General features: G+C 36.8%; 2 protein-coding genes across 4 annotated transcripts; both read right to left on the bottom strand.

Annotated features, from left to right (window-relative positions):
• Positions 1 to 22,624: 22,624 nt before the first annotated feature.
• Positions 22,625 to 68,093, bottom strand: SLCO1C1 (solute carrier organic anion transporter family member 1C1). Of its 3 annotated transcripts, none has more exons than XM_059935407.1 (14): positions 67,965 to 68,093; positions 66,699 to 66,840; positions 55,990 to 56,122; positions 51,268 to 51,392; positions 47,801 to 47,947; positions 46,148 to 46,246; positions 44,062 to 44,307; positions 42,883 to 43,047; positions 36,986 to 37,181; positions 33,824 to 33,989; positions 31,388 to 31,572; positions 29,756 to 29,820; positions 24,377 to 24,494; positions 22,625 to 22,847 (listed from the first exon to the last, which is right to left on the bottom strand). In XM_059935407.1, exons 1-14 carry the CDS (start codon positions 68,091 to 68,093, stop codon positions 22,625 to 22,627), a joined length of 2,139 nt encoding a protein of 712 aa, XP_059791390.1. The 3 variants fall into 3 exon arrangements, with proteins under 3 accessions (XP_059791390.1, XP_059791391.1, XP_059791389.1); XM_059935406.1 differs by having other exon boundaries at positions 22,674 to 22,847; positions 24,280 to 24,494; XM_059935408.1 differs by lacking the exon at positions 47,801 to 47,947.
• A 58,041-nt stretch (positions 68,094 to 126,134) lies between these two features.
• PDE3A (phosphodiesterase 3A) lies at positions 126,135 to 426,030 on the bottom strand. Its single transcript, XM_059935405.1, has 16 exons — positions 425,065 to 426,030; positions 243,327 to 243,377; positions 182,389 to 182,646; positions 180,223 to 180,377; positions 174,654 to 174,778; positions 157,892 to 158,111; positions 154,507 to 154,592; positions 151,405 to 151,559; positions 149,876 to 150,013; positions 143,943 to 144,054; positions 137,561 to 137,674; positions 137,225 to 137,424; positions 135,196 to 135,399; positions 134,349 to 134,504; positions 132,982 to 133,231; positions 126,135 to 127,918 (listed from the first exon to the last, which is right to left on the bottom strand). Exons 1-16 carry the CDS (start codon positions 426,028 to 426,030, stop codon positions 127,677 to 127,679), a joined length of 3,432 nt encoding a protein of 1,143 aa, XP_059791388.1. The 3' UTR covers positions 126,135 to 127,676.
• Between the last annotated feature and the right edge of the window lie 108,303 nt (positions 426,031 to 534,333).

The following is a 534,333-nucleotide window of genomic DNA, read 5'->3' as shown; positions in this document are numbered from 1 at the left end:
TCCTCAGGACACCATCTTCTGTGGTTTTCCTCTTAACTTACTACAATACAATTTAATGCAAATACAATTTAATGTTTTGACATATGTATTCATCGATGAGACCAAAATAGTGAAATAAAAGTCACTCCCAGAAGTTTTCTCCTGCCTTCTCTACTATTCCCCATCCTAGACCAAGCCATTGATCTGCTTCCAGCACTATGGATTAATTTACATTTTATAGAATTTTATACCAATGTAATCAAATTGTACGTACTGCTTTTTGTCTGACTTCTTTAATTCAAAATAATTATTTTGAAATTCAATCATGTTGTGTATATCGATAGTTTCATTTCTTTCTATGCTGATTAGTATTCCAAATATGAATATGTCACTATCTATTTACCTGTTTATAGAAATTTAAGTTGTTTTCAGTTCTGGGCTACTACAAATAAAAGTCTTATGAACATTGGTTTATAAGTATTTTTGTGTACATATACTTTCATTTCCCTTAAAAAATACCTGGTAGTGGAATGCCTGGCTTACACAGGAGGTGTGTGTTTAAGTTTTTAAGAAATTGCTAAACTGTTTTCTAACACAGTTATATCATTTTTCATTCCCATCAATAGTGTATGAGTTTCAGTTCCTCCACATCCTCACCAACAATTGGTATAAATAGTCTTTTTAATTTTAGTCCTTTTAGTAGATGTGTAGTGGTATCTAATTGTGGTTTTAATTTGCATTTCCCTAATAACAAATGATGTTGAGCATCTTGTCATGTGCTTATTTGTTGTCCATCTCCCTAAATATAATTTTCATTTTGAGTTGTTTTTCCTTGTGAAATGTCTGCTCAAATCCTTTGCCCAGTTTTTACTGGAATGTTTGTCCCCATTATTGAATAGTAAGAGGTCTTTAGATGTCTTCAAACAAGGCCTTTCTTGGATAAATGTTTGCAAACATTTTCAAGAGCAAAAGTTTAAAATTTTGATAGAGTCTAATTTATTTTTTCGTTACAGTTTGTGCTTTTTGTGTTCTATGTGAGAAATCTTTACCAAAATCAAGGTCAATGAGATTTTTACATTTTGTTCTAGAGATTTTATATTTTTAGCTATTACATTTAGGTCTATATTCTATTTTTTTTTTTTTAATAGCTGCTTTATTTATTTATTTATTTATTTTTGGCTGTGTTGGGTCTTCGGTTCGTGTGAGGGCTTTCCCTAGTTGCGGCAAGTGGGGGCCACTCTTCATCGCGGTGCGGGGACCGCTCTTCATCGCGGTGCGAGGGCCTTTCACTATCGCGGCCCCTCCCGTTGCGGGGCACAGGCTCCAGATGCGCAGGCTCAGTAGTTGTGGCTCACGGGCCCAGCTGCTCCGTGGCATGTGGGATCTTCCCAGACCAGGGCTCGAACCCGTGTCCCCTGCATTAGCAGGCAGATTCTCAACCACTGCGCCACCAGGGAAGCCCCCTATATTCTATTTTGAATTAATTTTAGTATAAGGTGTGAGGCAAAGTCAAGGGTCATTAATTTGTCCATTGTTATCTAATTTATTTAGCATCGTTTGTTAAAAAGATTATTCTTTCCCTATTAACTTGACTTAGAATCTTTGTAAAATATCAGTGAAACATAAATGTGTTGGTCTATTTCCAGACTCTTTATTCTATTCCATTGATCAATATGTCTATCTATACATCAATACCATAGTATCTTGGTTACTATAGCTTCAAAAAAAGTCTTGAAATGAGATAGTGCTAAGTCTTCCTACTTTGTTCTTCTTTTTCAAGGATGTTGTGGCTATTTTAGGTCCTTGGCACTTCCATGTAAATTTTTTGATCTGCTTGTCAATTTCTGAAAAAAACCTCTGCTGGAATTTTGGTCAGGATTGCAGTCACTGTATAGATCAGTTTTGGTATAATTGGCATCTTAGCAATATTGAAACATATAATTCATGAACATGGTATATCTCTCTTTTGTTTAAGTCTTGTTTAATTTCTCTCAGCACAGTTTGTAGTTTTCAGTGTACAAGTCTTTCATATCTTTTGTCAAATTTGTTAAGAATTTCATATTTTTATACTATTATTGTTTTATTTTAATTTCAATTTCTGACTGTTCAGTGCCAGTATATAGAAATAAAATTGATTTCTGTATATTGGACTTGTATCCTGCTAAACTCACTTTGTAGTTCTAGTGGATTTTTAAAAATATGTTTCTTAGGATTTTTAATATATGTTACCATGTTCTGTGCAAATAAAGACACTTGTACTTCTTTCTTCCTTTCCAATTTGGATGTTTTCAACCCCTGCCTTAGTGTACTGACTAGGACTTCCAGTGCCCTCTCTGGGCTCTCATATCACAAAATAAGTGGTGAGAGCAGGCATCCTTGCTTTGTTCCCAATGTTAGGGTATAGAATTTTCAGTATTTCACAATTAAGCATGATGCTACCTGTACGTTTTTGTAGATGTAGGTTAAAAAACTTGCCTGCTATTTCTATTTTTTCTGAGTTTTTTAAAATCATTAACAAATGACTTAATATTCAAGAGTCAATCAAGGTAATTCACTCCATCAGTAGGATAAAGAGAAAAAAATCCTTAAACTTATATCATCTCAAAAGATGAAGAAAAAGCATTTGATGAAATTCTTCATTCACTTATGATAAAAATACTTAGCAAACTATGACTAGAACTTCCTTAAGGTAATACAGAGTTTCTACCAGAATACCTATATAATTATCATACTTCATTATATTTTTATTGGACATCAAGGTATTGATGGATAGGGAGAAAATAGAGGGTCCAATAAATTGGCAGTCCAATGAGTTAGGAGAAAGGGTATTTGAGAGAAATTGAGGGAATGAGATGAAGGAAAAAAGTGGAAATTTAAATACATTATTTTGGAGCAGTTCCAGGTGATGACAAATACCAGAATATGGCTACAGGATGGGGTGACTGCAGTTGAATAGAGGTGTGCATTTTCCCACTGCTCAAAGCGGCATAGAAATTCTACTCAAGGCTTCAGGGCAGTGTTGTACAAATACACCTTCTGTGATGATGAAAATGTTCTATAAGTGCATTCTCAAATGCAGTAGCAAGTAGCTACACATGGCTATTAGAAACTGAATTTTTAACTTTATTTAATTCAGATTTAAGTCACCACATATACCTAGTGGCTACCTTATTGGATAGCATAACTTCAGGGTGTCAATCTGTACCCTGGTGGAGCAAAGAAGAATGGCCTTTTCCCAAGACTGTCACAAAATCTCACTTAAACAATTCCTAAGCCTTTTACCTTGAACCTAACTCTTTCCAAGGACCAAAATACCAAATCATTAGGCTGTTAAGACACAGAGGGGATAGGAAATGCTCTATTACTTCTATTTTCATATATGATTTCCTTCTTTCTCCTCTATTTTCTCCCTTCAATTTCCTGCTGTCTCTCAGGATCAAGGATCAAGCACAATGTCAGATATTATAATCACTCAATATGTGGTAGCTATTATAATAGACTTTTCTAATTATAAACAATACCATAATGAACATCTTTTAATGTAAATATTTGAAAACATCTATGATTACTTCTATGGTGTACTATTCTAGCACCAAAATTACTGATTCAAAGAGTGTAAGCTTTTAAAAACTCACTTTTCAAATAGCTTTCCAGAAGGATTCTATCAGTAACAGTCCCTCCACATATATTGCACTTCTCAATTTATATCTGTCATATCTTTTTTTCAATCTTAGATTATTAGTTGCAAAATGGAAACTCACTGTTGTTTCATTTTTCACTTATTTGATTATAGAACATATTTATGCTAATTCCATAGGACCTTATGATAAAGTCCTCTAATATATTTCATATGACCCAGGTATTATTTCCTTCATCTCTTTCTAGTTATCTTTGGCTCAAACTCAGAATAATATTTTTTCATCCTCAAATGGCAAAAATGTGTGTCCTCTTGAACAGCACCAGTATAGCATTTGGTTTTCTGTAATAGGAATCCTGATTAGCCCTATTTTCTGGTATATTCTTAATACTACAGGCCACACAATAAACATTGTTTTTCTTTAAATTCTAACTTTACTGGATAATTCTCAAGTTATTTGCTCTCACGTGATATAACAAAGACCAGTCACAATCCCCAACATTGTCTTTGGAGCAACAGAATTACAGAATTCTCCTGTTCTCAACTACTGCTAATCAAGAAGCCCCTGAAATTCCAGTTATGACCTGACTTCCTTGAATCATCTTGTCCATTTTCCTCAGGCTTCTCTAAGTGTGTCGTGTCCCATGGACTTCATGGCTTCAGATGTTCTCTTGGATATCTGTAGCTGCCTAACAATTTTCATAACACAACACACTGGCTAGTTTAATCAATCATTCCAGAAGTGAGGACGAGAAGAGGTGGTAGGTTTGGGAGTAAAGAAGTCCTAAGTAGATGGGAGCTGACTTTATGGCTACAAATCAGAAGCACATCCCAAGACCCAAGTGGAAATTACCTGTATAGTACTGATGATTGTGAAATTCTTCAGCCAGTAGGTGGAAGCAGACTCCTGTCTGTAAAGAGGGAAACTATAAACAGCTCACATATCTGAGTAGTTATTTAGCACTTTGCAGTAAAAGCAGCTTTCATTCTCCAGGAATCTGCTCTTTCTTGGGCAATATTTATGCAGCCACTAATCCCTATTCAAAGGAGATTAGGAACCTTCACAAGTTTAACCCATGCCTAGGATATTACAGTATTTTCTATGCAACTTCAGGTTAGGTGAAGTAAATATAACAAAAGACTAAAACATCATCTGAGTAGGTTTTTAATGTTAATAAGTTAATCATTTACCTGGTAAATGAATTCTATCCTTACTTCATTCTCCTAAAAAGACAGTGCTATTTGACTTAGGGTCTGGAAGGCAGGATTGGACTAGGAAGGGCAAATCCCCAGAGAAGGAGGTAAGTGGGAGGGCAAATGTGATTTAGTAATGGGGATGATGCTGATACCTATCAGGGTTCTTGGCCTTCCCCAAGCAATAGATATTGATAAGAGGCCAGACAAGAAATTCAGGCAAGGCTTTATTGGGGCTCCTGCAGTGGCAGGGGTGAATAAAAAACCAGTAACAGTTTCCCTTGCTCGCTCCCCTAGAGGGGAGAGCTGGTTCATTACATGGGGTGAGGGTAGGGGTGTGTCCAGGGGTCAGGTTGAAGGGGTTGCTTAGGTGGTTTGCCCACCCCTTAGGTGGTGTTCTGTGCAGGGGGCATGGGCAGTACCCTGCTTTTGCTCCTGGCTCTTCAGAAGTGGCAGTTGGTTGTTTTTGGTCTTTTTGTATCTTGCTGTCCATAATTTACCCCAACTGTGAATTCACACAGTTTTTAGTCCCTTATAGTTTCTTTGTATTCTGTTGTTTGAGGAGACTTTTGTCCAGGTGGAAGCACTGCAGCAAAGGGTCCCAGGTCCCAGGTCCCAGCCTGTCTCAGTGTGACCTATGAGCTCCATGAGGGCAGGGATATATCTACAATGTTTGCTTCAAAGGCTAAGATACAGTTCCAGATACCTAGTGGATATCCATTAAATATTTGTTAATAAAATTGTGAATAATTAAATAGAAGTTTGAATGGTGTCTCTTCTCAGGATTTGATAGCTCAGCAGTATCCCTTGTAAAATGTAGGTAATAAGAAGTTGAAGGGCAATGGAGAACGATGATGTGGGAGGCTGAAGAATGATCCCAAAGGATATCCACATCTTAATCCCTGGACCCTGTGAATGTTAACTTATATGGCAAAAGTCACTTTACAAATATAATTAAGGATCTTAATGTGAGGAGGGTATCCTGGATAATCTGGATGGGTCCTAAATGTAATCAAAAGTGTCATTTAAGAGGCAGGTAGAGGGAGATTTGAACATGGAGGAAAAAGGTCACGAGTCAAGGAATACAAGAGGTCACTAGGACCTGAAAAAGCAAGGAAACAGATTCTCTCTCTTCTGAGATTCCAGAAGAAACCAGCCCTGCTGACACCTTGACATCAGCCCAGTGAAACTAATTTCAGACTTGTGACTTCAGAGCTGTAAGAGAATACATTTGTGTTGTGCTAAACCACTAAGTTTGTGATACTTTGTATTGCAGTAATAGGAAAATAATACAGGTGGTAACTGTCATCTTCATCCCTCATCTCTCTTCCTCCGCTGGCCTCCAAGGTTGGATATAACCAATGGAATATGAAGTCAAGGCCATCTAGTCAACATCATCTGTCTTAGAAGGAAAGACACAGCCAGTGGGATAGGCAATGTCAGAGAAAAAACTCTGATATTGGAGTCCCAGCCAGGTCAGCCTCAGGGTAAAGGAGTAGAGTCCTTTAACACATAACTAAATTTTGGAACACGATTACAAATACATTAGTAACTTAAAGGCTGGGGAAAGTCAACTTTATTTCTATATGTTGAGAAATATAGGCTTGAGCTGATCTCTGATTATTTGTGTCATCTTTATATGTTAGGAACTTTTACATCAGTCTTGGGATTATGGAACGTAGCTGAATACTGGAGACTGAATACAACCTACTAGTGCTGAAGACTCAACTCATTCAACTGACACAAGTTTATTGAGTAGTACTAATGTGATAACCAATGTACGCAGAGCTGGGCATCTACACAAACAAATAAGTTATGTTCACATCCTCAAGAAGCTCACAGACTGATGGTAGATAAAATGAATGACCTTGGGTTGTGCTGCTCCCTAAGTAATACTCTTGATCATGCATGGACAAACTATCAAATTCTTAGATTTCATTGAATGCAGTTCAAGAGTCAGTAAAACGTTCAAACTAAATGCTAGAGGATTAAGAATAGCAGGGGCTGGGGGTGGTCTTATAGTAATAGCTTATTAATCATTACTTTCTGTTCCTCTAGATCAGTAGTCAGCAAATTACATACTGAGGACCAAAATAACCCCTTGATGGTTTTCTCAAAAAAATGTTTTATTGGAACACAGCCATGCTCATTCATTTATGTATTGTCTTTGGCTGCTTTCATGCTACGATGGCAGAGTTAAGTGGTTGTAACAGAGATCATGTGGCCTACCTCAAATATATACTGTCTGCCCTCTTTTTAGAAAAAGTTTGCTAACCCCCTCCTTTGTGAATTTTATCCCTTTCTAGCTATTGGTGTTACTCTCTATGTTGGGCTCTGTATCAAAACCTATAATGAGTAAAAACCTATAACATCAATTATTTGGTGACTAGACTCAGAGTGGAGCCTGAGACTGACCTACATTCCACTCTCTTAGTCAAATTTTCTGTCTAAGGACTCCGTCTTTCCCAGGTTAATGACATTAAAACCTACCTTATCCTTCCATGACCCAATATAATAACAAGCATGGAAGTATTTTCCTTATAGGTCTTCCCACTTGCAAAAGGCACATACACATAGTAATGTCGGGGTAATTTCCTCACAGGCAAATTAAGTTTGAGACATCTATGGTTAAATAGAAATGTGTCCAACAGACAGGTCTAGATTAGAGATGTCACTTTTAGGAGACATGGTAGAAAAAAATCTTTGAATACAAAAGAAATCACTTAGGGGAGGGTGCAAATATGAGTATAAAAAATGTAAATTCAGAAGAGATAGAAATGAAGGAGAAGCTGAGAGCAAGCAGTCAGAGAAGTAGGAGAGGGTCCAAAAGAGAATGTAGTCAGGGAAGCCTAGAGAGCTGACGTCATCAAGTAAAAAGAGTTAAAGGTATTGAGTGCTGAAGAAAGATTGAAAAATGGCTAAGGGACTTCCCTCATGGTCCAGTAGTAAAGAATCTGCCTTACAATGCAGGGGCCGTAGGTTTGATCCCTGGTCAAGGAACTAAGATCCCACATGCCGTGGGGCAGCTAAGCCCACACGCCACAACTACTGAGCTCGCATGCCTTAACGAGAGAGCCTGCGTGCCGCAAGCTACAGAGTCCACGTGGTCTGGAGCCCATGCACCACAACTGGAGATGAGAAAACCCGCATGCCACAACTAGAGAGGAGTCTGTATGCCACAACGAAAGATTCTGCCTGCCTCAATGAAGATCCCACGTGCCACAACTAAGATCCGATGCAACCAACAATAAATAAAATAAATAAAAAATAAATCTTAAAAAAAAAAAGAAAGAAAAAATGGCTAAAATTCATATATTGAGTTGGAAACTTTGTTATCTGGAAATTGGGTTATAGTGTATGGTAGGATGATTACGTATTGAGCTTGAGCATATCTTGGCCATGTTAGAACATGGCAGCATTGTAGCAAGAGTGTAGATTTGAATCCCAGGTCTGCTGTGTACTCTCTGTGCAACTTTGTCGAAATCTGTTAACCTCACTAGGCCTCAGTGTCCTCCTCATTTCGAACACAGGGATAAGAGTTGTACACACATCTGGACTGTCCTGATCAGTAAATGAGGTGCTATATTTACATCAGTTAGCAAAATGCCTATGCATAGTGATTAATAAATACTTATTAATATTCTACAGAAATATTTTTGGAAACCTAGCTACAGTATAAGAAGAGGGATGAAACAGAAACTAAAGGGAGCTGTCGGAACTAGAGACTTATTTTACTTTCTCTTGTCTTTATTTATTTTTTTAATATTTAATAGCTGGAGAGAAAGGAACTTACCTTCTAGTGGGAATATAATGGAGGAGAAAAGCTGAAAGCTGGAGCAGTACTTTATTTCACACCCAGAGCTTTTATAAATTTCCTGTGTCAATTTCTTGAGCAGTCTACAAGTTGGAGGAGCAGGAAACATGGAAATAGCAGGAAAAAGGAAGAATACAGGTCCAGGGACTCATTAACAGCAATGGATGTCCCTGGCTATTTGGGAAATTCCTGAGGACTGTAGAACGTTTTGATGAAGGCAAAGAATGAGTGCCCCTGTGTTGAGGGTGACTGGATTCCCTGAGGTACAGTGAAGTGGGGAGGAGGGTAGGTGATGTCTAAGTACCGATACAGCACTTGCCCAACTCCTAGGTGATCATGGCCCAGATTTAGAATGGCAAAGACTCCATTTCAGAATTGCAGTAAACTATATACTTTCAAAACAGCCAGGGTTCTGGCAGGGTGTTTTTTTTTTTTTTTTTTTTTTTTTTTTAATATCTGTTTCTGAATAAGGCAAAAACAGATGCACTTGTTCACCTCCTGAATACTTTTCTGTCTTGGAATTGGAATCTTTCACTACTTTGGATTTTGCTTATGAAGCATGGAGTATGTTCCAATCACAGTGGCCTTAGGCATGAAATAAATCAATGCCTGGATTTTTTTAAATGTGGATTTAACCCAAGCCAGACCTGGCCTAAAGCACTGTATAACCTAAGATTTAGTTGTACTGATGTTGGAGGCTGAATGCTAGAACATGCAATCTATTAAAGGGTCTTATGTGTAGATGCACCTGAGTAACCTCAGTTGTAAAGTCCAATTAATTGTAAATTATACCTTAATAAAGCCTTTCTGTAAAGAGTAACTCATGTAAAACTTTGGGTGAAATGTTTGTTAGCTTCCAGTATGTGACATCTATTTACATATTTTTCAGGGACAAATTGATTCTTTTTTAATGGAGAAGAAGTCTTCTACATCTCTAGATTTTTCTGCATTGTCCTTCCTACCTCTTTCAAGTCTGGGATGTTTTATTCATTCAATCTTTGGGTACTTACTCTGTTCCAAGTTCATTACAGTGGAGAATAACAACTATTCCTTGACACTTTGTGGAGCTTGCAGACAATAAATAAATTATCAAAAAGATCTATATTGAGGAGTGATAACTGCTGTAAAGAGAAATGAGTAAGGTTAAGGGGATAAAGAGGGCCAGTGCATACTATTTTAGAGAAGGTGGTCAGGGAAGGCCGCCAAAAAGCTGATGTTGGAACAAAGAAGGAGTGAGGGATCAAGTCCTAGGGGGAAAAAATATTGCAGGCAGAAGACTCAGGAGGTGCAAAGACCCATGACTTAGGGGCCGCTTGATGTGTTGAGGGAACAGAGAGGGGGCCCAAGTGGAACAGAGTATGGGTAGAATGAGAGGAAATGAGATTTGAGAGGCAGCTGTGCTTAGTTGATGGAAGGCCCATGAAAACATTAAATATATAGAATCAACAATTATATGCTATATTAGTGTGAGTGCTCTATTTACAAAGTTATCAGAGTTTCTCAGTTTTTATCCCAGCCTCGTCCACCTTGAATTTCAAAGTCTTTGATTTTCAACTCAGGTTGATCAATGGCGGGCCTGGGTGAGAGATTACAGGACGTCAGGTGCCCAGCCAGCAAGCTCAGCACAATCAGTAAGTAACTGGATGTTTTTGGACTATGAGACCTTTCACTTCCGGGGCCCTCATCCTCCTATCTGTTCACTAACAATTTCTGAGATGCCCTCCATTGCTGATACTCTAATTACCATGGTGATAGGTGCTCTGTGTTCATTAGCCAGCCCTACTGCTGTTACAGGGTTTTTTGCAGGGTGTGAGCTACCAAACATTCTTCTTTACCCACAAATCAACCGTTTTAGCCAGCCCAGAAATCTCAGCTAGAAAGAAAAAGGAGAAAAGAAAACAACAGGAGAGGAAAACTAATTTTGTTATTTAAGTACAGGAAAAAAATTGTGGAATGGAGGTAAAATTTGATTTTATCACAATCAAAATTGAATATCATGAATATGGCATCATATCATGGTCTCTGCTGGTTTGGGACTTTAAAAAAGTTTCAATCAGGTTTGGTAAGTGTCTAGAACACTGGACTAGGCATCAGAAGATGCAGGGTTTGGCTCTTGCTCTACCAATACCTGATTCTACGACCTTAGCAAGTAAGGTTAACTTGTGTAATCCCCTTATAGTCAGGCTTTTCATGTATAATGGGAAAAAATATTATCAATCTTTATGTGAAATTAAGAGAAAAAATATATGGTAAAATGTTTTATAGACTTTAAAGAAATGGGCAAAAAAAAGAATTATATAGAGGGACTTCCTGACAGTTCAGTGGTTAAGACACTGCGCTTCCACTGCAGGGGGCACAGGTTCATTCCCTGGTCGGGGAACTAAGATCCCGCACGCTGCGCAGCCAAAAAAAAAAAAAAAAAAAAGAATTATATAGAAATGATAGAAATGCTGCAAGATAAAATACATATCTAAATTAAAATTGAGGTTTTTTTTGAAAAGTGATTGGTAGAGTTCATAAAATATCTAGCTGCTTAGGTAATAGAAAACAGTGTTTCCTTATTTGTTATGTTTTTTCAGTGTGGTCAAAATTTCAAAGATCCAGAAAAACTTTAGAGCACTTAACCTATTTCGATTTCCATATTCTATTTCATTCTAGTCTATTCTTGCCAAATTCTTCCTGCAGTGAATTCAATAAAGAATATAGAAATTTCAGGAAGAATTATGTAAGGTGTGATTTTATTAATCTTGTTCACAATTCCTAAAGGAAGTTTATTTTTCCTATATCATTAGTTCATTCATTTATTCAACACTGAGTTTGTAACGTGTGTCCAGTAATATACAAGACGGTATAGATTAATAAAAGAATCTCTACCATCAGTCTGTACTGGGCCACTACCTGGTACTTTGGGGGTGCAGTGAGGCTGAGGGCCAGGGAAAGCTGACTAGAGGTGACTGAACTAAATCGTCATGGAGGAGGAGGAATGAACAAGGTCCTTGCTCAGGATGTGATGCTGCTGGTCTGTGGGGCTAGTTAGAAGTGCAGAATCTCAGGCCTCACCCCAGAACCACTGAATCACATCTGTTTTTCAAACAAAATCTCCAGGTGATTCATAGACATAATAAAGTTTGAGAAGCCCTGAGCTGGGTGAAAAGGTGAAAAAAAGGAGAAAGTGTTTTCTAGGCAAAAAAAAAAATAGCAGGTCTGAACAGCACATTTAGGAAACTACACGTAGTATAATACAATGGGCCATGGGATCTAGTGAAGAATTTGAGTGAGGCTTTTTGTGGGAGATGGAGTGAAGAGGTTGTCAGGGACCAGATCCTGAAAGGCCACATTTTACCAAGGATGTCTGAGGTTTCCTGAAAATGTTGGAAGGCTACCGGATGATTTTTTTAAATTAATTAATTAATGTATTTTAGTTTTGGCTGCATTGGGTCTTCGTTGCTGTGCGCGGGCTTTCTCTAGTTGTAGCTGTGCGCGGGCTTTCTCTAGTTGTAGCGAGCGGGGACTTATCTTCGTTGCAGTGCATGGGCTTCTCATGGCGGTGGCTTCTCGTTGCAGAGCACGGACTCTAGGCACACAGGCTTCAGTAGTTGTGGCACGCGGGCTCAGCAGTTGTGGCGCATGGGCTTTGTTGCTCTGCAGCATGTGGGATCTTCCCAGACCAGGGCTGGAACCCATGTCCCCGGCATTGGCAGGCGGATTCTTAACCACTGCGCCATCAGGGAAGTCCTTACCAGATGATTTTGAATAGCAGATTTAAATCATAAGCAGATTTAAATTTTAGATGTATGACATATATATCAATGGCTTTTCTATCAGACAAGAAAAAAATGACATAAGAAGTATCGACTTTGAAAAGGAGTCAAAATAACACTCTTTCATAGATACTCTGATCGCCTCCCAAGAAACACCGAGAGAATCAATTGAGCAAACTAAACAAATAATGGACTTTGGTAAAGAAGGCCAGTTAAAATATTAACATGAAGCTCCTAATAGCTTTGCTAAATCTGTTACACAGAAAGTAGAATAAAAGATCCTAAATAATCTTTTAGAAAATAAAATAGGCAACACTGTAAAGCAATTATGCTGTAATAAAGATGTTAAATAAAAAAAAGAAAATAGAAGAGAATAAAACACTCCAAATTATATTAACAACATAAATATTGAAGACTATAAGTAAACTTAGTAAGAAATATTTGGTGTGTATATATTTTTTTAAAGTATAAAATTTTATTGAGAAACATAAATTATGTTGCTAATGGGCAGACTCAATGTTATAAAAATATCGGTTTCTAGGGTTGGTGCTACGAGATTATGTGACACTGTGATTTATAATAAGAACAGAGCTCCTAAAACCATTGGAATTTCCTAAGTGATAAAAGTGATAAAGTTGAAAGGGGCATTTTTGTTCTTCATAACAAGCCCCTTTCAACCACCTGAGTTTATGTTAATGAGGTAATTTTAGGAAAGTCCCTAAGGAAGTGAGGCTGGTTGCCAGGGGAACCAAATACTTGAACCACTGCAACTTTCAGCCCTGCCTCCCCACCACCACCAGGGATGGGAGAGAGGCAGGGGGTTGAGTTAATCACTAATGGTCAATGACTTAATCAATCTTGCTTACTTATGAAACTTCCATAAAAAAACCCCAAAACGATGCGCGGTTTCAGAGAACTTCCAGGTTGGTAAACCCTTGGAAGAGCTGGGAGGATGGTGTACCTGGAAAGAACATGAAAGCTATATACTCCTTCCCACATACCTTGCCCCATGCATTTCTTCCATTTGGCTGTTCTTGAGTGGTATCCTCTCATAATAAATCAGTAATCTAGTAAGTCTTCCTGAGTTCTGTGAGCTGCCTAGGGCATACCTCATTTTATTGTGTGTATGGTCAGGCCACTCACGGTGGCTGTTCTCTTGCTCTCTGTACATCCTGGGCTCGACCAGTAAGTGCCTGCTTCACCTACACCCTACTCACTTGACTGACTTTCCTATATACTTGCCACAGGTTTCAGCCAGTGATTGCTCTTATCAAAGGGGCAGTAAGGGGCGTGCCCCTCTGCTAGTTCCCCTGGTAACTGATGAGCCAACCGGACATCAATTCCCCCTATAACTGGCGACCTCCCCCTCCCCGCCCCGGAAACAAGACTGCCGCCATGTCATGCCCTCCGTCTGTTTCACTGGTTGGGGTGTTGTGTCAGGACCTTGATTCAGAGAGGTAAGCTCCCCCACATCCGTTAAACCATTGATGTCTCTGCCCCTGACTTCGGGCTCTTTCTTCAGTCTTGAAGCTGGGCAAGTACAGGTCTTGGAGGCCTGCGGGGGTGCAGCCCAACTTATGCTTCACAGATAATTGCGTCTTTTACAAATTGAGGGTTTGTGGCAACCCTGTGTCAAGTCTATTGGCTCTGTTTTTCCAACAGCATTTGCTCACATATGTCTCTGTGTCACATTTTGGTAATTCTTAAAATATTTCAAATGTTTTCATTATTTGTTTTGGTCAGCTGTGATCAATGATCTTTGATGTTACTACTATGCATGACTTGCTGAAGGGTGCTGGTTAGCATTTTTCTAGCAATATAAAATATTTTTAAATTAAAGTATGTACATTGTTTTTTTAGACCTACTGCGATGGCACACTTAGTAGACTATATTCACTTTATGGCTGTGGTCTGGAACCGAACACGCAATATCTCCGAGGTTTGCCTGTATTGAACCTGAAGCGGTGGTTGTGGTCAGCTTTGATTTATAGCCAGATGGTCAGAAGCACAGGTGATTGTCCTCTGAAGGGGGGAGCCCAGTCTTGTCGGATGAGCTCTTAATCTGTGGGATCTGACAATTACTCCAGGTAGATAAAATTGAGTTAAATTGTAGGACATCCAGCTGGTGCTGGAGAATTGGTCGGTGTGCAGGAAAAAAAAAAAAAACCCTGCTTGAGAAAAATGAGGTTTTTCTTTTAGTTTAAATGTTGTATATAGTACAGAGAAGAAACAAGTAGTTTTTTTCTCTCTTTTAGATTAATAGTCTCAATTGGATATTTTTGGAACCTGACAAAATAATCGTAAACTTATTCAGAAAAAAGAATGAACATATTTAAGAAATTTTAGAAAAGAATCATACGAAGGAAGACATGAGTTGTCAGAAATTCAAATGTATTTTTACATTTTACAGATATAATTCTTATATAGAGTGACCCTAGACAGAAACAGTACCTTAGAACATGAGTGTATTTGGTGATAGGGTCTTTAAAGGTGTGGTTAAGTTAAAATGAGGCCATTAGAATAGGCCTGAACACAATTTGTCTGGTTCTTATAACGAGGAGGTTAGGACAGAAAAAGAGACATCAGGGATGCATATGCACAGAGAAAAGACCTTGTGAGCACAGTGAGAAGGCAGCTGTCTGCAAGCCCAGAGCCCTCAAAAGAAACAAACCCTGCCAAACCTTGACCTTGGGCTTCTAGCCTCCAGACTGTGAGAAAATAAATTTCTGTTGTTTGAGCCACCCAGTATGGTATTTTGTTATGGCAGCTATAGCAAACTAATACAGCTCCCAAATTAGAAAAATAATTATTTTACATGGGACACAGTAATGTGTTATCTTATCATTAATAAGATAACTACCGGGCTTCCCTGGTGGCGCAGTGGTTGAGAGTCTGCCTGCCAATGCAGGGGACACGGGTTCGAGCCCTGGTCTGGGAGGATCCCACATGCCGCGGAGCAACTGGGCCCGTGAGCCACAGCTACTGAGCCTGCGCGTCTGGAGCCTGTGCTCCGCAACAGGAGAGGCCGCGATGGTGAGAGGCCCGCACACCGCGATGAAGAGTGGCCCCCACTTGCCCCAACTGGAGAAGGCCCTCGCACAGAAACGAGGACCCAACACAGCCATAAATAAATAAATAAATAAATTAAAAAAAAAAAAAAAAAAAAAAGATAACTACCAAAACAAACATATAAGCAAGGCTGTGAACACAATCTCTAAAAGAAGAGATATGACCAGTACACATATAAAAGTTTTAACTCACTGGCAAAGACATGAAAATCAAAACACTGAGATGCCATTTTTAATTTATAAAATTGATAGATTAGTGAAGTTTGAGGAGAGCTAATCTTTCAAATGCTGTTTGTGTAAGGCTCTACTGTCTTTGCCTTTTGGAAATCTGTTGGTTAATATGTTTGAAACATTCTATCCCTAGGAGTCTATTTTAAATAAATAAATAAAGATAAGGAAAGGATGCATGCATGAAATTTTCCTTGTAAATTTGTCTATATAGCAAAAAGATTTAGAAAGTAAAAATAATTTATTAATAACTTAAGTCTTAAATCCTTAATTACATTAGTAAAAAAAATCTTGGACTTGTGGGTAAGAGATGAGATAGGAAGTAAAAACTTCTTTTTAGTTAAAATTTTTTTAAAAGTTTAGCTTTATCGATCTGTAATTGATGTATATCCATTCATGTGTGACAGACACGTAGTTGTTTTCATATCTTGTCTATTGTGAATAATCCTGCAATGAACGTGGGAGGGTAGATATCTCTTTGAGATACTGTTTTCATTTCCTTTGGATATATTCCCAGAAATGAAATTCCTGGATCATATGGTAGTTCTATTTTTAATTTTTTGAGGAATCTCCATACTGTTTTCCATAGTGGCTGAAAAATTTGTACATTCCTACCAGCAGTGTACAAGGGTTCTCTTTTCTCCACATCTTTACCAACACTTGTTAGGTCTTGCCTTTTTTTGATGATAGCCATTTTAACAGGTGTGAAGTGGTATCTCATTGTGGTTTTGATTTGATGGTTTCCCTGATGGTTAGTAATGTTGAGCACCTTTTCATGTATCTGTTAGCTATTTGTATATCTTCTTTGGAAAATGTCTGTTCAGATCCTGTGCCCATTTTTTAATCATATTGTTTGTGTTCTACTATTGAGTTGTATGAGTTCTTTATATATTTTGGATATTCACCACTTATATGATTTTCTTCCATGCCATAGGTTGCCTTTTCATTTTGTTGAGGGTTTCCTTTCCTGTGCAGAAGCTTTTTAGTTTGATGTAGTCCCACTTATTTATTTTTGCTATTGTTGTGCTTGCTTTGGGTGCAAATCTAAAAAACCATGCCATGACTAATGTCAAGGAGATTATCCCAATGTTTTCTTCTAGGAGCTTTATGGTTTCAGGTCTTACATTTAAGTCTTTTAAATTTAACGTTTTAAATGCCTAATCTTACATAAAGAGAGTCAACAGACAGTATTTATTACCTTATTCTTGGAATTTTTAAAAGAGAATATCAAAGTATATTTTTATAATTTTGGGATAACCAATGGCAGAATATTTTTCAGAGTGCGGAAGAAGAGGCTATGACTTCTATAATTCTGAGAAATAAAAGCAAAAATATAGTACATATAGCATATGGAAGAATGAAAGGAAAACATAAGGGAAAAAATTTAATGAACAATATAGCAAAAATAAAGCCAAACATTACACGTGATAATTAAGTATCTTATTAATAGACAAAATTTTTGATAAAGTAAAAATAAAATTAAATTCTGTACTGTTAACAAATATTGAACCTTAAACAAAACACAGGAAATTTTTAAAAATAAAGCTAGGACCAAAGATATATCAAGTAAACACAATCAATAAAGAAAGCAGAAATGGCAATGTTAATTAATTAAGAGAATTTATTTAAAATACAATTCAAAGAAAAATTATTAACTATGGCAAAGTTTTAAAAATCAAATATATGCATTATAAGGATACAATATTTATGAAACACAACATTCAATTCTACAAATAAACCTTTTTTTAAAAGTGGAAGCAATTCACAAAAAATCATTCAATTGTAATCGGAAGATCTTGACTCTCAAGCCTTGAAGAGAAAACAGGAAAGAAAATAACTATCAAAAGATGTGAATGGTATAAAATTTAATTGGTTTGGTTTGGTAAATATATACCTAGTATTATCATCTATAATCAATGAACATACTTTATTTTTAAAATCTGAACATTTTCACAAATTGATGATGATTTGGCTTAATCCCTCAAATTTCCAAAATAATAAATTGAATAGGCTACATTCCCTAATTATAAATGTAATTAATCTAAAAATTAAAAGTTTAAACAGAAATATCTGAACACAGGGAAATTTTAAATCATTCTCCTTTTAGAGCAAATAGGAATTTTGAATCAAATAGAAAATCAAGAATGCATTTGTAAACAGGAAAACATCATTGGTACTACAGCATGGCAAACCTTTGTGTTACGAACAAAGCTGAACATTGACATATTAAAATTTTTATTACTAAGTTAGAGCATACAGTTGTAAGACTACGAATTAAGTATTTAGGTAAAGAGTTTTTTGAAAAGCATGCCTAAAGAAAGCAGAAGGAAAAAAAGTAAAGTAAAATACAAAAGTTAAACAAATAGCAAATCACAAATGCCATTTCTCTGAAAAGTCCAATGGAATAAGTTCCTGGCAAGCATAATATGCAAAAAAGACAAACCCAAATACACAAAATTAAGAATGGGAAAAGGGTATAATAATTATCTTAATTGCTCTAAGTTTATAGTATTAAAAATGTCTTTTAAAAATCTGGAAGATTTTTATAGAAAAAATACAAATGTTGAAAGTTGAATCAGTAAGCTGCTTTTTTTTTTAAAGCTAGAATAACCAGTCAACAACTTTTCAAGGATTATTTCTCAAAAAGGCTAAAAACATTTTTTCAAATGTAAAAGGAACACAAAATTCCTGTTGTAAAATCTTTTCCAGACATTTAAAAACAAAATAGTTTTCTAGTTAATTTTATAAAACTGCATAATCTTGACAGAAGCTGATAAAGATAGCAAAAGATTTTACAAAGAGAAGGATAAACTTGTGTTTTCCAAATATATTGTACTGAAAATTAGTTAGGACCAAGACTTGTTGATAAAACAGTGGATTCAATGCCAAATAAGTTTGAGATACACATCCCCTTTAGTAGACTGGCAATGTACCGCATCACATTAAAGAATCTGAGAGATTCGGCAATCATATGAGAGCTATCATTAACTCATTATATTCCCAAATTATTCAAACATAAAACACTTTTAAACATCACACTTATTAATATTTAAATATGCTAATGTGCCCCTAATGCCTCATTAAATATGTTTTTCCGTCTTTTTCATTTTTCTCTAACGGTAGGTTTCATGACTTCAACAGTAGATGGCATTGGTCATGATCATAATAACCACTCAGGTCTTTCCTAGATTTAATGGTTGCAGAGTTGACTATAATTGTCATCATTCTTAACAATGTAAAAGTAAAGGTACAGCTAACAGAAAGAGGGAGATGGGCCAGAGTTTGGAGACATGGAGGGAAGGGAGGGAACCTCTAAGGTCTTCATTTTGCGAAATGGGGAAACATATGATACTCGATGTTTATTGAACAAGAAATGGAGGTTTTGGTGTGACATTTGAGGAACTCAGAATAGTGACCCCAGCATGTACAGATTACAGGGGGAAGAACAACAGGGCATGAGTAAGTGACATTAGTTCTAATCTATCAGAATAGAGAGTCAGTAAACATTGCCCACGTTAATAAATCAAGAAAGTGGTATGTGCATATTATTTAAAGATACTGGAAGTGACCATCAGAAAAACCAACAAACCAAACTGGTTAGAAGTAATTCCCTTTGAGGAATAGAAGTGAAGGTGGTGTGAAGGACTGTTACTTCTCATTTTAAATCATTTTGTACCATTTGATTTTTTTTTTAACCATGTGCGTGGTTTAGCATGCTAAAACTTCTCTAATGTCTATGTACAAAATTTGACTTTCAGCGAAGTTAGTGGAAGACAACAATTCAGGATCTAGATCAGTATGGGGATAACGTTGCTGTTTGAATTTGATAAACCTCAGTTTAAATCTTGGCTTTACCAGCTGCGAGAAAATATTGGCTTTGCACAAGTAACTAAAACTCTGTAAGCTTCCTCTGAACATACCAGTACTTATACCTAATACATAAGGTTATTTTGACCTTTGAAATTGAGATAATGTGTCTAAAGCACTCAGCACACATAAAGAGAGTGCTTAATATTTGTTATATTTAATAGTTATTATAACAATTATAACTGTACATGTTACAGTCAACTTATTCTTTCAATCTTTTATGTCTGAGTCTATGAATTTATAATAAGTGGAGATTTCTTAACTGCTCATGGTCACAAAAATTCTTCCAGCTGTTTTTAGAGGTTTCAGATTGTTTGTTTTTATTACCTGCTTTAGAGGCATCATGATGTAATGGAAGAACCCAGCATTAGTTTGACTGCCTCCACCTTGGGCAAGTCTTTTAATCCAATTGAAGTCACTCCACTTATAAAATGATATTGCTGGAGTGTTTCCTGTCTGAAGGTTAGAGTGAATCATATGTTCATTTGAGGTGCTGGTCACCTCCAGGGGTCATGACTGTATAATAAATGAATAAAGTGGTGCAACTGTGGGATCCCACATGTCCATCAAGGCCTTACCTCTAATGTTTGGGGCTGAGGGAATGTTTTGACCTCTGAAATGGGGTTTGGTTTCTCAAAAAAAAAAAAAAACCTCATGTGCTTTCTGAGGCATGAAAAGCCTGCTTACTGCTGTCAGCTGAATTTACTCATTTAAAACGTCAAGGTTCCTTTTAGTAAATTCACTTTGCCACTAGATGATACCCTCATATGCCATACAAATGAGTTTAGTATGTATAATTCCACTGTTGAATTAACAGTTATGCATAAAAATATGCTTTTCATTAACAGTTGGTGCTTTTATGAAAAAAATCATTTTAAATATGCTTTATGCTAATTTTTACTTTTCAAGTCATTCGAGAGTACATTGGATAGGATCCTGTTTAGAAATTTACTTGCAAAGAAGTTACTTTTCAGGATGTTGCTACAAAAGCTTTGAAAAATAAAGAGGATGTGGGAGACAGGATGAGGAACTTGAATTTCAATTATATCTCTACAAAGAAAACTCTTGACAAGTGTACCCACTCACCCGTTCAGTAAATATCCGCTATGGGTAAGACTGATACTGAGATGACAAAAAGGATTCCTGCTCACAAGTTAGTACAGCAGCAGCAGGTCTGAAGTAGGCCTGCTGGAAACAAACCAAGTCTATTTTCATTTTTAAAAATAGTAAAATATGAAATAATCTGGCACCACCAATTCAAATAAAATGGCAAAATTAATATGTATTTAAAGGAAAATTTCCCTGCTCTCCATCCCCACACTTTTCATCTCTAGTTTTTTCCATTCATCATATTCTCAGGACTGGTATGTAAGGAGAAAATTTATTTGATCCTTCCACTGTGTGAGTAAGGCGACTGCATTTCTTATTTATTTATTTATTTATTCATTTTTGGCTGCATTGGGTCTTCGTTGCTGTGCGCGGGCTTTCTCCAGTTGCGGCAAGTGGGGGCCACTCTTCACTGTGGTGCACAGGTTACTCATTGCGGTGGCCTCTCCTGTTGTGGAGCACGGGCTCCAGGCGCACAGGCTTCAGCAGTTGCAGCACACAGGCTTCAGTAGTTGTGGCATGCAGGCTCAGTAGTTGTGGCTCATGGGCTAAGAGCGCAGGCTCAGTAGTTGTGACACACGGGCTTAGTTGCTCTGCGGCATGTGGGATCCTCCCTCAGGGGCTCGAACCCGTGTCCCCTGCATTGGCAGGCGGATTCTCAACCACTGCACCACCAGGGAAGTACCGTGACTGCATTTCTGAACTGGACTTTTTTGTTGGACTCAGGCTCCCAAGAAATACCTCAAAGAGACTCCTTGTTGGGAGTGCCCTGTTTGTGTGTTCTAAAGGCTGCTAAGAATTGTGGCATGATTCCAAGATTCCACTGCAGGGGAGGGGTGGATCTACCTAAGTTTGCTTTTCTTGGGAAGGTCAGGCCCCTTCTAGGGTGCAGCAGTGGTAGAGGAAGAAAGACATAACACACAGTAGAGCTGAAGATTAAAGATGGCGGACTGCTGAATCTACTAGTTCCAGTGAGAGCAGGACCAGGAAGCCAGTGAACAGGAAATGCCTGGCATGGCTTTTTCAGTTACAGAGAAACAGAGAGCTATCTGGCAGACTGTACCAGTGGCACCACCCTGCCCAGAAGCCTTGTGACAGATGCCAGGGAGAGCACCAAAAGGGACCACACCATCACTCACCCCATCACTCTGTGTTCCTGTTATAACATCTAAGTTTATTGTTGACTTTCAGAAATTCACTTTCAAATATATTTTAGGACCACATCACAATCATAAGTCTGGAGCTGCTTATATACATTAAAATATGGGCAGTATTTAACAATATTTTTTACTCCATTGAATTCATAGAAAGACAGGAAAGCATATTAATATTAATTTTATTACTTTACAACTATGGTCACTTAAAAATCTCACACATAAAATACATGCAGAAGAGTTAGTAATGGTAGAAGAGTTAGTAATTCAAAATTCGAATCCTCCAAGATCATTTGCAAATATACATTTCTATATCAATTATTGTATTTCAAAAGAAAGAAGGAGCTTAAAACGAAATCTTCCTCTACGTGTTCTGACTCCATCCTAACATCATCATTAAGGTGTATTTGAAGGAGACCAAGATGTCGTTTAATTTTTTTTAAAGTATTCTCTTATCCTAGGCAAGTATCTCAGTTTAGAAATTACTTTACACATAGCCATTAAACTACAGCGACAATTGTTCTGTTAGGAGTACAGCTAATATATCAATGGGCACAGGCAAAATTAAGCAGAATGAATAAATAATATAAGGAATTTGTTTATAAATTAAAATATTTAAGATTAACTTTACCATCTACACCTTCTGTAACATGATTAATTATATTATCAGGTACATTATCTAATACTTAGGATCAAAAACAAAGTAGACATCTTTTTGAAAGGAGAAAGAATTTACACATTTAAAACCCTTTTGATTAAAATTTGTTTGCAGAATTTCTAGAAATTGGAAAACATGGCTTCAGGTCATCATTTGTCTAAAGCTGCGTTTCTTTGCCTGGCCAATAGCTGGGTTGTAGCAAATGATCACTCGTCGTACAGTTTTCCTTCCTGCTTCTTGTAGACACCATTGTTCTTTCTCTCTTGGTTCTGAAGCTTCTGTGTTTTGAAACATACTTTTTCTTTAAAGTGAAAAGTACTGCAGTACTTAGGAAAATGGACATGGTGCCAAGAATCATGGTTAGTCCCAGATACATGTGTCTAGAAGAAGAGAGAATTTCCATCTTAATTATTGCAACTATCCAACTTTAAATAAAATGTAATAATATCATCCAAAAATATCAATATCAATAAAATTATCATGAGGATGGTTTTAAGAATGCAGATTCAGTGGCTATAAAAGACCTTTCTATGAACATTTGACAGACTATTGAAGGCAGTAAGCTAATATAAAGCAATTTTAGTAGTACCATCATTTTCAGTCACTGATAATTATATAATCTGTCCCATCCTCTCTGTAAATTATTTCCTTAGACCAGGTAACTATATCCCTGTTTGCCCAGAACAGTCCCAGATTATGCTAGTGTTGTCCCAGTGTAGTTTTTAATAGTGCCCCCTTTCACTCTCAAAAGTACCCAGGTTTGCATGATAAATTATGTGGTTACCCTTCCCTCGAAGCTTGCCCAAATTCACTTCTACGGAAAAACTGCAAGAAGGAACATTAAGGGGAAATCAGAGCTCTCAGTAGAGTAGACTGACTTAAGAACAAACCAGAGGTTTCAATCCATTTCTTCCATGAGTAGCCTTTAGTTCTACATTAGATTATAAGACACAAAGGTTTGAAAGGACAGGTTAAATGATTCATGCCGGTTACCTTGTATGTACACTCATAGTCTCTGATTGAATTACATTGTCTTTGCACTAAAATACAGCCTTAGTAAATGTGAATAAAGTGCCAATTCTCCTCACAGATCAGGTCCCTTTCAAAGACCAAAATAAATTTCTCACATAACATCAAAGCCTATTAAGTCAAGCAAATTTATTTGAGATGGTCGGCTAAATTCACATCCAGCTTCCAACTTACACAGTTCAGCACCAAGTTTATTTCTCTAGAGAATACTCAGCTTGTAAATTGAAAAAAAAAAAAATCCTTCTTGCTTTTAAGCCATTGAAGTATTGCTTTAAGCAATAAGGAAACTAAATGTTTGATGAATTGAACTGAATGATACCATAGTGAAAAAAACCATGCCCTCAACCCCATACACACTCACACACACAGAGAAAACCTTTTACTTTTATGCATTTCAAGTACTGGAATAATTGAACATCAGTTTGGCAATAAAAGCCGGACAGATTTACAGCCAAATCCAACTCTTGCCCAGAGGGATTATATCTGACGTAAATGGGACAGTTTGGCTCAGTTTGAAAAAGAATAGAATTAAACCCCAAATGTGACCTAGATTTAAATGCTTCTGAGTTTCAGGGAATTAACTCACTTGTGTGCACAAACTTTGAAAATTCTACTCTATTCTGAAATCTTATGTCATATTTTTTTAAAATGATTACTCATTTAAAATGGGAGTCAAGATTAAGAATGGGGGGAAAATGAAAGATCTAGCCAAATAATCAGATAATAATAGAATTATTCTATAAAACAGAACAAACTTCTTGATTAGACTCTCCTTTTCCTTACAAGCAATGAAACTACATGAGGATTATTAGTGCCAATTGCATTGTGCAAACCTGGGATGTGGTAGCCGTGAGATGTGGGAATGAGTTTGATACGGTACCTAAAAGCATTTGAATCGTATAATCTGCAGGATCCTCTACTTCCACATCTTTTAAATCCCCATTTGAGGCATGAAGTATCAATCAAAACTCCAAAATATACGGGAGCTGGGATTCCTGCTGTGAGAAAAACAAATAATTGCTGCTAAAAATATATGCATATCTTTTTGGTTAGCCTATAATTAATGATTCTCAGAAACCACAGTCAGTCCAAAATTCACTGCTTTGGAGATGACAGGGCATCTGTAGAAAACCAGAATGTGTCACCCCAAAATATGCCTCTGGTATAAAGATTATTTTGAGCTGACAATTTTGAGAAACAGAAGTCATAGGAGAAGCTCCGAAGACACAGCATAAGTTTCCTTTTTGTAAGGAAAATGTACATTTACAAGGGAAAATATTTGCAAGGGTCTTTCCCTTTCTGTACCAGGATGAGAAGAATTCCAGATTCAAAAAAGAGCTAACTGACCCTATTTTGCATAAAATCCTGTAAGCAAGAAGATCACATAGATAAAGATATCTAACAGTCAGTTTAGATTATTTGGTATCTTAAATAAAAATTCTCTTTATATACATTGTCCATCTAAATAGATTATTTGCCACTGAAAAACATTTAGGTGATAACTAACTTTACATTGCTCTTAATAACGTGAAGATGTTCCTCAAGATTCAAATGCTTGCCATCTTCTGTATGTTTTAAAATTTTCATAATGGCAAATTCAAACATTCACAGAATTAGAGAGGATGATGTAATACAATCTCATGTACCGTCACTAACTTTAACAATTATTAATATCAATATTTTGCCACTCCTGTGTTATCTCTCTCCAGTCCCACAACCCAACGTGCATCCAGAAACTATTTTTTTTTAATATTTTAAGAGATACCTCAGATATCACATCATTCTCCTTATATGTATTTCAGAACACATCTCTGACATTTTTTAAAAATATATCACTCTGCCATTTAACACATGACACATTTTATAATTTCTTTAATCCTATCAAAAACCCATATTCAAACTTTTCTGAATGTCTTCAAAGCAGTGTTTTAGAGTTGGCTCATTCTAATCAGGATTCAAACCAGGTAGGCAGGAATAAAGAGGTAGACATAAAGAATGGACTTGACATGGGGTGGGAGGGAAAAGCTGGGGCGAAGTGAGAGTAGCATGGACATATGTACACTACCGAATGTAAAATAGTTGGCTGGTGGGAAGCAGCAGCATAGCACAGGGAGATCAGCTCTGTGCTTTGAGATGACCTAGAGGGGTGGGATAGGGAGGACGGGAGGGAGGCTCAAAAGGGAGGGGATATGGGCCCATGTGTATGCATATGGCTGATTGGCTTTGTTGTGCAACAGAAACTAACACAGTATTGTGAAGCAATTATACTCCAGTAAAGATCTTTTTTAGAAAATTTAGTTGGTGGCTCTTTATATCAGCTTTTTCCCCAACTTTTTTTTTTCATACTAATGATTTTTGAAGAAAGACATTTGTCCTATAGAATATGCCACAGTCCAGATTTGACTGATTGCTTCTTCACAGCGTCATTTACTTTGTTCTCCTATCCTTCATTTTTCCAATAACCTGGTAGTTAGCTCCTGCATAGACTCAGGCAGGAACAAGGCACAGGTGGTTCTGTGTGTTCTGGCAGAAGTCACATGCTGTCTACTTGCCACTCTTTGTAATGTTAAAGTGGATCTGAGACTCAGGCTATGCCCTCCATTATGAAGTTTTTCATCCATTTTCACCTATAGCTTTCAGCAACTATTGAGGAGGTTGCAAAACAGATTGTTAAAAATTATACTATTCCTTGTGTAAAATTATTTAGGATTTTTCTATAAAAGAGAATTTTCCTTCATGACTGTTTATTTGATTACTTCGAAATATAGTTCATAGAAGGAAGGCAGGATAAATGCTCAATTCTTTCCATTTATCAGTTTCAAAAATAATGAATTGGTGCCCTAGTATTCTCCAAAATTATTTAGGTATCATTACAGATTTACGTCTTTTTATATATTCACTGTATTTCAAGACACGGCAGATATTATAATGATTAGTTATGTTATATATTAATTAATATAATAATATTGTTTATATTACATATTTTATTTTCAAATTATCTCACCTTAGGCCAAGCTCCTCAAATTGGTCCTGTGTCCTTTTGACATATCCCTTTGATAGCTTTCTCACTTTCTGGCACAAAAGTTGTCCCACAATCATCTTGTGCATTTTCTACCCTAGACCTTGGTCAGTTCTCCAAGGTGCTGTGGTTTCTTTATTGAGGAATGATATTTAGATAGCACAGATTCATTGCTATGGGTGCTCATTTCTCCTGGGTTAAATAGATTCTAGATTTTTCAGGAGACAGAGTTATAAGATACACATTATTTTAAAATAAAGCTATATGAGTTCATATTAACATTTTAAGTTTAAATTAAGAATGAGTTTTACTTAAATTTTTTATTTTATGCTTTTATCGCTTTTCTATTATGCTGAAAATATTGATTCCTAATGATATTAACATAATATCTTATTTACTTTAATCTTAAAATATACAATAGTTTTAACATAACAATGCCAAAGTTAGTATTACTGACAAGACCATAAAATGTACTGAAGCAATGGGGATTTGGTAATAATTCTACTTTCCATGTAGTTTAAAGTTTTTTTCTGTATGGTTATGTCACCCATATAATATAGAGTTAGTTTTGGTTTGTTTTAAGAATTTCTTTGGTTCTGTTAATTTAATTATTTTAAATTATATAAAATTTTTGCATGCTTTCAAATTATACAACAGTTACATTTACAAAGTCTCATTTCCATCCTGTTCTCTCTCCCCTTTTTCCTTTCTTCCCTAACAGGTAAAGTTTTTTAAAAATTAGTATTAGTTTTTAGTTTATGCTTCCATTGTTTCTTTTTGTTAACAAGAGCAAATACCTCTGTGTGTGTGTATAATATTTCCACCTTTCTATACTTACACCAAATGCATCATACTATATACGTTGTTCCACATTTTGCTTTCTTTCGCTTAAAAGCATATCCTGGAGATCACTTGATATGAATTGTGTCCCTCCAAAATTCATATGTTGTAGCCCTAACCCACAATGTGATTGTATGTGGAAAAAGTAATTAAGAAGATAATTAAGGTTAAATGAGGTCATAAGGGTGGGGCCCCAATCTGATAGGAATGGTGTCCTTATAAGAAGAGGAAGAGACACCAAAAGTCTCTCTCTCTCTCTCTGTGCACTGAGAAAAGATCCAGGGAATGAACTGTGGGAAAATGACCATCTGCAAATCAGGAAGAGAGGTCTCACCAGACACCAACCCTATTGGCACATTGATCTTGGACTTTACAGCTTTCAGAACTATGAGTAAATAAATTCCTGTTGTTTAAGCCCCTCAGTCCAGGATGTTTTGTTATGACAGCCAGTACTGACTAATATACTTGGTAACATTAGAGAGAGATTTTCCCCATTTGTCCATACAGCTGCATAGTATTCCATTATGTGGGTTTACTATAGTTTATTTAACCAGTCTCATACTGATGTACATTTACACTGCTTGTAGTCTTTTACTATTATAACTAATGCCACAGTGATTGAACATCCATAAGATTAGACTTACTTCATACTTTTGCGAGCACATTTTTGACATCAGTTCCTAGAAGTGGGATTGCTAGGTCAAAAGATAAGTCTATATGTAATTTTGTTAGTTATTGCCAAATATCCCTCTCCAGAAATAGTATAATTTTCACACCAGCAGTGTATAAATGTATCGATTTTCTATTTGTACTGTAATACAGGACAAACAACATTTGGTAATTTGCCTATCTGATAAGTAAGAATTAGTATCAGTGTAGTTTTAATTTGTACTCTTCTTATTATGAGGGTCCTTGACTATCTTTTTATATATTAAGAAGTATTTATACTTATTTTTCCATGAAATGGTTGTTTATACCTTTTACCCCATTTTCTCTTAGAGTGTTGATCTTTTTGTTCTCAGGACTTAGGTGTTCTCCTTATAATAGGGATATTAGCCACCTGTCTGTTATATAAATTGAAAAAAATTGTATGTAGTTTGTCGTTTGCTTTATGATATTTTTGTCATTTTCAAGTATATATATTTTTTATTTTTTATACAATTTTGAAGGTTACTTTCCATTTATAAAATATTGGCTATGTTCCCCATGTTGTATAATATATCCTTGAGCCTATCTTATACCCTGTAGTTTGTATCTACCACTCCCTCACCCCTATATTGCCCCACGACCACTGGTAACCACTAGTTTGTTCTCTATATCTGTGAGTCTGCTTTTTTTGGGTTATATTCACTAGGTTGCTGTATTTTTTAGATTCCACATATAAATGGTATCATACAGTGTTGATTATATTTTCATTTTTATGGAATCAACTTTATGAATTATTTCTTTTACTTGAGATCTTTTTCACACTGTAGGTTATATCTATGTTCTCAACGGGAGGTAGATAGACTTATTACAGCCAGGGATGTACTTCAGGCTCAATAGCCTTTTTTCTAGATAATCTCTGTTTTTATATTGTAGAATTAGAGCCAGCCATGATGGCATAAACCTCCATTTTTGTTGTTTTCCCAATTTTATCAGGATTATATTCTATCTTCACATATATCCATTTTTATGTAAAGATTTATGTAAACCACATTTATCTAAAGCTCTGAATTTGTTTTTCTTCCAGGTAGTTCCTCTCTGTCAAGTTACAGAGGAACATTTACAATGGTTTTTACTATCTTCTTTAGAATATAAACTCTTTAAGGACAAAAACCTATCTAAATCACTCTGTTTTTTATGGGTTTTAACTAATGAATATTGAAAAATCTGGTAGTCAGAAGAAACCATTCCTATTACATTTAACAAATTGTGAATTCAAATCCACACTGCTTTGATTGTTTGAATGATCTTTCTACCAATGATATATCCTAGCATTGAGAGTAGCTCAAAAGAATTCCTTCCATCTAATAACTTAAAAAATTATATTTAGACTTCAGTTTTTCTTACTGATTCAATTTTTGCTTTCCTCTCAGAGGGCTCTTTTATAACAGCAATGGATTTTTTGACACTAGACCCATGCTAGAAGAGACAAGATTGTTTAAAAATGTCATTACTCTTATAAGATCACTTTATCATGGGTATAGCATTGGTTCTCAATATTTCTGAAAAAAAGGAAGAGAGTAGTCAATGAAAAGAGGAAGGGAAGAAAGATATGAAGGAAAGAAGAAGATTAAAAGAACAGGAATCTACTACCGACATCATTTAGTTATGTGTCATAATTCCGTAAAATATTTAGAAAATTATTCAAAATACACTTGTAATGGCTACCATAATTAAAGCATAGATTATACTTACCAAGAACTCTTACTGCTAAGGTGTAGATACCCAGGGCAAAAGACTTAAGTTGTGGCTTAATGCACCTAAAAAATCAACAAAAGCATTATGACAAATAATATAATAGTACATTAAAGCAAATAGTAATGTCAGTGATAATCTACTGAACACACATGAAATGATGTTAGGATTCAAGTAGCATTTATGGAGAACCCACTAGTATTCTAGCATAGGGAAAGCAAATTATATAAAAACCTTGTTCCATTATATGCAGTGTATCGAGGAATTTATAGTTAATATTTCTAAAATGTAAATCACTCTTACATGACATATTCAAATGGCGTTGGGTAAAGTAAAATCAAATTTAATCAGTAAAATAACAAGGACTCACAGGGAAAAAAATTCTAAGAAATTATAAGAATTTGAGGCACAGTAAAAGATTAATAACCTATAACTAGTTTTTGTGGGTTTTGGTCTAAAAGCACAGGACCCTATTGACTCAAGTTGAATCAGAATCATTGTGACATGCTTAGTGTTTTTGCTAAATAGTGGGGGCCTGAATTTACCAGTCAAGTACAAGAGTACCTAAAATAACAAGACCATCCTTAATATGACTGTATAACTTTAACTGATGGATTGGCGTATAGATTTTAAATGTAATAATCATGAGGATATATAATAACTACTGAGTGTTAACCATGGTAGTTAAGTTCTTCATATGTATAATATTTAGTCTCTGCTTTAAAAGAGTCAAAAATTACAACTCTTCTCCTTGAAGCAAATGACATTTCCTTCTGACATCAAAATAAAGTGTGGTTCATTTGAGGGATTGGTGGTGAGGAAAATTCTTCCTCTATTGGCCTGTTTATTCACTTGGCCCAGGTGACTACTTGGCACAAGGTAAGCAAATGTTGGAGAAATAGGTACCCATGAAGAATGATCCTGGTCTGAGAATTCGGGGGCAGTGCTTTCCCATCAAACCCATGTTTCCATTTGAAAGCATCAGTATCTCATGTTCTCCTTAAACCCTTTTACAAAAACAGATTTGTGGATGTTAGATCCTATCTTCTGTAGATCTTTCCTAATCAATTTCTATAATATAAGTTGTGGGAAATTAAAGCTATAAACAATATTTTGATTAGTTTCATTTTAGAAAAACTTAATATTCATCCTTTGATATATGAATTAATTTCAAAATCACCTAATCCATCTCATAAAAGATTGATTTACAATAAAATTTGACTTTTCATATTTAACAATTTTATCGAAATTTGTAATATCTTTAGGTGATTTCGATCAGTTGTTTAACAGTAATACTTGCAACACTAATTCAATGAGGAGGAAAATTTTATCACTGAAAATACTTGTTACAAAACTAATATTTTAAAATTTGAATTTACTTATATATTTTATTGAGATCTAGGATAGGAGAGCCAATAAAAAATGTTCAAGCATAAATTATAATAGAAAAACTTCTATTCAACCACATTATCTATATAAAAACCTAAAGTGGGAAAAGCATAAAAGTAGAACAAGTTTCCTGAGAGAGCTGTAAGGAATCATAATGATTCCACAGAGCAGAGTTTGAAATCACTGCTGTAGATGATCACAGTATGTCATATTAAAATTGGGGCAGGGAGAATCAGTGTTCACCTCAGAAGCAATATGTATCCAGGTATCCCGCCTAGAGACAAAGTATAGGACGTGATGACTGAAATTACAAGGAAATACAGAAACATTTTGGGACATCCGTTATCTTTTTGACATCTGCCCACCATGCCTGAGGAGTTTCCTGATTTTGAGGCGGCAATTCCCACACAGGTGCAGTTATTAAATATCTGTAACACAATAGGGAAAAATCCAATTATTGAGGTAACTTGTATATAAAATTAAAGACAAGTATTTATTTTAAAAGAATTTATTGTATACATTTATTACATAAACAATGGGGAAATTTTTATTTTTCTGCATTAGAATATATCAAGCAAAGCAAAATCTAGAGAGACAACATTTCATTATCCAAAGAGCAGATGGTCTACAAACTATTGAACCTATAGAACCATCTCCAAGCAAATCCCACCAAATCCAACAGTACCTTATGTTCTTCTCTACTACTTCTAAGTCTAAGCCACCATTTTTGCTTGCTTTGATTATCGCAGTGGTCTCTCAATGCTCAACATGTTTCTACTCTCTTTTCCACAATAACCCAAGTGAGCCTTTAAAAATAGCAGTCAGATTGCATCACTATTCTCAACCTTCCAATGACTTCTCATTGTACTTGGATAAAATCCCAAATCCTCATAGTGGCTTCCACACTATCCATGATGCAGCTCCTGAATCCCACTCTGATCTCATCGCCCAATGATCTTCCTCCTCTCCCTCTACTTCAGCCACACACATGGGTGCCTATGGGGCCTTGGCCAACCCTCAAACATGGTGAGTCTACCCAGGCCTCATGGCCTTCCTATTTTCTCTGCTGGGCAATTCTTCTAGGGAGTTACATGGCCAGCACACACACTTCAGGTCTCTGGCATGCAGTGTTTTCAATAAATGGAAACTCTGGTTAAGAAAAATCTTCCAGTACAACTAGAGATTATCATATTAAGTGAAGTAAGTCAGAAAGAGAAAGAGAAATGCCATATGATATCACTTATATGTGGAACCAAAATATGACACAAATGAACCTATCTATGAAGCAGAAACAGAATCACGGACATAGAGAACAGACTGGTGGTTGCCAAGGGGGAAGGGTTTAGGGGAGGGATGGAGTGGGAGGTTGGGGTTAGCATATATAAGCTATTATAATATAGAATGGATAAACAACAAGGTCCTACTGTATAGCACAGAGAACTATATTCAATATTCTATGATAAACAATAAAGGAAAAGAATATTTTTTTAAAAAAGAATATATATATGTATAACTGAATCACCTTGCTATACAGCAGTAATGAACACAACATTGTAAATAACTGTACTTCAATTAAAAAAAAAAAAGTAAATCCAAAGTAAAAGAGAAAAAGGAAAGAAAAACCTTCAAGCAGTTTGGGCCAAAGAGTAGTGGCCAAAGATCGGGCTTAGGGGGAGGAAAGGAAAGAAGGAAGAAAAGGAAGGGAAGGTGAAAACTCAGATTTCAGATGGGTGGGTGGTCTTATATCACTGTTGCTAGAGACCAATCCTTTCTGCTCTGAATAAAATGTCAAAAGTAACAATAAACAGAGAGAAAATCAACAAGGATGAATTTGTCTACAGAAGTGTTTGCCTAAGCATTCTTATCTAGTTGATAAAAATACGTAAATATATGTGTGGTTTAATTTTCAGCCCTCTAGGGCTGTCAAATACAGGCAGATTTCATCAGCCACAAGTATAAAGCCATCCAATCACTGTGCCATATACACAACGAGTGTAAGGAAGAGTCTCTGTTTGGGACAGGGATGTAAAGGTGTGATTAGAGGGATGAATCTATTAATGATTGAATTACATAATACTCTGCACAACTGGTTTCCTACCTATAGTTCCAACCTCATCTTCCTCTTACACCCTACAGGAACCCTCCATTCCAGCCACCTACTCTTTTAATCATTACGCACATTGGCTTGATATCTCGGGCAGAGCTGTCCCAGAACCATCAACCTCCTCACAATTGGATCCCTGACCCCTGGGTCTAGACCTTTTGGGCTAGACTTCCTAATACTGGCCTCTATTTGCCCTGTCCTCTAAATCCTGCAAGGACCAAGGGTCAGGAGAGATGGATCCCAATGCAGATGTTATTTTATGATCTTGTGACTGAGACTTTCTCATTTGAAGCTAACATTCCTTAGAAGCAAAATGAGAGAAGTAGATTATATAATTACAAAGTTCCTCCAGCCTATTTCATTATTCTAATTCTGACGCTAATTCTTCCAACAACTCTAGTTCTACTAGCGATGCTTATATTTCCTGTCTCCACACAAAAGAACAAGGGCAGAGTCAAAGCCAGGGATTTGACCGGTGTGGTCTGCTCCTAGGTTGGTCCCTGAGCCCTGATAGGATTGTATAGTTAAGCATTGTCGCAGGCCTGTGGGCACACACTTTAGAGAAGATGTCTTACAGTAGTCTTTCCACTCCCGGTGGAGGTTTGACAACCAGCAAGACAAGCCGATGCATATGTAATTCCATTTGCACCACACATGGGTTCCCATTTTGTCTCTGAACATTTGCATCTTGAGTTGCAATCTGAAAAGAGAGCTCGTTCATGATAAGAGACAGGTTTGGTTCTGAAAAGAAATGTAATGGTATAAAATATTACCTCTTAGTAGGCAGCACCCTAATACTTTCAAAAATCAATGTTCTTGGGTGATATAAATGGCACTGCCAACAACGTTTGCTTTGGGGGAACACAATTGTCATCAGAAATGCCAGCTTCTGATCATTAAATGTGAATCCACTATTAAATAGCTTTCTCTTGAAAGTTATCTTTCTAGGTTTACAACTTCACATGATATCCAGTTCTTGGCTGATGGCTTTTACTAACATCTACTGACTCTAGAATCTTCTAATATTTTTCTATGCAGTGATGTATGAAAATGACTAACAAGATAGAAAAGTAAAGTAAACCTTAAGAGCAATTTATGACATTGCTCTTATTGTGTATCAGTATAATAACAAACTTATATAATATTCCATCTCATAGAACTACTATGGATTTTGTCACCTCAAATGTAAAAGCAAAAGACCTTTGAGATGTCTTCTAGCAGAATGAAAGGGTATTTAACTAGGCCTCCTAAGAAGTCATCCAGGAATATGTCATCTTATTCTCTTCTCTAAGGCATTAAGCTTTAACTGAGACTGTGTTGTAGTATCTGAAAGTATAAATGTGTCTTTGAAAGCCTAGAATCAGGCCACTATGGACACTGTAGGGCTGAGATTTTAGAAGGTTAGAGCTGAAAGAACTGTGGGTGTGATCTAGGCCAACTTCTCATTGGGCAAATCAGGAAAGTCAGGTCCAAAGTAGGCAGATAATTTGCTCAAATTCACGTTTGTTAATGACAAACCCAGAATTAGAACCCTTCCAGGCCTCTGGATTCTGCATTTTTGTTTTGCATCAGACTTATTCTCATCATTGCAGAAGAAAAATTTCTCCCACTATCATATCTAAAGCTTATCTATAGTGTTCCTGTAATGTCCAGAATCAAAACAGCCTTGTGGAACAAAGAAACTCTGGATAACCCCTGGAGAGCACGTTTATTTTATAAAGCCAATTCTTTTATATTACTGAAGGTACATTAAATTTATCACTTAGGGCAATCTTGAAGCAGAAATTAATTGCATATATGTTTTATGTAAGATGTGTTGACAGTAGAGTTATTTAAATTTTTAGTTATGAGTTTTATCAAATATGCCAGAATGTTTATGCTCAAATGAGATTTTTCTTTCAAAATAGCCATGTTGGGAGGGGAGAGATTTCCCCAGTGATGTTGCCTTTTCTTTGGCTCCTTCCAATAACAAAGCTGCTCTTAAAGGTTAAATCTTTGCCACTGTTGAGAATATTCTAAAAAGACATGGAAAGCAATTTCAAAAGAGGAGTTTTAAACAATGATAGCATTATTGCAGTATAGTTATAGTCTTTTGAGGTGAATTGCTTTCAGTGGCTAGTACTCAATGAATAATTATTTTGTTTTGTTTAAAAATATTTAATCTTTTATTATCCTCTGAGTATCCTTTTAATGTAAATCTCAAAATTTTTCTGTTGTTGTCTACTTACATATTTGCTTTGGCTTAAAGATAGCATAATGTCATAGAAAGAACATTATACTTTGAGGAAGTTACTTGACCTTTCTAATCTCAGTTCCCTTTAAACGAGGGTAAAAAAACTTCATAAGGGCATCTGAAGGTAGAAGTGAGAAAATAAAACTAAGGTGTTTTCTAAACTGCAAAATATAAAGTACTTTACCACTGTCCATCCACCATGAAGATCTTAGGGATAGTAAAAGATGGCACAGGGCTTCTACTCGCTCCAGAATCTTCTTGCAGATACAACTAACATTCTTAATCTACATTGCTCACTGTTACCAAGGCAACACTATACTCCATTAAGTCTAACTGTTGCTGTGATAACTCCTAGAAGCAACGATATATGAACTTTGCATTCATTAATTTTCCTGAACATTTTAGATGGCAAAAGTATAATTGATGTTCACTTAACAGCAGGGGAAACCAAGATAATGAAGAGGATGGAACATGAACACAAGACAGATAGATAAATGTGGAAGGAAGCTGGAGAGCAAGCAGTGAGCAAGAAGCAACTGAACCATCAGAAAACAGAACATAATGTCAGGAGTGTTGGCCTTTGAACCACAGGCGGAATTTTAGGCAGTCAGGCAGATACAATCAGGGAGGCTGGCCTGGCAACTAGTAGCAGCTCAATAATTTTTTTTAAAACAAATAATGTATAGATAGGTGGAAGGATGAAGAGAACTGCCTCTGGGAACTCAGGTTCAGGGTAGAGTGATAGCAAGGACTCTTGAAGGGGAAGGGTGAAGTAGTTTTAAGACCCAGCCTTTAGACTCTGGAAACTAATCACCCACCCCAGGCAGGATGGCATAAGTCTGAAAACATCAATAAATATTCTTATGATCAGCTGCAAAGAGCTAAAGAGAGCTGGAATGTGGGTCACTGGGTTGAGGGATAGCCATTTTCTCCTGAAATTTCCCTTGATTTGAGTAGCAGAGACTATAAAGCATGGCACAGAGACCATTCCAGTTATCTAGGTGTTCAAAGAAAAAAAAATACAATTGTTTCCATGAGTGGCACATCTATTTTGTGCCAGGTAAGTACTAATCACTTTCATGTATATCATCTCGCCTTACAAAACCTTAAAAGGCAGTTATTATTTCTATTTTTAAAATGCAAAAATTGAGGCTACGTTAAATAACTCATACAATGTCACTTCACTAAGAATGGGCAGAGGGAAAATTCAAGGTCTGTATTTTCCACTATCAGGTTGCTGCCCTAAAGTAAGATGTGGATTTAGCATTCTTTATATTTCTCTAACACATTCAGATTCAAAGGAAATGACAGATTTTGGTGACAATAACAGCTTACATGTCATAAGCATTGTCCACTATTCCATAATATCCACTATCCCATAATAAAACATTAACTTCTTTTCTTAGTTACAATGCTTAAAAATTAAATTATCTTATTTTGAAACTCTATCAATAACTTGATTAAACAAGGCAATCTCCTCAGATTACTTAATGAGTGAACATACCCTTGGTAGGAGACTGTTAGTCCTGCCACATCAGAATTTTCACAGCCCAACGCAAAAAGGGAAAGGAATAGGAGGTACCCAAGGACAGATGATCCCAAGTAGAGCTTTGCGGCTCCACACACACTGATTCTGAATTTTTTCATGACTATCCCCCCAGAGAATATTCCAAAGGCCACTGCAGGTATATTGATGAGCCCTGAGGAAAAAGAAAATTTTGTGAATCTCTAAAAGAAATATGAGTACACTCACACAAACTTTCTAAGGGATTATACAAAATTATACAATAGTTTCTGACTTATTATTAACTACTTGGTTAATTTAAGTTATAGAAATATAGAAATATTTAATAATTAGTTAATAGTTACTCTCCTATTTCAAGATGACTAAATTATAACATGATTTCAAAAAAGATTAGTAGCACATTTCAAATATACTGTCAACGTGATTCTCCCTTTCAAGTTCCCTAGGATCTATAAGCTGTCCATGAAGGGCCAGCGTGACGGCGAAGTTCCTCAACAGCATATGAGATGTGCTTCTTGCCTCCCAAAGCTTCTTTTCTTTCATCTTAGGTATTTTTGAGTCATTTAATGAGGTAGAAATATCACATTGATTTCTTCATTGCACACTTTTTCCACTCACACCGTAAAATGTGTTGCTCTTACTGTGTTGGTCAAAAAGTTCATTCAGTTTAAAGTAAAAATAAGACATTTTTCATTTTCACCAAGAACTTTATTGAACAACGTATTCAGTAACCGAACAAACTTTTTGGCCAACCCAATAAAATGTTTATCATCTAAATATTCCAACTGGAAACATTAGCTGTAATTTATCCTAGCAACTACAATTTGTTTCAGTTTATTTTATATGATTTCTCTTGAATTTAATATTTATGTTTATCCAAATATCAGGAAAGCTACAAGCTAGTTTATTATTATATATTTTAGTATTATTAATTACTATTATTATTTCAGCACACTTGTTCAAGTTAAAGACCCTATTCTTTGTTACTATCCCAAACAAGAGTTATGAGGAATGTGTAAACTGTTTCGAGATGCTCAGCAGAATTACGATATAAACTGGAAACTTTGATTCCCATACAGGTGCATGAAAGCCTTAGCCATTAGGATGAAACAGTAATGAGTTATAGTAATAATAGTACTTTAGGATGTTTTTAAAGCTTTTTTCCCAGTGAAGTAAAAGTCCTGGTTATATCATGGACCCTCACAATATTACTCTAATGTTAGAAGAAATAAGTATTAAGATTTTTATTTTACAGAGAGAAAGAAATGCAAGAAAAATTTACATATTCATATAACCAGTTGGATGCAGACAAAGAAGTAAAATTAGCCATCCTTCTTGGGCATAATAAGAGGGTTTTTTTCCCCTCACAAATTAAGATAGTTTTCCATCACCTCACAGATTTTTAATGTAACTTTACTTGATTCTAGAACACATCATAATACAATTCCAAATTTACTATGCTAGCTTAGCCACAAAAATAATAATGCTTTCTCTTATGATCATATTTTCTCAAACAGTTCTCTTAATTATTCCTTATTTGTCTGTGTAACATCTCCAAAAATTGAGAATGATAATCATTGTCAATGATAGTGTTGATGTATCTTGTCTACTACTTCCTATCTTATTTAATCAAAAAATTTCAAGAAATTAAGCAAAAATAAATAATTGCAATCTGTGTATTAAGAAGGAAAAAGAAAGATGTCCATGTAACTTCATGAGAGAAGTTCATGTAACTTCATAGTGATAGGAAAAGCCTAAATGTCCATGTAACTTCATAGTGATAGGAAAAGCCTAAATGAAAGGTTCAGCTGTCTAATCAAATTTCTTTCAGTAGAAATTGGAATGGAAATTTTTTAAAAGCCCATATCCTTAAAAAAAAAAAAAAAAAAAAAAAAACCATTTCATCTCATACTTTCTAGTCCCTGACTTTGAAAAATTTTTGTTGTTTATTTTTCTTTCGTTTTATTTGCAAAATTAACACAAGAAAATGCTACTTCTAAACTTTAGAAAGAATGTGACCAACATATAAAAACATGTACAGTAAAATAAATTTTCATTGGATCGGTTGGCCCTTGAACACTTTAGGGAAATTTCTGTTTATTCTTTCCTCCATGTCATATCAAATGCTTTCTCTGAGAGTAGAAGGGAAATGTGTCTTTTTTGTGCCTTTCCCATATTTTATTACAGAAAGGGTCATTCTCCCATAATCCAAAGAAAAAAGCTGAAGGAGAAAAGAGAGAAGGGTAGGAAAGAAAAAGCGAAGAAAGGGAGAAAACATATTTGTTGAATGAGAGCTATGTGCATTTACAATCCATTTTATGTCTTTTTTCATCTTTATTTTAACCCAGTGATGCATTTCTTTTCACCATCTACAGAAAATCAAAACAAGTGTTAGGGATGTTGAATAATTTACCCACTTCCCTTACTCTGCTGTATCCCATACTTAAAAATGTAAAATTACAATGCACTCAGGAAAGTATCCTAGTTATAATGACGTGGAATTACTAAACATTTTTACTTAGCTCTCACAAAAGTACTTGAATTATCTACAGATATGCCAGAAACTATGAGGAATTAGAATTCCAGGCAACCTTTGATAGATGGCTCAAAAAATTCTGATGATGAGTTTGTTTGGATCTCAGAGTCCATTTCAGTATATAGAGTAGGGTCATGGATTAAAAGAAATCAATCAGCCACAATTCAAAAGATAATTATTAATCGGATTCTTCCTGACAGTTTTCCAAAAATAATTATGCCCAGTGAAGAAATACAACTCAGAAGCTCAGGGGAAATAATTTTATTCCTGGCTATATCATGTATGTATGTATGTATGTAAGATACATATGCATGATATTGGGCAGGCCATTGAATCTCTCAGAATCTCACATTCTTTCATCTGTGCTAATTACTCTTAAAGATAATTTTACAGGCAAAACATATTTCATTTATTATCTACTTAATAAAGGAATGAGATTACATGTAACTTCATTTCTTTTCTAAGTAACTTCCCCCCAAAAGGCCCTTAATTTTCCTTTATGAAATGAACTTTTCAACTGGAAAATTTTAAAGAACTTATTCATCATTCTAGTGGGAGCAAAATCAAAGGCCCCCAAATCTCTAAGTGTTATGTACATGTTGAATAATAAGAAATAAACATATACTTAAAGGTATGTTCTTCACTACAATTCATGGGGAGAAGATGGTCTCTTCATTTTGATAAATGAATCTTGACCTCCTTCACATAACACAAAAATACTTTGTATTATGTGAAAATACTTTGAAAAAAATACTTTGAAATGGATTATAACCTAAATGTGAAAGTTAAAACAATCTACTAGGAGCAATATTAAGAAAACATTTTCATAACCTTAGGGTTTGACAAAGATTTCTTAAAACAGGCTCAAAATAGCACTGATGAAAGAGGAAAAGATTAAAATTGGACATGATTAAAATTAAGAAGAGTGAAAAGGCAAATTGAAGTCTGTGAGAAAATGTTTGCAAAACATATATTCAATAAAGAACTTGTATCAAGAAAAAATACAGTATGCCTACAAACCAATAAGAAAAAGATTGACAATCCAATTAAAATGGGCAAATGACTCAAACAGAATTAGCAAAAGATAATGAAATGACCGAAAAGCCTGGGAAAAAATGCTCAACATAGTTAGTCAGCAGATAAATGCAAATTAAGCCACAATAAGATACCATCACACGCCATAAGAATGGTTACAATGAAAAAGACTGACAATACCAAACATTAGAAGGATATGGAGCAATTGGAGCATTCTTACACTTCTAATGGGAGTAAACATTTGCACGACTCTTTTATGAAATGTTTTGGCAATATCTGCCAGATCGAAACATATTCCCTATGATCCAGCAGTTCTACTCCAGGATATAGCCAAGACAAATGAGTGAATCTGCCTACCAAAATACGTGTGGAATGTTCACGCAGTGTAACTTATGATAGCCCAAAGCAGTAAACAACCCGAATGTCCATCAACAAGAAAACAAACAAAAAGAAAAAAAAAAAAAAGAAAACAAACAAACTGTGGTATATTTATGTAATGGGATATTACACAGCAATGAGAAGAACAAACCATCACTACACACAATAACATGAATGAATCTTGTAGATTTCACTTCCATTGAAAAAAGTTAGATACAAAAGAGTACATAACATTCCATTTATATAAAGTTCAAAAACAGGCAAGACTGATCGATAATGATGGAGTTCAGAATAGTTATTAACTTGGAGAAGAACATTGGGTAGAAGAAGTTTTGAGGGAGCCTTCTGGGGAACTGAATTGTGCTACGTGTTCTGGATAATGATCACCACACAGATATATACATGTAAACATTTATCCAGCTGAGCTATACATTTAAGGTCTGTAGACCTAACTGTTGCTTATAAGTTATGTCTCTAAACACAAAAGAAATGTTAAAATAAAAAGAATGTCAAAATTTCATTCCTCTTCTAGTCTTTTTTTTTTAAATTAATTAATTAATTAATTAATTTATTTATTTATGGCTGTGTTGGGTCTTTGTTTCTGTGCGAGGGCTTTTTTTTCTAGTTGCGGCAAGTGGGGGCCACTCTTCATCGCGGTGCGCGGGCCTCTCACTATCGCGGCCTCTCTTGTTGCGGAGCACAGGCTCCAGACGCGCAGGCTCAGTAATTGTGGCTCACGGGCCTAGTTGCTCCACGGCATGTGGGATCCTCCCAGACCAGGGCTCGAACCCGTGTTCCCTGCATTGGCAGGCAGATTCTCAACCACTGCGCCACCAGGGAAGCCCTAGTCTTCTTAATGTCAGTGTAAAGCTTTGATTGGCATGGATGAGGTGTGGGGTTAAAAAAAAAGCCCTAAAATATCAATATTTCTTCAGGTCAACCATTAAATAATAAAATTAAATTAATTTGAACCAATTAATGTTGAAAGTAAAATTCAACAATGATTATAGCCTTCACATTTAGAATTTAGGGGAAGGACAGCAGTTCAGAGTCAATTAGAATTGCATCTGCTAAGTGCCCATTATCCAGGATTATTATAAGAAATTTATACATCCCAAAATATGCTCAGCTGTTTCCTCACACACACCCCCACCCTGATCTCTTTCAGAGATAGATGAATAGAGCAAGTTTTAAAATATTTTATGAAGAAGAAATGGTTTTAAGCCATTGGAGTCTCCTATCATAAAGGAACATGTCCAAAGGAATAGAATATGTTTTATACTTTGAAACAGTAGCATTAAATAACACCTTTGTGGACCAAAGGAGCTAATCCAGGTTTTAAAGTATCCAATTGCTTATAGGATGGTGGTTTTATATTTGGAGATTCTGGTTCTTCTTCATTCATCTTCTCTTTTTTTTTTTTTTTTTTTTGCCCTTGAATATGTCTCTTATTGGCTGTCCTGCTGTGCTAGAAACACAGTCCTTTTAAATAACCCAAATGCCAGGAATCAGAGAAGTCTTTCAACCCTGAGCAAACACAAACTTTGTTTTGCAATGCACACCTTTTAACCTGTCTGAATACTTACCTTTTGTAATCCTAGAAACTGTTCAGGTAAAATGGCCACTGTTATGAGGTTTCAGCTACACTTGAAAGACAAATATCCAGTACTAACAATCCCCTAATAAGATGCATATTTGGTCTATGTGGTATTCTCGTGGTCATTCACACATAGTTCTGAACAATTTTTGCTACAAAGTCGTACCACAGACTAAATATTTTACTCTGCTAGATTTTTTCGCTTACGTTTTGAAATGCCATAAATTACCTTCAGTCTAAATATTGGAACAATTTCTCTAAAGTTACTAAGAATTAACAAGACACAGCTGAGATTGCCTATTGGAAAGCAGGAAGGACAGAGAAGCATACCGATAACAAAGTTGGCCTTAGAGGATGACTGCCCATACTGTTGCTCAATGTACTTCGGTTTATAAGTGACCATGCCAAATAAGGAATTGAACTGAACGGTGCTTGCACACAAATATAAGAAGTACACTGGATTTCCAAAAAGACTCTTCAGTGATGGCAGAAAATCTGTGAGACAAAAATAGCATGGAGTAATTAAAGACAGTGTCACACTTGGCAGAAGATACAGCCATGGCATCAGGGCTTAGAGGCTGAGTGTCATTGTCATGGTTCTGAGGAGCATTTATAGCATGGTACACACATGCACTCTAGATATTAAGCCATTGGCACAAGTCAAGGCTGAGTTCCGGCCAGGCTCAGATCCAGACATAGGCACTCACTTCTACAGGCATAAAATCTAGATTATAAATTAGAGTGTCAGACAGGAACAGATTCCTCCGATGTGGGTAGAAGACATGAGGGATAAGAATAGTCCCTCACCACTGAGCTGGGAGTCATGGACATGACATTAAGAACTTGAGTTTTCTGGTCTCTCTCCTTCCAACTTGGGTCATGGGTGCAGAGAAGGGAATATGAAAGTTATCTCCAGTTAATTATTGTTAGAAATGAGCTTTGGCATTCTCCCTTCTTCTTTTATGCAGCGAAACAGAAATGTGAAAATTTTCTATAAATGTCAATATTGCTGGGCCAGTTGAGGGGGACCAATCTTTCTCATGGCCACCCATTTCCACGTGGAGGGAATTCACTAGAACACGTCTGACCTTTGGCCCCATGCTACACTCACTCCTTTTATCACTAGTGGGACACATGCACTGGTGCACATTTTCAAGTGGGTGGATGTCATCTGTTAAAAGGCCACAAGCCCTGAAGATTCACTCTTTTCCGTCCACCCAGGTGAATGTGAAACAGCCCTCCCAGGGAGGGGCAGTTGCAACGTCTACACTGAGGAGGTGTAAAGGTGGGGACAGCAGCAAAGAAGGTTACCAAGACTTTGGGTCAAGTTCTTCAATCAGTTTTCCAGTAATAAAGCTGACTTTTTAATAATCTTCATTTCTGCTTCCTGTACAGTTTCTGTTTTTTCTGAACACATGAAGTGGAGAGAGGGGTATTATTTATAGATCGCCTATAAAGTTTCAACAGGAAAATGGAAAGTGTTTCAAAATCAAGGAGAATCTGGCTCACCTCTTGCCATTTCCATGATTTTTGCTTTTTCTCCAAGAGGTGTTTGGTAGTCCGTGTGATCATCCATAATAAACTTAGATTTCTCAGAGGAGGAATTGGAATCCTCTCTGCGCCGGGGTCTTGGTAGACTCTTTGGTAAATACCAGAAAGGCACAGCTGCCAGAAGACTTATGCTTCCTGCTATTAGATAACCAAGCCACCAGGCACCCACCCACTGTGGATCCTTTGGGGTGATGGTTATATGATCTGAAAAAGAGGGAGGGTGGCCAAAGAGCATATACAGCAAAGCTAGTGTGTTGGAGAGTCCTCTTTTTTAAAAAAAAAATCCAAACGTTACCTCTATCACATCATAAAAATACCTAATAATTCATACATAACCTTTTCTAATCTGAACATTATTGTTATCTTGCTTTTTGAAGGAAAGAGGGTGTTTTCAGAGCATGAATATTTCTCCTTTTGTTTCTTTGATTAAAAGTATAGAGTCTACATACTGGAAGGGGTCTCACTCTGCTCTGGGCTTCTGTCTGGACCCATGACAGGAAAAAATCAACATGTGAGAAAGAATTATGAGGGCTTAAAACCTTCTGCCAGCTACCCCACATGAGTACCACTTTCATCTGATTTACATATTGAATGTTTGTCTAAGACTTTACTGGAAGAAAAAGTTATGCCCTATGCCCTCTGGCCCAAATCTAGTCTGAGCCACTCAGAATGTTATTTATTAAATGATGATTGAGAATACTTCAGAGCTATTCTAGGTCCAAAGCAAGATTTGTATATGTAATTAAAACATCAATATCTAATCATCATAAAATTTTTGATACTATTTCTTATTTAACTAAAAAGTAAGCATTGACAAAGTTTTTTAACCAAATCAAGTTTTTTTTTCTATATAAGAACCTATGAAACATATTATTATACTCTACAATATTCTATGAGAATCCTTTGACAACTAGGCTCAATTGGTACTACGTTATACTCACTACAGTGTCTTAACTAGTTTACCACTGCATGTGCATTTCTTCCCTTTCACAATATTTCTCTGTACCACTCATCACACCAACACTTTCTTATCTATATCAGTCTCCACGACCAGATTTTAAACTTCATGAAGTAAAGGAACGCAACTATTGGGTTGGCCAAAAAGTTCGCTCTGGTTTTTCCGTAACATCTTACAGAAAAAGCCGAGCGAACTTTTTGGCCAGCCCAATATTTTGTTCACTGTGGTAGAATATCACTTGAGATAGAGTAGATGTGAAATAAATTTGGTAGTAATAACGAATAAATAAAATTTTTGGAATGTATATTCCAGTTTATTTGATTAAAAAAGGACAACTAGCCCAAGAGTTTTGCATTCTTTTTTAACACACAATAATCATTTATAATACACATTAATGACAATGCAATTCCAGAATTTATAAAAATGAAACTTGTTTTCTTGTTTTTTAACTGCTTTCTAGGGTGTCTTTAAAAAAACCAGATGAATTTTATCTATGTCAAGGGACTACATCTTATATAAGGAAAGAAACAAATTAATAACTATGGAAAGATGAGGCCTCCATTTATTCCCTCCACAAGCATTCGCCCAGAAGGAAAGTTAGTCTCACTAGAATATGCCTTCTACTAAAAAAGACTTGTACATTAACTAAGGAAATTTTAGTTGCCAGAAGACTTTCAATCTTTGGCCTTTCTGACAAGTCCAGAAATATGTTATCAATTGATGTGACTGCAGTAAATGTTGATTCACCTGAAACCAACAAGAGCCAACAAGTAGCCACAGCTGTTAGTCTTAACTAAGCTGGAATGCCTTTGAACTGGGAAACCAGAAGTGGAAACTGATACATCCGAATAACAAACTATGGGACATCCGGTTCTAATCACCACCTATTTTTCATATTCCATACACATACAATCACGTGTGATGATTGTATCAGGAATAAGTTTTCCATGGATTATTTCCATTTTATGAAAGACTACCATCCTGTCATTTTATAAAAAGGCAATTTGGTATTTTCTATACTATTCCTATTAAAAAATTACAGTAACTAAACAAAGTAAATGAATAAATAGAAATAAACTCCCTTACCTAGATTTACAAAGCCAACGTCAACATACAGTTTGGCACATAATGAGCCTAACAGGAAGCCAAAGATTGGTCCTATAATTGCAACCGTCTGCACACACCCTGCACCAAAAAAAAAAAAAAAAAAAAGCAATTTCTTTGCTCTTGTAAATTAATTTTTAAACAAGAAATGTGCATAAGATCCAGTTAGTCACTGAAAATGTTTCCTCAGCTCTTCCCTTAAGTGTGCTTGATTTGTCAATTTTTCAACCTCATTGAATCGGAAATAAATCCTCCTCGGTGTTGGAAGAAGAATGAACATTTTTTAAGGCATTAATTATGTCTTAGTAAGAAAATAACACTAAGACTCTGAAGAAGTTAATTTCCCCAAATGGAGCAAATTTTACTCCCTAGGATTAGATTCCCCCTAGTGATAAAAATCAGAATTATACTATTTTGACAATCTTTCAAAAACCTTTTATGGTCAGTTAAGCATAAAACTTGTTTTGACATTAAAATTGATTTCTTCCACGTTAATGAAATGTGCTTGCATTCAGAGCTTCTGGTGGGACCATCAGCAAGTGCAGTAACTATGCAGCCAGCAAAGGAGCTAGACTTGGGAGAGAGGAGAGGTGTCCTCTGGAACGCTCACGGCGCACCTGGGCAGCTTTCACAGGTAGGGGAAGCAGATCTCCCAAATGACACCATTTCGAGTAACCAGAAAGATTGGTCTTCCTTGCAAAATATCTCCCATCTGCCTTTCATTTCATCACTGAGCTTATGCACATATCCCTGGGAGAGTGATTTAAATTAACTGGAGGAGTAAATAGCAGTTACCAGATCCTTTTCAGAATAGAAGAGAGGGCAAAGGAGAGTGAGCAAGCTCTGAGCTCCTGGACCGGACGGGGACACCCTGACACCTGTGTGCATTTATTGGCTGCAGTCTTTCCTCTGGTCCCCAGAGTAATTGCCTAGCATGTGCCATGGAGCTTCTGTTCCAGTTCTAGGTCCTAATCTATGCTGCAGTTTTCCATTAGAACTGGTGCCCTGTTTTTAACTACAGCATGCTTGGATATCATCAGAGACCTCTGGAGTTCTGTGTGAGTAGCCAGGGCAGGACTATACCATGGACCTACCTACAGCCCCCTCAATGAATTTAAATCTTGTCCTTCTGTCTCTGAGGGTGAGACTCTCAAAAGGTCAGAACCCCCAAAATCAAGACTAATGTATGAAACAGAACAAACTTAACTTCCGAGACATAAGAGGCACTCAGTAAATGCTGCTTCCATTCGTTTACCTTTGGAGTTTGCTATCTTTTGGGTTTTGTGATTTTAGCTGCTGGTTTATCTGCTGGGGTCTGTCCAGACATATGGTTGGCTCAGGCCTTGCTCTTGTCCTTCTTCTGTATCCATGAAGATACTTGCACAAGTCATATATCACAGCAGTTGAGCTCACAGATATTTTCTTTTAATCTGATATTCTTTCCTTAATGCAATAGGTCCTTCTAACTGAAGTTTCTTCGCTATCCAAATCCTCAGTGTGGACTTCAGAAAAATGTGAACTGAATAAAGGAGTTGGATATGAAGTATAAAACCTTCCACACCCTATTTAGTTGAGAATGAAGCTGAGAAAACCAGGTACCCTGTATCCCAAGAAGATGAATGAGGTGGGCATTACCAATATAGAAAGCCGCATTGTCCTCATTAGCAAAATCATCAAGGTAGGCGATGCCCAGAGGCTGAATGGGAGTTTCTCCAATGCCACGAAGAAGGTTCCCCAGGAAGACATAAGCCCACATGGAGGAGCTGGAATCAATTTCACATTCTTGGAAGGAAAGCAAATGAGGTTGAAATTCGATCACTATCGAAGTTAAACATTTATTCTGCATGTCTACAAGTTGTCCTAAAGTTGCATTAGAATGCAGAAGTGAAATTTGCCATAAACCTAAGTTGATAGGAGTTTGAGCAAGATATTTTAGGCAGTGTAAATCCCCCAGAGACCAAGGAAATCTATTGTTTCTTGTTCCTGTCCCCTTATTTCTTATTTTCTTTCTTTTTATTTCATATTTAGAATGAATTCTTTGAATTCCTACACTCCAATAACATTCAATATCCTGTCTGGGACAAAATACAAAAATTTGAAGAAGGCTTTTCTCACCTTAATCTTCAAACTTTTCTATTTTGCAACAGAAGTCACTTGTAATTTTATTGCTGAACAAGTTTTATCTGAAATTCAAAATTTTATATGGGTGATACTTCAAATTTGAACAGCATTGCCTACAGTTATAACTGTTCGATAGTGAATGGCCATGTTAAGGGCTCACGTTTCAGAAACAAATTCATATAAAAATTTAAAACCTTATATGCCTTAGTTGTATAACTATTCCAACAAAAAGAACCTTTTGACAGTATTTTCAGAGGGAAATTCAAAGCAAACAATTTTAAAATGCTTTCATAAAAGTCATGTCTTAATATGAACATGTGAAGTAGAATAATTACTCCCATGTAATAAATTAAATATACTTTGAAGAGTTTGGTGACTTTAATAAAAGCAATAATATTAACCATCTCTAAAAATCACCACTTCTGGATGCTCCCTTTCTGCAAGGCACTGGGCTAAGTGGTTTGCAGACATTTCAAATTGAATTCTCCTAATAATCCTATGAGGCAGGAGATATCTTCTCCTCTAGTAACCTTGAAAGTAATTTTTGAAGGTAAAGTATGGGTTATGAAGAACTGGGGTGAACGCTTTTGTATAGATGAGTCAGACTCTGGGACAGGAAAGATTACTATGTAGTCGTGTTGCTTTTAGTTCTGATTCTGCCTCTTCTAGAAATGTAGCCAAGTGACCAGGGATTTTTCACTTATCTTCTCTGGATTTCTATTCTACTTCCCAAAATATAATGGGGACTCCTTTTCAGAAATTGATTCCAATGTCAGTTCCAGCCCTGACATTTGTGGGGTTCTTTGCTTGTTGGTAGAGGAGTCTTGTAGATAAGTGTAGACACCTTAGATTTGCTTTCCAGTACAGCGGCTACAAGCCACATGTGGCTATTGAAATTTAAATTAATAAAAATTACATGAAATTAAAATTCCATTTCTCAGTCACACTGGCTATATTTCAAGTACTCAATGGTCTTGTGCAACTAATAGCTATTGTACTGGACAGTATAGATACAGAACATTTCCATCATCACAGAAGTTCCTGTGGAGAGCTCTGCTCTAGAGTATTTGGGTGAAATGGGGTTTGTGCACAAAGCATTTTTGAGAAGAGTCCTCTATTTACCCCACTAACCCCTTTAGGATAAGCCTTATGTCCGCTATGTCTAACATCCGCATAAATCTATGACTTTAAGGGAGCAGGATCTCATCTAAAGGAAAGAACAGGATCGAGTTGTGAGTCTTATACTCTGTACCTGACTAATAACTGGTCTCTTTACATTAAAAAATTTTCATTCTCCACCCTAAACCCTATATCCCTCTTTTTAACATTAAAGGCTTAAATATTTCCTAATTAGTTGTATTGTCATTGATACCATGTCTCTCCCCTGACTGTCAAAACCAAGAACAAAATAAAATATCTTCAATGACTGTACATTGTGTACAGGTGAAAGTCCAAATTCTTTAGCTCATCTCCTTGCCTCTTTATATGGACCTGAATTAAACTTACTATCCATTATGTTCTTATATAAACAAGCCCTCTGTTCTCATCCATTGATTTTTATATGCCCTCCTGAGTTTATCTATTCCCTTCTTTCACATTTGCTTTTTCTTCTGGAATGCTTTCTTTTCATATAGCATGACAGGGTAAATCTGTTGACATGTTTATGATCACCCCATTTTCACCCCTCATATTTCAATATTTCTTTTAATCTTTTGGCCCTTCCCTTCATTCAAACAGCCAGACTTCTCAGAAAAAGGACATCTCAGAAGAAAGCATTAATGAGGATGTTAGGGGAGTGAAAATGTTTTATGGTGTAGATAAAAGATTTAGATGAGGAGCAGGTATATAAAGAAGGACTTCCACACTGCCTCTGTAGAAATGGATTCCCCAGCCTAGGGGTAGTGAGTAAGATGAGGGTGGCGGGGAGGAGGTATTGAGCATATTTATGCTAAAAGGCTATGGAGAGAGGATTTGACCACCTGCCAGTGCAGCATCCCAGAGACATGGCAGACACCTGTGGGTAGATTCATGGACTCCATGAGTGAAGAGAACCTGTGCCACTGTGGCCAGGAAGAACTCAGGGAGATAGCAAGATCCCGAAGATCAGATGGCTGCACAGTATAGCTAGGTATCCCTGCCCCTGCCTCTTCACAGGGTTTCCAATGCCTAGAGTAACACAGAAGAAATGGTTCCCATGCTCCCAAGGGGGGCCCGCACATAGCCTTGCTTTGCAGTATGGGTGAGCCATGTGGAACTCCGGATTTGCTAACGAAATTCCCCAAATCCTCTCTTGTGTGGAAAGTAGAATTATTTCCATGTTTCCATGACGGTCACTTTTGCATCAGAGAGAGCCACTGTGCTAAAAAGGACACGAACATGGACATAAGATGACCCCAAGATGACATGTATGAACAAACACTGTGGCCAGAGGGATTTTAGATATTTAGGCTGACAGGACTACTGATAACACTAAGACATCCCCTCCCATAATTTTCTCCTTTACTATAATGTAAAGCTCCCTGGAATGTAAGCAACCCCTGGGAACATGGATAGAGGTTAGGGACAAATTGACTGAGATTATGTTTTTGCCATTCTGATGAAAAAGGGCTGAACACAGAAATCAAGTTGAGTTTGGGGGAAAAATATATTTCTTTTATATCTGAGCAATGGGCTGAGATTTGTACATGCTAAACTAGTTTTACCCTGTTTCACAGCTTGCCTTGTTTGGAACCACTGGAAGCTTTGCTCAGTCACCAGCAATTAATGCCCCATCTTTCCATAATATTTGATTGTCTGCATATTTTCTTAGGATCTCATCTCTGCTTTATATTCTAGGAATTTTTATGGCACTATAATATCTCAACTTAAGTAGTAAAGCTTCTGACAGCAAAAAATCACATAGATACTTTTTGTTCATATTAAAGCACCTATAACGTCTTTAAAAAGAGCTTGTTTAGTCAAGTAAAAAATAATCATCTTACCATTATTTATTTTGGATTGTGATTTTTCCATAACTGAGATTGGTAATGGACTGTTTGACCCCAGGAAACATGGAGAGATGCTGAAAGTGGAATTGGAGAAAGGAGGATACCTTTCATATCTGTACCTGTATAAAAAAAGCATTTTCTTTACTACGAGCTCATTTAACATCATGCTAAAAATATTATATGTGTACTACTTGACCCATTAGGGGACCTGGTTGAGTTTACAGCTTTTGCAGAATCTGAATCACTAAACCAAACCAGCATTTAGTTCACAGATATTACACCATATCTGAACCAATTACCCAGTGTCATGAAAGAAAATAAAAGAATTATTTAGAGAGGCTCATTTTAATATAAAATAATGACTGTAATCACCTACTCGATTGGTGAAAAAATATCCAACACTCCGTAAAATCATGATTATCTCTAAAAGCAATAATTTAACAACCATGGCCATTGGCACACTGTACTTAGAGTTGTAAATCTAGTAGAACACCTGAAATGTGGTTTCTAGAGGACTGATAATGATACATGGGCTTTTTGAACCATTTTTCCAGACAGTATCCTTTTCCTCTTCAGTTTATTAATCTGGCTCTAAGTTATTTGTAATTTCACCCTTTCCTCTGTTATAAGGTTACCATAGCAGCTGGATTGAAGAGCCAGTGCCGAATGGTAGGGCTGCGATCATTCTATCTACGGCCCCACAGTGCTATACTCCCCCTCAAATTATCCTTTAGGGGCCAATTTCTTTGCTCTACATGCACCCTTCAGAGTAGAGGTAACTGATAAAAGGACATCACATCACCTTGATTCTCATTTTGTTCAGGCACTATGTGACTAAAGGCTAATAATCATAGTGATGTTTGAAATATCAATAGTAAAAACCTATTCAGCATGATAGGGACAAGATGTATTGAGTTATTAACATATTCAGATTGATAAATCGGTTACCTTATTATCAGTGTTGCATAACATACACCTCAATGGGTCTATGAACCCCACTGGAAAAGTAAGAACATTTTGTATGTATGTGAGTTTTTAAGGGAAGAGGTTCATAGTTTTTGTCACTTTTATCAAAATGGGTCCTTGACCAAAATTGGTTAAGAACCACTTAATGAGGATAACTTTTTAAATTTCTAGCTACAGAGGAGAGCATTTAGTATTAAAATCATGGTAAATGTAATTTTCTTTCTTTAATATAATTCCAGAGATACCAGAGACTATTATAATGCCTAAAGACTCTTTAAGATGACTGTCAATAGCAATTATGTAGTATTTTGAAAATTTTTAATTACTTGAGCTTTCAGTTTAATCTATCAAAAGGCAGTCACTGCACACATAATTATTTAGATTTTGAATAAATAGAATTTTATGTAAGTGCCGCCTTTGTCACTAATTACTATATATGACACTGAGAAAAATCAATTAACCTTTCCAAATTTCGGTTTTCTTAGTTGTAAAATGGGGACTATAGGTACGGTCTGTGCCTATTTAGGCTCTATTGGATGAGACAAATGATTGAACAGGGGACCAATGTTATAAATGATTTTAAATCAGGGATATTAGTTCTGACCTAGCTTCCAACCCCGACTGACACAATCTTGACGCGTGAAGTTCTACAGTAGCCTCCTAAATAGTCTCTCTGCTTTCACATTTGCCCTTCCTGAGTTATTTTCCCAATCTGTAGTCACTGTGTCCCTTTAAAAATATGTCAGATTGTGCCATTCTGCTCAAAACTCTCGTCTGTCTTCCCATCCCATTCTGAGGAGGTGAAGTCTTTGCAATGATCTGTGTCCTCACTACCCGAGGTGTGGTCTGCAGACCAGCAGCATCAGCTGAATCTCAACCCCAACCCCAGAGCTACTGAATCAGAATCTACATTTTACCAAGAGCCTCCGGTGATTCCAATGTCCATCAGAGTTTGAGAAACAACCTTGACATCTCCTCTGTACCCCCTCTCACTTTCCCCTTGCTCATCCCTGCAGTAGACCACATGCCTGACTCCCTCCTCCTGCAGGAATGTCTCATTCACTGTTCATTTAGCCTGGAATCTTCTTTTCCAGATGTCTGTATGGCTCTCTCCTCATCTCTTTCAGCCCTTCACAAAGGTCACCATCTCAGTGAGCCATCCCCTGAAAACCCTACTTTAAACTGCAACACTCTGCACACACTTATGTGTCTCCCTGGGTTATTTTTCTCTGTAGCACTTAACATTTCTGGCATATCTCATTATTTGTCTGTTTATTTATTATCTATCTCTTCCTAGTAAGATCCGTGAGAGCAGAGATTTTTGTCACCATTCTATCCCCGTTACCTAGAACAATGATCAATACATATTTATTAAATTCATGAGTTAGATGCGTAAAATAGATAGCTAGTGGGAAGCAGCCGCATAGCACAGGGAGATCAGCTCAGTGCTTTGTGACCACCTAGAGGGGTGGGATAGGGAGGGTGGGAGGGAGGGAGACGCAAGAGGGAAGAGATATGGGGACATATGTGTATGTATAACTGATCCACTTTGTCATAAAGCAGAAACTAACACACCGTTGTAAAGCAATTATACTCCAATAAAGATGTTAAAAAAAATTCATGAGTTAGATGAACTAACACACATAAGGCTGAACACAGTCTGTTGGAGGTAGTCCCTCAATAATTGATATCTATAATTAATATTATGTTTAGTTGCACACTGAGGGTATATCTGCTAGGCAGACAGAGTACACTCCTCGTTGACAGAACAAAAATTACATTTTGGACAAGTACCCAATTAGTGACTAATGCTGTGAAAGTTTGGAAAGAAGTAATTGTAGAAATCCTCAGTAGACAGCAAACTTCATGAAGGAAAGAACTGTGTATGGGGGTATTTTTATTTCATTTTGTTTTTTCCCCATTACCTGGCACAGTACCAGGCAAATGGCAGACACTAAATAATTGAACAAATATATCTTTCAACATATAAAAGGTGGTTGATACGAATCTGTGTTTTTCACGCTTTGTCAGCACTAGCCTGTCTGGCTTCTCTTAGCTATACTTCTCCTTCTGGTTTTCTTGTATTAGTATGTTATATTTGTCATCAACTTGAAGTAACACTATTATTAATCTCAATGCAACACCTTTGAGACAAATCATTGCTATCTCTGCTTAAAACCAGCTGGCTTAATTATCTGAGGAGGGTTGAAAACAATACACAACAAGAATGACACAGCTCCTAGTTATGTCAGGAAACTTGGTAAGCATTTTACCTGTGTCATTCCATTTAATATTTGCAACAACATTACAAGCTAACTATTATTTTTAATACCTATAATACCTATTTTAAGGTATTATAAACTGAGGCCTAGGAAGGTTAGATGACATGCCCAAGGTCATGTAGAAGAGCTACTGATGCACTGCAGAATGAGTGAGGTCAAGGGTCAAGGTTTTATCTAGCCTCTGAACCTACTTCAAATTTCAATATTTTTAGTAGTGGAACTCTTTTCCCCCACTCTGAGCGAACTGTTTCATGGAAGTTCAATGACTAGAACAGATAACACAGCTATGGATCAATCAGGAGTTAGGTGGATTGGAGACCCTTTTCCTCAGCCTTCTCCTTTGTCTCCTCCTTACCCACTGGCCACATATAACACCTTTGCATAACCTCAGTGATCTAAGGAAATTTCTGCCCTGTGGAAAGATAGCCAGATAGGTGTCCAAAGAGTAGGCAGAAGTCTTGAAGCCACAGATCCCTCTTCATGTAAAGACAAAGGGGCCAGAGAAACCACCCAAATAGATAGGAAAGATCCCACACGGAGGATTCTGTGAACTATCTTTACAGATTGGACACAGAAGTCAAAATCAAATTATATTTATATAAGTGACCTGGGAATCCAAGAAAAAGTTTGAACCAGATCATTTCTAAGTCTCTCCAGATCTAAAATGTCATGGTATGATGGTCTAGAGTGGACAGTCATCAAAGAATTACTTGATATATATAATGCTGGTTTTAAGAATCCAGTTCTATAATTAGAAGACACCTAACCCCGAGAAGGTCACCAGACTCTCTAGGTTATGGTCCTTAGCTCTAAAATTAAAAAAAGATAAAATATGCTCTCCTGCCTCACAGGTTGTTATAAAGGTGAAATGATACGACAAAATCTTTGGAAATACTAAAGTTGTATGCAAGAACTAACAAATTACTAACAAAAGTATCAACAGTAAACTTCAGTGTTAAAGAATATAAGCACCCCACTTCTACTGAGAAAGTTCTATGAGATAATATTTGAACATCGTATAGTTATTTCAGTTGGTCATGTATCCCTAAGTCAATGATCTGCCAGTCAATTGTACCATGATCCAGCATACTGTCTGTAGCATTCATTTATTACCCCTTTGACACTCATTTGACATTTACCACATAATTTATTACTTTCTCTTTACTTATATATTTTGCCTCCACACCTAAGTTAAAGCATTTGAAAGAAGGCATAATCGTGAAAATTTCCCTTTAAATTTTGTTGACATAAATACATAGTAGTATATTGAAAAAATTTTTTACAGATTATTAAATCATAAGTAAAATTGTAAGTATTTTGAAATTTTGCCCAAAGTGGGTGTAATAAAAATAAGATATAAATTATCATGGTTTAAGACAGGAGTTATTTTCTTAAATTTAAATAATTAATTGTAATCATCATACAGTTGTTTGTTAAGGCAAGAAAAAGATGTTTGCTTTAGACTTACTGCTCCATGAAGAACTGAGGCATTGCAATGAGCAATGTTCCAACGCCCATGATTAGGCACCCTGCTCCAATTATTTTTGGCCTGTGAAGTTTGGCTCCAAAGTAGCTAACAAATGTTATAACTAAGAGATTTCCTTTGGGGAAAAGAATAAAATGTTCATAAGTTAGACAACTTAGAAAAAGTCATCAACATAACTAAATGACTATAACTAAATGAATGAATGTCTATAGCAGGTTTGGCAATGTTTTGTTTTGACTAAACCATCTCCCACTATCTTCCCCATCATTTGTCTTTCTTTCCTTTAATCTGAGATGACTGTTGAACTATCTTCAGATTCATTATTTCAATCATCTCATCCTTTTATCAAAATATTGATATTTTTATAAACAACCCTTCTACCTTGTTTTCATCCACCTTAATTATTTGTCCATTTAAAGTGTTTTATCAGTAAATCAAATTGTAGAAGGCTTCCTTTAGTTGTTCTCTTAAATTTTCCTTGGTGATTTTGAAGTAAACTTTATTATTCTTTCTTCATTTGTTCACATTTTCTATTAAAACTTCTATTGGTTTCCCATTCGCTCTTGAAACATACATCATATAGTATTGCTTTAGCTGATATTCCCGAAATAAAAAACAAACACAACTGTACCTCACTTTAAATGAAATCAAATTATGAAACGCATATTTATATAATTTTTATAAAAATATAAGATTCAGAATACAAATAAAAATTACTCCACATAACTTCAGAAATACATCAGTTAGATAAACTCAATGTATGCTCATAATACAAATTTTATAAAATAGAAAGTCTCCATAAATTATACCCATCTCTTTTTTAAAAAAATAATTAAAGAATACATTTTTTGAAGGTGGGACTTAAGCCTTTCTAAAATATCTCTAGTGAAGGATGTGATAAATTACTTTTAGTTGATGATGGTGTTAACTGATTAAACATCCTTTAAGGAAGATTTTCTAATGCCTTGCTGTGCACAAAAATTACTGGAAAGGAGTGGTGAGGGAAGTAGAAACGTTAAAAATGCAGAATCTTGACAGCTCTAAACAGTTTCTGATTTCATGGATGGGGGAGGGGGATGCAGGCCAAGAAATCTGCATTTTTAATACTAGTTCAAATGTGTTGATGGAGATGGTTCCTGGAACACGCTTTGATAAACATTGCTTAGGGTCTTAGATTTCAAGGGGCTTTAAAGTTTTAGCTATTTGCATTTGGAATATTTAGTTTTTAAGGACTGTGGTGTTAGATAAAGTAAAACTTAGCAATTATCCAGCTATTGATTGTGATGGCTGTTGGGTGGCCTTGCTTTGATGTTCTCAATGTTTTCAATTTTCCAGAAAGAGTAGTTTCCTTACATCTGTAAGCAATCATCTAATGTACTACTGTTTATTCACATTGCCAGCTTTAGTCAAGTGCAAAAAGAGCAGCAATTTTTATAGCCTTGAGGGCAATAACAATAGTGAAAAAAGCTTGCTCTAGTCTACAGTGGCTCCAGGCTTTATGGCTCCAGGAAGAATTAAGCTCTTTTGAATTTTCATATCAAAAAAACTTGAGTATGAAATTTCTCGTTTGACATTTAAGTATTTAGTAGAAGAAATTTTGTACCATATTGATAATTATGTCTATAGTTTTGCTAATGTGTCACAGTAAATAAACCAAACTAAAGTGAAAGTTGACTTTCAGTTTATAGGTAATGTGTCCCCACCACCACCACCATTATCTCCCTCCCCAGCTCCCATACCACCAACATGTCACAATAAAGGACTCATGTTTACAGGCTGTTTCTATGTTACATTAGTGGGTATGCCAAACACTACATAATACCATTTGAGCTTCTGTGATGTCTATAGAAATTTTTGCTTCCTTTATTTAGTATCTTTTCTGAGTTCTCAGAAGATATACTTAGAAAATAAATAGTGATGTATAATCTTTAAAAAATCAAGTTGGATATCAATATTCTTTCACATCTACTACCACTAACTTCTGAAAAAGACAACAGGTCCAGAGAGGTTTACAAATACATTTTATCAAATTTTCAAGTACTAGATTTTCTCTCTTTCTCTCTTCCTCTTTTTCTCTCTCTTTCTCTCCCCACACCCACACACAGTACTTCAGGTAACAGAAAAGAAAGCTACCCAACTCATGCTATAAGACCAATATACCCTTGCAATTCAAACTAGACAAGGACAATGAAAGAAGAGACCAAATGCAGTTTATTCTAGGAGTGCAAGGGTACCAGCAAATAAGAAACAAATCTGTTCATTAAAGCTCTATATTAAATAATGGAAGAGGAAAAATTCCATGGTTATCTTGAGAGATGTAAAACATTAATATAATTAATCATTTATAATAAAAAATCTGAGCAAATTAACTTTTAAACTGTATCTATCAAAACTGCACAGCACAGATATTGTTTAATGGTGAAATTTTAAAAGTATTTTCATTAAGTTAAGATACAAGAGAAGGATGCCCCCTGTCACTACTTCTATTGGACATAGTGCTGAGCCCAATGCAATAAGGCAAGAACAAGAAATAACAAATCTAATAATTGGAAAGAATGATATACAGTTGTCTTCTGTTTCAGACAATATGATTATTCAGGAAACTCTACAGCATCTATAGACAATCCATTAAAATTAACATAAATTCAGCAAGACTGCTGTATATGTATAACATTAGATGTTAATACTCTTCCAGTATTCCAGGAATTACTAAATAAGAAATGTAACAAAAATTCTTTTCACAATAGCAACAAATACTTTAAATATCTAGGAATAAGTCTAACAAAAGATAAGTAGTATATATATAGATTATAAATATAATACTGAAAGCTATATAAAAGAGGCCTAACTAAATTGAGATATATACCATGTTCTTGGATGGAAAGACTCACTAACAAAATTTCAGTTATCTGATTTGATATATAAATTCTATGCAATTTCAGTCAAACCAAAATTGGATGTTTCAGGAAACTATTCTAAGTAGAGCCAAGAAAAAATTTGATGGAAAAGTTGGAAATTTTCCTACCTAGTAACAGAGCTAATTATAAAACTATAATCAAGAAGACAGTCTTGTATTGAGTCAGGGATCAACAGACTTATGGAAAGATTTACACCTAAGTGGTAAGTTAATATATGATAAACAGGGTATTACAAATAACTGGGTTAAGTATATATTGAATTAGTGCTGACTGGACAATTCATTATAATAATATAAAGAGATTGCTACCTGACCTTGTATTTTAAAAAATTGTATTTTAAGGATATGCCTTTTCTGGTCCAGCATGTAAGAAGCTAGAAGTATCCACTTCATCCTAACACCAAGTAAGAAGTTGAAAAATCAACAACTCTTCTTAGATCTGTCAGAAAGATGGGGTCATAGGGCAGACTGCTGTCCCCAAAATTGGAGAGACCAATAGGCAAATGCAGAGAATTGTGGCCAGCTGGAATAGAAATCCACAGCAATAAATCTCCTTGGGAACAAGTGTTATGGTAAGAAAAACCTGAACTATAAGTGACAGGAGGCTCAGCATCAGCAATTCTGAGAGATAAAAACTCCAGAGGGACCCAGTGATTGAGGGCACACACTCTCTTGTGAGTTTTACTTCAGGAGCTCAATTAGGTTCTCACAGTGAATATTGGAGAATAAAACTTGTGCTTGCAGCATGGGGAGGGGAAAGGGAACCATTTTGAAATACACCAGAGCCCTCTGTTTTTCTTAAGAAAGTCTGCTTTAAGGGGAAACTAGTAACCAGAGTCTAAACTGCTGGGGCATTATCAGAGCCCAACTGACCTGGGGGAAGGGAAATACCCAACTTCAGCTGTTCTAGCTATCCTGTCCCATCAATGAGGGATAGGGGGACTGAGAAGCACGTCTGAAGTTCACAGTCCAGAGGCATAGGCTCACTAAGAGCCTGAGACCCATAGGACTATAGAATACTTCCTCTCCCTCACACAATACCATCATATTACTAAAGGCCTATTTATAGCAGTTCCTTTTACCCAGTACATCATTTCTGGCTATGAAGGAAAAAATTATAAGACATACTGAAAGTAAAAAGAAAAAGTTTTTGAAGAGACAGCAAGAATCAGAACCAGACATGGCAGAGATTTTGGAGTTGTCTGACTAGAAATTTAAGACAACTATGATTAAGATGCCAAGAGCTCTAATGGAAAAACTAAAGAGCATGCAAGAACAAATGGGTAATGTAAATCAGAGAGATGGAAATTCTGAGAAAGATCCCCCCCCAAAAAATGCTAGAGAACAAAAACATGGTAACAGAAATAAAGAATGCCTTTGATAGGCTTGTAGGTAGACTGGACACAGTTGAGGAAAGAATCTCTGAGCTTGAGGATATATCAATAGAAAACACCAAAACTTAAAGGCAAAGAGAAAATAAGACTGGAAAAAAAAAAAAAAAAAAAAGAACAGAATATCCAAGGACGTGGAACTATAAAAGGTGTAACATACAGGTAATGGGAATTCCAGAAAGAGAAGCAAGAGTCAAAGGAATAGAAGAAATATTTAAAATAATAACGACTGAGAATTTCTACCAAATTAATAACACACACCAAACCACAGATCCAGGAACCTAAGAGAACAATGAGCAGGATAAATGCCAAAAAAATCTAAACTAGACATATCATTTTCAAACTACAGAAAATCAAATATAAGAGATAATTTCTATAAAAAATCTCACCTTACTTATAGAGGAGGAAAATAAGAATTACATCTTATTTCTCTTCAGAAACCATGCAAACAAGAAAAGAGTGTAGAAAAAATTTTTGAAATGTTGAGAGAAAAAAACCCCACCAACCTAAAGTTCTGTACCCTGTGAAGTTATCCTTCAAAAGCAAGGAAGAAATACTTTCTCAGACAGACAAATATTGAGGAAATGTGTTTCCAGTAGACCTGCCTTTCATGAAATGTTAAAAGAAGCGCTTCAGAGAAAAAAATAATAATAAAACTCAGAAACTCAGATCCACATAAAGAAAGGATGAGCATCAGAGAAGAAATAAGTGATGGTAAATTTAAAACTTATTTTTCTTAATTGATCTAGCAGATAACAGTTTGTTCAAAATAATAATATCAAAAATGTGTTCAATGATGTATTCTTATGTATGCATGTTTGCTTATGTATTAGTGAAATAAAATGAATAATAACAGTGATACAAAGGATGGGAGGAAGGAATTCAAATTGAAAGACACAATCTGCCAACACTCACATAGGGAGATATAGATAATCTGTACCTATATCTGTTAAAGAAATTGAACCAATAATTAATATCCTTCCAAAACAGAAAGTACCAGGTCCATGTAGATTCACTGGTGAATTTTTCCAAACAGTTAATGAAGAAATTATAGTAATTCTCTACAGTCTCTTTCAGAAGATAGAGAGGGAACACTTCCTAATTCTACAAGTGCAACATCACCCTAATACAAAAACCAGAAAAGGCATTACAAGAAAAGAAAACAACAAACTAATATCTCTCCTGAACATAGGTGCAAAAATCCTCAACAACATATTAGCAAATCAAATCCAACAATATGTAGAAATAATTGTACATTAAGACCAAGCGGGATTTATCCCAGGTATGCAGGGCTGGTTCAGCATTAGAAAATCAATTAATGTAATCCATCATATCAACAGGCTAAAGAAGAAAAATCACATGATCATATCAATATATGCAGAAAAAGCATTTGACAAAACTCTACAACCAATCATGATTTAAAAAAAAAAAAAAAAAAGAACCTCCATAAACTTGGAAGAGGGAGGAATGTCCTCAACTTGATAAAAAAAAAAAAACTACCAAAAAATACAGCTAATATCATACTTAATGGTAAGAAATTCAAAGCTTTTCCACTAAGATCAGGCACATGGCAAGGCTATCTCCTCTCACCATTGCTTTTCAATATTGTACAGGGAGTCCTACTTAATGCAATAGGACAAGAAAAGGAAATAAAGGTATACAGACTGGGAAGGAAGAAATAAAACTAGCTTTGTTCCCATAAGACATGATCATCTTTGTAGAAAATCTGAAAGAATTAACAAAAGAACTCCTGGAACTAATACATGATTATAGCAGGGTTGCAAGATACAGGGTTAATACACAGAAGTCAATCACTTTCCTATATGTCAGCAGTGAAAAACAGGAATTTAAAAACATGATACCATTTACATTAGCACCCCCTAAAATGAAATAAGTACAAATTTAACAAAATATGTACAAGATCTGTATGAAGAGAACTGTAAAACTCTGACTAAAGAAATCAAATAGCTCAATAAATGGAGAGATATCCTATGTTCATGGATAGGAAGACTCAGTATTGTCAAGATGTCATTTCTTTCCTACTTGATCTATGCATTCAATACAATCTTAATCAAAATCACAGCAAGTTATTTGTGGATAGTGACAAACTGATTCTAAAGTTTTTGTGGACAAATAAAATACCCAGAATAACCAACAAGATATTGCAGAAAAACAAAGTTGGAAGACTGACACTACCCAATTTCAAGACATACTCTAAAGCCACAGTAATCAAGACAGTGTGACACTGGTGAAAGAATAGATAAATAGATACATGGAAGAGAATAGATAGCCCAGAAACAGACTACATAAATACAGTTAACTGGTCTTTGAGAAAGGAATAAAGGCAATACAATAGAGCAAAGATAGTCTTTTCAATAAATGGTGCTGGAAGAACTTGACATCCACATGCAAAAAAAAAACAAAAAAACAAAAAAACTGAATCTAGACACAGACTTTACAGTCTTCACAAAAACTCAAAAGGGATCACAGACCTAAATGTAAAATGCAAAACTATAAAACTTCCAGAAGATAACATAAGAGAAAACCTAGAAGACCGTGGGTTTGGTGATGACGTTTTAGATGCAACACCAAAAGCCGAATCCATGAAAGAAAAAATTGATAAGCTGGACTTTATTAAAATTAAAAATTTCTGCTCTATGAAAGATGATGTTAAGAGACTTAAAAGACAAACCACATACCAAGAGAAAATATTTGCAAAAACCATATCAGATAAAGGACTGTTATCCAAAATACACAAAGAACTCTTAAAACCCAACAATAAGAATACAAACAACCTGTTTAAAACATGGACCAAATACCTTGATGGACAGATCACCAAAGAAGATACACAGATGGCAAATAAACACACAAAAAGATGTTCAGCATCGTATGTCATCAGGAAACTGCAAATTAAGAAACAATGAAACACCACTACATATCTATTAGAATGGTCAAAATCCAAAACATTAAATGCTGCTGAGGGTGTGGAGAAACAAGAACTCTCATTTATTGTTGAACTCTCATTCCAAATGGTACAGCCACTTTGGAAGACAATTTGGTGGTACCTTACAAAACTAAACATATTCTTCCCATAAGACCCAGCAACTATGCTCCTTGGTATTTACCCAAAAGACTTGAAAATTTATGTCCCCACAAAAATCTGCACACACAGATGTTTATAGTAGCTTTCTTTATAATTGCCAAAACTTGGAAGCAATCAAGAAGTTCTTCACTCGATGAATAGATAAATAAACTAAGGTCCATTCAGAAATAGATTATTATTCAGTGCTAAAAAGAAATGAGTTATCCAGTCATGAAAAGACATGGAAGAACCTTAAATGCTTATTGCCATGTGAAAGAAGCCAATCTGAAAAGGCTACATACTGTATGATTCCAATTATATAACATTCTGAAGCAGGCAAAACTATGGAGACAGTAAAAAGATCAGTGGTTGCCAAGGGGTAGGGGGTAGGGATGGATAAATAGGCAGAGCACAGAGGATTTTTAGGGCATTAAAAGTGCTCTGTATGATACTATAATAGTGGATACATGTCATTATACATTTGTTCAATCCCACAGAGTATACAACACCAAGAGTGAGCCTTAACGTCAACTCTGGACTGTGGATGATAATGAGGTATCACTGTAAGTCATCAACTGTAATGAATGTACCACTCTGGTGGGGGATGTTGATAATGGGGGAGGCCGTGTATGTGTGGGGACAGGGGGGTTATGGGAAATCTTTGTACTTCTGCTCACTTTTGCCGTGAACCCCAAACTGCCTTAAAAAACAAAGTGTATCTGAAAACATCTATGTCAAGTTGACTAAATGCTAAAATGTAAAAAGCAAAAGTTTTAAATATTTAGAAGAAATTACATGGAAAAATATTTGAAACAGAATTAATATCTGCAAATATTAGTAGGTCTTGATAAGAAAACATTTTATTTTCTTGGAAACTCTCTGTCATTTTTGGAGAAGGAGTCCTTGTTACAAGAAAATACTTTACTTGGGAAGAAATTGAGTGTCCAGTAGGCAGATGTTAGATGATAATGCCAATTGATGTCAAAGGATAAATGAAATTGTTCTGCAAAAAAATAGAAGAATTTAAAGCTAGAGACAGAGGGTGGGAATGGGTCCAGAACTTTGGAAGGAAGGAATGTGAAGAGAGGCAAAAGGAGTAAATTAAAATTATGGTCAGGAAACCCGCTTTTCTGGAAAACTAGGGATTGCAAATAACTAGAACAAACCTGTGATGTTTGGGGTAAAGTTTTGCAGTGGAAGTCAGAGGACTTTTATTGCATCTAATCCAATAAACAATTTCTATCCTTAGAATGGTCTGGAAGAATTAATATGAATTTAGACTCAGGGCCCTTTTTTACTTCCTGTGCAACATTAGTACTCTCTATTAAATATAGATCCTCTCAAGTTTTGCATTGGGGTCTGGGAATCTAAGAAAAATTTGGACCAGATTCTTCCCAAGTCTCTTCAGCTACAAAATGTTTTTATACTATAATCTAGAGTGAGCAATAATCAATGAATCACTTCATATGTAATTTTCTATCTGCTCATTTCTTCTTCTTTCTGTAAGTCTGATTTACTCTTTTGATCTGCACCCAGCTTCCTCTTCATACTTGTTTCTTCTCCTGATGCAGTGTTACCCTTACCTTGACTCTCCATGGACTTTCATTCCATTTAGGGTTGTAGGCAGGGCAGTCATCAAGGAATAAATCAACTCTCCAGGCCTCTCTAATTACTTTATACAAGGTAGTGATATGATCAGGTGTTTTAGAAACTTGTTACACAAAGTGCAGCCCATTGATGAATAGCATCAACATGGTATTGGCGCTTGTTAGATATGCAGGATCTTATTTCCCTTCCTACAGAATCAGTCTATGCATTTTAACACAATTGTCCAGTCATTTGCGTGAACATTAATGTTTGACTAACACTGAACCAAGAAATCTTTTTCTGGTAGGGTGATGAAAGATGGATTTGGGAAGCAAAAGCCTGAAGGTAAAAGGTTACCTATTCACTCTTTTAATTCTTTCTCTGATATTTAGGGTAAGAACTGATATATACAGTATGAACTTGTATCATCAGGCCACCCAAGATGGCTCTTCTTTTGCTCTCTGTACATTCCCTGCTCAATCAGTGCCTGCTTCATCTACACCCTACTCACACTACCGACCTTCCTGTATACTTGCCCCTTCAGCTAGTGATTGTTCTAAATTTAGATCAGAACATCTCCACTAGGATAGCTTGTCAAAGCGGCAGTGAGGGGGCGTGCCACCTACTGGTTTCCCTGGTAACCAATGAGCCAACCTGAAGTCAATTCCCCCTATAACTGGTAATCTCCCCCTCCTCCCTGGGAGCGAAGACTGCCGCCATGTCCTGCCTGCCCTCAGCCGTACACGGTGGCGTGTTGCTCCAGGACCTTGCTTCAGACGTGTAAGTTCCTCCTATCCGTTAAACCATTGATGTTTCTGTCGCTAACTCTGAGTTCTTTCTTCGGTGTTGAAGCTGGACAAGCACAGGGCTTGCTGGCCTGCGGGTGCAGCCCAACAGAGCTAAAAAAGTAATTGTTGAAGAGCTGAGATATATTCCTTCACTCTTCTGAAGGTTTAAGTGAAGGTGAACCTGGAGCCATTAGAGATTTTACTATAGCATATATTTGAGTCTCAACAGGCAGAAAGGACCACAGAGACTATTAATTTTGTTTACTTCAAGAAGGAATCAAAGCCCCTTAGTTTATCAACTCAGGAAGCTAAGCGGGATTACACTCTTTAAAGTACTTCCAAAACAGTGACGAAAATCACTTGGTCTTTTCAAGTTCAAAGTGTACAGTCAATGGCTAACCAAAGACCTCGGAGAGTAGAATTTTTATTGCCTGCTTTGCTCTAGTGTTCTTGTTAGTAGAATCCCTTTATCTTCTTTCTAGGCCACTGGGCAGAAAAACCCATTTTATAGTTTAACTTCTTCTTAAATCATTACAGGATATTTTTCTAGAGCTTCTTTGGATTCTTCCAAATTTTGAATCACAGGGCTTCCAGGATGTATAACTCTTTTGTAAGGACATTTCCTACATACTTTTAATTCAAAATACCAGCGGGATCTCATGCTCTCTCCTAGAAAAGTCTCACTCTGATTGAAAACTTGTGTGAGTCATATAATAGTGAACACCTGGGGCAGGCAGTTAATTGCTGTTTGCTGGGCGAGAACAAATTGCCTGTACTGTAGCACAAGGCCATGGCAAATTCTGTCCAAATAAGATTTTACAGATAGAGTCTGATCTTAGCAGACAACAGAATGCAGTGAGGATGTCATTTAGTCATGCCTAGACACCTTGTACTTAAAAGTAAAGTCAGGCATCTGCAATACCTACCAATTTCAAAACTACCATCAATAACTCCCACCAGTGAAGAAGAGATATCAAACCTTCTCTCTATCTGAGTGATGGTACTCTTCAGGTAGCCTTCTGCCAGTGCTTTGGCAAAGTAAACAAAAGACAGGGCACCCAAGAACACCTGAAAAATATGACAGGTCACACTTAGTCTAACTCCAGCCTGACGCATGACTGGAAATTTACTAAACAGAGAGACAAAAACACAAACCACGAACCAGGTAACAAGCCTGTTACCATTGAAGATTTCATTCAAGCAAAGTAATAGGCTTCTTCCCACCTCAAGCTCATGTAGAGTTCTCAAAATTCAAATAGATTTTCATTCATAATGTATGTTGAACTCCTTTTTTTCCCCTTTTCTCCCCCTCTCCCCCAAAGGACATTCAAAGGTGTCTTGGCTTTGAAAAGAAGATTCATTGCATGGGGAAGCAGAGAGAGGAAGGAGCCATTGAAAGGTAAGAAAATAAAACAAAAACCATAAACCAAATACTTAACATCTTATCACAAGTCTAATACTCATTATTGTGTATTTCACAGCAATGGTTAATGTCCTAGCAGGGAACATAACAGACTGAAAAAGTAGAACTACTGTTCTTTGTGTTTAAGTTCATATTCAAGTTAAATTCATACTCAAATTCTTATTCAATGAAAAAAAATTTTTTTTTGATATCTGGCTTGTGTGTTTTGCTAGACCTGGGTCTGTGATGGAGTATCCATAAGGCAGATTATATGAAAAAAAAAAAAAACACATATGTATTTGTTGAGTGAATATTTGATGCAAGGAAAGTATAGGAGCTTGGAGTCACGTTGAGCACCATTTAAAAGGGAACCCTGTCCCTTACTGTGTGGCCAGGAAAGTCAAATTTTTCATTTATAGGATGGGAATAATATGGATGTTTCATAGATTAAATGTTACAACTGTGCATAGCATAACATCTGGTACATGGTAAATAATAAATATCATTACCTCTCTCCTTTCTGTTTCGGAGGGGCATTCAAGTGAGCCAGGAAAGTAATATTTAGTAATTTAACCTACATAGTCAGGCAAAGATTGCTTTCACTGCCCAGCAAAGTGTGGTTTTCATAAATTGCATCTAAGATCACTTTTTAAAGTGGAAAAAATTTCTCCCTTCTAGCTATAGTGTGTAGAAAATAACTGGATCAAGAACTGAGAGCATGGACTCCAGCAAATTCTCTGACCTCTTTAGTTAAGCACTTATGGTTGTTTATCATTTAATTGTTTGTTACCTTTAGTTCACCACAGCAGGGTTGTTTCTCCTCTGAGGAGGGATATTCTGTTTTAAAGGAAGGCCTCCCAACAGGTTGCATTGAATTTTTGCTGAATAACTGGATATTTTCTTTGGATGAAGTGTCCATTATGAAAACATTCCTTGACTCTGATCTGTCAAAGTTGATTTTTAAAGTAAAAAAAAAAAAAAAAAAATTAATTCAAACCCATGCAGTTGATTAGATAATGTTTTTATTTCACAATAGATCACAATTCTGTAGACATAACTTGATGTGAAGTTCCCTCATTTTACCACAGTAAGTTGGCAAAGTTTTTCAATTAAAATCGACCAGGATATCTGATTAAGCAATCCTGCTCTTGGGACTCTGTAGCCAGCATTCTTTCTCAATCCCTCCAGTTTAAGCCTCATTATAGCAAAGAATAAATTTAAATGTTGCCTTTGGAATAAATAACGAGGAAGAATTTTGCTAACTTTGTGGTCTTGCCAGCTTAAACTAGAAGCAAGCAGGAAAGGAAGAAGAGGAATTCAGCCATTTGAATATTGATTCATTAGAATTAAGTCTTTAAAGCCTTTAAATCTATTATCTTAGCAGAATGAATAGAAAAGATTGATGCCCCTGGTAGATGCCTATATCACACTGTGATTCTTATACGTTTGTAGCATCCAAAGTAAGGCTTAAAATAAGGCAAAAAAAAAAAAAAAAAAAGACCAATCTGTGTATCATTTTAGCTTGACAAGTAGGGAAGCAGCATGATTTATGCCTCAGGCTTAGATTTCATTCAGCCAAAAGTAGTCTTTGGCCTGCCTTAAAGTAAGAAAGATGCCTTCCTTCCTATGTTTAATTTCCCACCTTCCCTTGTCCTTACCAAGCCCTGGACAAGTTCACATAATCTGAACCTATTTTCTTTTTGTTCATATCAATATTTACATATCCTATGCACCCATTTCTTTAGGATTCCATATAGCTCAGTGCCTTCCTGATAAAGTAATCTAAGTGAAGGGATTTAAAAGTAAAATAACTTCTGGATCACCCTAATGTTTACCAGATGATGCATTTGTACATTTATAGAGATCTTCTGTATTCCCATCACACTAACTGAAAGAATAACATCAGGGTAAAACTTAATGTACTGTGGTAGAAGTTTAGAGTTATTCTGTCTGTGTGTTTATTATCTTGACTTTATATAATGCATGTTCTGTGTTTACTCAACCTCGTCTTTCATAGTTTGAATTCATAGATAATGTCTCAAACTGAAAAATCAAGAAATAGCAGTATACACAATTTATTTTGAAATATGGAGCTAAATATCAGAAGAAAGACCTGAAAGATTTAAAAGTGGAGGGAATGAGAAATGGGTTGAGAAGCATAGGGCAAGGACCTATTTTGGTTTTTTGTTTTTAAACTTGTTATTAGACTTTTAGATTATTCAATTTCATAAACATGCATAAATTTACTTTTTAAAAATGGACAAAGGAAAGTGAGGAAAACAGAAAAAATTTTAAAGCCAAAAAGCTAAACAAAGAGCAAAGAATTCTAAACAAGAGCAAAAGACAAAGATACAGGAATACAGTATTAGTAAGATCTAAACACAGATGTTTAGGAGAATACAAAATAAAAATTATGCAAAATATATAGAAATAACTATAAAGTCTTGACAAAATGGATAACTTTCTAGCAAATATAAATTACCTGTATTGATACAAACCAGGAGAGAAACATAGCTAGGGAAGACATTAACAAAAATACTCTAAAACTATTCCCTAAATAAAAATAGTAAGGATAGATGATGTAACTGGAGTGCTTTATCAAGGAATACCCTTCAAGGAAAAATAGCAGATAATGGAAACAGATGCTAATAGTCTCCATTCATTTGACCAAGCCAGAATTATCTTGATAACAAAATCTCATTAAGACAACACAAAAAGGAAAACTGCAGAGCCAACCTAAAGATGCTAAAATCCTAAATAAAATACTAGCAAATACAAATTAATTAAAATTCTATAATTAAGATTTTTTAAAAATATAACAATTGATTAATTAGGAAGTCTGTTCACCTAAATCATCACATTAAAAATTCAAAATGTTGGGGCTTCCCTGGTGGTGCAGTGGTTGGGAATCCGCCTGCCAATGCAGGGGACGTGGGTTCAGGCCCTGGTCCGGGAGGATCCCACATGCCACAGAGCGGCTGGGCCCATATGCCGCAGCTCCTGAGCGTGCGCTCTGGAGCCCGTGCTCTGCAATGGGAGAGGCCACTGCGGTGAGAGACCCGTGCACTGTGGCAAGGAGTGGCCCCCGCTTGCTGCAACTGGAGAGAGCCGGTGCACAGCAGTGAGGACCCAATGCAGCCAAAAATAAATAAATAAAATAAATAAATTCAAAAAAAATTCAAAATGTTACATATGTATATCAAAACATCACATTGTATACCTTAAATATATACAATTTTTATTGTCAGTCACATTTCAATAAAGCTAGAAGAAATTCAAAATGAAAAATAATAAAATTTCAGTAGATGCAATACATCAGGTGATAAAAGTCAACAGCCATTCATGACTCAAAAAAAAAAAAAACTAAGAAATTCAGTATATAGATATTGATACCAACAGCCAACTTCCTATATCCACTGAATCACTAAAACTAGGTTTTCAGAAAAATATTTTGCCAGAACAGTGAAAGGGTATTTGGGAAGCAATGGATTGAATAGGTCTCTTTACTACAAAAATACTGAGTACCTTTAATTAAAATCCTGTAGAGACTCATTGCTTATAAAAAATTAAAAAAAAATCAAAACAACAAAAAGACCTAAATGTCCAACAAATTATGGTATACTCACACAATGAAATCTTTGAAACCATTAGAAATTAGTGTAAAGAAGTAAATATAGTCATATAGAACTATTTTTATTACAGAGTTGATTTTAAAAATACAAGACTTCAAAGCAATATATATATAACACTCTATTTTATAATAGAAACACACATACATTCACAGGTGTGTATACATAGAAGCAAAGCTTCAGAAAGTTTATAAAGAATAGGTTAACACATTATTTCTGGCTGGTGACACTGCAGACGATTTTTTTTTAATGTTTTGTGTATCCATATTTTCTAATTTTTCTATAATGAATGTACATTTCTTATACGAAAAAATATTTTAAATATAAAAGATATAGAAATATCACAAAGCAAGAAATACATACCAGAAAGATTTTTAAAATACAAAATAAATAACATCAAATTTATAGTGTAAAATGCAATTCTCTTCCACAAATTAAACTATGTAATACAAGCTGGCCTACTGTTTTAGGAAATCAGATATATTATTTCTGTTCAGTCATAATATTAAACCCAGTGAACAGAAAATGCAAATAAATTGTTTAATAATAAAATACACTATCGGGGAGGGGACCTTCAAGATGGCAGAGGAGTAAGACGTGGAGATCACCTTCCTCCCTACAAATACATCAAAAGTACATCTACATGTGGAACAACTCCTACAGAACACCTACTGAATGCTTGCAGAAGACCTCAGACTTCCCAAAAGGCAAGAAACTCCCCACATACCTGGGTAGGACAAGGAGAAAAAAGAAAAAACAGAGACAAAAGAATAGGGACGGGACCTGCACCAGTGGTAGGGAGCTGTGAAGGAGGAAAAGCTTCCACACACTAGGAAGGCCCTTTACTGGTGGAGATGGGGTGGGGGAGGGGGGAAGCTTTGGAGCCACCAAGGAGAATGCAGCAACGGGTGCAGAGGGCAAAGCGGAGAGATTCCCACATGGAGGATCAGTGCCAACCAGCGCTCACCAGCCCGAGAGGCTTGTCTGCTCACCCACGAAGGCTGGTGGGGGCTGGGAGCTGAGGCTCGGGCTTCGGAGGTCAGACACCAGGGAGAGGACTGGGGTTGGCTGCGTGAACACAGCCTGAAGGGGGCTAGTGTGCCACAGCTAGCCAGGAGGGAGTCTGGGAAAATGTCTGGACCTGCCAAAGAGGCAAGAGACCATTGTTTCGGGGTGCGTGAGGAGAGGGGATTCAGAGCACAGCCTAAACGAGCTCCAGAGATGGGCACGAGCCGCAGCTATCAGCACGGACCACAGAGACGGGCATGAGAGGCTAAGGCTGCTGCTGCAGCCACCAAGAAGCCTGTGTGCAAGCACAGGTCACTCTCCACACCGCCCCTCCCGGGAGCCTGTGCAGCCCACCACTGCCAGGGTCCCGTGATCCAGGGACAACTTCCCCAGGAGAACACATGGCACGCCTTATGCTGTTGCAATGTCACGCCGGCCTCTGCCGCCGCAGACTCATCCCGTATTCAGTACCCCTCCCCACTCTCCCCACCCCGGCCTGAGTGAGCCAGAGCCCCCTAAGCAGCTGCTCCTTTAACCCCGTCCTGTCTGGGTGGAGAACACACGCCCTCAGGTGACTTACATGCGGAGGCGGGGCCAAATCCAAAGCTGAACCCCAGGAGCTGTGCAAACAAAGAAGAGAAAGGGAAATCTCTCCCAGCAGCCTCAGAAGCAGCGGATTAAAGCTCCACAAACAACTTGATGTACCCTGCATCTGTGGAATATCTGAATAGACAACAAATCATCCCAAAATTGACGGTGGACTTTGGGAGCAACTGTAGACTTGGGATTTGCTTTCTGCATCTAATTTGTTTCTGGTTTTATGTTTATCTTAGTTTAGTATTTAGAGCTTATTATCATTGGTAGATTTGTTTGTTGATTTGGTTGCTCTATTCCTCTTTTTAATTACTTTTTTACTTTTTTATTCTAATAACTTTATATATTTTATTATTTTTTTCTTTCTTTCTTTTTCTTTTTTCTCCCTTTTCTTCTGAGCCATGTGGCTGACAGGGTCTTGGTGCTCTGGCCAGGTGTCAGGCCTGAGCCTCTGAGGTGGGAGAGCTGAGTTCAGGACATTGGTCCACCAGAGACCTCCTGGCCCCATGTAATATCAATCAGCAAGATCTCTCCTAGAGATCTCCATCTCAATGCTAAGACCCAGCTCCACTCAACAACCAGCAAACTCCAGTGCTGAACACCCCATGCCAAAAACTAGCAAGACAGGAACACAACCCCACCCATTAGCAGAGAGGCTGCCTAAAATCATAATAAGTTCACAGACACCCCAAAACACACCACCGGACGTGGTCCTGCCCACTAGAAAGACTAGATCCAGCCTCATCCACCAGAACACAGGCACCAGTTCCCTCCACCAAGAAGCCGACACAACCCACTGAACCAACCTTAGCCACTGGGGGCAGACACCAAAAACAATGGGAAATATGAACCTGCAGCCTGCGAAAAGGAGACCCCAAACACAGTAAGTTAAGCAAAATGAGAAGACAGAGAAACACACAGCAGATGAAGGAGCAAGGTAGAAACCCACCAGACCAAACAAATGAAGAGGAAATAGGCAGTCTACCTGAAAAAGAATTCAGAGTAATGATAGTAAAGATATCCAAAATCTTGGAAATAGAATGGAGAAAATACAAGAAACATTTAACAAGGACCTAGAAGAACTAAAGAGCAAGCAATGATGAACAACATAATAAATGAAATTAAAACTTCTCTAGAAGGAATCAATAGTAGAATAACTGAGGCAGAAGAACAGGTAAGTGACCTGGAAGATAAAATAGTGGAAGTAACTACTGCAGAGCAGAATAAAGAAAAAAGAATGAAAAGAATTGAGGACATTCTCAGCCTTCTCAAACTCTTCCAAAATATAGCAGAGGGAGGAACACTCCCAAACTCATTCTAAGAGGCTACCATCACCCTGAGACCAAAAGCAGACAAAGATGTCACAAAGAAAGAAAACTATAGGCCAATATCACTGATGAACATAGATGCAAAAATCCTCAACAAAATACTAGCAAATAGAATCCAACAGCACATTAAAAGGATCATACACCATGATCAAGTGGGGTTTATCCCAGGAATGCAAGGACTCTTCAATATATGCAAATCAATCAATGTGATACACCATATTAACAAATTGAAGGATAAAAACCATATGATAATCTCAATAGATGCAGAAAAAGCTTTTGACAAAATTCAACATCCATTTATGATAAAAACCCTCCAGAAAGTAGGCATAGAGGGAACTTTCCTCAACATAATAAAGGCCATATATGACAAACCCACAGCCAACATCATTCTCAGTGGTGAAAAACTGAAACCATTTCCACTAAGTTCAGGAATAAGACAAGGTTGCTCACTCTCACCACTATTATTCAACATAGTTTTGGAAGTTTTAGCCACAGCAATCAAAGAAGAAAAAGAAATAAAAGGAGTCCACACTGGAAAAGAAGAAGTAAAGCTGTCACTGTTTGCAGATGACATGATGCTATACATAGAGAATCCTAAGGATGCTACCAGAAAACTACTAGGACTAATCAATGAATTTGGTAAAGTAGCAGGATACAAAATTAATGCACAGAAATCTCTTGCATTCCTGTATACTAATGATGAACAATCTGAAAGAGAAATTAAGGAAACACTCCCATTTACCATTGCAACAAAAAGAATAAAATACCTAGGGATAAACCCACCTAAGGAGAGAAAATACCTGTATGCAGAAAACTATAAGACACTGATGAAAGAAATTAAAGATGATACAAACAAATGGAGAGATATACCATTTTCGTGGAGTGGAAGAATCAACATTGTGAAAATGACTGTACTACCCAAAGCAATCTACAGATTCAATGCAATCCCTATCAAACTACCAATGGCATTTTTCACAGAACTAGAACAAAACATTTCACAATTTTTATGGAAACACAAAAGACCCCGAATAGCCAAAGCAATCTTGAGGAAGAAAAACGGAGCTGGTGGAATCAGGCTCCCTGACTTCAGACTATACTACAAAGTTACTGTAATCAAGAGAGTATGGTACTGGCACAGAAACAGAAATATAAATCAATGGAACAGGATAGAAAGCCCAGAGATAAACCATGCACATACGGCCATCTTATCTTTGATAAAGGAGGCAAGAACATACAATGGAGAAAAGACAGCCTCTTCAATAAGTGGTGCTATGAAAAATGGGCAACTACATGTAAAAGAATGAAATTAGAACACTCCCTAACACCATACACAAAAACTCAAAATGGATTAAACACCTAAATGTAAGGCCAGACACTATAAAACTCTTAGAGGAAAACGTAGGCAGAACACTCTATGACATAAATCACAGCAAGATCCTTTTTGACCCACCTCCTTGAAAAATGGAAATAAAAACAAAAATAAGCAAATGGGACCTAATGAAACTTAAAAGCTTCCGCAGAGCAAAGGAAACCATAAACAAGATGAAAAGACCACCCTCAGAATGGGAGAAAATATTTACAAATGAAGCAACTGACAAAGGATTAATCTCCAAAATATACAAGCAGCTCCTGCAGCTCAATCTCAAAAAAACAAAAAACCCAATCCAAAGCTGAGCAGAAGACCTAAACAGACATTTCTCCAAAGAAGATATACGGATTGCCAACAAACACATGAAAGGTTGCTCAACATCACTAATCATTAGAGAAATGCAAATCAAAACTACAATGAGGTATCACCTCACACCAGTCAGAATGGCCATCATCAAAAAATCTACAAACCATAAATGTTGGAGAGGGTGTGGAGAAAAGAGAACCCTCTTGCACTGTTGGTGGGAATGTAAATTGATACAGCCACTATGGAGAACAGTATGGAGGATCCTTAAAAAACTAAAAATAGAACTACCATATGACCCAGTAATCCCACTACTGGGCATATACCCTGAGAAAACCGTAATTCCAAAAGAGTCATGTACCACAGTGTTCACTGCAGCTCTATTTACAGTAGCCAGGACATGGAAGCAGCCTAAGTGTCCATCAACAGATAAATGGATAAAGAAGATGTGGCACATATATACATTGGAATATTACTCAGCCATAAAAAGAAATGAAATTGAGTCATTTGTAGCAAGGAGGATGGACCTGGAGACTGTCATACAGAGTGAAGTAAGTCAGAAAAAGAAAAACAAATACCGTATGCTAACTCATATATATGGAATCTAAAAAAAAAAAAAAAAATTGTTCTGAAGAACCTAGGGGCAGGGCAGGAACAAATTCGCAGATGTAGAGAATGGACTTGAGGACAGGAGGAGGGGGTTAGGTAAGCTGGGACGAAGTGAGAGAGTGGCATGGACATATATACACTACCAAATGTAAAATAGATAGCTAGTGGGAAGTAGCCACATAGTACAGGGAGATCAGCTCAGGGCTTTGTGACCACCTAGAGGGGTGGGATAGGGAGGGTGGGAGGGAGATGCAAGAGGAAGTGGATATGGAGAGATATATATATATACATATAGCTGATTCACTTTGTTATACAGCAGAAACTAACACACCATTGTAAAGCAATTATACTCCAATAAAGATGTTTTTAAAAATTAAGTAAAATAAATAGGTTTTTAAAAAAAAAATCTCTCTTTGGCTGCAGTAGGAAGAATGGATTAAGATAATCCAGAGTACCTTAAGGACCCTCTCTGAATTGAAAAAGAAAATAAAAATATGTGTATATTGATGAGTGTTCTTTAATAAATGCAACACTATTAAAAAAATACAGTATCAGTTATACTAAAAATATCTTTAAAAATTCAAAGGGTCATATCTAGAATACTAATGCTAAAGAGGGAAAAAAATGTTGAAAATAATATTAAAAGCTTGGGACATCAAAACACAATGTCTTCTTATATTTACAGGTATTGTCACAAAAATCACTCTAACTCGAATCCAGAAGTGATAATAAAAACAAGAGAACACCTAGCTGATGTTGTGTTAGGGCAAAATAACATCCAGATTAAAATACTGACACTACATTGTTTTACTGAAAATACAGTTTCATCTTGATGGCTAATTTGCATATCCTCTCAAGTATAGTATGTTTCAAGGAGGCTAGGCTACGTTTTTGAGCACTGAGCTATTCATCCATCTGTGAAAAGAAGGGGAAAGGCGACGCTCAGTGACGTGAATGGAGAGAGCCTCCGGGCTTGCGGACGCTCTCTCTCTCCCCCCCCCCACCCCATTAACAATTGCAGAAGTAGAGTGAACGCAGTTATTTAGCAGGATTTGCATTTGTCAAATCCTTACTTGTTCTCCCAGCACTTGAACAGATTTCCACAAAGTTTTCCTCCAACACCCTGCGTTGGAGTTTTACTTACTCTGGAGGCCAGAGAAAAATCAGCCAGTTTCTCTTCACTTCAGTTCCAAAAAATGGAATTCTCTGTTCACAGGGGTTTGGAAGGCAGTCCTCCAGTCTTTAAAGAGTACAGGTGCACTAGGAAGGTTGTCGTTGGATCGTGCAAATAGCATGACCTCCATGCCCTGATCCTGTAACAGACTCCATCCAGCACTCAGCCTCCACGGACCCCAAAGACAAAGTCAGAAAGGCAGCGACTCCCATCACTGTCTTGTCTTGGTCATCTCACATGAGGAAAACCTCTGCACTAGCTTGTCTTGTGGATCCCAGGATCTCTCCCTTCAGGAGGGAAAATAACCTCATGGTCCTTTCTAAGGAGTATGTGTTGGTAGGAAGCTGATTGCCTCACTGCAAGTAATTGTGTCAGATGCAGATTTAGTAAGTACTGTTTATGTACCAGGTGATTTATATACTTTGTGCTAATCCTTAAAACAACTCAACAAGGTTGGCATTATAATTCTCATTTTATAGACAATCATATGACTCAGAGCAGTTAAGTGACTTGTCCAAAACAACCCATCAAACAAGCATCAGAATCACAATTTGAACCCAGATCTGAGTTTATCTGACTTCTTTAACCAGTATCCTCTCCCATTTCCACCATCCTTACAAGGGCCCCTACAAGTTTCATGAGAAGTGTTATGGATAAGACACGTGCAGTGCAGAACATAAGGGTTCTTTGACTTCTCTCCTGTGAGACTCTGATGTGATCATCACAAAATACGAAAGCAGAGAACCAGATCTTACCTGGAGGTGGAGATCACGCAGCCAGTTCCTCTCAGTGTGCCCAGCAAGAGGCTGGACCACACTCCACAGACTGAAAGAGGAAGCAGGTGGATCCTACAGCAGCTTTGAGCAGTTTTGTCAGGTGGGGAGAGCCTGGTTGGACACAGAGCAGATCAGCGGAAAGAAAAGATGTAGGGCATGGTCTCACCCGTGGCCAATCTCTTCTGTTTTCTCTTTCCTCCTGGCCTCTTTTCTCTGGCAGTCTGCAGGGAACAGGCCACGCTGGCAAAGCCACTGACGTGCATCTCAGCTCCCAGGGCACAGAAAGAGCTGATGCCTTTGAGCCATTTCTTTGCAATTTGCTGCAAGTTTAAGGCCGCACGTGATAAAGCTTTCTTTATGGGAGAGAGTGAAGAAAGAAAAGACCACTTGTGATCTTACTTGCTGATTCCCAGAAAACACAACTCTGCAGGGGGCAGAGGGTAAGGGAACAGAAGCAGGAGGAGGGACGGAAGTTTGTAACAAAGATCTCTCCTTCTCCTTCCAAGAAGTTTTTAAGCCAGCCGCTCCTTGAGGACATCACTGGAATTCTTTAAAAAAAAAAAAAAAAAAAAAAAAAAGCTCATGGACTAAAATCTCTGTATGGTTTCTTTTCCCGTTGGGATTCTTTCTAGAATCTGCCGGGACCACAGATCTGGTGAGGACCAAGGCTCTGCAGAGTTCTTTCCAGAAATGGTTAATTCTCAAAGAGACATGATCAGTTGCTCACACCCACAATTTCTGTGAATCTTAAAAGTAGAAAAAGAAAGAAAAACATTGAAATTTTGGCATTCAGTTGTTCATTCTACATAAATTCTAAGAAAAGAGAACTCCTTGCACTAAGACATTCTACAATTCAATTAAATTCTTTTTTCGAGACTACCATTTGAGAGGATTTTGAGCAGTACTAGCTTGCATGTGGTTTATACTAATAAATGAATTTGCTTCCAGAATCATCCAAGGTCCACCATTTTCTTACATGGCTGTGACTATGGCCTGGTCACTTTACAATCTCAACTTCTTCCTTGGTGAGCAGAATTTTTATTAAAAAAAAAAACAAAAACATTCACAAGGTGGTTTAAGAATTATATTATGTACTCAAACATACATTTCAAATAACAAAGTACTAAATGACAAAGTTATCATCATTACACATATAATTTCAATTCACATAATGGTCAGGATCATTAATTAATAGTCAAATATTATTATAAGACATTTTACTATAAAAGAAAAAAGAAAGATATAAGGAAAATAAAGAAATAAGAAATCTTTTAGTGAAGCAACTGTGTATCTGGAGTCTAAAAGACCAAATACTTTATTTTAGCCAACAGCCAACCTTTGCCATCAGAAATAGTGAGCAAACATCATAACAGGTCTAGACTTTTCAATGTGTCTGACAGGTGGCCATTGGTGCATTGAAGGGGAGACACTGTTTACCAGCCAAAAAGCACAAAAGGCCTACTTTTTCTCAACACGAAATGCAATTTTACCCCGAGAGTGTAATTTGGTCTGTTCCTAACTTGCTCAAATTCACTCTCTATCATGATTCCTTTTCTGACCTCTTCAGTCCACGGCTCATGTTTCTATTTTGAATGCACATCATACTTATTTTATACATGATATTCAGAGTTTCTCATAAACAGCCTTGCAGTGGATTATATCCTACTTTCATACTATAGACCAGGGTTCAGCAAACTTCCCGTAAAAGGTCAAATAATAAATAGCTTAGGTTTTGAAGGCCAATATCTGTCACAGTCACTCAACTCTGCCACTGTGGTGTAAAATCAACCGTAAATGAGTTAACCATGAATGAATGAGTTTTCTAGGGTTGTGTAACAAAGTACCACAAACTGGCTGGCTTAAAACAACAGAATTTTATTATCTCAGTTCTGGAGGGGAGAAGTCCAAAATCAAAGTGTGGGCAGAGCCGTGCTCTCTCTGAAACCTGCAGAGAATCCTTCCTTGGCTATTCTGTCTTCTGGCGTTTGCTGCCAATTGTTGGCATTCCTTGGCTTATAGGTTCATCACTTCAGTCTCTGCCTCCATTGCCACATGGTCATCTTCTCCTTGTGTGTCTCTGTCTTCTCCTGTTTTTAAAAGGAAACCAGTCATATTGAATTAGGGTCTACTGTAAGAACCTCATCTTAACTTGATTACAACTGCAAAGTCTTTGGTTCCAAATAAGGGCACATCCATTGATACAGGGGCCTAGGATTTCAGTATATGCTTTTGGGGGGATACAATTCAACCCATAGCACTCATTCTCATTTGCTTCCTTATCTGAGGTAAGGATCACACAATCACCTTATTTATTTATTTATTTTTATTGAAGCATAGTTATTTGGTTTTACGTATAGTTATTTGGTTATATATATAACCAAATAACTATAACTATATGTGTGTGTGTGTATATATATATATCTATATATATATAGATATATAGATATATATATATACATATACACAGACACATACTTTTTGGATTCTTTCCATTATAGTTTATTAAAATATATTGAATATAGTTCCCTGTGCTGTACAGTAAATCCTTATTGTTTATCTATTTTATATACGATAGTGTGTATCTATTAATCCCATATTCCCAGTTTATCCCTCCCCCCTTCCCCCTTTGGTAACCATAAGTTTGTTTCCTATGCCTGTGTGTCTGTTTCATTTTGTAAGTAAGTTTACTTGGACTATTTTTTAGATTCCACATATAAGTGATATCATATAATATTTGTCTTTCTCTGTCTGACTTCACTTAGTATAATCTCTAGGTCCCCCCATGTTGCTGCAAATGACATTATTTTGTTCTTTTTTTTATGGCTGAGTAGTATTCCATTGTACATATGTACTACATCTTTATCCATTCATCTGTTGATGGACATTTAGGTTGTTTCCATGTCTTGGCTATTGTAAATAGTGCTGCTATGAACATAGGGGTGCACGTATCTTCTCTAATTATAGTTTTGTCTGGATATATGCCCAGGAGTGGGATCACTGGATCATATGGTAACTCCATTTTTAGTTTTTTAAGGAACCCGCATACTGTTCTCCACAGTGGCTATACGAATTTACATTCCCACCAAGGATGTAGGAGGGTTCCTTTTTCTCCACACCCTCTCCAGCATTTGTTATTTGTAGACTTTTTGGAGATGACCATTCTGACTGGTATGAGGTGATACCTCATTGTAGTCTTGATTGCATTTCTCTAATAATTAGTGATGTTGAGCATTCTTTCATGTGTCTGTTGTCCATCTGTATGTGTTCTTTGGAGACTGTTTACATCTTCTACACATTTTTTGATTGGGTTGTTTGGTTTTTTTGATATTGAGCTGTATGAGCTCTTTGTACATTTTGGAAATTAATCTCTCGTTGGTCTCATTGTTTGCAAATATTTTCTCCCATTCTATGGGTTGCCTTTTCATTTTGTTTATGGTTTCCTTTGCTGTGCAAAAGATTTTAAGTTTAATTAGGTGCCATTTGTTTATTTTTGTTTTTATTGACATTACTCTAGAAGATGGATCCAAAAAGATATTGCTGTGATTTATGTCAAAGAGTGTTCTGCCTGTTTTCCTCTAGGAGTTTTATAGTATCTGGTCTTACACTTAAGTCTTTATTCTATTTTGAGTTTATTTTTGTGTATCATCTTAGAGAATGTTCTAACTTTATTCTTTTATATGTAGCTGTCCAGTTTTCCAGCACCACCTGTTGAAGAGACTATCTTTTCTCCATTGTATATTCTTGTCTCCTTCATCATAGATTAATTGACCATAGGTGCATGAGTTTACTTCTGGACTTCCTATCCTGTTCCATTGATCTATATGTCTGTTTTTGTGCCAGTACCATACTGTTCTGATGACTGTAGCTTTGTAGTATAGTCTGAAGTCAGGGCGCCTGATTCCTCCAGCTCCATTTTTCTTTTTATCAAGATTGCTTTGGCTCTTCGGGGTCTTTTGTGTTTCCATACAAATTTAAAATTTTTTGTTCTAGTTTTGTAAAAAATACCATTGGTAATTTGGTAGGAATTGAAATGAATCTGTAGATTCAAAGCACAGGCTTTTAGGCTCTACACTACACTCTCCAGACCTGCCTTTTTCCTTCACAAAGCTACATTGACACATTGAGAGAGTGTCAATATCTAGCAACTGGGGTCCTCACTTATTTTAAAGATCTATTTTAAAAGTGCATTGATATTGAGCTCATCTTTCCCTTCTTAAAGTCCCATATCTTTGCAAAATCTTTTCTCACTACTTCATTACACACAAACCTTTCCCTTCTTAAGCACTTTCTGTAATTACCACATACTGCCACTTAAAAAGAGAAGACATTTTTCGTTGGGGTACAGTTGACTTACAGTGTTGTATTGGTTTCAGGTGTACAGCAGAGTGAGTCAGTTATTTGTATACACATATATATTCTTTTTCAGATTCTTTTCCATTATAGGTTATTATAAGATATTGAATATAGTTCCCTGTGTTATACAGTAAATCCTGTTGTTTATCTATTTTATATTAATATGTAGTAGTGTGTATCTGTTAATCCCAAACTCTGAATTTATCCCTCCCTGCTCCCTTCCCCTTTGGAAACCCTAAGAGAGAAGAGATTTAAAATTCATCAAGTGCTTACCTAGGTATCAGGTACTGTATGGGCATATAAACAATCATTATATTAATTCTAACAACAAAAAAATTTCTGCTGTACAGCAAAATGATTCAGTTTTATATATATATATTCTTTTTCACATTCTTTTCCATTATGGTTTATCACAGGATATTGCTATACACACAGGATCTATATAGGATTTTGTTGTTTATCCATTCTATGCATAATAGATTATATCTGCAAATCCCAAACTCCCATTCCATCCCTCCCCCATGTCCCCCCCTCCCTTTGGCAACCACACGTCTGTTCTCTATGTCTGTGAGTCGGTTTCATAGATAAGTGCATTTGTGTCATATTTTAGATTCCACATGTAAGTGATATTATATGGTATTTGTCTTTCTCTTTCTGACTTACTTCACTTAGTATGATAATCTCTGGGTCCATCCATGCTGCTGCAAATGTCATTATTTTGTTCTTTTTTATGGCTGAGTAGTATTCCACTGTATATATGTACCACATTTTTATCCATTCATGTCGATGGACATTTAGGTTGTTTCCATGTCTTGGCTATTGTAAATAGTGTTGCTATGAACATAAGGGTACATGTATCTTTTCAAATTATAATTTTGTCTGGATATATGCCCAGGAGTGGGATTGCTGTATCATATGCTAACTCTATTTTTAGTTTTTTGAGACATACATACTGTTTTCCATAGTGGCTTCCCCAATTTACACTCCCACCAACAGTGTAGGAAGGTTCCCTTTTCTCCAAACCCTCTCAAGCATTTGTTTTTCATCTTCAATTTCTTTCATCAGTGTCTTACAGTTTACAGAGTACAGGTCTTTTGCCTCCTTAGGTAGGCTTATTCCTAGTTATTTTATTCTTTTTATTTTGATGGTAAATGGGATTGTTTCCTCAATTTCTCTTTCTGATCTTTTGTTGTTAGTGTATAGGAATGCAAGAGATTTCTGGGCATTAATTTTGTATCCTGCAAATTTACCAAATTCATTGATGAGCTTTAGTAGTTTTCTTGTGGTGACTTTAGGATTTTCTATGTAGAGTATTATGTCATCTGCAAATGGTGACTGTTTTACTTGTTCTTTTCCAATGTCTATTACTTTTCTTTCTTCTTCTGTGATTGCTATGGCTAGGACTTGCAAAACAGTGTTGAATAAAAGTGGTGAGAGTGGACATCCCTGTCTTGTTCCTGATCTTAGAGTAAATGCTTTCAGCTTTACTCTGTTGAGTATGATGTTGGCTGTGTGTTTGTCATTTATGGCCTTTTGAGGTATGTTCCCTCTATGCCAACTTTCTGAAGAGTTTTATCATAAATGGATATTGATTTTTTGAAACGCTTTTTCTTCATCCATTGAGATGATCATATGGTTTTTATTCTTCAGTTTGTTAATGTGGTGTATCACATTGATTGATCTGCAGATATTGAAGAATCCTTGCATATTATCATGGCATATGATCCCACTTGATCATGGCATATGATCTGTTTAATGTATTGTTGGATTTGGTTTGCTAGTATTTTTTTGAGGAATTTTGCATCTACTTCATCAGTGATATTGGCCTGTAATTTTCTTTTTTTGTGGTATTTTTTGTATGGTTTTGGTATCAGGGTGATGGTGGCCTCATAGAATGAGTTCAGAAGTTTTCCTTCCTTTGCAGTTTTTTGGAGTAGTTTCAGAATAGTAAGTGTTACTCTTCTATACATGTTTGGTAGAATTTACCTATAAACCTTCTGATCCTAGACTTTTGTTTTTTGGGAGTTTTTAAATCACAGATTCAATTTCAGTGCTTGTAATTGGTCTGTTTACATTTTGTGTTTCTTCCTGGTTCAGTCTTGGGAGATTATACCTTTCTAAGAATTTTCCATTTCTTCTAGGTTGTCCATTTTATTGGTGTATATTTGCTTGTAGTAGTCTTATGGTCTATGTATTATGGTCCTTTGTATTTCTTTGGTGTTGGTTTTAAATTCTCATTTTTCATTTCTGAATTTAGTGTTTTGGGCCCTCTCCGTTTTTTTCTTGGTGAATCTGGCTAAAAGTTTATCAATTTCATTTATCTTTTCAAAGAACAAGCTTTTAGTTTCATTGATCTTTTCTATTATTTTATTAGTCTCTATTTCATTTATTTCTACTCTCATCTTTATGATTTATTTCCTTCTGCTGACTTTGGGTTTGGTTTGTTCTTCTTTCTCTAGTTGCTTTAGGTGTAAGACTAGGTTGCTTATTTGGATTTTTTGTTTCCTGTGGCAATCTTGTATTGCTATAAACTTCCCTCTTAGAACTGCTTTTGCTGTATCCCATAGGTTTTGGATCATTGTGTTTTCATTTTCATTTGTCTCTAGGTATTTTTTTTAATTCCTGTTTGGTTTCTTCAGTGATCCTTTGTTTAGTAGCATATATTGTTTAGCCTCCACGTATTCGTTTTTTTTGCAGTTTTTTTTCTTGCAGTTGATTTCTAGCCTCATAGCATTCTGGAAGGAAAAGATGCTTGATAGAACTTCAGTTTTCTTAAATTTGCCAGGGCTTACTTTGCAGCCCAGCATGTAATCTATCCTAGAGAATGTTCCACATGCACATGAAAAGAATGTGTATTCTGCTGCTTTCAGATTGAATGCTCTATAAATATCAATTAAGTACATCTGGTCTAATGGTCATCTAAGGCCTGTGTTTCCTTATTGATTTTCTGTCTGAATGATCTGTCCATTGACAAAAGTGAGGTGTTAAAGTTCCCCACTATTATTGTGTTACTGTCAATTTCTCCTTTTATGTCTATTAACGTTTGCCTTATATATTGAAGTGCTCCTGTGTTGGGTACGTATATATTTACAATTGTTATATCTTCTTCTTGGATTGAGCTCTTGATCATTATATAGTGTCCTTCTTTGTCTCTTGTCACAGTCTTTATTTTAAAGTCTATATTGTGTGTCCTATGAGTATTGCTACTCCAGTTTTCTTTTGATTTCCATTTGCATGGAATACCTTTTTCCATCCCCTCACTTTCAGTCTGTACATGTCCCTAGATATGAAGTGAGTCCTTGTCCACAGCATATATATGGGTCTTGTTTTTGTATCCATTCAGCCAGTCTGTCTTTTTTTCTCCCTTGGGGGGTTTTTATTTTATTTTATTTAAGAAAAAATTTAAAATTGAAGTATAGTTGATTTACAGTGTTATGTTAATTTTGGCTGTACAGCAAAGTGATTCAGTTACATATATATATTATTTTTTATATTCTTTTCCATTATGTTTTATCACAGGATATTGACTATAGTTCCCTATACAGTAGGAACTTTTTTGTTTATCCATTCAATCTATGTCTTTTGGTTGGAGCATTTAATCTGTTTAAGGTTATTATCGATATGTATGTTTTTATTCCCATTTTTTAAATTGTTTTGGATTTGTTTCTGTAGGTCTTTTATTTCCTTTCCTCTTTTGTTCTCATTTCTTGTGATTTGATGACTGTCTTTCGTGTTGTGTTTGTATTCCTTTTTCTTTTTTGTGTGTATATCTATTTTAGATTTTTGGTTTGCTGTTACCATGAGGTTTTTGTATAGCAGTCCATATATATATGTATATGTATATGTTTACACACACATTATTGTTTGAAGTTGCTGATCTTTTAATTTCAAATGCATTTTAAATATCTTGCATTAGTACTCTCCTCTTCTCACAATAACTGATTTTGCTATCATATTTTACATCTAATTGTTTTGCATATCCCTTAACTGCTTATTGAGCATACAGATGATTTCATTATTTTTGTCTTTTAATCTTCTTATTAGTTTTGTGTGGATGATTTCCTACCTTTACTGTATGTTTGCCTTTACTGGTGAGCTTTCCTATTTTGTAATATTCTTTTTTCTAGTTGTGGCCTTTTCTTTTCCTCCTAGAGAAGTTCCTTTAGCATTTTTTGTAAAGCTGGTTTGGTGGTTGAAATCTTTAAGCTTTTGCTTATCTGTAAAGCTTTTGATTTCTCCATCAAATCTGAATGCATGCCTTGCTGGGCAGAGCATTCTTGGTTGTAGGTTTTTCCTTTTCATCACTTTAAATATATTGTGCCACTCCCTCCTGGCCTGCAGAGTTTCTGCTGAAAAATCAGCAGATAGCCTTATGGGAGTTCCCTTGTATGTTATTTGTTGCTCTTCCCTTGTTGTTTTTAATATTTTCTCTTTACCTTTAATTTTTGTCAACTTGATTACTCTCTGTCTTGACATGTTCCTCTTTGGGTTAATCCTATATGGGACTCTGCACTTCCTTGATATGGGTGACTCTTCCCTTTCCCATGTTAGGGAGATTTGGGGCTATTATCTCTTCAAATATTTTCTCAGGCCCTTTTCTCTCTCTTCTCCTTCTGGGACCCCTATTATGCAAATGTTAGTGTATTTGATGTTGTCCCAGAGGTCTCTTAAACTGTCCACATTTCTTTTCATTCTTTTTTCTGTTCTGCACTAGTGATTTCCACCAACCCATCTTCCAGCTCACTGATACATTCTTTTGCCTCATTTATTCTGCTATTTATTCCTTCTAGTGTATTTTTCATTTCAGTTATTGTATTGTTCAACTCTGTTTGGTTGTTCTTTATATTTTCTAACTCTTTGTTAAAGATTTCTTGTAATTTCTCGCTCTGTGCATCCATTGTTTTCCAGAGTTCTTGAATCCTCTTTATGTTCATTACTCTCTGAACTCTTTCTTGGGAATACTGCCTATCTCCACTTCATTTAGTTGTTCTTCTGGGGTTTTATCTTGTTCCTTTTCTGGAACTTAACCCTCTGCCATTTCATGTTGTCTAAATTTCTATTTGTATTTTTATGTATGTGGTAGGTTAGTCATTTTCTCGACCTTGGAGAAGTGGTCCTCTGTAGGGGATGTCCTATATACCACAGAATTACACTCCCCTCTCATCACTCAAGGGCCAGGGACCAGGTGGTCCCAGGGTAGGTTCTGACCTGTGTTTGCAGACTCAGTTCTGCAGGCTGCTTGATCATAGTTTTCTTGCTTCTGTTTCTGCCGCCCTAGTGGGTAAGGCTGTTCTAGAGCCATACGCAAGCTTCCTGGTGGGAGGGGCCTGTGTTTGCCCACTATTGTGTGGAACTGGGTCTTGACCCTCTGGTGGGCAGGGCCGGGTCAAGAGGCATGTCTAGAGGCAGCCGTGGGTTCAAGAAGTCTTTAGGCAGCTTGTGTGCTGATGGGTTGTACTATGTTCCCACACTGATGGTTGTTTGGCCTCTCAACACTGGAGCCTACAGGCTGTTGCGTGGGGCCAAGTCTTGGTGCTAATGACCCAAGCAAGATATCAGCCCCCAGTGAGAGTCCATGCAGATGAACATTCCCCTATACCTCTGCCACCAGTGTCCATGTCCCCAGGATGAGTCACAGCTGCCCCCCTCCTTCCCAAGAGACTGTCCAAGACCAGCATGTAGGTCTGGCCCAGCTCCTGTAAAGTCACTGCTTTTGCTCTAGGTCTCAGTGTGTGTGAGACCTTGTGTGCACCCTCCAAGAGTGGAGTCTCTGTTTCCCCGAGTCCTGTGGAGTCCCTGCAATCAAGCCCCACTGGCCTTCAAAGCCAAATGCTCTGGGAGTACCTCCTCCCGATGCCAGACCCCCAGACTACAGAGCCTGATGTAAGGCTCAGAACTCTCACCTCTGTAGAAGAACTTCTGGGATGTATCGTGTAGGCCAAAAGGTTCATTCAGTCTTTTCCATAAGATGGATTTAGTAGCACTTAATTGTCTTTAACTTCATTTGAAACAATTTTTTTAGATTGTATGTGACAGCTGTCATACCAGCATGCATTTAAAAAAAGACTTATCAAAATTGGTGAATTTTTATGTAGCCATTTTAATATTGAATATAGAAGAAAAAAAGCAACATTTTTGGCATACTATGCTTTATTATTTTAAGAAGGGTAAAACGTAACTGAAACACACAAAAAGATATGTGCAGTGTATGGAGAAGATCGAACTTGTCAAAAGTGGTTTGCGAAGTTTCGTGCCGGGGATTTCTTGCTGGATGTTGCTCCATGATCTGGTAGACCAATTGAAGTTGATAGTGATCAAATCAAAACAATAATTGAGAATGATCAACATTATACCACGTGGGAGATAGCCAATATAATAAAAATATCCAAATCAAGTATTGAAAATCATTTACACCAGTGTGGTTATATGAATCGCTTTTATGTTTGGGTTCCACATAAGTTAAGCCAAAAAAACCTTCTTGATCATATTTCCGCATGCAATTCTCTACTGAAACATAATGAAATGCTCCGTTTTTAAACCAAATTGTGAAGGGCTATGAAAAGTGGATACTGTACGACAATGGGAATGGAAGAGATCATGCGGCAAGCAAAATGAAACATGACCAACCACACCAAAGGCCAGTCTTCATCCAAAGAAGTTGATGTTGTGTATATGGTGGGATTGGAAGGGAGTCCTCTATTATGAGCTACTTCTGGAAAACCAAACAATTAATTCCAACAAGTACTGGTCCCAATTAGACCAACTGAAAGTGGTACTTAACAAAAAGCGTCCAGAAATAGTCAACAGGAAATGCACAATCTTCCATCAGGATAATGCAAGACCGCATGTTTCTTTGATGACCAGGCAAAAACTGTTCCAGCTTGGCTGGGAAGTGCTGATTCATCCACTGTGTTCACCAGACATTGCATCCTTGGATTTCCATTTATTTCAGTCTTCACAAAATTCTCTTAATGGAAGAAATTTCAATTCCCTGGAAGACTGTAAAAGGCACCTGGAACAGTTCTTTTCTCAAAAAGATAAAAAGTTTTGGGAAGATGGAATTATGAAGTTGCCTGAAAAATGGCAGAAGGTAGTGGAACAAAAAGGTGAATACATTGTTCAATAAAGGTCTTGGTGAAAATAAAAAATGTGTCTTTTATTTTTACTTAAAAAAACCAAAGACACTTTTTGGCTCACCCAATAATAATTCTCCAGTTTGTGGGTCACCCACCTGGGGAGGGGGGATGGATTTGATTATATCATGAGTGTGCCCCCCGCCCCCCGCCACGGTCTCATTGTGGTTTCTTCTTTATGCCTTTGGATGTAGAATATCTTTTTTGGTAGGTTCCATTTTTTTTTTATCAATGACTGTTCAGCAGTTAGTTGTGATTTTGGTGTGCTTGTAAAAGGAAGTGAGCTCAAGGTCCTTCTACTTCACCATCTAGTCTCCAATCTCTATTTGTAAACTTTTTGATGATAGCCATTCTGATCAGTGTGAGGTGATATCACATTGTTGTTTTGCATTTCTCTAATAAATAGTGATATTGAGCATCTTTTCATGTGCTTATTAGCCATCTGTATGTCTTCTTTGGGAAAATATCTATTCAGGTCTTCTGCCTATTTTTTGATTGAGTTGTTTGGAGGGTTTTTTTTTTGATATTGAGTTGTATGAGCTGTTTATACATTTCAGATATTAACCCCTTGTCAGCCATATCACTTGTAAATAGTTTCTCCCATTCTGTAGGTGTTGTCTTTTCATTTTGTTGATGGTTTCCTTTGCTGTACAAACGTTTTTAAGTTTAATTAAGTCCCACTTGCTTTTTCTTTTTTTTCTTTTCTTTTGTTTCCGTTGCCTAAGGAGACAGATCCAAAAAAAGATTGCTACAATTTATGTCAAAGCGTGTTCTGCCTATGTTCTCTTCTAGGAGTATTATGGTTTCTGTTCTTATGGTTAAGTCTTTAATTCATCTTGAGTTTATTTTTTTGTATGGTGTGGGGAAATATTCTAATCTCACTTTTTCACATGTAGCTGTCCAGTTTTCCCAGCACGAGGTTTTGAAGAGACTGTTTTCCCTCCGTTGTATATTCTTGCCTCCTTTGTCATAGATTAATTAATCTTAGGCATGTGGGTTTATTTTTATGCTCTCTATTCTGTTCCATTGATCTATGTGTCTTTTTTTGTGGTAGTACTGTGCTAATTTGATTGTAACTCTGTAGTATATTTTGATGTCTGGGAGGGTGATCTCTCCAGTTTTATTCTTTTTTCTCAAGATTGCTTTGGCAAATCGGGATCTTTTGTGGTTCCGTATGAATTTTAGGATGATTTGTTCTAGTTTTGTGAAAAATGTCATTGTTTTTTAAAATAGAATTGCATTAAATCTGTAGGTTGCTTTGGATAGTATGGAAATTTTAACAGTATTAATTCTTCCAAGCCAAGAGCACAGGATATCTTTCCATTTCTTTGTATCATCTTCAATTTCCTTCGCCAGTATTCTATAGTTTTCAGAGTAGAGGTCTTTCACTTCCTTGGTTAAGTTTATTTCTAGGTATTTTACTCATTTTGATGCAGTTTTAAATGGGCTTTTTTTTTTTTTTTTTTTTACTTTTTCTGATAGTTCATTATTAGCGTATAGAAAAGCAACAGATTTCTGTATATTCATCTTGTATCCTGCAACTTTACTGAATTCATTTCTTAGTTCTAATAGTTTTGGGGTGGAGATTTAAGTGTTTTCTATATAAAATATCATGTCATATGCCAAAAGTGACAGTTTTACTACTTCCATTCGATTTTGGATGGCATTTCTTTTTCTTGTCTGATTGTTGTGATAGGACTTCCAATACTATGGTAAACAGATCTATGTTAAACAGACATGGCAAGACTGGGCATTCTTGTCTGGTTCCTAATTTTAGAGGAAAGACTTTCAGTTTTTCACTGTTCAGTATGATGTTAGCTGTTGGTTTGTAATAAATGGCCTTTAGTCTATTGAGATATGTTCTCTCTATACCCACTTCGATGGGAGCTTTTATCATAAATGGGTGCTGAATTTTGTCAAATGCTGTTTCTTCGTCTGTTGAGATGATCATGTGATTTTTAAACTTTATGATTTTTTATTTTTTAATTAAAAACTTTTTTCTTATAGAAATTTTAAATGTTACTTTTTATTTAAAGTTATCAAAAAATATTTGTTGTAGTCCCTGTTTTGTACAGTACATCCTTGAGCCTATCTTACACCCAATAATTTGTACCTCCCACTCCCACATTCCTATATTGCCACCCCCACTTTCACACTGGTAACTACTAGTTTGTTCTCTACATGTGTGAATCTGCTTCTTTTTTGCTATATTCACTAGTTCTACTTTTTAGATTCCACATACAGGTGATATCATACAGCATTTGTCTTTCTTTATCTGACGTATTTCACTCAGCATAAGGCCCTCCAAGTTAGTATTTTCATCATATATTTAGGTGTTCCTGTGTTGGGTGAACGTGTGTTAACAAGTGTAATATCCTCTTTTGTATTGATCTCTTTATCATTATATAATACCCTTCTTTGTCTTTTGTTATAGCTTTTCTTTTAATGACTATTTTGTCTGACATGAGTATTGCTATTCCCACTTTCTTGTCATTTCCATTTGCATGGAATATCTTTTCCATACCCTCACTTTCAGTGTGTATCTTTAGCTCTGAAGTGAATCTCTTGTCGGCAGTGTATAGATAGTTCTTGTTTTTTTGTTTGTTTGTTTTTCATTTTGTTTTGTTTTATCCAATCAGCCACCCTATGTCTTTTGATTGTAGCTTTTAGTCCATTGACATTTAAGGTAATTATTGATAGTTATGTACTTATTGTCATGTTATTACTTGTTTTCCAGTTGTTTTTGTAGTTCTTCTCTGTTCATTTTTTCTTCTTTTTGTTTCTTCTCTTGTGGTTTGATGATTTTCTTTAGTTGTATGCTTCTGTTCCTTTCCAGTTTTTGTGTATCTGTTGTAGGTTTTTGATTTGTGGTTACCATGGGGTTCATATATTTTGACCTATAACTATATCTATTTGTTTTAAACTGGTAGTCAAGTTCAAGTACATTCTAAAGATCTACAGTTTTTAGTCCCCACCACCTCATAATGTGTTTTTGATGTTATATTTTACATCTTCATGTTTATCCATTAATTGTTTATTGTAATTACAATTGTTTTACAATTTTTTGTCTTACTCTTCATACTGGCTTATTTAAGTAGTTGATCCTCAGTCCTTACAATATATTTGCTCTCCTAGTGGGATTTTCCCTTTTCTATAGATTCTTTCTTCTTTTTCTCTTAGAGAAGACCCCTTAATATGTCTTTTAGGGTAGGTTTAGTATTGATGAACGCTTTTAATCTTTGCTTGTCTGAGAAGTCCTTTATCTCTCCTTCTATTCTAAATGATAATCTTACTGTGTAGGGTATCCTACGTTTCAGGTTTTTCCCTTTTAGCACTTTGAATATATCATGTTACTCCCTTCTGGCCTGCAATGTTTCTACAGAGAAATGGGCTGATAGCTTATGGGAATTCCCTTGTATATGACTCTGTTTTTCTCTTGTCACCTTTAGAATACTCTTTTTATCTTTAACTTTTGCCATTTTAATTATGATATGTCTTGATGTGGGTCTGTTTGGGGGACATAATGTTTTGGACCCTCTGTGCTTCCTGTACCCAGATATTTGTTTTTCAAATACATTTTCGATCCCTCCCCCCTTCTCCTTCTGGGACCTCTACAATGCCGATATTTGTAAACTTAATATTATCCCATAGATCTCTTAACTTTCTTCCATTAAAAGAATTTTTTTTGCTGTTCTGTTTGGATGATTTCCATTATTCTATCTTCCAGATCACTTATGTGTTCTTTTGCATCACTTAGTCTGCTATTCATTCCTTCTAGTGTGTTTTTTTAATGTTAATTAAAAAAATTTTTATTAAAGTATAGTTGACTTGCAGTATTAGTTTCAGGTATACAACATAGTGATTTGATATTTTTGTACATTACACACAAAGTTATTATAAAACATTGACTGTATTCCCTATGATGTACATTACATCCCTGGGACTTATTTATCTTATAACTGCTAGTTTGTACCTCTTAATTCCCTTCACCCTTCTCCCTCTGGCAACCACTACTTTGTTCTCTTTACCTGTGAGTCTGTTTCTGTTTTGTTACATTTTTTCATTTGTTTTGTTTTATAGGTTTCACATATAAGTGAGAACATACAGTATTTATCTTTCTCTGTCTGACTTAACTTCACTTAGCATAATACCATCCAGGTCCATCCATGTTGTTGCAAATGGCAAGGTTTCATTCTTTTTCTATGGTTGACTAATATTCCAGTGTGTGTGTGTGTGTGTGTGTTTATTTGTATCCATTCATCTGTTGATGGGCACTTAGGTCGCTTCCATATCTTGGCTATTGTAAATAATGCTGCTGTGAATATCGGGGTCCATATATATTTTCATTTTCTTCAGATAAATACCCAGGGGGTGGAATTTCAGGACTATATGGTAGTTCAATTGTTAATTTTTTGAGTAACCTCCATATTGTTTTCCATAGTGGCTGCACCAGTTTACATTCTCATGAACAGTGCATGAGAGCTCCCTTTTCTTCACATCCTTGCCAACACTTGTTATTTCTTCTCCTTTTGATGATGGCCATTCAGACAGGTGTGAGGAGATATCTCATTGTGGTTTTGATTTGCATTTCTCTGATGGTTAATGATGTTGAGCATTTTTTCCTATGCCTGTTGGCCATCTGTATGTCTTCTTTGAAAAATGCCTATTTGGGGCCTCTGCCCATTTCTTTCTTTCTCTCTTTCTTTTTTATTGAAGTATAGTTGATTTACAATGTTGTGCTAATTTCTGCCATACAGCAAAGTGACTCAGTTTTACACATATATCTTGGTACATTCTTTTCTTATATTCTTTTCTATTATGTTTTATCCCAGGAGATTGGATATATTTGCCTGTGCTGTATAGTAGGACCTTGTTTATCCATTCTAAATGCAATAATTTCTATCTACTAACCCCAAACCCAGTACATCCCTCTCCCTCCTCTCCTCCCCCTTGGCAACCACAAGTCTGTTCCCTATATCTGTGAGTCTGTTTCTGTTTTGTAGATAGGTTCATTTGTGCCATGTTTTAGTTAGATTCCACATATAAGTGATATCATAGGCTATTTGTCTTTCTCTTTCTGACTTATTTCACTTAGTTTGATAATCTCTAGGTCTATTTATGTTGCTGCAGATGGCATTGTTTTATTCTTTTTTGTGACTGAGTAGTATCCCATTGTATATATGTACCACATCTTCTTTATCCATTCATCTGTTAATGGGCATTTAGATTCTTTCCATATCTTGGCTATTGTGAATAGTGCTACTATGAACATGGGGGTGCATGTATCTTTTTGAATTAGAGTTTTGTCCATGTATATGCCAGGAATGGGATTGCTGGATCATATGGTAGTTCTACTTTTAGTTTTCTGGCAAACCTCAATACTGTTTTCCATAGTGGCTGAATCAACTTACATTCCCACCAAGAGTGTAGGAAGGTTCCCATTTCTCCACACCCTCTCCAGCATTTGTTATTTGTAGACTTTTTAATGATGGCCATTCGGACCCATGTGAGGTGGTACCTCATTGTAGTTTTGATTTGCATTTCTCTAATAGTTAGTGATGTTGAGCAGCTTTTCATGTGCCTGCTGGCCATCTGTATGTCTTCTTTCGAGAAATGTCTATTAAGTTCTTCTGCCCATTTTTTTTTATTGTTTTTTTTGTTTTTTTGTTGTTGAGTTTTATGTGCTGCTGTATGTTTTAGAGATTAAGCCCTTGTTGGTTGCATCATTTGCAAATATTTTCTCCCAGTCTGTACTTTGCCTTTTCATTTTGTTTATGGTTTCCTTTGCTGCACAAAAGCTTGTAAGTTTGATTAGGTTCCATTTGTTTATTTCTGCTTTTATTTCTCCTGCCTTGGGAGACTGACCTAAGAAAACATTGGTATGACTTATGTCAGAAAATGTTTTGCCTATGCTCTCTTGTAACTTTTACAGTATCATGTCTTATGTTTAAGTGTTTAAGCAATTTTTACTTTATTTTTTGTGCATTGTGTCAGGGTGTGTTCTAACTTCATTGATTTATATGCAGCTGTCCAACTTTCCCAGCACCACTTGCTGAACAGACTGTCTTATTCCCATTTTATATTCTTGCCTCCATTGTCAAAGATTAATTGACTGTAGGTGTGTGGGTTTATTTCTGGGCTTTCTGTTCTGTTCCATTAATCCATATGTCTGCTTTTGTACCAATTCCATACTGTTTTGATTACTGTAGCTTTGTAGTATTTTCTGAGGTCTTGGGAGAGTCATGCCTCCTGCTTTGTTTTTTTCCTCAGATTGCCTTGGCAATTCTGGATCTTTTATGGTTCCTTATAAATTTTTGGATTATTTGTTCTAGTTCTTTGAAAAATATCATGGGTAATTTGATAGGGATCACATTAAATCTGTAGATTGCTTTGGGTAGTATTGCCATTTTAACAGTATTAATTCTTTCAATCCAAGAACATGGGATATCTTTCCATTTCTTTGAATCCTCTTTAATTTCCTTATTAATGTTTTATAGTTCTAATATTTCCTTTATTAATGTTTTATAGTTTTATTAATGTTTCACCTTCTTGGTCAGGTTTATTCCTAGATTGTTTTTTGCTTTTTTTTTTTTTTTGGTGCAATTTTAAAATGTTTTTTTTTACATTCCCTTTCTGATATTTCATTGTACGTTTAAAGAAATGCAGTCGATTTCTGAATGTTAATCTCATATCCTGCTACTTTGCTGAGTTCATTTATTAGATCTAGTAGATTTTGTGTGGAGTCCTTAGGGTTTCCTTTATATAGTATTATGGTTATCTGCATATAGTGACAGTTTTAACTCTTCCCTTCCAATTTGGATACACTTTATTTCTTTTTCTTGTCTGGTTGCTGTGGCTAGTACTATGTTGAATAGAAGTGATGAGAGTGGGCATCCTTGTCTTTTTCCACATTGTAGCAGGAAGGCTTTCAGCTTTTCACTGTTAAGTATTATGACTGTGGGTTTATTATATATGGCTTTTATTATGTTGAGATATGTTCCCTCTATACCCACTTTGGTAAGAGTTTCTTTCATGAATAGATGTTGAATCTTGTCAAATGCTAAATCTATTGAGATGATCATGTGGTTTTTTACCTTTCTTTTGTGAATGCAGTGTATTACATTGATTGATTTGCATATGTTGAACCACCCTTGTGAACTTGGGATGAATCCCACTTGATCGTCATGTGTGATCTTTTTTATGTGTTGTTGGATTCGGTTTGCTAATATTTGTTGAGAATTTTTGCATCTATATTTATCAAAGATATTGGCCTGTAATTTTCTTTTTTGGTGGTATCTTTGTCTGGTTTTGGTATCAGGTTGATGGTGGCTTCATAGAATGTCCTTTGGAGTGCTCCCTCCTCTTCAATCTTTTGGAAGAGTTTGAGAAGAATCAGTATAGATTCTTCTTTTCATGTTTGGTAGAATTCACTTGTGAAGCCATCTAGTCTTGGATTTTGTTTGTAGGGAGTTTCTGGGGTTTTATTTTTGTTGTTGTTTGGTGTTTTTTTTCCAGATTCTGTTTCACTTCTAGTGATCAGTCTGGTCAAATAATCTATTTCTCCTTGATTCAATTTTGGTGGGTGGTATGTTTCTAGAAAATTGTCCATTTCTTCTAGGTTGTCAAATTTGTTGGCATATAATTGTTCATAGTATTCTCTTATGGTTTTTTATTTCTGCAGTATCTGTTGAGATTTCTCCTTTTTCATTTCTTATTTTGTTTATTTGGGCCCTCTTTTCTTCTTGGTAAGCCTGGCTAGAAGTTTGTCAATTTTGTTTACCCTTTCAAAAAACCAGCTCTTGGTTTTATCAATTTTTTTAAAAATCTCTATTGTATTTATTTCCTCCCTGATCTTTATTAGTTCCTACCTTCTGTTGATTTTAGGTACTGTTTGTTCTTTTTCTAATTCTTTTAGGTGGTAGGTTAGGTTGTTTATTTGAGATTTTTCTTGTTTTTTTTTTTTTTTTGAGGAAGGCCTGTATTGTTATGAACTTCCCTCTAAGAACTGCTTTTGCTGCATACCATAGATTTTGTATGGTTATGTTTTCAGTGTTGTTTGTCTCAAGGTATGTTTTAATTTGATCTTTGATTCCCTTGTTGGTTTTGTTAGTAGCATGTTGTTTAGTCTCCATGTAATCATTTTTTTCTCATCTCTTTTCCTGTGGTTGATTTCTAGTTTCATGACATTACGGTCAGAGAAGGTGCTTGAAATAATTTCTGTACTCTTAAATTTGTTGAGGTTAGTTTTGTGGTCTAGTATGTGGCCAGTCCTAGAGAATGTTCCATGTGTACCAGAAAAGAATATGTATTCTGTTTTTTTGTTTTGTTTTGTTTTTTGTTTTTTACATGTAATGTCCTGAAAATATAAGTTAAGTCTAACTGTTCTATTGTATGATTTAGGATCTCTGTTGCCTCATTGATTTTCTGTCTAGAAGATCTGTCCATTGATGTGAGTGGGGTGTTAAAGTCTCCTACTGTCATTTTATTCCTTTATATCTTTTAGTATTTGTTTTATGTATTTGGGTGCTCCTATATTGGGTTCATATATGTTGATAGGTATAATATCCTCTTCTTGTATTGATCCTTTTATCATTATACAGTGTCCTTCTTTATCTTTCCTTATGGCCTTTGCTTCAAAGTCTATTTTGTCTGATATGAGTATTGCAACTCCCGCTTTCTTGTCATTTCTGTTTGCATGAAATATCTTTTTCTATCCCCTCACTTTCAATCTATGTGTGTCATTTGCCCTAAGGTGGGTTTCTTGTAGGCAGCATATTGTAGGCTCTTGCTTTTTTCAATCCAGCCTGCCAGTCTGTATCTTTTGATTGGAGCATTCAGTCCATTGACATTTAAGGTAATTATTGATATATATGTATTTTTTTTTAAACATCTTTATTGAAGTATAATTGCTTCACAATGGTGTGTTAGTTTCTGCTTTATAACAAAGTGAATCAGCTACACATATACACACGTTCCCATATCTCCTCCCTCCCGCATCTCCCTCCCTCCCATCCTCCCCATCCCACACCCCCAGGTGGTCACAAAGCACTGAGCTGATCTTCCTGTGCTATGCGGCTGGTTCCCACTAGCTATCTATTTTACATTGGTAGTGTATATATGTCCATGAGATACATATGTATTTATTGCCATTTTAAACCTTATTTTCCAGTTGATTCTATGTTTCTTCTTTGTTTTGTTTTTCTTTTTGTGGTTTGATGATTTCCTTTTATTTTATGCTTGTGTTTTCTCTTTTTGGTTTTTGTGAATCTGTTGTATGTTTTTAATTTGTGGTTGCACTGTTTTTCAAGTACGTTAACTCCTTCTTATATCTACTTGCTTTAGACTGATAATCATATAGGCTGAAACACATTCTTAAAAAAAAAAGACTCTACATTTTCTTCCTCTCCTTCCCCGCATTTTATGGTTTTGGTATCCTTTTTTACATCCTCATGTTTATCCTTTTGCTCTTCCTTTTGTTTATCATCGCTTTCACAAATAGTTTTTTTTTTTCTTCTTTTTGATCTGTATCCTGGCTGATTTATTTTCCAATTGTCATTTACTCTTTCCTATAGATTTGTGCTTCTTTTCTATTTAGAGAAGTCCTTTCAATACTTCTTTTAGGATGGGTTTAGTATTGCTGTATTCTTTTAGTTTTTGCTTGTCTGAGAAATTCTTTCTCTCTCTTTCTATTCTAAATGATAATCTTGCTGGGTAGAATATCCTAGGTTGCAAATTTTTCCCTTTCAGAATTTTGAATATATCATGCTACTCCCTTCTGGCCTGCAACGTTTCTGTAGAGGAATCAGCTGATAGCCTTATAGGGGTTCAATGGTAATTAACTATTTGTTTTCTCTTGCTGCCTTTGAATCCTCCCTTTGTCCTTAACTTTTGCTATTTTAATTATAATATATAAGTCTGTTTGGGTTCTTCTTGTTTGGAACCCATTGTGCTTCCTGTACCTGGTTATCTGTTTCCTTCTTTAGGTTTGGGAAGTTTTCAGCAATAATTTCTTCAAATACATTTTTGATCCCCTTTTCTCTTTCTTGTTCTTCTGGATTTCCTATTATGCTCAGATTGACATGCTTTATATAATCCCATAGGTCTCTTATATTGTTTTCATTTTTTTCATTTGGCTTTCTGTCTGCTGTTTTGATTGGGTAATTTCCATTATTCTGTCTTCCAGATAACTTATTCCTACTTCTGCATTATTCATTCTGCCGTTCATTGCCTTTAGCTCAGCTTTCAACTTGGCAAATGAACTTTCTAATTTTTCTTGGCTCCTCCTTATAATTTCTGTTTTCTTTTTCCAGTAATCTGCATTTCTGTCCATAGCCTTTCTTAATTCCTTCTGTATTTTCATTACTTCCTCTTAGAACTTGGTGTCTACTAGACTGAAGAGGTCTGTTTCATCGTTTATTCCTTCATGGGAATACTCTTGGTTTTTTAACTGGGAATGATCCTCTGCTTCATCATTTTGCTTATATTTCTCTTACTCTGTGAGTTTAGGAGAAACGATTATCTGCTGTAGTCTTAGAAGGCTATTTATACACAGGATTGTTCCTGCATAGCTTGTGTGGGTTTAATATTTTTTTGGCATGAGAGCTGTTTTTGGCTTGGATGCTTGCAGTCTCTTTGCTCAGCGTAGGTGCGTGGCCCATGCATGTTCCCAGGAAGGCAGGGGGAGCAGTTAGAACCCGGTCATGGGACCCTCGGCAGTGGTGGCAGCATTAGGCCCTGTGTGCTTTCAGAGAGCTGGGGGCAGTGGTTGGTGCCCAGTCGTGGGACCTGTGGCAATGGGGGCAGCAGACCATGCACACTCCTAGGAAGTTGGCAGCAGTGACCGTACCTGGTTGTGGGACCCTTGGCAGTGGCAGCTGTCCCTGCCTGCCTCTGGAGTCCGAGAAGGCAGTGGCGGCTTGTGTTCACCACTGGAGTTCATGTAGGAAGTGCCCTGCCACCTGAGAGCACACATGGAGAAAGAATCTCCTATGATGATCCCGCCCCTCTCCTTGCTTGCTCCCAACAATGGCACCTTGCCTCCCTGGGCAGGCCCAGGCTTCTTCCCATACTCCCTTGGTTGTGGTGCACCACACCCTAGCCCCCTCAGGCTGTCTCCACACAGCCAACCCCAGTCCTCTCCCCAGCGTCTGACCTCTGAAGCCTGAGCCTCAGCACCCAGCCCCTGCCCACTCCAGCAGATGAGCATCTCAGGCTGGGGAGTGCTGGGCAGTGGCACCGACCATCTGTGCAGGTTTCTCTATAATTTGCCCTCCACATCTGCTTTTTGTGCTCTCCTCTGAGGCTCTGAAACTCCCCCTCTGCCTAGCTGATCTCCCCACCAGTGATGGGACTTCCCAGTATGTGGAAACCTTTCCTCTTTCACAGCTTCCTCCCAGAGGCACAGGTCCCATCCTGATTTCTTTCTTTCTCTCTCTCTCTCTTTTTTTTTTCCTCTTGTCCTACCCAGTTACGTGGAGATTTTCTTGTCCTTTTGGAAGTCTGAGATCTTCTGCCAGCATTCATTAGATGTTCTGTGAGAATCATTACACGTGTAGAAGTATTTTTGATGTATTTGTGGGAGAAGGTGAGCTCCATATCCTATTCCTCTGCCATCTTGATCCAATCACCCTTCTAGTGTGTTTTATATTTCATCTATTGAATTCTTCATTTCTTATTGGGTCTTTTTTATATTTTCTAGTTCCCTGTTAAAATGGTCAGTGTGGTGGAGCAGCTGCAGCCAGAGATCTGGACTGCTTCTGGGGTGATGCAGAGTAAGCACCAACAATAGCCACCACCCAATTCCCCCGGGTTCCACCCTGGGTAGGTGCTGTGTCCCACAGTCAACTCTTTTCCCTGGGCCTGACCACCCCAGATCCAATGCCACCCTGTGATGTCTTTTCCTTGGGCTTGATGACCCCAGATACAATGCAACCCTGCGATGTAAAGTGAGCAGAGCCAGAACGTTTACTTGGCTCAGGTTGGGGCACGAGGCAAGGTGACTGTGGGAAACCCAGCCGCCACTAGAGCAGAACTGTCTCTGCCGTGTGGGCTACCCAGCGTGCACGTGCACTTCATGAGCTTAGTCCAGACATTACACAGCCCTTCTGCTTGTCTCAGTGGTTCTCCAACCAGCCAAGGGGACTTATCTCCCTCGTGTAGAATCCCAGCACTGTGGTGCCCAATCTGTGGCTCTATCTACTCACTCCCCAGGGTGGGTGTCTGCCTATGTAATCTCCTTTTTTATCTGAGTTCCCTCCCAGGGGCACAGGTCCTGACCTGATTGCTTTTCTTCCCTTCCTATCCAATTACGTATCTTTCTTACAATCTTGGTGGTACAGGAGTCCTTCTGCCAGTTTCCAGTTAGTTTTCAGTGAGAATTGTTCCACATGTGATGTATTTTTAATGTGTTCGTGGGGGGAGATGAGCTCCATATCCTCTTATGCTACCACCTTGATCCCACCTCCAAACATAATACCTTTTAATAACCCAATCACTTTCTTTCCTGAATGACTTCTCTTCTCAAACTTTCAATACTTCTTTCCCAACTTTCATTGTCAGCTGACCTTGACTAGGGAAGTCACTGATGAAACAGAAAAAAATCAGGAGAGAAATATTGCAACCTGCCTCACCACATTTACTCTCCACCTATATTTGTATTCATATTATCTGTCTTCCCTTCTGTTCCTATGGATGGTCCATGTTTCTAAGACCAAGCCTTCATCTATACTCCTCATTTAATTCCTCTTCTCTAATTCTTTTCCCACCAACTCAAATTAGTTTTTTTACTTCCACTATTCCACCACAACTACTTTCATCAATAACATCAAATGCTTCACATGAATAAATCCAGTGATCAATTTCCAGACCTCATTTTAATTGATCAATTAGCAGAATTGTATACCATTGATTGTGCCCTTCTCTTTGATCCATTTTCTTCACATGGTTTTCAGAACACCACACTCCCTTAGTTTTCCTCCTGCCTCAGTGGTCCTTTCCTCTTAGTCTTCACTGCTGGGGTACTACACAGTTCAGTCCTTGAAATATCTTCTCTGCTCTATCTACATTTACCCCCTTAGTAACCTCATGCAGCCTCATGGCTTAAAGTACCATGTATAATATAAGATAAATGAAGTTAAGAAAAACTTTATAGCCCTAAATTTCAGTTAGGAGTTTTCAGTCTGAATTATTTATATATCGTAGCTCTGGACAGAAAATATCTTTAAGCAATGATTAACCAAGTAGCAATAAGTACAACTAGCACTGAATTGGTGTCTATAAATACCACCAAAAAAAGGAACCATGGCTTTTTGATATGTGACTGTTACTAAGTCTGGGGACATAAGATGGGCCCAGAATAGCTTGTCATACTGAAAAGCAAGGCGACCTTGGAGACTAGATTGTGCCCAAAGGACTCAGGAGCCAATGTGAACAAGCTCCTGCTAGTCAAATATAGGAAAATTTGAGTATCAGTAAGATAATAACTGTAAGAGTTGAATTATATAGGATGTTTAAATTAATGAATTCATAACAACACTACAAAAAAGTCCCATGGTCAACTTTGGATGCTTGTAAGGCACCACTTTAATACATTTAAAACTGGTACTTAGGGGGAAAATTGCATTGATCCTGCCTTTCCTATTCAATATGTTTATTAGAATTATTAAAGTATAAAGACAATTCTCTCTATAGAAGCATTCCAAATAATAAACAAAAAAGGGGGATGAGAGAATGATAATTTTCAAACCCTAAGGAATTAATGAATGGTCATAAATGATGAATAATATCGCAAAAAAGAAGCAGCTATTTTGAACATCTTTACGAAAGTTAGAAACTTGAAATATCACCTTTGAAAGAGCCCTCCTCCCTAATTCCAAGCAAAACTAATCTTATCAAGTGTCGGTTTAGATCTAAATACCACTTCATAAGAAATACAGGGAAGAGAATAACATGTTGAATTACACTATGAAAATACAATCAGCAAAATCCAAAATGGAGAATCTCAGTAGGACAAACAACTCATTTTTTTCCCATCCAAAAGGTGCAAGGGAAAAAGGAGATGGGCCTGATTTAAAAATGGGCCAAAGACCTTAACAGACACCTCACCAAAGAAGATATATGGATGGCAAATAAGCATATGTAAAGATGCTCCACATCATTTATCATCAGGGAAATGCAAGTTAAAATGACAATAATATACCACTACACACTTATTAGAATCGCCCAAATCCAGAACACTGACAACAACAAATGTTGACAAGGATGTGGAGGCACAGGGACTCACATTCATTGCTGGTAGGAATGCAAAATGGTACAGACACTTTAGAAGAGAGTTTGATGATTTCTTATAAAACTAAAGATACTCATCCCATATGACCCAGCAATCACACTTCTTGGTATTTACCCAAAGGAGTTGAAAAACTTATGTCCACTCAAAACCTGCACACAGATGTTTATAGTAGCTTTATTCATAATGGCCAAAACTTGGAAGCAATCATGATGTTCTTCAGTAGGAAAATGGGTAAACTGTTGTCCATCCAGACAGTGAAATATTATTTAGTGTTAAAAAGACATAGATGAATTTTAAATGCATATTACTAAGTGAAAGAAACCAATTCAGAAAGGCTGCATACTATATGATTCCCACTATATGACATTCTGGATAAGTCCAAAATATGATGACAGTAAAAAGATTAGTGGTTGCTAAGGGTTAGGGGTGGAGGGGAAGGATGAATAGGCAGAGCACAGATTATTTTTAAGATAGTGAAAATGCTCTATCTGATACCATAATGATGGATACATGTCATATATCATATAATCAGACAGCTATGTGAGGATTTTTGCTAATGATATGACCCCAAACTTCAGTCCTGAAGGGTCAGTGTTCTTCATGGTCCTGCCTTTATTGGGTTGCTCTAGTTTTCTACTACATTTACTGTTTGACACAGAAGTACTAAAAGGCTCCATGGAGAATCCTCTGGGCTCCAAATACAACCTTGCCACTACTTTGTAGCAGAAATCTTATTTCAACTTAATAAACTGGGATCAATCAGTTCCTCTCCTGTTGACTCAGTGAGAGAACAAAATGGCCATGTGGTAGCATCAATTCCAGGTAATGGAAATATCATGTCCTCTGGTCAGAGTATCCCACATTTGGAAACTACTTCCTCTCAACAAGAAAAACCAAAATTTTAAGACATGGGGAGAAAAATAAGTTGGTTATTAGGTATAATAATGAGATAATTCCTGCTTCCACTCTTTAATTCAAATACCTATGTATTCTGGCTATAGGCTAAACAGCAACATATACTGTTAGATGGTCAAGAGCATATACTGCATTATATCATACCACATCCCAACAGCTTATTTTCTTTCTTTTTAAAAATTTATTTTCTTGAAGTATAATTGATTTACAATGTTGTGTTAATTTGTACTGTACAGCAAAATGATTCAGTTATACATATATGTATACATTCTTTTTCACATTCTTTTCCATTATGGTTTATCATAGGATATTGAATATAGTTCCCTGTGCTATATAGTAGGACCTTGTTGTTTATCAATTCTATATATAATAGTTTGCATCTGCTAATCCCAAACTCCCAATCCATCCCTCCCCCTATGCCCATCCCCTTGGCAATGACGTTTCTTCCTTACGTCTGTGAGTCTGTTTCTGTTTCATAGATCACTTCGTTTGTATCATATTTTAGATTCCACATATAAGTGATGTCATGTGGTATTTGTCTTTTTCTTTCTGACTTACTTTACTTGGTATGATAATCTCTAGGTCCAACCATGTTGCTGCAAATGGCATTATTTCATTATTTTTTTATGGCTGAGTAATATTCCATTGTATATATGTACCACATCTTCTTTATCCATTCCTCTGTCGATGGGCATTTAGGTTGTTTCCATGTCTTGGCTACTGTGAATAGTGCTGCTGTGAACATAGGGGTGCATGTTTATTTTTAAATTATAGCTTTGTCTGGATATATGCACAGGAGTGGGGTTGCCAGATCATAGGCAACTCTGTTTTTAGTTTTTTGAGGAACCTCCATATCGTTCCATAGTGGCTGTACCAATTTACATTCCCACCAACAGTGTAGGAGGGTTCCTGTTTCTCCACACCCTCTCCAGCATTTGTTATTTGTAGACATTTTAATGATGGCCATTTGGACCCCTGTGAGGTGGCACCTCATTGTAGTTTTGATTTGCATTTCTCTAATAATCAGTGATGTTGAGCATCTTTTCATGTGCTTACTGCCCATCTGTATGTCTTCTCTGGAGAAACGTCTATTAAGTTCTTCTGACTATTTTTCGATTGGGTTGTTTGTTTTATTGTTGTTGAGTTGTATGTGCTGTTTGTATTTTGGAGATTCAGCCCTTGTCAGTCACATCATTTGCAAATATTTTCTCCCATTCTGGTTGTCTTTTCATTTTGCTTATGGTCTCCTTTGCTGTGCAAAACTTTTGAGTTTAATTTGGTCCCATTTGTTTATTTTTGTTTTTATTTCTCTTGCCTTGGGAGACTGACCTAAGAAAACATTGGTATGGTTTATGTCAGAGAATGTTTTGCCTATATTCTTCTCTTCTAGGACTTTCATGGTATCATGCCTTATTATTTAAGTCTTTAAGCCATTTTGAGTTTATTTTTGTGTATGGTGTGAGGGTGTGTTCTAACTTTATTGATTTACATGAAGCTGTCCAACTTTCCCAGCACCACTTGCTGAAGAGACTGTCTTTTCTCCATTGTATATTCTTGCCTGCTTTGTTGAAGATTAATTGACTGTAGGTGTGTGGGTTTATTTCTGCAGTCTCTTTTCTGATCCATTGATCTGTATGCCTGTTTTTGTGCCAATACCACACTGTTTTGATTACTTCAGCTTTGTAGTATTGTCTAAAGTTTGGGAGGGTTATGCCTCCTGCCTTGTTCTTTTTCCTTATGATTGCTTTGGCAATTCTGGATCTTTTATGGTTCCATGTAAATTTTTGGATTATTTGTTCTAGTGTTGTGAAAAAGTTGATAGAGATCACATTAAATATGTACATTGCTTTGGGTAGAATGGCCATTTTAACAATATTAATTCTTCCAGTCCAAGAGCATGGGATATCTTTCCATTTCTTTGAATCAACATCAATTTCCTTTATTAATGTTTTATAGTTCTCAGCATATAAGTCTTTCATCTCCTTGGTCAGGTGTATTCCTAAGTATTTTATTGTTTTTGATGTGATCTTAAAAGGAATTTTTTTTATACTCCCTTTCTGTTATTTCATTGTTAGTATAAAGAAATGCAACCTATTTCTGTATGTTAATCTTGTATCCTGCTACCTTGCTGAATTCATTTATCAGTTCTAGCAGTATTTGTGTGGAGTCTTTAGGGTTTTCTATATATAATATCATGTCATCTTCATATAATGACAATTTTATCTTTTCTCTTCCAGTTTGGATAATTTTTATTTTTTCTAGTCTGATTGGTCTGGCTAGGACTGTCAATTCTATGTTGAATAGAAGTGGTGAGAGTGGACATCATTGCCTTGTTCCTGATTTTAGTAAGAAGGCTTTCAGCCTTTCACTGTTGAGTACTACATTGGCTGTGGGTTTGTCATAAATAGCTTTTATTATACTGAGATATGTTCCCTCAATACCCACTTTGGGAAGAGTTTTTATCATGAAGGGAGGTTGAATTGTATCAAATCCTTTTTCTGCATCTACTGAGATGATCATGTCGTTTTTTCTTTTGTTGTTTTGGTGTATCACATTGATTGATTTGTGTATGTTGAACCATCTTTCTGACCCTGGGATGAATCCAGCTTGGTCATCGTGTATGATCTTTTTCATATGTTGTTGGATTTGGTTTGCTAACATTTTGTTGAGAATATTTGCATCTATATTCATCAAAAATATTGGCCTGTAATTTTCTTTTTTTTTGTGGTATCTTTGTCTGGTTTTAGTATCAGGGTGATGGTGGCTTCATAGAATGTCTTTTGGAGTGCTCCCTCTGCTTCAGTCTTTTGGAAGAGTTTGAGAAGAATCGGTATAAGTTCTTCTTTGTATGTTTTGTAGAATTCACCTGTGAAACCAAAAGTCCTGGACTTTTTTTGTAGGGAGTGTTTTCATTCCAGATTCTATTTAATTTCTAGTGATCAGTTTGTTCAAATTTTCTGTTTCTTCTTGATTCAGTTTTGGTGGACCGTATGTTTCTAGAAACTTGTCCATTTCTTCTAAGTTGTTGAATTTGTTGGCATATAATTGTTCATAGTATTCTCTTAAGTTTTTTTGTATTTCCACACTATTGTTTCTCCTTTTTCATTTCTTATTTTGTTTATTTGGGTCCTCTCTCTTTTCTTCTTGGTGAGCCTGGCCAGAGGTTTTTCAGTTTTGTTTACACTTTCAAAGAACCAGTTCTTGGTTTTATTGACTTTTTTCTATTGTTTATCTCTATACTATTTATTTCCTCTCTGATCTTTATTATTTCCTTCCTTCTGCTGACTTTAGGTTTTGCTTGTTCTTCTTTTTCTAATTCTTTTACGTAGTAGATTAGGTTGTTTATTTGAGGTTTTTCTTTTTCTTTTTTTTTGGGGGGGGGGAAGGCCTGTATTGTTATGAACTTCCCTCTAAGAACTGCTTTTGATGAATCCCATAGATTTTGTATGGTTGTATTCTCATTTCATTTGTCTCAAGGTATGTTTTAATTTCCTCTTTGATTTCATCATTGACCCACTGTTTTTTTTAGTAGCATATTGTTTACTCTCCATGTATTCATGTTTTTCTCGTTCCTTTTTCTGTGGCTGCCTTCTAGTTTCATGCCATTGTGGTCAGAAAAGGTGCTTGAAATAATTTCTATACTTTTAAATTTGTTAAGGCTTATTTTGTGCCCCAGTGTGTGGTCAGTCCTGGAGAGTGTTCCATGTGCACTTGAAAAGAATGTTTATTCTGGTTTTTTTGGATGTAATGTCCTGAAAATGTCAGTTAAGTCTAACTGTCCTATTGTATCATTTAGGATCTCTGTTGCCTTATTGATATTCTGTCTAGGAGATCTGTCCATTAATGTGAGTAGGATGTTAACGTCTCCTACTATTATTGTATTCCCTTCAATTTCTCCCTTTATATCTGTTGTTTTATGTATGTGGGTGCTCCTATATTGGGTGCATATATGTTGATGGGTATAATATCCTCTTCTTGTATTGATCCTTTTATCATTATATAGTGTCCTTTATCTTTCTTTATGGCCTTTGTTTTAAAGTCTACTTTGTCTGATATGAATATTGTGAGCCACTTTCTTGTCATTTCCGTTTGCATGAAATATCATTTTTCATACCAACACTTTCAATCTATATGTGTCCTTTGCCCTAAAGTTGGTCTCTTGTAGGCAGCATATTGTAGGCTCTTGTTTTTTTATCCAATCTGGCACTCTGTCTTTATTTAATTTTATATACAGCAGGTTCTTATTAGTTATCTATTTTAAACATATTAGTGTATATATGGCAATCCCAGTCTCCCAATTCATCCCACCACCCCCTGCGGCTTTCCCGCCGTGCTGTCCATTCATTTGTTCTCTACACCTGTGTCTCTATTTTTGCCCTGCAAACCGGTTCATCTGTACCATTTTTCTAGATTCCACATATATGCGTTAATATACAATATTTCTTTTTCTTTTTCTGACTTACTTCACTCTGTATGACAGTCTCAATGTCCATCCACGTCTCTACAAATGACCCAATTTTGTTCCTTTTTATGGCTGAGTAATATTCTATTGTATATATGTACAACATCCTCTTTATCCATTCGTCTGTCGATGGGCATTTAGGTTGCTTCCATGACCTGGCTATTGTAAATAGTGCTGCAATGAACATTGGGGTGCATGTGTCTTTTTGAATTATGGTTTTCTCTGGGTATATGCCCAGTAGTGGGATTGCTGGGTCATATGGTAATTGTATTTGAGGTTTTTAAGGGACCTCCATACTGTTCTCCATAGTGGCTGTATCAGTTAACATCCCCACCAATAGTGAAAGAGGGTTCCGTTATCTCCACACCCTCTCCATCATTTGTTGTTTGTAGATTTTCTGATGATGCCCATTCTAACTGGTGTGAGGTGATACCTCATTGTAGTTTTGATTTGCATTTCTCTAATAATTAGTGATGTTGAGCAGCTTTTCATGTGCTTCTTGGCCATCTGTATGTCTTCTTTGGAGAAATGTCTATTTAGGTCTTCTGCCCATTTTTGGATTGGGTTGTTTGTTTTTTTAATATTGAGCTGAATGAGCTGTTTATATATTTTGGAGATTAATCCTTTGACAGTTGCTTCATTTGCAAATATTTTCTCCCATTCTGAGGGTTGTCTTTTTGTCTTGTTTATGGTTTCCTTTGCTGTGCAAAAGCTTTGAAGTTTCATTAGGTCCCTTTTGTTTATTTTTGTTTTTACTTCCATTACTCTAGGAGGTGGATCAAAAAAGATCTTGCTGTGATTTATGTCAAAGAGTGTTCTTCCTGTGCTTTCCTCTAAGAGTTTTATAGTGTCTGGTCTTACATCTAGGTCTCTAATCCATTTTGAGTTTATTTTTGTGTATGGTGTTAGGGAGTGTTCTAATTTCATTCTTTTACGTGTAGCTGTCCAATTTTTCCAGCACCACTTATTGAAGAGACTGTCTTTTCTCCATTGTATATCTTTGCCTCCTTTGTCATAGATTAGTTGACCATAGGTGTGTGGGTTTATCTCTGGGCTTTCTATCTTGTTCCATTGATCTATGTTTCTGTTTTTGTGCCAGTACCGTACTGTCTTGATTACTGTAGCTTTGTAGTATAGTCTGAAGTCAGGGAGTCTGATTCCTCCAGCTCCGTTTTCTTCCCTCAAGACTGCTTTGGCTATTCGGGGTCTTTTGTGTCTCCATACAAATTTTAAGAATTTTTGTTCTAGTTCCGTAAAAAATGCCATTGGTAATTTGATAGGGATTGCATTGAATCTGTAGATTGCTTTGGGTAGTATAGTCATTTTCACAATATTGATTCTTCCAATCCAAGAACATGGTATATCTCTCCATCTGTTGGTATCATCTTTAATTTCTTTCAACAGTGTCTTATGGTTTTCTGCATACAGGTCTTTTGTCTCCGTAGGTAGGTTTATTCCTAGGTATTTTATTCTTTTTGTTGCAATGGTAAATGGGAGTGTTTCCTTAATTTCTCTTTCAGATTTTTCATCATTAGTGTATAGGAATGCAAGAGATTTCTGTGCATTAATTTTGTATCCTGCCACTTTACCAAATTCATTGATTAGCTCTAGTAGTTTTCTGGTGGCATCTTTAGGATTCTCTATGTATAGTATCATGTCATCTGCAAACAGTGACAGTTTTACTTCTTCTTTTCCAATTTGTATTCCTTTTATTTCTTTTTCTTCTCTGATTGCTGTGGCTAAAACTTCCAAAACTATGTTGAATAATAGTGGTGAGAGTGGACATCTTTGTCTTGTACCTGATCTTAGAGGAAATGCTTTCAGTTTTTCTCCATTGAGAATGATGTTTGCTGTGGGTTTGTTGTATATGGCTTTTATTATGTTGAGGTAGGTTCCCTCTATGCCCACTTTCTGGAGAGTTTTTACCATAAATGGGTGTTGAATTTTGTCAAAAGCTTTTTCTGCATCTATTGAGATGATCATATGGTTTTTCTTCTTCAATTTGTTAATACGGTGTATCACATTGATTGATTTGCATATATTGAAGAATCCTTGCATCCCTGGTATAAATCCCACTTGATCATGGTGTATGATCCTTTTAATGTGTTGTTGGATTCTGTTTGCTAGTACTTTTTGAGGATCTTTGCATCTATATTCATCAGTGATATTGGTCTGTAATTTTCTTTTCTTGGAGTATCTCTGTATGGTTTTGGTATCAGGGTGATGGTGGCCTTATAGAATGAGTTTGGGAGTGTTCCTTCCTCTGCAGTATTTTGGAAGAGTTTGAGAAGGATGTGTGTTAGCTCTTCTCTAAATGTTTGATAGAATTCACCTGTGAAGCCATCTGGTCCTGGACTTTTGTTTGTTGGAAGATTTTTAATCACAGTTTCAATTTCATTACTTGTGATTGGTCTGTTCATGTTTTCTGTTTCTTCCTGATTCAGTCTTGGAAGGTTATACCTTTCTAAGAATTTGTCCATTTCTTCCAGGTTGTCCATTTTATTGGCATAGAGTTGCTTGTAGTAGTCTCTTAGGGTGCTTTGTATTTCTGCGGTGTCTGTTGTAACTTCTCCTTTTTCATTTCTAATTTTATTGATTTGAGTCCTCTCCCTCTTTTTCTTGATAAGTCTGAATAATGGTTTATCAATTTTGTTTATGTTCTCAAAGAACCAGCTTTTAGTTTTATTGATCTTTGCTATTGTTTTCTTTGTTTCTATTTCATTTATATCTGCTCTTATCTTTATGATTTCTTTCCTTCTGCTAACTTTGCGTTTTGTTTGTTCTTCTTTCTCTAGTTCCTTTAGGTGTAAGGTTAGATTGTTTATTTGAGATTTTTCTTGTTTCTTGAGGTAGGCTTGTATTGCTATAAACTTCCCTCTTAGAACTGCTTTTGCTGCATCCCATAGGTTTTGGATCGTCTTGTTTTTGTTGTCATTTGTCTCTAGGTATTTTTTGATTTCCTCTTTGATTTCTTTAGTGATCTCTGGGTTATTTAGTAACGTATTGTTTAGCCTCCATGTGTTTGTGTTTTTTACATTTTTTTCCCTGTAATTCTTTTCTAATCTCATAGCGTTGTAGTCACAAAAGATGCTTGATATGATTTCAGTTTTCTTAAATTTACTGAGGCTTGATTTGTGACCCAATATGTGATCTGCATCCTGGAGAATATTCCGTGCGCACTTGAGAAGAAAGTGTAATCTGCTCTTTTTGGATGGAATGTCCTATAAATATCAATTAAATCTATCTGGTCTATTGTGTTATTTAAAGCTTGTTTCCTTATTTATTTTCATTTTGGATGATCTGTCCATTGGTTTGAGGTGTTGAAGTCCCCCACTATTATTGTGTTACTGTCGATTTCCTCTTTTATAGCTTTTAGCAGTTGCCTTATGTATTGAGCTGCTCCCATGTTGGGTGCGTATATATTTATAATTGTTATATCTTCTTCTTGGATTGATCCCTTGATCATTATGTAGTGTCCTTCCTTGTCTCTTGTAACATTCTTTATTTTAAAGTCTATTTTATCTGATATGAGTATTGCTACTCCAGCTTTCTTTTGATTTCCATTTGCATGGAATATCTTTTTCCATCACCTTTCAGTCTGTGTGTGTCCCTAGGTCTGAAGTGGCTGTGTTGTAGACAGCGTATATATGCGTCTTGTTTTTGTATCCATTCACCAAGCCTGTGTCTTTTGGTTGGAGCATTTAATCCATTCACGTTTAAGGTTAATATCGATATGTACGTTCCTATGACCATTTTCTTAATTGTTTTGGGTTTGTTTTTGTAGGTCCTTTTCTTCTCTTGTGTTTCCCACTTAGCGAAATTCCTTTAGCATTTGTTGTAGAGCTGGTTTTGTGGTGCTGAATTCTTTTAGCTTTTGCTTGTCTGTAAAGATTTTGATTTCTCCATCGAATCTGAATGAGATCCTTGCCAGGTAGAGTAATCTTGATGGTAGGTTCTTCCCTTTCATCACTTTAAGTATATCATGCCACTCCCTTCTGGCTTGTAGAGTTTCTACTGAGAAATCAGCTGTTACCCTTATGGGAGTTTCCTTGTATATTCTTTGTCGTTTTTCCCTTGCTGCTTTCAATAATATTTCTTTGTCTTTAATTTTTGCCAATTTGATTACCATGTGTCTCGGTGTGTTTCTCCTTGGGTTTATCCTGTATGGGACTCTCTGCACTTCCTGGACTTGGGTGGCTATTTCCTTTCCCATGTTAGGGAAGTTTTTGACTATAATCTCTTCAAATATTTTCTCTGGTCCTTTCTCTCTTCTCCTTCTGGGACCCCTATAATGCGAATGTTGTTGCGTTTAATGTTGTCCCAGAGGTCTCTTAGGCTGTCTTCACTTCTTTTCATTCTTTTTTCTTTATTCTGTTCTGCAGCAGTGAATTCCACCATTCTGTCTTCCAGGTCACTTATCCGTTCTTCTGCCTCAGTTATTTGCTATTCCTAGATTCCTTCTAGTGTGGTTTTCATTTTAGTTATTGTATTGTTCATTTCTGTTTGTTTGTTCTTTAATTCTTCTAGGTCTTTGTTAATCATTTCTTGCATCTTCTCAATCTTTGCCTCCATTCTTTTTCTGAGATCCTGGATCACCTTCACTGTCATTATTCTGAATTCTTTTTCTGGAAGGTTGCCTATCTCCACTTCATTTAGTTGTTTTTCTGGGGTTTTATCTTGTTCCTTCATCTGGTACATAGCCCTCTGCCTTTTCATCTTGTCTATCTTTCTGTGAATGTGGTTTTTGTTCCACAGGCTGCAGGATTGTAGTTCTTCTTGCTTCTGCTGTCTGCCCTCTGGTGGATGAGGCTATCTAAGAGGCTTGTGCAAGTTTCCTGATGGGAGGGACTGGTGGAGGGTAGAGCTGACTGTTTCTCTGCTGGGCAGAGCTCAGTAAAACTTTATTCTGCTTGACTGCTGATGGGTGGGGCTGGGTTCCCTCCCTGTTGGTTGTTTGGCCTGAGGTAACCCAACACTGGAGCCTACCTAGGCTCTTTGGTGGCGCTAATTGCAGACTCTGCGACGGCTCATGCCAAGGAGTACTTCCCAGAACCTCCGCTGCCAGCATCCCTGTCCCCATGGTGAGTCACAGCCACCCCCCACCTCTGCAGGAGACCCTCCAACACTAGCAGGTAGGTCTGGTTCAGTCTCCCCTGGGGTCACTGCTCCTTCCCTTGGGTCCCAATGCGCACACTACTTTGTGTGTGCCCTCCAAGAGTGGAGTCTCTGTTTCCCCCAGTCCTGTCGAAGTCCTGCAATCAAATCCCGCTAGCCTTCAAAGTCTGATTCTCTAGGACTTGCTCCTCCCATTGCCAGACCCCCAGGTTGGGAGGCCTGACATGGGGCTCAGAACCTTCACTCCAGTTGGTGGACTTCTGTGGTACAAGTGTTCTCCAGTCTGTGAGTCACCCACCCAGCAGTTATGGGATTTGATTTTACTGTGATTTCGCCCCTCCTACCATCTCATTGTGGCTTCTCCTTTGTCTTTGGATGTGGGGTATCTTTTTTGGTGAGTTGCAGTGTCTTCCTGTCAATGAATGTCCAGCAGCTAGTTGTGATTCTGGTGTTCTCACAAGAGGGAGTGAGAGCACGTCCTTCTACTCCGCCATCTTGGTTCAAGGCCCTGTATACTCGCTTATTTAGATGATTTACTTCCCAATTGTCATTACTCATTCCTATAGATTTTTGCTTCTTTTCTATTTAGAAAAGTCCTTTCAATATTTCTCTTAGGATAAGTTTAGTATTGCTGTATTCTTTTAGTTTTTGCTTGTCTGAGTAACTCTTTATCTCTCTTTCTATCTAAGTGATAATATTGTTGGGTAGAATATCCTGGGTTGCAAATTTTCCCCTTTCAGAACTTTGAATATATCTTGCTACTCCCTTCTAGCCTGCAATGTTTCTGTAGAGGAATCAGCTGATAGCCTTATAGCGGTTCACTCGTAATTAACTCTTTGTTTTTCTCTTGCTGCCTTTGAATCCTCACTTTGTCTTTAACTTTTGCCATTTTAATTATAATATGTCTTGGTGTAGGTCTGTTTGGGTTCATCTTGTTTGGGACTGTCTGTGCTTCCTGTACCTGGATATCTCTTTCCTTCTTTAGATTTGGTTTCAGCAATAATTTCTTTAAATACATTTTTGATCCCCTTTTCTCTTTCTTGTCCTTTGGGAACCCCTATTATGCTCAGATTGGCATGCTTTATATTATCCCATAGGTCTCTTATATTGCTTTCATTTTTTTCATTTGGCTTTCTGTCTGCTGTTCTGCATGGGTGATTTCCATTATTCTATCTTCCAGATCACTTATTCATTTTTCTGCCTTATTCAGTCTGCTTTTTATTACCTTTAGCTGAGCTTTCATCTCAGTAAATGAATTTTCTAATTTTTCTTGGCCTCTCTTTATAGTTTCTAATTCCTATTTACAGTAATCTGCATTTTAATCGATATCCTTTCTTAATTCCTTCAGTATTTTCATTATCTCTTTTTTGAACCTGGTGTCTATTAGACTGAAGTGTTCTATTTTGTTGTTTGTTCTTTCAGGGGGATTCACTTAATCTTTAAATTTGGAGTGGTTTCTCTGCTTCTTCATTTTACTTATATTTCTCTTACTCTATATATTTAGGAGAAAAAAAATTATCTACTGTGTTCTTGGAGGGCTATTTTTATGTGGAAGCATCCCTGTGTAGACTGTGTGTGTTTAATATTTTTGGTGCAAGGGCTGTTTTTAGTGCGGATGCCTTCCACCTCTCTCCTCCATGTGTGCTGGCCATTATCCTCCTGATAGGGGGTGTGACTTGTGTTGTGATCAGAGCCTGCACTGGCTGTTGCGCAAGAATGTCTCTTTGCTCTGTAGTTGTCACAGCCCTTTTGGGGGCAGGTCTCCTCCTTAGTTGCTGGAGTAGAAGTCTCCAGATCCATTTCTGAACTGCAGTGTGAGGTAGGCGGGATATTGGAACACTCCCACTGGGAGAGGAGCCACTGAGTATCCCTCCACCAGAGCTGTCCAGCAGGATATGAGCTCTGTGGTGTCTCGCTTTCACCCGTTGTGTGGGCTCACAAAGTTTACTGTTTTGGGCACCACCTTCAGCCCCGCCTCAACCATGGGAAGGCTGACAATCGGCCCTAATATCCCTGTGTCATTTTTTCCACACAGCCACCAGCATACATTCATAGGCTCAGATCCACTGAAGTCAGCTACCAGGACCACAGTAGTCATGCACCTGGACCTGCTGTGGGAGCAATGGAGGCAGCCTAGACCCTGGCCCAGCCCAGCCTCCATGTGCACATACCCACAAAGCCCACAGCTTCTAAGGTCAGACCCATCCCAGCCAGGGAGCACCCATTGTTCACTTGGATGTCCTGCAGGTGCTGAGTTTACAAAGCCATTGATGGTGGCATAAATCCACATATCTCACAGCCACAGGGAGAGGGCTCAGATTTCAGCCCTGCTTCCTCAGTTGCTTGGCCCCTGGTGATCAGCTCTGATTTCAGCCCTGCCTCTGCATGTGGTCAACCCACTGGCGCTTGTGCACTCTCAGAACTCGTAGAAGTGGTGCTGAGCCAGATGAGAGTGCTTGGCAAAAGAGGCTGCTGCGGCGGGCCCTGCCCTTCCTTTTGCATGCGTGTGCATTAATAATGGGGTTTCAGTGGCGGCACCATGCCCACTATGAGTATGCAAAGAGTTAGATTGCAATGCTGGGCCCTACCCCTCCCTTTGCACACTCCTTAACAATGGCGCTTAGCTTCTATGGCAGGCTCAGGCTTCTTCTGTGTACACCCCCTGGTTGCGGTGGTGCTACACTCTAGCCCCTTCAGGCTGTCTCTGCACAGCCAACCCCAGTCCTGTCCCTGGGTCTGTCCTCTAAGGCCTGAGTTTCAGCATCCAGCCCCTGCCCATACCAGTGGATGCACTGGCTTGGGAGTGCAAGGTGGTGACACGGACTGTCTGTGCAGGTCTCTCTCTGTTCTGCCTGCCACAAACCAGTTGATGTGCTCTCCTCCTAGCCTGTGAAGCTCCCTTTCTTTCCCAGCTGATCTCCACACCTGTGAGGGGGCTTCTAAGAGTGCAGGAACCTTTCCTCTTTCACAGCTCCCTCCCAGGGGTGCAGGTCCTGCTTCCTTTTTTTTTCCCCTTTCATCCTACCCAGTTACGTGGAGATCTTCCTTGCACTTTTAGGCATCTGAGATCTTCTGCCAGCCTTCAGTAGGTATTCTGTGAGAATTGTCCCACATGTAGATGTATTTTTGATGTATTTGTGGGAGGAGGTCAGCTCCAGGCCCTTCTATCCCACCATCTTGATTGGAGCGCCCAACAGCTTATTTTCAATAGGCTGTTCCAACATTCTCAAGACTGGGCCTTTCCTGCTTTCCCCATTGCCACTGCTGACTTTTAAAACTGACCTGCCTGTTTCATTATGGACATGAGCTTTCTTGATGTGGAACAGCTGTGTAGTCCATATGCCTTCATTATCTTTACTATGTTCCTCATTCGTTTCATGATTTGTGGAAGATTAAATTATAGCCACCAAAGTTGTCTACCCCCTAATCCCCAAGAAACTGTAAATATGTTAAATTACATGGCAAAAGAGACTTTTCAGATGTAATTCATGTTAAAGACCTTAATATAGGGAGAGAATCTTGGATCATTTGGGTCCAGTATAATCACATAAGTCCTTAAAAGCAGAGAACTTTCAAAAGCTGGAGACAGAAAGGATGCAGCAGCAGCTGAAGTTAGAAAGTCTCAGGGTGTGAGAATGAATCACATGCCATTGCTGGTTTGAAGATGGGGTGGGGACTTGGTGAGAGGAGAAATGCCTGGAGGACTGAGGTGACCTTAGGAAGCTGAGAGAGGTTCCCAGAAGACAGCCAGCAAAGGAATGGGACGTTAGCTCTGTAATTGGAAGGAACTGTATTCTGCCAACAAGCTGAATGATTCTAGAGACTTCAGAAAAGAGGCCAGGCTGGCAAACACTTGATTTCAGTCTTGTGAGAGACCCAAAGCAGAGTCCAGCCAAGCCCATCTGGACTTCTGACTGACAAGAGTTGCAAGCTAATAAATTTGTCTTGTTTTAAGTTACCAAGTTTGTGGTAACTTATTCTGGCAGAAATAGAAAACTAATGCATAATCTTTATCTGCTTTGAAGTTCCTGAAGACCAGAGCCCAAGCCTTCCATGAATTCACCTTTGGCACCTGGTGGGGAAAAGCCAGTCAATTTGATGTGGAGGAAGGAGCAATCCCATTTCCTGAGTATAACTACAAAGTATGAAGCAATATGCCCCTCCCCCATCCAGTTCTGTCTGGTCCCAGTATCCCAGAGGATCCCAGACAGCACGGGCCACTCAACAACTCTTCACATCTGTCAGATTTCCGCAGAAGTGGACCTGGGTTTCCTCTCTTAAGCCAGCAATGATGTAAGAAAGAATGATCTGGACATGGAGTGGTTCCAGGACTAAAAGAAGCAAGACTGTTGCTTAAAACTATCCAAACAGGCAGGAAGTTTTCTAATCATTTAAGAACTGATTACATTTTTTCTTTTCATTGGTCAGGGTGTGGTACTCATTTCCTAAGCTCCACCTCATGTGGTTCAGTGGGTGAAGGGGTGATCTGTAGAGTTGGACCAAGTATGGATTAGTGTGACCAAGGACACACTAATCTGATCTCTGAGGCTATTTCAGACAATGGACTTGGCCATCCCTTTCCTCTGGCCTGGATCTCAGGCTCCATTAGAACTTACCAATCATCACCTCTCTTACCCCATCATGTAAATTAACTTTTCCTTACCTAAGGCCAGTTTGACAGTACCTAAACACAGGAAGGAGATGAAAGTTCAGACTGGACCTAGTTATGGTCTCCCTTCCACTGAGGACCAGAGCATCACCATAAGAGGAAAGCCCTGGGAGAGGGATAGAATCCAGAACTCAAAAAGACATAGTCAATCTTGCCCTGTTGTGCTGCGTGTAGTTGGAAGAATTTGTGTACGCAAAAAGGGAGAAAGAAAATGTATTTATACAGAGTGTGAAAATCCCCTACTAATTTGATTTGCCTAAGATATAGAAATATAAATGATTAATGGCTGGTTCCTTTGATGGGGACATGGTTTGAAGCCAGAGTGAAGGGAACTTTGAATATAACAGGCTTAGACATTAGAATTTTGTTTCATAGGTAATCGGGAAATCAATGTGTATAGATTGAAGAATTGACTCCTTGGGAACTTTGGGTAGAAATTGCATTTTGCTTTTGTTTGTTTCAGAGAATTGTATTTGAGTATTTTCAAACCATTCAAAATTTTGTAAAGCTTTTTATATATGCAGACCAAAAACAATTCTGAGTCTGTACAACCAAATATCCTGTATATTGGGCATTCATAGACAATCTTGATAGGATAAATTGTAGCATTCATAGTATAAATGGCAGCACTGTGTATTTCACAGGACCCTGAAGCTGACTATTAGAAATCTGGTTATCTTGGTTTTGGTGCTAACTATTCTATTAGAGAAAGGGCACAGCTTAGCTGCAGAAAGTTAGATGAAGATTAATGCAGCTAAGAATTCATCAGAGATAGGGAGAGGGATGTGACCATGGGAATAGAAGTATCCAGGAGTCCTTGGAAATTGTAGGAGGGCCAATGGATGTGTCATTACAGTGTAGGCTGGGTACAGGCTACTGCATTTGGATATGAGAAGAAAGGATGCCTTCAAAAGTGGATGGAGGACTTGGGTTGTACAAATGACTACATCAAACATGATACCACAGAATTATATTTATATTATACATTGTCTTCACATTGTAACATCCACGTTGATCATCTGTGACACAATTCTAATAACTTTGAGTATATATTTACTATAACATTTATATATATATATATATATATATATATATGTGTGTATATATATATATATGTATATAAAACCAAGAGGCACTTCCAGTAATTCTGGCCAAAAAGGAGCATCATTATATTGTCTAAGCTAAAAAATAATAAAAATAAATACAATTTATCTAATACTTTTTCTGTACAGATTCTACTTTATACAAAACATTTATCAGCCACTAACTGAGTCACAACAAATACTTGTGATAGGATGATACAAAGTATTGCTACATATATTAAGTGCAAGATACAGGTGAGAGGACAAGATTTATTTCAACTGCGAAATGATCACTTAAGTCCAACGCCTCACTCTTTTGTTTCTAAAAGTTGATAAATTCGGAAAGTTATTAACAAACATATTCAGGTTTGTTGCGAGTGATGAGAATTACATTGTTAAAAATTACCATGTACAAATGACATCCCTTACGCTGTTACTTTGGTTGGCAGTTATTTGAAAATATTGCTTTATAGGAATACTAAATTAATCCAATACTCTCTGGTTTACAAATAATACAGAGACAAATATTTGGGACATGCTAATTTGAACTTTCCAATGAAAGTTTTTGTCAGGAGGAGGTAATGACTGATCAGAACAACTGCCCCATCAGGAATCAGAACACATTTTAACACCAAAAACCAAATCAAATTAACCAAACCAGCCAAAACCTCAAACACTCTGAATTCAAATTAAAGTTCTTTCAGTTGCATATCCTAATATTATTATAGAAAGCCAGGGAGAGTCTCGTTTTCATTATTTTGCATTGAGAGTTTCAGAATATCTATAAAAGCACCAATTTTCATTTTGTGATTCGTATGATAAAAAATCTGTAGGAAGAAAATCAGGGGGTAGTTGGATTCAGTGATATTTATTTCCAGTGCCTGTCAACTAACAAACTGTTCTTGTTGAAACAAAAATGGTATGCGTTCTTCTGTGAGAATGTATTAGGAAATGAACTGATATTCACAAATGGAAAAAAAACCCCACCATTTAAGCAAATATAATATGGCAAAAATCCTATGCACATGTTTTACAGAGTATTAAATAGTGATTTTTTTTTTAAAACTAATGAACAAATTTATACTTAAAGTCAAGCCATTGAAACACACTGACAGGTGATATATAGATATGTCAGGGTTGTTATTTAAAGATAGCAATACTATAGTACTGGATTATGCTTATACATAGCTAAAAAGAAATATCTGGTATAATATGGGTTTTTGAGTCATAAAAATAATCAGTTAATTTTTAAAAGAAAAGTGAGGGAAATTCTATCAACCAACAGCTGATATACACAAAGAAAACATCTTTAAACAATTACGTTTAATTTCACATTAAACCACCTGAATAATTTGCTAGTATACAGAAAGTAGAATTACTAGAATAAAAAAAAAATTCTTCCCTTAAAAAAGTATTCAAGCAGCAGTTTCCAAGCGCTAGGGGATAGTTCACATTCCAAAATGTGTAAGTGCTGATTGTAATAAAGGAAGTCAAGATTGAATATGGATCCATTAAGTCCCTTTACTCCAGAGTAACTGAGAACTAAATTGGTTTGCCACAGAAAAGATGAAGAGGTGTCCTGGGATGGTCCTTTAAGTTTTATGTAGTGTTCACTCCCAATCCACAGCTCTGCTTTTTCTCTTTTCTTTTCTTTTCTTTTTTTTTTTTTTTTTGCTTTTTAGTACCATGGGCTGCACAATGAAACTAGGTGTGGTGAGTTAAAACTTGAGGTGAAAGGCATCTTTCTCCTTATTATAGCAGAAGAGAATTTGTGATGATTTTTCCTTTACTAATTTTGAGTTAGAGAAGGAAAATTGGAGATAAGTCATACTTTTCTCCTGTAAGTTTGACTTTGTTTTCTTTTTGTTTTGTTTTAAAGAGGAAAGAATTCCCTGCTATAGTGTCTGTTTCACTTGAGATAGGTATTTCTACTGACACAGAAAATTTAAAGCATTTAAGCTTTAAAAACATTTTTTAAATTACTTTTCTGTTTGTGAATTTCAAATTCCAACCTACCATTTGATCAGTCTTGGCAGACAAATGTAGTGCATGGGGTTTATTGATCGGTCAGTGCTTCCTTTGTGAAAGTCAAGATTAATAAGATTTAATTTTTCTTAGTAATGAAGGTAAGTATTTGGGTTCCTAACTGTGTTAGAATTTAGTAAAATATAATCTTCATTAGTAAACCATTTATCTTAAAACAACCTAAACCATGACAAATCGCTGGATTTGTCATTCCTCTTTCTTGGGATAATTCAGACTATAATTTATACCCTAAATCTAATTAAATTATGGGGACTAAATTTATTTTTATTTCATGTACTATTGGACTCTTCATAAAATATTTTCCTCCCTGAGGCATGCAGAGAATTAGATAAATAATTAAATATAACTTTTTCCAGTTTTCTGTTACATAATAGTTCTGATTATATCAAAATGTTTAGCATCTCTATACCACGAAACATCATTTTGTGGGTTTCAATTGATTAAAAAATTTTAACAGCTTTGCTTCAAATAATCAAATTTAATATTCTTGGTAGTACTTACATATGATGATTTAATATTCTTTTTGAAGCATTTTTGTTTGAATTTTTTGCATGATTAAAGAATCACTTCTTGATGTAAAACAATGAGGAAATCTGTCTGAACATGAACATGTTCAGTATTTCTTATCAATAAGAAGCAGGCTTGCCTTTTCTTCTTTGCTCCACAACTCCTCAAGGAAGCAGAAATCCATGATACCAATGCCTGTCAATGTAATCAACCTTAAAAGTATGATATGGAGAAAAACTAGCTGCCTTTAGATGGGGAATTTGGATTCATAAGAGCCTTAAGCACATGTCAAAAGCCAGTTTTGTTTTCCATCTATACACCATTCCATATAGTTTATAGTCTTACCTGTACTAAAACAATCTATACCAGATCAGTATTTTTGAATCTGGATATTGGGTTCCACCAACTAAATAATGGCTTAATCTTCAGTTTTGTATCTTCAAACATATTTAGCAACAAGATGATCAATTATTTTTTGTCACTCTTGTTAACCTGCTATTAGAATGATTTTGTAGTGTGAACGTAAAGATCATAGTACCTAAAACTGGTACATTTCCCTCTGATTAGAATTGCTAAGCATAGTTTAATTCTGGGACGCTCTTCACCTAAAATGGTGAATTGGTCTCCTAATCTTAAAGTTCCATTTTGTTGGACAGATTAGAAAAATGGACTGACAGACAGTATCAGCAAGGTCATAGTTTTACTTCATAGAGAAATCACAAGAGAAATGAATGACTTAGAGCTGGTTATAAAGTATTTTGCTGCTTGATAGGAGAGAGGGCAAATGAAAGGAACTCAGTTTGGTTCCAGAGTATATAGATATTTTAGTGCTCGAATACCTGGAGTTGAGCTATTAGCAATTGAAAATTTGTTGATTTTTTCCACACCCATTAGCTGATAATTATATGGAGAATTTGATTTACTGTAGATTATGAAAGTTTACAGAACTCTGTTTTACTGGAGCCTCTGCCCGTTTGAAAAGGCAGTTTATTTCCAAAATTGCATATAAACCAGGAAAAGTATTAAGTGGGAATCAGACTTAGGATGGAAGAGAAGGACAGTAAGACCCTTACTGTGGTTTTCACTATTATTTTAGAAAAACTAAATGACAGGGACAGTGGAGATCCCCATACTGATGTGGAAGCACCAAAAATACCTCCTAAAGCAGAATAGAAATGATATTTTGATTCTTTACTTCTCATTAGTTAGGAGTTGTTCATCACACAAATAGTTCACTTTTGTAAAGCAGTCGTTTCAAACTTTAGACTTTATTTACAATGATAATTTTCATATCTTTATTACTTAGAAAATAATTTATGTTTTTCCATCATTTAAACAAAAAATAGGCCTGAGTCTCATGCCTTTTGCACAGCTTTTACCTTCAAAGAATGTCCTCTGGGAAGGTGACAGGGGACATCAGGACATTGCAAATCAAGAGAGGCAGGGGTGTGAGGAAATTGCAATACGTATTATACCTGTAATATGAAGTCCGCTTGACATACCATCCATTGTCTTTAGTTTTACTGAGATTGCAATGGTTAGGATTTGTTCTGGAATTCCATCAAAACGGAACAGACATAATTTCGTGTTCTGTGTTTAGAAAGTGGATATTTTCTTAAACATAATATGAGGAAATTCCTTCACTTCTCAGATGAAGACCGATGTAGATAAATCCCTGTACAGAGCTACTGTCTTCATCTTTGACTAAGAGCAAAACCAGGTCTTATATAAATGACAAAAATAACTTATAGTTTTAAAATATGCTAAAGTGGTGTTTTCACCAAGGAAACAATATTCTCAAGGTTGGCTTAGATCGATAACCAGAAAGACATTCTATCAGCATGCTGGAAATGACATCGATGACATTCTTAGTATACCTGGTCTTTTCCTTAACAGAAAGCAACCACTAGCATCAAGGCCACCAAATTCCAACTTTTCCTACCGTTAGTTTCATGGCTGTCCATACAATTCTTTTCCCTAAATGGGCTAGACATTCCTTCATTTGAAAGACCTGAGTTTATCTAATGGCACCTATAATTAGGCTCATAAAAAAATGTAGTAAATTGCAACAAATACACTGGCACCACAGGAAGCAAGCTCCGGAGTTGGAAGTGAACACAGTAATATTGCTGTCACCAAGGACGGGGGAGCCCATCACTAGCAGAAAATATCTTTTCATGTCCCTCGGCATCCTGTGGGATGTACTGGGTGTGTATGAAAGTCAAGCACTTGAAGAATCGCCATTCCTTTTCTTGAACTGACTTTAGCTTTAATACACTGGCAATTTATCTTTCTTTGAAGAAAAAAAATGATTAATCTGCCTAGACTGGTGAGCACAATTCTGGAATGAAGAGGTTCTTACTGCTTTGGCCATGATTATTTCATGTACTTGAAAACAGAACAAAACAAAAACCAGGTAGTGTGCTTAGACCTCTACTCTGGCAGCCAGGCGGGCCCCTACTTGGGGTCATGGAGTGTTGAGGAAGCCACCAATATACGGTTATGAATGTATAACTACTCTGTCGCCATTTAACTTGCTCCATACCTAGATTTTTTCTGGACTTATATTTATTTTAGAGACATATGGCATTTGGAGCAGGGGGAAAGATTAGTTCTGTTAAGTAATTAGATACCAGAGGTATGTGAGTATAAATGCTTTTTTTCCCCCCCCTTCTGTTATTTACCATGGAAGGAAAATAAATTCACTGGGGAAATGTATTTGACTCACAGTAAGTTTTGCAAACATAGAGACACACAGGCAATACTAAAAAAAATGGAAAACAACTCAGTAAGTCCTAAATAATGAAGACCTGATGTTAACTCAAAAAAAAAAATTATTCTCATTATTTAGGTAGAATCTGCATCTATTTGATCCTTTTCATATTTTCCTACTTTTTGGGAAATTTGCCTTGAAACTATGTTTATTTTGGATCGTATTATCTTTGCCTTATTTTAAAAATGCCATGGATTATTGTATAATCATTGCTTTGGAAGGGAAGAATATCCATTTATGAGAAATGAAGGCATTTTTAATGTTAACACTCTTTTCTATGATTTGAGAGGAAATAAAAAGTAGAAATCACGAGCAAGATTTACTTGAAGCTAAGGTTGTTTAGATGATGGGCCAGGATATCAAAGTATCAAAGGAAATGTTAGAAGCAAAAAGTGTTGGGAAGAAAGGGACACCAATTATAAACATTCCTCATTGTTTAAGAAAGTCTTTCGCTTGGTAGATGTGGATCCAGAAGTTACCCAAAAGTGAGCCAGAGTTGCTAGTGAAAAAACATTCTTTGCACCATCCTCATTTCATTGGCATAAAATAACTGTATCAGATTATCATTTAAATTAGAACAGGTAGATGAGTGGGTGTTCACAGACCTCCATGCAGATGACCATCCATCTCTTACTGGGCTTGGAGAGAGAGCTACAATGTATAAAAATGGTGATTAAAATAGAACTTTATAAAAATGTTTCCCTTTTCCCTTTAAAAAAAAAAAAAAGAGTTGACTATCTACAGAAACAAAAACAAATCTTTATATTTACATCAAGATAACTATTCATGACAAATATAATAATATGAAATAAAATATTGAAAGTGAGTATCAACTTTTTAAATAGAGGTTTGGCTCACAGCATAAACAAGTGTAGATAAACAAACAAACCAAAAAAAAAAAAAAAAAAAACACTGTCAATGATAGGCCCAGTCTCCCCAAATCCCTCGAGTCTTCCCTGCCAAAAGAAACATGACAACGGGCCAGATTACAGCTAGAAGCCGCTCCCTCACACCGTGCATGCAACAGTACAACAGGGTTGTCCGTGCGACCTTTGCCACTCAAAAGCCAATCTTCACCAGTTGCCAAGAATCAGGCTTTCACTATGTCAATAGACACCAAACCCTAGGTTGAAATGTTCCCCTTCACCTCTCACTGTCTATCCCAGAGTGGGTTTCTGTTTACCTTCCTTTCTTTTTCTTTTTCTTTTTCTACTGCACATTTTGCAGCAAATTAAGACATGGGCGATCCCCGTTAAAAGCCATTTCCCAGGCCTTCTCTGGCAACCTTTTAGAACTGTAACCTGATGAAAAGACCTGACTTCAGCTCCTTCTGAGGTGTTTCTGTTTAAAGAATGCCATCCCCTTCCATGGTGATTTGATTTTAGGTGAGTGACAGACAGACATACAGACAAACAGCTCCTATACATTCATTCAGCGACTAGACTGGAAAATGCCTCAGTCTTCCCGGTTTAAGGCTGGTGACAGCAAGCCTTGAAGGGATGCACAGGCCCGTGGCCCTGTCCCCCAGCCTGCCAATCCCCTCCTTCTGCAGAGGGACTTTTACTGAAGCCAAGTAGAGGCAGGCGTTTGGGATGGCTGCCTCTTAAAGACTCTCCAGAGCGAACTTCATCCTGTTTGTTCACATGTGCTGAGTCGTCTGCTGCAGCAATGCTATGACCAACTAAAACCACAAAAATCTCTCTTTACATACACACAAATGTACATACACATGAGCATCCTTCCCATCTCTCTCTCTCTCTCTCTCTCATACACACACACACACACACACACACACACACAATGTTGGCAGGATGTATAAGAATTCAAACAATGCTCTGGAACTTTCATCCCTCAGTACTAAGAGCAAAAGCTTCTTAGTCGTAACCTACATTTGCTACACTGCTTCCCGGCTAAAGCTGCACCATCTCCTTTGGGATTTGTTTTCCTTTAGTTTTTCCTTTATGATTTATTATATCACAGTGACCACTATATATCTTAACATGAATGTTACTGAATCGTGGAGCCAGGAATCCTGGCTTTTCGGTGTGTCTGCGTGTGTGTCTGTGAATATGTTTTACATGGATCTATGTGAGAGCTTATATACACACACACATATATACTTCTTCCTTTAAGAAAATCCTTAGAAGCTGGTGTTGTTGTTATACTGTGAAAGCTTCTCTGAGTGAGAGTTTTTTAAACCATGTACCTCACTGTAAAAATAAACACATAAAATGCAAAGAATCCCAAAATGCCATAGCCGTTTGCCCATCTTCTCATATTTCTACAGTGTTGTGTCTAAGTGTTGTGCTGGCTTGAAAAGAGTCTGTGACAAGTCACTCTGTTTGGAAACATAGCTCATTCTATCCATTGTCACTGGTTTGGCTTTGGGGTTGGGGTCTCCTCTCCTCTCGGCTTCCCCTTTTCTTCATCTTCTTCCTTGATGGCCTGGATCTGTTCTGAGGGACGCTGCTGGGGGGACTGGTCCAGGGACTGATCCGCTGTGCCCACCAACCGCTGTTCCTCCTCAATGACTTTCTTCCACATCTTGTGGTTCTGCAGAAGGTGCTGAGTTATTTGGCAGTAGACTTTTCTCCTTTTGAAAGTTGTCTTTCCTGAGAAAACACCAAATTAGACTACTTATTTGTGTGTTGAGTACATGACAGTTTTTTCCCCTTATTCATAAGGGTCAAGTACCAAATGGATACATATATCTATCAATCACTTGATGTGTATATTGTAATAATCATTTTTGAGAGTGGGGAAATAAGAGGAAGATGGCATGAACCATTAACATATCATTGAGACGTACTGTGAACGGTATGTAATATCTGGTAACGTAACTTCCAATACAAGGTTTTTGTTTGTGTCTTGGAGTTATTACTCTCACTCCATTCAGACTCTCAAGATTTTCCACCTAGATTATTGGAATAATTCCTTGTTACGTGTTCCTCTGCTTTGTCAACCAATTCAACTCACAAAAGTCTACAATATTGATTTTTTTTAAAAAAGACAGTTTTGATAGTACTGTTCTGTTTCCTGTGGACTAAAAAATTAATTTCAAACTCCTCTAGCAGGGGGCTTTGACTCTAGTGGGAAAATAGAGAGTGAACAAGTAAGGACAATTACACTGAGTTGTACAAAGTCTTTAAAAGGTGGCAGAAAGAGAGGGAAATGACTTAGCTGCGAGGATGCGGCATGATGATGGTGCTTTGGACTAGGATGGGACAATGGAGACGAAGATGAGTAGATAAATGTGAGATACATTTGTGAGGTATCATCAACAGGACTTGGCAACTGATTACATGTAAGGAAAAAAGAAGGGAGGAATCAAAGACAACCCTGAGCTTTCTGATGTGAACAGCTGAGTGGCAAGATGTACTGAGAAAGGGCACATTAGATGAGCAGACTTGAGGCGTATGTTGAACATGATGTTCCCCTCATCGTCACTAAACTTTAGATAGGTTTCTTCCAGACTCTATGACCCTGATCTAAAACTTGTAATTGCAAATTCTTTCTCTGCCCCTTGGTAATGTAGATAAATCTTCTCCCAGCCTCTAGCCAGTTTGACAACCCAGGAAACATCATCCTTCTCAAGGACCTGGGAGCCAGCCCTTTGAAATGCAATTATTAAGAAAGATAGATAGGGTCCCTTTCACCGATCTCCGTGGGTAGGAAGGAGCCTAACTTCAATAAGCACCAATTAGCAAACAAAAATGGCCTAATCACATTGACCAACTCCCCTTTAAGGTCCTCAGTACTTTTTCCTTAGCTCATCCCAATGTGTAAAAACTCTCCTGCCTTTGTTTTCAATGGAGTTGAGTCCAATGTCTCTCTCCTATTGCAAGAGTCTTGAAGAAAGTCTTCCTTACCATTTTTAACAAGTATGCAGTGCAATTTCTCTCTGACACATCAAAGTATGGCAACATCAGGTATTCAACCTGTGAGGGAGTAGGTAAGACTTTTCCCAAAGGACATGACACTTGAGCTGAGATGTAAATTATGAGAATTAAATATACTGGGTGAAGAAGGGGCTGGCAGCATTCTAGGTATGTGAGGGGCATGTGTACAGGCAGAAGCCATGGGGCCCTGGAGCATAACACCAATTTCTTCAATTATAAGATTCTTAACAAGGGCAATATATACATAAAATAAAATTGAAAAAAAATCTGAATTCTTTCTATAGAAATCAATAAAATATATTAATCCATTCAATTTTTAAGAGCAAACCTTTAAAATGACTTTTCTATCAAAGCTATCTCCTTGTCTATTTCTACATTGTTTTTATTGTAGTTAAGTTCAATTGAGAAATCTTCACATGTTAATATACTTTTTAACCTAATCCTTTGAGTCAGGAGAGTTACAGATGATCACTGGGTGAAGGATGGACTTGACTCAGTCATAGCACATGCTCTACTGCTCAAAGTGATTATTCCATCCAAAAGTTATACACATTCACGGTAGTGCATTCACAGGGAAGAAGCTAACAAAAGCTCAACTTTTCTCTTTTTCCTTTCAGGGCAGCCCCCATGAGAGCAGCTGTTCTCTTATTAATGCTGCTAAACATTAGCAATAAACCCCTCTGGAATTAAACTGAATAAGGTGACGTAGAAGAAAGTTTGTACCAAATAAATTTGCGTAGATTAGTCTGCAGGTGGTCTAAAACATGCCTGTATTGAGAGCCAAATTGTTCAGCACTGGAACCTTTCGAAATGAGAACAAAGATCCTTTCATTGCTCAAACTCTAAATGCAGCTTAGTACTTCATTAGAAACCTCTTAGTTTGCTGTAGGAATCTTTCAAATTTAATTATGAGGTGGGGAAAAAAGCCTTCTTTACCCAGGATACCATATTGAAATATTTTATTCTGTGTTTCCTGAGAGATCTCCAAGTTTTGCAAATTGCTGAAATTATCAGTGCATATTTAATTTACATTTTTTCTGAAATCTAAGTTTCTGGTTAAATCAAGTTAACCATCTCAGTCAATATGAATCCTGAAATTAAAATTACTAAAAGAGTCAATAACAATGGAGTTAAAACGAGGAGACCTGGGTTTCCTTTCTGGTTCTGCAGAATCCATCTACACCTTGGGTTGTCAAACTTCTGAGCCTCAGTTTCGACTTTTGTAAAATGAGGCAGCTCAACTGGATGATCACTGATTCCCCTTCCATTTCTAGAATTCTATTATTCCATGTGGCCAATTTTTACTAGATACTAACACTGCCCAATATTTATCATTTTCTTGGCTATAAAGGGATAGTTCAAATATAATTTTTCAAAAGCTATGGTTATCAAATCATTGTTGATGATGTTTTAAATTTTAACATAAAGGTGACCAGTTGACTTTTAGAAGCCATTAGTAAACAGAATCCACAGAATTCTCATTCCTGCTTTAGTGAGCTTGATTAAAAATGGGAAGGTCAGTAGAGTAACACATCAGAATCTCAGAGTCAGTATGGCCACCCAACCCTACAGAACAGAGACAAATCGAATATTTGGTTGTTTGTTGTATTTGCTGCTAAAGCCAATGCTGACGAGTTGAGCCTGTTAAATCTCCTAACCTAGGTTCTTCAATTCTTGATGCCTAGATTATGTATGTGTTGCTTCAATGTATTTGAGTTCAAATAGCAATCAAGTAGGGCCCACGGGAACAAAGCTTTTCCAGACACTAAGCTGACCACACTTTCCAATAACATTCAGTGGAAGAACTGTCCAGTCCTTAGTCAGACAGCAAATTACCTGGCTCTTTGAATGAAAAAAAAGTAAAAATATAAAATGCATGCATGTTTATTAAATGAGAAAATGAATAAATAATCCATGAATCCTGTCTTGGCTCCTACCTCTGAATGCCAAGATCAGCACAAAATTTTTAATAGACATCTTTTGATAAGCATCAGAGGAATAAAATAAAATTACTTTGATAATAGAATATTGAAGGAAAACAACTTTTGATTTTCCTCCCATTCTATATAAACGTTAATATATGGGTTAGACCTTAAGCAAAAGTCTGACCTAAAGCCAAACTTGCCCCGTCTCACCAGTCTATGGTTAATAATGAGTTCTTTATCTCTGCTTATGTGAGCTTACGACAGGGCACTTATATGAGGGCAAAATAGGTTAATACACAAGGTAGAATATCTCTTTACCTAGATGGCCAAATGAACTAAGTCATGCATTTCCCTGACTGTGCTTAAAAAAAAAAAAAAAAGAAAGAAAGAAAAAATGATCATAATGTCTTTCATGGCTAATATTTTTGGTAAGGGCCTTGAAAAATATCAATATTAACACTGAAATTCCTTTATGAAGGTAGATAGAAACCGCATACTATACTCCCATGAACATAGGAACAGTATTTGTGCAATATCACTGTAAGGGTTATTGGTTTTCCTAATTATGCTATTAGGGCCTCCTCCCTATGGCAGGAGAAACAGTGGAGAATATCTCAAGACGTGAAGAAAAATAATCTTGATTTCATAGACACTTAAGTTGAACAGATTAGAACGGCTACATGATGCACTCCAAATCAATGATGAGATGTGACCACTTCTCACTGTCACTATTGCCACTACCCTGGTCCAAAGCCACAGTCATCTCTCACTTGGATAATTTCAACAGCCTCTTAACACACTGCCCTGCTCACACCCTTGCTCTTACCTCAAACTCGAGAATATTCTCAATGCAGCAGCTGAAGCAATCCAGTTAAAACATAAGTTGAATCAACTAAGTCTTCTGCTCAAAACCTCTGATGATGGCTTCCCATCTTACTCAGAGTAAAAGCCAGACTCCATACTGTGACCTGCAGAGCCCTACCTTCTAACCCTCCATCATCTCGGTCCCCGCTCCCCACCCCCCTTCCTCTGCTTCAGCCTCCCAGCTCTCCCGATGCTCCTTGAACACGCAGCCAGTGTCCACGTCAGGACCTTTACACGGTTTGCTTTCCTCTCTCCTTGAAATGCTTTGTCCACATCTATTTCCATGGATCCCTCCTTCCCTTGCTTCTTTCAGGTTTAAAAAAAAAAAAAAATCTCTTATTTAGACCATCCGTGGCTATCTTATCTAAGATTTTAATCTTTCTGCACAATATTTCATATCCTTCTTATTTTTCATTTTTATTTTTAAACTCTAGCATTTATCAGTACCTAACATATTACAGATTTACTGATTTGTCTGCTGACCCCACTGGAATATAAGTCTAAAAGGGCAAAGATTGATCGATTTTTTTTTTTGTCTGATTTGTTCATGGCTCTGTCTTTAGAACCTATAAGAATGCCTGGCACAGAGTAGGTGCTTAATAAATATTTGATGAATGAATGAGTGACTACTACCTCTTACCACTTTAGCACCTCCCCCGAAGCAAGCCAGGAAAAGCCTATGGCTGGTCTAGATAGTACCTGAGATTCCTAAATCATTCAGATACTCTGAAAAATAGGCTTTGATTACTTAATTGTCTTACTTCATAACAGAGAACATACCTCTTTATGAACATGGTATTATAATAGATTCCACAGTCTGTAATTCCCATTATCATGATATTGGGGACGGGGGAGTAGCCATAATCACTGCAGCAGGTGATATTTGGACTCAGCTATGAAATTCACGAGGAGCATCAAATTTATTGTGAACCTAAGTAAGAAAACAATCCTAGGAGAAGCACATTCGAGAGAGATTCTATAACTTACTTGGAGATTCACTATTTTTACAGGTTTCCTCTTCGTTTGGTGCTTCCTCCTCCTCCTCTGGGTCATCGGTGTCTCCTGACTCATCACTGTCTTCCACCCATTTCCCTGGCATCAGTCCTGCTGAATCATAGGAGTTGCAGAGAGGACCCACGATGTGCGAGATGAAGGATTCCTGAAGGTTGGCCAACTGAGGAGCAGAACGGTCCATGAAAGGGCTTATTGGTAACCCGAGGCTGGCCTCTTCATCACCCTAGAAATAGGAATGTAGCAGGAACAGTTAACTAGAAAGGCAAACGACAAGGAAAGTGTAAAATACAAATAAAGTCACCATTCCCTTGGCATCTAAAATTTGCAAATATGCAAGAACCCAGGCATATGTGTGAACTCTTTCTTTCCTGGACTGCTAAGAGATTTCCCCCACATTACTAAGATTCCTATCGGACTGCTTTGTTGCCATTTACCACTGCAGTAATCTTGAGGGTTTGGTTTTTGATCAAGGGGAAATACAAGAAATGGTTTAATGTCTAAGTGGATGACCTTTCTTATCACTAGTCATTGTTCCTTATATTAGAGTATAAGTTCGAATATAAATGCATCTTAAAAGGCAATGCTGGATATAAATATCCAACAAATAGATAATCTATCATGTTTTACTTTTTTTTTTTGCCTTGGCTGCCAGAAATTTTAAAGTAATTTATTCCTCAATTAATTAAAGTTGCTACCTTAACCCAGCTTTGGGTTGAATTATGTCTTCTGTGATTATATAGTTTCTGATATTCTTATTTATCTATGTTTAACAGTACTACTGTGTAAGTGTTTGTTTACTTTGAACTGATTCATTTCTGGAAAAAAAAATATCAGATTGTAAACCAGAAGTTACCTAGCAACATTAATGAAGGAATTATACCAAAATATCAACAATGGTTATGCCTATGTAGTGGAATTATTATAACTGGATTTTCTCTTTCCTTTACATTTTTTCTATATTCAATATTTCAGGATTGATTATGAATTTATTCCGAGGAAAGGCAACACATTATTTTCTAGAAAGCACAAACATTTATTGTATATATAAGTCCTATCTATAATGCTCAAAAAAGTTCTTTCTAATCTTTCTTTAAAAATGTCCAGGGAAAGGTGATTTATTACTTAATACTTGCAAATAACTTTATCTTAGAGTTTTTATGCTTTATAGTTTAGTCCAATTTTTGTCATTTTTTTAATCCTCTGATTAAAATTGGCCAGTGCCTTTTCTGATGGTAGCATGAATATGAAATAGACTGATCACGCTTTTACAGCTTTTGGAAGCTTTAGGGAATTTATGAGCAGCCTCAATATGGATTAAGGGAAATAGTTAAGTTAGTTACCTGTTCATAAAATTCATTGACAATACCCTCTGTCCACTGAAGATGGAGCTCTTTAAACTTAGCTGGCCCATTGATATCAGCCAACTTTATACACATTTGACAAACCAGTAGTCGATCATTTTCATTGGTCCAATCTATTCCAGCTTCATCATTCACCTGTTTGAGGGACAAAGTTAAAATGGGTTCTGACTCAATGAAAGCAAAAGTTGAACAGGAGAATAAACAACAGAATACTGATTGTCTTCCTACCATGTGGAGATTAGAATGCCAAGTAATGAGAAACATCTCAGCTGTTTCAAATAATGTTATTGGCTTGCATAAATTAACAGTAAAATAGCTCACCAAAAAAAGTAAAATAACAAATGATGGATAATTATTAATTATGGAATTGAAAAGAAATGCTATTTAATATTAACATAGGTTTTAAATTACTATTAAAATAATGTGGCTACAAATAATAAGAAATTTTGAGTTAACATTTGGGCATTTATGTTTGATGTATGAAATTCTGCTTCAGGTTTTTGACCTTTGCTACTGCCAGGTAATTTCTGTTGTTAGCATTCCACAGAGATGAGAGCAAATTAAATCAAACAAAAACACAATGATAGTTAGAATTCTATTATTTCTCTGCAGTGCAAAGTATAATCTATACAGACAGCACCTCAACGTATCAGGTTTCCAGGTTGGGACCAATGCCTAAATATCCGCTTCTGGTTAAACATTTCATTGCCTCTCATTTTCACATTTGACATATATGAGGTGACAGCAATGAGTTTTGTTCAACACTTTGATTCCATGACTTCTTTCAGTGTGGTCAGAAAATGAAGACTGGTACAAATCTAGTTACCTTGGCATTAAATTTGGCTACAAAGTCAAAGTGTTTCTTCAGGTCAGTGGCCAAAATTGCTTCAATGACAAGGAAACGGAAATGCTTAAATTCCACATGGTCAAGGTTAACTAAGAAGTTATATTCTGGCCGGGACATGAAAAGATTCCACGCAGCAGCTGCATGATGATTCTCCAAAACTGAACGATCATTATAGAGCACCGCCTAGGCAAAGACGAGAGTGAAGAGTTCAACTTTTTAAATTAAAAAACAAAAACAAAAATAAATGAGAATATGCAAAGCTTTTGGAATCCGCTTTTATCATGGAACACAGGAATGTAATCTTGTGACAGCTAGTTATTAAGAATCACTTATTGCTGTACATTGACTGTTTACTTTTCTTGGTTAAATTTCCTTTTTTGTAAGATAAAGTTCATTTCCTTGAAACGTTATTTCATTTCCTTGAAACTTTATTTCAAATTCTTGCAATTGAAGGGCTTAGAGTTAGCTTTTATCAGATTATTATTATTATGTTTCAGGGCACAGGAATTTAACCATTAAAATATGCAAATATACTAATATTCCTAAGAAGTAACTCAGTTACTTCCCACATCTAGAATAAGAGTGACTTCCTTTTAGTTAAATACGTATAACTAATACAGAGGAATGGAATCCCTGAGAAGCCCATAATTCAAAAGATTCTTACCCCACAATCAGCCATAGGAAATATCACCCCCTGTCTACTAATTGAAAGTATATAGTAAATATCTACTTGTTTGAAATTCTCTAATAATGCTGAGGGAAGCTGCAAAGGAAAAGGAAGTTGCCTAAAAAATGCTTGGAGACTAGTGTGGTAGATTGACGATGGAGGGGGAAAAGGGTATAAGGACAAAAAAGAAAGACCAAGGACATGAAAATTGATATTTTATGAATATTAATATTAATTTATCATTGCTTGCTGATCCGTAATCATTAATCACAGTTGAGAGGCTGGGAATAGGTTGTGTCGTGAGATACCAAGTGAGGCAAGTGAAAATGCATGCATGTGTAGGAAAATTGAATGGTATATGGTGTTGGCAAAAGGATTTGCTTATCTTTAGGGAAAATATACTCTGGTGTATGAACGGCACAGTGAAAGAAATTAAAGTAAGCAGTGAGAAAAAAAATCAGGATATTTGTATTGTATACAGATTGGAAGAAAATTCTAGACTAGTCTATAAGAGAGGGTGTGGAAATGGATGAGAATGGGGAAAAAGACAAAAAGCAAACGTGACAAAAAAAAAAAAAGAGTACTGGACCAGATTGGCCTCTAGATCCTCTAGAAAGAAAGACAAGATCTTGGGATCTTTAGTAACATGGGTCCAGCTGATTAAATCAAGGAGAAGCTTATTAAGTTTAATTATATAGATGGAGATGCCTAAATACTTAGTGATTAATATTGGACTTAAATTTAAGTACATGCCAAGATGAACTTCTTTAAAGTTACTGTTTTTGGAGTACTATGTTCAGGTAAAAATTTTCCCTTAAGTGAATGAAATAAATTGATTTTTAATTCTTCCTAACCAATAAAAATGCCATAAGAATAGTAATTGTTATAATGAATATATCTCAAAGGAATGGGATTTATATCCAAAGGAGCGTTACATTCTTAATAGTCTTAAATTTATATCCAAAGAAATCTTTAATTCTTAAATTAGAGAACCAAGAAAGATTTGGTTCTCTAATCTTTTCAGAAAGAAACTTTTGTATAGGTCAGATTTTCTTTGTTGGGGAAGTTCATTAACATGAATTCAAGCAGTTTTTCTTCCTAAGAAAATTGAGAAGGGATCCCCATGGGTGATAAAGTTGCATATGCACCATTGATGACTTAGAACAAACCATTATATCTTTTCAAAATGAGCATGGTCTCTAAGAATTTTATCTCAGGGCTAAATATAAACAGGCACCAAGTGAATATGAGCTAAAGTGAAAGTCAAATTTATAAAATTAATTTTCTTCAGAGAAATCTCAAAATTGAATTATTTCCCCTGATCAAAATTGAAAGATTTACCTGAGGGGCACTAGTTGCAACCAGGAAAGCATTAGTCCTTCCCGGGTGATCAAAATCATGCATGGCTGCAGCCACATACAAGGCCATCAACTCCAAGGCAGGGATATTTCCAGACAAACATCCGTATTTATCATCTGGCACACTACACATTTTTGAGAATACATATCCCATATGTCCATGTGTAAACCCACTGTCAGAATCTGAGAAGAGACAATGAAGATAATAGAACTTTTAAGAAAGTATTAAACTGATATCATTTGTCTTGATTTCCTTTTTAAAAAACCACTCCTCTGTTCCCATAATTTACAAGGGAGCACAGAGGGACTTCATACGTACCTGAATCGCTTGCTGATCCGTGATCATTAATCACAGTTGAGAGGCCGGGAATAGGTTGTGTCGTAAGATACCAAACAGCGTGTAAGACATCGGTGGCATGGATTCTGTTATGGTCTGTAACCAATGCAAAGGAACAGTCATTCATCTGTGAACGCTGGGGTCCGAGGACCAAGAGTGCCACCTACTGGATAAAGAGTTTAGTCCTCTCATTTTAATACCCCAGTGAAAGACAGCCAAATATTCTAGGACAAATACTCTGTGATTACTCTTCCATTCCTCGGTAACATCCAGAGTAACAAGAAAAACATCCAGAAATAACATTCATTACACATGCAGATGTCTGAAATGAAAAAAATCTGTCTAGAGTCCACCAGAAACCTAACGTATGTAGGAAACTCACTCTCTGAATCCACTGTGATGTTTACGCTTGTTCTTATTCCCATGTTCCTGTGTAAAACTACACAGAGGACTGGAATAAAAGACCCATGATATACTTAACCTAGATCAGACCAATGGTCTATACCACCCAGTATTTCATCTCTGATAAACAGCATCCAAATATAATTTGTGAACTGAACATAGTATTTTTCTTCTGTATCAAATGTAAAACACTGTAATAAAATGAATAACACATCTTTTATATGTATACTAAATCCACAAAGCAAAAGCAAAATCAAAACCGATAATGTTCTCTGATCTAGAAATTCTAACTTGGGAATAAAGTTCTAGGAAATACCTAAAGAGAAAAAATTAAAACCTCTTTGTATAATAGCGTAGGGAGTTGAGCCATTCCGAAGAGTAAAAGCTAAGGGGGAACCAAATCTCCTAGTTATAATGTCATTACCATGGGAAGGGGGTCCTATTTCTACATGTGCAGTCCAGCTTCTAGGGAACCATGACCAAAGGCCCATTGTGCTCTTGGCTCACCTTCTTTCTCTGTGCAATTTTCCCATGTTTTTCTCTTGTTTCTCTGGCCTTTCAAAATACTTCATTGATTGGTATGCTTTATCCTAAATATGCTATCTTTACACATTTTATTCCTAATGACCAACCATGATACAATTTCCTTGTCTAATGTAATAGATTACATCTCTGAATAATACTCGACAGATGAGAAGCAAAAACAGAAGAGAACAAGCAGAACGATGGTGGGAATTTGAGAGAAACACCTGTTCCCTGGTCGGGGAAGAATGAAGAAACTATGACATCTGTGGTGTTGGTGGCACACAGGAGAACGTAGGAATATGATGCCTATGTTCCTACATTTGTGGCAACTATTAGGAGTCAGTCTTTAAGCTAAATCTTGGGTGAACACTCCAGGAACTCATTGAGGGGCTATGAGGTCTTTAGAGGATGTCTTCAGAAGAGCTTTGAGAAGCAGACCTCCTAGGCTCCCAAGGGGTCAACAGCAAAACCTGTTCACAGTCATTGCCAGAGGTGAATATGGATATTACCTAGTTTCCAAAGAACAATTTTATTCAAATTGGAGTCTCTATTTCTGTATATGGACTATCTCAAGTGATTTAAGACGATTACATTTTATGTCTATACCTGTGCCATGTACGAAGTTGATCACGGTAGAAGTTTCTCGATCTACGACAGATCTTTGCTCTGACATTTATTACCTGTGTTACTGAGGGAGTGACTTAAAACTTTAAGTCTCATTTCCTTATCTTAAAAATAGGGAGACAATAGTAGTGCCTATTTCATAGTCCAGTTGTGAGAATTACAGAAGGGAACCTATTTTAAAGTGGCTGGTATATAGTAAGCTTGCGATTGATGTAAGTATCATTCACATAAAATACATGATTGCTCTTAAAACAAGATGACAGATTAGCACAGATGACCTGTTTTCTTGCAAAATCAATGCTGGGTTTGTAAGAATAGAATTGAAGAGCTAAAATAAAAACTGTGCTAAGCCCTGGGGGAGGGAGAAGGCAGTGATGACCTGGTAGTAGAGGAAGAATATGCAGCCTGGTCAGAGAGTGTCTGGGGCTATGTTGGGAGGGAGCTTCTGGGTTAAGTTCTTTTCCCTTGTGGCAAGCTGGGAAGATTACTGTGTGGATGTAATTACCATTACCATTGCAAGTCAGGGAAACCTGCGCTTGTGCCCAGTATTACAAGCGTGGGTGGGTGTCAGTATCAGGGTGCTGGCCGAGCCTCTTTGGGGTGAGAAATAGACAATACCACATACAGGTGAACTTGTTGCTCTTGAGTTATCCTGCTTCCTGCCCTGTTCCTCACCCCAAGGTCCAGGTCCAGAAGGTTTGATAGGTAAGTTTTATAAACTTTCAATGAACAATCGAAATGATTTAGTGCTGAAAATGTACAAAGAAGAAAGCAGCCAAACACATTTTATAAGTCTAGTATCATCTTAAAAAACTTTTTTTCTTTATACATTTTTTGTTTTTTAGAGATTAGTATAATCTTGATTAAAAAACTAGGTAAAGACAGTATACAGAAAAGAAAAATTCCTCCTTTTACTTTTGAGTATAGGCTCAAAAGTACTAAATAAAACAATAGCTAACGAAGCCTAACTCCATTTAAATACATACGTATATTTATAGGTAGATAGATAGAGATATAGTTTGGCAGGTATACCTCTAAAAGAATTATGTTGTCACTATCACTTAAGCAGGATGGAAAAACCATCTGCCTTTAAGTAGTCATTAACATGTTTGTTAAACAAATATTTACTTCGCACGTACTATGGGCAAATACTGTGTCAAGTGCTGGTATCACTGTTGCTCTTGCCGTTAACTCTCTGGGGACCAGCTCGGGAGCAAAGACACCCAGGAAAGATGCTAGCTAGGTCAACACAGGGGATTGACAAGTTTCTGCAGGACATAAGAATATGCTCAGAATGCTCTTCTTTTTCTGGCCCTGGAAGGCAACTGACAGGGCTAAGGAATAATATCAGAGCTCTTCTTATTTTATCATTATTATTCTCATCCTCTTCCTTCATCTCTGCATTTTGGACAAATCCCTTAATAATTCTCTCAACCACCAGGCAACCTCCCCTGCCTTTTTGACAACACATAAACATACGTGCATTCACGAACACATCACCCGCCCTATGCTTTCCCAGAGCCTGCCCATCCCCCTCTGCTGTCTTGATACACTTGTTTTCTCAGTTTTTCCTTATGCCTCAAGCAGCGGGTTGAAGCGAGCTGGTATGGAAGGCTGGGGTTGTATGTAAAACTTATAGATTTTTTAGACCTAAATTTATAGATTTTCCATTGAAAATTCTCTATGCTCCTATTCACCAAAGGGTGAGGGAATGTATTAATACTAAAGAACAGAAATGAGACTTGAATTTTTTTTTTTCTTTGGAACGTAGCTAACACTGTGATAGTTCTGCCCTTCTAGCTTGTTCCACGTCAACTCAGTATCTAGCTTTAAAACTGGTGGGCACATCACATACAGCTTAATCGAACTGAACTAAACTAAGTTGAATGAGACTATTCTCATGGCTGCCATTAAATAGTACATGGTAGTGGGATGAATTGGGAGATTGGGATTGACATATATACACTAATATGTATAAAATGGATAACTAATAAGAACCTGCTGTATAAAAAAATAAAATGTAAAAATTCAAAAAAATAAATAAATAGTACATGATTGTAGGTATTTCTGAAGCATTATCTCCACTTCTCAAACTTGACTAATGAGAATGAGAGGTGCTAGGCAGAATATATTTTAGAGATGAAAGTCTTTGTAAATAGAAAATGCTCTCTTAAGAGTAACTTTGAATCCATGAACGAATATGACCTAACAATTTATCACCTTTACTAGCCAAAAATGCCCAACTGAAAGGGATTACGAATGATATCAAACATTATTTTCTCTCTGTGTGATTGAATATAAACTATAATTTATCCTAATCTTTTTTGAACAAATATATTTTTGGTATCACATTTCTATCAGTGAGTTGTCTCTATTTATAATTTTACCCACTGCTGCTCCATGAAATTATCTATCTATTTATCTGTCTATCTATCTATCTATCTAATCTATCTCATTTTTAAATCTATTAATAGATTTTTCAAATTTTAGTAAGCGTTCTGGGTACAAACTTAAAAGCTTTCATACCTTCCCTCTTCTCTTGGAAACTGTTAAAGGTGTACTTGGAACTGTAATAAAAATTTAGTTTCTAATATTTTAGCTCACTATCATAGTAAAGCTAATCTAACCCCATTTTGGTTACCCTTTGGCTTTTTTCATTTAGTTGTGTGGGTTTATACAGAGATATTAGAAATATCGTTCTCTAGGAGTAGATGTTAAATTAGTAGACATACAACAAATTTTTGCACATGCTAATTTCAAATAATGATAAACAAAGCTCTTAATAAATGTCCATACTAGTCTAATTTTACAACCCTACAACATGCAAGGTATTATTATTTAAAAGTGATCATCAATTAAGTTAAAACTTTTCTCTGAGAAGATATAAATAAATTCTCTTTATGGGAGGTGTCTGGGACTTCTAACAGAACAAGTAAAGTTATTATAACAATTATTTTCACCTGGAATGAAGAACCTGATATTTCAGGAAAAATATCTGTTTACTTGTAACATATAATATGTAATAAGACAATATAAAAATGAATAATAAAACTTGGAACCTGAAAACTTCTTTTTACACTTAAATAAATACTGGTCAACTTTCTCTCTGAGTTAATGGTATACTATCTAGAGAAAAGTTAGTAGTTATATCAATTTGAACTCAATGGAACTTGGCGATAGCTGATTATATCACTAAAATATATTTGGAAATATAATATTAATTTGTAAATTTATTCTGATACTAGCTGTTCTTTAGTGTTTGCAGTGGCTTCCTTTCTTGTAAAAGCTTATTTATGCAATTCCTTAACCTTTGAGAAATCACTAACACTTAGGTCAATCCCTGGCATCCAACCAGGGTGGGCCCTGGGAATGTGGTATTAAGAAAGCAAGGCTTATCTTGAAATCCTTTCAAACTACCCCTTTTTCATATTTCTTTCCCCACTTCCATGGCCCCATCGGCCAGACTTTCCCACGGCACCCAGCGCTCTTAAGTTCCTCTCTCTACTCCCGCTGTCCTATTTTGTCTGCATTTGGTTCCATATTCTCCAACAAATCTCACTTGTTGATTTAATTCTTCATTCTCCTTTTCTATCACACAATTTGTAGATTCAATAACTCATTCCTCATTTCTATCTCCTCATTCATAACTCATTCCTATCACACAACGTCAACTGTGCATTTTCATCTTAACGTACCACGTGGATGGCATTTTGAAAACCAACATCTTAATAATGGATCACTTGGTTAATGCACTACCCTACCCCTTTCTGAAAACACTTGTGTTCTAGTCTCCGTATAATTTTTATTTAACTTCAGCTCCTTGCAACTACAAACAGACATGGGATTCTAAAGTCCAAGGTATATAAAAGCAAATTTTAAACTTAAAGGTTAAAACACAATTTAAGTAACACACACTCCAGCCAATATATTGATACTATTTTGACTAGTTTTCTTTCTGTGCATTTATTTCCTAAAAGAGCTACATGATTTCGGTACATTTTTTATTGGATTTACAGACATTTTCTCCAGTTCATTTATTTTGTAGCATGTAGGACAATGCTACTTACATGTTCTGATGATAATCTGAAATGCTACATATTGAAAATTTAATATCTCTTCTGTGTTCCAATTCCTCATGATAACAAATGACAAACTTATTCTCACAATATTCAAAGTTCAGAAGTTTGAACCCTTGGTTGTGTCCTTTCCTTCGGTCTTCACATTTATCTTGATTTTTAAAATGTTCCTAGTAATTTCTCTACAACCACTTCCAGATGTCTCTCCTATTTTATTAATTAGACCATCATCCTCCTGCCCCTCTACTCCCAGCCAGGTTTATCTTATACTGAAAAACTTTAATAGTTAGTGATTTAACTCTGTGGATGCCAGAATAAAGGTTGAGAATTCACCCAGTGAGGGAGGTATATTATAAAATGAGCAATAAATTTAACAGTTAATTATTTATTTAGCACACAATTAAATTGGAGTTACTCTGGGCAAGGTACTATTATAACCCCTTTAGAATTATTACATCATTTTATCCTCATAACAATCCTATGAAGCAGCCATTATGATCCCCATTTTACAGATTAAGAAATGAGGCACATTGAGATTAAGTAAGACCCAGGGTCTCCAACAGCTGATATGTAAAGGGACCAGAATTCTAACATAAACTATTATCTCCTAATCACTATACCATGTGGCCATCCAGGGTATTTTCAATTCGTAATTCTGTGCTAGTAGCTAATAATTCAATACCCCATTACCCATAACAAATTCAATGGATTTTAAAAGTATGAATTCTTATACTTACAAGGAATTTCCCTGTAGCCAATCTCCAAAGCATGAAAATAATTCATAAATTCCCTAACTGGAATTTTAAAAGCTTCAAAGAGGCCCATGTCTTCAAAAAGTCTGTATGATACCTGTGAAAGAAAAAGACAAAGCCTTACAAAACATCCCTCAACGTGCATTAGACATAAAGAGAAAAATGGGGGAAAAAGTATACATTCCATCAACCATATTAATGTACTGCCTGTACAGACACTTACTGGCAACAATAAATAGATATTGAAGACCTCCATGTCCTAGCCCTTGTAGTCCCTGATAAGGGGTAGACAATCTATTTTTAAAGGTAGAGACATAAAACCCAAGAAACAGCCAACCAAAAAATCCAGTATACACTATAGAAACATATCAAGGTACTAAATTGCATGTGATATCAGTAATAAGAGAATAATACTTAGTAAACTGCTAATTGTATAATATATAAGTGCTAAATAAAGAATGAGAGAAAGCTTTAATTCAGACTAATCTTATAAATTAAAAAAGAAAAAGCTTTCTAGAGGACAAAGGATTCAGAGTTGTGCCTTAGTGAAGAATAAGAGGACAGAATTATGAGAGAGAAAAGGTTGCCTTGGTTGAAATACATAGAGAAGAAAGATTTGTTCTAATCCAGTATGAATAAAAATGTTTAAACTATTTTTCCTCAATTGTTTTCTTTCTCCTTTGAATACCTATTCTCCTTCCAATTACTTTCATAGCTCTGGAGACTCAAATCAAGTAAATAGCTCTGGATGTAATTGGCATATTTGATATGCAAATGAGGGAAAAGGAAAAACATGAAAAAGGCACAGAAGAAGATAATGGGGAGAGAAACGGTTATTCACATGGCAGAATGGAGTACAGCACCATTTAAAGTGGCCTCACTTTATGTCACAAAGACACAGTACTCGTTATAATTCAGGAGACTCTAAGAAAGAATTATTCATCCTTTTTGTTATTTGCATTCCTTCTTAAAATTCTCTTGAAATATTTCTTCTTAATCTTTGATATAATACTTCACGGTTACTTTTCTATTTTTTGTTATTGACTTTAAATCTGTTCAAATTGACTAATATTTTTAAATTAGATATTTAATGTTCATCAGTTACATATATTATGTATGTATTTGTGTACATATATACACAGGTATATATAACTAAAAAAGTGATTTATTCATTCAGCATATGTCTATTAAGTGCCTACTCTGTTTAAGACAATTTTCCATCTACAAGGCATATATATAGATGAACAAAACAAAGAAGCTTTCCTTAAAAGAGCTTATGGTCTAGCAGGGTAGGGCAGTAAACCATAGACATAATTAGTAAGGTATATACTATGACTGAAAGTGATGTTATATGAAAAGAGAAAAAGGGAAGCAGGGATGGAGGTTCGGAGTGCAAGGGAGGACATGGCAATTGCTGTTTTAAATATGGTGGTTAGAAGAGGCACATTCAGGTGACTTTGAGCAAATAATTGAAGGAGATGCAGAGTGAGGTACAGGGATATCTGAGGAAAGAGGTTTTTTTTTTTATAAATTTATTTATTGATTTATTGATTTATGGCTGCATTGGGTCTTCGTTGTTGCGTGCGGGCTTTCTCTAGTTGTGGCGAGAGGGGGCTACTCTTCGTTGTGGTGTGCGGGCTTCTCATTGCGGTGGCTTCTCTTCTTGTGGAACACTAGGTACACGGGCTCAGTAGTTGTGGCACACAGGTTCAGTAGTTGTGGCTCACGGGCTCTAGGGCACTGGCTCAGTAGTTGTGGCACACGGGCTTAGTTGCTCCACAGCATGTGGGATCTTCCTGCACCAGGGATTGAACCCGTGTCCCCTGCATTGGCAGGCGGATTCTTAATCACTGCGCCAGCAGGGAAGTCCCAAGAAAGAGTTTTCTAAGCAGAGGAAAAAGACAGAGCAAAAGCCCCGAGGTATGTTTGCTATACTCAAGAAACAGCAAGAACGCCAACATGGCTAAAACAGAGTGAACAAGGACAGGAGTAAAATTTAAGTTAGTAACTGTAGAGCGGTACTGTGTGGGTTGCAATCTTGCTGTTTGACAGCCAGATTGATCATTATGAGGACTTTTACACTGAAGTATGGAGACTTTGAAGAGATTGGAGCAGGGAAGTGTCTTCATTTAACTTACGTTTTAAAAGGAGCACTGTGGCTGCGCATTGGGAACAGAGTGCGTATATTATACGCGCTTTTTTCACTCTGAATGGCAAGTATATTTAATTTTTCCCCTTTTTCTGTGTTACATAAAATCTCCACCTCCTCTCTTTAAAAATGTAACAGAAAGTTAAGTTTGTGGTTTCTGTCATATTTCAAGCTAGTTCTTCTTTTAGTTATTTTCTCCATACTATTGCTTTAAACTATATTTGAGTTCTTGTTTATAAATACCCAGTGGATTTAACTATGCATGTTACTTCAATAAAAATTATTTATAACAATAACAGCAGCTGCAACGGTTGACATATATATGTGTGTATATATATATATATATGGCATTTAATATGTGTGATGCCTGCTCTAAGTAGTTTACATATATTAATTATTTCTATTAATTAATCCAAATAGCATCTTATGAAATAGATACAGTTAATTACTAACATTTGAAAGCAGAAGACACTAAGGCACAAAGAAGTTGAATGACTTGTAGAAGATCACACAGTTCACACATTATCAGACCAGAATTCAAGCAGTGTGCTCTTAACTGCTCCAAATCCTACCACCATTATTTGAAAAGCAATACTGTTAGGATTGCAAATGACTAAAGTTTCCTATTATTCTCTTAAAACATTTGAAAGATGAATTGAAAAATTAAGACAAGATATTTTAGAGTATGATTTTAAAATAGGAGAATTTTCACCACGAAGCTGTTAAAAATCAACGGCCAATGATCCAAACTCGTGAATAAAGAAAAGTCACTGTTAACTGGGTAAATACTGGTAACCAAAAAAGGTAAATACTCTTCCAAAATCTGAATGATGTCCTTTTAAATTTGTTAAAATAAACATGATAATCATCAAAAAGGTAGGCAGTATGTTAAGGCTGAGAAATCATTTCCATTGCACATATGTCTCTTTAAAAGTCTTTTGAAGTGAGACTTTTTCTGTGTAGTCTCAGCCAAAAGGTGATTTCTTGGAATGTTCAAGTTAATTCATTTCAGCTGTCCTAAAGTCTCACTAAAGTGCAAAAAATATGCCTTTACACAGTGAAAATTTCATGGTTTTTGTGCTTATAAACTCAAATCAAAGAAAAAAAAAACCCACAGCAAGGCAAATAAAGTTGTCTTTTCTCAAAGTTCAGTGTTTTGTATTTTGGAAAAATAAACAGTGACACAGTAAGGATCATACAGTTTTGTATTTAGTTTTGAAAGATAACTGGAAAAAAAGATACAAAAATCTAATTGTTAATTATATCTAATCTTTCTATTGTCTACTTGTATTCACAACTTTTAGAAAACATTTTGTGGCAAAACTGGTTAAGTTGCACCCTCCTGCCCCACCACCCCCATTCACAGAACTCCAAGGGGGTTAGGTACCTGCAATGTTATTGGGTACAGTCACTTGTGCTGTAAAACCAACTGCTATAATAACCACTTTCTACTTTCTCAGACTCTCCATTCTGAGAGTTTGAAAATATAATAAATAAATGAATTTTATGAGGGGCTGAAAAGGATTTGAAATGAAGGTGCAAAGCCTGGGCTTCCGATATACAGATATATCAAATCCTGTGTCCAATCTGACTTTAGATGAACAGTATATTTTAAGTCTTAGTTTCTTCTTGTATCAACTAGAGATTTAAAGAAATACCTGCATCCAAGTTACTCTGAAGATTAAGTTGTAGAGTTGTGGGAAGTCTGTGACACATATATCAAATACAAAACAATGTGAGATTTTTCTCTCCATCCCAGGGAACACACTCTCCAGTAGAAGAGAAAGAAGACTTCCTGGCCCACTGCCACATCTTCTTGTGGCACCATTACAGGCATATTTCCAGGTAAAATCACTCCCTCAGAGTTCTGGTATGCAATGAGTTTCAGAGAGTAGGATACAAAACCTCCCTGGAAAAGCCCCAAGGCGTGAGGCAGGGATGGACCGGATAAAACAGCTACCCTTAAACATGCCCTCAAGATCAGCGAGCATAAAAGATGCCGCTCAGCATTGAGGAGAAAGAAAGAGAAGAAGAATGGGACTATTAATTTTCAAAAACACGCATGGACCTTGAGGATATTTTGCCAAGTGAAATTAAGTCAGAAAGAGAAAGCCAAATACCATAAAATGATTTTACTTATATGTGGAATATCACAGACAAACAAAATTAATGAACAAACCACAAAAAAAAAACATGTAGACATAGAGAACAGAGTAGTGATGGGAGACGGCAAAAAGGTAAAGGGGGTCAACTACGGTGACAGATGGAAGCTACATTTTTGGTGGTGAGCACATGGTAGGATCTACCGAAGAAGAAATACAATGTGCACGTGAAACTTGTATAATATCATAAACCAATGTTACATTAATAAAAAAAATTTTTTAACAAAAAAAAGAAAGGGGTAGTATCTCTTGGTCAAAGTGCAAAGGCTGCCACTCTGGTTCTCAACGTGTTCATGGTGAGAATAGAGGCCAGTAGAGGCAACAACTGCATGTTATGGAAACTCTGTAATTATTTTGAGCTTCACAAGCCATCCGTCATTTGAGCATACTTCTTCTGTAGGTAGCAAGTCATTATTTTGACACGTATCTAATTTCCCTATTGGAATGGGAGTTCCTTTAAGGCAGGGACACATTTTTCTTCTTGGAGACTAGCCTAGCACTTCATGTTTGAGGAACTGAAGAGCAAGGGAAAAGGCCCCTCTAACTTCTTCCTTCAAACCTTCATGGATCAGGAACCCTCACCCCGAAGTTCTACACTCATAATTGCTCCGTGGTCTGAAGAAAGCCTGTCTTCATTGCATGGAGTAGAAATCAGTCCAACAAGTGATTTCTTTTCTAGTGTTTTGCAGGGAAGGGTTAGTGGCTCCAGTAAATGTGGGTCCTGAATTCTCACCTAAATCTGATATTAACAAATCTGGTAGTCTTTAGTATCTTTGCTGTGATATTTCTTCAATCTGTAAGAACTCAGCTAAAATATTTTAAGATAAGCTGATAAATATTATTCCATCATCCCCATTAATTAAGAGTTTTGATAGGGGCTCGATAACAGAGCAAATCCATTTTGTTTCGTTTTATTTATTGAGAACAAACATGTTCAAATTCTTAATTTTTGTATGTTTTCTTTCTCCTTCAGAGAAACAAAACGTTTCTTTATTTGGGAAACCTTGAAAGTAGTTGAGCTTAAGGAAAAAATACTTAAGGAAAGAAAAGGCTCGTTATGCAGTAATAGTTCGTATTCTGTATTTCTTGTGATACCTAAAGGTGTTTTCCATATTAAAATACAAAGAACTCTAATGTGTTTCTCACAGCACTGGAGGAAACATACTACTGCATAATATCTTATTTTTGATAAGGCGTAAGCACTATACTATTCAAAAGTTAAAAAAAAATAGTCATTGGAAATAATCACAGACAATAAATTAGTGTTTATAAATTGGCAGCTTTCTTCTTGTGAGGGCTTGGGTCAGCTTTTCTTTTGCTGAATTCTATGAATTTAGATCACTTCTCTACCTTGCTTGTGTATCCCTGACCCCTCCATTTTGTCTTAGAAAATACATAATATTTTAATTGCAGAATATGATATTCTACTCACTTGAAGTTCTAATTTTTTTTGTTATCCCACCAGCAAGGAATCTACAGAATGTTGGGTACTGAAATTTCCTTTCTCCACCTAACATTCACCACTGATGTTAAGTATATACAGAGATTTAAACAAACAAGGAATTTTTTTTTACATTTAAAGTCCTATGTATGAATGCATTTCTTACCTGACTAAGAATACGGCCACTTTTTCTTCCTATTTTCTCCACCAAATCAAAAATTGGAAAATTCCAAGTATTTAGCTGCTCCATAATTGAGTCCAAGTTATCCATGACAAGAGGTTCAGGAGCAAGAATTGGTTTGTCCTGTAATGAAGATAAAAATATTTTAACAGCGTGCAGTTTTTCTACAAAGCAATTTGCTCTTTCTGTGGTAAATTCAGTTCAACAATGGAGGTTACCTGAAATAAATGACTTTAGGGTGAATGAGTGATCTTCAAAAACAAAAAATCAAAATGAACAAAACATCGACCCCCAAGGTAAGGAGAAAAGGTCTTAATGCTGTTTCAGACCATGAATTTTAACATTATTAAGTGCCTGCCTATTCCTGGTTCATACACGCTATAGAAAAATTAGATGTTTCTTTCATAAATTAACATAACTGCTTTTTAGTCTTCTGTGGAGTTCTTAAATAAAGATTCAAGTACTTCAGAACACGGAAATTGTATGCAAACTTAGCTCTATATTTTTATGTAAATTTTTCTGAGATGAGGATTCCTGGCTTATATTGAACTCTCAAAAGAAACACCAGTGGGGAGGGGGAGTAAATCACCCCTACTCTAATTGGTCCAATTTATATTACTGCTTCAAAATCAGCATTAATCCTGTAGAGTTTCAATTACTACAATTTTCAGGGATTTTAATTTAATTCACGTGATCCATGGTTTCCAAAAAACACACACCGTATATATGAGAAAACATTTTTATAACTGGTCCCAAATGAAGACATTCTTAAGAGTTTATTTACCAAAAAAATAGAAAATAAAAATAATGAGGATAAGGAGATATATAAGTTATTTTATCTGACAATCTCTTTGATTTAAAAGTGTAAATGGTAAATCAGGTAAAAGAAAAATGATAAGAGCAGCAATTGATAATCACATGACAGTCAACTAATTTCTACCATTGCTGCCTCCCCCAAACTAGCCAGACTCAAATGTATGCTTTTATCCTCTTTAAGTGGATCTTTTTAAACACACAAAATACGTCATGATTAAAAGATGTTTTAATGGGTAGCAAGTGTCAATGTAAACCTGGTTTAATTTAACAAGGAAAATAAATATTGGCTCACTTTCTAAATCAAGGAGGTACTAGAGAAGAACCAACAGAAGCCCTACGATAACTAATATATTTCATTTTGATTGCTCGATATTTATAAAGTATTATTTCACTGATTGAAATAATTCATTTTCCTATGCATAGTTACCTTTTTAGATTGGGTTAGGAAATATCTGCAATCAGTTGTGGAGATGAATACTTCTGTTTTTAATCACTAAATAATAGGACCGTTAAGATACCAGTAAGACTTGGATAGAGAAAAATTACGTTGATACATATAGGGAGGGCTATAATACATGTATAACCCAAGTGACACAGATCTTCAAACCTAATGATTCAGGGATCTATTTCTAAGCCAATTCCTGTCATAGAAACCAATTTCTCAAGTAAATGAATGAGTTAAGTGATGGGGGGGCTACCAGGAATATCATGGCCTCAGGAGTGTAGGTGCTGCAAGCTGATGTCTTCCTTAGAGGCTCGCTGGGGCACTCAGTCTCATCTTCGTTCTGTACAATATCACTACTATCACTGTTGTTATTGGTTTCATAATCAGAGGTAACTTGAGTGGTGTCATCTGCAATTAAAAGAGAACAGCCTATTATGAAACTTGCAAAGGAAAAAGGGGTCCTATTTAAGCGAATATTCCTAAAATGCACATGGTAGATACAGTGTTTATGGAAATACTGCTTTCATGAGCTTACACACCAGGAATGTAGGATTATAGGGTGGGAAAAAGCACACATTTTTTAAACGCAGTAAAATAGATGGAGTTATGATCTGTGATTTATAGGACATTCAATAATTCCTCAATAAGAATGCTCAGATCAGTAGTTCTGACCTTTTAAAAACCCTATGACTTTCAAGTTACACCTTTTTTTTAATTGAAGTATGGTTGATTTACAATGCTGTGTTCGTTTCTGGTGTACAGCAAAGTGATTTGGTTAGACGTGTAGACATATTCTTTTTCAAATTCTTTTCCATTATGGTTTATTACAGGATATTGAATATAGTTCCCTGTGCTATACAGTAGAACCTTGTTGTTTATCCATCTTATATATAGTAGTTTATATCTGCTAATCCCAAACTCCTAATTTATCCCTCCCCGCTTTGGTAACTTATGGTTCCCCCTTTGGTAACCATAAGTTTGTTTTCTATATCTGTGAGTCTGCTTCTGTTTTGTAAATGACTTCATGTGTATCATATAAAATCCTATGACTTTATAATTTCTTTTTCCTTTATCCATGCCCCAACACATTAAACCACCTAGTAGCTGACTAGAACCTTACCTCTAGAATGGGCACATGGGTGGGAGAAATTGAGTTGACACCCAAGAACAAAGTGGTCTGTAGAACATACCAGCCATAGCATGTGCTAAAGAGCATGGCAGGTGCTATTCAATTCCTAGGGATCTGTGCTTTCTTCCGTCTCTGCCCCTCTCCACGTATCTTCCACTGCAGTCAGCACTGAACTGTGCTAACCAAAGGATCAGTCAGGTAATATCAAGTGTCTGAAGAACATGCTTCTGGGGTAAAGACCTCAGGAAGCTTCTCTTAACTGAATAAAGTGCCTGAATGAAGTTTATGGAGTGCTTGCTATGTGCCAGATACTACGGAAAGCACTTGATTTGTACTAACACATTGAATCCTCTTAACAATCCTATGAGGCAGGTTTTATTGTGTTACTATTATCCTCACTCTGCAGATAGGAAACTGAGGCACAGAAAGGCTAAGTAAATTGCCCAGGAGCATACAGCTGGTAAATTCTGTCACCAGAATTGAACTCATGAAGTCTGACTTGAGTTCCTATACTCCTGATGAAGCCTAGCTTTTTTTTCTCTCCTGTTTATTGCTTTCCATGGCCTACAAAATCTTTGCCTTTCCCTAAATCACAAAGATATCTGCCTGTGTTTTTTTTCAGAAGCTTTATTGCTGTAGCTTTTACAGTTAGGTCTGTGCTCTATCTCAGAATAATGTTTCATATGGTGTGAAGTAGGGAGTGAGATTCATTTTTTTCCAGCCCTACTAGATTGGAAAATTGGATCTTTGTTGAAAGTTCAATGACTGTATAGGTGTGGGTCTAATGTGGGGCTTTCTACTCTATTCCATTTGATTCTATTTGCCAATCCTTATGCCAGCACTACACTTTCTCCATTACTGTGGTTTAAGTCTTGAAGTCAGGAGACATATATCCTCTAACTTTGTTCTCCTTCTTCAAGATTGCTTTGGATAGTCTAGGTTTGCCATATGTCCTCATGTTGCTGGTGAATAATGGCTTTTGTTATGTAGCCTATTCCAATCAGGAGTATTTTGTAGGACATTTCCAAGGACCCATCTTTCTCCCATCTTTCTCACGCAACAGCTTTCTAGGTTAGAATCAAACAGTCTGAAAGTGTAACTGACAAGTTTCAATCTCAGAATTTGCAGAAAAATGAAGAAGCACACTCAAAGGCCATAGCTCTGCAGGAGACCAAAGGTGATAAGGAAATACTCCCCTTATTCTATCAGCCTCAATGGAGTGAGAGATGAGGGACATAGAGAAGGGAATATTCTCACTTCAGAGAGCCTACAATATCAGATAACTCTACAATATCAGATAACTCTCAGAACACAGAACTCTCTTTTTGATTTTTCCTTGCCTATGTCCCCGGACCTTTGTCCATTGCCACAGCACACCATTCTCGTGGGCAAATAATCAATATTTATTGAGTATCTGTCAAGAAATGCTGGAGCAGATAATTAAGAAACATTCTTAGGTCACTCTATTATCCTAAAGTCTAAAGTTCATGAAAGCCATTTTTTTCTACCTTGCAAACTTTCAGCAAACTTGGTTTTGTTAGCAAGTCCCTAGGACTGCATCAATAAAAATAAAATAATAATTATTACAGTAATTATGGCAGCAAACACTACTTACAGTGACCCAGATACTATAATAAGTGCTTTATGTGCTTTAGTAATTTAATTCTCACAATAATCCTGTTTGGTAGGTACCGTCTTTATCTCCATTCTATAGATGAAGGAACCGAGACACAGAGATTACAGGTGAGTCAGAAGTTGAATCAGGATATAAACCAGGCTCCAATGCCTATTTTTCTGAACCTCTCTGTAATACTGCCTCAAGGAAAAAGTATGTTTTCTTCCCTAAGTTTACAGTGATCTAAGCAGGGTCATTTCTCAGGGTGTGCAATGGAGATGTCCACAGAGTACCCTAAAATAGATGACCCTCCAATGTCCCAGATAAAATAACATTTCTGTAGAGTTCTATACATTATATAAAATGGCCTCTCATTTCAAAAATATATTCATTTGTGTATAGATGTATAGAAACATTTTGGACAGCTTTGCATCAAAATTTAACCTATGATTAACTCTAGGTAGTAGGATTATGGACGATTTTGATTTCCTTCATTGTCTTTTTAAATTTGTAATCTAAAAAATCAAAAACATAGGTTAACTTTTTGATCAGAAAAAAAAATCAAGTAAAGCAATTTCCACTTTGAGGAACAGAATCCAATAAAGAATTACCGGTTCTGCTGGGTGTCCGAATGGCTGCCCCACTTCTCTCCAGGGGCCCATCAGCAGGAGTCCCTTGGGAATATGGTCTGCCACAGCTGAGAAATAATGGAACAGCTGTAAGTAGGTCCTTTCTTTTCAGAAAATCATAGACACACACCATGTACACATACGTTTAGATATGTAATGATAATCAAATATTTCTACATTCTACTTATTCATTTGATGGAAAGAAATCATTTTGTTTTATACATGGATGTTGATATGTAGGATGCTTTTTTGTGTGTGTGGGGGGAGGAGAGAGTGCTGTGTCAATACAAAGGATCAAAAACTCTGTTCAACTCTCATGCTCCTCCATGGTCTAGACCATACCTGAGGTGAAACTACTGGCAATTTTTCTTTTTTACATTATTTAGAGAATCCTGGAATAGTCTGCTACCTATTTACAGTAGTGACTTTGGAGGTGCCGATGTGTATTTGATCAAAATATATCTTTCCCAATGGAATCCCTTTGTGTCTGCTTAAAAGCCTCATTATTAGATTTATTTCTATGGGTTATGAGATTTTATGTCCAAAGAGCCCTTTAAGAATAGATTGCATACATGAAAATAGAATAATGGTAGATTAATTTTATTTTTGCCACAAAATAAAAATTATTTTTTTCAGATTGATCAGTTCCCCTGTTAAGGCTCTAAGGAAATGAATAAAGTAGACGTACATTTTGATGAAGAGTGGATGTAAAACTGACCACAAAGGTTGCTAGTTGAGAAAAACAGGCCAAGGGAGTGCCCTGTGGGTCATGGAGAAAAATGAAGGTACTAGAGAAGTGGGCAGGGTTCTTTAACAGAGGAGGCTGGAGGTTGTAGGATACTTTTGCTTTCTCAACAGTTTTGACTGTTTAATAAATTACGAAGTAACCCCACGAATGGCCTGGCAAGTTTCCTCTCTCACTTATCTTATTTAGAGACTTTATGATTAGATTTTAGTTCTGTTTTTCGCTTCTGGGTTCTTTCGTTCTGCCTAATATTAGAAAGGGTCTCAGAGAGTTTTTGTTTATTTGTTATTCAGCTACAGGTTACTCACTGTAAAAGGAAAAGAGAAGAGTGATATATTATAATGTAATATATTTAATACCTCATCACCTTTTCCCCCTGAATTGTGTTTATATGTGTAGTAGAGATAAGCATTAACCGGTTTGAGCATTTTCATCCAAAGCAAATTTATTTTTCAAGCCTTGAATGTAAGCAGAAAGCATCACACACAAAATATTTCTAATTATGAAATCCTATCAGCCTGATTCAGGGACTCAAAAGAAAATGACAGAACCCAAGGAAAAAGCCCATAGTTGTAAATGATGGGCTTACATGTTCGGATGAAACTTGGTAAAAGTAGAGTTTATCAGTTTGAAGACTTTTCTTTGCAAGATAATACTTAAAAGGAACGTTTAAATGAGTAGTTCAAATAGACTACCTCTTTTGCCAAAAAACCAGCTTGTTGCATAGACATTACAGCGGCCAAGAGACTGGGATTCAACGCCAAATCCTTCAAGTTCAGCGGGGGAAACCACAATAATTAGTCATGTGTTTCTGGAGCTCTCTGTGCCTACATGGGTGGCTGCCTTGGCAATAATAAAACATGGTTTGAATTATAGATTTATAAAAGCCCAAACAAACAAAACGCACACTACTGGATTTATAAACATTACTGAACAAGTAGACAGTGAAATTCCCTTGTTTTTCTCCAAAACCTCTTTTATAAAAACCCCATTACATTCTTTGTGCTAAGAATACAAAAAAAAAAAAAATAGACTGTGGTGAGAAAAGCTAAGTGAGTGGTACATCTTTTCTGAACCTCTCTGTTCTTTTTTTAGGCGATTTATTTCTCACAAGTCTGGAGCTCACAGCGGGAGCGTCTCCCTAGAAACAAAGTGCTGGAAGCAGATGTCCTTGATGCTGGTGACTCCCCTGGGCTTCATCTGGGCTCGGGATGCACACCACAAAAAAAAAGTGTTCCTTGAGGGTGTTCCACCAAACACTAGCTCTGGGGGCAATTATTGGGTGTTAACCTAAAGAAATTGGTTCTGTGGTCAAATAGAGTCAGAAATCACCAGGTGAAACAAAACTCAAGAGGTTTTCCTTTTGCAGGACTTCTCAGAGCTTTAAATAAAGTGAGGTGTGTTGTGAATCACTAAGAGGAAAATATGATAGGCCTGTTTTACCACAGAGCATACCTTTTGGTGGGGAATAAAAGATGGGATTAACATCCTGCAGAAATTATTTTATTAAAAATGCTGTTATACAGAAGGCAGCAGAATAACTTTTGGATGGTGGAATAACTTTTCACTCTGGTCCTGGCCAAACAAACAAACACAAACGATTATCCCTTTGAAACTATTTGTAAAGAGAAAGGAAGGAAAAATAAAGATTATAAAAAGAAATAATCATTTAACAGAGAATTTCTGAACAAAGGATCAGAGAATGAAATTTGTGAGGCTTAAATCTGAATTCACTGATGAAGCCTGGGTCTGTGACCCAACATTTGATATTAGAAGACTAACATGTAACTAATTTATTCAAACAGTTACCCTCATTAACCTTAGGGGGAAAAATACCATTTTATTCAAGGCACTCTCACGATTATAACTTAGTTTTAAAACACTCAACTCTCTTCTACTTAAAAAAAGATTGTAATGCTTTAAGATCAGTTATTCAAGATAAAGCTATTACTGAAGAACAATAATATGTTAATCAGTAAGAGGAGGTATTTCTTTTTTAGTGACCATGTGGGCAAAATAGTATTATCACGCTGGGCCCTGTTTTCTTATCCCCTGTAATAGACAACACTCTGTCATTCGGTTTCAATAGGACAGAGCAGCACAAGCAATTGCTTCACTGTATTCAGAGATCCATTTGGGTCCAGCCATAACGTGCCATGTGTTATCTGCATATTCTTAAAGTTTTAAAAAGGGAATTGCAAACTTAAGATAAAAAGAAGCACCTTTAAAATCAATATAAAATCCTCCCTGGAGAACAAGTAAAAAATATCCCAACAAAATATCAAATTATACCAAATGACTTGATATGAGTTTTGAATTATATGTTTTATGCATCCTCCATCAGCAAACAGACAAAATACACAACTTATTATTTTGTATCCTCTCCAAAGATTAACTGTTTGGACTATACGGACTCTCAAATTTCTGTTAATGGAAAAGCACTGAAAAATTAAGTTTCTATGCCAGCCTGTTCAACACAAATCACATTATTTGTACTTTCTTGTCAACTACTTTGGGCAACCTACATAGAGGTGCGTGGACTGGTGGTGACTGTTCCTAAGAGGAAAACCAGTATTAGTTTTATTATTAGTTAAACTCCAGCTAACGATATGAATTCCTTACCTGCTACATATAACAGGTGGAGTCAGGATCTGAGGAGAAAGGTCAGGGGCACTCTGAGTGTAAGTTACGACCCTGTGAGAACTTAGGCCTTGTCTGGCAGTTGCATCGGCAGATTCTGGAAACTGCACTGCAGAAATTTTGCTGACTGGGCTGCTGGCAGGGGTCCCATGGAGAGGTGAGGAAGAGGGTGAGGAAAGAGGTGAAATTTTCACTAGGGAACCTAAGAAAGAAAGAGAGTTATTAAGTCCTAAATAAATGTCTTTGAAAGGCAAAATTGCAACTCTTTTTTTTTTTTTTAACATCTTTATTGGAGTATAATTGCTTTACAATGTTGCATTAGTTTCTGCTGTATAACAAAGTGAATCAGCTATACATATACATATATCCTCATATCTCCTCCCTCGTGCGTCTCCCTCCCTCCCACCCCTCTAGGTCATCACAAAGCACCGAGCTGATCTCCCTGTGCTATGCGGATGCTTCCCACTAGCTATCTATTTTACATTTGGTAGTGTATATATGTCCATGCCACTCTCTCACTTCGCCCCAGCTTACCCTTCCCCCTCCCCATGTCCTCAAGTCCATTCTCTACGTCTGCGTCTTTATACCTGTCCTGCCCCTAGGTTCCTCAGCACCACTTGTTTCTTGTTTTCTGGCATTTTTTAGATTCCATATATATGCGTTAGCATACAGTATTTGTTTTTCTCTTTCTCACTTACTTCACTCTGAAAGACAGACTCTAGGTCCATCCACCTCACTACAAATAACTCAATTTCGTTTCTTTTTATGGCTGAGTAATATTCCACTGTATATATGTGCCACATCTTCTTTATCCATTCATCTGTCGATGGACACTAAGGTTGCTTCCATGTCCTGGCTACTATAAACAGAGCTGCAATGAACACTGTGGTACGTGACTCTTTCTGAATTATGGTTTTCTCAGGGTATACGCCCAGTAGTGAGATTGCTGGGTTATATGATAGTTCTATTTTTAGTTTTTTAAGGAACCTCCATACTGTTCTCCATAGTGGCTGTATCAATTTACATTCCCACCAACAGTGCAAGAGGCTTCCCTTTTCTCCACACCCACTCCAGCATTTATTGTTTGTAGATTTTTTGATGATGGCCTTTCTGACTGGTGAGCGGTGATACCTCATTGTAGTTTTGATTTGCATTTATCTAAAGATTAGTGATGTTGAGCAACCTTTCATGTGTTTGTTGGCAATCTGTATCTCTGGAGAAATGTCTGTTTAGGTCTTCTGCCCATTTTTGGATTGGGTTGTTTTTTTGATATTGAGCTTCATGAGCTGCTTGTAAATTTTGGAAATTAATCCTTTGTCAGTTTCTTCCTTTGCAAATATTTTCTCCCATTCTGAGGGTTGTCTTTTTGTCTTGTTTATGGCTTCCCTTGCCGTGCAAAAGCTTTTAAGTTTCAGTAGGTTCCATTTGTTTATTTTTGTTTTTATTTCCATTTCTCTAGGAGGTGGGTCAAAAAGGATCTTGCTATGATTTATGTGATAGAGTGTTCTGCCTATGTTTTCCTCTAAGAATTTTATAGTGTGTGGCCTTACATTTAGGTCTTTAATCCATTTTCAGTTTATTTTTGTGTATGGTGTTAGGGAGTGTTCTAATTTCATTCTTTTCCATGTAGCTATCCAGGTTTCCCAGCACCACTTATTGAAGAGGCTGTCTTTCTCCACTGTATATGCTTGCCTCCTTTATCAAAGATAAGGTGACCATATGTGCGTGGGTTTATCTCTGGGCTTTCTATCCTGTTCCATTGATCTATACTTCTCTTTTTGTGCCAGTACCATATTGTCTTGATTACTGTAGCTTTTTTTATAGTCTGAAGTCATGGAGCCTGATTCCTCCAGCTCCGTTTTTCTTTCTCAAGATCGCTTTGGCTATTCGGGATCTTTTGTGTTTCCGTACAAATTGTGAAATTTTTTGTTCTAGTTCTGTGAAAAATGCCATTGGTAGTTTGATAGGGATTGTATTGAATCTGTAGATTGCTTTGGGTAGTATAGTCATTTTCACAATGTTGATTCTTCCAATCTAAGAACATGGTAAATCTCTCCATCTGTTTGTATCATCTTTAATTTATTTCATCAGTATCTTAGAGTTTTCTGCATACAGGTCTTTTGTCTCCTTAGGTAGGTTTATTGCTAGGTATTTTATTCTTTTTGTTGCAATGGTAAATGGGAGTGTTTCCTTAATTTCTCTTTCAGATTTTTCATCATTAGTGTATAGGAATGCAAGAGATTTCTGTGCATTAATTTTGTATCCTGCAACTTTACCAAATTCATTGATTAGCTCTAGTAGTTTTCTGGTAGTGTCATTAGGATTCTCTATGTATAGTATCATGTCATCTGCAAACAGTGACAGCTTTACTTTTTATTTTCTGATTTTCTGATTTTATTTTCTGATTTCTTTTTCTTCTCTGATTGCTGTGGCCTAAACTTCCAAAACTATGTTGAATAATAGTGGTGAGAGTGGACAACCTTGTCTTGTTCCTGATCTTAGGGGAAATGGTTTCAGATTTTCACCATTGAGAATGATGTTGGCTGTGTGTTTGTCATATATGGCCTTTATTATGTTGAGGAAAGTTCCCTCTATGCCTACTTTCTGGAGGGCTTTTATCATAAATGGGTGTTGAATTTTGTCAAATGCTTTTTCTGCATCTATTGAGATGATCATATGGTTTTTCTCCTTCAATTTGTTAACATCCTTTACCACATTGATTGATTTGTGTATATTGAAGAATCCTTGCATTCCTGGGATAAACCCCACTTGATCATAGTGTATGATCCTTTTAATTTGCTGTTGGATTTTGTTTACTAGTGTTCTTGTTGAGGATTTTTGCATCTATGTTCACCAGTGATATTGGCCTGTAGTTTTTTCTTTGTGACATCTTTGTCTGGTTTTGGTATCAGGGTGATGGTGGCCTCGTTGAATGAGTTTGGGAGCATTCCTCCCTCTGCTATATTTTGGAAGAGTTTGAGAAGGATAGGTGTCAGCTCTTCTCTAAATGTTTGATAGAATTCGCCTGTGAAGCCATCTGGTTCTGGGCTTTTGTTTGTTGGAAGATTTTTAATCACAGTCTCAATTTCAGTACTTGTGATTGGTCTGTTTATATCTTCTATTTCTTCCTGGTTTAGTCTCGGAAGGTTGTGCTTTTCTAAGAATTTGTCCATTTCTTCCGGTTTGTACATTTTATTGGCATACAGTTGCTTGTAGTAATGTCTCATGATCATTGGTATTCCTGCAGTGTCAGTTGTTACTTCTCCTTTTGCATTTCTAATTCTGTTGATTTGAGTCTTCTCTCTTTTTTTCTTGATGAGTGTGGCTAATGGTTTATCATTTTTGTTTATCTTCTCAAAGAACCAGCTTTTAGTTTTATTGATCTTTGCTATCATTTCCTTCATTTCTTTTTCACTTATTTCTGATCTGATATTTATGATTTCTTTCCTTCTGTTAACTTTGGGGTTTTTTTGTTCTTCTTTCTCTAATTGCTTTAGGTGTAAGGTTAGGTTGTTTACTTGAGATGTTTCTTGTTTCTTGAGGTAGGAGTGTATTGCTATAAACTTCCCTCTTAGAACTGCTTTTGCTGCATCCCATAGGTTTTGGGTTGTCGTGTTTTCATTGTCATTTGTTTCTAGGTATTTTTTGATTTCCCCTTTGATTTCTTCACGGATCTCTTGGTTATTTAGTAGTGTATTGTTTAGCCTCCATGTGTTTGTATTTTGTACAGATTTTTTCCTGTAATTGATATCTAGTCTCATAGCGTTGTGGTTGGAAAAGATACTTGATACGATTTCAATTTTCTTAAATTTACCAAGGCTTGATTTGTGACCCAAGATATGATCTATCCTGGAGAATGTTCCATGAGCACTTGAGAAGAAAGTGTATTCTATTGTTTTTGGATGGAATGTCTTATAAATATCAATTAAGTCTATCTTGTTTAATGTATCATTTAAAGCTTATGTTTCCTTACTTATTTTCATTCTGGATGATCTGTCCATTGGTGAAAGTGGGGTGTTAAAGTCCCCTACTATGATTGTGTTACTGTCGATTTCCCCTTTTATGACTGTTAGTATTTGCCTTATGTATTGAGGTGCTCCTATGCTGGGTACATAAATATTTACAATCGTTACATCTTCTTCTTGGATTGATCCCTTGATCATTATGTAGTGTCGTTGTTTGTCTGTTGTAATAGTCTTTATTTTAAAGTCTATTTTGTCTGATATGAGAATTGCTACTCCAGCTTTCTTTTGATTTCCATTTGCATGGAATATCTCTTTCCATTCCCTCACCTTCAGTCTGTATGTGTCCCTAGGTCTGAAGTGGGTTTCTTGTAGACAGCATATATATGGGTCTTGTTTTTGTATCTATTCAGCCGGTCTATGTCTTCTGGTTGGAGCATTTAATCCAATTACATTTAAGGTAGTTATCCATACATATGTTCCTATTCCCATTTTCTTAATTGTTTTGGGTTTATTATTGTAGGTCTTTTTGTTCTCTTGTGTTTTCTGCCTAGAGAAGTTCCTTTAGCATTTGTTGTAAAGCTGGTTTTGTGGTGCTGAATTCTCTTAGCTTTTGCTTGTCTGTAAAGGTTTTAATTTGTCCGTCAAATCTGAATGAGATCCTTGCTGTGTAGAGTAATCTTGGTTATAGGTTTTTCCCTTTCATCAGTTTAAATATGTCCTGTCACTCCCTTCTGGTTTGCAGAGTTTCTGCTGAAAGATCAGCTGTTAACCTTATGGAGATTCCCTTGTATGTTATTTGTTGTTTTTCCCTTGCTGCTTTTAATATTTTTTCTTTGTATTTAATTTTTGATAGTTTGATTAATATGTGTGTTTGCATGTTTCTCCTTGGATTTTTCCTGTATGGGACTCTGCACTTCCTGGACTTGATTATTTCCTTTCCCATATTAGGGAAGTTTTCAACTATAATCTTTTCAGATATTTTATCAGTCCCTTTCTTTTTCTCTTTTTCTTCTGGGACCCCTATAATTCGAATGTTGGTGCATTTAATGTTGTCCCAGAGGTCTCTGAGACTGTCCTCAATTCTTTTCATTCTTTTTCTTTATTCTGCTCTGCAGTAGTTATTTCCACTATTTTATCTTCCAGGTCACTTATCTGTTATTCTGCCTCAGTTACTCTGCTGTTGATTCCTTCTAGAGGATTTTTAATTTCATTTATTGTGTTGTTCATCATTGTTTGCTCTTCAGTTCTTCTAGGTCCTTGTTAAACGTTTCTTGTATTTTCTCCATTCTATTTCCACGATTTTGGATCATCTTTACTGTCATTATTCTGAATCCTTTTTCAGGTAGACTGCCTATTTCCTCTTCATTTGTTAGGTCTGGTGGGTTTTTACTTTGCTCCTCCATCTGCTGTGTGTTTTGCTGTCTTTTCATTTTGCTTAACTTACTGTGTTTGGGGTCTCCTTTTAGCAGGCTGCATGTTCGTAATTCCCATTGTTTTTGGTGTCTGCCCCCAGTGGCTAAGGTTGGTTCAGTGGGTTGCATAGGCTTCCTAGTGGAGCAGACTGGTGCCTGTGTTCTGTTGGATGAGGCTGGATCTTGTCTTTCTGGTGTGCCAGACCACATCTGGTGGTGTGTTTTGGGGTGTCTGTGACCTGATTATGATTTTAGACAGCCTCTCTGCTAATGAGTGGGGCTGTATTCCTGTCTTGCTAGCTGTTTGGCATAGGGTGTCCAGCACTGTAGCTTGCTGGTCGTTAAGTGGAGATCTCTGGGAGAGCTTATGCCGTTTGATATTACGTGGAGCCGGGCGGTCTCTGGTGGACCAATGTCCTGAACTCGGCTCTCCCACCTCAGAGGCACAGGTCTGACACCCAGCTGGAGCACCAAGACCCTTTCAGCCACATGTCTCAGAAGAAAAGGTAGAAAAAAAGAAAGAACAAAATAAAATAAATTTATTTTTAAAAATTTAAAAAATTATTAAAAAGAAAAAAAAGAAAAAAAGAAAGAAAGAAAGAAAGAAAAGAGCAACCAAACCAAAAAAGAAATCCACTAATGATAACAAGTGCTAAAAACTATACTAAAAAAAAAAAAGAAAGAAAAAACAAAAAAAAGAATGGACAGACAGAACCCTAGGACAAATGGTAAAAGCAAAGGTATGCAGACAAAGTCACACCAAGAAGCATACACATACACACTCATAAAAAGAGAAAATGTAAATATATATATATATATATATATATATATATATATATAAAATAAAAAACCGAAGAGAGCAACCAAATCAATAAACAAATCTACCATTGATAATAAGCTCTAAATACTAAACTAAGATAAACATAAAACCAGAAACAAGTTAGATGCAGAAAGCAAACCCCAAGTCTACAGTTGCTCCACTGCCTCAATTTTGGGTTGATTCGTTGTCTATTCAGGTATTCCACAGATGCAGGGTTCCTCAAGTTGCTAGTGGGGATTTAATCCACTGCTCCTGAGGCTGCTGGGAGAGATTTCCCTTTCTCTTCTTTGTTTGCACAGCTCCTGGGGTTCAGCTTTGGATTTGGCCCCGCCTCTGTGTGTAGGTCACCTGAGGGCGTCTGTTCTTCGCTCAGACAGGACGGGGTTAAAGAAGCAGCTGATTCGGGGGCTCTGGCTCACTCAGGCCGGGGGGGTGGGAGGGGTACGGAACGCAGGGCAAGCCTGCGGCAGCAGACACCAGCATGACGTTGCAACAGCGTGAGGCGCGCCCAAAATTGCAACTCTTAAGCTTCACCTTGGACTCCTTTTAACTCAGTAAGGACCAGGAGAGTACTCAGGCCACTGGGCCAACCTCCTGTGTGTGCCACCATCTGCAGACAGGATGCACAGTGGGGGCATCTCCACAGCATGAAATACGAGGAATGAATCATCATGAAAAATCAGTGGCAATGTTGGCAAGTTCAGTTAAAGCCTTGGTGTCCTGGAGTAACTTCAAGACAGAAGGATATTATTATTATTATTATTATTATTATTTTTAATTTTTAGGGCTTCCCTGGTGATGCAGTGGTTAAGAATCTGCCTGCCAATGCAGGGGACATGGGTTTGATCCCTGGCCCAGGAAGATCTCACATGCCGTGGAACAACTAAGTCCGTGCACCACAACTACTGAGCCTGAGCTCTAGAGCCCGAGAACCACAACTACTGAGCCCTCATGCCTAGAGCCCATGCTCCACAACAAAAGAAGCCACAACAGTGAGAAGCCCGTGCACCACAACGAAGAGTAGCCCCCACTCGCCGCAACTAGAGAAGCCCATCTGCATCAACGAAGACCCAACATAGCCAAAAATAAAAACAAATAAATATTTATTGGCATATAGTTGATTTACGATGCTGTGTTAATTTCAGGTGTACAGTAAAGTGAATCAGTTATATATATACATATATCCACTCTTTTTCTTTTTTTAGATTCTTTTCCCATATAGGCCATTACAGAGTATTGCGTTCCCTGTGCTAAACAGCAGGTTATTATTAATCTACTTTATGTATAGTAGTGTGTATATATCAGTCCCAATCTACCAATTTATCCCTCCCCCACTCACCCCGGTAACCATAAGTTTGTTTTCTACATCTGTGACTCTACTTCTGTTTTGTAAATAAGTTCATTTGTACCCTTTTATTTAAGATTCCACATATAAGTGATATGATATTTGTCTTCTGCAGAAGGATATTATTTTCTCCTCCCATTTTTGTTTCTTCTTGGCATTCTGACCTGATGATATCAATAGTTAACAATTTCTCATGTGTTTGCCCTCTCTTGGGTTGTGAGGTTTTTAGCAGCAATAGGATCTGCCACTGTTTTCAACATTAATGTATCTGGAGCAGAGTTTTTTAGCAGGCATTGGTTACTTAAAATATGTCAAGGAAGAAGATACATTTTTGAGAGGGAACTGGCTTTAATAACCATCCACGTTTTCAGTGAAACTACTTTTTGTGCGTCAAACAGTACTTTGATCAGCATCGTTTCTGAAGGAAACATTTAAAAATGGAATATGATCCATTTCAGATCAAACAAGAGGCCTCAAGCTCAAATTATAAGTGTGGATATTTTTGCCAAACTGTGTTTACTCTTGATTGTGAAAATTTTACAAAACGCTGGCTTTGATTTCCAAGTGCTGAGGTTTGAGGATAGGATGCTGTCTTTTGAAGTTACTCTCTCCAAACACAGAGAAGGCAGCCTGCACTAAAACTGAAGAAAAGAGAGAAAACACTTCTGAACAACTACCTGCTTACTAATTTTCATGATTGCCTGGCTGAACAATCTACTGTAAAGCAAATGAAATGAAATCATTAAAAGTCATTTTCCTGTTGCTCACCACTCCAGGGAAATGTACAGCCAGAAACATTCACATCATTGAATAATACGTGTGATGACCTGGCAGCTGGCCTACTTTGCTTCCAGTGCCCAGTTCTCGCAAAAGTTTTATTTGGGGGGCGTCCCTGGTGGCGCAGTGGTTGAGAATCTGCCTGCCAATGCAGGAGACATGGGTTCGAGCCCTGGTCTGGGAAGATCCCACATGCCGCGGAGCAACTAGGTCCGTGAGCCACAATTACTGAGCCTGCGTGTCTGGAGCCTGGGCTCCGCAACAAGAGAGGCCGCGACAGTGAGAGGCCCACGCACCGCGATGAAGAGTGGCCCCCACTTGCCGTAACTAGAGAAAAGCCCTCGCACAGAAACGAAGACCCAACACAGCCATAAATTTTAAAAAAAATAGAGAAATAAATAAAAATTAAAAAAAAAAAAGTTTTGTCACACCCAGAGGTTTTCTGGTCCACTGATGGACCAGGCTTGTTGATGGACTTTTGTAATGTTTAAGTTTCTTGTTGGCACTGTTATTTCTTGTTTTGTTTGCTTTAAAAGATGAGAAATTGTACTCTTCCTTTGATTAAATGTGGAGGCCAACTACCCTTCCTAGTCCTTTTCTCAATATTTCTATTGATTTCTGATCAACAGATCAATCCCCTGCCTTATACTTAACAAATGAAACCACTTAGACTCAGGAAGATTAACCTTCCCAGGGTCACAGTGAGAGTAAATAGGAGAATATGGAGTGAGCCCAGCTATTCTTGGTAAACTGTGCTTTATTTATGAGCCCATTATTCTATCAGAAACTGCCCAAGGAGGGAGGAAAGTTCATTACCTATAAGGCTGCCTTTGTTTTGCTCTTTACAATGACATGCCTTATGGTTTTTGTTTTTATTTCTATTTCTATTGAAAAGATTTAGCTATTTTACCAAAGACACCGATGAACCTTCTCATTACATAATTTCCTGAGCCAAAAGAATATTAAGTTCATTGGATTTTTAACTCAGAGTTTCCCACCCAATCTATAATTGTGTGCAGCAAGTACACAAGTTACAGGTGTGCTGTGAAGTACTAATGGCTGTAAATTTTTTAAAAAAGAAAGATCTTATTTGGATGCTCCAGAATAAATTTAATTTTTAATATTATCTCTAACATTCTATAATTAGATTTTCTTATTATAATTTTATAAAATAAATACAATTTTTCACCAAGCTCTAAATCCCTTTCCATTTCTCCACTGCTATATAACATTATCATATTCACACATATTATTCCACATATATATGTGCTCTCATGTAAGAAAGGAAGGAAAGGGCTAGTTTATTTATTTTTTAAAAATTATTTATTTATGTATGTATCTATGTCTGCACCGAGTGGCATGTGGGATCTTAGTTCCGCGACCAGGGATTGAACGTGTGCCCTGTGCAGTAGAAGCACAGAGTCCTAACCATTGGACCACCAGGGAATTCCCAGGGCTAGTTTAATTTAGACTATTTATTAAATTAAGGCCGACTGAGTCTCCAGATAATCTTAGACAAGCAGCTTAACCATTAAGGAGCTGGATGCTGGTACAATGTGGTTTAAAGGACATCAAGGTATTTGCACAGAGTATCTCAATGATTTGTTCATTTAACAAATATGGATTGTGTGCCCGATTCCAGGGAGTAAAGGATGTGGTAGTGAATGAAATAAAATCCCCTGCTCTTACGGAGCTTTCAGGGGAGACAGAAACTAGAAAAAGAAGAAAAGGAGAAGGAGGAAGAAGAAGGAAAAGAGAGGAGGAGAAAGAAAAAGTGGGGGAGTTCCAAGCAATATAAAGAAAAAATAATGCAGAGGGTAGAGGACAGAGAAGGACAGAATGCACTAAGGGTAAAATCTGAACGCTTGATGAAATAAGGAAGACATTTAGACAAGTAACGGGGAAAGCATGTTCCAGAAAGAGGGACCTACCTGGGGGGTGTCAGAGGATCAGTCAGGAGGTCAATGTGACTGCAGCTTAGCAACGAGGAAGTAGAGGGGCAGGGAACGTGGTCAGAGAGGTTGCTGGCAAGGCTGTGTGGGGCGCCCAGGTCAAGGCTAGGTTTTCATTGCTGCGTCTGAGACTCCTGACAGGCATTGCTTTAGGCAATTCCTTAATTATTCTGATAACTAATTGTGAGTTTGGGGATAGTTTTCTACCACTTTTTAAGAGTAGTTGAAAGCACGTGGGAACACCATCCATTTCTGTCTTGACACAATGTATTTTCTGAAGGTAATTTATGAGAGGAGTGATTTTCTTCATTGCTAATTTTTAATAGCTGCCAGCTGATCCTCTCAGAGATGTGCAAATCACTCTTAAAACACAAATTTAAAAATCCACTGATGATTAGAGTTCCTGGAACTCATGGATTAACTAAACTTAAACAAATAAGCAGAACTTCAGACTCCAGACTTACTGCCTGGGATGAAATTTAAAATAAACCTTGTAACAGAGGAAAAGCGCTTTGCTTTTGCAGTGCTGTTAGGCTACATATTTTGAACGCTCCTAACAAGCAGGGGTCTTGGCAACACCATGAAGAGCGGGGGTATTTTTATTCTGTAGGTGAGAAGATAAAGGTATAAACATATAAATTTCTTTTTTCTCAAGCCAAACTATTTCTCACAGTGTGCCTTATCATGGTTTACTTAAAGTTTTAAAAAACAGAAAGGGTTAGGAATGCCGTAGGAAATGGCCATATATTTACATATATTAGTCTTCAAATAGATGGAGAGGTATAAGTGCAGATAATAACCAAATACTCTTTCTAGAAAGGAGAGACTGCAAATAAAATTATTTCACAGGAAGAGCATATTCTTGTAAGTCTTCAAAAACAATTATTCTCTAAGATTTTTTAAAGTGTAATCATGTCTAAAGTTAGAGAGATGAAGTTTATGACCTTTGAAGTTTCACCCAACCTTCTGTTACACACACACATCTATACATTCATACACACACACACACACACACACACACGTGAAGGACCTCTGATGAATACTCATGCTCTCAAACATATTTATCTTCATTTTCTATTTGAATAATTTTAAGAGACTCCAGGAAAAAGACACAGCACATGAAATACAAACTTTTGGATGGTTCAGACCACCCTAATGTGAAATACTTAAAATTAAAACATTTAAAAATTAAAAATATGACTTTAAAAAGTTCTAAAGTACCAACTCCTTTGAGTAATTGCGTCTTTAATTCCTTGCTCCTGAGAACAGGAGAAAATGTGTATCAAGACACAAGGAACGTTGGGCAATCAAAAGGAGATGATAAATAATACTGGAGGGAAATGATTTAAGTGAATCCATCTGTCTGTGTTGTAAAACTCAGTTTTAGTTGAACAAAAAAGGGACTAGTATGTCTGATAAATACATGCCTCTTTTCCACGCCCACAGGAAAATAGATAGCCCTAATATTTTTCCAAAACAAAAAAGTATCTAAAGTATAGAGATTCAAAAAAAAAAAAAAAAAATCACAATGCCATAATTAAAGTTCTCTCTCACTTCAAATTTTCCATAGCCAAAACTCAGTCTAACTTGTAGGTGTAGAGATATCTGTAAATAGTTGTAATAGGATGATAAGAATCATAAAAATTATAGGAATCTGGAAAGGGACTACTCGCTGCAGATGTGATAAGCATGAAATTAGGGAGATTATAAAAGCAGAATGACAGAAAGGCATCTCGACATATTCAGTGACTCATAATAGAAAAGCAAGATTGAAAATGCAAATTATATTTAAATCTCCCATTTTTAGGCTTTAATCAAAGGACTCCTATGTGATTTCATCCATTTATTTTATATTAGTAACTGCATAATAATTGGTTGCGTTTCAACTGTTTAAATGAATGCTGACTGATGGAGCCAGAGGACACACTGTTTACTTGATTTGCGCAAAGAACAGATTTCATTAGTCCCGTCTGGAAACAGTTCATTTATCTTCCAGTGGTTCTGTTCTTTCAGTTTATGCTTGCATCCCCCTACCTCTTTTGCCTCCTGCTTCTTATTTTCCTCCTTAGATTCTCTGCACACTTTATTTAATTCCATTTCCTTAGATTCTGCCACATAAAGGGGCTTTTCTCAGCCCCTTCCCACAGTTTTCATGAAAACTGGGTGGGAACCACTGTCACTTACATCACACCTACTTAGGGAATCAACCCCAACTTGCCATCTATGCAGGGAAATGAGTTTCCAAACAGAAAGGCCCATCTGATCAGGGAGAAGTATGATTGAATTTCAGCTCTCTGATTCTTGCTGGATATTTTTCTCCCTTTTGGCAGGCTTTCAGGGCTTTGTTGAGTTGAATTCAGCACGCATAGGATATAGGTTATTTTATAAACATTTAGCTCTGCCGTGACAGCAGTCTAAAGATGGCACAATGCAAAATCCCTTCCAAGGTAATCAATGATGGAGATTTTTTTATGTACTTTAAGGCTCTTGCCATTCCCGAGGCTCTCATCTCTACCATCTGCCTTGGTGGTATCTTCCGTGGACATTCTTTTCCTTTCACACTTTGCCCTTCTTGAGTGCAGGCATATGAAGTCGGGGGCAGGACACAGAATATGAAGCTGTTCCTCACATCTGTCCCATCATTTTCTCTGTTATTTCCAGTGACTATGCTAACCATAAATTTCTATCTTCTTGACTTTGCCATGTTGGTTATTTTAAGAATTTTAGTTTTATTACCTACATGAAGAAACTAAGAGACAGAAAACCAAATCCTTTCATTATCTTGTCCTCAGACAAGGAAAAGACCAAAAAATCCTAATTTTAAATTATCTTAATTTGTCATCCTCAATTTTTTTTCTAGTAAGTCTTTAGGACAAAAGAAAGAATCCTGGACTAATTGTGTGGCCTTGGGCAAGTTACTCAATATTTCTGTGCCTCAGTTTCCTTATCTGAGCCTGTCTTCTGAGCTATACAAGAATGTAGAACACAAATTCATACTTCATCTCTCGGGTTACATATTATTATTGTCTAATATTTTAATTCTTTCCATTAAGAATCTTTTAAAAATACCCACGGATCTGGAAATACTATTATTTACATATATAATGTTTGTCTGGATGGAATCATGGTTTTCAAATTTATGTGTTCACCATTTTTATTAGATCTCAGACTTTTTCTCGGCAATTACTTTTTTTTCTAGAATACATCCATCATACATCCCTTTAGTTAAGATCTGGTAGGTGGTAAGGTTTTGACTTACCTGAAGGTATCTTTAACTCATTCTTAGTCTTCTGAGATAGATTTTCCCCCCACACAATTTTAGGTTGACTATTATATTCTCTCAGAACTTTGAAGAAAATATCTTCCTGTGTTCTGATACCCTTTATTTGTGACAGTTCAGCTCTCAGACTAACTAAAAGGTAATGTATCTTTTCTCTGGCTAACTTTAAGATTTTTTTTCGTCTTTGGTGTTCTGTAGTTTCACTGTTTTGTGTCTATGTGTGAATTTTTTTTACTCTTTCCTATCCCTCTGCTCAAATAGTTTATGTTCCCTATCCTCTACTAAAACTATGATCATGTATCTTACACTTTCTAATTCCTTCTCCTATATCTCTTAAAGTCTTTTACATTTTCCAATTTCTCATCTATGTTTCATTCCATGGAATTTCTTCACATTCTCTGCCTTCCAGTTTACTAATTCTCCCTTCAGTAGTCTTTTATGCCATTTAACCTATCATATATCCCTGATTACACTTCCGAAAGACATTTAGCTGCCCTACAATTATGTCTTTTCTCATTGCTATTTTTTATGACCTCATGTTTTTCTTTAAACATTTGAGTATTTTTGTAGCACTTAAATATCTCAACCCTTTTAGAGATCTGTACAGGTTTTTTTTTTTTTTTTCTGTTTTCTCTGACTCGTGGTGCTTTCTTGCATGTTTACAGTGATCTTGGTTGTAAGCTCCAATTTGTTTGAACTTGATACATTGGGGTTGCATGGCCCTTAACTGGTGATGCTCTCCTCCAAAAATTATCTGTACATATTTTTGAAAGGGAGCCAAGGGGTTCTTCTGAACTAGAACCACTTTAGTGCCCCTTTAAAAGTCTCAGGTTTAATGTGGAATGCTCAAATTCAGTTCCTCCACCTTGCTGGGGTCCCAAATGAGTTTCTGCATTCCTGAGCTCATCTGCATTTGCCCTCAGTGCAATCCCAGTTTAACTATTTGCCCACATTGTCCTGTTCCTGACCCTAGTGAAAGCTCAATTCTAATCCTCAGGTCATGAATGACTTGTAAGTTACCAAAAAAGTAATGAACATTTCTAAAGAGCAGAGAGGACCAGATTAATTTTTGGAAAATCAGATTACCTTTCCTGGTTTCTTTCAGTAATGCAATGCCAATAAAATGGTACTTTGTGGAGGAAGTGTCTTCCTCCACTCAACAGTAGAGATTTAAGCCAAGTCAGTGCTTAAATGGTTTCAAGGAATAGTTACCAGTATAAAGTGTGTGATCAAAGGGGAAAGAAAGTACTAAATTTTCTTTTCTAGACGTATGAAACAACAACAGAAGTCCTTCCTTAAGTTAGTCCTTCCTTTTAAAATTAAGTTTATATTTCAAGGTGGTCTCTTGACATATTAGTGAAATGTGAGTACTGGTTCTCTAACCCTCACAGAAACACTGCCATTTCAGGACTTCTGCTTCTGGCTATGATGCAGTAGTTTGTAGTAAATCCATGCTTCTTTGAGAACAAATAGAAAAGTTGAGTGAAAAATTTAAAAAGCGATCAAGGGAAGGCAAACCAATTCTGAGAGACTAGGTTTCCAAATAGAAGAGACCCTCAGAAGAGTGAGCCAAAACGCTGCAAACTGTTCTTCCATTCAGAGCGTTATTTACTGACCATTGGCATGGAATAAAAGGTTAAGAATCCAGGCAGAGGGATGCAGTTGTTAGGAAGGCAAGCCAACAGAGCTTTTAGTAACGTCATGAGGCTGATGACACAAACACTGGAGTTTGGGGCTGCCATGGCAGCCAGAACTTGAATGTCTAACAGCCCAGTGGGAAGAGGGCAGCTTCCCCCTTGAGCCATTTGGTGAATTCTTGAGCTGCTTGAAGATTAAGAAGCTAAGCAGGGAGCTACTGAAAATCTCAGTCGAGTTTTCTGCAACACCGAGAGGTGAAAACTTGGACTTAGAACATTCCAAGAAGGAGAGGTCAGAGTAGATACCCCCAGACTCTCAACTGGGATTCAAGGAGGGGGCCAATTTGGAGATGGACTCTGACAAAAACTGTATTTCAGTTTTGAGTCAGCAGAGATTCTGATTAAATGAGGTAATCTTCCCTCCAACTCATTTTACTTTCCTACCTGAAACTTCATTGATACCTAAACTCCTTACCACAGCTCCTGGGTCCCGTATGGCCTCTGTCCACAGATCTGCTTTCATCTCCCATTCTGCATTCAGGGCTCTCCCTTTCTTCTTGTTAGCTTTGCCAGCCATTTAGAATCTTAAGTTGCTGAGGCTTTCCCTCACCAAGTTGGGTCTTTATATCTCTTTTGTTATTTGAAAGTTTTCCCTCACTTCCTTATCATAGCCTTTAACACACTACGTATATAGTAATAGCTGCCCATCTGTTTATAGTCCCCACTAGAATGTAAGTGAGAATTCTGCGAGAGGAGGAACAGGGTCTGTTTAGTTACCGCCACTTTCCTCAAATTAGTTCAGTGTCGGAGATAGTGAACACTCCACACGTACTTATTAAGCGATGCTTGAGGGAAGGGAGACACTAATGCTTAGAAGCACAAAGCGTGCACTGACACCATCGTGGAAAACCCCGTGCAGATCCTAGATGGGAGAGATCACATCAAATTTCGTTCTGTACCTGTTTGAAAGAGAAGGAAAACCTCCTACCCACGGTACTCTTGCGTCTTTTGGCTGCTTACGTGTGAGCTTTTTCAAAGGGCTTGCAAAAGTCCTGAATTGTATTTTCTCCAAATTTAAATACCTCTACTTTTCTGTATTTCTATGTTTGGTGGGGAGGTGAGTGACACAGAGTAAGAATTTCTTTGAAAAATTATAATACGTATAGTAAATGAAGCCTTTCCTAGAACTTATAAATACCATACTTCTGGAAAATAATTTTCTTTTTTAACAGACATTAAAAATAAAATTGAAATTTGTTAAGTACTTCATTAGCTTTTATATTATAAGATGATGCTTCCAGAGATTATCCTCAACAGTGACACTGATTTCCTACTCATTCAATAAGTTCAAGATAGGATATTTGGTACAGCTACCTTAAAAGAATCTGTATCATCATATAAAGTGGAAATTTAAGTAACTATAGTTGGCTATTGAGGCTTTTGCTTTTTAGAAGAGTCAAACCAAGCACACCTGAGTGTTTCAACACTTGAAGCTTCGTTCATTCCACGACTGCACACTCAATGAGTATGAGCTCTTTCTCCAATAAGTTACTTACCTGGTCGATTTTGCTTTTTAGCCTTTACGTGGTTAGAGGCAGCAACAGCATAGGATGAAGTGAAGGATCTGCTTTTGGTAAGAGTCATCATCACTGAGTTTTTCCAAGAATCTGGATTAATAGCACTATAAAGACAGGGTATAAAGAAAAATGAAGAAATTATTCATCAATTATTGGGGCGGACCTTACCAGAACCAACCATCATTTCCATAGTAGACTTTCCAATCTGAGTCGTGGTCCAGGTTCAGTGACAGAACCACTTTACTTCCAAATGACAAACAAGGTTATCTAAATTCAACCTCTGCCGCAGGGATACAGTACACACCCTTTAAGGATTCTGGGTTAACAAAAGACAAAAGATAGCTTTACTGTTTATCCAATTACTAGGTATCAATCACCTTCTCTTTCTACTTCTACAATCATGTTCCTCACAGATTTTCTAAAAACACGGCAAGTCAACTAGTTAAGATGCAGGTGAACTTACATTAAATATGAATGGCATGATGCTTCCTTCTATACCCTTTTTAATTTATTATTCTTGGTGTAACTAAATTAAAAAATCAAGTGCTTATAAGATCATTCAAAGATAATACTCTTTGCAGTGTTGTGAAGGAGAAGGTTAGTACGAGGTCTTTTAACCTATCATTTCTTTTACTGATGATTTCCCTGGAAAGAAGGGGAAAGAAAGGGATGATGAGCCAAATCCCCTAGTAGACACTAATGACAGACCTGCTACTAAACATACTGATGCTATTTACTAGGAGAAAGGTAATGACAGTGAGTCTTCACCTAGGGAACGCTCTTAGCCGGATATCCTTGGTCTGTCTAGGTTATTATTGTAAACAAATCTGGAATCAATAAATCTCTGGAAGGTTGGGATGGAGAACATTACAAAACGCCATGTAATTAATGGGATATACATTTTGGAGCTGTTCCAAACCAAAATTTATCTGCAGGCATTGCTCAAAACCTTACATGCTGAATCTGAAACAGAATCCATTGTAATTTGAGAGACAAAAGAATTTGGGAAGTCAGGTGGGCAATCTTGGACCGCTGCAAAGGAAAAGTGTTTGGTTTGTGTTTGGCTGACACCTGTGTGCTTTCAAGCATTAGTAAATTTGGTACTGGGTAAAATCCATCATTTGCATGAGGATAATTGGACCATTTGACCTTCGGCCAATCTTAGATTGGCACTATAAGCGGATGTACCTGGTCTCTCTGGGTGACTTGTAAATAAACCTGAAATGGATGGAATTAAAGGGTCATGAATGGGTGGAGATTGTCACGTAAGCTGTATAATTAATGAGGTATAATTTGGAGGTGTTCTATAACCAAAATGGCATCCTCTGTGCAAGCATCATTATGTGTGCATTGCTTACAATCGTGCATATTAAGTCCAAACCAGAACACATGCTAACGTGGAGTAAAAGGACTTTTAGGCTGTTGTACTACCAGTTTGAGACCTCTCAAAGGGAAGGATGCTGAGCATTTGTTGGCTACTTCCTCTATCCCTTTATTATTAGTAAGTTTAGCAATGGGAGAGATCTGTAATTTGTGTTGAGTCTGATTTGACATTCTGCCACTTGTTACCGCATTTCTTCTCTTTCTTTTTCTTTTTTCAGAGAGATTTTTCTTCAACTGTAGACCCAGGTATTTTAAAACTTCATCTTTTCTCCTTATTTTAAATAGCATTTGAAATGTGGAATGAACTCCAGCAATTATCAAATACAATTAAGGAAAGCCTACAAAATAATATTTGTTTCATATCCTTCTTAGAAATCTCATCCTAGGCACTTCACAAATGCCTGGAATTTTGAAACAATAAAATCAAAGAAAACTTTGAATCTGAGATAGATAAGTACACCAATTATTTCCTTCTACCACTATTCTTTCAACTCCTTTTGCTGGATTGATTGACTTATAAGACTTAAAAAAAAGAAAACTTATTGTGAAGAAATTTTATGTAATGTATATGTGGCCTAGATGTTTTCTTAGCACATTGTACAATAAATGGGTTGTGACTTTTCTATGTAGACTTTTAAAAGATAAGACCTTAACATTAACTGAATTTAGTTTTTAATATCTTAAAAAAGTTATATTATGAAAGCTAACTCAAAAATTGCCTGCTACTGTTTTATATTTCTTTAATAAAAACATTTAAAATATGCTCATTTTGAGAAGTTTCATAAAGTGCAATAATGGAGCATCTTTAATGTATGGGAAGTTAATGAACTTCAAGATAAATAAAATTCCAGCTATATATCCTTTCTTAATATAATAAATATTAATTTATTAAACAGATATTATTGATAAAATAACAAATCAATATATGTATAGGTGTGTGTGTATATGTGTGTGTGTATATATACACACACACACACACACGCATACACACTGTAATTTACAGGCACTTTCAAATGCATTGCTTTGTGTGATCCTTGCAATAGTTTTCAGCTGCCTATTGAACTTCACCGTCTTGATTCCTGTTTAAATCTCATGAATATGGAATGATTTGAATTCCAGAGAGGAAAATAGCTTGGGGAAAACTTTACTTGGTCTTCCCACACTAACACAGCAGGGGAAAACTATCTGTGCATCTGTTGTAGAAGATCTCAACCCTCCTCCACAAAAGTGGATTTTATAACCTTAGTTCTATCTATAAAAACTTCATCCTAGGTCCTAAAAGTCTTACCAGGTCCTAACAGTTTCTTTTACTGAGTTTACAGCGTTCTTTCTGCCTAATATACAGGGGCAGGGGTCAGTCAGTTCCAAGGCCAACATGAAATGCTTAGAGTATGATTTATTTCAGACTTTTTTATTTCTCTCAAGCCTATTTTTTTTAACGCACCTACTGGCATTCTTCCACCTAATTTTACTCCAGTTGTACCATTGTTCCCTTTCTTCCTAAGAATTCCTTCTGGTGAGTACCAAGGCTCTGGATACACATCTCTGAGGGATAGGGCCAAGATTCTGCTTCTCAATCCAGTGTCTTTTCACTCAGCTGGATTTAAAACTACCCAGGAGTAAATCATCCAGCTCTGTACCTAAAGGAATATAAGCTGAGGACTGTTTCTACTTTTCACTTCCCACTCTTGTTCTTCTTTTGATCACTGCAGTCCTCAGGGAGCCTCAATAAAAAGACAGACATGGAAAGGAAGAAATAAAAGGGTTGACAGGGAAGAAACTTCAAAGGCTAAAACTCAAATCAGTTTTGAAATGAGTCAGCAGGTTTAGGAATAGGTCTCCTAAGTGAAGAGGTTTTAAATTTGGTGTATCATCAGGGCTGGAGATGATCTGAGGCTATCTTTTCACTATTTTCACACACGACAAAGGATGAGTCGACCAAAACTAGCTGTATTTAATGGTGGTACCATTGCTACTTACTTACACATGGTTTTCCCTTAAAGGGCTCAAATTCTCTTCAGAATGAATTTTATTTCTTTATAATGGTGAAAAAGTTGTATCATTCTCAGATTTTATATCAGGACTTTTAATAGGATAGTGAAATTAAGGAATAGTAAGTTAGACAGTGGAAAAAAGCATACCCAGGCAAGACATCTATTAGTATTTTTAGGACAAAGAGAATGAATGGGATTGTATGCTATTCCTTATCTATTTTGAAAATATTTGATCATGAGTATTTATTCCATAAAGCAGAATGACAAAATCTTTAGCAGTTAAGCTCATAGAAGTTTTTGAAAGCTTCTTCCTCACGATGATTTCAATGTTAGCCCCCAATCTCATTTAACTAAAATAAGAGAGAAGTAGGAGAAAAGAAATTTGATGAGAAGTAACAAACAATAACACAAAGAAAGGAGGCATTTAAGAATGCTTGAATGGATTTTTGGTAGGGTCATTCTACGGAAACTAAGTAAAGGAGCATGCTTGCCAAGGTGTGTTGGTAAAATAAAGATATACACTGAGAACACAAATTCATTTTCTTAAGCAACGAATATTTAACTATAATTCCCTACTACTTATCAGTATTTGCTGCAGTAGAAGTCGAGAGTGGTCAATATTTTCATAGGAAAATATCATCAATGACTTGTAATTTTAAACTTTAGGAAATGTTCATGAAACAGATTGGGTAACATCCTCCTATGGTGATGCTTAGAAGTTTTACAAACATCCAGGTAATAAGACAAAGTGGAATTATACTGATATGTGAAAGAAAGAATCATTCAAAATTGCTTCTGATTCTATAGGTTTATTAGACTACCAATAATATGTTAATGTGGAAGAAACCAATTATGTTTCTAATCAACAAAGCAAGAGAAGTTAGCCGTCATTAAATTCGTAAGATTTGAAAGGTTTCCATTTCTTTGCCAGTCTCAGAATGGTGCTTTATTTATATTCAAAGCCAAGGTCAAGAGAAAATCACTTCTAATATTGCCATCATGTAGTTCAACAAAGATGTGGTAATTTTTCAGTCATTAGGTCATTAATAAAATTGATGCAAATGTTTCACAAACCTGAAATCATGTGGTAAAGGTGCTCATAACTATTATTCACATAAGGTATGCTATTTCTATTCTAAATAGAAAAGGACAAACACAGTAGCTCCCTCTGAAAGCACCTCTTTCATGATGATGTTTTCTTCAAAACTCTTTCTAGATCTTTGTATTATCTTTCCTTTAGCTTTGGTAACTCTGACTTTTCAGTCACTTTGTAAAATTATCACTAATATACTAAATAAAGTTTATTCTATTTTTATTGAGGTACAGTTGACATGTAACATTATATTTGCTTCAGGTATATAACATAATGGTTTGATATTTATGTATATTGTGAATGATCATCACAGTAAGTCTAGTGAACATCCAACGACATGCAGAGTTGCAAAATTTTCTTTTCTTCTGATGAGGACTTTTAAGCTCTACTCTCTTAGCAACTTTCAAATATACAATACAATATCATTAACCACAGTCACCATGCTGTACATTAAATCCCCATGACTCATTTATTTTATAATTGCGTTTGTACCTTTTTGAACCCCTTGACCCATTTTGTCTACCTCCGACCCCCCACCTCTGGTAACCACCAGTCTGTTCACTATCTAAACAAAGTTTAAATTACCAGCTGTTTGAAGATATTTCGGTGCTCTTAGAATGATAATCTATTTTTTGATCTGATCTTCTGCCTTTGAAATAATGCTAGGAGAGCTGGTCTGGTGGGCTGGGGGAAATCTAACCATCATTTGCAAATGTCAGGTTGGATACCTTTGATTTAAAGATCCAATATAGATCACAGTCTAGGTAAAACCTAGCCCACCTTTATTCTGGGCTCACCCTTTCCACCCAAAGTGACAGTGGCAGGCATCACCTCAAGTCACCATCCCCATTTATACTTAAGGCCACACAACACAATTTAAGCCTAATTATCTGATGTTAATCCCTATACTGCTCTGGATTTAAACCATCCACCTTTTTCATTTTCAAAGCTGGCCTCCAGCCAACTATAATTGGCTGGGCCTCCCTTCCACTGTAATCTATAATTCATTTTTGGTAAAAAAAAAAAAAAAAAAAAAACTTCTCCAAGACATATGAAACCATCAGGAGCACTGCCTAACCTGGATGAAGGTGCTTCATGCAGTTTGATGCTGGCGCTACGGTCCCTCCGTACTGGGGCAGGCTCCAAAGTGGGCAGACCCGTGGCTGACGTGGTGGTTGTCCAAGTTGATGAAACTCGTCTCAGCAAACCAGGGGGCAAACTCCTCCTCAGGCGCTGGGAAGAAGGAGCGTTGATTTTATTACCAAGCATATTTTCTATCACTAATTTCTACATAATGAAATAAAATGGGTTTTTAATTGGCAGTGAGTTTATTAAACTACATTGGTTGAATATCATTTATCTAAAATTTGGGCACTCAGAAATTCAATAAGAAACTCTGGCCCAAATCAATGAATATTATAAAAATAACATTTTGGGGATCTTCATTTCAATGTTCACACAAATATGGGATTATGGGAAATGAGAATCAATCACCTTTGTGATAATTTTATAGTTATATTAGTTCAATAGGGCTTATACACCTATACACACATCATGTTAGTTAGTTATTATGACCAGTAGATTTTCCTCAAAGGACACTCGTGTGGGACATGGATTAATTTTTATCATCTAGCACAATAGTAGTCGCTATATTGAAGTGTTTATTGATTTATTTTTAATTTCTTGATTCACACATGACAGGAGCTAAGGGTAAGAGTATAACTCACAAGATGTACCACCTCTCTTGTGGTTAACATGACTTAAGACAGGCAAATGGGTAAAGTCATTAGGACCAACTCCTCTTAATAGAAGACTCTGCTGGTCGACCTGTGACCCCCTCTTTGTTATTTCTTTTCCTACCATATCCTAAGTGGGATCTGTGGCACCATCAAGCACTCAGGCATGGTTCTGAGCTCACCAGCATGAGCACGGGCCCTCTAACGAGAGTCTTAATCTTAAAAATGAAAGGGAAGGTAATCTAACACAACTACAGCAATAGTTATAAGAGGTAGGAGCTCAATCCATTTTTATGTGTGGCCAGTTACCCCAAGGAGAACAACTGTGTAGGCAGAGTTTAACAAAGACTCAGACTACTCTTCCTGAAGATGGTAAAAACTCTGAGAAGTGAGGATATGGCACCTCGGGATTCAAGAAGACCTCTGATACTAAATAGTTTCCAAAATCTCTTAAAGATCTTGATATGCATCTTAGAATGTAATTCAATAGGAAGAGAAAAGGTCAAGCACTGTAAATATCAGCATTATTGTCTGTAAATCTGTCACTGACTTCATGTCTATTTTGAGGCCCAAGGGAATCAGTTACTCTCTCCCCATTCCTTTATTGTTATATTATCATGCTTAGCCGTATCTTTCTCAGAGAAGTAGATGTTCAAAGGAAACTTAAACAACTTAACTGACAAAGCTGTGTGAAGGACACTGTCCTGAATCAAGAGACTCACAATGGCAAGAACACAGATGTTACTGACTGACCACAAGCTCCAGAGGACAGCTGCTTGTTTACCAAATAAATAAGTGCGCTGGATGTACCTGAGACCACTGAAATTCTGATTCTTTTTTTTAGTCTTTAGCATGACTTGTTTTTAACTAATACTGAGGTCTAAACTGGGTGCAGAACCCTATTTCCCCAGAGCTTACTTTTGTAAAACTCTTATATGTTATATGTAAAAAGAAGAAAATACATGAATCACTAAGGCCGTCTTTTGCTTTAAATAATCTAAAATCAACTAGAACTTTTCTAAGTTCAAAACTTGTCGGGTTTGGGAAAGACATGAGGGTACTATGAAGGTTACCATACTAAGAAATCAAAGAGCAAAGGAATCTTGTGTTTCAGAAGGCAATGAATTTTAAACAGAATCCACAAGAGTGGGAGCAGGGATTTTTGCCTGTTTTTTTTTTTTTTTTTTTTTTTAATTTTTTATCACCACTATATCTTTATCCCACAGAACAAATCCTGGTACAGAGAAGAAAAAAATTTCTTGAACGTCTGAAAAAAAAAAAGGTAATGCAAAAAGGTAAATTTTTTTCATTACAGAAAGCTATCACGTGTAAGGATGGAAGTCTTTATGTTTACATTAGTATTACTTTGGTCACCATGACTGAAAGACACATCTTTGGGGAGTCACTGATATGAATCTCCATGTGGGTTTGGGGTGACAAGAAAGAGGCCCAGGAGACAATGGAAAGAAACGGTTTCACCCTTTCAGGAGCATGTCATTAATACCTACCTTGGGAATAGCCAGCTTGTCTTTTTCAGAGCTTTCCTCAGAATCAGAGCAGGTATAGTTTTCACTGAAGGAAACGATGGGGTTCACTCTGGGCTTGTGAATGGCCTGGATGGTGAGCTGCGTGCTGAGAAGGTTGCTCACTGCCCTCAGGGACGTGCACACGTTGGGGGGCAGAGAAGGGTCTGCCAGGAGGTCGGTGATGAGGCCGTGAGCCTCGCCCATCACGGCAATGTCCACAGTGATACTGGTTCCTGGAGACTGAGACACCAAACACAGGAGGTCGGGTGAGAAAGGCCTGAGGCTGGAGGCACAGGGAGGGAAACTGGGCTTTTTCTGAAAAGCAGACTGAAGTGACACTAGGGTTGCAGTAAAGTAACATTCAAATCACATTTCTGTTTCAAATTTTGCCAAAATTTGCCATGGCTTTTGCCATTTTTGTGTTCAGGGCACATTTTTACTGTTAGAACCTATGGAGGCACTTTGAAGAGATACAAAGATAAACACCAGTTTTTAAAAAATAGGAAGTTTCAGGAAACAAAAAAAAAAATTCATATTGATCACTACTTATGAAGAGCTCAACATTTTAATGTATATTATTTAGAAAGTGTCCATTGATAGATGAATGGAAAAAGATGTTTTATACACACACACACACACACACACACACACACACATATATATATATAAAATGGAATACTACTCAGCCATAAAAAAGAAATTTCATTCTGAAAAGCAACACTAATATAGTATAAAATTTTACTTTTAGTAATATTCTAGTGTGATATTTGAGCCGGGTGTGTGATAATTATTCAACTAATATTAGAGATAAGCACAAAAAGCAACTCAACTTGTTCAGATTCACAAATTGTCCCTCTTCTTGTGGTTGGTAAGAACAGAAATTTCAGTTCTGGAATTCCGTGGCACATCTGTCCTAGTCTGCCAAACTGCCTATCAGATTTAGAGCTACTACTCTATATTTGCTAAAGAAATGAAGAGCATTAGAAACAAAGGACAGGACCGTTCCTCACCCTGCTGGTCAGGCAGGAACGTAGGCAGGAAGATGTGGGAATAAGGGAGAGCATGGGCAGGGTCAAGGTTAAGAAAGTAGGTGAAGCTTAAAGACGGCATGCAGATGACTGTTAATATTGGAATGCTACCACAGTATGAGGCACAAGGAACCCACGGAACTGTAAACTGAATAACACAGTGATTGGCGTGAGGTTCTGGAACTTGGCTACTTACATCCCCATCACGACTTCCTGACCCTACCACTTTCTAGCTGCATGATTTGGCAAGTTAGTAAGCTCTCGGTGCTGTGACTTCTCTGTCTGTAAAATGGATGTAGTAGAGTACCAACCTCAGAAGGTAATGATAAGAAGTAAAAGGGAGATTATAGGTAAAACACTTACTGTTGTGCTGTAAGCGAACAATTATAAGTGTTCAATAATGATAATTATATAAATAATAGTAATAATAATTCTGGAGTTTTTCAATAAGAGGCTATTAGACGTTTGATAATGTATTTGGGAGAAAAAAAAAGTTTAATCATTCTTTCACAACAGACTTAAAAATAAACTCCAGAGAGATGAAAAATTTTATAATCTTGGGATTAGGAAGACCATTAAAAATAATATAAATGGCATAAACTGTCAAGAAAATATCTAACAGATCTGACTAAATGAAGACATAAACTTCTCATAAGCAAATATGCCATAAGCAAAGGTAAAAAACAAATAGTCCATGAGAAAATATCTGCCACCCAGAGAAGATAAAACATATGCAAATAAAAGGTCTTTTAAAAAAATCAATAAAAGATAAACTTGGAAAAAGGAAATGAATATACAATTCAAACAAAATTTAATAATCAAATATACAAAAGCTACTTGCCTCCCGAATATTTAAGACACAAACTAAAGTAATAAAAACAATGTTTACTTATTAAATTGCAAAATAATAAAAGACTGCTAGCACCAAGTATTAGTAATGGTTTGGGGAAATGAGTAGTGAGTAAAAAATAATCCAATATTTTTGCAAAGAAATTCTTGCTGAGTCTATCAATTTATAGTTTAAATGTATATATCCTATAATCTAGCAAGACAATGTAGACATCTAGTCCAAAGAAAAACTACATATGTACAAAAATATAAAGATAAGGTCACAAAGGATACTGCAATGCTCTGATAACAATCAAAGAATGTGGCCATAAATGCATTATCAACAGAGAAATTGTTTTAAAAAGTTATATTACAAATACACTATAAAGTATAATGTACTTATTTAAAAGATTTGGGTAGGTCTATAAATGTTTATTTGGAAGAATATTCATAAAATAGTTTTATTTTTATAAAGTATGTCACAGAAAAAGTGGACATATATTTTTTGCAATCAGAAAAATATGATAATTATGAAAACATCCAACATCTGTGAAGGTATCTAGTCTTATAATAACTATAAGCAAGGATAAATTATTCTGTAAAGCTATCATATAGAAATTATGTCTTTTCGTACTAGAATAATAAGAGTAGCAATAATAATAATGGTGGATAATAATGGTGACAGCTGATATTTATTCAGCACAGTCTACAAGGTAGGTACTCTTATTACATTCATTTTTATTAGTCAAAAATAACTTGCCAGGGGGCTTCCCTGGTGGCGCAGTGGTTGAGAATCCGCCTGTTAATGCAGGGGATACGGGTTCGAGCCCTGGTCTGGGAGGATCCCACATGCTGTGGAGCAACTGGGCCCGTGAACCACAACTACTGAGCCTGCGCGTCTGGAGCCTGTGCTCCGCAACAAGAGAGGCCGCGACAGTGAGAGGCCCGCGCACCGCGATGAAGAGTGGCCCCCACTTGCCGCAGCTAGAGAAAGCCTGAGCACAGAAACGAAGACCCAACATAGCAATCAATCAATCAATCTTTAAAAAAAAAAAAAAAAAACTTGTCAGGACTTCCCGGTGGCGCAGTGGTTAAGACTCCACCTGCCAACGCAAGGGACACGGATTCGAGCCCTGGTCCAGGAAGATCCCACATGCCGCTTAGCAACTAAGCCCGTGTGCCACAACTACTGAGCCTGTGCTCTAGAGCCTGCGAGCAACAACTACTGAGCCCGCGAGCCACAACTACTGAAGCCCACGTGCCTAGGGCCCGTGCTCCGCAACAAGAGAAGCCACCGCAATGAGAAGCCCGTGCACCACAACGAAGAGCAGCCCCCGCTCGCCGCAACTAGAGGAAGCCCACGTGCAGCAATGAAGACCTAACGCAACCAAAAAAAATAAATAAATTGAAAAAAAAAACCTATTTAAAAAAAAATAACTTGCCAAATAACTGAGTCAAAAATAACTCAGAATCAGATAGCTAGAGCATGGAAACGTCAGGCTGCAAACACAAATACATACTCTATTTCCACGGCTCAAAAGCTGAACTAGCAGGCCGAAATAAATACTGAACGTTTTCATTGTACGTTACTAAATATATCTGTAATTATTTAACCCTTTATTTAATCATTGTGCCATGTTTTTCTCTCTTTGTAGGTTTAAATATCTTCCATGAACCAACGTGAAAATTTAAGTGTAATATTAATAGCTTTAGGATATATAATTATGTGTATTTCACATTTTTATTTACATTGTTAACTTAAAAAATGTTTGTGAGAAATGCCACTCAATTAGGTTAACATTCCCTTGTAGAAACGTATTTTCAAGTGCATCTCTAATTATTATGCTTCTGAAAAACTCACCCAGTGTGATCTTATGAAACAGTACTATTTATTCCTACCCATGTTGTTCTAATAATCTTAAACTAGTACATCACTGTACTATTTCCCTAAAAAATTAAATTTTAAGTCAAACTTTGTATCCAGGACATAAAATTTTAAGATGTTTTGACAATAAAATTAACAGTTTATGTTCTAATAGTTAATAAAGAGATTTTCTCAAAATGGTCTCAGTACATAAAACTTACAAATCTGAAGAAAAATTAGAACGTGCTTATTGACAATCATAATTACATTTTAAAATAAATTATTGGTGAGAAAACAAATGCATCTTATAATTCTCTAATTTTATGTCTTTTTTTAAAGTAATGGATGTATTTCTTATATACTCAGAAAAAAACAAATAACTAAAAATTTAAAACTAACTTTAAAATAGAAACAGAACTGAAAACTCATCTTTGTAAGCCAATGTTAGTGTTACATAAGAACTTAGAAAACAAGCACATTATGTAATTCAATGTTACTTATACTGTAGCTTTTGTGAAAGCAAAGGTCTTCAAGTGAAAACAAAAGCAATACTCAGGCCAAGCTGATTTGCTTTGTTGTGCAACAGAAACTAACACCGTATTGTGAAGCAATTACACTCCAATTAAAGATCTATTAAAAAAAAAAAAAAAGCATATTACCCATATTGGAATTGGCTAAGAAACCAAACACTTCAACTACTGGAAAAGTCTCCCTACTGTTATAAAGTCAGGTCTTTGTTTTATTAGTTTTATGATTTAAAAATTAAAATTGTGTAACAATTCAAAGTTGTATCACACATAAGAAGTTATCATCAGTTTTTGGCTCAAATAATGAAAGGCTTCAATGAGGCATGAAATCTAAAACCAACAATCAGATTTGTTTGCCACAAACTTGCCAAGGCTAACCACACACGAAATGATGAAAGGCTGGAGGATAGATGGGCTGCTGTTTCAATAAACAGCAGGCAAATTATAAAGACCCAGGCACGTTCAGGGAGTCACTATAAAGGAATTTCAGGGGAGAGGGGCTTAGGCTGATTGGTAGTGTTTTTTCATCATATGATCCAAAATATGAAACAACACAGAGTGACTCACACAGAGGGTATTTCCACACCTATTCAACTTTCAAAATAATATAATTCAATGTCTAGGTATACCAAATAACACTCGGAAAAAATTTCATTTAACTGGTGAAATCTTAGCTAGTGATAATAAACACTAAAGGTTAAGTTTATATTAAAGCTACTTTAAAGGAAAGTCTTAAGCTTACAGCCTGAAATCATCTTTGAGTGCAATAACCAACTCTACTGAGCATAAAACCACAGTTGAGTCTTTTTACGGTGCATATGATCAAACGAATCTTTTCCTTGAAAAGAGTGACCAAGCAATAAAAAACATTTTACTTTGCAGACTCTCCTTATAATGGAAATACTTATATTTAACATTTAAGAAAATGCAAGTATAATTCCCTGGGCACTATTTAAATGACAACAAAATTTGTATTGCCACCTCTAAATAGAAAATCTGGAATTTAAGTCTGATAAACAGTGGAGTAAAGTGCAGTTTTATATATCAAACCAAAAATAACTGATTCTTTTGGTAAATCCACCACTTTTCAAAGCACCCCGTTCTTTCAGCATCTTCCTTCCCCCCTTTATCTTCTTCCAGTCTACTTCACCATCTCCAGGATGTCCTACGCAATGCTGGTTGCTATGGTAACAATCTAGCTTGCTTCCAAGTTACTTTAATCAACATAAACCAAGGGCCAAGAAAATCTGGAGTCAGAGATAAGTTAAGGAAACAATAACAAATACACTTAGAAATAACATTAGATGTAACTCCTAGACTAGGCATGTATCAATCAATTCAATTATAGAAATTTTGTTTTTACTGTCACTACTTCTGTGGTAAAACTTTGAAATTACAGTTCTGGTATGATAAAGGGGAAAGCTTTGAAAATGTGTAGGGGTCAGAAAAAATTTGCACTCTATAAAGGGCATCTAAATTTCTAAACCACCATAAGCTGCAAATTATGAAAAATTTAGCAAATAAATCTATGTGGTCAAACGACTACTAGAATGTAAAACAAAATTATATATGTTTAAGGAACATGACAGATTATTTACTGCGGCACTGTGTTTGGGTTTCTATCAACATATTGTTCAGAAATGGAGAATTTCTGAAAGAAAAATATCATTAAGAAGTCTTATGAAATAACTACCGGAACAAGGTAAACAAAAAAAAAAGAAGTAAACAAACATCATTTCACTCCAAGAAAGTGAAAGTGCCCAAGCGGGAAATCAGAAAGGGTTTGGGAAAGTTGATGTCAACAGTAATTACTGACTCAAAATGATTAGGGAGATTATCTGGTATAGAGGGTGGGGTGAAGATAAGGCATCCAATTCTTGACAAATTTTTTTGGGGGGCAGCACCAGTATAGTCACGTTATAGTTCTTCTCCCTATACATTTTGAAGCAAAGATTAAACTGATAACTTAATGAAATAGGTTAAATACATCCCTGCCCACAGGCAGAAGATGTAATAATTCTCAAGTCTTCCGACTTAGTGAATCATTTGATGTGTCACTTGCTTTGGACATTAATTTATTCTAACTGGAGGAAAAGAATTGGAAGCAGCACAAAAGCCTCTCTTCATAATTCTACATGAAGCTCAAAGATAGGTTATAAACGCAAAAGCACTAGAACTGAGATAATTATCTCGATAACCTAGTTGAGATGCTTTATCCCTCAAATTAGGCCACTTTTTTTTTGGTTCAATATTTTAAGTTTTATGATGGTTTCCAAAATCAACCATGGCTTTTCTCTAGGCGATACTGTATCCATTGGAGCCCTCGGGCTCTGCCCCTGCAAAATCAGAGGATTCGCCTTTATCTTTCTAAGATCCCTCCCAATTCTGTAAGCCTAAAGCATTTCTTTACATAACATACATACACACACAAACATCAAAGAAGAAAGAATCAATTAATTTTAAAACTTATTTCTTGGCTCATTAAGAATTTTAAATTTTTAAAAAAAGATTTTGATTTATTTACTTTTAAATTTCATTTTACTGAAGTATAGTTGACTTATAATATTGCATTAATTTCTGCTGTACAGCAAAGTGATTCAGAGATATACATAAATAAACTCTTTTTCATATTCTTTTCCATTATGGTTTATAATAGGATATTGAATGCAGTTCCCTGTGTTATACAGACATAAAAAACCTTTTAAAATTATTACATAGACTTCAAAAAGTCCTTGTTTCACCAATTGCTAATCTTACTCAAGCTTCACCTTCTAACTTATTATTGAGTCACTGATGGCTGTTTCCCTCCTATGGTAAAATGTCTAACGTACACCAAGTACTTATGGGGAATAGACTATTTTCTAGAACTTCCATTCCCAATAGTTGAGTTGCACATTTACCAAGTGTCAGTTTTGTTTGGTCCTAAATCTGTTTAGGCCAGTGGCAACTGTCACTGTAACTTACATATGCCAATAAAATATCTATAAACCAGTGATATGTGAGTAAACAATGGAATAGTTTCTTTAAAAACTAAGTTGAATAATTTTAAAGACTTCATGAACAGACTCATAAAGATGAGGCCCCGACAATGATTTCTGTTAAATTAAGTAGGGGTGATATAACTGCAAAGATTCAAGAAGAAAATGATAATGTGCCTGAAAGATTTTCAACTCAGAATGCTTCCAAATGGCTGTCATTTCTACTGTAAAAACAAAAAACAAAAAACAAAGCAAAACAAAAACAACCCTGAACATGGTAGTCATATATCATGAAGTATGGGTGTGCTGCATGTAACATAACTTGGAACTCTAATCAATACAGTAAAAATATACCCAAAGAGAAACATTCTTGGCTCTTCATCACAAATGTGTGAAATCTACATATTCATATGTATCAAGTTAAAATATCAACATATTGCTAGAGATATGGAAAATATGTTATATTTTTATGATTCTCTGCTTTAAAAACTTTTAAAATTAACAGATCAACTACTGATTAAGAGGGCTCCATACTACTTTAAACCCAACACATTCTTTCACTTGAAATGAGACATAATTTAATAGCTACATTAAAGCTATGCACTACCACTCCTGGAACAAGGGATAAAAAGTGAAGTTTGGTTTATGAATTAACACGTGATGCACAAAAAGGTACAAGTGTATATTTTCATCACGTATGTAATTTGGGAGGTCGTATATGTGAGAAGTTGGAAGCAAAGGTATAAAAAATTGGGATATAAGAGAGGAAGTTTTATTCATTCATCAATATCAAATTTTTATTTTACGAGGTAGTACATGGGGCCTTTAAGAACACAGGATCTAGAGTCAGACTGCCGGTGTTCAAATTTCAGATCTGGTGAGAATTGGGGAAAGTCACTTATCTCCTTAGCTCTTGTTTTCTCATCTCTAAAAAGAGGGCAATAATAATGCCTGCTGTATAGTATTATTGATGAGTCAATGAGATCAGGCACATAAAGACCTCAGTAGAGTGCGTGGCCTCCAGTACATGTTTGAAAAATATTATATAGCACCACCATCATTATTATTATTGCATTGAAAAAGATTATGTGCAAAAAGGGATGCATATGTATGTGTGTGTTTGTCTACTACATACACTGGGTCAGTAGTTTCTTTATAAATGAAGGCAGCATAGAGATATCATTTCTCTACTGACAAAACGAAACAAAACAACAAATGCAAAAACTTAGTTTCACTCTTTATTCTAGGTAAATATATTCATAAAGATTGTATCCCCTACTCCTATATACTCAGAGTAGTTCTGAGATTAATTTTAGGCTCTTAGAAAGTAATTGTACAGAAGTCCTGGTTTCAGTTAATATGGTTGACTGCACTGGTATGATTTATAACACACTATGTGAAAGGAATTCTAAAAGTAGGCATCTTAGCTCCATTGTTGGAAATTTTTTTTTATTTCTTTCTATTTAGTCATCTTGGGAGACACCCTGGGAGGCAAACACGGCATGGGAAGAACATTCTCAGGGTGAAAAGGGAATTGGGATAAGGGAGGAATAAACAGTATAAGGGATGACACCTAAAAGGAGTCACTGGGACTTTTCTTACCCAGCTTTGGTCCTAATGCTGGGAAAAGATGCCTGATAGGCTTTGGGGAGCTGTCTCATCCTACTTCTCTAAAGCAGTTTTCCACCCCTTGCCCTCCAAATCTTTCTCTCTGATACCAGGAAGCAGTCTCTTAGTCTAAATTCATTTAGAAGATGAGCTGGATTCAATAAATGATCTTTGGTGCATTACTGGTTCTGACCTCAGAGCCAGCAGAATTGCATATGTGTTTATACTTTCATAGGACCCATTTATAATTTTAGACTTGAAGTTGGTTGGGAAATTTTTAAAAAATGAAATCATGTGAAAATTTTGCAGTAACTCATTGTAGGCTGAACCTTGGCTAAATGTCATCCTAAGGAAGCAGATGTTTGCTTATTTTAATTTTCTGGCAGGGAATATGAGTTGACCTTTGGATTTTCTCCTTAAGATAATATGTATGTACAGTAGGAGGAAAACATACAGGGCCCTTCATCAAACTGCTCTCTAAAAACATCTCAGTTGGTTGGGGCCCATTTGAGATGTGAGACACAGCAAACTCCAGCAGTTACCAGAATTCTTAACTTCCCTCTCTTTTGATGGTCAGAGAACATTCCATGTCACCAAATAGGATGTAATACATGGTCTTGTGTCCTTATATATTTCCTTACAATCTGTCTGCAAATAAGCCCCAAAGTGTTAAAATTGTCCCTCTGTTTATGTTTTCTAAGATCTTCCAGACACTAGCAAATTCACCCAACAACCTCAAAAATAACAACTATCACAGAATACTGTTTTATTATTTAGGCAATAAAACATACTTATGAAATCGCTTACACGAGTAAGCACCCATATCTCGGAGAAGATAACCTTAGCTGCCTTTGATTTCCAGGCTGGTTCTCTCTGTTTCTTCTAATTATAAAAAGATGAGGTGGCTGGCAAAACTAGGAGGAATTCAGGTAATGGACCGTTCCCAGGACTGCTCACGCAAATGAACTGGGAAGGCTTAGTTAAGTATAAGTTGCTATGTAAATAAAAAGCATGATTATTTCTGTTAGTGGAAGAAACTGGATTCTCTGATTGAGCACAAGCTTGTAAATATTATAGAAAAAAATCAGAGTCTCTGAAATAAGTATGAACTCCTAAAGGTGATGAATTTTGATGGTCTTTTGTTTGTTGAATTTTAAGAATTGCTGTTAAACTTGAACTTGAGGTTTCTGTTTGCTTAGCCTAGAAACAATTTCAGTGAACAACAGATGGCAGTATTCTGCCTTTAAAAAAGAACTCCAGTTGTCTGAACATCTTTTTGAATGAGTGCTGCTTCCTCATTAACAGATAGTTTAGTTTCTTTTTTCATAGAAAAAAAGAAAACACAAAAACTAAAACCAAAACAAAACACAAAAACCTTACATAAGACTATTGGTAGAAAGTAATAAAAAATCTTAAGTTGTGTTATATCTCTCAGGATCATTGTTAAAGTGAAACTGGAACTACATCCTTAATAATTTTTGTCTCAATTACAAACATTTTGGCTCTGTTACCTTTCTCCATTTTTATAAGCTACCCAAGGTAAACATGACCCATTTTCATACACAATTTGATATAAATTTTTCCACGTGTAATTCTCTAGTGTGATTAAAATATTCATAAAACAAAACCATCAAAATGCACATTTAACACAAGAGTTTTGTGAGCCTTCACTGGCATTTTCTTTATCCCCACTGTGTTATCACCAGATTCTTTGCCACCTTGCATGCAATGGGCACTTATTCGATGCTACTGATTTGCTTCCACTACTGTTGACCTGGGAGATCTTCCCTGCACTCTTGCAGTAGCGTCCACTCTGGTTGCCATATGAATGCCTGCTGAGGCACTCCTGTACTTCATCCACTGGAAGCACCAAAACCAAAAACAAACAGCTGAAAAACCCTGGGAGCTGTAACTTCTGAGAAACCTTCCATCTCTGAGCAGTTCTCACATGTAGTCAGAGAACCTCTCTCACTGCATTTGTGACAGTTTTCCATTCAACTTTTGGTATGTGATCATTTGATGAAAGTTGGTCTTCCTCTTTTAGGCTGAAAGTTTTAGGAGGACAAAGGCAATGCTAATTTTTGTTTACCAGTTTAACCCCGGAGCCTCACTTACTATCTGGTACTTTTTAGGCACTCAGTGACATCAAGAATGAGTTAAGTCGTAAGTAGCATTCTCTAAACCTCTAAAGATAAGTAAATTTCCTCTCTCCTGTTCTATGTCTTAAAGAAATATAGAGACAAATAAATTATATTGTCCGAGGTATTTCCTTAAAACAAATAACTGAATTTTCCCGAAGCCATCCTAAAACATTTAACCTTCCAGTACAGTTTCATGTTCTAATCTTAAAGTTAAATAAAATATCGAGAATTGTTAGACTGTAATACTGAAATCATGAATAAAAATTTTATTCAACAAATGATTCTAGAATAACTACTATCCAGAAAACAGTGAAACTGCCAAAGAGAAGTAATAGTACTGATCAAAAAAAGCAACTCTACGTTTTTCTATAATCTGCCACATGTATGAAAAGAGTAAGTACAGGATTGAGGTATATGGATTAATATTTTCTGGAAAAGACAAAAATCTTAAAAGGACTGGAGGTAGAAAAAGAATGGTCTTTTGGGGACAAAGTTCAGTGAAGGTCAGAGTGCTTCAGGTTGAAAAGCATGTTGTCTGTGAACAGCATGCTGACTATAGTTAATAATACTGTATTGTATATTTGAAAGTTGCTAAGATAGTAGATCTTAAAAGTTTTCATCACAGGAAAATAAATTTGTTAACTACGTATCGTGATGGATGTCACCACTAGACTAGCTGTGGTGAACATTTAGCAACATACACAAATATTGAATCATTATGTTATACACCTGAAACTAATACAATGTTATGTGTCGATTATATCTAAATTTATTTTTAAAAAAAAGAAGAAAAGGATGTGTCTGGAGAGATTTGAGGGAACATATCAAGACAGGAAGATGAGCCAAATTCAAGAGCTTTGATGACCTACTAAAGGCCATGAGAAACCCTGCAGCGTAGTGATGTTATCGGTATGTATAAAGGAAGAAGTCAGGTTGATTTTCAGGCTTTGGGCTTGGGCAGATGGGCAGCTAATAATCTTTCCCTAAGTTATTGGAGAAGAAAGAAGCTTTGGTGTGGATGCCGAGATACGCATCTTTGAGTAACTCTGTGGTGTTCACAGGATGACTCCAGTTGCACTTCAGGAGGGACACCTGAACTGGAAATATGCATTTGGGTATTGACGCCATAGACACGGCCATTTCCATAACACTGCCGTGGGAGTGTATAAGGAGAAAGAGAAGTGGACCGAGGGCAAAGCCATAATCAATATCAACTTTTAAGGGCCAGGGGGGAGAGAAACCCACAAAGGAAAATGAGAAGGAACAACTGAAAACTAAGAGTGTAGGGTCAAACGGGCCAAGGGAATGCTTTTGTCAAGAGGGGAGGCGTGGTCAGCAGAGACCGATGAATTTGAGAGATTAATAAATTTTGGAAAATATCCATTAGTTTAGTGTCTGGAAAGTCACTCATGACATTGGAGAGAACAGTCTCAGTGAAGTACTGAGGTTATGAGTCACACTGCAATCAACTGAGCAAGGAAAGGAAGATATGAAAATGAAGACAATGTAGACAACTCTTCTGTGAAAACTAGCTGCACAATGGAAGATAGAGATCTGTCCGCATCTAGAGGGAAAACAGGCTCTAAAGAGCTGGTGAGTAAGTGAGCAGGCAAAAATGTTGAAGCGGGGAGGGTCCCACTAGTGTGAGGGGTTTAAAATGCAGTAAAGACAATGGGTGATAAATGGATCAAGGTGCAAGAGAAGAAAGCAAAGGATGGGGCGACTAACCTTTCACAGTAGGGCATCTTTCTCATGGTGACAGTGAGAGAGAAGAATGTTTGTAGATTTGCAGGTGAGAAATTGGAGTTCTTACCCTTTGGCTTTTATTTACTCTGTAAATTAGTCCTGAGTCCCTGGTTGAGAAAGTAAATCAGGCAATGTTGAGGTTAGAGGTGCAAAAGAGAATGAAGAATGTTTGAAAGAGGAATGAGAAAGAGCTGGCTAGATTCTCTGGCGATCCTGAAGGTCCAGCTGAGTTTGGAGACCATGGATCCCAATATGTTTTCTGTGTACTTTCCAGGGTTGCTTGGCATGAAGTTTTATATGAAAAGGCAATGAACTGAAAACAGGAAGGGTCTGCCAGATGGGAAAGAAAGATTGGACAATTGGACTGGAGATCCTGGTGAGGTAGAAGAACAGGTGCAGGGTAGGTGAGAGAGCAGAAAAGCTTGAAGAAGCATAGCATCAGAATGTGGGGTGGAGTGTTTGCATGAGAAAGATGGATGCAGGATTCCATGAGTGCACTAGTCTCTCAGGCATGGAAGATTTCTGCTTTCTATTAGCAGAAAATAAGGTTGAAAAGGAAATATGAGGCTAGATTTCAGATGCCGATGAATGAAAGGCAAAGTTTTCTAATTCTGTCAGTTGGTAACTGAGTGATGAAAGACGTCTGAGAAGGAAAATGATGTAATCTAAGAGTGCACAGGGCTTGAGGAAGGGGAAGTTGTGGCACAGAGGGAGGGAGATTTGACCAAGGCTGCCACAATAACCACTGTGCAGAAACTGGGACACTTGCAGCATGAATAACCAATAAGGGAAGGGTAAGTAAGAGTAGCATCAAGGAGAATCAATTGCCCTTGTAATGTGATTGGATATTGGGACCTGAAAAATTGCAATCTATTTGTTCCTGTAATAGTTGTCTTTACTCTGTCCACAATATTCTCTCAGTTCCTTCTTCCAGAAGTTTCTTCAAGTGCCCCTGCCCTCACAAAACAAAATGTGGATAGTTCACTTGTGAATGTATAAGTCCATATTGGGTCTGACCAATTATCTTTTAAAAAGTTTGCTTTTAGGTTTATTATGGTAGTAACCCTTCACAACGTTAAACAACCAAGGGGGTGAGTGGATACTCTTAAGACCCCAAATTATTTTAATACGGCATTAAACACTTCATAAATGTATTTAAAAAACTCAATACATTTCAGTTTCTACAACTAATCAAAGATACCATCAATTAAGTAATAAGGCTTACAAAGTTATAAATAGATCAAATGTTAAAACACTTGTAAATCAATTTTTTTGGAGCTTAGAATGCATTTTTCTAGAGAAATAATACTATACATTGTATAGACTAATCCTAGGTTAGCTCACAAAAGTTTATACAACCACTTAATAATAGATATGATAGCATTTTTTCATTGTTCATTGCAAATGCACTCTCTTTCAATCACATTGCGATATTTTTAGAGACAAAATACATTTTATCAATGGTGTGATTCTACAACAAATGCTGGAGAGGGTGTGCAGAAAAGGAATCCTTCTTGCACTGTTGCTGGGAATGTAAATTGATACAGCCACTATGGAGAAGAGTATGGAGGTTCCTTAAAAAACTAGAAATAGAACTACCATGAGACCCAGCAATCCCACTACTGGGCATATACCCACAGAAAACCATAATTCAAAAAGACACATGCACCCCAATGTTCACTGCAGCATTATTTACAATAGCCAGGACATGGAAACAACCTAAACATCCATCAACAGAGGAATGGGTAAAGAAGATGTTGTCCATATATACAATGGAATATTACTCAGCCATAAAAAGGAATGAAATTGGGTCATTTGTAGAGATGTGGATGGACCTAGAGACCATCATACAGAGTGAAGTAAGTCAGAATGAGAAAAACAAATATATATTAATGCATGTATGTGGAATCTGAAAAAATTGGTAATAGACGACCTTATTTACAAAGCAGAAATAGAGACACAGACATAGAGAACAAACGTATGGATACCAAGGGGGAAGGGGGAGGGTGGGATGAATTGGGAGATTGGGATTGACATATATACACTATTTTTTTTCATGGAAATGTACATTCTTATTTATTCTTTTATTTTTTTAAACATCTTTATTGGAGTATAATTGCTTTACAATGATGTGTTAGTTTCTGCTTTATAACAAAGTGAATCAGCTATACATATACATATGTTCCCATATCTCTTCCCTCTTGTGTCTCCCTTCCACCCTCCCTATCCCACCCCTCTAGGTGGTCACAAAGCACCAAGCTGATCTCCCTGTGCTATGCGGCTGCTTCCCACTAGCTATCTATTTTACATTTGGTAGTGTATATATGTCCATGCCACTATCTCACTTCATCCCAGTTTACCCTTCCCCTCCCCATGTCCTCAAGTCCATTCTCTACGTCTGCATCTTTATTCCTGTCCTGCCCCTACGTTCTTCAGAACCTTTTTTTTTTTTTTTGGATTCCATATATATGCGTTAGCGTATGGTATTTGTTTTTGTCTTTCTGACTTACTTCATTCTGTATGACAGACTCGAGGTCCATCCACCTCACTACAAATAACTCAATTTCATTTCTTTTTATGGATATATATACTATTGATACTATGTGTAAGATAGATAACTAGTGAGAACCTACTGTATAGCACAGGGAACTCTACTCAGTGCTCTGTGGTGACCTAAATGGGAAGGAAATCCAAAAAAGAGGGGATATATGTATACAAATAGCTGATTCACTTTGCTGTACAGTAGAAAGTAACAGAACATTGTAAAACAACTATACTCCAATTAAATTTGTTTTAAAAAAGGAATATGGAGGCACTGGGATACAGCCATTTCTGCCTCATTTATTCAACAAATATTAATTGAACATCTACTGGCTACCTGATACTGTCTACACCCTAGGGCTACAGAGATGAATAGGTCTGGGCTGCTACCCTCAAGCAACTTCCTGTCTAGTGGAAGACATTCAGGGGGCTGAAAGGGATCAGAGGATAAAAGAGGAAACTGGGGGAACCCCGTGGATATATCACCACTGCCTCTGGTTATTAGGAGAGTGAAAGAAGTTGTTCCTCAACATGAAAATAGGTCTCAAAACATCCGACCATGTGGTTCTTTTCCATACAAACTTTGAAAATGGCTGCCTTGAACTGAGTCGCCATTCTCATCCCTATCTCCCCCCCAAGTAGGATTAAAAAAAAATAAAGCAATTCTCCAGAGAAGACAAGCATGAGAGGGAAGAGGAACTGGTTACAAAGATACTCACCACTCGAATACAGAAACCACTGATTTCGGGGCATTTCCCTCAAAATCTTCAGCCCTTGGAATTCTCATAGCTCCAGTACCCAAGTCTCAACCTGGAAACATGGATTTCAGGCCTCACCAGCTTCCCATCCCCCAGTAAACAGTAGGAAACCTGAAGCCCCCTTGCCTCTTAGAGGACGTGAGGGTCTCTTCCTGCTAACTGGTTTTAAGGGATGGGGTGAGCTGATCGGTGAATAATTTGGCATATACAGAAGATTTGTGTAAACTATTAAAAGCTTATAATATCATTTCTTGATTTTCCAGAAGGCAACTCACAACTCTAAAAATTACATTATAAAGGGAGTGACTTTCAAAAAGTTTGAAACTAGTGCACAAAAGGTTAAGTAACTTGCCCAAAGTTACACAGGCAGTAAGTGGCAGAGGTGGAATTCTAATCCAGGAAGTGTCAACCTATACTATTAATCACATCGCTAAGCTGCCCATCAGTATTTTGGGTAACTGTTCCTATGTATGGTTATCTACTTTTGACGATATGAAAGTATCTTTGTCAATTTGCAACACACTGCTAGTTGCGCAAATTCTTCCTTCAATTAATTATCAACTTAGGTTCTCGTTATCAAGGGGAACTTCTTAACGTCATCAGTAGACTCCAAGAATTCCTGGTATACTCCCTTCCTACACATCTTTTTTGAAAATCAAATGAGACTCTTCCCAGAACTAAGTCTTAGGGAAGACTCCACTATTAATATTTTTCCACCAAGGAAAATGCCATTTATTCCTTCTCCCTGTTTCTCCCACTTAAGCCAGATCTCTTATAATATTTGCTTCTGGAAGGAAAAACTAGTGGGCTTTTGTGGAGACTTCTCTTGCTAATAGAAAAGCATCTGTCTTCATTTTCCTTTTAGGTGGTAATGAAAATAAAATTTTATAATGTATCTGTCTACAAGTCTGGGTTAATTACTTCAGTTTAAGAAACTGGTTTTAGTTATAATCTGATTATATTCAGAATGTTATGAGACATTCGGATAATAAATATGATTATCTTTGGGTCAGCAGACCCCGGTAGCTCACCAAGATATTTCATAGGCAGAGGGTGGGCAGGATGATAAAGATTTTCTATGAGAAGTGTTTCAAAACGATACCTTCTCCCTCACGTTTAGCAACAATGTGTTGCTGAGTCAAGGAGGAAATTAGGCAAGAAGATAAGGCATTTGGTCATAAATTGAGTCACTCAGCATTTATGTCACAGATTTGTTTTCTTCCTTGTGGACATAATTGCTAGTTCAGTCAATGCTCCCATATGCCATGAGTATAGCAATAACAGCATACTTACGACGTACATATGACTAAAAATTTGTCGCGATTCAGGGCAGATTCTTTAAGACAGATCTACGCAAAGAAGACAGAATGACTGCAGGAATGATCTTTTCAGATTATAATCTTGTGAGACTAATAAAACTGCTGATTAAAAATGTGGGTTAATTTCTTTTTCTAGGGATCAAGAGGAAGGATCCAGGGAGAAACTGCTAGTGAATTCCTCCTCTTTGGCTATCATTTCAGTTCATTTTAGTTTTATGTCATCTTAAAACAAGCAGATGAGAATGGAAGTATGGTACAGGAGCTCTAATTAGGATATCCCATAGAAACAAATAAGCAAAGTGTTATTAAAGCGAACACAGAACGGAAGCAATGAACACTTTCACATGCTGATTCTGATGGCAAATTGAAGACGAAAATTATTAATACAGAGTGAGGTCTTACTAAAAATAGCTTCAAACTGTCTTTCTTCTGGTTTCCATATTTCTAACGAAGAATTTTAAAGTATTATAGTGTCTTTATCAACAGCCACACTCTAGAGAAGATTACAAGAGCTTCTCAGATGCCCATCAAGCAGGTCTTGTGGCTGTTGAATCAATCAACAGACTTGACAGTAACTCTAGGGACTATTGTAGCACTTTGACATCAAGGAGGAGATGTCCAGAGACACTGAGAAATGCCTCAATTCTGAGCTCTCTTCAAACCACATGCAGTGGATGTTGTGACGACTCTCGACTCTCTATACCATGGTGATTCCACCCCCCAGGGGCAGGAATTTGGTCAAGGATGGGTAGCCCTTAGTCGATGTGAGTCAATGAGACATGAGAGGAACTTTGTTTAGCGCTTCTGGGAAAGGAAATCCTGTCTCTCCAGAAGGAAGCGATGTTGCTGCCAGCAGCCATCTTTGGGTCATAAGTGGAACCAGTTTGGGGATGGAGCCAACTGTGTAACAGTAACAAAGTGGAGAGAATTAGAAAACCTAGGTCCATCACACATTATTGAGCCATGAATTCACTAATCCTGAAGACTTTTCTCCTCTGGCCTTCTTATTGCAAGAGACAATAATACTTCTTTATTACTACAGCTAGTCTGAATAAAGATTTCTTTTACCTATGGTTGGAAATAATTAACCCAGCATAAAATTTTACCACATGTATATGTGACTACTAGATAAGTAGGTGGTAATGAAAATAAAATCTTACAATGCATCTGTCTACAAGTCAGAGTTAATCACTTTGGTTTAAGAAACTGGTTTTACTTATAATCCCATTATATTCAGAATGTTATGAGACAATAAAAAATATGATTATACTGGGTTCAGGAGAGCCTGGTAACCCACTGAGAGCCGTGAGATTGAAGCAAGGGACACTTTCACTCTAGCCCAGGGCCTCACTTCTTCTTTTTTTTTTTTAACTTTTTATTTTATATTAGAGTATAGTTGATTAACAATGTTGTATTAGTTTCAGGTGTCCAGCAAAGTGATTCAGTTATACATAGTTAGGGAGTTTGGGATTGACATGTACACACTGCTATATTTAAAATGGATAACCAGGGCCCCACTTCTAACACCAGCACCCAGCACACTACCCACATCTGTGCTTTAACTGCAAATTGCCCCATGTCACGGACCTTATGTGACTTGTAATAATTGAAGCGCCATTCATAAAATCCTCCAGTGCAAACATACTCTATCACGCGTGTGTGGCTCTCAGAGGTTCTTGAAGAGAAGAATCCTTTCATATTTATTTTCTTCTCCCACAGCGACTTTAACCAGACTCAGCCAAAAGGTGCCTCATTAACTTAAACGTAAGAAAACATAACATTTATCCAATCCTTTACTGGGAATTTTAATTTAGCTTTAAATAAAATTCCAAATATAAGTAGGATTTCATCATTCTTGATTTTTCTCCCTGTTGTTTCAGTGAAATATTCTTTTTTCTTTTTAATATCAGTTCCCTACCACTGGGGACTTTTAATCTCATCCTCCTACCATGGACAGCCCATTTCTTCTTTCAATTTGTGATTTTTTCATTTGATCTCTTTTTCCTACCCCTCTCTCTCCTTTCAACCTAAGAAATGGTTAGCATTTCCCCTGCTAATGAAATTGTTCTTCGACCCCATCTAAGGTGCTATTCATTCCTTTTAAATTTGAATCTATTAAACCCCTGGAAAAAGAGCTCTCTTCTCTCTTAACACACTGTTTAAAGGTATTGAGTCTTCCACTCATGGAAATCTGACTTCTGTCTCTTCCTGATAAAATGAAATTCTCTATCCAATACAGACAATATCTTAATTACAATATCTCATGACAACATCCCTGGCTTTGTCTTACTTTGCCTGGCACTGCAGTCTCTTTCTCCCACCTTGGCTCTGCCCTGCCCTGGCTTTCTACAGGCCCTCTGAGAAGGGACTCTCAGCCTGCTTTGCCAGCTCTTCTTCCCTCCCTAATGGTTGTTCCTTTTTATTGTTTTTTCTCATCCTAATCTAAGTCCTTCCCTTCCAGCTCTCACCCTGTGTTATAATGAATACCCACCAATCTGGACCTCCAACGCCGACCATTTTTCTGGACCTCAGGCCTGGGTTCCTATCTAGACAGGCCCACTCAAAATGTCTCCTGATTATTTCAGACTCAACTTTTCCAAATAGAAGACTTCCTCTCTTTCTTCCAAAACTCTTCTTTTCCTTCATTTCCTATCTTGGCTATCAACAAAAGCACTCACCAAAACTGGATGCCTTGACTTTTTTTTTTTAACCGATTTTTTTCTTTCTCATCTCCAGCATCAAACTGGTCACTGCATCTGGCAATTTCTACTAAAGAGTCTCTGTCAACTACTTCTTTCTTGAAACTCCCTTCATCCTTGCATTAATCCATTTCTCATTATTTACATAAGGGTGTCTGCAGTTTTTTCTTCCACTTTTTTCCTACCACAAACTCGTTTTTTTCCCAATACAAAGACATGAATACGCTGCTCTCTTATTTTCTGCGATGGTTTTCCAAAGTTATAGAACAGGATTCAACTTCTTGGTATGGCTTTAAGTGTCTTCAAATTTAACCTTTAACCCCCTTTTTACAGTTACATTTCCATATACCCGACTAATGTCTTTCCTCCCCAGTAATCCTGAGTTATCTCAAATATGCTACTGCCACCCCATGCCTTTGCTTATGGTGTTACTTCTGCCGGGAACTCCATTTCTCCAGTATATCGATATTAATGATCAAGATCCAAACTTTAAAACACGAAAACATTTTACCTTCATTCTCAAACTGACACCACATTAATCGCTTCCACCTCAAACCCTTCAGAGTACTTTGTTCCAACATCTATTTTCATCAACTGCTATTGCTAATGGTTTGCGACCAAATTCCTTGCCAGATTGTGAATTTGAGGTCAAGAATGATTTCTTTATTCATTTTTTATATAATCTTAGTACTCAGCAGACTATAAGAGCTGAAAAAACAGAATTATTAAGTGAGTGAGTTCTGCCTTCTAACACAATATGCTGTTCTTCCAAATGGTTCTCAAAAGTTTGGAGACTGGATCATTCAAATCATTTTGAAGAGTGTGCTGCCGCCTGGCCCTTAGACTCAGACAAGACCCCCTTCAAGTCCTCACCACCTCCTACTGAATATCCTGTTACTCGAGGCTACTGCCTGCCTGCGATAAACGCACCCGATTGACAGGCAAACACAGACTCCCATGAGCAATGAACAAAAAGGGAGTGCTGAAGAAAAGAGAAGCAGCCTGGACTAATTTCCTTCCCATGTTCTCCCTGATTTCCATTAGTCCTTGACTACGTGGCTCACTGCTTATTTTCAGGGCTCCTTTTATGATTAGTACTGAAGCATAGATGCACCCTTGACACAAAATGGCTTGCTTTGTAGTAACGGCACATTTACATCATGGGAAAATACTAAGATAGAAGGAAAAAAATAAGAGTGAACAGATTTTGACTCATTACTAAAATAATACTTTGATACTGTATACAGCATATGATTGCATACAATAATTAAATTCCTTTTATTTAGTGCAGGTTGATCATTTATACCTTTAAGGAAAGGTAATTCTGGAGGTCTAGAGTCAATCCTTCTGCTTCCTTAAAAAAAATATTATCTTTTCAGCTTTCCACTATAGTCAGCACATAAGCATGCCAGATGCTCTTTGAAGACAATATTGTTTCTTCCTTCAGATTTGGGAAAAAATTTTTTTAAATTTTAAAAAAGCCTCTTAAATCTTTGAGTAGATAAGATTCACCACCTTTCTACAATATAACCCAGCTAAGATTGTGAATAATTGCCTTTGTTTTGGGGAGACATGTTGGTATCCGGGATGTTAGGCATAACCTGAAGATGCTATATTGAGAATTACGTTTGTCATGAAGCATTTATTGTAGTAAATCTTTTTGTAAATATTAGTAATGATAAGGAATATTACAAGGGAGCAGCTGGAAAGGAAGAGCTTGTTTCAATGCAACTCAAATGCTCCTAACTGGCTAGCTTGAGTTTTTGAAAGAAGCTGGCAGATAAAGCACTGACACTGACAAGGACACAGTAAGCTAAGGGCAAGATGACCGTAACCATTAACATCATTTGTGTCTCTTTCCTCTGAAATTACACTACCCAGCTGCAATCTTCTGATACCCGTGTCCTCTCCTCAGCCTATAAATCTGCCCGGGTTCCATCTTTTAGATACACTCCAATCTCTCCTTTGTGAGGACATCCCCCATTCTTCTTTAATCCCATATTCTTCCCCAAATCTCCACTCCCCTGTCAACTACCACCCAATCTTCCTACCAAATTTTTTGAAAGAACAAGTAGTACTCAGTGTCTTTATTTTCTCGTCTTCTGTTCATATGCCAATCCACTGAGCCAGGCTTCTAGAACAAAGACTATAATCGCTCTTGCTCTTAGAGTGGATTTTAATTGCCAAATTCAGAGGATACTTTTCAGTCTCCACATTACTGGACTTCTTCATAGACGTTTTCGGGATTGGTGATGCTCATTTTCTGAAAATTTCTCTTCCTTAAGCTCCCATGCCATCATGCCCTTCTAGCTCTTTTCCTATCTTCTGAACAGTCTTTTTCTGTCTCTTGAATTTCTCCCTCACTTCCCATCCCTCTCAACATTTTAAATGCCAAGGCCCCACATTTCACCTCTCAGCCCATCTCTCTTCTAACTCTCTAGACTCTCTCTAAATGTGTTCATGCACTTTCATGACAGCCATACCACCTCTTCTAGATAATAACTCCTAAACCATCTCCGGCCCCAAACCTCTGCCCAGCGCCTTATTCTGCTAATGGACTACTTGGAGACGTGCATTGTGGATCCTCAAACCTCGCTTTACCTGACTCTCCCAATCTGCTTATCTGACTGTAGAATCTCAGTCAGTGCCGCCAACATCCACCAAATCATTCACACTAGAAACCTTATCTCCTTCCTCACTTCCTTCATTTCATTAATCAGAGTCCTGTCATTTTAACCTCCCATATAGCTTCCCACTCTTTTTTTCACCACTACTACTCGAAGAGTACTTAGTTACTTACGTTTTCCACATGCTAAGTTTTAATCATACATATCTTGACAAATGTAATTACTTCTGTTATTTCCCTGCCCTCCACTCCTCACCACTACCTTCATTTAGTTTATCCCTACAACTCCATTACTGTTTAATTCTTCCAAAAACACTTTTTCTGATTCCCCACTCTGCCCCTAGCTGGGGTAGATATACATCACCTGTACTCCTATAACACCCTAATTATATATCAATTGTTGCATTTGAGTTGAAATGATTTGTTTGCATATCTTTCTTCACTACTAAACTGTGTAATTTATTTAACTCTTTTTCTCCAGTGCTTATCACATTGTATGGTACCCACTAGGTGCGTAAAAACATTTACTGAATTAATAAACACAGTTATTCATTCACTGATGTGTTTGCCCAGGTAGACTCTCCTACTCTGAAAACAAAATAATAAATACCCAATGTGAGCGTTATAATCTGTCTCACTGTGATATTTCTCAAGAAAAATGAGTACACTAACATTGTGGTTTATTCATCAGCCTCTCATGTTAAAATGCTTAAGTTCTTTGAAACCTGAACTCTCTGGGTGAAGTCAGTGTGTAGTTTTTGAGTCGGAGGGGGAAAAGAAATAACACCTCTACCAGTCCCTCAGCTAGACTCATGGGACTCAGCCCAGAACAGCCTGACATCCTGGCTCCCCAACGATCTCTAACGAGGCACACATCTTGGCCATTTGCTGTAGGCGTGGGAAGGTTATGTCTGTGTGTCAGGATGAGGACGGTCCTGTGGTTTCTCCCTTGTAAAATGTAATTGTGTTTTGGATCTCGGCATGAGCACTGAGACACCAGGCACTGAAAACTTATACACTAAACTGCTTCTCATTGAAAAATGGTGTTGGTGTCATTAAAGAAAAATTGGATGGTGGTTTGACTGTAAGGTAGCTTGACAATTGATTATTCAGTTCTTTGTCCTGACACTGCATTAAAAATTGAGTGAAATCGATATATCGTTTTTTACTGTCTTTAAGCTGTAGCACTGCCCAATGTATGTAATATATTACTGAACAATCAAAAATTAATTTCATGATTAAGGGAGATAAATTAAAGGAACATTACTCTTTGATAGCAGAGACATAAATGAATCATGGGCTTGCTGTTTCAGGACTTTGGGGGGACAAGTGCAATATGGCCAAAATGACTATCATCTAGAGTTATATTCAGGAACATATTGTTTTAATTCTGGCAATGTTTGGGCAAACCTTAACATGTTATATAAGGGATGATGAATAATGACCATTGTGTTATCAACAATGGCAATACTTATGCCTGGTACAAGTGCTCTGTACTTTCAGAGTGGATGGGGAGCTAGGACATGCAAAGTAGGACACTGCTATTAACACTATAGGTTTTCTAAGGTTGATTCTTGGGGAAACATGAACCTGACATATAACAGACCTAACATGATTTGCATAATCTTGAGATTTAGGCCCAAGTATACCCCGTGTGAAATATGTGTTTTGTGAATACATTTCTAATCTAAATTCTATCTGAAAAACACCTTGGTGCTGCCTAGGGTGGAAGCTGGTGATTTATATTTACACCCCTCCCTTTTTAATTCCCAACAGCCTTCCCATTTGGATTGTGTTTCTTGACACCTCCTTTTTTTTTCTAAGAGTTACTCTTTGATGTTGGTTTCATACTCTTTGCTTCTAACCTCATGTCACCTCACAGAGCTGGGTCTGCTCATGGATACATACAAGATATTGATCACGCTCCTCCATGTGCCCCCTCCTCCTACAGTTGGGAGGGAAAGGGGATCACAGGAAGCTGAAAAGGGCTGCTTAAACTTCCATAATCTTCACCATCACCTCCCAAATCTTCCTAAACCCTGAACCAGAAACTGAAATTAAAATGAGATGAACACATTCCCCAGCAACTCTGCTCGTACTGTTTATATTTGGAAAATATTCCATGGCCGAGCCTGTACGTGCGTTTGGAGTAGGGAATGGTAAGAGCAACTGTATTTGTTTCATTTGCAACATAACAGGGCACATGGAAAACTGCTTTAGGTTTGTCCCCCACTTGAGCCAGTGGTCTTAACATCCATGCTTCCTGTTGCCACTGACAAGATGTCAAGAGATATTTCACTAAACTAAGATGATCAGTCCCATCGTAAGTACCCTATTAGCACTGCCAGTGTGGGTGTAAGACTGAGACTAGGTAACATGTATAGTTAATTTTTAAGCCTTTCTAGTTTCCAGCCTCCAATTCCCTTGGTATACTAGATGCTTCTCTTTTCAACCCAACACAAACCTACCACCATCAAAACTTCTACTTCTGAAATGTATCATATCTTGACTTCAGGTAAGAGTTAGGAAGAAAGTGACCTGGTTAATACAGCTCAGAACAATCTTAAAATACCACGTCATGTACCATGAGTAATATGAGTGACAGCCACAATCACAAAACCTTCCGCTGGTATAAGTACTTTATCCTTTCTTTCATTCTCAAATTGGCTGTAGAAATCAATTCATCCAATGAACTGTTACAGAAATAGGTACATTATAAAAAGAAGATACTTGCTAACCCAGTGAATGAAAAGTTTGAGAAATGCCAGACCTTAAAACAAAGTAAAACATGACAACTTCTGGCTGTGGGAAGGGCTGATGATGAAGAGGACAGATCAGCCTGGCCCAAAAGAGTGGCCCTGGGTCAGTTTCTGAGAGCAGATCCTAGCATTTCAAACTGCCTTTCTTTCTTCTATATATGGACCCACAGGTTTTCTACAAGTTCCTTTTTGTCTGTCCCTCCAAATGGTGTGGGGATAACAAGGCAGCCTGGGGCAAGATGGTGAGGACAAAGCGGTTTGCATATATACATAGGACTGTTGTACGTTAGGTATTTTTCAGTCCTGGGATCCATTCACAGAAGCTAGGCTTTTGTTCTGGAGTCCATTGCTGCCATTTTAGACCCTTCAGGTGCTACTGAGTGTGTTTCTGAGGCTGTCAGGATCCACAAAAGACCTTCTGCAGAGAAGATTTTTTTGAATGATCACATTATAGTCCTAATTGAAGCTGAGTAGTTCATGGGTCCTCTGAAGCTGACAGGGAAACATGCCATTCTCCGAGCATGTGTCCCTTATCAGAGCCACTTAAGGTAACAACATCCTACAAAAGGCCCTCTGGGGGTCTCTGAAGGTACAGAGACCTCATTACTCTTACAGTTAGGAAAAGCTTTAGACCACTTCTGGGAATGCAAATGAATGAAACCCCATGTGACAGCTGTAATAAAAGGCTCCTGTCTTTTTGCAAAACATTCAAATGCCATCTGGCAATTTCGTTGACGTCAGCAGGCACAGAAAAACAACTGCCCCACTGCCTTCTTCATTATTGCCTTCCACCCCCAACCTTCCTCTCCCCTCCTCCCTGGCAAAAAGCTCCAACTTTGAGTTACGGAGACAGACAGGAGCAGAGTAGCCTTTTAAACAGATTTTCTCTAGTTTTGGTCAACTCCATTTTCAGAAACAGCTTCAGCAGCACAGGAGCAGTGGTATTTAGCTCCCAGCTCTCCAAATGCCAGTTAGAGGGTGTATAGATCATTACATTAAAAGGAAATTTTAAAGCCTTTTCTATTTGTGTTTCTGGACTCGAAGAACCTTTATTCCGAGGCTAGAGGTGTTAAAGAAAACTATTAATCTGACTTCTGATTCAACACAGGTTCTCTTTGATCATTATAAATAAACATCCAGTGTTACACTGAGAACAAGTTTGCAGCCGTAGGGTGCAGACACTTGCTTGAGAACTCACACATCATACATATATCTTTCAACAGTTCACTAGAAGCTTAGATGGACAGATTTTTTTTTTTTCAATGTTTAAATCATATGATATAGTTATCAAGCTATTTTGTCTTAGACACGCTCCATGAAAAATAGACTTTTCTAAATTGTTGAACAAAAAGAAAATAGGTCAATGGAATGTTTGTACCCCCTGTCAAAGAAACATAGAATTATAGAAGGAACTCCATCGAACACGAATCCTTTCCAGAAGTCCTAATTAGAAAGGAAACCCCACCTTAGTATTTGCACACAGTATTGAAGGACACAGAAATTTTAAGTTACTATTGCCTATTATGGCTTTTTTTCTTAATTTACAAAGGAGAAGTTGAATACTCACAATACCTAGTCTGTTCCTGGAAATGAGCAGGCACTATTAACAGTAAAGAGTAAAATGGCCTCATTAAATAAGCCAATTAATCAGCCCCCTTTCAGCCTCCAAATTGTTTTACTTCTCAAGGTAAACGAATACACATTTGAATGAGATCCTATAATTTTATCCACATCGCTGGTACCTATTACTTATGTGGTCAGACTGTTATCAGATGAAAAAGATTTTTGAAAAACAATTTTACATAGTAAATTAAGGATACGTCTATTAGGTAAGATGAGCCACTCTTGGTATCGCTTAGATACATTGCTATAGACCTAATCTTTTGTCTTTCCTAAAAGTTTTGCTTTTTCACTTTAAGAAAAATCTTAAGCATTCTAATATTGAAAAGTGATAATTTTTCATAAAAATCCATTCATCACATAAGGTAGGAAAGTGATTATAAAGTACAGATATGACTATGTGGCTTCTAGGTTACAGTTTTGTTCAATCGCTCCCTCTTATCCATTAAACTATCCTGCTCCAGCTCACTTGAGGAATATGATACAGTCCCATTAGCAGAAACAGCAAAGTTAGTAATGGACACCTGGGCTTTGGGGTTCAGTGGGAAGAAATAATGGGAGGGCTTTATAATTTGATAATTTGTTCCCACTAACTCTAAAGAGGAGAGTGGCCCCCCCCCAAACCAAGGCCTTGTATGACTAACTCTCCTCTCCCCACCATTTTCACCTCGACTCCTGCCATTCTTTTTCTTTTTATGAAATTTTTGTGGTTTCTTCCTCTCAAAAGGCTGTGGCTTGCCTCCTCCTCCTCCTTTAAGACTTTGCTCAGCAATTCCTCTCCTCCAGGAGGCTTTTGCTGACCCATGTCTCCTCTGCTTTGCAAATACCCTGCACACAGACCCTCATTTTAATTCCTCCATGTGATGGAACATGTCCATTTCCCCATAAAACTGTGAACTCCATCAGGGTAGGGAGAGAATTCTTCATCTGTATATCCTTCAGTGCCTAGTGTGGGCATGGTATGAAGTGTTCAACAGACAATGATGGAAGGAATAAAAGAAAGAAGAAACGGTCAGATAAGCAAAGAAATAAAAAAGAAAAGGGATCAACCCAAGTGAAAACTGAAATGCCATTACTAAAGCAAGCAAAAGAAAAAAAAAAATTCAAGAGATAATTTATTATGGCTGAAGGAAAACAGCTAGAACTTATTGAATATTGATTACTTGCCTAGAAGCATGCTAAGCATTTTCACACATGACCCCATTTAATAGTCAAGAAAAACCTGAGACATGGGAATTGTTATTACCATTTACATATGAGGAATCAGATTCAGAGAGATTTTGTGAATTACTAAAAGCCCCTCATCTGGCAAAGGGAGGTGGCAGAATGGAACACAGGTACGTGGACACTGTAACTTTACAAGATATTTAATATCTTATGCTCTTTTGCTTAAGGCAGAAGGGAGAATGGGAAAAGAAAGGAAGGAAATGAATAACCTATTGTTGAAGTTGAGGTGAATCTTGAACAGTCTAAGAATAAATCCATTAGGCCATAAGATAAAAACTCAACAAGGTTCATTTGGAAAATACCAACTTGAGGTTAAGCCTAAACTGCATTTCAGTTCCAAGACTTCATCTGGATTTCTAACAGCTCCCTAGAACAAAAGGTCATTAGTAGCTGCTGATTTAGAGGCAACATCTTCACTGAACATATAAACTAAGCAAGTTTTTCAAAAACACATGTCACTTGGTAACTCCTGTTTTTATGAGCTGTGTGTATCAGTTTAAGGATGGAAAATAAGAAATCCAGAAGGCCCTGGAAGAATCAGCCAACGGAAAATGTCAATTTAGCAAATGGAGAAAGAATGAGATCAAAAAACTATTAGGAGACTCGTACTTTCAAGCTTTTAATAATGGGCAGAAAGGTCTAACACACTTTCTAGAAAGTATTAAATAAAACATAGAAGCAAAGAACGTTCTGAGTGCCTTACCTAACCATAACTGCTTTTTAGGGAATACTGTTTTTCTTATAACAGGAAAATCAAGAGAATAGACTCTAAAACTGTCCAGAAAGCAGTTAACATGTTTTTAGAAGAAGGAAAGCAAGCATGCAAAAGATGAAAATCACCAGAAAAAGAAGATATTCAGAATTTTAGTGCCAGAACAGGTCTTATCTTGTCTAAGAACTAGTTTGAGTTTGAGTCAATGTAAAACAGCGCATATTCATAGTAATGGTTTGGGGAGTTATTCCTAGGGCTGTAATGTAAGAAAGGACAACAGAATTTATAAGCAGTCTAATAGTCAGTCTAAAGAAAAGGATATTTCAATCCAGTGTCTGGCATTCTACATCAAATTAGGAAGACCAGATGCTACCAAGAAACAATCAATATGTATAAAGTCTGTTAATGTGCAGAAGGGGGTTCTGATTTGGGGGAATAATGCTGCTAAACCTTACATAGATGGAAACATTCTAGAGATATAAGAAACTTAAGAATAGCACGTTCACATTGAAATCATCTTATGTTCTACTCCCTCCAAGGAACAATCTGGGATTCTGAGTCGTGTCATGCATTACTTGGTGAAATTTCCTGGGCAACTGACCAGAAGTCTAAAATATCCTCACAAAATTATCATGCAGTTTTGAGTTGATAACATTTTATCCCACTCGTAGTCTCTAATGAGTGAGTATTTCAGAGTTTGATTTCTAGGCTACCACCCAAAAATAAATTTCTGGAACTGCAAAATGGAGGGTGATACTTTTGACAAAACTGTCCATCTGTGTGGCCGTGGCTAGACAAGAGTAACCAGTCTTTCTTTGGATTCTCTTCTTGATGCTCTTCGAGAGCATCAAGGACTTCACCTCTTCACAAAGTAGTCCCTTGTCATACTGGAAGGCTGTGGTCCTTCGAGGACTTTTCTGAACCTGAGCTGAGACCAACCTTCAGTTCTCGTTTTGTCCTCATCAGTCAAACCTCTCTTGTACTTCACAGTTTTTCACAGAAATTAAGCTGCTCTCCTGTTCTATATTATACTAGAATTAATACATATCTCACACCATTTGTGTTTTCTCCTACTCTTTGTAGACTATAAAAATGAAAGCTGTTTTTTTCATTTTTTTGTAGGAACATTAGCAGCTTCTTAAAATAATTTCCACTCATCAATTTAAAAAGGCAAACAGAAATAATGGTAGGAAACTGAATAAAAATTAGCACTTATTGAGGAATTATCTTAGGCCAGGGACTAGTCTAAGTACTTGATATACATTATGCCATTTAGTCCTCATGTCACTCTGGCAAAAAAGGTACTAACATTCTACATATTTTACACATGAGCTCATAGTTTAAATAACTTGCCCAAGGTCACATATGTAGTAAGTGATGGGGCCATGACGTGATCCCAGGTGGTCTCTGACTCCACCGTCTCCCCTCTGTTAACCATTATCCTCTATACTGTCTCCTTACTGAAATCCAACTTAGAGAGATTCTTATCAATCCTCTCATTCCTAATGAAATCACCCGTAGGAATTAAAGTAGGGCAAATAAAGCAACTCCTTGAGGATAGTCTAGAAATCACTGGAAAAATTATATACCTATACTTCATGACCTCCTAATTTACAACCGTTTATTGAAACCATAAAAAACATGGGCTATTAATATATATATATAGTTTCTATAATCACGAATTTACACCCTGAATGAAGCAAGGTAGGGGTAAGGGGAGTATTTCAGAATCTTGAGTTCTTTTGGGAGGTGCAGTGGGAAGGTGGGGAGTAATCCCAGCCTTCTGGCAGGGCTTGACTCAGTAGAATATGGATATGTTACAAGCAAAAACCAGTTTTCGGACAATGAGGGGGGAGGGAAAAAGGGAAGGATCAAGGAATAAGTCTGCAATTGTGAAACTTTTCTGCAGAGTTCAAGGGTTCCTTAGGGGGTAGTTTCTCAAGAATAGTTTAGTTTTAGCGATTACTAAAATTATCTTTGTTCCCATCAGCATATTAAGACTGTGGGAGAATATTATTTTAAAATGTAATTCCTTTTATTCTTTCACCTCCATGTTCCACCATGAACTTCACTTTGCCACAGTGCACTTGTTTTCAAGTGCAATCAAGGATCACAGCAGAATAAATATTTCCACTTACAGACAGATGAGAGCAAACACAAAAATGAAAAAAGCTACAGTCCCCCAAATATTGCTATAAATGTCAATATGTACATCTGCAATGACTATTGTTTCAAGTTCTAGGAACAGTGGTGACAAACCATTCTCAGTTAAATAATTTACTATGTAAGTGTACATATTTGTATCACTATAATTTTATTACTTCAGTATTCTGGAATATTTAAAAATATAATTTAACAACAATCATAATAATATCCTAGAATGCGCTATTTACAAAATGACTCTAATTCTTTCTATGAAAATAATTTCCTTATATATCCATTTTTTTTTTCCTATATCCATTTTTAAAGCAACAGATCATAGAAGGAAAGTTCCATTACATCTTAATTTGGAGGGCAAAATTTTTTTACAAAAATGTGCCTTCAGACATCTCTGACTCAGAGAATAGAGACTTGGTAAGAAGATGAAAAATTTAAAAATCCCCCAAACTAAATAATCCAAATACACACCTGTAGAATGCAGAATTAAATCTCTGAAAGGAGCTTCTCTTCTTTATCCTATTAGTCAATGAAGCTGTGCTCAGTTTTAAAATTCTGGTGTTTCACAATTTCTCTATGGATTTTACATTTAGAAACATGCATGTACAAATGTATATACTACATGCTCAATTCCAAAGGAAGAAAAAATTGCAAGCTCTATCATGCTGCTCTATCTGCAATGTCTATAGATGTGTATATTTAACTGGTTTAGCAACAAATTCTAACCTGAGGGAAAAGGCGTTGAGGTGGTAGGAGACATATTTGGCTCCAAGCTATGAAGCACGTTGTCCTGAGTTACTTGTAACTGTATCAATATTAAAGAGTCACTTGTTGCTTGATGATCCTTCAGCAAAACAAAACAAAAACTAGAATGTTACCTCAAAATAATAAGAGTCTGAAAATACTGGGCAATAATAAGCATTCCATTTGGTATGAAATTTTTACCTGCTATTCGCAGTTAAATTTAATATGTTTGTCATGGTGATAAACTATTTCTAATTTGCCTTTATTTTGCTGGTGATGAAGTCCAATATTCTGAGTGCCTTTCATAATTTTAAAAGGAAATTTAGAAAGAACTGTCTTCTCCTCTTTTTTCCCAAGCCCAAATTAGTTCATTGTAAGGAAGGTTGTTTGAAAATCTCTGTAATAAACAAACCCAGAGGCTGTAATTTTCTTGACAGTGGAACCCTCCATCTGCTTCTGAAAGCTGTAGGAGGGCATGTCATTCTTCTTTCCATTTATTAGTCATAATTCACCACTATCTTTTATGTGCTACCGTAGTTTTGAAAATGACCAAAGCAGATTCAGGAGGTTAATTTATACCATTAGCTGTCACTTTTAGGAAATGCTTTCACATTGGCATGTTTGTCAGGGCAGCTACGTGTATTGAGTGTGTGGAGAAGGGTGGAGGAACATTACTTTAATACCAGGCTGTGCATTTATTCCCCTGACTTAGCACACACTATTGCTCTTGGTGTCACAAAAAATAAATAGCAAAATATAATTTGCAGTCATTTTTCTAGCTCCATGATCAACAGAAATAGAAACAGAAAAGAATCAGAAGGCCTTTGCCTGTCAAAATGCACACTAGTTCCTTGATTGCTATGATCATAGAGTTAAAATGACTAAATCCTTTTGGACCTTAGAATATTTTGAATGTTACCAGGGTGGTGATGGAGTTGAATTTTGAAATGACCCTTTCTTCTCTCTCACCCCCATCATCTTTTATTCATCCTTCAAAGCCATCAGCTTCTATGAAATTAGCCCTGAAGACTTCAGCCTAGACTGATTTTTCTCTTCAACTTCCACCCACTGTAGTCAACATTAGACCATCAAAATATTATGTTCTGTTTTCTTAACTCTTATGTGTGCCTCATTTTTCTTCTAATCCAAATCTTAAGTTTTGAAAAAAGGCGTTCCTCATATCTTTGCTACTTCCCCACAACTCCCCGTCCCCAAGTCATGGGCTCCTTACAACTGGCACAGAAGCCCCCAAGAGCTGGCTTATTACACAATAAATATAACATGAGTGCAGTGATTTTAATTTGATTGAACAGATACTTCTTTAGTGCTAACTACCCAATTTTAATTGGTCATACTTTTATATTACTAAATTTTTATCTAATACACACAGTCTCATTTCTCCATCCCAAATAGTGAGGTGTTGCTTAGAGCTCTTGCAATTTCCTTTATGAATGAATCAGCTCTAAGCCAACCTTTTAAGTAGGTCTTTTGCTTCCTGTCAAAGATGCCTTTGCCCACTTCATTTCTACTTGACTCTTCAACTGCTTTCTCTGCACTACAGATTGAGTCTAAAATCCTGACTCTGATTTTTAACAAAGCATTACCTAAGGTGCAATGCAGAATCACTGTATATACACTGACTACCGAATAAAAGCCATTCAGAAATTAGCACACGGAAGTGGAATGTTGCTGTAAAAAGTCACGAGTATATGAAGCAAAGGGTTAGTGACCTGATAGCAGATGGCGAGGAGCTTGCCATTAGAGCCTGGAGGGAGGTGGTCCCTGTGATGGCGAAAAGGATCACATGGTAACACTGTAGCCTCCAGTATCCCAGAAGGTAGACATTGAACCTAATGAACTTGTAGCTCTAGCAGAGAGGTCGGCAAACAGGATATGGATAGCATTAGCTGATTGCTGTGAGCTGTATTTTGACAAGGTAGGACAAGACACAGATGACCTCAGAAAAAAACTGGTATCATTTGCAAGGAAGGATAAAAAGGAATAGAAAGGGCCAAGAACAAAGAAGAGGCAACTGCTTCCCATTCTCGGATGGCAAAAGAACAAACTGAGAAGGACACTGAACTAAAATTGCCTGTTACGACTCAGCTTTGGCAAGAATTAATCAAGAATATGGTCATCACACCCATTGTTCAAACCTCTGAATGAAGATGTCTGAGAGCAAAATCAAATTAAGGTGGTAGTACTCAATCTATCCTTTCAGTGGGATAAAATAACTCAGAGAAAAGAGACTAAAGATGCTTTTCTCATGAAAAAGCTGCTAGGGTCTCCCAACAAAGCCTGATAGGCTCACACTGTCAGCATCTAAGTTGGGAGTGAGAAGGACAGAGAGAGAAAAAATCTAAGACATGTACCCAGAAAAAAAAAAACAAAAAAAAAAACCCAAAACCCTATAGATGTAGTGATTGGTATATGAAACCAAATAGAATCTATTTTAAAAGGAGCTATGTTTTTGAGAGGGTTATACTACCAACACAACCCTTTAATTCCTAATGCTCTATGGGTAGTAAGTGATCAAATAGAGGCACTCAGCCCCGAAAGAGGGCAATGCTTCCCAATACCCGGTCTACAGGTGGTCCCAGAGGATAATCAGATTAGGAGAATTTAGGATGCTGGAGCGGGGTCGGGAGGCGGGGGAGAGAACAATGGGCAGGAGACTTCTGCCAGGAAGCAGAACCAAGGTCTAATAAAAAAATGTATCTCATCCCAGAATATGGAACCTCAAAATTGCTTCCCAATGAGATTTTGGAATAGCTTCAGATCAAGAATGCCGTGTGACTTCCTTTCTTCCCTTTCCAAATGATCTTGTTTATTGTGCCGATCCTGTCCATTTTCCATCTGTGAGTGTGTGAGTATTAGTTGGGGGAGGGTGGGAAGGCTGATAACCTGTCTTTTACACTCAGAGATCTCTGGATCAATAGGAACCACATCCAAATTTGATTTAGAAATGATTGCACAACACTCCCTGTTATGGGTTAAACTGCGCTCCCCCCAAAACTCATATGTTGAAGTACTAACCCCCAGTACCCCAGAATGTGACATTATTTGGAGATGAGGTCTTTAGGGTGGTCCTAATCCAACGTGACTGCTGTCCTTACAAACGGGAATTTGGAGACAGACACAGGCACACAGAGAGAATGCCAGGTGAAGCTGAAGCAGAGATTGGGGTGATGCTTATACATGCCAAGTAATACCAAAGATTGCCAGCAAACCACCAGAAACCAGGTAAGAGGCATGGAATAAATTCTCTCTCACAGTGCTCAGGTGGAACCAACCCTGTGGATATCTAGATTGTGGAGTTATAGCTTTCAGAACTGTGAGACAAGACATTTCTGTTGTTTAAGCCGCACAGTCTGTGGTACTTTGTCATGGCAGCTGGAAAATTAATACATTCCCTAATGAGGAAACTATTACGCACTATGTGGACACTGGCTAGATGGAACTTTCGGGTTGTCTCCCTTGAGAAGGACATAAGTGCATTTTTCTTACCCTGGGGAGAATATTTTTCTTGCCCAGTGATGACTAGTAAGGCAAACTAAGGTGGTATGTGTCAACTATTCCTAACCCCTCTCTCCTGGATACATGGAGGGATTCAGACTGCCTGGCCCTCTGTGGTTAGGTGAGGCCAGGCCGCTAGTTATGGCCAATGAGTTACGAGGAGAAGTGATGTGTACTGCTCTCAGGGTGTGGCTCTTGACTGTCAAAGTGAGACACTCCTTCCCTCTGCCACTGTGACCGGCAACGCCTGACCAGCGGTCCCCGACCTTTTTGGCACCAGGGACCGGCTTTGTGGAAGACACTTTTTCCACGGACCGGGGTTGGGGGGAATGGTTCAGGCGGTAACGCGAGCGATGGGGAGCGACGGGGAGCGAGCTGCAGATGAAGCTCCGCTAACTCTCCCGCGGCTCACCTCCTGCTGTGCGGCCCGGTTCCTAACAGGCCACGGACCGGTACCGGTCCACGGCCCCGGGGGACCCCTATCTCACACCACAGCTGCTCCACCATCTCTATCCTGAAGCGAGGACAGTACAGAACAGACCCGCGAGCCAAAGCTTGAGGGGCAACACATGCCAGAGAGAGAAATGACCCTCATGATTTTGAGAGCTGAGGTCTGGTTATCACTGCAGTACCAGCTTGTCTATCCTGACCGATCCTGTCCACGCATTAAAAATAAAAATGGTAAGGGAAACAGCTTATTTATGGAGGCTTCCTGGGGGAGCATATTTAGACGAATAATCTGCCTCGTGCTACTTTGGAGTAGTGTAAAACTCCCAGAGGAAGTGAAATCTGGTGCACAGGTAATCTTTAAGAATTCCTCTAACCCCACGAATCCTCAGTTATCCAGTTTCTCCCTGGAACAAGCAACGAAATGGGTGGAATTCTCATAGAACAACTCCTCTCCCACTCTGATAAATGTTCCAAACCCACATTTGTTACTAGCTTGTTTCCGATTTCACATGCCTACTTTTGTCCCATCTTTTGAAAACTGCTGCTTCTGATATCTTTATATGTTCACCAAATTCTTCTTAATTATAAATGGAACCAAAGACTTTCCCCCCTTGTTTATGGTAAATAAAATGACGGCACATTTCCACTATATGTCAAATCCCATTTCCATAGCATATTATACAGCCACAAAACTTTAAAGCAAGAAGGGACATTAGCGATAATCCAGCCAAATTCATTATTTTTTAAATTAATGAAGCTGGAACATAAAGAAGTTATTTAACTCATCCACTAGAGATTATCATTTCAATGAAGTTAAGTCAGACAGAGAAAGACAAATATCATATGATATCGCTTATATATGGAATCTGAAAAAAATGATACAAATTTTCTCTTTACAAAACAGAAATAGAGTCACAGACGTAGAAAACAAATTTATGGTTACCAAAGGGGAAACAAGGGGGACAGATAAATTAGAGTTTAGGATTAACATATACACACTACTATATATGAAATAGATAAACAACAAGGACCTACTGTATAGCACAGGGAACTATATTCACTATCTTATAATGATGTATAATGGAAAAGAGTCTGAAAAAGAATGAATTTATACATATATATATAAAACTTGAATATATATATATGTATATCTGAATCAGTTTGCTGTATATGTGAAACTAACACAACACTGTAAATCAACCATACTTCAATTAAAAAAAATAAATCAATAAAGGGAAAAAAAAGGAAGGTATTTAACTGGTCCAAAATCATGCTGTTAGTTAGGAGTTAAGCCAGTGAGTATCCAAGTTCAGGTCCTGATTCCCAGTTTTGTGGAAGTAATACAAAAACACACATGAACCCTAATGTGCACTGATCCAAAAATACAGAGTTCAGTAATAGGGTGGGAGGAGGAGGGACTTAATGTAGGAAAACTTCCTTCCTTAGCATCCTCCAATGACCTTTATTACCTACTGGTTGAATTCCAAACTCCTTAGCAGGACAAACAAGGTGTGTCACAGTGGCCCGTACCTAACCCACTGGTTCATCACTTTCCAACACTCTTGCCCAAGGATTACTTGCTCTGAAGGGCTGCTCTACCCTCTGCTCTGACCTTTCACTGGGCTTCCAAGCACCGCAGTTCATGCCTACTCATGTAGCTTCGCTCTAACAAGCTCTTTTTCTGTGATTCCTTGTTTGGGTAGTTCTTGGGTAATCTGGGGAGCGCTTGTTCCAGTTTCTACTTGATATCATGGGAAGGTTTAATACCTTCCTCCTCTAAAATACTTCTGATATAATGTTAATGTATTTACCGCAGGCTGTGCTTTATTGCAGGGTGCCACCTCCTATTCCCCCACTTTATTTGGGCAAACTCATCTGGTTTAGTTCATAAATTTCCAAATCTCTATCTCTAGTCTGACCCTTTCTCAAGAATTTCACAATCATATATGTGCAACTGCCTCTTAAATGGTGATAAATTGAATCCATATCCCCAATCCCCACCAAAATTTGCTCCTCCTCCTAGATTTCCTAGCTCAATGATTGGTTGAATTACACCATACACCTAGTTGCCTCAATTAAAAAAACAGGGTATCCTTTGCTTGTTCTTTAATATATGGATAAATATTTATCAAGCACCGACTATGTGCCAAATATTTAGCTAGGCATTGGGAATACAACTGTGAACAAAGTATATATGGGTTCAGCCCATTTACAGGTTATAGTCTAGTAGTGAGATAAATGGGTAGATCAAAAATTATTACAAATTGTGGTAAATATTATAAAGGAAACAGAAGGCTGTGGTAGTACATAATGGTGAGGTATGGGGAGGGGAGTAGTACCTAATTTAATTTAGAGGAGATTGTGAAAGAAGGCCTTGCTGAGGGCATGACATGACCTTACTCTGAATTTCTACACTTGGTCCAGCCTGTATTTTATCTGTATTACTGTCATAGAGTCTTAATTTGTCTCCTGCCTCATGTCTCTTGTTTTCAACTCATCTATTAACTGAGTGCTACAAGAGTGACTTTTAAAAGTGTTGAACAAATGATCTTCTACCTATGTTGCTATTGTAATAATCTTTCTAAATTTGGATCTAATTATATAAGTTCCCAATCCAAGGTCCTTAAAAAGCTTTAGAAAAGTATCATCTAAAAATGCAGGGACCTGTAAGATGTGAACTCCCTCAGTCTCAAGCCACTTCCTGCCTGGAAGTCTTTCCCCTGTTTGACTGAACAATGATTCGGCTAAATATTACACACCTGGCCTTTGCCTGCAAAGTCCTCCACACCCCTTCCCTAATCTGGCCCCTAATCAACTGCCAAGCCAACTCAAATGTAACCTCCTTTCTACCAGGGATCCCCTGACTATTTACATCTTTCTTATAGGCTTTTATCATTCTCAGAGCGTGCTACCAGCAGAGTCCCAATCACAATTCACTCTATATGTTTCATCCATTAGACTAAGAACAGGGCAGTTTCATTTTTGTGTTCCTATTCCTAACGCCTTGCACAGTGTCTGCCATGCAGAAGAGACACAATGTTGAATGAATGACTTAACGAAATGATGAATGATGATGTGTATCTGTTTTTATTTTCAGGTGTTCAAGAATCATGCTTAATCTTGTATTTATAGCACTTAACACAAAATACTCAAAAGACTGTATTCTGAATGAACATTCACAGGAACACTGTATAGATGTGTGCTATAATGATAACGTAAAGATAAGCCTAACAAAAATTACAATAACTAATTGTAAACTCATGTGTGGCTCTAAAATTCATAATGGTAACATAAAGATAAGCCTAACAAAACTTACAATAACTAATTGTAAACTCATGTGTGGCTCTGAAATTCAACAATCTAAAAGTAGAAACTGGAAAGCATCCATTCATTCCATTTTTATCAACTTCTCCTTTCTTTTATTCCTTTGTATAACTCTGTGTTACTCTTTCTGGGTTGCTGAATCTTGTATTCTAACAACTGGACGCACTCCATTTGAAAAATGAGAAAGTCCACCTGTGACTATAATAACACATGGCTGAGAAAGAATATATAATATTTTCATTATCACTGTCTTTAGGTAACTGACAAGAAAATTGTTTTCTGCTAGACAAATTATATTTTTGTGAATTCTCATGAATTGAGCCTACTTAAAATGAAGACTGTCTAATCTCATTTCCACTGGTAAATGACTTCTTAATACCCAGAGTCAGTTCCTCTTTTCTGTTTATTGCTAGTAGAGGATTTAGTCCTTCCACATTATGTAAGACCAAGGCAATCTTTATTTCCTGTTTTCCAGATATCTTAATGCTTCTGCCAAGCTGCTCATCCCTCTGTTTTTAATCAGTTTGTATATAGTACTGTCTTTATTTCAGGATGTTTACATTTTAATTTTAGTCAGTTTTGCAATTTCCTGCTAATCTAACATTCAGTAGGCAACGTAAAAGTTATAATACATGAAATAGTACTCACAATTCAGTTAATATACACGACTAATTTTATTCTCAAATTCCTTGCTTCAAAGTGATAGACACTATTTTACTCCAAACCACATTTTAAAAACTTAAAGACCAGTAATGCTGAAATTTAAGCAATTCTCTCAGTAACATTCATTTAATAGATTAGTATAATAAAAAGCTCAAATTAAGACGTGGCATTAGTGTCTAGGTGTGAATTCTTAGATTTGTGAATATATACAAGTGTTGACCTAATTTCTATCATTTTTTAAATGCATATGAGTTTAGCTGTACATTAAAAAAACCCTTCTCTTCAATCATCAGGTGTGCAAGAAACTAAATGAAATTGTCAGATTAGAATTTGTAATTAGAGCTCATTTGTCAGGTCAAATCCAGTACTTTGGGCTTGAAAAAGATAGGAGGGTGAAAGAAAGGAATAGCTTCTCGGTGAAAATTGTATAAACTGCTAATTTTTACAGAAATTTGTGACATGATGTCACTCAGAATAAAGTAGAAAAAGAATGCTTTTCGCATGGATGGAGGTCTGTAAATCACTCCAAACAACCTCAGAGGTTAGTATGTTATATATTAAATTATATAATAGATTATATATATAAAATATATAAAAAGGATTCCCACTCTCCATCTATGAGGCCACATTATTACCAGTAAACAGCATCAGGTGATTTTTGAAGTTGCCTTTCTTTATTTAAAGTTTATACTTTTGTAATTGTTTATTTAATCAGAGCTTTACTTTCCTCTCTTGATTTTAATAGGAGCTTTTATTTTTACCGCTTAATCTTAATTAATTTTATAGTTTAATTTTTAATACATTAGCCCTAATGAAATGGTTAGATAACTATTAAGGAAGCTGAAATTTACTTAATGTAAGTTCACTTTTGTTTGATGCCAAGTAAAAAGGATGTCAATTTATGAAGTCAAAATTCAATTTTAGCAAGGACAACTTAGTCTTCACTTGTTTTGCAAATATAAGACATGCGAGAGTAGTATTCTCATTGACAATACCCAAGAAATATTTTATGGATGATATTATATTCATTCTCACAAACTATTTGAGAAGTAGGCATTCCAAGTGAGACAAATAATTTATCTTCCCTATGTAATCAGAGGTGACTCAATAAATAATACATTAGATGACATTTACAGAAGCTTGGAAGGAGGAGATTTCCATTTTGGAGCTGGGTTATTATGCCATTTCTCGTCTATCAAAGAGATCTGTGTAATGATAAACTCAAGCTAATCATCTCTTCAGTGGAATAGTTCATAAAGTAGCATCATCTCTCTTTGCCAAAAGATGATTGAGAGATATCTTCCTCTCATTGGGAAAGGACAAGGAAAGACAATGCTACCAATTAATGTAATCGGAATATTTCGACATAGGTGACTGTGTAAGTTGTTTCCCAAGGGAAAATGAGTAGTCTGTATTCTAGGGGATCAGGTGAGAGAGGAGGCCTGGGTCCTTCACGCCACGTAGAGTGATTAACAGGTGGTGGAGGTGGAGGTGGAGGTAGTGATGGTAGCAAATGATGATAATGGTGTTTCAAGCTACCATTTAAATAAGCATATTTATTCCAGATACTCTTTTGATTCAATGCCTTTACAATGTATTGCAGCCACAGAACAACCCTACAAATTAGATATTATCTCATTTTCCAGATTAGAAAATCATGACTGCTAGTGGTTAAATATCACATTACAGCGTCATGTGTTTAATGGTGGCATTGGGATCTTTATGATGTCAAAGATCACTCTATTAACCACCACACCAACCTTTCCATCACGCCAGTTAGGGTGGAATTCTGCAGGACTACACTCTGAAGTTTGTAGTTCCATGAAATTCCAAGCAAATTGAATTATAACCTTTTGCTTTGACAGATGTGCAGCTTTCAGAAGACGAGGTATACACCTCCGTGGGCTGCTGTTGGTTAAATTTGAGGTTGTAGCCCTTATAGAGGTCTTCCAGAGTTCATATTCAGAAATAGTTTCTAATTCATCATAAATAAACTAACCTCCTTAACAATCCTGCTGCATACAAGGTAAAGTGGAAAGGTTAGAGCATTGTACAGGTTTGGAGTATTACTTCGTGCACTGTACAAAATAAATCTAATTTATGGAAGGCAGGCTTGGCAGCAGAAAATGCAGTGGCATATTTCAGTTGGCTGAAACCACAATTTTTTGTCAGAAAAGCAATTCTGAAATGTTTATTTCCTGCACATTTATAAGGCTGTTTGGAAAACCCACCACTCAAAGGTTGACCTTTCCGTTATTTAAATATTTCTGAGACTCTAAATTTATAACCTCCATCACAATACAGCGCTTATGGTTCTAATGAAAATTCAGGTTTCATAATTCCTTAAATAAAAATGAGTTTATCTGTTTTAAATGATGGTAACTAGTATTGGTATAAAAAGAACTCACTTTCTACCTTACCTGGTAGTGTTTTGATGGCCTCATGACAAATCAGATCTTAACTATATCTTGGTGAGAGGTACTGTAGCCCAGTAGAGTCAAAAGTAGCCCTCTAGAGCCACACAGATGTGGGATGAAATACAACCTTGCCTCTTTCTAGCTCTGACATTTGGCAAATCATATACACTGTTTTGTCTATCTCATCATTTAGAAATGTGTAATGTGATCCAGAATTCTAGAATACAAGCTTCCTGAGGGGCAAAATCCATCCAGAAAACAGCTTCACCACTAACACGGTAGCCACACAGAGCAGGTGCTCAAAACCTGAGCTGAATAATTATTATTGGCCTTCTAGAATCATTTTGGAGATTAAAATAAATTATGTGGATAAAGTACCTAGCACAAGATGTGGCAAAAAGATACATTCAATGAATGTTAGATTCTTTTTGCCATGCTTAACTCAAGATATGTTTTAAATATGTTATTTCAAATCTTTTATCTTTTGTAACAGCAAGCAATGAGAAATTACTTATCGCATAGGGAAAAATTACCAACAAAGTCAATGAAAAGAAAAGGCACAAGGAATCTCCAGCTCAGCACATTAGCCTAAGATGAACCGAAACCCAAGCTTGGAAGAGATGCAGGATCGACATTTTGACTGGTAATGACTGATTAGTACCAATCAATATAACATCGGGGGTGAGGGGGAGATATTAAATATTGACATTTCAGAATTTTGTATTTCATGCATTTTACAAAGATACTTCTAAGTAAAGCACGAATACACACTTAAACTACAGAACTGGAGTTTAGCAGCCATGATGGTAAATAGTTTTGTCTGAAACACTAAAATCACTTGCATATCTTATATATAAATGACTTGTCTGCTCAAGTAGTTATTCTTTCAAAAGATATTTATTATTCCGTGCTATGTGATAGAGTATTATATATTTCTATGTTCCTCCATAAATTTTAACAAAGAACCTTAAGAACTCCAAGTATGCAATCGATGCAGAAGGAAAATAGGGGAAAATGCAGAAAGAAGGACATTATTAATCTTTAGATAAATGTAGATTTAGTACTAGATAAAGATAAAGTTTCACAACACTTGAATCATTTATTTTTGGGTGGAAAGATTGGGTTTTATTTGGGAGTTTAGTGAAATGTTCTAAGCTAATAAAATATGCTGTTTAACTTTCTAAGATAATTTTGTAACTCCATAAAAATCATTCTAGAACTTTGTCTGTAAAGTTTTTTTCATCCCAGGTCATATTTTTGTTCAAAATTAACATTAAAATTAACCTAAGAAAATGCTTAAGAAGTAAGTTAAGCAAGTTTATCATAGACTTGATTTCCATTACTTTCTAGGTTTCTTGTTTTTAAAGGCATTTCAATTCTCCTTCTCTAATATAACTCCTGTTGCAAATCTTTATAGAACAAAAAGGTTATTCAGACCTTGTTACAGTAGTAGCACTACAATTTGGTAAATCTCATCACCATGTATAATCAGTAATAAGATATCTTTTTAAAGTTCAGCCTCTGTTAGAACAATTCGCATTTCTTCAAAAATACGCTTTCCTGAATACTGATTGGAACGCCAGTTATCCCCAGATTAAAGCAAGGCCACACCACAGCCAAACTTTGAAGTAGGTTAAATGAAAGTTCTGTGTGCTCTGATTTTACACTGTACACCTCATTCACTCATTCATTGATTCAGCATTTCTTAAACAACTTCTGAGTGGCAGTCACTGTGGAAGATTCAAACAAGGCATAGTTCCTGAATATGAGAAGTTTGAGTCTGGAGGGAAATTCTGCATAGTTTTCTAAGTTCTATGATAAATACATGACGGATGAAAATGTATTATGGGAGCATAGTTAATGCTTAAATAAGGGTTGGTACTCAAAGTTTCAACTGTACTGAAGAGGGATTTAACAAGATTAAGAAAAGGTAATTAAATTACAGGCAGAGAAAACATGCTTGTAAAAGTACAGAAAGGTGGAATAACATGACGCCATCCAAGGCACAGGAAATGTGATCTATTTTGGAGAGAAAAGGAAGATGTTAGGAGAGAGCTAGAAGTCAAAAAATAACAGACTTTGTGGCCTTTTCCTGAGAGTTAATCGGGTGACACAATCAAGTTTAGGTCTTAGAATAATCATTCTGTGATGAGTGTAGAAGTAGATTTAAAGGGCTAAATAGGGTCACGTGTGCAGCTGTGCATGTTGTACACTGCACACCCCCAGGGGGCATCACTCATGTAGACTGCACTGTGAATGACTCTCCTTGTGGTTGTGTAACTTACTGCCCTGATGCCGGAAGAGAAACCAGTATCAATCCTCAGTATTAACCCCCTGTCTTTCAACTCCAGTACCATCATTTCTTTCCCCTTATAATCTCATCAAACATTCTTCTCATTATGCTTCATTCATACCAATAAATGGCCAATATCAATTTTAAAAAAATGTAAGCTCCCACAATCTGTAGATGAACAAGCAAGGAGTAGCAGAGAAATTTAGCTCTAATTCTCAAATTTCAGGCAGGCGTGAGACAAAGGAGATTATTTTAGGCACTGAAATCCACTCACCATTCATTCCAACTCCTTTAAGTCAATGGTATAATAATATGGGCACTCTTCATATCACCTGAGAAACTTCCTAAGAGGAAGATTTCCTAGGTTCATCTAAAACTTGTCAAACAGAATCTCTCATAAACTCTCTAGGTGATACTGAATGGATATTACTAATCCAAGGGAGAAACTGCTTTAAAGTTGCTCCCCCAAGTGGAAGTGACGACTCGACTCTACAGAATACAGTCCAGACCTGAGCTTAAAACTTATGGTACGCCTAGGTTTGGAAATTTCCATCAAATGAAGAGCATAATTATAGGATTCTTTTCTGAGGCACACTAACTTAGGAGACTGGGATTTCAGCATCTCTGGACTACTCATCACTGTTCAGAAACAAACAGGAAACCCACCATATGAAGTTCGTTCATCTACTCTAATAGAAACTGTTCTATGTAACAATTATTTAAACGACTTCATATTCAGGAAAACAATTACCTTATTTCTAAATCAATTTGAATCGGTTGAAATTTGTATTTCTTTGTTGTATTCAGTCAAAATCTTGATTCAAACAAAATCACTGGTGCTCTATCCATTTGTTCAAATGGTATCTTATAGGACTAAAAAGAGAAGAAAAAAAAGAACTCACACTTCCTTCTATATCCATCACTTCTGGTGATTTGAGAAAATACACCTTTTCTCCCACACTGTTTCTGAATATTCTGATCTGTGTGAGTGCATCAGCTTTCAATACCCCTCTTGGAATCTGGCGTTCAGAATTGAAAGCAACACCGCAGGTGTCATCTGGCCAGTATAGATTTTGTTGAATTAATCCTGCTCTGTCTGCAAAAACTACCGTTGCTAATGAAGCCCAAGGTTGCACTTGCTGTTAGAAAAGCCTTACAGTGTTGGGCTTGAAGTCAACCCAAATCTTTAAGCCTTTTTCTTCGTTTGTTTATAAACAAATATGCAGGCACTTTCCATACTGGAATTTAATTAAAATTTTATGTGTAAAATTGCATTTCCTCCTCTTCAGTTTAATCTCATTAATTTAGTATTCTAACTGGAGTTTAATGAGAATACATTCTATACCCTTATTTTGTCATTCACACATTAGCTACATATCCCATTTTTTTAACGCCAAAATGTAAATGCATCCTTTTGCCTATATTAATCATTGAAAAAATCTGAAGATAAGGTGTTGCCTTAGGAGGTTTTAATGTTCTTATTTTACTCTTTGATTCTACTCTGCAAAAACTATTCTACTGTATATGGAAATATGACAGCCCTTTTGTCATATATGAAAAAAAGAAAAGATGAATACACCATCTGTAACCCTAACTCCCACATAAATGATTAAACTTTTAAAATAAAAATATAGACCACATCTTTACCTTTTAAGCTGCTAAAATAACCATTAAATCTTTATATAAAATCTATAGAAAGTAACACTGTTAGAAGACATTGTAGCAATAGAAAATAACATCAGTTTCCAATTTTATAGTTTTTACACATGAAGTTAATTTTAAGAAGTTGATCTGGTGACCCATTACAGGGGTGATTTTCTAAAACATGATTTTAAAAAATGTTAAGTCTGGTTACGAAAGCAAATCTATTTGGAATAGAATATTTAATGTTCATAAAATTTCTTGTATTCTTTTCTTAATCTCTCCAAAGAGATAATGATTTTATTTTTAATACAGGGCATGCTTATGACTACACTTAGGTATTTATGCTAACATATTTTTGGATACATATTAAATAATATAGTGGTCATATACCAGCTTGTTCCAAATGATATTAAAGTAGATATGACTTGATTACATATTTATCAATGTACTCTGAAAAACAAACAAAATGCATCTTGCTTGCCTCCTTGAAAAACTAATCTTGCCCATATTTCTTTTCATATTCTCTAATTCTTTCCCATATCTAAACTAATTTTTTCCATATTCTGTAAATTCCCACATGGTCAAATACTATGAAATGAATTTATCTAAACATGTATCTGTTAATGAGAAAAAAACTGTATACATTATGAAAAAGTCCTATAAAAATATTTCTAAGCAATCATCTATCAATTAGAATTTTTGAATCAAATATAGAGTTCAAGGCCAGTGTGGCTCCTCTCTCCCCTCCCCCTAGACTTTTTAAATGCAGGAGTGATCATATCTCAGGCAGCACAGAGATCTGAAATTTATATAAGGACTTTAATAGAAACTTACGACACATGATCTGACCAGGCTTTTCACTATTTTTTGCCATTTATTTGGCTTAAAACCAATGGAACAAACTGAACTTGGCATTGCTATTTCTGTTCAAAAAGAAGAAAAATATATAATTTTACTAGTTCTTATGTTTTGGTTTTGGCACCGTGGCTTTTGTTTATGGAAAAAGACAGGAGAGTAAAATGCATCATTTTAACTTCACATGATAAATAATCATACCAAACTGAAATTTCCTTAAAAAGCGTTTGTTCCTTTTTTTTCTTTCTTCTTATTACCATGCAGACTGTTACTAATTCAGTGCAAGCTTGAAAAAAGAAATAATATTAATATCGTCTTTAAATTACCTTATAGATTTAAATGCATGAGAATATGGTTTTTGTACACTGTTCACTGTACTTTGCTGCATGTTTGAAATAATTTATAATACAAAAAGAGAGAAAGGCGTCGACTATTTGGTATTTAATGTAACACAGCATCTCATATGTTCTAACTAAGCACATAGTATGTATAATACACTGTTCATTCTGGGAAAATTGTTCACTTCCTATACTGCATCTACCAATTAAAATTTTCATGATCACCAGCACATAAAATGGTGAAAACAGAATTTCCTTTAAACACTGGAATGTCAGAGATATTACTCATATTCCTATTTTTCCTTATTAGTATTTGGCAGAAATTCACTCTAGCTAAAACTAGTTATCGTTTTAAAGTAGCTAATAATATCCATAAAGCACTTATCAAGAAGAAAACAAAATTGTCCTAGGATTAGATTTCACAAGCGTACTTGGTACACTGGAATATTTATTTTAAAAAGTCATACAAAGGCCTAAAAATGCAATAAACATGCATCATACTGTCACGTTTTTCAAGAACCAGAGAACTGTCAACCTCCCAAATCATGATGTTCAAAATCGAAGGACTTTCATGTATGTTTCTGACCTTCTCAACACGGCTGCAACATCACGTCCTTATGTTGCTTTATGAAATGGCCTTTGCTCTATTTACTAACCCTGTTTCCCTTGGGTCTCTTTGTATCATCTTTGATAGACAACTTCTTTCCATTTCTCTGTTCGCAATCTTTTGAGAACTAGAGCTTTTACATCTGTTTGTACTTCTTTAACTTTCTGACTGATCACATTGGCTTACTTTTTTTCTTTTAATTTTATTTATTTATTTCACATTGGTTTACTTTTGAAATTTCTACTCCGTTTGTCTCACCCACAATCTCCTCTTTTTTTTTTTTCCCTCCTCAACTTTTTTTCTAATTGCTCTTTTAAGTGTGTATCACAGACACAGTGTAAACAACTATCGGTAGTTTGGGGGTTAAAAGGACTTGAAAAGAAAAGAATACTGTTACAAAATTCTAAAATGGAAATAGTTGTAGAAATCCAAGTGTGAACTGTCACCAGAAGTATTTAACCATCATGCCACAAAATTCAGCAAGGAAATTATTTTGATTCAAGTTTGATAACCTGCAGATTTCCAATAAGAACAAACTTGAACTTGTTACACTCGAGTTTTCCAGGAATTGGTCATTACATAAGGCATCACCACAAAAGCAAAAACAAAATAAAACAAACAAAACCGCCCCTTATGATCTGGAAAATCAAACATGACAAGAAGCTTCTTTTTTATGACCTTCCTCACCTCACCTTCACTTCCTGCTCTACCTGATGGTTTGCTTTAGTCAAATATAACCTCGTCTTAGGTTTTTGTCTCCTATGAAAATCTAATGATATTCAGCACTATCTTTTTTCATCAGTTTTATCTAAGAAGTAGAGTAAAATTTTAAAACTCCACCCCCTAAACTTCCCTTTTAAAGTATGTTTTCACAATTAATAAAGAATAAGATCTTACTCTACGTCAGAGATTGCATAAAATCCCCCAGCATGAAATAAAATTATTTCCCTCTGTCAGGTACTTCAATTCAAAGATAAAATGGACAGTTCTCAAGCTCGCATATCTTTCTTCTGTTATTCCAGCCAAGTGGAAGGCAAAACGTTAGAGCTGCAAGTCAGTTTCCAAAAAGTCTGTATTTACTTTATAGGAACTCACAAGCAAAAATACTTTAATTAATGAATTTTCTAAATGTTTACACCAAGATATCTAAAAAAAAAAAAAATACAGAACATAATAACAGCGGAAAATGCAAAAATGGTCAGAAACTATCCGTAGCTTAAAGTGTCAGGTATTATTATACTTACTTCCTTCAAAGTATGATTTCATAATTCAGTAAATTTGATTGTTGCTTAAGCTGTTTACAGCTCCTGCAGATAAATAGCTGTCGTCTACAGCTGCTTACTTCATTTCTTTGTTTTGTTTCATATAATGTACCAGAAGGTTCTGATTTGGCAAAAACAAGCATAAGGCAGTGCACATGTCGGATGAATGATGTCCACGGTTCCCAAGATAAGAGGGTCATTCAATAAGTATTAAACAACATGTCTACTAATCTATAAACATGGGAGGAAAAAGCATAAATGCCAGTGGCAATTTTCCCTTTTATTTCTGTGGACTTGTTTGATTCCTGTTCACTGATGTCCTTTTAGAGAGACCAAGGCTTTAATAAAGAGTGACTTACTCAAGGTCATCCATCTGTTCACCAGAAACATATGCTCTGCACAACCACTGCCTGGACAGAGCCACACCCTCTCAGGCTGCTCCCCTGACACTTGAATGCTTAAGTGTGGAAAGAGTGCATTTTCTTCCTCCTAGTTTTCTAGGACATGATTCTACTGTGAGTAATACTTCACAATGAAATGACTATGATTTTTTAAATTGCTATTTGTTAGACTTAAAGATGGAACCTGGGGAGGCTGGGGTTAGCAGATGTAAGCTTTTGTATACAGAATGGATAAACAACAAGGTCCTACTGTCTAGCACAGAGAACTATATTCAATATCCTATGATAAACCATAATGGAAAAGAATATTTAAAAAAGAATGTATATATATATATATATATATGTAACTGAATCACTTTGCTGTACAGCAGTAATTAACACCCCATTGTAAATCAACTATACTTTAATTTTAAAAAAGGAACCTGAAAGCTTGAAAGCATATATACTTGAAGAAGCGTCTTCCCATTTTCCTATATGTCATGTTGAAACGAATCAGTAAATATCTATTTATTCTCTTCGATATGCATGGCGAAGAGATTATGCCATAATCTCAATACTAGTTCTCAACCAGAAGCAATTTTGCCTCCCAAGGAACACTTGACAAGGTCTGGAAGCATTTTTCCTTATCACAACTGGAGGGCGGGGAGTCTGCCACTGGCATCTACTGGGGAGAGATCAGAGATGCTGAAGAAGTAATAAACTACTGGGTTGACTAGTTAAAGAGAAACACCATTTTCCTTTCTCTGAACAAAAACAAAGAAAAATGTCTCTGCGTCCTTTTGACACCATGGATGTTGTGGACATTTCCAAAATTATCCCTACCAGGACAAACTTTCTAAGACTGTGCCTTGTAAAGTTTCTCAATGCAAATTAAAGACATAACACTAAACTCTAACTAGACCAAAGCAATTTCACAGAATGAAGGGGACGGTAGCTAAAGGGTAAAATTTAAAACATCTAGAGGAGGGTTTAATGGACAAGATGGGTGTGAAATACTCATCTTTGTTTTATTTCATATAATGTACCAGCAATTTCTGATTTAACAGAAACAAGCATAACGCAGTGCACATGTCATGTGAACGATGTCCAGTCTTCAAGATAAGAGGGTCATTCAATAAGTACTAAACAAGCAGGTCCTTTCCTGCCACTAACGTACGTGAGGACAAGGCCAGTCCTAACATGTATAGGGCCCAGGCAAATATTTGGTGTGGGGCCCTGTCCACATAAACAAAATTCAAACAAATTTCACAACACGACAATAAAAACAAAAGACAAAAAACTTTCCTTGGAGGGTTGACAAAAAATGAAATTATTATTGGAACAATTTCTAAACCAGTGGCAACAGTTAGTAGATTAATATATGGAAAAGTGAAAAAGGAGAAGGAAATGCAAATTAAAAAACACTCTCTTTGCAGAAAAAGTAACATGGGCAGCCAGCTTCATCTAGGGCATGAATTATCCTCGGTAACACATTAGGCATTTGGGTGACGTAATAATGAACTCCCAACCTGCTCACATTAATCCCTTGGAATAAATTATGGGGAAATCTGGATGACAGTCTTTCTAAAATGTATTACATGGAGTTAACTTTAATAAATTTATATAGCATTATTCCAGGTATGCCTGGAAGGCATTTAAATTACTCTCACACTCTTTTATCAAAAACAAATGATTTAACCTAGAAAGAATTGATCTGTTACCAAATTAGAGCACTAGGAGGCAAATGTTTAGGTTCATGAACTTTAGTAGCTATTATTAACAGATCCATTCTCTTGAATAACCAAGTAGACAAGATACTGACTGATAATAACTTCCAATCGAAATTCATCCTTGAGACTGACTATAATCCCGCAAGAGCTAACTGATGTAGATAGATGCTGCTTATTCTAGAAGTTTTATAGTTTGGAGCTTCTAGCATGTGGTAGATAATTAAAGCCATGCTATTAAAGAGGACACAGATCATTTTTAATTTTTAAAATTATTTTTTAAAAATTGTATTCGGGACTTCCCTGGTGGCACAGTGGTTAGGAATCCGCCTCCCAAAGCAGGGACACGGGTTTGAGCACTGGTCTGGGAAGATCTCACATGCCGCAGAGCAACTAAGCCCGTGTGCCACAACGACTGAGCCTGCACTCTAGAGCCCGAGAGCCACAACCACTGAGCCCGCGTGCCACAACTACTGAAGCCTGTGCGCCTAGAGCCCATGCTCTGCAACAAGAGAAGGCACCGCAGTGAGAAGCCCGTGCACCGCAACCAAGAGTAGCCCCTGCTCACTGCAACTAGAGAAAGCCCATGCACAGCAACGAAGACCCAACGCAGCCCAAAATAAAATAAATAAATAAATAATTTTTTTTAAAAATTGTATTCAATTTATTTAAACTAAAAAAAATTAAAACAGTTCACCCATTTCTCACACTCCCCACCCCTTGCAGCCATCAGTCTGTTCTCTGTATCTATGAGCTTTTTATTTATTTTTTTTAGATTCCACATATAAGAGAGATCATATGGTATTTGTCTTTCTGTGCCTGCCTTATTTCACTTAGTGTAATGCCTTCAAGGTCCATCTAAGTTGTCACAAATGGCAAGATTTCATTCTTTTTTATGGCTGAATAATATTCCATTGTGTATATATACCACATCTTCTTTATCCATTCATCCACTGATGGACACTTAGGTTGTTTCCATATCTTAGCTATTGAAAACAATGCTGCAATGAACATGGGGGTGCATGTATCTTTTTCAGTTAGTGTTTTCATTTTCTTTGAATAAATACCCAGAAGTGGAAATTGCTGGATCATATGGTGGTTCTATTTTTAATTTATGGAAAACCACTGTCTTCCATAGTGGTTGTACTAATTTACATTCCCACCAACAGTGCACAAGGGTTTCCTTTTTCCACATCCTCACCAACACTTGATATTTGTTGTCTTTTTGATAAGTCATTCTAACAGGTACGAGGAGATAACTCTGTGGTCTTGATTTGCATTTCCCTGATGATTAATGATGCTGAGCATCTTTTCATGTACCTGCTGGCCATCTGTCTGTCTTCTTTGGAAAAATGTCTATTCAAATCTTCTACCCATTTTTAAATCAAATTGTTTTTGTCTTGCTATTGAGCTGTATAAGCTCTTTATATATTTTGGATGCTAGCCCCTTATTAGATATGTGATTTGCAAATATCTTCCCCTATTCAGTAGGTTGACTTTTCATTTTGTTTTTGGTTTCCTTTGCTGTGGAGAAGCTTTTTCGTTTGATAGTTCTGCTTGTTTATTTTTGCTTTTGTTGCTTTTGCTTTTGGTGACAGATGAAAAAAAATCATTACCACAACCTATGTCGAGAAGGTTACCACTTATCTTTTCCTCTAGAGTTTTATGGTTTCAGGTCTTACGTTCAAGTCTTTAATCCACTTTGCGTTAATGTTTGTATATTGTGTAAGATAGTGGTCCAGTTTTATGTGTTTGCATGCTGTGGTCCAATTTTTCCCAACACCATTTATTGAGGAGACTGTCCTGTTCTCTTCGTATATTCCTGGCTCCTTTGTCATAAATATATGTGTGGGTTTATTTCTGGGCTCTCTACTGTGTTCCATTGATCTATATGTCTGTTTTTATGATAATACTATAGTGTTTTGATTACTTTATCTTTGTAATATAGTTTGAAATCAGGGAGTGTGATGTCTCAAGCTTTATTCTTCTTTCTCAAGATTGCTTGGCTATTTGGAGTCTTTCATAGTTCCATACAAATTTTAGGAGTGTTTGTTCTATCCTCTGAAAAATACCATTGGAATTTTGATAGGGATTGCATTGAATCTGTAGATTGCTTTTGGGTATTATGGACATTTTAACAATATTAATTCTTCCAATCCATGGGCACAGAATATCTTTCTATTTCTTTGTGTCCTCTTCAATTTCTTTCATTAATGTCTTGTTATTTTTAATATTCAGTTCTTTCACCTCCTTGGTTAAATATATTCTTAGGTATTTTATTCTTTTTGATGCAATTGTAAATGGGATTGTTTTCTTTATTTCTTTTTCTGACACTTCATTATTAGTGTAAAGAAACACAACAGCTTTTTGTGTACTGGTTTTATACTCTGCAAATTTAATGGGTTTGTTTCTTAGTTCTAACAGTTTTTTGATGGGGTCTTTAGGGTTTTCTATAACTGATATCATGTCATCTGCAAATAGTGATAGTTTTACTTCTTACTTTCCAATTTGGATGCCTTCTGTTTCTTTTTTTTTTTTTTTTTGCCTAATTGTTCTGGCTAGAACTTTCAGTACTATGTTGAATAAAAGTGGAGAGAGTGGGCATCCTTGTCATGTTCCTGTTCTTAGAGAAAAAGCTGACACAGTACAATGTCCACTGTGAGCTTGTCATATACAGCCTTTAGTATGTTAAGACACGTTCCCTCTATACCCATATTGTTGAGAGTTTTCATCATAAATGGATGTTGAATTTTGTCAAGTTCTTTTCTGCATTTATTGAGATGACCATAAGATTCCTATCCTTTATTTTGTTAATGTGGTGTGTCACACTGACTGATTTGCAGATTTGAACCATTGTTGCTTTTCTGGAATAAATCCCACTCGATCATGGTGTATGATCATTTTAATGTATTGTTGAATTCAGTTTACTAAGATTCTGTTGAGGATTGTTGCACCTATGTTCATCAGGGATACTGACTTTTAACTTCCTTTTCTTGTAGTGTCCTTGTCTAGTTTTGGTATCAAGGTAATGGTGGCCTTATAAAATGAGTTCAGAAGTGTTCCCACCTTTTACATTTTTTGGAAGAGTCTGAGAAGGATTGGTGGTAATTAGTGCTAATATTTAGTAGAATTCACCAGTGAAACCTTCTGGTCCTGGTCTTTTCTTTATTGGTCTTGGTCTTTTCTTTGTTGGAAGGTTTTTAATTACATATTCAATCCCCTTACTTATTATTGATCTGTTCAGATTTTCTGTTTCTTCATGATTCAGTCTTGGTAGATTGTATGTTTCTAGGAATTTATCCATTTCTTCTAAGTTGCCCAATTTGTTGGCATATAACTACTGATAGTAGTCTCCTATGATCCTTTGTGTTTCTGTGGTATTGGTCGTAACATCTCCTCTTTCATTTCTGATTTTTATCAATTTGAGTCCTCTCTCTTTTTTTCTTGGTGAGCCTAGCTAAAGGTTTGTCAATTTTATCTTTTCAAAGAACCAGATCTTAGTTTCACTGATCTTTTCTATTGCTTTTTTAGTCTCTATTTCATTTATTTCTGTCTATTCTTTATCATCTTTTCCTTCTACTAACTTGGGTCTTCATTTTTTCTTCTTTTCCTAGTTCTTTGACATGTAAAGTTAGATTGAGACTTTTCCTGTTTCTTGAGGTAGGCATTTATCTCTATTAACTTCCCTCTTAGAACCGCTTTTGCTACATCCCATAAGTTTTAACGTGTTATATTTTCATTTTCATTTCATTTTAAGCATACCAATAGCCCAGTGCCATCTATTACCTTTTTTCCCACCAGAATATTCAGTTAATTTCTTGTATTGTAATACAATACTCTAATGACTTAGAAACATACAAACCAGAATTTCATTGTCTAAAAAAATACCTAAATTATCTGAAGACTAGATAGATCACATGTAAGCTGTTTCTTCAATAAGTGGTCTTAAGTGTAATTGATAAAACTTGGCTGGTAGTATATATACATTAATATATATGTTAATATACACACACACACTAAATGACTACAGAATCTGCTAGTCTCTAGTGATAAATAGTTTAGTATATCAATAATATACTAAATACTAAAGAACTGGCTAGTCTCTAACTATTGATAAATATGGGCCTGCTGGTTCCTAGCACGTTAAAGTGTTAGGAAGTTCACAAATTCACAAATTAATCTTTTCCCACAGACCCTTAGCTAAGTGATAAGTAAATTATTGGCTCCTTCAATGCCCTTCAACTACTTTTAAGCTTTCAAAGGAGAGCAATTTTCTATTGTTCCTCTTACCTTCCCACTGAAAAACTTTTCTTCAAGAATTCAGAGGAAAGAAAAAGTAAAAAACATAATTGCCTTCTGAGAATTTTATCCCCTGACTTCGTTTGGTATTACTGGAAATGCTGCCAGAGAAAAGAGTTCTGCCTGCTGCTGGAAGTTTATTTATCATTTAGCATCTTCCCTAGTTTGGATGATCTACTATTTGAGACCACATACTTTAAAAAAAAAAAAAACAAAGAAGAAAATATCAGCCTGAAAGCTATGAGCTGACAAATTATGTCACAGAATTATTGAGTAAAGAGTAAATAAATCAATTTTAATTAAATTCTTACTGAGCTTGAAGAGTTACATGCAATTAAGTGTTGGAATTTACTTGAAGTAAGATACGTATTTTTCTATATAAATATTTGATATGAAAGGTACACCTTATCATCTGTGATAATGCACATATAATTTTGGAAGATGACATCAAATTTGAGAAAATCTTTTATTTAGCAAGCATGTAGGAGGAAAGCCAGGAGAAGTTTAACTCTATCCTGGTAATGATGAATGCCCTCAATATGAGCTGATCATTTTTATCCTCTGAGTTAAGGCTGCCTTTAGGTAAAACTATATACTTCCTTCCTGAAGGCCAAAGTCATTTAGTTCATTTTTGACTCCTCAAAGGATAAAAACAGTTCCTGACATATATTGGTGTTTTTTGCATTAAAGTAAAATACGTTAAAATTTGTCTTGCAGGATACCCACTCACATCTGTCAAAGCCCACTGCTTTCTACCAGGTATGTTCACACATCAAGTCAGTCCCGTTTTTGGAAATCTAAAACAAATGTACTCCATATATTTTCTACCATTCAAGGTTTTCCACTATAATATCCCCAAGTTTATGTACCCTTTCTCTAGCAAGAAAACTGAAGTCATTAGGCTCAAAGTATTTCTTTCATTTTTGTGCTCTCTGTCCCTATTTCTTCTCTCCTTTTCTGGTATAGATGTGCCTACTTTCTTTCCAAAACTTCTTCATTTGTGCTTTTTGGTGGATCTATCCAGTAGTTCATTTGAGAACATGGTCAGTTTTTCTGAACTAGGGTGAATGGCGGAGTCTAGGGTGGGAACTGGTGGAGTGTGAGAGAAACACATAAACAGGTGTCAAAGGGACCAGCCCAAAGGACGACACTGGGAGAAATTGCATTCCCTTCCCTGGACTACACTATTTTCTCAGTCCTTAAATAGGTCACTATTGAGAATTTTCAGTGTTTTCTTCTCTCTATTGATTCTCTTTCTTTGCCATTAATAGTTATTAAGACATACATCCCACCTTAGCATAAAAATAAATTTTCCTCACTTCTGTTGCCACCTCTTTCTCTTGTTTTATTGAAGTATAGTTGATTTACAATGTTAATTTCTGCTGTACAGCAAAGTGATTCAGTTTTATATATATATATATATATATATATATATATATATATATATATATATATATATGTATACGCACACATTCTTTTTTATATTCTTTTCTATTATGGTTTATCATAGGATACTGAATATAGTTCCCTGAGCTATACAGTAGGAACTTGTTGTTTGTCACCTCTTTCTTAATTCTACTTTTCTTTTAAAACAAAACTCCTCCAAGAGACCTTTCCACTATCTCACACTAATTCTCTTCTTAATTTCTGTATTCTGCTTTCCACCTCTTCTTGACCAAAAGTGCATTCTCAGAGTTCACTAATGCCCTGCTCATCACTACATCCAAAAGCATTTCCTCCTTTTTTTGTTTTCTTGAAACTTTGGTTGTGGTCTCAGCCTTCTTCAGAGTGTAACTTGACAGTATACTCACTACTTTGGGTTCTGCATTACTTCTTCCTCTGGTCTCTAGTGAGCCCATGTACATGCTTTAACTCCCTCCCCAGGCTCCTCCCAGCCCTTACACTGAGTCTCCCTCAAGAATGAGCCTTTCTTCTGTTTTTCTCTTTTAATATCCTTCTTCTGGAATCCATTGCCTGATGTAGTTTGATTATCACACGAATGATTGGCATTCCCTAACTGACATCTTCTGCTTTCATCTGGCTACAGAGCCCAGAACGGCACCTCAAGTATTTGTCTGAAATTCCCTTTTGGAATTGTCATCTTCACTTCTCTCTTAACACTTCTAACACTAAACTCATTATCTTCCCTGTGAACTGGCCTGTGTTACTGGGACTCATTCTTCTTTTTTTTTTTCTAAAAAAATTGATGTATATTTGACTTAAAATATCTTAATTTCAGGTGTAAAACATAGTGATTTGATATTTTTATAGATTATGCACTATATGAAGTTATTATAATATCATTGACTATATTCCCTTTGCTGTGCATTACATCCCTATGACTTATTTTTTTTATAACTGGTAGCAGGGGCCTCTTAGTCCCCTTCACCTGTTTCTCCCATCTCTCTTCTACCCTCCCCTCTGGAGACCACTAATTTGTTTTCTGTATCTTTGAATTTGTTTCTGTTTTGTTATACATGTTCATTTGTTTTGTCTTTTAAATTCAACATATAAGTGAAAACATACAGCATTTGTCTTTCTCTGACTTTGTTTCGTTAGCATAATATTGAGGTACTGGATTACAAATTCTTAACCCTCCTTACTTCCTCCTCATACCTGATCAATAAAGAATGACATTCCCTGGATCATTCTTTCACAGTAGTTCCTGCAACAGTCCCTAGGCAGTAAGTGTTTATAAAGCAGTTATAAAGAAAATTCACAGAAATCCAAACAATCCCACACTTTACCAGTTCAGACTTTTCCTCAAGCTTTTCCCTTTCCCTCTTTGCACTTCTGAAACCTTACTACCCAACCTTGAAGGCTCACCTCAGATACCACCAAATTTCCCAGTTCCACTAGGCATAAATAAATACTCTGTCCCACCTAAACTCTTATCACACTTTGTTTATATACTTAATTTTACATCTACCACTCTGCCTTATATGCAAATTACCTACTCAAGTATTGCTCTATTTCCAACCATACCTTGTAAGCTCTTGCAATGCAGTAAACTTGTCACTCAGTTTTTCTTCAGTGAGACCTACCACAGTGCTATCCACATAGTAAGTGCTTAAAAACCTGTCTTCAATTAAACAAAATTGAGATGGGATTTGAGTAAGGCCTTGTGGTAGTCGTAAAATATTTAGAGATCTGTGTTCAAATGCAGTTTGTCTGAGATTCCTTTCAAAAGGCCGAAAGGCTTTAGACATATTGTCCAAGGAAATGGTAGCAAGATAAGAAGGGATCAATCATCTAAAACATAAATATACTGTCTTCCCCACCCCATCCCCCCCCCCCACAGTGGGGAATCAGAATTAGATAAGAGGTTACTACTTTTGTGCTTAATTGATTTATCTGGAATTTCCAAAGAATAAAGTATTCTGTTGTAATTGTTATCGTTTTTATTTTTTGGTGTGTGTTTTTGCTTTTGACATTGACAATTTTTTTTTTTATCTGAGTTGAGGGTCAAGGGTGAGACAAAGGTATACTCCATTTCGAATGCTTATTTAGCTAGTTGAGAGGTTCAGGAAAGACCTTGATGCTGATAACGGTAGTTCATGCAAGAACTTTCTAGTGCCTTTGCTTTTCAGAATTATCTCAAGCTTCTAAATATAATCAAACTTTATTTATGAAAATATTTTTCATGTGTATGTAGAATTCTGAAGTTTTCTAGCTATGTGCAAAAGCTGGAATTCTAAAAATTTTCATTCTGGGGTTTTTTTATGTTTAAAGTTAACATAAACAACGCTGTGCCTTTATGACATTATATTTCAATTTATAATGACAGAGTGACCAATCCAAACTTGAAGATAAATTATATCCAAATAGGTTATATGGCGAGTATATTATATATTTTTTCAACAAATTTTATAAACTAACACTACATTACTTTGAAAGGACATGTCCTCATCAAGTTGCTTGGTGTGTTCTAAGTCAAAATGTCTTTGGTGGCAATAATCAGAAACCACAGAGTTTCTTACTGGTGCTCATCTTTACTTTTGATTGGTCTAGAATTACAAAGCATCCACCATGCATTAATTTCATCATTTCATTGCCAATCTTGCCGAAAATTCTGAGTTAAAATAGTAAATGTGTACAGAGGGAGAGTTGCCAGAGAAAATGGAGACAAGGAAGTGACAGTGAGGGAGAATGAGGCATAAATCCTTTTGGATAATCCTAATTTAATTGGACTGGTTTATATTATCTACTAATCAAATTGATAATGGACAAAAATAAAACCACAGCTATTAAACTCTCCACTAAAAACAACTGACTGACTTGGTTGTATTTTCCTAGTGACCAAAATGAAACTGTTGTCCGTGCAATCTTAATGACAGCACAGGTCACATCAGCTTGGTAAAACACTTGGGAGACGCTCACATTTCACAGTGATCTTTCATATACAGTATCGCACAGTAAACTCTCTCTTAACCATATTTTTTAGTGGCAAATAAAACATGTGAGCAGCAAAGACTAAAATGTTCCACCCACTTAATTTTTTATTTAGCATGTTTACAGTCAGGTAAGCACAGGCTGCTAAGAGAGAAATGACTTTTACATTTCTCCACAAAATACCCTAGGAGGAGAAACAATTTTCTTAGTGTAAAACTCAGCCTTTATTCTGTCAGGAGAAGTAATTATGGAAGCAAAACAAATCCACATTGTCTAATTAGGTCATTAAAAAGCATAAATGCGTCATGGAAGCTTTTCTCCTTGCCTAAGACATAAAGTAAGACAATGAGAACAGTCTGGTAATATAGAAAGTTTTATAATTTGTTTCTTTTCCAAAATAATAGGTCCTTTCATCTTTCTATTTCCCTAAGATGAAGACAGTTCATTTAGAGACAAATCTCTGTAATTAGTTCAGGGTTTACTCTCATTATATTTCAAAATATTTAACCAAAACCAGGAAGGTAGAGAGAAGAAGAAAATACATAGAAAAATTTTCAAAGGAAGGAAATAAAATCAAGAGAGTAGGTTGCTGATCAAACTGTATTCTGTAGAGACAAGATGAATATAAAATCTACATTCATATAAACACAACCAGTCTGGGATACCAGAAAGCTCTTCAGAGGAATATACTGGCATCTGCCTTTGGGATTTGAAACCTGACTTTAATTACAGCTAACTTAAATAAAAACAAATGGCATGATTCTTTTGTCTCTTCCTCTCTCTCATTATTATTATTTCATGAGTTTTAGAAAACTCATGGCTCAAAGTGTTAAGAAACAAAATGCAAAAAAGGAAAGGAAAAGAAACCTACCTGCGATCCTCTTGGCCCTCGTTTGTGGTCCCATTCTGAATGCCCCATGAGCTGTAAGATAATATAATAATGACAGCAAATTAAATGATACTTATTTTACATGGCAACTATTTCTACTCTTTCTTTTAAAGAATAATGAGGCTTTTGAAATGTATGTTTTAATAGTAGGGTATTATATTGACCTCATGAGTAAATTAACATACCTGAAGTAATACACTTCTGGTTTGATAGCTAATAGTTCAACTACTAGTTGTTGTGAAGATATTTTAATATCACTGTGTGACAAAATGAGTCTGCTAATGTACAGCTTTATGGTTGTCAGGAACATTCTAGATCAATGTTAAACCACGTTAAGCTTTATTTTCTTACCATTTAGCTTCTAGTTTATTAAGAAAATATGCTACAGAAATCTACTAGTGTAGCTTAGTCTACTGTCAAGAATGACAAGAACCAGAAGTCCAAAATATTTCAATCATTTTAAATTCTGTTTTGATAATATCACAAAAATATGAGAGCTCGAAGGAGCAAAATTATTTACTGTGAAATATGCCCCCAAAGTCACGAAATGTAAATTTTCATAAAAACAGAGACTACAAAACATTATCAAGTTATTCCCATAGTTGTAATAGTCCTGAGCTACTTTGCTTCAAAGCACAATATTTATTTATTGAAAATAACATTTATCTTGAAGAGCATTAAGAAAATGCAAGATACCAACTGAGAGGAATAAAATTCCATTTCTCTGTCCAGTACACTCACTAGTCATGTGTACCAATGGAAGAACTCCTTACTATTAAGAAGCTAGCATGCTAACAAGACATCTATAGAACATACTTCTATACATTAACTTTTCTGTACAACAGCAGTGACTCTTCAGTAGCTATAACACAAAACAAAGAAACTGATCACAATAGCAACAAAAAACAATATACTTTTGAACATTATTAAGAAATGTTTGATAACCATACACAGAAAATGGTAAAACTTTACTGATAAACATACAATGCTCCTGGTTAAGAAGAGTGAATTCAATAAAATTATTGTGTTCATTTTTACCCAAATAAATTTACAGGTTTAACTCAATTTCAATCAAAAGCTGTTTGTATTTTTTTTTAAGAAAAAAATTGAAAAACACAAGCACCTAAATTTTATCTGAGAGAATGAACTTCTAAGAATCAAAATATTAGAAGAGATGAAAACGCCCTAGTGGTTACTGAAGTGTATTATAAAATTTAACTCAAATTATAGGATAATGATTTAAGACTCAAAATACAAATAAATGAAATGCAGTGGACAGTTCTGAAATAAATTCAAGTACATGTAGTAACAAAAGGTAAAAAATAAAATATAAAAATCAATGGGTATTTGATGAATTATTCAACAAATGAAAAAAGAAAGAAAAAATTGGAGCTGAACCTTACAATATACATAACTTCTATATAGATAAAAAGTTAAATTTTTAAAAAGATCAAACTGTAAGTATAAAATAGAATAAAATCAAGACAAATACTTAAACTACTTTGGAATATATAAAGATTTTCCAAATTAAAAAAAAAAACACAGATGAATTTATCAGGCTGCATGAAATCTTCAAATGTCTGCACAAATGTCAAATTGGCAAAATATCTGCAGTAAATGGTAGGTAAAGAATAATATCTTCAGTACACTAAGAACTCTACAAACGTGAAATAAACACAACTCTAATAGATAACTGGAAGAAAGGATAAGGACAATTTACACAATAAATATCAAGTCAAGAGGTTTATGGGAAACAACTGACTTTGTTGGAAGTGAAAGAAATTCAGTATAAACAATAACAAAAAACTACTGTTGCCTATCTTTTAGCAAATTGATAATGTAGAATATTAGGTTAGGATTTAGGGAGATAAGTATACACATATATTGCTAGCATATAGCAAATATATATATTGAGATATATATGCATATATATATATAAAACACTTATAAATATAGACATGTACCATGTATGTCAACTTTAATACATATTACATACTACTAAAAATTCATACACTTTGACCAGTATATAAAATCGTAAGAATCTAGTAATTATAATGTGCTAATCACTGTGTTATCCAACAAAAGGGTAACTATTCAATAAATTATAGTATAGAAAAGAATATAATATAGCAATTAGAAATTGTGTCCACCTAGAGGGGTGGGATAGGGAGGGTGGGAGGGAGATGCAAGAGTGAGGGGATATGGGGATATATGTATAGTATAGCTGATTCACTGGGTTATACAGCAGAAACTAACACACCATTGTAAAGCAATTATACTCCAATAAAGATGTTAAAAAAAAAAAAAACTGACCTGCAGAGCCTTTTAAAAAATTACATGAGAAATGCTCATGGTATAATAAGTGAAAAATACAACTACGTCATTTTAAATTACTCATTTTTAATAAGATAGTCGATTATTGCAAGCCTTAGAAGTATTACAATGATTTAATTATAGTTTGGCTAGCACGCAATTTTGGGTAAATTAGCCCAGATAATCATCACATAAAATTGAATGCTTAGTGGATATTTCTTTAATGCTTCAATTTCTTAAATTTGTAGATTTATTGGCAATACATCTGCTACTAAATATTCATTAATACTAATTTAAAGTTAATTATAATAAGATAAAATACTAATCAACCAATGAAATAGTCTGATTCAGAAACATATAAATTAAGGATATTTAAGTAATTATTCACTAGAGCTATCAAAACAATTCTTGACAATTTCAACCATTGTCCTATTGAGACTTTGGGAATATCTTTCATTAATAACAGGGAGGTGAGATGCTTGCGTTGGCAACTCTAAAGAGATGATAAACTTGAGTACTAGACTGATAAATAAAAATGATTTTTAAGCAGAAGGCTTACCTTCTCCTCTCTCTCACTATTTTATCTAAATCTTCTCAAGAAAATAGGTTATAAAAGGCTGTTATGACTATTACCCTCTTGCTAGTGAATTTAAACGAACAGGGTAACTTGGTAAATTCTACCACGCATGAGTATCACAATTAAAAGAGGTAAATACATCAGAAACACGAATTGTCATCCACGTATATGAATTTAAGGGGGAATATCTGATGATGACAGATACTAAGTCAAGAACATAACATTTCTCCAAGATCAGAACTAAGATAAGAAAAACACGGGATTCACTGCCCTCTGCCATTAACTATCTTAAAGACAATTTTTAGTCAAAGAACAAAAACATTCAAAATGCAGACTCATTTGGGCCATCACTTACTACAGAAGAGAAGATAATTTGATAATGTACAAACCAGATCTTACAAACCTCCAAAAGTTTCACTCTCCAACCTTTTATTTTAAACTTTAAAATAGTAAATTTGCCAAATGTGTTACGTATCAGAGAGAGTTATTTCCTTGCAGTATACAATAGACTAATGAGAGAGATTTAGGCTAAAGGAATTCTATTCCACTGTATCATTATATATTTATATTATCTATTTAATACCATTATTATAATATATTTGAAAGTCTGAGTTGACAAAGCATGTGGTAATATTTCAAAATGTATTTTAAAATGATACTGCTGCTACTTTTTTCTAGGTAATAAAAAGTTACATAAATCTACATGCTCTGTGAAATATCCAAAAAATAAAAAAAACTCTGACATGATGAATAAGATACTGGAATGTTCTCTATTCAATAAGAAGAAAGGCAAAGGAAATCAACAAAGATTGTATTCCCTTTGGACTTGAGGAAATCACACAAGGGCTTTATCATTAAAAAAGTATCTATTGATATTTTTCATTTAAAAAATCTGAGCCAAAATTTAACATAACTTCAGTGTTGACTATACGGGGTTTGTTACAGTATCTTCCCGCATTTGTTTTTTAAATGCAGAGAAAGGTGGGGAGGGCTGGATAGGGTGTCAGGACTCTACTTGTTCCCGTGATTATTGCATACCTGGCACAGAAAGGGGAGTGAGTATCAGCTTCATATTAGTACATGACAGCATTTGAATTTTTACCCTATTTACACAGAATTTATTTTACTGTCATAAGAGCATTGTCCTCAGATCATGGATGCAGGACTAAAATAAGCATCATGTTTTCAGTAGCCTTTTAAAAAAACTATCCATAGTATGATAAACTGCCTGACTTATTTAATATTACAGATTATTTAAATTAAAATGAAGCATTTGGCTGCTGGTAAGTATTCCTATTAAAGCAGAACCTAAATGTTTAGGTTAAACATTTAACCTAACATTTAAAGCAGAGCTAAATGTTTTAGAAGTACAGAGATACCTCCCTAGCCCTACTCTCTTAACTAATGATTAGGACAAATGAAAAAAATTGGTCAGTTATAATAAATAGTAAAGAGGAGAGCTTGCATAATAAGTCAATGAATTACAGAATTAAGTGCAAACTGATATTGATGTTATATCAGTGAGGAAATTGAAACATCCTTTGAGTCCACAGGTAGGATTAGTGTTAAGTTGCAGATGTCCAATGAGGAACAGAAGTAGAATTTGTGGAATCATTTTTTTCTTTTTGCAACTGAAGTCATTTCAATGGACTACACTTTCAAGATAAGTGAACAGCAGCATGATACCCAGGCCATTCTGGGAAAAGAGACAAAAAGTTTATTAACATGACATGATACTCTTTTTGGAGGAGGAATGCTTCTGACTTTATGATCAATTGAAATGTAAAACAGAGAGAGAGAAATTGAAACTAAAAAATAAATAATAAATAGGAAATTCAAATATGTTCTGGTTGATAAAGAGTACATGGCTTAACTCAAGAAGAAAAAAATGTTTGTCTCTCGCCTTCTATAAAAAATACCTTCTTGGCTATTTAACTATGATTACTGCTGTGGGTAATAACACTTTAATAAACATCTCACCAGAAGGTTTGAGGATATATAGGTCACCAAGGTTACGCCTACACACGGCAAAGAGAAGGAATTCTCCGTAAAACTGTCTATCTTTCCTTCTTTCTCAGCTCCCATTAATCAGGATGGGCAAAATGAAGATGCTTAAATTTATTCCTAGGAAATAAAATATACTTCCTTTCAGAGAAACACAATTTGCTATGTAAAGCATTTTGAAAATCCTAACTTCCTTGACACTAAGTCATTTTCATCCTTATGGAATAAATTCTTCTCTCTTTTATTTTTAATAATAAATGTCTACATCACAGCCTTCAGCTAACAGTATGTTACACAGTACTTAGTTCCAAGGAAAACAAAACTGCTGCCAAACACCGAATTTAAAAAGTTCACAGGAGAAACAAATGAGAAGTTAGCATGGAAACAAAATGGTTCTGTCCAAGCAAAGATATTTTTGATAATAGCATGAGAAACGCAGAGAGTTGAAAGTGTGTTTCTGTAGGTAAAATAGTTCCCTTTCTTGTTTATATTTTTCCCTGTGCTATGTTCTATTATTTTTTGTTTGTTTGTTAATATAAACATGAATACCTTTTTAGGGACTTTTTGGGCAAAAAAAAAAACAAACAAACCTCACCAGACTTATTACTGAAGGGATGCAAGCTGCAGGAAACCACAACTAGATGCAAAATTAAAAAAAAAAAAAAATACTTTGCATGTATTTAAAGAGGCGAGCGGTTTTAGATATGAAAAAATGTAATGATGGAGAGTTAACAGTCACACTGTTATCCTCAAGTTATTCTCAAGTAAACTATTCTTCTACTTCATTTGTTGAAAACCTACAGAATGGGAGAAAACATTTGCAAACAATACAACTGACAAGGGATTAATCTCTAAAATATACAAACAGATCATGCAGCTCAATATCAAGAAAACAACCTAATCAAAAAATGGGCAGAAGATCTAAATAGACATTTCTCCAAAGAAGACATACAGATGGCCAACAGGCACATGAAAAGATGCTCAACGTCTCTAATCATTAGAGAAATGAAAATTAAAACTACAATGAGGTATCACCTCACACCAGTCAGAATGGCCATCATCAAAAAGTCTACAAATAATAAATGCTTGAGAGGATGTGGAGAAAAGGGCACCCTCCTACACTGTTGGTGGGAATGTAAATTGGTGCAGCACTGTGGAGAACAGTATGGAGGTTCCTTAAAAAACTAAAATAGATCTATCATATGACCCAGCAATCCTAGTCCTGGGATGTATGACCCAGCAATCCTAGTCCTGGGCATATATCCAGATAAAACCATAATGTGAAAAGATACATGCACCCCAATGTTCATTGCAGCACTATTTACAATAGCAAAGACATGGAAGCAACCTAAATGTCCATGACAGATGAATGGGTAAAGAAGATGTGGTGTATATATACAGTGGAATACTATTCAGCCATTAAAAAGAATGAAATAATGCTCTTTCCAGCGACATGGATGAGATCATCATACTAGATGAAGTAAGTCAGACAGAGAAAGACAAATATATTACATCACTTATTTGTGGAACCTAAAAAAATGATACAAATGAACTTATTTACAAAACAGAAATAGACTCACAGACATAGAAAACAAACTTATGGTTACCAAAGGGAAAAGTGGGGGGAGGGATAAATTAGGAGTTGGGGGTTAACTGACACACACTACTATATAGAAAATAGATAAACAACAAGTACCTACTGTATAGCACAGGGAACTATACTCAATATTTTGTAATAACCTATACAGGAAAAGAATCTGAAAAAGACAAAATATATATACTCATATATATATATGAATACATATATGAATCACTTTGCTGTACACCTGAAACTAACAGATTTTAAATCAACTATACTTCAATAAAAAATAAATTACAAAAAGAAAATTACTATATTTTTAAAAACATAAAAATAACATATATACACTATAATTTATATATTATATATATATGAATATATACTCTGTATAGTACATACATGGAAGTATAACATAAAACCCTCTTTTTATGTAATCATTTATTCATTAAACAAATATTTATTGTGTGCCTATTATATGCAAGGAACTCTTGTAGACATAACCTGTATACTAGTGAACAGACCAAGATGCATCTTTATTCTCCTGGCTCTTAAAATTCTAATGAAAGGAGATAGAACATATACAAATAAACATATACCAGGTGACGATAAAGCTATAAAGATGCCTAGAGTAGCGTAAAGGATAGAGAATGAGAGGCAAATGGTGGGTCGGGGCTGGGAACAGAGCTAATTTTATTTAAGTAGATCAGGGAAGTCCTTTCTGAAAAAGTGACATTTATCAGAGACCTGTATAAAGCGGGAGAGCCAGACACACAGGTATCTGGGGGATGGGCACGCGAGACAGAAGACACAGAGGTGCAAAGGCCCTGAGATGGGAGTACAAGTGGTACAATTGAGGAGCAGCAGAGCATCCTTCACCTAAAATTTTAAAACAGTTGGATCTTTTAAATTTATATTTGGTATTTACTCCCTTCCTCTGGTATGAAATTGTCCAAAAAAGTTAGTCATGAACTCCACTAATTAAAATTAACAAAGTACATTCTCTAGAGAAATACTCATGGACCAGGGATTCTCCCTTCCCGAATCTCTTACTCAGTTTTATTCAATACAACAAGAATTTATGAAGCATATACGATATGCCACAAAGGTACCCTTGTATTAGTCATAGTACAATTTTGTTGTCTCTTTACACATGGGTTTTGTTTTTCAAGAGTCATAAAATGCATAAGGGCAGGGGCTGCCTTTTAATTGCAGTTACTATGAGAAGCCTGGGACTTTCAATTTCATAAGCAAATTAAAGCTCTTCTTTACCCTGGGCATGTTCCCTTTGGATTCTTCCCTTGGCATACTCTTTTCATAATCTCCTTAGTACTTATGTTTTTGTTCTCTAGGATTCTATGTAGGAAGATGGGCCTGGACTGCCCGCTCCCCTGCCCGCAGGGCCCACTAGACGGCAGTCGCCTGGCCTGGGACGATCTGTGATGGACAGTGTAGACCAGTGCAGCTCCCACCTAGTCCTTTTAGGGGAACTGCTCTTAATCCCTGATGTTTCTTTCCTTTGCCTCTTGTTATCAATGGGGGTCAAGGCTATATTGTGCTCCGCCGAAAAGGGAACTGAAAATCTGTAAATTTAATTATAAAGGAGGATAGATCTTTTTCAATACCATCTCTATTGGGCCTTTTGAGGCCCCAAACCCCAGCGAAGAACCCTGGAGGGCTGGGTGACAATGTGTGGGAGCCTCAGGGATTTTCTTAACAACTCTGGCCTATGGTCCAAATCAAACACAGACTTCCTGGGAGATTCCATCAGCCTCCTTCGCGTAACCCAGACACCATCAGCAGCCTCAGCTCTCACCCAGAGCCTAGCTCCACTACCACCCCTTCATCACATCCCTCCACATGCTAAATCCATTCCACTCTACAAGGCATTACCAAGTGATGGGGGCGTTATTGAAGAGCCAAGGGGAGACCGGACATGATTACACCACACAGAATACTGCAAAAAGCCACTCAAATATCCACCAGGTATCTCAGAGGGTGTCACAGAGCATTTTTGTTTATTTTTTTATAGCTGTTACTACCCCTTGCCCTTTACTCCTGGCGGGGGCGGGAGGCACGGGGAGGGAAATGAGTCTTTTTCAGCTTAAAGGTCTCAACCTTTCATGCCTCAAGGATCCTCCCCCAGAGCTAAATCTCGTTTTTTATCATTCCCCAAATAATTTAGCTTTCTCCTATTCTCCCCATCTTGAATCTTCAGACAAATTAGCAGGAGAAAAAGGATTCTTTAGAACTGACCCTCCTTAGAAAGCACTGAGAGCCTGAAAACAGTAAAGCACTACATAGGACTGAAATCAAGGGATATTTTTTCCTTTCACAGTTGGTGATAACTACCTAAATTCCATTCACTTGGCAGAGAATAAATCCCTGATCCTAACTCAGCGTTCCAACCCAGCAGCCAGTGTAAATTTCATAAACACGGGGGAATGAGAAAACTTCAAATAGAAATTCAAATATTCTGGATTTCGAAATCCCAGCCTCTCTACTGTTAAGTCCTGTATCTTTTTCTGATAATGACGATAATGATGTTCCCACACTTTGGTTTAGAATGTTTCCATAATTCTATTTCTGTCCCTGTCATCACAATAACAATCACTACCCTAAACCTATATGCGGCTATTGAGGCTACAAAGCTTCCATTATTTTTACTTAATAGATCTTGACTATCTTGATTACATGGAATTTTTGTACTTTTTATTGCTAATTTGTATTTTGGGTACTATGCTACTAATAATGCAATCACAACAGTATTGTGCTTAAGCAGTGTTCCCCTATTAGATATTTTATAAAGAAATGACAATACAGTAAAACATGCTTTTGAAATTCTGCATAATATAATTAGTACTTGGATAGTCCCAATTCATATTAGCGTTATTAAAGTTTGGTGAAGTATTAAACAAAGGAACTCCATTTAACTAACATTTTCAACACATTTGAACAGAACACTTTTGTTTTGAAAGAGATTAACAGCTTTCCATGGAACACATTCTGAGGATTTTTTTTTCTTACAGTTTTCTAAATGTTTTTCTTATACATTTTTTTTTCATTATCATAGAGGCATATAATTCTTACTTTATAAATATGGAAATGAGTAAAGAGAAGTGAACTTGAAACATAGCCACTAGCCAGTGGTTAAACATGGATTAAAATTCAGTTCTGCTGACTACAAATCATATACTTTTTCTACTGTACGAACTTTAACAATAAATAATTATTGAGTTCAAACCAAGTATCAGGTCTTGGTCAACTAAGTATATTGGTAAGGAAAAAGAAAAAGACATGGGATTTGATTTGTCTTCATGGAACTCATGGTGGTAGTTAATGTGACAGATTTATTTCTACAAAATCCATTTTCCACTCCTAGTCTCCACCTCCTTTAAAAATTGAGGAATATGAGAAAAATTTAATTTCTTGGAAAATCCTATGTAAATAATATAAATTAATCATATTTTTCAATGTTGGCTATGGAATTACCTCAAAATGTATAGTAAATTATATGTCAGAGTTTAAGTTATGCTAAATTCTCTATTAGCATATCTCAGTAGTACCTATTATTCACTCCTGCATTCACTCACTCACTCTTTCATTCATACATCCTTTCAACAAATATTTATTGGGTACCCACAATATCTAGCCCAGTGTTCTATGTAAACATAGCAAATGTTGCTATTCCCAACCCTGAGGCACCACAGGATCTTGAAGTACCTTCTGAATCATTAATAAAGTCTAGCACAGTAGTCAAGCATGTGGGTTCTAGAGGCTGGATTTGTTGGTTCAAATCCCACATCTGACATGATATTCAATCTTACTAGATACATAATCTTGGACAATTTACTTAATGTTTCTGTGCCTCAGTTTCTGTATTTCTAGCATTTAGATAATAATGGCATCTAACTCTAAATGAGTTATTACATAAAGAAGGCTTAGTATAGTATCTGGTACACAGTAAGTACACATTAAATCTTAGCTATTATTTTTATCATTTTTAATAATTACATAATTTTATTTAGGTGTTAATATATTCTAATTCTTTAAGAAAAGTATAATTCAAATGACATATATGTGATTACTTTTTATTAAGCTAGAGTGGGAAAAACCCATTCCCTGACCATGGCAACATCCAATTTACAAAATTTGATCAAATCTATAAGTAAAACAAACTTCATGCATCATTTCTCAGAGTAGTATGTAACATGTAACGTGTCCATGAGGTCTACTGAGTCTAGTGAATCACATTCAGATTTATTTTCTGTGTAATAATTGGAAAATCCAAATTTTAACATCACTAGGTCCCCTTAGTGACAAGAGACATGGAGACATGAGATCTGGGGTGGCTTAATTTTCATGAGGCACATAGAAGAGCAAAAGGCTGAGCGTCGCAAATAAACATTTGAAAAGATCAGCTGAGGAAAAAGCTACTCAAGAGTCTGTTCAATACGGACAAGGCTTGTACCTTTAGGTGGATCTATTAATTGGAAACACAACGGAATTTCCAATGCAAGTGACAGGCCTGAAAAAACAAGCAAACAAAACTAAACAAGTACACCCCTCAAATCCACGCAAATGTTTCTAAAATAACCACAATAAAACGTTTTTAAGTTCTGAGCAGCAAAACAAATGCAGTTTTCTTAGGAAATATTAAACAAGGCATTGTGGCTATACTTTATTAACTCTATCAAACTTACTTCAGGTGAAACCCAAATCTCTGAGCAGCATTGAACACAGCTATAAATCTGCATTTTACAGTTTGTTAAACTACCGCTTGTATTATTTCTGCTAATTTGGGTAATTGAGCAGAAGGCACACATACAAAAAAGAGTTTCATTCATTATTTCTAGCTCTTCACCTGTGGTCTTTAGAATGGCTCTTCCTAATATTTCTCAGTTTCCCTATATACTCAGATCCCATTTATACAATGCCTTATTCAAGGCTCTTTTCCCCGGGAAGTTATTAAGACTCAGTCAAACCTCATGACATGAGGGCAACTTCATGAGACTAACCTATAAAACTGATCTTTCTTTAGAAGAAAAATTTGGAAATCCTAGGGAAAAATAATGAAATTTAGATATAGCCTCAGTTGTGGCAAAAACATTAACAAGATTCATGAGGTCTTACATTTGGATAGCTTTAAGGTTTTTTTTCTTTTTCTTAATCAAACATTCTCATATATTGCATGTGGTATAAACAGCATACAATTTCTTAAATTGTAGCATTAAAATTAATAATGTGTGCTGGAAAATGGGAAAAGTACTTTGATCTCCAAAACACTTACTTTTCTGGACCTATAAAAATATAGATATGTTACTACTTAGTTTTTAAGTTGTTACGTATAGCAACAAAACTAACTAAATCAGAGAAAAATTTCCACTTAAACCATCTTTCTTAGAAATGGTCTTAAAAATCAATAGCGTGAGTTTTAAAAATAAATCTCAATAATACACGACTTAAAAAATTAAACTCAATTTAAGTCTGATAAATGACATAAAGTACTGAATTCATTTTCATATGATTTCCTCTTAATGCAAAAGTTACTTTTTTCCAAAAATGTTTTTTGTAAAAAATATAAAGCCTTATTTTATTCAATGCTTAGCTACGTTTTTCATCAGTGCCAAAAAAACTTCAGCAAAATGACAAAATTCCACACATTTTCCATGCTACTTCTCTTCCCCAAACAGCCTCACTTTGGGGGGTTGTGGAGAAAAGGATAGATTGGCTAAGTGAACAGTATATGCCAGCCCCATTATATGTCCCTTGGGTTTCTTCTTTTTCCACTTAACTTGATATTGCCAAAACTACTTTAGTTCCACTTCTACGATATGTAAGTTTTAATAAAACATGTGCATCTTGTCCTTAGCTCCCTAAATGTGGCTGGAAATAATTTATGATAAAGCCTGAAGACAGTTTCTCAGCTCAAGTTGAAGGCAGAGTATATCCACATCCCCAAATTTGATATAGCCCCTCAATTCTTCACGGCTCCAAGACTCATTTGATACATTGAAAGTAATTTCATGGGTTTGTTTATACCACAACCAATGTTCTTTTGCAGAAAGAAAAGGTTTCCTTGGAAATTTATTCCCTTTTGGGACATATTACGCAGGTCCCTAGGGATGAAGAAAAAGAAACTCGAATATAAGATGATGTGGTGAGGAAAAGGGAAGGGGGGGAGAAAAAAAGGAAGATCAGAGCATGATGTAAAATTGTTTGTACTTTATGAACTGAGGGTGGGTAGAATTACAAGTTCAAAAAGGATTAATATGTTCTTCTCTACTTTGTTCTTACCTCAAGTACTAGAGCTGACTAATTCACTCTGTTTTTACCGTTTTCTTTTTTTTTTTTTTTTTTTTAAAGCAACTACTATGTACCAGAGCCTGTATTAAAGGCAAAACATAGGAAAGAAGAAGAACTTGAAAAGTGAATCTGGTGAGAAAAAAAACATGAGGAAAAAGACAAATAGCTACCTAACGATAATTATTTTAAAAAACATGATTCTGGGTAATTCCTTGGCAGTCCAGTGGTTAGGACTCAGTGCTCTCACTGCCGGGGGTCTGGTTCCATGCCTGGTCGGGGAACTAAGAGTCCACAAGCTGTGCGGTATGGCCGAAAAAAACAGCAGGGACTTCCCTGGTGGCGCAGTGCTTAAGAATCCGCCTGCCAATGCAGGGGACACGGGTTCGAGTCCTGGTCCAGGAAGATCCCACATGCTCCGGAGCAAATAAGCCTGTGCGCCACAACTACTGAGCTTGCGCTCTAGAGCCCGTGAGCCACAACTACTGAAGCCCACACGCCTAGAGCCCGTGCTGTGCAACAAGAGAAGCCACTGCAATGAGAAGCCCGTGCACCGCAACAAAGAGCAATACCCGCTCGTCGCACCTAGAGAATGCCCGCGCGCAGCAACGAAGACCCAACACAGCCAAAAATAAAATAAATAAATTAATTAATTAAAAACAACAACAACAACAAAAACATGATTCTGGGTTGCAGAAGAGGAAGGTTGATTAATGTATCAATTTACCACTGTCTTTGTCAATTTGAATCAATAATATACAGTGGATGGTACTCCTGTTTTGATTATTTATCTAAATTGAAAACTCCCTGAAATGTTTTTTGTGGGAAGGGGGTGTCCTAAAGGAAGTATACAATAAAACATTATTTTCTATTAAACACATTTTATTTGCTTCCAGCCATGACTGGAAGTATTAAATATTTCACCAAGACACGTGTTTCAACATAAATTGTTATCTAGACGTAGAGGGAGGGATGTAATTTGACAAATAAGATATTTGTACAGTTATTGCTGTGTCACAGCCAAAGTTTTTAATGAAACTGCCACAGAAAATACTTTAGTTTCTCATCTTTTGTTGAGGAATTTAAGACTTAGAATTGTGGGATTCAAAAATGATCACAAAGTCACATTTGAAAATTGAGAATTATTGTCATTGTTGGAAGTATTAGGGCGATTTTCCTGTTAGGCTACATTTCTTCTTTTTTGGAAGTGGTCATGGGGGAATGACTGTTCTAATATGGTTTCTGGCTGCAGGGTATGTACAAAATGCCCAAGATAGTATCCTTAGAAGATGACAAATTCAATTTTTCAGAATCAATAAATTACACAAGGTACAGTCACAGCTTTAGAAGTGTAGCCAAACTGAACCTCTAGCCTGTAATGTTTTTCCTCTTTCAAGCTACCGTTATTCAAAACTTAAAGAAAAAAATTTTTTTGCAAGTTCCATATATTCAAAGAGCTCATTAGAACCATAAACTAGACCACTTAGAATAATCTAATTTATAATATATTACAAAAACACAATTTTGACATCAAAAGATAAAGTCAATCAGAGGAAGCTCTGAGAGGACTACACTACGCGTTCAATTCGTAAGTCAGGCTAAGAAATGTTTTTAAAAATGCTTAAAAATTGAATCCATTATATTGGCAGAGACCTAATTTTCAGCCTCTCTCCTTCTTCCTGATTTAACAATACAGGTGCTGTTATTCAAGTTACTGTACATATTACAGTATATTTATTGAGTCCTTATAACATTGCTTTGTGGTTAAGATAGACTCTGGAGTCCAATTCTTGAAATCAAACCCTAATTTTACTCTTACTAGCTCCATGAATCTGAGTAAGTTATTTTTATCATTTCTAGGTCCAGTTTCCACATTGTAAAATGGAGATAATAGTAAGATTACCAAGTTGACATAATATTTGTGAAGATAAGATGAGATCATCAATGTAAAACCATTCAATGGCTTCTCATTTCATTTAGAATTAAATTTGAACTCACTGCTATGACCTGCAAGGCTTGAATACTGTTTACTGTGCCCGGAATGAATTTTTCCATTTCTTAGCATTATTAGCTCACCCTTACCCTTCAGGTATCATTTCGAATAGCACTGCCTCAGAGATATTTTCCAAGACTAACGAATAAGCCACCCTTCCATCCATCCATGCCTCCATCCATCCAGCATCAGCCAATAGATACTGAGCACCCACCCTCAGCCAGGCTTGATACTAGGTACTGGAGTTAGGGAATAAACAAAAGAGGCCAGCCTTACCTTCATCTTCCCCAATTCTCTTCAGCATGACCATCTGTTTCCTGTATTTAATGGCAATCTGAAATTATCTTGCCTATTTATTTCATTACTTGCTTATTGTCTATCTCCCATTCTAGAAAGTGAGTTTGAGGACGAAAAATCTTTTGGTCTTATTTTCTATATGCACTGTACCTGGCAGCAGTTAAGGGACTCAATAAACATTTGTTTACAGAATGACTAATTAGTTTGCCCAGAAGAAAATTAAGTAAGAGAAGTTCACTAGTTAGGAATTTGAATAATGAGGAGTTGATTCAAAAATTCTATACCTGGGAAAAGACTTCTTTGTCTTCAATTTCATTCTCCCTAGAGTTCTCTTGCTATTTAAAAAAAAAAAAAAAAAAAAGCATCTTGTGATATGTTTGTCAAATTACAATGAATAAAATGCCTACTATTTTAGTTTTAAGATTCTGTGGTACCCCTAGATGGAAATGGAGACATTCTGAGTTGCCGTATATCAGGACGCGAACAAGAGAACACAAGCAGTAAAGATACTTTGTCCCTTCACTCTCTAACTTATAATTTTCTTTCATCCCTTGCCTTATGTGGCCAAAGACTGCTAGTTTCCCATACCATATACGTCTACTCTTACTCTTCACACAAACCCAATTTTTGCAGAGATGGCAATGTGCCTAGCTTAAAAACGTTTCCTGACCTCCCCTCCCTTATAGATCAGGAAGCCATGGGACACAATGTTGGCCCATCAGATGTAAACAGAAGTCACTATGGGAAACTTCCAAGAAAGCACTTTAAAAGGGGGAAAGACTTGGCTAGTTTGCCTCTTTTTGCCCTTCTCCCTTTCTATTCTTCCTGCCTGGAAGTGCTTTAAGATTCTGGAGATGAAGCAATGATCATCTGACCCAAAGTAACCAGGAGGAAGAGATAATCGCCTCTGCCCCAACATCCTGAAGCCATGAAAATGTCATCATTGAAATCAATTTGAGCAGACATGTACAAATGCAAACACACACACACACGCATGCGCATGCACGCACATACTCTTATGGAAGAGGAGCAATAATGCCAGGCAACCAGTATAGACCAGGAAAGGCCTTCGAAGAGAAACAGATCCACACATTAACCGAATTTGGATTCGTTCCAAAGCAAAATTATAACATTCTAACCATATGTTTGGTACACAGAGGAATCATTTATGTCATTAGTTTGATTCCCATTATGTATGTGATACTTATATCAAATTCAGCCTTGTGAACTCAACAGAGATGGTAGAAATAATTTGTGGATATCTCAGTTCCCTTTGTTGCCATACATCTGGTTCTTGAATAAAAAGTGACCATCACTATTTTATTTATTTATTTTTTTAAAAAAGGACAAATGCCCAGAATGGTGAGAACCAGGTAAAACCAGTTTGGACAACAGATTAAAACAATGTTTCTGGGGAAAAAAAAAAAACAATGTTTCTGAAGTATGTTTTATAGAACCTGGTTTAGTTGTTTTAGGGAAAAAATCATTAGTTGTTAATAGTTGTTTGGGGGAAAATCATCTTAAAAGATTTTAGAAATATTGGGCTAGACACATGTTATTTTTAACACAGAACTTCACATGTCCTTTAATATTATGACCTCAGAGTGAGAAATATAACAAATGAATTTCTCAGTAGCCTCAATTTCTCAGATATAGTTTATCTCAGAAACTGAACTCATTTCTCATAGAGCACCTGTGTACCACAGAGCACAGTTTGGGAAATAATGAAGAATTTTGTTTTTCAGAATGTTTCAATTCCAAAAACTCAGAATTTCAGAGAAGAACAATACAAAAATTTATACTTCTAGATAAGTCAAGACAATGAACATTGACCTTAAAATCTAGCATTTAGAATAATTTGTCTGCTTTTTGTTTTAAAAATAAACATGACACACACAATAATTGCATCAGGAAAGTAAAAAGACAACCCAGAGGGTTGCAGAAAATATTTGCAAATCACAAATCTGATAGGGGGCTTGTATGTAGAATACTTGTACAAAGAATACAGAATCCTGAAATAATACAAAGAAATTAACCCAATTAAAAAGTGCGCAAAAGGTTGAATAGACATTTCTTCAAAGAAGATATACAAATACCCAACAAGTACATGAGAAGATGCTCAACATCATTAGCTACTGGGGAAAAGCAAATCAAAACCACAATGAGATACCCACTAGGATAGTTATAATAATATTTAAAATACACATACACACAGAAAACAAGTATTGGTGAGGATGTGGAGAAAAATGGGAACCCTCATGGTAAAGTGGTACAGCCACTTTGAAAAACTATTTGGCAGTTTCTCAAAATATTAAACATGGAGTTACCATATGATCCAGCCTTTTCACTCCTAGGTATGTACCTGAGAGAAATGAAAATCTATGTTCACAAAAAATTTGAACAAGAATGTCCACAGGAACATTATTCATAATAGCTGAAAAGTGGAAACAACTCAAATGTCCATTAATTAATCAATGGAGAAACAAAATGTGGTCTATTCATACAATGCAATTTTATTTGGCAATACAAAGGAATAAAGTATTGATATAGGCTACAACATGGATGAACCTTCAAAACATTATGGTAAGTGAAGGAGATCAATCACAAAGGGCCACAAATAGTTGATTCCTTTTATGAGAAAAGTCCAGGACAGGCAAGTCGATAGAGACAAAATAGGCTATTGGTTAACTGAGGCTGGAGGTGGTAGGGAGGCAATCAGGACTGGGAAGTGACTGCTAATGGAGAGCAGGTTTCTTCTGGAGACGGTGCAAATGTTCTGGAATTAGACAGTGGTAATGATTGCACAACTCAGTGAAATGCAAAAAACCAATGAATTGTATACTTCAACTGGATAATTTTCATGGTATGCGAATGACATCTCAATAAAGCTGTTTTTAAAAAATAAGCACACACACCTCTATGTACACACCCATTCCGCACTAAGGAACTCCTTAAGGAAAAATCATAAGCATTAGATTCATCTCTTTTTAAATTTGAGGTGTATTATTGAAAATATTGCGGAATAGAGAATTATAAGTACTTCTTTAGGTGTAAGATATTTTAACTGTATTAAACAGTAAATTTAAGCATGACTCATTTCTAGTAGCAAGTGATAAGCCTGTGCCTGGTGATTGCTATTCCTACTACTAGCTACTCTGGAATTATTTAGGAAACTTTCCACTTATACTAGTTCTACCTGCAGAATCTGAACCAAAGAGAGATTTCGTTAAGTACTGACATTGTTTTTATTTCTAAATTGGCTCCAGGGGTAATTCTCCAGTAAAGAGATACAATATCTGACATTTGGGGATTTGTTATTTTAAACTGCTTTCACACAGTTCCTTTCATTTCCTTTTCTCTGTGAGCAAAATGCCTTTCAAAATACTTGAGGGTCAATAACAGCATTAATATGGGTATTTAAAACTTATTTTAATAATCTTCTTGTAATAATAATTCTTCAAATAATTAATGTTTGGACCAGTAAGTGACCTTCCATATATATTAACATCAAAAACCACATGAGCCAATATTGCATGTCAAGAGCTGTTGGATGCTTTACGTACAATGAAGACAGAGATGGAATTCGGGCCATCTCATTTTAGTAGAGGAGAAAGACACATAAGCAAATTAAAATAATATATGAGCACACATTTGTTTCTCCTACTAGTGGCTCAGTCTTCACTGTGTGCCTGGCATGCATTAAATATTTTCTATGCATTATTTTGAAAATCCTCGAAATAATCCTCCTGGAGTAATATCATTTCCCCTCCTGTATAAATGATGGAACTGAGACATACAGAGAGCTCCTTACTATGTGGCATCTGCCAAAGGTCCCACAGTAAGAATGCGTACAGCAAGGTATGCCTGTCAAACACTAGCTCTTATCCTCTACATTTTACTCCCCACATATCATGAATGAATAAGTTGTTAATGGAATCACAAATATGGAAGCAGTGAATTCTTCCTTGAGAGGTAGAGGCAATAGTGAGAGCTGAACTAAAGGCAGGATGCGATTGCTGTGATGGGTTTTTTGGTGTGTACAGGAAATTACCAAGGATTCTAGGTAGGCTGTGGTCAAGATACTCAGATCTTTGTAAATGAAGTAAAAGGGTTCAGAATATATTTTAAAGGCAAGAGGAGACATCAGACACTTTAAAGTAGAAATTATATGAACGTACGTGTGCTTTAGAAAAAGCCAAGTCTATAAACATAGTTGCAGATTGTTTGTGTGATGGGGCAATTTGTGGGAAGGAGATTAATGGCAAGATCACTTAGAAGACCCCTACTAAACACAGAATTAAAATAACATTTTCAACTTAAAGTCCATTCCCATTTCTGTCTCATCCCCCAAGGAAATGTTTCAATTGAAGATACATCTGAATTGGGATACAGCATCTCACCCTTTCACATTCAATGATGAAGACCATAAAATACCTCATCAGTGTTTTCACCTGAGGTTGCAATATTATCAACAGGTATTATTAACCAAAGAAAGTCAAAGCCTAATAAATTAGAAACCCAACAAAAGGAAATAGAGAACAAAAGGAAAAGGGGGAATCTTGCTCTTTTCTTCCCTTAAATAGTTAATTTAAAGCTCAACTGCAGCTTGAACACCTTTAAAGGATCCTTGAGCCATAAATTGTGCCCAAGGTCTAGAGTGGTTGACAGGCATTCAGATTTGCATGTTTTCAATTACACAGATTAGCATAAGGGCTCTTCCCACTCAGAACACTGCACTTAAAGTGTGAATGTGAATATGGATGAGACGATAAAAAAAATTAATCTCATGACACGCATTACCCACTAGAGGTGGATCATACTCTGCCCATCAATTGGATAGCTCTGGGAAGAGCCAAGGATGAATGCCTTTTAAAGCTCAAGATAGACATGTTTTGATGAGTAGACCTATATGACGTATGTATTACTCACTAATTCCACAATTATTAAGCACTAACTAACTACCAGATGCTGGGTTATAGAAGAGAAACAAAAACCAAATGAGTGTCCATCTCAAAGGAAATCTCATTCACTAGAGGGAAAGAAAGATGTAAATAAAGAATTTAAATATGTTCTGGGTGAAATATGTCCTGGGTGAAAGTGCCGCCTTGCTGTGTGAACTCTGACTTGATTTTCCAGAAATAATAAAAACATTATGAAAAAAAAAGAATTAAAATATAATATTATAACCCTTAAAATATCTGTTCCTCAAAGAAAGACTGTATAAACCATTTCATATGTGTTTGGAAGGTGTAAGAGGGTCTTGATAGAAAGCAATGGAGGGAGATCAAGGTGTCTGAAGGATCATCCCAGGTGGACGGAACACCACTGGCAAATGCTCAAAATGTGACAGTACATGGATTATTTGTTCAGGAAAAGAAGACTCGCCCACTGATGGCCTGTATTTAGGGTGCACTAAAAAAAGGTGGGGGGAGGCAGTCAAATTGTGAAGGGCCTGAAATGGCAGGCTAAGAACTTGGAATATTTATACTATGGGTTTAAGACAGTCACTGCTTTGTTCAGATTTGTTCTTTTTTTTTTTTATAATATCTTTATTGGAGTATAATTGCTTTACAATGTTGTGTTAGTTTCTGCTATATAACAAAGTGAATCAGCTATATGCATACATATATCCCCATATCCCCTCCCTCTTGTGTCTCCCTCCCATCCTCCCTATCCCACCCCTCTAGGTGGACACAAAGATTTGTTCTTGAGAAAGATCTCATCTAAGAAAGTGTATAACAGATTGGGGTCAGGTGAAGGTGGGAGCCTGCATAAAGACCAGTTAAGAAATAATTTTATAATCTGGGCAAGAGCTAAGGAGGACTTAGCCAACAGGAATGGAGGAGATGGGGAAGAGGGAGAGAGCTTCATGAGGTAGAATTTGATTTACTTAAAGAACACGAATAAGGGCAGAGTTAGAAAAAGGAATATGTTACAATCTATTCACTTTCCATACCGTACTCAAAACTTCTGTCTTAAAAAAAATGCAAACTCCTTGATGGCACGCCTAACTGCCATCCACTGAGCCTAACACTGTGCCTGGCACCTAGGAGATGCTCCTAAACTAATAAATTAATTCATTACTTAAATGCTGAAATACCAAGGTAATAATAGAACACGGACAAAAGGGTAATCATCTAGTGAAAACAGTGGTACAGTTTGAGTTCTAATATCTAGTGAATACTCTAATTGTGTTACATTTGGAAGTTTCCTCAATACAGCATGGGACCCTTAATACAGTCTTACAGGTTGATCTGAGGAAGCTTCTATAAAGAAGAAACTAATACACGGAAACCTGACATCAATGTGCCTGTTCAATCCCAATGTTTGTCTCTCATGTCAGTACTGCTCATATTCACATGGAATACTAGTCATTTGCCTGTCATTTCTAACCACATCAGTGTCGTCAATTTTAATTTGTAAACTCAAGAGATCAGAGACTTTGTCTAACTTGTTTTATACACAAAAAAGCACTGTTAGCTCTTAATAAATGCTGCTGATTAGGGTCATTTAAAATAACTTCCAAAGTAAAATTCAAAAATTCTCAAACCTCTATACAGCACATCTACTAACTACTCAGTGTTCATTGAGAATGTGACAAATGCCTGACATTCATATCTGCAAAGTCCTTATCACAGATTTTGCCAGAGTTTGCCTTCTTGTTCAAATCATCTATCATTACTTTCATTTATAGCACTTCATATAACTGTTGATGACCCTAGATGAATAATTACATTGTTATTCAGAGAATATATTAGCAAATAAACATAAACTAGTTAAAAATAAAGTTCCTTAAAGTTTTCAATGTATTTGCTTCGTATTGATATTTTGTTGTTTGCTACCTGTATCTATGATGAGGGCAGAGGCTGGAACTTTAAGGTAAAAATCTAACCATTTAGCAATCACAGGATACAAATCTATCAGACTTGGGCATGGGACATAAAATATTTTTTAAGTAAGCTCTTATTTCATAGTTTCTAAAACTGAATAAAAATAGAAACCTAAGACATAGACTAAACAATTTAAAGATCACTCAACATTTTCCACGTAAAACAAATCTTCTGATAATAATCTCTCTGAGTGTTCAATTAACTTCTTAGGTGTTTTAGAAAGTCCTACTCCTGTCAAAATAGTGGTATCATTTACTTAATAATGGCCCAATATCATAACTGACGATAATTCCCTACTGAAGTTATACCATTCAGATTTCAAATAAATTGTTATAGTGGATTTTTTTCCCAACAGGACAAATTTCACATTATCCTTTAACTCTAAGCTTTATGATATAAGTGACCTTCAGAAATTCATTCCATTTTTCTCAGCTTCAATTTCCAAGTAAACAGGGGAGGGGGGGTTGCTACTTACCCATCTCATAGGGATTCTATGACAGAGCAAATGAGAGAAGAAACACAAAAGCACTTTCTCATACAGTATAATGATTGTGAGTCAAAAACATCTAAATTGTGAAGCAATTCCTAAAACGGCTGACTACATGTTTTTTTAAGTTTAATATGTGGTCATGCATCAGAAATACAGGTTGATCTTTAAGATTACTCCTCTTCACATCAAATCAACATTAGTTTGCCCTATAATAAGGGAATGCAAAGATAATTGTTTATGACTTGTTACAAAGTAGCCTGCAGGAACAAATATGGGAAATATGTTCACATAGATGCTGTTTTTGAACACAAGGGGCACTGATTTTGCTGAGATTAGTAGAACAAATATATTGGAGCACTTCTGTTTTGGAATGTCAAAATAAATAGAAACAGGTCTAACAGATGAAGCTAAGAGGAGATTGTGTAGGGGGTCAGAAATATGTCCTGATAAGGAAAAACCCTGTTAGTCTTCGGGAACTTCAAGTGGCCTAGTTTGGGTGACATTTCCAAGGATCAGACCTTTGGATTATTACAAGAGAGAGTGCTTTTCTTGGCTGAAATCTGAACCAGACAATAATAAATCTCTTCATTCTCAGGATCCCGATTCTGATACTATAAGGTTTTAATTAAACCCAGTCAGACCAAATGGAGGTGTTTAAAAACGTGGTCACTTTCTACAAAATGAACAGAGCATTATTCCAATTAATGTACACAAGATGAAAAGGCCTGGGGGAGGACTTGATTGATCCACGTTCCATTTTTTAATTTGTTGAGCTTAGTGAGGCATGTGCACTTCTCTTTTTAATTTACTAATTAATTTTAACTTGAAAGGGGGGATTTTTTAAATGGGATTTTCCATCATGCCAATTCTTAATAAAATGTATTTTTATAGGCATTCATATTTTGATTTGTAGACTCATTCAATCCTTGAAAAATTATTTTTGAATCTATTATTTGGTACTCACATTAGATTTATCTCATGAAATGTATACTCTGAGTCTTATGTCCACTTTCTGGAGAAGGGTGTGCCCATGAGATATGGTCAGTCAAGTTTAGCTGACTCCCTAACTCCTTGACTACTATGGATTGTGACATATTTCATAAAGCATGATTTCAATATTCACACTTAGTAAAGGAAAAGATACAATAATAATAGTGTTCTCTAAATTTCACAGATTAACTGTGAGAAATGAATGACTAAAAAACTTGTACCTCAAGTTGAATTTTTCAATTTTCAAAGATGAAGTCTGAGCCCGAAATTATTAGATTTCAGGAACTTGTTATAAATGAAATAATTCATGTACAAAAGTAACTCAAAATGGGCAATAGTAAAATGACAGTCCCTCCTAACAATCTGTTAAATTTGATGCATTTACCTTTACAGGCAAAGAAATGAAACGGATTATTTCTAGAGGCAGGCACTGAGCACTGAACCTGGGTCACAGACAGAATGGGCTCCAGCCTTCTGAAAGCTAGAAGTCTGAAATCTACGTGTCAGAGGGCCACCACCCTCTGAAATCCGTAGGGCAAGAATCCTTCCTTGCCTCTTCCTAGTTCTGTTGGTATACTAGCAATCTCTTATGTTCCTTGGCTTGTAGCTGCATCATTCTAATCCTGTCTTCACATGGCTGTCTTCCCTCTGTGTGAGTCTGTCTCTGTGTCCAAATTCCTATTTTTTATAAGGACACCAGTCGTACTGGGTTAGATCCTCCCAACGACCTCATACTAGCTTGATCACTTCTGTAAAGACACAATTTCCAAATGAGGCCACATTCTGAGGTACTGGGGGTTAGGATGTCAGCATATCTTTGTTGGGGGACACAGTTCAACTCATAACATATGAACCTTAGTTTTCTCAAATACAAAATTGGGAAGGTAGATTACCTAATGGGGTTCTCAACCATTTGTGGATGAAGCAATTTTTATTTCCTCAGAATAAAATATATACTTGATGAATGGTACTGACAGCATGTGCTGAATGAAAGATCTTGATAAGAGCTGTGCTGCCTTCTGTGCTTTCTAGAAAAACCTGAGTAGGATCAATTATGTTCAGTGATTGACCCTCTAATTCCTCCAGTGGACTTAGAGATAGAGGATGCCTGGATTAGATGATCTCCAAGTCCTTTCTAGCCATGACTTTTACAATTCTAGAACAGTTTTTAGACTCGCATGCTTATTACACAGATGAAATGAACAAAAAAAGAAAAACATCTGTCTTGCCCAAGAAATTTTAACATGAAAACTGAAAAAATCAGAAAAAAAATCATTCTCATAACTCAGAACACTTTTCATATGACTCTTATGAACACCTTTTCCAATGTTCTTCAGTTTTCAAAACCTGAGTTCATTCTCTGCATATACTATGTTTCTGCTATAAATATACCCTTCTCAGGGTACACACACTTCGGTAAATCAGAAGTGTCAGCGAACACCTATTCGCCAGGTTTTATGATCCCAGCTCAGCCTGCCTCTGCTGTGATGTGTGCTCTGGGAAGGTCATGGACCTCTCCCTGCCTCAGTTTTCCCAGCTGTTAAATGGGGATGTTAACAAAAAACACTATCAGGTATGTATAGTGAGCATATCTTACTTAGCAATAACTTATTACTAAGGTATTACAGATGCAATAAGGACTAGGAAGATAATAGCCATACCAAAGATTTTGAACATGATAAATATCATTAAGGTTACAAAGACTCGATAATAAAAGGAGATAGATCATCCCAGAAGCAGCAGCCGCTTCATTCATTTACCTTGGCTAGCCACTAGATACAACTTGCCTGTTCCCATGCGTGTAATTCAAAGTGTCATCACTCCTCCTGGGGCAACTGCACAGAAGCCAGCATGAGAAAATTTCACAATATATTATTCAGCACCAGTGTGCTCGTGCAGATCACAAAACATGACTGTGTTCTTCATGCTAGTAGCTGGGGTTTGAGAAAGGGAATGAAATGAAAGCAGGGCAGCGATGAAAAGACCGAGATAGAGCAAATGAAACGAAACTCAATGTGACCAACCCCTAGGTTGCCAACTATTCCCAACCTCAATTTCTAGCAGTTGAGAGTTACTACTCCCAATAAAAAGAATAACAACTATGACCAAAGGAAACTACTGAAGTTGTCAGAGCATTCCAAAGCCTACAGACCCTTTGATCATTGGGTTTCATCCTGCTCAGAAGGACTTGGTCCATTCTCAGAAACTCCCCACTTTCCATCAGAGCCTGGGCCTCAGAGAACAGAGTACTTCCTGCTGGGCAGGAAGAGCCTGAGAAAGTTTTCTGGGGGTGGCTCTTTTTTTTTCTTTCAAAGTTATACAGACACACATAAATTGTCTGCTTCAACATTTTAGTCACCTCAACATATGAAACGATGGGGTTTAAACAGTAAAATAACAATATAAGGGGGGAGGGCTGTCTTGCCCCTGGCATCAGGTATTATAAACATCAAGGAGTGCCAGTGTAAACCTTTATTCAAGAGACTGGCTTCTTTGTCAAGCAATGCCTTTCTTCCAAAACATCCTTGCTGCCATATGTCTGCACCCGGCCAGCTGCAGATCTAATAAGAAAGTTCTCATTCATGTTGTATAATGTTTTACAGGTTTGCCACGGGGGTCACTCGCTGTGAGTTCTTTACGTCAGAGTCGCAGCTCTAACAAACAGAGAGGGGAAAGATGCCAAGAAATGTAGGTTGGGAGGAGGGGAGGATCCAGAAAAAAGAAAGGAAACAGCGCATCAAGCTCACAGCCTTTCTATTTATCTTGCCCTCATTTAATGCCAGAAGCAGTGTTTTTATTATTAGGGAAGAAAAAGAGAGGAAAGGGGGCAACTATTAGGTTGGATAAACATTATCATCAAATATAAGATTAGGAGTGCCTAACTACCTCCCTCCTGACTATCTAATTTAGAAAGGGGAGATGCATTAGTCGTTTCAGATCTTGGGTGGCTATTTAATTATGCTCCTGTTGTTGTATTTACCATGTTAAAAAATACAAAGAAAAAGATGTTTCTTAATAGCCCTAAAACATGGAGATCTTATTAGGTTCATAATTTACTTCACTGAGGGACTGGGATACATCATTAATTAAAAATACTACATTATCTAATAAACTCATGTTGATATGAAATGAGATGCAACAAGTGAAAAAAATCAGTTTCAGACTGGCACTAAATGTTTTCAGAAAGTATATGGACGATAGCTTTTACTGAGTGTTCACCCCCGCCAAGAACCAAGCGCCTTGTTGTGAACTCATTAAGTACATTTGTGGGATCATTCATGAAACAGAGATCCCTCTGCCAGATGCAGAGAGAGGTTTAGAAGGCACATGACACACGCTCGTATTACTTTCTTATGTTGACTTGCTTTAATTGTAATACCTTTTTCCTTAGCAAGTTTGATAGGAAAGCAAATTTTCGAGATCTTTTTCGAGATCTTTTTGAACTCTTAGATCCTGGATACAGTTTTAAAACTTAATCACAAGTAAATTCTATCTTTGAAAAAAGATAGAATGCAATCTCAATAAAAAGGAAATACTGCTGGCTCATTAAAATACAGCATCTGAAAGCAAACAGACAGGTGCCTACAGCATTGCTGACTAGAAGTCAACTTGAGAATAATAAATATCATTAGGGAGAAGAGTAATTTTATTGGAGAAAAATAGCATCAACTAAATAGAAGATAAGAAATTTCTACAAGGTACCTAAACAATGTGTCATGGCAGTGAAGGTATGTATCAATCATCAAGTGTGATGTTCATTTCACAAGAAAGACCTCAGACAATAATCAATGCATGAAATGAGAGGAGAAGGAAAGGTGGCATCAAGAGTATCTAATATCATATTGGTGAATTTTATATTAGCATTCACAGCCTCAACGACTTCGAAATAAAATCCTAGAGTAGAAGGCCATTTTCTTTTACTTGGAAAATTTCTTCTTATTATTTTTCATCCTTAGTATTTATAAATATTCAGAGAAAAAGCAAAAAACTCCAAGTGGGAAACTGTTCTTTGGCTCTTGGTACTGATAAGATAGCAATTTTTAGTAACTCATTTTCTTGTTTTACAGTCGTTTCATGTTGCCAAATCTCCTCTTGTCTCTCTTCCAATCATTTATTCTCTCGGACTCTGAGAAGTACTCTTTAGTGAGCTCAGCAGAGGGCCCAATCTCCCCGCCCCCCCAAAAAAAATCAAAGTAATATTTTGCAAAGTCTGTCACGTTTTAATATCACTCTTCACTGTACTCAAATGCAGCCAGTCAGCACAAATGTTACATAACTGAATAGCAACATCCTGTTAAGACTAAATCTTATATGGCCAGTGACCGGTGTTACATTTTGTAATAGTGACTGTGACACTGAAGAGTCTTTGCTCTAAAAAAAATGTTCCATGGTGCTTCAATGGAAGCATCTCAGAAAGGTATTTTTAAAGTCCTCAGTGACAAAGTGAAACGGATGATATCAAAAAGGCCCCAGAGAAATCAGGATGTTTCCACTCTGAATGAGTTGAAAAAGGAATAATAAAACGATTACTCTAGAAATCAACTTTTAGTCCTGCAAACTCCATCGGGTTGGCAAAAATGAAAATCTCTTAAATATAAAATTATTAAACATGATCCAGCAATCCCACTCCTGGGCATATATCTGGACAAAACTGTAATTCAAAAAGATACATGCTCCCCTGTGTTCACAGCAGCACTATTCACAATAGCCAAGACGTGGAAACAACCTAAATGTCCATCGACAGAGAAATGAACAAAGATGTGATACGTATATACAATGGAATACTACTCAGCCATAAAAAAGAACAAAATAATGCCACTTGCAGCAACATGGATGCAACTAGAGATTATCATGCTAAGTGAAGTAAGTCAGAAAGAGAAAGACAAACACCGTATGATATCACTTATATGTAGAATCTGAAATATGACACAAACGAACCTATTTATCAATCAGAAACAGAATCACAAACATAGAGAACAGACTGGTGGTTGCCAAGGGGGAGGGGGTTGGGGGAGGGAAGGTTTGGGAGTTTGGGGTTAGCAGATGTGGGCTTTTATATAAGGAATGGATAAGCAGCAAGGTCCTACTGTATGGCACAGGGAACTATATTCAATATCCTGTGATAAACCATAATGGAAAAAAGAAAATAGAATGTGTGTGTGTATATATATATAGCTGAATCACTTTGCTGCACAGCAGTAATTAACACGACATTGTAAATCAACTGTACTTCAATAAAAAAAAAATTCAACATGATGGTAATAACAAAAACAGTAAACTCTTAAATAATGGTTGCTACACAACATACTTTTCTAAGCACGTATATAGGTGACTCATTTAGTCCTCACAACAACCCTGTGAGGTCAGTATAATACGATTCCCTTTATACAGATGAGGAAGCTGAGACACAGAGGTTATTAACTTGCCAAAAGGTCCGGGACAGCTATGTAGCTCCATCCTCCTACCCACCAGAGCACACTGCATAGAGGTTCTGAGAACAAGGAAGGGGTAAGAAAAATTAGCACTCCATAGGGGCCTTCTAAGATTCTGAAATGTTTATTTTTTATGTCCAGTGGTTGGTATATGTGTCTCTGTTTTATATTTAATTATTGTTCTTCTTATTTTAAATATATATATATATATATATATATATATATATACACTTAGTATATATAAACCTATATATACTAAATAGTATATATAGGTTGATATATAGTCAAAATAAAACTTGTTAAGAATAATAAGTATATATAGTACTATATACAGTATATAGTATTACATTTGTTACATGTACTCTTTTAAATATATATTTTAAATTTAAAAATTTAATGTAAGAAAATAGCTATTATACAAATTTTAGAAGTTGGCATAAGGGCATCCTGACTGAATTTGAGATGTAGAAAACGAACTTTATCATCTTTTAGTGAATATATATCATGATTTTAGTAATTTTTTGGTCACATTCTGAAAGATACCTGAAGATCTCCTGCTCTTCTAAGAAATAAACTTTGGCAAGTAACGACCTCTTTAGGCTATGTTTTCCTCATTCAAAAACAAGAAAGTTAAACAAATGATCATTAAAGTACCTTACAGCTTTAGAATTCTAGGGCGCTGAAGATCTGAACAAAGCTGTAACTGCTAAAAAAAAAAACTTGCCACTCAAATCTAAACACTGTGAATAGCACCAGAATTTGTCAAATCAGGAGTGCGTATGAAGCCTCATTCCACTGAGTATGTTTTCTCTTGGTCCCCCTGCCTCACCATCCTTTCTAAGGCAATCCCCTGGGACTGCAATGGGTAGTTCCACAAGTGAATCTGCCACCAGGAGACCTGGGTTCAAGACATGGTTCCCCACTTAAATAGGCTTGAGACCTTAGATAAGTCATTGAATCTCTCTTCTCTTTACTAATTTGTTTTATTACATATATGAAAGACCTTGTATCAATGACATATACACGGAAAGTAATAACCCTACTATATATACCGTGTGTCTTCCTAAAGAGGGGTATGCAATTCAAATAACATTTTAAATCTGCCCAAGAGAATTTGGTGAATCATTTTAAGGCAAAGAACTTTTCTATGAAATGAATCATCCACTGATTATTTTCTTTCATAATTCAGGTTTTAAAGACATTTTTCACTTTAAGTGATATACTCCTGCATTGCAGAGGTACTGTTTTCTGAAGGAAATCCCAAGCATCATACGCCCAGTTGGAAATTTATAAATTTCATTGTTGCTTTGGTCAATAGCTCAGGACATTCAAATGACCACATCAAAAACCATCAAGTTCTAGACACCAAAAATCAACATTTTAATGCAATGTTAAGAAAGACATCTATCAGGGTGGACTAAATAAGCCAATTGATAAAATGATCTAGGTTCTTTAAAAGAACAAACTTTAATTTTTCATTAAGCTCTGTGGACCAAAATATTTTCCTGATGAGCATCTAAGAAAGTGAAAAAGAAAGAAAGAAGATTAAAGATGGCAATTGAGACAAGAGGAAACGAGCATTCTCTTCTCCTAAGCACAATTTTGTATGTTGTATGCATGGTCCCCTAGTTTCAAGGGGAGCCTACAGCAGACAGCTGAGGGAACCAGGTCTGATCCTAGAAGATGGTTGACCACCTGCCTGTAGCACAAGAAGCCGTGGCTTGTGATACTCAAGACGGATCCTGTGGGCACCAAAGTCACAGGGAGAAAAGTGGCAAATTTAAGAAAGATGTTGAACTCGGGAGTGAGGAAGAATGCTGCCACTTTAATGTATTGGTCTCAAAATAAGTACAGCAAATTATTATTTTTCATTCATTAAATGTTCACTATCTTTTGCCTAACCCTCTTCCCCAGTGTTGCTTGTACCCCAGGACTTGGTCTTCAGACAGTCTCCTTCGTCATGTACATTCATTCCCTTGCAGATCTCATGGTAGCACATTCCTTTAACTACCATTCATACGGTGATGACTCTCCAGTTAGTATTTCTAGCCCCAACCTCCCCCTGAATGGTAAGGTCATACATAGCTTCAAAGATCGCCAATGCGCCTTTGAAACTCAACATTTCGGAAATCAAATGTGTTATCCCTCCCCCAGAGTCTGCTTCTCCCTGCCCCTCCCCATTTCCTTGTCTCCCATCTTACTATGAGGTGCTGCCAGCCAATCATCAGTTGCTTAGGCCAACAGCCTTAGCAACATCCTGAAGGCTCATGCCCCATTTCCAACTAACTCAACAGTAAATTCCAGAGTCTCAACCTTCAACATACATCACAATTTCAGCCACACCTCAAAGCACTAAAAAGACTCTAACCTAGATGACTGCAAGGCCTGCACCTAGATACTCTCACGGTTTGCTTCCTCACATCATTCCAGTGCTCAGACAACAACAACTCAAAGAACCCTTCCCCTGACCACACCATGTAAGACTGCACCCTTTTATACTTTTATACTCTATCTTCTTTCCCTGCTTTCTTTTCTTCCTACTCAGCACTTCCTGGTGTACTTAATCATGTTTCCTATCTGTCTTCTGCTGAAGTTCTCAAACTCTCACAAGCACCGGGAAGGTTTATGAAAAGACAAATGACTGGGCCTCACCCCGCACAGAGTTTCAGATTCAGTAGGTCTGGGTGGGGCCTGAGAATCTCTATTGCTAACAATTCCCAGGAAATGCTGATACTACTGGTCCAGAGATGACACTTTGAAAAACACTGCCTTACAGAGTATAAGCTCCTTGAGAGCAGGGCCATTATGTTTTGGGATTTTTTTAAGAAATTTATTCTATTTAATTCACAAACTTTATATAGCTTATTAAAATACAAGAAAACAAAGCAAAACAAAAAAAAACAGTGAAAACAAGATACTTTCAAAGTCTGGGCCCTTCCAGCCTTCCAAACATAAGAGTTCTGAAAGTTGTGTACACCAGTTGGAAGAACAAAACAAAATTCAAAATGGCGCCATGACATTTCGTAAAAGGAATCAACACTGTATCCCCAGCACGTGGAAAAGCATCTGTCCTGTACATATGGGTGATGCCCAATAGCATTGGTTGAAAAATGAATGATTAATTCTAGAATAAACCTGTTTTAATGTTAACAGACATTTCCATGGACATCAGATCCTAAATAATTTATACCAAAACATTCCTAAAACAAAATGTAGTATAAATACCCATGTGCATCTTTTTAAAATAACCTATTCATCAAATTGGAAATCTGGGTATTACCAATCATTATTAAACACACTGATAATCAAGACAGTGACACACATACAATAATCACTAATTCCCAACTGAGTACTCAAATTTACTTAAACTCACTACCTTCTCAAAATGATTAGCTAAGATGCCTGATTGCTTCCTAACATCTATGGTTTTCCAGACTTTTTAAAATAATTTCCCTATTACTCATGTCATCATTCCTCTTTCCTAACATAAATTCTCATCCCATAGCAGCTGGATTGTACAGTAGCTCCTGGCTCCAAAAGACATGTACAAAGTTAAAAAACCATGTTGCCTGTTTTCTTCCCGTCCAGCCAATCTGTTTCTAGAAACCTGCAGGTTAATCTGATGCTTATGAGCCCAAGATAAAAAGAAAGGTCCTAGAGAGACAGCCAGGAGTTGGTCAAGGAATGGATTTGAAGCAGAAGGAGAAGAAATGTACCAAACAAAAAAGGAAAGGAAAAACATGCAGCTACACTTGGAACAAAGTATGCCCTCACTTGCACGAGGAGCAAGGGCCTTGCTTGAGTCCCAGCTGTGGGTGGACGTGAAGAATTTTCCTTCAGAGAGGTGGGGAAGGGGATGCGTCATGAGTCAAGACCCCCTCCCTCCCTGCCCTCCCTGAATCTCGGATCATTGGCCCCCTTTGTAGCATGAGTCTCACATGGGTGGCCCAGAACAAGTCAGAGAACTCCTCACCCCACAAAACACACACTAGAACTTCTCAGAACAACACGGGGCTCTGGTTTCTGCTTGCCTCACTCTGATCACATTGTTCATTTTGCCACAGGGCTGTGAGCTGACAGTCGGGTTCTTTTGGGTTCAGGAAGCCAGGAAGAAGCAGAGGGGTCATCAAAACTTTGGCCAAATCCTAGAAATGACTTGGCAACTTGATCAGATACCTGTTGTCCTATTACCTTATGTTTTCACAAACATAGATTAAAACAAACCAACAGTCAAAAACACAATACTGTATAGCAAAAGCTTTCCATTCCATCAATAGACATATGAAAAGCAATTAAAATTATTTCTCAAGTATCCACGTGTCTCTCTTGGTTGACTGTTCAAGGTGAATTTTTGCTTCTACGTTAGCTGTTAGCCAGCACACACCAGAGTAGAAGTCAACCACTTCCTAACAACTGTCCAGTCGGGAAATAATAAAGCCAATTCGAAGAGAAATTCAAGTCAAACAATTAGCCAGATCTGATGTTGATTTTAGCACCTGAATTTTGGGGGGAGCCATGATGTCATTGCCTCGTCGAAAACTAACCCTTCCAAGCCTCCGCATTACTTACAGAAAAAACTCCAATGTATTTAAAATGTCACTGGTGATTTTTCATGACCTTATGCCTCTACTCTACCTCTTCAGCCACTTCTCCTTGTATTCTGTGCTTCAGTGATCCTGTACTACCTGATTTCTCCAAAGATCTGGGTGGTTCATTACTGATACCAATGACGTATGATGCAATGCATGGGATTTGGTGTTTAACAGACCTAGGTTCAAAGCTTGGCTCCCTCAATGAATAATGAAATTATCTTGGGCAAGTTTCTTAAAAAACCCTGAGTGTCAGTTTCATTGTCATTCAAATGAGGATAAGGACACCTACCTCAGGGCACACTGGGAGAACTGAAGTGAGATAATGTCTCTACAGTTCTTAGTAAAGTCTCTGGACCACAGCAGGCCTGCTTCTGCTCATCTTTCAAAGTGTGCCTCAAAAGTCATTTCCCTGGTAAAGCCTTCTCTGCCTGTGTCCCCTCCATCCTGCCCTCAGCCAGAAAAAAGTCACTTCTTCTTCCTCTGCTTTTCAAAGCTACACTGTACATACACCTCAGTTACTCCAGTTTCTTTTTGACAACGCAGCACCTTTCTTTCTTTCTCATCTTCATTAATCAGTAGTAGATTCATAAAGGCACACGTGTGCCGAAATTATCTTTGTGTTCCAAATACTCAAAATTAATACTTGCTACAAAGTAAGTTCTCCATAAACGCAGTGCAGATCAATGACTATAGCGATCAAAGGGAAAATTCATACAATGGGTTCTATTAGCACACAGTAAAAGATGAGTTTTCCATAGTATAGCACTGTCTGTTTACTATTGTACATATGTAAAATTGGGATGTGCATTCCTGTTTTACTTGAATAAAGATTTACCAGGAACCAAATGCATGCCAGGCACTGTAGATATCAAAGTCAATGAGACATTCCCTCCAGCTGTGGCACAGCTTATGAGGTAGGGTGGCTAGGGACGCTGCGTGCACAATTCCAGGGGCAGCACTCAGAATCTGGTCACTTCAGGTGGCGCGTTAACACTCATCTCCTGACTCACTCTATAACATCTACTTGCTTTAAGAGGGGGACTTTCAAAATAAAACCAGGGAGAGAAATAATAACCGTCTCTCTAAGTATGAGAAAGTCAAAGAACTGCTCTCTTAAGAAGCTAACTTTATAAATTCCTATGCTAAACATACATAGAGCTTTCTATTCTCATAAAGAAGTCAGTGAGCACTCCTAGAGTTATGAAAAGTGCCTATTCCACTTTCTTCTAGAGCAATACAGTCCAATTTAGTAGGTACTTGCCACATGTGGTAATTTATATTAAATTAATTAAAATGAAATAAAGTAAAAAATTTAACTTCTCAGTTACATTTCATGTCTTCAATAGCCACATGTAACCAGTGGTTTCCAGATTGAACAACATAGATATACAACATTTTCGTCATCACAGAAAGTTCAGCAGAACTGTGCTGCATCTAGAGAATTAAAATGAAAATGTTTCTTGAAAATCTGATTATGCCCTTCTGTTCACTTAATCCATTATTAATTGGATTGTCAGTCAGATACTGACTATCTGTTACCAAAAAAGCAATTGGTCACTATTATCCTTTACATGGAAAAGGAAAAAATATGGGAATATTTTCAGGTCTAAAACATCTGTTCATCTTTATTTACAGAGAAACACTCCAATCCACTATTAGGTTTTTTTTGATGGTAGCAGTTTGCTAAAATCTTAAAAAGCAGTCCTCTATTCATGATCTCTGTTGCTTTTGTTTTTCTTTTAAAGTTAGGTATTTTCTTAGGAATAAGAAAAAGGCTAAAGGTGGTTATACTTCAAGATCTTCTCCCAAATGGATCCTAATTTTTTCAGTGTTAAACATCCCTGGAAGCGTTAAGTCTGAACTCGCCAGAAGTTCAGTCATTGTCATAACAAGGATTAGAAAACTTTCAAAAAGTGTCCTATAAAGATGAACTTAGTCTTTATCCATAAAATTTTCTGTGCCTATAATACATCTGAATAGTGACAAGACAGATCTCTCTTTGTAAGCAGTCTTTTGATGAAAGAGCAACCAGTCCTTTCTGAGAATTGAAACACTGGAGAATTTTGCCTGCAATTTACCCTTGTGAGGCAAATTTACTGTATCTCTCAATTCTTAGGGAGACGTAAATATTTAGATATTCACGTAATGTAGAGGAATTGCCCACGCCAAGGAGAGACAGAGAAGTTCTCGTCTGTCTTCAGAAAAGAACACAGGAGAGTTGGTGTTTCTTAAAATGTGGTCTTGGACCACCCATGTTAGGGGTCCTTTTATCAGGAGGGTGTTACTAAATACAGACACCTGTGGGCCACTACCTAGGATCCAGGTTTATTAAGTCATAATCCTTAGGTTGGGGCCTGGATTCTGCATATGACAAGTCAGCAAGAGACTTGTGTGCACATTCCAGTGTGGCATCCATTGTCATAGAGAGAAGAGAAAAGGACCCTGCACTACGTATTCCCAACTTACTGAGCTTGAAGAGTGAAGAACCTGATATTTAAGGCAATTGCAAAGGTTTGCAACACCAGACCCACAGATCACACCCCAATGACTATATATATGTAAATAAGTATTTTACATATATATATATGTATATATTTCCCCCCCCCCCCAAGGATATCCAGTAGAATTAGGGCATAATCAATATTTAGTTTGCTGCAGTGAGGAGCTATAAGAAAAAGAGCAGAAAATCAGTAAAGAAGCTTATTTATGTCATCATAATGAGACAATAATTGAGAAAAGCATTGCACATATGAGCTCTTGGAGTCACACATTTGTAAAACCAAGCAATCCAAACACACTCTGAGTGCAAGTTTACCCTCCTGCCCCACTATTCAAAGAGCCACTGTAACCTCCAGCCTCCAACCCCTCCTTCATAGTATCTATGGCCAAGAACCGGGGCTAAGTCTCATTTTGTTAGTTCTGTTTTACTCCTGGATCACTTTCGTTATTAAATTAAACCTGTTGAATGGATGGATGGATATATCAATGATAAACAGGAACAATAAATGGCACCTGATGCTCTGAAAGAAATCAAACAACTTTCAAAATTACTTGTTATTCCTAGTACTGCATTACAGCATATGAAATAGAAGAAAGAACTCCTGTCATTGATGTAATCAAACTCACAACCTTGCCACTCACTAAATGCCTCTGAGACACCGAGCAACTCCTGTATTCTCTCTGGGTCTGTTCCCCATCTGTAAAGGGAGGGACAAGACAAGATGATCTTCTTGCTTTGAAATTCCATAATTTGTATTGGGAGAAAAGAGTTCCTCATCCTAGCTACAGCTTTCAGCTTTGCAGAATAAAATACATTTTCCTTTCAGGTAAATCCTTTCAAATAAAATTTATCTTGATGTAATTTGTCTTGGTGATTTATTAAAATTCCTACTAGACCTTTGTAACTAGTCAAGCTTAACTACATAAAGCAAAATATAACTCAACAACTTAGAAAATAAAAACACTTGATTCTCTAAACATCTTCACTATTGAATTAATCACAGTGGAAAAAATTTGAAAAGTTTGAAGAAACCTCATTAAAAAATAACTTGAAAATCCCATATGCTGAAATTACTGACTCAGTATAAACCAAAGACATTTGAAGTTTAATTTTTCACATATGTACATACATAGATATTCTATATTCTGGGTAATAACTATGTTGATTATAGTATATTTGAAATATATTAGAAGTAGAACTAGCCAGTACATTACATGATTATTTCATTAGCACTTTGAAAAATACAAATCCGGTGAATCACAGTTTACCTTTACATTTCCACTTATTTTAAGTGCTACTCTATTAAACAGGAAACAAATGAATTTCATCAATAGCTCACTGATTGACTTCATATCAAGCAAGACCTGGGGGTATTACTATCTATAAAAGCAGAGACTATACTGAAATGGATACTGATGTTAAACAAAATACTCAGTATACATTCTTTCCCCGGGTTTGAATAAAAATCTATGAGAAAAATGTCTTTTCTAATATTTCCATAATAATTATTACTATTTCTTCTACCACTACCTTAGCTGAGCACAGGTCAAAAACTTTCCTTATGGCCTCTTGCCCAGTGAACAATAGGCAAGATGTATTCTGAAGCAAATGGTGGGACTGTACCCCATCAGGGAGTATTGGGTACTCTGGTCTCGAGCCCTGAGTTAGTTAGAACACTCCAAGTATCCAATGGAAGGTCAGTTTATTTTATTATTTCCACTGTAGCCCAATAGTTCCCAAAGTTATAGCTGGGATGTTCAGAGAGCCAGCACTTCTCATCTGTGGTTCTCTAACTCAGCATACTGGTTGAGCTCTAGAACGTCTCAAATCACCACCTATAGAGGTTTCTTTTTTTTTTAAAGGTGGAGTCTTAGACATCCATCACCACTTGGCTTCATAAAAAAGGAATCAAAATATCACATATTTGACACATATTCTGAGGTCACGCATTCAGAAGCACATTTAACATGTTAGTGGTATAGGTATATCATAGTTATTATCAACAACCATTTCATGTGCATCTACTATGTGCCAGACAGTGTACATGCCCTTCATATTATCTCTTTAAATCCTTACAAGAGTCACTAAGATAGGTGTTATTGAAACCATTTTATAGAAACTCAAGTTAAGTCACTTGCCATAGTCACACAGCTAGTAATGTTACCGAGTCCAAGCTCACTCCGCTCGCCACACGACAGGCCAATAAATTGGAGACAAGGTGTTGAGGCAAGGAATACGACTTTATTCGGAAAGCTGGCAGACCGAGAAGATGGCAGACTAAAGTCTCAAAATAACCTTATTGGGGTTTGGATGCTAGTTTCTTTTATAGCACAGAGAGGGGGAGGAGATGAGGAAGTAAAGTAAAAAGGCCGTAAGTTTTGCAAATATCACCTGGAATGGCCAGCCTCGGGGAGGGGAGGTGTTAATTTCTTCTTTCTTGCAGCCATCCACAGGTGGAACAGGGTCCGGATGTTTCCCTGAACAAAGGCACTTTGGTTTAACATTCAGGCAGAGGGGCAGGGTTCCCCGAGGAAGGCCATTAAATATAGACAATATCCTCTTAATGAACAAAAGCAGCGGGAAGCAAAGGTTAAAGTAAAAGAAACAGATCCAACATGTAGTCCGATTTGGCTCTTTTCTGTTACAGTAACACACTGAACTAACATTGGAAGCCACATTTCCCTCCAAAATCCATATTCTTAATACAATGCTTCACTGCCTCTCCAGCTTTGCCAGGATTCTTAACTCTCAGTAAGTTTCTAATTTATCCAAGTGAAGTTCACACTTGATAAATCTATAATGCAAAAGCTAAAATAACAATTTTAGTCCTGGAAACTGAAGATCAGAAACTTTAAATGACTTTCACACAACTGTAAAGGTGATAGAAACAGGACTGAGATCCAGGTCTTCCAACTTCAAGGGTGTGTTCTTGTAGTAACAGTAAACTTAATGCCGTTGCGTACACTATCATCACATCTACTGTTATGAACTACTTTAAACACAAAATTTAATTCACACATGTGGCATGTGGATTTCTTGTGACCAATGACTTTTTAGGAAATTCAATTTGGAACATTCATATGTGGTTTATAAAAAGGAGACTATTCCTTTCAAAGTACACTATTTCCCAAACCATATCAATTAGTTCAGAAATCAAAGACAGCACCGTGGGATGATTTGAAAATTAAAACACAATCAAAATATTTGGTATAGACTAAAGTATATTATTGACTTATTTGATTATGCCCTGAAATTTCTGATCTCCTCTTTGAAAAATTCAAACATAAGAAATAAACATATGAAAAAGAAAACTTGACCACCATATTCAGGAGAGTACTGAAAATAAAAGAATAAGATTAGAAAGCACAAAGCCTAACTCAAACTTTTTATAGATGAGAAAACTGATGGTCAGAGAGGTGAAAGAACTTACTGGGAGACAGTAATTCTCAACCTTAGCCACACACTGGCATCAAATGGAGAGCATTAAAAATACTAGTACCTGGGTCCCACCATTCTGGGTTTAATTAGTTTACAGTGCAGCGTGGGCACTGGGAGTTTTACATCTCTCCAAGTTATTCTATCAATACAATAGAATGCAGCAAGGTTGAGAGCCTCTGCAAGTGTAGAGACCTACAGTTGGTTAGTGGCAGAGACGGGACTTACAAACTAATTTATTCACACCTAGTTGTGTGCTGTATGATCACCTCTTCTTTCAAGTAAAACAAAGTAACAATACTTTGAAATTGATGGTATTATAATTCAGAAATACTTTAATTTAGTTGTATTCATTCAAGTCCTATTGACTGATTAATGGATCAAAATTGGTCTAAATTGTTTAAAATCGCCCCGATAAAATCTCAGTGGAATCTGTACCTGATGTGTCAAAACTGCTCCCTGTCGTCCTAAGAAGGTTTAATATAATAAATACATTAATGCAGTCTCTAATACAGGAGACATAGAAGAAGGTCATCAAAATCTGGTCATAAAAACTCTGGGGCTTCCTGGTGGCACAGTGGTTGAGAGTCTGCCTGCCTAATGCAGGGGACACGGGTTCGAGCCCTGGTCTGGGAAGATCCCACATGCCGCGGAGCAACTGGGCCCGTGCGCCACAACTACTGAGCCTGCGCGTCTGGAGCCTGTGCTCCGCAACAAGAGAGGCCGCGATAGTGAGAGGCCCGCGCACCGCGATGAAGAGTGGCCCCCACTTGCCGCAATTAGGGAAAGCCCTCGCACAGAAACGAAGACCCAACACAGCCATAAATAAATAAATTAAATTAAATTTTAAAAAATTTAAAAAAAAAACTCTGAAGTAATTTTTTAATGGCTATTTCCACAAATTCACTAAGAATTCACTAAGAAACTAATCATAATCAGGAGAACTACATCTGGTGGTTTACAAATTAAGGAAAATAATACAAAACCCATTTTGCAACCGTTCCAGGAACTGAAACCTTTATCCAGAGAAAGTAAATGACATTCATGACCTTTTTAGCTATTAGAAAATTCTAAGAGGATGTTACCAATAAAAGAGTTTATTTTCTGACATTCAAAAACAAGTTCTCATTAGCAAAATTTCAACACTGATATTTAAAGGATGAGAGAGTGACTACCATTCAAAGACTATGGTTTCTCAAGCAACCTAAGTGTCCATCAACAGATGAATGGATAAAGAAGATGTGGCACATATATACAATGGAATATTACTCAGCCATAAAAAGAAACGAAATTGAGTTATCTGTAGTGAGATGGATAGACCTAGAGTCTGTCATACAGAGTGAAGTAAACTAGAAAGAGAAAAACAAATACCGTATGCTAACACATATACATGGAATCCAAAAAAAAAAAAAAGGTTGTGATGAACCTAGGGGCTGGACAGGAATAAAGACACAGATGTAGAGAATGGACTTGAGGACACGGGGAGGGGGAAGGGTAAGCTGGGATGAAGTGAGAGAGTAGCACTGACATATATACACTACCAAATGTAAAATAGATAGCTAGTGGGAAGCAGCCGCATAGCACAGGGAGATCAGCTCTATGTTTTGTGACCACCTAGAGGGGTGGGATAGGGAGGGTGGTAGGGAGACGCAAGAGGGAAGGGATACAGGGATATATGTATGCATACAGCTGATTCACTTTGTTATACAGCAGAAACTAACACAACATTGTAAAGCAATTATACCCCAATAAAGATGTTAAAAAATAAAACTGAACATGTGGAGAAACAGCAAAAAAAAAAAAAAGAGAAAAGACTACGGTTTCTCATGATCAAAATCATATGCAAATTTCAGAAGTCTTTCAAGGTTGCTCAAGTTTTTCAAGTGTCAGGGAAATAGACAAAAAGAGATTACTGAGTGTTTTTTCAGTGGAATTCTGGGGGGTTTCTAGTGATTCCTCTAGGGATTAACTATAAGAATGTGCATATGTATCTCTGACTGCTTTGGACTAGACTATTTTACACCTCTAGGGATAGACCTTAAGTTAGAGGAAACTGATAGCAATGCAAAAGTTTTCTGTCCACAGCAATGTAAGTGATTCCTGTTCATAACAACGCAAATTAATTTTGTCTGGTTGAGAATATAAATTCCTGCAACTTAAATCCTCATTTGAACTGGGTTTAATACCTTACTGGTTGCCTCATTAATCAATGAGCTAAATAAAATCTCTGACTTATGTTCATTTTATGTTTCTATAAACCTTGATTTCACTGTTGTGAAAATTATACTTTAACATAGGAAAAATGGTCTCTAGAGTCCATAATTATGTTTCAATCGGAATAAATAATAAAATGCATTATATCATGAATATTTGATCATTTCTTTTAGCTATAAGATTACTAGAAAAAAACGTCAAGTATTATTTCAGATTTTCCTTCTGGGTTTCAAGTTGATAGAAATTAAACTACAAACACCAACTCTTCAAACATTTTTACTGATTCAGTCTTTTTTTTTTTTTTTTTTTTTGAGCGAACAGGAAGAACCCTGTTAGACCTTCACTGGTTAATTTAATAGCAGCACCTGGTAATTTATTAGAACAAATCACACAATGATGGGTTAAAGAAAAATCCAAAACTCTTTTGAGAATGTTGATGTTATCCTCCATATTTATAATGATTTTATAAAGCTGAAAAAGCTTTATTCCGAGCTTCATACTTTTTGTTGGATGTCTCTATCCAAATGTTCCTCAGAACCTTAAGCTAAAATTCAAATGAATTCATCTCCTCAAACCGCCTAATCACTCCTGTCGAACTTGTCTCTTTTCTGCATTATTTCTTGTACTTCCCTCCTAGCCATCCAATCTCTAAGTATACAAGCTGGGTCCTTTCTGCAGCTCCACTACCAGTCGCCTTATCTAGGGTTATAACTCTACTCCCAGTCCCACTCCAGTAGTTGACGACTCACCATCAGTCCCACAGTTTACGTCAATTATGTTCCAAAAGATTTCTCCACCTCCAATCTTTCCATCTCACATGTGTGGTCCTCGTGGATCACTGAGACAGAATGATTTATTAGATTAGAAATACAACTATGACTTTGGCTATGTGTGTTGTCTGTCCATGACAGGATGAAGGATCCCAAACATGAAAGGAAGATCCTCCAACAACTGGCCTTGTTTCCTTCTGCAGCCTCACTTCCCATCTCATGAGCCTTAACAACGAATGCCCCAGCAACAAACAGTAGGGTGCAGCTTCCCTGCATTTTCATTATTTCTTGCTTCTTGGCTCTTGCTGCCGTGAATATTTTTTGCTGTCTTCCTCCTATCCCTAACCTCCACCTTTTTGGCTATCTTTTTATACAAGTTTTTTTTTTTTTTTAATAAATAAATAAATTTATTTATTTATTTTTGGCTGTGTTGGGTCTTTGCTGCTGCACACGGGCTTTCTCTAGTTGCAGTGAGTGGGGGCTACTCTTCACTGCGGCACGTGGGCTTCTCACTGCAGTGGCTTCTCTTGTTGTGGAGCACGAGCTCTAGGCATGTGGGCTTCAGTAGTTGTGGCTCAAGGGCTCTATAGCGCAGGCTCCACGGCATGTGGGATCTTCCCAGACCAGGGCTCGAACCCGTGTCCCCTGCATTGGCAGGCGGATTCTCAACCACTGTGCCACCAGGGAAGTCCCTATCTTTTTAAAAATACCATTCAAAGCATTATCACTGCCACTTCTATAAACAGTATTCCAGGCCCTCCCCTATTTCAAGGATACAACTATTCAAACACCATGTACTTACTTTTATTATTGCACTAAAAAAATCCATTGTAATTACCTGCTTAGGTATCTAGTTACTTATGGAACTGTGAGCTTCTTGAGGACACAATTCAAAACCTATTACAAATTTTTTAAGTCTGTTACACATGTTTGAGTTCAGCTCAACTAAATATTTAAGCACAGAAAATACATTTAAACAGTGCAAACACTATATAAGGTTACATCTCTTTTAGATTCCTGCCTAGACATTTTACATCAAAAATCAGAAAGAAAAATTATATAAGTATTTATCACTTACCATGCCAAATATTCTTAGTGTAAAGGCTCTTCTGTTGTCATTATCAAGTAACTCCCCCAAACAACTAGTAAATTGATATACGAAACAAGAGATGTTATCCTACAATCTTTCTCAGTAACATTCACACCATCGGAGGGGCAGAGAGGTAGTGTAAGTGACATACAAGGGATTGTCATAAATATTACTCAGGTTATTTTTCTCTCAATCCTCACATGTTTTATACTTTCTTTTGCCTATCCTTTCTATCACATATTAAACTGTGATTTTTATTCATGTTGGTTGGTAGACATTATTAAATATTTCACCAAATCCCCTATTTTCTCTGGTTTTACCTCCCTTAAGTATTTCTAACATACTATGTTAACATATTTTACTGCTAAAATTGCATAGATTTATGTTATGAATATAAATATATATGCATTGGATGACTATAAACACGGTTTGATTTTATGATAGTGGGACCCAGATATTTCAATAAATTAAGAGGTAAGATGTAAAACATGGAATACTGAGAATCACTGCTCAAGGGCATATATGTTAAAAGAGAAATTATAAGTAGGAGAGGAATAGGCCTTCAGCAACAACCTTTGGTAAGGTGGAAATGACCCTATGTAATTAATTCTGGAAAAAAAACATATTTATTCAAAAAGAGCCTGAAAGACTAAGAACCTGGTGACTTTTTACTATGAATAATGCTACATAATTGAATGGATATGTTTATATCATGATAGATGTTTTCAAAATAATGATACATAATATGCTTTACATTGAGTTTTTTCTCTCAGTAAACCATTTCCTTGGAACCTGGAACTTCTGAATCTGCCATCACTCACTCTTAGGGTGCCAGGTCACCACCTAATATGCTGGAATTGAAATTTGTTAAGTAATATTCTGATTTACTAAGCACTGATAATGGTAGATGTGGGCCTAACATACTCAGAAGTTCCTGGACAATCATTTTGTTTGGCTTAAAATATGCTATATTCTCCCCGATATTGCATTCTGTAATTAAACTCATTGAGGATTTCCTGGTCCTAGCACAGGGCTTGACATGTGGCAACATTCACTAAGTATTTGTTGAATAAATGTATGAAGAAATCCAGACATAAATAACATCTATCACCTTCCTCTTCACTCTCTGAGCATGCTTTCCTTCTTATTTCATGGACGATATAAAAGTCATGTTATGGGCACTGACTCAACTTCAGGCCTTTCTCCCTACAAATATACACGCACCATATCCATCTCTGTTGTCTACTTCCTAACTCAGTGGAAACAGTGCCTGTCTTCAGCCCATGTTAACAGATCGGTCTGGGGGTTAGATTCCCTCCTCCTGCCTCTTCAGGTATCTAATTCCACCAGTGCTTTGCCTGAACCATCCCGTGCTGTAAATCTTTCCATGTCCATTTTCTCTCCCCTCGGTAAACACACTCAAGTCTCTCCCTTCTTTTTACAAATATAGATTTTTATCTCCAAACCACTTCCTTAGCTATTTTTCTCTTTTTATATTTCTCTTCATTACCCAGCACCTTGAAAAAATAGTCTAAATTAGATTTCTCCATGTCCTCACCTCCCATCTACTTCTCCACTCACTATTACCTGGCTTCTATCACTCATACAACATAATTTCTACCTAATTTACTAATTTCAGTGAGTTCTTCTTTATAATTCATTTTAATTGATCTAATATCTTGTAAGCCAACAGAAAAGGCATATCCATTATTCAACTAAGTTTGCTGACAATTCTGTGTAGCAACTTACAAAATCCCACAATTTGCTTATTTACATGCAAATTACCATTCATATAACTGAATCCCAAAAGTATTCAAAAACTCCATGTCAAATCAAACCCCAAAACTTACAAAAAAAATGATAATTAAATTTTTTCCTATCTGAATGCAGAGGGCTATTTAAGAATTTTTAAAATAGAAGAATAATGTCTAAATAGAATATGGTAGGGCTTTCCTGGTGGCACAGTGCTTAAGAATCCACCTGCCAATGCAGGGGACACGGGTTCGAGTCCTGATCCAGGAAGATCCCACATGCTGCGGAGCAACTAAGCCCGTGCGCCACAACTACTGAGCCTGCGCTCTAGAGCCCTCAAGCCACAACTCCTGAAGCATGCACACCTAGAGCCCGTGCTCCGCAATAAGAGAAGCCACCGCAACGAAAAGCCCGGGCACCGCAACGAAGAGTAGCCCCCGCTCACCACAACTAGAGAAAGCCCGTGCGCGCAGCAACGGAGACCCAACGCAGCCAAAAATAAATAAATATAAATAAATAAATATATGGTAAAAAAATTGCATTTCAAAAATATATTAAGTAAATTATAAGGCAAGCACCGCTCTATTATCCCATAGAATAAGTAAATATCAATATGTAAAATGTTAATGAGAAGACAATTCACAAGAAAACACAAATGGCTAATAAACATAAAATGTTCAGCTATATAATAAGTATGAATTCAACAAATGAACTATTCTTTCATCACCTATCAAAGTTGTAATTCAAATACAGCTCCCAATTCTGGTAACTGTTGCTTAAGATCAGCATTATACTAATGGCTTCTAGAAAAGCCATTAGTATATATAATTTTTACTTGCTCTATTCATTTCTAGATTGTTGAAGCTGCACTAAAAAAAAAAAGGAAAGAAAAGACATTTAACAATCAAAAGGAAAACATTAAATGCCATCTAGTAACAAAATAACCAGAAGATACAAAATCATCAGGATCAGACATTATAAAACAATGGAGTGGGCTGAAATACCTATTGGAATTGTCACAGAGCCAACACAGCCCTCTCAAAATAGTTCTCCTACCAACTTATTCATATCCAACTTTTTAACGGAAAAAAGACTATTTACTTGAAAATTGAGCTATAAAAGCAAATACTTCCAGGATAAATAGTTCACACTAAGACATAAATGAAAACCTCTGGAAAAGAGGTTTTTAATGACAGAAACAGAAGGGAATGCAGTAGGAACCCAAAAATGACAGATAAAGTGGACTCTCTGTTGGGGGGGGGGGGGGGGAACAGATGGTTAACTAGAGGCCCAGAACACTAAACACAGGCTTTGCCCAATACCTAAAATTATGCTTTATGCACAGACTCTTTCAAAGGCCCTTGTCCTGAATATTATGCTATGGTTCTTGCCTAAAAGGAAGCAGCTGTGGACACAGATGTGGTCTTACTCTGTTATTCAAGCCCCCACTGGATAAAAGCAGGTTAATATAGCTTTAATGGTGGCAGATTAGATATTTGGCCCGTTTGTTAAGACGTAATTGAATCTGCGTTTTTGAGAACAGCTCTTGATGACGCACGATGTCACAAATCCAGCATAAGAATGGCAATTTAAGATCTGGTGACAGAATGCATGTGTACTAACATGAAATGAATAAAAAAAATGCTGGGTCTCTGTGAGAAAGACATATGTAGATAAATCATGATGGAATTTTATGTTTTGATTTGGAGCTATAGCAATACTTCCTTATCTTGAGAGGATGGCATCTTCAAAGAATAAAATGAATGTCCACATTTATGGATTTTGGATGCTTACAAAAAAACAAGTACAGGGTAAAAATATTTTTAAAATCAAGATTTTGGGGGGGTATCAACTACATGGCTAATTATTTTAAGGTATTCAGGTTGATGAAAGAATCAGAAAGCTGATGATCCCAATGAGTTTTTATGTGGCAGAAACAGCAATCAATCCGAGGTAGTCCAATTCCAAAGCTACCACATCTTAAATACTTAATCTATGTTGCTTTCCAGGTGTTTTCCAAATTGCGAATTGGCTACTCTCATTGCTGTTCTGTCTAAATGGGTTCCTTTTAAATAAATAGTATGGGATAAAATGTAAAGAACTCTAGGCATGCATTTTTTCTGATCTAATTATTGTTTCCCCAATTCATTCCACCAATATTTATTGAGCATCTATTATGTGCCAGACACTGTTCTAGATGCTTGGGAAATAGTGAACAAAACCAAAAAAAAAAAAAAAAAAGTAACTCCACAATGGTGCTTTCTAGCGAAAGAGACAAAAAGTAGAGAATGAATGTAATAACGAAATTCTACCATGAATTAGAAGGTGATTAAGTGCCCTTGGAGGAAGAGAGAGCAGGATAAAGAGGATTGGTAGTATAGGTGGTAGGGGCTTCAGTCTGAAAGGGAGGGACTGATCAGGCTAAACCATACTGGAAAGGCAACACTGGATTAAAGACTTGAAGACACAGGCATGGAGGAAATGAGCTTTGAGGATATCTAAAAAGCAAGTGCTCCAGGCTGACAGAAGAGCCTGTGCAAATACCCTCAGTGGGGATGCATAAACAATAGTACGAACAAGTGTAGCTGAAGCAGAGTAAGTGGAGAGAAAGGTAATAAGAGATGAGGAAATGACAAAGATAAAGAAGACCAACTGCATAGGACCCTGCCGGTGGTTGTAAGGTCTTAAGCGTTTACTCTGACATGAGGAGTCATTAGAGGGCTTCAAGCAGAGGCGTGACATTGACTGATGGCTACTTTACTGTGAATCCATGATAAGTAATGAAGCAGAGAGCAGTGCTGAGAGGTTTCTGTAGTAATTAGGGCTAGGAATGATATTAGCTTGACTATCATTGTAGCAGTAAAGGTGGTGAGATGTAGTCAGATTCTGGATTATTTGGCAAGTAGAACTGAACTGGACTTGCTAGTAGACTGGGACTGATGTGTAAGAGAATAAGACGAGTCAAAGAGGCCCCCCGCCCCCCGGATCTTTAACAGAGCACCTGGAAGGCTGGAGTTGCCACCAACTGAGATTAGGAAGGCTGCAGATGGAGCAGGTCTACAGGGGACTATTGGAAGTTTTATTTGGGATACACGGAATTTGAGATGTGTTTAGATATCTAAGCAAGAGGTCATTTATTGCTGCTAAATATATGAGTCTGGAATTCAAGAGAGGCGTCCAAGCTGGAGATATAAATTTAGAAGTTGTAAATCTGAAACTTAATTTCTAATTAACAGAATAAGAAAAGCAAAGTACTCATTGGTCACTTAACATATGCCAGGCACTACACCATAAACTTTCACATTCCTTATGTCATTGAATTCTTGTAACTCCCCTGGTTTTCAGACTAGACCATTTTACAGGCTAGTAAGTTAAATTGAGAAAGTCTAAGTAACTCTCTGAGACTAACCAACTTTCCTTACAGCAATGAATCTTGGAAGAGCCAGAACTTGGACTCATATATACGTGTTTCCATTAGCTATATAACCTCTTAAAGGCCCAATACGAATAGAAACATATCTTACATTCTAGCTGTGATAAAGGAAAAAAGGAATCCAAAAAGCAAATGCAGAACTGTGTACAGATACACCCTAGTGTCATAATATAAATGCCCTTAATAATGTGAATTAAGTTTAAAATTAAGTTTAATAATCCTTTATAAAGAAAGACTAAAAATACACAAAGTCTTTCAGGATTTGAATCAAAATGTTTAAAACATTTTACAGTTTTGTTTCTTAAATAAGTAAACTGTCTTCTTGAAAAATCACCTGTTTCTCACAAGTCACTCTATTTTGATATGCCAACATAAGTCCAAACTGTGTACACATATAGGGAACAATAAGCAACCTATTTCTTCAAAACAGAATATAAAAATGGCTTATTCATTTGATACCATATTTTTTTAATTGTAAAATTCTCTCTCTTCCAAATCACTTGGCTTTAAAAGTTTCGTATGTTATTTCTCTTGTACTTTTTAAGTATATTCAGTTACCCAAGCTATAGATCCTCTTAGACCAATGAACCAGGTAAGAGTATCAAATGTCATTTCTGAAGATGATTAGGAGCCAAATTATAAATTCTACTGTAAAATTATGACCACAGAAAACAAAATTTGAGAAAAATGGAACTACGAGATTCTTTATTACAAACTAGATATGGTACTCTGACAAAAACTGTTTCCAAATTTTCCACTGATGAGATGATTAGTAAAGATGTTTCATGTACTCATGTATACATTAACTATCCAAGACCAAGGGCTGTAACATCATAACCTCTATTCCTTCTGTTCATGGTGGCCAGATGCACAAACAGAATTTTCAAATTTACATACAGATATTTAAAAAAATTATATATATCTATATCTATATCTATATATATATATATGCATACATAGTAGGCATACTATAACATAAACTACATATAAATGCATAGTTTATGAACTTACAATATAACTTTCAAGAAAATAATTTTAAATATAAATACTCACATGGGTTATGGTTTTATAGGAGAGGTGAACTCGGAGAACAAACATTGACTTAGCATTAGCATTTACAAAATAAACTTGTGGAGAACTCATATTTATTTAACCTGCTCCATACACACACACACACACACACACACACACACACACACACACACACACACATTTATAGTCCCCATAGCTTCTTGACCTGTACCTACTATATATTATCTTGTACAGTTCAGAACATACTAAACACTTTACAAATAAATAACCATGGGTCACTGAAACCCACTGGGGGTGCCTTAGCAGACACTGGAATGTGTATTTGTGAGGGCACCAACCCATGGACTTGATGCCTCCCATGTTCCCATTCAACCAGAGCAGCTCCACATACCTTTCTTTTGCATATGGCCGCTCCATGTAATATTTTGTTGCAAAAAGGCTTCTGTTACTTACAACTTGGAAAACCACTGTCCTAGAGATGCCTTAATTAAAGTATATTTAGAACTATTGAGGCATTAACGTTTCATATTTATGTAACAGAACTACAGAAAGAAAAGTGGGACCATCAACAGATTCACATTACTTTTCCAAAAGAACAGGGCAAAATAAACCTGCTTTGTATAATTTGACAGAAAGTTTACCATTTGAAGCGGTACTAAGTATTGATTTTACAAAATGCTGAGTTATTTTCAGTAATGTGCTAAGATTCACCATTGTGTTTGTTTACATCAATATAAATAAAACACTTGAGTACAAAAGGGCCTTTTAATAAGGCCTTAGAGAAATACTATATATAGAAAGAGAGCTCTGTAATTTATAGAACATTCTTCATTGAGATCTCATTGGTTCTGGAAGCTGAGTAAGAGAGATTTGGCTATCATCTGTAGTTTATACATGAGCAAATGAAGTTCAGTGACAAAAAGTTATTCACAAAGGATTGCAAAGTTAGCAGTGGAGTCTCCTATCTCCTAGCACCTCCTAGGTCCAGATCCACAAAACTGGCCACATACCACATAGAACCCTGTCACTATGAGGAACTAATTAATGTGTTACAAATTTACTGTATTTTGAACTCAAGTGATAGTCCATAAACATAGGGCTATAGAACATAATTGGTGATTATACACTTGAAATGAAATCTAAACCTGAAGAATGGAGCTCTTCTTTTTGAGCTAAAACCTCAGACAGGCTTGGCCAAAGCTCTTGCATTTGTTAACCAAGAAGCAATTTCTCTGTGTAGTTACAAAGAAAAGAACTCTGGTGCTTCCGCTACTGGCATACACTCAGGGTACTAGGCAGAACAGAATAATGACCCCCAAAGATGTTCACACCCTAATCTCCAGAAGATCTGAAGGTGTTACCTTTTACAAAAGCAACTTTGCAGATGTGATGAAGGACCTTGAGGTAGGGAGTTTATCCTAGATTATCTGGCAGACCCAATGTCATCACAAGTGTCCTTATAAAAGGGAGACAGAAGGATCAGTTAATAGGAGGAGATATGAAGATGGAAGAGGTCAGAGCAATGTGATGGAAGAAGGACTCCATTTATCTTCATTGGTTTTGAAAGTGGAGAAAGAGGGTCACAAGCCAAGGAAATGGGGCAGATTCCAGAAGCTAGAAAAGCAAGGAAATGGATTCTACCCAGAGCCGAGAGAAAGGAATGCAGTCCTGCCAACACCATGGTTTTAGCCCAGTGTGATCCGTGTCAGATTTTTGACCTACAGAACCGTAACATAATAAATGTGTGTTAATGCTGTCGAGTCTGTAGTAATTTGCAGCAATAGAAAATGTATACACTTAGCTTAAAGGATCTGTTTTCTTTATAAGTAAAGAGATATTTTAAAATTCATTCTAGAAGTATTTACTGAAAGTCTAAGATGTGTCAGGCTGAGGAACCTGGGATTGAAAGAAGACTAAGACATACTCTTTTCAGTTGGAAGTGAATAGTTTTTCCACGTACATGAATTGGCTGGTATGTACATGTTACTGTGGGCACACAAACATTTGCCTGCACGTAGTATGGCAACAGAGTAACTAAGAAAAAGAAGAGATTTTAGAAATCACCTTAAGCCAATTATATAAGCCAAAGAGGAAACTGTAGTCCAGTTGGGCATTCATAAAGTGTGGCATCTAATTTCTCAGATCCAACTAGCACTTCTTTTGCTTAGTTAATAATGTAGAAACAACTTGAAGACTTTCTCCTAAGATTCTGATATGAACAGTCTCTAAGTTTCAATTGTGAATCAATCAGCCAAAGACCCTTCTGAAGATGATCAGCTGTCTTAGCATTTTCCTCTTAAACAAAAATTTTCAAGCTAAGGAACTATTTTATTTTTTCTAATGGTAACTATACATTATTACAAATTCCATTACATTTGAAAAAACTGCAGTTTAAAGATAATGGACCTCAGAATGGTCTATAAATTCTAATGAACATAAAAAATTCTGTCTATTTTAAAATTAGACTCCAAAATAAGCAAAGCTACCACACATGGAAATGTATTGATATAAAAATTATGACACTTTAAAAATATGCATCTGAAAAACTTGGTTTCTTAATAATATCAATTATTCCACATGACTCTAGGCTCAAAAAATAGAAATTCAAACTAGATGATACTTCAAGATAGAGAATGATCAACATGTATCTATATAACTTAACTATGTCTAGAACATTACCCATGCCTTCTCTTAATTGCTTCCTGACTGATGGAAATTTTTCTATTTAGATAGGAAACTGATAAGGAGAAGATAAAAGCATTTCACAGTTTCAAACTTCTGTACCTGAACTTACATCCTGCTTATTTCTAAAATCCATTGGCACTAAGAGAACAATCTTTCTGTAGAATGCCTGTGGAAACCCCAGGAATCAGAAACACTGGACTGATGACTATTTAATATTAATTAATACTGTAAGCTAGTATAGTAACTAAAGGTTATATTAATATTATTTAGTATTCCAAACCAATATATCAATCTAGTAAACTTCATCTATCATCTCTGAGGAACTAAGGAGCCCTAAGCATAGTAAATTCAGGGAGAGTAATATTCTAGGAAGTAATAGACTAAACACATATATGATGTATATGACAATGACTAAATGATGGTGATGATGATGTCGATGGGGACAGCCATAGCAGTTTGCTTCAAGCCAGTTGAGGAAAACGACTTAGAAGTATTAAGTATCTTTCACAAAGTCACACAGCTGGTAAGTGGTAGAGCTACGGCTCAAATTCTGACGAAAGCCAGGTCTGCTGCCTCGCAAACATCAGTTCTTAACCCTTTCCTATACTGCCTCTTATAGGCAGAAGGGAATGTCACAGAATGAAGTACCAGATCGGGATTCTGGTATTTCCTGAATCCCTAGCTAAACAATATGGAGAAAATCAATAAACCAATCAATCTTAGGCTTAGTTTTCTTTATAGAAATTAGAAAGATAAGACAAGATGATGTCAAAATTCCTTTTACAGTTCTATAATTCATTAATTCATTCCATAGATACATCCTCAATGCCTTCTGTTGGCCAGACCTCCTCTAGGTATTAAGGACACCACAGTGAACATAGCAGAAAAAGGCCCTAAATGATCTCACTCAGTTGAGGAAGGCAGACAACAAACAAACACTTTTTGGGTGTGTTGCCTCAGAGAAGATACTTTTGGTAAGGGATATTTGAATAGAGACCCGAATAAAATGAGAGATTAAGCCCTAGGCATATCCCAGGGAAGGGGCTTTCTAGGCAGGAGGACTCATTCCAGTGGCCCCTTCAAAGCCTGACCAGGTTGAGCATCCTTTCAACTAGATGTATTTTCTATATGATCGCTAGACTTTCACCTCAAGTGACAAATTTAAAATGATTTTTTAAAAAAAGATAAAAGTGATTAGTAGAATTCAGCTGGTCCTTACTGTTTCCTAGACCCTTTCATCTATAAATTGAAAACACTTGGGAATAGAGCAAGTCATGTGATTCAGCAGAAAGTACCAAACTCCTAATAATAATTCCTACAAAAAATATGAGATATGTATATATATGTATATACTTACGTGAGGATAATCTTAGATTAATATTATTTTGTAAAGTTTCATTTACAAATAGATGAACAATTATTCATATTCCCTAATTTTTAAAAGTCCATTCCATACAATTGCAAAGTTTAACAAATACAGAGGTTACTGAAGTCAGAATAGAGGCTATAATACTATAAGAGGATGAGCCGCTTAAAGTTAGGCGAATTATTTAGCATAAGACTGGAATGATGACAGCTTAATGCGCTAAATTTGATACGTCAAAAGCAACAATGCCGTCATTTCCATTACCATTATGTTCTCAAAAATCTAACATTCTTTTTCAATTCTATTACCATGGCATCAAACTAATGTGGATACTGTAAAATAGTCTGGAATGATCATTTAGAATACTTAAGATCACTACAAAATAGTTTCATTTTTGTAAGTGCTCCTTTGCTGTACTTTTCTAGGAAAATAAGAATAATAAAATTTAACAACAATTCATTCTATGAATAAGTTCAAACCACTTCCACTGAACTAAACAGAAAATCTTACTGCATTTTAAAACCCCAAAGTTGATATGAAAAGGTTGTGGTAATAATTTTTTTTATCTGTTTAGAGCAGTAATACTGTTCACAGCTGGTTAAAATACTGAATCACTTTTTCCTTCATTAATTTAATTTCACAGATATTTACTTAGCACTTTTCAGGCAATAAACCACTGGCTTGGCACTGAGTAGTGTTCAGTAGTATATAGACACTTATCTTGAAATCGATAAAGAAAATATTACCTTTGGCTTAATGAATATTTTCTCATTTCTGATTTAATTAATCTACCTTACTGTTTCAGGATGTTCGTACACCCCAAGGTGGAGAAAAGTATTGTTAACTCCGTGCTCAGAGAATTTAAGGAGAAAATGCCTAAGCTTGACCATAATCCCATGCTAATATTATTTTTCTCTTGTACCTGTAACACTTGTACATTCTCTACAGTGAAAGAATTAAAGCCTTTTTCACTTTAATTGGACTTTAAAAAAAAAAAATGAGAAGCAAAGCCCTGCAAGTAAGATACAATATGCATGTTTTTTAAAGACTTTGAAGAAACCCATATGAACAAATAACTTGTTATACTCTTCTGCTTAGCAAACTGGCTGAAGAACAGTCCAAATAACAAATACAGAAAAAGAAAATCCTGAAAGAAGAAAGGAAAAAAGAATTTTAGATCATACCAAACAGAAAAATATTCAGGGTCAGAATGAAAAATGGTTAGGGGACCAAGTTTAGATTATGGACCATTTCCTTTTTATTTTTTTAGCTATACAGGCAAGCACTGTCTTCAGAGTATAAAGATTAATCATTTTCTTCTTTTAAACAATGTATTAAAGATTGCTTTTTATTATTTGAGTATCAAAACATATTGCCACCGGTCAATGGTAGCTTGCCATCAGTCAAAAATAACAGACAATACATATGCCAAATGAAGTGAATTGAACTAAATGTTAACTAGAATATTTTGCTCATGATGCATTCTGCTATATAATATATATACACAAAATACGGTTTCTGTTTTAAAGAGGTCCCTTCACTTACAGGAAAACTTTTCAATTTCTCTCTATATATTGGATCCCATTTTGGTTAAAATATATTCACAAAACAGAATGACTAAGAATTGTTTGATTATGAGAATTTGTGTCAATTTCATTAGCGTGAAAAGAAATTGTGGTCTGGCTTCCATAGTAGTGATGGAGAGATGGTGGTCAGGGACACTAGCTTACGTTCTAAGGCAGGCTCTGTGACAGGCAGAGCAAGTGACTTAGGCAAGTCACTTCATCTTTCTAAGCTCAGTTCTCATCTGTAAAATGGGAATAACAGTAGTTCAAAATAGGGAGGATTATTGGGAGGACTGATGAACACATGGATAAAAAGTCCCATAGATATTTGACAATGGTTATCACTCAGTAAGTGTTGCATGTTATTAATGATGGTAAAGGGAATGATGGTATGAACAGAAAGAATATATGCAGGCTGTATGCATTTGTCACACTCACTGAAATGTACAGTTAGGATCTGCACATCTTACTGCACATAAATCGTATCTCAGTAAAATGACTAAAGAAAAAAAGAACACACATAAAGGTAGGAAAACAGGGAGAGAGAAAAGATATAGACTACTTTGATTCTATTAAACTGAACAAGCCTAACTAGAATGATTTGTATGAAAATGTTTGTCTTTGTATTATTAATCTAGTTATACAAATACTAGCATTGACTCTTAAATCTGTTTTATATATACAAAAAAATCAGTTTGTTAATCTCATTTTTCATCATTATAAATTCTGAAACAGACATAGGAACAATTTCAGGAATATTCCACAGTCAATTGGTAATTGCCTATCAAAGTTTCTATCTTTATTGCTTACCACCAACCATTTTGTAAGGGTCCGTTGAATGATATATTAGCAAAGATCACTAAGAATTAATAATCTCAAACAAGTGCATGGCAGCCAATGAGAAGCTACTGCACATCAAGCACAGTGCTGGCATTTGACATGCATTTTCTCATATAATCTTACCAAAAACTCTACAGAAGTAGATTCTGAAAGCTACCAACAAATATGAAACTGTGGAACAGTTAGGCTAAGTAAAATGTCCCAGGTTTTCTGGTGTCAGAGCATGGATTAGAATCTATGTCCAACTCCACAGGCTGGGATTTTGATCACTACTTTCCACACGGCCAGAAGTGCAAAAAACACACCATGTGCCAATTTTCTACCTATACATCTAACACAAGTGTGATCTTTGGTCCATCTCTTGCACGTGTCAGCACAAGGGGGAAACCAGTTACTTTAGATTCCTGTTTTTTACTGCTGTTGCTTTTTTGTGTCTATATTTAAAAGGAAGAGAGAGAAAAGGGAATGGAGAGAGAAAGAGGGAGAGACAGAGAGACAAGGAGAGACAGAGGAAAAGAAACATTGTTTTCCACCATGATATTCTATATCAGATATACAAAAATACAAAGTTTAGTTCTATTGGTTCTAAATCCAAAAGATAAAGAAAAATTATATATTATAGTGACCTGGAAGGCCAAGACATTCTAATAAGCAGAATTCTGATTAGTCAAACACGCCTTCATCCATGGTAAAGAGGATTGCCCATCTATACCACAAATGACAAAGGATGGCATTGGGCTTTGAACTTCAGCAGGTTGATGAGTTTATCACTTCATCACTTCATTTATTCCTCCATTATGCATCCATCCACCTATTAAGTGTATCGAGTAGCCAGTGTCAGACATTCAGCTCCTGCTTCCCTCCTTCAGACAAGGCAGGCATGTGGACCAGCCCAGCAAAGCTGTCTTCATTAACTCAGAATCAGTCTCCACCTCTCACCACTGACTCCAGTCCAAAGGAAAGGGGTCAGAATCCTGGCATAGTATTTTTTAACCTCTGCTGGAGAAGTATGAATCAAATTCAAGGTATTCTTGTAGTCCAATGATCTAATGAGGCTAAAAATGATATAATTTATTTTAACATGCAGAATTTCTTCAGTGCATTACACAAATCCAACAGACTCAAATTTTCATCTTGATAGCAAAATGCCTGAAGAGTTATGCTCTCATCTTTGTTTTAATGATCAGTTAAATGTTGACCATTTGGTTTCTTAGCAAAGAAATCCAATTAAAAATTTAACAGGCACTCTCCTACACTGCGGGTGGGAGTATAAATTGGTACAACCTTCTTGGAAAGCAATTTGGCAATATGTACGGGAAGTTTTAAAGTATTCCTACCACTTGGCCTAGTAATTCCACTTCTAGGAATATTTGTAAAAAGATCTACAACTTGAGATTTTTTTAACAGTTTTAAAAATCTCATTATTATTTGTAGTAGGGAAAATTAGGTAACACAAAATGAGGTAACACAAAATGTCTAATAAGAGAGTAAGTTATATCATAGCCATAGAGTAAATTGGCACATAACCATCAAAGATGTTTCTGAACACTTAATACCAGAAAAAAAATGCTTGTGAAATAGACTTAAGTTTAAAAGGAATACTCAAAATTAAACATACTGAATTGTTGCACCTATGTAAAATACACGAAATGATGAAGATACATAAAACATTAACTGTTTATCTCAGAGTCCTACGATTATAATGATTTTTTTCCTTTTCTTCTTTCTATTATCCTAACTTTCTAAACACTGAGCTGTGGTTACAAAGGAATCCAAAATCTGAAAGCATTTCAAGTTTGGTTGCATGTTATGCTAGGTTCTAGGGATAAAGGTTCAAGCCTGAGCCCAGAGATATAGATTATCAGAGTATGTGTTAAAGACCACAGAAGAGCAGCAAAATGGGCAGGGAGAAGACAGCAGAATCCCAAGCAGGTACGGAGTAAACACATTTTTGACAGGCCGAGTTAGGGCAAAAGATACCACACGGAAATTCATGAAACGGTCTCTTTCCTGCTGTCCATTTAAAAGAATTCTCAAATTGAATGATTTTAGACAGAATGTATATTTAAATAAATAAATATTGCAGAATTTGTTTCTTTACAACAATCTCATGGGTGCTAAATCACTTAGGTGATAAAACTGAGTGGCACTGTATTGAGGACAGCTTGTCACCAGTGCCACCAAAACAGAGTTTTTCTGCAGTATTGTTTAAAATCTCATTTGTTCCAATTCTCTTCAGTTCATCCTTCATAAACACTAAGTGGACAGTATTTTTTTTTCTCAGTCTAAATTCTCCACAATAGGACAAAATATTCTTAACTATTTCAATGCAGAATGATATGTAGTGCTATACACCTGAAGGAGAGAAGTAAATAAATGTCACTTTTTTGCATACTTGGTCAACTGAATTTTAGAAAATGTACTCCACAGTAAAGGGAAAGTTTATTTGTCGTGTAAGGATAAAAAAGTTCTACACCCAAACTATATATATATATGTATATATAGTCAGTCATAAGATAGACACAGTCATAAGATATATTATCACATTAAAAAGTTTACATACACAGCATGAGATTTCAGTCAATCACCCATAATTGTGCTTCTATGACCTCATTACAGTGAAATCAACTAGATCAAAAATTTGGCTGTGAATCTGTTTACATGATTATCAACGTTTTGATAAAATACATGAAACTTGAGCATACAGAGTATTATAGTATCAAGAAAATAATATTTAAAAAGTTGTCCTTCAATAAAGTTAAAGGTCATGAAAAAAATCTATAAAGCTTTTCTTTCTCTATAAATTTGAATGGGGTGAGGACCAAGAAAAATAAAAGGCTTCAGCCACTTCCAGAGCAGCTGTACTAATGTCACTCATTTACATTCCTTCTCATCAGAGAGTAGCCTGAAGATGATTTAATCTAGATGGCTCAAGTGCACAAAACATACTTGCTTCTCTCAAATCCGAAATGAGCAGTTAAAAGGTGAAATGTTCCTACAGCATTGTGCATAAGAGTGAAATAATGAAATTGTCCAAATATCCATCTAAACAGCAAAGCTTAAACGTATCATGGTACAGCCATACAGTGGAATACTCTGAAGCCAATAAAAAGTAGATAGAGTTCAGGATGTGAGACAGTGAGAGAGAGAGAGAGAGAGAGAGAGAGAGAGAGAGTGTGTGTGTGTGTGTGTGTGTGTGTGTGTGTGTGTGGAGAGAAAGAAGTGGGTGTACATTTGTGTATATTCATGTATGTATATGTATGTATAATGTATATGTATTGTGTTTGTGTATATATATATATTTACATACATATACCGAGAGAGAGAGATGATCAAGATACATTGTTAAAATAAAAATCACACATTTTTCTGAATTTCATGTAAAATTAATTCATAAAGTAATAATTAATTAATAAAGTTATTAAAGTAATAACTTAATAATACTTGCTGACCCATGTCTATCCAGGTGGCACTCACACACTTTGTACATAGTAACTCATTTAAGCCTCACAATAACCCTGTATTATTGGTTCTATTATTCTACCCATTAAACTGATGAGGAAACTGAAGCACAGAGTAAACTGTCAGTACTGTTTCTTAAGTCATACAGCTAGTATTTTTGCTTGTAATTCTCCATTTGCCCCTCACCACATCTAACCTTCCTCCTCTGCCCTAAAGAGGCTGATTTCTATGCATGACAACACCGGGATTCCCGAGTCCACAGATTCTGTTTGGATTTAGCCGATGGGAGTGACCCTCAAAGGTGAGGGTAGGGCAAGGTGGTAGAAGTGGGGGCTTTATACTCATCCCCACTGCCCTCCCCTCCCCTGCTCACATCCAACAGGGGCTGTTTTCCTCTCCTCCTGACCATAGCTTCTGCTCAGTAACCCCTTTCTTACAGCTACCACTCTCATTGGGGTGGGAAGAGCATTCCCCTCTCGCTAACCCAGGTTGTCTCACCATTCCTTGGTGTTTCCCTTAATATCTCCATAACTTGTCCCTTCTTCAAAGTCTCCAGACCCTTTGATTTCCTGCCAGCACCCTGGCTCATACAGTAGCAGAGACAGGATTCAAATTCAGGCAGTGTGGTTCCAGAATCTGTGCTCCATCTCTACCCACTACTACTTCCTCACTATGCCTTCTGTAGTATTAAAAGACTACACATTAAATTATCGATAGGAACTTCATCTGGGAAGCAGGATTACAAGAGAACATAAACTTCTATATTTTATAGTTCTACAACATTTAAATTTGATTTTATATTTTTCCAATAAAAATGCAATAAAGTGTTACATACTAACCATTAATGAAATTACAACAATGGGATTTGATACCACTTACCACTACTGACTTCTCCTTTAAAGAAATTTGGTATACTTGTACAGTAGCCCTTTTAGGACAGATACCCACTTTGTAGTTAAATTTTTTTTTTACGATTTTGACTACAGGGTTTTTTTAATAAAGTATGGAAAATAATTCTCTAGCATAGAAATCTAGACAATGTGCTATATATTGATACTCTTGGGTTGCAAAAAAATCCGTGAATAGGAAAATAGTACCTTGCTATTTCTCCTGTTGATAATGTGCCAAAGAGACACTGGATACTGGCTCTTCTGATAAGATGAGAACCAAAGGAGAGAAACATTTAATATTATACTTTTAACATTATACTCCAGAATTTAATAATGATGGAATCTTATAGCTTCCTGTGGGGCATTATTAATGTACAACAGAGTTTGCCTCAGATTTCATCACATCTGCATGATCAGACTATATAAGCAATATTTTATAGGGAACTGGAGACTAAGTCACATTCCAAGCTCATTCTGCAAGCACTGCTCTGCTTAGACACAATGCAAAGGAGCCTTCTATTTCCCTCTTCCATGCTGCAAATACAACACTCTCACACCACTTCTTCAACACTCATGGAGAGTTTCCCACAGTGCAGAGGGCCTTAGGGAGAAAATGGAATTCAATTACTAACAATTTTGCCCCATAGCTAGATACTTCGGAATGCTTCCTTTCTGAACATTCAAGGATAACTGCTGTAATTTTGTGATAAGTTAAAAAATTCAATCTTCACTTTTAAATCATAATTAATAACAGATATATCTTCCTGACGTCTACGGAGCTCAAGCAATGCTTTATATGAGCACCTAACATCAAATTAACTAATTCTATCCAATGGAAGACATCATAAAAGACCAATATTTCTCCTTCAATTCTTCCAATCTTTCAGTCCCTCTCAATGTGAAATGTGAAATCCATCAATTGCACTTGTGACATTTCCTAAAAGCCAAATCTAGCTTACCAGAAAAAATGCAAACCCAGAATTCCCCCACATCTAGGTACAGAAAGCCTCCAGATGTCACTCAAATCCAACTCTCCTACCAGGAATTTACTTATGAATGACTGCCAGCAGGGAATATACCAGAGCCCCAAATCCTTTAGTCTCTGTGACGTCAAGACCTCAAACATGTGGGAAAAATCCAGGTCATTCATTATTAGAGAGTAAATGTTGGCCATGTCTCCAAGCCATAGACGCTATCCTGCCATAAGACACATCTGTCATCAACATCTAAATCAGTGAACATTACTTTCAGACTTGTTTTTACTAGAATAAAAGCTATGTAGGTTATAGGTGAGGCAAGACTTAGAATTAAAACGATAAATCTTAAGTAAATGCTGTATCTTGCAATCAAATACAACTGTACATAAAATAGTTCAGTTAAACATTAACATATTTAGGCATGAATTATTTCCCTTCCTCTACAGAGACTGGTGGAAAGCTACACGTTAACTTTCCATTCTTTCAATTTTATGGAATACATCAACATATAAGTTAAAACAAATGGTTAGTCTCACTTATTTTCATGGCTACCGTAGTTTACTTATACCCAAAACAACATTTTTGAATTAAAATGGTAATAAGGCCCTGGCACAAGGATGGCCATCATTCTTCATGCCCACCTCAAGGTTTGCTCATATTGTTAGGAGCTGACTGCCAAGCTCGCTAGCTATGTTACTCTGACTATAGATTACAGCCAGATGAAATCTTCAGTAGAAGTTTCCTATTAATAATTTAGTATTAATTGCTAGAAAAGACAAAAATGAATGCATTTTTCTCTTCTCTTGCCCATGCAATAAAATGAAAATGAAATACACAAGTCATTAATGAAGGAAAAAAATGACCAAGAGAAATAATTGTTAATAAAAATCTGTACTTGAAAGGAAACAGAAAATAAGTTCATTTTTAATTGAACTACAGTTGATTTATAAGGTTGTGCTAATTTCTGCTGTACAGCAAAGTGACTCAGTTATACACATATATACATTCTTTTTATATATTCTTTTCCATTTATCTCAGGAGACTGGATATAGTTCACTGCACTATAGAGTAGGACCTTGTGGCTTATCTATTCTAAATGTAATAGTTTGCATCTACTAACCCCAAACTTCCAGTTCATCCCTCTCCCTCTTCTAAATGAGTTCTCCCTCCTAAAAATGAGTTCATTTTTAGATAGCCATATTCAAATTCAGATTGTATAAGTGAATTTGGAACACTATATTTGTAAGAAATTCCCAAAGAATTTATTAGCTCCTGAAGAATTATTAGTTAAAAAATAGCTACTAAAATATAAAATATCTCCTTGACCCTGGATATTTCAGACAAAATAACGTGATTAAACACTGAGAATGACATTGCTTGCATTCAATGATAAAGAAGCTAATTGTCTTAAAAGCTTGTTCCTTTAAAAGAGATATTTGCCTCATGGGAATAACAACAAAGATGAATTTTTGAAAAGATGAGTAAAGATTAGGCTACTTTGGCAAAGCTCTGTCACTGCAGTGCAATAGAAGCTTTAAAGGTAAATGTTAAGAATTCTTATTCGCAGACAACGAACAACACTCTTGCATATATGGCTCAGATGCTGTGGCTGGTTTCATCAACTGAAGCAAGAAAAACTCAAAACTTCAGAATCAGGATTGGACTGATCAGGTTGGCTGTGTGTTTGGGGAGTGGGGGAAAAGTGCATAAAAAAGCACAAGGGTGACTGGGAGACAGGACAGTGAAGGGGTGTGATACTGCCTGTCCCAGAGTAAAGAAAGGAAGGGAAAGGTAGGACTGTCTTTGTTTTACTTTTGTTTCCTTGTTTTTGTGTTAGTTTGTGCATTTCATAATGCTCATTGGTAACTATGTGGACAGTCGTGATGTCCGCGGGAAGAAATACACATGGTTGATTTTCAATTAGTTTTAGGTGGAAAAAATGTAAAAACAATAATTCCAACTGGTGATCTGGATAGCTCTGGCTTTCACTGTCTTTGAGCCATTTTACAACTCCTAACAGAAAACAGATAGCAACGCAAATTACTGTCCAAACACTGATCCGAGTAGAAATGCATGCTCTGCCCATTGGAACGCAGTTGATTCTTGCCCTACAGATACTGATCAGTTTTGCATTTAAAAAAAATTGATTCCATCATTCTTTATCTGACTATAAATGTGGGATACTTTGACTTCTTCTCTGAATCAGCTCTCATATCTTATCTGTTCCCTCATTAATCAGTTAAGTGAAATATTTGGCATGTATTCATTTTATATTTGTGTTAGTCATGATTAACTTCTTTAAAAAAAATTATCCTTTAGCTCTACACATAGGCATGTGAGCTCACATTCATAGACATGTACACCAGTAAGATTTAAGAGTATCTACATTATGGGTGAATTGCAAGTACTTTTCCCAGTATACCTTTCTGCATTTTCCAAAATTTGTTTAATAAGCATGGATTACTTCAATAGTTAGAAAAAATATTGTTAAAAAAAACCCCCAAAAACCTAAAGTAATCCTCTGACAGTTTCTACACTTAGAGCTAGCTCTCAAAGAAACGTATGTTTTTAATATCTGTGATTAGGTGATCCACTCAAAAGCAGCCAGGTTCTAAAACACTGAACCGATCATTTTCATTTTTAAAAATATGAGATACATATGTACCAGGAACTAAGAATTGCTAATAGCAGTGACTGAGTATCACTATATCAATATAAATGTCAAGGCACTGTATTTTTAAAGGCCTGTCAGAAATAGGCTACAATAAGAATTTAGACTGTGGTATTTAAAAAAGAACAACTATACTTTGGATTTTATTTGGATAAACAATGAAATACCAATAGAAGCAGAAGCAGCAGTATTCAGGCATTAGTGGGATAAAGTCCTTAATCTAGGTGTTCAGGACACAGTCCCCTCAGTTATTTCAAAGTACTCATCGAAATTTCTTAGATTATTTACTTTTTGCTAACCTGGAAAAAATGAATCTTTGCACTCCATAGCCTGCCATATTATAAAAGAAAACAAATGTACTGAAATTAGTATAGTAATAACACTTAAAGGTAGAGTTAATAAGTAAGTGTACAAAGGAAAATAAATATCACAGGTTCTGAGGACACTGATTCCATAGCAAAGGTAGATAGGTAAATGCTTATAGTTTATTAATTTTCATAAAATACCAATATCAGCACAGAGATGACAGAAAATCGGTAACTTCATTTTGTATCATTATGAAACTTCAACCCATTTTCCCACTAAATAAATCAATATACTCGAATGGACTTTTTGTCTTATTCTGAGCACTCAGAATAAAAATAGGATGCATTCTGAAAACTAATTAAAAATTAATCACAAAGGAGCAAAGCGATGGTTCAAGTACTGTTACAGGTTGTGTCCCTCCTGCACCCTGTCACAAAAATACGACATTGAAGTCCTAACCCCAGTGCCTGTGAATGGGGCCTTCTTTGGAAATAGGGTCTTTGCAGATGATCTAGTCAAGATGCGATCGTTAGGGTGGGCCCTCATCCAATATGACTGCATCCTTATAAATAGAAAAAAATTGGACTCAGGGAAAGACACACACAGAGTGAAGACAATGTGAAGACACAGGGAGAACACTGCCTACAAGACAAGAAACACCTAAGATCATCAAAACCTAGGAGACAGACACAGAACAGACCCTGCCCTCTCTGAAGGGACCAACCCTGCCGACACTTCGATCTCAAAATTCTGTCCTCCAAAACTGTGAGACAATATATTTCTGTTGTTTAAGCCATTCAGTCTGTGGTGCCTTGTTACAACAGCCCCAGGAAACTAATACAAGAATTGACATTTCATTGTCTAATTTCACCTGCTACTTATGATCTCAATAGAATACGCTGAATCTTTGCTATTGCTTAGGCACATTAATAATGATTGACCAAGAAATTTTCTGAAGACTCATTCCTTCTTCCCAAATCACCCTCCATCAACAAACACACACACACACACACAGACCAGGAAAAAAGAGCAAAAATAAAGAAATCTTTGAAAGAACAGTACTTTTTTAAACACAACTTACAACTCACTGGTCACTGTAACATCAATTATTATTATTAATGATGTTCCATTAACACCAGTTGTTTCTCATTTTATTGCCATACTTTTAAATATTAAGAACATTTCAAAATTTATGTTTTAGCTTAGACATCATAAAAAATACAATTGGGACAGTGGAATAAAGAACAAAAGGTTAAAGACAAGGCAGAGAGTTAAAAGTAAATCAAAAGTTTTCTGAAATGTTTATTAAACTTAATGGAGCTCATTAATAGATACCAATATTAAACTGAGAAAGAACGAGCACACTGAGTTCTATAGAGAAACCCCTTTCTCGCAGAGATCAAAGGTAAGCTAAAAATCACATTTTCCCTTACCCCCAAAGACTGGAAACTATAAATAAAAGTGTCATTGATTTGGGAGAATATATAGAGCTATATCTACCTCAGTTTCCTATGAATGGCTTACTGTTTAATAAGCAAAAATTAAAATGTTAAGTAAAATATCATTTAAAAATAAGAACAGACTTTGCTACTGAGTTATATACTACACAACTACCATTAAGCATAAAATACTTCTGAGAAGTGGAAAGCTTCAAGGTAATCACAGTAACTAGTTCCTTGTTAGTTTTAAATCTGGGTAACAACTAGGTAACTAAAAGGGACTAGGATTTGGAATGGGGAAATACAAATTCACATCCATTATACAATTCTGTCTGCATTACCTACTAAATAAAGAAATTAAGAAATCCCTAGGTAACATTTAACAAGACTCTAATACACAGAAGATCTTTGAAAATACTTCATAAGGAAGGCATAACTTTAACAAAAAAACCCTCATAGCTAAACCATGAGTCAAGTGGGTATGTGAACAGTAAAGAAACAGATAGTCTAGGAGGTTTTATTCAGCAAACCTAAACATTCAGCGCTCTCTAGACAAGACTTACATGAAAGATTAAGAGTGTTACATACTTTTTAAATCAAGGTTTAAGAAATCAAGATTATTCTATACATCTGCACTCGTAGTTCTATTTGGAGGATGAAAGGCTATGAGAAATAAAAGATGTTGAAACTGAGATAAATTTTACATACTATAACATTAATGCTTACCTTTCCCCCAATTTTTTTTTTCAGTTTAAAAGAGACTGAATTTTAAGGCATGCAAAAGGATGAATTCTCCATAGCAACTAAGCCAGAAAGTAGATTTTTAAATGTTATAGGAGAAACAGAGTAATATAGGGAGATACAAGAGGACGACATATATTTTTACATTTTAATTTAATCAAACACATCAAGATACAAGTATCTCTATGTACTGAAAAGTCAAAGTTCTAATTCAAGCAATAAATATATGATGCTGGTTAATTCTCAAGCAGATAATATTTAAAAATTAATGGGTATCATTTTTTTCTCATTTTCAGGTCATTTTTTAGAATCTGCTCTAGCTTACAGTGTTTTAGGAGTTCTGAGATAAAGACTGATATCTGGGCATCAAACCTCTATATCAATGTGATATGAAAAGGATGGCTAAGAAAAGTAGTGCCAGAAACATAGGAAGTACCGCTTTCACGTTTTAAAAAAGTCAGCCAGAAACTTTTATTTGCCTGATTCCTACTTCATACCATACTTTGCACTTTCTAGGAAAAAGAAATCAAGCCTTTGCCTTCCACAGAAACATTGCTTTTGAAAGACTGGAAGCAACCAACTAAAAATTAAGCAATTGTTGCCAATTAAATCTGTAGTACAGCTGCACCCATTTAAAAAGAGCAGCTGTTGAAGAAATAAAAGTACATTCTCTGCATCAAACTACAAAACATTTTTTAAAAAATAGTGGCATTTGATTAAATGGATATTTATTAGAGACAGCTCCATATGGCTTTTACATAGATTCTTCTACGTAAACACCAGCTTCTCCTTTTACATTGGAAGTTGAGAACTGCTTACCTCTGAAACAGACCTACTTAGCTCCAATTTTGTCCTTTGAGAAACAATTATTTTATTTTAATGTGTATTCTCTCCAGGCCAGCTTGAGTATGTATAACTGGGCTCTAATGTTTTCCATTTTTCAACTCTGTGTGCCAGAATCTGCTTTCTTCATCTAAAACTCAGTTTTCTCATCCTCAACTTGTACTTGATTTTTTTCTTTCCCACATTCTCCAAAATAAAGCATTATCTGCTCATTTCGGGAAATACACACCTATAGGAATAGAGGGAATTTCTCTATGCCATGTCTATCTTGCCAGTTATTTTGGAACGAAAATATTTGTGTTTCTGTATGGGTTAGAAATATTCTTCTATATCAGGTTTTTTAGAGCACAGGAAAAAGAACACATGTGCAATGCATAATTTTAGTCATTAAAATAACAAAATATTTTTCAGTTTCCAGCTAAGTGATCAATTATGTAGTCATAAGAGTCAGAGCAACAAGGAGAAGTAATGTAGTGCTTTCCACACTTGCCAGAAAAGAAGTCCTTTTGGGAGCTTGTTAAAAATATATATTTACCAGGTCACTTCCCTGGAGTTTCTGAATCAATCGTTTAAGCCAAGAATTTGGGTAGAGTTTGGGGGATTATGAGAAGAGATGCTGTGTGCAATAAATGGGATTCATCTTAATATAATGTTTTAAAATGATACAAATAAAGATTAAAATACTTCATGTATCTATTTTTTCAAGCTGTTTCATTGTGTTACTTTATATGTAACTTGCAAAGACTGGTCCCAGGGTTAAATTTGGTCAGGCTTAGATTTAATATGGCAAAAGTCTTCTTATCCAGGTGACCAGGACTGGTAATTGGTTAACAAAGAAAAATCAGCCATGCAGTTGAGTCATGCAGAGCAGAAAATCATTTAACCAAACTCAATGTACATATAATAGATATTCGGTTTTAACTTGAAATATTCATTATTCATACATTCATTCACCAATCTTTTATAAAGGACAAGACTCTACAAGATATAGGTCTCCTATTTGGTATTGCATGTCACCTTTAAAAAGAAGAGAACCTAAACATCTGTAATGCAACAAGGTTATTTGATCTTTACAGCTCCCCAAATATTTCACAATTACATCACCTACACCTAATTTAACATGTATATTATATCCACTTGGCCTCCATCAAGTCTTTCAAAGAAACCATTTAACCAAGTTTTCATAAAAACAGCAACAATATTTTTTCTGCTTATACTTCAATAGTTAATATAATTTTAATTAAATTATGTAATTACAGTAGTAAGTATAAGTGGGAACAAACACAATTGCTGGAGCAGTAAGTTTAAGTTTGGGAACAAACACAGATGATGGGCATCAGTTTTTATTTTCAACAGAGACTGGAGAGCACTGGCTAGTGCTAGTTAGGCTAGCTAGTTAGGCTAGTTAGGCTAGCTAGTTAGGCTAGTTAGGTAAGCCGGTCAGGGGGAAGGTCAGTGAAGAGAATTTCTCCTATGGTTTCATTTAGTAACTCGAATTGTATTCTGTCTTCACTGACAGTGCTAGTTTTGCTTGGTTAGCTTCTTCCCCCAGAATTTATCTTTGTAAGAAGATGGTGGGAAATGTCATTCACAAATAGTCCTCTCTTTACTGTTCTCCTATGATTTTTAAGCTGAATGGAATAGCTTCTGAGCAAATCATTGCTTTAAAAAAAAAAAGGAAGTTATGCAATCCAAAGTGAATATTAGAGGAAAACATCTTTCCATGAGACAAAAATGGTCAATAGACGAAGTTACAGAAATTAATTCCTAATAGACCTGCAATTAATCGAGGCATTTCTTTAATAAACTGTTAAATTTGCAAATACTTTATTTCTTTGAGAAATAACACTTTTAGAAGACATACTTGATTGTATTAAATTATACAATGCCTAGTACAAACAGCAGCTCATTTATAAGCAGAATACTTTTCAATCCTGGATGCTCTGGTATGTGACTGATAAAGAAGTTAAGGAAATAATTATAAAAGACTTGAAGTCAGAGGGCCCCTGTTACATAGCTAACGAATATCATTCAAGCAAGGAGATGTTCTATTACTTTGACTTGGCATTCTACCCTGTGGTTTTCTACAACTAACTGTGTCATTTTATAGCAGTGACACTAATTGTCAAATCCATCTTATTGTTTGGCCACTGACACATCTCCAAGAAGACCCAAACTGCACGTTCTCTTCAAAGATAGTAGGGGATTTGGCCCCACAGCTATTAAAATAAATGAGGCCAGAAAGCAAGAGCAAGCACTTCATGGACAGATGAACTCATCTCTATTGCCAGCCCTGTTGCCAAAAGTAAAACTTCCCTCAGATACTTGCTTTTGTCAACATTGATGAAAAGGACTCAGAAAATGACGACGAAATCTTGAGAAACCAAGCCTTTTAATCATCCAGGGACTTCAGGTTTAGAGAGTTTACCTTCTTGATTTTGCACTCTTGTAAACTCCCAACCTCTTTGCTGCACTAACACTAGTCAACTTAAAATCATTTGAAGACTTATTATACAAGATCCAACTATTAACACAGGAAAAAGATTTCAAGTAATGGCGAAAATCTTCTAAGCAATCCCAGCTGCAGAAATCTCTGATCCAAGTGTCCTCAGTGTAATTTGAATCACTTTCCAACCACAGTTTTTGCCATGCTGGCCCCAGGAAAGCATTTTATACATGTGCTCATGTTTGATCATATCAAAAGACCAAGATTTGGATAATATGATGAGGAACCAAAATATTTTTCTGCAATGAGACTCCTTTTCCTAACTTCTTTTTAACTCCCAACCCAGGGTAATTTTTCAATTCTGGCTCTCAACACCAGAGACATGAGCTGTGTCATGGTATATCTCAGGAGAACAAACTGAGGAATTTAAGTAGAAAGATATATGAACTTTGGCACTGATCAAGGAGGAGGATGGTGGCAGTATGATCACATTATATCCAGGAAAAGAGAGGAGTCCATCAGTATCCCTCGCAATGAACCTTTTAGAGCACACTGCATTCGATACACTTCTCATAAAGGAAAAATGTGTTTTCAATGTTTTTCAACTTCTATTAACTGTGTCAGCTATCTTAAGAGAATGACTAAAAACTTTTTAAGAGGGAAGAATACTTGGAAGAGAAACCATACCTCAACGGTTTTTCCTAAGAAGTATGGCAGCATCACCTGAAAAGTCATAGGTCAACCTCAGCTAATGCCATTTGTACAACAAAAGTACAGGTAAATCATCAAAAAATCTAGAAACAATAAATGCTGGAGAGGGTGTGGAGGAAAGGGAACACTCTTGCACTGTTGGTGGGAATGTAAATTGATACAGCCACTATGGAGAACAGTATGGAGGTTCCTTAAAAAACTACAAATAGAACTACCATACGACCCAGCAATTCCACTACTGGGCATATACCCTGAGAAAACCATAGGTCAAAAAGTGTCATGTACCACAATGTTCATTGCAGCTCTATTTACAATAGCCAGGACATGGAAGCAACCTAAATGTCCATCGACAGACGAATGGATAAAGAAGATGTGGCACATATATACAATGGAATATTACTCAGCCATAAAAAGAAATGAAATGGAGGTATTTGTAATGAGGTGGATGGAGTTAGAGTCTGTCATACAGAGTGAAGTAAGTCAGAAAGAGAAAAACAAATACAGTATGCTAACACATATATACGGAATCTAAGGAAAAAAAAAAAAAAAGGCCATGAAGAACCTAGTGGCAAGACGGGAATAAAGACACAGACCTACTAGAGAATGGACTTGAGGATATGGGGAGGGGGTGGGGTGAGATGTGACAGGGTAAGAGAGTGTCATGGACATATATACACTACCAAATGTAAAATAGATAGCTAGTGGGAAGCAGCCGCATAGCCCAGGGAGATCAGCTCGGTGCTTTGTGACCACCTAGAGGGGTGGGATGGGGAGGGTGGGAGGGAGGGAGATGCAAGAGGGAAGAGAAATGGGAACATATTGTATATGTATAACTGATTCACTTTGTTATAAAGCAGAAGCTAACACACTATTGTAAGGCAATTATACTTCAATAAAGATGTTTAAAAAAAAAAAAAAAAAAAAAAACAATAAAAAAAAAAAAAAAAAAAAAAAAGTACAGGTAAGAAACCTGGCCATAAGAAACTGAGAGTTTTAGTAAATGTCGAAAATTCACAAGTAAACATTCTTAAATGAGTGTAATTACTTTCAGCTCTTTTCTTAAGATAATGAGGAAAAATGCTTGAGAAACTCAGAAGGCTGACTTTTCAACTAACCAAAAACCTAGGCAAAAATGCATCTGCCAAAATTTTGACCTGGAAATGATTTGAGATTCATAAAAAGAGAAACTTTTTACACTAGTATTAATAATACTGAAATACAGCCCCATAAAATATTGGCATTTCCCTGGTGTTTATAAGGATATTGTAATATATAATTATTCCATTAAATTTTGTTCTGATTACCAAGAAGAAGAAATGTCATTCAAATTATATTTCAAAATAGGTAGTATATTTAGATTAAAAGTATTCTTTCCTGTAAATTTTTACAGTTACAATAAACACTTATGTAATACATTTACAGGCAATTTTTAATTTTGTGGACTACATCCAATATTTACTGAGCTCTTGACTGTCAAGCACTGTGATACGTACTAAAAATACAAAAAAAAAGCAAGAAAGAAAGAAAGGGAAGGAAAAGGAAGGGAAGGAAAAGGAAGGGAAGGAAAAGGAAGGGAAGGGAAGGGAAGGGAGGGGAGGGAGGAAGGAAGGAAGGAAGGAAGGAAGGAAGGAAGGAAGGAAGGAAGGAAGGAAGAAGGGAAGGGAGGAAAAAGTCATCACGGGCTCACAGGAGGCAGTATGTGTAGTGGGTAGAGTTATGGGCTCTAGACCCAATATTTATTAATTATGTGACATAACCTAAGTGTTTCCAGAAGCTTGATCTGATGGAGGTGTATAAAATGCAAATAGCTACCTAGGGTGTTTAGGTCTGATTATAACTATCACTATATCTTCTTAGTATCTTCTTCGGAATCATTGCTCCTTCCAACTTAGCAGGCTGCCTCTAAACATAGCTCCCCTGTTTATTCACACAGACCAAGCTGTCAAAAGCAATAAACCATCCTTATTCCTAAGAGCACTTTAAAATAAAAATTTACATGATGCATAATTCCTAAAGGTAATTATCCCTCTCTCACAATTATCATTATGGACATTGCAACTGTTGACAGACTGTTTTGGAAGAAAATGAGTCATCTGCAGAACCTTAAAGGCTTACACATTTTATTTATTTGTTTTTAATTAATTATTTGAGAAACAAGCACTTGAGAGATTTCAAGAAGCCAACTTTGTGGCTTCTGGTGGAAGATTAGATCTGGAAAGAACTGCTTACTCTGGTGACAAAGGAGAAAGGCAAGCTGTTGGAGAGATGAATCATGAGAAGCCTTTTCAAGCTCCATTTTTGGTTGTTATAAAGGAAGGGCGGGGGTAGGGGGGGACTAAGAAGTTTCTCAGAAAGGATTTGATTGCTGTTTAATGGTCTCCTTCCCAAGGCTAACATACTCAATGACAGAGGAAAGGAAATCTTTCTAGGTTTCGTCCTCTTAGACTTAAGAGTGTTTCTTTAAATCAAAAATATTTTAATTACTTTAAAATATACAAAAATAAATAAATAAATAAACTATACAACTCTTTCACTCGCTTTAAAACTCCCTAGCGTATTGGACTTCCCTGGTGGTGCAGTGGTTAAGAATCCGCCTGCCAGTGCAGGGACAGGGGTTCAATCCCTGGTCCGGGAAGATCCCACATGCCACGGAGCAACTAAGCCCGCACACCACAACTACTGAGCCCGCACACCTAGAGCCCGTGCTCCACAACAAGAGAAGCAACCACAATGAGAAGCTCGTGCACCGCAACGAAGAGTAGCCCCTGCTCGCCGCAGCTAGAGAAAGCCCATGCGCAGCAACGAAGACCCAATGCAGCCAAATAAATAATAAATACATAAATTTAAAAAAACAAAAACAAAAACTCCCTAGCATATTGAATTACATATGGAATGATACATAAATCTGCACAGGATTGTAAATCATGTGTGTATAAGCTATAAGGTAGGGCAGACTTGAAAATGAAAGAATATGCATTCTCTAAATATGCAACAAAAACACATGCTCATTTATTCTTGGCAAAATATTAAAAAGTGAGGTTCCTGGATTACTCAATCGTATATGGCATCTCTTCAGGTAGGATTCAGTGACATAACTCTACGTGGCACCTTAATTCAAAACATGTTCAAAGACATTAGCTCAATAACCATAATTATATATTAATGTGTTAAGAACTAGCCATCCTCCGCCCCCAACCCCTGGCAAAAAAAAAAAAGGCTTCAAGCTGTGTTAGAAGCCTCTTTGCTAGAATTCAATGAATGGAAGCTTACATCTGAAATGAATTCCCTCAGTGGAAATGACATTGTTTCTCCTCGTCTTGAACCTCAGAGTCAAGGAAAGGAAATGCTAGTACCAAAATTTAATGACCTTAAAATAAAAAGCATTTTTTCCCAATTTAATATAAGCAGTGTTTCTCTTAGGAATATTTACAGCTAAAAAATGAATATTAATGTTTTAATAATAATTTAACTCATCAATCCTAACAACAGGTTTTGAACAGCTTTTATAAACAGGTGTAACTACTGTGTGTGTGTGTGTGTCTGTGTATAATCAAGAGGGAAAAATTAAGATAGAAATGAGCATAATTCTGAACAATGAAGTTTATACTAGAAATAACCCCTTTAAGATATAATTGTCAGATTTCAACACTAATAGTAGAAACTAGCTTTTCTTAAAACAACAAGGTCCTACTATATAGCACATGGAACTATATTCAATATCCGGTAATAAACCATAATGGAAAAGAATATGTATATATGTATAAACAAATCACTTTGCTGTACACCAGAAATTAACACAACATTGAATATCAACTATACTCCAATAAAAAAAAGAAACTAGTTTTTAAATATTTAATATCAAATACTTTGGTATCAGTCAATAAACAACAGGAAAAAATAGGATGCACAAATTAATTGAGAGTGGTATTATTTCTATCTACTGCAAGAGGAAGGAGGAGCTTGTAGAAACCCTTTTCTAAGTGTCATATCCACAACTGGAAATAAATAGATGTTCTCCTTGGGTAATTTTGAAAGTATGGTATCTATTTTAAGTATTTTTTAAACAAACAGGGGAAATACCTCAATTTTTTTTTTCATTATCAAGATGCTGGTTTAGAAAAAAGAAACACAAGTAAAGGCCAACACATGTGGATGTACTAAATTCCAGCCTTGCTCTGTACCATGGACAAGTGATTAACCTCTATAAACCTCCATTTTCTTATGAAGAATGTGAAGGCAATAAAACAAATTTATAGAGTTGTTGTAAGGATCAGATCAAATAGTATCCATAAAGTTCTTTGCATGGTAAGAATAATTGAAAGCTATTATTAATTCAATAAAACTGTTCTTTTCTGGTCAAATCTCAACCACTCGTATTTTTGGCACCTTTTTCTCCCCACGAGTACTTTAGTCAGCCAAGCACCTCTAGACTGGTTGTTTAAAACATAACTAGTTGTAAATACATACTGAATTGCACTTAATAATATGCATGCTGATAGATTTTAGGGAAGTGTACCCATATCTGCAACTTACTTTGAAATGCATCCAAAAATGCAGATGCATTAGTGTACTGATAAAGAGAGACGGATGGGTATGTGATTAAGCAAACATTATAAAATGTTAATGGCAGAATCTAGCTGATGTGTACACAGGCGTTCAACATAAAGTTCTTACAGCTTTTCAGTATGTTAGACATTTTCCATACACAAAGTTGGGGGGAAAAATAATTACCCATCACATCTCACTGAAACCTTTGAATCTTGAGAAATTCCAAGGTTCCATTCCACATAAAGGAATGGTGGGGAGTAATTTACTGCCTTCTTCTTTCAAGTCATAAATAATACTTAGAAGTTGTTATTAATATATTTAGAATTTTACACAAAACACAGGAAGCCTGAGTTGTCTGGCTGATGTATGAACCATATGCATGAAATCAATGATTATTTTCCTTTTTCTCATGATGTAAAATATCATGTCAGCTGGTCATGAGATTTCCTCTATCTTAAACTGACACTGTTGAAGAACATACAAATACTTGATGGCACTAGAGAGCATGTGTTGCAGAAAAGTGAGTCTTTGCATTTTCTAAATTAACTTTTAGGAACCAGGTTACGGGTCTGTAACTCTCAAAATCATGTCTCCACTGCCTTCTGCCCCACTTCCCTCCCTCTAAGCCCAGATCAGCAGGTGGACACCATCACTTGTTTTATGTTTAAAAGAGAGTCACTTTGCTGTACAGCAGAGATTGGTACAACACTGTAAATAAACTACACTTCAATAAAAAAAAAAAAAAAAGATAAAACAAAGAGAAGATTCTAGCAGAAACTCAGGGTTCCTTTTTTTCACCTTCTGTATATCTAGCTAGATGTTGGATTATTTCTTTTGACTTGTGGCCTTAATGGTTCGCCTATCAGCTAGAAGTGCTGTTCTTTATGACTTGGTAAAAATAAATTACGTGTTTAACAAAGAGTGTGTTATTTCTGATCAGAAATTGGAAGGCTGGAATCCCTCACTTGCAAACTGCATGATAATTATCATGACAATTAGGGGTATAAATCTGCTGGCACACAGTATTTTTTTGCTGTGGTATTTTTAAAATTATGGAAAAGAGATATTTATGGTGAGATATTTAACTCATGCTTTTCTTGTGGCAGCTCCAACTTTCCCAGGCAATCCCTAATCAGATGTATAGTACTTTTTTTGCTCCAAAAAAGTATCCAATGGAGTTTGAAATTCTTGCAAATGTCAGGAAGATATTTTTCCTTTTTTGTACGCTACTGATGAGGAAGTGCTAAGTGTTTCCTGGAGAAAGGAATATTCTCAAAATGTAACTCAGCAGAGAGGCTATGGATGGAATGAAGGGTTGAAGGGCTGACCCACCTGCACTAAACTCCTGGACAGTAGTACTAGGAGACACGGCAATTTCTCCATGTTCTGTTTGTTTGTTTGTTTGTTTGTTTACCTCATAGCTAACAATGACCCTGTTACACCAAAGAAAGGAATGCTCAGCTGCCACGCCACTGCTAATGGCAGAAAAGAACACAGGACATTCAGCAATTATATTCTTAATAAATTGCAATGTATAATTTAATAAGTACTGACATTTTCAGCTCACAGATTCAAAACAATTTGATGGAATTTGCCAGGGGTCATAATCTTGTTGACATACCTTTTTGCTCTTTGGGGAAGAACTTTTCATCCAAACCCCAAGGCAGTGGTTTGAATCCCGGTGGACGCAAGCATATGTTCAAGAGACTCATAGTCTATCCTTCCTGGATAATTTAGATAATCATATGAAATGAATTCCCCTTCATGTCAACTTTATTCTCCTGCATTAGGTTCACAAGATATATGATGCCACAAGATGGAACAGGATAGGCAATGATCAAAACAGACTAGTGATATGAAACTTGCCTTTAAGTTCCCATCTGTAGGGCAGGAATATCATTGAATTACTCATTATACTTAGTCAAGTTTCTTTGAATGCCTCTTGAAATTTTAATTTTTTTTACCCAAGCCCCGACAGACACAGGTAGGATCAAAAATAATTTCTACTAAGTAACTGACATGCTTTCATCTAATAAAAAAATAAAAATGAATTACTAATGAATTACTAATAAAAAAATAAAAATGAATTACTAATTGATTGGGTCTTGTTTTTCACAGTTGCTACTAAGAAGTTTAGAGCAAATTTAGGCTACCCACAGAAACTAAGTAGGCTCTGATAATTTTTAAGTTCTTGTTCTTGTTACAAATCTCACTTCTGGCTCCATTTTTATGCCTGTTCTTTTGTTTTACTTTAGCACATACTTTTAATTTATATACTTCCTTGTTTTATTTTATATGTTCATATAAACAATGAAATGGTTGTACATTTTTTTTAAAGAAACTTATTTTAATTAATTTATTTTATTTTTGGCTGCGTTGGGTCTTCGATGCTGCACGCTGGCTTCCTCTAATTGCGGCAAGCAGGGGCTACTCTTCGTTGCCGTGCCCAGGCTTCTCATTGCAGTGGCTTCTCTTGTTGTGGAGCACGAGCTCTAGGCGCACGGGCTTCAGTAGTTGTGGCATGCGGGCTCAGTAGTTGTGGCTCGTGGGCTCTAGAGCGCAGGCTCAGCAGTTGTGGTGCACGGGCTTAGTTGCTCTGAGGCATGTGGGATTTTCCCAGACCAGGGCTCGAACCCATGTCCCCTGCACTGGCAGGCGGATTCTTAACCACTGTGCCACCAAGAAAGTCCAGTTGTAAATGTTTTAACAATGGATTCTCCAGAAGGAAGGGGTGTGTGTGTGTGTGTGTGTGTGTGTGTAGTATAACACTGATATAAGGATGTATAGCACATATTTTATAAGTAATAATATGTATACCATACTTTTTATTGTAGATTTCATATAGTCACTTGATTCTCAGAGAATAGTTTTGTTAATTTTTTCCTAACCTCTGTATCCTTAGCCACCTATGGTTGCATTTGTCCTTTTCTTTTTAAATTTAATTTTTTATTAGCGTGCATCTTCCCTAGTTCAATACTGTAAGATACAGCCATGTTCATTCTCTTTCAGTACTGTATGGTACTTACTTAGCTCACTGTTGGAAACTCTGAGGCAGATCTTCAAAAATTATAATGAATAAGTAAAAGACTGAATCCAGGATTTATATAGTTATAGATACACATATACATATATATATGCTGGATTAAAAATAGATGGCATTTAAAAATTTTTTTACTTCTCCCATGCCCCATCCCCTGCCTCTGATAATCACCAGTCTGTTCTCTGTATGTTTGAATGTTTTGTTTTGTGTGTTTTTTTTTTCTTAAGATTCTGTATATAAGAGAGATTATGTAGTATTTGTCTTTCTCTGAGTTCTTTCACTTAGTATAATGCCCTGAAGGTCCACCCAGGTTGTCATAAATGGTAAGATTTCTTTCCTTTTCATGGCTGGGTAATATTCCACTGTGTATATATATGCCACATCTTCTTTATCTATTCATCCATAGATGGACACTTAGGTTGCACCTATATCTTGGCTATTGCAAATAATGCTGAAATGAACATAGGGGTGCCGATATCTCTTCAAGAAAGTGATTTTGTTTCCTTAAGATATATACCCAGAAGTAGAATTGCTGAATTACATAGTTCTGTTTTTAATTTTTTGAGGAAACTCCCTACTATTTTCTGTTGTGTCTGTACTGATTTATATTCCCACCAATAGTGCACAGAGTTTCCCTTTTCTCTACATCCTCACCAACACTTATTATTTCCTATCTTTTCTGAGAGTAGTCATTCTAACAGGTGTGAGGTGATATCTCATTGTGGTTTTGATTTGTATTTCCCTGGTGATTAATGATGTTGAGAATCTTTTCATGTACCTGTTGGCCATCTGTATGTCTTTGAAAAAAATGTCTATTCAGATCTGCCCATTTTTTAATCAGAAGTTTTTTGTCTATTGAATTGTATGAGTTTTTTATATATTTTGGATATTAGCCCTTTATCAGATATATGATTTGCCAATATTTTCTCTCATTCAGTAGGTTGTGTTTCGATTGTTGATGGTTTTTTTTTTTTTTTGCTGTGCAGAAGCTTTTTATTGATAGTTTAATGTAGCCCCACTTGTTTATTTTTACTTTTGTTGCTTTTTCTTTTGGTGTCAGATTTTAAAAAATCATTGCAAAGACCTATGTCAAGGAGCTTACCACCTATGTTTTCTTTTAGGAGTTCAATGATTTCAGGTCTTATGTTTACATCTTTAATCCATTTTGAGCTAATTTTTGTGTATGGTGTAAGATAGTAGTCGAGTTTCATTCATTTATATATTTTATTCTTGGCTGCCTAGTTTTCCCCAACACCATTTGTTGAAGAGACTGCCCTTTCATCATTGTATACTCTTGGCTATTTTTTCATAAATTAATTGATCATATATGGCGTGGGTTTATTTCTGAGCTCTGTATTCTGTTCTATTAATCTATGTGTCTGGTTTTGTTTTGTTTTGTTTTTGTATGCTAATACCATACTGTTTTGATTACTAGAGCTTTGTCATATAGTTTGAAATCAGGGAGGGTGATGCCTCAAGCTTTGCTCTTCTTTCTCAAGATTTCATTGGCTATTTGGAGTCTTCTGTGATTCCATACAAGCTTTAGGATTATTTGTCCTATTTCTTTGAAAAATATCTTTGGTATTTTGATAGGGATTGCATTGAATCTGTATATCACTCTGGGTAGTACAGACATTTTAACAATATTGATTTGTCCAATCTGTGAGCACAAAACATCTTTCCATTTCTTTGTGTCCTCAATTTCTTTTATTACTATCTTGTAATTTTCAGTATATAGGTATTCTACCTCCTTGGTTAAATTTATTCCTAGGTATTTTATTCTTTTTGATGCCCCTATAAATGGGATTGCTTTCTTTATTTCTCTTTCTGATAGTTCATTATTAGTGTATAGAAATGTAACAGATTTCTTCACACTGATTTTCTGTCCTGCAACTTTACTGAACTCATGTATTAGTTCTAACAGTTTTTTGATGAGGTCTTTAGGATTTTCTATGTAAAATATCATGGTATCTGCAAATAGTGCCAGTTTTACTTCTTCCTTTTCAATCTGGATGCCTTTTATTTTTCTTGCTTAATTTATCTGGCTAGAACTTTTAATACCATGTTCAATAAAAGTTGTGAGAGTGGGCATTCTTGTCTTGTTCCTGATCTTAGAGGAAAGACTTTCAGCTTTCCACCACTGAATATAACATGGGCTTGTCATATTTGGCCTTTATTACATTGAGATATGTTCCCTCAATACCCTCTTTGAGAGTTTTTATCATAAATGGATGTTGAATTTTTTCAAATGCTCTTTCCATATCTATTGATATGATGATGATTTTTACCCTTCATTTTGTTAATGTGGTGTATCACACTGACTGATTTGTGGATGTTGAACCATCCTTCCACCCTTGTATTATTTTTATATTCCAATCACAGAAGAGTTGACAATCTCCACTTATTAGGATCACAACACCCATAAAATTCATTCCACAAAACTCAAATATCATAAAATCAAATATTAAATAGCACAGAGTAGGTATCGTACTTGTGTCCCCTTTACCACCTTGCACAGCTATTATCAAGACACAGATTTTGCCCTATCTAAGGACCTTAGAGATCAATTAGAAGTTTGTGACATTAGTATTTTGCTTGTCAATTACAGCAATGCTGTGCTGGTATTTTTCTAAGTATTCTCACAATCTTCAAAATAAGAATAAAAGCCAGAAGAACAAAATCTTTCTTTTATATCTCGAAAGAAAGAATAAGTTATATAAAATGCAAGTGATTAAAGCAAAGAGATTTAAGTTAAGAAAACCACCTGATTTTTTGAAACTCTATAACTCCTAGCATGAACCAAAATGCAAACTGAAGCAGTTAAACAATTCTTGTGCTTATGGTTTCTTGTCTCCGACTCACTCCACTCCTGTTTCTATTTCCATGCTTATCTAGCACCGGTCTCTTGAATTCCCCACCAATGTTTCAAAGAACGTCTGCTTTTCAGTTTCTTCCTTTATTAGCAGTAGAGCCTGTGTAGCCTGTGCTTTAGCCCATTTAAATCCTAATTTATCTTCAGACACACAAAACCAAAAGCATTTCTTTTGTCCACTATATACCAAGCATGTTTAAAATTAATGAATCATTAGGCAAAGGGGTTGCAAAACATCTTTGCATCACTTTTCTCACTCTTTACTTAGATTTTGCCATGGAACAAAACTCACATGGAAAACTAAGTGTGAGCTCACTGAGGACACTAAGCCCAAGAATTTGGACACTTCACTGATTTCAATGTAGGAGAAAGGAGAGGAGCCCAGAAATTGTAAAAGATATATAATATACACATATATTTCCCTACATTTAGCACAAAAATAGATGATAGGAAAAGGGGAACCTTCCCTCATCATTAAAGGACAGAACTGTTTTGTCACTCATTTCTGATCAATAGTGATCCAAAGAGCTTAATTAACAAATCATTCAGCTAATCTGGCCTGTGAAGATCCAACCATCATAGCACACTCCCATCTACACACACACACACACACACACACACACACACAAAGCAAAACATAAGTTTATCTGCTGTAGTAAGCTGAATAAGGGCCCCAAAGATATTACATCCTAATCCCTGGAACCTGTGAATGTTATCTTATATGGCAAAAGGGACTTTGCAGATGTGATTAGATTAAGGATCTTCAGATGGTGAGATTATCCTGGATTATCTGGGTGGCCCTAAATGTCATCACAAGTTTCCTTATAAGAGGGAGGCAGAGGGAAATCTAAGAACAGAAGCAGAAGGCAACGCGAGGGCAGAAACAAGATGCTAAGCTGCCGGCTTTGCACATGGAGGAAGAGGCCAGGAGCCAAGAAATGCAACTCTAGAAGCTGGAAGAGGAAGAGAAAGCAATTTTCCCCTAGAATCTCCGGAGGGAGCAAGGCCTGCTGAACCCTTGATTTTGCACCAGTGAAACCAATGTCATACTTCTGACCTCCAGAATTGTAAGAGAATAAATGTATGTATTGTTTTAAGCCACTGGGTTTGTGATCATTTGTTCTAGAAGCCATAGGAAACTAACACAACTACAGTAAAATACAAAAATCATATTTGTCATCAAAATCAACTTAAAGAGAATGAAAATTCAAGAAAATACTAAGAAAAAGTGCTCTCAATATGTATAATTAACACAAGATATGCATCTAAAATATATTTTTAAAATCTTATGAAATAATAAGACAAACCACATAATAAAGTAGGCAAAAAAAAAAAAAACAGAGGCATTTCAGGAATACCTCTAAATATATGAAAAGAGGTTCAAACTCACTAAAAATCATGACCATAACATTATAATTAAAACCAAAGTAAATTTCATTTTACACCCATCATGTTTGTCGGTATTCAGAACAACTAGAATTCATACAATCTGCTAGGGAAAATGTACATCATTACACCCACTTCGGAGTGTGGTTTGGTTCTATCATGGAAAGCTGAGCAAGCACATACAACACAACTGGCAATTCACTCCAAGGTGTACACCTAGAAGAAATACTTGTACATACGCACCAGAAGCCACATACATTTTACTCTTATTGATAGAGAGTAATATTCTAAGCACATTGGGAACAATCTAAAAGCCGATCAAGGGAATTCCCTGGCTGTCCAGTGGTTAGGATTCCGTGCTTCCACTGTAGGGGGCATGGGTTCGATCCCTGGTTGGGGAACTAAGATCCCGCATGCCTCAAGGTGCAGCCCAAAAGAAAAAAGAAAAAAGAAAAGCCCATCAATACGACAATGGATAAATATGCTCTGCTAATTACCTTCACACAATGAATTAATATATAGTGGGAAAATGAGTGAATTATAATGATAGGTATCAATGTACCTGAATCTCAGCAACAACACTGGGTGAAAAGTCATAGGAACACACACACAGTATTTCAATATTATAATATTCAAAAGCAGAACTAAACGTTTTTAAGGAATTTATACCATAAAGAAAAGCAAGATAACTATCTTTACAAGGCTCAGGATATGGATTAACTGTGCAAGGGGGAGAGGAGGAAGGGCTCAGGGTAGAACCCCCAGGGAGCTATAAAACCACTGGTAACGTTAAATTTCTTAAGTTGAACAGTGGAATATGAGTGCTAGTCTTCAAACTGAACACGTATACTCTTTCAGGTGTGTGGTATTCACAATTAAAAGTTTTTATCTACAAGAAGTCAAGGATACAACTCACCAGAACTGTTATAACAGCCAATTAGATACCATTTCTAAGATCTACCTCCCTATTTGAATTGTACATTATAGACTGTTGAAAAAGCTATAGGTTTTACAACTACATGTAAGCTCATATACAACAAGCTTGCACTTAGTATCACTTAAACTATGTTAACAAACACATGTTGGTAAATAATCATTTATTTAAAATGTGAACTGTGAATCCGAAAGTATACAGTCTTTAGTATCTCTGAATAGTAAGCAGCTTATGTGCCCAAATACTTTGCCCCGCAATCCAAGCCAATTCCCCCAAACAAGATTAAAAGCTAACATTCCAACATCTTAAAAATTTCAGAGGAAGCCCTGATAAGAATTAGGCTTTAAACCGTTCTTTATTTTTTGTTCAGGGTACAGAGAGTCACTAGCTACTTACTGTTTTTCTGAGATATAGTTCTTAAGATGAGTTGCAGCTGTGATAACGTGGTCATTTAGATTAATAAAACCCCTGAAGGATGACTAGATTCAGAGAGATTTAACAGCTGCAGAGAGGAGGATTTCATATGTAACTGAATAGTTTTACCTTTAGGAGAAAGAAGAAAAAAAGCGATATCTCTCTTCAAGTTTCCAGATTTCCTACTGATCAGGGTTTGCATTAGGAGTGAAGGGACGAGCTGAAGTTGCTGGAATGTACAAAAGCTAACCCTCCATAAAACTGACATCAAAGATGCCAACGATCAGGCAGCAAAGATTTTACACTAAAGACCCTGAAATAGATGAAAAATACATGACATTGACTAGAGTTTGGTAAAGACACTTTGAATTGCCTTATGCAACTAGGAAGGAATTCCTCTCTAGTTGTCATCCACTCTTCCAGGAAATATGTTTTAAAAAAATCAGATTCCTAAACCCCAATTCTGATCTCCTGAATCAGAATCTTTGAAGTTTTCCCCAAGAATTGCCTAAATTATGCTGACACATATTAAAAGGTAAGACTCTGCAAGGGTCTTTTCTTTTTAAAGTAGTTTGAGAACATGTATTTAAATGAAAACGTATTCATGTGTTGCTTCTCTATTTACTTACTTATTTATTTATTTATTTATGCCAGCTCTTTTAAGCACATTTGTGTCAATTAGGCACAAGAATAATTTTGTGAAAATTCATGTTTAAGCAGCAGTTACCCTTTTTTGGTATGTTTCCAAGGTATTCCTTTATCTGTTTCTAATTGAGGCAGTCACTTAATGTTTTCAATAATCTACCTAGAGAGTGAGATACCGATCTTTCTTAAAAAAAAATTATACTCCTTTGATTATTTGAAATGCTGATTAAAACATGCCTCCTGCAGTAAAACTGGTAAATATGGAACCATACTACATCCAGTAACTGTTTACTGTTCTTTTTTTTAAGATATTAATAAACTTTAACATCTTTCTGGGAAAAAAAAGGGGGAGTTAGACGTTTCTGTCTCTTTTGGTGTTAAATTTGGGGCCAATATTCACCAGGAGGAACGTAAGGGCTGTTTATGGTCTGTGTGCTTTCTGACTAACCATGTCAGTGTCATACTGGTAAAAAATATATACATTCTAAATGTCACCTTCTCACTTACTGAGTGCCAAACATAGTAGCTAGGAGACATATAAAAGATATTCAATAAATATTTTTTGAATGAGAAGAGAAGAAAAATAGTCTTAAGAGGACACATATCACATGTTAAATATTATTTCAATATAAAATCTAAAGTGCATTACTTCTTTGAACTGTGCAGCTTTAAGTAAATAATACCAATTTACATAGAATCCAAAAATGTAGAAAATGCACATGTTTTTACTTTTAGTCCTGACTCTGGGATTTTAAGTACCGAAGAACTTGAGGCAATAAAAAAATGATGGTTTCTGAAACTGTGGATTTGCCGCTCAGAAAATAACAGCAATGTTGGCTCTGAGATGTAGAAAGGGGTACTCGGAGAGAAGACGGGGTATGATCGGACATGACCTCCAGAAACTGGGATTTGTAGAGCAGAAGCACAGAGGAAAGGGGGTTAATTTAACCCAGTGGTTCTGCAGTGGCTGCAGAAATTAACCCAGTGGCTGCATGGTAGACCCATCTGGGAAGCTCTTTAGAAGCACCAACCCCTGGCCCTACCTTGGCGCTAACTGATCTGGGAGGGAAGCTTGCATCAGTCATATTTTAAAAGCTCCAAAGGAGATTTTAATCTTTAGGCTGAATGGTTGAAAACCACTTGTAGGCAAATTAAAAAATAGATTGTTCTCTACCCGAAATGCACACTACAAAATTCTACGGAGATTTTAAAGAGTTCAAATGCTACACTGCTCTCCAGACCTGTTGACTCAATCTCCAGGATAAAGCCTGGGAATCTGCACATATTAGTCTGCTCAGGCTGCCATAACAAAATACCATACACTGGTGGCCAAAACAACAGATATTCATTGCTTCACAGTTCTGGAGACTAGAAATCCAAGATCAAGGTGTTAGCATGGTCAGTTTCTGGTGAGAGCTCTTTCCTTGGGCTGCAGACGGCCACATGGCTGTGACCTCACATGGCTGGTCGAGAGAGAGCTCTCTGGTGTCTCTTCTTATAAGGGTACTAACCCCATCATAAGGACTCTACCCTCATCTAACTCTAATTACCTCCTGAAGTCCCCATCTCCAAATACCATCACATTGGGGGTTATGGCTTCAACATACTAATTGAGGAGGGGGGACGCAATTCAGTCTATAGCACTGCATTCTTAGTTTTCAGAATTACTGTGATATCTAGCCTAGGTTGAATTTGCAGATTCAGAAATCAGAGATTATCATTTGATTTAAGGAGAAAGAAGAGGAACCTTTCTGCCACTTCCACACTCACATCCCTAAATTGTTCCCCACTACTGTCTAAAATGCTTTTAAGTGAAAAAAAATATTGTAAACTATGACATGCTTCCCTGCCCATTTATATATTGTTATGAGACAATACAGATTAGCTATTTAATAATTTGAGCTTTGTAATCAGATGGTTCCAGGTTCATCTCCTAATAACAGTGATCATACCTGAAAGCAGGAAGGCCCCTGGGACACCATCCTCTTCCTTAATGTCTGCCAGCTCAGACATCATTTTGATTCTTACCTCCCTCTTTCCCACTGAGCCTCAGAGCCCTTCTTAACACAGCATTCCAACTCAAGTAGAAACAACGCTCAAGATGAAACCTATTTTCCATGCCTACTCTAAAAACTCCTGTTTTATGCCATGAAGTCCATCAAGAAATCTATTTCATTCATTAGATAATCCTTTGGTGTATATATATATATATATATATATATATATATATATTTTTTTTTTTTTTTTTAAATACTACCTAAAAGTTAAGAAAAATAATGGATGATACTGAATGATTGCTGTTATGCAAGTCGGAAAAAACAACCTGAGTTTTGTTAACACATGCAGCGGGGATAGAATAAACCAGGAAAGAGATTAATTTTTTCTAGCTTTATTGAGATACAGTTGACACATAACATTGTGTAAGTGTAAGGTGTACAACACGTTGATTTGATACATTTATATATTGTGAACTGTCTACCATAGTAGCATTGGTTAACACCTCCATCACCTCAGAAAATTACCATTCTTTTTTGTAGTGAGAACATTTAAGATTTACTCTCTTGGCAATTTTCAAGTATATGACACAGTATAATTAATTAGAATCATCAGGCTGTACATTAGATCTCCAGAACCTATTCATCTTGTAACTTTGTACCCTTTGACCAACATCTCCTACTTCCCCCACTACTACTTGGCAACCGCCATTCATTCTACTCTCTCTGAGTTTGACTTTTTTAGATCCCACATGTAAGTAAGATCATACAGTATTTGTCTTTCTCTGCCTGACTTATTTCACTTCGCATAATGCCCTCAAGGTCCATCCATGTTGTTGGTAATGGTAGAATTTCCTTCTTTCTCATGGCTGAATAATATTCCATTGTATATACACCACGTCTTCTTTATACATTCATTCACAGACATTTAGGTTGTTTCCATATCTGGAATATTGTGAGTAATGCTGCAATAAACATGAGAGTGCAGATATCTCTTCAAGATCCTGACTTTATCTCCTTTGGATATATACCCAGAAATGAGATTGCTAGATCATATGGTAGTTCTATGTTTAATTTCTTGAGGAACCGCCAATACTGTTTTCCATAGTGGCTACACCAATTTACATTCCCACCAACAGTGCCTGGGAATTCCCCTTTCTCCACATCCTTGCTAACATTTGTTATCTCTTTTCCTTTTTGATGACAGCCGTTCTGACAGGTGTGAGTTGATAGCTCATTGTGGTTTTAATTTGCATTTCCCTCACGATTAGTGATGCGGAGCATCTTTTCATCTATCTGTCCACCATTTGCATGTCTTCTTTGGAAAAAATGTTTGTTCAGTCCCTCTGTTCATTTTTTAATTGTATTGTTTGTTTGCTTTGCTATTGAGCTGTATGAGTTCATGTATTTTGGATATAACCCTTTATCAGATATATGACTTGTAAATATTTTCTCCCATTTCATAGGATGCCTTTTCATTTTGTTGATGGTTTATTTTGCTGTGCAGAAGCTTTTTAATTTAATGCAGTCCCACTTTTTTATTTTTGCTTTTGTTGCTTGTGCTTTTAGGACCATATCCAAAAAAAAACGTTGCCAAGACAAGAGATTAAATTTAAGATATGATTTCCAAGAAGAGGTGGAGATGGAAGCATATTTAGAAAAGAAGAAGACACAACTTTCCAGAGTCATTTTTGGCAGGAAATGTCATTTAGAGCTCCCTGAAAGCCCATAAAAGAACAGTTCTGCCATGGGAATATCTATTTTGTCTGCCTTCATTCTTCAAACTGAGCTTCAACTTCAAATTTGGGGCAATATTTACAATCACAGCACTGCTAAGTGGTTTTAAATAATTTCCTCTGTTTTGACTTCCTAAATAACTTACTATTTCCCTACTTCTCCCACAAAATATTTCCTTTCAGATGTCATCAAAAATATATACTGTGCCGAAAAATATTATGCTTCTCTAGACATTATCCAGTATGTAATGTCTTTTAAAAATATATAAAAGCACCTGTTTTTATTGGAAAGGAATTTTAGTTGTTTTTAAGCTCTAACAGTTCCTAAATCATTATTATCAACAACACAGTGTTTGAATTAGTTTATCAAGTTCAGAAAGAGTCAGTCAGTGTCTATGCTGAATAAGTACCCTGCAGATTTGTATTTCAGGCAGGTGACCATGGAGGCAATGTCAAAGGCTGAACGGGGTGGGGGTGGGGGGGGAGTCAGAAGCTACAAACAGAAGCCCGTGACCACCAGCTAGGTGGGAGGTGACTAAGATGGGCTAAGGCTGAGGGAATAGAGCGGAGATGACAGATATAAAACGGACAAGATGTTACAACATACGAAAAGTGAGGAGTGTAGTTCAGAGGACAGGCAAAAATGGATCTTGGACGTCACACCCAGGAAAGTAGCAGGACACCAACTGTTAGATTACTGACCTCCTGGCTACTAGGAAAATCTGAACACTTCAGTCACTCCCAGGCTTAAAGAATGACTTAGAAGTCGTTTAGGGTTAAACACGGACATATGTCTCAAAATCTGCGCAACAGATAAAAATGAACAATAACCATGAGAATGGTGTGGAGTGATCGCTGCTTTCTCATACTTTATGATTAACAGCTTTTAAGCACACCGTCACTGGGTTCTGAGGTTTACAGCCCCTGAGCACCAAGGGTTTGGACTGACTCCCCAGTTCAGTGTGGAAGTGAGGGCTCAGATCCTTAGACCACATTAATGACACACTTAGTGACAAAGCGGCAGCCTCAAGGTGTGCAAAATAAGCTATTTAGTAACCTCTCCTCTAGGGTCATTTAACAAAATAACTCCTGCCAGAAAAGATGTTTGAAACTTTGAAAGGGTATTTAGTGGTCCTTCCATCCTTTGTGTAGAGAAATCCTACAAAATCCAATTACAGTGCTTGTCAATCCACCACTAACATGCGGCGAACAAACACTTCTTAAGTACTGGTTTCTAACTCCTCTCAACAGTAGCTAGGTTAAAAGTCATAAAAACAACAACAGTGAAATAATTCTCATAAATCTGGCATGCTGGAAGCTGTCTAATAGTGAAACGGGAAGTACAGGGCAAGACTATCAGTGCAACCTGAGATGTTAGGCAGACCTTTGCCTCATGTCAGTGTCAGGTGACTTACCTCTCACATCTTTACGTAACAACAATTAGCCGGAACTTACTAGGTTTCTGATTCCACGCCAGGTAATTTATCTTTATCACTTCATTTAATCTTTACAATCAATCTTATAGATCCATATGATCGAGGCAATTTTACAGATGACAAAATACGATTCAGAGAAATTAAATAACTTGCCCCAGACCACATGCTAGTACTGAACTTGATCACCTGCCTTTTTAATTTCCAGACAAAAGGCTAATGAGAATAAGCAACAGATACAAATGCAAAATATATATGTAAATGCAAAATGTAATTAAAATTCAAGAAGACAAGATTCTGAGACAGCTCTGAGTATAAAAGTGAATACTCAGAAATCAGTTGCAAATGAAAAATAAGTACCATAATGAATTTATGAGTAGATCCTAGTAGAACAATGTTGCTATTTTAAAACCTAAATAACACAGATTACTTTGCTTGAGCTTAAAGGACAAAATCACAAAGCTGGCTACAAAAGGCAGACTTGCTATTAAGTTAAGTGAGTGTTTCAAGAAATGTTCTTATCTGTTGACCAACATTCCACTGTTTAATTAGCTCAAATATTCAGATTAAAGTGGATGTCCCAACAATGCATAAGAAAAGTTTAAAACCTAGTGAAAAGATGTCAGAAGATATATTTTCAATGCTCTTAAGAGACAATCACACACTTAGAAAAAGTAAATTGAAAAAGAGATTTTCAAAAATTCTCTTTTATATAATCAAGAGTAATAATCCATTTTTAGAAAAAAAAATATCTAGGAAATATCTGTGGAAATATCTAGGACTATAGGGTACCGGGAAAAGTGCCAGGCATAGGAAATCATTATACAAAGCTTTGTGGTAATGAGTGGGTGGGCTATATAATATTGTACATCAACTATACTTCAAAAAATAAAATAAAAAGGGGTTGGGCTAAACTATCTTTATAATTCATTTCAGAATTAAAGATTCCTAGATACACAAACAAGAGTGAAAGGACCACCGATCTCTTTTATCTGCTTCCTTAAAGAATCTCTTCCAGAGATCTCACATAATCATTTTAGCCAAGTCTATCTGCTACTTCTCCAATCAGAATTTTCTGAAAGATGAACACAATCAACAACTTAGAATTTATGTTTACCAGCTGTCTTCTTTTACTCCCAATTAGATAAAAATTGAGTATACTTATTAAAATAACACACAGGTCAAGTAGTTCAACAATGAAGAAAAAACTTTGGAAGGCACATTTAACAAAAGCTGTCCACTCAATAACGAGAAAAACAAAGAAGCCTCCAAAAAGCGAATGAAATGTGTGCCTATTTCAGCAAATTTTGAACTCAACTCTGGAGTTCAAATGACCAGTTATTTTTTTACCCTCATAACCACAGGATGAGAAGCACACACTGAAGTTCTCATTCCACCATTCAAACTAAAATGACTGATGGAGAAAGACAGATCCCGTTAGTAACTAGAGCAGGTGGTGACCATACAGGAGGAGAAAGAGGAAGAAACATTTTATCCTAAAATTCAAACTTTATCTCTCACACACAAAGCCACAATCAGGTAATCGTTAATAGACTGATTTCTATATTCAGATTGGATTTGTCTAGAGCATCTATTACACAAAAATGGAGCCAGAAATACAAAAATAAACAAAACGGCCTCTTACTATGAGACATTTTAAAATAATGTACTAGTCATAATTTAGTCTTATAATAATTTCTTTAAAGTGACACTTAAAGTAAAAAAAAAAAAAAAAGCATTCAGATTCAAAGCATTAATTATGTCCAATCATTATATCACATTATAGTCACCTAAACACAACTCAGCACCCTTTATTAGATGGTTCACCAAACAGTACCTCTTCCTCTTATTGGATCATGTGAGAATTATTACTTCCTACTAAACAAGAATTCTTAATTACAGAGCTTTTTATTTTGGCTGGTACGCTTTATAAAATAAAAAAAATTAAAACCTCGCTTATTTGTTCATTTACAAAAGGAGTTTCATTCACAGATCATAACTGTCAGGGTAAAGTGTTTGGGCTTCACAGAAACATCCTGTTGCTTTGCTTGACTTCCAAGAGTTTGGCTGTCAAAGATTGAACTGGGAGCAATTTCCCTATTGCGTAACACAGTTCAGTGTCCTGGACAGAGGGTGGGGCCTCAGGACTCCTAGTGACTATTTGGATGGATCTCTAGGGAACATGCTTTTCAAGAGGCAGAAGAGAGAAAAATAAATGGGCCAGAAGGTCAGGTTTTAACCTGCTGACTTAGTTCATTGGCTCTTTACACACAGCAATGGCCTCTATACAACTTCCATTTAATCATGGTTTCTTAATGATTTAAAATCTCAAAAAGGGAGATCTCAGATGAGTAATATTTTTGGCATATATCTGTATTATTTATCATGCTTTCTTCTTCTGGAACATTCCTTTCAATATAGTCTCTCAAGTTCTAAGAAGTAGGAACCACTTGTCCTATCTGCTTTCTCATTTTATCCATCTCCAGGACTTTCAACTTTATTGACTATTTTATTCAGGACATGCGGCCATTTTTCAAATTATAAATAAAAGTAGTAAAGATATTTAACATTCTAGAACATGTAAGGACTTAGCTTGGGGGGTTAGTAGAAAGGGAATCATATCAGAGTTGTAGGCATGTGTAATGTTACAACTTAATATGAACTAGTGTAAAGGCTACTCTATGCTTGAAATATCAATACATACACTGTAGAAATGGAAAATGAAATATTAATGAAGAGAAGAAACTGGAGAGCAGCCTCCAATTTTATTCACTTCTATGTCCATAAAGGAAGGTTTGATGAACTAAGAAAAACACCCAGAATTTTTATAAGCTATATGTTGTTTCAAATTTCTAAAAAAAATTAAAGAGGGCATCATGAACCTAAAAACACAGAAGTAAACAGTAACACACAAAGAACCTATATGTCATGGCTAAGCTTTTAATTTCTTTTAAGGTTCTTTTATATTATCATATGTTATTAACCGCTTCTTAATAATACTGATATTTGCTTAATGGTATAAATTGGAGTATGATACTTAATAGGTTCATAATGTGGTGAGAGGACTTGTCTGAAAATATTTGATTTACTCCCTAGGAGACAAGGTTTGATGGTAATTAGTCAAGCATGTCTGGAGACTTTTGAATAACCCATTTTAAAGACCAGAACTTATTCACACATGAGATACTAAGGTCTGTGCCCTTATGTTTCATTTCATTCAATGGCAGATCAGCCATTTATAGTCCTACAGTCCAGTCTTGAAGAACAAAGAAACTCTGCATTGCACACTATTCTGGTATGAGCTTAGGGCCTATACAAAAACAAATAGGTTTTGCAAGTAATTATGATTTAACCCATAGTAAACATCTTACAATTATAAACATCCAGAATAAAATCTTACATATATGTATCTCATGGGCCTACCAAATTACACTGTCACTATAATGAAGTACAGAAGGGAAAATTATGATGAAAATTAGCTGATTAATGGACAAATATTTCATTATACTCAATAAACTCAATACTACACTTATAGATTTAAAAAGCGAGCCCTGAAAAAATATTTCAGGTATCGGTTTACTAACTGGCAGGGGACTTTGTTAGGTGAATACATTGTTTTCTAAGTACATAAATTCCCATTTTGAAGGGGGTATATTAAATTTGTGGGTCTACTGAAATATCATTTAAAATAACACAGGCCTACATCAATGCAATTAAATTTGTGTATGTCTAATATAATGCTAAGACCAATGAAAGTTCTCATCATTTCAAAGTAATTAATACAGGGCACACTTTTAAACAGTCACTCCAAGAACAGAGCCATCTAGTGGCAAGTGCAGAACCATGATTCCATCAAATTACCAATGAACATAAAAGCATGAGTAAATATTATCATTAACAACCTAAACTAGGCAGAAATAAATATAAAATCGTTCTGCTTTTCAGAAAAGAAAATTAAGTGAAAAACCCAGCTACAAAAATGTATATACTCTTTATTTAGTAAGGTCCTTATTTGTAAAATTAAAGAGACTAAAACAAGAACTACATACACATGTTCACACACAAACAATACACACAGACACACACACAATGGAAGGAATAATGTAGGATATTAACAGTGTCTAGGCCCGGGGTAGTGGGAATAAGTGTGATGTTTTGTCCCCTTCCTGATGCCTTTCTGCATTTTCCTCAGTGAATAAACACTACTTTTATAATTAGAAAATATAATATTTCAAAATACTCTGGGCAAGTACTGAAACAAATGTAAAAATTAAAAACAAGAGTAAAGCCATTAATCTTTGAGAATATTTGATGTTTCCCATTTCCTAATTCTACATATTTGTAGCTCTAGAGATTGTTCACTGATATACATGAACTGCTACCTCTTGATTTATTTATCATAGGCGTAGCTGATTCTTCATCTGGGAATAAATTACAATAGGCTTAGATATAAGGCATAGAGCTTTGAGCCAAAATTTGAGCAACAGATAAAAATTTAAAATATTTATGTGGAGTTTTAAAAACATATATAAATTACTTACCAACATACTTAATACTGCAAATAGCACACTGAGGTAGAAAAGGAAAAGATAATTTTTTTCATTTCACAGATGCAGGAATGGAGATTGAGAAAGATGACATTATTCCTCTCCAGCTCTGCCATCAATAAGCTAAAAGTCTTCTGACTCCTATTCTATTGCTCTGTATACTATAACAATTTTGATGCCTGGAACTTACACTACCTGTAAATTTCTTACATATTTCTTCTTGAAAGGTCTGATTGGAGGCAACAGCAGCTCTTCTCTTTCTTATTTTCAGATGGACATAGATAATGTACTATAGCCAAGAAAATTTATCTTGAGTATAATAAGAATACAAATTTTACTCTCCTACAATGTGTTGATATTTTACCAGAGCTTTTTAACTAAATGAATACCGAATTGTAAGAAAGCCTGACATAAATGTTTAACTAATGTAAATTGAGAATAAGAGGAAATGTTGAATATTGAAAATTTTTCAAATAATTTTTGAAAACTAAAAAAATTTTAACCCAAACTAAAATTAATAATAAACCAAAGAAATCAGAATGTTGTGTAGGGCAACCTTGAGGAGAAGGATACACTTCTGATAAGAGAACTGATCTTAACTCTAATCTTCACAAACAACCAAAGAGTAGTTTAGTTTTCAATCTTTCCGATGTTCAAAATTGATTTGGAAATTCTGGAGTTAATTACTTGTCAAGTAATACTTTTAATATATTTTCTACCCAAAATTACAAGTCATAAGTGAGATCCAGGACTGGTGATAACTCTTGTTTAGTGGTGATACAGACTATATCTTATATTATATACATAGCACCCAAAGCAGAGAAATGCAGCAGTGAGAAGGCAAAAGTACTTCATCTCTTTTCCTGCCTTTAACATTCCTTTTATTCCTACTCTAATTGCTATTTTAAAAATCTTCTGATACTATCTATATTTTGATATATTATTGATATATTATACTGTAGATAAATAATAATAAATCATTTTTGGAATAAGATAGAGTATTAAAAACTTGTAAACTGACATTTTGACACATACCTGCCTTTTGTTCATTTGGTAGACCAACTGGTCAAAGTTAGTTTAAATTTGCTACAAGGTTATCTGAATAGGAATTGTGGTTTTAAAAAATCATTAATCAATAATCATCGTCATCCCTTTTAATTACTGGGTTAAACCCTTTAAATAGATTACTTATGGAAGAAATTAGGTAAAAATGATGGTTTAACCTTCAAAGCTGCAATCTTTTTTTTAAAGCAAGTTTGGGAACAAATACATTTAATGCTTGGTAAATATACAGTTCAACTAGTGGGAACTGAAAAAGTAAGTGGATGTCTAAAAGAGAAGCCTACCAGTTATAAGGTTTTAGTGTGCTGTAGTAATCTTACTTTTCAAGATAAGTCTATCCTCTTATGCTTTGTATCTTTACATAAAAGTAACTAGAAAGAAGGAAAAGATGGAAGTAAATGTACTATGTATCACTGTTTGCAAAATTTAAGTTATTCACATAGCAATCACCTTCCTGATTCTACCACATTATGGACCAACCACCCATAATATAGTACACTTAAGTTGAAATTTTCTTCAATTGAATTTATTTTTTAAAACTTTATATCACTACTTAAATGGAGACTCAGTAACATTTTATATAAGTAGAAAGGTGCCATAAAACTAAATTCAATGAGAAACAATGCCAGGCCATTACATTCCAGCAAGATGCTATTCCCTGAAAAACACTCTCAAGGCCTGTTTACAAAGGGAGATCAGTTAAGTGTTGGAGGGGTACTGAAGGCATACTAGCACCAAATTGAGATCTGCTCCCTTTCTTTAATCAGAAATATTTGAAAAGAATTGAAAAGCAAATAACTTATTAAACACATAGTATCTATAAGGATTTCTAGTTGCATCTAAAACAATCTTTTATATGACCGCTGATATGGAATCTACATTTCAAGAAATACCATAGTATATTACACGAGACACGAATTACTGAGATAAAAGTTAAAGTTATAGTTTATCAAGAATGATGATGGTTAAACTAATAACACACTGGCATTCATCTGCAATTTGAGTGTCTGAGAAAGGACAGTGCTAGATGTGAATGGGAGCAGTGAGTCAAAAACAGGTATGGAAACTAGAGAACACCTCTGAGGTCAACTCCCACGACCCTACTTAAACTGATGAATGATACAGTCTCGAAGTTAATTCGGCCGAAGTCATCTTTTCAAGTAGCAGATGTTTTAAAGGGGTGTCGGTAACAATCCTGAGAAAACTACTAAAATTATTTTCCATATCGAAATATGAAAATAGCATTGTTACGTGACTTCTACCCTAACAGTAAAAATGTTCGCGTTCCTCCAAAAGCTTGAAGAGCTCTCTCATTACCAGGATTTAAATTTTTCTGTATCGCATTCTTCTTATAAACTATGCATGAGGTGCTTCAGAGAAGTACATTTATCTTTCTTGCTAGCATCCTATTTCTCCAACCATTCATTTCCTCGCAATATTCTGCTTTAATAAATGATTCTGCCAAACGAGGCACTGGTTAGGAATTTGAAGGTGGAAGGAAGGAAAAGTTATTTTTTTTTTTTTTTTCTATTTCTAAGTGAGGAAACAGCGGCAGAGCGCGCCTGAGAACCACTGCAGGTGATTGGCATCCAACCTCCGTGTGGCAGAAATTTTAGCAGAGTTTTGGCTCCTTAGAGTCTACTAGGTGGCATCAGTACTGTTCCAACAGTGGCAGCAAAAGCAGCGGCCCCTCCCTCCAGCAACTCAGTATCAAATGCACTTTCCTGGCCTCTAGCCCTGAGTGGTAACAGCTTTCTGATTTGGGGGCAGCAACCCTTTTCTCCCTTTGGCATCAAGGTAATTGATTCCTTTCATTCAGTCTCTTGCTACTTATATTAAAGTGGGTTCTGACTTTCTGAATGGGCACTACTAATACACAATCAAACCAATGTAATTCAAAGAGATATTCTCTCCCTATCATGACTGGCATTAAATTGGAAAGTTGTGATGTATATATTTTGGTTAATGCTACCAAATCTTGGAAACAGTATATATTTATATATGAATATACACACAAACCACATTTAACACAAATATGAAGGACAAACTCTAAAATGTAAAACAATCTATTTATGGTCAAATTATATTGATGCATGATCTTTTCTTTATATATTATTTCACTAATAAGAAAACATTAAAGGGAGAATTGCTATATGATCCAGCAATCCCACTCCTGGGCATATATCCAGACAAAACTATAATTCGAAAAGATACATGTACCCCAATGTTCATAGCAACAGTATTTACAATAGCCAGGACATAGAAACAACCTAAGTGTCCATCCACAGAGGAATGGATAAAGAAGATGTGGTACAGATACACAACAGAGTACTACTCAGCCATAAAAAAGAATGAAATAATGCCATTTGCAGCAACATGGATGGACCTAGAGATTATCACACTAAGTGAAGTCAGAGAAAGACAAGTATCATATGATCTCACTTAAACGTGGAATCTAAAAAAATGATACAAATGAACTTATTTACAAAACAGAAATAGACTCAGAAGACAAACTAATGGTTACTAAAGGGGAAAGGTGGTGGGGGAGGGATAGATTGGGAGTTTGCGATTAACAAATACGCACCATTATATATAAAATAGATAATCAACAAGGACCTACTGTAGAGCACAGGGAACTATGCAATACTCTGTAATAACCTACATGGGAAAAGAATCTGAAATATAATAGATGTATGTATAATTGAATCACTTTGTTGTACACCTGAAACTAAAACTTCACTGTAAATCAACTATACTCCAATATAAAATAAAAATTAAATTAAAAATAAATAATACAAAAAAATTTAAAGGAAAAAAAAGAGCTGTATGTTTCTGAATCTTAGTAAAGACAGATTGTTTCCTTATTTACTTTCAGACAAGTATAGCAAAATTGGGGGAAGTACTATGAGTTTCATTCCAGTTCTGTCTTCCTTATAGCTAGTGAAAAATCCTCCCAGATTCAGGCAATAGGTTGAATGTCAATCACAGTTTTCTGCGTATATATTTTCCTTTGTTTCTCAGGGGGCATTAGTAGGAAAGTGGGAGAAAGATACGGGCCAGATGCCATTTCTAAACTATAACTCAGTTCACTCATGTCTATATAAACAGATTTTCCCAACATCACATATTCATCCCCAAATATGCTTTGAAGTTAATATTTATAACAATTGATGAAATTCCAGATAAATCAAAGGACTATTTTTGAAAAAAATTAAAACAGTAGCAACAAATTCAGTACTACATTGAACAGAAATGGAAATACCAGGTGGGATCTCTATATAAAAGGCCACCCATAGAAGGGCTTCAGGAAATATTAACAACCTTCAAACAAAGCTACAAAATCAGCAGGCATTGCCCTTCGGAATTCTGCAACAGCACAGCTAACTGGTTTATAAATCATAAATCCACCCATGTGAAGATGAGCACATACAGGAAGACGAAAATTCACTAACAGATTAAAATATCCAAGTTCCTGAAATCCAGAAGGAAAAAAATATCTGGAAATATTTTTGAAGAAAAAGATGTCAAAGATCACATCTGTGAGTTAGTAAAGTTAATCTCCAACGGAATCACCAGAATAATCATAATACCCAACTGTATAGATGAAGAACACTGTGAAAACTTGTGGAGAAGATGGGGTCAGGAAGCAGCAATTTTAGGGAAATGAGAATAGCTCTTCTGAATGGTAATTTATCTGACATGTTTACTCATTTAGTCAGGGCATAGTTTAGAAGTTCTTTTTTTAAAAATTTTACAGCATTGCCATAAACCAACTATGACAAATTTAATGACATTGTAAGTTATTTTTTAACAGGTATAAGAACTCAGATAATAAAATGTCCTAACCTTTAACCTGCCAAAAGTAGATTAACCCTTAGAATACCTTGGAATAGAGACATTACACCCTTTTCTTCCAGGTGTGTTGAGAGTTTATGAAACCAGTATTCCATTCTGGACCTAGCACTTAGGTATTATAGAGGACAATATTGTAACTTATATATAATTATATAATAATTTATATATAAAGCATATGTATAGAAAATTATAGTATCTCCTAAATGCATAAAACAAAACATATATGAATTAAGGTGTGTATATATATATGTAACATGTGTATTATATGTATGCATGTACATACACACACAAACTCATACATATATACATACATTCCCTTAGTTCATGTACACTTTATTTCAATTCATAAGTGAAATACTGTAAGTATAATACTATTGGGAGTCCTAAAGAAATCTAGGCTGCCAATATAAATCTAAGGTCTAAATATAGAATTATTATTATTAAAAACAAAAGAAAAGAAATAAAAACATTCCCTCCTCAGAATTAGAAAACAGAATCCTTTCCTTGTAGTGCTCTCCATATTAGGAGGAGGATTCCTTCTTCACTCAAGTCCTTTATCAGAATTTACTTGAGATTTTACCCCTATGTGAATTTCTGGTTTGTTTTTTGCTTTTCTTTTGTTGTTTGTTTTTTTGTTGAAAGTAGATGCCTCTCTAGGAATGAAGTGACTGAGTAGCTTTTATAAAAGGGATTAAAAGGATGTCCTGGGAAGCAGACTATGGCATCCATAACTCAGGCCAAGGGAGGACAAAGTAAAAACTAAGTTTAATTGACAAAAGCATCTCCATGCCCAGTCAGGGAGGGAGAACATTTCCAGAATGGTCTTCAGCTGGAAATCTCATCCAAAAGTATAAATCCTTTGTTTGATTCTAGCTGGCAAATCCATACCTGTGACTAAGTGTGATTCTGTAAAGAAGGGAATTATAAAGGACCATTAAAATTTTATATTAATAAACTGAAATAACCAATACACTAGTTGCTCAACTACCATGCAATGCTTACCAACTCTACCCATGGACACACATATGGCTAATTGAATTTCCAGTTAAATTTTTGGTAAGGATTCTTTATTACCAATATATCAACAGTATGGTCCTAAACTTGTCATGTTTTTAATTGCTCCAACTCTGACCTGTTACTTATAAATTGGCTTAGCTTTACAGCTTTCAACTGAGGTTACATAAGGTTTGTTTCACCTTACAGCACAGAGAAATGCATGTTTTCAAAAAAAATTTGGAAATATAATTTCCTAAGAAATTAACTTTAAGGTATAGACATCATGGTTCAAATGTTAAATATGCATATTGTATTAAATCCTCCCCAAATTTGTTTGCAAGATATCTCTTCTTTGATGATGTGATATATTACATAAGCAAACTCCCAGAGAACAGACTACCAAATTTAGAAAAAACACTACTAAATTCAGTGTTTTAAAATTCTACCTGCTTCTGTATTTTACTTACATGACTTACTCTTGTCACTTAGCAAATTTATATGGGGCAGAACATAGCAAATGTCTCCACTCCTGTCTGTTCAGAAGTGTAGACTCTCTCTCTCTGCCTGTTGGAGAAGATAATCACCTACAAAGAGTTTGTCAAGGTGTCCTGAACATACTGTTTAAAGCGGCAGTTAAATTTTAGTTAACCCATAATTTTTCATATTTTCCTCCAAGTGTTCTTCATCACAGGAAAAAAAAAATCATCTCTTGTGGTCAACTGCCAATTTCTTTATCATTGAAAACATTACACTGATAGAAATGTTACAGGGATCTATGATGCTTTGATTGAGGAAAGCTTTAGATAAATCACACAGTAAGAGTTTCTAAAATGTGGTCAGGCAGATTCAAGAGGTAACATCTGAATGGATTATTCTACTTTCTATATCTTTCTTCCAACATTTTCAGCATTTTAAAACACTTGCTCACCCCTTATGCCACAGAAGAAACAGGAGAGCAACAAGTCATAAGATGTTTACCTATGTTTATAATTAGAAAGCTTACCAGTTTTAGCATAAACATACAGCAATGACAGGGGTTTATTTAAAAGCAGCTTACCACTTCTTAGTAAATGTTGAGTGCCAGAACACGCAGGATGGCTCACCCATGCATTCTTTCATCTTCATTTATCTGGCAAGCATCTGCCACTTGCCTACTATGTGCTGGGAACCCTGTTAAGCACTGTTCTTAGGCACGAATAAGATAAACCAAGTCTTCCTCTTATTGAGGGTGGAGGAGTTGGAGCGGACAGACAATAAGAAAATAACATATGACAAGTGGTAATATGAACAATTCAGAAAACAGAGTCAGGTAAAGACAGAGTAATGAGGGTCAGTGTGTATTAATGGCTTTAAATAAGACAATCTGGGGCAGACCCCACTGATGAGGAAAATTGGAGCAGAGACCTCAAGGAAATAAAAGAATAAACCATGTGAATACTGAAAGGAAGAACAGTCCAGGTGGAAGAAACGGTTAAGTGCAAAAACCCTGAGGCAAGGACAGGCTCAGCAAGTTCCAACAAGGGCAAAGAGCTGATGTGAGGAGAGGAGAAATGAGGAAAGTGCTGGAGAGGAGGTCAAGCACACAGCAGGTAGGCAGGTCACAGCTGAGCTCATTGGCTGCGTGAAGAACACTGAATTTTATTCTGAATGAGAGGTGAGGCAATCACAAGATTGCACAGAAATGACACGATCTGACTCACCTTTCAAAGGATTAGTTCTGGTGCCGTGTGATGAATAAACTATAAGGAGGCAAGGGCGGAAGCAGAAACCTTTTAGAAGGCTATTGCAATAACACAGGTAACAGATGATAGTGATTGAGACCAGGACGTGGTAAGTGGTAAGAAGTGGTGAGATTCTAGCTCTACTTTGAAGTTGGGTGGAATAGGATTTGCAGGACGTGGTAAGTGGTAAGTGGTAAGAAGTGGTGAGATTCTAGCTCTACTTTGAAGTTGGGTGGAATAGGATTTGCAGATAGGTCACATGTGGGATGTTAAGAGTAACAGAGGTGGGAAGGATGATGCCAAAATAGGTACCCGGAGCAACTGGACAAGTGCAACTGGATAATCAATGTATAAGCAACAGCGTTTCCTGAATATGATCCCAATTTAAATTCCAAACAAGAGCAAAAAGTATCTAACATTTTACAGGCTTTCCTCTCTGGCCTCTTTAACCAAAAAAGTTGAATTTTCTAATTTACTTAGTTCTTAGATACTCTGACAATTCATGATTCCCTCTTTCCATAGTTTCTGTTCCCTATATATCTTTACTCTAAGTGAAAGGATGGATGGATGGAGGGATGGAGAGATAGACAGACAGACAGACAGACAGACATAGAGATCTATCTATAGTTACAAATTTGGGAAACAAAAGTCCATAAGCCTTCCACCCAACTTTCTTCAGGCTGGCTTTTAAATCCCTTTCATCTGCTGATTCAAACCAATGATGCGGGCAGGCACCGAATAAAAGGACCACAGTATTTTTTCTAAAGGCGCCTGAAGACAGAGGCTGTCAACCCTTTAAAATCTTACCAAGACAGCACCAAGGAAAGCAGGCAGTCCACAGCACTGTGAGAAGAAACAACAGTGTCTTTAGCTGGTGAATAAGGTGCGTGCTTCCCTGTTTGGAGCTCATCACCTAAACAAGGTAAACTGGTATGAGCTACCGAGGGAGTGTAAGGTCAGAGGTCATCAGTGGCAGAGGTCAGGCGTGCTTCCTTTCCATGTGTTAGCTGTCGATGGCTGATGACCGTCATTAAGTTAAAGCCAAACGATCCTGAGCCCTTGATGAGTAGTTTGCTTCTTCCCAATCTCTGCCAGCATTTCCCCTGGTAAGCTCAGCAGATCATTACCACATCAGATGCTCTGAGACTAAAAACGATTCTCTGATCCTAAAAACGATTCTCTGATCAAATATATGTAGGAAATGCTCTGTCCCATAGTCCTCCCTGTAGATATTCACAATGCTCCTTCATTAAAGGTACTGTCAAGTCCCATGGTAATCAAACCATGAACTTCTTAACCAGCATTTGCCCAACTTATTTTACCCAAGGGCAAAGAAAACAAGGACCTTAATTAGGACAGTGAGAAGAGGATGGCCATTCAGAAACATACTGCACAGGAAAACTGTCAAAACTTGGTGAATGATTTAATGAATGGGTGACGGGAGAGGCAGATATCAAAGTTGACTTCAATTCTAATACCATCAAATTGATGACCAGGTAAGGGAGGGACGTATATAGTAAAACAATTGACTTCCAAATTTTAAAAAATTATTTTGATTCAACTATACACAGGCATTTATGGATTGCTGCGTTCCATACATGAAAGCACGCACCAAGAATAAGAATGATGAACAAGATAGAGACTGTTCTTGCCTTTGCACAACTTAGGCCATGTGAACCATTCCAGCTCCGTATGAGAACTCATCTGATAAGTAAGGAGGACGCCCATGATTCAGGAGCAATAACATTCAACTTGAGGCTGGGAATGTGGGAAGCACTCCAAGAGGAAGTAATATCTCAGCTGAGCCTTGAAGGAGCATTGTTCACAGGTAATAAGAGAGAAGTTTGTTCACACACAGGGAAGGGCAAGGCAGATTCAGCAGGGGAAGGGCACTGTCAGGCAGGTCAGAGCAAGGTAACAAGAAATCGAATACACGTGAGTGTAGCACACAAGAGGAAGGGAAGAAACACAGAATTAAATAGTCTCTGTATTATGTTCAACTGCTAATGTATTATAGGCACAAATTTTCCCAAAAAATATAAAATATGAACATTTCCAAATGAAGTCCAACACTCTAGGGTTTTTTTTCTTTTTTTATCGAAGTATAATTGACTTAAATGCTGTGTTAGTTTCAGATGTACGGCAAAGTGATTCAGTTTTATATATATATATTTATATATATATATTCTTCAACACTCTAGTTTTGTATGTGAGAAAAGTCTTCTAGACACCAGGGGGCCATGTAAGTGGTGAAATTAAAGAGAAAGAAATGAATCCCCTTTTGCTTTGGGTACTACTGACATTCAGAAAGGTCACTGGTCCTTTCTTCTAGAAAAGAAATTAAAAGCCAGCCATAGGTGAATTATAGACCCCTAAAGAATGCCTAGGAAAGCTGTGAATACACTGAGGTCTGCAAACTTCCTGCAGACTGGAAGTTTGAACCATGCTCTTAAATACCTGATATTTTACAATTACTTCTGCCCTCTACAGCCTTTTTCAAGTGATCAAGGCATACTTCCTAATACTAAAATTTTTGCTGACATATTGGAAGGGATAAAAAGGTTCGATTTAAATTCTAGATTTAAACGGCGAGCTTTGTAAAAATGACACACCTCTCTGCAGGTAATTGGGCTCTCCACCTTCATACTCTGACTCAGCTTGAATTAAAAACTGTATCCTGCCTTAAACATGTTCTCAAAGTCCAAGGCGGATACTCATGTACCCAAGTAAACATTCAATCTTTTTCTAGGCACCACTTTGCTGTTATGCTATACTTCTTACCCCCTAGCAAGACCTGATCAGCTTAAAATTTTGACATGCATCTCCCTTTGAAATAGAAATACATTTGATGTATTCACCAAACTATGAGCACATGCCCACCCTTGCCCAGCTACAGTCTATGTTTCACGTTATTCTTCTGAAAAGCAAGTCAGATCATGCCACTCCTCTGAGATCAGAATAAAATCCAAAGGCCTCAACATGGCCTCCAAGGGCCTCCACGGATGTCCCACTGCTTCGTCTATGACCACCTGTCACACCATTCTTGCCTTTGCTCCTAGGCTGCACCCTCACCTGTGACATTTACACTTGCCATTTTCTCTGCCTGGAACGCATTACCCTCCCCCAGATGTGCACATGGCTTGTCCCCCTGAGAGAAGCAGCAGTCGCCATATCAGCTCGATCTTTCTTGAACATCCTATAAAAAACAGTACACGTGCTCCATCCCTACCTAGCAAAAAACAACTCAGCCTGCTTGATTTTCCCTCACAGCACTGATTCCCCGAGACATGATCTACTAGAATGAAACTGAAAGTGAACAGAGGATTTACCTATTTGTTAACTGGTTTTTGAAATGCTTAGAATAGTCTGGCACATAGTAGGCACTCAATAAATATTTACTCAAAGAGAGAATTAATGGTCACTAAAAAGTTTTGACAGACCGAGAATCAAGGGATAAATAATTGGAGTCTGGGACACAAACTTAAGGGCACTGCCCCAGCTACTTGCCAATCCTGTTCCCAGACTTACCCAAAAAATGAGATGATCTCCAGCAATTAACCCTCCTGGGAAGGGTTGGATTCGAGATCACAGTTTATAAGCAAAGCAAAGAAGCTGAAGGAGAGCACAGAATAATGTTCCTCCCACGCCCCATCTTAAAACAGTCAATACACTATTCCCCACTTGGGAGGCACTCCATAATAAATGACTGTCTGGATGGATGACCATTTTTATGTTACTGGAGAGGAAAGAGGAATAAGGGACATTTTCTCATGATGTGAGCTTATGTGATTGGACAAAGGAAGAAAGCAGATATGTATTGTAGTAGGGGGAAGGGCAGGCTCTTCAAATTCTCACAAAGTACAAATCCCTTGTTATGCTTTGGATGGGAAGGGCTTCATTTCAGGCATGTCGGGGAGAAGGGGTGGAGAGGAAAGTGCTATTTTTAAGCTCTTTGGTAAGAATGGCTGTTTTTCCCTCTGATACTCTTGAGCCACCCATATGGCATGTTTCCACGCACCGCTGTCTGGATGCTATCAGAGGCACTGCTTTGAGTGAGAGGAAGGGGTCATATGCTCATCTTCTCACATGCTGCTACTGCTGCTGATTTTTTTAAAAAGCTTTGTGACCTAGAAAGGAGATGGACGGTATGAATGATGCACAGACCGCAGAGAGCATTGGGCGTCATCAGTCTATTTATACCTCCAGGAAGGAAAAAATGAGTACAGGCCAATGACTCTATACTCCATGGACTGAGTAGGCAAAGATCATCTGGAAGGAACAATAAACAACGCAGCAAGGAAGGCATTTATGCCGTCAGTGAGAAATAAAAGGTGTGGCCATATTCACATCTTCCTTGGTCTTTCCAAAACTTGTTGCGTCTAAAGAATTTCAAGTTGATCCCTGACGTTCCCCACTACTGTGGAAGGCATCCTGAGTCTTAGGGAAAGACACTACCACCCACGTTTTAAAAACTGGCTTCACTCCATATGTGCATACATGCTCACATTTGGCTATAATCAGCAGCCACTTGGAGATGCTGTCAGTTTGGGGGAAATGTTTTTCAGGCTTAACAATGTATTTGGAAAAGGCTTACAGATACTTGTGTGCCTTAACTGTGAAAAGGGGGAAAAAATGGAAAGATTTACACGGATTTGCACAATATGGTAGAGAAATTTTTTTCCCAAGGTATGTCATCAGTTCCTCTGAAATGGTTAAGTATTTCCAGGACAAAGCAGGGGAAAAGCACCCAGGCACAGCTGTTAACACTTTACTCCTGCAACAACTGGAGAATTTAATGCCAGGCTTTACCTCTAGATTTCTAGTTGTTTCTAAAGGAAGCAGTGTACTGTGGGGTCCAATGGAAACGATGTTGTATAACTTACCCATTTTGCTCTTTTGTCACCCATTTAATCGTGCAATTTCTGCCACCTGGATTTGCTTTGGGAGTTATTTTACTAGCTGTGGTGATGGGTTTGCTGACAACTGGTGAGAGCATGAGATGTTTTCTAAGGCTGGAGATTAGGTACTTCTTAGTGTGAAATTTATTGATCCACATGGGCTCAAACCTGGAGCCTAAATTGCTTTGTAGAACATGAACTGATTTACTTTGAATACACTCAAGGTTCATAATAAAACACTTCCTATTTCTTTTACTATCCAAGTCTTCTCACCATCTCTGAGGCAGACAATTTAAGGCAGGCTTCACCCTTTCCCTTCATTTGCTGAAATCACGTTTGGTTTTTAATTCACTGAGGGCACGCTGTCATTTCATTACAATCATGTCTTCCACAGCCTGACCAGTAAAGGGGGTGAGGCTTGAATTGTTCAGATCAAAGAGAATTAATGCTTTCATTCTGTAATTTCAAAAACTCACGAGGCGACTTTTGAGCTGGTAAATGTCAATCATTTGTTGCCGAGTCAATGATATTCTTACACCTGCTGCTACATACGGGAAACGCAGTGACTGATGGATAAAGTCAGTGAATTTAGCTAGAATAATAAACTTCCCTGACTGACTAGATTCCTCAGAATGTAAGTGGGCTGATAAAAACCAATACAACCAACTGGTTTTGTTTTTTGTGTGTGTTTCTTTTGCTGTTTGCATGAGCTTGCAAGTTTAAGAGGTATTGCTTACTTATTGTTCACATGTATCTGGTGCCAGAAAAGTGACTGGTGTGAGGCCTATTAGAGAAACATATTCAATGCACATGGAAAACTGATATTTATGACGCAGAGGTTGGGAGCTGCTGGGGGAGAAGAGAACAGGGAAAGCTGGGCAGAAATGAAAACCCAGCCATAGGGACCTTAAACAAAGAGGTACTTGATAAATATTTGCTGGTCAATTACACAATAGAGACGAAAGGAATTATGGGATGTATCATCTTTGAAATCTCCTCTACTTGCATCCCACTACCAAGAATAAGAACTTAATTTTCATGCACTCAATAATTTTCAAGTTTTCTTGTCCTTTAACTTTCCACCACATAAACCAATACTGCCAGGTTCTCCCCTCCATCTTTTTCTTCTCTCACACTGCCACCAAGATCCTGCCTTTAAATGGAAATGAACATGGTACATCCAAGATCAGTTCTTCTTTTGGGAGGTTATGGAAATGCAGACCTTTGGGGGAGCACTGAATAATTTGGCAAATTTTCTGTGAGGCAGAAGAATGTTCCATAAGGAAATGTGCTAGGTGAGAAAAGCAGACCAACAATTAATGCCCACTTCTCCTTTAAAAAAAAAAAAATTTTTGTTTTCACAGAATAGTGTATTTTATGATTTCCACATGAATCCTTAATTTATGCTAAAGTATCTCTTGATAATGGTGACCAATTACTGTGAGAAAAAGAAAGCTAAGGGATCTACTCAGACATATTTAACTTACACACAAGAAATGGAAGGAGATATTCTTGTTGCACAATAAAAACAAAACACAGGAAAAAGCAATTACTGGCCAAATTTTGTGGATCACACAGATACTGCTTTTGGATTTCCTCATTTTATGTTTGTATCCTTGATCACACTGACAGTCATTATTCATCCCAGAAAATAATGAGGTATTTCCTAAGAAGCTAATATTCACAAATAATTCTGGTATAACTATATTCTTAATTTCTCTTTTCACCCAAGTCCTCTCACATACATATGAAGATAGTCAAGGTAGGGGTGAGGACTTCAGTGATATACTTTAACAATATCCTTACATAGGATAGAGTAAGATTTCTCTCCATGTTAAACGCCCCTCAAATCAATTTCTATATAACTTCTTCTTGCAAAAGGAAATAAACAGCAATTAATGTTGACAATTGCTGGTCGTCAATTAGTGCTGACAACTGAAAACAAACCAAAGGAGAATGAATATTAAGAAAAACATTATGTTTTTGTAAATTCAACAAATCTCTACAGGAGTACTTCAATGTGGAATTTTGACTCATTCAAACTCGGCTCATTGTCTTTGATGAATTCTAAATGATGATCACAGAAAAGAGGATCCTTCAAGCATGATATATAACCGAGGATAACTCAACCTATTTGTTGTGACACTGCCTTTTTCTTTGACATTAGCAGTGGGCAAGATGGTTTTAGCATGTGTTTTTGTTTCCCAGACATTAAGTGCTTACATTTATTAAGTATAAGCATATACGTCAAATTCAATGTTTCTAACTGAAATAATGATTTCGAAAGATGCATAATCACACATCTTAGGATTTTTTAGTTTTAATTTCCAAAGTGCTAGGTTTGACTATATGTTTTCAAACTGCTAATTAACATAACATAACTGCTAATTAACATAGAATTGGCCTACAATTTCTAATTGTTAACACTTTGCAGTGCTGTTGACTAAATATTTCCATTTGCACTCCAACTTTTCCACCATATGGCAGGATTGTACTTCCCTATCTGCTTGGTGTTCAGTGAGGCCCTCTGAGGTCAGGGAAATGTATTCGCAAGTGGCATGAATCACTCCCAGGATGAAGTGCTAACAGCCATTATGTGATTTACCATGTTCTCTTGCCCTGTGATTGGGGAAGCACATGTCAGGGGGAGCTTCCTTTGGAAGTAACTGTAATAAGCACAGTCTTCCTGCCAAGACACATGAAAATAAAGAGGAAAGTCTCTTTTGTTATAAGTCATTACAATTTTGGTGATTGTTGTTACCACAACCTAACGTAGCCTATCCTGACTACTACACATACCTTGTTGTGATGGTATCGCACACACTGGAAGTTCGAAAAAAAATTAAAAAGAAAAACAATCTACATTAAACAACTGTAAAAGCCATTTTAATATGGAATATGGAGTGTCGACAGTTAAATTCCATTTTGATGTAGAAATGCATGTCTAGAAATTTTCAAATGTTGTATCAACTAGAAAGTTAACAAGTGGTTCAATATTTAATAATAAATGAGAAGAGTGGAAGGGGATGGAGGATCCAGAGGTGAGAAGAGCATCCAGATGGAGGTGCTAACCTAGGAAAAGTAAAGAAATGAGAAGACAAGGAGATTTCAGAGAATGGAAAATAGTTCCAAATGAAGCTATGCAGATTGGCAGGGCCTTGTACACCACGGGAAGGAGCAGGAAAACATATGCTGTAGACCCGCAAACACTGTAAGCTTGTAAGAAAATGCACTAGATGATCAGATCTATAATTCTCAAAGGTTTCTCTCTGTAGTTTGAAAGCAGGGTTTGAAGAGAGGAGTGGGTGGCAATAGGAGGATGAGAAGAGGCAAAAAGAATAATTGAGAAGAACACATTATTCAACCTGCTCAAAAGTATCCCATGAGTGACCACACTCCTCATGTGGTACCAAACATCCTCCAACATCAGGAAACAGAGGGCAGTGGTCAAGGCCCCAGTCTCCAGCTTCAAGTTCAACTTCTGCCAAATACCAGCTGTACGGTGTCGTAGTTTCTCTCCCCATAAAATTCTACTTCTTGGGCTTATCATGAAGATTTAAATAAAATAATAATATATGTAAATACTTATTTTAGCAAAGTACCTGGTTCTTAGTAAGGATTAACAGGTTAATCTAGTCCGTTTTATGACCATAACATAAGTAAGCCATTATTGCCTGATACCATATTTTTTCATTCTTCCTCTACTAATGATCTTGCCTTTGACTGTGTCTTTCCCCAGTCTCCACCTGCCAAATTCCACTCACCCTTCAGGATCCAACTCAAATACCATCTGCTCCACAAAGATTTTTCTGAATGAATGCTCCCCACCTCTAGGAAATAAAAGTTTCCAATTCTGAACTAGAACATATTTTCTAACTGCTTCATGGCACTTAATTGTAACCTATCTGCTGGATAAAAGATACATAAAATAAAACTTATTTTTCTCAGGTATATTTTTCTTTAGCTAGTATTACTTCTTATCTATCCAGGTATATTTCCAAAGGTACTTAGTTGTAATGCCTTGAATGTACTGATCTTCACTGTTGAATAATTTAAGGAATTAGATCCAATTCTAACATAACCCGATTAAGTTTAATAGAACAATATATAATATTTTTATTCACAAAGTTCAGAAACAACAACTATTTCACAAAACTGGTAATTTTCTCCTTCCTTTTATCTATAAATAATCAAAGATTAGATAGGGTGACTGTTCTAAAATCCCATGGCATGTTGATGATAAATCCTAAAGGAAAATTCACAATCTCTGATGGAAAACCCCTAATTCCTATATTCCAGGAGCAGAAAAGGAAGAAAGCTAATCTTCCACAACTGTACAAATAGCATTCTTCACTCCCATAGCCCTCAAGATGTCATCTGGCAGAGAGGGATCTTCATAAACAGCTAGCCATTGAAAAACAGTTTGTTTTTCCCCCAGATTCCACCAACAAATAAACCCTTGATACCCTTTGTGTCTGCTGTGATAAACAAGCATTCAAGAGGTGTTGTGTAAGTGATGGGACTTATTGAGAAATAGATTTGCACTTGAAAAGCAACCAGTCCAACAGTTTGATCATTGCATCCTGAAAAATATACGGCCTGGCCCAGGCCTCTTTGGTTAAGTGATCAAATAAAATCCAAAGGGATTTAGGGAACAGTTCCTGCTTACCATCCTGATTGCAAATTTTCTAAAATAGACTTTGACCTTTAATCTCCATCCCATGAACTTTTTTTAGAGCCAGCCGAGTAACCTGTGGGATTATAGAGCCATCTCACCAATTTCTTTTCCATTACAAATGACTTTGGAATTTAAGTCTTTTGGAAAGTAAAGCTTAAAAATGAAGTCCTAAATACTCCTTGTAAAACATAAAAACCGGGCAGTATCATAGACACATACATCACTTTAACTTTTCATACCTCACCACACATGTTAACTCTTTCAAATGTCCCTTGTGTAGGTACTCTCATATTCATGAGAGTCAAAGCTTAATTAGATTTCTTTGGATCTTACACTATACTATGATTTGTAAATTTTTGTTATTTTTATAGAATGCCCAAATAAAAATAATCAAAAACAACTAAGCCAGAAAAAATTGATTTTGAAAGCATACCCAAATAACTAGGAAAATTATATTTTATGTATAGTTAATTTAGCAAAAAAAATGTTGTCACGAAGCAGAGTTCTATTAGATAGTGCTAGCTGTCTGTCCCGATTTTTTCCAGGCTGACTTATGCAACATCCTGATGTTTAAAACTATCCTGTCATGGAAAATCTGTCTCAGGGGTGCGGGGCAGAGAGGAAGGGAGTCCCATTTTCTTTTTAAAGTTATAATTCGAAACAGATAGTTAAACGATATAATAAACTTCTTGTACTTTGCAAACACTTTAAATTATGCACTGCAATACATACTGCAGTTATTTAAAATAGATAACCAACAAGGTCCTACTGTATAGCACAGGGAACTCTGCTCAATATTCCGTAATAACCTAAATGGGAAAAGAATTTGAAAAAGAATAGATACATCTACACACATGTATAACTGAATCACTTTGCTGTAGACCTGAAACTAACACAACATTTTTAATCAACTAAACTCCAGTATAAAACAAAAAATTTTAAAAAAGACTACAAGGTAAAGACAGTAATATGCATTTGAAAGTAAAAACTCAGCAGATGCTCCTTTTTGCCCACAGCATTTACAATACTGTAATATCAAAATATTTTGCTTTGCAAGATAAGCAATCAACAATACTCAGTGATCTGAATATTTTTTAAGTGTAATACTTTATACATCCAATAAAGTTCTTCTTTGGTTTTCTCCCAATGTTACTGTAAGAAATTAATGATTATTAAGAGATGAAAAGAATTTGCCTTTTCATTAATGTAAGGACTCACTACTGTGGGTATAATAAAAGTTCATTCATGCTTCACCTCTTGCTATTGACCGGAAGATAAGCTGACATAAATAGATGAAATTCATATTGGATGTCATATATGAATGTTAGGACAAAAATAAGTTCCAAGTATTTTTCCAATTTGATCTTAGTCTCTCCAACAATTAAATCTTACTGCTCTTAACCCTTTCCTTCCAAAACTACCCGAGACGGATAAAGCTTTTAAAGTCATATCGTCATTTTATGGACGATTATAGAAAAATTACATTTTCAAACTAAGGGGAGATTTTAATTTTTTAACTTTTGAAGCTGACTTAAAGGCAAAACATATTAAGTGACAAGAGAGAATACAAGAATCGGGATCTGGCTCAGTGATTAAAAGCAGTAACTCAGCTGCAAGCAAAGCACATCATGTCTGGACTGTAGTTGCGTTAACAGGAAACATGCTAACTCAGTTCATATCCTATGTTAAGAAGATATGACAGAAAGCTAAATCACTCTACCATTTCTACACCATAGTACGTGTCTGAATGCACACCGTATTTATCCGTACTGAATTCTGCATTGCCTTTGAGATGAATGACTTTGGAACCGTATTTTCTTCTATTACTAACACATTAAGTGCAATGTCAACATCTGAAGATAATTATTTCTGTGTCTTCACATAACCTTGGAATGTTGAGAAATGTATTTGGCTTCAAACACAGCACAACAGCCATGACAACTCCGCCTTAACAATATATACAGCAGACTTCTTTAAGGGAGAATTATTACATGGTTAAAACCTTTATAGTAAACACTCAAGACCAGGTTGTGCTAAAGATAAACTGAAATTTTAGGAAGGCTCAACACCTGTGGAGAGTTAGGCGCTCCCTTAAAAGAGAAACAGGAGTAACTTGGTGAACTCTGGAAAAAATGAAACTAATTCTTTCTAGCAACGTTCTCTACATCCAATAATAGGACGCCTTCATTACTACGTGGAATCAGCTATAGGAGAACTTAAGAAAAGTCTTCATGGGAGCAATACTCTTGCATGGGTCTGCTTTGGAAGACAAGTATAGTAAAATAATTACCCGTTTGACTGGTAGTCTTATTGGGGAAAACAATCCTTCTTCTTTATATAAAGGAGGGTTAGCTAAAACTGAAACAAAAAGCTTTAATATAAGAAACACAGTGCTAACCCTTAATTTAGTTCACTTCAAACTTTTGAGTTGTGGGCTCTTTCAAAAGGGTATCCACCATGATAAAATGTAAGCTGTGGGACTGAGTGTAAATCTCCAGTTTCTACACTAAGCCTACCACCTGTAATCTTACTAGCATAGAGTAAGGACACAATCAGTATATGTTGAATAAATGAGTGAAGGCTGAGTGAGGCACAGGACTGGTTCCCAAATGCTGGCCATGACAAAATTTCACTCACGTGTAGCAAAATTGGAAAAATAAGGCCTGAAATTTTGTCATCAGGCATCTATCCATCTCCAATATTAAAGCTGATTTACCTCGCCTCACCCAACACTCTCAATTTTTGTTTTCAAAGTCCAGACCTGGAATCAACACACAAAGGAATCACACAGCATCTAGCTCAAAAAAATGTCATAAATTTCACCCGGGGCCCCAGGCAGAAAAGAAAGAAAAAGGGGAAGAAAAGAGCAAAGTTGCAACACTGTAATTACAGAAGGGGAAAGATTAAAAATTATTTCATCTATCCTGCAAAGAAAAGTGCTGTTCTAAGGGAAGAACTTATTCAATTCTATTTCATCCTTAGACCTTGGTAAGACTGCAAGTGAAGATTAATTTGCAATTATATAGAAAAAGTCCGAATGTTACATATAGACTCTGAAGAACTAGTTCCTGTTTACAAACATGCATGTGATCTTTATCGAGAATTTAAGCCACTCTTGGTCTCAATCAATTTCATTCTTCCCTTTATAATAGAATAAGATAAGATATATTTTTTTTCTGCAAAATGCCGAGTCGCTGAGAATGTGTGCCTCATGGAACTTAGACCAGGCAGAGTAAAGCAGCACTTACTCACCGTCCTCAGGGAGCAAAGGTGACTAGAAACCAAATCCTAGTGATGAAATCATACGGCTCTGCTGATAAATGCCCAGTTCCTCTGACTAAATATTTCCCTCCTTAATCCCAGCCACTATAACTGCCAGTCATTTTGGGTCTGTTATTCCAATATGAAAAATCTGACTTAAGCACCATAAAAGTCTTGGGAAAAAAACATTTTTGAACACTGGTGGGCTCAAGGGACTGATAATGGAATATGAACCTTTCACCCCTAAAATGGTTTCTTGGGAACAGAAAGCAGCATATTTTTTTCTGTAATAACCCTCCCTGTGCCCCCCATTCTCCCAGGTGGTGCTAAAGCATCCAGCAGCTGCTGGCCGTCAGTGTCCGCTCCATCGTCCTGAAGAGTCTTTTGAATGATCAGGATAGACTAAGAAAGAAATCTGTCCACCCCAGTGCTTGAGAAAATTTGCATATAATCACCTGGAGATTTGTTTAAAATGCAGAGTTTGATTCAGTGATGGAGGGCAGGGACTGGGAGTCCGCATTTTTAGCAGCTCCCAGGTAACGTTGATGCTGCTGACCCAGGAACCTACCTCTGAGGAGCCAGGATCTATTCCACCTTTACCCACATCATGGAATTTGAGGGACACCACAAAAGTCCCTCCGCACCAAAAAATCTCAATCTTGCCCAATACCAGAAATAAACACACACACACAAACACACACACACACACTCACAAGGTGAGAGAAAACAAATTCCAGTTTCCCTTATTTAAGTTATTGGTCCAGATCCAACACCGCATTATATCAAGAGTGGTCACAGGGAGTTTGGGATTGACATGTACACACGGCTATGTTTAAAATGAGTGACCAACAAGGACCTACTGTATAGCACAGGGAACTCTGCTCAAAATTCTGTAACAACCTAATTGGGAAAAGAATTTGAAAAAGAATAGATACCTGTATATTCATAACTGAATCACTTTGTTGTACACCTGAAACTAACACAACATTGTTAACCAACTATACTCCGATATAAAATAAAAAGTTCAAAAAAAAAAGTGGTTACACCATACTTGTGTCCTGAAATCTGACCCTTTCTAGCTTTGCACCTACACTACAATAGAAAAGCATCTGTGCAGTTCTCACGGGATCCTTACAACAGCTACAAGCTGAGCAGAGAAGATATATGTAACTACTATTTCAGAAAAGGAGAAAATAGATTGGTCAAGTTGAGCAACTGACTCATGACAACTCATAACTAGTATGAGTCAGATCCCGGAATCATACTCAGATTTTGTGACCCTCCCCCAAGTCTAGAGTCTAACCAATTTAACATTGCCTTTCACATCGCCAGTCCTCCCTACGTCCCAGCCAAGTTTTCTTTGATGTTTATTACACTATTGTTCCCCTAGTTGTAGAACAAACAAAAAAGTTGTATCAGTGTTGTATGGGGTTGTTTGGGGTTCACTATTTCAGAACAATCTGCAGCCTAAATGACTTTTTTTTTTTAATCTGGAAAAGAAGCCTGGATTCTGCTGGACAATACAGCTGAAGAGACAAAAAGAATTAGGATTCTCAAGATTTGATTTAACAGCAGAGTGATATTTTTGATCAAGCTGAATACAAATGCCAGTCACAGATCATCAGTGTTAGTAACTGAGTGAAAATGCTCCACAATCAAGAATCTCACAGTGACTCCCCAGTAATAGAGAATGCAACTGGGATTCGCTCTGAAAGAATGAGAAATGAACAGTACCGCCTGCCTGCCCAGGCAACTCTCAGAGGGATGTTCCCTCCGGAGTGTAAGTTGAATAGCCCGGGCCGTTTCTGCTTTGTTAGCTGCTGGACCCCAGCACCCAGAACAGCGCCTGGTATATAGAAGATGCTCCATAAACATTCTTTAAATCAAATGAAGAACTGAAGTCTTATGATAACAATACACAATGTAATAAATATTAAAACGTGTTTCAAAATGCTACTCGTTCCTTTCCTTCATATTAATGTGAACTAAAAGTTGTTTTAAATATTTTAAGCCTTTGGACAACTAGAGACATTCTGTTCTTCATCACCTGATGAAAAAGTACTCTTTAATATCTAAAAGATGTAATCTCAATGCAATATATCCCGCACCACATAAATACTATATCTAATCAAGTAAGAGAAAGATAGCAAATGACTTATATTTATTTCAAGCCTACTCTTCAGGTTATGGTGGGAATTTAATTTCTGATTTTCCTTTAGATCTTGGCTCAATCAGCATTTCATGAAAGAAATCTATCATAGGCTCTTCAGAGCATGATGTACCTCCCTTTCTTAAACATCACATTTTACATGTATTTACTTTACCTGTGTTTGCCACTGGGCTACCCTCTCTCTGAGGACAGGGATTGTGTCTGGCTTTGCTCACAACTGTATCCATCACCTCTGCCTGCTCGTGAGCCTTACCAGACTAAAAACTAGCAAATATCCTCTATAAACAATTCTCAACAGCCTCTCTGGCCCTTCCCTCACATAAAGATGAGTATAGAGGTTTCTTCAATAGTTTCAATAGGACCACACAAATTCAAAGCCTCTAGGGAAGTTTGATGGAAACACATTATAAACTTACAACATCACAAATGCATGTTCCCCACCTGGTCCATGGACGATTTGGGGCACATGCCCTAGTCATGAACAAGAATGGGTAACAGATAGTGAAGGCTGGAGTATGAGACAGAAACTCAGCTGAAATGCAGAAAAGGAAAAGGTCACGTCAATATTCAATATTCCTTTGCTGAGTTAACAAATCAACAGAGATTAGGTACTTTATTGACATTTCACAAGAACATCAATGCTCTACATTCTTTTAACAATGTAGGAATCTCGAACTTCCTACGTGAGACATACTGAGTTTAAGGAAGAACAAATCAAATTCAAGCTAAATGAGAACAGAGCTCAGGGTGAAAAAAATAATTGATCACCCAATTTTTCTATAAGCAATTCTTATGCAAGAATTGCTTATAGAGTGGAGGTCAGAGTGGAGGAGACAACCATACTTAAAGCACTGCGACTGTCTAGGAATTTCATCTGTACACAACCCGTCTATGAAAAATTCCATTATCTGTTAAGTCATTAAATAGAAAACATTGTTTTCATGAACAATGAATTTGAAGGCAAAACTGCAACAGAGAAGACATATATTTTTATCTAGGTAGATACAGAAATCTTTCTTTCCAGCAGCCATTCACCTAAATCTGTCTTTCCAGTAGCCCATACTTTCCTCAACCTTACTAAAATTACATTTTGTGTACTTATTTTTTAAAACTTTTTATGCTGTTCTTAGAATTCTGACATTGAAATATGGTACAATATTTATTAAAAGTTTACTTAATTGGGTTTTAGATTTATTAAAAACCGAATTCCAGGCTAAATACATTGGAAATAAACAGTTATCCTGAGAAAGCAGTGTTGTTTACCAAAAGTTTCATAATACTATTTTTCTAAAGTCATCCTGCATATAGAGACCCTCTTCAAGCAGAACCAGAAGGTAATAACATATCACCACAACTGATATAGTTTCTAAGACTGTATGCCACTGATGTACCCTATATATTCCAACCTTCTTTTTCCTGCTTCATAATGGATGCTCAGACTTGCACACTTGCCACTTTTAATATTAGGAATGCAAAATCTCCAATGTTTCTAAGGTGCAAGGTTTCTTGTCTGTCCATCACGGCCCCCACCCACTTCCTCCTCCTTCATAGAGTCCCAATTGGTTGAGGCATCTACCACTTTCTCACGTAACCCAAGTGTCCCAAGTCTGCTCTGTCCCACCAAAGGTCAGGTTGGTCAGCGAGTGATTCCATTGCCCTTTGCAGGGAATGGTTCAAAAGAGGTTATTCCAACTAATACGCTAAGAGGATGCTTTTCGGGGGTAGCTGGGAAAGTTCTGCCTCATCCACACCTCATCCTTCTTGTGCTTGGATATGAGGCCCCAGAAACACATCAGCTCCATTGCTGCCCACCAGAGGTGGGCAAAGTTAGAGAATCCCAGGGAAAATGGAACCAGAACTCGTTGATGAAGTCAACCCTGACACCTTCTAGACTTCCATTTGTGAGACAATATACTTTTGTTATTATCACATGTATCATTTTGGGGTTTTCTACTTCCTGTACACAAAAGCATACTAAAAGATACATTTTAATTATTTAATAACCATTCAACTAAATTTCAAAAACAATTTTAACTAGCAAATGGCAGAGTACCAAATTGAATATGGCTTTTGGAATATAATGTGGGTTTTTTTTTTTTTTATAAGAAGTGTGGTTTAGAAAGTAGGTTAAATAAACCAAGGAATTAGCTGTCTGAATTTTTATGATAACATGGAAAAGGGGAAGAAGAGAAAAATAATTGAAGCTCTTCCTTTTTCTTTTCTTTAAGAAATTTCCCAGCATCTCATATAATTCCAAAACCATAGTGAGACTTCGACAGCTGTTTGGAGAGTAAATTCTTAGATTTTTGTCACAGAAAAGAGTACCTAAGTATCTGGTGAGCTGGGAAATTGGACAGATCCGCCTCTGTGTGACTTTGGGCAAATCATTCAACCACCTAGGCCTTAGCTTGTTCATCTGTAAATAAAAACATCTTTTCTAAGTTCACATGTTTCATCAACATTGGCACACTATCACTGCTTTTGGGGGAAAAAAATTGCCAAGAAAAAAAGACACTGAGCTCATAAGTGACTGCATGTTAAAAGTGCTTGCAGATTAATACTTGAAGTCAGATGACCAGGCCACATAATTTCATGTGTCTTAAAAGTTTGCTTTACTTCTCAGCAAACAGCAACTTATGAACCTTATAGCAGTCGCATAATGTGTTATTAAACTAATGTATAAAATGGAAACACCTTCTTTCAAAAGGTTTATCTACAACTGAAAAGGTAAGGCACATAGATGATCTTTGATTTCATGATTTCTCTTCGTTTACTTTATGCTCTTCAAGTGAATTTCAAAGACCTGAAAATATAATCTAATATCATGGAAAATTTAGACCTATTATAGCTACTTATATGTCCAAATAGTGGTGGTGTTTTGTTTTGTTTTTCCCTGCCCAGTCACTATCTGACAGGCACAGTGTCCTAACACTGAGTTTATCTGATTTAAATTAATCCTCGGGACTTCCCTGGTGGTCCAGTGGTTAAGACTCCACACTCCGAATGCAGGGGCCCCGGGTTCGATCCCTGGTCTGGGAACTAGATCCCTCATGCCGCAACTAAAAGATCCCGCCTGCTGCAACTAAGACCTGGCACAGACAAGTAAATAAAATTTTTTTTGAAAAAGTTAGTAGAATGCTCTTTAAAAACAATTAATTAATTAATTAATTAATCCTCACAACTCAAGTGTCCCCATCTTAAACAAAAAGAAATAGTCTCAGAAAGACTAAGTAAATTACTTTACAGTCATGGATATAGAAAAATCTTTCATCTCCACCATTATATAGGGCATCCTCATCCTCTCAAATGCTAAGAACTTTTTTCTAACACCACACGAACCTACCCGGCAGAACAAGATTTCAGTGAACAACCACAAAAATATCATCTTAAAAACTTTTATGGAGAAACTATTTTCGGAAAATAAAGTAAACAAAACTTTTTTTTTTGGTTCACTGATTTTGCTTCTGTGAGCCTAGTGCCTTATATTATGTGTGAAGGGCCAGGCTTAGCTATAGAGAGAATCTCCATGCAGCCTCATTTCCTTCTGTATCTTCTGTTTTCAAAACGTAAGATCAATCTACCTGGTTTAGACAGAATTACAGAATGGCAAGCAAATCCATATGCCAACTTTTCTATTAGGGTGGTAATGTGGACGGGTAGATGATGTTTCCTTCCACAAATGAGACAATCTGAGGGAGATATTATTACTGAGAATTAAAAGGATAGAATAGAGAGGTAAATAAAAACTTCCGATGAATCCAGAATATTTTAAGTATTGCGGCAACAAGGACAGCACAGAAAGCATGACTTGCCTAGCTTCAAGGAGTAAATCTGCTTCAGTCCTGGACAAGAACACAGGTATATGGTAGTTTTCCCACTATAATTATCCCCGCCCACAGAGCAACAATAGAAAAAGGCCATAAATATTAACTTTGCTACAACACAATTCTTTCAATACTTGTGCTTATATACATATGAAAAGTAGGGAACAGAGGTGCCTAGGGGCTCAGCAGCAGCCAATGCTTATATATATACAACAGGGACTTATTGTTTTTCAAATTACCATATTTTAGAATAAAATGTTGAGTTTCTATGAGTAGCCCATTTCAACTGTGTTCACTTCCATGGTCTGGCAGCACAGTGCTTTTTGACTTTTGCTCTCATGTAGTAAAGTAACACACCCTGACCCCAAAACAAAGGATGAAACATTGGAGTGATATTTCTCCAAAACAAAATGGACAATTTTCTTTCAAACAAAAGAAAATCCTGTAAAAAGGCAGAAGCTCATTTAAGGCATGGTGTGTATCAAGAACTAGGGGATTACATCAAGTGATTATTACCAAAAAGTCCCTTGATTCAAAAAATATCTGCCTAAATGATCTAGTTTGTGAATCTGCTACACAAAGGAACCATGAGCGCTTCCTTCCTCCTAGAAAAGGTACCTCCATGGCACAGAAGAGAACAAGATGAGCATTCATTTGATACATTCAAAGTGTTCTTGAATAAAGACATCTTTGCTGGTGTCTCAGTGTATGTGGGCATAAACTCTGATGCATTAGGAGAGGCAGTAAAAACACAAACCATAAAAGGATCTTCCTAGTATAACATTTAAATGTTAGCAGTAAAAGTTCCCAATTGTATTCTCTTTATTCACTCATCATTGGTATGAATACTATCTCCTAAATTTTCAGCAAGATCACCCTCTTCTATCTTTTAAAGAAGGTTTTCAGGGGCTTCCCTGGTGGCACAGTGGTTGAGAATCTGCCTGCCAATGCAGGGGACACAGGTTCGAGCCCTGGTCTGGGAAGATCCCACATGCCGCGGAGCAACTAAGCCCGTGAGCCACAACTACCGAGCCTGCGCGTCTGGAGCCTGTGCTCCGCAACAAGAGAGGCCGCGCTAGTGAGAGGCCCGTGCACCGCGATGAAGAGTGGCCCCCGCTTGCCGCAAGTAAAGAAAGCCCTCGCACAGAAACGAAGACCCAACACAGCCAAAGATTAATTAATTAATTAATTAATTTTTTTAAAAAAAGGTTTTCGTTAGAACCTTTGCCCAAAGGTAATCGAGTAACTAAATTGTATCAGTGTAAGGTTTACCTTCAGCCCATTTTTCCCCAGCATCAGGACAATAAGGGGTCCAAAATTCCTCACTGTATTTTTTACAGTCCCTTAAACGAAAATACGTATGTGTTTTCTGTTCCTTTTCAGATAATTTGCTCTTTTCATAAAGAAGGAATAAAAGCAGGCATGAAGAGTAGCTTGGCAATTAACCACACAGTCAATTAACAGGCCCTGTCACTGTTATCTCCGAGTCAGACATGGAAATTTCCAAGACTGTAACATCAGCCAGGCCCATTAGAGGGAGCTACAAGGAACATTAGTTTCAGGACTTGGTATTGAGATGAACCATTAACAGAAAATGCAAGTGCCCCAAGAATACTAACGTAGGGTATGGAAAGCCTCAAGCCTCTGGGATCTTGACTCCAAAACACCCATAGATCACCATATCTCTGCATGGCCAAGACCCATTTGTGCTCATCTGTGCCCATTTGTGGTAGAGCTTAAACATGGGAGACTATTGGGGCATCTGTTCTTCTGAAAGCAGCAATGTAAATTGCTTACCAGGATTTGGAACACCTGGATATTCCCTGACAGTTTCCTGACAGCTTTTGCTGCCTTTCAAACTATGCCACCAAGTGTACACAGAAGAAATCCAGAACGATGTGGGAATGGGTGGCATCACTAACCGAAATCTTGACATACAAGAATTGTTATTAATTTTCTCCCATATTAGTAAGTACTTCATCCTGTGTGAAATGCTTAAACATCTAGAAAACCAATTTCTTAAACTAGTAGCTTTTTTTTTTTAGTTTCCATATTTGAAATGGTTTAATCACGTTCTCTTTCCAAACCTTGAAATCAGACCTTGTGTTAAAGATTAAACAAATGCTCACATCGTCTTGCAAAGAAATCAGATTCTGCCTTTTACTGAAGACAGTTAACTGATGTTGAAGCAAAATAACATCTTCCTGAACATTACATAAACTTTTCCATTTAGGGGAAAAAAAATCCATTCTTGATAATAGCCAAGGAATTGTATGAAAAATTTCAAAGCTGTGACAAAGTGAGAGAGTGGCATGGACATATATACACTACCAAACGTAAAATAGATAGCTAGTGGGAAGCAGCCGCATAGCACAGGGAGATCAGCTCGGTGCTTTGTGACCACCTAGAGGGGTGGGATAGGGAGGGTGGGAGGGAGGGAGATGCAAGAGGGAAGAGATATGGGAACATATGTATATGTATAACTGATTCACTTCGTTATGAAGCAGAAACTAACACACCATTGTAAAGCAATTATACTCCAATAAAGATGTTTAAAAAAAAATTTCAAAGTGAATCACACTATCACTTCTCCAAATGTTTTAGTACGCTTTAGTTTTCTGTTTCTTTGATTTTCTTGATGGTGAAAGTTGCCCCATTTAAAGATAAGTCACTGTAAGGTTAATAAATTGTCTATGGAGTTGTCATTATCGCATATGCTAAAACTACCTCATGATTCTAGCAGCATTTTAACAAATGACTTAACATATTGAGATGATTTAAATCATCACTTCCTTTCCCCTTTCAGGAGAAGTTGTGGTTGATAACACTTTTTTAAAAAATTGATGCGGCACCAAGCCCGGTGCTAGATACTTTACATACAGCATCTCAAACTCTTCCCAAAACATTAAAGACACTATAACCATTTTGCATCTTATAGATGAAGAAATCAGGGCTTTGGGAGTTTAAATGATTTGTCCCAAGGCCACAATTCTAGTAACTCGCAGAGCCAAGATTAAGTCCGTCTCAATCCAAGACCACATGAGAACCCTCACTCTAGCCATACTACCATTTTGCTACTCGTCACATAAGCACAAACATGCACATTACCCTTGATCATTTTAACCACTAAACTGGAGTCACAGATACTACTAACAATGATATATCCTTCATCAAGTTTTGAAATTTTCGTTGTATAGATTTTTTTACGGCTGAAAAGATCAGAGTTTGCCCACCTGTTTGATTATTGCACATGGGGTACGATCACCTGATTTCCTGGGAAAAGCACTAAGACCACTGTCCTAGAAAAGCCAGGCCATAATCATGACCTGCCCATTGATTATGTGTATGTTTTGGAGCAAGTCTCCAAATTACCCTGTGACGAGTATCTCTGATTTACAAGTGACATCCATAATCACCCTCTAGATGTTTGCAGCTGTGTTTATGATTCAGATAGCAAGCCTAACACTTCACACAAAAGCCCTCCTAGAAGCCGCACTTAGAATAGCGAATATGCATTCCAATATTAGTATGATTTGTTGTTGCAGGGCTAACAGTATAGAAAAATGCTAGAGGCCCTTTCTTTGTGATAATGCGACAGGTAAAAGATGTGAGAATTCAGTGGGTTATTTAAAAACAAGGAAAAATGACACCAGGGGCACAATTTATGGAAAGCAATCATAGCCTATTAGGTCAGAAAATTCCAATCCTAGATTTATGTTTGATTATATTTTCAAATTGCATGCAATAGATGTTTTTTAAAGTGCAGGGTCAATACTGGTTGGCTGCAATGTCAACTGATTTGCTTCTCTTCTGTTAGAGGCAAATACTTCAGGATGAAATGTCAGAAAGGTTATTTTGGTTGCAAAAATTGTAAATGCTTATTCCTTCCCAAAGGTCAGATATTTTAATGAATCTTGAAAGACAATGAAACAGCATGCTAAGCCATAAATATTTTGATTTTCAAACCCATGTTTAAGCAGTCAAGTCACCTTAGAGGAGTTCCTCTTTTTAACTGTAATGCCCTCTTGAAATGCTTTTGTACAAATATGTTTACTTGAGGAAAGCCACCCTAGCAAACAGTTAAATACCATATGCTACAAGTCATGGAAAAAAAGAGTTTAACTATAGTTCACATAAAACTGAGACCTCAAAGGAAGGTTATTTTGAAAATGTACACAAATAAATTTTTAAAACATGTGGGGGCATTTTGGAGTTCAAGCCTATAACCATAAGCCAAGATGCAGCAGAGCTGGCATTTGGATGCTGAGTGGTTGCCGGACTAACATAAGAGAATCAGCGTCTAGGAAATATGGAACATGGATTGGATGCTTCAGTACTTGAAACAAAATGAGAAATTGAAGTGATAGAGATAAAAATCAAAAAACAAAACATCAACAATGACACTCACAAAAAAAGTAAACACAAGAGAAATAACAACCTATACCACAGAAGTACAGATACCATAAGAAAATATTATGAACAGTTATATGCCAACAAAATGGACAACCTATATGTTTTTAGAAACATATAACCTGCCAAAACTGAATCAAGAAGAAATGATAATATGAATAGACCAATCGCTGGAAGTGAAATAGAGTCTGTAATTTAAAAAACTCCCTGCAGACAAAAGTTCAGGACCCGATAGCTTCACTGGGGAATCCTACCAAATGTACAAAGTAGAACTCACACTGATCCTTCTCAAACTCTACTGGCCAAATATATCAACTTCCTCTTTTACAATCCCTCCCTACCAAAGCATCTTGCATGTAGTAGGTGCTCAGCAAAGTGTTCTCTATTTTCTCATTTAAAGTGAGCCTATTACATTACTCAGGATAGTCTTCCCACCCCACACAGTTAGGTGGCTTAGAAGAGCGCTTCTCAAACACAGACATGACCAATACAATATTTACAACTAAACCGTCTTACACTCAAAATGCTCTTCATCTCAGAAGGCCCATACTTCTATTCTCTCAAATTTTTAACCGATTTTTAAAAAGGGCTGTTACGTTGCAGCACTCTGCCAAGGAATAATTTGAGACAATGGTTAAAAGTAAGATAGAACAGCCCAAAAAGTAACCATTTAAAGAAAAAAGAAAGAAATCGGAAGTCAAACGCCCGTATGCTATTTTTCTGACCTATATTCGTCGAAGGCAATATTAAGAAATAGAACTTAATTATACTCAAAACCATTACTTCATGAAATGCTTATTTGTACTATCAACCAAAGTCATTTTTCTCAAAGGTCCTAATGGAGGATTCAACTGGCAGAATTATAACCAGAGGAGAAGAAAGAAAAGGGTTCTAGCATCAATGTTATTTAGAGTCAACCAATACCACAAATCCCAGTTACAACATTTGCCTATTAATCTTTTCATTCTATAGATGAGATTACATTTTTTTAAAGTTTTTTTTTTAATATTCCAGTAATTAAACCCCTTTTGATGATGCTCATTCAACTACTTTTGAAGCAGAGGAACAGAAGAATCAATTTGCAATCTGAACTCTTAAATGCACAATGACCTCACTCCTTTTGCACATATCTGGTCCCATGCTTTGGAACATTTAAAAAAAAAAAAAAAAAAACCTCCAAAAATGTACGGATTGTAATTAATATACACATCAATTATATCCACCTTTCATCTTCTCGTCTGTATTGAAAAGCAGAATATGCATCAAAATTTTAATAATAAACATTCAAACAAGATGGTTTGATTTGTGATGTTTCTTCACAATTGAACAGATTACAACCAGAAGCCAAAATTCTATGGGGAGGACACAGTCCCTCACCAAGTGCTTAGTAATTCAGAGTTAAGGATATAAGTAGATGAGACCGAGACCACTGATAGGATGTGGAAACAGTTCCTCAGATGTATCCATTTCTGTTTCAAGAAGATGAAGAAATTCTTTCTCTGAAGAGTTTGGGAGGATTACAGAATATTCTAAATTATAAAAAACTCATGTTATCTAATACGGCAAAAGAAAAACATATGAACAGGACCTTTTAATTTTCTATTTAGATAATCTTTCTTTACTTTTTTAGTTATTCTACCCAATGTGGAAATATATACATTAGATGGTTAAATTTATTAAATGAAATTTTTAAATACCTGTCTTCTATGAGAAAAATGTAAAATTACTAAAACTATTTTATTGTTTTTTTCAAAAAAATTATAACAAAATTGCTGAAACCGAACAATCTAATGTCTGAAACTTGGTAGTATAAATACAACAAAGGCAAACATTGTGACAAAACGAGTTGAAAGGAAGGCTAACATCTAGGACATACCTAACCAGAAGAAAAGCATATATCTGAAGTCACAAGAATGAGATATCACAAGAGAAATATGCCTGTAAAATATAAAGTAAGTTCCCAAGGCTACACCATAGCTATCTTCTATTATATTTTCCAGTAATATTCACTTCACTCATCCTTAAAGAGAACCTTTAGTGTACTGATATGAACCTCAAATACTGTTCGTATATGAAATTCAAAGGTACACAACATTTCCACCCTTCTTAATATTTCCACCCATCTAGAGATCAGGGAACTCTACAGATTTTCTCTATAGGTTTTCTATAGGTTTTCTCTGATCAGAAAGAACTATAGGTTTTCTCTGATCAGATCCCAAAACCATACAATACTCAACCAGTCTTTATCAACTATTTTTGTTGGCCTACATATAAAGAATTCTTAATAAGTTACTAAACCTAAGTTAAAGGAATTTGTCAAATTTGGGAAAATACCATATCACCCAGCGTTCCTTGATCCCTTACTTAAAATAAGATTTCGAAACCAGCCTGAATAAAAGTAAACCAATTATATAGATTTTTTTTACACCATGCAGTCAAATAACAGCCTTAAAAATCTTAATGAAATTTCCAGGGATTGTCACTGCCCAATCCCTGTGAGGATATGAATGCATAAATTTGATTTTAGTGAATGTGAGTAATGGAATCTAATCTTTGACCACATACAGTAATTCTTCGTACAGCACTCCTGCAAGACCCAGCACCAGTACCCATCATTAAGGGGAGCAAACTACCGTAGACCCTTGAACACAGGGGTTAGGGGTACAGACGCTCCGCACAGCTGGAAGTCTGTGTATAACTTAGAGCCAGCCCTCTGCAGATTCAACCAACCGCTGATCACGTGATACTGCAGTATTTACTGTTTTAAAAATCTGCATATAAGTGGACACAAGCACTTCAAACCTGTGTTGTTCAAGGGTCAACTGTACTCCCATTATTGGACTCTCTAGTTGTTATAAAGTTTTCTCCCTTAACATAGAGTTAAAATATGCATGCGACTTTCATTCTATTGGTTCCATTTTTGCATTCTAGAGCAATATACAAATGTGTCCTTTTTTTTTTTAATGGCAACCTTGTAAATAATTGAAGACAGGTGTTTTAGTTCCCTTAGTCTTCTCTTTTCTAGGCTACACAGTCCCACTTCCTCTGTTTTCTATATGATTTCCAGACTTCTGTCTCTCCAGTTTGTCAATGCCTTTCGTAAAATTATGGTGTCTTGGACAGAAAACAGTATTCCAACTGTGATCTGGCCAGTGTTAAGTACATCAAAGATATGACTTCCCATGATGTAGGCACTTCTATTTATACTGCCTAAGGAAGGCTTAAGGGTTTTTTTCTTTTCCTTCTTTTTTTCTTTTAAACAACTGCATCATACAGTTGGCTTATATTAAATTTGTAGTCAAGTAAAAGCTCCAGATGTTTTTCACAAGCTGGAAATTTTCATGTTCAGTTCTCACTTGCAGCCAGCAACCACTTACTCCAGTAACAAGCAGAGAATTCATAGGTATAGCTGTCTGACAGAGGGATCAATAGCTGGATAATCCACTGTATTTTGTTATAAAACCTCTTCCAGTTGCCATTCTCATTGCTTAAGTTTTTATCAACTGAATTAAGTATCTTCCCTTTGGGAATGTCTTGAGTATTCAAATACATATTTACGTATATTATTACTTATGTCGTATTTAATATGTGCTGGTCACTGTTCTAAGTGCTTTAAAAATTTTAACTCATTTCATCTGGATAACAACTCTCTCAAGTTGGTACCATTATTATACACATTTAACAAAGGAAGAAACTGAAGGGCAGACAATTGAAGTAACTTGCCCCAAATCACAAAGCCAGTAAGTAGCAGAGCTGGGATTCAAAACCAGGTAGTCTAGAACCAGACTGGGGCTCATAATCATTATATTATGCTGCCTCTTGACCCTACATACATGCTTAGAAAAGCAGGCACTGTGTCAGACACTTGGGAAGCAAACAAAATAATATACCATCATATTTCTATGTGTGTCTTTATCTCCATTAAATAGATAATAGATAGATAAATAGACAGACAGATAGAACTACAATAAGCAACATAGAAATAGGTCATAGACATTCTGAGCATAACTTTACAATGAATCCAAAATATAAAGGTCTCTTTTAGGGCAGTTGAAAGGTTTACATAAATTAATATCTATAAAGCATTTAGAGTAATATCTGGCCCAACCTGATTGCTAGCAATTATATTATATTTATATTGTTTTATTTATAAATGTCAATTTTATAAATGTATTTTAATACAAATATACATATATAAACTCATATTTATAAATTACAAACTTCCTTAGGGCAAGGAAAAAACAAATTTTTAATTAAATCATAATGAGACTTTATTTTAAAAAGTGAAATATTCTCTTAAATAAGGAAGAGAAGTATGGTGAAAATTAAAGCAGGCAGGCTATCAGAAACACTGATTAAAAAAAAAAAAATCAATTTCTTTAGCACCCATCCTCTGGTGGAAAGAACTCCACTAGCATTATGTATGTCACCAACTTGTTTGAGGTTTAAAGATAAAACTACTCTAAAAACATGCATTACCACCAGACATTATGGGTCACCTAAACCAATCTAGGAGCTTACCTCTTTAAGTATTCTAAATTGATATTTTTTGGCAACTCATGTACGTTCCTGCTAATCCAAGGTTATCTAAAACATGTGGTTTTTTAAAAATTTATTTTCTTTCTTTCTTTCTTTTGGCTGCATCGAGTCTTAGTTGCAGCATGCGGGATCTTCGTTGAGGCATGCAGGATCTTTTGTTGTGGCGTGGGTTCTTTGTTGCGGTGTGCCAGCTTCTCTCTAGTTGTGGCCTGCGGGCTCTAGGGTGCGTGGGCTCTGTAGTTTGCAGCACATAGGCTCTCTCGTTGAGGCACGCGAGCTCAGTAGCTGTGGCACTTAGGCCTAGTTGCCCCGTGGCACGCATGCAGGATCCTAGTTCCTGGACCAGAGATCAAACCCGCATCCCCTGCATTGGAAGGCAGACCCTTTACCACTGGGCCACCAGGGAAGTCCCTAAAACATGTTCTTTTGCTAGTGCTTTCGAATGATGGACACAGGATCCCCTATAGACTGTCATTTTTGGTTAGGACTAAGGGCTACATATCAGTAAAACTTGAAGTATCTCATCACTAGAATTTCCTGAGCAAACTAGTCCTCATTTGGCTTTGAAGTGTGGTTGCTGTACTGTGTAAGGAGTCGGAGCAGAACATGCAGGCCACGATGGACAGGATTCAGGATGGAATTCTACCGTCATCACACCATTATCCACTGTCTTGATACGGCTATTCTGCTGTTGGTATTCTGGGTTTTTTTTTAGTTATAATCATTGTTAATATTTATCAAAGTTTGTTGCTGGCTGTTTGGTAGATGAAAGCCTGCTTATTTTTTCTATGATTTTCCAATTAATAGATAGTCTATGCATAGCAGTTTCAATGTAAATCATCCATAAAGCAGCTGTAAACATTATTCCACATCACCCCACAAGCAATTTTTATTTTGGCATAGGTAGGAGAACGTCATTGTTGATTCATCCGCGAGTTTATGTTAGTAATTGACAACAGTAGGATTTTTTAATAAAACAAACTCCTAAGCATATGTTCAAATTCTTAGCTTAGAAAGTCAGCAATTTACATATGCTCCTCCACATCTATTTGTACTTATCGAATTATTTTCCTAGGGAGATAGAAACTTGTGATCAGGCAAATCAATTAAAAGGGGAAAAGAGAGAGAAAAAGAGACAGAAAAAGCGAGAGGTCTACTTATATAAATTATCCCCCCAAATACAAAAGGGACAAGATGCTTTGCTCCACTCCTGTCCACTGATCACTACCTACCTGTTCCTTTCTCGTCTCCGCCCTTGCCCTTCCTAATAACTAAGAATGGACCACCTTGTTTTACAGTCATTCTGTAATACAGCAAGAACTAATATGGTTACTGTAACACTCTTAAGAATTTCAAGCGTACAGAGTGAAGTCAGTCAGAAAGAGAAAAACAAACATCGCATATTAACGCATGTATGTGGAACCTAGAAAAGTGGTACAGATGAACCAGTTTGCAGGGCAGAAATAGAGACACAGCTGTAGAGAACAAACGTATGGACACCAAGGGGGGAAAGCGGCGGGGGTGGTGGTGGGATGAACTGGGAGATTGGGATTGACATGTATACACTAATATGTATAAAATAGATAACTAATAAGAACCTGCTGTATAAAAAAATAAAATAAAATTCAAAACTTAAAAAAAAAAGAACTTCAAGAAAAAAAAATTATCCTTTCAAAGTTTTACTTTGGTAATACCTATTGTCTCTGAATTCTGTGTTTACAATTACGCTAAAAAATGCAAGACTCCAACATTTTCTACTGCTAGTTTGTTTCATCTCTCACCAGCTTCCCCCTCACTGAAAGACACTGCCACTTCACCCTTAAAACGAACACAATGTCTCCACTCACATCTTAGTTATTTCTTACGAGGTTATCATGTTAGGTACTGTCTGCTCTTTCTACATGGTTAGCACCCAAAGGAACCAAAAACCCACCTTCTTCCCCCACCTGTACCAGCACTAGCCTTACCTCAGCCTGTGTTCGGGCAGAAGTGCTTATTATCTCAGCCAGTGGGCCCAGCATATCTCCAGGAGGTTACGAAAAGCTGGAGGGCTGTCTTTGGCCCACTTGCTACAAATGGAATCAGATTTGTAACAGAAGACACATGCCTGCAGGTGTCACAGGGAATATGAAAGCAAGGGAGAGGCAAAACACAGATCAGCCACTCACCGGCACTAAAACCTTACGCATGAGAGTCCACTTAACCTTTATAATTATTTCTAAACCAGAATTAATGATTCCGAAAGTCTGTTTTGGAAGGAACACCTTTGTTTGTCCAGGTGCATGAGGTTGTTTCCCTCTGCCACAGAAAAACAAGTTCAAGGCATTATGAAAAGTGTGCACTTAAAAAGAACACTTTCATCTCAGCTGTCTGTGTGCTAGGAAACATTTCAGGATTAAAGTCTCAAGAAAGAAGTCAATCAAGGAAGATATGGGCATATGAGCGTGTACACTGTGTCTATGGGACGGAGGGAAGGAGGGGTATTTGGGGTGGGGGGGAATGGAGTTCCTGACAGAGGTGTAACATCTAATCATTATTATTTTCTGTAACTTTCATATCTATGATAATACAAAAATTTATAGGGCTCTATCTTTTTTTCTGGCTGCACCACGCAGCATGCAGAATCTGAGTTCCCCAATCAGGGATCGAACCCTTGCCCCCTGCAGTGGAAGCTCCGAGCCCTAACCGGAAGGGCAGGGGAGTCTCAGGGCTCTATTTTAAATATGTGTATATTTCATATGTATGTATACTTTACTAAAAATTTGATAAATATGTATAAATACATTTTGGTAAATAAAAAGGCCACTTTTTTGTTTTTAGAAACCTGAATATAGAGAGTGGCATTATAATTTGGTACTGTATGAAACCAAACATAACTAAAATCAACCCAGGCTTCACTGGCTATATATTTCAGTGATTTCTAGCATTCCAAGACTAATTATCATGCAACAAAAATTTTAAACTATTACTGTTAATTATATAACAAATTAGATAAAGGTATCGGTATTGCAAAATTACGATCTCTAAAAAATGTGTGTTATATTCTGACAGTCATAACCGTAAAAGACAGGAAATTTTTAAAAGGTAAACACTAGACTATTAAATCAGATTTCAAAAGTCTATAGTAATTTAAACTTAATCATCTTTACAGTTTAAGAATGGTCTCCAAGGCAGGAGATAAATATGCTAGTAACTCAGACTGGCGTTTAAAATTCATATACTCCTAGACATATAAAAATATTCATATATGTCTTCCCTTTGGGACAACTTAGCAAAATGGGCCTGTTTTTCTTAGAGGGAGGAGGAGATAATAGCATTGGTAAATGGGATATTCTCTAAGTATTCACAAAAGTCTAGCTGGAGCTACTGTCATGTCCTTCTATACACATATATGTTTTACAACATGACCTTGGTGAAAATAGTCTTTATTAAATTATGTGGGGTTTTTCCTGACAGAAAATATTTTCTAAAACAGGACATAGTACATATTATAATGGGTACCCTCATCGATAATATGCAGTAGGACAAAAGGTTTATCTTTATTAAATGTATTAGTTCAGTATTTAACCTAAAATGTACATTAGAATTCTTTCTTCTAATACTATGTCTAATTACCAAAAAAGGCACTCAGGGGCTGGACTGTCATTTTAATACACTGGCCAAAAAATTATTGCTGCCCTAAAATCTAAAAATAAATACAGCAATAGCTCTATCTAAAAATACAAGTGAAGTCGAGACTTTTCAATGATTGTTACTTGGGAAACATATGCTATTATATTAGTAAAACTTTATAATTTAGGTGGGAAAGGAAAACCCAGCTATGACACAATCTGAGCCAAATTATCCTAGACTGGCTATTCTCAGAGCTTGGATTTTCCAAATATTTGCCCACTCTTGATTTTATGTTGCTCATTACCAATCTATGTTTTTAGGACTTCAAAGGCCAACTATTCCAAGGAGCAAGAAGCTAGACAGACATGAAACTTGGATGCCACGCTTAGGAACACAGAGTGCTCTGGCCCAGCCACAAAACCAAGCCTCATTTCACCTCTCCCACTTCCTGTTAATAGCAAAGGTTAGAAACAGATTCTGTTCCCAAGCACAAAAGTCAGCATGTCTTTTTTTTTTTTTTATTACCAATAAAACTGAGCAGCGCACACAGGTACAAGTGTTTTATGCTATTTGCTTATTCTCTACCAGAGTTATAAACCCTTAAGACAGATGGCAGTATAATTGTTAAATTCTACAGAGTAACCGGCCGCAATTAAAGCAACAAACCTCACAGCCAATAGAATATTCTCAGTCTTCAGTTGTTATACCTGGTGTGAACACAGATTTACATCTGATAGTGACATGTATAAAAACATTAACTAATTTGATCACCAACATTAGAGCTACTGTTAGTAGAAAATGTTTCCTGAACAACGAAACATGAAAATTATATTTACACAAAGGCAAAATAAATGGTGGAAAGGTCAACTTTTGAAAAAAAAAAATACGAATATATGTGTCTAAAAATCAACACCATAATATTTTAAGGTGGGTAATTTAACACTTTGACAATTTCTCAACCAGTGGAGCACATAAGTTCATCTAATATAACTATTCTACTGAACATATCATTACTATTATGGTTTTACCATTTCAACATCCTCTATTTTATCCTGACCAAACCCAGTTTCCACTTATGCTTAAACACCTCCCATGATCAGAAGAGCATTTATTTTTGTCCCTAGCTTGCGACAATATTAAACAAGTCTATCACTCATATACCTGCCCTTCCCCTATTCCTATTAAAGGAGAGTCCAAATGCCTGTCAGATTTAGGACATATGAATGAAGGGTGAGACAGTCATGCTTCTATTGCCTGATAACATATCTGGAATCTGATAGCAAAGTGGAATGACTAAACCTTAACCCAGAAGTATCCAGAAGCTTATATTTCTAAAGATAAACCTGAAGCGCATCCAGCACGGGGACTTGCTTTAGCACAGGGCAGCCAATCTTCAGGGACTCTGCTCCACATAACAGTGAAAAGCAGAGCTTGTGCTCTGACCTCAGCAGTGCTTATGAAAACTCCTGTAACTGAGCCTTCACCTGGCATCCCCCAGGGCCCTGGGATACAAGAAAAATTGCCTGGGATGCCCCCAAATTCGAGTCAGACCTTTACGCTTGACTAAGATTCCAGTTACTTATAATTATCAGTTGAGTTTTCAATCTTCTTGGACATTAGTTTATTCCAGGGTGGCCTCTATCCCACATCATGTCAACCTCAGCATGAAGCTCAGACCATGCTTGCGTGTTAAAAATAATGTAAGACTTGCAAGCAAGCATGCATGAATTTATGAGACTTGATTGAGCTTAGAGAATGGAGCTCTGAGGGATTTACACATTGCAGTTTACTGCCAACTCCTGATCCTGTCCTTTCTCCTTCTCTTACTCTTTTGCAAGTTGCCAAGAAGACTCCAAAATATTCTCTCTCTATCACACAGTTTTTTCTCTCTTCTCTGAAGCCCTAGCTCCCTCTGACATCCAAGCCCTTTGGCGACGGGTGGAATGAGAATAGAGTGATATTTTCTCCATACTTGCAACAGTATCTAAATATTTTTCCATACTTTTTTGTAAGAGAAATTTTGGTGACAGTCGTCAAGTTGGTAAAATATTCTTCACCTGATTTTAGAAAGTTCCTAAAACTACCCTCATGCCACTATCTTTCTTCATTAATATTAACCAGATGGCTGAAATTTAATTTCAAAGAAATTATTTATTAAATATGGTATTTAGGATATAATAGTGTTCAAAATAAATAAACCTTTCATATTTCATCATAAAAATGAAAAACACGTGACTTTAATTTTTGTCAACTCTGACAATTTGAAAGTGCATCCGCTTCACTTGCTATAAGAAAGAGACATGAGGGATTTCCCTGCTGGTCCAGTGGTTAAGACTCCACGCTCCCAATGCAGCGGGCCCGGGTTCAATCCCTGGTCAGGGTACTAGATCTCACATGCCGCAACTAAGATCCCACATGCCACAACTAAAGATCCCGCATGCCGCAACTAAAAGATCCCGTGTGACACAACTAAGACCCGGCACAGCCAAATTAATTAATTAATTAATTAATTTAAAAAAAAAAAAGAAAGAAAGAGACATGAAAAAAGTTACCTTCAGGGTATAGCTCTTCCCTCTCAATAGCAACCCCAAAGGAGATGTCACAGAGTACTTTAAAAACCACTGATCTCGGATTTTTGAAAGAAAATTTCTTCCAATTTTAATTATATACTGTAAACCATTACTTTAAAATACAGAATACTTAGTTTCTTTAATCCATAATCCCATATACAGAAATGTACCTGGAAGAAATAATCAGAAAAGCAAACCAGGGTTTATAAAAATATTTACTTCAGTATTATTTACCCTGACAAAATCTAGAGATAATCGACCAGTCCAACAAGAGAGAAATCCTTAAATAAAATGACACATTCACACAGTGACTATTAAGAAGCGAACAAGTGATAAAAATGATGCAAATTGATACAAGTATAAAAGTGATAAAGTTTTCATACTTTTAACGTTGTAGAAGATGGTCAGAAAATACCATTAATTTAAACATATAGAAAACCAATCAATAAAAACATTACAGGGACTTCCTGGTGGTCCAGTGGTTAAGAATCCGCCTTCCACTGCAGGGGATGCTGATTCAATCCCTGGTCCGGGAACTAAGATCCCACATGCCTGTGGGGCAACTAAGCCAGCGCACCACAACTACTGAGCTCACGCACCTCAATGAGAGAGCCCGCATGCCACAAACTACAGAGCCCACGCGCCCTGGAGACCACGCGCCGCAACTAGAAAGAAGCCTGCGTACTACAACGAAGAGCCTGTGCGCCACAACGAAAGATCCCACATGCCTGAACGAAGAACCCAAGTGCCCCAACTAAGACTCGACGCAGCCAAAAAAAACATACAATCCTAATTATATAAACTACGAAAACACTGAAAAAAGGAATCGGCAGAACTGATAAATATTAGTGATGGTCATTTTCATTTTGTGGTTGTCTATTTCAGAAAGGATTTAAGCTAATGAACCCTTTTCAAATGTAACTGCATTAAATAAAACGTAGACAAAATGTATCAGGAAAGTGGATGACCAGAAAACAAGCAGAGGAACGCCAAGGTGCTGCCAGGGGTGAAGTTAGTTCACAAAAGTGTACCGCTCAAGTTTGGTGCCCAGGACCCAGGGAGACCACAGCTGAGCACTAACAGCCAATGCAATCAGTTACACGATGCCCACTCCTCAAAGCATCAAGAACACTTAACCTTTAGTGGGTGCCTATTATGTGACAAGCTTTGTGCTCAGCAATTTACATGCATTATCTCAGTTAATTCTCCCAGTACCTCTCTAATTGGCATTATTATCAACCCCACTGTGCAGAAGGAGATATTTTGAAGGGTTAAAAAAAATACGCTATTAACCTTATCAGCAATCCTGTAAGGCTTGATCTTTAGGATCAAATAGTAATGAACATTTTAGAATCAATTTTCAGTTTCAGATGCACCTGAAACACACACCGATAAAGAATTAAGTTGTTTTAAACAGCATGTACAAGAATACCCCTAAATTTGGAGGAAAACCTGTAACTTTAGAAAATGTTATTTAGTCTACTATTCCTGGTACATAATGGCTGCTTAATAAATGCTTTTTGAATGTTTAATTCTGGCCTTATTTTAAATCATAACCATTTAATCATACACACACCCACACGCTCAACACACACAAAAGGGGGTTGTATGCATTTATTCTTAAATTTCTGAATTTGTCTTAAATTCATTTATTATTTCATTTATTGATTGAACCACTATTGATTCTTCCCTGAACACTTAAAATGTATTAAGTAGCTCTTGGGAATAAGGACAATAAAGACAGCTCACAAGAAAGCAATTCAATCTAGTTATCAATTATTCTGCAAAGGAAAACAAACTTAATGAGAGGGTTGTTGTTGTTTTTTTAATATAATTTAGACCACTTACTATCAGATCCTGAAATTCAAAGGGGCTGATGTTCACAAGACTTTCAATCCCTCATTTTTTAAGTCCCTCATTCCTTCTGTGTCCACCCACGATTTCACATACATTCACACGTCACCTTGGGAAATGTTTCTGCAACTAAAATTCAGACTGTGCTATGGGTATGGTTGAGCCATGGATGTATACCTTAGATAAGCAACTGTGATTTTACATTTATAAACGAAATAGTGATGGGGCCCATTGCATATTGGTTTGAAATCTACCCAGACGACTCCTTCTGGATCAGAGTTTCCAAAGGCAGGTAGTTATTACTTCCTTGAGGAGTAATACATGAGGAGGTTAAAACCCACAGATATTGAATATCATATCCACAAGCTAGTATGTGTCCGAGTTTGAACTAAACCTCACTTTGTCTAACGCTGAAGCCCATGTTGCCTCTCTGTGTCCCCCAACTCTCTTCCCATCTCACGAGCTTCATTCACACTGAGTTTACAGAATCTCAGAGTCATCTGTGTCATCTGTCACCATGTCACCAAGGAATGAGGAATTCAGTGAGGAAGCTGAAGGCTTATTCAGAGTGAACTCAATACTTTATCATAAAAGAATCACCTGGTTTGGGGGTAAAATAAGCATAATCACCCCTATGGGAAACCTGATGGATTGTAGCTTGGCCGTAACTACTATTCAAACACGTGTTTTACTTGTCAAACTAAGGATCAATGCCAAACAAGAGCCAAAAAAGGAGCGTGGGAAAGCCTGTGGGTTGGGTTAAGGGTTAGGGAAACAGCTGCTATGGGCATGATACAAAAAAAAAAAGGGGAAAAATAGCAAGAGAGAAATTAGCAATAAATAGAACATAACTATCTCTACATTCTGTGGTTTAAAGAGAAGGTCTTTCAAGAAAAGATATTTTGGAGGGTTAAAAAAATATGCTATTAACCTTATCGGCAATCCTGTAATGTTTGATCTTCAGGATTAAAGAGTAATGAGTATTTTATAATCAGAATTTTATTATGTTTGACATACTTTTATATATGGTTTATATTTGCTTATGAGACTCATTTTTTTTTAAGCCAACCTTTTGCTCTTAAAAAGAACACCTGCTGCCCTCAATTCAAACCATGAGAAAAGATAGCTACTGGAAAAAAAGAACATTAGCTTAATTGTGTCTCTACTACCTACAAATATCTATACTTGATCCAAAAGAAAAATGATTAATCAGTGAATCTCTATCTTTTAAAAATGTATAGTCTCTGAAATCTGCATGGTTCATTCATTCAGCAAATATTACCTATATTTTGCCAGGCACTGTGTTTCTCCATATTCAGTGAATAAAAGAGAAGGTCCACCTAGAGTCCAAACAAATAAGGCTTACGAAAGCAAGTACCTGATACACTTCTAAGCTCACAGAAGAACCGGGCTGAGCAACCAGGGAAAACAATCTAGAAAAGATGTCCAGGGAATTATTTTATTTGATAATTTTTTTATAAGCAGGGACAATGTATATACTTAAATTTGATTGAGAGAGATCTTAAATTCTGCTACCACTAAAGGGTGTCAAGTAGAAACATACGGAAGAAATTGATACACTCTCACAATTTATAATTCAACGCAGACAAAATGCCAGTATGAGGCTGAGGTGGATTTTAAAAACCTACACTAGAAAGGCAAACTTGAGACTTTTATGCCATGACTTACAGAAACTGTATCACTGAGGCTAACAGGACCTCTTTGACTCATCTTTGCTTATTTATTTTATTTATTTATTTTTTTATTTTGGCGTGGTGCGCGGCAGGCAGGATCTTAGTTCCTGGACCAGGGATCAAACCCGTGCCCCCTGCAGTGGAAGCAGAGGGTCTTAATCACTGGACCACCAGGGAAGTCCCAATTCATGTTTATTTTGACTACATCAGATCAGAAGATGTACAAGATATTTCCAGTTATGTGATTTTAAATCTATACTTATCCCCCCAAACATACCTCTACCCTCTTTCTAGATATTTGTGTTTTCAAGAGTACTTCTTTTCTACAAATCCCCAAGAAACTGTGTCCAGTTCCATGGCCATCTGTAGAAGGATGATTCCAAAATCTGTACTCTAGCTTCAGTTTGGTGTCTCATCTACAGCCCATATCCCAGTTATTTTCTGAACCCTTACTCAGTATGATAGGCATATAGTTCCATGTATATAGTTGACCACTGAACAATGTAGGGAGCTAGGGGTATTGTCCCCATGCAGTCGAAAATGGGCTATCCCTACCTCGAAAAACAAAGGAATTGATAAATGACTCACCACCCAAAGGCAGGAAGCTCAGTTTGGATAGCATTATTTCTTTTGATTCTACATAGTGTGATCTCTAATAAAACACAAACTTTTCCCCACACTTAATTAACTTAGAGATCTGTAAACCAAAAACACAGGTACTGTATTTTTTTTTTTTTTAAATCCAAGTATAAGTGGACCTGCACAGTTCAAACCCGTGTTGTTCAAGGGTCAACTGTATTTACCTTCAGTACTTTCAGTAGTTTAGCAGGTGCTCAAGCAGTGCTCATTATTCTGACTTAGGGATTTCTGCTATCAGCCCAGGTTTCCCCACCCATCACTTTGAAACTGGTAGCTCCATCAGGTCAGAAGGCTACTTGCACAAGATACAGTTACCGTAACGACCGTGCTGGAGTTGGACTGTAGTTTGTTCTACAAGAGGAACAAATCAGCTGTCATTGACTCCTCCTGCGTTCCTGTTAATAAAGCTTCTACAAATGAGGAAGCCTGGGGCAGGTGTGAAAACGAAACCAAATTCAAAACAGAAGCAGTATATTGGGCTTACGATTTCTGACCTACTCCATACTCCTGGACTGCACTTCTGGGCCTTATTTTATGTCTTGTTTTCTTCACATCAGGAATGAGACCAATGCCTTGGACCATGAATTCTGAAATATATTCCCTTTGGGCAAGAGGTACAGGAAATGCATGTTCATCTGGAATAAAGTGGATTTTCAATGCTCTGGTTCCATTGTCATTTTTACACACGGCAGAGTATCTTACATACTACGCTGGGCAAGGCAGGAATTACTGTCCCCGCTAGACAGATCAGGAATCCAAGGTCAAGAGAAGTTAAGAAACTGCCCAAGGGTTCAGCTTGGTTTGCTTTGTGACTTTAAGACCCACAGTCTCTACACAGCCATGGTGTCTTCCTCTCACTGTAACACTTTGCCACGCAACCCAGATGACCTAGTATTATTTTCTGATTATTTCCCTGATTATTATTTTATGGATAAGACATTAAAAAAGCTTGTAGTAAGTGTTTAATGTGAACCAAACTGAAATGAAATAAAGGACCCCTATATTTGTAAAAGATAAATATATGTATTTATAAAATAAAAAACACTTTCTCAAAGGCCTGCACCAACCCCATAAACAAGGTATAAATCCCTTGCTATTCTCTCCCACAGCAATCAGTATTCTACATACCTTTAATCACATTTACATACTTGTAATTACTTAAGATATTCCTACTAAACTATAAAATCCACCAGGGCAACATGGTGTTATTTTGTTCATCATTGTATTCCTAGCGTGAGATGCAACTGGTGATTCAATGCATTATTACTGAACTGAATTGTGTCATATCTGCTTGATGTCACATAGGTAGTATGAGTTAATATATTTATAGACTTTAAACAGGTATTCCCTCAAATTACAGCATTTGATCTTTACAGCTATGATGCTGTTGTTTAATATTAACAGAAAGAAGGGAAATCAAGGCCAAAATGATAAATCCTAATCACCTGAGTTGGAGGAAAAGGATGGGTAATACTCCTTCTCACTCAACAATGACCTTGAGTTTAAGCTTCAGAAAAGGAATATGAGAATTAAGGAAGACAGAATAGTCAAAAGAAACAAAAAACAAAAGGACTAAACAAGATTCTTTATACAAAACCCCATTTTCCACCTACATAGGAGGTCCAGCATTAAATGCTCTAATAGCAGTCCATTTCCTAGTGCCAACATTATTGTTCAGGTGGGTTTTTGTTTGTTCTTTCCCTCTCTTGGATATGTATCTAATGATAATCACCTACAGATATATCAAATACTTCTCATTTTGGAACGATGCTGGGCTAAACATCAATTAAATCAAATAAGTCGCCTGTGGAAAAAAGGAACATTAATAATTGTCTTAAATGTTTTCAAACTTAAAAGCGCTTGCAAGTAAATTAAGCGTGGGTGGTTTAGAAACAAGAGTGAAATAGAAAGTGAAAGCTTTTATAGCACGCCTATAATGTATTCTATTATTGTACTATTAACATGAAAATGCCACTAACACAACAAATACTTATTGCCCACTTAATGCATATTTGCACTCTGCTTGCTAAAGTGGAGCTAGGAAAAACAAGCATCAGGCTTCAAGAAACTGAAATCTACTTAGGAAACTACTAACTGGTACAGCACAATCTATAGTAATGTATTTAAGGGTAAGAATGTAACTAAGCGAACTATAAATAGGGCTGTAGCAGTTGTGAAGTTTTCATGAAGAATGTGAGCTACACAGAGTATATGGTATTTGGATAGGTCATGAAAGTAAATTGAAATTTTCATATGAAAGGAATAAAAGGCAAAAAGAGGAAGAGACAAGTATAAGCACTGAATTCTGTAGAGGAAGTTAAATGACGACCTGACAGAAATGAAGGTCCTTGGCGAATAACAGTGATACATAAATTAAAACACAGGGTAAAGAGATCATTAAAAGAACAGAATCTGGCTAGATTATGAAGGACTCAAAAATTAAGTAGAAGGGGCTACACTAGACGGGGAATAGCAGGAGAGAAACTGTAGTGCTTTTAGCAAGAAGGGGCTATTCAGAGCCTCTGTGTCGCACCAACCCATCCATGGGGCTCCATTCATGGTGACCCTGTGGTCAACGACCAGATGAAAACCACTCTTTCAAAGCTATGACTCAGACATCATAGCTTATGGCTGTAAACAGGGGGAGGATACCAGAGACTTGTTAAGACATTGTTTCAGGAACTCAGGGGCAAAGTGATAAAGGCTTAGACCCCCGCTTGTCAAAGAGGAAAGAAGACAAAGGTTAAGTCAAAGAATAACATGGGCATGACAAATGCCAATTTCTGACACATGCTACAACATGGATGAACCTTGAGGACATTATGCTAAATGAAATAAGCCAATCACAAAAAAGGCAAATACAAATACTGTATGGTTCCATTTATATGAGGTAACCTAGAGTAGTCAGATTCATAGACACAGCTAGTAGATGGTGGTTATCAGGGGTTGGTGGAGGAGAAAACGAGGAGTTATTGTTTAACGGGTACTGTTTCAGTTTTTCAAATGAAAACAGTTCTGGAGACTGGATAGTGGTGATGGTTGCCCAACAGTGTGAATACACTTAATGTCATTAAACTGCACGTTTAAAAATGGTCAAGATGGTAAATTTTATATTATGTGTATCATACCACAATTTAAAGTAATAATTAAAAGAAAAAGAAATTCCAAAATTTTGTGTCAGATTGAGATCAAGGGAAGAAGGAGCAAAGAATTCCAAATTACTCTTAGATCACTAACTTAGAAGAGGGAGGAAAATTGAAATAAAATAAGGGGATCCAGGCTGACAGAGGGGAAGAGAGTCATAATTGTCAAATATGTTTGATAGGACCATCTAAATGGAAATGCTACACAGGCAGCTGGAGACAATAGATAAGGCTCTGTGGATGGAACAGGAAATATGCTGGTTTTTATTTTCGTGTCACCATGTTGCTGGGGGAGGGGAGGAAGGGCTTGGAATCAATCATCAGGTTCAATTCGGAGCCCTAGAATTTAACAGAGATGTTTTTAAAATATACTGTTATGTTATATTTTTTCACATTTTGATCCCTTTGAATTAGGGTGGTCTTACAATGAACAGTGTCTTTTTCTTTTTTTAACATCTTTATTGGAATATAATTGCTTTACAGTGGTGTGTTAGTTTCTGCTTTATAACAAAGTGAATCAGCTATACATATACATATATCCCCATATCTCCTCCCTCTTGCGTCTCCCTCCCACTCTCCTTATCCCACCCATCTACATGGTCACAAAGCACCGAGCTGATCTCCCTGTGCTATGTGGCTGCTTCCCACTAGCTATCTATTTTACATTTGGTAGTGTATATACGTCCATGCCACTCTCTCACTTCGTCCCAGCTTACCCTTCCCCCTCCCTGTGTCCTCCAGTCTATTCTTGAAATTGAGTTATTTATAATGAGGTGGATGGACCCAGAGTCTGTCATACAGAGTGAAGTAAGTCAGAAAGAGAAAAACAAATACCGTATGCTAACACATATATATGGAATCTAAAAAAAAAAAAAAATGGTTCTGAAGAACCTAGGTGCAGGACAGGAATAAAGACTCAGACATAGAGAACAGTGTCTTTTGATGAGAAACCATGGATGCAGTAACAGAAGCTAACTCGATATAGCTTAGGGCAGGGTTATTCACAGAATGGGGGGCAGGAACATAGTGCAGCCTCAGGGAAGAAGGAGAATCAGAGTCAAGAAAGACCCGAGGAGATTCAGATCTCTCTCCCTTTCCCGTACTCTCTGTATCTGCTTCATTCTTTCCGCAAACTGATTTTTCTCTGCTCCTTAGCCCATAGGGGTTCTGGAAAGGGGCTTTTGCATTTTGGAAAAGACTGACTTAACTTACACTTGGTCCCAATACCAAATTACTGGATCAGAATTTCATTGCCCAGCTTGCGGCCAATCGAGTACAGTCAAGATAACAGGGTCATGCCAAACAAGTGTGGCTTCCAGAGGATGGCTACTGTAAGTGTAGCCTGATACCCCAGTAGGCATCAAGTACCACTGCATCTCAGGGAAGAGGAAAGATGGTAACAGGACAATTGAATTATATGGACATCTTTAGTCAGGGGAGAAGACTTGAGAGTCCTAAGAGGCAAATGACAATGGTCTTTCACTATTTAACTTTATCACATAAAATAGTAAATAAATATTAAGAAAAAGGGGTCAAAGTTACAAAAAGGCAGTTTTTGACTCAAAATAACCATCCTATAGCAATGTTTTATTAAATGTTTTGTATTAGACATAATCAATTTACGTTATCACTCAACAAACCTGCAGAGCTGGGATTTAATTGTTCATTTAATAGATGGAAAACCAAAACTAAGAAATTCACTAATTTGCCCACAATTTGCACCAATGTTCCTTTGCATTCAAAGCCCTTCTCTTTCTTTTTTTTCTTCCCCAGCTTTACGAATGTATGATTGAGTAATACAAATTGTATATATTTAAGGTACACAACACGATGTCTTGATATATATATACATTGTGAAATGACTACCATAACCAAACTAATTAAATATCTATCACCTACCATTTTTTTTCCCTTCTCTTTCTATTACACCCATCTCTTTGTATTGATTTGAATGTGGTGTGCTTTCTTTCATTCAAGGTATTCAAGTAGTGGCTAAATAAACATTTGTCACAAAACTACTATAGGAATAATCATTGTTTTGGGTAAGAAATTTATCTGGCCTCTCTGATGATTTCCAACTATAATAATTCATAAGTTTACTATTTTGGATTCAGTGACCTCATTTTGAAAGCATTCATTATAAGCAAATATGAACACTTTTCCCATCTATTAAAGGTTTTGCAATCTTGATAATTTCCAAAAGAAAACATATTCCATCTATTGCATTAAAACTGTTGGTAAGCATTTTTTAAGGAAAAGAGATCTGGTTCATCTTTAAGTAAGAAAGCTAGTAATAGTAAATATATTCAAATCTGACAAACAACATTTTCTAAGAAGAGCTGTAGAAGTGACCACAGGTGGTGAAATAGAGAATTTTTTAAAATTATCAACTATTTTTCACAGAACTAGAACAAATAATCCTCACATATACATGGAACCATAAAAGACCCAAAACTGCCAAAGCAATCCTGAGGAAAAAGAATAAAACAGGAGGCATAACCCTCCCAGACTTCAGACAATAATACAAAGCTACAGTAATCAAAACAGTGTTGTACTGGCAGAAAAACAGACATATGGATCAATGGAACAGAATAGAGAGCCCAGAAATAAACCCCCACACCTATGGTCAATTAACCTTTGACAATAGGTAAGAAAATACAATGGAAACAGGACAGTCTTCAGCAAGTGGTGCTGGGAAAACTGGACAGCCACATGTAAATCAATGAAGTTAGAAGACATCCTCACACCATACACAAAAATAAACTCAAAGTGGCTTAAAGACTTAAATATAAGATATGACACCATAAAACTCCTAGAAGAGATCATAGGCAAAACATTCTCTGACATAAATGGTACCAATGTTTTCTTAGGTCAGTCTCTCAAGGCAATAGAAATAAAATTAAAAATAAACAAATGGGACCTAATCAAACTTACAAGCTTTTACACAGTAAAGGAAATCAAAAAAAAAAAAAAAGAAAGAAAAGAAAAGACAACCTACAGAATGGGAGAAAATATTTGCAAACGAAGTGACTGACGAGGGCTTAATTTCCCAAATATACAAACAGCTCATACAACTCAACAATAAAAAACAAACAACCCAATTGGAAAGATGGGCAGAAGACCTAAATAGACATTTCTGAAAAGACAACATAGAGATGGCCAATAGGCACATGAAAAGACGCTTAACATTACTAATTATTAGAGAAATGAAAATCAAAACTACAATGAAGTACCACCTCACACTGGTCAGAATGGCCATCATCAAAAAGCCTACAAATAACATACTGGAGCGGGTGTAGAGAAAAGGGAGCCCTCCTACACTGTTGGTAGGAATGTACATTGGTACAGCCACTATGGAAAACAGTATGGAGGCTCCTCAAAAAACTAAAAATAGATTTACCACATGATCCAGCAATCCCACTCCTGGGCATATATCCGGACAAAGCAATAATTCGAAAAGATACATGCTCCCCAATGCTCACTGCAGCAGTATTCACAATAGCCAAGACATGGAAACAACCTAAATGTCTATGACAGATGAATGGATAAAGATGATATGGCACATATACACAATGGAATATTACTGAGTAATATTCCACTGTATATATAGAATATTGCCATTTGCAGCAACATGGATGGACCTAGAGATTATCAATATTAAGTGAAGTAAGTCAGAAAGAAAAAAACAAATACCACATGATATCACTTTTAAGTAGAATCTAAAATATGACACAAATGAACCTATCTACGAAATAGAAACAGATTCACAGACATAGACTTGTGATTGCCGGAGGCAGGGATGGACTGGGAGTTTGCGGTTAGCAGATGCAAACTATTACATATAGAATGGACAAGCAACAAGGTCCTACAGGGAACTATATTCAGTATCCTGCGATAAACCATAATGGAAAAGAATATTTTTTTTAATGTATATATATTTATATGTATAATTGAATCACTTTGCTGTTCAGCAGAACTTAACACTGTAAATCAATTTTTAAAAAGTACAAATTATTCAAGGTAGAATGTTGCTTGTGGCTTCAAGCTGGGTAATTGACTTATAAACGTAACCACCATTTAGACTTCAAAGGATGAGAAAAAGGCTGGTGCTCTGGGTCCCCGCATCCTTCAGTGGTTGGATCTGGTTGGTTTGTTTTAATCTATCACTCATTGGATTTACATAGGATTTCATAGGAAACAAATGTTCCATTTCCAGAAGGAGAAAGGGAGGGAGGAAGCGGGGGGTGGGGGAGGGAGAGGGGACAAGGAAGAAGGGAGAGAGGGAAGGGAGAAAGGAAGAAGGAAAATATATGTCACATTTTTAGAACTTTCCAGAGTCCTCACTCTCAATGGATTCATCACTCCACTTTGAGAAATTATGCAGCAGAAATTAGATATGTACACATAATTAACATTATCACAGATTTTAAATTTTTTGTGACATTTAGAAAACTCTTTTCTAAATGTACAATGAGAAATGTATTTAATGAAATTAATACTGTGATAAGAAAAAGAATGCTAATAAATTATATAATCATTCAGGATTATGTATTTTCCTTTAAAACTTATTTGTATAGCTTACAGAATAAAAACATGGCATATTTCAGAAGAAAATTCTAAATAGGGGAAAAATAAGAACAGATGCTACTTTAAAATAGTTATTTATAAATCCATTTAATCTTTGAAATAAGAAAAATGACCCTCATGAAAAGCAACCCTTTAACAAAAGCTATCTGCAAATTAAAATCAGCTTGAGCCAATTTTCCACAAAGAAAAATGTGGAAATAATTAATAATTATTATTAATAATGAGAGTTTTCTCACATCTATAAAGCCAAACAACAGTATAAATACCACAGTAATACAACATCATTAAGAATATCAATTTTTTAACTATTAATATCAGTTTTCACTTAAGGTATATAGGTGCTATACCGGTATTTTATAAAGGGAGACAGATATACATGTTTAATTTTTTAAATGTCATCCCTACTGTTTTATAGATTTCTAAAGTATTAAGTTATACATGTGATTTTTCTAATCAAGTTTTACTTGTAAGAAAATACATTTTACTGTACTTCAGTACCAGAGGAGTCAGAAACATACTGAAATTCCACAAAAAATTAAAATATTTTTTATATTTACTATTTGCTTTTCTTCATGTATTGAACAGTTACTAAGAATATAGATATAATGCTAGACACATGGAAATCACGTGGAAGCAATTTTTAAACAACTGTAATTTTACAAAAACTAAAACTCTAAACTTAAGTATTCCAAAAGCAATTAAAAATTTAATTCCGAGCAACAGAGTCTTTGAGTTGTAAGGAACGGGGGAGTGCAGGAATATCTTCCTGCATGTATACAATCTAACAAATTAGGCCCAATAACACTGCCAACCCCTTTCTTTATCTGGAAACCTTGGCAACCAGGTACAGGACATAACAGACCTCATCGTGCTAGATTTAGAGCTACTACATTTATAGACTAAGAATACCTACTACCTTTACAGATTAAGAATACCAACTAATCCTATCTCCTGCCCCTATTGCCTTTCTGAAAATTCAGCCACTTAATTGGAGTATAATTACTTAGTTGCCAAAAAAAAGCTGTCAGTGAATACGTATTCTGAGCCCAACCATGTACGAATAAAAAAAAAGGAAACAAGATTAAGTGTCTGCTAGACACTTGGCACTTTGGTAGATAATGTAAGCAAATTATCTTAAAACTAAATAATAACCTTATGAAGTAGGACCTGCTATCCCCACTCCACAGATGAAGAAAAAGTTTCAGAGTTGCTAATCCACTTCCCCTAAATCACACAGACAGCGATCAGCAACTGCCTTGACCCCAAACCTTGTATTATAACAGCGTAACTCCTGACACCAGTAAGGCAGAGAAGATGCTTAAGACAGGATGTCTGTGACGTGGTCAGGGAAATAAGACCACACAACAGAGCAAGGAAATGCTAAAGTGTGAGGGGCTAGGAAGGTGAGTTCCAGTAAGTGAGAACGAGCTGCATAGGTTCAGGAGGTTTTGGGAAAGAGGTGGGTCTGGAAATAGGGCATGAAGGATGAACAGGCTTTTAGGAAGTGCAGGCTAGAAATTAGGTCATCCTGAGGGCTGGCAGAGGATAAAGGTGGGAAGGAAGCTGGCGGGCTCCCAGGAAACGGCGTGGACACAGACCACAGTGCACACAAAGAGAACGAGCGACGCAGGAACAGCCCCAGAAGTAGACCCTCCCGTGAGAGAATCGACAAAAAAATGAGGTAACAAAGATGGAGAGAAAATTCCTGCAGAAACAAGGAAGGATTAATAAGAGGTCGTGGTTTAAGGAGCCCGGATCATACTTCTAATTTCTCCTCTCCCATTTCCTCTATCACTTCTCTCTCCTTCGCTCCAAATTCAAAGCTTTACACTGAAAACCTAATTGTATATTCATCCTCTGAATACAAGTTTATCAGAATAAGAAGAAGTGTTGGGGAAAGAGATGAAGGAAGCCAGCAGAACACTTTGTCTGTGAATCAGCAAGCAGTAGGAGACCATTAGCAATTCTTTGTCAGGCATTAACCTGACAGTAGACAAATACATATTCTTCAGAAAGGATGTATGTGCTAGTTCCCAACACCCACCCTCCCCTGCAAAAAAAAGTATAGGCTGCACGGATGTGGATGAGCCATGGTGTTTGGCAGGTAGCCAACAGCTCAAGGACTATGAACCATGCCTCTTAAGGAAAATAATTTAGATATACACAAATAAGGTGATCTGAGGTTGACAGGTCAAAGAGTTAAACCTTTAAGCATGGCGATTTCCATTAAAGAAATATTAGTCAAGCCAAATTAGTATTTCTCCATAAGGCAAACAGTACATTTCAATACATTTATCTTGTAACCAATAAATCAATAAAAACTATGTAATGAGTGTCTATCATGTATGTAGTACTTTATTAGGTTCAATTCAGGATAAAGAAAAAATTAAGAGATGTGGTTCCTACCTCAAGGAACCTACAGTATTATATTTTTAACTTGGAAATCACCCAAGTTGTCTCATTCCTGTTCTATACGTACAATTATATGGCTTCCTACATAAGTGTGATTTGATTAAGTCCCGGACCCAATTAGTGTTAAGCAGGATGAAGCTCCAAAATTATAATTAAGTCACTTTTGCCAAAAGTTAACTCAGTAAAAGAGGGGGAGAAAATACTTCCCCTCTGAAACAAAGTAATAAACCTAATGAACTTATTAAAAGAAACAAAAAATGTTATTAAATTATCACTGGAGTTTAAGAAAATAACACGTATTCCTAATAATATGGCAAACGATTTCTCTATTTTAGTTTCTCCCAAAATTCTACCACTAGAACGCTCAGCCACCTTACATTTTTCTGTCTCTTAAATTATTCTTTTGCAGGAATCCAGCCAAATGATGTCATGTTAGATATGCAAACGTACCTGCCAAAAAGGGAGAAATTCCAGGAAAAGCCTTTGAAAGGAAATAATTCATTAGGGAGTTCAAGTAGAAAGCTAAATATTGAACTTTGACTAAATTATTAAATTTCAGAGTTAGAAAATGAAAATAAAAATTAGAGTGCCTACCATGTATCTGGTCTCTCTCTTGAAATAGATATATCTAAAAACAGTTTATATATTTATATAATTGAGATTAAATTTCTGATTATCCCAAAAAATGTAAATAAAAAATTATTAGAATTGATAGTCCTCACTTTTTTTGTTATTTAAAGCTCAGATTTGAAATAGCCCTGAAATAAAAATGACAAGTGATATTTTTCTGTCTTATAAAAAAAAGGCAAAATTTAGGTTGTCATACTTCTAATTTCCTTCTTTATCACAGAATTATCATTTTGAGCATTCTGATGTTGTGTCTTCATTTCCTTAAGGAAGCAACTCCAACAAACTCTTCGACTCATAACACAGTTGTAAATCCAGCTGTAATGGAGAAAAGGCCTCTGAATGGTAAGTACAACTGTGGTCACAGATCCTAAACTCTGTCCTACATGGGAAAGATGTATGGTCACCCTCAGGCCTCCATCTAGAGCTCACTGACTACAATTGTGAATAAATAAGGCCATCAAGTTAACAAGCGTGGTTAAGTGCTCTCCCTGCAAACTTACAATTCTTCCTTGCAGCGGAATCAAAGATATCCGCTAAACACTTAGGATAGCTAACTATCAGGGAGGGAATAAAAGTTTAAAGAGGCACCCATAACAATATGGAAGCATGGCAGGTTAAGCCATTCACCATCAAGAAAATATCTCTATAAACATTTTAATGGTCTCTGAGGATGTTATTGTACTGTTGCATTTTAAAATAATTCAAGTTGATAATGAAGACCTTGAGCTTGCAAGAAAAATTTTAATTAAAGTCAGTGCGTGCTATGTACACACCACACACTAAGAAAATGAAATAAATAAATGTGGTTCCCAATTTACAACAATAAAAATCCATGTGATGGCATTCCTTAAGAAGAGAGAAAAATAAGCCATTACTCTACAATGAGTAGGAGTTACATGTTATCTCTCTATTCCTATATAACTTTCTTTCAACAAATAATTTGCATTAATATATAAAACTTTTTTCCTTTTTTGGAGTTTTAAATATAATATTTAAAGCTTGTATTTCCCCAAAAATGTGCTGACCCAGAGTGTCACATTATAAAGTGCTTAACTCTGATAGCTCAGTTAGGATCATATCAACGTAAATCTGTGCCTCTGAAGAGTTATTCTCTTACAACTAGGACATAGACCTATTTTTCAAGTCAGCATCAGAAAATACTTAATTTTTATATGCAGAAAAAACAAAATCTCTAATTCAAAAAGATACATGCACCCCAATGTTCACAGCAGCACTATCTACAATAGCCAAGACATGGAAATAACCCAAGGGCCCATCACAGACAGACAACTGGTTTAAGAAGATGTGTTATAGAAATACCGTGGAATATTACTCAACCATAAAAAGAAGAAATAATGCCATTTGCAGCAACATGGATGGACCTAGAGAATATTATACTTAGTGAAGTAAGTCAGACAAAGACAAATACTATATGATACCATTTACATGTGGAATCTAAAAAATAATACAAATGAATCTGTATACAAAACAAATAGACTCAGACATAGAAAACAAACTTACGGTTATCAAAGGGGAAAGGAAGGGAGAGACAAATTAGGAATGTGGGATTAACAGATACAAACTACTATACATAAAATAGATAAGCAACAAGGATTTACTGTATAGCACAGGGAACTATATTCAATATCTTATAATAACCTACAATAGAATATAATCAGAAAAAATATATATACATATACATAACTGAATCACTTTTTGCTGTACACCTGAAACTAACACAATATTGTAAATCAACTATACTTCAATAAAAAAAGAAAATACTTAATTTTTGATAATACTGTAGAAATAAAGGGAAAATGGAATGTCCATTTTATAAAAAGAAAAACAGGCCAACTATGAATGATTGGGTCAAAAATTTTTAATGTGTTTATAATAGAAATTATTAATCTCTATCATAAATTTCTTCCATAAATTTGGAATGATGAAATATTTTTCAAAATCATCACATTTAAAAATAAAAATACCAATGTCTGGGTACCAACTCAGACCATCAGATCAGAATCTTTGGGGATGGGGCTTGCTTGGTAAATGACTTATCTTTGATTTCCTGAAGGTGAGTTCAAGGCACAAACAGGGTCCAGAAACCCTGAATTCAGTTGCCCTGGAGGTCCTTTTAGCTCCAAACTGCTTAACTCAGAATCCCATCTTGCCACTCTCCCAAGAGTAGAACTGACACAAAACTCCATAGACACTTCCTGAGCCTATCTCTGTAAACTTCCAAATGCCATCCATAAAATGCAGATAACCACCAAGTTCCACCCTACTGTTGTCAAATTTAATAAGGAAAATGTACACTTCTCTAAATTTCCAAGCACTGCCTACATGTAACATATGATACTACCTCATTTGTTGACCCTCTCCATGGCGCTACGATAAACACTGTGGTGCACAGGACAAGCGGGCTCAATTATACACCGACATCCCCCCCATGCCAAGGACCTCAATCTCACTTATAAAAATATTTACAGTCCAAGGTGGAAAATATAAGTGCCATTAGGAAGTAATTGGTACAGTGCTATGGAGACTCAGGAAGGAGAAAGAACTTTCAACTGGGATTATCAGAAAATGCATCACGAAGCAGGTAGAAGATGGGTAAATTTTTTATTTACATTGGTTGAAGATCAGGTTAGAGAGATGGGCATAATGTGATAACAGGAATAGAATCAAAAAATAGAGATTCCCCCTATCCATTGAACCATTGATGTCTCTAAAGAAAAAAGAAAGAATAGAGATCTATATACCTATGGGAAGAGAAGGAGAGAGAGGGAGAGAGAAGGTGGCAGGGCGGGAGAGGGAGTGAGAGCATGCAAGATCACACTGTAGGCAATTCAAATAAGCTAGAAAATTGATGTGACAAAGGAAGCAAGCAGTTTGAAAAGGCTGAAGGGTAGGAAGGGCAGATGAAGGAGGGTCATGAATGCCAAATTTAGAGGTGTTCACTTTATTTGAAAGGCAACTAAGAATTACAAACTGCTTTTTCTCAAAGGATTGATGTGATTTTTACACTAGCATGCGACAAAACTACTGTCGTGAGTAGAGTTGACCATGGGGAAGATACAGTGCAACAGTGCAAGGGATGAATTAATATTCAGAAAGCAAGGGGGCGGGAAGATCAGTTCAGAAGCTCCCGCAATAGTCCATTCAAGTATGTTGTGCCCATAAACTAGGACAGCAAGAGTAGAAAAGGAAGGGAAGGGCTTGACATACTGATTATCACTTTGAAGAAAGTTATACCCTGGAAATTCCGGTGATGCCTTTGCTGTCTAGTGCAATGGAAACAGGAAGCCTTCAGAGCCAGACAGAACTGGACTCAAATCCAGGCTCTGCATCTGATAAACGGTAAAATCTTGGGTAAGTTACTTAACCTCCATGAGCTTCAGACAGGAACAATAATACGTATCTCTAATGCTGTAATGAGAATGAGTTGTGATATCTGAAAAATGATTAGCATATTGGGGGAAAATTAACAATAGGGAAGACAGCAAACCAGCAAAAGAAACAAAAATGTGGATTAAGATATTAACAATTTTAAGGAGTCAATGAGCTTTCATACCAGAACTCAGCTACCATCCTCTACATTCATTAGCATCTGGCTGTCCCTCTCCTTCAGATAGCAGGAGACATTCTCCAGTATCTCCCTGGTTCCAGGTACCAACTCCTTATTTTAAAAACAGAGTTCAGGCAGACACATGACAGAACACAGAAACAGTTCTCCAGAAGGTAAAATGATACCTACAAGCCAGCTCTTGATTTCACTTGTGTTTGGGACAGAGAAAGGATCAGTGTTCAAAGTATCTACTGATGAATGTCTCAAAGCAGAAGTGAACATGATGGGACTCAGGGAGAACTCTGCAGACAATGCAAGTGGAATTCTGACAAAGCTTTTAAACTAGACAATGAATGTGCTCTTCCCTTTGTCCAATTCAATCATTCTTAAACAAAAATTGTGCCTCATTTGGAATGACAAGACTGAAAATTAAGATGAATACACCATTGAGTGTTTAAAGCAGCCTTCAAAGAATATTTGTAAACGGTCTGCCAAATATGGTGAAGCCATCTTTACAACAGTTATGAACTCAGAATACTGGTATACTGGTTTTATAGATGAAAAATTTAATTTATCTCCTCCTGTTGGAAAAAAAATAGAGAAAAGCGAAGCATTGAATGCTCTTGAAACAAATGTGCTATTTCTGTCCATAGTTTTCTTTATTAACAGAGAGGTTTCTTTGCTTCTCTAGTAGAAAACAACTAAAATCATAGTATTTTGCAGCTTTTTGAATCAACTATTAAAATAGTCTGAATCCTGTATGTAATGACCAGCCAAGCAATAAAATTTCAATTTTAACCCCAAGTTTACAGGTTCTAATTACTGTGCTAAAACTGTCTCATGTATGCATTTTATTCTCTTCCTGTAATGTTTCATCTTTCCATGAGGAGATGACTGGTTAGGATCAGTTTGGGAAAAGTGTCCTCATTAAATAAATGCAGTTAGGTCACCCACATTTGCTGTAGCTCCTTTGTCAGCCTGATGGTTTTACATAAAAGGTTTATGTTACTACCATTTTTTAAGTAACATAAAAATCTTCTTATTTGTACCCCCATGTTCATAGCAGCATTATTCATAATAGCCAAAAAGTGGAAGCAGTCCACCTATCTAGCAATGGATAAACAAAATGCTATCTACACATGAAATGAAATATTATTTAGCCTTAAAAAAGAATGAAATTCTGACACATGCTACAACACTACATGAATATTGAAGACTATAGGCTCAGTGGGATAGGCCAATCCAAAAAAAAAAAAAAACACACACACACACATAAATACTCTATGATTCCACTTATATGAGGTACCTAGAGTAGTCAAATTCGTAGACACAGAAAGAAAAATGGCGGTTACCACAGGGGCTAGGGAGAGATGGGAATGGGGAAGAGTTATTATTTAATGCATAGAGAGTTTCAGTTTGGGAAGATAAAAAAGTCTGGAGATGGATGGCGGTGATGGTTGCACAACAACGTGAATATACTTAATGCCACTGACTGTTCAATTAAATATGTTTAAAATGGTAAATTTATGTGATGTCTATGTCACCAAAATTTTTGAAAATACAATAAAATCTTCCTCTAGCTAGCACTGAAACTTCTTAGAGATATTGGAGCTCTAGGAATGAATGAGTAAAGAAAAGTTTGGGTTCCAGAATAGTATGTCCAATCATTGATGTGAAACAAACTTGTCCACGTGTCTACTTTCATTCCCTTAATGTATGCATGTAAGAATCATTGTTCTCTCATAGACTTGGAATGAAGACCACTAAAAGAAAAGGCTTTTAGCAGCCTACATCATTTTAGGGAATGCAGAGAAACCTAGAGTACAAAGTACAGTTCTTTAGATGGCCCTCTTTCTTCTTTTACAAAAACATTAGGCTTTTTAGAACTCAGAGACTCAGTACAGATTTTCAAAACAGTATTGGCAGGATTATCAGAATAAAAATTTTGGAGGTAGACATAAACTAATCAACTGATGACACAGAGTCAGGCACCTGAGATGTCTAAATTAAGAAAATAAAATAAGGTATTTTTATTACCATAGTATCACTAACGATAAAAAAAAAAAAAAACTGAAATAACAGTAAAGGTTTTGCAAGTGGGCTCCTCCAGAATAATAGTAAGTTCCTCCTCCCAGGCTCCCCCTCCTCCTTCTTTACCCATAGGCTACCAGGTATTTTCCTACTTCCTTCTAAGTTGGTTTAGCCTTAGTAATTACTCATTTAGAAAGAGAAGTCAGAGTTTCTGCTCTGGTCAAAAAAAAAAAAAAAAAAAAGTTGTTAGAATTGGATAGAGATGGCCGGCACTCCTGAAAAAATGGGCATTCTCACAGACAAATGGATATGAGTACGTTTCTATAGAATGAATTAAAGATTTGATTAAAGTTCAATAAGTATTCACCAAATCCTCTACTTGTTCTAGACCTCCCCATATTTAATCAATACGCTTGTGAACAACATTCCTTCACTGGCATTCATCTGAAACCTCACCTTTTCCAGAACTATTAAAATTAGCTTTGTTGGCATTTAAGAAGATGGGCTGATTCTCCTTTTCAGTGAATTGCCTATTTTAATCATTTTGAATTAATGAGTACAGTTTACAGGCCATCTTTAAAATAAATACCCAGTACGCAATTATCTCTCAGTCAATTCCTAAAACACCTCTACAGGGTGGTTTCTTTTTACATTGTTTTTATATAACAAAACCTAAATTTTAGAGATTAAGCATTATAATTTACCCAAAGCCAGACAGTTAATACATGGCAGAGCAGGGATTTGAATAATTCTAGGCTTTCTGACCACTTTATAGTAGTCAATATTCCTTTTAAACTACAGCAAGGAGAACTGGTCAAAATGCTACAAATGCAGGAGGAGAATTCTGGAAATTATGCTACCAAAACCACATCTCACAAGACAGTTCATAAGAGGCAGACAACTCACTGAACTTAGAGCCACTCAACCCTTAGTATTTATTCTTTATTTAAACAGGAATTAGATAATGGTCTAAACTCCCTCATCACAAAATTACATAATTATTTCTAAACCAAATTTATAGGAACTTATAATTTCTCCTGTTAAATTTAATATTCTTATTTTTTTTCCCACTGTCTAAATCTAGCACAGTTTGAAATTTATATCCAATCACCCAAACTATGATATATACCTTCCAGTTTCGGACAACTAGAAATTTAATAAATACGCTTCCTATGTTTTTTATTCAAGACCTTAATAAACTGCTGAAGAAGATCAGGAAAGGAAAGCATCCTGGCTTTACAGATTCAAGTTATAAATTCTCCTGTCCTCTTTTTTACTCACCACCCAGACCAAATTTCACTGGCTTCACTGACAGCACCACATGCCAAAACAGAAGATAAAGGCATCAATATGACCAGCTTTATCACGCCAGTAAAATTTTAATGGGTCCTACAGCTTCACCACTTTTAGAAAGGTGACTACAGGGGAAAACCAACTAACAGAGATAAATTAGCAAAATGGGAAACTCTGTAAATTAGAAGAGGTATGTTTTAACAAGTATATTTTTCAACGTTTATATTGGGAAACTCTGAGAGTTCTGTTGTAATGTTTGCAATGCTTGCTTTCTTAATTACAAAAAGAGTATAGGTTTTTTGAAAAAACTATTTAATAGAAGAATGTAAATTTTTTTAAAAAAAGAGAAAAGATCCTTTTTTCTTTTTAATAAATCCCACTGGTAATTTGTGTTATTAATTTGGCATTTTTAAATGTTTCTTGTCTTGAAGGTTGCATTATTATAGATCTTTCAGGTTGTCAAATATTCTTTTCTAGTTCTTCAGAAACACAGAGATAGAGATATACAGACAGGGATTCATATATTTAAAGACTACATTGCTTCATTAAATTGAAGAGAAATCCTTATGATTCATTCCCAAAAAATCATCTCTATTGATAATATCTCTACTATCTCATTCCCTATAAAACCATATAAATACTACACTACCAATCCCAAATTACTTTCTAAACATAACAGTGGCTACCATTTATTAAATGTGTCATATCTTGCAGGTTACAAATAGCATTTCATTTACCAGATCAAGCCTGTAAGGTAGATCTTATTATCCATATTTTACAAATGAATATATTCAGTCTCAGAGGGATTAATCATCTTATGATTGCTTATAAATATTTAAAGTCAGACAGCTAATAAGTGGCTGAAGTAAATAGTGGAACACAAATATGACAACAAATCCTGCATCTTAATCACTGTACTGTACTTGAATCCCTCCATCAACAGATCTTGCTATCTGGCTATTTTCACGCTTAGAATAAAAAAAATTAAAATTCAACTTCCATTTATTTCATCCACCTGTCCATATGGAGTATTAATAAAAATAAATGCATAATACTCTAAAGTTTTTCTCAATCTGGGCACTATTGACAGTTTGGGTTAGATAATTCTTTGTTTGGGGGACTGTCCTGTGTATTGTAGGATGTTTAACAACATTCTTGGACTCTGCTTACTACGTGCACCTTGGTAGCACCACCCTCTTCTCAAAGTCCTGAAAACTAAAAATACCTTCAGATTTGGCCAAATGTCCCCTGGGGGCAAAATTAGCCCCCTTTGATAACCAATGCAATACTCTATTTAAAACTTTGGAGACCCAGAGTAAGCAGAATAACTGACTCAAGTTCTGATACATTTACATTTTAAAGTATTTCTTCCACGAAGATTATAATTATAGAATTCGGCACTTCTGGAGGAATATGTAGAGTTCTACACAATCAAAGTGCTTTTCTGAGAGCTCATATATTACACAAATCAATATTTAACTAAATTAGGTAAAAATATTTCAGGTGCAACTCTTTAGCGGTCCATTTCATTCCAATGGTAAATAAAGTAAACCTTCATTTATTGCCCAAAGTGGCACAAAGAGGTTTATTATTTATTCCAACTCATGAAAAAGTAATTCATACCATCTCTAATGAAGAGATATCCTTTTAGAACATTCAATGTTCTAGCTACTCTCTGCCCCATTTTTTATGATTTCCCTGTAAGTTACAAGCATGAACTCGTAAACTATAGAAAATAAATAATGAAGCATAACTTTATGGGAAAAAAATTATGAAAATAGTCTGCCGTTCAAGGTTAGAAAACCAGTAATTAAAGTCAAAAGTAAAACCAAATGACCTGTAAAAATCAAGGCAAACATTGCCTCTTGCAAGAATATTTCACTGATGTCAAATGAAACTCCTGAAAAAAGGCCCTTCCTCTAAACTGTATTTATTTAAATCTCTCCTAACAGGAACTTTGTACAGGAAAGTAAATGCTCACTTGGTCCACAAATTAGGTTCATGCCCTTCTTGGATTAAGTCTATAGAGCTGTGATTTGCAAACCTTTTTTTTTCTCACTTCAACATACCTGATGGATGTGACACACACATCAGTAACTGTGGCTCACTACAGCATTGATTCAGGATGTGGGGAGGTCTCCCTAGAGAGAACGTATCAGAATCAAGGGCAGGTTAGAGTTTGAAAAAACCTACCCTGTGATAATCACCTTTGTAGAAGACAAAGGGCCATTGTTTCTGCCATCTCAAAGAGCCCCCTTAGGATGAAAAGCTCATTTCACCATTGACCATCTTATGTGGATAATATTTCCAAAAGCACCCATAATTTGGTGCATCAAATCTCCAGCCTTCCTCTGCCAGCTATATTTTAGATCTATATGGGGTGATAGTTATAAATCTGTCAAATTGTTTTAATATTTGTATTAAGTATTATGTACAAAATCATGTCATATTGCCGTACTGGTTCTTTTCCTACCTATGTGTTTTTTTTCCTTTTTTAGCTACACAAGTTAGTTTTTTTTAATTTTTATTTTATATTGGAGTATAACTGATTTACAATGTTGTGTTAGTTTCAGGTATACAACAAAAGTGATTCTAGCTATGGTTTTGTACTAAGGAGAACCTTCGGCATTATTAAACTTGCTTCAGATTTCTATTGTGTTAAAGATCTATTTTGAATGAAGACCATGTAGGTAAATGGAACTACTTAATTCCCTAAAAACTGACCAAGTTTTATATACAGTGTTTCTTCCTCCCACTTTCCACTATTCTAGCCATACATAAGTCACCAGAAGATATTTAATACAGCAAAAATGTTGGCTTTTTTTCCTTGTTTTCATCTGAATCGAACAAGAGGAGAGGGTTCAAAGTATCAAACATACAATACAGATAGAGCTTCATGTTAACTCACGTGATGGTCTTCAAAGTTTTAGCTGACCAAAAATTAAATATATAGATTATTTTACTGACAAAGAAAAACAAGTTCAGTCTTAGTATGTGTTAAGGCTCTTCCTATCAAGATGAGTGGTGGGGCTTCCCTGGTGGCGCAGTGGTTGAGAATCTGCCTGCCAATGCAGGGGACACGGGTTCGAGCCCTGGTCTGGGAAGATCCCATATGCCACGGAGCAACTGGGCCCGTGAGCCACAATTACTGAGCCTGCGCGTCTGGAGCCTGTGCTCCGCAACAAGAGAGGCCGCGATGGTGAGAGGCCCGCGCACCGCGATGAAGAGTGGTCCCCACTTGCCGCAACTAGAGAAAGCCCTCACACAGAAACGAAGACTCGACACAGTCATAAATAAATAAATAAAAGAACGTGAATTTAAAAAAAAAAAAAAAAAGATGAGTGGTGTGTAGGTAGGTCTGTGACAGAATCACACAGCTTCCTCCTGATCACCCACATTTTGATAAGGTTTAGGTTTAGGACTGGTGTTTGGGCAAGTATATGCTGCAAAAAAAAAAAAAAAAAAGATGCATAAATTATTTTGGTACAAAAAAGGTGACAGTCACACTCTGCTTTGTTCCAGTTAGACCACATCTAAACTACTGTACAAGGTTCTGGACTTCTCCAAAAAGAGAGGAGCAGAGGGGAGGGAGGGAGAGGTGAAATGGCATGGAAGGGAACTTAGCTCCCCATCAGGGTAGTGACTAAGCAAAAGCATAATGAGGACCATTTGTTAGGGATTTCATAAATTTGGCTCTACCTTCAATTTCTCTCCAACCCCGTAACAGCAGCAATGCTTTCTAGGAAAAGGAACACATACAGAAACAAAAGAATTCCTCCAAAAACCCACTATGATATATAAGGACAAGTTTAGAAGAATACTGAGAGTGATGAAGATTTTACCAGGTGGGAATCTCCACCAAGTGGGCAAAGACTAGAAATCACATTGCAGTTATAGAAACTTGACCTAGAGTGTGTAGCCTAATTTATGTATGTGTAATTATCTATAAATTATATTATATAGAAATATATGCTTATATATATAAATTACATGTAATTATATATTATATAAATATAATGTATAAATTATATATGTTATATATTATATACAGAGACAAACCATTTATATATATATAAAATCATTATAAGCATCTGGAATAACCCAAGAAAAACATCAAAGTGGAACCCAACCTGATAATTTCACAAGATTAACTGCTCTAGACTATCTAGATTGTCTCAACTGATAAAATAATTTTTAACTAGTCATAATGATCCAGTGTTCACTTGTTTCAAGGAAAAGAATCTTGCCCTTGTAGTTTTAAAATGTGATGGGGTGATGACAGTCTATCATGGCAGGGATTCTCAGAGGGTCACCCAGAAGCTGCGGTCTGTACTGACTCTAACCGGTCTATTTCCTTGGTAAGATCAGCACCAGGAGTGCACAGTTGTCTGCCCTGTAAGACTGAGGACCCTATTTAAAGTCTAATCTGAAATAGGGTGACAGCCTTTGTGCTTATTAAAATGGCCAAGGTTACAACCTTTCTGTGTTTGCAGTTGTAGACTGAACACAGGAGGCTTCTGATTCTAAAAAGCCACGTACATACAGAGCAAGGGAACATGGAGAGCAAATCTAACTCTGATACTAATATTTTTGTGAACGAATGAAATTGGGTGCCTTCAAGCAAACAAAAATCACATGAGGTTGTGAAAGTAACACACATAAATGTGTCCAAATCAAACCCACACTTCATCCTCCCTTCCTCACTCAGAACCTAAAACAAACAAAAACTGCTCTTCTGATGCTTTTTCTCTCGAAGAACCGACAAGGGATTAACCTCCAAAATATACAAACAACTCATGCAGCTTAATATCAAGAAAACAAACAACCTAATCAAAAAACGGGCGGAAGATCTAAATAGACATTTCTCCAAAGAAGACATAGATGGCCAAAAAGCATATGAAAAGATGCTCAACATCACTAATTATTAGAGAAATGCAAATCAAAACTACCATGAGGTATCACCTCACACCGGTCAGAATGGCCATCATCAAAAAAATCTACAAACCATAAATGCTATTGAGAGTGTGGAGAAAAGGGAACCCTCCTACACTGTTGGTGGGAATGTAAATTGGTACAGCCATTATGGAGAACAGTATGGAGGTTCCTTAAAAAACTAAATATAGAACGACCATGTGATCCAGCAATCCCACCCCTGGGCATATATCCAGAGAAAACCATAATTCAAAAAGATACATGCACCCCAACGTTCATTGCAGCACTATTTACAATAGCCAAGACATGGAAGCAACCTAAATGTCCATCAACAGAGGAATGGATAAAGAAGATGTGGTACACATAAACAATGGAATATTACTCAGCCACAAAAAAAGAACAAAATAATGCCATTTGCAGCAACATGATGGACCTAGAGATTATCACAGTAAGTGAAGTAAATCAGAGAAAGACAAATATCATATGATATCACTTATATGTGGAATCTAATTAAAAGAATGATACAAATGAACTTATTTACAAAACAGAAACAGACTCACATATCTCGAAATCAAATTTATGGTTACCAAAGGGGAAACGTGGGGGGGAAGTGATAAATTAGGAGATTGGGATTAACATATACACACTATATATAAAATAGATAATAAGGACCTACTGTATAGCACAGGGAACTCTACTCAATATTCTGTAATAACCTATATGGGAAAAGAATCTGAAAAAGAGTGGAGATATATATATATATATATATATATATATATATATATATATATATAAAACTGATTCACTTTGCTGTACACCTGAAACTAACCTAACACCGTAAATCAACTATACTCCAAAAAAATTTAAAAAAAAACAAAAAAGAACAGCATTCACAATCTCTCCAGTTTCCCGGATTCATAACATTAAGGACTATTCATGCCCTTTGTTCACACCTGCCACCACCAGTCACTGACTAACCCTGCCGATTACAGCTCTTCATTTTCTCTTCAGTCACCTTTCCTTTCCACCACCACTGTCCTAAGAAATCTTCAACGTCTGTAACCAGGACTTTTCCAACAGCCTCTTAAATGTCTCCTGTGTCCAGTTTGCCCCCATCTGATCCACTGTTATCAAAATCATGTTTAATCTGTTCACAGTAGTCTCTGGCTAAAACCCTTTTAATAACTTTCGGTGCCGACAAATAGTGTTCACCTTCCCCAGCCTAATTCTGAAGACATTTCCGTTTTTCATTCCCCACGCCCAACCTTGTCTGTCTTATCTCTTAACAACGTCCCACCACCCCCTTCCCTCTTCCCACCACAAAAGCTAGGCTATCTGTTCCACATGTTGTTTCCAGAACACAACATTGCTCCACACCTGGCATCCAGCTCCAAAACAGGCTTTATCCTATCCCTCCCTCCCTCCTTCCCTCTGGAAGTCACGCCCACAGGAGAAAGATAGCAAAACATTCTTTTAAAGATCCGTTCTTATTTTCTTTTCTAGATATATTTTTTATATTGTACTAAAGTTCATTATAGTTAGCTTACTATCAACATAAACACACGAAAAAAGTTAAACATAAATCAAAAAGGGAAGTCAGGAAGAAAAGGAAGACAGAATATTACCAGAAATCCATGTGAAGAGGGTGATGGTATTTGAGCAATAAATTTAGCTATGACCTTTCTGGAGGGCAAAGTTCTCAGGACCTTCTGTATTTTAAAGCATTTATCACTTGCCACTGGAATCATTTGTTAATGTGGTATCGTTATTATAAGCTCAGGGAGGGGATGCAAGGGCAGTCCCTTTTGAACCCTCCCCCAATAACCCCACCCTCTTCAGCATGTTATGGGCACTCTTCAAACATTCTAGAATAAAAAACATGAACTGTGTAATGTTTCCAAGGGGAATTCTCATAAACCAGAGATCCACAGTCCCGTCCTAGGAAATAACCATGCTAAAGGTGACTTTCCCACTAGGAACAAGAAGCATTTACCAGTAACTATTGGCACGCTGGTCTTCCTTAGAGCTAAGTTCCCCAGTGTAAATTAATAACCTGACATTCTGACTGATGAGTTATAGTTTTATTATTAGTGTTTCTCAGCAATGGATAACCCCTGGTTCTATGGAAAAAGTGCATCTCTGACCTGCAGGGCTGAGAGATGAACTGCAGCCAAATGCAAACTTCAGTGCCAAACGCCCTCTCCACAGTCCCACCTCACTCCCTGCCCCGCCAGCATCCACCAACCCACAGACACTCAGCAGAGAAATGCGTACCAGTCTGTCGCCTTAACTCAACCATCTCAAACAGAATCTGCTAGTGCTAATCTGCCAACTCTCTTTGAACAGTAAAGACAGGGTACAATGCTTGAGTAAAGGTTATTTCGTTCTGTTTAACTACTTTCTCTGATTCTATCATGTTTATTCCTGGAAACTTTTTTTTTGGAGGGGTTAAGTGAGACCCACAGTCTCTTTATTTTTTTAGGTAATTATAGAAACTGTTTGATATTCTCAAATTTATTTCCACAGAAATGTATAGTTCTTCAAACGAGAAGACATGTTAATAATCCTAGATGTGGAAGTGATTTGTGATTTGTTACACACTGCTTTCTTTTCCTACTCATTTATTTAAACAAGCAAAAACAAATGGAAACACACAAAGTTCCTCAGTCTTAGACAGGAAATGCAAAGAATAATCAACAAATCCTGACAAGCAAGACTGAAATTAATCAATATTATACACAGAGTAGCTCAGATGCAGAAAAAGCAAAATACAGAAGCAACTCATTATATGTCTGCATATGAGTTATGGATAAAATTTTAAACTATCCTAAAATTAAAATGCTTATACTTTATTTATAGACTATGCATAAACTATTAGAAAAATCATACTATATATTAACAAGTATTTTGGCACACAGACTTCTTTCAAGCCAAAAAAAAAAACTTTTTAATATTTATTACTTTGAAAAACAATCATTATGAAGTTGGTTTTTATTTGCAACTTTACTGGTCTAATAATCAGCAAGGTAGGCTCAATACTCTGCTTATATATGTTTTATAAAGAATTTCCCCTCCTTGGGCTTCCCTGGTGGCGCAGTGGTTAAGAATCCGCCTGCCAATGCAGGGGACAACAAGAGAAGCCACCATAATGAGAAGCCTGCGCACCGCAACGAAGTGTAGCCCCCGCTCACCGCAACTAGAGAAAAGCCCGCGCGCAGCAACAGAGACCCAAGGCAGCCAAAAATAAATTAATTAATTAATTAATTTAAAAAAGAAAAAAGAATTTTCCCTCCTTATAGAACCCAATTCATCTTCATGTTCATCTCAACATATCACAGTCATGATTAGTTTTGTTTCCACCTTTTAGACAAAAATAGGCCCAAAATCCTTTGTAAAAATTGAAGCATGTTTCAGTACATGTGTACATATTTCAGCACACATGTGTGTGTATTTTTTCATAAAACCTTACTTTCAGGTAAAGTTGCAAAAATTGTGTGTATGCCCATCTATAATTACAGGGACCCATTTTGCAGGATCACGTACCAATTGAACCTCCAATCTTATAAGAAACTTACACCTTTCCAGCCACCTGGGTGAAGAATTGGGAATGCACATGGACTATACTTCTGAACATGTTTTACCCAGTACTGAACATCACATTACCAGTCATAATCATAAAACCACCTGGAGTTCCTATTTCCATGTCTGCAAGTCCAACAACTAGTACTGGGTAAGTGGCCCTCAAAGCACTCTGTGAACATACGCAGGGGAACAATGTCAAATGACTACATTTCTTTATAAAGTTTTGTTTTTCTGATTATAAAAGAAGTATGCAGGGTTGAAAACGTAGACTCCACAGAATAGAAAAATAAACAAAACTCACCCACGATACCCTCAACCAAACAACAACAAACATTTTGACTGCTTTCCTTTCTGCTATGCATTTGATTGTTGAAGTGAAAGCATGCCATATACTCCATTTTATTTCCCGATTTCCCTCTCAATTCATCAAAATATTTTCCCATGTGATTAAAAACTCTTCATTCCACAGGCTTGAAAATTCCTTATCCTTTGTGGCTTCCAAGCAGCATGGAAAATATTTCATAATCAGATACTAGCCACAGTGTAGAGTTAAGCAAACTCTGAAAAGTTACGGTGCAATCAAGCTATCGTAATTTAAATATTTATATAGCACCTATCACTGAAGTGCTCTGTAGGTTGACAAATGGTCTGAGTTAATATGAAAACAAAATAGAAGCATTTCCTCTATAGGAAGGTCTGGGAAATACTGTCAACATGGCTAGATAAAAATGGGATTTGTCAGACTATTGAAAGACTAATAAAAAGAGAAAGCCTTGCATTTTCTTTGAAAGGTCTAATTGTTTGCCATATTAAACCTTAGGATATTATAGCATGAGTTATAAAGGTATCTGTTTAAAAGAGAGAGCGTGAGGATGACACTTAAATGTGTTAAAATTATATTTTATACAAATTTATTTTAAAATTTAAAAGATATTTATATGAGAATAAAATTTCAAAACTAACTTTTATCAGACCAAATGTTATAAAACCTAGCAAACTAATACTTTATGAAGAGTTTAAGATACTTGATTAGAGTTTCAACATAAGGAGATCTGATGGTTTTCTGGAAACGCTCACCATTTGAACATCCTCTGAAAGGCAAAGACAGAAGGTAAAATTGAAAAGAAGAAGAAGAAAAAAAAAAGGTCAATCCAAGCAAATTTTTTTTAAAGCAAGAAATGCTTAATATTAGGCCCCTAAATAAAAGAGAAAACATTAAAGGAACTCTCTCCCTACCTTCCAAGAGATCAGCCAGTCAATACCAATCTTGGTGGCATTGCCTTCAATAGATATTTACAATCTTCTGTCTAACACTACCTCCTGGTATCATTCCCAATCCTCCCTGGATTACTGCAATAGTCTTCTAACTGATCTCCCTTCTTCCATCCTCCCACCTATTTTCACTCAGCACAGATTGCTTGAGAGATCCTACTGAATGTAAGTTTGATCACATCCTTTCTTCACTTAACCCTTCAATGAATGGCTTCCCATTCTGCTTGGAGAACCAGTCTTGCAATTACCCCCACAGCCTATTGATCTACTGGCCCTCCTCATCACCTTTCTGACATCTCCTCCTGTATCACAGAAGTGAAAACCAAAAAACTTCCTTTGATCAAGTTGGAGAATAACATGATTACCCCAAGCAGAATTTCTAAATTGAAACCAATGGTGGTAGAGTGAGATGATACAGGATTCCTGCTCCTGTGGAGGTCAATCCAAAACAACCACCTCACTCAAGACTCAAAAATCATTCAATGGGTGGGAAAATCTGGAAGAAAAGTGGTCTGAGTGTTGAGGCCCTGTGGAAGCTGGTAAAAAGAGGGAGTAGCTACAGGAATATTCTAATGTGGTGAAATCAACACTCACTGAGGGCCACTGCTGAACTAGCACTGAACTAGCTGCTTTCCATAGATTATAAGCAGGAAGTCCCTGTTATTTGAGAATAATGGTCTCATTGGCAAGTAACGAGCAAAAAAGAAGGGTATGACTAGAATGTCACCACAAAAATTTAAGCTAAAAATTTTGAGAAATAACTTTGTTTCTCAAAACAAAATATGGCGTATAATGGCAGCAAGAGCACAAAGCAAGTTGCCAATGGGGTTATACGATACATGATTGCACAACTGACTCAAAGGAGTCATCAGCTATTTTTACAAACACGTTCAAATCCATCAATTTTCCTAAATATCCCCCTTCATCCTTTGTCACTCACATCTTTTTCTTCTGAAGCACCTGTCACCATCTTTGTCAAATCTTTTTCCACTGTTAGCTTGTCCGAATCTCCAGGCTCTTCTGTAATTTAACTGTAATTTAAGCAACCGTCTAATATCATTTAAGAAAACCTGCATCTTTTGTAGACCTGCAAGTCTATTTTTTTTTATCAAATGCAAAATTGTTTGCATTGTTTTGCATTATACTTTCTGACATTTACCAACAGCCTTCAATGACATGGCCCTAATGGGTAGGAATATTCTTGTTCAGTCACGGGGTGGGGCGGGGCAGGGCGGGGCGGGGGTGGGCAGAATGTTTGACAAGAACCAATGTCCATTATTTCTATTAATTTAATCTTCACACTTTAAGAAATAGGCTGTAGTATTCCTATGTTACAGATAGGATTATTCAAGTTCAGAAAGTTGAAGGAACTTTACATTATAAAGCCTCAGCCTGTCTGTCCATTGCACATACTCTTTCTACTTAACATTTGTAGGGCAATATATTTTTATTTAAGCTTTGTAACAGCATGAGATAAGTGAAGAAATTGTTACTCCTTTCTCACAGAATAAGAAGTTGATCTGCAGAGTGTCAAATAACTTCTCTGAGGTATCCTCAATGGGGAAATCAAAGTGAAAATTTTATGAATGTCATAGGTTGATTAACAATAATCTGTGTGTCTACGTATGTACATATACGTGTGTGTTTACATAAATAAACAAGTTTTCCCCATGATACCAAGCCAAGTACTTTTTAACTATTTGCTTAATCAGATTGCAAAAGTCCCAACTTTCTGTCTAGTTTTAGTAGACAGAAGTTTATAGTCCTGTGTTTCTTCTCTGAGGCAACCAAAACGCTCTAAAACTCGATTTCTGGACCCTGCTCATAACTAAATCAGAGTATCTGACCTTAGGACCTAGGAATTTGCATTTTAATAGGCTTCCCAGATCACTTTTGTTCACACTAAAATTCGAGAACTATAGCATTGAAGACATATAGCAGCTCTATTTAGAAAGTGCCAGATAATGTGTAATGATAAGTAGGTGAGGTCAGGCCATCTACAAATTCTGAAAGCATCTGAAGGAAGTCTATTAATCTACTAATCAGAGGCATTTACTGTTAGAATTCATAAACAAGAGTTTGATTAATATGGCATTATAATAATTACATAAGATTAATTAGCCCCAGGGAAAAAGAAGATAAGAATCCAGGCATATTGAAAAACTTAGAAGGTAACAAAGAATCAATGTGAAATAGAGAGAGTCGATCTTAAATAAGATATATTTACTTGCTGGCCTTTTTCATCAACCAGGTCACATAAGAGGTAAAAGTTCACACAAGACTGCCCTAACGGTACATTTATAAGTCAAAGTGATAAATGCACTAAAGAACTAAAAAGTAAGAATCGACGACTTGGAAAGTAATGAATGTCAGGAAAGTTCAGGAATAGCATTATGACCTCTGAAAAATGATCGAAGTGTTTTTGGTCTAAGCACAGATCCTAAGCCAACGCATGGCTGGACTTCCTGCCCAGCGTCCAGGAGTGACGCCCGCAGGGTCTCCTCTTTCCAAATCATAAGGAGTTCTAGATTTTAAGGGCACCAACATTATGTCCCCAAAAGACCATACAATAAGTATATGTTTTTTAAACTGAAGAATTCTTTTGATTTTGATCTAGTCTTCTTTCTGCACAAGCAAAATACTAGCATTCATTTCTTTCACTTATTTATTGTGGGCAGTTTCCATTTCTGAATGCCACTTTATTTTTTAGATAATTTACTTTATCAGTGTTCAGTTATATCTGGATCCAACATTCCCAACCGAATTCTCACACTTTTCATTGAGGACTAGTTAATGGCTTACAGAAGTTCCACTGAAAAGATTTAAAAGCTCTCGTTGTCATTCTCTGAAGGGGTGAAGAAGAGCTAATCCCATTATTATTCAAGTAAAACGGAATGAGAAGTGGACAAAATGAGGCTACTGCCTTAATAACTGTGCTATAATTTAGGTCCTGTTTATCTAGCAAAAACAATTTCAGTGTAGCCAAAACAAGTCATTAAGAGGAAAAACAGACACTCTTCAAATGGTAAAGACATACAGTTAGCTTCCTGTGTCAAAATGAGAATAGAGTGGAAGGTTTTGCTCCTAAATTTTTTAATTTTACATTTGACAAAAATATCAAATAAATTTAGTAATGGCTCCTTTACCAAAAGAATATACCTTGCTTATTTCAAAAGGTGAATTAATTTATAACTAAATTCTCAGTTTGTAATTTATGTTTTCAAAGAGAAACAACATTCAGATTTTTTAAAAATAATATATTCAAAGATATCTCAAACTCTCAAAGTATTCAGTAATGGCAGCCTTTCTAAAAGATCTATCTATGAGATCATTTGACATCCACAAACTAAAAGAAACTTATTCCCAGAAAACAAAGTTGGAAATAACTTTTATTTCTAAACTGTACTCCTAGTTTATTTAAAGGCATGATAATCTGCCTAACATACTCAGAAGAGAGATGTCTGATTTCAGTGAGAGGAGGTGACAATATCTCTATTAAGAATTATAACTACAGCAACAAAATATTCTTATTTGACTTAAAACTTTCTATTTTAACAAGTCAAGTTCTATTAAAAACTAGATGGACCCCCCCCCCCAAAAAAAAATTGACTGGATAAACTAAAACCTGTCACTTCAATAAAACCTTGTGAACTGTTGACTTTTAAATTCCTCTGGACTCTGAAATTATGCTACCAAACTTCTAGATTATTCAGCACAACTGGACTAGTGCTACAGTTGGATGACATGTGAAATAAGCTAATTTCACAGTCATCTCTGGAAGCAACAGGCTCAAATTATATTTTGTAACAGCAAATTAAAAGATTAAAAAAAGAGATAGTATTTACTTTACATTAGACTTTTCAGAAAACGCAGCAATTCAGTAAGAACCTCTAATAAGGACACAGACTGACTGTAAAAAGATGTAGCTGAACACCTGCCAACACTTTGTAGAAAGTGACAGACGGGAACAAATAACGTCAAAGTTGATTCTTTCTCAATTAATGTATTAGTTGCACATGAAAAAGACTTGAATTTTTATTTTTCTGAAAAATGTGCCCTAATTTCAGAGACCTTTCTAAAGTTCACACCCCAGTGATCTTGGTGGTGGCTTTGGTTATTTTCAGTTGGAAGTGAGCTAAAAATAAATATCTAGGACTCATGCTGAACGTGGGATTTCCTACCATGAAAGGCACAGGCAAATTCAGCCCCTTATCTGACACATGGCAGAGAATATTTTTAAAGTAATAAAAGTACAAACATTAAAAATGTAAGTTCACAGACTAGTGAATAGGCTATTTCTTTTCTTCTCTCTATAGAAGTTTACTTCGATGGGTTTAATCACTAGCTCAATCTCAGGAGATTAGGGGGATAAATATTTCAGATTAAAATCATTTCTTTCTTTTCTATCCATTTATTCCGCCAGTTAGCGTCTACCACAAGCAAGGCACTGGGCTGAAATTTTCTAAAGCAAATACTTATGGCTGACACAAGGAGGCCAGAAAGGTTGATTCCTTTTATAATGAGAACCGTTGTGATGTGAATCTGACTTCTTCAGTTCTTGAGCCTAGAAAGCAAATGTTCAAGGAAGCCTAGGCAACTCAGGGTGCCTCTCCCAACTTCCTGGGAGACTGTTGCTGAGTCGGGACCCCAAAATACTAACTCCCAAACAAGGGGATGTTTCATATCACAAGGACAAGCACTGCCTCCTGAAGACCATTTCCTAAGTGGACCTGTTAATTCCATCCTCTAAAATACTTGGTTTAAAAATAAGAACGATTTCCTTTCTCTGTGCTCAAGCTAGTTTAACAATGTCCAAAGGAGGCTGACTTCACAGGACTCACCACAAAATAAAACATTCCCCCCCCAGATAATACTGCTATGACTTGCAACTTCCATTAGGTTTATTTAAGTGGATTATACCTGAAGAGGAGGAAACACCTGCCACAGACATAGCATAAATATTCAGTTATTTCAACTTACTTCAGAAGGTGGAAAATTTCTATTAAAATCCAATTAAGGGGCTTCCCTGGTGGCGCAGTGGTTAGGAATCCGCCTGCCAATGCAGGGGACGCGAGTTCGAGCCCTGGCCCGGGCAGGTCCCGCATGCCGCGGAGCAACTAGGCCCGTGCGCCACAACTACCGAAGCCCCCGCGCCGTGCTCCACAATAGGAGAAGCCACTGCAATGAGAAGCCTGCTCACCACAACGAAGACCCAACGCAGTCAAAAATAAAAAAATAAATTAAATAAATTTTTTAAAAAATCCTTTTAAATCAAAACCACAAGCTTCTTGCATAAAATTATTTCAATATTCTGACAAGGTACTGCGGGGTGTAGGGGATAGGAAGGCATTCCTTAAATTTTTAAACACACTCTGACTGAGAAGAATCTATTATGTTAAAAAAAAAAAACATGAAATAAAATGCATTTCTTGGAAAAAAATATATACATACACACACATACAGTACATTGTCAGAAGAGAAGACTGGCCCCCAAAAAATTACAAGACCAACCTCTACATTAATTTAAAGCAATTTCAAAATTAGCCAGGGCAAATGACTAGTTACATTCAAATACAAACTCTTTCAAGTAACAGGTATGATTACTATGGCATTTTATTCTCCAGCTAGCTACTTCAAGAAGTCTAAATTAATCCAGCTTCACCAGGAGTGAGATTGAGTCCACATTATTTCATTTTAGACAAATGTGCTTCTTTGTATATCTAGATTCTATTACCTTTGCTCTTTCTAGATTATTTCCTAAGTGATATGTAAAAACCTATGTATCTCACTATTTTTATTCTCTAGTGCAAAGATAAATAATAGATCTTGCTTTAAAAGGGAGAAATTTATGAATCAAAAGTCATCATAAAGTCATTTATAAGTTTTGATTTATAAATCAAAAGTCATGATAAACATCACACAGATATAAACCAATATACGCAAAATGAATGCATACTTTAAAAAATAATTCTATACATCTGTGTATATAAAGGAACATGCTATATTTAAAAGTTGTTTTCTGATCACTTCTCGATGCAATATTGGAACTATGACTACAGTTATGAATTCATAGAGCTTGGGGAAAGGAGATGGAAGGAAGGTGACATTTAAAAGTTCTTCCTTTTCATCTGTACATTTTTTTGAGTTTACCCAGCAGTTTGAAATCACACAGAGCTTCAAAAGCCACCTAATCTCAATTCCTAGTTTAGAAATTCCACACTATCAAAATCTCCAGTCCTCTCTATACACAAAATGGAAGCATTTTCCTTTTGTATATCCATGAGAGTGGTGTTTACATAAGCAATAGTGAAAAATCATCAGCCCTTTACAGACACTGTTAGAATTTTCATCCATTAAAGCTACTAGCCGGTTTTCGGCTTTAGTTTCCTAAGTTACCAAGATAACGACCTGCATTACAAACATAAGCACTTTCATTTCTAAAGAGACATTAGATAACCCAATTACAGACTAATCACCATGAACACGGCTGATCACGTGTTCACACTGTATATATAAGCCATCCCTGTTAACTAACCACACTTCCAAAGGCAAATTCATAATTAGCTGGAAATCCTGATTCTGTGTTACAAATCAAGTTAACAAAAAGCTTCCTTATTTAAGGGCTCTGTTAAACTCCCGCTCCAGTTAAAATCAACATATTTTAAAATATGTGCAATACTGAGAAATGAAGAAAAGAGGGAAAACAGACTGACGTGCCAACTATTAGAGTGGTAAGTGGTACAAAAATGAGCTATCAAGACTACATACAAATGTGAACAGTTGTATATTAAGTGATATCATTAAATCTACATGGATTTTCCATTATAACAGAAGAGGTGACATTAGTATTCAAGTACTTCACCTCTTTAAAAATGTCCCAAAAGGTAGCCATTAGCCACATGCGTCTACCAAGTACTTGAAATGTGGCTGCACAAGACTGAGATGTGCTGTAAGTGGAAAACACACACCACATATTTAGACTTTAGCACAAAAAGCAGAAAGCAAAATACCTCGCTTTTTTATGTTGATTTTCTGTTGACAGGGTATAATGGATTAAATTAAACAGTATTATCATGGATTTCACCTGTTTGGTTTTTTTTTTTTTTTTTTACTTTTTTATAAGGCTACTAGAAAATAGAAAATTCAGTACTTTGTTATATTTCTATTGGACAGCGCTTATCTATAATGTTTACAGGACTGTTTTCATCAAAGCCACTGGGTGACACTGTTTCTCCACTAAATTGATGCAACCAAAGCAATTTCCTGGCAGAGGAAAAAGTCTTGCACATACACGTGCACACACACCAACGGACATCGTGTGCTCCTTATAACTATTCATATTCTTAGGATGAAAAAACATGAATACATGTAAGTAACTTCATCACTATCTTAGCAGGACTGGCAGTACTTAAAATCTGTAATAATCATTCAGATTCCTCAGTAATAAATGACAGCTCTAATCAAATCAAACAGACAGAAGCTGTTTCGTTTGTGACTTTTCCCAAATAGCTTTCCATCTTCTAAATGGTAATGTTCTTCATGACTTCCTCTAATATTACATCCTATTTACTTACATTTTAACAGATTCCTACAGAAACCATGCAAAATAATTTAGGTGAACAAAAACTACCAGCTGTTTTTGCTAACAAAGAAATGCTTTACCCATGTGCAGATGACTTTTCAAACCGAAGTCTGAAATCCTGAACATTTTTAAATCAATTTATTGAAAAACTAAAATGAAAACCAAAATCAATATTTACACCACCATCACACACTCTTCTTTGATGAGATAAAGAGTGTACAAAGTAGGACTTTGCAATGCAATTGGCATTCATTTCTGGGACAAAGTCCTGAATAATACATTCTAAAGGCTGCCTGGTAGGTGACCAGAAAATTCATTGTAAGGGCTCCAAAGAGTTTTGTGATATGTGTCCTCTCAATGGGTTTTACTCAATCTTCTAATTTTGAATGAGAATTTAGAGTTGAAAATTACAAATGAAACGTAGGCTTAAAATGATCTGCCTTACTCCTTTCCTACTCTGTTCGCCCAGCGGCAGATTCAAGTCCAAGAGAGAATTGGATAAAAGCCAACATTTTGCCGCAGGCTGCTACATACTTTTAACGGGCTCTCCCTCAGTTTCCTTTTCTCTAAAATCAGACTAATTCTAGTCTCCTAACTACAGCCTGCACAGAATTAAGCATTTTAAGATCGCATTACAAGTTCCTTACAGCCATAGACTACCTCAGGATAGGAGAACCATCGTTGTGGTACCTTGAGGTATAACATGTCCTAAATCCTATAATAGTTTTACCTGTATTTCAGAAGTCCTATTAGTGTATACTAAATTAATTTCCACTTCAAAGAAACAATTCTCCCTTGTCTTCAAAACCTAAACCTGCTCAAAATCTAAATAAAACATTTATATTTAACCATTATGTATTGAGGACCTTCTGAAAATCTGTGAAAATATCAACTTTTTCCCCAGAAAAATGAACAGATGAAGTTTTACATAAAATTTCAGAGAAGCGATGAACAGATCTGGATCTAGATTTAAAACCTGCTCTAAGCTATTGTATGCATTCCTTCAACAATTATCTAAGAGGTCATTTAGATATTTTACTGTGATTTCCCCTTTTCTTACGTTGATGTCTCATTACCCTAACTAGGTTCTAAGCTCTGCAGAGCTAAGGTGCTACATCATACCTGTGTGCAATCTGTATGCTTTCTAGCACAAGGCTTAACACATAGACAAAAATATGTTGATATGACTTCTTATAGGTTCACCGACCAAAAACTTTTATGAATAACATTAGCTAAGGATAGCATCTTTTAAAATAGTGTACATTTTGGGTGAACACGTACGACTAATATTTTCAACAACTGCTATCTGACAGATCTTTCTCTGAACTATAACTTCTGCACATCTTTAAGATTTCTCCCCCCAGAGATCAAACCTGTGTATCTTACGTTGACAACAGTGCAAACGTACATTCTCAAGTGCAAAGTTAAAAGACCATTCCCCAGGAAAGCCTTACGGAAAACAAAAACAAACAAAAAATACTCCTTTAAAAAATACTACCAATAGTAAAAGTATATACTGATAGCTAATTCCTACAAGGATTTAAATTTCTATGTAAAGGATCTAACAGTCATTTGAATATTAACAGAGCACAGATTTAGGTGCAAGAATATGGAGGTGTCTGACTCTTCTGGCTCATTCTGAATTATTTGATAGAGCTTCGCTGAAAACGTGAATGTAGAAAATAAACGCAAATTGAGTTTTCAATCTAATATATTTGAGGTTTTTCTTTTAAGACACAATTATAAATATCACACTCAGAAGAGAAAAGGGAGGCGGAGACGCCAATGGAATAGGAGACACATGGCCAATGAAAACAATTCACCAGAAACACGTAGGATTATGTCTAATTTCGCAAAGCTCAAGAAACTTGCCCTATGCAAAACAGGTTTTCTGAAAAATCCAACTCCCACCCCTAAACCCCAAATAAACTCATTCTTTTGCTAGATTAAATATGCCAAGTTTTCAAGGAAGTCTACATAGACTCTACTGGGCTGTTACTGGCACAAACCATATTAATTGAAAATCTTAAAATGTAATATATAGGCATGTTTCTAATTTTGAGGCTCATAAACATCCTACTTCAACATAATAAATGAGAATTTATGGAAAAGGGAAGTGAAATTAAATTTGGTGAGGCCTTTATTCACGTAGAGTCCTGAAGAGATTCTTCTCAGAGCTGTATTTCCTAACAGACTACAACAAATTCACACAAATGTCACTACAGATATAATGAATGTTTTTTCATGCCAGTGTCACTCACCCTTGCCTGCCTGCGCCCCTCCCCTCCAGGCTTTTCAAAATGCATTTCATACACAGAGTCACTGTTCTGGTTGTTTATTTAATTAATATGACAGCCCAGCATACACAGCATTTCTTTCAGTTGAACAGTTTTAACTTTTTTACACTTTAGGCTCAATACAGAAAGAGTAAAATTACTGTTTGCCTCCTTCCAACCTCTGTAAATTTATATAGATTCACTGACTCTTTCTGTCAAAACAGTTTTTCAGTATGCTTGAAATGTCTATATTCACAAAGTAAAATCACAATTTTGTCCCTACACACCAAAAAATTCTTTTCCCTCACCTTTCCCAAGGGATGAGAAAATCTTGTTTTTTCCTTTTCAGGGTTTTCAAAAGTTGGCATTAATTAATTTTAATTCTGTCAGCAGGTCATAAATAATCAATATTGTTCTTTGTATAACCATGAGCAGAGTGATACTACTGAAATGTGATAGAAGCTACAATTGAATTAAAAACCCATGGTTGTTTCAGAAACGTATTCAATTTGAGAAGTGTTATATTATCCTGAAATGTATTTAGGAGTTTAAAGGACAATACATTCTGTATTTTCAGAAGCAATCTATACTGTAAATGCAAGTAAGTTATACTTTTTACCAATCATGTAAGAAGGCCTACCATATGCCTACCATTGAAAACTACACCTACTACGATATTCCACTATTTTTGTTTTGTTGTTGGCTTTTTTGCTTGAAAATACCTTTCTTACATCACTGATGAAAAACGTGATTCTACTTTTGATAACCAACCACTAGACTCTTGCAAAAACTACTGCATTCCTACAAAAATCTGCTAAAGATGTTTTTTGCTAAAGATGTTTAATTGAGAGCTGTAAGGACTTATGTCTGGGAATCTATTTTGATGTTTAATTACACAATGTGAAGTATATAGCTGTACATTTCTGACTGATACTGTACCCATCACAAAGAATTTTGTCATGAAGTGGTAAAACTGCATTAACAGTGAGAGGCGTACGGCTTGTGTTTATTTTATGTGAAACCATAGGCAAAGATATTAAATTCTTCTTAATATATAACTATAATAAAATGGCATTGGTTTGGAATCTTTCTTAAATCAATGTGCATGGTGGTCACAGTAATTAGAGGGGAATGTCTGGCCAATTGCCTTCTCTGATGTATGAGGAGAATAGAGAGACATCCCTTCAAATACAATTTCCAAGTGTTAAAAATTGCTAAATTAAAATTTTATGTTTAAAACTAACATATTTATTAATCATGCATAATATCTAATAATCCAAGAAATTCTAAGGACCTTAGAGTTCAGAGGGCACGGTGATACCTGCTCAGGGACGTGAACATCTGCTCAGGAAAGATATATACACCTTAATGGAACCATCTGCCTTCTTAACCAAAAAAGTACAGTTTGACTCACTGATCTACAAAATCTTGAGGATACTGGGCTGGTAGGATTGAACTAAAAGCCATGCAAATGTTACCAACTTTGTTCTTTCCTGAAGTAGATACCTTCACTTGCATCTCACAGATACACCCCACGTCCCATTAATTCTGGGACTGAAGACTAGATCTATGTCTCCTTTCTTTGGTTGAAGCCATCTTTATGATCAATGCTGCAAAACTCAATTCTATATGTAATAGCTGATCTACTGTCTTCAGTATGGTTGGGGAAGGGAGAAAGGGAGTGAGGGAGGGAGGAAGGGAGGGACAGAAATCCATCTGTCATTTGGTTTGCCTTATGAAAATTTTATCATCTATTCTCCTTGACCTTTTAGAATTGAGTCATTGCAGAGAGAGAGGTCCCAAGAAAGTGGCCACTATCATTCATCTGGAAAAGAAAAGGCTGGAATTCTCTCACCTTTAAACCTCATAATGAGCAAGGTCCAAATAAATTCTCAAGAGGACTCTGCCAGCCTCTCTGTGTTTTATGTACTCACACCTCTACTTAAAATTCACTTGTTGCCTGCGATTGTCTTAAGAGTAGACGTTCTTTCAGAAAAGAACTCCTAATCAGGTAGCATTCAGGCCAGGGTTATATATGTGTTTTATAATTATTTTGATTCTTGACTTCATAAAGCATGCGGATGACAGTGGTACACTTTGCACCCTTAATGAGAAGTTTGTTTCCTTGTGGTAAAACAGATAAGCCATTTACTATATAGCTCCTGAACTTTTCACACAGGCTAACGTATGAGATATTGCCCTGTCTTATAAGATCCTAGTGCGTGTTAGTTCCCACCCACCCCCAACAATTATGCTCAGCAACAACCTAAATGAGTCATATATAAAAACTAGCCTTAAGTAACACGTTCACACTCACCCATGCCCTCATTAAAACTTCCAGTGAATAAATTTCTGCTAAATGTAACCTTGTTTTTCCATCAACCATAAGAGATAGTCTCTCACTTTAGAAGAGTCTTCATAAACACAGCCTTTAAAAAAATAGCAGCCAAGAAAACTGACCAAAATAGATTACAAATATACATTTTCAACAGAAGTCATCAGCAAAACACGTAAAAATGCAAAGCTCAGTTAATTCCTTATAAGTTTGCAGATTATTCAAATCCTCCATTTATCAATTCAAACCAGAGAAAACCAATAAAAATCTACAGGCTAATTAACACCGCTGGTTAATTCCCCTAAACAACTTCTTATCTTAAATCCACCCTTAACTCCTTACCTTCTAAATGTTAATATGAAATTTCAGAAATTTTAATTTCAGAGGCTAAACGACATTAATTTGGAGTCAAGTTATTTATGCTTAAATCACAGATTTGACTTAGAAATTTAGGTTAAATTTTGCAATGATCAGATCACATTTCCTTATAAGTTAAAGAAAAGTGTGTTCACAAAATATTTAAACTAGCAGTGTTTTCATTTAAAAGACATTCTCTAGGTGACTTTAAAAAGAAATTAAAATGTTTTTCCCCCTCATTGGTTTACCCTTAAGTAGACAGCTTACTTTATTCTGGTGATTTCCAGATTTCTACCAAAACTGAGTATCAGTCAGTGGCCTGTTTTTAACTTCACTCTTAGAGTAAGCTAAACCCAAGAAATATTTGCTTTATCTAAACGAAAAGCTAAATAAGTACATTTGTTTTAAAATAAACACAGAGACTATGATGCTGTCATCCATTCTGCTAAATAATGTCAAACAACCACATTCTGTGGGTTCAACTCCATTTCAGAAACAAACTGGCCACCACACCATATGGTGACTGCTATTTCTTAGAAATACCCAAATGATTATCCACAGAATAACCTAAAAAGAAAAAGCTTAGTATGTCTTAGGATACTCTCTCACTCCCTGAAGTTGTCCTAATAGTACCACAGGTAGGCATAAATTTAAATGGGAAAAGTGTAAATTTCCACTTGCTGTACATAAGCAGCTCTCTACCACCCCTACCCCCAAGTGTCAAATCAGCTTGGAGTAGAGAGGCAAATGCTGAGGTACTCCTTCTCAGATACAATCTGCTTTTAAAATTGGGATTTGTTCTTTTATGCCCTTTATAGCAACTATACTCCATGGTCTCAAAACACTTCATGATAATAAGGAAATTGGTCCCCATAATTCACTGAACTTTTATTTGGGATAACTTCACTCATAATTCTAGATTCCTCCTCCTCCTCCCTGAAAGATTGATATTACCAGCAATTTAGAAATACTCTCCTGAATTAATATTTCCTGTATAAATCCATTTGAATTTCTAAATATTCACTTAAGTATGTAGATACTCAAGAGATATGTTTTCTTAAGTTGATACTAACAGCGCAGTCCATGATTCTGGCAAATTCTTAAGTTCAGACATATTGTTCCCCAAATTGAAGTTTATGACGATAATACAAAACACATGAGCATGTAATAATGTATGTCCCCAAATCACACTTAAAAACAAACTGGGCACCACCAAACGCAGTCTCTTCAAGTAAAACGTACTGCAAGACCAGAAAGCGTATCAGCACCTCACCTTCAAGCATGCCTTGCTTTAACTGTAAAATATTTTTACTGACGTCCATAAAAGTTTACCTGTCCCTTTAGAAGAAAAAAATTTTATAAAAAGAAACAGAAAGAAATCTAGTAAAATCCTCGTTTTAAAAATCACCCATCGCTTAAAAAAAAAAAAATTAAACTTAATTCGAACATTTCTGCTAAAGGAGGAAAGCCTGAGGCAAGCCATACGCAGGTGTAGCAGATCTAAAAAGTTGGCCCAGCTGTGGAAGACCCCGCAAAGCTCATCTAGTTTTATTACTTATTCGGGTTCCTGTTGTTCAGGTTATAAAATACTGTGTGAGAGGGGGAGAAAAACCCGCTAGTTTCCAACTAAGTCTGAAGTTAGAGCAGTTTTCTGGGCTATCTTTCTTTCTGTTCCCAGCGCTCGAATTCCCTCCACTTTGTGGCGGATCCCAAGGGTTTCAAGTTTTCCCGAGAGGTGAGTGAGAGGGGCTGCGAGCGCTTACCTGTTCCCTCGGGATGCAGGGCAGGGAGGTCCTCCGATGGGACTTGCTGCTGCAGCCCGACATCTCGGCGGACACCACGGAGCTGGACCGCCTCCTCCTCTTAAACACCGGGATCTCTTCCTTGGTCCCAGCAATCAGCTGGGACCCGAAATGCTCCCTCGGAGCCGCCCCCGTGGACTGTGGCAAGAGTTGCTCCACGTACCTGGCCAGGAGGATCCCCAGCACTCCGGCCAAGTACGCCAGGTAAGGTCTCCAGGCGACCTTGAACCTCTCTAGGGAAATGAGGGCCACGGTCCTGACCGCGCTAGTCAAGGCGATCATGAGGACGCCCAGCCTCAGCCTCAGTACCAGCCATGTCGCGGCGGCCAAGCAGCTGAGCACCACCCCCGCGGCGGGGAGCGAGAGTAAGTGATCCTCCCCGACGCCCAGCCCAATCTGGACGAGCGCTTCCCCCCCGCAGCAGGCGGCCAGCAGCGCGACGGCCAGAGGCAGGCGCACCCCGGCGCGCTGGAGGTACAAGCCCATCCAGAAGAAGGCACACAGGAGACTGAAGAGCAGCGCCGAGGGCTGCAGCCAGGGGCCGAGCGGCGCGCCGCCCCCGGGAGCACCTCCCCGAGGCCCCGGGAAGACGCCCCCTTCTGCTCCCGGGGCCGCTTCCTCCTCCGCCGCCGCCGCCGCCGCCGCCTCGTCACTCCGCTCCAGGTCACAGCCGATCTCCCCGCGGACCAGCCTCACCAGCAACGCCAGCAGAAGGGACAGGGAGCCCGCGCACAGCGCCGAGGAAAGTTTCTGCGAGCGCCGGAGCGGCCGCGGCACCAGGGCGCCCCAGCAGCCGCGGCAGCCCGGGTCCCGGGGCGATGAGGGGCCCGCGCGACGGTGGCAGTCCGGGCCCGCGGCGGGGGCCGGCCTCGCCTCTGCGTGGCCGGGCTTGGCCCCGACTCGGGCGGCCTCGCCCGGCACGGCCATGGTGCGCCCTCTTCGCGGAGTCCCCGAGGTCCCCCCGACGCCCCCACCCCGCCACACACACACACCCACAGACACGCACGCACGCTCGCTTGCTCTCCTCCCAATCCCACCCTCGGAATCCCTCCTTCTTCTCCCAGGCCCGCGAGCACTGAAAGTTTCAGCTTTCGAATAACTCCTGGAGAAGGCTAGATGCTCCAGAGAGAGGAGCCTTCAAGTGAAAAGCTAGCACAGGCAGACACGATCAGACTTCCTCTTTTTCTCTCTTGGGAAAGCTTTGCAAAATTCTCCGCTCCACCCCCACCCCCCGACTTCTGTCCTCCGGGGTCTCTTCGGACTTCAGGATTTTAAAGATTGCCCGAGGCGTCCTGCGCGCGGGGTCCGCGGCCGCTGCTGGAGCCGGGGGCGCAGGGCGAGCTCGGGGCCATCCCGGGCGCTGCTGCGCGCGGGGCCCGCGGCAGATGGAGGTCCCCCTTCTCTTCCTTCCTGCAGCTCTTTCTCTATCACTCTTTCTTTCTCCTCGGCCGATCTTCCCCGGCCCGGCCCCAGGAAGCGAACCGCCATTCCCTGGGGCAGAAAGCACAGCCTCCCCAGCGTCCGTAGGTCCAGTTCATGGCAAAGGGTGGAGAAAATGGAAAAGGGGCTGAGAAATAACCAAGAAGTTGCTAAGTCCCGTCGGAGAGAGACCCAGTCCGAGAGACGAGCGGCTGCCGCAAGGGAAAGGAGGGAGGGCGAGCGAGCTGGAGAGGAAGGGAGGGTGAGAGGAACGGGAGGGTGAGAAGGGAGAAGGAGATTTGCTCTCTCTTTTTTTTTTTTTTCCTTCTTTTTTGGTGCGAGGTTGGTGGTGATTTGCAATGCTGCAGAAGGGAAGCGAGTGGAGACGACTAGTTACAATTGTATAAAAAGCAGGCAGCTGGAGTGATCTGCAGTCCCGCTTGCTTTCTTTAAGGCAACTCCCTCGGAAAGCTTTCCCAGCTCAGCTCCCGCCCCTCCCCCGGAGGAGGCGCTGCTCTCAGCTCCGGCGCTCCTTTCCCCGGAGCCGGGCCGCGCGGCCAGCACCTTGGCGAAGGGGTTGCTCAGACCCGTCCACCGCCCAGCTCGTTGCATCCGGGGGGCGCGGGGGTCTGCGGCTGGCCCTCACGCCAAGCTGGCCAGGATGTTGGGGGAAAAAAGGACTGTGCTTGGATACTTAGCAGGCGATGGGAGTCAACAGACTTCCCACTGTCGTGAAAAATGACAGCCACATCTGTCTGAGTGATTCAAAGATGCTTATATCAGGTACAACAGCAAACCAATTTCAGGTGGCATTGTAAGGCCTTGACTGCTCCTGCTGGAAGGTCTGTTTTCAACAGAAAAGCCAAGCTTTTCTGTTGGGCCAAATAATGGAAAATCTCAACAAGCTACCTAGACCGTAATAGCATTATTTAAAAAAAAGGGGGAGGGGAGAGCACTTTTAAAAAATTGTTACTTTAAAAAAAAAATGCATGCGAATAATAGTCAACAGTTGTTGTTGATGGTGGATGGTAAAACTACATTGAGATTAAGTGACCCTGGCCTCAAAAAGGTGTACAAAGTTAGGAAGCCCGAACAGTCAATCATGAAAGTAACATAAGGAAATCTCAAGAGATGGGTGGTGAGAACAGGTAGGTTAACACTAGAAAAGATCTTAGAAGACCGTCTGGTTGTGAAATACTATGTCTACCATGAATAAAGCTTATGAGAAAAAAATCATGACCCTAGTTATTGAAGTTTACAGGCTACACATTTCATGTACTGTAGGAATGTAGTATTTGTGAAACTGAAGGAAAAAAATTTAAAGCTAACTTTTTTGGGCAGATTATGAGAAATAATTCAATATCTGTTCAATGGACTTTTTTAAAGTCCATCAATGTGGGGAGCTAGTTTCTTTCTCCACTTAACACAAGAATAGGTCCACTCTTGTTCATTTTTAATATGGCTACCTTAGATGCCATTTGCCCTCAATAATAATAATAATCCCATTGTGTCTTAATTATCTGGACATTCCAGGTTAAAGTGTGTTTAGAGCCTGGAGTATTTGGATAATTGGCTCAATATGCCACTGTATTTTATGTGTAGAGATGAAGCAATATAAAGAAAAGGCAAAGGAGATACTTGAGATAAAATTAAATCATGGGATAGGGGAGAAGTTGGCTTAAGTCTTAAGCTTAGCTTCATGGGAAACAGCCTGCTCTAGTTTGGGACAGGGATTAGTATTAGGGCATAAATGGATATGAGAAGCTATGATGATACAGCTTCTCTCCATCAGATGTCCAGAACCGTGTTTCCACATGCAAAACAAGTTGGGCAGCTAGTCAATGGCAGTGGGCACCATCTGTTTAATAATTAAAGAAACAGGAGCAGCGATGTCTTTGCCAAAGACAAATGAGCCCCCTAGCCTGCACACATACTTTTTTGAGTTTCCTTTTTAGACGTATGATTCATATGCCAGCGCCTACCTGAAACATTTCAGAGTGAAAAGCCTTGATTGGAATATCATGCTAATATCCACTGGCATCAAAAATACCATATTAAAATGAGAAACTTAAAATCTGGGCATATATCAAGGTTAGAAAGAAAGGAATAGTGAGAATTTTAGAATATTTCCATTTTCACTGTAGTCTACCCCCCACAGTTATCTCAGTTCTTTAGAAAAAAACAAATCACCATAAAAACTGAACATGTAGGAGATGGAATGTAGATATTAAAGCAACACTGCGACGGAAAAAACATAAGAATGGCATTTGTTAATGGCCGCAAAACAAAAACACTAGATCTGTATGTTAAACAATGACATTCTTGAGGTGTTCAATAGTATTAGAGAGGCAATATCCTGATTTCTCCCAATTCTCAACAAACATCACAACCAGAAAGTTATTTGTCCCACCAAAAGGAAAGAAGGTAGATTCCACCCCTCACCGGCATTACCATCCAGAATCTGGAGGCAGAGAAATGAAAACAACAAAATACTCGTCTTAGGTAGATGCAGAAAGCTGCAGTTCTCTACTACCTGAAAGAAGCGTCTAGCGTTGTGCGCAGCATATTAAATGAAATCAGACCCAACTCGTAAAGCAGACATTGAGCAACCACATAGAAATAGAAACTTCCCATTTTCTGCAGACAGTGACTGATGAGTTCTAATTCAAGAAAGTGACAACACAGCCAAAAGATCAGGAAAATGTGGTACACACAGAAAAAGAGAATAGGGAAAATGGAAAGAAAAATTCAAATTTGACTCGCTAAAGCCCTCCACTTAGCCAAAGCCAGGGATTGTGTTTTATTAGTACTTTGTGAAGACGATCTAGAAATTAACCCCATTGCATATCACTTGCATTTGGCCAAATATAGTTATCATTAAGGGAATTCTGTTAAATTCAAAAGTTTACACCCCACAGTATGGGTTCACTCATTCTCCACTACACACCTGGCCTCCGTGCATGTAATCCAATGGGTATCTAAAATATAATTTATCCAATACACAATTCTTAACTTCCAGCTCCCTCCCTGCCCTTCCACCACCAATCCCCACACACTCAACCTATTTCTCCTTGGTCCTCTCCCACCCCAGGAAGAAAACATAACCACCTATCTAGTTGCTCAGCCCCCCAAGGAGGGTATTGCCCTCCATTCCTTCCTGTTTGCCTTGCTCTAGCTCCAGTCTATTAGCAAGTCCACTTGATTCTTTCTCTAAAATACAACCGAAATCTATCCACTTTTCACCATTCCTCTTATAATGACCAACCCAGGACCCATCATCATCCCTGGCCTGGACAGTTGCAATAACTTTCCTGGAGGAGGGTGTTGCCCGCCTACCACTCATTTTCTACACGACAGCCAGAGTGATGGTTTTCAAATGTGAATCCTATGATGTCGCTCCCTCCTTAAAACTGTCCAAAGGCTTCCCATCACACCTGCATGACCTAAAGTCCCCCAACAGCCTGCAAGGATCTTTCCAAGCCACTCTCTGTGACTTCTCATCCTATTCCAGTTCTACTTCACTATGCAACACTGTCTATTAGAAAGTTCTTCTACAATGGAAATGTACTCTGCACTTCAAATATGGTAGCCTCTAGCCATGGGTGGCTGTTGAGCCCTTGAAACATGGCTAGTGCCACTGAGGAACTGAGTTTGGGTATTTTATTTTATTTTAATTTAAATTTTAATAGCCTCACGTGGTTAGTGGCTTCTGATGGAAAGTGCCTCCCTTACCCTCAAGCCATCTTTCTGTTCTTTATCATGTCAAATCAGGACCTTAGAATCTACAGATTTTCGCATAGCTGGGTCTTTCTGCTCCATCAGTTCTCGCCTCAAGTATTACCTGTTTACAGAGGCTTTTCCCCAACAGTCTTATCAAAAAGTCTTGGGACTCCATTTGCACGCACACGTTTTTCATTCACTCTCACACAGCCCTGTCTCATTATATTTGTAGCACTTATCCCTACACAAAATGGTCTTGTTCATTTATTTGTTTTCTTGTTCATTGTTACTGTTAAAGACAATCTGTGTATATTTTTACATATAATTGCTCAAGTGGGCAGATGCCTCAAAATCTGCAATTGAAGAGGTGGTTGCCCAGATTGAACCCACAGGCAAAATCATGCAAGCAGCGCTTTTCACAGAAAGTTGCTTTTTAAAAAATTGCTAGATAAGTTACTCATTTATAAGAGAAATAGGTAATAGTCAATGTTCTGAAAACTTTGTATTGCTTCTCAGATGAAATGTGCATCATCTACAACAGTTTTCTGTCAGGCACAGGGGAAAAGCCATTTAAATATACGCATTTGGTTAGCAAGTCAGCTGAGAAATCCAGAATTAGGAGATGTCTGAATATAAATTACTGCCAAAAAGTCATAGCTCACATCATCATCTATGAGATAGCCTCTAACTATTCCAATTAATACTACTTGAGGGGTTGAATTTAAGTTAAAGAAAATTACACATTTTGGTAAGATAGACCTTATTAACACTAACTATTCCACATCTAGTCAGGGAAAAAATGTAGAAAACTTGCATTTGGGGATGCATTGTCTCCCTCCCCCTCTGTGGAATGCTGCCCCTCTTTTTAAATCCCAAAGAATTTAAATAACAGCTTTGAATATACAGTTGTGAACTAGTATAAAAACCCTAAAGAGTAAAAGCAAGATGCAAGAACAGGTTGCATCCACAAAGCTGTTATTCACAGAGTCAGATTGTCTATAGCAGTAAACCACCAGGAAGCTTCACTTCGGCTTATGTGTCCTCTGCTTCTCCATCGTCTGAGAGTTGGCCTTCCTGACATCACATTTTGGGTGTTAAAGGCTGGCTCTACCCTATCTAAACAAATCGTTAAGGAAATCAGAGTGCTTTAGGTACAGGGATTCGAAACCTGTTCACTTGGTAGCACATGCAGAAAACAAGAACATTTTGTTATGCAGAAAACGATAACATTTTGTTGTCACGTTGGATTAAAGGGACAAAGCTTTCTGCAGATAAAGTCTTCAGGCCTGGAGCCTGAGAGCTTATAATCTCAGGTACACCTCTAACCTTTGGCACTTTAAATGGGAATTTTTGAGACATCTAGTATTTGACTCACTAATAAAATGTGTAATTCAACTGTATTCTTTATGAAGGCTGTTAAAATAAACATAGTGTAAATCCCAAGACCTTAGTAGCTTGCCAACTACAAGTCATAGTTCTTTATCACTTCCCCATAAATTCCCTCAGTTGGTCTGCAACACAAATGCATGATCTTTGTCTAGTTTAAAAATTTGGAAATGATACACACTAAGTCTGATTTATAAAATAGATGTGGTCATGATCAGGCCTAGAATCCAAATATTTCCTACCATACATTGATGTGTTCTCCGTCGCATCCACATCTGTTACTCCGATTGATAACATCAGTAACATCGGTAACTCTCTCCTCTGGACTTGCAAGTGTTGTTACTCTTTGAAAAGTGAACTATTCTGTAAAAATACAAATATATATTCTGTTAAAGTCTTACAAATAATGATAAATTGTGTGTGTGTGAAATCAGCATACTTTTCACTTAATAGTCTCATATACGCATATATCAAAAGGTGATGTTCCATTCAAAAGTGAAGACATGCTTTGCTTTACAGAATTCTTTGCACCTTCCGTGTCTCAATCCCAGTGGATTACAAGGTTACTAAGGAAGAAGGAACTCACAGGGTACAGAGCACATGAGTCAAACAAAAGAGTGTGAATGCATTTACTGTATATCTGGTTTTTTTACAGATAGCAAAATATTATGGATATTATGAGTAATAAGAGCTTTAAGATTGCTTATATTATTATTTTAAAGAGTTTTATTAAAATGGATTATTCCACTTCTCTGCTTTAGCACTGTCAGCAAAACACATTTACTTGAATCTTTCTGTGGTGATTCAAAATCTTGTGATATCTCAGAGCTATTTTTTGTAAGTAGTAATATTCAGTTGTATTTGTGCAGTTAAGTGGTGGAGGAAAGAAAGGACTGAATGTGAACTGCTTTCTGTTCAGTAATAATTACTTTTAAAATAATCCTAATCTCGGGCTTCCCTGGTGGTGCAGTGGTTAAGAATCCGCCTGCCAATGCAGGGAACACGGGTTCGAGCCCTGGTCCAGGAAGATCCCGCATGCCGTGGAGCAACTAAGCCAGTGCGCCACAACTACTGAGCCTGCGCTCTGGAGCCCACGAGCCACAACTACTGAGCCTGCGTGCCACAGCTACTGAAGCCCGCGCACCTAGAGCCCATGCTCCACAGAGAGGCCACTGCAGTGAGAAGCCCGCGTGCCACAGCAAGGGGTGGCCCCCGCTCGCCACAACTAGAGAAAGCCCACGTGCAGCAACTAAGACCCAACACAGCCAAAAATAAATAAATAAATAAATAATAATAATAATCCAAATCTCAAAATATAAGCAATATGTTGGCAAAAGCCTGAGAGTAATAAAGATTTACTCTTGTCTTATTCTTTAAGATCATTCACTTTAATTTAAAAACGAAATAAAAATTCTCTTCCACTGGACTCTGAATAGAGCCATACAATAATAGTGTAAAAAAATCAAAGAAATTAAAAAATTTTTTGTTGGGGCAAAGGATGGGCAGAGAGCATGTAATAGGGGAAGAGGTGGCAGGAATTTCAGTAACATCATCTTCACGAGTGAATTACAGCCCATATTTACTATAATCTACAAAAATGAGCTTTTCTGTTAAAGGAACACCTCAAATCCTATTTTATGAAGAGGAACGAATTTTACTAAAATGTAAAAGGAATATGTAACAGTATGAAAAAAAAAATCGTCTTTGGGGGGAGAGTTAGAAGGAAGAAAATACAGTGCCTGCCAAGTCAATTACTGATAAATGGTCCAAGACTGAGCTCTTTCTGACTTCGTGAGCAAATACCTCAGTTCTACAGCTGCCACTGATGTGCAGACCATTCTAAAATTTAGAACTTAAGGATGATTTGTGTTTTCAGTTAGAGAATATTTATAGAGAAAAATCTGAGGGTTGCTTGATAGAAAGGAAAATGTAAGTATAGGCTATTTCTTTTGATATTCCAATACCACTGAATTTTAAAGTTAGTTTTTACTTTACCCTCAGAAGTTATAATAGCACCCAAACTATTACTTTTTGTACATGTGATAGTAGGATGCCAGGACAAAATTTATGTACAGCCCAGAAACATCTTTGGTCTATAAAATTAATCCTCTTTGACATGAAATCTACCAGTGTTTTTAAAGGTTAATAAAGCATTTTGAGCTTCCTTATCGTTTCGGAGGAAAGTTATAATCAGCCAAATGTCTAGAATTAGGCAATTGATGGAAGAAGAGATAAAAAGAAAGAATAGAGATAATTTACTAATTGAAAATCTTCACTGAATAATGCATCACCCACTGCTCTCTTCCTTTACAACCAACCTAAGGAGAAAGCATATTTAAAAATAGAATGAAACTATAAATTGGAACCAAAACTCATTCATAAAAAGATTAAATTATGTAATTCTGGAAATATCCTAATACAACATCTATATTGTGCTCTGCAGCTTTTAAAGTAATCCAAACTGATCTTCACAATGTATGTGTTGTTTGTGAAGCTTATATTATTATCCCTATTTTACACAAAAGGGAACCGAGACCCAGAGAGGCTGAGATTTGCTCAAGCTAATGAAACATCAATGACAACAGAACCCAAATCTCCTGATTCTTGATTCCAGGGCTTGTTATTAATTGCCATAACGTATTCTCTAATATAATCTGAATCTAAGAAAATTTAGAGGTCACCATCTGTCTCTCACCTAATCAAAATTCTAACAGCTTGAAAATTTCCAAAGATGGGAAGTCCCACTACTTTTTAATTTTTAATTGGAGTATAATTCACATATCATAAAATTTACCTCTTTAAAGTGCACAGTTCAGATGTTTTTAGTGCATTCACAAAGTTGTGCAATCATCAATGCCATCTAATTCCAGAATATTTTCAGAACCCCCAAAAGAAATTCTATTCCCATTTGTAGCCACTCCTCATTCTCCACTCCCCACCACAATCCCCACACCTGCTAGTCTACTTTCCATCTCTATGGATTTGCCTGTTCTGAACATTTCATATAAATGAAATTATATAATCTGTGGCCTTTTGTGTCTGACTTCTTTCAGTTAGCATGTTTTCAAGGTTAATCCATGTTGTAGCAGGTATCAGTACTCTTTTTGATGGCTGAATAATATTCCATTGATGGACATACTGTTGCAAGTGTTCCTTTATATTCTAGATACCAGTCCCTTAAACCCCCAGAATTTAAAAAAATAGATTGCAACAAGAGGCAGCTCTCTCATTCTGTGTAATGATTCTTTCATTGTGTACTTTAGTCAAAAACAAGGGGCCCCTAGGTAAAACAGCATTCCCAGTAAGGGGTGTTTAGTATATTTTGTGGAATGTTACTCAGCAATGAAAACAGACAAATTATTGATACAATAACTTGGATAAATCCCCAGGGAATTATGCTGAGTGAAAAAAAATGAATCTCCCCAAATTACATATTATATGATTACTCTTACATAACATTCTTGAGATGAAAAAGAAATTATCAAAATGGAGAACAGATGAGTGGTTGGCAGAGGTCGGGGGGCGGTTGAGAGGAAAAAATATGTGTGGCTACAGAAGGGCAGCTGGAGGGATCCTTGTGCTGAATCTGTTCTATATCTTAACTATATCAATGCCAATATCCTGCTTCTGAATTTGTCCTGTAGTCTTTCAAGATATTACCATTGGGGGAAACTGGGTAAAGAGTACATAAATCTCTCCGAATTATTTCTTACAACTGCGTATGAATCTACTATATAACAAGAAAAATGTGGGCTTCCCTGGTGGCGCGGTGGTTAAGAATCCACCTGCCAACGCAGGGGACACAGGTTCGATCCCTGGTCCAGGAAGATCCCACACGTCGCAGAGCAACTAAGCCCATGCGCCACAACTACTGAGCCTGCACTCTAGAGCCCGCGAGCCACAACTACTGAGCCTGCGCTCTAGAGCCCTCGAACCACAACTACTGAAGCACACACGCCTAGAGCCCATGCTCCGCAATAAGAGAAGCCACTGCAACGAAAAGCCCGCGCACCGCAACGAAGAGTAGCCCCCGCTCACCACAGCTAGAGAAAGCCCACGCACAGCAACAAAGACCGAACACAGCCAAAAATAAATAAAATAAATTTTTAAAAAAGAAAGGAAAAATGTGTATTTTGCATTTTCTCTGACACTACTTGAAAGGGAATCGCTACTATCTTTCATGTGCCTAGGCATGTCATTTAAAAAAACTTACCTTACTGGTTTTCTCTGTACTGTTCAGACATTGAAATTCTTTTGGTGTTTGGTTAATTTGTTTTGAAATAATTGTTATATACCATATAAAGTAAAAGTATAACTAAAAAATAGAAAATATAATAGTTTACTCTTTTAATTATTATGAAACAGTTTGTCCTAAAAAGAAATACAAGTATTTAAGTATAGTTTTATTCTTTGCTTTCAAAGATGATTAACATCGTTCACTATGAAATACACAAAATGGATGGAGCAGATAATAGCATCTTAATTGAATAAATATAGAAACAAGCACAGATGCCTCACTTAAGACACTCCACAATTCAGTCTGGATTCCAGGTCTGGTGATGCCATGATCCAGCAATTATGTATTTTTCATCTTGAAGTCAATGTAGCTAAAGAACACTGGAACTTGACCATTTACCCTACACTCCCTACATTTACAATGTTCTTTTAACTGGTAGATGTATTGGATATTACAGAATCTGGGGCTATTTGTTACACTGCCTCTTAAATTCTTGCCTCCCCGAAAGCATTAGCTCCAAAAGGGCAATCTCATTTATGACTCTGGTGTGGCGTTCCTTGAACACAGTAACTATGTTGTAAGAATATAGCAAAAGTGTCAAAATGCAGCATTTAAACAACAATCACCTGTAGAAACTGTAGAAAAGAAGTAATCAGTGTCTACAAATTATTATTTACTCTTAAATAATAGACTTAAATTTAGACTTAAATGCAAATACAAAAAGGAAAATGCTCAAGTCTATTATTTCTCCTACTGATATGGGGTTCACAAAAGAAGGCATCATCTGGGCTTCTCGATATAATCAATATCTCACATTCAGGTACTGAGAGGGAAGTACCATGTTAATTAATTTGAGTTATTCTCTGCCTGAAACTGTGAGGCACTTTTTTCATCCTACTGGAACCACAGAGCTACGGTAAATTTCCACAGAAATTGCAAATTACCTACAGACCTTAGGCTCAATGATTTCCTTTAACCAAAATCTAGATATGGGGCATTTTGAGCTCTGTAAGAATAGTGATTGTGGAAGAAAGCAATGTGATTCTTCTTCCATCCCAGAAAAGGGTGACTCTAGATAAATCTAGGAATGTGTAACTTTTCTCTGATAATCACTCTCCTCTCCTTGACCTAATCTTTATATTGATTTTATTTTTTCTCTTCTTTTTTTCTTTTCTAAGGATCTTAGTCCACTTAACTATTAGGAACAAATTGTACAGTCTTGCTGTGATTTTTGTAATTATAATGTAAAATTATGGGGGACACATAGCTAAATGGAGTCAGGAAAAGCTTTCAGATTATTCTAAATTAAACAATTATTATCATTCACTATGTAACTTATTCCATTTCCTATCCTAAATATCAATTATTCTAGGGACTGAAGAAAAGCCTAGAAAAAAACCCTCAAAATACAAGTCATTTCATCACCATATATAAATCCTGGTGAGGGTCCTTAAATTAACCCTTATTATAAGAACTTATTAAGAAAGGGGATTTATCTCTCCTCTACAAATACATTTATGCCTCAATAAGAAAGTCACTCAGGTATTTTATTTTGCTACTTCCTAAAAGAAGAGTTCGGGATACAATTTTGAATCAATCCATCTGAATATTCTCCCATAGAAATGTTAATCATCCTCCTGAAATTTCCATGCATATTTTTTTTTCTAGAACTTACTAAGAAGCCAATATTGCTACCCAACTGGAACCAGATTGTAGAACACAAGGATACATCCTTAACCTTATAAAAATGCCCTGGAATTTTTAATGAGCAGAAGTGGTCAGAACCTCAGTCTTACATCCCATCCAATAGATGGTTCTCCTACAGCGCAGTGCTCTATAACTCAGGGCCGGGAGTTGGCTCCGGACCACCTTGGGATGGAAGAAGGCCACCTACTGAATCACCGCCACCACATCCTGCAGCATCTTCCATCCAAGTCTCCTCTGGGCCCACCCCTGCCGAACTCCCAAGGTCAGAAGAGATCCCAGCTTTAGAGCATTTCATTACAAGTTTTAAATTTCCAGTCTCTGGTTTTCATATTGCATTTCAAGATCAACATCCTTATTAGTAGAAGTATATTTTTTGCTTTAAAATTTTATAACACCTTTTTCCACTGAGAAATTCAAAGCAGGCTACTGAGCTTCATTACCACACAGGCAGAAATCCTCACAACATCTCTAAGAAGGAGGTGTTAGATGAGAAAGAGAAAGAGAGAGGGGTCACCATCACCTCCTCTTACAAAAGCCCAATCCTCAATAATGAATGAATGAAAAGACATCTTGAATCCAGTGGTCACTGGGAGTAATTGGCATATAATTTCTCAGCTGCCTCTAAATTAAAATGGTAATCATTTAACCAATATATTTGGGCTGAAGGCTAAAATCAGTTTCCTCTTGCACCCAAGCAGTAGAACTAAGTGGGATCTGAAGAGATCTGTTACCACTTGATTGCGGAAAACTCACACGTTATGCTCAGTGACTGAGGACTTCAAGTCCTGCTCACGGTTACAGCTGTGCTTCTCTGTCCTCATTGACAAGGTCCTGACATGGGTCATATTTGATCTGATTTATTTCCTTTCCTCTGTCCTCAGGTTTACCTCATGCAATATTTTTGTGTGTCCGAACGATAGCGTAAAATAAAGGCTAAAATAAAAGAAGGGATACTTTGAGTGATAAAAGCAATAAAGTCCAACTATCAAGATAAAATCATGTGACATGATGTACAGTTCATAGTACAGCACAGTGGTTCTCTGCCTTATATCTATTGCCCCTCCAGTGTGTGGGTTTTCCCCACACTCTCCAGCAAGCAATTCTTGGACACCAACTGGGTGCCCTACAGTTCAACTCAATTCTGACACTACCCGGTGATAGCATCAGATCCCAAGGTTAATGGCTCAGTCTTGTAAGATTGCCCTCCCTCTCATGTCCCCTGCCCCACAGCCCACCTCACCACCACTTCAGAACCAGTCAAAAGCCCAGGTCATCACTGTGCTTATGACCAACCTGCTGTAGATCAGAGGCTCCAATGACCTCCTCCTCAGGTTCAGCTCATTTGCTAGAGTAGCTCAGAGAACTCAGAGAAACATTTTACTTACTAGATTACCACTGTTATAAAAGGAGCAACCAGGTGGATAGATGCATAATGCAAGGCATGGGGAAAAGTCTCAGAGGCCCCAGGCTCTCACTGAGCCACCACTCTCCCCAAATCTCCATGTGTTCACCCACCTGGAAGCTCTCCAAATCCTCTGCTTTGGGGTGTTTAATGGAGGCTTCATTACATACACGTGATCCATTCAGCGATTCAACCTCCAACCCCAATCCCTTTTCTGGAAGTCAAGGGTGGGACTGAAAGTGCCAATCTTCTAATCACGTGGTTGATTCTCCTGGCAACCTGCCCCCATCCTTAGGTGAGGTCCAAAAGTCAACCCATTAACCTGACAAAAGACACCTTTATAGATCTCATCACTTAAGAAATTCCAAGAGTTTTAGGAACCCTGTGCCCGAAACAGGGATGAAATCCAAATACATATTTCTTATTATAAATCACAATATCACAGCCTCCAGGAATATCAATGCAGCAGATGCTGTCGGTTCCCCTCCCACACCCCATGGTTGTACACACCAGTGACTTCTTATTGTTGATCTCTAACTGGAGAAGTTTTCTGGTCGCAGAGAGCACTGTCTCATAGACGACGTGGCAGGCCGGAAGATGCTAGCCTGATAGAATGACCTCATAAGGTGCAGACAACTGGGGAGCAGAGGGTGGCTGGGGCACAACTGGGGTTTCATTACACCTAAAACTTGGGCTGCTGCCTAGACACATTGGGTGTCTCATGCCAGTAGACCAGCAGGCAAAGAAAGGAGTTACTCTACTGATTATCATGAGAAGAGAGGGTTGCTACTGCATAATGGGGGCAGAGAGGAATACAATTGGAACTCAAGGAATTTATTGAGGAGCCTCTTGGTACTTTCCATCACAGGGGATAATAATCTGACAAGATCAAGGCAATTTAGGGCTGAGAGCCCTCCAGAGGTAGCCTATGATTCATCAGGCAGGAAACTAAGGCCAGTGGAAGAGCTGGCTGAGGGTGAGAAGACTCTAGAAAGGGTGGTAGAAAAGGGAGATTTGTTTTAGAAATTGTGTGTATGTGTGTATTTGTGTGTATGTGCAGAGAGTGAAAGAGAAAGAAAAAGAGTCTGGCTACCCCATTATAGAATCTGTAGCAGAGCTGATTAATTTCAAGGAGGGCATGAGTGGATCTGGGTGGTGCAAGGGGTGGACTGTAACAGATGTTTTTAGTGTCCCACTCATCAGCACTCCCTTTCCTTGAAAATGCCTACAGCCTCTTTTTGCAAGCACTGTGCCTCCCTGCCTGGGGTCTTTCTTTAGCCATAGGTTCATGCTTGAGCCACACGTGAGACAAGTGAGAAGTGTTTAGGAGTTAATGTCCCTGTAATTGATAAATTACACTCTAATCTTCCTTTCACCTCAGGTGAAAGAGTTGAGGGATAGTGCTCTATGCTGTCTCTCAGCAGCTTCCAGTGAGATTGTGCTTCAGTTGCTTTCAGTGAGATGGTTACCTGCTTTTTAATGCAACTGATTTCTTTTCCTTTCTTGTCTCACTTCCACATTCCCCTACCAGTGTGTCCTGGGAATTACTTCCCAAACAAACTACTTGCATTCACATCCTTGTCTCAGGGTCTGCTTCTTGGGGATTCTAACCTAAAACAATCATCTTTGCCTTACTAAAATAAAATTCACAGATACCCACCTACCTAGATAACTTCAAAAATCTATATAATCTCCCAGTTTTAATATAAAGGAGACACCTCATACCAGTTATGATGGTTATTATCAAAAAGACAGGAGATAACAAATGTGGTGAGGATGTGGAGAAAAGGGGACACTTATGCACTCTTGGTGGGAATGTAAACTGGTACAGCCACCATGGAAAACAGCATGGAGGTTCCTCAAGAAATTAAAAATAGAACTACCATATGATGCAGCAATTCCACTTCTGGTTATATAGCTAAGATTTGAAACCATTATCTCAAAGAGTTATCTGTACTTCCATGCTTGTTGCAACATTATTCACAGTAACCAAGGTATGAAAACAACCTAAATGTCTATCAATGGAGAAGTGGATAAAGAAAATGTGGTAATACATACCATGGAATATTATTCAGCCTTGAAAAGAAGCTAATTCTATTATTTGCGATATGGACGAAACTGGAGGATATTATGCTAAATGAAATAAGCCAGACAAAGAAAGATAAATACTGCATGGTATCACTTACCTGTGGAATTAAAAAAAAAAAAAAAAAAAAAAAGTTGAACTCATGGAAACAGAGAGTAGAATCGTAGTTGCCAGAGGCTAGGGGTGGTAGAAAGAGGGAGAGGCTGGTCAAAGGGTACAAACTTTCAGTTATAAGATGAATAATGTCTGAGGATCTAATGTATAACACAGTGACTATTGTTGATAGCACTGTATTGTGTTACAGCATACTTGAAATTTGCTAAGGGGGTAGAACTTAAATGTTCTCACCAAAAAGGGGGGTCATAAATATGTGAGGTGATGGGTGTGTTAATTAACTCCACGGGGGGAATCCTCAACATACACACATGGCAAATCATCAGGTTGTACACTTTAAATATATTACAAGTTTATTTGTCAATTATACCTCAATAAAGTGAAAAAATATAAAGAAGAAAAATTTATGATAAATTAATATGCACTTCAATATGTAAATTGTCAGGCATTACTAAAGAAGACATAATGAAATTTTACCTATAGTATCAGTTAACATGACCCCAAGAGAGACAAAAGCAGACTGACATGGGTGTGATTTATTGGCTGCCCAAATATCCATGAAATGGTTCCATAAAATGGCAGACAATTTGGTAAATGTACAAAACAAAATATGATCCTCACTGAATACGCACTGTAGTTGATGTTAAACTGGAATAAAACGTTGGAAAGGAAATTTTAATCTCTTTAGTATATAAATTAAGGAAACCTAGAGGGTTCAGATCACAGACAACACTACAGCAAATCTACTGCTTAGTGGAGATATGTATACGTATAACTGATTCACTTTGCTGTGCATGTGAAACTAACACAACATTGTAAATCAACTATACGCCATTAAATTTTTTTTTAATATGCTTGACAATGAAAAAAAAAAAAGAATGATTTCTAGTCTACGGCAGTCCTGGACAATTATACTCATCTCCCCTCAACTCCTTGAAAGGCGTCATGTTGGTAGCCTGAAATCAGCTGTGTTAGCAGTACTTACCCTGTAGAAATCTGCAAACACTACAAATCAGTCTTCCTCCCCCAAAGTGCCAGTTGTTAAACATTTATCAGCACAGCAGTGGCCATTAGGCTTGCTAACCTGGTGTAGGGGACAGATATTAGGCAGAGAAAAAACATCTCATTCTCAGGGGTCGTGGGAAGAAGGGAGACAAAATAGAGAGGGTGGGTAAGACACCAGGTTCTGTTTCTCTTCTCAATTTGTTGCTGAGCTTTAAGTGGAGCGACTGAGAATGAAGGTGGAAGTTAGCAGCAGGGACAGTTTTCTCCCCTTGTAGCAATGGAAGCCTTGAAGCCCCAAGGAGAGTGACAGGCTTCAGTCAGAGCCATGCCCGACATTGCTAAGGACAGATGTCTCAGAGGCACTTGTGGATGTTGGGTTTATCTATCAAGCTGAGGCCACGTTTTTGGTTTCCCCTAGCCTGTGTCTGGTGTTTAGGGGCCCCAGGAGTTTCCATATACCCTAGTGAAGGGCTACAGATGTGATAAGAACACCAGTAGATGACGAGACTTGATAGCAAATTGAGAGTGGGCTCTTCCATTCTGTGGGTAAAACTGCGAGGCCCCCGGGCTGCAGTGTTGAGTGCTTTCTTATTTGCCTGAAATAGTACATGAAACCACTCACCCATCAGAATTCTCAAGTCTAAGAGGCAGATTGGGTGGCACTTCCCAATGGTCTGAGAGAACAGATGAGCTGAAGGTCACCGTGTGGATCTGAGGAAGCTTCTTCCCCAATGACAAGAAAATATAGCAAGCAGGTCTCATACACCTAGTCACCATCTCAGGGGAACAAAGACAGGGGTAAAATCTGAAAGACTGAGCAATTACCTAAGGAAATACAGTCATCACAAATGTCTTACTGAAACTAGCCATCAAAGGGAGTTGAAATTTGGAAAGAATAAATGTTCTGCTTTGAATTGAAAGAGACAAATATTGTCCATTGGTAAGTTTTCGATGTCCATACTCCCCAGTATGCTCGTGTGTGGAGTGGGCAGGTATAAAAAGATTAATGCAGTCGTTGAGCCAGTAAAGGAGGTGCATTTTGCTTGCACAACCCTACTGTAAATGTTTTTGTGATCTGGCCATAGAAGAAAGAACTTGCTAACATGAAAGCCATTTGAAAATGAGAAGATCAGCAACTTTGGGAGTTGGTGATGTTCCTTCACCAAGGGTGTTTTAGCTGAGGATAGACCATCATTTAGTAAGATTTACCAGAATCAACCACCAAGCATAGGAAACGTGGAGATTGGGGGTGAAGTTTGCGATCACATGCAACCCAGAGAGAAGCATCCAGTAAGTGAAAGAAAGAAGATTAAAATAAAGGAATGAAGGGACCATTCGTGTTGATCAAAGCTGAATTCAATGGACATAGAACCCTAACACCCAAAGGAAAGTCTAAGGAAGCTCCCAATCTCCAAATAATGGAAAAGAAAGCAAAACACTATTTATGTGGGTCTGGAATAGCTTTTACTGTAAAGACGGTGCTCCTCATCTTGTGCATAAGAAGACCAGTGTCACAGACAGGCTGTGAGCCTGTGGTCCTCTTTTTGCTTCTGAACCTCCCTCTGACCCACTGGACTCTTTAATGTCTACTGAGCCCATTCTCCAACCAATATTTTGGCTCCTTCCCCACTGCAGTGCTCCATTCAATAAAATATCTTGGATCCTGACTTTTTTATTTAAGTTCTGCCCTTTGGTCACTTCGTTCCTCCCTGGCACAGCATTTTTGGGTGCCGTCTTAGTCACTTTGGGCTGCTATAACAAAAATATCATAGACTGGATGGCTTACACAACATTTATTTCTCACAGTTCTGGAGGCTTGAAGTCTAAGATCAAGGACCAGCTGATTCATTATCTGGTGAGAGCCCACTTTCTGGTTGCAGATGACCAACTTCTTGCTGTGTCCTCACATGGCCAAGGGCTGGAGAGAGCTCTCTGTGGTCTTATTCATGAGAGTTCCACCCTCAAGACCTAAATAATTAGGTCTCACCTCCTGATACTATCACCTTGGAGTTAGGATTTCAACATATGAATTTTGGGGGAACACAAACATTTAGTCCATAATAGACCCCAATAATTAAGTAAGAGGTCACCATGGCACAGCCTTAGGACTCTTTTACTCCCAAAGCTAACTCAACTTTTCCAGATCCCAGAAAGGCTGACCTAGATAACTATTGAAAAGAGATCTTCTAAATAAAAAACTTTATTTCTCTATGTTCTCAGAGTCACAGTGGAAGGGCCTTGATTTACTACAAATTTGGCCATCTCTAGCTACCTTTAAGAAGGTTGGCTAGGATTATATTTTTGAAAGTCATAATCATCCTCATGAGAATGGCAGTAGCAGAATACACGGGGTTCCCAATTTTTTAAAGCATTTAGGCAAAAATGGTGGCCTCTTTTCCTCTCAGGCACTATGGAAGTTTTAAAAGACGTTCATACTTGGTAGAATTGTTTTTGAACTTGGTTGGGACACATTGGGAATCAGAGGGGAAGAAAGAAGCAAAATAATATGTCACACAAATTGTCTTCTAGAAAAGCCCTTAGGAAACTTATGCCAGATTCTTTGGGAAAAGGAGGCTGTCAGAGACTAAATCCATAAATCAAACAGGAAAGAAAAGAATGTGTTACTGTGGGAAGAGAAGGAACAAATCTGTACAGCTTAATCTAATCGTGGAAGGTATTTCTCTTTATTTCACCATAAATACCATTGAAATGGAAATGAAATCGAGGCTACGTCATAATGTGGGTGGTGTCACAAGGGGAATGTCATCATTAGAGATGTGAACCGAGAACCACCTGATGAGCACAGGGGATAACGGAGGGAGACAGAAAGAAATGCCAAGAGATGCTGCAGCAGCTATGATAGTTTCTAGGAAATATATTTTTGTTTTTATCATTATTTTGCCCCGTATTCTTTCATTTTAACATCCTGTCTATCTATGCCCCCAGACTGATATAGCCTGGAAAAATTAGATGATAAATATACATTTTAAAAGGTATCCTTTGTTCCTTTTTTACTTTCATGTTAACTATCGATGTATCATCATATCTTTACGTCCTGCCCCGTTAGTACTGTCTTCTAAAGAAAGAAATTGTGTATAATATTCCAGTGGCTAAACAAAAACCACAGGCAAACATCTAAACTCATAAATTGAAAATGCTTCAAAGAAGTAAGCATAAAACTTAGCATAAAATTTTCAGTTATAGAAGTCATCCTTTTACTTGGAAAAATAACATGGCTTAAAATAGACAAATGTTTCCCTTAAGAATCGACAAAAATACCCAAATTATATTAAGAAACATTCATCAAAAGAACAACAACGGTAGATTCAGTCAGTAGATATGTGTGCTAAAGTAAAGAACTATAGATTATTAAAGAGGAATTACTTCCAAAATGATCTGAAGATTTCAAACCGGCTGAAAAGGAAGCATTATACAATGATCCAATCCCCAATATTGAACTCACCAATTCCCACAAATCTTTCTTTTTCATCCTATTTGTCTGATCCCATATCAAGCCTTCTTAGGAAAGATCTTTTAAATATTCCAGAAGAAATGAACAATTCTTTACCTGAGTGTTTATTTCTCTCTTCTTGGACCGGGGCCTGAATTTGGTTTGGGAAAGAGGCACAGTTCAGATTTTTCCACAGGCCTTCTTGACCTACACAAGTCAGCTTGCTATAAACCAAACCCCTGCAGCTCTCCTATCCTGGCAGAGCTGGGCAAGCCATAAATATTTCTGGCAAAGCAGACCCTAAAACAAGACAAGGTTTTTTATTTCAAGATCACATAACATTGGTCAAAGTGGCATAGTGAGGCAAACAGCTACAACATATTTTTAAAGCAAATATGCAGTGATATAGAAATATTTCTCACACTAATCCATGTCAGTGATCCAGTTGAAGGTTTCAAACACTAGGCTGTATAGGATACGTTGTTTCAGGTGGGGATTATAAACGGCACTAGATTCTGTTGGACGGAAGGAAAAGGTGCCGATGTACCCTGAGCCACTCAGAAACCCAGCTCCTACCTTGTCAGGCTCGAAGTCCCAGAGGCTTAAGAACAGACTCTGACCAGTGGTTTCCAAACTTCAGTGCATTTCAGAATCAACTGGAAGACTTGGCTGGGTCTTAGTCCCAGAGTTTCTGATTCATTAGGTCAAAAGGTGGGCCCCTAAATTTCTATTTCTAGCAAATTCCCTGGTTCTGCTGATTCTGCCAGCTCCTGGACCACACTTTGAGAACTCTTGCATTAGGCTGACAGGGATATCACAGCAACCCTTCAAAGGAAAAGGAACTTCAATGCCCCATCGATACTGCAACTTCATGTCATGTTTACTTGTGCTAAATCCACTCAAATCTTGTAGCAGTCACTTACTTGGTGAATAGCTGATATTCAGTTTGTTGATGGATAATCATGTGTGCCACCCAAGTTCAGAATTTGAAAGGTAATTGGGAGAAGTCAGAGTAAAGAGTAAATCACAGACCCAGAGTTCATACTTACTGTTTTCTCTCCCTACGGGTTTTATTACCACTCCCAAATGTACTGAATTGCAAAGAACTACAACAGATCACTAGCCTGCACTGGAAAGATTTGGTTCTAGTTGACATTCTTTTTTCTCAGAGTGGTCTCATATTCTTAGTTATTCCATTGGGTTTACTCTAAATGTAGCACTAAGAGATGCTAGAATGTATTTTTTAAATGTCTTATTTTTTCACATAAGAAAGAGGCAACATAAGATAATATAAGTTTTTGATGTACTTGGGCAGTGAGTACCGTGGTAGATTGTATTGTTTTTTCCAACTCCGCCCTACCCTTCCCTGTAAGAGGATTACATATTCCAGGCCTTTGCCTTGTGCTTGCCCTTCTCAGTGAGACCAACTTATTTTCTACCAGACTGATACTTGCCTTGGTCATGTGACTTGCTTTGGCCAATGGAACACAAGTGGTACAAGGCCATGTGTTCTACCAGTATCCTTCCCTCTGCCATCAAACTGACATTTGCTGGGTAGAGACTGTTCTTCCAGCCTTGTTCTTGAATGAAAATAATGTGGAGCAGAGCCCCAGCTGACATGTATCACAAGTGAGAAATAAACCTCTATTTTTCCAAGCCACTGAGATTTGGAGTTTATTTGACTGGACATGTAACAGCAAAAGTACAACATGAACACATACAACATGTAAAATAAGAGAGACACTTTAATGACCTCCTTTACTGAGAAACTGGTCATGGAGAATACGGAAAGGATGGATGAAATTTACGTAGTCTCATTTGAAATTGATAAATCTGAGATTTAGAGACGTCAAATTATTTGCCTAAGGTTACACACCTAAGTAAATGGACCACTATTATTTTCAAGAAAAAGGAAGAGAAATAACAATAAGTGAGTGCCAGGGTGGAGGCAATGGGCCCATCTGTAGAGTCCAGTGAAGTCTAACAGACAGACATTAGAGTTCTATATTAGACTTCTAAAATCAATTTCTGTTGGAAACTGGTTGACTCAAATTTAAAACTGAGTTTGCTAAACCAGCTAGAATTTTCATTATATGACAAATGTGGAAGACAATACATAGGTCTGCAGTGAGGCCCCCAGCAACCAATGCCCAGATCACTTCATAGATGTACAATCAGTGTGAAGCTGAATACAACAGGTTGCTGCCAGGAAATATTTGAATTATATAACAAACTTTCTTCGATCTAATTCCTTGTCTCCCCCCCAAAAATGTCTGATATTTCTATCTCCATTTTTAGCTTGCTCAGGGGAAAAATATGCTGGTCAGGCTGAGGTGAATAGTTAGTTCAGTTGTATTTTTCATTGTATAATGGAATTGCCTCTTTTTGCCCAGCATCTTTCTTACTTTCTAACAATAATACATAGCATTTCCTTTGAAAAGTAATGAATCCTTCCCCTTAGGCCACACAATCAAGGTGGGGTTGACCTCATCTTCAGTCACAGGACCAGCTAACATGAATCAGTACATCCTATCTTCCTGGTCTGGTGATTGGTTCATGGATGGGTATGTGACTCTGTGGGGGCCATGACAATAAGATCCAGGGTAGCTGGGGAAGAGAGGCTCTCCCTTCCACACTGGATGTGAAGTCTGGAGCTGCAGTGGTAAGTTTTTAATAAAGAAGAGTGATCATGTCTGCAAATGAATCCAACATGTGGAGGGAAATCAATCCAAGACAGAGAACCAGGTAACTGTGATATTGTTTGAGCCTCAACATCAAGCCAACCAAACCTCAAACCTCCAGACTTTTTTGGTTATTTAAACTGATAAATTCCCTTTGTGCTCAAGCCAGCTTGACACTGGGAGTTTTGTCACTCAAGTTCAAGAGTTCTAACGTAGTATATTAACAAAGTTGGCATTTTTCAGCCTCTTATGAGTGTGGAAAATGCAAGTCAGCCTCCTTGACATTCACACACTCTGGGTGACTGACAAGATTATTTTGGCTGGGATGTCAAACTCTGAGACCAGGTAAAGTGAGCAAGGTAAATGTCACTTCTAAGGCTTACTGACAGCCAACTGTTTTTCTCTTTCAAGGTTATCAAACATCCAATCTCATCTTGCTTTTTTTCTTTTCACTGTGTACAGATTATTGGGTAGCTTTATCCTACTTTATTTTAGAGATAAACTCGAAGGAAGAAATTCTTATATTCATGATATTTGGGGTTAAACCAACAGGTTCTTAGTGAACAGCCACATCTGCCCAGCCAGGTGATAGTGCATTGTATCCTGGTAAGAATAACTTTTCAATCAAGAATGCTGCCCTGGGGGAGGAGAGAAGATGGCGGAAGAGTAAGACGCGGAGATCACCTTCCTTCCCACAGATACAGTAGAAATACATCTACACGTGGAACTGCTCCTATAGAACACCCACTGAACGCTGGCAGAAAACGTCAGACCTCCCAAAAGGCAAGAAACTCCCCCCGTACTTGGGTAGGGCAAAAGAAAAAAGAAATAACAGAGACAAAAGAATAGGGACGGCACCTGCACCAGTGGGAGGGAGCTGTGAAGGAGGAAAGGTTTCCACGCACTAGGAGCCCCTTCGCGGGCAGAGACTGCGGGTGGCAGAGGGGGGAAGCTTCGGAGCCACGGAGGAGAGCGCAGCCACAGAGGTGCGGAGGGCAAAGCGGAGAGTTTCCCGCACTTCCCTCACGGAGGCTCGGCGCCGACCAGCACTCACCAGCCCGAGAGGCTTGTCTGCTCAGCCGCCGGGGCGGGCGGGGCTGGGAGCTGAGGCTCGGGCTTCGGTCGGATCGCAGGGAGAGGACTGGGGTTGGCGGCGTGAACACAGCCTGAAGGGGTTAGCGCACCACAGCTAGCCGGGAGGGAGTCCGGGAAAAAGTCTGCAGCTGCCGAAGAGGCAAGAGACTTTTTCTTCCCTGTTTCCTGGTGCGCGAGGAGAGGGGATTCAGAGCGCCGCCTAAACGAACTTCAGAGACGGGCGCGAGCCGCAGCTAACAGCGCGGATCCCATAGCAACAGGGGCGCAGAGGAAAAAACGGAGAGACTCCCGCACAGAGGCTCGGCGCCGAACAGCGCTCACCAGCCCGAGAGGCTTGTCTGCTCCCCCGCCGGGGCGGGCGGGGCTGGGAGCGGAGGCTCGGGCTTCGGTCGGATCGCAGGGAGAGGACTGGGGTTGGCGGCAGGGAGAGGACTGGGGTTGGCGGCGTGAACACAGCCTGAAGGGGTTAGCGCACCACAGCTGGCTGGGAGGGAGACCGGGAAAAAGTCTGCAGCTGCCGAAGAGGCAAGAGACTTTTTCTTGCCTCTTTGTTTCGCGGCGCGCAAGGAGAGGGGATTCAGAGCGCCGCCTAAACGAACTCCAGAAACTGGCGCGAGCCGCGGCGATCAGCGCGGACCCCAGAGACGGGCGTGAGACGCTGGGGCTGCTGCTGCCGCCTCCAAGAAGCCTGTGTGCGAGCACAGGTCACTCTCCACACCGCCCCTCCCGGGAGCCCGTGAAGCCCGCCACTGCCAGCCTCCCGTGAGCCGGGGACAACTTCCCCAGGAGAACGCACTGCGCGCCTCAGGCTGCTGCAACGTCACGCCGGCCTCTGACACCGCAGGCTCGCCCCGCCTCCTCTGTACCCCTCCCTCCCCGCGGCCTGGGTGAGCCAGAGTCCCCGAAGCAGCTGCTCCTTTAACCCCGTCCTGTCTGGGCGGGGAACAGACGCCCTCAGGCGACCTACACGCAGAGGCGGGTCCAAATCCAAAGCTGATCCCCAGGAGCTGTGCGAACAGAGAAGAGGAGGGGAAATCTGTCCCAGCAGCCTCAGAAGAAGCGGATTAAAACTCCACAAACAACTTGATGTGCCTGCATCTGTTGAATACCTGAATAGACAACGAATCATCCCAAATTCAGGAGGTGGACTTTGGGAGCAGGATATATTAATTTTTCCCCTTTTCCTTTTTTTTTGTGAGTGTATATGTATATGCTTCTGGGGGAGATTTTGTCTGTATAGCTTTGCTTTACAATAGCTTTATTTTACTTCACTATATTATAGCTTCTTTCTTTCTTTCCTTTCTTTCTTTCTTGCTTTCCTTCCTTCCTTCCTTCCTCCTTCCTTCCTTCCTTCCTTCCTTTCTTTCTTTCTATTTTTTCTCCCTCTTACTCTGAGCCGTGTGGACGAAAGGCTCTTGGTGCTTCAGCCAGGCATCAGGGCCGTACCTCGGAGGTGGGAGAGCCAACTTCAGGACACTGGTCCACAAGAGACCTCCCAGCTCCACGTAATACCAAACGGCAAAAATCTCTCAGAGATCTCCATCTCAACATCAAGACCCAGCATCACTCAATGACCAGCAAGCTACAGTGCTGAACACCCTATGCCAAACAACTAGCAAGACAGGAACACAGCCTCATCCATTAGCAGAGAGGCTGCCTAAAATCATAATAAGGCCACAGACACTCCAAAATACACCACCAGACGTGGACGTGCCCACCAGAAAGACAAGATCCAGCCTCATCCACCAGAGCTCAGGCACTAGTTCCCTCCACCAGGAAGCCTACACAACCCACTGAACCAACCTTAGCCACTGGGGACAGATACCAAAAACAACGGGAACTACAAACCTGCAACCTGTGATAAGGAGACCCCAAACACAGTAAGATAAGCAAAATGAGACGACAGAAAAACACACAGCAGATGAAGGAGCAGGGTCAAAACACACTAGACTTAACAAATGAAGAGGAAATAGGTAGTCTACCTGAAAAAGAATTCAGAATAATGATAGTAAGGATGATCCAAAATCTTGGAAATAGAATAGACAAAATGCAAGAAGCATTTAACAAGGACGTAGAAGAACTAAAGAGGAATCAAGCAATGATGAAAAACACAATAAATGAAATTAAAAATACTCTAGATGGGATCAATAGCAGAATAACTGAGGCAGAAGAAAGGATAAGTGACCTGGAAGATAAAATGGTGGAAATAACTACTGCAGAGCAGGATAAAGAAAAAAGAATGAAAAGAACTGAGGACAGTCTCAGAGACCTCTGGGACAGCATTAAACGCACCAACATTCGAATTATAGGGGTCCCAGAAGAAGAAGAGAAAAAGAAAGGGACTGAGAAAATATTTGAAGAGATTATAGTTGAAAACTTCCCTAATATGGGAAAGGAAATAGTTAATCAAGTCCTGGAAGCACAGAGAGTCCCATACAGGATAAACCCAAGGAGAAACACGCCAAGACACATATTAATCAAACTGTCAAAAATTAAATATAAGGAAAACATATTAAAGGCAGCAAGGGAAAAAAAACAAATAACACACAAGGGAATCCCCATAAGGTTAACATCTGATCTTTCAGCAGAAACTCTGCAAGCCAGAAGGGAGTGGCAAGATATACTTAAAGTCATGAAGGAGAAGAACCTACAACCAAGATTACTCTACCCAGCAAGGATCTCATTCAAATGTGATGGAGAAATTAAAACCTTTACAGACAAGCAAAAGCTGAGAGAGTTCAGCACTACCAAACCAGCTTTACAACAAATGCTAAAGGAACTTCTCTAGGCAAGAAACACAAGAGAAGGAAAACACCTACAATAACAAACCCAAAACATTTAAGAAAATGGGAATAGGAACATACATATCGATAATTACCTTGAATGTAAATGGATTAAATGCTCCCACCAAAAGACACAGGCTGGCTGAATGGATACAAAAACAAGACCCATATATATGCTGTCTACAAGAGACCCACTTCAGACCTAGAGACACATACAGACTGAAAGTGAAGGGATGGAAAAAGATATTCCATGCAAATGGAAATCAAAAGAAAGCTGGAGTAGCAATTCTCATATCAGACAAAATAGACTTTAAAATAAAGACTATTACAAGAGACAAAGAAGGACACTATATAATGATCAAGGGATCGATCCAAGAGGAAGGTATAACAATTGTAAATATTTATGCACCCAACATAGGAGCACCTCAATACATAAGGCAAGTACTAACAGCCATAAAAGGGGAAATCGACAGCAACACAATCATAGTAGGGGACTTTAACACCCCACTTTCACCAATGGACAGATCATCCAAAATGAAAATAAATAAGGAAACACAAGCTTTAAATGATACATTAAACAAGATGGACTTAATTGATATTTATAGGACATTCCACCCAAAAACAACAGAATACACATTTTTCTCAAGTGCTCATGGAACATTCTCCAGGATAGATCATATCTTGGGTCACAAATCAAACCTTGGTAAATTTAAGAAAATTGAAATCGTATCAAGTATCTTTTCCGACCACAACGCTATGAGACTAGATATCAATTACAGGAAAAGATCTGTAAAAAATACAAACACATGGAGGCTACACAATACATTACTTAATAATGAAGTGATTACTGAAGAAATCAAAGGGGAAATCAAAAAATACCTAGAAATAAATGACAATGGAGATACGACGACCCAAAACCTATGGGATGCAGCAAAAGCAGTGCTAAGAGGGAAGTTTATAGCAATACAAACCTACCTCAAGAAACAGGAAACATCTCGAATAAACAACCTAACCTTGCACCTAAAGCAATTAGAGAAAGAAGAACAAAAAAACCCCAAAGCCAGCAGAAGGAAAGAAATTATAAAGATCAGGTCAGAAATAAATGAAAAAGAAATGAAGGAAACAATAGCAAAAATCAATGAAACTAAAAGCTGGTTCTTTGAGAAGATAAACAAAATTGATAAACCATTAGCCAGACTCATCAAGAGAAAAAGGGAGAAGACTCAGATCAATAGAATTAGAAATGAAAAAGGAGAAATAACCACTGACACTGCAGAAATACAAACGATCATGAGAGATTACTACAAGCAACTCTATGCCAATAAAATGGACAACCTGGAAGAAATGGACAGATTCTTAGAAATGCACAAACTGCCGAGACTGAACCAGGAAGAAATAGAAAATATGAACAGACCAATCACAAGCACTGAAATTGAAACTGTGATTAAAAACCTTCCAACAAACAAAAGCCCAGGACCAGATGGCTTCACAGGTGAATTCTATCAAACATTTAGAGAAGAGCTAACACCTATCCTTCTCAAACTCTTCCAAAATATTGCAGAGGGAGGAACACTCCCAAACTCATTCTACAAGGCCACCATCACCCTGATACCAAAACCAGACAAAGATGTCACAAAGAAAGAAAACTACAGGCCAATATCACTGATGAACATAGATGCAAAAATCCTCAACAAAATACTAGCAAACAGAATCCAACAGCACATTAAAAGGATCATACACCATGATCAAGTGGGGTTTATCCCAGGAATGCAAGGATTCTTCAATATACGCAAATCAATCAATGTGATACACCATATTAACAAATTGAAGGAGAAAAACCATATGATCATCTCAATAGATGCAGAGAAAGCTTTCGACAAAATTCAACACCCATTTATGATAAAAGCCCTGCAGAAAGTAGGCATAGAGGGAACTTTCCTCAACATAATAAAGGCCATATATGACAAACCCACAGCCAACATTGTCCTCAATGGTGAAAAACTGAAACCATTTCCACTAAGATCAGGAACAAGACAAGGTTGCCCACTCTCACCACTATTATTCAACATAGTTTTGGAAGTGTTAGCCACAGCAATCAGAGAAGACAAAGAAATAAAAGGAATCCAAATCGGAAAAGAAGAAGTAAAGCTGTCACTATTTGCAGATGACATGATACTATACATAGAGAATCCTAAAGAGGCTACCAGAAAACTCCTAGAGCTAATCAATGAATTTGGTAAAGTAGCAGGATACAAAATTAATGCACAGAAATCGCTTGCATTTCTATACACTAATGACGAAAAATCTGAAAGGGAAATTAAGAAAACACTCCCGTTTACCATTGCAACAAAAAGAATAAGATATCTAGGAATAAACCTACCTAAGGAGACAAAAGACCTGTATGCAGAAAATTATAAGACACTGATGAAAGAAATTAAAGATGATACAAATAGATGGAGAGATATACCATGTTCCTGGATTGGAAGAATCAACATTGTGAAAATGACTCTACTACCCAAAGCAATCTACAGATTCAATGCAATCCCTATCAAACTACCACTGGCATTTTTCACAAAACTAGAACAAAAAATTTCACAATTTGTATGGAAACACAAAAGACCCCGAATAGCCAAAGCAATCTTGAGAACGAAAAATGGAGCTGGGGGAATCAGGCTCCCTGACTTCAGACTATACTACAAAGCTTCAGTAATCAAGACAGTTTGGTACTGGCACAAAAACAGAAATATAGATCAATGGAACAGGATAGAAAGCCCAGAGATAAACCCACACACATATGGTCACCTTATCTTTGATAAAGGAGGCAAGCATATACAGTGGAGAAAAGACAGCCTCTTCAATAAGTGGTGCTGGGAAAATTGGACAGGTACATGTAAAAGTATGAAATTAGAACACTCCCTGACACCATGCACAAAAATAAACTCCAAATGGATTAAAGACCTAAGTGTAAGGCCAGACACTATCAAACTCTTAGAGGAAAACATAGGCAGAACACTCTATGACATACATCACAGCAAGATTCTTTTTGACCCAGCTCCCAGAGAAATGGAAATAAGAACACAAATAAACAAATATGACCTAATGAAACTTAAAAGCTTTTGCACAGCAAAGGAAACCATAAACAAGACCAAAAGACAACCCTTAGAATGGGAGAAAATATTTGCAAATGAAGCAACTGACAAAGGATTAATCTCCAAGATTTACAAGCAGCTCATGCAGCTCAATAACAAAAAAACGAACAACCCAATCCAAAAATGGGCAGAAGACCTAAATAGACATTTCTCCAAAGAAGATATACAGATGGCCTACAGACACATGAAAGAATGCTCAACATCATTAATCATTAGAGAAATGCAAATCAAAACTACAATGAGATATCATCTCACACCGGTCAGAATGGCCATCATCAAAAAATCTAGAAACAATAAATGCTGGAGAGGGTGTGGAGGAAAGGGAACACTCTTGCACTGTTGGTGGGAATGTAAATTGATACAGCCACTATGGAGAACAGTATGGAGGTTCCTTAAAAAACTACAAATAGAACTACCATACGACCCAGCAATTCCACTGCTGGGCATATACCCTGAGAAAACCATAGGTCAAAAAGTGTCATGTACCACAATGTTCATTGCAGCTCTATTTACAATAGCCAGGACATGGAAGCAACCTAAATGTCCATCGACAGACGAATGGATAAAGAAGATGTGGCACATATATACAATGGAATATTACTCAGCCATAAAAAGAAATGAAATGGAGGTATTTGTAATGAGGTGGATGGAGTTAGAGTCTGTCATACAGAGTGAAGTAAGTCAGAAAGAGAAAAACAAATACAGTATGCTAACACATATATACGGAATCTAAGGAAAAAAAAAAAAAAAGGCCATGAAGAACCTAGTGGCAAGACGGGAATAAAGACACAGACCTACTAGAGAATGGACTTGAGGATATGGGGAGGGGGTGGGGTGAGATGTGACAGGGTAAGAGAGTGTCATGGACATATATACACTACCAAATGTAAAATAGATAGCTAGTGGGAAGCAGCCGCATAGCCCAGGGAGATCAGCTCGGTGCTTTGTGACCACCTAGAGGGGTGGGATGGGGAGGGTGGGAGGGAGGGAGATGCAAGAGGGAAGAGAAATGGGAACATATTGTATATGTATAACTGATTCACTTTGTTATAAAGCAGAAGCTAACACACTATTGTAAGGCAATTATACTTCAATAAAGATGTTTAAAAAAAAAAAAAAAAAAAAAGAATGCTGCCCTGGTATGTCCAACATAGGGGCCAGAAACATGCCTGCAAGTTACTGGGTTCAGATTCTATCATTAATGATACCTAGAGGGTGTCTTCATCTCAAGGCTCTACGAAGAAAAGTATTATAAAAGTGGCATTAGAGTTTACTTGCGCTTAAGGATAAGTATACGTAACAAACTAGCAATAAAATTGAGTAGAGTTTGGAAATTCTTCTCCAGTTCTGTATTATGAGCTCAGTAAAACTAGTGAAGTGTCTCTATTCAGGTCCCGCAGAGAGGAGTTTTCTTCAACTGTTGTCAATTTGTCATCCATATCCTCTTTACACCCCTGGCTCTGCTATACTGAGATAATCACTTCTTTGTATCAAATTCCTTATAATTTATAGCAGAAAACTTTGTTTTTAATCTTTGATTGCTTTTCAGATTTTAATATAGAGTCTTCCTAAACTGTATATAGTTCATTATGAAAGCAGTTTCGCTCCTTGCTGTCAGCTAACTGGCTACTGCTAGTATTTATTATACAGGGACTGGCTTCTGTCTCTATTTGAGCAGCCCGGCAACTTTCTGTCTTCTCTGAGTGCTCTTTGTCTGCTGCCTCTGTGTTCTGCCAGCGCCGAAGCCGTTGCAAGGACGGGGTGTATATTCTACTGCTTCTGGCTGGAAGAATAAATTCCGGCTTAAGTCCAAGTTGAAAATGAACCTCCCACTCGGCAAAAACATGGCCTCTAGGATACTTCCTGTGTACCCCGTTAAAAACCCCTTTGGCCGCAGCAACGTGGAGTTTCACAGTGGAACCATTTCATGCTTAATAACATGTTCTGCACTAGGCACCGTGGGAAAAACAAAGGCAGGAGGCCATGCTTCCTGAGTGGAGAAGTGCAAACTCCAGCATGGGAGACAAGGTTTGTACGTACACAGAAACACACATGCGTGTGAGTGCACACACACACGTGCACACACACGCACACACACACACACGTCCACGCACCTTGCAACGAATATAACACAGCTTACAAGATTATGATGCTGACTGCTTATTGGTGAGAAGAAATCAAGGTAATTTTAATTAGTCAGAAAGACTTCACGGAGAAAGCCAAACTTGAATTGTGCTTTGGGCGCCAGGGAGGACTTGAGACTTTATGTGAAGTCTGGACTGGCCAAAGGCGGGATTCTCTATGTAAGCTGAGAACTACTAACGATCTAGTTAAAACACCTGGCCTCACAATCGCTTGTCATGATGTAGGCCACATGTGTATACACCAAATTCTTCTCCTTGAAATGCCTTATTTTGGCCCTGTAAAAATCCAGCCTGTATCTTTTGGCTTTCATCTGGTGATGTATATTTTTAGAAGTTTCTAAGGTTGTGTTTGTTGAAATCTAACAGGACAGTGGTCTGTATTTTAAACATGATTGTCCTTGTGTGAAAAACCACTAAAGCTCTTTAAAAGTTTCAAAAAATATTTCATGTTTAAGCATCATCAACTAAGCAACTCTATCAGTTTTCTAAGTGAATCCATACGGGTGCAGTTTTCTTGGTTTATTAACTGATCTGTTGGTTAGAAGCCTTTATTATAAATCCAGTCATTCTGCAAATATTTCTCTAATGCATTTAAAATAAACAAAATCCAAACTTTGCCTTTTAGCACCAATAAAAGCAGGAATGCATCAAAGCGAGAAATTCAAAGTGCAACTCAGTGTGCCTGTGAGAGAACACCGTTCAAAGGCACTGGAAAATGATCCTGGAAAGGTGTAATATTCCTATGTCAAGTCTATCTGCCCACAGCTTTAGATCATATTTGGAAAAAAAAAAAAATCCCAGCCATTTGCCATTGATTTTTTAGAATGTGCTCATTCATTTTATTTGTTCCTTGAACTTGTTTACAAATATTTTCTGCATCATACTAGGTCACTTTTAAAAGTGAGACTATCTCAAGGGTTTGTTTTATATAGTAGTGCAATAAAACAAGCACAATTTATACAATTTACTTAAATAGAAGTATTCTACTTGTAAAGTCTAAAAGTAGTACTTTCTACTTCATGATTTTAACACAACAGCCTGATTTTACTCGGTCCAATGCCTTGATGAAAAAAACAGCATGGTGAGAGGGGTTAAAGGTGAACTTGCTACTCACTGATTCTAGAAATGACTAATTCATCATGCTGAAGGTAATCTCCCACAAGTCTATAGTATAAGTTTATTTTACCCATTTAGTGCTGATTTCAGCGTCGGCCTCCTCCTTCTTTCTCACGGATGCAAAACTGTAAATGAGTCATGAAAGGATGCTTCCTATGAGAATTATTTTTTTCTCAGTAAGAAGGAAGGCCAAGGATAGCCTTATGCTTTCTTTCTAAAGTTTACAAGGCTTTTAACTAAGATCCTCTTGCTGAATAAGTTACTTTTCATTTACTCTAATTTAAGACATTTGTTTTTTTTAAAACATACTTTCCAGAAAACATCTGGTATATTACTGCCTGCATCTACTGGTAGAATATAAAGTTAGAAACAAGGTAAAGCAAATTTAACTGTCTTTCTTTCTTGTCCTTCCACAGTTAAAGCATCACTCTTATGTACAAAGAGAATTTCTAAGAATATTATCTACCTAGTTAGAGATAATTTTTAGCAAACTGAAATACTGGTTTTGGGTACTGATTAGCATTCAAACATAAAATCTTTTCTATGTTTTATCATTGTAGCTCATTGTAATCTGACATTCGAAAACTAATGGAGCAAAATGTTTGTGTAAAACTTATTAAGTTCAGGATGCTGGGCCTATCATCCTTGGTAAGTATAATCAATTGTGCAATAGGTCTTTTAGGAATATCTTTTAGGGATACATAAAAATATGCCAGTCAAGTTAATTGATGGACCCATTATTTGTAAAATTTATTTTTTTAAATTGAGATATAATTGACATATAACATTAATTTCAGGTGTACAACATAATGATTCAATATTTGTATATATTGTGAAATGATCACCACAATAAGTTTAACTAACATCCATCACCACACACAGTTACAATCCTTTTCTTGTGATGAGAACTTTTAGGTTTATTCTCTCAGCAACTTTCAAATATACAATAAAGTATTATTAACTATAGTCACCATGCTGTACATTATATCCCCAGGACTTATTTATTTTATAACTGTAAGTTTGTACTTTTTTGACTACCTTCACCCATTCTGCCTACCCCCTCACACCCTACCTCTGATAACCACCAGTCTGTTCACTGTATCTATGAGTTCAGTTTTTGTTTGTTTGTTTGTGGCTTTCCTTCATTTATGGAATGCTCAAGGAGCTCATTCTTGTGTTTCTGTTACTAAATATATGTACTCTATATTCTCCCCTCATAAAAAAAAGTACATATGAAGTTCTTGAAATTGAGACAATTTTTTTTATAACTTCTCTAAGGTATCAGTAGAAAACTTCACTTGAAAAACTAATGCCTTTTCCACTCAACTATACCCTTCATTTCTAGGACACTTTTCAATTTTCTGAAGATCAAGCTTCTCATGGCCTTATCTAAGAATGTGTCTGTGTATTAATGAACCACTTGTGAACTAACACAACAAATATTCTTAAAGGACAATTTTTTTAAGTAAAAGTATAACTCATATAAATATAAAATGAACACAAGTCAAATATGTTATTTAATTCAATATTTAAAGAGGGAACCAGGAAGATGTTACAACTAACTCAAAGGAGAGTTTAAAGAACCATATGTTCAGCAATAGGGAATGCTAAAATGAAGTTACAAATAGATGCAAAAGTAGCCTATCCATAGGGCAACAATCAGTTGCATTCTACCAGGCACATTTCACTTGTATTTCTATGGATAAGAATCACTTGTGCTGTTATCAGTGTTCTAGAATTTACAGAGTTCTGAAATAGTTCAAAAACAATGAAATGTGGTAATAACCAGGAAGGGTAAAGAGACACACACTGTGGTAGGCAGAATTCTACGATGGTCCTCATAATTGCTACCCCCTGGTGTTATTCCTATGATTATGTTATGTTACCTGGCAATATGGTTTTTGCAGATGTAATTAAGTTTACTAATCAGTTGACTTTAAGATAGGAAGATTATCTAGATGGGCCTAACTAATTACATGAGCCCTTTAAGAGAAGTTTTTCTCCAGCTGGTAGCAGAAGGGGAAGTCAGAGATTTGACATATAAGAAGGATGTGATATGCCATTGCTGACTTGAAGATGGATGGGGCCATGTGGAAATGATTTGAGCGTGTCCTCTAGCTGCTGAAAGTGATCTCCAGCCAATAGCCAGAAAGAAAATGGGAACCTCAGCCAAGCAACTGCAAGGAACTATATTCTGCCAACAACCTGAATGAGCTTGGAAGAGAATTTTTCCCCAGAGCTTTCAGATGAATACTCAGCCCAATTGGCACACTGATTTTAGCCTTGTGATTTTAGCCCTAAGCAGAGAATCCAGTCACATCGTGCTGGACTTAATCTACAGAACTGTGAGATAATAAATGAATGCTATATTAAGCTGTTAAGTGTGTGGTAATTTATTAGGTAACCAAAGAAAACTAATATACACACGAATCCTCTTTGCCTGTTTCACAAATACTAACCACAATAGTAACGATAATATTGTTAAATGTATAAAAAGAAGATAATTATCCATACCTTGCAGATTTTCCCCTTAAAACTGGTATTTTTGTATTGTTAAGTGTATAAAAAGACAACTATCCATGCCTTGCAGATTTTCCCCTTAAAATTGGTATTTTTTTCTATCAGAAAGCTTCAAAGATTTGGAGACACAAGGTCATATTCGAGAGATAAGTTGAAAGTGGAAGAACCTCTAATTTTATTAGATGTACTGTATATGGAATCCACAAAGGGAGCCATACCGGAATCCACATTTTTTCTTTTCTCTCTGGCCACGGTTTAAAACTTAATAAACACTGCTTTTAAAAGTAGCTGACTACCAGTTTTTCTAAACACTGTCCTGCACTGATAAATACCTTTCTTTCTAAAAGAAAAGCACTTGTGAACATATTGACTGCAGTCCTCTCCTGGAAAGAAGGCAGCTTACTTTCTATCACCTGCAGAGGCATTGGAATGAAAGCATAATCATTTGTATTGAGATTCTGAATCACATGTGCCAGGTTTGAGGGCTTTCAACCTGGATTGGCTGGCCTTTGGGAGCAGGAAAACAGAAAGAGGAAATGTCCATGTTTGAGCTGGCATGTGCCATGCAACCTTTATCCAGCACTGACGAGTCCCTGCTGTTGGAAACCAGCAGAAGTTGTGCAGTTTGTCTGCAGATATTACCACAGGCCAAATAAGTACGCTGTGTGCATAGGGAATATTAAAGAATAGAAAAAAGATTAAAAATTTACAAATACACATATACACATTCTTAAAAATCAAGGTGTCTCATTCTGATTTGACTCCTGAAGCTATGACATAATACATGTTTTTAAAAATCAGGTGGATAGTTAAGTTCATCTCTAAATCTTTGTTATCATATTGCAATATGTCAGAACCATTATGCAGCCTCTTTGAAAGAGGATTACCTGTTTATTTTCCTTTTAGACAAATGGAATTTTAAATAAAGGTAAAACTCATTTTACTAGCTGATTAAAGTTTCTCTCATGTCTTTTCTTTTTCTTCTTCTTTTATTAAGGTCTGGAAACATCACTTTCAACTTCTTCTATGAATATAAAGCAAGGTACATGAGATAGAAATATTAATAATTATGAGTAAGTATTTGGTGCCTCAACACAGCAGTTTTAGCCTTTTGAAACAAAATTAACCTAGGGAATTGCTTTACTTTTTAAATGGCATGTTTTTAAATGCCATGCATGCACTATGGTTGATGTATGGAAACATGCCCAGTTACAGACACTATATACACAGATGCTCCTCACATTTTGCAGCGACGGTGCTCAAGAAAAGCTGTGTATATAAATCACACATTTATAAAAGTGAAACATTTAGAAATGCCCTGGGAGGGTTCTAGTTCAAGAAACGGTGTATTGATTCATTTTATAACACAAATAATCATGCCCAGAAATTATCTCTTTTGAAAGTACTGTGCCTGGCATATAATAAGTATTAAATCAGTAGAGAGAGGCAAAATCAAATTTAAGAAACAGGACTTTGAAAAGAGAAAGAAGTTTTAGCTATTTTTTTTAAAGAAAAATTGCACTCAATAATATTAGCACGGTGTGATAATGTTAGCACGGTGTAATTATTTTTACTCTTTATTCAAAGAAATACATATTTTTTCTTCACTGACCCAAGGAGATATATATTATATATAATATATGTGTATGTCTATATATATATACATATATATATATATTTTTTTTTTAACTGACCCATCCTTCCATGCAAGAATGTCTAATTTAAAATTTGGAATTCTTAGCAGAATATCCAATTCTTATCAGTTGTAATTATGCTGAGTTGAAAGATAAGCAAGGAAGAGGGTATAGTATGTTTACCTATAGCCAGAGAGTTAAAGCAGAAAATTTTCTACACTGCTCATGTGATGAAGACAAAAATTAACTCTACATTTTAAAAAAAGTTTTTGCAACACATATTTGTATGCTGAATTATAATTTTTCCATTTTCCATTTTAAAAATTTGCTTGGCTTGATAAAGAAAAAAAAAATTCAGGCCCAGCTGTGTATATTAGTTACCTATTGCTGCTCTAACAAATTACCACAAATTCAGTGGCATAAAGCAACACCAACATATTATCTTACAGTTCCGGAGGTCAGAAGTCCAAAATCATTTGCACTGGGCTAAAGTCAAGATGTCAGCAGGGCTGGTTCCCTCTGAAGTCTCTAGGAGAGAATCCCTTTCCTACATTTTCCAACTGCTAAAGGCTGCCTGCATTTCTTGGCTCATGGCCTCCTTCCAAGCAAGCACTTCTCTCCAACCTCAGTTTCTTCTATCACCACATCTCCTTCTCTTCACTATGGCCATTCTTATAGTTACCCCTGTGATTACAATGGGTCCCCCCCATATAATCCAGAGTAATCTTCCCATTTCAAGGTTCTTAATCACATCTACAAAGTTCTTTTTGCCATGGAAGGTAATATATTATATTAACAGTTCTGGGAATTAAGACCTGGGCATCTGTTTTATTTTTTTGGTGGTGGGGGGGACATTATTTTGTCTACAACACTGTGTTAGAAGCTCATTTTAGGATATTAGTATCAAATTTGTTACTCTGCTTCTCCTTTTCAATGCACAAACAAAATGAATGATTTAATTCTCACCTTTGGAATTAAAATTAGTCTATAAGAATGTTCCCCGAGCAGTTATCGAACACATTTTATCTACCAGGTAATATGCCAAGTGCTTTGAGTGTATCTACATATTTAATCCTTACAACAAACCTATACTATTAATTTTAGCTCACTGTACACATGAAGAGATTGTAACACAGAAGTTCAGTTACTTGTTCAAGATTTTAAATCTAGCAAGTGACAGGGTCAGGATGACTGCAGAGCTTCTCCTCCTAACCCCAACTTTTTTTCTAGCTCTCTCAAGAAATTACCAAACAATTTACATGATTCTCATGTGCAAATTAAAAGTATGCATACAATACATTAAACTGTATCGACTAAGATGTGGCCACATTTAAACTAGTTACTGGAGTTAAGGTGAGACCCCTCCTTAGAAGGCTGATGATGTCTGTTTGTAACTGAGAGAGCATATCAGATGTTAATGGTATTAAACCAACTCTCTGCAGCTTAAATAGAGGATTAATCTATGAAAAGTGAAGACTCTTGAAGCCACTTTTGCATTTATTCATGTGTGTGCAGGGGTGGTTTGGTAGGATTTCAATACCTGAATATCAGTTAATCAAATTGCCTTTTTTTTCCCCAACACTACAAGTTGAGTAAAGCATTTTGGGGGCAGTAAAGATGAGAAAACTTCCCTTTACCAGGAGGCACCTGAGGGCAGCAGCACTCTTAGAGAAAAGACCGTAAGCCACTTCTCAACCAAACACTGCCTACAAGTTTTAAATTCCTAAGAACCTCATTAGCAAAAATCGTTTCTTCCTTTTTTTCCTTTTGCCAGTATTATAATTAAATAATTTAAATAAATAAATAAATATTTTAAATTTCATATTTATCCTTTGGTAGATTCATTTTTTCTCTCCCAGTTTTATTGAGATGTAACTGACATATAACACTGTATATGTTTAAGGTGTACAGCATAATGATTTGACTTACATACATCATGAAATGATGACCACAATAAGTTCAGTGAACATCAATCATCTCATAGAGACACAAAGTTAAATACATAGAAAAAAGTTTTTCCTTGTGATGAGAACTCTTAGGATTTATTCTCTTAACAACTTTCATATATAACATATAGCAATGTTACTTATATTTATCATATTGTACGTTGTATTGCTAGTACTTATTTATCTTAATAACTGGAAATTTGTACATTTTGACTGCCTTCATCTAATTTCCCTTCTCTCACACCCTGCCTCTGGTAACCACAACTCTGATTTCTTCTCTTGGTAGATCTTAAAGCCCCATGAAAACCAGAACAATATCTGTCTTATTCATCACTCCACCAGAGCAACTAATAGCATGTATGGTGCCTATGTACTCAGTATTTATTGATAGATGGAAGGAAAGGAAGAAAGAAGTAAGGACAGGAAGAAGGAAGAAAGAAAAAAAAGAAGGTCCAGTCACTAGTTTGGGCCCCAATAAGAAATAGTGATGCATAGGCGCACATGAAAACTAAAAATGAGACAAAAGTAGTCAGGATACCTCCCAAGATTAGCGCCATAAGCCAGCTACACAGCAGGCAAGGTTGAGAAGGCAAACATCCACTGATTTAACTCCCTGTGTGGAGCCTGGGTCATCCTGTTCAGAGTGGGCATGACTTCATAACGCATTTTGCGGGCCTCAAAGGAAAAGAGAAAATAAATTTTTGAAAGAAAGCATTGGGATAAAAAAGGCAGTGTGGGGAAGTTGGGCAGGATGGGAGAACAGCGTTGAATCTTCATTAAAAAGGCCTACATTTGATGTAACAGGATGGTAATTGTTTAGTTTCCCCCCCCCCATTGAACGGTAGGCAAATAAAGAGCATGGCTTGTGTCTTTTATCTTGGAAATTCAGCATTTAGTAAACATTCAACAAATGTTAATTGTTAAATTTAACATGATGAAAATGGATGAAGGCCATGGTGGAAGTAAACCGGGCAAGATGGGTACAGAAGATGTGAGGAGCAGCTATCCAGTGGAGCTCACCAGGGTAATCATCCCAGAGAATTATGCTTGGCCCAAGTCTTAAAAGATAAAGAGAGGGTTCCCAAGCTAAGAAAGAAGAAAGAGTGTTCTTCTCAGATGATGTAGGCTGTGCAAGGGAGGGAAGGCTTGAGTGTATTCTGAGAACTACATGTGATTTGGTATGGAGGGGATAAATAGTAGGAGGATGTGGTTGGACTGGGGAGAAGTGACAAGGAAGATGCTGAGGCTGAAAGAGTTTGAGTCTTAGGCTAAAATCACTGGGGGAATATTTAAGGTTCATTAGGCAGCCAACATAACTGGATCACTTCCCCCAGCTGTGTAGCAACTGAATTGTAAGGGGGTCAGGGATGGAGATTCTTTTAGATCAAGAGAGAGGTAATTGCAACAGTTTTGACGAAAGAAATCATGAGCACCCAAGTCAATGTACTTCCATGGAGATCTTAGAGGAGAGGATGGTTGTTAAAGTGAAAGGTTAGACAGAGTCACTGATGTCTCCCAGGTTTCAGACTAGAGGATCTAGGTGATGCCATTCACTAAGTCAGGTGAGAAAGCAGAAGGAGCTTGAAGACATGAGTGAGTGAGTGAGTAAGGAGTATTGCTCAGATATATTGAGCTAGCGGACCTGCTGAAGATAACAACAAACAGCATTACTAACTGCTAGCTCTGTGCCGGGCTCTCTTCTTAGTGTTTTACATGTAATCGTGAACTTCAAATGAGATGATGTGTATAAACATTTTTCGGGAAAGCGTAAAGTACAACATTATTGTGTGGATTAGTATTTATATCCTCTTTTCTATTTTTACTATATTTAGGAGAGTAAGGGACTAGGATTTTTTTCCCCTTTTTCTCTTCTTTTCTCTAGACCAAGAAAATTATACTGGAAAAGATAATAAATCAACAAAGTGTCATCTATTACTCTTTTTTAGAAAAATGACTTAATGGGACTGTATGTTTAAATGCTTCTAAAATAATGTCTTCCTCTATAGTCAGTCTCAGGAATTGAAAATGTGTTATTTAAAAATTTTTCATCAATTCAATAGGTAAAATATTTGAATAGAAATTTTAAATTACTACCTCTTACTTTTGTTTATTTCTCCTAAGTGCGAATCTCTTTTCACTGATACACAGTTGACAGAGAGCAGCCCGATTACAAGCAGCTACTCCAGATGTTGTGCTTCTACAAAAATCAGCATCTTTGCATAGCATGAATATTCATCATTTCACCAGTTCACATTTGCAGTTCTTTATGTTTTTCAGTCTATACCATAGGATAAGTAGCTTTCAGTGCTTAAGGAGAACATAGTGTTCTAGAATTGCTGAGTTTCACATTATCCTGATAAACTACTCATTGGAGTTAACCTGGTATATTGGGTAAACTGTTTACCATGGAATGAGAAGCTCTATAGTAGAAAAAATGGTTGAATTATCAATGATTCAACAGAAAAGAATGCAAAATACTGAATACAGAAAAGAATGAATTCCACCTTTTCCTCATCTGAAGGCAAACGTAATGAAAGTCCACTAATGCAGCAAATGAAATGATCTTGCGCAACCTGGCCCTCAGGAATGAAAGTGAACAGAAGAAAAGGCTAGTAAGATGTATTTCAGAATTAAGCAACTGCAGAGCCTAGCCAATTAAATATATTGTTATTAAGAATTCTGAATTTAGAATCAAGGACCTAGGTTTGCACGCTACTGTGTTGCTCGTGTGACTTTGCACACCTCTGTAATCCTCAATTCCCAATCAATGTCCTATGGCATTTTTGTATTTTTCACACTTTAAATATGCATTTTAAAGTTAGCATTATTATTATGAACACTGATAATTAGTACGATGTATATCATACAGTAAGTATACCAGTAATTTTTAATTACTCTTCATTGGATGACTTTATGTTAATGTTTTTTTGCTGAAAATGATTAAAATGAGAGCATGTTTTCTAACTGCATTAGTGAACTATCAAAAATACATGTCACTACTCTAATTTTTAATCAGCATAATAGAATGACATACCAAAAGCAAACTCTTACTTCTTAACATAATAAATTTTAATGAAATATGATGATAATGGCATTGACACTCTACTTATGAAGTTCTGTTTATCAGATGAATTACCTTGGGAAAAAAAATGAATCTAGGCAGACAAGACTTTCTTGGCCACCTTAAATAAAATAGATGGCAACATTCTCTTCCAAAGTTATTTTTATTAGCAATTTTCACTACCTTAATCATTATATTTCATTGTTTATTTGTACATTTTCTGTCTCTCTCCAGTAGCGTGCAAACCCCAGGAGAGCAGAGACTTTCATTCAATACTGTGTACCCAGTATCTTGACCAGTGACCAGCACAGAGGAAGCCCTCAATAGATATTTGTTGGATAAATGAATTTCTTTCTGCTAGATATTGTGTTATTTTAACGTGTTTTCACATTTAATTCATGTATTAACCCTTTAAGGACTTACCTGGTGGTGCAGTGGTTAAGAATCCGCCTGCCAATGCAGGAGACACGGGTTCAAGCCCTGCTCCGGGAAGATCCCATATGCCGTGGAGCAACTAAGCCCGTGTGCCACAGCTACTCAGCCTGTGCTCTAGAGCCTGCGAGCCACAACTACTGAGCCCTTATGCCACAACTACTGAAGCCTGCATGCCTAGAGCCCCTGCTCCGCAACAAGCCACTGCAATGAGAAGCCTGCGCACCGCAACGGAGAGCAGCCCCTGCTCGCTGCACCTAGAGAAAGCCCGCATGCAGCAACGAAGACCCAAAGCAGCCAAGAATAAAATAAAGGGCTCCCCTAGTGGCACAGTGGTTAAGAATCCGCCTGCCAATCCAGGAGACACAGGTTCAAGCCCTGGTCCGGGAAGATCCCACATGCCACAGAGCAACTAAGCCTGTGCACCACAACTACTGAGCCTGCGCTCTAGAGCCTTCGAGCCACAACTACTGAAGCCCGCATGCCACAACAACTGAAGCCCGTGCACCTAGAGCCTCTGCAACAAGAGAAGCCACCGCAGTGAGAAGCCTGCACACCGCAACAAAGAGTAGCCCCCGCTCGCCGCAACTAGAGAAAGCCCACACGCAGCCACGCAGCCAAAAATAAATAAATAACTTAAAAAATAACAAAAATAAAAATAAATAAATTTTTAAAAATAGATTAGTAGAAAATACTTAAGTAATGCTTTCTAGATGCTAGGCAGTATTCTCAGGACTTCACTCGAATAACATTAATTTCATTCTTATAGAACCTATAAAGTACCCCATTTCACAGATAAGGCAATGGAGGCACCAAGAAGTTAAATGACTTGCTCAAAGTCATTCATCCAGAGTGGTTGAACCTGGATTTTGACCTAGCCAGCGTGGCTCTAGTTTCCATGCTGATAACTACAGCCTTTCCATTTTTATCTTACATGTTACATAGCTAAGGCTGAGAGCATTGGATAGGAACTGTACTGTTTCCTTATATATGTTTTACATTTATGCTGTATTCATGTTTATCATTGATTAAAGAATGTCTTTTCATTATCAGTGACTGCTATAATAGAAAATGAATATGGAAAAATATTTCAGAAATGTGTTTAAAACTAGCCATGGTTAGAGTTACTAAATTGCAGAGAGAACTAAAGAAGACCTTAAATGTCACTCATTTTCAAATTCGTCATTTTACAAATGAGCAACTGAGGCTCTGACAGGTCAAGTGACAGTCTGTGGTCACTTAAAATGTTAGTTCTCATGCCAGTTTGAGGTTCTTTCTCTTGAGCAGGATGCTTTCAAATAAGTAGTCCAGAGGACATACTTTTTCAACCCCTCCCTTTCCTGCTTGCTTTTTACTAAGGAAGCATAGATTGCTATGGTGATAGCACTATATAAATAATAAATGGAACAGAAAATAAACCAGACAGAAGGGAGGAGAGCAATGGTCTCTTCATCTCCTAGTGTTTAGTGATTAAGCTGTGCGTCCTGTGGAGACAGAAACAATGACAGAAGCCATTTCACCGTCATTTATCAGTAGGTGCTTTCAGATTTTAAGATTATTGAATTTATTGTATTAACTACAGCTGTACTATTTATTTGAATAAAGAAATAAACTCTGCCTGCAGTAGTAATTTTATTTTTTACTTTTGTTGTTGTCTCACTTGAAATAGATGACAAAAGGAGACTTAACACAAACATTTAATATTCACATGTCAGCTTTTGTAATGGACATTACTGTTTCATGCATTCACTCAACAGGTGTTTATCCCTTTCCTGCCAATGCCAAGGACTGTTCCATGTGCCCGATATAGAGTGATATTTAGATAAATAAATATAGAGTGTACTCTCGGGAAGTAACAACCATCAGGAAAGATAAAATAGGACTGAGGGGATAGAGAAACTACTTTTGATAGGATGGTCCGAGCAGGTCCCTTTGGAGAGGCGACATGTAATAGAGCTGGATGGATTAAAGGGCTGATCTCTAAGGACATCTGGGCAAGTGTATGGAGTGTATCGGAAATAGGAACAAGCAGGAAGGCCAGTGTGACATAAGTGAGTAAGAGAGCAGGAAAACCAAGGCAGACACTCACTGAGGTGTCCAGGAGCCAGACTAGAGAGAGGCTTGGAGGCCACTGTAAGAATTTCGGAGTTTCTTATAAAATGGGACTGGTCCATTTTGGTCCAATAGCAGGCAGAGCTGAATTAACCTGACTTCAGATTTCTCAAGTTGAGTATAAAGTACAAGAAAAAATCCCATTGGCAGCCCAGAAATGATGATGAATTCTAAAGGCAGAAGACAAATGGCCGCTGACTGACAAAGAAATGTGAAAAGGCAAAGCATATGAGGTCTCCTGGACAGAGATGTCAGAAAAGAAAAAAACAAAACAGTTCAAACATTTGGAGCAAGAGCAAATAGTCACTTGGGAGCCCTGAAGGCTCTCCCATCCCAGAATCAACAAATGCAAAGAGAAGTAGACCATAGAAATTAATTTAGCAGCTTCTTTCAGATCACCTGGGGGAATTGTGTCCCTTACCCTCTTCCACTGCCTGTGTATTCAGCGTAGCTGGCACTGATTTCTTTTGGCTTAGGCTAAAACTTCAAGAACGTCTCTCTAAATAAAGTAGGATTACAGCTCCCAGACTTTGGATCTGAGAGAGATGCAAAGGAGAACTTAAAGGTATCTCAGAGCTGCTGCAAGAGACACAAGGGAGAAGGGAAGAAAAATACACCAAGAAACCCAGGCATAAAATACACACATAAAGCCCCCCTTATACAGAATACTGTAGGGATAACTAGCCAATCTGCCTCCTCCCTGCCCACATATCCTTAAGCATGTCTTGATTTTTGACATATGTCATCTCTCTTTTTTTTAACATCTTTATTGGAGTATAATTGCTTTACAATGGTGTGTTAGTTTCTGCTGTATAACAAAGTGAATCAGCTATACATATACATATACCTCATATCTCTTCCCTCTTGCATCTGCCTCCCACCCTCTCTAACCCACCCCTCTAGGTGGTCACAAAGCACTGAGCAGGTCTCCCTGTGCTATGCAGCTGCTTCCCACTAGTTATCTATTGTACATTTGGTAGTATATATATGTCAATGCTACTCTCTCACTTCGTCCCAGCTTACCCTTCCCCCTCCCCGGGTCCTCAAGTCTGTTCTCCACGTCTGCATCTTTATTACTGTCCTGCCCCTAGGTTCAGCTCTCAGTCAGTCCCCCATCCATAACTCTGAGGGATGATGGACGGAGGTTAGAGGATGCAGAAATGCTATAATAAAATATTTCAGAGAAACGAAGCCAATAAGCCAATGTGAACTAAATTAACATCGGACTTCTCATCAGCAATCCTTTCTGCTAGAAGACAAAGAAATGATGTCTTCAAAATTGTGATGGAAAAATTATTGAGAGTCTCCTTTTACATTTCCAACCAAACTGCCAATTATTGGTTAATGCAAAATAAAGGCCTTTTGTCTATATTCAAGGACTAAAAAATACTCTTCACTTATTTACCCTATAGGAAAAAGAAAAGCAAGAAAAGATCTATTCAAGCAGAATAATAAGGGACCTTAGGAAAGAAGATGATATGGGTTACAAAAAAATTGACAAGTGAATATGCCCAGAAAAAGCTAAGATGGTAAGAAAAAAAGAAAAGAAATCTCCTAGCTTTGATGAATATTCACTTTCAAGTGGCCTGTATTTAAAGATATGGGGTTCTATTTCATTTTCCCTGAGTCCAATCAAAGTAATAAATTCTGCTGTGAATCTGCATACAAGCATACCTTAGAGACACTGTAGTCCTGGATCACTGCAATAAAGCAAATACTGCAATAAAGCAAGTAGCACGAATTTATTGCTTTCCCAATGCACATAAAAAGTTATGTTTACACTATAGTGTAGTCTATTAAGTGTGCAAAGCATTATGTCTAAAAAACAATGTACATACATAATTTAAAAATACTTTATTGCTAAAAAATGCTAACCATTATCTGAGCCTTCAAAGTTCTAGTCTTTTTGCAATTGTAACATCAAAGATCACTGATCACAGATCATCATAACACATATAATAATAATGAGAAAGGTTGAAATACTGTGAGAATTACCAAAATGTGACATAGAGACACAAAGAGAGCAAATGCTGTTGGGAAAAAATGGTGCTGATAGATGTAGTGTTGCCACAAACCTTCAATTTGTAAAAACATAATATCTGCAAAGCTCAATAAAGCAAAGAGCAATAAAATGAGGTATGCCTGTAATCACGATACTATAAATGGTATTTATTGACTTATAATCAACTAACAGGAAAATCTAGGAAAATAATTATAATTACCAAACCAAATGCAAGCTTATAAACTTTTATCATACAATAATAAGCTAACAAAAATCAGCAGGTGAAAGAAATGCCAAATGGAGGAAACAAATCAAAGGTGAATTTCCTTGTCTTTTATTGTAGGGATTCAAATAAAATTTAATATCAAAATTGATGGATTAAAAAAAGAGAAGAAAAGTTACAAAATTAGACCAGAAGAATAAAATCATGCTAAACTCTGATAAGATAATCTGGAAATAGGGTAGAATGAGGGTATTACCCTCAGTAGTATTTGTCTGTAGGTCATCATGTGCATTCACTACTTTTATAATATATATAAGCTATTTTAAAAGTTTAGCTATTTCTATTATTTATTTCCAGTCCTTTTGTAAAAATTCTTAAGGCAAAACAAAGATTGTTTAACCAGCAATTCATCTTCTCAAGAAGGACCAGTTGGTCCTTGTGTACTTACTAGTATAAGCAATGTTGCTAAAAGCTAACTATGCTGACAGCATTCTCTCTTTTAACAAATGTTCTAAACCAAAAATCAAAAAATGGCATCCCAGGGAAGGTTTGGTCTGCAAAAATGTTTTATTTAGCCATCATAGATTTTGCTTGCTTATTTGTTCTTAACCGAAATGTCACTAACATTTAAAAATTCACATAAAATTCCATATGTCTGGCATATCTTGCAAACTCAGAAAGCTTTACAAATGTCATTTATAGGCTCCTCCTGGCAGCAAGTGACTGGAACCTATAGACCCCAAAACCCATTGGTTTGCTTGGAGTGGCGATATTTAACTTATACATTCATCAGAATCACTTGAAGGGCCAGCTCTGGGTAGATTGCTGGACCCCATCCTCAGAGTCTGTGATTCTCTAGGTCTGGGGTGGGGCAATCAAGGAATTTATATTTCTAACAAGTTCTCAAGTTCAGGGGACCACACTTTGAGAACCATTGGATTAGGCCATGTTCTCATGGTAGTCACCACTACCCTTAACCTTTCTGAGTCACTCACTTGTGTCATCTAGCCGGCCACTAAGTTTGTGCTTCCTGCTTCAAATCTTACTTGCAGTCATTTTTCTAATGAATAGGCAGTATTCCTCATCTGGGAAAAGCCCTTCCTTCAGAACTAAGGGGACCTACCAAATATTTGGTCTTATTTGAGCATATAGCATTAAAGTAACCTTTGTTGTTTTTTTTGAAGCATTTTTATTTTAAAAAGTTACTTAAAAGAATAAAAATACTCTCTTGATTTTCTTTTATATATCCTGGCTTATCTTCATTCATGTAAAACTGGATGTGCCAGACTCTAGTTGCCAATACATCTGGATTCATGGCCCTGCCCTGATCTGCCTCCTGGCAGACCTTGGGTGCCTTGGGTTACAGACTCCATTTGCCTATGCCTCAGCTTTCTCACCCACAAAAGGGAGGATGGAATATTTATGGTATGATGTCAGTAGGATTAATAGAACTGATGGCCACAGAGTTTCTAGCTGAATGCTTAGTACCTATCATTGTAACTATGAAGTTGAGGATTCTGATAATGGTTGTGCTGTTCAATCTCCATTCATGTAGCAAATGTGCATTTTTTCTGACAATATAATAATAATATTACCAAGCAATATTGAACTTGTTTTGTATAGAAGGATTTCTGGTTTCTTGGTTTGCCACAGGCAAATTTAACACTTAATGAATCAACCCAGTGACAGTGGGGAACTCTAGTATTGCATAATAGAGTGCACATTTGTAAAGAATCAGAAAAATAGGAAATAGCAGAAATAGCAAACAGAGATTGGCATAGAGCAATACAAATAAAGTTGGTGACTGCTATTGTGTATAACTGAGACCAAACGGTATGGACAGCCAAATTTCTCTCCATTTTACTTTTGTGAGCAGAAAGGTCGGGGAGAAAGCAAATCTGCCAGCCAACGTCATGGGTGTTCGGTAAGTGGCCAGGATATTTCAAGGACATGATAACAAACACTGGAATAATTAGTAATATCCAGATGTTTCAATTGTTTTCCAGACGCAGACATATTGTGTGAAAAGAAATGGAAAAAACAGTGGAAGTGAGTGGGAACACAGAGAAGATGGAGAAATATCAGAAGTATTTGAGGTCATGAAGCATAAATATGAGTCCCATTCTGATCTAGGGGGCATGACTTTTCAGTTTTACTTTAATTTTACTTTTGTTGAGACTAGCAATTTATAAGCTGCAGGGAATATGCTAAATAGTGACATTATTAATGCATCTTTCTTAAAGACCTTTAAAAGTATTTTAAATCACATTACGCATGTTAAGTCTTTGGGTAGAGATGCTACATTTGGCTTCCAAATGGCATTGTATAAAACAAAAGGCAGAATAATAAAAGTCTCCTTAGAATTTGCTCATTTTCCTGCACCGCTGTGTTTAGAAAAGATATATTTCAAGCTTATTCAGCAAGACTATTAATGTTTAGTGTTTTAGCAATATAATTATCTGGGTTGTGTGGAATGACGAAAGAACACACTATTCTGAGGATATTTCCCTCTATCTGGATTTGAATAGTACTTGAATAGGGCATCAAGACCATTAGAATCACCTTGTGACTAATTTACTCAGGCTGAGAGAAATTTTGATGAAGCTAAGTGCTTATTTTTACCCAGTGCTGAACATGGGTTGTAAATGAGAAGCCTCCTTATTAGACACGTTGAAACAAACAAACAGCATATAAGAATACTAGCTGATGTATCAGAAGACCTGAATTGTAGCCTTGGCTCTACGGACCTTAATTTTCTCATCAATGAAATGAGGGTTTTAAAATAAGTGATTTCTAAAGACCCTTCCAGTGATAAAGTTTTTGATACTAAGTGGACATCAATTATTTTCAACGTATTTCATCAATTATTTTCAACGTATTGCAAATATGTAATGATGATTGTAAAAGAATGTAACCTGACCTCCCTAAAACTAAGGTATTTATTGTACTTGGAAAAAAAGTTAATGTTCCTGTTTGCAATTCTAACTTAAAAGGACGGAGTTATCTAAAAATAACAACAAATGTATTGGAAGTTGAATAAGTCCTAAAATCTGCTGTACAACATTGTGCCTATAGTAAATACTATATTGTACACTTAAAAACTGTTAAGAGAGTAGTTACCAGTTGTGTTCTTTCCACAATAAAATAAATTTTTTTAATGATAGCAAATGCTGATAGTTTTTACCAAGATACAGATCTTTCACTATTTATAATAGTGGATGTGACAGAGATTACGGTAAAAAGAATTACAAAAGCCTCACCCACTATGCTTGCTTATTGACATCGCATATAGAATTTTTTTTTTTTAATTTATTTTTTGGCTGCGTTGGGTCTTCGTTGCTACGTGCGGGCGTTCTCTAGTTGTGGCGAGCGGGGACTACTCTTCATTGTGGTGCACGGGCTGTTCATTGCAGTGGCTTCTCTTGTTACGGAGCACAGGCTCTAGGGCACGTGGGCTTCAGTAGTTGTGGCTCACGGGATCTAGAGCGCAGGCTCAGTAGCTGTGGCGCATGGGCTTAGGTGCTCCAGGGCATATGGGATCGTCCCGGGCCAGGGCTCGAACCTGTGTCCCCTTGCATTGGTAGGCAGATTCTTAACCACTGCGCCACCAGGGAAGTCCCACATATAGAATTATTGCTCACAACTCAGTCTTTTTTCTTCTTCAACAACTGTTTACAGGGGACTCCCCAGGAACCTCAGGTACAGACTGAATGTGACCTTGGCAGTGAGGAACAGGTGGCCTTAATGAAGTTCGTAAAACTTGCTTGGAGATACCATTTCAAACGGCATGTCGCCACATTTACTGGGTCATGAAATAAATTTAGTGGGTTGCAACCAGAATTTGGAAATTAAATAGAATAAAAGAGAATTTTAAAAATCACAGTACACTACACAGGTATGTAAATGATCTTTAGTTTTGCAAAACTTTTTTTTTTTCAAATACAGTTGCCGTTTTGTATCTGAAGATGCGAAACCCACAGATACAGAGGAGGGTGACTGTATTCATTTCACTATGTCACTTTATATAAGGGATTTGAGCATCTGTGGATTTTGGTATCAATGGAGGGTGGAGGGGGAGCGGTTCCTTGAACCAATACCCCAAGGATATTGAGGAAGGACTGTATGAGTGTATGAATGTATATGGGGGGGATGGTACCGATGATAACAATATTTCTTACTGTGGATCTTAGATAAAACCGTTTGAAAAGTACTCTTCTTAATAATTAAGTGGCATTGAACATGCATGAGTTAGTCACTAAATAAATACAAGATCAGCTAGTATCTAATTCGTGATGGTCAGTTTGAGTTCCACATCTCTAATATACTGTGTTCAATCATTCAGTTAATATCCAAACCCAGTAGCAAGCCCGAAACTCTTTCTCAAAAGAAGTATAGTTGCTTGCCATAAAGAAGTTGGCTTTGCTTGAGAGCTGTAAGGGGCACTGATCTCTTATGGGGCTTGTTGCAATGTACACAGCATGCCGATCAGCAGAGACTCTGTACCTGCTAGATCAGAGGGACTGAACTGTGGAGCCATTTGTATTGCAGGATGACTAATGGAGAGTCTTCTCTTGCTCTGAGCACCAGTGAAAGTTGGCAGCTTTTCTGGCCACCTGGTAAAAGGGTCAAAGCAGGACACCAAATGTGGCAGAAATTGCCTCCAGACTCTAAAGGGCCTCGCCGATAAAGTTTTCTTTTTCCAGTTTTTCTGTGTCTTTGTGTTTTAAGCATGTCTCTTATAAACAGTATATAGATGGAATTTTAAACATCTGTTCTAATAATTGTTTTCTTTTAAAAGGGAAATTTATATATTTATATCCATCACCATATTTCAATTATCTTTACGATCTTATGTTCTTATTCATTTCTTGGAACTCATTTTTATTTGTTGGTCAACACTGAATGAAGTCTGTGTAAGTCTACCCAGCAAACTGTCAGAATCTGGGTTTTCTAGTATGTGCATCATTATTGGCAAATTGATCTAAAGTTATGGTTTTTTTCATACTTTGAACACTCTAAAATTTCATTTTCATCCATATTACTGAGATTGTTTCTAATGTATTTTAAAAAGAGTTCTGTAATTCTTTTGTGTGGGCATTTTCCCTCCAGATTTGGACATGACTCCTGAGAGCATGTTGAGATGTAAATATATTAGATTTTGACAAAACGGGAGGTAGAACTGCCTTCCCTTTAGAAGGTGATTAGGTAAGGAAATGATAGTGTTCTGAAGCTAGAAGAGGCACTTGCTAGTGAGGCAAAAGGGGGACAACAGTGGGAGGGGAAGGAGGAGTAGCTACTTTCTTAGGTAGAGAAGACTCGGAGGTGGTGAATTTGAGTTCTCTAGTTAGTCTTCTGATTTTCTTCTACATCTTCACTTTAATTCTCAAGGCCCCATTTGTTCCAGATCAATCCTCTTTTACATAAGAAATCTCTCCAGGTAAACTCTGAGCTGGATTTTGAGTTTCTTTTTTTAGCTCGTTAGTTACGTCTTAAGAAATTCTTTCACAATGATAGTAGAAATTCTCCTAGAAATCTATCTTCTATTTCTGGCGATATGATGGTTTAGCTGCCTGAAGTAACATTCCCAGTACAGAACAGGAAAAAAGACTGGATCAACTAACACACACACACACACACACACACACACAATCACCTTTCTATAGGCATGCATAAGCTAGTTGGAAAGTAAGGTGAATTCTTAGATGCAAACTACACAGGTGTTTGCCTTTGGGGTATCTGAAAATTCTTGACAGGGTAGAGCTTGAATTTTAACGTCCTATGTAACAGGCAAGAGACAAAACCAGGGCACCCCCAATGTCTGAAGTCAAAACAGGGATGTCATTGTATACATCAGTGCCCCCAAAGCAATCCCTTCAATGGGTTAACTAAAAACATTCTTGCCGAAAAATAATATTTTGCCTGTCTCAGCCTTCACTCTGAATGGTGGTGGTGGAGAAAGGTGGGGAGGTAAGGGGAGGCTCCTAATCATAAGGCAGCCATCATGTGGATTTAGGGCAGAATATCTGATGGATTCAAAAAGCCTTAAGCTGAATATTTAAAGCTATCCTGCTAGTGCCCTCAACTGCCGAAGAAAAAAAACAAGTGCATTAATTTCAACCTCAGACCTCAAGGAATTCCAATAGATAAAGGTCCAAGAAACATATGCCTATGACTAAAAAATCACAAAAATAACCCAAGAAGCAAGCTACTGAAAGTCAGCTGAAGTGAAAATTTCAGAATTAAACATGTAAGAAATTTTTAGAACTATCGTATAGAAATATAAGATAACTATGTTTAGTATGTTCAAAAAGCATATCAAACTGACAAAAGAACAAATGACTATAAAAAATGATGAGTAGCATTTAAAAATCTGCATAAAATTTCCAGAAACAGAAAATATTATAATACATATTAGGAATTCAGAATGTGTTAAATTCAATGAATTTGTTAAGAATACAATGAATGTGTTAAATAGCAGATTAGACACAAGTAAAAATGGAATTGATAAATAGGAAGATAGAACTGAAGATTACACAGAATATACTGCAGAGAATCAAAGAGACAGAAAATATGAAAGTGAGGTTAACTTTTATGAGGATATAGTAAATTGGTCTGGTATATATCTTATCAGAGTTTTAGGATGAGACACTGGAGAACATGGTAGGGAGGCAGTATTCAAGAACACTAAGACTGAGAATTTCCAATATTGATGAAAGACGTCAGAATTCAGTCTCAGATACCACAACAAGGATAAACAAACAAAAATTTTTGTCATTGTATTATAAAATTGCAGAGTACCATGAAGAAAAAAGAAGATCTTAAAGGCATCCAGAAAGAAATTACTGATAACCTATAAAATAATAAGAATTAGAACCAATCATTAAATTCTACAAAGCAACAAATAAGTCAGAAGATAAAGAGATAATGTCTGTAAATGTTAAGAGAAAGTAACTATCACTCTAGAATTATACTCCCAGGGAAACACTTGTCCAAGACCGAAAGTGTTATAAAGACCATTTTATACAAACAAAAGCTGAGAATTTTAATACTAACATACATTGCTAAGGGAACTTCTAAAGGATATACATGAGAACTATAGAAAGTGATTTAAGAAGGAAGATATGAGATGGAAGGACTGGTGAGCAAAGAAAATAGAAACATGTGGGTAAACCTGACCAAATATTGACTATAGGGAACAATAATAATATCTAATGCGGGTTCTAAACAAACAAATAAAATATAACTAAAATATTGGAGGGCTGAGAATATGGGGAAAATGGACCAAATAGCAAATACAAATAAATCTACCTTAAACAAGTGGAAACAGACTAAAATTTCCCAAAAAAGGCAAAGATGGGCAGGATGAGTTTAAATACCCAGATATTTTATTTCACTTAATCTAATATACAGAATTAGAGAGGTACTATTATTTTATGGACTACTAAGAAAGAAAAATGAAACACTACATATTAAACTATGACACTGTGTTTTAATGTTAATCCTCTGAATTAGCCACACCAGCCTCTTTGCTTTGAAATATTTTTTATCTATTCTGAGGGATTTGCGATTGTTTCCACCTTCAGTTGCATTTATTACTGTGATGTACAATCCTTTTGCATGTATTTAAGAAATGACACATAACAGCTTTTCTTCTTGTAAGTATCATTCTGAAGCCACTTCTTATTGATAAAACATTTGATGTCTCAATACGATATAATTCTAAATTGGTAAGAATGTCATAACATATTTTCAAAATACACAAAAGAAGAGGAAATTGATGAATTTACCATCGTATTAGAAAATTAACATAACTGCTTCAATAATTGATAGATCAATCAGACAAGAAATCAATAAGGATTGACATGATATGAAAAATACAATGATAAAATTTGCTCAAGTGGATATACATAAATAATTGTATCCCCAGACTTCAAAATACATGTTATTTCAAGGATACATGAAACATATTCAAAAACTGATCAAGTGATATACAATAAATCAAGCATCAACAAATTTCAAAGAATCAATATTTTATAGAGCATGTTCTGTTTTTAAAAATACACCTAATACAATAAGAAAAAAGATAACAAAAATTCATTCAGATAAAATTGAAAAATCACTACTTCATAACTCAGAGGTCAAAAAAATAAAAATAAAAAGTAGAAAGTATTGAGTATCAAAGAATAATAATTATCCTACCTATCATCAACATGTATGTGCCTGACAACAGAGCATCAAACTATGCGAGGCAAAAACTAAAAGAATTGCAAAGAGTAGTAGATGAATCTGCTTTCAGAGTTGAAGACTTCAAAACCCCTGTCTCAGAAATGGGCAGTTTCAGCAGCTACAAAGTCAGTAAGGACATAGTTGAATGCCATCAGTCAACTGGATATAATTGACATCTATAGACTACTTCAACCAATAACAGCAGAATATATATTCTACTCAAGCTCACATGGAACATTTACCAAGACCACATTCTGGCATATAAAACACACTCAACAAAATTAAAAGAATAGAAATCATACTATATCTCCTCTCAGACCACAATGGAAACTAGAAATCAATAACAGATAACCAGAAAATCTCCAAATACCTGGAGATTAAACAACGCACATCTAAATAATACATGGGTCAAAGAAGAAATATCAAGATAAATTTTTAAATATTTTGAACTAAATGAAAATATAACTTATCAAAGTTTGTGGGATGCAGCAAAAGCAGTGATTAGAGGGAAATTTCTGGCATTGAATGATATACAAGAAGAAAGATCTAAAATCAATAATCTAAGCTTCCAACTTAGAACACTAGATAAAGAAGAGTAAGTGAATTCCAAAATAAATACAAGAAAAGAAATAATAAAAGAGCAGAAATCAACAAAGTTGTAAACAGGACATCAATAGAGAAAATCAGCAAAGCCCAAAACTGGTTTTTTAAAAAGCTCAATACAATTGGTAAAACTCTAGCCAAGATAACTAAGAAAAAAAAGAAAAGACACAAATTATTAATATCAGAAATGAAAGAGAGGGCATCATTACAGATCCCATGGACATTAAAAGGATAATGAAAGAATACTATGAAGAACTCTATGCCCACAAATTTGATAACCTAGATGAATGGACCAATTCCTTGAATGACACAATCTGTCAAAACTCATGCAAGAAGAAACAGACATCAGAATAGTCCTATATCTATTGAAGAAGTTCAATCAATAATTAATAACCTTCCAAAACAGAAAGCACCAGGCCCAGATGGGCTCGCTGGTGAATTCTACTAAACATTTAAGGAAGAATTTATACCAATTTTCTAGAAGCTTCCGGAAGATAGAGAGAATACTTCATAACTCATTCTATGAGTAAACTATTACCTTAATACAAAAACCAGACAAAAACATTACAAGAAAAGATAACTGCAAATCAATATCTTTCATGAACATAGATGCAAAAATCCTCAACAAAATGTTAGCAAATTAAATCCAACTGTGTGTAGAAATAATTATACACCATGACTAAGTGGGATTTATCCCAGGTATTCAAGGCTATTTCATCATTCATAAATCAATTACTGTAATCCATCACATCAATAGGCTAAAAAAGAAAAATCATATCAATAGATGAAGAAAAACAATTGACAAAATCCAACACCTTTTCATGATTAAAAACTCTCAGTAAACTAGCAATAGAGGGGAATTTTCTCAACTTGATAAACACTATTTACAAAAACCCTACAGTTAACATCAAACTTAATGGTGAGAAATTCAAAGCTATCCCACTAAGATCAGGTACAAAGTAAGAATATCCCTTCTCACCACTCCTTTCCACCATTATATTAGAAATCCTTGCTAATGCAATAAGGCAAGAAAAGGAAAGTAAAGCTACAGAGATCGGGAAGGAAAACAAAAACCTGTCTTTGTTCACAGACAACATGATCATCTATGGAGAAATTCTGAAAGAACTGACAAAAAATCCTGGAACTAATAAGCGATTGTAGCAAGGTTGCAGGATACAACCTAATATACAAAAGTCAACTGCTTTCTTATATACCAACAATGAACAAATGAATTTGAAAATAAAAACAATGCCATTAACATTTGCACCCCCCAAAATGAAATATTTGGGTATAATTCTGACAAAATATGTACGAGATCTGTATATAGAAAACTATAAAACTCTGATGAACAAAATCAAAGAAGAACTAAATAAATGCAAAGGTATTCCATGTTCATGGATAGGAAGACTCAATATTGTGAAGATGTTAGTTCTTCCCAACTTGATCTATAGACTCAATGTAATCTCAATAAAAATCCCAGCAAGTGATTTATGGATCCAACTAACTGATTCTAAAGTTTTTATAGAGAGGCAGAAGACCCAGAATAGCTAACACAATATTAAAAGAGAAGAACAAGGTTGGAGGACTGCCACTACCTGACTTCAAGACTTACTACAAAGCAATAGTAATCAAGATAAAGTGGTATTGGCAAAAGAAGAGATAAATAGATCAATGGAACAGAATAGAAAGCCCAGAAATAAATTGCCATAGATATGGTCAACTTACATTTGACAAATGAGCAAAGGCAATACAATGTAGCAAGGATAGTCTCTTCAATAAATGGTGCTGGAGAAACCAGACATCCACATTCAAAAAAATGAATCTAGACACAGACCTTACTCCTGCCACAAAAATTAAATCAAAATGGATCACAGATATAAATGTAAACCACAAAATGATAAAACTCCTAGAAGATAACATAGGAGAAAAACCAGATGACTTGGGATTTGGCAATGACTTTTTAGATATAATGCCAAAGATACAATCAATGTAAGAAAGAACTGGTAAGTTGGACTTCATTAAAGTAAAAATTTTCTGCTCTGTGAAAGATTCTGTCAAGAGAATGAGAAGACAAGTCACAGGCTGGGAGAAAATATTGGCAAAAGATACATCTGACAAAGGACTGTTATTCAAAATATATAAGAACTCTTAAAACTCAACAATAAGAAAATAAACAACCCAATTAAAAAATGGACTAAAGACTTTAATGGACCTCACCAAAGAAGACATGCAGATGAAAAATAAACATATGAAAAGATGCACCACATCATATGTCATCTTGGAAATGCAAATTAAAACATGCTCTTACCATGTGATCCAGCATTCGTGCTCCTTAGTATTTACACAAAAACCTGAACATGAATGTTTATAACAGCTTTATTCATAATTGCCAAAACTTGAACGCAATCCTCAGTAGGTGAATGGATAAATAAACTGTAGCCCATCCAGACAGTGGAACAGTATTTAGTGCTAAAAAATAAATGAGCTACTAAGCTATGAAAGGACATAGAGGAAACGTAAATGTGTATTACTAAGTGAAAGAAGCCAATCTGAAAAGGCTACATAATGTATGATTCCAATTATATGTCATTCTGGAAAAGGCAAAACTATGTAGACAGTAAAAATATCAGTGATTGCCAGGGCTTTGGTGAGGGAATGAGTAGCTGGAGCACAGAAGACTTTTAGGGCAGTGAAAATACTCTGTATGATACTATTATGAAAGATTCATGTCATTTAATATTTATCCAAACCCACAGAATGTACAACACCAAGAGTGACTCTAATGTAAACAATGGCCTTTGGGTGATTATGATGTGTCAATGTAGGTTCATCAACTGTAACAAATGTACCACTCTGGTGGAGGATATTGATGATAGGGGAGGTTATGCACATGTGGGGGCAGTTGGTAATATAGGAAATCTCTGTATCTTCCCTGCAATTTTGCTGTGAACCTTAAAATGCTCTAAAATTTTAAAATCTTACATAAAAAAGTAATTCTACCTATCACAGTTTGAGGTATAGAGCTAAGGTAGTATTACAAGAAAATATATGTCCTTAAGTATCTATATTAGAACACAAGAAATCTGACAATTCATTAATTACCTAGTTAAAGATTTGTGTCCACCTAGAGGGGTGGGATAGGGAGGGTGGGAGAGAGAGGCAAGAGGGAGGAGATTATGGGGACATCTGTATATGTATAGCTAATTCACTTTGTTATAAAGCAGAACCTAACACACCAGTGTAAAGCAATTATACTCCAATCAAGATGTTAAAAAATAAATAAAATAAAATAAAAGGCAAAAAAAAAGGAAATAGACTAAAAAAAATTAAAAATTAAAAAAAAATAAAAAGTACTTTCATAGAAATCAGAAGGGTAATCTTAAAGTAAGAGCAAAAGTTAAGGAGGAACCAAGATAGCAGAGTAGAAGGACGTGCTCTCACTCCCTTTTGCGAGAACACCAGAATCACAACTAACTGCTGGACAATCATCGACAGGAAGACACTGGAACTCACCAAAAAAGATACCCCACATCAAAAGACAAAGGAGAAGCCACAATGAGATGGTAGGAGGGGCGCAATCAGAGTAAAATCAAATCCCATAACTGGTGGGTGGGTGACTCACAGACTGGCAAACACTTATACCACAGAAGTCCGCCCACTGGAGTGAAGGTTCTGAGCCCCACGTCAGGCTTCCCAACTTGGGGGTCCAGCAACGGGAGGAGGAATTCATAGAGAATCAGACCTTGAAGCCTAGTGGGAATTGATTGCAGGACTTCGACAGGACTAGGGGAAACAGAGACCCCACTCTTGGAGGGCGCACACAAAATAGTGTGTGCATCGGGACCCAGGGGAAGGAGCAGTGACCCCAGGGGAGACTGAACCAGACCTACCTGCTAGTGTTGGAAGGTCTCCGGCAGAGGCAGGGGGGTGGCTCTGTTTCACCATGGGGACAAGGACATTGGCAGCAGAAGTTCTGGGAAGTACTCCCTGGCGAGAGCCCTCCCAGAGTCTGTCATTAGCCCCACCAAACAGCCCAGGCTCCAGTGTTGGGTTGCCTCAGGCAAAACAACCAACAGGGAGGGAACCCAGCCCCACCCATCAACAGTCAAGTGGATTAAAGTTTTACTGAGCTCTGACCACCACAGCAACAGTCAGCTCTACCCACCACCAGAGCCTCCCATCAAGCCTCTTAGATAGCCTCAACCACCAGAGGGCAGACAGCAGAAGCAAGAAAAACTATAATCCTGCAGCCTGTGGAACAAAAACCACATTCACAGAAACACAGACAAGATGAAAAGGCAGAGGACTATGTACCAGATGAAGGAACAAGATAAAACCCCAGGATAACAACTAAATGAAGTGGAGATAGGCAATCTTCCAGAAAAAGAATTCAGAATACTGATAGTGAAGATGATCCAGGACCTCGGAATAAGAATGGAGGCAAAGATTGAGAAAATGCAAGAAATGTTTAACAAAGACCTAGAAGAATTAAAGAACAAACAAACAGAGATGAACAATACAATAACTGAAATGAAAACTACACTAGAAGGATTCAATAGCAGAATAACTGAGGCAGAAGAACGGATAAGTGACCTGGAAGACAGACCGGTGGAATTCACTGCTGCGGAACAGAATAAAGAAAAAAAGAATGAAAAGAAATGAAGACAGCCTAAGAGACCTCTGGGACAACATTAAATGCAACAACATTCACATTATAGGGGTCCCAGAAGGAGAAGAGAGAGAGAAAGGACCCGAGAAAATATTTGAAGAGATTATAATCAAAAACTTCCCTAACACGGGAAAGGAAATAGCCACCCAAGTCCAGGAAGTGCAGCGAGTCCCACACAGGATAAACCCAAGGAGAAACACGCCGAGACACATAGTAATCAAAGTGGCAAAAAATAAAGGCAAAGAAAAATTATTGAAAGCATCAAGGGAAAAATGACAAATAATATACAAGGGAACTCCCATAAGGGTAACAGCTGATTTCTCAGCAGAAACTCTGCAAGCCAGAAGGGAGTGGCATGATATACTTAAAGTGATGAAAGGGAAGAACCTACAACCAAGATTACTCTACCTGGCAAGGATCTCATTCAGATTCGATGGAGAAATCAAAAGCTTTACAGACAAGCAAAAGCTAAGAGAATTCAGCACCACCAAACCAGCTCTACAACAAATGCTAAAGGAACCTCTCTAAGTGGGAAACAAAAGAGAAGAAAAGGACCTACAAAAACAAACCCAAAACAATTAAGAAAATGGTCATAGGAACATACATATTGATAATTACCTTAAACGTGAATGGATTAAATGCTCCAACCAAAAGACACAGGCTTGCTGAATGGATACAAAGACAAGACCCATATATATGCTGTCTACAAGAGACCCACTTCAGACCTAGGGACACAATCAGACTGAAAGTGAGGGGATGGAAAAAGATATTCCATGCAAATGGAAATCAAAAGAAAGCTGGAGTAGCAATTCTCATATCAGATAAAATAGACTTTAAAATAAAGAATGTTACAAGAGACAAGGAAGGACACTACATAATGATCAAGGGATCAATCCAAGAAGAAGATATAACAATTATAAATATATATGCACCCAACATAGGAGCACCTCAATACATAAGGCAACTGCTAACAGCTATAAAAGAGGAAATCGACAGTAACACAATAATAGTGGGGGACTTTAACACCTCACTTACACCAATGGACAGATCATCCAAAATGAAAATAAATAAGGAAACAGAAGCTTTAAATAACACAATAGACCAGATAGATTTAATTGATATTTATAGGACATTCCATCCAAAAACAGCAGATTACACTTTCTTCTCAAGGGCACATGGAACATTCTCCAGGATAGATCACATCTTGGGTCACAAATCAAGCCTCAGTAAATTTAAGAAAATTGAAATCGTATCAAGCATCTTTTCTGACCACAACGCTATGAGATTAGAAATCAATTACAGGGAAAAAAACGTAAAAAACACAAACACATGGAGGCTAAACAATACGTTACTAAATAACCAAGAGATCACTGAAGAAATCAAAGAGGAAATCAAAAAATACCTAGAGACAAATGACGATGAAAACACGATGACCCAAAACCTATGGGATGCAACAAAAGCAGTTCTAAGAGGGAAGTTTATAGCTATACAAGCCTACCTCAAGAAACAAGAAAAATCTCAGGTGAACAATCTAACCTTACACCTAAAGGAACTAGAGAAAGAAGAACAAACAAAACCCAAAGTTAGCAGAAGGAAAGAAATCATAAAGATCAGAGCAGAAATAAATGAAATAGAAACAAAGAAAACAATAGCAAAGATCAATAAAACTAAAAGCTGGTTCTTTGAGAAGATAAACAAAATTGATAAGCCATTAGCCAGACTCATCAAGAAAAAGAGGGAGAGGACTCAAATCAACAAAATTAGAAATGAAAAAGGAGAAGTTACAACGGACACTGCAGAAATACAAAACATCCTAAGAGACTACTACAAGCAACTCTATGTCAATAAAATGGACAACCTGGAAGAAATGGACAAATTCTTAGAAAGGTATAACTTTCCAAGACTGAACCAGGAAGAAACAGAAAATATGAACAGACCAATCACAAGTGATGAAATTGAAACTGTGATTAAAAATCTTCCAACAAACAAAAGTCCAGGACCAGATGGCTTCACAGGTGAATTCTATCAAACATTTAGAGAAGAGCTAACACCCATCCTTCTCAAACTCTTCCAAAAAATTGCAGAGGAAGGAAAACTCCCAAACTCATTCTATGAGGCCACCATCACCCTGATACCAAAACCAGACAAAGACACTACAAAAAAAGAAAATTACAGACCAATATCACTGATGAATATAGATGCAAAAATCCTCAACAAAATACTGGCAAACAGAATCCAACAACACATTAAAAGGATCATACACCACGATCAAGTGGGATTTATCCCAGGGACGCAAGGATTCTTCAATATACGCAAATCAATCAATGTGATACACCATATTAACAAACTGAAGAATAAACACCATATGATCATCTCAATAGATGCAGAAAAAGCTTTTGACAAAATTCAACACCCATTTATGACAAAAACTCTCCAGAAAGTGGGCATAGAGGGAACCTACCTCAACATAATAAAGGCCATATACAACAAACCCACAGCAAACATCATTCTCAATGGTGTAAAACTGGAAGCATTTCCTCTAAGATCAGGAATGAGACAAGGATGTCCACTCTCACAACTATTATTCAACATAGTTTTGGAAGTCCTAGTCATGGCAGTCAGAGAAGAAAAAGAAATAAAAGGAATACTAATTGGAAAAGAAGAAGTAAAACTGTCACTGTTTGCAGATGACATGATACTATATATAGAGAATCCTAAAAATGCCACCAGAAAACTACTAGAGCTAGTCAATGTATTTGGTAAAGTTGCAGGATACAAAATTAATGCACAGAAATCTCTTGCATTCCTAAACACCAATGATGAAAAATCTGAAAGAGAAATTATGGAAACACTCCCATTTACCATTGCAACAAAAAGAATAAAATATCTAGGAATAAACCTACCTAGAGAGACAAAAGACCTGTATGCAGAAAACTATAAGACACTGTTGAAAGAAATTAAAGATGATACCAACAGGTGGAGAGATATACCATGTTCTTGGATTGGAAGAATCAATATTGTGAAAATGACTATGCTACCCAAAGCAATCTACAGATTCAATGCAATCCCTATCAAATTACCAATGGCATTTTTTATGGAAGTAGAACAAATCATCTTAAAATTTGTATGGAGACACAAAAGACCCTGAACAGCCAAAGCAGTCTTGAGGGAAAAAAACGGAGCTGGAGGAATCAGACTCCCTGACTTCAGACTATACTACAAAGCTACAGTAATCAAGACAATATGGTACTGGCACAAAAACAGAAACATAGATCAATGGAACAAGATAGAAAGCCCAGAGATAAACCCACGCACCTATGGTCAACTAATCTATGACAAAGGAGGCAAGGATATACAATGGAGAAAAGACAGTCTCTTCAATAAGTGGTGCTGGGAAAACTGGACAGCTACATGTAAAAGAATGAAATTAGAACACTCCCTAACACCATATACAAAAATAAACTCAAAATGGATTCGAGACCTAAATGTAAGACCACACACTATAAAACTCTTAGAGGAAAACATAGGAAGAACACACTTTGACATAAATCACAGCAAGATCTTTTTTGATCCGCCTCCTAGAGTAATGGAAATAAAAACAAAAATAAACAAATGGGACCTAATGAAACTTCAAAGCTTTTGCACAGCAAAGGAAACCATAAACAAGACGAAAAGACAGCCCTCAGAATGGGAGAAAATATTTGCAAACGAATCAACGGACAAAGGATTAATCTCCAAAATATATAAACAGCTCATTCAGCTCAATATTAAAAAAACAAACAACCCAATCCAAAAATGGGCAGAAGACATAAATAGACATTTCTCCAAAGAAGACACACAGATGGCCAAGAAGCACATGAAAAAATGCTCAACATCACTAATTATTAGAGAAATGCAAATCAAAACTACAATGAGGTATCACCTCACACCAGTTAGAATGGGCATCATCAGAAAATCTACAAACAACAAATGCTGGAGAGGGTGTGGAGAAAAGGGAACCCTCTTGCACTGTCGCTGGGAATGTAAATTGATACAGCCACTATGGAGAACAGTATGGAGGTTCCTTAAAAAACTAAAAATAGATTTACCATATGATCCAGCAATCCCACTACTGGGCGTATACCCAGAGAAAACCATAATTCAAAAAGACACATGCACCCCAATGTTCATTGCAGCACTATGTACAATAACCAGGTCATGGAAGCAACCTAAATGTCCATCGACAGACGAATGGTTAAAGAAGGTGTGGTACATATATACAATGGAATATTACTTAGCCATAAAAAGGAACGAAATTGAGTCATTTGTTGAGACGTGGATAGATCTAGAGACTGTCATACAGAGTGAAGTAAGTCAGAAAGAGAAAAACAAATTTTGTATATTAATGCATGTATGTGGAATCTAGAAAAATGGTACAGATGAGCCGGTTTGCAGGGCAGAAGTTGAGACACAGATATAGAGAACAGACATATGTACACCAAGGGGGGAAAACTGCGGTGGGGTGGGGATGGTGGTGTGCCGAATTGGGCGATTGGGATTGACATGTATACACTGATGTGTATAAAATTGATGACTAATAAGAACCTGCAGTATAAAAAAAATAAACAAAGAAAACAACTAATACTAATCTTCCATTGGGTTATTTGTATGGAATTATGTTAATATAAATGTTTCAGACATTACATGAAATTTCTAAAAATCTTATATGTTCTGGTATAATGTTATAAGTCATAATTCTAGTTATTACTTTAAAATGTATATCTCAGAAATAACTAAATTTCCTTGTCAGTTGCATTATTATGAATTTTTATCAAATCTTTAACCGTGGTCATTTTTAAGTCTTTTGTCATTTACAGACAGTTCTGGGTGTACTGTGATGCTTTTGCAAATATGTTCCTATAAAAGGGTTTCATTTTCAAGGAATTCATGGAAAATACTCTGACAAGTACAGGTTTCTGGTAACTGACTGTACTGTTGAACTGAATGAATAAGCATTTTCAGAACTCTAATGAAAAACTGATGAACTCATAAAAGTGCTAACAAAAGATCAAGATGAAAAAAAAATTAATTAATTACATGGGACTGAGTGAACTGATGAGCATGATTATAATTTTTGTGACTTTCTGTTTGAATTAAAAAAAAAAATCCCACAAGGACTCAGAGGCAAAGAATATACAAATCAATTTTCACTGCAAAGTAAAGGAGCTGTTACAGTGGAGGATTACTGGACTGAATGTCAATATTATGACATAGCATGAGTGTGTTTCGTATTTGGTAATTGCAATCATTGTTGCTTTTGTTGTGGTCATCAATTTACAATGCGGTCATCAACTTACAATGCCTGGTGTCAGTCTATTTATCTCTTGTAAAAATAAAATACAGTGTGTGTGTGTGGAAAAAAAAAAGTTAAGGAGACAGAAAACAAATAGAGAGAATCAAAAGATAGTTCTTTGAAGAGATTATTGCATATAATAAATTTAGAAAGAAGATTTAACTGCATATAAATCAGATATTAAAATGATTAGAAGGAATATTATGGACAATATTTAGCCAATATATTTGAAAACTTGGTTAAAATGCAATAATTTTAGAAAAATATGACAAATCGAAAGTAGCTGAAGAAGAAAGAGAAAACATTAGTGTTCCAATAATAATAAGAATTCTTCTCATGAATAAGGTATCAGGTGAAGATAATTTTACAGGTGAGTTTTATCAAACATTCAAAAAACGAATAATACATTTTAAAACAAAGTCTTCCACAAAAGAGACCATTTCCCTACTCAGTTGATGTGGGCAGTATAATGTTGGCACAGAAATCAAATAAGGAATATCAAAACAGGAAATATTAAGAACAAACCTCACACCTGAACATAGATGCAAAAATTCTAAATTAATATTAGCAAGCTCACTCTAGTAATGTTAAGCTTTGTCTTTAAAATCAGGAAGAAGTCACTGATGTCCCCTATAATCATTTTTATTCTATTATCCTGGAGGTATTGGCTAGTGTAATGTAATAAGTAAAATAAAGTATAAGAATTAGAAGAGAAGAAAGAAAACTTTTATTATTTTCTGATAATATAATTGTCTCTATACACAACCTCAATTTTCTACAGATAGATTATTGGGATAAGAGTATAGTAAAATTGCCAGATATAAGGATAATATACTAAAGTCAGTTGAACTTCTGTATAACTATAAATAATAGAAATTTTAATTTCCAAAAGGATACTATTTATAATAGGAACCAAAAATATACGTAGCTAGGAATAAATAGGAAGTAAGAGAATATTATACTGAAAGAAATTAGTTAAGATCTGTATAAATGAAAATATATATCATGTTCATGGATCAGATGACTCAAAAAACTATCCCATTCTCCCTAAATGGATTAATAGATTCAATTAAAAAATTCCCATCAAAATCCCCAAAGAATCTGGAATTGGACAAACTTGGAATTTGATAAGCTCTTTCTAAAAATTTATATATAAAAACAAAGGATCAAGAATAGCTTGAATATTCACGAAGAGGATGGAGAAAGGTGAGGAGGAGAAGAAAAGGAGGAAGAAGAAAGTGTCTAACTAAAAATAAATCTCATTATTAAAAAATTTAATTAAAACAATGCAGTCCTAGTACAGAAGAACAGACCAGTGGTACCAAGTGGAGGATAGGCCCAGCCTATTTGTATATGGCTATCTGATGTATGGCAGAGATAGAATTCCCAGTCAGTTGGGAATGAATAACTATTCACAAATAGTGCTAGGACAATTTTCTATCCATATAAAATAAATTTTGAATTCTGCTTTTCACTAATACAAAAAAAAATCATTTCTGCTTAGACTCAAACTTAATTGTTAAAGACAGAACTTTGATGAAAGTATAGGAGAACACATCAGAGTAGGGAAGGATTTCTTAAATGAGGCATACAAAGTCCAAGTCATGAAGGACAGGATTAATATATTCAAATTCATTAAATTAAAGAACTTATTATTAAAAGACATTGTGAAAAGACAAAGAGCAAAGTAAGTCAGGAAAAGATTGTTTTCAAAATACATAACCAAGAAAACCTTATATCCAGAATATGGAAGAATTCCCCCCCAAAATACGTAAAAGCAAATAATACATTGAAAAAACTAGGAAAATATAAAAGAGACATTTGATAAAAGAAGAAATATGGCTAGTCAACCTAACTAATAATTAAGGAAATACAAAAGAAAACAAAATAAGTTAATTCATATCCATGATATAGATAAAATCTTAAAAGATTGATAATTCCAAATATTGGAAATCATATGGTGGAACAGGAACTTTATAAAGAACCGGTGAGGGTATGAGTTGGTACACCAGTGGAAAACAACTAGGCATTACGTTGTAAAGTTGAGGTCATGCTTACACAAAACCCAGCAATTCTATTCCAAGGAACATAGCATAGAGAACTATTTCTAACTATATGCTTATCAGTTGATATATACAAAAAGGTCAATAGAAGTAGGGTTTGAAACAGACAAGAAATAATCCAAATGTACATTGATGGGAGACTAGATAAATAAATCATCTTAAATTCATACACAGTAGACCCATGAACAACACTAGTTTGAACTGCATGGGTCCACTTATACCCATACGTTTTTATACGCATATTTTTAATAAATAAATTAGAAAATTTTTTGAAGTTTGTGACAAGTTGTAAAAAGCTCACAGACAAACCACATAACCTAGAAATATCAAAAATAAGAAAAAGTTAGGTATGTCAAGAATGGATAAAATATATTTTAGATATGAGTCTATTTTGTCACTTAGATCATAAAATATATATAAATCTATTATAAAAAGTCAAAATTTATCAAAACTTACACAATTACATCCCTTATGTGGTGCCATGCCAAGTAGAGAGAAATGGAAGCAAATTGTAAAGATGCAGTATTAAATCATGGCTACATAAAATTGACTGTAGCACATACTCCACTACTGTAATAATTTCGTAGCCATCTCCTGTTGCTATTGCAGTGAGCTCAAGTGTTGGGAATATCTGCTTAAAAGGCTCTGTGAGGCTAATCATGTCCACGTGAGCAGTTTGTCTCTCCAGTAGACTGTGTATCACAGTAAAAAGTGATCTCTTGAGGTTCTTGAGTATTTTTCATCATGTTTAGTGCAATAGTGAAAACCTTGAATAAAACCACGGGACCCATAGAAAGTGCCTCTAGTGATGTTGGAAGTGTTCCCAAGAAGCAGAGAAAAGTCATGACATTACAAGAAAAAATTAAATTGCTTGCTGTGTACCATAGATTGAGGTCTGCAGCTGCAGTTGCCCACCATTTCAAGATAAATGAATCCCGCGGGAGGACCATTGTAAGAAAAGGAAATTCATGAAGGCATTGCTGCAGCTATCCCAACAGGCGTGAAAGCTTTGCACTTTTTGTGAAATACTTTTTTATCTCATACTGAAAATGCAGCTTTATGTGGGTGCAAGATTACTATAGGAAAGGCATACCTAAAGACTCTAATATGATTCAAGAAAAAGTGAAGTCATTATAACACAACTTAAAGCAAAAGGAAGGTGAAGGATCTAAAGCTGGAGATAATTTTAGAAAGAGGTTTGGTTTTAGAGATGTCAAGATATCAGGAGAAGCAGCTTCTGCTGACCAAGAGGCAGCAGATGAGTTTCAATGCCATTAAGAAGCCTCATTCTCATTGACGAGGAAGGATATCTGCCTGAATAGATTTTTAATGCAGACAAAAATGTCCTATTTTGGGGGGGAAAAAAGCCACAAAAGACATTTATTAGTAAGGTAGAGAAGCAAGCACCAGAATTTAAGGCAGGAAGGGATAAGTTAACTCTGCTGTTTTGAGCAAATGCAGTTGGGTTTATGATCAGGACTGACCTTATCTGTAAAGCTGCTAACCTCCAAGGCTTGAAGGGAAAAGATAAACAGCAGCTGCCAGTCTTTTGGTTGTACAGGAAGAAGGCCTGGACAATGAGATCTTTTCACTGTATCAGTTCCATCAATGCTTTGTCCTTAAGGGCAGGAACTACCTTGACAGTCAATGACTGCCTTTAAAAGTTCTTTCAATACCAGCCACGCTGAACGCTGAGAGTTCAACACTGAAGGTGTCCAAGTGGTCTCGTTGCCCCAACACAACATCTCTAATTCAGCTTCTAGACCAGGGGGTCATAAAGACCTTTAAGGCTCATTACACATGGTACTCCGTGGGAAGGATTGTCAATACTGTGGAAGAAAACCTTGATAGAGAGAACATCATGAAAGTCTGGAAGGATTACACCATTGAAGATGCTACCGTGGTGTTATAGAAAAACCCAAGAAAGCCATCAGCCAGAGACGATAAATTCCTGCTGGAGAAAACTGTGTGCAGATGTTGTGCATGACTTCACAGGACTACTACAGAGCCAATCAAGGAAATCATGAAGAGATTGTGGATATGGCAGAAAAAAAAAATGGGGGGGGAGGGGGTGAAAGGTTTTAAGAAAAGGATCTTGGAAAAATTCAAGAGCTAATAGATACCACACCAAGAGGAATGAACACAAGATGACTTGATGGAGATGAGTTCTTCCCACCCAGGGCCAGATGATGAGGAAGAAGACATAGGAGAGGCAATGCTAGAAAACAAATTGCCATTAGCCAATCTGGCAGAAGAGTTTTGATGATTCAAGACCGCTTTTGACTTCTTTTAGGACATGATACGGGCACTGAAACTAAAGCAAATGATGGAAGAAGGATTGGTACCATAGTGAAACATTTTTAGAGAAATAAAAAAGCAAAAAGTCAAACAGAATTATGATGTATTTCTGTAAAGTTACACTGAGTGTGCCTGCCCCTCCTGCCTCCCCTCCCACCTCCTCCTCCTCCTCAGACCACTCAGCGTGAAGGTGATGAGGATGAAGACCTTCATGATCATCCACTCCCACTTCATTACTAGAAAATCATCATCATACTGTACAGTTAATAGTTATCTGTTGTATGTGTGTGTCTTCATGTGAAAATCTAACAAATATACAGAAAGAACTGTATGAGAATTTTTGTGTCATCATCATTGCCTAAGTATTCATCGTGTGCAAGACTTGTACTGAAGTGGATAGCCTATCCTTACACAGACATGTAAGAGAGTGATGTTTAGTACAAAATTTAAAATGTTTTAGTTTTCTTATTGTTTGATAACTTTGCTTTCAAAAAATTACATGACCATGCAGTATGGCTCTCTGGTAATTGGAGAAACTGCTTATCAGCCCATCATCACAGGTGTTTTTTTAATGTAACACTATTTCCAATACTGTATTATGAATATGACTGCAATATCATATGCCATAAAAATTTTACACTGATTCATTCATTAGTGTATAGGATAGGCTACCGTGGAGCAACTGTGTCGATTACACGAGGCTACCATAAAACAATCACATTGCTACTTCTTCATTATCAGTGCATGAATTGCTATTACCTGTAAATAAACATGAATTTCTTTTTCAAATGATTTTTTCATTTTTGATGTCTAGTGTTAGTAATACATATAACATCTACAGTGTTTTGTATCATATAAGACAATATTGATGTAGCTACTGACGGATAGATGATTCATCTTGCAGACAGACGATGTCGGTATCAATGAATACAGTAGAGTACTGTAAATGTATTTGCTCTTCCTTAGGATTTTCTTAATATCATTTTCTTTCCTCTAGCTTACTTTATTGTAAGAATACAGTATATAATATACATAGCATACAAAATACGTCTTAATCAACTATTTATGATATCGGTAAGGCTTCTGGTCAACAGCAGGCTATTAGTAGTTAAGTTTTGGGGCAGTCAAAAGTTATACATGAATTTTCAACTGTGGGCGAGGGTCAGTGCCCCTAACCCATGAGTTGTTCAAGGGTCAATTGTAGTCATATATCACACATTTTTGAAAATAAATGAACCAGGCTATCAACATGGATGAAACTCAAGATATAATATTTGGGGGGAAAAAGTCACTAAAGTGCATGTAAAAGAATGAGTTATTATCAGCATATAAAAGTAAAAAGCAGAAAAAGATAACCAGCGTTTTTAGGATATACATATGTGGCAAAACCATGAAGAATATCAAGAGAAATGTTAACGAAAGTTTTAGAATATTGACTCCCCAAAAAGATGGGCAGGAATGGAAATGTACTTGACCTGCATCTAATTTTCCAATTTTTAAGGCAGGTGGTTTGTATATGCTGATTTGTCATATTGCTCTTTGTAAGATTGTACATATATGTCAAATAGTCCCTTTTAAAGTATATTTCACAATAAGACAATTATAAGTACTCTAAATTTATGTCTGAGTCAAGAATATAAGAATTTGAGCTTGATTTTATCTATATGATCTCAAAAATAGTCACCCTCTCCTGCAGTTCATCACTGAAAAAACTATTTAGTTTATCCTAAGTAATTCATCACTATAGTAAGTTTCCTATATACGAACCAGTTCTGTTCCGAGAGCACATTCATAAGTCCAACTTGTTCCTAAGTCCAACAAAGTTAGCCTACGTACCCAACTAACACAATCGATTATATAGTACTGTACTGTAATAGGTTTATAATACTTTTCACACAAATAATACATAAAAACAAACACAAAAAATAAAGAAAATATTTTTAATCTTACAGTACAGTACCTTGAAAAGTACAGCAGTACAGTACAACAGCTGGCATACAGGGGCTGGCATCGAGTGAACAGGCAAGAAGCGTTACTGACTGGAGGAGGGAGAGGAGGTGGGAGATGGTAGAGCTGAAGGATCGTTCAGCAATAGGAGACGGAAGGCAAGCTGCAAGTTCACTCACACCTGATGTTGATGGCACAGCGTCTGGTTCCTCGCTGGATTTAATTCTATCTACCCTCATGAAAATATGATCCAGTGATGTCTGGGTAGTAGCTTTTTCTCATCATAGATGACACGGTAGCACTGGATTGCATTCTGAATGGCTGCTGCAACCTTCGTGTACTGACGTTTGGGTCCTGTGCCTCAAAAACTAACAGTGCCTCCTCAAATAAAGAAAATCCCCTTGCCATTTCCTGCACTGTAAATCTCTTCAGTTCTTCAGTTACTTATTCTTCCTCTTGTCTCTCTTCGTCCTTCCTCTGGATCTCCAATTCCTTCGGGTCTTCATTAGTAAGATCCTCGTGTTGCACACAAGGAGTTCAGTGAAGTCGTCCTCTTGCAGATCTAGCTCTAGCTCCTCACTGAGGGTCACTAAGTTGCTGAAGACCTCTTTGGACTCCTCATCCACCTTTTCAAATCCACGAAAATCATGAACAAACTGTGGGAAAAGTTTCTTCCAAACCCCGTTCATGGTGATGGCCATAACCTCATGCACGTTCACATCTTTGAAAGTTCATAACTTAAAGGTTTATATGTAGGGGACTTACTGTATTTAGGAGTGGTAGCCATTCTGTGTTGCTTTGAGGTAATCACTGCAAATAATTTATCACTGCATGCTAGGGGCTGAAGTTCTAGAACATTTATGGGACTGTCCCTGGCTTCCACTGCATCTTAGACTTAACCGACCCAAATCCCTCACGTTTCCTGAAACTTTGTTTGAAACCTACGCTTAAATATCACCTCCCATATCATTCAGGGTTCTATCTAACCTGACACAATTGTTCTTACGTAAACATGCTGATGTTTGTCAACCTTAGCAAGATATGAAAGGAAAATAACTACGTATTTTGAAAAGATGACACATTAACTTCCAAGGACATGAAAGAAATTTAAGAAATAGTATGAACTTCGAATAGGCCCTTGTAGAAACAGGGAAACTAGAAAATCATAAACAACTATAGATAAACATCTGCCAAAGTGAAAGACCTCATGGTTGACAAATTTAACAGCCTTTATAGATTTCTATCCTAATGGACTTGCTCTGACACCCTGAATAAATTGTAATCCACAATTACTGAAGCAGCTACGTCTCCTTGAAGTTATGTTTTGAAAACAGGCATATCCAACTATGGCTAGAAACTGTTATTTTAAACAGTGAAAGCAAAGCCTAAGGATAATTCATTTAGGATAGACAAAGATTGGGATGTCTCAGTATTACTTGAAAACACATATAGGTTCAGTTAAGAACTTCATGTTAACTTTTTTTTTTTTCCTTTCTTAATGTTGAGCACAGGAAAAGTAACCTGACAGGGAGACAGGATCACTGATACACTGTTGTCTCTCTCCTAGCCGTAGAAAGAAATATCAGAAAGATCTTTCTAATTCCAATATCCTGTCTTCTTATAGCTACTGAACCCAATCCATCTCAGATAAGTCCTGATTACTGCCCTATAGCACTGGTTCCAAAGGATTGTTCCTTCCCTCTGGGCAGAAGCAGATATAATTAGCCTGAATCCATTGAAGATAAAAGAAACAGCTTTTGGAAATAGGTCAGAAGAAACAATCATTGCAAATAAGTAAAGCCTGGTTGACAGACTAATGTAAAAATAGTCTCAGGCTGAAGTTTATAACTGTTTGTATTTAGACTGAGAGTACACAGGGTCACCGTGAAACTTTAACTTTTAATATTGTAAATAAACAATTTCAAAAATAAGGTGTTGCAAAATTAGCTACTATAATCATTTCCCATCATTCTCTATTAGGAGCTGAAGATGCCAGATCAGTCAATCACTTGCTGGGCATCTTTTCCTAGGTCCTCTTAGCAGACAAATGTATGTACATATCTGTCTGAGGGTGGTATTTAGTTGCTGTTTGTGCTGATGGGCTTTTCTCTTCTACTTTGAATTAAACACAAAAACCTGAAGAAATCTTGTTCAGCTATGAACATTATGTTATTAAGCCCTCAGCATGGTTTCTTTATCTAACAGCGAAGGATATAGAAGACTATTGATACTTGTTCCTGAAAAGGCTACGCTGCTTCAACTTTCCAAGGCTTTTTACTGTCTGTTGGGACTAAACCTTCTCTTCTTTTCATTCTTTACTTACCTAAGATTCAATTTATTGCTCGTCAGAAGTCTGCTCGATGGTTTATATGCATTACCTCATTTGGTCTCCCATCCACACTTAATACTTGAGGAAACCAAAGCTTACAGGGGTTAACTTGTCACATGGCTCATAAATGGTGGAATCAAAGCTACTTCCGATTCGCCTGCGCTACAGCTGTGGCCCTGGAAGTGAAGGCCAAGAGGCTTAAACTTCAAAGACATTTTTCTGTGACAACTGACAGGATTCAGTAATCATTTGGATCTGGGATTGAAAGGTAGGGAGTAATCAGGGATAACTGGAGGCTTCTGACGTGGTATTACCAATAACTAAAAGCAAATAAGAGCTCTTGAAGCCAGCTCGATGGGAAAAGGAGTGAGTTCGGTTTGGATGGGCTGAGATCTAAGCGGCTGTGGGACATCCAGGCGGTGTCCACTTACAAGTTAAACAAGGTCATATTGTAGTCCTGAAATAAGATATAATGAAAATAAGAAAGAGGAGTTTAGGATGTAAACTGCAAAATAAAATTAGGGTAAAAAATCCTTTTGGCTCTAAAAATAATACACACATATATGATACACACATATAATAAATGATATAATGCACACATATATAATATACACTTATTTATAACATAAGTGTATATTTATATTATATAAATAAGTGTATAAATTTATATTTATAATATAAATGAAATATATAGCCACATAAAAGAAATATGCCTAGTTTTCTAATCAGAACAAAAAGTTAACATTATAACCAACAAAAATCTTTCAATTTAGTTAGCTTATTTAACGAGTTACTTTCACGTTTTGTAAAAAAATCCAATAGCTCAAATACACAAAACTTAATTTGGAAAGCAAATGCTACATTGATCTTAGGCTGAAATGAAATAGAATGGGTAGTTATGAGAAGTTTCTCAGAATTTGGGTTTGTTGTATATTGTGAAGTCACTACCAAAGCTCATTTGATTCAGAAATTTTGAGTGGGTGTTACAATCACTATTTAAGATGATGTAGAAGAATCAAACAAGAATTTAAGAGTGGCTATCAATTTTTTTTCTGTTTCTCAGTCTTAAGCGCCTATCATATATAATTTATTTTTGTTATAAGTTTATTTATTTTTTGGCTGCATTGGGTCTTCATTGCTGCACGTGGGCTTTCTCTAGTTGCGGTGAGTGGGGGCTACTCTGTTGCGGTGTGCGGGTTTCTCATTGCGGTGGTTCTCCTGTTGCGGAGCATGGGCTCTAGGAGCACGGGCTCAGTAGTTGTGGCACGCGGGCTCAGTAGTTGTGGCTTGCGGGCTCTAGAGCGCAGGCTCAGTAGTTGTGGCACACAGGCTTATCTGCTCTGCGGCATGTGGGATCTTCCTGGACCAGGGCTCGAACCCGTGTCCCCTGCATTGACAGGCGGATTCTTAACCACTGTGCCACCAGGGAAGTCCCTATTATATATAATTTATTTGCTGGTATTTGTTTTTCAGTATGGTGTTTTTTTGTTGTTTTTAATGAAAAGGATTTCCATAAAAGGTTTTATGGGGCTTTATATAAAGAAATGTTCCATTTTTTTATCTCACACACAGAAAGAGAGAAAGAAAGAGAGAGAGAGAAGGAAAGCATAAAAGAAAAGAATAAAATCTGACTTAATTTAAGCTCTGGCTAAACTTTCAAAACTACAAGGCATTAAGTATGATTATTAAATTAAATACAAATGTTAAAACTTCTTGACTTATGCCACTATACCATATGTGCTAATTTCTTTTAATTGTTTCCAGCTAGAAATCAATTTTTTTTAAAGGGAGTTAAAGAAAAAGAAGAATGGAAAATTCTTAACCTGGATAGGTAATAATCTGCCTGCAAATTGTTCATTTATGTCACCAAAGGGAAAGGGGAGTTTGCATTAATACCGCATGCTAATATGCTTCCTCCAGCTTTTCCCACATACTTTAACCCAAATTGCTCATATCACTCCAGAGAGATGTCACAGATTGCCTGTGTAAGCTAATTTTTATAGAGTTGCATGAAAAGCTTGGGAAACACAGACAGAAAAAGTTCTACCCATCATGGTCACTCACTAGATGACTTTCAGAACTCTTTGGATATAAAAATAAACCCCATCACAGCTTTTGAACATCCAACTGCCAAATACACTATGGCTTTTCGTTGACTAGAGTAAAAGGTATCAGATGGTTTTGTTCCTAAAATACATAAGTGATCTAAAAATGCTTAGCTGCTTTCTGTTGTATATGGAGTGACTCAAATTTAAAATACATCTCTCCTCTCTAATGGCTATTCTATTTAAACAAGACATATTCAAAATAACTATTGAAACCCATAATCTGTCCATTAAATACATGGGCCAGACTCTTAGCTTTAAACAAATTCTGAAGTTTGTTAGCACTTAGTGAGTTTGTTTCAGAGACACACAGGAATATTTAAAGATCTAGTCCAACTACCTTTCACAGATGTGGAAAAACTGAGGCCAGTGAAGGGCAGTAACTTCCCCTTGGTCCTAAAACTTATAAGGTGACAAGAGTCAGAACTTTACCCCATGTGCCAACCTCCCAGTTCAATGATGTTCCTCCTGGTTTGATTTCTTCAGGATTGCTAACACACAGGAGGATAAAACTCTCATCCTGTGCACTGGCAATAACAATCAGTTGTTTAATCTCCCAATTGCTATTTCTCTAGGAAAATGAAGTGTTTCCACCAGAACTGAAAATTTGAAAAGAAAAAAAAAAAATATATGTATACATATATACATATATATATATATATATATATATATATATTTTTTTTTTTTTTTTTTTTTTTTTTTTTTTTTACACATCCACTTACAATAGCACAGTCCTGGGAAGGAAAGACACACCACAGTCCTGGTCTAGGAAAAGAGCATCAACAAAGGCTAGAGAGACTATAAATTAAGTGAACAATTTTCAGCAACTAAATGGACACACAGAAATGAGGAAAATTAATTTTGTTTCTGAATCCACTATACTGTGCATGTGACTCGTGCTTGCTAATGTTGAGTCACTCTGTGATGAAAATACCGGGCCCATTCCTCTCCGGTCTTAAAAACACATATAACACAAATGTCATCAAGTGTGTGTGAAAACATTTCTTTGCTGTTTCTCTTTCCTACCAGATTGTCAGCTCCGTGAGTGTAGAGGCCACGTTTGTTCCATTTATCTTTATAACTCCAGTGCCAGGCTGTGCCCCATGCATGATGGGTACTCTTTAAAATTGTGTAAAATACACTAATAAAGAAGAGGTCTGTGTTCTAACAGGAATAGGGGCTACAGACTATTGCTGCTCTCTTCTGTTCCCACAGGCCTAAATTCCTGAATCCCTTTACTCAAGCTTAATCCTGAAATTAGACACAAGTTTATGCCATGGAACGCTTACTGGATTAGCAGGCAAGCCTAGACTCTGTTGACTACCTGGATGATGTAATTAACTTCTCTGGGCCTTAGTTTTCTCGCCTATAAAATGGGGAGAATATTTGCCAAAGTTTCCTCTTAGGGCTCTTGTGAGAATTAAATAAAACAAAGCTATGTAGAAATCATATTCGGCTATTTAGCCGAAAGGCCTATCACTCCCGATGCCACCATCACCATCCTGGGACCCCCTCTGGGAAGCTACTCTTCTCCCTTCTCTGAGTATACATTTGTCCCATGCACAGAAGGCTCTTATCAGGAGCCATTCCAATGCTAATGGCAGCACCCACTTGAATCTCTTGTGCAAATAAATTGTTAAGAAGGAAAGTAAGTATATTCCTTTAAAATGACATTTTCTGAGGAATAACATAGTTTACTTTAGGAGTTTCCACGTGGAAACTTTCAATAGTGCTTTGTTGATTCACTGCCTTTTAGTGGATTTTATTTCTAAAGATGTTTACTTCTAAAAATTTGTGGATGATGACAATGGAGTCTGAATCTTTGAGCCTCATATTGTGGTAATTCTTTTTTTGTGTGTGTGTGGTAATTCTTTGAACATGAATTAACATTCCCAGAGAAAACACATTTTGTCTTATTTTTATAGAGGCCGTGGAGTTTTTTCAGGAGCTGAGTAGTTTTGAGACCTTCTGAACACAGAAATTAGTTTTTAAATTATGCTAAAAGATTTGAAATTATATTTCTTTTGTTAGAGAGATGTTTCCTCTTCAATTGTAAATCAATTACCTCTGATAAAAATATATTGTCAAAGGTGTCAGCTATGGAGCTCATCATAATTCTTTGGTATACGGAAACAAAAAAGCACTTTTTATATTAAATTCTCCAATGGAGTGTTTAAATTTGGCTTTGATAGCTTCTCTTTGTTCCTATGCCATAAACAATTACTCTTCTCAGTAAGTTTAGAAAAAGGAAATATATCTAAAAAATTGAATTTTCTTTTTGCTTGAAAGTTATTGAAGTGAGCGGGTTTTTTGTTTTGTTTTTTGCTTTTTTGGCTTATTTTAACCTACAGTATGAAGCTTGAAGATTGACTAAGCAAGCAAATCATTCAGGCTCTTAATCTCAAGAAATTCTACAGGAGAGTAAGCTCACTACATATATATATATTTTTTAAATTTTTTATTTATCTATTTATGGCTGTGTTGGGTCTTCGTTTTCTTGTGCGAGGGCTTTCTCTAGTTGTGGCAAGCGGGGGCCACTCTTCATCGCGGTGCGCGGGCCTCTCACTATCGCGGCCTCTCCTTGCGGAGCACAGGCTCCAGATGTGCAGGCTCAGTAATTGTGGTTCATGGGCCCAGCCGCTCTGCGGCATGTGGGATCCTCCCAGACCAGGGCTCGAACCCGTGTCCCCTGCATTGGCAGGCAGACTCTCAACCACTGCGCCACCAGGGAAGCCCGATATATATATTTTTTAAATTAATTAATTAATTAATTAATTTATGGCTGCGTTGGATCTTCGTTGCTGCGTGCGGGCTCTCTTTAGTTGCGGCGAGCGGGGATTACTCTTTGTTGCTGTGCACAGGCTTCTCATTGCGGTGGCTTCTCTTGTTGCAGAGCACGGGCTCTAGGCGCGTGGGCTTCAGTAGCTGTGGCTCGCGGGATCCAGAACGCAGGCTCAGAAATTGTGGCGCAGGGGCTTAGTTGCTCCACAGCATGTGGGATCTTCCCGGACCAGGGCTTGAACCCATGTCCCCGGCACTGGCAGGTGGATTCTTAACCACTGCCACACCAGGGAAGTCCAAGCTCACTATATTTTAAAGTACAATTGAAACACATCTCAAAGCTAACTAAGAGTTACTAAATCTACTTTGGAAGAAGACTCTTGGAACCGGTCATCATCATCATTTACAAAAGACTTTTTTGAATTACTACCTTGCATAGGACATTCTTATAAGGGTTGCTTATAAAAAATTGTACAAGACATAGTTTGCTCAAGAAGCTACTAACCCTGTTGGTATTCAGTACCTATGTGGTTCAAGTTAACCACCAATACAAGCAAGAGAGCAATTTCAGTGAAAAGACCAGATTCTGCATCAGAAGGGTCCCAGTTCTTCTGGTTTTAAGAACTTGGACAGCTTGTTTAATCTCATTCAGTCTCTATTTCCTCAACTGTAAAATGGGGTTATTGATACATTTATAGGATTTTTATGGATTCAAAAATGTGGTTCTGGATGTGAAAGCATTTTGTAAATTGTGCAATTTACAGATATGTACAAATGGCAAGTTTTATTTAAAGACAACATATGCTAGGACCATGAACACTGTCTACACAATAAATGATACAGCAGTTCAGAGGAGGAAACAGCTTGTCCTGGCAGGGAGTGATTTCAATGAAGTATATTGAAAGGTTCGTTTAAGCCTAAAATTAAGTTAGGCGAATTATGGAAAAACACTGCTTTCATTATGCTTTTGAACAAAGAAAGTCCCTTTCTCACCAAGTTAATGGTATAGCTTTCTTTTTCATCTTTACATTTGTGCCAACTGAAACCATGTCTAGATTTGAAAATGTGGTTTCAAATCCAGCCTCATCTAAAATGTATTTTCTTCGATAGAGATATCTTTGCTAATTTCAGCAGGAAGTGTGATAGAGACACGTGATCAGCAGAGAGATGGAGAGAATGTGACCAGCAGCTGATTGGACCTGAGCCCAAGAACAGTCATCAGATATTAACCACTTTGAGCCATAATCTTGAGTGCGTGGAATGCATGTGAACGGGTCATTTAATTTCCTATCATCCAGTCAGCTCAGTTCCCTTACACGGAATGTTCTATTTAGGTTCTTTTCTGTTTTGTAAAGTTCTTGATTGAAACATCTATATTAGAACTGAAATGGTAAAACTGAGAGATCTAAAAAGGACATTCCATTTTTGTTTCTCCCTGCAATTCAACTGCAAGCCTCACTTAAACTTTTATTTACCATTTATATATTTTAATTTTTTTGTAAGCATCTTTTCTGTGCAATTACCATCCCTTCCCAAACAGTAATACTATTTTATTATTCTACTACCAATTTTCAGATTCTTTTCATGTTATGAAAAGTAAGCCCATACTTTTCCTTCCATTTTGTAGGTATACACGTTGATGAAAAAAAATAAAGATACAAAGTAGCTTTCATGAATCCCTTAATTTTTTAAAAGAGGAACGTTATATTTAATATGATATTCAAAACTGGATGCTGAGTCATGCCCTTGGTTACCACACGATAAAAGAATAAAGAAAGCAGAAATTTAATCAGCATATATCAGATTTTTAGAGTATTTCTTACATGCAGTAGCTGTGGCCAGTAACAAATGTGACCAGCCAAGTTTTATTTTTTGGCAGAAGATACTTTTTATTTTAGTTTCCCTCAGATAGTCAAAAAATCAAAAGTTTTGGGGTCTGATAGACCTGGATTTGAATCCCAGTACCACTGTATACTGTGTATTCTTTTTTTTTTTTTTTTAACATCTTTATTGGAGTATAATTGCTTTACAATGGTGTATTAGTTTCTGCTTTACAACAAAGTGAATCAGTTATACATTGTATACTGTGTATTCTTGAACAATGATTGACTTAGTCCCTCAACACCTCATTTTCTTTGTATAGAAAATGGAGACACTCCTGAACACCTTGTGAAGATTAAAATGAGATAGTACATGTAAAGTTCACGACAGTGCACCTAGGACATATTATGTATTCAATAGTGATGAGTTCTCTGACTCTTTTTTCAAAATAAGCTTTTGTTATTATAGGTTACTAAGGTTGTGAGATTAGGTTACTGAAGCATAACCTAGCTTATTCCCAATAAGCTGATAGTGAGGAAATTGACATTTCAGGGTGGAAGGACAGCAGTCCATGATATGTACAACTGAAATAACTTAGAAGGTAGACAAGGTATCCAGTGAGCTTAGAGATTTAGGAGAAGCTGGAGAACAGAATGTCAGTGCCATTGTTAATTGCCATTGTCTGCATATGCAAAATATAAGAAACACATGACCTTAGAAAAGAGCAGACTGATTTACAAAAAGGAGTGAAAGGACATGGAGGGAGGCCACAATGTTAGAATTTTATATGAATGGAACAGCCATCTACACTTCTCGAGCTTAAACAGGAAAAACATAAAATTTTTTTTTTCATATCTTTATTGGAATATAAATGCTTTACAATGTTGTGTTAGTTTCTGCTGTACAACAAAGTGAATCAGCTATATGTATACAAATATCCCCATATCCCCTCCCTCTTGAGCCTCCCTCCCACCCTTCCTATCCCACCCCTCTAGGTCATCACAAAGCATTGAGTTAATCTCCTTGTGCTAAAAAAAAACAAAATTAAGAAATGCTCTGAGAGGGGCTTCCCTGGTGGCGCAGTGGTTAAGAACCACCTGCCAATGCTGGGGACGTGGGTTTGAGCCCTGGTCTGGGAAGATCCCACATGCCGCGGAACAACTAAGCCCATGTGCCACAACTACTGAGCCTGGGCTCTAGAGCCCGCGAGCCACAACTATTGCAGCCTGCGCACCTAGAGCCCGTGCTCCAGAACAAGAGAAGCAACCACAATAAGAAGCCCGTGCACCGTAACGAAGAGCAGCCCCCGCTCACTGCAGCTAGAGAAAGCCCACGCGCAGCAACGAAGACCCAACACTGGCAGAAATATAAATAAATAAGTAAATAAATAAATAAATAAATAAATAAATTTATAAAAAAGAAATGCTCTGAGGATAAAGGCTGATTAAAACTTGACTTTGTAATAAGAATCAAAACAAGGGTATACTTATTCATTGTTAAAACTTCTGAATAGATTAAGGGGGTGCCCAGGAAATTCTTAAAATTGGACAAAATGGCTCAGTGAATAGAGACTAAAGTTGTAGCTCTCCCACCAAAGTCCGATATTTCCAAGGTATTCATAATAAGGCAAGAAAGAGAAGCATGAGGGAGAAGAAAACAACAAAAAAGGGCATATATACACATAATATATATGTATATACATGCATACATGTATACTTCTTAGATTTGTTTTATGTATACTAATATATATAAAATCTAAGAAGTGTGTCTAGAAAAGAACAAAGAACCATGGCTAATAGTACATGGAGCTAACTGAAATTTAATAGATAAGAAGCCAATCATTTTAAGAAAGTTTATAGCTATAGATACCATGAGTCTGGGCTAAGAAAAACTTCTTCAAAACGGAAAATTATCCTTCAGTCTCCACGTTTCTACAGGCTGAGAATGCTTCTAGCTTCTAAGAAGAGGCAATTTTCCAACTCTCACTTCACATGGGGCCAAGGAGGATAATGAGTAAAAGAAACAAAAACAAACACGCAGAGAAAGGAAACAAAGGCCACCAGAGAACAATGGACTGGAGAGCCCCTCCCAGGGAACAGAACTGGACAAAACCAAGGAATATTCCCATCCTGCGGGCGTAGAGGGATTTCAGAAACTAACATATCCGGGTATACAAAAGTTTTTCCAATGGGTTTATAACTGATTCTAAACCATCATAACGAGTGTAAGCAGCATTCATGACCACATTTTGTGTATAAACCTGCCTGCATTACATTCAGAGCGCACGTGTAGGAACTTCAAGTGCTAATTCTGATTCCTCTTTACACGATAGGCACCATCACCAGCCACACACACAGAGCAACACAATGGTGAGCATGATGATGACAAAGAGTGGGCCATAAAATGGCACAATCTAGCCTTATTGCAAGTCAGAAAATACAGATTTAATAAATGAATGCTTGCCACATTGACTACCTATTCTTCATAAATAAGTAATGAAACCATCTTCAATGTACACTTCTTATAACTTAAATTCCACTTGTTGAAAACATCGCTAGCTGTGCCATTACCTTTTCTGCTTATTTTCTTTTTTTAATTACTTACTTACTTAATTAATTAATTAATGTAGGCTGCGCTGGGTCTCAGTTGCGGCACGCAGGATCTTCATTGCGGCATGTTTAGTTGTGGCCTGTGGGCTCCTTAGTTGTGGCATGCAAACTCTTAGTTGCAGCATGCATGTGGGATCTAGTTCCCTGACCAGGGATCGAACCTGGGCCCCCTGCATTGGGAGCGTGGAGTCCTACCCACTGGACTAGCAGAGAAGTCCCCTCTGCTGATTTTCTTAACATTCAACTTCAATCATGTGGCCTCCCTACTCATAATCTTTCCATGGCTCCCCATTACCTTCCAAATCATGGATAAACTCCTCACTCTGGCATTCTAGGCTCTTCTCCTTGGGAACCCCTCTTATCTTTCCAGCTTTATTTTTTGCCTGCAGTATAGTTGCACAGAACTTCCACCAAAGTGGGCGAGTAGAATGGGTGGTGCTTTCTGCCCTGGTGTAGAGAGCAGTTCCATCTACCAGGAGATAAAACTGAAGATGTTTCATGCCACAAATCCTTGTCGGACTCTTAGAAATAACAGCGCCCCCTTCCTTACACTGTCAAAACAATTTGACCCTCATTGAGTCCCCTTTCTGGCCTATCAAATCTTTGTTTTAAATCTTGTTCCTGATGGTACTCACCCAGAGGTTTCAAACCCAGCTGGGCTACTGGACTTTTGCCTTTGGAAACTTGCCCTGCCCCTGTGTTAACACCATGGCATCCATCCATTTCGGACTCCTGGTCTTTGCTCTCAGATTTCCTTTTGGCAACTGTGTAGTTCCTTCAGCTTCAGCCGGTCCTGACATCACTCTTCATGCGACTTGGCCCCATCTGTCATTCAGTCATCCTTCCCGCCCTTCTTGGCTTCAGCAGCTGTTTATCCAGGATCCTGCCCTCAGGTGGGGATTGGAAACACCCTCCTCTGGGAGTCTGCAGCCGTCCTCACACTATACCCTATGCTACAGCCAAACTAGCCTAGTCATCTAGTCTGGCGTCTGCCTAGAATTTCCATCTTCCTGCGAGGGCTTTGAAGGGTGGGAAGATATTGTCTGTCCTTCTAGATCTATCCTAAATGTCATCTCTTCTGTGAAGCTTTCTTTATCTCATCCCCCTGGACAAAAATCAAGCAGTTCTCTCTCTGTACTCTCATAGAACTTTTTGTTTCTTCTAATTTGTATTAATTTCATCATTTCAAAATTCCAAACCAAGCAAAGGCTTCATCTGCTTTTATGGCCTGGCTCAAATGCCACTCTCTGTACCTCTCTTTGGCTTTCTCCCTGTTCACAGCAGAAGGAAACAATTTCTTCTCCTGTTTCCTTGACATTCATGACAGATCTAAGTACCTCAATGGCAAGAATATACTTTGTTCTTCTTTGTATTCTTTATGCCCAGCTCAGTGCGTTGTCAATAGGTCTCTGTAAGACCTCACTGATGACATGGACTTTTACCTACATTATTTCATTTGATTCTCACAATGACAAATAAGGAAAAAAGAACAGCTATTCTCTTCATGAGAAGAGGAAACCGGGGCTCAGAGTAGCTAATCAGGTTAGTCCAACCTTGCATAGGTATAAACGGAACCAGGTCTTAAACAGACTTTAAGTCTAATTAACTTACTACTATTCATCCATTCATTTATTCATTCATTATCTGGATATCAGAGTTTCAAAGGCAAATGAAACGTGCTGTTACCCTAAAAAGACTCACCTAATGATGAGATTTAAAAAATCTAATAAAATACAGTTTAACGCATGCTTTGGTAGGAAAAAAGCTTAGAATTGTATCATAACACATATATGACTGTCTACCCAGCTTAGATGGGGTTGGAAAAGGTCCTGGAAATAATTTTAGATGGCATAAATCCTAAACCAGATCTTAGAGGATAAGTAGCTGTTATTCAAATGAATAAATGGGGGTAAGAAATTTCTGGACACGAAGAAAGCAGCTGTAAAGCCATGGACTTGTGAGAGGAGATGGCCCTTCTGGGGAGCTGCAAGCATACTGGAATAGCAGCTGTGCAGAGTATGAGGAATGGGCAGACAGAGAGTTGAAACACTTCTTGGAAGAGATGGTATCTGAATAACAAAGAGTGTCAGAGCAGAATTACTCAGCTCGTATTTGGCTTCCCTGTTGCCCATGAAGGGACAATGATATTTTTTAAAAAAGCAAATCCATCTTGGTCATCATCAAGATTTAAAACTGAAAGTTGTATGATAATAGTGGTTTCCTCTCTCTGGGAAAATAAATAAATAAATATATACACACATACACACATATATATATGATATATATCAACTATATGTCATATATGTCATATTGCATATCATTTTATACTATATATATATCTTGCTTTTTGAGTTATTCTTGGCAAGGTCATTGTTCTGTCACAAAATAACTCCACCATAGCTGAAAGTCGTTATCAGAATGATATTTGATATCAATATATGAAGTGAGTAAACAAAAATAATTTGGCTCAAGTGACATTCTTCCATTAAATTACTGGAAAAAACTTACTCATGTTACTTTCTAATACTGTCAGATCTCTGCAGAATGATACAAAAGGGGTAGCAATTACTAGAATATAAGAAGTATTCTCCCAGTGTTCAGAAAGAACATAAAAATAATTCCCCCAAATACAAACCATTAAGTTTAATTTTGGTCCTCTTTAAAATTTTAATGTGGATTATCAATTGTTTTTTGGCTCTTATAAAGGTAATGCCTAGAAGCCAGCATAGGTTCACTTAGAGCAGACTATGCCACAGAGAGCTCATTTGCTTTTTGTGGTTTTTTTAAACATTTTTTATTTCTTTAATGTTGTATCTATTTTATTTATTTATTTTTGGCTGCACTGGGTCTTTGTTGCTGCGTGTGGGCTTTCTCTAGTTGCGGTGAGCAGGGGCTACTCTTTGTTGCAGTGCGCGGGCTTCTCATGGCAGTGGCTTCTCTTGTTGCGGAGCATGGGCTCTAGGTGCGTGGCCTTCAGTAGTTGTGGCTCGCGGGCTTTAGAGTGCAGGCTCAGTAGTTGTGGCGCACAGGCTTAGTTGCTTCGTGGCATGTGGGATCTTCCTGGACCGGGGCTCGAACCCATGTCCCCTGCATTGGCAGGCAGATTTTTAACCACTGCGCCACCAGGGAAGGCCCTCATTTGCTTTTTTATAGCCTGACCACACAGGTAGAAAATAGAAGTTCTATGGCAATGCTATAGTGTCAAATATCTATATTCAATCAAAATAATTTGAATAGACTCTTATAATGACTTTTTGGACATGCGTGATATAATTAAGTAAAAAATAAATTGTCCTGATTGAATTCTAGCCAGAGTGCTTATTAATAGAACTGAATATCAACTTACACTGTAGTGTCCAGAGACATTACTTTGCCCTATTCTGTTCAACAAGTTTGTCAGTTACTTTAACAGCTTAGAAGGCGTGCTTATTACATTTTTTAGTGATATAAAGCAGAGAAATCTTAATTCAGTATGAGAAAAGCAGGATTCTAAAAGTCTTCTAAAGAATATAGACTGTAAGACCAAATATTTAATAAGAATAAATATAAATAAAAATGGGGGGTTGGGACGAATTGGGAGATTGGGATTGACATACATACACTATTGATACCACGTATAAAAGAGATAACTAATGGGAACCTACTGTACAGCACAGGGAACTCTACTCAGTGCTCTGTGGTGACCTAAATGGGAAGGAAATCCAAAAAAGAGGGGATATATATATACATATAGCTGATTCACTTTGCTGTATGGTAGAAACTAACACAACATTGTAAACAACTATACTCCAATGAATAAATAAATAAATAAATAAATAAATAAATAAATAAATAAAATGTAATCCTGTATTAAAAAAATTGAGTATGTATAAAATGGACGCTACATTTTATTTTAAAAGTCTCAAAGACTTTGGAATACACTGACAGAATTGTAATGTAAGACCAAGACAATGAGAGTTATATGTCATATTTGCCTGCCCTCAGTTGTTCTAATGTGGATTTCAGATTTTAATCGAAATACTAGCAAAGTGTGATACATCTAGAGAAGGATGACTGAGATGGTGGTCAGGAATTGTTGAAAACTTGGGGACTTTTTTGCTCAGATGATTTGGAATTATAAATCCTATTTTTCCATCTTATAGTTCGTCTCCATGAAAATTCAGGAGAGAATACAGAAGAACTGTCATGAGGGAGGAAATAAACTTATTGCGACAGGAAAATGAGTATATAGGAAGCATACTTTTAACTTGCTGTAAGGTATCACTTTTTCCTAATTACAGATGTTGAAAACTAAACAGGCTATATTGAGATGATGAGTATGTATTTTTTTTAAATTTAAAAATGAATTTTTAATTCATTTACTCATTCGATAGCTATTGAATGACTAGCCTGTGTCAAGCATTGTGCTGCGTATTAAAGACACAAAGGATAATTACAAATAGGACCTGTTCTCAAGGAGCTCTTGGGTAGGAATGGAGTGGGAGTGTAAGATACATGATAAATAATTATAATAGAATGTAAAAGGTGCTATAGTAATTGTCTTCAACAAGCCATAGCAGTGGATAGAATTACCAGTTCTGTCCCAGGAATAAGGGAATATCTAGGAAAGCTTCATTACCATAAAAAAAATTAGCTAAGAATAGTCAGTTTTTTCTATGTGTGACGTTCTATACTAAATGCTGTGCACCCATTATCTGATCTAATCCTCAAGACCACCCTATAGTCCATTGTTTTTCTCATTTTACAGATTAGGAAACCAACACACAGTAAGGCTGTGTAATTTTGCCAGGGTTACCCAAATACTAAGTGGCAGAGCTGAGTTATAAACCCAGGAAATATCACTCCAGGGACTATATTCTTAACCAGTGTTTTCCAAAATCTTTGTTACAACCAACTGGTGAGTCATGAAATCAATACAGTGTCTCTAACATCACTTTAAAAAATTAATAGAAAATATCTGGGCACACTATACATAGTAAGGATGAATATTGTTTTAATATTGTTTTTAAGAAACTCTTGCTTTAGCTACAGAAGTGTGTGTACAGGTGTCTGTATTAAGTCACAATATAAAATGTATTTCTTATAGCTGTGTATTAGTTATCTACTGCTGAATAATAAGTAACCCCAAACCTTAGTAGATTAAAAGAGCAACATGTATTATCTCACAGTTTCTGTAACTCAGGAATCTGGGCATGACTTGGCTGGGTCCCCAGACTCTAGGTCTCTCACAAGGCTACAGTTCTCTCAAGGCTTGATTGAGAGTACAGTAAGTCCCCAACATACAAATGAGTTCCCTTCCAAGAGCGAGTTCACAAGTCCAATTCGCTCATAACCCCAACAAAGTTAGCCTAGGTACCCAAATAACACAATTGGCTGTATAGTACTGTATTGTAATAGATTTATAATACTTTTCACACAAATAATACATAAAAAACAAACAAAAACAAAAATAAAGAAAACATTTTAAATCTTACAGTATAGTACCTTGAAAAGTACAGTAGTACAGTACAACAGCTGCCATACAAAGGGTACGTTTGCATCTTTGAAATTTCACAACTTGAAGGTTCATGTGTAGGGGACCTACTGTATTTACTTCCTAGTTCACTTGCTTGGCTGTTGGCAGGATTCTATTTCTTCTAGGCCGTTGTACCAAGGCCTCAGTTTCTCACACACTATTGGCTGGCAGCTTCCTTCAGTTTCTTGACACATGGGCTCTCTGTAATCATGTCTCAACATGGCAGCTGGCTTCAGAGAGCAAGTGAGAGAGCAGGAGGGCCAGAGAGTGTCAGCACCAAAAAAGGGATAGCGAGATAGAAGCCATAGTCTTCTGTAACCTAATCATAGAAGCGATATCCTTCTACTTCTGCCATATTGTATGTGTTAAAGCCCAGTTACTAGGTCCAGCCCACACTCTGAGGAGAGGATTCCTCACAGGCATGAAATCCAGGCAGTGGGTATCAATGGAAGTCAGGCCAGAATCTGCCTAACATGAGCAGGCTATAGGTATTGACAATTACATACCTCACTTCCCTTAAACTTGCATAATTAAACTTAAGGAGCTGTATGGGAGTGATTCTTTCACAGGGAGAAGACTGGCATAGAGAAGCTTCACTGTCCTCTCCTTTTAAAACTCTTAAAATCTAAGTACTTTCCCTACAGCTTTGATAACCATCATTTCTAACACGTAATAGTATCTACAACACGGCAGGCACTGCTCTAAACCTCTCACGAATATTTTAGCTCATTTAGTCTTCAAAAGTACAATATGAAGCTGTCCAGTTTTCCCAGCACCACTTATTGAAGAGGCTGTCTTTTCTCCATTGTATATTCTTGCCTCCTTTATCAAAAATAAGGTGACTATATGTGCGTGGGTTTATCTCTGGGCTTTCAATCCTGTTCCATTGATCTATATTTCTGTTTTTCTGCCAATGCCATACTGTCTTGATTACTGCAGCTTTGTAGTATAGTCTGAAATCAGGGAGCCTGATTCCTCCAGCTCCGTTTTTCTTTCTCAAGATTGCTTTGGCTATTTGGGGTCGTTTCTGTTGCCATACAAATTATAAAATTTTTTGTTCTGGTTCTGTGAAAAATGCCATTGGTAATTTGATAAGGATTGCATTGAATCTGTAGATTGCTTTGGATAGTATAGTCATTTACTCCTGCACTGTTGGTGGGAATGTAAATTGATACAGCCACTATGGAGAACAGTATGGAGGTTCCTCAAAAAACTAAATATAGAACTACCATACGACCCAGCAATCCCACTACTGAGCATATACCCTGAGAAAACCATAATTCAAAAAGAGTCATGTACCACAATGTTCACTGCAGCACTATTTACAATAGCCAGGACATGGAAGTAATTAAGTGTCCATTGACAGAGGAATGGATAAAGAAGTTGTGGCACATATATACAATGGAATATTACTCAGCCATAAAAAGAAATGAAATTGAGTTATTTGTAGTGAGGTGGATGGACCTAGAGTCTATCATACAGAGTGAAGTAAGTCAGAAAGAGAAAAGCAAATACCGTATGCTAACACATATATATATGGAATCTAAAAAAAAAAAAGGTTCTGATGAACCTAGGGGCAGGACAAGAATGAAGACGCAGACATAGAGAATGGACTTGAGGACACGGGGAGGGGGAAGGTTAAGCTGGGATGAAGTGAGAGAGTAGCATTGACAAATATACACTACCAAATGTAAAACAGATAACTAGTGGGAAGCAGCTGCATAGCACAGGGAGACCAGCTCGGTGCTTTGTGACCACCTAGAGGGGTGGGATAGGGAGGGTGGGAGGGAGACGCAAGAGGGAAGGGATATAGGGATATATGTATGCATACAGCTGATTCACTTTGTTATACAGCAGAAACTAACACAACATTGTAAAGCAATTATACTTCAATAAAGATGTTAAAAAATTTAAAAATTTAAAAAATAAAAATAAATTAAAAAAAAATTTTTTTAAGTACAATATGAGTCAGGTAGTATTATCACCTTTGTCTTTCAAATGAAGAAACTGATGCAGAGAGAGGGCACAGAGTTACTGAGTGGCAGAGCTGGGACTTGATTCTAGAGAAAATGCTCTTGGTCACTATGTATAATAGAAGGCCTCCCATTGAATCTCCTAAAAGCTAGACCCAATGCCCCTTCTCTACCTCATCTTCTTTGATCTTCCTGCAGTATTTGGTCTGTTGACAACACAAAATTTCTTAGCATTTTCATTTCCCTTGGCTTTCAGAACACTACAACATCAAGGCTATAGATCAGGCAATCCCTTCCACTGATATCAGATCATGGTACATGTGTACTTTGTCTCCTCTATTAGATTTTAAGCCATTTACAGGTACAGATCAGTTAAAGATGTCTGTGGAACTGGTAGAGTGAGTGCATAATAATTGATTGGCTAACCTTAGAAACTTTCCATTCATACTGAACGTAGGAATTATGCTCTCGCTGTGTATATTCACTCCACAAACTGGTATGGGGCAGCTACTCCACGTCAGGCACTGTTCTAAGTGCTGGGTGAATAGCAGAGAATAAGCTAGACAAAACTTAGCTCTCATGGAGCTTATATGCTACTTACATGACTTTAAAAAAAAAAGAATACAAGAAATGGATTCTGATTAACTCACCTCAACCTACAGCCAAACACTAGTAAGCCATAAATACACAAATCACCAGAGAAATGGTTGCCAGAGAAAACTGAACAGATTTAGGTGTCTTTCTTTACATTCAAAATCATGAAATTCTTCCTCAGTAAAGTGCTGTGTCTCTACTGAATGTTCAGAAATGTTCTAGGCATTGATATAACAGACACCAAAAGGAAACGAAAAAGATTCTCATTTTTATCCTTGGCTGTAAGTGCTTCTATTGCCTGCCTTTTCAAGGAATAAAAGATAGAGCTTAATGTAATAATTTTCTTTCCAGAAGAACTCAGAGCCTGTTTTCTTATTCAGCCTATTACTTTCTCAGGTTTCCTGACTTCCCGTAGCACTATTTTCATATCAAATATTCATATTTTCTGGACAATCCATGTTTTCCCCAGCCAACGCCACCGCCCCCCCTTTTATTTTAGTTCACTAATCCTTAAGGGCACCCTGTTGCCTCACTCAGCTGTTCTCAGTTTCAACTACGCAAGCACATTCTGGAATTATCTCATTATAATAGTCCAGAAATATGTCATAAATTAGGATTCTATTGTGGTTTAATAATTAGCTGCAACCATAGAAAGAATTTCACACCAGATGCGGAAAAGCATTTTGACCCTGCCAGGGGGCCTATTTTCTTATTCATTTGCAAATTTCCCAGTTCTTTTCTGCAAGATGGTTTCTAAATCCTACAAGGTCTAACCTACACAGCTAACTGGGGGCCTCATAAGGCTGCAATTACCCTTAAGTGACTTGTTTCTTTATTATAATCCTTGGCAAGTAATATTTATGGGACATCAGAAGTACCAAAGTTATCCAGGTCCTTTTTAAATTAGAAAAGAATCTGTGCTACTACCCACCCACTACTTTGTGTATATGGCTTTGATGAAGCCTACAAGTTTTTCAAATAAGATATACTCCCAAAGATTATGTCCTGTTTTGGATGACAAATGCTTCCTTAGGCACTGGGAAGGTCGGTGTGGAGACAGTCATTCGTTTTTTTTTGTTTATTTGTTTGTTTCTAGCCATTCAAACAACTGAATGTAGTAATAGGGAGAGAAGAACATTTAAAAAAATTTTCTATTGGACTACAGTTAATTTACAATGCTGTGTTAGTTTCAGGTGTACAGCAAAGTGATTCAGTTATACATATACATATATCTATTCTTTTTCAAATTCTTTTCCCATTTAGGTTATTACAGAATATTGAGCAGAGTTCCCTGTGCTACAGTAGGTCCTTGTTGGTTATCTATGTTAAATGTAGTAGTGTATATATGTCAATCTGAACATTTTAATGAGAGCTGTACTCACTATAGAGCAATGATCAAAATGCTTGCATTGTGTACATGTGGAAGCAAAACAGATGATGAGATTTGCTTTTAAAGGTTTATGTACAAAAGAAAGAGCTGTAGCACTTGAAATCTTGAAAGAGAAGTTGATATTAGATTTATTTTTTTTAGACATATCTGTTCTCTTTTCATGTTTACATCCAATGATTTTGCCATATGTGGCTATTTCCCTGTTAAGGCAGATCTATATTCAAGATAATCCTAATCTTAAATACTTTCTAGATTGAGGACTTTAAGTATTGAATTCTTACTTTAATGATGTTTTTAAGTTGTCAAATATGTTTTAGGTATCTCAAGTCCATTTGAATTCGGTTGATATTATACATTACAAACATGAATCTGAATGGACATAAAACCAGTTGCTAATGTGTATATATTTTTATAAATGGACTATTTTGTTCCTGAGAATAAGAAAACTTCATCTTATCAGCATACATGAAGTTAATGAGAAACTACAGTCAAGTCTGATATATTTACTTTTCCTAACCCCTAAAATCCCTTCACTTAGAATTTAGACAAGTTAACTCCACTGAAAAAAAAAAATGACCTTGGAAATACCATATGATTTAGTGTGTGGCATTAAAAGAAGAGACAAGAGATTTTGATGGATGTTATAAAAATATTTTTCCATTTATTTTGCTGAAACTACTGTATTCTTTTGAAAGATGTATAATAAAAATGAATTTATTTTATTTTATTTTTTAAAAAAATTAGTTAAGCTTTAGGAATGCATTTTAAAATGTTAGAAAAGGTTTTCTCTTGATACTTTTCTTTTTATTAAGAATATCTTGGCTATTCTGTCTTTATTATGAGATGAATTTGAGAATTCTTGCATTAATTTCTTTATCTTGTTTTTCTAAATTGATTAATTAATTAATTAATTTATTTATTTATTTATTTTTGGCTGCGTTGGGTCTTTGTTGCTGAGCCTGGGCTTTTCTCTAGTTGCGGTGAGCGGGGGCTACTCTTTGTTGCGGTGCGTGGGCTTCTCATCACAGTGGCTTCTCTTGTCGCAGAACATGGGCTCTAGGCGCATGGGTTTCAGTAGTTGTGGCACACAAGCTCAGTAGTTGTGGCTTGCGGGCTCTAGAGCGCAGGCTCAGTAGTTGTGACACATGGGCTTAGCTGCTCCGTGGCACGTGGGATCTTCCCAGACCAGGTCTTGAACGCGTGTCTCCTGCATTGGCAGGCAGATTCTTAACCACTGAGCCACCAGGGAAGCCCTATCCTGTTTTTTAACCAGAATTTTGTTGAAAATACATTACGTAATTTCTAGCGGATTTTATATTTTACAATAGTGAATTTCCCCAAACGGAATAATGTTGAGTATTAAATTTTAAAAATGAATTTATATAAACATATACTGTTTGGTAATCTATATCAGACCTTTCCTTCAAACATATTTTAGAGAATATGCAAATAGATCTTTGATTATAGCAAGTACATCTGAAATCTCCTTCCCATGTCATTAGTTTTTTCTGTATTTATTGCTGCGCCTTCAGCCTCCTCCTGTGAAAACCCTCCCTTTCTCCTGCTGTTTTTAACTAAACAAATAGCATGCAACATCTTCCAGGAGAGAGATTTATGATCAGGAAGTTTCCAGATTTCTATGATTATAGGAATCTACCCATTTTTTTCTCAGGATTCCATGGTTAGTGGTATCCATACAGCACAGTGCTAAAAGAAACCAGGGTAGAGAAGGAATAGTTCTTGACTGGCTTCAGAAAATTATTCCTTGAATTTATTTTTCCTTTTACTGGCTGTGATCTGGAAAACAGGACTATTGTTTCTCTGTAAGTTTCAGACTTGAATTGTTGCTTCCCCTAACGTTAAATTAAAAATCTTTCTACACATCAGGCTAAGGAAACAAGAGGCTGAAAACTGAAATAAGAAGGCTGAGGAAACAAGAGGCTAAACCAAGAGGCTAAGGAAGTTGTCACAGCTCAAAAACGAACCCAAAATGGACTAACCAGCTGCCTCACGAGGCGCTTCGCAATTGTGCACTGCCCAATGATCATCACTACACAAGATCTGGGCCGAAGCTTTAATAGTTAGAGTTGATGAAAATTTGGAAGGATGGACTCATAATAACGAAACCCCAAAGAGGCTGATTTATAAACAAAAAGACCAATTAATTAATAAGAGTAGAACTATTGAGAAAAAGGGCTCTTCCGCCCCCCCTTTATCTTGTCAATATGAAGTTCCTGTATTTCTCTTTATAAAAGTAATATAAAAAAAAAAAAAAGTAATATATCAGCATTGTTGTTATGGGCTGAATTACGTCCCCTCCCCAAATTCATATGTTAAAGTCCCAACCCCAGTACCTCAGAATGTGACTGTATTTGGAGGTAGGGTCTGTAAGAGGTAATTAAGTTAAAATGAGGTCATTCCAGTGGACCCTAATCCAATATGACTTCTTATTTCCTTATAAGAAGGGGAAATTTGGACACAGACCCACACAGAGGGAAGACCATGTGAAGACACAGGGAGAAAACAGACATCTATAAGCCAAGGAGTGGGGCATCAGGAGAAACCAACTCTGCCGACACCTTGATCAAACAGCTGGCTTCCAACTGTGAGAAAATAAATTTCTGTTGTTCAAGCCACAGTTGTTCAGTTGTGGTATTTTGTTATAGCAGCCCTAGCAAACTAACTCAACTGTGGAAAAAACATCAGAAACTTAAAAAAAAAGAAATAGACAAAGACAATAAAGAATACGTATAGGGCTTCCCTGGTGGCGCAGTGGTTGAGAATCTGCCTGCCAATGCAGGGGGCACGGGTTCGAGCCCTGGTCTGGGAAGATCCCACATGCCGCGGAGCAGCTGGGCCTGTGAGCCACAACTACTGAGCCTGTGTGTCTGGAGCCTGTGTTCTGCAACGGGAGAGGCCACGGCAGGGAGAGGCCCGCGCACCGCGATGAAGAGTGGCCCCCGCTCGCCGCAACTAGAGGAAGCCCTCCCACAGAAACGAAGACCCAACACAGCCAAAAATAAATAAATATAAATAAATAAATAATTTAAAAAAAAAAAGAATACATATAATTCCCAAAAAGCTGTGGTTACGTATTGAAATATGCCCTTTTATATACTCTCTGGTATATATATGGCTGTTTTTCTTTTAAATACGTAATTTTACTAGATGTCATTTTTAACTTGCATTCCCACTATTTCTATCTACAGAATACCTTTAATAGCAGGACAATATTTCATTGTATGATTTTATTTTTTATTATCTAGTCAAGCCTTTGGTATTGAACATTTAGGTTGTTTTCAGCATTTTTATTCTTACATAAACAGTCTTTGGTTGAAAGCCCAGTGCTACAACTTTATGACTATGTGGATTTAAATCATTTAATTAGTAATAAATTCGGGGAGCAAACAACTTCATTAAAAAGTGGAACTATCAGTTCTGAAATATACGGGCCAAAATCACATAAATGAGTTTAGTATTTTTCTCTTAGAAATAATTTCTTTTTTGGCTGATTCAAATCTTTAACACCATATCATGCATCTGGGTCATGTTGATAATATTCTTTGCCAAAGCCTGATTGCTTGCACATATTCAGGATTTATATCCTACTTTGTATTTCAGAGTCTTCGTCACTCAAAAATTTAAAACAGGCAGTTGATAAATTATTAATTCCATTTTTCAGTGTAGGCTTAATCTAAATGTTTTCCTCACATCCAGCATTCTAATAATATATGAGCACTCATACAACTTAACCTTGAAATTTGGGCTGGGATCACAGGCATCTACTCTGACATAAATTAAACACGTTGGAGTTCTTTTTTACATTAGTAAAAAGGAGATTGGCCAATAAAGGATGGATTGAGGCATGAAGAAAAATTACAAGTATTTGAATACTCCGTGATGTGCTTATATCCAAAGTTGTCATCACATTCTTAAGCAGCTTTAGCTCAGCAATTATAAAATTGAAACTTTTTTTTTTTTTCATTTTATAGCTTTTCAAATTTGGAGATTACTGGAAATCAGTTGACATTTTGTCTCATTCTCCTAGAGCAAAGTTATGCTTTAGTTACCTTCTTAGTAACTAGGAAAAGGAAAAAAAATCAGCAATATATTTTGTAGTGTATACAAAAGACATGAATGATTTATTTCTATATATTTTGAGACTAAAATAAAGCATTTTTAATTAAAATGAGCAATATAAAATTCAACCTATAATACTGTAAAACAAGGCAACTTGAGTGTTCCTATGCAGTTCACTCAGTACAAACAAAATTGATGCAAATACTACTATTCCAGGGCCAATCTACCTATAAGAGAAGAGTTACTAACTGTTTATATGACTTAAGGAATAAACTGGAATTTACAAATATAAATTAAACATACTTTATATATTTTTCTTGATTTATAGAACTCAGCTTTTCAGTCTTACTTGAAAGAGATAAAGGTAAGTACTAGAGGCTCGCCTTCTTCAGCTATTTAGGAAAAGTGTGTGTTTGAGCCACAGTGAGAGCAAGGAAACCCCTAAGGAGGCTGAGTGCTTCCTTCCAGAAATTAAGTTTGAATGTTAGGTACCAATTGCAAGGTGAATGTGGTAGGTGCTCATGAATTTGGGGCCAAGGTTTTGATCAGGCCTGAAAAAATGAGAGAAATAAGCACATAGCACAGAACATCTCCCCAGTACATTTTGCCTAAAATATAACTAAATACATTAATAGAATTTATTTTGATTGATTTCTAATTTCCACATAACAAAACATGCTACAGAAGTCAGGGCAAGATTCAAATTGTATGATACAAAGGTTCAAGTTAATTATGATTGTTACTAGGTGTCATTATAAAGAGCTTAACTCTTTGTTCCTGCCTGCAGATTTACAGTGGGATTTTTATTTTGCTTTTCTGGTTATGATAGATGCTTATTATTTTTTTTTTAAAAAAGCAAACAGTTCAAAAGCAGGAAGGAAAAAGTAAAATATCATGAAAAGCCCACCACTTAGAGGTAACCTGTATTCAGACCATGGGAAAAATCTCTCTATGCATATATGTGGTTAGGAGACATTTGGTCCTATCCAAAATGACCATGAGCAGATTTAGTCCACAACAAATGGTTTTGGACAGTCCCAATTATCAAAAACCTTTTGGCATGGACCAGATGTTTAAAGGACATTTTGGACAGGACCAAATGTCCTGTAAGGATGTATGTAAATACAGAAATAGGGGTGTAATTTTACAAGAATGGGATATAGCATAGGGGTTAAAAATATGGGCTTTACAGAGTACCCATTTCACAGGGTATTATAAGAAAAAAATGAATTAAAAACCAAAGAATTGTGCCTGGAACATAGTAAATGCTCCAAAATATTTGCTATTATTATGTACAGATATAGGTAAGGGTCATAAGTTTGCAACCCCTGAACCAAATCTTCAAAATAAACTTTAAAAAAACTATAAATATAATTTAAAATGGTTTGTTAACAAATATGAGTATGATTCAAGATAATATTTACCTGAGTCAAAGGAAAAAAGGGTGGTGAGAAGAATCATCTAGATACATGATGGTCAGGGTGCTAGCTTTTCTTCATGGGGAGAGAGGCTGAGTATATTCTTTGGTACTCATTCCATTAAAGAAGTACACACACTAAATTAGAAAGAACATTGGGGGCATCCTGGCCTCAGGACCTGTGTTTTTAACTTACCAGTACCCGATAAATGGTAATCATGATGATAATCAATAAACAATTACAAGGCGGACCTTAAAGATGGCAGAGGAGTAAGACGTGGAGATCACCTTCCTCTCCACAAATACATTAGAAATACATCTACATGTGGAACAGCTCCTACAGAACACCTACTGAATGCTGGCAGAAGACCTCAGACCTCCCAAAAGGCAAGAAACTCCCCACGTACCTGGGTAGGGCAAAAGAAAAAAGAAATAACACAGACAAAAGAATAGGGATGGGACTGCACCTCGGGGAGGGAGCTGTGAAGGAGGAAAGGTTTCCACACACTAGGAAGCCCCTTCATGGGCGGAGACTGCGGGTGGCAGAGGGGGGAAGGTTCGGAGCCACGGAGGAGAGCGCAGCCACAGGGTTGCGGAGGGCAAAGCGGAGAGATTCCCGCACAGAGGCTCGGCGCCGAGCAGCGCTCACCAGCCCGAAAGGCTTGTCTGCTCACCCGCCGGGGCAGGTGGGGCTGGGAGCTGAGGCTCGGGCTTCGGTCGGATCGCAGGGAGAGGACTGGGGTTGGCGGCGTGAACACAGCCTGAAGGGGGCTAGTGCGCCGCAGCTAGCCCGGAGGGAGTCCGGGAAAACATCTGGAGCTGCCGAAGAGGCAAGAGACCATTGTTCCAGGGTGCGCGAGGGGAGGGGATTCAGAGCGCCACCTAAATGAGCTCCAGAGATGAGCGTGAGCCCCGGCTTTCAGCACGGACCCCAGAGACGGGCATGAGACACTAAGGCCGCTGCTGCCGCCACCAAGAAGCCTGTGTGCGAGCACAGGTCACTCTCCACACCGCCCCTCCCGGGAGCCTGTGCAGCTCGCCACTGCCAGGGTCCCGTGATCCAGGGACAACTTCCCCGGGAGAACGCACTGCGCGCCTCAGGCTGGTGCAACGTCATGCTGGCCTCTGCCGCCGCAGCCTCACCCTGCAATCTTTACTCCTCCCTCCCCGCGGCCTGAGTGAGTGAGAGCCCCTGAATCAGCTGCTAGTTTAACCCCGTCCTCTCTGGGTGGGGAAGAGACGCCCTCAGGTGACCTACATGCGGAGGCAGGTCCAAATCCAAAGCTGAACCCCAGGAGCTGTGCGAACAAAGACGAGAAAGGGAAATCTCTCCCAGCAGCCTCAGGAGCAGTGGATTAAATCTCCACAGTCAACTTGATGTACCATGCATCTGTGGAATACCTGAATAGACAACGAATCATCCCAAAATTGAGGCGGTGGACTTTGGGAGCAACTGTAGACTTGGGGTTTGCTTTCTGCATCTAATTTGTTTCTGGTTTTATGTTTATCTTAGTTTAGTATTTAGAGGTTATTGTCATTGGTAGATTTCTTTATTGATTTGGTTGCTCTCTTCCTCCTTTTTTTTAAATATATATAGATATACATTTTTTTTCCTTTTTCTCTTTTTGTGAGTGTGTATGTGTATGCTTCTTTGTGTGCTTTTGTCTGTACAGCTTTGCTTTTACCATTTGTCCTAGGGTTCTGTCTGTCCGTTTTTTGTTTTTTTTTTTAGTATAGTTTTTAGTGCTTGTTATCATTGGTTGATTTGTTTTTTGCCTTGGAAGCTCTCTTCTTTCTTTCTTCCATTTTTTTTCTTTTCTCTTTTTTTTTTTACTTTTAATTTCTTTATTTTTAATAATTATTTTTTATTTTAATAACTTTATTTTATTTCATTTCATTCTTTCCTTCTTTCCTCCTTCCTTCCTCCCTCCCTCCCCCCTCCCTCCCTCCCTCCCTCTCTCTTTCTCTCTTTCTTTCTTTCTTTCCTTCTTTCTTTCTTTCTTTCCTTCCTTCCTTCTCCATTTTCTTCTGAACCATGTGGCTGACAGCGTCTTGGTGCTCCAGCCGGCTATCAGGTCTGTGTCTCTGAGGTGGGAGAGTCAAGCTCAGGACACTGGTCCACCAGAGACCTCCTGGTTCCACGTAACATCAAATGGAAAAGCTCTCCCAGAGATCTCCATCTCAACACTAAGACCCAGCTTCACTCAACGACCAGCTAGCTACAGTGCTGGACACCCTATGCCAAACAGCTAGCAAGATAGGAACACAACCCCACCCATTAGCAGAAAGGCTGCCTAAAATCATAATAAGGTCACAGACACCCCAAAACACCACCGGATGCGGTCCTGCCCACCAGAAAGACAAGATCCAGCCTCATCCACCAGAGCACAGGCACTAGTCCCCTCCACCAGGAAGCCTACAGAACCCACTCAACTAACCTTACCCACTGGGGGCAGACACCAAAAACAATGGGAACTACGAACTTGCAGCCTGCGAAAAGGAGACCCCAAACACAGTAAGTTAAGCAAAATGAGAAGACATAGAAACACACAGCAGATGAAGGAGCAAGGTGAAAACACACCAGACCAAACAAATGAAGAGGAAATACGCAGTCTACCTGAATAAGAATTCAGAGTAATGATAGTAAAGATGACCCAAAATCTTGGAAATAGAATGGAGAAAATACGAGAAACATTTAACAGGGACCTAGAAGAACTAAAGAGCAAACAAACAATGATGAACAACACAATAAATGAAATTAAAAATTCTCTAGAAGGAATCAATAGCAGAATAACTGAGGCAGAAGAACGGATAAGTGACCAGGAAGATAAAATAGTGGAAATGACTACCTCAGAGCAGAATAAAGAATAAAGAATGAAAAGAACTGAGGTCAGTCTCAGAGACCTCTGGGACAACATTAAACGCACCAACATTCAAATTATAGGGGTCCCAGACAAAGAAGAGAAAAAGAAAGGGACTGAGAAAGTATTTGAAGAGATTATAGTTGAAAACTTCCCTAATATGGGAAAGGAAATAGTCAATCAAGTCCAGGAAGGGCAAAGAGTCCTTTACAAAGAAAAAATATTCAAAGCAGCAAGGGAAAAACAACAAATAACATACAAGGGAATCCCCATAAGGTTAACAGCTGATCTTTCAGCAGAAACTCTGCAAGCCAGAAGGGAGTGACAGGACATATTTAAAGTGATGAAAGGGAAAAACGTACAACCAAGATTACTCTACGCAGCAAGGATCTCATTCAGATTCAACAGAGAAATCAAAACCTTTACAGACAAGCAAAAGCTAAGAGAATTCAGCACCATCAAACTAGCTTTACAACAAATGCTAAAGGAACTTTTCTAGGCAGGAAAACCAAGAGAAGGAACGACCTACAATAACAAACCCAAAACAATTAAGAAAATTGTAATAGGAACATACATATCGATAACTACCTTAAATGTAAATGGATTAAAGGCTCCGACCAAAAGACATAGACTGGCTGAATGGATACAAAAACAAGACCCATATATATGCTGTCTACAACAGACCCACTTCAGACCTAGGGACACATACAGACTGAAAGTGAGGGGATGGAAAAAGATATTCCATGCAAATGGAAATCAAAAGAAAACTGGAATAACAAATCTCATATCAGATAAAATAGACTTTAAAATAAAGACTATCATAAGAGACAAAGAAGGACACATAATGATCAAGGGATCAATCCAAGAAGAAGATATGACAATTGTAAATATTTATGCACCCAACATAGGAGCACCTCAATACATAAGGCAAATGCTAACAGCCATAATAGGCGAAATCGACAGAAACACAGTCATAATAGGGGACTTTAACACCCCACTTTCACCAATGGACAGATCATCCAAAATGAAAATAAATAAGGAAAAACAAGCTTTAAATGATACATTAAACAAGATGGACTTACTTGATATTTAGAGGACATTCCATCCAAAAACAACAGAATACACTTTCTTCTCAAGTGAGCATGGAACATTCTCCAGGATAGATCATATCTTGGGTCACAAATCAAGCCTTGGTAAATTTAAGAAAATTGAAATACTCTCAAGTATCTTTTCCAACCACAATGCTATGAGACTACATAACAATTACAGGAAAAAATCTGTAAAAAATGCAAACACATGGAGGTTAAACAATACACTACTTAATAACCAAGAGATCACTGAAGAAATCCAAGAGGAAATCAAAAAATTCCTAGAAACAAATGACAATGAAAACATGATGAACCAAAACCTATGGGATGCAGCAAAAGCAGTTCTAAGGGGGAAGTTTATAGCAATACATTCCCACCTCAAGTAACAAGAAACATCTCAAATAAACAACCTATCCTTACACCTAAAGCAATTAGAGAAAAAAGAACAAAAAAACCCCAAAGTTAGCAGAAGGAAAGAAATCATAAAGGTCAGATTAGAAATAAATGAAAAAGAAATGAAAGAAACAATAGCAAAGAACAATAACTAAAATCTTTTTCTTTGAGAAGATAACAAAATTGATAAACCATTAGCCAGACTCATCAAGAAAAAAAGGGAGAAGACTCACATCAATAGAATTAGAAATGAAAAAGGAGAAGTAACAACTGACACTGCAGAAATACAAAGGATCATGAGAGACTACTACAAGCAACTCTATGCCAATAAAATGGACAACCTGGTAGAAATGGACAAATTCTTAGAAAAGCACCACCTTCTGAGACTGAACCAGGAAGAAATAGAAAATATAAACAGACCAGTCACAAGCACTGAAATTGAGACTGTGATTTAAAATCTTCCAACAAACAAAAGCCCAGAACCAGAGGGCTTCACAGGCAAATTCTATCAAACATTTAGAGAAAAGCTAACACATATCCTTCTCAAACTCGTCCAAAATATAGCAGAGGGAGGAACACTCCCAAGTGTCCCAAGTCATTCTACAAGGCCACCATAACCCTGATACCAAAACCAGACAAAGATGTCACAAAGAAAGAAAACCACAGGCCAATATCACTGATAAACATAGATGCAAAAATCCTCAACAAAATACTTGCAAACAGAATCCAACAGCACATTAAAAGAATCAGATACCATGATCAAGTGGGGTTTATCCCAAGAATGCAAGGATTCTTCAGTATACACAAATCAATCAATGTGCTACACCATATTAACAAACTGAAGGAGAAAAACCATAGGATCATCTCAATAGATGCAGAAAAAGCTTTCGACAAAACTCAACATCCATTTACGATAAAAACCCTCCAGAAAGTAGGCATAGAGGGAACTTACCTCAACATAATAAATGCCATATATGACAAACCCACACCCAACATCACCCTCAATGGTGGAAAACTGAAACCATTTCCACTAAGATCAGGAACAAGACAAGGTTATCCACTCTCACCACTATTATTCAACAGAGTTTGGGAAGTTTTAGCCACAGCAATCAGAGAAGTAAAAGAAATAAAAGGAATCCATTTCGGAAAAGAAGAAGTAAAGCTGTCACTGTTTGCAGATGACATGATACTATACATAGAGAATCCTAAAGATGCTACCAGAAAACTACTAGAGCTAATCAATGAATTTCGTAAAGTACAGGATACAAAATAAATGCACAGAAATCTCTTGATTTCTTTACACTAATGATGAAAAATCAGAAAGAGAAATTAAGGAAACACTCCCTTTTACCACTGCAACAGAAAGAATAAAATACACAGGAATAAACCTACCTAAGGAGACAAAAGACCTGTATGCAGAAAACTATAAGACACTGATGAAAGAAATTAAAGATGATACACACAGATGGGGAGATATACCATGTTCTTGGATTGGAAGAATCAACATTGTGAAAATGACAATACTACACAAAGCAATCTACACATTCAATGCAATCCCTGTCAATCTACCAATGGCATCTTTCACAGAACTGGAACAAAAAACTCACAATTTGTATGGAAACACAAAGGCCCCGAATAGCCAAAGCAATCTTGAGAAAGGAAAACGGAGCTGGAGGAATCAGGCTCCCACAGTTCAGACTACACTACAGAGCTACAGTAATCAAGACAGTATGGTACTGCACAAAAACAGAAATACAGATAAATGGAACAGGATAGAAAGTTCAGGGATAAACCCACACCCATATGGTCACCTTATTTTTGATGAAGGAGGCAAGAATATACAATGGAGAAAGCAGCCTCTTCAAAAAGTGGTACTGGGAAAACTGGACAGCTACATGTGAAAGAATGAAATTAGAACACTCTCTAACACCCTACACCAAAATAAACTCAAAATGGATTAAAGACCTAAATGTAAGTCCAGATGCTATAAAACTCTTAGAGGAAAACACAGGCAGAACACTCTATAACATAAATCACAGCAAGATCCTTTTTGACCCACCTCCTAGAGAAATGGAAATAAAAACAAAAATAAACAAATGGGACCTAATGAAACTTCAAAGCTTTTGCACAGAAAAGGAAACCATAAACAAGACGAAAAGACAACCCTCAGAATGGGAGAAAATATTTGCAAATGAAGCAACGGACAAAGGATTAATCTCCAAAATTTACAAGCAGCTCATGCAACTCAATATCAAAAAAACAAACAACCCAATCCAAAAATGGGCAGAAGACCTAAATAGACATTTCTCCAAAGAAGATATACAGATTGCCAACAAACACATGAAAGAATGCTCAACATCACTAATCATTAGAGAAATGCAAATGAAAACTACAGTGAGGTATCACCTCACACCAGTCAGAATGGCCATCATCAAAAATTCTACAAACAAAAAATGCGGGAGAGGGTGTGGAGAAAAGGGAACCGTCTTGCACTGTTGTTGGGAATGTAAATTGATACAGCCACTATGGAGAACAGTATGGAGTTTCCTTGAAAAACTAAAAATAGAACTACCATATGACCCAGCAATCCCACTACCCTGGCATATACCCTGAGAAAACCATAATTCAAAAAGAGTCATGTACCACAATGTTCATTGCAGCTCTATTTACAGTAGCCGGGACAAGGAAGCAACCTAAGTGTCCATCAACAGATGAATGGATAAAGAAGATGTGGCACATATATACAATGGAATATTACTCAGCCATAAAAAGAAACGAAGTTGAGTTATTTGTAGTGAGGTCAATGGACATAGAGTTTGTCATACAGAGTGAAGTAAGTCAGAAAGAGAAAAACAAATATGGTATGCTAACACATATATATGGACTCTAAAAAAAAAAAAAGAAAAAAAAATGGTTCTGAAGAACCTAGGGGCAGGACAGGAATAAAGACACAGACGTAGAGAATGGACTTGAGGACATGGGGAGGGGGAAGGGTAAGCTGGGACGAAGTGAGAGAGTGGCATAATGGACATATATACACTACCAAATGTAAAATAGATAGCTAGTGGGAAGCAGCCACATAGCACAGGGAGATCAGCTTGGTGCTTTGTGACCACCTAGAGGGGTGGGATGGGGAGGGTGGGAGGGAGGGAGACGCAAGGGTATATGGGGATATATGTATACGTCTAGCTGATTCACTTTGTTATAAAGCAGAAACTAACACACCATTGTAAAGCAATTATACTCCAATAAAGATGTTAAAAAAAAAAAGATGGAAAATTCAGAAAAAAATAAATAAAAAATAAAACAATTACAAATAACAGTCATTAATAGGTAATACTACTTGACACCTTACTCTCCAACAGGCACTGTTCCAAGCACATTAGCACATTACATATATTAGCTAATTTAATTCTCACAACAACCTCATGAAATAGGAACCATTATCTCCATTTTAAAAGCGAGGAAACTGACATGATAGAGTAAGGACCTTAACAGCTCCCCAGAGAAAATGATATAAAAATACAACCATTTAAAAACCTCTGGAAATGGCCCTATAAGAATACAGCAAATGAATAAACATTTATTGAAAAAAATCTATAATATTCTGTAAGAAAAGCAAGAGTCTGTGATGTTTGAACCCAGACCACTCCCGCACACCTCCCTCCCACCTCAGCAAGGCAAAGATGCCACTTCAGACTGGTACACCCAACAGCACAGAGATGCTTCTAAAGTTACAGTCTCCAGCTGGAGGGCTTTCTTCCAGGGAGGAGCAGGATGTCAGCATTTCTTATCCTGCTCCCAGTTACCTGTCGCTGAGGCTATGTTCCAGGTGAGTGTTGTCACAGGTGGCTTCTGCCTAGCCCCTACTCTGGGAATGCAGGCTCTGCCACTGAGATTGCTGGGGCCAGGTCACCCTTGCTTGGCTTCAGAAGGTGGCAGTTCCATATCAGGAGAGGGAAGCTAAGAACACCTTGGGTGCTGCTTGCCCTCCACCTAGCACTCAGGACCTAAACTGAGGGTGTCAGTCAGAGAGAATTGTGCCACTGTCTCCACCCCCAGATCCAGAGCCCTGGCTCAAATATTTTGCCTGGGACAGAATTAGGCCATAAAACGGATAGCTCCTAATCTCTTCCCAAAGGACCTGACTTCATCTGCAACAATCTGAAAATACAATTTAAAAAATAATTCCATTTATATTTTATGTTACCATTATAAGGAATAAGATACGTAACTAAATTAACCAAAAGAAGTGCAAATTTTACACTCTGAAAATGGAAAAAAATTGTTGGAAAAGTAAATAATATCTAAGTAAATAGTAAAAACCATCTCAGGTTCATGGATTGGAAGCCTTCATATTCTTAAAATGAAGATATTCCCAAATTAATCCATAGATTCACTGCCATTTCTAGCAGAATCCCACATGACTTTTTTGTAGAAATTGAGACGCTGATTCTAAAGTTCATCTGGAACTGCAAGGGATCCAGAATAGCAAAACAATCCTGAAAAAGAAGAACAAAGTAGGAGGATGCGTCCCTATTCTAAAACTTGCTAAAAAGCAACAGTAATCTAGACAGTGTGGTGTTGACACAGGGCAGACATATAGATCAGTGGAATAGAATAGGCAGTCCAGAAATAAAATCATATATCGATGATCAGTTGCCTTTTGACAAGAGTGCTGAGACCATTCAATGGATAAAGAATAGTTTTTCCAACAAATGGTGCTGGGAAAAATTGGATAGCTATATGCAAAAGAATGAAGTTGGATCCTTACCTTATATCATCTGCAAGAACTAACTCAAAATGTATTACAGAGTTAGATGTAAGACCTAAAGCTATTAAACTCAGAAGAAAACATAGGGGTAAATCTTCATGACCTCAAATTTTGCAAAGGATTCATAGATATGATACCAAAAGTCTAATCAACCAAAGAAAAAAAAATAGATAATTTGGACTTCATCAAAATTTTAAACTTCTTTGCTTCAAAGGACACTATCAAGAAAATGGAAAGACAACCCACAAAATGGCAGATCAAAAAATGTTTGCAAATCATAAATTTAATAAGAGACTTGTATCCAGAATGTATAAAGAACTCATAACTCAACAATAAAAAGACTAATACTTAACTGAAAACTGGGCAAAGGATCTAAATAGACACTTTCCAACACACAAATGATCAATAAGCACATAAAAATATGCTCAACCTTATTAAGTCACTAGGGAAATGCAAATGAAAACCATGATGAGAGATATGACTTCACACCCACTAGAATGTCTGGAATAAAAAAATCACATAGTAACAAGAGTTAGTGAGGACATGGAGAAATCAGAACCCTTATACACTGCTCAAGGGAATGTAAAAAGGTGCAGCCACTTTGGGAAATAGTCTGAAGTTGCTTGAATGAGTAAACATAGAGTTACTATATGGCAATTCCACCCTAGGTATATGTGCAAGAGAAATAAAAACATATGTCCACACAAAAAATTGTTTATAGCAGCATTATTCATAATAATGTTTATAGCAGCAGTATTCATGATAGCCAAAAAATGGAAATAACACAAATGTCCATCAACAAATCAATAGATAAACAAAAAGTGCTGTATGCATACGATATAATATTATCCAGCCATAAAAGGAATGAGGTACTGATACATGTTACAGCATGGATGAATCTTGAAAACATTATGCTAAGTGAAAAAAGCCAGTCACA

This window comes from Balaenoptera ricei, chromosome 10 (assembly GCF_028023285.1).
Source record: "Balaenoptera ricei isolate mBalRic1 chromosome 10, mBalRic1.hap2, whole genome shotgun sequence".
Classification (NCBI taxonomy): domain Eukaryota; kingdom Metazoa; phylum Chordata; class Mammalia; order Artiodactyla; family Balaenopteridae; genus Balaenoptera; species Balaenoptera ricei.
This window is presented reverse-complemented; position numbering and strand designations above follow the sequence as displayed.

Excerpts from the sequence above, each read along its gene's own strand:
- SLCO1C1 (XM_059935406.1), bottom strand. The coding sequence starts at position 68,093 with ATGGACACTTCATCCAAAGAAAATATCCAGTTATTCAGCAAAAATTCA. Across the intron at positions 43,048-44,061 it reads AATCATGGAAATGGCAAGAG|ATTTTCTGCCATCACTGAAG; the intron begins GTGAGCCAGATT and ends TTTGTCTCACAG. Across the intron at positions 29,821-31,387 it reads GGATACATATTGCTTCTGAG|GTGCATTAAGCCACAACTTA; the intron begins GTGAACACTGAT and ends TTGATTTTTTAG.
- PDE3A (XM_059935405.1), bottom strand. The coding sequence starts at position 426,030 with ATGGCCGTGCCGGGCGAGGCCGCCCGAGTCGGGGCCAAGCCCGGCCAC. Across the intron at positions 174,779-180,222 it reads CATGAAGCACCTTCATCCAG|TGCTATTAATCCAGATTCTT; the intron begins GTTAGGCAGTGC and ends CTGTCTTTATAG. Across the intron at positions 137,675-143,942 it reads TGGCTACAGGGAAATTCCTT|ACCATAACAGAATCCATGCC; the intron begins GTAAGTATAAGA and ends CATTGGTTACAG.